Raw genomic sequence first — 576,716 nt, 5'->3', positions numbered from 1 at the left:
GGCGTTGAGGTGGGGGTGGAGCCACATACAGACCTGGTGAAACCTCACAGGTTACATCAATAAAGGGCCTTCCTGTTACCAGCGTCTTGGAGTTTGTTTGTATTTTGCTTCAGATTTGTGATAGAGACAAACTAGTTCATGACTCTGAAGTAGAGGGGAAAAGTTAAAATGTTTTGCACATAAAAATCTGAAAAGTGTGGTGTGCATTTGCATTCAGCCGTCTTGTGTAATGAAACCAAAATTGCCCTTTCTTCTTCCCAAAACAGATCAAACTGAGTCAGATTGGAAAGAATGAGTCACCAATATTCAACTTGTGCAGCAAATTCTGATTTGGGTTCATGTATGTACTTTGACTAGGACATTCAAAAACAAGAATATGCTAAGGGTGTCCGAACCTTTTCTCAAATCAGCCAAAATTGTAAAATCAAAAGGATTTGATGCCCAACAAAATGTTCCCTTACCTACTCATCACTAAATTAAGTATTCAGCACTTTAATTAAACAAATAACATAGTTGGGATTTGTTAAGTCACATTCCATGGGAACTGCGTCATTACCTAGCAACCCAAGCGGAGCTCCAGCATGTTTGGTGAGCTGTATAATGGTTGCTGGAAAAGACAAGTGTTTTATTGTTGATCTACCATTCAGAAACCACTTTCTGCATTTTGGTTGGTTGTGCAGGAGTCTCCACTTCTGCTTTTCAAAGCTGTCTAAAACAGCTCATTCTGGAAAGAACTCAAAATAAGCAGAAATAAGCAGACTAATATTTCTTTATGTAAGAATGATTTTGTGTAAAGAAAATGTAATGAACATGTTTTGTGTAAACCTAAGCGCGACCTTAAAGGGAAACTAAATCCTTGTGTTCTGTCGCTTTCTTGTCTCCACAGAGAGTCGAAGCCCTGCCCTCCGACCATCAGGGAAGTCGATCGGACTGCAGGAACAGAACCATCTGCTGCGCTTCCAGTCAGCATCAACATTCCTGTTCTTGGAACTCTGTGCCTTCAACCAAAACTCATCCTGTGTTTTTGGGTTTTTACTCTTCCCTTGGAGCAGCTTTCGGATGATTTTATTTTTTCTTCCTGATGGATGAAGGAGGGCCTGGGAATCGAGCTGCTGTCTGTCTGTGGAAACAAAGAAAAAAAAATAAACACATCCAGGATTTTTATCTTTGGATCGTTTTAATGTGTTTCTTTTTTCTACAAATCGTGTCAGTGATTTACTTCCTACTGGAGGAAATCCCTCGCTGTGCAATATAAGTCATATTTCTGTGAAGTTGTCATGTGGATGTAGAATCTGGACAAACATTTTGGTTTATTTTTGTAATAATGTTTTCCTGATTTCTATTTTTCTAAAACAATGTGAGACAGATGAAGGGAAAAAATAAGAACATTTTGAAGGAGAACGGATGCTTGGATGTTGTTTTTCCTCTGATAATCCCCCTTCCAAAGCCATAGCCTATCTCAGATAACAGAGACGATGCATTCAGGGTCACACAGTCTGGGACGGACACATCAGCTCGTCTCAACTGGAGGTACTTTTTAGGTGATGTCTTCTGTAAGTTCAGGCGCCTAAATCTGAAGTGTTTAGTATTCTCTACCTTTGTGTGGCCTGTTCTTCTTGCTGTCCTTTCGTACCTATATATCAATGAGGAAACGGGAAGTCAGAAAAAGGAACAAATTTGTTCTCCAGAAAAGGATGGAAAACACTCTGAGTTCTCAAACAGAGTCTAGGTAACAGGTAAAAAACAAATAAATATCCTCATTACATGTTGAGAAGCTGGAACATGCCCTTAAAGTTCTAGAAAGTTAAGAGAACGTAACATGAAATCCTGGCTGTTCCTTTTAAGATACAGTAAAGTAATCAACATTCCCATAATGAACAACCTAAAAATCCCATTAAAGTAGCCTGAAAGTGTCAGGAAAGTAATAAGTAAATTCTTGAAATCTGTAGAAAGCACCATTTAAGATTCAAGGAAATTAGCAGTGGTGGGCATTTAGCTTATTTGAAATCGTTTAGCAAATTTACTTTCCTCTAAATTCTAAAGAGCTAATTTACTTGGTTGATTTAGTGAACTTTCAGTAGCATAAACTGAATTGATAAATGTCTTGATGTTTTGGTTATCGACTGTTAATAATTCTTCAAGTAGTTAGACGTTTATATTCATGCTTTTTTTGAAGCGAGTGAAGAGTGTTTACATGACAGTTCCATTTCCTCTCTTCATGTTCTCCATCTGTGATGTGGTGCAGCAAATGAGGTTTCTTCTGTACCCAGAATGCACCAAAAACAGTTTAAAATTCATTGATGTCCTGCATGTTTTCTGACCGAAGTCCTACCATCAAGTTAGCAAAACTCAACAACTATAAAACTGAAAACATGAGTAAAATATCTGTTCCAAAGAATCACTTCCAGAAGTGAAACTGAATAAGTAAGTGTGTAAAAACAAATTTGTCCCCACAGAGGGTGATATGTTGTGTCAACATATTAACATGGTTGAATTTAGCGCTAGCATTAGCTTCTGCTAAATACTATGATGGTAGTACTTCAGCATTAGCAGAACTAATGTTTATGATTAGTGCTTTAGGTTTAGTGCCATATGGTTGTATGAACAAAAGTTCTTTTTTTTCATTTTCTGCTTCAGTAGTTATGCTAGTAGTTTTCATTTTGTTCAGATGCAGATTAACCTGCAAAGACAGAAAAGGCATATAAAACATCTGTGCAAACAGCCCACCACTATGTGGGTCATGTTTCTGCTCATAATGGAACAATACTCAAACTTTATTCAGATAATCTGTAACACGTCTTCCACAGAATGGAAAAAAGGAAGCTTTTTAATCTCATACAACATGATGGAAAAAATGAGGTTTAATTGGCAAAATCATAATTTCCATTAAAAGGGCTCTGTTTGAGAATTTCCTCCTGTTCTGTTGCTTGTCTTCTGTTTTCTGCACTTATAAACTGTGCTCCATGTGTCCTTGATGCTGCTATCCATGTCCAGCGTAGATCGATGTTCAGCCTAAGTCCTGGCACAACATCCTCTGTTAGCGCTCCTTATACGTTTTTACTGGATCCATTGATTTGATCATGAAAACCACTGGATCCATAGTAATTCTGGTTCAGTTTGTGCCTCCAGTGAAGCAAATTCAGAGATGTATGTTTATTTTTTGCATAGTATTTTTGGTTTACAAGCAAAGATATCCCTTTGGCACCAAGTGTACATGGGCATTAAAAAGTACAGTAATTTAGTAAACTGCTGCAGGACCTTATGAACATCCATAAACTCAGGGGCCAATGTAATATTATTCACAGTCAGGGCATAAGTTAGAAAAGAAAGCCAAATATATTCAAAACATTCAACATTTTATGTGCTATAAACAAACTCATCAACATACAACTTTGAGGGGTTTTTATTACCTTGTTTTCTTAAGAATATGAAAAGATACTTTAAAAGCCACCAATTGAGACTGATGCTAATGTGCAAAAGCAAAAACCTCCAAGGACTCGACAGAGGTCCTCCAGAGAGAACTCAGATTACAGAGATTCAGAAACAGGAGAAACCAGAATCCTGGTCCTCTAAAAGCTGGATCCTTTGTAGGCCCAGTCCTTCGTCATGTGGATATATACATGAGCTGTGTGTATATTTCATGTAGAATATATTCAGAATATATGACATATACAACAGACACAAAACAGTGGCAATCAAAGTGATGAAAAATCATGGGTTCAAAGTTCAAAGCCCAGGAAAAGATGTTACATTTTAAAGATGATTTCTTCATAAGCCTGGCCCTCTAAAGGTTGGATCCCCCAAAGGGCCAGTCCATTGTTATGCCGCTTTATCTTTGAGCTATATTGCCTTGACATAGAGAACATAAGTTACTATATATCACTGCCTAAGTCACGCTGAGACTTGTGTATTTTGGGAAATTGGGGGAGGGGGGGATTCCACAAACTGCCAAATTTGGCTCTGATTTTATACTGCCATGATATAGATCATTAATAAACAGTGAAAGTCAGAGTGGTGGGAACTTAACGGAATGTTTATCAAAACTAAGGACATTGGCTTTGATGTTGAGACATGATCATGAGCTGAAGCTGATTTCAAGAGATTTATTCTCAAAATGACAAATTCTTCAAAGGTATTGCCCAAAAGATGATGCCTGCAAAAGCTGGGCCCTTCTAGACGAGTCCATCAAACATTGTGCCAAGCAAATAGCAGGCTATCCAGTTCCATGGTCCTATGAAGGGCATGTCCCCTGAAGACAGACACTCAAAAAGGCAGGGTTTTTGAAAGTTGATTCCTTAAAAGGTTCGGTTCAGGTCTTTAACCTTCAAAGGACTAGTTCCTCAAAAGATGATTCCAGATCCTTTGAAAAAAGACTCTTTCAAAGACCTGATCCTTCAGATGACAGATCCTCCAACAGATGGATTCTCAGAAAGATATTTCCAAAAGCTTGGAGGTCTTCTGAAGGATGGGTCTTTCTTTTTTAACATGTCCTGTCTTTGGCATATCAGGGATACCATTTAGAGAAGATAGATGTCTATGTGCCAGGGAAAATTTGCTCTACTCATAGAATATCCTAAGATGGCATTTTAATTGCATGATTAACTTTAAGAAAATCCAGACTGCATCAAGCATCAAGGAGGGCCACTAATCATATTGATGTGATAGTAACCTGTGTAATCTAGTGACATGGCTTTCAACCATCTGGATTATATTTGTGTCTGTCTGTGTATGTGGGTGGGTGTATGTGTACAAATAATTTGTGCTGAGTTGGTGAATGTGAATGTACCATCTGAACCCAGAGGGACCAGGCCAGGAAGGAACATCACTGTCCCCCCTGGTGAGCTATTCCCTAAGAGGTCAAGAGGGAAGGATGTCCACCAGTGTCCTGAGTGGGCCCTGTGGACCATGGCTGGACTGTCACATTCTCTGGAACCATAGCCCACCCAGCAGGAACCCACCACTATGGGTGAGACCCACACAAGCAAGTCCTCCCAGCCTCAATGGTGCTGTCAGAGATCTCAGGCCATTCCTACATCCCCACCCAACACCAAATTAGCATGGGCACTTGGGCAGGTGCACAAAAGATTGTCTACGGTGCAATAAAATTGGGGTTGTGGCTGAAGTGTGTGAGACTCCACTACTTGCTGACATCAGAGTCTCCCCAGTGTCTGTAGTGTATTAAAATAGAGTTGCAGGATTGGGTCAAACATTGTAGAGAGGGAAACACTGTACCAATGCTTGCAAGACTCATCCCTCCTGAAGTGTGGTATTGAGAGAAGTTGCTGGTACAAGTCCCAGTGGGAGATGGGTCCTTCAAAGGACATATCCTCCTCCTGACACCCCCTCCATGAAATGAGTTATTAGAAGGTCAGAAAGTCATAACCTTGACCTGTGAAAAATCCAATAAACATTAAGCTCTGTGAGGGGTGGTGCCTCTGAAGACATTCAAGAGCCAATAGCCAGTTGTAAGTTGAACTGATGATGTGCTTTTGCTGCAAAAACTCCTTAGTGGGCTATGCTTTTAGTTTGACCCCTGGCTCTGCAACACATGCAGCAGTTTCATGAAATCCAGAGTCTAAAGATAAAGCCTTGATATTTACCTGTAGATGTCCTGTGTTGTATCACATTTAGACACAAAATTTAAAAATTCCAACAAAAACATTTTAGTTTGAGTGATATCCATCAACAGGTGTTGGAGAAATCTGCTTCACTGCACACTTTCTGTCGTCATACTAAAACAAACCTTAAGAGGCACAAACAGGGGGATCCAAGAACTTGGCTGCTTCAAAAGATATATTTTCAGAGTTTGTAGACTCACCTGCTCAGTGTACATTTCCTTCTGCATGAATTTATGTGGATCCGTCCTCAACGTTCAGGTCCACCTGAAGATGTTGTGTTCGGCCTTCAGTCGTTTTCATCTTCCTTGTGGAGTCGGCAAACTGCAGTTCAGTTTCACTGACATCCCTCCTGAAAACAAAGCTGCCAAACTTCTCTGAAGAAGCCAAACGTCTCTGTGTGTATCAGTGGTTTTAAGTGTTTCACATCATCCTGTTAATGTTTCATCGTGTTTTTAACTGCAACAATCCTGTTTGTTACGTTGTTGGTCATATATGCAGAAGAGTTATCAAATAAACTGAAATAAACTCTTAAGACTCACTGAGAAAGAGTGAGCTTCTTTATTCCGCCACCAGATGGCGCCAAAGATCACCTTTATTTAAAATCAGGCTCCAAAGGAAAATATGTTGTAAAAGCGCTTTAATTTAGCATCAATAAGCAAAGAGAATCTTGTCGTGCTATTTGTATCAGACTTATTCAATTAAGAAAATATGTTTTTGTCTTTGAATAACTGATAAAAATCCCAAATGACACATGTTTGTGTTTTTGTTTTGTTTTTTTTGTAATGGGTTTGTTGATTTGGTTTACATCTCATGAAGCTGGTAAATAAATGTAAACAATTATAAAGTATATAATCATATTTAGTAGTTACAGATGGACGCTGCAGTTTATTTCTAGGATGTAATGATCATGAAACATACAACTTGAATTTATTGCATATTTTTATTGTGCATTACATAAAACCGTGACAGATGCAAGTTTTTCAGGGTAACATGGGATAATAAGATTAGAGAAACTATGTTTATTGAAAGGATTTCCAGAAAATATTTATGATTTTAAACCGAAAATTATTAAAGAGCAAAGAAAAAAATTAAAGATGATTTCATGATGTCTGTCTGCATCTGGTCAGGTAGAAATGGGCGACTTTGTGATGTCACTGCTTCGCAGGATCAACTTTCTTCACTCCAGTGATTGAATCTCCAATACTCTTAAGTTTTTTACCAAGCCACTCTTTACGGCAAAAACTGTAGGTACATTTTATCTTCAATTTACTCCTGAAAAAAGAACACATCAAGAATCAGTGTTATTCTCTGTACTAAAAAATATATGCTATGTAAATTCAAATAAACTTTAATCAGAAGCAACTTATGGATGTCAGGTTATCTTCTAGTTGTGTGATTTAAGATAATCCTGATTAATCAACTCAATTCCTCTTTGATTTTCAGAATCTATTCAAATGTATGTGAAAATGACATAAATCATGTCAGGAAACCAATCACAATCTGAGCAAAGAGAAAATACTCACAGTGTCCTTCACCAATTACTTTTTGATTTATTGATTTTGAATATTGCAAAGAGCTCCAGTTTGTAACTCAAGCCGTTTATGGTTCGCATTGGGATCAAAACACTTTCAGATATATTAGGATGGTGGATTCTTTTTGCTTTCGCAAAGATTTATTGATACCCACACAGTTAAACATTACAGCACAACATACAGATTAATAATTTTTCTTCAAAATAAAACAATTTCTTCAGTAAAATTAAACTGAAAGAAGATAACTACATTAAACATTTCTGCATGTATATTAGGGTGGTGTGTTACAGAAACTTAAATATGCTTCACTTGCCTTTTGAACAGCCATTAGCTACTGCTAACTGTGTTAGCTCTAGTTTACGGTGTTAGCTGTGGCAAATATAATAAACAAGTCGATCACATTTGTTTGTTTAAGACATTTCATGTATAACGGCAAAACTTTGATGGAGTTTGTCTCAATCCAGATGTTTTGCAGGCGTAAAGGTAATGATTAAGATCACTAAAGAGTACAGAAGTCCATGCAGGACAGGTGAGCAATGATGCTAGGAACATATTAGCACTGGAACAAGACAGTGATGAACAATGACACGACTAACAACTACTGACAAAAAGCAGGACAAGGCTCTGACAGCGAGCAGGTGAAACACGTGGGGTTCAATACACAAGGGAGTAATCAGGAGACAGCTGGGGACCATGAAGGGGAAAAACGTGACAACACAGAGACTCAATAAGAACACACAAAATCCAAACAAAAGTAAAATAAAATCAAAAACTGAAAAATGTCTAAATAAATGAATACAGATGAAAAGAAGAAGTAAAATAAATGTAAGTTATTTAAAAATATCAGCCCTGACTGTGAGTAGCGATAAGCTAGATTCTGTTATTTGATAAATCTAAACTATTAAAGACTAAACATTGAGTACCTCAAGGCACTGTTCTCGAATCACTCCAAAATACAGACGTAGATGAAACGCAGCTGTTTATTTTTTTGACATCCCATAACCTAAACTCAAAGCTAGGCAGATAACTTGGTGTAGAAATGAACTTAAAAGTAAGTTTTAGAAGCAAATGTTTTTATTACAGTCATAAAAACCTCTGCAATGTCGACATGACTCACACAGGGTAGTTTGCAAAATTTGGAGGATGTTGAGGATTCTCAGGAGAATTCATGTCGTCCTCCATGAGTTTGGATTCACTGCAGACAGAAAACAACAAAAAATGTCTCATCTGACCTGTCAGAGCAGCAGAACTGCAGAGATAAACCGAGGCTGATTGAGGTTGAACCTCACCTGGGAACCTCAGGTGGAGCAGGAAAAGGACCAGCGGATGCAAAAGCAGCCATCATCATCATCATCATCACGAGGAACAGCATCATGGTGGGAAGCAGAGTGACAGTCTGATGCAGTTCCAGCCAACTGAAGGGATTTATACTCTCTCCGGCTGATCTGAGGTCAGTTTTGTGTTGTTTATGCAGGGGCGGAGCTTCAGGGGGTCTGGGAGGGTGACACCTCTAGGGCCTAGATGACTTCAGGGATCCAAGCCACTGTCATGATTTACAAGAGGTGAAGAAATCGAGCCCTCTCCCGATGAGCACGGTGTATATAGGGGTTATGTAGGTTAGGGTTATTAGAGTTATTGTAGATTGTAATGACTGTAAGCATGTATTGTACTGTCTGCTGGTATGAAAGATCTCTTATTGTAGTCTGTAGTACAATAAATCTGAGGAAGCCTCTGACTGAAGATGCTCCGCCTTCTCATGAATAGGATGTTCTGGATTGCCCATAATTTTCTTGATCCTGTGAAGAGTCCTTATTTGCATAATCATCTCCAGAGGTTCCACCATCGTCCCCAGAACAGAACCAGCCTTCTTTATCAGGCTGTTGAGCCTTTTTTGTACAGTACAAGCTGTTCTGACTGAGAACAGCTTGTACTTTCTGATACTATGCATCTGATGTTGCTTTTCAGTGTTTATACGCCACCAACATCCTGTAGAAACCAGTTAAAACCAGTTCTGTACGTGACAAATGGGTGCACCGCTCTAGAGGGAGCTCCAAAAAGGGTATTTCTTATGTATTTTCTGAATTTACTAACAACTGTTGCTATGTGCAAATGATCATGTCCAGAGGTTCCACAGTCGTCCCCAGAACAGAACCAGCCTTCTTTATCAGGCTGTTGAGCCTTTTCACGTCCCTGATGCTGCTGCCCCAACAGATGACGGCTGAACAGTTGATGCTCTCAACAACCGACTTATAGAAGATCTGTAGCATCTTGCTGCAAACCTTGAAGGATCTTAACTTCCTTAAGAAGTCCAGTCTGCTCTGTACCTTCTTATAGATGCTTCATTGTTGCATCTCCAGTCCAGTCTGTTGACCAGATGAACACCGAGGTACTCATATTCCTCAACCACCTCCACTTCTTCTCCCATGATGGAAGTTTGGTTTAATCTAATCCTGTTCCTCCTGAAATTGACAATCATCTCCTTTATTTAGTTCACATTTAAAGTGAGACAATTGTTCCCACACCATGACACAAGGCGTACAGACCAGCTGTCTGTACTCGGCCTCTTGTCCATCTCTGATACACCCAACAACTGTAAAATCATCTGAGTATTTCTGCACATGACAGGAGTTGGACTTGGGCTGGAAGTCTGATGTGTAGAGAGTGAAAAGGAATGGTGAGAATACAGTCCCCTGTGGTGTTCCAGTGTTGCTGACCACCTGGTTAGACACACAGTCCTTCTTCAGTCTCACAAACTGTGGTCTGTTTTGAGGTAGTCAGGCGATTGTTGAGGCCTCCACCTGTGTCTTCTGGAGTTTCTCACACAGCAAATTTGGCTGAATTGCATTAAATGCACTGGAGAAATCAAAGAACACAATCCTCACAGCGCTGCCTGCTTTGTCCAAATGGCAGTGGACTTGTTGAAGCAGGTGTATGACGACATCTTCAACTCCATCTTCACAGTGATAAGCAAACTGCAGGGGGTCTTCATATGTTCTTGTCTGCTAATTCAAGTGGGCCAACAGGAGTTTCGCCAGGACCTTCATGATGTGGGTTATTAGGTCAAAAGGTCTATGGTCATTGGTGGCAGATGGGTGAGTTTTCTTGGTCCTGGACCAGGCAGGATGTTTTCCATAACAGTGGAACCTTCTCTCAGGTCAGGCTAATGTTGAAGAGGTGATGCTGCTCTGCAGCTTCAGGCCTTCAGGACTCTGGGGTGGACACCATCCGGTTGACACCATCCGGACCTGTAAACTTGTTACTGTTCAGTCTCTTCAACTGCCTTTTCTCCCGACTTCTAGATACAGAAATGTGGGAGTACAAAGTGTTCCTACTGAGAACAGTTTGTACTTTCTGATACCATGTACCTTATGTTGCTTTTCGGTGTTTATACGCCACCAACATCCTGTTGAAACCAGTTAAAACCGGTTCTGTACGTGACGAATGGGGCACCACACTGGAGGGGCCGCTAAAAATATTTATTTCTTATGCATTTTCTAAATTTACTAGTAACAACTGTTGCTATGTGCAAATGATATCACTAACTGATCACACCTCAAAAAGTCACCACTCTCTGCCACTAGGATTTGGTTTTTATCGCATCGTTTTTCATTTATTTTGATAAATTTCTTGTCATAAGAACTTTGACTTATTGTTTGGTTTACTGTTTTCTCCACTGTTCAGTGTTTTGAGAGAAGACTGAAGGTCTCTCTTTTCTTTTACCAAAATTTCTGTTGAATGAATTCCAGACTAATCATGCAAGTCTTGACATTCTTTATGCAGTAATTCAGTCAATGAAAGTCTGTTTTTGAATTTAGACATTTTTTGTTCAATAGACAATAAGATGACACTCATCTCTCGAGGGCTGGGATCGGATGACAATGTGGGCGAGTTATCCGCGCTACTTTGTGTACCTGGGCGGGTTCTTTCAGAGGTTTGAGTTGGAGTGCTTGGTGTGTTCTTGTTTTTCTTCATGGTGCAGGTCCGATCGAAGCAGTTGTCAATATATTCCTCTAAGGCTTCCAGAACTTTGAAAAAGTACAAATCTGCATAGAAAAAATATGTAACTTTTAAAGTTGAATTGCTGGCAACAGGGCTTGTGTGGCACTAGGAAGCTGGTGGTAATGTGGCCTCAGTGTTATGGTCCAGCTCTTAAACCATAACAAATGAAAGGGAAGCAACGCCAGAGATAACTTACAAGGGAATTTATTTAACAAAAATCATAACTGGTTGGGGAAGAAAGGGGGGAGAGAGTGGCAAGGAGACAGGAAGAATGAGCTGCTTAGTCAGAGAAAGTGGTGCATCTTAAGGTGGATCTGACGTCATCTGGAGACACTGGCCAGCTGCCTCCACTTCCAATCAGCACCAATTAAGGAGTCCAAAACATGGATGTTAGAGACCCAAAGGAAAAGGCCTTGGGCCGTAACATCGGTTTTCCTTTTTTTTGGAGTTCTATCTATATTTCTTATATTGTTTTTGATTTCTTGTTATATTTTGAAGTTATGTACTTTCTTAGGTTTAGTTGAGTTAAACTTTTGAGTTACTGTTTTGCATGTTTTCTGATTGGTTATTTTGGAGGTCACGTGCCCGGATACCCGGAGAGGCCCCACTGCACCGGCGCAGGTGCTATGCATCTACTTAACTAGCATGGAGACGGACAGAAGAAGGCAATACGTGGCTAGAAAAGGAGTAGACGGGTGATCGTGTTGTTGGAGCTGGAGGACGGTGCATGCGGACTGGTGGACTAGACGGGGAGACTGGTCGCCGCTGAGGAGCGGGCGGCTGGATCATTGACGAGGTTCGCCAGGAAGACCGGTCTTGAGAGCAGTGGAGGACCGCGCCCTTTCTTCTTTGCCTAGCTAAGACAATTACAGACTTGCTTATTGACTTATCGTCAAGGACTGCCTGCACCTCCTTCTCTTGATTATTTGTCTTTTAAATAAATTATTGTAACTTTTATGGGTCCGTTTTGAAACTCCACAATCCCTGCAGTTATTTATTTGGTACACCACTCGGGTGCCACAGTAATAACTGGTGCTGTTGGTCAAATTGTTGCATTGAGGAATTGGAGATTTAATGGATAATTCAAGGTTCATATTTTCCCACATCAAGAGATAACAGCCGAGTTTGTTGTAGATATTCCAGCCACGATGTCGCAGTGTGTGCCCTGCTGCTCCTCTCCGCTGTGCTTTATGTGGATCCGTCCTCAACGTTCAGGTCCACCTGAAAACGTTGTGTTCGGCCTTCAGTCGTTTTTCATCTTCCTTGTGGAGTCAGTAAACTGCAGATCTTTAGGTACCTTCACTGACAACATCCCTCCTGAAAATAAAGCTGCCAAACTTCTCTGAAGAAGCCAAATGTCTCTGTGTGTATCAGTGGTTTTAAGTGTTTCACATCATCCATTTAATGTTTCATCGTGTTTTTAGCTGCAACAATACTGTTACGTTGTTGGTCATATATGCAGAAAAATTATGAAATAAACTAAGACTCAATGAGTGAGCGTCTTTATTCCGCCACCAGATGGCGACAAAGATCACCTTTATTTAAAACCAGGCTGCAGAAGAAAATGTTTTAAAAGCACTTTAATTAATCAATAAGCAAAGAGAATCTTGTTGTGCTATTTGTATCGGACTCATTCAATTAAGCAAATATATATTTTTGTCCTCAAACAACTGAATAAACCCCCCAAATAGCACATATGTTTTTCTGTGATGGGTTTGTTGATTTGGTTTACCTATAATACATCTCATGAACAGTATTTAGTAGTTACAGATGGAAGCTGCAGTTGTTTTCAAGGGTGTAATGATTAAAAAAACATACAATTTGAATTTATTGCATATTTCATGGTGCCTTAAGCAAAGCCTTACCAGATGCAAAAGTTTTTCAGGGTGCAATGGGATAAGATGAGACCAAACGATTACAGAGCAGAGAAAAACAATCAAAGGTGATTTCATGATGTCTGTCTGCGTCTGGTCAGGTAGAAGTGGGCCAGTTTGTGATGTCACTTCCCAGGTCCGTAAGGATCACGGACAGACCCTCCTGCGGTTTCATCTCCTCCAGACTGAAGAGTTTCACCGAGCCTCGCCGTATGGCAAAGACTGATGGGACATTTTATGTCCAAAAAAGCTGTCCTGAAAGAAGAACACGTCAAAAATCAGTGTTATTGTCTGTACTAACAAATATATGCTATGTAAATTCAAAGAAACTTTAATCAGAAGCACCTTCTGGATGTCAGGTTATCTTCTTCTAGTTGTGTGATTTAAGATAATCCTGATTAATCAATTCAATAATTCCTCTCTGATTTTCAGAATCTATTCAAATGTATATGAAAATGACATAAATCATGTCAGGAAGCCAATCACAATTTGAACAAATACTCGCAATGTAGTTCAACAATTGCTTTTTTATTTATTGATTTTGAATATTGCAAAGAGCTCCAGTTTGTAACTCAAGCTGTTCATGGTTAGCATCGGGATCAAAACACTTTCTCAAATATATTATACAAACTTAAAGATGCTTCGTTGGCCTTTTAAACAGCCATTAACTTCTGCTAAAGGTGTCAGCTCTAGCTTACGGCATTAGCTCCGGCTAATGGTGTTACCTCTGGTTAATATAGTAAACAGTAGATCACAAACCGATCACATTTTTATATATTTATATTTCATGTATAACGGCACATAAAAATTTTTGACGGAGTTCGCCTCAGATAGCGTAAAGTTAGCTTCTCTGACAGTATCGTCTTCGGCCCAGCATGCACCGCGCAGGTGAAGAAATGGCGACCTCCATGAGTGAAAAATGTAACAAAGATTTACTATTTTTGAACTAATTTTTTTTTTTTAAATCTAACAAACAAGTTGTTCAACTACCCGTGGATCCCAGTCATTCCTTTTTTTCTAGATGTTTTGAAATTTAGGTTTAAATCTGTATAAGGTTTAAACTTTTGAAAATTGTATTATTATTTTGGCACTTCAGTACACATGAACCTGATTAATTAAATGGGTGACTGTTAAGGTCTGTAGATCTCATCCAGAGTTGGGTAGTAACTAGTTACATTTATTCAGTCACATCTACTTCAGTAACTTTTTTGAAAATATGTACTTTTATGAGTATTTTTACTTTTTTATTTTTACTTGAGTAAAATTTCTGGATTCTCGACCGAATGAAAAATGTTTTAACTCTGTTTGTCTGTGTCTCATTCACCAGACACAGAAACAAACACAGTTTTGTTAAAGTTTCATAAGTTTTTATTGAAAGAAACAGGTTTGGAAAAAAATTATTATAGCTGATGATGTTACTTTATTAATTTAAATACCCAAAGTTCCACTTGACTTTATATTTTGGTCCGTCTGGTGGTGTAATTTTTAAATATTAAATATTTGATCATTTGATCAGGTCAGTACTTGAGTTAACTTTTCACTAAATAGTTTTATACTCTTACTTGAGTTATTTTTTGTAGAGCTTCTTTTTACTTTTCCTTGAATAAAAACATGTTGACTCACTTACTTAAGTACAATTTTTGACTACTACCCAACTCTGCTCTCATCTCACCTTCTTCGATTTATTCTGTGTTTAACTTAGTTTGTAATCTTCATCTTATATAGTTACAGCTCTTGGTATCGACTCCCTGAAACAGAGTTACGGTGTTTTGAAAGTTAAACTTATGAGTTTTTCTTTCACCCACTGACGATCCCTTTTAGCCAATCAGATTATCAGTAATACGCACTCCTGACCAGGTTCCCTGAAACACACATAGACAAACATCTGGTTTCACATCTGTCTGAGAACAACACAGACAAGCATCTGAGCAGATACTGAATGTTTAATATGAGGACTGATTCTTACAGTGGGCCTTGAGGAAGAACCAAACTGGAAGACAAATACAGAGCAGTTTGAAAGTGGATGACCTGGAGCTGGAGTTGAGGATTTACAGCAGTTTACTCACATATAGGGAGTCCTATTCATGACAAGAACACAGAAGTTAGCAAACTGAATTAAACAACAGAATTTTCTCCTGTAGATCTCTTTTATAAAATTTAGATGACCAGGAACTTACCTGCGCCCCTTTGTCCCATTAATGTTCACAGAAGAGTCAAAACTGAAAGACGAAAGCAAAACCACAACAGGTTTGTACAAAAACACAGTGAAAGGATGAGGAGACGACGCCTGCATCACATCAACCTAATATAACATCTGTTATACATATCACAATGTTAGCTGCACCTACTGTTAAAATGTTAGAAAATGCTGAAATGAAATTTAAAAAAAATAAAACATACAAAATTATAAGGACAAAATTAGAAAATATCAAATAAAACAATTAACTAAACGAGAGAAAAATAAAATCAGGAAATGGAAAATTAGCAACAAAAATAAAATAGAAGAAATAATAACCTGAGTAAAAGAAATTAAATAAGTTTCAGCCTAACTAAAATATAGTAAAATATTATAAAACTGCACTGACATAAAAATAACAAAAATAGTTTGAAAGGAATAATTACAAAAACAAAACAAAAAACTGTAGATTTGTAAAAAAATAAATAAATAAATAAATAAAAATTAAAAGACATTCATTTAAAGAATATGAGAATAAGAAAAACTCAAATGAAACAAATTAGATAGAATCGAAATAAAACTGAAATGTAATAAAATTGTAAGCATCAATAAAATAAAAAATAAATATTATTTTAACTATAAAGTTAAAGAAGGGGCTAAAGAACTGATAAAAATAAATTATATTTAAATGTAAAAACATTTTTCAATGTACACTGGAATAAACCACATGAGCCAGAAATAAGGAATGTTACATTTTAAAATCCAGAAATTACACTAATATAAACTAAAATGGGAATATTTCATTATTATATAATTATTTAAGAAGCAATTAATTGAATAAATCAGAAAAAACAATAGTCAGAATCATGAACACCTCCATAACATCAACATGACTCACCTGGGGAAGTTTGTTTCATTTTGGGATCGTTGAGGATTCCCAGTGGAGTTCCTGTTGTCCTCCATGAGTTTGGATTCACTGCAGACAGAAAACAACACAAAATGCCTCATCTGACCTGTCAGAGCAGCAGAACTGCAGAGATAAACCGAGGCTGATTGAGGTTGAACCTCACCTGGGGTGCTCAGGTGGAGCAGGAAGAGGACCAGCGGATGTAAAAGCAGCCATCATCATCATCATCATCATGAGGAACAGCATCATGGTGGGAAGCAGTGCGGCCATCTGATGCAGCTCCCGCCAACTGAAGGGATTTATACTCCCTCCGGCTGATCTGAGGTCAGTTTTCTGTTGTTCATTTGTAACCCCTCTATGTTCGGCTCAGGTCCAGTAGGTTGACTTCACCAGGTTCACTGTATTTATTCTGACAAAAGAGGAAATTAAATTGGTGGTTAACATCAGTGCAGCAGCTTCTGTCCCACAATTACAGACAGCAGCAGAGAAAGAGCCTGACTGTGATCGTATTTAACACAAATTTATATCATTTTTAGTACAGGAAATAAAATCATATGTGTAAGATTCAAAGATAAAGCAAACTACAAAGGAATAGCTCCCAATGAGCAGCTAGCAGCAGTTAACATTTGTAAAATTAAACATAGCTAAAATAGACAACATTAATAATGATAGCAGTTAAAAACATATAGAAAATACAGCAAAATTACTAATGAATCACTGTGTATGATTAAATTTGTCTAAAATATGTGTGAAAATATAACATTTATAAAGAAAACACAGAGCTGTTAGTTACCAATGGCAACAGAAAAAGGGGGAGGAGCCTGCAGTTACTGGTTGCTATGGTAACCACCAACCGTCAAGCGCAGCACTGAACTTAAACTACCAGACTGAAGATCCTGGGGTTGCACAAACACTTCAGCATCAGTGTTTTCTGTCCTCCATCGAGGGTCAGCTCATGTTTTTCTGAACTTCAGCTGAAGGACAGAAAATTAATGATGAAGTTCCTCTGTGTTGGTGTTTTCAGTTCTTGTTTTTATTTTTTCTGGAACAGATTCTGAAAGAGTTAATGAAAGAAAAGTAATTTTCCCAGCAAATTCACCTCATGGCAAGAGTGTCTAACAGGACAATTAAAAAAAATCTTGAACAAACCTTGTGAAGAGTGGTGGAAAAAAGTATCTTCACACTAAAAAGCATGACTTTTTGAAGATTGTATCTACATAAATCACAAACCTTTTTGGAGAAAACCTTAATTGTTAAGCGCGGTGGTGGAGGAATTATGATTTGGACATTACAGATATTTTAGACGTTAATCTGAGGTCAGTTCTGATTTTTTTTAAAGGGGTTATAAGGCAATGATCTAAAAACCTAAAATGGCAATCCTGTAACAGTGGCTTGTTTCTCCGCCATTACAACATTTTTATCAGCAGTACATGAGGATGATTGACAGCGCTAAGACACCGCCTCCTGGATCTGATTGGTTGTTGCTGGTCTGGAACAGTTCATTTCTTCAGGCAGAAATAACAGGTGGAGGAGATTGATCTTTTCACAGATTATCTGCTCGTAACCTACTGCCATGACATGGTGACAGTTTTAACAAATATGGAAAAAACATATTTTTGTAAAAGTTAAATACTGCAGCTTTAAAGGAGTTAAGAATATTACATGTACTGATCAAATGAATGAGTTTGTGTAGAAAAGAACGTTTAAACATAGTTGATATGTTACCTTCTCTCACTGAATATAAACAATGAACTCCACAATCACAAATATATTTTATTAATTCCAACATCTGTTACAATTTTATAAGTTAACACATCTGCACAAACACTGATGGGAGGAGAACAACTGCAGAAATACACACAAAAAAACAACAAGACTGAAAACTGAGCATCCAGTTCCTGGAAATTTCAGATGACATGCCGTGTAAATAACCAGCGGATCAACACACTCAGCTCATTAATCAACCGTTTATCGGAAATCCTCTGCAGAAAACATGCCCTTGGCCCGGCGCAGGATGGAGTCCTTGGACGCGTCATACGGATGCTCTTTGGATGGGATCTCCAGCACCGCCGGGATTGACTGCATGTGGGCGTCAATGGCGTGCCGGATCATCTCGGCGATGAACTGGTTGATCAGAATGATGGCGATGTCGTTCCGCGCCAGGAAGCTCCTGCAGGAGGAAACAAATGTCCGAACAGTTAAAATAACAGGGAAATCTTAACAGGAATTAGTTCAGATCTATGAATCTGTTCAAATGTAGAAATCTGTTCAGAGCCAAGAATCAGATTTAAGTCGGGAATCTGTTCAAGACTAAGTTCAGAATTAGGAATCCATTCAAGAATCAGTAATTTGTTCAAGAATTAAAAAAAAAACAACCTAAGATTCAGCATCAGATTTCACATCAGAGTCAGGAATCTGTTCAAGAATGTGTGCAGAATTAGGAATTTGTTCAAGAACCAGTTCAGAGTAGGCAGTCTGTTCAAGAATAATAGATTCAAAATCAAGAATTGGATCAAAGTCAGGAATCTGTTCAGGAAGTTGGAATACATTTAAGATGTTTTAATCCATAATGAGGTAGATTGAATTTTTTAAATAAATAATCTAAATAATAAAAATACTTCCATTCTAATATTATTTTTGGCTCTTAGGGTATTCCATACAGACATTGCACCAAAATCTTTAAAAAGTCGTTTTTCTTTGATAACCAAATGAAAAAAATATATAAGAACAATGCGATATCAGACGAATATTTACAATACTATCAATACATTTAATGAGGTCATTCTGGTTGAACATAAAGTTTTATATGCGATCAACAATCAATTAATCTTGAAAACGGTTTCATTTTCAAGAGAGTCTGGTATAAACAACAAACATATTAACATTTTGGTTAAATTGACAGTTTTCATTTTTGTGTCGTGATTAATATTATAAACTCTCTGCCAAATTACACCAAAAAACAGACTATAGGAAATAAAAACATTAAAACATTAAGTGTATGAGTTGGGAGGAGCTAGTGGGCCCGAACCTCAAGCGACACCAGATTCCATTCAGAATTTTACAAATTTAATATTCTCATCAATAATGCTGTCTTATTATTGTTGATTTCACCTGAGGTCTATTTTAATTTTGTATAAATTTAAAATGAGAGATGTGTATATGTGAGTATAACAGTGTATCGGGCCTCACTTGAACGTCTCCTCGATCTCCGTGATGCTCGTGTCCTTCTCCACCACCAGGAAGTTCGGCTTTCGGTTCTTGTTCAGCTCCCCGATCCCACCGAGCAGAAAGCCCGTCACCGTGTCCTCGTCCCCGATCACTGCGATCAGTTTGCCTCGACCCGCCATAGCCAGCTGCTTTGGTCCAGTAGCACCACGGAGAGACTGTTCGGATCAGCAGGTTTGATCATGTGAGCCGCTGCGTCAGTGGTCACGTGAGGGTCACGCAGCGGCAGCAGGCGGAAGTGAAGCTGCAGTTAGAAACAACAAAGCGAAGCAGAAAACTGTACAGTATGGTGAGGGTTTAAACTTAATATTTTCTCCGTTTTGTTTCTTTGGAAGCTGATGAGACGTTCACGGAAGCCTGTTTTTGTTTGCTTGTTTGTTTTCCAGACGACGGCGGCTCTGACTGCGGGTCTGGAGCGGATTCCGGACCAGGTCGGGTACCTGGTCATCAGTGAGGACGGAGTTCTGGCTGTGAGTTTGGGGAAAAACACGAGCTTCTCCACGTTTAACCATTTATAAAAAGTACAAAACACAGTGGATGGAAAACCAAAAGTGCCACATTTCTCTATCGACATCTTTTGCAGCAAGCTGATCAAAACATGGTTGAAAATCAAGCAACGTTTTGTGGCAATATGATTCTGAAATGAACTCTTGTTGAAAAACTTGCAACCCAGTCAGGTAGACTTAGGCTTAAACTTGATTTAGAAATTTAGGTGTTTGTTACAAAACGTTCAAATTTTTTGCAGTGTTAAATAATTTGGGGAAACTTCAGTAAGTTTAAATATTAAGTCACAAGATTAATATTTAAACTTACTGATGTGTTGAGGAAATCCAGGAGAGCTGTTCCCACATGAGAACAGCTCAAAAATGATTAAATTATTATGCAAAAAGTAAAAAAAATAAAATAAATCTAGCTAATTTCAGAAAATGAAAATTGCGATGGAGTATTAGGATCACAATGAGAAAATAAAAATAATAAAATTATGATAAAGTTTAACTGGTTAGAATAAAGTGATAATACTATGAATTCTGGCATTATTTTGAGCTCCTTGTAATATTATTTTATCCAAGTACAACTTATTATATTTTTTCCTTTTAATTTTTTTCTTAAGTGATATTTTTTCCTAAATCTTATCTATTGATTACACATACATATTTCAAGCCTTGATTTATTTTCATTTTGATAATTATACCTTTTATGTTTTGTGATTTTTGTATATATAATTTTTTTCTGTGAATGGTTTTGAAGTTACATATTTGTTTTTAAAAAGTTTCTGTGATATTTTTATTTAAGTATTTAAGACAATATAGTGAGATTCTTTTTTTTTTGTCAGTATTTCACTCCCATTCTTCGTTGACAGCATCAGTTGTTGGAAAGCAATGCTAATCCACCTCATTTGCTTTTGCCGTTCATCTTGGTTTGAAACCAACAAGGTCCGGTTCTGACAGAACTCCTCACCTGTTCAGTCTGCAGGTGAGCTGGAGAATGATGAGCACACTGCCGGTGTGATGATGCAGATGGTCCGGACGGCCTGCCGTTTCCGGTTATCCGGGTCTACAGACGCGCCGTTCAAACGCATGTCAGGTAACGAAGCCGCTCGTTTCACCAGAGAGAGATCTGATTGGCTCAGCAGCTAACCGACCTGTGTGCTTCATATTTGCAGTAATCCTGGAGGATTTTGTGTACGTAGTGACGATTTCAGGTCAGAAAGTGTTTGTGGTCAAACGTCAGAACAACCAGCACGAACCAGTCAACGTGTAGGAACCGGAGCGAACGGGACGAAGGCGATGGCGTCATTTTGTGATTTATTTTTGTTTATGTTGTCTGTAAAATAAACAATTTGAAACTGCTGCTTAAACTTCTGCTTTTACTGCCAGTTTTCTATGGAAATTTAAATTTGATCCTGAATCAAGTTGCTGATGAAATTCATGTAGAAGTTACAGAATGACTCAGGGACTAATGATGGAAAAAGATCTCATTTTTAATATTTTCCCTCTGGTGAGCCAGACTGTTCCATCTTTAAGAAATGTCTTAATCAGTTCTCAATAGTTGTCTTGTAGGGATTTTAGTGTATCTTGGTTGCTTTTCAGAAAGTCCTTATAGCTTAGCATGAACTAAACAGACATATCAAAGCAGAACCGGTTCCTGTTTTTTAAGATTCTTCCTTTTGAACTGATTCCTTTTAACTTATTCCTATTTTTTAACAGATTGTTCCCTCAAAACTGATTCCCATTTTTTGTAATATTTTCTGAACCGATTCCTGGGTTTGGACATTTTCCTTTGAGCCAGTTCCTCTTTTTGAAGATTCTTTTGAGCTGAATATTTTTGAACAGTTTCTTCCCTCTTAACATATCTATTTTTGAACAGCTGCTTCCTTTGAACCAATTCCTGTTTTTCTATTCCTGATTCTTCCTCCTGAACTTATTCCATATCCTGAACAAATGTAACTCCAAGAGGATTAATGTTATTGGTCAGATTCTTCATCAACTAATTCCTAATATTGAAAGATTGAACCGACTCCTTGGTTCTGACATCATAATCTTCTGATGTACCGATCATAGGTAGGATCTGTTCAAACTCCTTAAATGAGCTGCTTTTAGTTAAAATCACATATGGGATCATTTGAAAATCAAAGTTGGTTCTAATTATTGATCAGCAGGTCAAATACTGAAAAATCCTATTTTTTTCTGTTCATTAAATGCATTAAACTCTTGACTAATTTTAGTCCACAGATACTAAAACAACCAATGTGTATTGTTTCATTCTTGTAAAAAAAAAAAAAAAAATATATATATATATATCAAAAGCAGGTCAAAGGTCAAGGTGAAACTTTAGTAAAAAAGTGCACTTGAGATCTGAGAAGAAAAAAAAACCTTTATTGCATCGTTGTTGCGTCTGTGTTTCTTCCTCTTCACACTGATAAGGAATGACGAGGCCGTCAGGTCCGGCTCTGTGGAATGAGTCACATGACCAGGTAACTGTCACCTGTCGTAAGCCCCGCCCCCCCTCTCCCTACAACATCTGGTCACATGATCTGGAGTTAAAACAGATTAAAAGAAAACAAACAGACCTAACAAACAATAGAAGAAGAGGATGATGGGAAACCAGGTGAGCTCAGAGTCCATGACATCACTTCCTCCTACAGATACATTTATAATTTAAAAAAAACAAAAACACCCCAGAAACAGTCCTGTGAAATGCTCCCCATCCTCCCTCCTCGGTTTGTACACGGTGACATCATCCTGCTGCTTCCTGTGGGCGTCTAGCGTTTCGACAGCTCATTGGACAGCCAGTCCAGACCCTCGTAGAGACCCGTCCCCTGAGTGGCGCAGGTGGCCTGGACGTGCCACTGGAACCAGAAACAAACCCGTCAGAACCAGAATCCATTCAGCATCAAAGCTGCAGTTTGTGACTTTTACTAAATCATGATTTTTACTTATTTGTTAAAATTGTGAAGGTTTAAAATGAGGAAGGAATGTGAAAAGATTAATCTTCACGTCCTCCCTAAGCTACTATTCAAGAAGAAAATCAGAGCCAGTGGGTGGGTCTTAGCGCTGTCAACCAGCGTCATGTACATGCAGCTCAATGTGCTAAGGGTGGAAAAACGCCTTACGTTTGGGAAAACCATTTATTGACAGTTATGCTAACTAGCTTTAGCATTAACAGCAGGCTAAGCTAGCTGCAGGATAGTTGTTTGAGATGCAAATATTTCACTTTTGATTTGACTCCAACTTTTGGTGTCACGATTTGATTCAGAAACCAATTTTTCTATTCAAACAGCCACAAGATTCTGTTTAAAGCAGAGCACAAAGGGTGATTGACAGCACTAAGACCCGCCTCCTGGCTCTGATTGGTCATTTCTATTAAGAACTGGGAGGACTGGGGGAAGGCAGAAGAGCTCCACTTTTCCACAGATTATCTGTCTCATAAAATGTTTCAAAAATTGGTAAAATAAAAATTAAAGTTACATACTGCAGCTTTAAGAAACACAGCATACTATAAATTTCTAACAGGAAATACGTTTGCCAGGAAATACAAATAAGGACAATTCTTACTACTGAAGCGCAAACAGAACTTGCAAAATATTACAACAGAACATATAAAAAGTGACTCATGTGACTCTGTTACACTTCAATAGGAAGTGCTACAAAAAGTCCTGACGCAAGAGGAAGGAAAGACGTGAAATGTTGGTTGCATAATTTCTGCCAAAGGGAAGGAAAACTGTTTTATTGCACAAAAAACAAATTTCTAACACTCTGAATTAGAGAACAATAACTGTCAAAGCTTCAAATAATCTTTAGGAGAAATGAACTGAAGAGATTTAAGAGATTTGTCCTTTTCAGATTTTATCAGGTGTGTAATGCACATTACAGCCACCAGGAGGCAGCAGTCTCTCAGCTAGAGCTGAAGAAATGGAATAATATGTTTAAATGTCACAATGACAAGTTTCACTGGACCATAAACTGTCCCAGAAATTCTGTAATAAATTATATTATTATTTTGAGTCCATTTTTAAGTAATATATTAATAATGACATAACAATTCAAGTTTACCCTCCAAATGAATAATAAACTTTAATTTTCAACAGGACTGGAAGATATTTTAACTATATCAGAAGTCCAGACCTAATTCCAGCTCTGGGTTTGTGGCAATAAGATGAAAAGTGATTATTTATAACATTTTCTTTGAGATAATGTGAGAAAAGCGTTCAGACAGCAAAACAATCTAATTCATCTGAGCTGCTTAAATGAGCTAAATACTTACAGCAACGAGGAATTATTTCAGTTAATAGATTAATCTCGATTATACTGACAATTAACTCGATAAAAATTGTAAGATTTTGCACATTTTTAATTTACGCAATATTAGAAATGCATTAAAAGATACAAATAATTCAATCCAATTTAAATTTTATTGCCTAAAATGAAGCAGAGCATTCCTTTAGTGAACGATCGATCATTTGTAGCAAAAGATGCATCTGCATCTTAATTCCAATACAGTGTAGGGATTATTTTATTGATTACCTGATTAATAATTGGACAGGAAAATGTGCTAATTTGAGTTTTTGTTTACATAATATAAACAAAGTGAAACTTTTAGGTAAAAATGTTTCACAGTTTTGGCTAAATTACTGCTCTGAATGTGTTGTTATTTCAGCAGGTGGCTTTTTTGAGTCTAATTAATCGCAAAATAGTTGAGGATTACTTCACTAATTGATTATTCTCGATACCATCCTATGCTAAGCTTCCCACAGCTCCTGTTCTGCAGGTGGTGATTGTAAATCCATCCTTACGGTTCTGCTGCGCAGGCTGTGCAGGCCCAGTTTGTCGGTGAGTTCGCTGACTCCCATGGCGTTGGGTAGATCCTGTTTGTTTGCAAACACCAGAAGGACGGCGTCCTTCAGCTCGTCTTCCTGGATCTGAGGGAGACGGAGTCATGTAACCCGTGATGTCACCAATGACAGGTCATGTCTGGATCTACTGACCACTCACCATCTTGGAGAGTTCCTCCGCCGACTCGGCCACTCTCTCTCTGTCATTGCTGTCCACCACGAAGATCAGACCCTGCAGGAGAAGAACCGGGTCAGAACGTCGGTAGCCGCAGTTTGAACCTGCGCCTGCGGGGGGCGTACCTGTGTGTTCTGGAAGTAGTGCCTCCACAGAGGTCGGATCTTGTCCTGGCCGCCGACGTCCCACACCGTGAAGCAGATGTTCTTGTACTCCACCGTCTCCACGTTAAAACCTGAAACACGCAGCAGCCGTTAGCGAGCGCCAGGTCAGGCCAACATTTCTGTTGACTGTAGAACCAAATCAGCTCAGTGGAAACATGGCAATTTCAACAAGAAGTCTTTGCACTAGGATTAGGAGGTTTTTTTTTTGGCTGTATTGAAATTGGTGTATTTTGCAAAATTGCAACAGAAATCCTTTTTTCGCACCACAGAATTCATGCGATCAACAATCAGATGTTACTACTGGCAGAAACGAAAAAGAAGACGACAGGAAGTGGTTGGAGGATGATGTTTTTTAATGAAAAACTTATTCAAATGATTTTAATTATATTTCTTATTTAATGGAAACAAAATGTAAAATTGTGTTTTTTCGACATTAGTGGAATACTGACAAAGTTTTGCGCTCATTTGTAATAGAAGCAGAGCTAGTCTCTCACTGAGCGCATGCAGTGAAACGGTCTTTAAAACACCAGTTTGAGGAAAAGAGTTTCCATTCATGCAGATGACGCTCTATTTATTCCTCCAGATATTAAATCCACATTTTTCTAAAATGTCACAATAAGTTGGAAACATTTTGTTTGGTTCGCTAAACTTTCTACATTTGAAGCTTTTCTGCAAGGCCCTACTCTTTGTTTTTACGACTTGCCCCTCTGGTTTGGGGAGTTATGATACATAACCATGGCAACAAGGTATTGCTTTTACCACCGGGAGAAGCTGATTAGCATCTGAAAAGCTCAAACAATACCTGATCGGCAACCAAAAACCCAGAGGAGCTGAAAATGAGGCTTCATGAACGCAGAGCAGTGAGATGTCCGTCAGACGCAGATTTAAAGAGGAACGGCAAGAGCAAAAGCAAACGAGGTGGATCCACTCATATCGATGGAAAGTTTGGTGGAAGGTAAAAGTGAATATAAAGCAGGGCTGATTTGGAAATGAATGTTCCAGAGTATGAACAAATAGAGTAACTAGAGTCAGGAATTGGTTGGTTACTGATACTCCTGATCTGATTCTGTCCTAATGGACAAAAATAAAACTCTGAAGTTCACAAAGGTACAATGCAGTAACAACCAATAATCAATATTTCATCTGATCAACCCCCCTCCTGTTGACCTTTGAGCATTTAGCTGCTGGAATGACGATCTGAGCTCACCAATAGTTGGGATGGTGGTGACGATCTCTCCGAGTTTCAGTTTGTACAGGATTGTTGTTTTTCCAGCTGCATCCAGACCCACTGAAACAAGCAAAGCCAGAACGTTTCTGATTACCAACTCTGATCATTTACTTCATACTTACTGGTGTTTAAACGGTATATATGTTAAGTAATCACACACACCCTTCTACTAAAACAACTATATTATTTTAGCCAACTTAAAATGGCCATTTATGTAACAAGAATAATTGAGACCAAACACTGACCCCTGTTGGACACCACAAGTAATGGACAAACATTTTCCTGATGGTCAGATCTACTTCATCTTATGTAACTTTTCACCCTAAAAATTCAATATTTTTTAAATATTTGCAACTAATTCTTTACTTTTCTGTTCTTTAAATCTAACAGTTTGTGAACAGACAGACACACAAATCCACAATAACAGAAAAGGATCCAGAAACAACGAAAATTCATCCAGAACTAAACCTTCAAGGCAGCAACTTCAGGACTGCGCCTGAAAACTGGACTCAGTTTCCTGAAAACAGGAAATACACCACATAAAAACAAAACCAATCCACAACTTTATTATGGTTTAAAGAAATATATATATATTTAGAGATAATGTTCAGATCTTCGACATAACTAGCTATAAAATAAATATAGAGTGTAATGCAAGTGGATCAAGAAAATAATCCAGGCAAAATAATTTAATCCAAATGTAAAAACATAATATCAGTGGATCCTGACTATTGGAGATCAAATCAAAACTGGAACCAGTTTCAAACAAATGGACACAAGCTACTGGACGTGAATCCAGCTCAACGCAACTGGATCAACAGACTAAGGAGTTGATCAATGACAAAACTGGATCAATAGCAACAGTAGAAGAGAAAAACTGATACGAAGTCATAAAGACACAAGATAACCATTTCTAAAAGCAGAAAAACTACACAGAAACTAAGAGAACTGTCTCTAAAACTGACAGCAGCTTGATTCTGATTATTTCTGACTGGATCAGAAGATTAATGGAAAAAGACTAACTGAATCTGACAGTTTTAACAGATCTACCACTCCTTCCGTTTAGCTCTGACCGTTAGCGTCTGCTAACTAACTTAGCTTCGATTTGGTCCGTTTTCTTTAAAAGTCGCAGTAAAACATAGATCAGCACGAACTTAAACCGGGTGGCAGCGTAAAGTGTGACCGTTGAAAAGCAGCAGTTCAGCTGTAGAGTTCGCTTTCAGTCAGCCGCCGGTACTGGCCCGATCAGATCGGAGCTAGTTAGCCTAGCCCCAACGCTTACCCATCAGTATCCTCATCTGTTTCTTCCCGAACAGCCTGGAGAACAGAGACGAGATGGTCAGACCCATTTTTTAATAAACAACGTCTTCCACAGAGGCAGCCTGAGTAGATGACAAGCTGAGGGTGGGAGCTCTTAGGCGCTTAGCCCGCTGAGGCTGCTGTCAGAACCGAATAACAAGCCTAGAAGAACCGGATCAGATAGAATTGTGGGCGCTGCTCCTCCTTGGTGCCACGTCCAGGCCAACGCGGAATAAATGACGTCACGATTTTGAAACAACTTTATTAACAACTCCAAGAACAATGATGCGTTTGGGTCCCCAGGAAAAAAATGAAGATATGAAAATTATATTCTCATAATTTAGATATTGTATGTATTAAACAAAATGTCTTATACAGCGGGGTAAAATATCCAACTTTGAGTTGACTGAAAATCAGTGTGAAATTGTTCCACTAGACTGAATAGATGAGCCACACATTTTTTCTTTCAAAATTTTAACCCTTTTAAATTTTTTAACAATTTTTTTGTCAAAATTTATTATTTCTCTTCAATAGTTTCCAGGTCAGACTCACTGACTCATTGACTCAAAATCAATGTGAAACTGTTCTACTAGACTGGTAGACAAATTTTTATCCCATTTAAAGTCTTTTTTATTTTTCTGTAATTTTATAAAAATACAAAATAGGTTTTCAATAGCTTCCATATCATGTGATCCACTGACGAGGAGTAAAAATGAGTGTGCCTTGTCAAAATAGTCCAGTAGATCATTTTCCATTGATTTTGAGTCAACAAGTCACATTACTTGGAAGCTATTGAGGAAAAATGATAAATTTTGACTTATAAAATGTCTAAATAATCTACGGAAGACAATAGAATAATAAAAATGAGTGTGCCTCAGCAATATGGTCCAACAGAACAATTTCATATTGATCTGCCGTTAATGAGTCACATGACACAGAAGCTATTGAAGCAAAATACACAATTTTGACTAAAAAAATTGTTAAAAATATAAAAGAATAGTAGAATAATTTCACATTGATTTTGATTCAATAAGTCAAAAACATATTTTTTTTAAATATAGAATTAGCTGAAAAATATAAAAAGGATTCAAATGGTATAAAAATGTAAATATATTTCCTATTTAAGCAACTTTATATACCACAGACCTAGGGTTATTGCTTTCTCCACTGAATCCACGCTTCTCAAAAGTGGAGTAAAGTCGTCTACAGCTTTAATAATAAAAATAATAAGAAAGAGTAAAACCAACAAATATCTAATTTACAATATATTCCGTTTTTTAAATGTTTTAATCATGACTGGAATCCCAAAAAAAATTCAAAGGAAAAAAACCCACTTACCCTAAATAATATTGGAAATAGCGCCCTCTATGGGGCTGACATTTGTCCCCGCCCCTTCCTGTTTCCCGCAGGGCGGTCCTCTCGTTACTTCCGCTGTGGCAGAACATGGCGGCTGTCAACAGCTGCTGCTGTGAGACAGAAGAGGGCTAACAGGATTTTTTTTGGACCGGTTTGTTGTGTTTCGATTTGATGTCGACAGCTAAGTATATTTAGTTTAATTAGTTTGTGATTCTAACGTGCTGAAAGCCGCTTATTGTATCAGGAAACCGATTATCAGGTAAGAACCGGATCCAACCAGCGGGATAGTGGACGGTGAAGTTGTCAGACTTTTTGATAGTTCGAATGTAAAACAACAATTTCTGCAGATTACAACGAAATTTGCTTAATTAAAACACAAATTTAAGACAAGTGAATCAAAAATAGAATATATAAATAAACATTTTTCAATACATAGACATAAAATAGAGCTTTTTGTCTACCATTTTTGCCACTATCTGTCTCTGATTGTGGAATCTTGTGGATCCTGAAATTCTACATTTATTTTATAACTGTAGAGCTGTATTTTAACCGAAATTCAAACAATTTCAATGTATTACTAGACTGGACTGTGATGCATTTGCCTGTAAGATTTATATTTACAGACTGCGTTGCTGCACCAGGAAGTCACTATTTGAGGATCCAAACTAACTGGACTAAAGCCAAAACCGGATCCTGAATAGCAGAACCAGATTGCAGAAATCACCCAATAATAATTAGGAGCGCGACTGGATCCATAAATAGTTTCACATTATTGGAGTTGAATAATAACATATTTCAGGAAATATTTTAAAATATTTTATATCCAAACAGAATAAAACCGTGTAACATATTACTGTAAAAAATTTTCAAAGTGTGGAAACAAGCATTAAAGTTTGCATCCTCACCCTCTCAGGTTGAATGTTTTTCATATTTCCCTTTAGTCACTTTAATTTTAGGATGAAACATACTCTCCATTACCACCATGGTGGCCATTTTGACAAGTAGCTACCAGATAAAGTAAACAAGATCAAGAAAATATATAGAATTTCCATGGTTCAAAATATTTATAAATATGCAGGATTTGACCACAACAGATTTATCTAATTATAGGATAACAACAGTGTCCATCTTGAACAATTGTGCATCAAGAAAAATAAGATAAAAAATTATCAATAAGTCAGATTTTTTGTTGTTGTTTTTGATGGGTGAAATTGTTTAATCTGACAACATAAATATTGGCAATTGTAGTCCAAATATAAATTTTCGTTAGCAGCCATCTTGAATGTTTTTTAAAAAAGATAACTCTTGTGAATATCTGTGTTCATGCAGATTAATTCAAATCAATTCAAACAATGGAAAAAGGAAATTAAATACTTGATGTAAAAACCGAAATTGTATCCATAAACAGCTTGATTCTGATTTTATTTTTATTAATTGACAGCAGGTCAGCCTGCAGATGTTTAATGAAGTATTTCTCTCTTTTAGTTTAGATGCGAGGACAGCCGAGTCCACTATGAGACCTGCATGAGTCTGATCTCTGTATGACGATGGAACTGGTCTGACCTGGACTCAGCCCAACATGGAGAAGTTTGGGATGAGTTTTGGCGGCGGCCCCAGCAGGAAGGAGCTGCTGGACACCATCGAGTCTCAGAAAAAGCAGCTGGTCCAGTACCAGACCCGCTTTAAGGATGTAGTCCGGGCCTACAAGAGCCTCCTGAAGGAGAAGGAGGCTCTGGAAGCCAGCCTGAAGGTTCTGACCGTCACCCAGGACCTGGACATTAAGCAGCAGGAGCCGGATGCAGCCAGGCGGCTGGACCTGCTGGACGACGGTTGCTCTCTGCACAGCGAGGACAGTGTGGACACAGCAGCGTCTGTGGACACCACCAGTGAGACCAACAGAGGGGAGCAGAGTGAGGAGGACCAGGGGGAACCGGGCCAGAGGTCCGACTCTACGGTACGTCTGAGTCACTTCCTTTCTGTTAAATCTAACATGATTGTGTCTGTCATCAATATATGTTACTGGATTGGACAGCGGCTAATTGCTGCTATCGCTGGATGAGCCGGAATCTATCACAATATCCAATTTCGATAAAATATGAGAATATTTATGATGTTTTGATGAGCAAACTATGTATTCTCCCTTTATACATAAACAGTTTGGCTTCCGTCAAGATGCAAGAAACGACAAAACTAATGTCTCTTTAATATTGGACAATAATTTAATATTTCATTATTTCCGCTGTCGGAGTCGTAGTTTGATAAAATTTAACAAACTACGACTTCTATAATATATGAAATATGTTATGATATTTGATGACTGTTGTGAATATCACAACATTTTACACAATTTCTCCAGTTTTTGTCGTTTGTTATTTTTATAGGAATTACCAAGACTGGAATGCGCCACAAACAAGGGAAAACTACAAAATAAAATACAACATTAGAATGAAATCATACAAGAATGATGTCTATATAATACGAGTATAAAGTCGTAATATATCGAAAACAAAGTCATAGTATCATGAGAATCAAGTCACACTACACAAAAGCCTAATAAAATAAAAATAAAATCGTATTTCAAGAATGAAGTCATAAATAAAAACTAAATAACATAAGAATAAAGAGGTAATATTTTATGAATAAAGTTATATTATAATAGTTGTAATATTATGACGTTTTTCTCATAATACAACGACTTTATTTTCATATTATTTCAACTTCATTCTCACAATTTTATATTTTTTATTTTGGCCCTAATTGTCCAAATCAAAGTGGCTCGTTTCCCTCTTTTCTCTCACTCTGCCAACTTTACTTTGCACGCAGACCTGTTGCCACGGCAACCAAATGACAGTAGCTGTTTCCCACTCAGCGTGACGGCGAGCGTGTGGCTCAGGATAACGACCTGATGTTCAGTCTAGTAATATGTGCCGATTGTTTTTCTGCAGCCTGATGCTGACAGCGGCAGCGTGGAGGCGGAGCAACATCAAGCTCCTCCCGCCTCCAATGTGGAGGCCGAGCGCCGTGTCGCCCAGCTGAAGAGCCAGCTGAGCACGCTCACCGCTTCGCTGTCCACCGTCTCGCAGGAGAAATCCCGCATGGAGGCGAGCTTCCAGGCCGACAAGCGCCAGCTGAAACAGGAAGTGCAGGAGCTGCAGGAGCGTCTGGCCGCCGTGACGGCGGCGCAGGAGGCGGAGCTTCAAGCCCTGCAGCAGCAGGTGGCGGAGGGCCGCGCTCGCATCATCACGCAACAGCACGAGAGGGAGCAGGAGCAGGGGGACCACGTCCAGCAGCTCAGGGAGCTGCAGAGGCTCCTGCAGCAGGAGCGGGACCTGCGGCAGGACGCCGAGCTGCGCCTGCATGATGCCAGCGCCGCCCTACTGGCCTCGTCGCAGGCCATGGACCGGGGGGCGGAGTCAGAGGCGCAGCTGAACCTGGCGAGGGAAGAGAGGGACGAGCTGCGGAGGAGGCTGCAGGCGGCGGAGGAGGAGCAGAGGAAGCCGGACCCCAGAGTGGAGGAGCTGCAGCAGGAAGTGCAGGAGCTGAAGAACTCCTTCCAGCAGCAGATCCACAACGAGACCAAGAAGGTGAGATCAGAACGGGCACAGAGTCTGGAGTTTATTTAGATACGTCTGGAAGCAGGACTGGGCGATACGGACCTACAGGCTTATCACGATATATTAGAATTATTGTGATAACGATGAAAGTAATGATCAGAACTATTTACCTACTTCTTTTGTAGGTAATTATATGGCACAGCAAATACTGCTGCTGATAAACACGTTTATAATATGCTGCTTTAGGACACCAGTCACATGAGATTAATGTCACTAAACTGCACACAGTCACTGAATTTAGTCACATTTTCAAATTAACTGATATTTACTGATAATAGAAATAGAACTAACAATACAGACACTTTCTGGAGTTTTAAACATCATTAATTCTTACAGCAAGAAATGTATCACGATAAATGATAAACAATGCGATAAATGCCCAACCATACCTGGATCCTATTCCTTGTTGTCTGTTACTGCTTAATTCAAAAAATGTTTCACTTTATGAAAATTTTGTACCACAAAATGACAAAGAGAAAGGCTTTAGTTTTAACTCTTTTATTGAAATAACAGAAACAATCTCATTTATGTTTGGTAGAGATTGATGCTTTGAGTATTTATACTTAACCTCTGCAGTTTTGTTGTTCATTAAGAGATTTTAAACATTTTTGAATCTTTTTGCAGCAGAAAGTGGTAAGATTATGAGAATAAAAGTCATATTACGAGAACAAAGTTGCAATACTGTCGTAATGACAAGAAAATCAAAATTCCTTTTAGTGTCATTGTGCACGGAAGAAAGTACTGTGAAATTTAAAATAAAACAGCAACTCTCAAAGGTAAGTCAAATAATTGAATAAAATAATAAGTATATGTCTATAAATCTAGTAGAAATGCAAAGATACAACTGAAAAAATAAATTAAGGAAAAATAAATGAAATGAAAATAAAGTTGTAATCATTTTATTACTAAAAGGAAAATAATAAAGAATTAGAGAAGTGCTGTTCCTCCAGAAAGAGCTTTCTTCAGCTGAGTGGGGTTGCTAGGTAACGGTGGAACTCCGTTGGGGTTGCTAGGTAACGAGGCAGTGCCTCCTGATTTGTGACGCCACATTCAGGAGGTTTTGAACCAGCTAATTTTCCAGGCACCAATAAACATGAACTTGTTGCCAAAATGCGGCTGTTTTTTTTTTTTTTTTTTGGTTTTGTTTTGTTTTTTAAGCAATTGATTGTTTTCAGAAGCAGTTGAGACTCAAATAAAACTAGAAAAACTGGCAAAAACGTACATTTTGTATAATAATACGTCTCCTTTAAGCAGATTTTTGCCCCCTAAACTCCACCATCACCTCTTTGGTCTTGGTGACAAAGCCACAGATTTATCCACCAGTTTTCTGGGTTTGTTTCGTTAGCACTGCAGAGCTGCAGACGTGTGTCTCATGCTTTTAGTTTTTGTTTCGCAGGTTTGCGAGGCAGAGGAACGAGCGCGAGAGCGCGCTCAGGCTGCAGAGCTGCGGGTTGCGGGTTTGGAGCAGCGGGTGTCTGAGCTGTCGGAGCTGCTGGGTTCCTGTGAGAAGGCGAAGCAGCGGGACCAGCAGGCAGCTCAGAGGCTGAGGGACCGGATCCTGCAGCTGGACACCGAGAACAAGACGCTGGCCATCGCCGCCTCCAGCAGGTCCAGCACCGACCTCAGTCTGGACGAGTCGCAGCTGGACGTGGCCGTCCTGAAGGACAAACTGCAGACGGTGAAGAAGCTGCTGCTGCTGGCGACTCAGAGGAACCCGGACCAGAACATCCAGGATGTGGCGGACGCCGAGGACAGAACCGCAGCTCTGCAGCAGCAGGAGCTGCAGCAGCTGCGGGACGAGTTTGAGCGCTACAAGCTGCGTGCCCAGGTGGTTCTGAAGAACAAGACTGCTAAAGATGGCTGTCAGGCCAAGGAGCTGGAGGAAGTCCGGGATCAGCTGGCGGAGCTGCGGGAGAAGTACATCACCCTGCGGATCCAGAGCGACGAGGCGGAGGCGCGGCACCGCCAGCAGCTGGAGGAGCGGCAGCAGCAGGCGGCGGCGCTGCAGCTCTCCCACAGACAGGAGCTGGAACGAGGCGAGGCGCAGCACCGCGATGAGCTGCAGCGGCTGGAGGCGGAGTTGCACAAGCACCGGGAGAGAACGATGGCGCTGCTGGACGAGAAGGAGCAGGAGCTGGAGAGGCTGCGCGCCGCCGTGCTCACCTGCAGCCGTGACTCCAACGACCCCGCTGCTGATGGTCTGCAGGAAGCTGCCGCTGGCACCTCCGACTGCGAAGGTTTTATTCTTCTTCTTCTTCTTCTTCTTATTCTTCTTCTTATTATTATTATTCTTATTATTATTGTTTAATCAACGATATCTCATAGTCTGACACTTTGGAAATTAATTCGCTTAAAAACACATCTTATATTTTTCTGGAAGTACATTTTGTGTTTTAATTCAAATGTATTCTCTGCAAATATGTAGACAAACATACTTGGTAAGATTTTGTGTTTTTGCAGCGTATGCAGCAGGTAGTCCAAACTTTTTGACACGTGGGCTTAAATTGCCAAGTCAGAAATACTTTTTTACTACTTTTTAAAACACTTAAAAATCAAATTTTATCTGCTCAGCACTAAACTAAGCATACAGTAATTAAAAAAGTTAGACATTTTGTAAGAATGGTTGTGTAAATCAGAATATCCTCCCAAATTTAAAAAGGATTTCAAATTGCACGTTTTTGTGGAAAGAAATACTAAACAAATAGAAAAAATGTCTCAACTCGGGGTGTGCTGTGGTGGTGCAGGGGTTAAGCACAACCCACATATGGAGACCTTAGCTGTCGCAGGTTTGATTCCTGGCCTTGGCGACCTTTGCTGCATGTCTTCCCCCTTCTCTCATTACACACTTTCCTGTCAATTAACTATCAAATAAAGGCCACTAGAGCCAAAAAAAAAAATCTTAAAAAAAAGAAATGTCTCAACTGCAAAAACCAGATTTGTTACTTTTTGTATGAAATTTTAATGTAAACCACCATGTTTACTAAATTAAAAGCAGTCTGCTTTTGAGTGAAAGTCACTAAATAGATGTGCTCAAAAAGTGTGGCCATAAATAGATGGATGCTTTCTATTGCAGCAAACATTTTCATTATGGGGAAGTTTTAATTTGTTTGTAATTATTAAAAACAAAAAGTCTCCATCTGCATCAGCTGTCTGTGCTGGCAGATAAACTTGTGTAACATTTAAATTGTAGTTGGAGGGCCACTTAAAATCAGTCCAGGGGGCCACTTATGGCCCACGAGCCGCACTTTGGACACCCCTGATATACAGATTTCATTTTTAAAAGATGGCTGAAAAGGTTAAACTAAAAAGAATCACAAACTAATGTTTATATTTTTAATTTAATGACTTTTGTGGCTCCCCAGTTCAAATATGAATAATTCAAAAGAATACTTTATAAGATTTACATATTTATTTATATACTTTATAAGAACTATAGGAATAGGTTTGCATATTTTTAGATATTCATGACAAATTCTCTGCAATTTATCAAAACATCATTGCTGTCCGACTGTGCAGGTGACGCGGTAAGCGAGGCGCTGCGGCAGGCCACACCCACTGAGTCCACACTGCTGCTGTACGCCGAGCAGCTGGCGCGTAAGGAGGTGGAGACGGGCGGCCTGCGGCGGCAGAAACATCGCCTGGAGGAGGATCTGCACCAGCTGCAGGCCCGGCTGATCGCCAACGCGGAGCGGCACGAGGAGGAGACTGCAGCGCTGCGGGGCCGCCTCGACAAGCTGATCCGGGACCAGAACCGAGAGGGAGCCAATTTGGAGTACCTGAAGAACGTCATCTACAAGTTCCTGACGCTACAGGACAGCAGCGGGCGGCTGCAGACGCTGAATGCCATCCTGACCATCCTACACTTCAGCCCACAGGAGAAGCAAGACGTTATAAAGCTGCAGGGGCCCGCCTGGTGGGGCCCCGTGCGCAGGTGAACACCTGGAGAGACGCATGAGTAATTCCACACATATGACCATGACTAGCTCACTGTGACAACTATTAAAGCTCTAATCCAGCAGATTGTCTTTATATTTTGAATTAATTGGAAAATAAACTATTTTTTGTGTGAGATTGAGTACGTTTTCTGGGATTCATTCTTAGAACAAGCATTTTTCTTTAGATTTATTTAACTTACAGAATTTAATGTATGTAAAATTAAGGCTTAAATTCATTAGATTTTTCACTGTCCTGACAGAAAAAATGCGGGAAAAGAAAAAATTAGCTCCATTGCTCCCAGTTCTAAGTAGGAACAACCAATCAGAGCCAGGAGGCGGGTCTTAGTGCTGCCAATCATTCCCTATCAGTCTCTGTTATGCTCCAGCTAGCACATCTTGCTGTGAATGCTAAAGCTAGTTAGCAGACACGATAGGTTGATTCTCCGCCATTAGTACATTTATCAGAGAGTACGTGGCAGGGCTAAGACCCTCCTCTTTGTTCTGATTGGTTGTTTTTGGTCAGGTACATTTATTCAAACAGCAATAGTAGCTAACCGAGGAAGAGATCGATCTGTTCATATTATCTGCATCATAAATGTCACAGCATAACAATTTTAACATAAAAAACATTAATGAAAGTTAAATACTATAGATTTAATCGCAGGTTTTGTCGTCGTATGTCTATTTTAATCGCGGGACTTTTTGTCAAACGTTTGAATCGCGCGCAGATATCTTCGTTGCGTTCTGTGGCTAGCGCTAATTAGCTGCTAATACGTTAGCTAGCTACCTAGCGTTTTGCGTCCGTCATGGATAAAATGTAAATTTGTCTTTCTTACTGACAAATTTAGTTACGTGAACTCGGTGCAAAAAGCTTGGAACTACTACGTAAGTTTCGTTTGTACGTTTCTTTCGTCATTAATAGGACTTCATTTCAGAAAAGTATCCAGACCAACATCCTGATGTATAAGGAAACTTAATCCAGACTAAACTGAATCCAGAACCTGATCAGTTTCAGTGTTAAATTCAAAACAGACCCAGGCTCAGATGATTCAAGTTTTATTTTTTAGAGCACAAATACATGAAGAGAGAGCAGCGTGTTAGTGTTAATTTCTCTATAATACTAGAAAAATAATGCCATGTGTTTCGACTGTCTGCTGTTCTGAGTTGGGCTTTTCTTTTAGATAAATTAATATATTCGCATAAATTAATATCTATGAAGTATCTGCAGCCAGAATTATCTCACTTCTACATTGAGTTTTTATCAAGATGTCTCAGCTTTAAGCAGTGGGAATAAAGTCATAAAAAATTAAAGTCATTATGAGAATATAGTTACAAGAATAAAGTCTTGTGACTATATTCACAACTTTACTAGGAGTAGTACCACAAGAATAAAGTCGTACTAGACTTTATTCTTCATAGTAAAAGAGTAAAGCCGTAATAGTAAAAAAAAAAAGAACAAGTTATACAAGAAAAGAGTTGTAGGAAACTAAAGTCGTTATTTTATGAGAATAAAGTCAGCAGAAAAATAGTCTTAATATGAGGATAATTTGTACTAGAATAAAATTAAACCAGAAAATAGTCATACTATTGTCAGAATAAGTCACGTGGGAATAAAGTCTTAATATATTAAGAGTATATTAAGATGAAATACATGGAGAGAGCAGCATGTTAGTGTTTTTAATTTCTCAGACTAGAAAAATAACAGCTGTGTGCTTCGACTGTCTGCTGTTGGGTTTTCTGTTGAGATAAATGAAAATCTTCTGTGTCGTCATGAAGTCTTCACTCTTCACCAGACTCATCTGCTTTCTGCATTGTTTGGGCTTCTATCAGGTGTGATGGCATCAGCGTGCGTTCAGGACGGGCTGCAGGTCTTCAGGCAGCGAGCCGACTATAGAGTTTATGAAAGCGTCCAGTTTGTCTAAAACTTCATCTTTGACCTGCAGCTGCTGCCGGCGAGCTTTGATCTGGAAGAAACAGGCAGTTACGAACACATTCTGATTAATTTCCAGAACCGTCTTCTCATTTTAAATCTCATTACCAGCTTTTCTCTGAGCTTCAGGATCAGGTCCACGATCTCCACCTCCGACTTGTCTTTGGTCCAGCCCATAAGGTCCTGCACAAAACCCGGCGTCACCGTTACAAGATGGAAACACGTCGGAAATATTCAAACACTGGAGGTGAGGAAAGACACTCACTGCGTCGCAGATCGTCTCCAGATGGAGGCTCTCCAGCTTCTGCGTCATCTCTCTGTGGCGCTGGCGGTACCAGCCGTCAAAGTTCGGGGACCTGAAGAACTTCCTGAGCGGAAGAAAACGATATTAAATTAGGCGTATCAGCAAAAGAACGCCATATTGACAGTCAAACACGGTGGTGGCAGGATGATGTCTGAAACAGCAAAAACTTTTCTTTTTCTTTTTTTCTATTTTAACATCAATGCTGCTCTGAGGTCAAATCCCATGATGCTTTGCATTAGTTTTAAGAACATTCTTAATTAGAGAATATTTACAACAATAATTTTTGGATGCACCACAGCAGTTAACCTGCTGCTACCTGTGCGACTCACCTGTACAGACCCATCCAGTCCCCTCTGAGCATGGAGGTGAGCTGAGGGCCGGTGTGATCCAGAGTGGAAATGAACTCGTCCTGACTGAACGGACGAACCTGTGGAGGAGTCTGAGCAAAAACAAACACCAAGTCGTTGTTTTATTGCCGCTAGAGATCCCCTGTGATGACGGCCGTACCTTCCAGGGTGTGACCGATCTCTGCAGAGGCATCAGGCTCGCCATGTACCGCTCCTGTCAGACAAGACGGAGGGTTTACTGACAGTTTCACCTGCAGAATCACCTGCTTCTGCACCGATTCCTCACCAGAGGAATGATGAAGCTCTGCGTCAGCTCAAGCAGGTGTCGCCTCAAGATGGCGCTCTGAGCCTCTGACGGCCTTTTCCTCTGGATTCCCTGTAAAAAAAAAAAAGAGGATTCCCTGTAAGCTGCTGGTTTTTAAATCACCAGACAACATGGACCTGTGCTCACCTTCAAAAGCCTCTTGATAAGGATCTTGTCTTTGTGTAGAAATGTTTTGTAGGCTGTGTAAATCCCTGCACACAAACATTCAAACACCAGCAAGCTGCAGGCGTGAACTAAGAGCAGAAAGACGAGTCAGGCTAAGTTACCTGGTTTGGTGTCGAGAGTTTTTAGTTTGGACAACTTCTTCACCTTCACCTGCTTCGGAAGATCACCTAGAAAAACGCAGACACCCAAATGTAATAAGGTTTGATCTGCAGTCAGAGACAAACCGATACAAAGAGAGCGAAGTCTACCGGCCATCTTTATCTCTCCCAGTCGAACGATGTGAGGCCAGTTCTGAAAAGTCTTGATGAAGAACGGGTTGGTGACCCCCAGAACCACATTTGGACTGAAGCAGAAAGGGAGAGAAACGAGAGGTATGTGGAACAATCACACTGGCAGCTGAAACGATTAATCGGATTAATTGTGATTAATTGATTATTGAAATGATGGTCAACTAATTTGGTAACTGATTAATCTTTAACTTGTGTATACAGACTCTAACAAAGACCATTTAATGAAAGACCAACATATTTAGAGTAGAAATTAAGCTAGAAGCATAAACATGTTGCATTTAAGATAAAAAAAACAAAAAACTTTTGTTTTTAAAAATGTACTCTACCCAGAACTCCTCAAGTGGAAGTTCTAGCTTTCATCAGGCTTAAATAAAAAAAATCTCCTATTAAGCATTTTTTGCTTTCAAATTATTAATAAAAATAGTTATGTAAAGTCAAGCATAGACCCGAGATTTTCACATGTAGGTGCAGATTGGCCTCCCAGCCACAAGAGGGCCTCAAAGCTTCATGTTCAGCCTCATCTTTATAAAATAAACTATAATAGTTTATAACAAACTTTATTATTTATAAAATTTACTAATAAACTTAATTTAAAAAGTTAAAATAAATAAAGTCTATAAATAATAAAACAATAAAAATGTCAAACTTGCTTGAATTTTAAACATTTAAAATTTAAAAATTAGATTTTAAATATTTAAAATGTTAAACGTTTAAAATTAAACATTTAATTTGGCGTTTTGGGGGCCAGACTCACGGCGCCTGCGTCCGGGTCGTGTACTCTCTGAACTCGCTGTCATGGATGGTGAAATACGGCCGAAAGTCGCAGCAGAACTTCAGAGGGCTTATGGAGCTGAGAGGGATGGAAATGTTCACACCTGCTGTTACCATGACAACGCCAACACTCCCTGCTGATTGGCCCCCAGGCTCTTTTAGTAGCTACCTGACCAGCGCCAGTATCGTTTCTGAGCAGACGGTTGGAGACGGCGCCATGACGACCAGCGGCTCGCCGAGCAGCATCAGCTCCCACAGCATCTGGAGGTGGATCAGAACCGACTGGAAACACCTGAGGAGGACGGAGGAGGGGGGGGGGGGTGAGAGACAGCTACCGCTGGGACCAATCAGTGGTCCAGTTCATAACAACGGCAGGGGGCAGCACTAACTTAAAGAGGTCCAGTTCGTGGATGGTTGGAAGGAGCGTTGGAGCTGGCAGTGGGCTCTAGAAGGACAAGCTGTTACTATGACAACAGAATCTGAGGGACAGGAAGGAGGAGGGAGAACGGATCTGACCTCGTTAGCTATCTGTCTGACGGGACTTCCTCCCGGTTTGTCTGTTTTTGAAGGAATTCTAACCTGAAACAGAGAAAAATAACAGAAAAGGTGATTTTCCACACGTCTCTCCGTTTACCTGTGTCTACTACCTCTGCTGACCTGTAAGACAACGCCCACGATGGGCAGGTTGAGCGTCTGTCCAGGTGAGGGGTTGGGCCACTGGTCAATCTCATTGCAAACTTCAAGATGAACAGAGTTTGGATGAGTCAAACTGGCTTGTTTTAATGATACAGGCACAGAGGAGTCAATATACAAGCTTGTATTAGAAGAAAAGGCGTAAATTTATACTCAACTCAAAACCTTTGAGATTCGTCTCAGAAATTTTCTAGAAAAAAAGCTAAGAAATTTCTGACCTTGAAAAGTAAAAAACAAAATGCTATTAAAAAAATCTAAAATTTAAAAAACATAATCTCACAAATTTCCTAAAAGAAAGAAAAGACATTTCTGAGGTTAAAGTTGAAAATTTGCTAGAAAAAAACTCTGAAATTAGTCTCTAGAAAAAAAAATATTGGAAATTTCTGAGTTCTAAAAGTACAAATTTTCACCTTTTGAATTTCAGAAACTCAGACAAGCGTCATCACCTGCTTCCAAGAAGGGTTCCAGCTTCTCGAAGAACTCCGGTGCGATGATCTGCAGCACTGAATGAAACAGGTGTGTGTAGGGCAACCTGGACACCAACACTAGCGACTGAAAGGTAACGTCAAGATAAAAACCATCAGGTGACCTCATCAAATTAAACATCAAGTAATGGAGGAAAACAGGTGAGCTACCTTCTGAAAATAGCCTCTCTTCACAGACACATCCTTCACCTGACGGAAGTAGACGTAGCCGAAAAAATGTGCCGTTTCCCTCTGAGGAGACATCACACCTGTTTTACCTGCTCTCTGTGAGACACAACTGAATGCAGATGTCTCAGGTAAGCTCACCTGCAGCGTGGCTGGGGCGTCTCTGTTATAGATGTCGTCTTTGAAACTTTGACGCCCAACTGATTGGCGTAACCTGAAGGTGAACTGAGTGTCCCCAAGGCATCCTGAGGAAAATCAGATTTACATCGTTTGACCTTTGAACTTCACTTCCTCAGAACAACTAAATTTAATAAATGTTTCTTTACCCGAGTAGGAGTCAGGAAAGGACAAGTAACAGATGCTGGTTTTCTGACAATAAACCAAAACAGCACCATAAGTCAGATGAAATGACTTAATTGAATGTCAGATTTATTTGGATAAAAAAAAATACAATTAATGACAATAATAAATCACCTCTTTCTCTGTGAGTTTGACATCCTGCGGATAAACGAGCTGCAAGCGGAAAGAATGAATGAATACCAGACTCCATTTAAAATTCTATTAATTTAACTAGTCTTCATTTCTACAAAAGTCTTATTTATGAGAAAAATGTGACCAAATAATTTTAAAAACAAATAGATTTATCAGCTACTAAACACGCCGAATTAAGAATTAAACATTAGGCTTTTTTTTCATGTTTAAATATTTTTATCTTACAAAGTAGGTTTTTCTACTAGACTGCTTCGATTTAAAGTGGTACATTATTCAAACGAAAATTGGTGTTAGCGATGCTAAGCTAGCGCACCTCAATGGCTTGTCCGAGCTCCAGATCGAAGGTAACCACACACACGCACTCCAGCCAGGAGGAGAAGCGGGTCCAGCCGGATCGGCTGTCTGCCAAAGCCTCTTCCCGTCTGGGAGAACCGAACCCGTCCAACGGATCCATCGCGGCAGGTGCCAAATTCGGCTCCCCTGAAATAAGCAGTAGGGGGGCCTGGGGGGCGCACAACAGCTGGAGAGGCGGATCCAAACCCATCGATTCTGAGCAAAAATAACAATAATACAGGTGCGCCTGAAATATTAGCATATGGTTAAAAATTTTAATATTTTGTGACACATAATTCAGTAAAAGTAGGATGAAATATTTTAATATTTTATTTTTTATCATTTTGATGCTTATGTATCGCTACATAATAGTGATAAACTATTATTGCTATTAGCTGTGATTTATTCTTTTTGTAGACTTCTTCATAAATTTTTGATAGAGTTGTTGCATGCTTGGACAATTCCCTCTGGTTTTGGATGCTGGGCATCTAGAAGGAGTTTCCTTGTACTTTATTCTTTCAGACAGTTGTTATGCGTAATTGTGGCAACATAGCAGTTTATTTGCATCCCAAAAGCTCAAATAGTACTGGAAGTACAACACCAAATCACAGATGAGTTGAAATGAAACCTACATTAAAGCTTTCTAACCATATGGCCACAGAGACATTTAGAGAGAAACAGCAAAAGCTATAGAGATGGATTAGCAGTACTTGCTGAAGGTGTGATGTAGGACATACTACTATATTTTGTCCTCACTTCCTGGATTGCTAATTTGATCAGTTACTAAGTACTTAAGTAGATGGTTTACCAAATAAAGGTTTACTCTTACTTGAGTAATTTCTTGGATGGCTGCTTTTTACCTTTACTTGAGTAAAAATATGAGTGTACAATATGAGATACTCTGCCCATCTCTGGTATCACTACATCCCTCGCAGACAATGTTAAAAGCCTTAAAACAATAATTATGACCTTCTTTTTACCACAACTTGCCACACACAATATGGCGTCAAAACTGACGGACGCGGCAATCAGCTGATTGGGACTTCCGTATCTGAGCGGTAGCACGTGACCCATATACTGGAAACCGTTGTTTGTCAGTGTTGCGCCGAGCAGTTAGTTTTATTCTCTGAACACCATCTTTTCCTTATTTTAAGCCGCGACTTTGACTCTACGGACTGCTAGCTTCGGTATTTTCCACCTGTATTCAGAAAATGGAGTTTAATCGCTTCTGTTTGAGGAGCTTTTTGAGTTGTTTGCTAATCTGCGTCACTCTGTGGAGCGAGCAAAGCTACGGGTTGTTTGGACAAGCCAACCGGAGACCAAACATCGTTTTAATCCTCGCTGACGACCTGGACATCGCCATGGGCGGCTTGGTCGGTACATGTTATCACTACTAACTGATATTTAATGGTTAACAGCTTCAGATTTGTGTTAACTGTGGTAAAAATGTTCATTACGTCTGAATATAATTGTTAGTTCAGTCTAAAGCTGACAGCTCACATTCCTGGCTGAAACCATCATTTAGGAATCTTAATAGAGTCAGCAGGATCTTCACTGAAGCTTTATCTCATCATTTTAGGTCAAATTACGGGTTTGGGGAGGGCAATGATGCATCATGTGAAGGAAAACGTTTTAAAGTTTATCTGTGTGGAATATTTCAGCAACAAGGCAAAGTGGTTTAAAACAGTAATCAATTATGAAACAAGCAACAAACATTACGTTTTGACCAATTCGATCATTAAGAATAATGATTATCAAATGAAAATAAAATCTGTTTTTTCAGTTCCTGTCAATGAGAGGCAGCTTTAATAAAATGAGTTTTTAACCTGAATTTAAAGGAAGGAACGCAGTGTTTCAGGTGTTTAGTGGAACTTTGTTCCAGATTAATGGAGGATAATAACTGAATGCTGCTTCTCCATGTTTGGTTCTGGGGGCACAAAACAGAACCAGAAGACTGATACAGCAACAGCAGATCTTTAACGTAGTTTGGTGCTAAGCTACTCACAGATTTATAAACTAACAGAAGTATTTTAAAGTCTATTCTCAGTGCTCTCAAGATAAACACATGTGTTCATTTCTTTAGATCAGGGGTGTCAAACTCCAGTCCTCAAGGGCCACTGTCCTGCAACTTTTAGATGTGCCTCTGCTGCACCACACCTGAAAAGAATAATTAGGTCATTAGCAAGGCTCAGGAGAACCGATCTACACAGGGAGGAGGTAATTAAGCCATTTCATTCCACTGTTTTTTACCCGTGGCACATCTAAACACTGCAGGACAGCGGCCCTTGAGGACTGGAGTTTGACACCCCTGCTTTAGATCTTTCTGGGATATTACTATTTTAATTTTAGAAATGTTCTTCAGGTGTTAGAAGACTGATTTTGTAACCGTCTTTATGCATCTGTGAAGGCTCAGACCCATATTTCAGTCCTGATTTCTAGTTTCTAGCTGTAATAACTGAAGCTGCATTCTGACTCTAGATCAGGGGTGGGCAATCCTGGTCCTCGAGGGCCGGTGTCCTGCAACTCTTAGATGTCTCCCTTGTCCAAAACACTTGAATCCAACAGCTGAATCACCTCCTCAGTGCAATCAGGTTCTCCAGAGTCCTACTAATGACCTCATTATTTGACTCAGGTGTGTTGAAGTAGAGACACACCGGCCCTCGATGCCTGGAGTTGCCCACCCCTGCTCTAGATCATTCCTCTTTAGGTCCGGAGACCTAAAACTTCAGTTTTGTTTCTATTCAACTGAGTAGAAAGCAATGAATGAATTATTCATTGCTTGAGTGGGTTCAGAATCATCTGGTGGCATCGTAACGTAGCGCTGTGTGTCATCTGTGTAGTTATGGTAACTAATCTTTCTTGTTATAACCTGAGCTGGTGTAGATATTAAATAGTAGGAGTCTCAGGATTGAACCTTGGGTAACCCCCACATATGAAAAATTACCTATTGACACAAAGAAGTCACTTTTCTTTAGGTAAGATTAAAACCAGTTAAGAACTGGACTGGACTGTCAGGTTGCCTCAATTTAAAGTTGCAACATGACGCAGAAATTTAAGGTTTAGTCTCTGCTTTATGTCTTTAAAGGGATTTTTAAGACGTTCTTAGTTTCTTTCTACAAGTCGTGATGTAACAAAACCACTTTGTTGTCTTTTAGAACCCTTTGACCAAGACTAAGAAACTAATTGGTGACACTGGGATAACCTTCACAAACGCGGTAAGTATCACCACTTCAGGCGTCTTATAATGAGGAAGAGTAAAGCTGCAACCACAAAATCAGAGCTGTGCTTTAATGTGAACGTTTGCAGATCTTTTACTTTCAGATCTGGGATAATTAAGTACATAAATGTTGTTTGGATCTAATGGCAGCACAATATACTGATGATGTTACCTAAAATTCTAAAGAGGAAAGAAGTTTATATTATAAGATTTTACCTAAAATTATCTATCATTATTTTAAAGCAGGACAAGGCTCACTCATACTGATTCTGTTTTTTTATTATTTTGTCAAAGCCTTGAACAGAGATTAGATATAGGAGTCTACAGAATACTTTACATGTCAAACAGAAACAATAGAGAAACGAAGCAAATTTGTGCTCAAAGTGCAAAATTATTTTCCCAGTTGAGTTGAGAATATGGCATTACATTGTGGCCACAAAGTTTGTTCAAAATAAAGCTAAAAAAAAGATTTGAAACTAAAAAAATTGTATTGAAATTGAAAAAAGGTCTGGAACTTTTAAAAATGATCTGGAAATAAAGATTTGAAACTGAAAAAAATATATTCAAAGCTACTTTTCAGATTCAAGATTTTCTTTCAGCTTCAATTTTTTTCCTTTTGAACAATTGGAAAAAAATTGTGGAGAAAATAACATTTTGTGTCAAAGCATCTTGTACGTAGCGCACATCAGTGTGAGTCTGTGGGGTTGGGCAGCAAAAGGCTAAATCATATTGGTCAGTTTACTTTTGTTAATTTTTCGCTTTTTCTGTGAGCTAAAAATGAATGAGCTCCTCCTGTTGTCCTAAGATCTGCCTGAGCTTTTTACCCTGCGCAGTTCTGACGGTTGCCGGTTTATTAGCCTTTTTGTGGTTTCGTGAACTGAAAAGCTGATGGGTCAACCTTAAAAAAAAAAAAAGTTAGACAGGCTGGAGAGTAGCACAAAACTATCACTGTCTGCACCTAACCAGCACAAACCTAAACCACAAAAACAGCTGACTTTTTTTTTTTTTTTTTTTTTACAAACGATGCTAAATAATAGACATGAAAGCGAAGCCTACCCATATGATCCACGGAAAGACGGGGATGTTGATTCCCTGGTTCTGGTGGTGTCAGACATCCAGAGGAGGAGAAAGTGATGCAACACTGTTTGCTTAATTTTTACTCTTTTGGGGACTAGATTAAATTGTTTGAGACGCTCAGTAGGGGTGGCAGATGTGACCCGCCAGAACCGCACACGGTATAAAGCTCAGCCGGGATCCAAATGACCGCTGTTAGAACTACGAGTGGGATCAAACTCCGCTCATTCATTTTTAGCTTACAGAAAAAGTGCCAAGCCGCCAAATAAATATAAACTGACCAGTGACATTTGGCTTTGATGTGCCCACCGCCATAGACTCGCTACTACAAGACGTATTGAAAAAAAGAGGGTTTTTCTGCACAATTTTGCTAATAGTAAAGAGGGTTAGATAATAAAAAATCCATATTATTCTTTTCTTTTTTTAAAGTGGGTACAAAACATTTAATAGAATATTTTTTTGGCAGTGCTCCCTAATAACAATGGCTATTTTTAGAACTTGCTCGCGGGCGACTGACAAGGTCCCCTCGGGCGACCGGGGGCCCGCGGGCACCGTGTTGGTGACCCCTGCAATACGGTTTTCATGATGTAAAGTAATATGTCCCTAGCTCTGCACTTCCATACTAATGATAAATGTAACATTTCAGCTTATTTTGCCCATTTTGCTTGTGTTTCTCAGTTTGTCGCCAGTCCTCTCTGCTGCCCGAGTCGAGCCAGCATCTTGACGGGGAAATACCCCCACAACCACCACGTCATCAACAACACGCTGGAGGGGAACTGCAGCAGCTTGGCCTGGCAGAAGAGCCAGGAGCCGCAAACGTTCCCTGCTTTGCTGAAGAGCTTCGGAGGATACCAAACCTTCTTCGCAGGGAAATACCTCAACCAGGTTAGAAACATGAGCCTCCACTTCTGCTATAACTGATGCTTTTACTGGAGAAACAACATCGTTTACATGTGCTTATTAAAAAAATTTACTTTAAGTAAGATCAAAATATTAAATAACGACAGAAGATTGGTTCATTTCTACTTTTACAACATTTTAACCTGGGGTCATACGCATTGTTCCATCTGCCGTCTTCTTTGCTTCTTCATTAAAGTGCTCCCTGTCTTATATTGAGATTATTGAAAATATCTGTATTGTTTATGTCTTCCAGTATGGACATTCTGACGCTGGTGGGTTGGAGCACGTTCCTCCAGGCTGGAGCTACTGGGTGGCACTAGTAAGACATTTATTTATTTATTGATTGATTTATTGATTTATAACAGACAGAAAAAAAATAAAATAAAATAAAATGAAACAAGCGTAAGAAATAAAAACGTAAAACAAATTATTCTGCCCATGTGACATGCAAATTTTATATTTTCAGTTCGAAAAGGAGCAGGTAGAAGATATAATGTCCTGCCCCTTTCCTACTTGTCAATTTATAATCGATTAACTTTCAGTACATCAAAAAGAGAGAACTTGTTTCCATTTTACATGATGTTTGCTTATGTACAATTATTTAAATACTATTTATATCATCAATTACATTGTAGACTTTTAAACAGTCATCTTATATATCATATTTTGAAATGAGCTCTGTTTTAATGAGTTTTTAAAATTGGTTTACATTTGTACTTTTTTTTAACTCATCATTCAATCCATTCCAGACATTTACTCCACACACAGATAAACAAAAACTCTTCCTGGTTGTTCTAATATGTTGTTTTTTAAAATATCCTTCATCTCTTAAATTATAACCACCCTCTCTGTCACCAAACATTTCCTGTATATTGTGTGGAAGGTTTTGATTTCTGACCTTAAACATGAATTGTGAAGTTTTAAATGTTACAAGGTCCCAGAATTTCAGTATACTTGATTTGATAAATAACTGGTTTGTGTTCCCAATATCCCACTTTATGTAGTATTCGGACATTTTAGCTTTTAAAGTTCATGTTAAGTTTAACGATTCAACCCTAACGTCGAAGATGAAAATTACACATGCTAAGACGAAAGTTATCCTAGCTAGTTTATCATAAATTCAGATTTTCCATAAAACATATCACGCTAAAACGAAATTTACACAGAAATATAATTTATGCTAAAACACAAGTTATGCTAGCAAGTTTATCATAACGTGTGTTTTAGTATCACATTTTAGCAAGATGCTAAAACAGAATTTATATTACAATGTTAGTTATGCTAAATATGAATTTCTGTTTTAGCATAATTCTGAGACCAACTAGTTTCGTTTTAACATACAACAAAATTATGCTAGCATGTTTATCATGACTTCTGATTTAGCATAACATCCATTTTAGCATAATTTCTGTATTTTGGACCATTAAAATGAACTATTAAAACTTGTAAAAATATTTTTTTGTTGAAAAACAGCATTTAAGAAAGAATTGCCAGATTGATTTGTGTTTTTATCCCTGAACCAACCAGAGATTCTCAAAGTGAATTAATGGATAACTTTTGTTTTCCAGGAGAAAAACTCTAAATACTACAACTACACTCTGTCAGTGAATGGGAAGGCTCAGAAACATGGAGCGGACTACAGCAGAGATTACCTGACCGATGTGCTGGTGAGACTTCGTTTAAATGTCAAAGGTGCAATTAGAGACGCAAGGGAAATGTTATGATCAATTTTGGTTTTTGTTTCTCTCCCAGGCTAACAGGTCTCTGGACTTCCTCCAGTATAAATCCAGTTACCAGCCGTTCTTCATGATGGTTTCCACGCCGGCGCCACACTCCCCGTGGACGGCGGCTCCTCAGTACCAGGACCGCTTCAACAACACCAAGGCTCCCAGGGACCCCAACTTTAACGTCCACGGGAAGGTGGGACACGCTTTTAGTATACAGCAGAAACCAGATGGATTCAAACATTTCTAAAATGTCTCTGTTTTATTTTGACTCTGATATTAAATCTGGATAACCCTTTCCCTTTTTACTGTCACATAAAAAATTAAAGGCAAAAACCAACAGGTTACCCCAGAGAAACTGAGTTTCCAGGCCAATACAAGCTGAAAAAGTTATAATGTTTCATATCAGTCAATATCAATAACTGTCAGTATCGATAATTATTTATCAGCTTTTTGGTTGGTTTCCTGTTTTATCCAAAGTTTTTACTAAACACCATTTTGTTTATTTTTAAGCAGTTATGAGGCACAGTGGGGAAACTTGAAACTGTTTCTCAGTAGGCTGTTGCTAGGTAACCAAAGTTGGGGGTTTGAAACTGCTCATTGCCCAGCAGGTTGTTGCTAGGCAACCAAAGAGCAAGTGAGTTAGTTGATTCCACCAACCTAGCTTAGCCTTTCTTTCTGCATCAGACTTCAGTGAATATGTTCTGAATATACTATCAGACGTATTGATTAGTATCTATTGATATTGATCATGTTTCTATCACAATATATATTGTTATTGATTTATTATTCAGCTCTACTGTTATTGAAAACTGATTTCCACCCAATAGTTTGGTAAACTCTCTTTCTCTCATATTTCTTTCTCTACTCAATCCACCTCTATTTTAGGACAATTAAAACAGCTACATTCATTTAAAAACCTTATTAATCTGACTTCCTTTGGTGATTTTAGGACAAACATTGGTTGATCCGTCAGGCTAAAACTCCCATGTCCAACTCCTCTGTCCAGTTCCTCGATGACGCCTTCAGGAAGCGGTTTGTGGTTTTATTTTTTCTCTAACCTTTATATCTGCTTCTACTGTTGCTGATCAAATATCTGTTTTTGTTGCTCTAGATGGCGAACTTTACTGTCAGTGGACGATCTGGTGGAGAAAATTGTGAAGAAGTTGGAGGTCAGAGGTGAACTAGAGAACACCTACATCTTCTTTACATCTGATAATGGCTACCATACAGGTGAGTGAGGATGTTGATCTCTGCCAGTTCTCTTTAGGTGATGTGATGAATTAAAGCGTTTGGCTCTGATTCAGGTCAGTTCTCTCTGCCGCTGGACAAACGGCAGCTCTATGAGTTCGACATCAGGGTTCCTCTCCTGGTCAGAGGACCAAACATCAAACCCAACCAGACCAGCCAGGTACAAACATTCACACCGTCTCAGTTTTTATACTGTTACATACGGAATCGACCAAAACGGCTAGCTCTGGTTCACCTAAAAACCTTTGTCTCGGTTCAGTTGTCACGATTTTAATTCAAATTCATATGTGAATGCAAAGTGGACCAGAGACCGCTCCAAAAGCAGGAAGTGAACGAAAGCATTCTGGGTAAAAACAACCAAAACAAACTCATGAGTCTAGACATTTCGTGCTTCTGATCTTTGGCTAAAGACAAAACAGAAATCCTACAACCACTAAAATCTGGTGCCACTCCATTTTTGCTTACATTTAGTGAAGAAGGAACTTGTTTTTTTCAGTGGTTCTTGTGGCAGCGCCCCCACAGGTGAGGAGGGGAACGGGTTTTTCACAAGGTTTAGTTTATTTGACACAGTAGAGTGTGAAAGCAAAACACATCAGGCTTTTATCTCACTTGTCCTTAGAGTCAACTTCTTCAAATTTGCTGTAACACAAACAGGAGATCATTCCTGACCACAATAACTCTGAAGAATCTCAAATTATCAAATTATCAGTAAAGTATTTTTGAATTGAATTACTTTTCATATTATCAGATGTGTTGTAACATAGTAAAATTGTAACTTTGAAGGTTCAGCCATCTGTTCTGTGTTGATGCTGTCAGATGCCGGTGGCGAACGTCGACCTCGGCCCGACCATCCTGGACATCGCCGGCTACAACGTCAACAAGACCCAAATGGACGGCATGTCCTTCCTGCCCATTATGGTGAGAGAACGTCATCTATTTATTTCACAAGAACAATTAATGAGCTTTTATTAATGGTTTAAACGCAGAGTAATTTCAGTTTGTAATCTTATGAATTTAGAGCGGTAAAAATATTTCTCCTCTTTACTTGGTAAATAATATTCCAAATGTCCACGAATCGTAAAAAAGCTTTTATACTGCATCATCGCCTTTACGTATTTAAATAACAGTATTTGAGAGTCTGACTCATGCTATTTAGCTGATGGTATATTAGTATTTATATAATTTGTTTTTTTGTCCAAATATTGTAAAACTAAATCTGTCACAACTTACATTATTTAAACTATTTGCACATAGAGCTCCCTTCAACATTTAAATCAGATCATCATCAGCATAATAGATCATTTTTGTCTTTCAGTTAAAGGTTTTCTGAGTGGACTGACTGCACAGCTGCTAAGATTTGTAAAACATTAATTGTATCTACATTTTTAATTCCAGATTATCCATAATTCATCATGCTGTGGGCTGTTTTTCTGTTGTTTTGCTTCTTGCACCTTAAATCAACATCTAGATTGTTGAAACGGGGAGACAAAGATCTCAAACATCGACATTGAAGCAGCCTAAATACTGAACTTTTCCACATTTATGGATGATTCTTAAAATTTGGCTCAACAGCTTTAAATGGTTTCTCTCAATTCTGGCCTAATACTCAGCTTGGTGCAACTTTAACATTTAACCAAATCTTAGTGGGTATGTGCATATAGTTAGGCCTTTATGTCAAATTATACACAATAATATGTGCTAGTATTCGCTGACATTATTATAACACTTAGATGAAATAAGACAGGAAGAAATTAATTGAATGGTGCAGAAAACAAACTTTAATGAAAAAAAATGACAAACTATGATAAATCAAGAGACTTTAATTTTTTGTTCTTTCAGCAGCAAGGGAAGGTGAACAGCAGCAGCTGGAGAACAGACATCCTGGTGGAGTATGAAGGTGAAGGAAGGAACGTTTCGGATCCAGCCTGCCCGCTGTTGGGACCGGGAGTGTCGGTACAAGGAAAACCCAGATCAAATTATCGTTTACCTGTTGAATAAACGTGTAAAGAAATTTTCTTCTTCTGCAGGAGTGCTTCCCAGACTGTGTGTGCGAGGACTCGTACAATAACACTTATGCCTGTGTGCGCACCGTCGCCCCCTCTGCCAACTTGCAGTACTGCGAGTTCGATGACAACGAGGTACATTATCAGTTTCATTTAAAAGACCCAGCTTTCCTCAGAATGTGGATTTTAATTGGCTCAGAACTTCCCAGACTTTAGTGACTGCTAGTGGCTGGATCTGAAGCCCAGCATGATTGTCTGTTCTGCAGGTGTTTGTGGAAGTTTATAACGTGACGGCAGATCCCTACCAGCTCAACAATATCGCAAAGACCATTGAGCAGGAAGTGCTGGAAAAGATGAACCATCGGCTGATGATGCTGCAGTCGTGCTCTGGGCAGACATGTCGAACACCTGGAGTTTATGATCGAAGGTGCATTTTGACTATAAAACATCTTGACTTTGGTTAAATGAGGAATTGGGCATGTTATACGTGCTTCAAATACACCAGATTTGAGCTCATTTTCAAAATCATGCTGAATTATATGACATTTTTGCACGTTTTTCGTGTCAAAATATAGCATTTGTCATTTTTATATGTATTTTACTTCATAGTATGGAAAGTGCCATTTTTGCACATTTTTTGGTCATAGTATATTAAGGGTAATTTTTTCACATTTTTCGCATCATAGTATTGTATGATGTCAAAAATATGCAAAAATGAGTCATAGTATACTACAGTGTTGTAGTTCTCGATCTTGGTCTTAGTCTCGAGACCATTTTTTGATGGTCTCTGTCTCGGTCTCGGGCTCTGAGGACTCAGCATTTTATTTCAAGACCAGTCAAGACCGCAACTGTGAAAATATCACTAAACGTACAGCATACTGTCCAGTTTATTTAACATCTTTGTTTTCAGTGGATGCAAAATGCACCGATTAAAATCCAAGCAACAACGTGTTTCTGTTACTCACCCTCCCCACCTTTCAGTCGCACGCGGCTGTGAGACATGCGCAGTAGTTTTCTCTCAGCGGCAGAAGATGTCTAATTGTCAGTAATATAATAGCGCTGCATAAATCATAAGAAATCTGATGGCCACAGCTAACTCAGCAGCGCTTCGCTTTCACAGACGGTGGGGACTACGTCTAACTTTTTTCGTCACTTAGAAAAGAAGCTCAAAGAAAGGTAAGCTCTGTTGACATATTGTTAGCAAAGCTAGCTGAACAGAGACACATAAGCATTTGTGATGGGGAAAAAAAGTTGTCACTCACTGCACTTAATTATTGTGCGGAGGTGTTGACTGACTGGTTTCATATATGGCACAATGCTGTGTCCAAAAGTCTGCAATATAATGATGTGACATTCAGGAACAGTCCGATTCTTCTGAACGGCTCTTTACTTAGAAAATATGACTGGAGGGTCACTGAGAGCCGTTTTTTGTTCTTGTAATGCTTTGCGTACACTGCAGTAGCTATCATTATTTTATTTAATCATGTACATTGATATTTTTTTAAATTAAATAAATAAAACACAAGAAAGAGCACGCAGAGCATGCACATTGCTCTGATTGTTTTCGTTCAAAGTGGCAGCTGTAATGTCTGCCATGGTGTCAGACTACCTGGCTTCATGTAGCGGGAGAGAGGGTGAGAACAGTCATGGTGAGCGCCTGGTGAAAAGTTCTTTGCGTTTTGCTGGTTTGCTGCCGTGATTCTAACACACCTGTGTAGCTCTGCACAGCAGCAGCAGGTCTCCTTTACAGGTGTAAACCCAGCGCGAGCGTCGTAGCGCTCATGTTGCATTTAAAGGCGGCTCGGAAGAACAGGTTACTACATGTTAACAGCGGATTAAACAGTTTGGTAACACTTTATTTGAAGGTTATGTCATAAATATGACATAATACATGTCATGAACATGAATAAGCCTTCATGAATATTTATGACTGTTGTCATAAAGCGTAATTCGGTAAATTATGACACTTTTAATACAAAGTTGACATTATTCAAAATGTCTTTATGACAACTTGACATTAACCAAGAAATCATTACTGTTTAAACTTTACCTTTAATAACATAAAGTTACCTAATTTTTAAAGTGCAATCAGTAATACTTTTATAACAAATTTATATCAGTAAAAACCGTTCGTTTTTTTCGGGGGGTGGGCGGGGTTTCATCCAGACAGCTTCCCGCGCCCCCCCTGCAATGGCACGGCGCCCGCCCCACAGTTTGGGAACCTCTGTAGTATAGTGTTATGTTGGAAATAAGCAAAAATGAGTCATAGTATAGTATGACCTCAACAATGTGCAAAAATTTCTCATAGTATAGTATGATGTCGAAAATATTTAAAATGAGTCGTAGTATATAGTATGTCATTTTTTCAAACTTTTTGTCACAGCATTTGTCATTTTTTCCACTTTTTTCGCGTCATAGTATAGCAAGTGTCATATTTATACGTTTTTTTTCTGTTTTTCAATGAGAAAGAAACTCAACTTTCACATTATTTATCAATAAGAAAATATCAACACAAGACGGCTGCTTCACATTTTAGCAATACATTAGCACACACAATGTTCACAACTTGCGCCACAATCTGGAACCAACATAAGTAATGTTAAAGAACTTAGTACTTTATAAGTATTTTTAAGTATGACAGCCGATACTAGTCAGTATTAAAAAAACAACCTGCAGATTCAACATTGAAAATGTAATTTTTCTCCTGTCAGGTTTAAGTTCAACCCTCAGCAGCTGTTTTCAAGCCGCAGCTGGAGGCTGAGCAGACTCAGACAGTAAGAGGAGGAAGGCCTTTTCCTGCTGCCACTGCCCTGCTTTGGAGCCGCCATCTTCTCTGGATGGAGACGGATGAAGCCAAATCAGCCGTTAAACTCCATGTTTCTCAGTCGATGCTTGTAAAAGACTGAAAACGTCTCCGTCAGCACAGATTTGCACGTTTGTTTCTCCCCTATCTGCCCACAGGAAGCAGGAAGTTAAATAGTTTGGCTGCATTTCAGTGTTTAATCAAGAACTTCACATTTTTTAAACATGTAAAACAGATGAGACAAGAACTTGAAGAAGTGCCAAATGTTGTCCTATTTATGATTTTAATTCAAAGTTGGATCAGGGAAATGATGTAAGGGATTTTTATTTATTTATTAGCATTTTTGAAATATCCTATGTTGTGAAGCATAAATTGTTTTCTGTCTTATTAAACAGGGACAAAGATAAAACCTGCAAATCATATCCAGATTCTCCAGCTGCTACTGATGATGATCTTTACTACAGTTAACATAGAAAATGTTTTTTTTCCTTCAAACAGATCACTTAGTTTAAAAATAAACATGCACTTTTAAATATGCCAGATTTTCATGTATTTTTGTCGTGTTTTTGTCCAAATAAAGAGCAACTGTTACGTTTTTGCTTTCATTTCTTTCTTCTACTTTAAATATCATAAAGTTGAGTTTACATTAAACTTTTAGTGATTAAATTAAATGCTGCAGGCTAAATTTATAGATTCATCTCCATTATTATTTGATTAAAAGTCTAAAGTCAACATCCTGCAAAAATGAGTGATAGTGTAGTATGACCTCAAAATGTGCAAAAGTATGTCAGTATACTATGATGTTGAAAATATGCGAAAATGAGTCATAGTATAGTATGATGTCAAAAATATGCAGACATGAGTGATAGTATAGTATGACCTCAAAATGTGCAAATATTTCATAGTATAGTGTCGAAAATATGCAAAAATGAGTCATAGTATAGTATGACCTCAAAAATGTGCAAAAATTTATCATATGTTATATGTTTAAAATATCCAAAAATTAGTCATATAGTATGATGATTCATAAAATATTATGACCTCAAAATGTGCAAAAATTTGTCATAGTATAGTATGATGTTGAAAATATGCAAAAATGAGACATAGTATAAGTATGATGTTGAAAATATGCTAAAATGAGTCATAGTATAGTATGACCTCAAAAATGTGCAAAATGTGTCATAGTATAGCATGACCTCAAAAATGGCAAAATTTGTCATAGTATAGTATGTCGAAAATATCGAAATATGAGTCATGATATAATGTTGAAATGTGCAAAAATGTGTCATAGTATGACCGAAAGAATGTGCAAAATTTGTCATAGTATAGTATAATGTCGAAAATATGCAAAAATGAGTCACAGTATAGTATGACCTCAAAATGTGCAAAAATTTGTCATAGTATGATGTCGAAAATATGCAAAATGGGTCAATTTTGAATGATGTCGAAAATATTTAAAAATGACTCACAGTATAGTATGACCTCAAAATGTGCAAAAATTTGTCATAGTATAGTATGATGTCGAAAATATTAAAAAATGAGTCATAGTATAGTATGACCTCAAAATGTGCAAAAATTTGTCATAGTATGATGTCGAAAATATGCAAAATGGGTCAATTTTGAATGATGTCGAAAATATTTAAAAAGGAGTCACAGTATAGTATGACCTCAAAATGTGCAAAATTTGTCATAGTATGATGTCGAAAATATGCAAAAAGGAGTCACAGTATAGTATGACCTCAAAATGTGCAAAAATTTGTCATAGTATAGTATGATGTCGAAAATATTTAAAAATGAGTCATAGTATGACCTCAAAAATGTGCAAGATTTGTCATTTGTCATGTTGAAAATATGCAAAAATTTGTGTATGTCGAAAATATGCAAAAATTATTCCTAGTATAGTATGATATCGAAAATATGTAAAAATGAGTCATAGTATATTATGTTAAAAATATGCAAAAATGAGTCTTATTATAGTATGACCTAATGTCTAAAAATGTCATAGTATAGTGTCGAAAATATGCAAAAATGGGTCAATTTTGAATGATGTCGAAAATATTTAAAAATGAGTCACAGCATAGTATGACCTAATAATGTGCAAAAATTTGTCATAGTATAGTATGATGTCGAAAATATTTAAAAATGACTCAGTATAGTATGACCTCAAAAATGTGCAAGATTTGTCATTTGTCATGTTGAAAATATGCAAAAATTTGTGTATGTCGAATATATGCAAAAATTATTCCTAGTATAGTATGATATCGAAAATATGTAAAAATGAGTCATAGTATAGTATGACCTCAAAATGTGCAAAAATTTGTCATAGTATAGTATGATGTCGAAAATATTTAAAAATGAGTCATAGTATAGTATGACCTCAAAATGTGCAAAAATTTGTCATAGTATAGTATGATGTCGAAAATATTTAAAAATGACTCACAGTATAGTATGACCTCAAAATGTGCAAAAATTTGTCATAGTATAGTATGACCTCAAAATGTGCAGAAATTTGTCATAGTATGATGTTGAAAATATTTAAAAATGACTCATAGTATAGTATGACCTCAAAATGTGCAAAAATTTGTCATAGTATATAGTATGATGTCGAAAATATTTAAAAATGACTCACAGTATAGTATGACCTCAAAATGTGCAAAAATTTGTCATAGTATAGTATGACCTCAAAATGTGCAAAAATTTGTCATAGTATGATGTTGAAAATATTTAAAAATGAGTCATAGTATAGTATGACCTCAAAATGTGCAAAAATTTGTCATAGTATGATGTTGAAAATATTTAAAAATGAGTCATAGTATAGTATGACCTCAAAATGTGCAAAAATTTGTCATAGTATATAGTATGATGTGGAAAATATTTAAAAATGAGTCATACATAGTATAGTATGACTTCAAAATGTGCAAAAATTTGTCACAGTAAAGTATGACCTCAAAATGTGCAAAATTTGTCATAGTATGATGTCGAAAATATGCAAAAAGGAGTCACAGTATAGTATGACCTCAAAATGTGCAAAAATTTGTCATAGTATAGTATGATGTCGAAAATATTTAAAAATGAGTCATAGTATATAGTATGACCTCAAAATGCGCAAAAATTTGTCATAGTATAGTATGATGTCGAAAATATTAAAAAATGAGTCATAGTATAGTATGACCTCAAAATGTGCAAAAATTTGTCATAGTATATAGTATGATGTGGAAAATATTTAAAAATGAGTCATACATAGTATAGTATGACTTCAAAATGTGCAAAAATTTGTCACAGTATAGTATGACCTCAAAATGTGCAAAATTTGTCATAGTATGATGTCGAAAATATGCAAAAAGGAGTCACAGTATAGTATGACCTCAAAATGTGCAAAAATTTGTCATAGTATAGTATGATGTCGAAAATATTAAAAAATGAGTCATAGTATAGTATGACCTCAAAATGCGCAAAAATTTGTCATAGTATAGTATAGTGTCGAAAATATGCAAAAATGGGTCAATTTTGAATGATGTCGAAAATATTTAAAAATGAGTCACAGCATAGTATGACCTAATGTGCAAAAATTTGTCATAGTATAGTATGATGTCGAAAATATTTAAAAATGACTCAGTATAGTATGACCTCAAAAATGTGCAAGATTTGTCATTTGTCATGTTGAAAATATGCAAAAATTTGTGTATGTCGAATATATGCAAAAATTATTCCTAGTATAGTATGATATCGAAAATATGTAAAAATGAGTCATAGTATAGTATGACCTCAAAATGTGCAAAAATTTGTCATAGTATAGTATGATGTCGAAAATATTTAAAAATGAGTCATAGTATAGTATGACCTCAAAATGTGCAAAAATTTGTCATAGTATAGTATGATGTCGAAAATATTTAAAAATGACTCACAGTATAGTATGACCTCAAAATGTGCAAAAATTTGTCATAGTATAGTATGACCTCAAAATGTGCAGAAATTTGTCATAGTATGATGTTGAAAATATTTAAAAATGACTCATAGTATAGTATGACCTCAAAATGTGCAAAAATTTGTCATAGTATATAGTATGATGTCGAAAATATTTAAAAATGACTCACAGTATAGTATGACCTCAAAATGTGCAAAAATTTGTCATAGTATAGTATGACCTCAAAATGTGCAAAAATTTGTCATAGTATGATGTTGAAAATATTTAAAAATGAGTCATAGTATAGTATGACCTCAAAATGTGCAAAAATTTGTCATAGTATATAGTATGATGTCGAAAATATTTAAAAATGAGTCATACATAGTATAGTATGACTTCAAAATGTGCAAAAATTTGTCACAGTATAGTATGACCTCAAAATGTGCAAAATTTGTCATAGTATGATGTCGAAAATATGCAAAAAGGAGTCACAGTATAGTATGACCTCAAAATGTGCAAAAATTTGTCATAGTATAGTATGATGTCGAAAATATTTAAAAATGAGTCATAGTATATAGTATGACCTCAAAATGCGCAAAAATTTGTCATAGTATAGTATGATGTCGAAAATATTAAAAAATGAGTCATAGTATAGTATGACCTCAAAATGTGCAAAAATTTGTCATAGTATGATGTCGAAAATATGCAAAATGGGTCAATTTTGAATGATGTCGAAAATATATAAAAAGGAGTCACAGTATAGTATGACCTCAAAATGTGCAAAATTTGTCATAGTATGATGTCGAAAATATGCAAAAAGGAGTCACAGTATAGTATGACCTCAAAATGTGCAAAAATTTGTCATAGTATAGTATGATGTCGAAAATATTTAAAAATGAGTCATAGTATGACCTCAAAAATGTGCAAGATTTGTCATTTGTCATGTTGAAAATATGCAAAAATTTGTGTATGTCGAAAATATGCAAAAATTATTCCTAGTATAGTATATCGAAAATATGTAAAAATGAGTCATAGTATATTATGTTAAAAATATGCAAAAATGAGTCTTATTATAGTATGACCTAATAATGTCTGAAAATGTCATAGTATAGTGTCGAAAATATGCAAAAATGGGTCAATTTTGAATGATGTCGAAAATATTTAAAAATGAGACACAGCATAGTATGACCTAATAATGTGCAAAAAATTGTCATAGTATAGTATGATGTCGAAAATATTTAAAAATGACTCAGTATAGTATGACCTCAAGAATGTGCAAGATTTGTCATTTGTCATGTTGAAAATATGCAAAAATTTGTGTATGTCGAAAATATGCAAAAATTATTCCTAGTATAGTATGATATCGAAAATATGTAAAAATGAGTCATAGTATAGTATGTTCTCAAAAAGTGCAAAAATTTGTCATACTATAGTATGACCTCAAAATGTGAGAAAATTTGTCATAGTATAGTATGACCTCAAAATGTGCAAAAATTTGTCATAGTATAGTATGCTGTCGAAAATATTTAAAAATGACTCACAGTATAGTATGACCTCAAAATGTGCAAAAATTTGTCATAGTATAGTATTATGTCGAAAATATTAAAAAATGAGTCATAGTATAGTATGACCTCAAAATGTGCAAAAATTTGTCATACTATAGTATGATGTTGAAAATATTTAAAAATGAGTCATAGTATAGTATGACCTCAAAATGTGCAAAAATGTGTCATAGTATATAGTATGTCGAAAATATTTAAAAATGAGTCATAGTATAGTATGATCTCAAAAAGTGCAAAAATTTGTCATACTATAGTATGACCTCAAAATGTGCAAAAATTTGTCATAGTATAGTATGATGTCGAAAATATTTAAAATTGACTCACAGTATAGTATGACCTCAAAATGTGCAAAAATTTGTCATAGTATAGTATGATGTCGAAAATATTTAAAATTGACTCACAGTATAGTATGACCTCAAAATGTGCAAAAATTTGTCATAGTATAGTATGATGTCGAAAATATTTTAAAATGACTGACAGTATAGTATGACCTCAAAATGTGCAAAAATTTGTCATAGTATATAGTATGATGTCGAAAATATTTAAAAATGACTCACAGTATAGTATGACCTCAAAATGTGCAAAAATTTGTCATAGTATAGTATGATGTCGAAAATATGCAAAATGGGTCAATTTTGAATGATGTCAAATATTTAAAAAGTAGTCACAGTATAGTATGACCTCAAAATGTGCAAAAATTTGTCATAGTATAGTATGATGTCGAAAATATTAAAAAATGAGTCATACTCACATTTTGAGTATGATCTCAAAATGTGCAAAAATTTGTCATAGTATAGTATGATGTCGAAATGTGCAAAAATTTGTCATAGTATATATAGTATGCTGTCGAAAATATTTAAAAATGAGTCATAGTATAGTATGATCTCAAAAAGTGCAAAAATTTGTCATAGTATAGTATGATGTCGAAAATATTTAAAATTGACTCACAGTATAGTATGACCTCAAAATGTGCAAAAATTTGTCATAGTATAGTATGATGTCGAAAATATTTAAAAATGACTGACAGTATAGTATGACCTCAAAATGTGCAAAAATTTGTCATAGTATAGTATGATGTCGAAAATATTTAAAATTGACTCACAGTATAGTATGACCTCAAAATGTGCAAAAATTTGTCATAGTATAGTATGATGTCGAAAATATTTAAAAATGACTGACAGTATAGTATGACCTCAAAATGTGCAAAAATTTGTCATAGTATATAGTATGATGTCGAAAATATTTAAAAATGACTCATAGTATAGTATGACCTCAAAATGTGCAAAAATTTGTCATAGTATAGTATGACCTCAAAATGTGCAGAAATTTGTCATAGTATGATGTTGAAAATATTTAAAAATGACTCATAGTATAGTATGACCTCAAAATGTGCAAAAATTTGTCATAGTATAGTATGACCTCAAAATGTGTAAAAATTTGTCATAGTATAGTATGATGTCGAAAATATTAAAAAATGAGTCATAGTATAGTATGACCTCAAAATGTGCAAAAATTTGTCATAGTATAGTATGATGTTGAAAATATTTAAAAATGAGTCATAGTATAGTATGACCTCAAAATGTGCAAAAATGTGTCATAGTATATAGTATGTCGAAAATATTTAAAAATGAGTCATAGTATAGTATGATCTCAAAAAGTGCAAAAATTTGTCATACTATAGTATGACCTCAAAATGTGCAAAAATTTGTCATAGTATAGTATGATGTCGAAAATATTTAAAATTGACTCACAGTATAGTATGACCTCAAAATGTGCAAAAATTTGTCATAGTATAGTATGATGTCGAAAATATTTAAAAATGACTGACAGTATAGTATGACCTCAAAATGTGCAAAAATTTGTCATAGTATATAGTATGATGTCGAAAATATTTAAAAATGACTGACAGTATAGTATGACCTCAAAATGTGCAAAAATTTGTCATAGTATAGTATGATGTCGAAAATATTAAAAAATGAGTCATAGTATAGTATGACCTCAAAATGTACAAAAATTTGTCATAGTATAGTATGATGTGGAAAATATTTAAAAATGAGTCATACATAGTATATAGTATGTTCTCAAAAAGTGCAAAAATTTGTCATACTATAGTATGACCTCAAAATGTGCAAAAATTTGTCATACTATAGTATGACCTCAAAATGTGCAAAAATTTGTCATAGTATAGTATGACCTCAAAATGTGCAAAAATTTGTCATAATATAGTATGATGTCGAAAATATTTAAAAATGACTCACAGTATAGTATGACCTCAAAATGTGCAAAAATTTGTCATAGTATAGTATGATGTCGAAAATATTAAAAAATGAGTCATAGTATAGTATGACCTCAAAATGTACAAAAATTTGTCATAGTATAGTATGATGTGGAAAATATTTAAAAATGAGTCATACATAGTATAGTATGTTCTCAAAAAGTGCAAAAATTTGTCATACTATAGTATGACCTCAAAATGTGCAAAAATTTGTCATAGTATAGTATGACCTCAAAATGTGCAAAAATTTGTCATAATATAGTATGATGTCGAAAATATTTAAAAATGACTCACAGTATAGTATGACCTCAAAATGTGCAAAAATTTGTCATAGTATAGTATGATGTCGAAAATATGCAAAATGGGTCAATTTTGAATGATGTCAAATATTTAAAAAGTAGTCACAGTATAGTATGACCTCAAAATGTGCAAAAATTTGTCATAGTATAGTATGATGTCGAAATGTGCAAAAATTTGTCATAGTATAGTATGCTGTCGAAAATATTAAAAAATGAGTCATAGTATAGTATGATCTCAAAAAGTGCAAAAATTTGTCATAGTATAGTATGATGTTGAAAATATTTAAAAATGAGTCATAGTATAGTATGACCTCAAAATGTGCAAAAATGTGTCATAGTATATAGTATGTCGAAAATATTTAAAAATGAGTCATAGTATAGTATGATCTCAAAAAGTGCAAAAATTTGTCATACTATACCTCAAAATGTGCAAAAATTTGTCATAGTATAGTATGATGTCGAAAATATTTAAAATTGACTCACAGTATAGTATGACCTCAAAATGTGCAAAAATTTGTCATAGTATAGTATGATGTCGAAAATATTTAAAAATGACTGACAGTATAGTATGACCTCAAAATGTGCAAAAATTTGTCATAGTATAGTATGACCTCAAAATGTGCAAAAATTTGTCATAATATAGTATGATGTCGAAAATATGTAAAAATGAGTCATAGTATAGTATGACCTCAAAAATTGCAAAATTTGTCATAGTATGATGTCGAAAATATGCAAAATGGGTCAATTTTGAATGATGTCAAATATTTAAAAAGTAGTCACAGTATAGTATGATCTCAAAAAGTGCAAAAATTTGTCATAGTATAGTATGCTGTCGAAAATATTAAAAAATGAGTCATAGTATAGTATGACCTCAAAATGTGCAAAAATGTGTCATAGTATATAGTATGTCGAAAATATTAAAAAATGAGTCATAGTATAGTATGACCTCAAAATGTGCAAAAATGTGTCATAGTATATAGTATGTTGAAAATATTTAAAAATGAGTCATAGTATAGTATGATCTCAAAAAGTGCAAAAATTTGTCATAGTATATAGTATGTCGAAAATATTTAAAAATGAGTCATAGTATGATCTCAAAAAGTGCAAAAATTTGTCATACTATACCTCAAAATGTGCAAAAATTTGTCATAGTATAGTATGATGTCGAAAATATTTAAAATTGACTCACAGTATAGTATGACCTCAAAATGTGCAAAAATTTGTCATAATATAGTATGATGTCGAAAATATGTAAAAATGAGTCATAGTATAGTATGACCTCAAAAATTGCAAAATTTGTCATAGTATGATGTCGAAAATATGCAAAATGGGTCAATTTTGAATTATGTCAAATATTTAAAAAGTAGTCACAGTATAGTATGATCTCAAAAAGTGCAAAAATTTGTCATAGTATAGTATGACCTCAAAATGTGCAAAAATTTGTCATAGTATATAGTATGATGTCGAAAATATTAAAAAATGAGTCATAGTATAGTATGATCTCAAAAAGTGCAAACATTTGTCATAGTATAGTATGATGTCGAAAATATTTAAAAATGAGTCATAGTATAGTATGACCTCAAAATGTGCAAAAATTTGTCATAGTATATAGTATGATGTCGAAAATATTTAAAAATGAGTCATAGTATAGTATGATCTCAAAATGTGCAAAAATTTGTCATAGTATAGTATGATGTCGAAATGTGCAAAAATTTGTCATAGTATAGTATGCTGTCGAAAATATTTAAAAATGAGTGATAGTATAGTATGATCTCAAAAAGTGCAAAAATTTGTCATACTATAGTATGACCTCAAAATGTGCAAAAATTTGTCATAGTATAGTATGCTGTCGAAAATATTAAAAAATGAGTCATAGTATAGTATGACCTCAAAATGTGCAAAAATTTGTCATAGTATAGTATGATGTCGAAAATATTTAAAAATGACTGACAGTATAGTATGACCTCAAAATGTGCAAAAATTTGTCATAGTATATAGTATGCTGTCGAAAATATTAAAAAATGAGTCATAGTATAGTATGACCTCAAAATGTACAAAAATTTGTCATAGTATAGTATGATGTGGAAAATATTTAAAAATGAGTCATACATAGTATAGTATGTTCTCAAAAAGTGCAAAAATTTGTCATACTATAGTATGACCTCAAAATGTGCAAAAATTTGTCATAGTATAGTATGATGTCGAAAATATTTAAAAATGACTGACAGTATAGTATGACCTCAAAATGTGCAAAAATTTGTCATAGTATAGTATGACCTCAAAATGTGCAAAAATTTGTCATAGTATAGTATGACCTCAAAATGTGCAAAAATTTGTCATAGTATAGTATGACCTCAAAATGTACAAAAATTTGTCATAGTATAGTATGATGTGGAAAATATTTAAAAATATTAAATATTTTACATACTATACTATGTATAGAACATACTATACTATACATAGTATAGTATGTTCTCAAAAAGTGCAAAAATTTGTCATACTATAGTATGACCTCAAAATGTGCAAAAATTTGTCATAATATAGTATGATGTCGAAAATATTTAAAAATGACTCACAGTATAGTATGACCTCAAAATGTGCAAAAATTTGTCATAGTATAGTATGATGTCGAAAATATGCAAAATGGGTCAATTTTGAATGATGTCAAATATTTAAAAAGTAGTCACAGTATAGTATGACCTCAAAATGTGCAAAAATTTGTCATAGTATAGTATGATGTCGAAATGTGCAAAAATTTGTCATAGTATAGTATGCTGTCGAAAATATTAAAAAATGAGTCATAGTATAGTATGATCTCAAAAAGTGCAAAAATTTGTCATAGTATAGTATGCTGTCGAAAATATTAAAAAATGAGTCATAGTATAGTATGACCTCAAAATGTGCAAAAATTTGTCATAGTATAGTATGATGTTGAAAATATTTAAAAATGAGTCATAGTATAGTATGACCTCAAAATGTGCAAAAATGTGTCATAGTATATAGTATGTCGAAAATATTTAAAAATGAGTCATAGTATAGTATGATCTCAAAAAGTGCAAAAATTTGTCATACTATACCTCAAAATGTGCAAAAATTTGTCATAGTATAGTATGATGTCGAAAATATTTAAAATTGACTCACAGTATAGTATGACCTCAAAATGTGCAAAAATTTGTCATAGTATAGTATGATGTCGAAAATATTTAAAAATGACTGACAGTATAGTATGACCTCAAAATGTGCAAAAATTTGTCATAGTATAGTATGACCTCAAAATGTGCAAAAATTTGTCATAATATAGTATGATGTCGAAAATATGTAAAAATGAGTCATAGTATAGTATGACCTCAAAAATTGCAAAATTTGTCATAGTATGATGTCGAAAATATGCAAAATGGGTCAATTTTGAATGATGTCAAATATTTAAAAAGTAGTCACAGTATATAGTATGATCTCAAAAAGTGCAAAAATTTGTCATAGTATAGTATGCTGTCGAAAATATTAAAAAATGAGTCATAGTATAGTATGACCTCAAATGTGCAAAAATTTGTCATAGTATAGTATGATGTTGAAAATATTTAAAAATGAGTCATAGTATAGTATGACCTCAAAATGTGCAAAAATGTGTCATAGTATATAGTATGTCGAAAATATTTAAAAATGAGTCATAGTATAAGTATGATCTCAAAAAGTGCAAAAATTTGTCATAGTATAGTATGATGTCGAAAATATTTAAAATTGACTCACAGTATAGTATGACCTCAAAATGTGCAAAAATTTGTCATAGTATAGTATGATGTCGAAAATATTTAAAAATGACTGACAGTATAGTATGACCTCAAAATGTGCAAAAATTTGTCATAGTATAGTATGACCTCAAAATGTGCAAAAATTTGTCATAGTATATAGTATGATGTCGAAAATATTAAAAAATGAGTCATAGTATAGTATGATCTCAAAAAGTGCAAAAATTTGTCATAGTATAGTATGATGTCGAAAATATTAAAAAATGAGTCATAGTATAGTATGATCTCAAAATGTGCAAAAATTTGTCATAGTATAGTATGATGTCGAAAATATTTAAAATTGACTCACAGTATAGTATGACCTCAAAATGTGCAAAAATTTGTCATAGTATAGTATGATGTCGAAAATATTTAAAAATGACTGACAGTATAGTATGACCTCAAAATGTGCAAAAATTTTGCACATTTTTGTGCACATTTTTGATGTCAAAAATTTTGACATCAATTTTGACATCAAAATTGATGTCAAAAATTTTGACATCAATTTTGTATGATGTCGAAAATATGCAAAATGGGTCAATTTTGAATGATGTCAAATATTTAGACTAGACTTAGACTTTATTATCATTTTGCATGCACAAAGGTGTATACAGAACGAAATTTCGTTGCATTTCGGCTCAGGACAGTGTTTTGAGCTTTCAATGTTGTGAAGTTACTCCAGAATAAAATAAAATACAATATAAAATATGAATATAAATATGAAATATAAAATATATATTTTATATTATATTTGTATAATATATATTGTATATATATATATATATATATATATATATATATATATATATATATATATATATATAATATATATATATATTATTATATATAATAATATATAATATATATTTTAAATATATTTAAAAAGTAGTCACAGTATAGTATGACTTCAAAATGTGCAAAAATTTGTCATAGTATAGTATGATGTTGAAAATATTAAAAAATGAGTCATAGTATAGTATGACCTCAAAATGTGCAAAAATGAGTCATAGTATAGTATGTCAAAAATATCCAAAAATGAGTCATAAAATTTGTGTATGATGTCGAAAATGGGTCATTGTATAGTATGTGTCATTGCCGACAGTAGGTCAGGCTCGTTTCTAGTGAGTATTATTTGTGTTTTCTTTTTCCCCTGTTGTAGCTTATGCTTCTTGGAACAATTAGTAATCTAGGACAAAATTTTCTGAAGCATTTCTCTTTCCTTGCTAGTAAAGTTAAGTCCCTTTTAGTCCCCACTTGAACAATAAAACACATGCATTTAACTCGAATAGTGTATTTAATGTGACATTTACAGAAAGTGATTAAGTGTAAAGCACAACTGGCTGGTCAGGCTCACACATGTTACTGCAGGAAGTGGGTTCAACGTTGTGCTATTGCCGTTTTACATTCAGGGTAAGAGGCAGTAAAGTCTTTGTCATAGCAATGCCAAAACTCTTCTATTTTTGCTCCATAAGAGAAAATACACACAACCGAAATTTGGAGAAAAACTGTTGACAGGATATGCAGCTTTGATGTTTTCACAGCACAAAAAAAAAAGAAAAAATGGCTGAAGCTGCAACAAAATCACTTTGCAGTTGAGCCCAGCTCAACATCAGCATGTTTTTCACAATTGCAATTGAAAGTAAACATCACAGGTAGCAGTTCTAGATTGGCTGTAGCAGATTCAGAAAACAAAACAAAACTCCTATATGGCAGCACTCATCTCAAAGAATAACGCTCTTCATGTAGGAGTCTAAAGTTGAAAGGTGAAGCTAGAGTTTTAAACCAACACAATCTGAAAAACTTGAGTTCTTAGAGAGAAGGGATGGGTTTTAACTTTAAATCCTGTCCTGTGAAGCCTTTTCTGACCTCGCTTTGTTTTTCCTCCTCAGGATTCAAAGGGTTCTGAGGCAGTGTGCACACCCCCTGAAGCCTCCACTCTAAGAGAATCAGCATGTAAGTCATCTCTTCCTGTCATGTCTGCAATAATATTTTATATGACTGAAGGTGAATCACCTTAGATCAAAGTGTGATTCTTGTACAAACTGTTGTATTTACAACTCCTGCAGCTGTGAGATGCCAAACAGTTAATGTATGCACCATAAAACATTCATTTTTATTTAGTCTGAGCTCAAATCTTCAGTTTTTTAATGAAATGTTTGTTTTTGCAGACATCAGTCGAAGACGTCTCTGTCTTGTGCGACGGGACTCCCAGTGATGCAAAGTGAAGAAGGATTCTGGTTTCAGTCCCTTCTGCTCCAGGGCCTCTCTGAGACGGACCGGCGGCTCCAGGTAGTACTGCATGGAGAGATGAGGTCAGAACACTAGAAATGGGTCTTGGCTCAGAGGTGAGGAAGTCTAGACTTAAATTATATTACCAGTTGTACTTCATATTACATCCATGGAAAAAAAATGGCTGTTGTATATGTAAGAAAATGTTACTATTAACTGCAAAAACCAGGCACTTAAGAAAACTATATTTATATATTAAAGACTTAAAAATACTATTTTTTTCAACACTATGTGGGAACAATTTTATGGAAACCCATTTCTGCCACTGTTTAAAAAAACTCATTGAGATAATTAAAATAATGAGATACATATAATCTAGATAATATCTCGAGATAAAGAGATGAAATCTAGAAAAGAAAACCTTTTCTAGATTTTATCTCGAGATAAAGAGATGAAATCTAGAAAAGAAAACCTTTTCTAGATTTTATCTCGAGATAAAGAGATGAAATCTAGAAAAGAAAACCTTTTCTAGATTTTATCTCGAGATAAAATCTAGAAAAGAAAACATTTTCTAGATTTCATCTCTTTATTCTTGTCTAGATTTTATCTCGAGATAAAGAGATGAAATCTAGACAAGAAAACCTTTTCTAGATTTCATCTCTATCTCGAGATAAAATCTAGAAAAGAAAACCTTTTCTAGATTTTATCTCGAGATAAAATCTAGAAAAGGTTTTCTTTTCTAGATTTCATCTCGAGATAAAGAGATGAAATCTAGAAAAGGTTTTCTTTTCTAGATTTCATCTCGAGATAAAATCTAGAAAAGATTATGGAGGAAGGACTTGAGTTTAAGAAGATAGAAATCTATGGTTTCATACTAAACACTGGTCAGTTATTAGAGGGTTCCCAGATAATGTTGAAAGAAATAGTATTTTTAAGTTAAATAATATCTAAATATTGTTTTCTTTCTCAGTGTCGTATGAGGTAGAACTGGTTACATAATTTAAGTCTAGACTTCCTCGCCTCTGAGCAAAGACCAATTTTTACCATCCTAACAAATGGTTGACATTTAATTTACACTGTATAAAGGCAGGCTGCTTCTATTTTAACTTAAGACATTACATGTAGTGACTGCTGCTGACTCTTTTCTAACATCCTACCTCATAGGCGAGGGCGAAGGTCCCCCAGTGTACGGCTACAGACTGTTTGGCCTGAAGGTCCTGATGAATCTGAACAGCCTCTTCTGGATCCACATGCTGTCCCTTCATCACATCCCTGAGAACCCAACAGGAAATGACAGAAGTCCTGCTTAATGATTATTAAAATGCTGAAACTGAACATTAAGATATTTTTGTATGCATGTGTATGAAAGGAGACCTTAAACCGAGTACCACTGGCTACACATTGGTATACTTAGCAAGTGTTGGACTACGCTACTGCACTAAAATATGAACCTGTTTCAGTGAATTTGTCGGCTTCTGCACATATTAAATAACTTCATATGAAACACATAAGTATGCCCCAGAAGTGTGTGCCTCTCTACCTGGGCAGGTTTGCTCCAATAGGGATCGCTGCGAGGTTGAATGGCCCAAAGCGGCGTCCGATCTCCTGGTAGGACCGACAGTAGCCTGTGTCGCCGGCGAAGAAGAATCTATGGTTGGGACCCAAAACAGACCAGCTACTCCATAAAGACTGAAAAGATATAAAAAGTTAAATGGTTACAATTCTGACAGTTTTAGTGCAGCAGAAAATTAAAGAAAGATTTTCATGGAGAGAAGGAGTTTTGCCCCTTTTTGTTTAATCTTTCTTCTCCATTTAAAAATGTTGGGCTGCAGACTTCAATAAATTGCTGCTATCACAGAATACATTTATGCTCACTTGCTCAACGATAACATTGCAGCACTTAGATTATCAGTGCTGTTTATAAAACCAAACTGATAGCAGTCCCCACACACTACAACACAGGTGTCAAACTCCAGTCCTCGAGGGCCGGTGTCCTGCAACTTTTAGATGTGCCTCTGCTGCACCACACCTGAATAGAATAATTAGGTCATTAGCAGGACTCTGGTGAACTTACCTACACAAGGAGGAGGTAATTAAGCCATTTCATTCCAGTGTTTTGTACCTGTGGTACATCTAAAAACTGCAGGACACCGGCCCTCGAGGACTGGAGTTTGACACCCCTGCACTGCAACATTTACTATCGAGTACCCGGTTATCATGCCACGCTGTCCCGTTGCTCCAGTGGGTGTGCAGACAAACGTGACATGTCGTGACCCGGGATGCAGTTTTCCTCCCACCAGTCCAGCTCCATCACGTTCTCAGCCCATCTTGGCCAGCCAGTCCATCAAACCCAGGGGTACGAACCTGTTAAAACATGCATCATATTTCACAGGAACACTGGAAGGTGTGTGTGTGGGGAACGATTTGGGACACATACCAGCGTAGCTCCCCTCCAAAGCGTGCATTAAGGCTGGCAACAGATCCAGCATCCAGATGGTCGTAATGAGAGTGGCTGATGAGGACGGCGTCTGTTTGTAGGAGAGGACTGAGCTGAAGAAAGCCAGGTTTGATTCAAAGGATTCTGTCTGTCCACAAAGTAAAAGCGAGAACATGAAAGATCTTCGAACCTGTTCCACTGTGCAGGGGGGTCCTCTGTATCGTTTGGGCCCCATGAACTGAAGAAATGATGCTCTCTGGCTGAAAATGGGGTCGGTCAGGATGTTGACCAGAACTGTAGCGTGGCCCAGCCAGGTGACCCTCATACCTGCAGGAGTCCAACGCTTCTGGATTCTGGACAAAGTAGGGCTCCAATACTGGGAGTTCACTGTCCAGGACCTGTGGGGAGAGCAGGGAGGACAGGAGAAACAGACTGACTTAAAAAAAAATAAAGTAATATATATATATATTATTTTAAACACGCTCATCTTTCAACCTATATAATTTTGTATTTGTAAGTGTTTACTGCTCAACACTAGAGAGTCTGCTAAGAAAACTTCCAGAGGACAACGACCTTGCAGCTAAAAGGTCTTAAAGTTTTGCCTCAGTTGAATACAAATGGATGTCACACTTTTCAGATTTTTTGTGCTCATAAGTTATCAGCTAAAGTCCAATAAATAGACAATATACAAACAACTGGTACAAATAAAGAATTCAATGTTTTTGTTGTTATGCTGCGTGAAAGCAGTTTTTCAGGCCAGATAATCCCTCAGTGAGCAGTAAAGTTTCCAGAAGCAGCTATAAATTACAGCATGTTAACTCAGGGCTGTGGAAGATGAGCTTGTGATACAGCAGAGCGATAAGCAGAGTCCATAAATGTGAGCACTGCAGACTTGGTTCTTCTTTCTCTAGTCCACTAATAAAACTGTTATTTTTTAAAAGTATCTGAATTATCTACAGTAAAATAAAGTGACTTGCAGGTTTTAACATCCAAGTGGTTTCCTACCTCTTTGCTTGTTGCCACACTGCTGTGATTTTTATCCAGCACCAGAAATCTGAACAGCATAGAAGAGGAAGGAAAGCGCCATGTTGGCCAGGGGTTTGCCCAGCGACCATGTTTGCCCCGACAAGACTTCGTCACCTCCTCCTGCATTCAAAAATAAAACACACCTGAGATACAGCGTGACATTTGAACTCTAAAGAGACTTGAATGTTAGGCGTTGGTGAGGAGGAGGGTCGTTACCTCCACTCTGTAGTCCAGACGGAAACTCTTACAGGCGCCCAAGAAAGACCAGCAAGCGCCAGGACCGTCTCTTAAAAGTGTTTCAGCTGAGGGATCGGGCTACCAGCAGTGCAGAGCTTGCTCAGGAATGGCAGCAGGCAGGTGTGAGTGCATCTGCACACACTGTGAGGCGGAGACTCTTGGAGCAAGGCCTGTTCTCAAAGAAAAACATCAGGGACAGACTGATATTCTGCAAAAGGTACAGGGAGAGGACTGGGGTCATTTTCTCTGATGAATCCCCTTTCCGACTGTTTGGGACATCTGGAAAACAGCTTGTTCAGAGAAGACGAGGTGAGCGCTACCACCAGTCTTGTCTCATGCCAACTGTAAAGCATCCTGAAAACATCCATGTGTGGGTTGCTTCTCAGCCAAGGGAGTCGGCTCTCACAGTCTGGCCTAAAAACACAGCCATGAATAAAGAATGGTACCAGAATGTCCTCCGAGAGCAACTTCTCCCAACCGTCCAAGAGCAGTTTGGTGATGAACAATGCCTTTTCCAGCATGATGGAGCACCTTACCATAAAGCAACTAACTGGCTCAGGGAACAAAACAGAGATTTTGGGTCCATGGCCTGGAAACTCCCCAGATCTTAATCCCATTGAAAACTTGTGGTCAATCATCAAGAGACGGGTGGACAAACAAAAACTTAGGAATTCTGACAAAATGCAAGCATTGATTGTGCAAGAATGGACTGATATCAGTCAGGATTTGGTCCAGAAGTTGATTGAGAGCATGCCAGGGAGAACTGCAGAGGTCCTGAAGACGAGGGGTCAACACTGCAAATACTGACTTGCTGCATTAACTCATTATAACTGTCAATAAAAGCTTTTGTTACTCATATGATTGCATTTGTATTTCTGTATGTGATGAAAACATCTGATGTACACACATGAAAACCAGAGGGCAGCAGATCATGTGAAAATATAATATTTGTGTCATTCTCAAAACTTTTGGCCATGACTGTATAGTATGACCTCAAAATGTGCAATATATATATATATATATATATATATATATATATATATATATATATATATATATATATATATATATATATATAAGTATGAGCTCGCTATGATGTTAAAAGTGGGCTATATAATGTGTGTGACGTATAACGTATATAATGTGCAATAATTACACTTATTGTACAATTATACAGATGGAATATTAAGATATTAAAAATTAGATTGAAATCTCTTATGTGTCTGAAAGCTTTAGTGGTTTAACAGCAACAAAAGTGAGTTTGTCTTTCAGGCGTCAGAAAATCGGTTTTCAAAAATGGCGCTCCTTCTGTTTCTCTGCTGCTCCTCAACCCAAATGGCTCAGCCTTCAACAGAGGAGCAGAGAGAAAGAAACTCAACTTTCACATTATTTATTTATCAATAAGAAAATATCAACACAAGACGGCTGCTTCACATTTTAGCAATACATTAGCACACACAATGTTCACAACTTACGCCACAATCTGGAACCAACATAAGAAATGTTAAACAACTTAGTACTTTATAAGTATTTTTAACAACATTATAGTATGTAAAAAATTAGGTCAACTTACACATTATTTGCATATGGCTGGTTTTTACAGCCGATACTAGTCAGTATTAAAAAAACCTGCAGATTCAACATTGAAAATGTAATTTTTCTCCTGTCAGGTTTAAGTTCAACCCTCAGCAGCTGTTTTCAAGCCGCAGCTGGAGGCTGAGCAGACTCAGACAGTAAGAGGAGGAAGGCCTTTTCCTGCTGCCACTGCCCTGCTTTGGAGCCGCCATCTTCTCTGGATGGAGACGGATGAAGCCAAATCAGCCGTTAAACTCCATGTTTCTCAGTCGATGCTTGTAAAAGACTGAAAACGTCTCACTCAGCACAGATTTGCACGTTTGTTTCTCCCCTATCTGCCCACAGGAAGCAGGAAGTTAAATAGTTTGGCTGCATTTCAGTGTTTAATCAAGAATTTCACATTTTTTAAACATGTAAAACAGATGAGACAAGAACTTGAAGAAGTGCCAAATGTTGTCCTATTTATGATTTTAATTCAAAGTTGGATCAGGGAAATGATGTAAGGGATTTTTATTTATTTATTAGCATTTTTGAAATATCCTATGTTGTGAAGCATAAATTGTTTTCTGTCTTATTAAACAGGGACAAAGATAAAACCTGCAAATCATATCCAGATTCTCCAGCTGCTACTGATGATGATCTTTACTTAGAAAATGTTTTTTTTCCTTCAAACGGATCACTTAGTTTAAAAATAAACATGCACTTTTAAATATGCCAGATTTTCATGTATTTTTGTCGTGTTTTTGTCCAAATAAAGAGTCACTGTTACGTTTTTGCTTTCATTTCTTTCTTCTATTCTAAATATCATAAAGTTGAGTTTACATTAAACTTTTAGTGATTTAATTAAATGCTGCAGGCTAAATTTATAGATTCATCTCCATTATTTGATTAAAAGTCTAAAGTCAACATCCTGCCACAACCCTGATTGGATTAAAATGGTTGATTTCCTGACTTTTAGGGATAATTAGTTGTTTAGGAAGGATGAAAGAGGAAAAAATTATACAATTAGTAAAGAAATTAGAAAACAAAGGAAAAAGAACGATCTGGTTCTGCAGCGGCCATCTTAAATCCTCCACCCTGTTTTTTCTTTTTTGCAACTATGATACTTAAAAATTCAACCAATTCCAGTAAACCAAGACATTTCACTAAATTTAACATTCATTTCAGTGCTTCACATTAAAAGTTTAGGTCTAACTTTCAACCACAGATTGCCAATTTTATAGCTCTAAAGATTTTCTTAAAATATGATTTAGCAGTAATTAAAGGGGACGAGCCTTTATGGGGCATTTTATGCCTCTACCAAATGAAAACATTATCCATCCGTCTCCCCCGGTGTTAAACCTCTAATAAAAACACTTTAAATGTAAACAGTTTGTGCGCTCACTCCTCAGCTGGCCCAGTCGTCCAGGACGGGCAGGAACGGTAAGTCTGTGCTGCCCAGGTAGGTTCTGCCTCTGTGCTGGAAGACGTCGCTGATGGCCCACGTTAGGCGTCCCTCAGGGTCATGGAGCGACCCTACGATTTGCCCGTCCGATCCCAGCTCCAGGACCAGAGCGTAGCGCGGCAGCAGGAGGCTGTAGCAGCTCAGAGGAACCAGCTGCACCGACACAAACCAGGAAACCACCAACATGTTTAACATACTTTAAAATATCACTATGCAGACACAAATAAGTTCTCCAAACCTGGAAAATACTGAAATTTAACTCCAGATTGCTCCCAACTGTATAGATTATACTTAATGTACAAACTACAGTTTTAATCTGTGGTTATTTCCAGTTTAAATTGTTCAAAATATCAAGAATAAAATAGCATGCCGTTACTTACTAAAGAATAACATCTAATTTTAACAGAAAACCTCCAACCTTGGCCAGGAGGCGTTTCACCACTGGGTACGGAGCGATCATGTCCAGGAAGGGTGGCAGAAGCTTCTGGAAGCGCGTCGTCGTCATGCCAACCAGGAAAGTTCCGTGGTCGCTAAGGCGGATGTTGTCAGGGTAACCGATCATGTTGTCCAGAATGATCTCCTTACTTCCTGCCTTCGGGCCTTTCAGCCAATACCTGAGAAGGAATTTTTTTTACTAAGAATAATATTTAGAGCCACATATCACTTTCACCAGTGGGGGGCACACTTCCGCTAAGCCGCCAATAGTATTTTTGCTAACCTTGAAAACAATTAGTGAACTTGTCGTCCTCTAAATTATTTTCTCCAGATAAATTCTAAAGTTTACTTGGCTGTTTTGTAAAGTTCAACATCTGTGTCAACAGCAGGGTTAGCAAAACAAAACAACGATAAAACTTCAGTCAGAATCACAACCGAAAATCCAGGTGTGTAATAGCAAAAATTACAAGTTTTTGATGTAAGATCAACATAGTTTAATTTCGCATGTTAGCATTAGCTTTTGCTAAATACTATGTTGTTTTAGCAGCACATTAGCGGAACTAGCTTTAGCTTTGGCGGAACTAGCTTTAGGGTTAGTGCGACTATCTTTAGTTAGCAGTGCCTACCACTGGTTTTCCATATGAAACACCTCGTGACAACGGGTGTAAATACTCGACTGTACCTCAGTATGCGTCCGATGCTGGTCTCAGCCAGCAGCAGGAAGTTCTCCTCAGGCGACAACGCGATTCCATTGGGCATGTAGAGGGAGTCCAGCAGCACCGTGACCTTTTTATTCACAGGGTTGTAGGAGAGAAGGCGGCCGAGGCTGTTCAACTCGATCACCTGAAGCATCAAAGAAAACAGCAGCTTCATCTCATCGGCCAACCATCAACTAAACCTGAAAAAAGCAACAATATAGTAAATCTACAACCAAACAATTGGTTGAGAGTATAAAGCTAGCTTAATCCATCACTGGTATATTTAAACAAAAAATAAAAACGATTTAAAGAAGCAATGTTTTTAGCCTGGTGGAGGCAATTTAAGCCTGGTGGCCTGCCAGGCTGATGATACTCTGGGAGAAACACTGCAAACTCAAACTCTGTGAAAACAATCTTGGTCAGTGAAGCTGATTTAGGTTCTCTATGATTATTTTGGTCCTGAACATATAAAACAATCCGTATTTTCTAGACTCAAATTTACAGATGATTCAACACTTTTTCCAAACGTTCCTAACCAGAGATGGACAGTAAATACTTACATTTACTTGAGTTACATTTTGGAAACAATGTACTTTTAGGAGTAATTTTACTGTGAAGTATTTCTACTCTTACTCTCGAGTAAAATTCTGGATTGATCATTTGTTCAATGACATGAGTAGCATTTTTACCAAATAAGTTTTTACTCTTACTTGAGTACAATTTGTGGATTGGTGGCTCTCTTCCTAACTTATAATTAATGGATGTTTCCAGCTAAAGCCTGAGAGTGGTTTATGTTTGTGAAACGCCGCTTCATCAATTCTCAACAATCAGTTATTTATGCATAAATATCCCTCTTGTAAATTCAGGAACTTAAGTTTAAAACAGTGAAAATACTAAAACAAGGTTTCCTGAAAACCCACTTGCCTCCAGTCTGACGTGTCTGCGGCCCCAGCGGCTGGACGAGTCGGTGAAATAAATAATCCCCGTTTGGGAGGAGACCTCCAGGCCGTTCAGGAAGGCGAAGGGAACACCATCAGCACCTGGTGACAGAGCAACGTTCTCCTCATTCGTCTGCATTTGTAAAAACCAGCTGAAGCTGTTGGACCGTACCGTCTGAGCTGGCCACCAGCAGAGTCTTGCCTCCAGTTTCAGGGTCGACGCTGTAAAGACCGAAGTAAGAGTCGGCAACGACCAGCTGACCGTGGCGGTCCAGGCGAACGCCGTGAGGACGGCCGCAGACCGGCTCGTAGTCAGTGCTGCTGCCTGGAAACATCCAACAGACATCCTGGTAGTTTAAACCACCTTACTGAACTACTATAGCAACAGGATGTAAACATGTTTAAGAAAGGCAGGATAATAAGATGATAGAGATTATGTTTTGCTTACAGGTTACTTTCTTGGTACCAGCAGCGGCACTACGAGGCGACTAACGCCCTTCAGCTTTTACCTCTAATACATGGACATGAATCACAGAAGCTGATGGAAACCATTAAATGGACTAATTAGAATAAAACTCCTTGAAAGTATTTTTGTTTTCCAGGCACATTGTGTCATTTTAGAAAACAATCAAGTAACTATGGTAACTTTGGTTCCAAAAAAACACTTCATCACATATGACTTAAAAGAAATTTGACTTTGTAATTTAACGCCTTAAAATTGGGCCTCTGTCTCTTTAAGAAGCTCTTTCTGAAACTCCGCCTTCAGGAAGTCATCACAACATGGCTCCTCTATTAACCCTTTAACAACATTTTTACCAGCGTTGCACTAAGTAGCTCCTATGATGAGCTCAGTCTGAAGGAGCTGAGTGGGGGAGGAGCTGTGTCTTGAAGGCGGGGCTATGTCCAGTCAGGCATTTTGCACAGTTGAATGGTTGCCATGGAGATTAAATGATTTCTTAAACAAAGTATCCGAACCGCATTCGGGCAGATCCTGTCCCATGTGTGTGATGAGAACCAGGCTGTCATCTGGGCCGATTCTCCACAGCTTCCCGTCCACCGTCCCCGTATAAACGTTACCTGAAATAAAAAACGGACAAGAAATTAAAACTTTTACAACTTTCACTTCAGTTTATCAAAACAAAAACTCAGCGTTGCTCCTAAAATCAGTTTAAAGGTAAAGTGATCGGGAAGTAGTGACATCTAGTGGTGAAAACAAATTACTGCAATAAAATTAATAATCCTAATTGCTTCTAATAAAGAAAATAGTTAAAAACAGGGAGTCAATGTGTCTTATATGTGAAGGATGTAGCTTTAATGAAGGAAAAGAGTCACCATGAGCATCAGCAGCAAAGGATTCTGGTCCGTGTAGTTTTCCAGTGAACAGCCTGCGGCCCCTCTGCAGGCGGGTGTTAACAGCAAGTGGCCCTTCGAGGGCCAGAGGAGGCCCTTTCAGACTGAACACACACAGTTAGCAACGTTAATCAAATAAATTCAACACTAAATTATAACGTTGAACCTTACATGTACGGTTTGGGATCTATGGGAGACGGCAGGAGGTAAATGCCGACCGCCACGGCCAGCAGCGCTGCTAGCAAAGATCGTCTCTGCAGCCTGAAGAAGAATGGGAGGAAAACACAAACTGGTAAATAAATCAGTTGTTCCATGTTTAACAGGGACGCTCCTAACGCTGCTCAGTACAATAGCTTTAATTTTTCCCTTATGAAAAATTGCGTGATAAATATCAATACATAAAACATCTGATTGAATGTGCAGTTTATAGAAAATATACAGAAGTCTGATCCAAAACAGCATTCTGGGAGATGTGGACAGAGGAAAGCATTTAACCGCTCAATCTCTCCTGGCTAGCTAAGCTAAGTTGGTGGAATGAACTGACTCACTCACTCTGGTTACCTAGCAACTCATTCATTCTTTGGTTACCTAGCAACAACCTGTTGAGTTATGCCCAGCAGCAGTTTAAGGTTTTGCTTCAGGACTGCTTAAAAATAAAAAATGACGAGTCGTAAAAACAATATCCACCGAAACGTTTATATCTAGAATAAAGCTGTGAAAATAAGTTAAACTCTACTGTAATAACTGGGGGAAAAGAAATCTTGTGCCATGCTTGCTGAAGTGACCTTTGACCTTACACATGGGGAGGAGGAATCAGGCTGCAGGTCAGTTACACAACAAGAACCAGAGGCAGAAGAAAACTGGAGCTGATTAGTCTGAATTAAACTCAAACATTTTTAACCAACTTTACAAGCTAAATGCTAATATTTTATTAGCTAAAAATGGAGATTAAACAAAAAGCAAACAGGACAGGTCCAGGGTGAACTATCTAAAAATTAGGATTATTATTATAAACTCTTATCTTAAAAAAATCTTACAGTTATGGTTTTTATTTTGTACTTGATGTTTTAATTATAAATACCTTTAAGTTATTCTTCTCTAATGTAGTGGCTTGCAAGTGACTTCCTGGTACAATAAAATCCTACACTCAAAGTCCCTATAAAAAATAATAAGTAATTCTATGTAACTTTTTTTAACTGGGTAAAACTTTTTTAAAAAGCTATTTTTAAAATTTAGATTAAAATAGATTAAAATTTAGATTAAAATAGTAACTGATACTCTTAGAAGTCAAATTACATAAGATTAATTTTAATTTAATAGTTCTGTAAGAAAAAAGTACAAAAGGCTGAAAAAAACTTAATGTATTTTTAAAAAATGTTTTCTGTCCTTTTATGCTCCTCATCTGGACCCAAATCTGGTCCAGTTTAAAAACTTGTTTCACTTAAGATGCACAAGATTTATACTGTGTTGGAGTTAACATTGTAGACTAAATTATTATTTTACCAAATCTATACAAAAATCTGAGGAAAATATATTAATCTAAAATTTATTAAAATACTAAAACTAATGGAATTTTTTAATCTAATATGCATTTATGAAAACAAGAAAATGGAGTTGAGATTTACTTTTGTTATTCACTTTTGGAAATTAAATCCGGATTAACACAAATCATTTAAATCTAAAGATTAGTTTTCAGCTGTTTGGCTCAACAACTGTAAATTTAAATATTACACTTAGAAATAAAATAATCTATTATTTAACTCACTTATTTTATGACCCACCTTACAAAGATAAAAACTCCCGGAAACTTTGAACGCAACAGTTTAAACAGGTGGGAGACTTGATTAGCGCTGCGTGTTTTTAAAAATTCCCCACAAAGTAAAAAGTTTACATTTTTGTCTGAGTTTTGTAAAGTGAAATCTAAAAACTTACATTCCTTGGCGTGAAGTCGGTCTTTTTTCTGCCTGCTGTTCCGACCTAGAGACGCTACATGGTTATGTAGACTTAGCAGAAAATCAAGCTAACCGGAAAGAAGACGCGCTTTTCCGGCCTGGGGCGTCAAAATAAAAGCACTACAAGGCGCATTGTAATATATAAATTTCTTACTGTTTGGCTTTTTTAAATGTACATTTGTGGAGGGGGTTTCTTTAAAAATTATTTTTCCAAAGAAAGCTGCATTTTTAAACTACTTAAAAAGTATAGTTAACACTTAAATTTCTTCCGTTTATGTTTTGTTTTTTTGCCATGTTTGAGATTCTCAAACTTCTAAAAATAAGAAAATGCAGCTTTAAGATGATGATTTCATTTGATAAAATAAAAGCAGAGTTATTTTTCAATTTAAGAAAGGAGTTAAATTTTTACACAGGACTGGGTTGTTCTGGAGAAAATACATTTTAAAACTATTTTAAACTGTTGGAAAGCACAGTTTAAAGCAAGTTTCATGAACTGGTATTTCAGTTCTTAAAATACAATTAAAAAACTGGAATTTAAACCAGTTCTGACTAGTTGAGATTTGGTTTCGATCAAGCAACACTGATTTTAATATCCAACATGGCTGCCACTTATATTAAATCCAATGAAAGCTGCATTTTTAACCACTAAACTGAATTAGTTGAAGAAAAATAGCTAATGCAATAAAATTAGTTTTTTTAATGGGAATTTTACACTAGTATGCGTAAATAGTTTCACTTTATAGTTTCAGGGTAAAACATTTGAAAGCCTTTTAGGTGTCAAAACTGAATAATGGGATTATCTTTTAAAGAAAAAAAGTCAAACTAACCTCATAAATGGTGGGACTTTGTTTTGGCAGCCTTGTTGGTTTGAGTTTTGTCAGCTTCACGTGTGTGAGGGTCCAGAGTTTGGCAGTGAGGAGGAGGAGGAGTCTGTGTTTTTGTCTGGCTTGTTATCGGAGTCGGGGTCAAATGGAGGACAGAAGGAGGAGCTGCTGCTGCAAACAGGCGTCCAGCCAACAGCCTGACGGCTCAACAGGCAAAAACTACAACCGAGGACAAAAGCAAACTGCTGGGTTTTATGAAACACAATATGACATTTTACAGCAATCAAGTTACTAACAAAAACTTCAAATATTTAAATTCAGAATAAAGACAAACCAAAATAATCTTTATAAAACATAAGAGTTTTCTTTTCAGACAATTTATGGAGCTAAATTGGGGCCATAATGTTTACTCAAAATAATTTTCTTTGAAACTGAAAAGAAAAGTAAATGAAAAGATTCGAAAATGAAAACATTATTTTAAAACATTGAATCTGAAAAGTTTTGAACTTTAATTTTTTTTTGTTTAAAATACATACGGATTAACTTAAATAAATTTTTCAGTTTCAAAATATTTTTTGTTTTAAAAACAAGTTTTGATCAATTTGATGGCCCCAATTTAGCTCCATAAGAATTAACTTAGCCATAAAAAAAGTTATTGTTGACAACAATAATGTTCCTTAACTTTTCAGCAACAATAACTTCCCTTAAACATTTATCACATCATTGACCTAATCCATAAATAGAGTTTGAATAACCATAATTGCCTAATATTTTATATTAAATTTAAAAAAAAATCATCCAAATCCTAAATCAGAGAAGCATCTTCTAAAGGCACAATGTTCAACTTTAGGCAGGTTTTTTGTTCATTTCAACATGGATTTTTATTGCAACATTAATTCTGTAAAGTGATCTGAATATTAATCAGAGTGATAAAATAAACCCAAGAGAAAGCATGTAGAAACATAAAGCAGTGAACCCAACATGGAACCAAGAAAGAGAAAAAAAAATCTACTGCATATTAGAGTCTTTGTGTCATTTTCAAGCAGCAGAGATTTAACACTAAAATATGGGACAGACTAATATTTCTTTTTACCCAATCAAGTCAGGTATAAGTTAATAAAAGGTGAAAAAACACCAGTTTTTATGCTTTTTCAATAACTTATGTTAACCTTTAAAAAGTTTAATTATCAATCATTTTCGCAATATTGTGTGTGATCAAAAGAAATTTAAATAAAATGTATTTAATCAGAAAATAAAAGAACAAAACACACATTAACCCTTCAAACACCAAATGAGTCTTATTGCTCAAGTTCCCTGTACTGCGGATGGCACATACTTTAATATTTTGATGCTGGAGCGCCATCTTCTGGCCTCTGTCATAAAATGCTGGTGTGTTTACAATCCTGACAAGCTTCCTTAAATGGTTAACAATATTTAACAAATATAATCTGTCACCAAAGATCATAAAAACACCACAAATCCTTTGTAAATAATTTATAATTTCCTATGTTGCATCATCAGCTTTTCTTCTACTGCTTCAGCCGGACAGATCCGGTAGTTGGTCGTCTTCTTTTGGATCTTTTCTGTACATTAGCATATATGCAGTCCCTCTAAAAATACACAAACAAACTGATTTCAGAGGAACAGCAAAACTGGATTTCTTTTTTTAGCACTCAAAAAATAATAATAAGAAAGTCTGGCAAACGTCTCTATTGATTAAACATTGAACAAAGTTCTTAAGTGATAAAATATTCCAATATAGCAAAAAGAACCCTTAAGTTTTCTGATTTAGGAACCTGAAGGAATACAAAACAGATTCTTAGCATAAAAGCTAAGCTAACTAGCTTTTTCCATAAACAATAGCTTAGACAACAAAACATGTGAGACCTTCAACTGTTTTGGATGACAGAAATAAAAATGTCTGAAAATGAATCAAAGTGTTGTTTGTGTTTAAGAACATGTGCTAGCTGGTGTTAGCACTGCAGTAGAGCTAGCTGTAGCATAAAGTTAGAAAACTGCCATTTTAAAACTTAAATAAGACGTAGCATCAACAGTAATGCCATTATTCATACAACAGCTTTAACTAGATTCCTTAAATCGTTTTTATTAGAAAAGTTAGCATTAGCCTTGTAACAAAGCTAGCTGCTTTTGGAAGTTATAAAAGTACTTTAGAAATTCCTAGCATCAAAACTAATAAGGTTGTTTTATGAATAAGTTTTGTGATATGGCTACAACTAAGGCAGATAACTGCAATAAAATAGATTAAACGTAAACACTGAAACTACACGTCAATTTATTGATTCTGTTTAAACCAAACTCCTTGCCAACTGTACAAGCTAGCAGTAGCACTGCACAACTAGCTACTCCAAGATGCTGGGAAGAAAATCGTTTTAATTGCTTTTGAAGAGTAATATCAAAAAGAATTATAATTTACAAACATTTTGATTTTTTTATGTAGCTACCATTAAAGAGCTACATAAAAAGCTATTTTACTGTAAAATAGGACCTGAATCCACATCTCCATTTCATGATTCTGTTTAAGCTAACATTACAGCTAACTATACAGGCTAGCATCCAGTTGTTTAGATTTCTTTTAATGAAGAATTAACTTTATTCAGAAATGAGAATAATATCAAATATTTTATAAAATGTGTTCTTCAGTAGAGAACATAACAAAACTTTATGAGACAGTTACCTGTAGGGACTTCCCTCAGTTTTCTGCACATTTTCCCAAGATGACTGTAAATTACCAAGAAAATAAGATATTGATTTAATCACAGATTTGCACAGAAATCTGAAATAATTTTTAAAAGATCTCCAACTTCAGCATGCAAAGATAATATTATAAACCTATATAATTATGTTAAATGTTATGAATTGTTTATGCTCTACAATTTTAGCTTAAGGTAAAATTTAAAATTTGTTAATTGAACCAACATTTTTGTTTTATATGATTCATTCATAAAAATAATTGTATTCATGTCCGTTTTTATAAAAGCCATATAACTTTCTTTGAAATGAGACAGATTAAAACGTACTTGAGAAACATGGCTGTCATCTGCATAAAACCAGCGGTTGCTCAATCTCTGGCGGACATAAGCAGTGTAATGTCCAAACATTGCCTCGCCATAATGCACCACCACAGCATATAAAGTATACCTGCAGTCATTCTGCAAGAAAAACAACTTTTTAATAAAAAAATATATAAAATCCAGACACTCAGCAGAAAAGTCAGGTACCTGGGTGAAGTCTGAAGAGAATGCTTCCCTCCGAAGCTCAGAGAAGTTGAATTTTTCTGGGAAAGTGACACTGCAGTTGAGTTTTCGGGTGAATCCACGTATATTTCTGAAGCGTTTCAATTGTATGCACAAGATTTGAGGCAGAGAGCAAAGCTTGACACCCTGAAAAGCAGATTTAGAGGGACCACTTTAGTTTATCTGAAACAGAATTTGACATCAAGAGAGCAAGTTTTACCTAAAAACTAAACAGGCCCGTTTATCGTTAGACCTAAAATATCAAGAAATTACTTAAAACTAAAACTAACACAGCTAAAATACCTAAAAATAACCAATTCATGTTTTTATAAATCAAAACAAAGGTAACTGCTAGTTTTAATAATTAAAACACCAAATACGCACAGAAAACCATGTTAGCTCTGGCTAACTGAAGCCAATATCTGTTAATATCTCTGCCCCAAAGGGTTCAGCCAATCAGCAGCAAGGAAAATTAACCGCGCTCCCTGATTGGCTGCTTTCTAAAAGGCAGCCAATAGCGTTTCAAGTAGCACTTTCCAGTTTCCTGGGTCGCATTTTCCTTGGACTATTTTCGGTGTATAATATCAAAAAATTACGTGAATAAGCAAATTTTTCACAAGTACTTTCAAATTGCAACCCACAGAAAGTCTGCAAATTTCCTGTTAGCATAAAAGCCAACAGAAAAGTAACTTTTATGCTAAGTAACTACAGTGAACTTATGCTTTCATGCAAACTTGCTCAACCATGTGTAAGTGGGTTCACTGTAGTTAGCTTAGCTTTTATAATTGTTATTTTTAATATGTTTTTTCATGTAGTCCTTCAAATCATCAGAACATTAACTTCTAATTTTTGTATTTTCTCTCCATGCTTTATCTTCTTTGACTCATTAGTTCTTCGTTTGTTTGTTTTTATCAGTTCTCTGGTGAACTGATAAAACTGAAACCCATCCTGACCTGTTTGGTTGGGGTCTTGGCTTCACATTGTGCACAAAAGCAGCAGTCAATTCCCCGCAGCTCCTGCTGCTCGAAGAAGGAGATCATGCAGTCCTTCTGAAAAAGAGTTAAAGCAGGAGCCGAATAACATGAAGGACAGGCGATAATCTGGGTGATAAATGGACTTATTGATTAGTCGATGTTTTGGATTTTTTTCCACTAATGCTTTTCTTGTGTTTTGACGTCAGCAAACCGTGGATGGCCATCTTGTTTGACAAATGTGTTTTTTCTTCAATTTATTTGGATTCTGAATTCAACTCTAGCAAAAAATATTTTAAATAATAAAGTCATGAAATTAGACGAATGCAGAACTGAGAACTGAGAAATTTGCTATAAAAATTAGGAAGTTTGTGAGCCCAAAGTAAAAAAATTTGCTAGAAAAATATAACATTTTTAGATTAGCCTCAAATTCTCTAGAAAAAAATATATTTTTGGGTATCAAAAGTTGAAAGTTTGCTACAATTCTTTTTAAAAGTTTGATATTAACCTGGGAAATTTGAGGAAAAGGCTCTAAAATTTTTGTTTTGAAAGTCAAATTTTCATCTTTTGATTTTTATAGCTGTTTTTTTACTTCAAATTTTTGACTTTTAAAATAAATTTCCAAGCTTGCAACATCAATCTCAAAAATTCTGAGCTTTATCTAGTATGTTTTAAAAATATATATTATTGTTGTCACTTTAGCTTATATGTACGAGTTAGCATTAGCTTAGCAATAAAGCTAGCTGCTGCGGTTAGCTAACTTGCAATGAAGCTAGCTAGTTATTCGAGAAATTTAGAACTTTCTTAAACTTAAGGTTGTTTATAATGAGTGTAACGTTTTATATGTGGATATGTTGAATTAAATGTTATTTTTAGTATCGCCAAGCTTTTAAGAGCAACAACAGAAAACATACCAGAGAGTTTCGGTCTTCCTTTATGTGTAGCGGCAGGCTGAGCAGGTGACTGTTCCGTGTTTGAACGTTGTTGCACTCCAAACATTGCACCTGTGTTTCCACTGAAATCTTATACAAACTCTGGATTTCAATAGCCTGGAAGAAGAAAAGAAGTTAAATCCTGTCTAGATGAAGAATAAAATTATAAATCTGAGAATGAATCCCGACCAGACTTGGGTCATCCATTTGCCGCTGAATGAAATCCAGAATGGATAAGAAAACTTCGTCTGCGTCGTGCTGCGTACTCACTGCAAAATCAGGAGAGTTAAAAGGTGATCGGAGTGAGACCTCTGCGGTGCAAAGATGGGTGTCTTACGCCGAATGCGGTTTCGGTCCAAGCAGTGGAGGAAGTCCTGATGAGGAGCGGGATGAGGAAGATCTTCCTGCATCATCTTCAGGACTCGCTTTAGCTGGAAGGGAACATTATCTTCCGCTCTCACACCGGCGGGTTTCCACCTTAAAATAAAACCATAAAAACATGTTTATGTTCCGTTTAATTACCCTGCCGGTTGCCCAGGCTAACATTAGCTAATTACTCCTGTTAATTTACTCACTTTTCTAATAAGTCTGCTAGTTCCCAGGTGGCGTTGAGGGTCTGCAGCAAAGTGTTGACACAGCAGGACAGATAGTGGTTTCTGAGGCCTCTCATCTCTGACGAAGAAAAACAAACAATTAGTCAATTACGATATTACAGTTTTTCTAATTGATTTAATTTTTACTTTTTGACAGTTTAAAGTCAAACTGGTGTTTTTAAAGATTTATTTTGTTTTTCTGAATGACCAAAATTAAGAAAATAATGTGTTGATTAAATCAGAAAGACATGAAGGAAAGAAGAGAGGATGGAAGGAAATGAAAAATGCAAAGAAAGAAGGAAGAAAAGAATAAGTCACGAAGTAGGAAGAAAGAAGAAAGGAAATACTGAAAGGAAGAAAATGAAAAATAATGGAAGGAAAAAAGAAAGGAAATAAAAAGGACAGAAAGGAAGAATGACAAGAGGAAGGAAAAATCAAAGAGACAAGAAAGAAGGAAAGAAAGAAGGTAAACAAAAGGAAGGACACTAAGAAGGAAAGGAGGGATTGAGGAAGGATGCAGTGAAAGACAGAACATTTAGATAAGACAGAGAACGACTGAAATATGTTTTCCTCCTGTTTTGTTTTTTCATTCAAATTTGAAAAAAAAAAGAAAAAAAATGACTGAAATCCCAGTCCAGATTCTCCAAACTGAATCAGAACCAGCAGTTCACCTCTGAAGAAAACCAGTGGCCTAGTCAAAGTCTGAACTTAAATCTACTTGGACATGTTATAGATGTTTGTGCTGCCCTCTAATATGCCTGAATAAAAACAATTCTGCAAATTGGAGCAGGTCAAAAATCTTACACAGTTCAGATTATTTGATGTTTTTTCAAAGATCTAAACGGCGAATTAATTCATATGTAAAAACATATTTCGGGTTATTTAAAGTCACATTAAACGAGTTTTACAATAAAAAACAAACCAAATTTAATCAAATTAAGCTTTAAAATAAAATTTTCCTCCCTGTTTTTACTTTTTAAAGTCCAGTAATAAACCTTCGCATTTCTGACAATGTGGGTCGCAGAACTTACCGAACTCCCTGCGACCCAGAAAACTGCTCAGTCTCAAAAAATGCTCGGATATCCACACAGACATCGGAACGGACATCCGTTAGGTTCGGTTCGGTTCGGTTGGAGGATCCGAACCAGAAAGCGGGTTCTGTCGATCAGCTGGGTTCCGTGTCCGGTCCGTCAACATCAGCTGCGAGACTTTCGTTCTTTTTCGCTTCCCTGAAAACGAAACTTAAACATGCGCAGATCAGGCAAAGCATTATGACCACCGGTCACGCTGCTGGATGTTCTGGTTCATCACATCCACGCGTGGAAAACTGAGTTTATTTCCCGCTGCGGGGAAAATGGAAGATAATCGTTAATAGATGAGGCGAGTTGATGTTTAAGGAGGAAAACTTCCGAAATCAACACATAAAGAGCTTTTTATCAGGGACATTATAGAAAATATGAGTAAATGTCCGACAAAAAGTCTGAAATTTTGAAATTGATCTGAGATTTTTAGAAAAACACTTGGAAATTTCTGAGTTAAAAAAAACCCAACTAAATTTGCACGAGAAAATTTGAAATTTGAGGTTAAATCTATGTTGTTTTTTTTTTTACTGTTGAAATAAATTCTGAATTAATCAGTTTCTTTCAGAACATTTCTAAGTTTAAGAACAAAATAATTTTTATTTCTAGCAAATTTTCAACTCTTCAAACTCAGAAGTGTCCAGGTTTTTCTCGAAAATGTTTAAGATTTATCTGGGAGTTTTTTTCCTGAAAAATGTTGACTTTTCAAACTCAGAAATTCAGTTTTTTTCCTGTAATATTTTTTAGATTAATCTAAAAAATGTTACCTTTTTCTAGTAAAGTTACAAGTTTTAAAAAAAAATCAATTTTTTTCTAGAAAATTTCTGAGATTGTTCTCAAAATCTCAAGATTCAATTCAGAATCTTTTTAATCTTTACTAATCCTAAAGAGAAATTTAATGTGATCCAAATTCCTTCAAAAACTCGTAGCAGAGGATGTCCTGTAGCAGTTAGTGTTACAGTGATTCTGAAGAGTCCTCTGACTGAAGACATTGTTGTTGAGGATTTCCGCAGCAAATCTAAGCATTTAATTTACAGAAAAAAATGCAACAAAGAGTTAAATATTTTCTTAATTTAATCAACCTAACAGAATGTTGCAAAACTCAAAGATTAAATAAATGTGCAGTTTCCTCCTCTACACCAGAGGGCGATATGACGTAAACTTCGCTCTCCACGTCTGCTTAATCAGCTGAAGGAGTTTGACAATCCACATATAGGACGACGGGAAAGCTGCAGAGGAAACAAAATGAACAACATGATTATCTCCAATCAAAACAGTTTAATGAAAACAAGCAGCAGAATTTCCTCGAACCTGAGTCCAATCTGAAGAGAAGCATGTAGAGAAGAATGGCGGCCAGGAGGAGTTTCTGCAGAGGGGATGAGTTGGATCCGGTCCTCAAGCACTTTCTGTAAAACGTCCTGAACACGGCTTCAACTTTATGGAGTAAAGGCCCTGCAAAACATCCTCAGTCAGATCAGACGCTGTTGTTCCCATTTATTGTGTTTAATAAACATAATTAAAGTAAAATACTCTGAGTTGAGTCGGGTTGTGATTGTCCAGCCCCAGGATCTGGAGTTTCTTCTGGATTGATTGGGTCTTCTTGATTCTGTCGACTTTTTTCTTCCACCACGTCCAAAGCTTTTCGCCGTTGCTCCTCTGTGAACGTGCTGCGTCCAAAGTCACCGCTAACAAATTCCCGCGCCTCATCCAGCTGTCCGAGCGGCAGGAGGATGTGCAGCAGGTAGAGCTCCGCCACCAGCCGGAACCCGGCGGCCCGGACGTTCTGCGGGTTGTGCAGCCAAGCCCGGGTCGCCTGCTGCATCACAGCAGGCTGCTTGACCTTGGAGTAGAGGAGGATGCTGGGAAAAATCACAATTCACACAGAATAATTACATTATTTGTATTTAAAAATGATCTATGACAAGAATTTTAAAAAACATAAGTGTGATTTCAATGGGTCTACTTCATATAACAAAACAGACATTTAGGATTTTCAAGTTTCTTTCAACAATTTTCTTACTCAGTTGAATTTTGTTTATTAAATTTTATTTCATGTCTTGTTAAATTTTAAGGTTTTTAAAAAATGGCAGGTGAATCTCTCAGAATGTTAATTAAAATAAAACACAGGAAGACTGTTACATGTGCTGCTAAAAATATTTGTATTTCTTTTTAACAGCTGTTTACAATCAAATTTGATCAGAGCTACTTTTTTAAATTTTAAAAAATGCTTAATTTTTTAATAAAAAAATGCAAATAGGAAAAAGAAAGTAATCTTAAAATTTATAAAATGATCACACTATTTTTCAAATAAACAATTATAATAGAAACAATAATTATAATAAAAACTAGTCACACCACTACTTTTTAAAAATATTTTTCAATTTTTTAATTAATGTTACTTCTTTTATATAAAAACTAAAAAGAGAAAAAAAAACATCAAAACTCATGTTCCTTTTTTGAATTTTGGAAAATGCTTTTTTTTAATTATTTTAAAAAATACACTTAAAAACGATAACATATATGTATTTATTTTTTAAATACCGATTTAAAAAATAGAAAATTAAACAGAAAAAATATTTTGTATTCTATTCATTTTATTTTTTAAAAACATGTAAAAACCATGCAAAAATACTTAAAATTTAAAAAATAACGAACATTGCGCTTTTTAAATAGAAACATACAAAATAGAAAACATAAAACAGTAGAGAAAATTAGTACATAAATAATTAAGTAAATAAAAAAGCAATCCTTACCACAGCTGCATGATCTTAGCAGGTACATTTTCCTGCTGCCCGTAGTGCTGCAGGACCCAGGAAAAAGCCCCCCGCCACTGGTTGAGCTCAGCCAGCGCCTGGATCCCCAGAATGCAGAATCCAATTTTTATCTCCTCAGACCTGCAGAGAAAACTCGCTGCTAACCCGAACAACACGCAGAGCAGCTGGGACACAACACGGCGGTTCACCTGTCTTCTGGCTCCAGGCGCCCCAGGTTCTCCAGACCCGCGTTACAGGCATCAAAAGCCCCCTGGAAGTCGCCCTGGACCATCATGAGCTCTGCAGCGGAGTCCAACATGTGGAAAAGCTTCGGTGAAGAGCAGAACGGCGGATTGAACCGAGAACGGCGGATTGAACCGATCTCGGCTGTCATGAACTTCGTTTGTGTTATGAACTGCAGAAGTTCGGTTCACAATTCCAGAACCAACTGCTAACTAGCACCAAATAAATAAAATTATTTACTTGTATCTAATTTAACAGAGGAATACTTCGCTCACTTGCATCCGTTTGTTGACAAATTGAAATGAGCGGAACTTCCGGGATTAACGGCCAATCAACTGCCACCGTCTTCAGTAGGTCTGACGCAGCCAATCACGTTCGAGCTTCCTTCACTGTTCCGTATGTGAACAGAGCAACGTGTTTCTGTCGCAGGGCGCACATTTAGAGCTGGAATTATAAACTAACTGTAAGTAACCGCTGTTCTGGAACATGCCCTACTAGATTATGACTTCGTCAGCTTATTTTGAAGCGATGAGGCTTTTTAAAATAGTTTTCAAAACGTCTAGTTAGCTAAAATGCTACGTTAGCAGCTCGTTTATGTAATGGTTACCGCACCAATTAATGTTATTTTGTTTATTTTCACTCCATATACGTCGTGTGGGTTAGAACTTTTTAGTACTTCTAGACTTTATTTCGAAGCGGCTGTTAGGGTAAATTGGAAACATGCCAAAAAACCAAAATAAAATGTATCTGATGATCCATCATCAGTTGTTAGCTCGCACTGCTGATCTACCTCATTTTCCACTCCTCTTTATCCCCTGCTTGGTCATATAGAGAGAGTCGGGGATACAATCCTTGTTCATTATTATTGATATAGGATATGTTTAAACGTCCTCCTTTCTCAAGAAACCGATGCAAACTTTTGAGATGTCTTAAAAACCTTTAAATTGAAACTTGATTGGGTCTCCAAAGCTAAAAAAAATTATATTCTAAATACTTTGGCAGCAGTCATTTTAATCAGTTTTGTGCAAAGTTGCTTGTAAATTGCTGGACTTGGATTCCTTGGGCTCTAAACTTGAAAATGTGTTTTTTTTTCTCTCCCCCCGATTCTTCAATGAAAATCGTCAAAAAATATTTTCATCTCCAAATCCAAACTTGTTGCTTTACAGTATTTCAAGAAATGTCTTCCACCAGGAGAAACATCGGCTTTTTCTCGAAGGAAAAGATTAAACATTTAAGTGGCTCAAAAAAGCTTTTAACCTACTTCATTACGTCAAATTACGTAATGGGTCTCTACAGATCTGTGAACAATCAAAGCTGAGTGAAATTGAACAAAACAATTATGGCTAATTTACATTTTAACACAGGGACGAGTTGGTTTGGATGCTTTTGCTCCTTTAATGAATCACTGTTTTAATTCAGCATTTTCTATTAACTGTGGTTTTCTGTAAAAAATTAGTTTTGCAATCTGAAATGTTTAAGCTGCAAAAATACACATAAAAGCTTCATCAACAAATGAAAACAATGCATCAGACTGATTTACTGTGTTCACTGCAAAAACACAAAATCTTAAAGTATTCATTGGCTAGTTTTTAGTGCAAATATCTTAACACTTAAAATGATACAAATACATTTTTAACAAGATATGAACTTGTTTTAAGCCAATAATTTCTTGATATTTTTTTAAAGGAGTAAATTTCTGGCAAAGATTTTAAATTGATCTCAACAATTTTCTAAAAAAAAAAAAACATTTCTGAGTTTAAAAAGTCAAAATTTACTTGGGGGAAAAAAACCTTCAAAAATGTAGAAATTAATCTTAGGAATTTTCTAGAAAAAAAACTTGAAAAATTATAAGTTTGAAAAGTTGAAAATTTCTAAGTATTTTGGTGGAAATTTACCTCTTTTTGTCAACCCAAAGTGGTCCTAATGCATTGTAGCAGTCTGTGTTACAGTGGTTGTGAAGAATCCTCTGACGAGGACAATCAGGATTTTTTTACTTTGAAACTTAAACAAATATTGAAATATTTTCTTGGTTTCATCACTCTAACTGAATATTACAAAACTCAGAAAAAATTAAATACATTTAGTTTCTTCCTTCATACCACAGAAAGACATTTTTCCCATGAAAACATCTTATAATATGGAAATATTTTAAATCAGTATTAATAATTGACTCCTAGTTTCTTATTTCAAGTGAGCTAAGATATTTACATTTTTCTTTTTTTAGCTCCTCCTGAAAATGGCCAAAAGTCTTCGTAGCAAATGGAAGCGGAAGATGCGGGCGGAGAAGAGGAAGAAAAACGCTCCGAAGGAGCTGGCTCGACTCAAACAGGCTCTGAGTCTGGATAAGAAAGGAGGAGCGGACATGGCCGACCTGCAGGACGTCGCCACGGTGATTCCAGCTGACAAGATAACGAAGCAGAGCGACGTTGAAATGTCAGAGCAGCAGCAGCAGGAGGAGGAGGATGGTGAGTTGGAGAGATAAGTCAAAACCTGTTAATCTGTTTGCAGTTAACAGATTAAATTATTAAATTATGGGTTTTAAGCAAAATCCTGCCTTCAAATCAGGTTGAGTTTGAGATAAAACGTCTCAAATACCTGGATGTTGAAGTTCAGGAGAAATGTTGTGCACAAAGGAAATGGAAATTTGTGTGGCCTCACCAACAACAATTCAAGAATAAATTAAATAAATTAGGACAAAACTGCACATTTTTGAATCAAAATCTACTCATGAAAATGCTAGATGCAACATAATATTTTCCAAGCCTTCTTGTTTACTTCTGTTGTCATAGTAACTAGGACCAGACCTACTCATTGCCTTAAACTTTAAAGTGAACATTGGTGCAAATCGGATTTTAATTAATGTATTAAAGTTTATCTAAATACAGGAAGTGTTTTCAAACAAAGACTGACATAGATCCTGTTTTTATTTTCAGTTCAAAAGACTTCAAAATAATGAGAACACTTTCATTTTAAGGAAAAAACATTTAAAGTTTTAGATCTATAATCCTATTCCTACAAAGTAAAAAAAAATTATTACTTAAGCTGTTTAAATAATCCTTAGCTTTTTGTTCAGTATGTAAAAAAATATTTTTTTTAGTGATTTTAGTTTTCAAAAATGATTCTTTCTGGCACATACGTGAGTTGAGTATTTTGTGCTGCATTTTTAGATGGGAAGATGGAGATGGACGCGAAGCGCAGCAAGGCGACTCTGCTGGACGAACACGGACAGTACCCGGTGTGGATGAGCCAGCGGCAGGCCAAGAAAATGAAGGCCAAACGCGTGACCAAGAAAACAGGCAAAGTGAAGAAGAAGAAGGGAATCGCCTGGTGAAGGAAGCGAGGCGGTTTGTTTGTTTCAGAGACTTGGGAAATTCTGCATCTGTTCTTACAGGACAGCAACTTTTTATGAGTTAACTTTTGTTGACAGAAGATCATCAGAGGAAGATTGTTTTTGCTCCGTTTGTAGCACTGGAACTTTCTAAATATAGAAATCATCCGTCTGATGGCAGAAATAAACGTTCAAACCTTAAAAAATGCTTTATTGTCTTTAATTGAAGTTGAGGATCTGAGTCCCGTTCAGACTCTCAACAAAAAGCATTAAAATGTTGCGTTATTAGCAAAAAATGCTTGGATAAATAGAAGGATAAAGTAGTTAGAGTTGATAAAAAGTAGGATTTTAAAGGGAAGCGTGTGCGAAAACCGGCTATTGCAGCTGGACGTAAGAGGCTGGGAAGAGACCGGTGCGGCCGTGACAGTGGCCCTTCCACCAGCCCTCGTCGATCATCTCTATGTTGGTGATGACATCATCAGGGTTGAAGGAGATCTCGTCGTCTGCCTCTGTGGAAACAGAACCGTCGGGCTTTAATTCGTTAGGAAAGACGGTAAAATTTTCAAGCTCACCTCTCAGTCGTACTTATTTACTTTTCACCATTAGACACTTGACGGATGTTTTTCAAGATGGCCTCAGTTTCTGATCCTTTTTAGCTAATTATTGCCATAAATGTTACCCATTTTTATGACTTAGATGAACTTTATGTTTTTTAGTCTTCAGGTTTATATACCTTTAAAGTGATAATATGTAGCAAAATCAGAAATGAGAAACTGCTCAACTGGAAGGAGATGAGGGTGTAACTGAAACAATCGTCTTAATGTTAGCATAGCTTCTGCCATTTTTTAATATGTTGAGCAGGTTAGCGTTAGCTCCTGCTAATTATTTAATGTATTTAGTGGTTTACATTTAGCTTCTACTAATTTTTTTCTAACATTTAGCAATATCTTTGTGCTAGTTTTTTTTATGTGTTTATCAGTTGTGTGATAACAGAGATAAGACTCTTATTTAGCAAATTAGTAGATGGCTGTTGCTAAAACCTACTGCCAGTTATACTGTAAACATATTTTCTCCATTACAACCAGGGTGGCCATCTTGGAAAAACCTAAGCATTATCAGTAATTATAATTTCTGAGTTCAATCGTGTGTGATATGACATCAAAAGTATTAATTTGTGATAAATATTGCCCGATGTAGTGAAAATTTTTCTTTAGCTCGACAATCATCTTGAATTATTTTTAAAAAAGTAAGTGCCAAGTTAGGTTCTTGTATCCTCGTGTGAAAAAAGGAGGAGGAGTAAGACTACCTCAATATTCCCCTCAAGGAGATGCAGTGATCGTCCCAAACTAGACGGCTCAAATAAATCATTAAAAGCCCAAATCTGCGTCTAAGTTTCACAGTTTGTGAACTGCAGAGGACGTCTTACCTCCTTCATAGTCGTAAATTGCAACTGCCCTCTGGCCAGCCGACACGTCCTCGTATTCGCCGCCATCTTCTGTGAGCAGAAATTAAGTTTAGATGAGAAAATCCGAACGAGAAATTCTTCCCGCAGAGCTCTGGTCGGAGACACACCTTCTGGTTCAGGAGCAGGTGTTTCGCTCAGTTCATCGTAAACCCCGCCGTCCTCCACTTCGTCCACGGCGGCGGACCGCGGCGGCAGAGGAGGGTCCACCGGTTCCAGGAGATCGTCTGAGCGTGGAGGCAAGTCTGGAGGCTCCTCGTATAACTCGTCCCCCTGGAGGTAAAAACGAGACGTTAGGCTGCCGTTAAACTATAGAAATGTCTGAATGTGAGTTTACCTCTGGTTCTGGTTCTGGTGTTTTTGGGACCGCCGGGAAGTTTCGGTGACTTTCTACAGGCGGATTGTCGTAGGTCGGTTCCTCCTGAGCAGGAGGAGGATGGACTTCCTGTTTCCGACTATCCTCCTCCTTAAAGAAACAAATTGATTACTGAAAACGATTCCAGTGGCTAGCTTGAATGAAAATTCAAGATGGTGGACTTCCCCCCACCCCCACCCCAAAATAATTTTTTCCCAAGTGCCAGTGTTCATCACAGATGAATACTTTTGATGTCAAACCACACATATTTGAACATATATTTACTGATAATGTTTTGATTTTTCAAGATGGCTACCATGGTTGTCATGGAGATTTATTTTTTGCACTAGTATCGCCAATTAGACGGGTTTGGTGTCCAATCAGAGTCTACACATTTGAACCACAGAAATCGTATTGATCCTGTGTTTTCTTTTTCTGGTGGACATTTTTCAAAATGGCTGCCATGGTCGTAATGGAGCCGTTATTAGCAACAGTTAAATTCACCATCAACTTATTCACTAAATAAGAATCTTACATCTGCTAACGCTAAACACATAATACAATTAGCGGAAGTTGAAACTAAGAATAAACATAACATAACAGAAGCTAATGCTAAACACACAAAATTATCAGAAGCAAATGTTAAAACACAAACCACATAAATGATCAGAAACAAAAAAGTTAGCGGAGGTTAACACTAAGCACTTTTTAAAAATTTATGGAAGCCAACGCTAAGTACACAATAAAATTAGCAGAAGCTAACGCTAAACAAGCTAACGCTGACCTGAGTAAAGTTTCCTGCCACCCATTTTTTCTTCAAAATTTAACAAAATTGGTGTCAGACTTTTGTGCAGCAACAATTTTGTTGGTGTTGCCATAATTTTAAAGATATTAATAAAAAAGTTTGGTTTAAATGGAGAAAATGTGGGTAGAGGAAGGTTGAACTGTTTACCTTTAAACTTTCAGGGCTACATTAAAAACAAAAGCAGCGCAAATGGAAATGTTAACAGCACAAACCAACACAAACGAAGAGGAGTTGGTTGAGACCATTTTAGTTAGATTTGAAGACGGTGGGGCGGCCATCTTCCCTACCTGCTGCCTGCGTTTGGCTTCCTCTCGCTCTCTGCTCTCTCTGGCTTGTCTTCTTGCTCTCTCTTCTTCTACTTTCTTCCTGTTTTCTTCATCTGAAGCCTTCGCCATGTTCTCGAAGCGAGCTTTGAGTTTCCCAGCGCCTGCGCTTGCTGCAGAAATCAGACAAATTTAACTTAAAGCACAACATCACCAATAATTAGTGCTATATTTAGAACAATGAACTCACAAGCCTCTACAGGTTGAGTCTTTTCATAAGCAGAAGTTGGGGAGTCCATGTCTGAAAATCCCGCTGCACTCTGGAGGATCATAACAGTCAGATTAGACTTTCTTCAGAAGATTTGAGTTTAAATATTTGACAATATGAATAGAAACTAATTTTTGGTAACACCGAGTTGTGGGTTTTCATAATCTGTGAGCCAAAATCATAAGAAGTACAAGAAACTGGGGATGAAATGTTTTACAACTTGTGTAATAAATCTATTTCATAGGAGTTTCACTTTCTGAAATGAGTGAAAAAGAGAAACATTCAAAATGGTGGCGGCAGCATCATGCTGTGGGGTTTGGATCTATGTTAGTCTTTCTGATATTTTGGATGTTTTATTTTGATTACACAAGGAAGCAATGTATTTTAGGTGTTGCCTACATTTAACTAGTTTTTTAAATTAACCAATGAGAAGCTTGTAAAACCATGACATCATCATCTGAACTTTATTTACCTTCTAAATTTGAACAAAATGATTTTAAAAAGGTCATGTGTCCTCCTATACAGCATTTAAAACTTTAATGTTTTATTATGAGTTTTCATTATTAAATTGATGGTTTTATTTCAAATTAATTGATCAAATCCTGGACACCAACCTTATCCATTCGGTCTGTCTGAACTCCATAACGACCGCCGAAACCTGCAGCGTAATCTAAACAGAAGAACATTTCTTCAGATTATTGAGCTAAAGACTTCAGGTTTTTAAGGAATGAATCCATTTTGACTTTTTCCCACCTTTCTGGGACTGATGCTTATCCGTCTCGCCTTTGTAGTCGTATCCCAGCGCCGCTTTGTCCACCTTCTCCTTCTCAACGCCGTACTTCCCACCAAATCCTTTTGCGTAATCTGAACGTGAAGCATAAAGTGAAGAGAAAATGCTGGTATAACCGTGTCTGTGATGCTAACTTTGAGTTTATTCACCTTTCTGGGACTGATGCTTCTCAGTTTCTCCTTTATAGTCGTAACCCATGGCGGCTTTATCCACCTTCTCTTTCTCCACGCCGTACTTCCCTCCAAAACCTTTGGCATAGTCTGAGGGAATCACAGCACAAATGGAAAAGTAATGGATTAATCGTGGAGGATTATTTTGATGGTCCCAAGTTCCCCGGCGATAAAAGCTCGGCTCCAAGCAACAACAACCAGCAGAAGAAAGGCATCCAGGTTTGATTTGTGTTCTTGTAACAATGGCTGACAGAAGCAGGAGAAAAGTACAGTTTTAAGCAGTTGTGTAGCTTATGTCATTTCCATAGACGTGGTTTTTATTTATAATTTTTGTAAAGAGTAAATTTGTTTTATTTATTTATTTAATTTCACATATGTAATAAAAAAACAGCAAGACTTTGAACTTAATTTTCTACCAGCTTGTTTAGCGCTGTCATGGTTGCTAGGCAACGGAACATGCGCTGATGGAAGGGCGGAAATTATGGTGCGTTCCAGTTACCTCGGAAATTAGAGTGTTCTTTCCTTTTCAACTGCTGATGCGCAGAGCGGTCATATTCAAATGCAAAGTCGGCCTAACAAGTGGTAACTGGGAGTATTCTGAGTTTGTCTCTCTTCTCTGGTTGGAAGTCCTAAGAACAAATTTGAATGCCGTCCAATTTTACCGTTTACCTCCGGTCTTCGTGATCAACACGCGACAAAATATTTATATTTTTTCTTGTCTAGCATTGTCTGTAAACTTCACCTAAATGTTTGAGATGTATTTGTATTTTTGAGTCACTGATTACATTTAGCCTTGTGTAGAAAAGTGAAAATCCACAATAAATCTAAACTCCAAATGCTAGCTTTTAAAATGAGCCAACGTTGCACATTGAAATTAATCATCCCACCATTTAATGGTTCCAATAAATCATTAGAAGTCCAGAAACAATCTGACCCCCCTGCTGATTAAGATCAAACCTCTGATTGGACCTGGATCAGTTCCATAACCACAGAACCAAACAAATAAAACCCACCTTTCTGTGACTGATGCTTCTCCGTCTCTGCTTTATAGTCGTAACCCAAAGCCGCCTTGTCCACTCTTTCCTTATCAACTCCATACTTCCCTCCAAAACCCTTAGAGTAATCTAAAGTGGAGAATTAAAAAATTAAATCTGGAGCTTGGAGATGTGAAACAAGCGAATATTTATGAGCAACATGTCCAACCAACCTTTCTGAGAGGCGTGTTGCTGCACCTCTCCTTTGTATTCGAAGCCCATGGCAGACTGCAAAGAATGAAGAGGCAATTTTACCACAAAAAGTTCGTAAGATTACAAGAAAAAAAGTGATTTCAATGAGAATTTTTTTTATAAAAGTTAGCAATGACCAGCTCAGTTTGTGTGATTCTTTTTTCAAGACACTGTTTGCACAATCATTTCAAAGAGCTGCTATTGATAATATTTTAAATATGTTGCAATAACTATGATTATTACTAATTATCTATAAATAATATTAATATCATTTATTATTGATTATTTCACTTGGAATATTACACTTCATTCTCCCAATATTACGACTTCATTCTCGTTATATTATGACTTTATTCTCCTGATTAAATAAACTTTGCTCTAATATTCCACTGTAATTAATCTGAATTCAAAGTAATAAATAGAAGCTGTGAAACAAGAAGTCTGCTTTGGGTGTGCTACCATCAAAAAAACAAAAATTAAATTAATCAATATATTGGTTAATCGTCCAGCCCTAGTGTGTAAAGAGGGAAATATTTTCTTTCCTGACCTTGTCAACACGGTCTTTCTGAACACCAAATTTCCCACCGAATCCCTTCGCCATGTCCTTCTGGGAAGAGTGCTGCTCCACCTGCGCCACATAGTCGTGACCCATAGCCACCTGGACAGAAGAAGAGGATCAGACGGCAGGACAGAGACGGAATGTGAGGGACCAAAAGGTAAATAAAACCTGTCAACCTTGTCCATCCTGTCCTTCTCCACACCAAACTTCCCTCCATATCCGTACGACGCTTTGGGAGTTTGATCCTTCTGCTTCACCTGCTCGTGTTCCTGAGCGACCCGGTTTCTGAGCTCAGCGACACTGAAGGAACCAAAGACATGGAAACAGAAAAGGCTTTCAGAAGCAGCACCTTGTAAAAAAGTATTCACACTCTGGAATGTTACAACCACACCTTCAACAGGTTCTGAAAGGTCTATGGGTGATACAAAACATATTCGGTATATTTTTGTGCCCAAATCTTTCTTTGATAATGAAATGTTGGCTTATTTTGAGGTCCAACAGTAAAGGCAAAAGTAGAGCCACTACCCAGCTGACGAAACACGGTGGAGCTCCGCTTGGGTTGCTAGGTAACGGGCAGAACTCTACTAGGGTTGCTAGGTAACGGGGCTGCTTGCATTGAGTTTCTTGAAACGGCTCATTGTTAAGACACCAAAAATAATGAAATTATTTATTTAAGAGCTTGGGGTGTTTTTAGTAGCAGTAGAAACCCAAATGAAAATATAAAAATGTGAATTTTGCACAATAGTTCCCCTTCAAGGTGTTTTGTTGGGATTTCATGTGACCAATCAATGCAAAGTAGGGAGTAATTTTAAAGAGGAAGGAAACTGATACATATGAGAAGCATCGGTCATCTATTTTTCTTTGCTTTACAACTTGAGTTCAGAGGTTGGGAAATTATTAGTGGTATTTAAACAGAATGAAAACGTCTCGGCATATTTAATTTTTACAAAATAGTTTTGAAAAGACTAATTTTCCCTCCACTTCACAACTGTCGACCACACTTTGTGAAAGTCTAAATGCAAAAAAACCAAAATAAAATACATGAACAATGTTTTTTTTAAAAAAACAATTGATTTCCATTATAATGGATGGCTTTCAACAGATTGAGCTGTTTATAAAGTCTGTTTTGATAAAATTTTGTACGTTGCAAATGTTTTATTGTGAATGTGGAAAATCTATTCAAATCAACAAGACATTAAGAAAGAAAACAAGGGTTTAAAGTAGCTATAGTTCTTAAGGGGAGGTTAAAAATCACCAAAAATCATCAGCAGGTCAGAAGTTTACAAATGTTGGTAATTAGAATCAGACAATCGGTGCATCTTTGATTATTTCCATTAGAAGTGATTTTAAACATTATTTATATGCGTTTTAATGAGGGAAAATCTTTGCATTGAACTGGTTTAATGCTCTTTCTAACCCTCTGTGTCATCTGTTATTACCCATATTTGGAGCGACTCGCTGTCTGACAACACACTCTTACTTCCTCTTCCTGTTGTAATGCAACTCCCACTAAGACTTGTATTTACTCTCCTCATAATTTCCACCAAAGATAAAAATATCTTCACCTGATGTGTTCTTTGCGCCCGGAGCCCTCAATGCTTTTGGCCCCCCACCTCTGCTCCTGCTCGGATACATCATTCTGAAACACATTTCAAACAAAGATTACAGATAAATAACCATTTTTTTTACTGATGCTCGCTCCAGGAAGTACCCAGTACCTCAAAGTCAGGGTCTGTCTCCCAGTCGTCCCCCTCTGCAGCCACCTTCACGTTCACATCGTGGCCCACCACTGACTTCCACATCTGGGGGAAGGAAACACACAAACGTCAACACTCAGAGCTCAGATTAAAGCTGTGCATGAGTCCTATTTGTGGAAGTTCTTTTTGCAGGGCAGAAATAGAGCAAAGAGCAACCATTAAGTCCCAAAAAGGAAGTAGAAGCTTCACTTCACCATTACTGTGCAGACTTATTGGATTCTTCACCAAAAGTCTAAACAAACAGAACAATTTTGATATTATAAGCTGTTATGACATGCAAATTCTGATCAGTGACAAACTCAAGATTATGTTCATTCATTCTCATAAATATGTAATATTTACATGATTAACCTTTATTTTACATGTTTCATGACACCTCTGGAGTTATTTTACCATATTTAAGCAACCTTTAAGATATAAACTGTTACATTATTGACTAGGATTAACGGTGTACTGGCTTATGATAGAGCTACTTCCTTAATTAGGGCGTTAACATTTATGATTTTTAAAAGAAATGGCTGCAGATTTAGTCAGATAGTGCAGAAGAGATAAAAAAATATGACTTTACCTTTTAGTTACTGCGCAGTTTTGATGCGTTTAAGCGGATTTTGCAGCAACAGTTTTCCTGAGTCTTCACAGGTTGAGACGGTCTGATGGGCGATTCGTGAACGCGGATCCAGCAAACGAGAGCGCGCAGAGGTACAAAAAAGTAAAACCAAAACAAAAATTTTTTTAAAAAAATCTATTTACATTTATATCTTTCACAATGTCGGCAAAACATGATAAAAATATTTGCTGCTTGTTCAGTAGTTCGCATTAATTTACTTTTAGAACCAGTCTTTTATACATGGTGCATTCAAACACCCTCGGAAATTTTAAGAATCGCTACTTACGTTTTTACCAACAGAACTGAAACAAAGGCAGGTTGTGATTTATATTGCAGTAATGCAATTACACCACTAGGAGACACTAGAATATCGCAACTTTTTTTAAATTACGCACCATTTTCTGTACTTTGTTTCCATAAGACAAGAAAAACCCAACAAAACTTCACTTCCACTTAAAAACATCCTTTATTAAAAGTTTTGAACATGTGTCATCAGTAACAACCTGCCCTCCAGCCATGGAGAAAAATGACTGTAGTGTTTCACACACACCGGTATCCACTGTAAAAAGTGTTGGAACCTCAGCTTCGGTTAATAATCAAAAAGATAATGATTAGATTTTCTGAGTCACGATGATCCCAACGAGGACGTAAACATAAACCTACCCTACCGAGGAAATTAACTTTAGATCAATGTCTCCCTCGATCCAAACCACCAAAACGTTTTAATTATATATTTTCCATATACAGCCCTTTGAACAGGTATTTACAAGAAGAAATAACACCGAAGATTTATAAAGGATGTGACAGCAGAATTAGCAGCCCAGTGTTACGAGACAGGAATGATATATGGAAGGCCATTTAACCTATATTTCATAAGGAATTACATTAAATATAAATTAATGGAGATATCGTTCAAAAATGTGTCATCCTTCATCCGTTGGAATGCAGCAACATCATAATGGACATAAAGGGAAACGCGTCTCTAAGACGAACAGTAAACAGTACTGGAGAACGGATTAAAAACTGCATAATTAATGTAAAGAGACACGACACGGGGATATGTCAAACCATAAATGGCACCGTTCACCATTTTTGTGCATAAAAGGAAGTTAGGAGGAGATAAATATCACATAATAAACTCAACTTGAAGTAATTAATTTTAAAATGCTTCCTGCTTCCTCGAAACAACCGTTAATCTCACAGCTAGCTTAGCAAGCCAGCAGAGCTAGCTTACTTAGCATAGTTACTTTAGCTACTTTTCGATGTAAATTCGACTCTTTCACAGGATTTTAGCTCCGGTATGTGGTGCTTTAAAGAAGTATTCACACCTCTTGAATTATTTCGCATCAGTTGTGAAGCTGAAGAAACTTTGTGCATAGTTTTCCATGTTTTTACAAATAAAGAGCCGACCTTAGGGGGAACTAGTTGTGTACTCCACAAATTAATCCCCCATGTAAGAAACCATGCCTCAGTTTTCATCCACCTCACAATTATGTTCTGCTTCATTTTGGTTCCTACTGTAAAATCCCAGTAAAATACACAAATTTTGTGGATTTTCAGAATTTTTCCCTGTCATTGGTAAGACTCAGAGCTTAAATCTACAAGGCACATGATACACAACATTTCCAAAAAACACTTGGTGGCGTCTTTTCTTCCTCCATCCATGTCTTTCTTCCAACTCATCAGATCTACAAGTGAAACCCAGGAAACCCTCAGACTGGGGGGATCTTCATAAGATGGCCAAACTACTTACAGTTCCTTTTGATGTGAAGGAGCGGTGGCTCAGATCTACCAAAGAAGCTAATTTCTTAGCTCCATAATTACAGTTGAGGGTTGCATTTGTTTATTTTACTAAGTAATATTAAGATATTGTCCCTTTGCATCCGTTTTGAAGCAAAATCTCCCACTTGTAGGTGACTTGAGGTCACCTACGACCAAAGAGTTGAAACAAGCACCCCCTGAAGTAAATGTATATACTTTGGCTAAACGATTAAAGTGCACCATTTGTACAGAACATCCTTCGGACCCTTCTGTTAAATTATTATATATCACGCTATGAATTATAACCAACACATTTCTATTTTCTTGGACCTTCTCTCGTGTTATTTGGAATGGGTTTTCAGAGGTATCCGCCCAGGCAGAGGAGCAGCAGTACATGCACAGTGAGCAGGTAGAGGCCGAGCAGCAGAGGGGTTCGCTGACGGGAGCAGAACGCCACGCGGAGCATCCGGAGCAAGCTGGGGCCTCCTCTGCGGGTCTGCCAGGGTAAAACACAGCGTTAGGATCACGGATGGTTCTTGTTGCAGCTGTTAAGGTGACGGATGAGCCTAACCCGGGTGACGGCGCCTTCAGGCGGCTCGATAAACACAGCCGTCTCAGAGAGATCCCCTTCGTTTGCAGAGTGCCATGACGCCTGGCTGTGACTGATGGAGACAAAAACATCAGGTGATCCATTTCTGATGCTTCAGCTCATCAATTATGGATTATTTTGTCAAAATATAGTAATATTGTGAACAATCCATGAGCAAGAGGGAGAAAATTGAATAATAAAACAGTAATGAAAATATTTTGGGTTAAAATGAATAAAAGTGTGTAGGTAAGGTTTATTAAAGGTAACATGAAGGACAACTCCACATTTCTGTAGAAAGATCTATAAATCAATAATTTTCAGCCTGTATTTGCTGTTTTTTTCTATAAGCTGAATTAATATTAACCAAAACTGGTCCCTTAAAGACTAATTTTATTACATCCATACTTATTATCCTTACAATCTTTTTATTCTGAATTTTTCCTATTTTGTCCCATTTTTATATTAGATAATTTTTTTACTTTTAAATTTTGCCTAGTTTTTTACATTTATTATCATTTTCAAAATGTAATTAAAGAATAAAAGATTTTCTATTTTATTATCTTAAGTTTTATTAATTATTTTCCTCAATTATGTCAATCATAGCTTCAAGAAAAATAAAACATTTTAAGTTATTATTTTATTTATGCATTTACTACTTTTATTGTTACTACTCTGTATTCTAATATTTATTTTACGACTTTATTTTTATTATTTTGTTTGTATTGATGAAAACTGTGCTTTACATATAACAGTATTTTGTATTATTTTGTTACATTAATTAAAGAATATAATTAGTAAAATTATATATTTAATTGTTTTACTAATAATTTTATTTTTGATCATTTATTATATCCAAAGTTATTAATATTGCTTTTTTTATTCTTAATTTTTGCTGGTTTCTTTCTAGTTTTTTATTATTTTTTGTAGTTTTGTCACAGCCCAGGAGGATTTTTTTTGTTTCTTTTGTTTTTTAAAGTTCGAACCGTTTGACGAGATCTTGTGTCGCCATCAGCTGCTCCTCAACCGCCAGCCGCTGCCGAGTCTCTTCTTCTAGTCTGACGTACAGAAAACAAAATCAGCATCTATTGTGTCATTTCCTGGATGAAGCGTTTGATAAAAACCTCTGCTGAAGCTCCAGGAGCTCCGCCTTGGAGCACTGGCCGTCGGTCAGGATGCTCCGCTCCTGCGGCGCTCCAGGTGGGCTGTCTCCTTCCTCTGTGCCCTGCAGGGATTTAGACATAAATAAACTAAAATAACACTTTGCTAAATTACTTATTTCCTTCTGCTTACCTGTCTCTGTAGCTGTTCTCGTTTGAGTTTGGGCTTCTGGAGTCGAGCCTCGTCCAACATGGCGGCCAGCTGCCGCAGCTGTTGGTCTTTCTCTGAGAGCGTGGCGAGCGTCTGCTGCTTCAGCTGCTCCGCCTGAGCCAGCCAGTCCGTCCGCTCCAGCCTGGAAGTCAAACCAATAAAAAAAAGGTTGATTTCACTACTTAAATTTAACAGTGCAGAAAGATCTGCAACGGCATGTTAAAAGAAAAATAATAAAAATACAAAAAGAGTAAATTTCCACCCAAAAACTCAGAAATTTTCCAGTTTTGTCTAGAAAGTTTCTGAAATCCCAAAATGTCCAAGAAAAAAAAAAAAAAAAATTAGTGAACTCCAAAAATTAAAAATTTGCGAGAAAACTCCCCTTAAAATTTAGGATTAATCTCAGAATTTTTAAAATTATTTTTAGAAAAAGTTACAAATTTGCCAGGCAAAAAACACTAAGAAATTTTGAGAATAATCTAAATTTCTCTAGAAAAACAAAACAAAAAAAAAGAAAAAAAAAAAAGAAAATTTTCAAACTTCCAAAATTTAAAATTTGCAAGAAAAAGGACTCCTCAAATTTTTAAGAGATTTTCTAGAAGAAAAACTTGAAAATTTCTGATCTCCAAAAGTTAAAATAATTTGAGGAAATGTTGAGATTAAGTTCAGGAATTTTTAAGAAAAAGTTTCTATAAAGTTAAACATTTTCCTTTTTTTCCCCCAGAAAACGTCTTAGATAAACTCAGAAATTTCTGTATTTTTTCTAGAATATTTGACATGATTAAAAATTAGATTTTTTTTCTACCAAACTTTTAATATTTTGACTTTATTCTCCCAATTTTATGATTTTATGCACAATTTCATTTTCCCACCTTGTGTTAGTGCTCAGTAAAAAAAAAAGGCTAAATATGTTAAATAAAAAAATCTGTAGAACGTGCCAATTTTTTAACTATCCAACCAATCGTCATAATAATCGATCAGTAAAATAATTAGCTACACTAGACGGAAACAAAGTAAAGCAGCAATAAAATTCTCCTCTTATAAAGTGAAAATCTTTCAGCTTATTGTCAGAAATGTTCTATAAAAAATGAATAAAATTTTAAGATTTGTTTTGTAGAAAATTTCTGATATTAATCTCAAAATTTTCAGATTTTTGAGGGAAGTGTACTCCTTTTTTCTATTTGGTGGAGAGGTGGAACCTGAGGGATTCCGTTTCCTGCTTGCTTCTCTCCGCCGCGCTCTCCAGCCGCGTCACGGCCTCCAGGATCTCCTCGTTCTTCTTCTTCTCCTCTAAAAGCTCCTGGCTGACTTTAATGAGCTCGCCGGCTCCCAGCCGAGCCAGGTCCGACTTCTGCTTCTTCAGCTCGGCCGTCTGCGCGTTCAGCTGCTCCAGCTGCACATACAGAGAACACAGCAGGAACGATTAATTGTGATTAATCGTTTACTGAAATAACGTTCACTGAAAAAAAAAGTTGATTTCCTCATTTAAAAAAGGAATTGATTTTTTTTTTATTAGAAGTTTAAGTTTATTTCTAATATATAAAAAAATACTACAGTAAGAAAACATACAAAAAAAAAATTAAGAGAAAGTCAAAATACGATAATAGAGTTGGAATAATATGAGAATCCAGAATATTGCCAGAAAAAAAAGGCAAAATAATATGAGAGTAAAGTTAAATTTTGACAATAAAGTTGCAATATGACGAGAATAAAGTCAAAATAATGACAATAAAGTCGTAGTACGAGAAAAAAGTCACATGTGAATAAAGTCCAGTTGTAATAGCATGAGAATAAACAATGCTTTGAGATAAAGTAGTAATATGACTTTACTCTTGTAACTGTAATTTTTTAAAATCTTCTTAGTGTGGCTTTAATACTCCATTGTTGGAAAAAAAAAAAGGCTGAAGTAGTTAACTAAAAATCTGGACAGAAGAGAATTGGAACATTCTTCAATCGTCAGGATAATCAATAGATTAATCACTAATAGCAGCAAACGGAGCGCAGGAAAGTGTTGCTAAAATGCTCATATCACGAAGCGAAGCAGCAGCTTTCAGCTCACCAGCCTCTCCCTGTCGTTCTGCAGCGCCTGCAGGGCGTTCTTCAGGCCCCACACTTCTCCAGCGCCGCTCTGTGCCGCCCTGCTCCGCTCCTCCGGCTCCCTGACCTTCTGCGCCTCCTCCTCTCTGGCCTGCTGCAGCGCCGCCATGGCGTCGGCGAGCTGCTGCCTCAGCTGCTTGGTGGTGTCCGTCTCCTCCAGCAGCCGCTGCTCCACGATCAGCAGGTCGCGGGCCAGCTCCGCCACCCTCTCCTGGGCGCTCTCCGACTCGGTGCGCATCACGCCGCCCTCCCAGCGCAGCTCGGCCAGCTCTCTGCTCTCGGCGGCGAGTCGCTCCTCCAGAGCCTCGGCTCGGACGCGCTCCGCCTGCAGCTGCTCCCTCAGCTTCTCCACCTCCGCTCCAGGTGCGTCCATCACCTGCGAGGCTTGACTGAGAGTCTCCATCTCCACTTTCTGCGTCTCTTCTTTGGTTTTGCTCCTCAGCTGAGCCTCCAGCTCCTCGCGCTCCCGCTGTAAGGTCGAGATGTGCTCCCTGTGAGCTGCCAGAAGCTGTTTGTGTTGGGAGTCCTTCAAGCTTAACACTTGGGTGAGTTCGTCTCGGTATCCGTGGAGCTGAGCCGACAGCTTGGTCTGCTCGGCGTGCATGTCGTCTCTCTGGACCAGCAGAGAGCGAAGCTCCTCTTTCAGGCTGTTGTTCTCCGCCGCCGCCTCCTGGATCAGACCGTCCTTCTCCATCATCACCTGCAAGACGACGCACAGGGCAAAACAGGTTCAGCCTTTAATTGCCCTGCGATTAGGTCAATAAAAATCAATAAATCAGTTAATCACATGATAAATTAAAACAAACTCAATGATTTAATGTTTTTTCTATCTTTTTACTTAAAACTGGATGATAAAAGTCTTCAGTCTGGTGTTTTGGTCTCAACTGGCCAATAATTCATTTAATTTCAGTTGTTTTGTTTATTTATTTTGAAAATTTTAAATGTCTTCAGGTTCCAGTGTTAAGTCTTCTTTACAAATTTATCAGTACACGACTTGAAAATGGTCTCAAAACAACAAGATATTATTTACTGCAATAATTACAAGGTTAATTTATCATCCAGCTAAATTTTTTATCTTAATAGACCTTCAAACAATTATCGATTAATGGCTTATTAGATGAAAGTGATTTCTAACTGATTAAAAACATTTGTTAGATCTTCTTTTAGTGTTGCAGTTTGTCTGCCATCCAGCAGAGGGCGCCGCTGGGCATCCTTAAGTGCAGCCAGTTGATACAGAAACAAAAATGGCGGATCCATACCAGAACAGGAAAAAGAAATGGTTGTGTGTGACGGAAAATGAACTTTATGAGGTTTTTGTTTGTAAATATTAAAACTCAACAAGCTCCCTAAGGTTCACTTAACAACGGAGCAGGTCCAACTTCTCAACTGAAAATTACTCCGTGTTGTCTCACGAAGGTGAGATAACAGAAAATTATAACGTAATGGGAAAAAAAAAACATTGTCTCAATAAGCAAGACTGATTTTACTTGGCGAATTAGGGCCACTGTAGTAAATTTCTGCCAAAAAACTCAGAAATTTTGAGATTAATTTAGGAAATTTCTGTTTTGACTTGGAATTCAGAAATCTCAAGTTTTTTTCTAGAAATTTTATTGTTTTATTTTTTTGTCAAATATGTCTACTTGTATCTGGATGATTCATCCTTCCTCCATGCCTGTGAGGTTAGAAAGTCTCCCACCATCTTCAGTCACTCAGATTAAAAAAGGTTCAGCCTTTGTAACTGAATCTTTATCTCCTTCAACAGATTCATCTGGAAAGCTTTCGTCACTCAGCTTTTCGCTCCTACACTCAGGGTACCTGCAGGTGTTTCTCCTCCAGCTGTTTGTACATGCTGAGCACTCGGTCTCTGTCGTCCTGCAGCGACCCCATCGCCTTGGTGAAAGAGTCCAGTTTGGCTTTCCGGTTGCTGCTCTCCTCCTGTGCTTCCCGTAGTTTTCCTTCCAGATCCCTCACTTCTCCTCTTCTCTGCTCCAGCTCCCTTTCGGCATCTTGTGCCCGGCTCTCAGCCTCCTTCCGCGCCTCCTCTGCTGCCTTTTGGAGCAAATTATGTGCAGAATCAAAATATTTGAAAAGGGTTTTAATAAATTTTTCAGAAAACCTAAATTTTTTTCCACCAATGCGCTCCTCAGGTTTCCATAGTTCAGAGTGATGTCAGCGCCCAGGGCGGCCATCTTTAGACTCTGAATTCAGGTCAACTCTAAGAAAGACTATTAGAGCCTGGCTAGGTTTTAATTTTTTTGTAATTCAGAGAATAAAGTAATACAATAATAAATCCTTAATACTTCTAGAATATAGAAGAATAAAGTATTTTTTGAAAACTCCAACTTGAATAAATAAAATAAAAAAATTAAATGCAGAATGCTGAGAATCTTGTGAAGTTATGCTTTGGTATGGGCATCAAATTATTTTCAGTAGCACGACTAATAATTCAACAATTAATTTAGTAACCAGTTAATCGATAGTGAACAAACCATTTGCTAAAAAACCCCCAAAGGTACTTGCAAAACATTTTGCATTTAAGATAAAACAAACAATTGTCAATAGATTAATCAAAAACTAGAATAATTGTTAGATGCACCCTGAGACAACTTGTCTTAATATTTTGTCATACAACTCCCAGAAAGGATAATTGAAATAAAAGCCAGTTTTTAAAAAAATATATTCTGTCATTTGTAATTTCCTTTTTAGAAAAGAAACCAAAAAACAGATTCAAATTGTAAATCGGATCTGGGATTAAATGAATCCCTTGATAGGAACTTGAGAGAATGCGTCTGTAGTTCCCACTCCTTACCAGTTGGTGGCAGCAATGCTACCTGCAGTTGTTTGCTACCTGCAGTTGTTTGCTAGAAGAAGAAAGTATTTGTTTACCTGTGCGACAGCTAGCTCCTTCTCCCCCAGCAGCTCCACCTCCCTCCTCTCCTTCTCGTGTAGCTCCGTCTGTAAACTCTCCGTCAGAAGCTTGGAGGAACGCAGGTCCGTCTCCAGCTGCTCCACGTTCAGACACAGACGCCTCTCCTCGGCCTCCCTCTCCCTCAGCTCGGTTCTGGCCCGCTCCACTTCGCCCGTCTGTCTGCCGACAGCCTCCTCCAGAGCCCGGACCCTCTGACCCAGACTTTCCAGCGAGTTTTTGAGGACGCCGACTTCGTTCTGAGCAGATACCAACTCGGATGCGGTTTCCTCCAGCTTCGATCTTTCCTGATCAAGAACCGCTTGGTGCTCCACGACTTTCTTTTGCTCTTCTTCCAATCTCTGCTGCCAGTCTTTCTCTGCTTTCTGTAACCTAAAATGACAAATATTTTTAGTTCATAGCTTAAATCTAATGCTGCATTGTCAGAACCAAATATTAAGACGATACATCGTTCTCCTGTGACGTTACTTTTCTGGGAACTTTGTAACCGACGGCCATCTTGGTTGCATCAACAGATATTGATGCAACCAGTAATTTAATATTTAAATGTAGCAAAAACAAATTTAAAAGATGTACCTGTTTACAGACTGCTCGAGCTCCTCTTTCAGCGCCGTCTCTTTCTGAAGCTGATCCGTTAGCTCCTTGGCGCGTGTTTCAGCCTCGCGGACTTCAGCCTCCTTCCCCTGCAGAGCGCTGTTGAAACGCGTCTCCCACTGCCGGGCTTCATCCAGAACTCTGTCCCTGTCGTCTTGCAGGGAGGACATGCTGCGAGAGAAGGCGGCTAACCTAGCTAGAGTCTCGTCCAGACGGGCTTGGGTCTCCTGGGCTCGCCTCTCTGCTGCCTCTGCCACCTCTCTGGCTTCCAGAGCAGCTTCCTCCTCCTTCTCCCGCTCGCTGTAGGCCTCCTCCAGTCTGAGCTCCGTCTCCTTCAGCTCAGCTCCCAGCCTGAATCTCACAGAGTCCAGAGTCTGCTCCGCCTCCGCCTTCAGCGCAGCCTCTTTCTGCTGGAAGCTTTGCTCAATGGCCATTCTTGCAGAGACTTCCTCGCTTGCCTCTTTCCGAGCCTCCGCTAGTTCGGTTTTATAACTCTCCATTTCTGCTTCAGACCTCTTCAGATCTTCTAATGTTTTAGCGGACTCCATCTTTGACTGCTCCAGCCTGCCTCGGAGCTCCTCCTGGTTTAGCTGCAGGGCTTTGACTTCACGTCCAAGTTCACTGATCTTTTCCTGATATTGGATGGAGTCCCTCTGAAGCTGCCGCACTTCCAGTTGCTTTTCCCTCAGTAGCTCCTCCAGCTGCTTTGCTCGGCTTTGGCTGCCTTCTTTGACTCTCTGGGCAGACCTCAGCTGCTGCTCCAGTTCCCTCTGCTTTCCGGACTCCGCCTCGGCTTCGGCTCTCTCTCGCCGGGCCTGCCTCACATCTTCCTCCAGCCTGGCGGCTCGGTCTCTCTCACTCTGGACCTCAGCCTCCAGCCTCTCTACCTCTCGCTGCGTCTCAGCGAGTTGCTCACGGTTGTCTGCCGCTTCTTGCTGGTAGGTGGCAATGCTCCCGTTGAGCTGGGCCAACTGGTTCATCAGACGCTCCTCCAGGTTGTCTTTTTCGGTTTCAAGACTCTCAAGGAGTTCTTTGAGCTGAGCTTCTCTCTTTGAAGCGTCTTCAATCAGGTGTGTTTCTCTCTCGTTGCTCTCTTGAAGGTTCTTCTCCAGACGGTTCTCGTTATTTTTGCTCTCCTGCAGCTCTTGCTCAAGAGAGGCCAGTTCAGCTTCTCGTTTTTGCCAGAGTTCCTTCTCTGCATTCAGAATCTCAATCTCCCTCAGTTTATCTTCCAGTAAAGCTTGAGCCTTTTCCTTTTCTTCTCCAACCGCAAGATCGTCTTGTGGCTCTGCTGCAGTCATCACTGACTGCGTTGCAGTGATGACTTCCTCTACAACAGGTGCGGAGCTGCGTTGATTTGCCTCCATGTCAGCCAGTTGTCCATTCAGCTCTTCAACCTGCTGCCTTAGAGCATCTCTTTCCGTTGCTGCAGCTTCCAGTTCAGCTTGCAGAGCTCTCATCTCCTCCTGAAGACGCTCTGCTTCAGCTTTGATGACCGGGTCATCTTGTTTTGAAGTTTCCTGCCTCTCTCGGAGTCTCTCGTTCTCCTCCTCCAGCTCCATTATCTTTTGCTGTTTTGTCTTTGCAAACTTCCTCATCTTGTCCTTCACTGTGTCCACCTCTTTCTGCGCCTCCTCTGCTCGTCTCTCGCTCTCCTGCCTTGCAGTCTCGTGAGCTCTCGCCTTAGCCGCCAGCTCCTGTCTTTCCTGCCGAGCAGCTTCCAGGACCTTCCTCACACGCTCCGCCTCGTCACTCACATTCTCGTAAGACTTGAGCAGAGTCTCGTACTCCTCCTTCATCCCTTGGACCTTCTCCTCCCACTCTTTACACACCTTCGCCGCCTCTTCCTTTGCCAACTCCACCTCCTTCTTACAAGCGTCCTTCTCATTGATTATTCCCTCCATTACGAGCTTCAGACTCTCGCATGATGACCCCAGACTTTGGTTCTCCACTAGCGTCCGATCCACCTCCTCAATAAGTTTTGCCCTTTCGCCTCTTAGACTCTCAAGCTCTTCTTCTGTTGAATCGATCTTCTGCTGCAGCTCGGCAACTATCTTCTCGGCCGAAGTGAGCTGCTCCTTTAGTGTCTTGTTCTCTTTGAGGGCCTCTTTGCGAGACACCAGAGCAGCTTGAAGCTTTCGCTGAAGCTGCAGGAGCTTTGCCTCACCGTCTTCTTCTTGCTTTTGTGGAAGCTCAGTCTGCAGCTTGTGCATTTTCTCTTGCTCTGCCTTCAGTTCCTCCTGTAAAGAGCTTATCAGCTGATCTTTCTCGGACACAGAGTCTTGCATTGAGTGTATGAGGGAGTTCTGCTCACTCAGCTGCTGGCTGAGCTCCGATATCTCGTGGTTCTTGTTGTCCAGGAACTGCTTGAAGTCTTCCACTTCAGCTTGAAGAGTTTTCATGGAGGCCTCTGCAGAAGCTTTTGATGCCGTTTCTATCTCTGCCTTGAGGGTTTCTGTATAAGCCTCAGCTTGAAGATACTTTTCTCGAAGTTCATTCATCTCCTCATAGAGGGCATCGATCTGCTTTTCCTTCTCTCTCAGTGCTTCCAGGTCTTTACCCAGTTCAAATATCTCAGACTCCTTAAGCGACAGGCTGCTGTGAGTTTCCTGGAGCTGCTTCTCCAGCTCAGTGTTCACTTGCCGACAATCTTGGATCTCGTCTTTAAGAGCTTTTAGAGATTCCTCCAGTTGTGTCAATGCAACAGGAGACGGCTTCGGAGGATGCTGATCCGGATCGCTTGCCTGTGGTTTCAGTGAATTCGTTTCAGATGCAGCAAAGTCCACCCAATCCTCTTGAACCCAACTGTTTGCGGCAGACGCCTGTGCCAGTTCTGGATCTCCATCAGAGGTCGCCTTTTCCTCCAGCTCTCTAAGCTTGTCGAGAAGACCTTCCCGTTCGCTGCTCTGCACGTCAAATCGCTCGGTCAGCTCGTTGAAGTCATCCTTCAGCTGCTTCATCTGTTCGCGATGATGCCTGTCTTTCTCTTTGCCTTTGCGGATGGTTTCCTTGCGGGCTTCTTGGGCTTCTTGAAACTTCTTCTGCAGCGTCTCACACTCCGCTTGAAGAGAAGCGACTTGAGACTGCAAGATGCCCGTTTCAGAGGTGGCTTCAGGCTGTTCTTCGTTCAGCTTTCTGTTCAGAGCAATTGTCTCTGCAAGGACCTGATCCTGATGGTCAAGTCTCTGTCTAAGAGCCTCCACCTCTTCCTCTTTGGACCTTAAAGAGTCTTCTAGCTTCATGATCTTGTCCTCCAAGTCCTGAATCTCAGATTTTTGAGGGAGCTTTTCAGAAGGTTCTTCTCTCTCGTCTTTCTCCTTCCATCGTTCTGCTTCCTTCTCAAACTCGCCGACTTTCTTCATCAGCTCCTTGCGCTGAACCAGAGCTGCCTGCAACTTCTTCTTTGTGTTTACCAGTTGCATTTCCAATGCTTCCTTCTCCTTCCTCAAGGTTACCACTTCTTCGTCATCATTAGATGCTTGCTGTTGATCATCTCTGACCTTCTCCAGCTCTTCCATCTGCTCCTTGAGTTTACTCACTTCTCCTTTCATCTCAAACTTCTCTTCTTCTGCTTGAAGGAGCCTGGCGGACATGCTGTCGTTAAGCTCCGCCACCTCCTTTTCTTTCTGGGTGAGAAGAAGCTGCAGCTCTTGAATCTCAGAGTCCTTCTTTGATAGAGACTCGTTGTGCAGATCTGAAGTCTGAGAGTGCTCCAACAGGCTGTTTTCCATTTCATGAAGCTTCTTCTGCAGCTCAGAGGAGAGAAGCTCTCCATCCTCCAGCTGGGCGCTCAGCATCCTTGCCTCACCTTCCTGCTCAGACAGAGCTTGCTGCGTCGTTTCCAAATCTGCCTGCAAAGCCTCAATCTTCTCCTCCTTGGTTTTATTTTCATTCTTTAAAATCTCCAGTTCTTCTTCCAGAAGTTGCATTTCGACACTCTGTTTCTCCACCATTTTGCCGTTTTCCAGCTCCTTGGACAACCTGAGTGCTTCAGCCTCAGCTTCCTCTTTGGCGACGGTGAGAGACTGGGCTTCCTCTTCTAGGGTCTTGATTCTCTCCTGTGATGCTGCAGCTGCGTCTTTAAGCGCCTGCAGCTCTGCCAGAAGCTCACCGTACCTCTTCTGCAGCTCCTCGGCTAAAGCTTGAGCAAAAAGATTGACGTTTTCGTCGGAGGAGGGACTCTGTTGGGTCAGGTGGACTTGGACCACGGATGACGACTGGGAGGATTCCTGCTCCATGCTTGTTGCCACCCAGGACTGACCAACATCCTGCGGGGTGGAGGGCCACTCCTGAGCGCCATCTTGATTCATGGCTTCCAGGAGCGTCCAGCTGCTGTGGGCCACCTCCGAATCAGTGCTGGTGACCATCTCATCTGAGGAGGTGCCCTTTGATTCTTCAGGAGACTCGGACTGGGGTCCGATGAGCTCCGGGCTGCTTTCGCTGTCAGCAGGGATGGAGAGGACGGAGGTGTCTTCTGCAACTAAGGTGGTCTCTTCATCTTGTGCGTCTTCCACGGAGTCAGCAGGAGCTGCGGCAGCATCTTGGTCCGGACTTTGGTTCATTTCAGCTTCTCCTGAGCTTTGTTTTGTAGCAACTATGATGGATTCTCGTAAGGCAACTAGCTCATTGTCTTTTTCTACAAGCTGCTGCTCCAGCGCCAAAATATGTTCTGCAGAAGTTAAGAATAAAAAAAACATATATTTTTGACTAGCTCCACATTATGATAGTGTGATCGAGGCATTTAACTGTAATGTTCAAACTTAATGTGACTGAAGTTACAGAATAAATTATGGTAGTTATCTTAAACAAAATCCCATTTTGTTAGGCTTACAATGTATTGATGTTAAGCAGAAGTGGCTTAGCTTCTCACGTGCTTATCTTTTATGTAAAAAATGAACCGATTTGCTCAATTGTATTTTTTATGCATTTCTAAAAATAATGGGTTAAATAAATGCAGAATAATCGATCACGAAAATAATTCTTAGTTACGATATTCATACCCAAGATAGTAAACTTAAAATAAATGCTAAGACTTTTTGTCCTTGCCTTGACCAAATAAGGAAAATAGGATTCAATCTGTTAAATTTAGTTGCTATTTGCCTTTAATTTATGAAGTGTGCAATGCAGATAAAAATGTATTTACCTTTATCAGGTTGGGATGAATCCGGAGACGTTTCAGTGTCAGACATCTAAAAAAAAAGAAAAGAGGATATGATATGTTTAACTAAATCTAGATAAAACGGCTTAATATTTAAAAAATAAAAGTCCTCTAAATAAAAACAAAACGCAGTTATGAAGTTTATGTTTTGAAATATTCTCCCAGTTTAAATCTGAATTAGCGGCGTGGCTCATGAGTCTGTAGTTCAAGGTGAAGGTCGGCTCAGTGGAGAGGGGATTAAATATGCTTCGTCCCTCTGAGATGAAGCATCCAGACAGACACCGTCCCGCCTGGCCTGCATTAGACAGGTGCAGATCACCTGTCCAGACTAAAGCTGTGACCCAGAACAGGGAGGACAGAACCTGTCCATCTCTTCTGACCTCAGAGGAAAAGGTGACTTTGAAACTGCACTTAGTTTAGTAAGGGCGCCCAACGCCAGTTGAGACAGATCATCACTTTTAGACGTTTATACAGCAGCTGAATACGACACAAACTAAACTTTTTCCAATTCCGATCTTTTCACCCCCCAAAAAATCTGATTTTGCCACTTTCATGTGGCAAAATCAGCAAACGTGTGCAACTAAATCAGATGTGATTGTTATAAAGTGTCAGCAGCTTTAACAGTCATGTTGCATTTCATCCGACTTTTACGTCGTGGACATGAGACATGCATCATAATTTTGCACCAGAAGAAGCCAGAAAAGGTAAATGTAAAAAAAAAATGGTTGAAAATTATAATTATGAAAGAACTCTGTTCCACTCGAGATCAAAAATGCAACATTTGTTACATTTTCAGCTGGTGTGATTTGATTTTGTCAATCCAAAACCTTTGAAAAAGTGTTTCCCTCCTCGCCTGTGGGGGGCGCTGCACCAAGAACCACTGAAGGAAACACGAAGAAGACAATGAATGCAACTTCCTTCTTGACGAAACGTCAACCAAAACGGAGTGCCATCAGATTTTAGCGGCTGTAGGATTTTTCTTTTTGTCTCAGGTTCAAGAGCAGAAGCCATTTCTCATTCTAGAGCTAAACTCTCACGCCTGTTTTGGTTGTATTTACCCAGAATGCCTTGTGCTGCAGTCCTCTTCCTGCTTTTGGAGCGGTTTCCAGTCCCGCTTAGAGTTTGAACCGTGTCAGAGTTCACTTTAACCGAAATAAGACCGAGGTTTGTAGGCGGACCAGAGTTCGCGTTTTTGGTCCGACTACGCATTCACACCTCCGCAAACGAACCGGACTTTCTAGACCAACGGACTGGAGTTGGACTGAATCAGACTAAACAGAACCTCACCCTGCTCACCTTTAATTAGTTCTACTGGATTTTATTTAGGAGACTAAAGGTGGCTAAATTTTTTTTCTAGTTAAAAAATGATGGGAAATTATGATTTAATGGAAGAAAAATCTGAATAACTTCAATATTAAGACTCTTGTCTGAAAAAATCAAATAAAACAGGAATGAACAGAAAAGGCAATAAAACAAAGTAGAAAATCAAGATGGACTGACTTCTACGATCTGCTGCTCCAGCTGTCGTATCTTGACGTCGGCCTCCTCTTGTTCTGCTGTTTTTATGTGAAGTTGTTCTGGAAATCAGACGTGGAAACTGATCAGAACCAGAACCACGAGCTTAACCGTCGACAGCAGCAGAACCCTTACCCTGCAGGGTCTCCATGTTCTGGGTGAGCTGGGTGTACTGTTCGCTCAGATCTCCGCATTCGTCCTTCAGCCTGATCAGCTGCGTCTCCACGGACCGGACCGAGTCCAGCAGCAGAGCGGGGTCAGTGGTGTCGCCCTCTGGCATCGCTTCAGGGGTGAGGGAGCGAAGGTGGCTCCAGATCTCAGCCAGAAGCTCCTCTTTCTTCTTCATGCCTTCCTGCTCCTCCCTGAGGTTCGCCAGCTCTTTCTGCAGGTCATCAACCTCTGACCTCTCTTGTTCCATGGTCTCCTCCCTGGCTGACTCTGCTTCTCTGATTTTGCTTTGGAGCCGCGTGATTTCCGCCATGTCCCTCTCTGAGGCGTCTCGGTGTGCTTGGGCAGCCGCTAGCTCCGCCTCTTTCATCAGAATTAGCTCCGCCTCCAACCTGGAGACCTCCATCTTCTCTTTCTCCAGCTGCTGCTGGCTGATGAGCGCCGCCTCCCTCAGCTCCGCGTCGACCTGGCGGGCCTGTTCGGCCCACTCCTGCCTCAGCCGGACAGCCTCAGTTAGCTCCTGCTCCATCTGCCGGAACTGAGCCGTCAAAATCTGCAAGAAAAAAAACAAACAAATAAATAAAAATCATGTTTGTTTGTGATTTTTGCAAAAAGAACCTCTAGACCAGTTTCATTTGGGGCCATATCAAAAGTCCTAATGTTCTTAAAGGGCCGGTTGTACCAGAAAGTACTGATAAAACCCATTAAACTGTTAAGATATTAATAAATAGCTATGATTGGATTTTGAGTTTTTTTGCTATCAAAATCACAGATTTCATGGAGGCAATTTAGAAATATTTGTAAAAACATTTTTTTTTGTGTTAATGTACTCGACATAATACCTAGAAAGCATTTATCAGAATAAATGTGATTTTATGTGAATTTCTGAAAAACTGGAGGGACTTAACTGATGAAATTTGGAATCTAAAGGGCCACATAAAAAGCTACGGCGGGCCAGATTTGGCCCCCAGACCTTGAGTTTGACACACATGCTCCAAACAAAATGTGAACCTAAACCAGGGGTGTCCAAAGTGCGGCCCGGGGGCCATTTGTGGCCATTAAATAGATGTTTTGTGGCCCTAAACTCAAAGTCAATAGATTTGCTTATTGAGCTTGTTATTTTTAATCAGGGCAAAATTATTATTGTTAATCTAATTCTCATAAAGTATTCGTCCTTCAGCCTGGACGAACATCCAGACACTTTTACTGCTGTACCAAATTCGTTTTATTTAATTTATTAAACTCGGGTGAATAAGCAAGTTTTCTGAATGTAAGTGACCCAAATTCTGTTCTGACAACTTAGGATAAAATAATCGAACCTAAAAAGACCTGACAATTTGGTGGCTTTTATTTAATACAGCAAATGTGCAAAATGAAAAATAAAATAAGAAATAAAGAAAAAATTGGCTACTTTACTTCTGGCTCATGAATACTTGTGAATAAAATAGTTTGGACGCCCCTGACAGCAGCTATCAGGGCTGCAGTTATTGGGATCTCCACCTGTTTCTGTTGATCAGCGCTGCTCACTTCCTGCTGCAGCATTTCCAGCTCTTGGGACCGAGAGAACAAAGCCTCTTCCAGCTCAACGCAGCGCTGCAGAGCCGCCTGGATCGCCTGGGAGATCAGAAATATCAGACGCATCACAACTTCAATTTAAAACAAAGCTAAAACAAGGACTTAGCCAGAATATGAGGAATATAGTACATGTTTAACCAACCATTTTTCTCATTTCTGAGGAAAATCTGCATGAAAACCTTCATCCTAGCTCTTGACAACCTTAAGAGAGCAGGGTTTGTGTAAAAATAATTACAGCTGGGTTTGCTACCTGCTGCAGCTCGGTCCCATCCTGTGTGCTGACCTTCAGCAGCTCCTCTTCATGTCTCTGAATCTGCTCCTGAAAACGGACGTCCTTCTCAGCAACCACAGCCTGCAGCGCCTGCAGCTGCAAAACAAACCAACCAATCCAAGTTAAACTAATTAAACACTAGCTGCACCTCATCAGCCGAGTTCGTTCGAGTAGTTACCTGCTCGGCGTGGGCAGCCTCCTTCTCCTGCAGCAGCAGCTCGGTGGCCAGGAGTCGCTCCTTCAGCTGCCGGCTGCTGGCCGCCTCCTCGCTCAGCTTGGCCCGCAGATCCTGAAGCTCCTCCTCGGCCGCTGCCGCGCCGGCAGAGGAGAAAGAACCGTCTGGAGTCTGCAGGACGCGAAACGCGTCGAAGGACAAGATTAACGTACAAAGGAGAAATTAATTTAGGGGTTTGTGTTAGAGCGGGGAAATAAGTCACATTTTGGGTGCTGAAGATTATTTTTGCCCCAGTGTTCAGGGCAGCCATCTTGTTTGACAAGCATGTTTTACAGTTTTCTAATATTAGTAATTTCTGGGGGTTTTTTTTTAAAGGGGGTAAAATCAGATTAAAACAGGAAATATCTCGGCTATAGTTTGAGACTCACCGCTGATTCTACTTGTCCTTTCAGCTCCGTTATCTGCTTGTTGAGCGACGCCATCTTGGCTTTCGCCTGCAGTTTCAGTTTGGTGAAGCGAGCTTCCGCCTCTTCTTTCTCATTCTTCAGAAACCAGGAGAAACATTTACAGCAACTTTAACCCTTTTACGCGGGGATGTGTCGGCGGCGACACATCCAAATTTGCAGTACCGTAATTCCGCCACACGTAGCGCTATCTGAAAAATTCCAACGGTTTCTGAAAGGGGAGGCGTTGCCCTTTCCAGCAAGTATCGGGTTAATACGGCAACTTCACAGCTGCAGCTGCAGAGAGTGTAATTAATCCGGGGGGCACTCGTTTAATAGACGGCATATTGCGAAAATAACTTGCTGGATATTGTAAGTTCCAGTTGTTATCGATACATGGGTAAGTATATCATCTCACAGGACATTTAAAGAACTACTTACAATTAAAATAAGGAAGGTTTATTTAGGCAGACGCTTGAAATTCCGGCGTAAAAGGGTTAAACAAGTTAGCAGGAAAAAAAGGAAGCCTGTGAGGCTTTCTACCTTGAGCTGAGCATCTTTCTTGGTCAGCTCGGTCTCCTGCTGCAGCAGCTGAGTGTCTTTGTCTCGGATGAGCTCCTTCAGCTGGACCACCAGCTGCTCCAGGTGGGCCAGCCTCTCCATGGCGTCCTCGGGAACCTCGGCGTCCGCCGCAGTCTGGCCCTCTACGGCGGGGAGCTGAGGCTCCAGAACACCCTTTAAACACAGATAATTACACCAAGAGTAAGACAAAAAGCAAAACTTAAAAATGCAAACTTCATGAATTCTTTTTCGCAAATAATTATGTGATTTCTGAAAGAACCTGGGTTTTATGGGGGGTATCAGAGTAAAAGGGGCAACTTATAGATTCAAACTGGGATTCAGAAAATGTTATACCATGAAAGTAATTAAAGAAACAGCAGCATGACTTACAAGTGGACATTTATGGTATCGTTTATCATTTTTTATGAAAATTTATAACACAAACACTGCTGAAAATGTTACTTTTACTATTTTGTCCACTGTTCATCCAACAAGGAGCAACAATCAATATCAACAAATCTGAAAAATAAGATTAATTGTAGTTATTGTGTGAATATCAGTGAATTAAAATCTCACTTTTTTAAGCAAATGGTTTCCTGAAGAAAAGCAGTATTTCCGTTTGTGGTGTTTATAAATAAAATAAAGTTTTATAATTGTATATTTATGAATCAATATGCTGTGTTACTGATGTCATATTGAGTGTGTGTTGCTGTTTTAGTAACAAATATTATTTTATGATGTCGCTAATGGGAATCCAAATAAATAAACAAGTTACAGTAAAAGATGTAAAAAAATAGTTCATTAATTTTATCATTAGAACAATAACACAACATAATGTTGTGATAAAATTAAAAATCCATATTGCAAATAACAAGTAATACATTTTGTAATCAGCAGTTTAAAAAAAATTAAATAGTTAAAAGTGCAAATAGCAGGAAGACAAACATATGATGAGCAGCTCTGAGTGTTTTTTTGGTGAATATTTCTTATAAAATCCCATTAAAACACATTTAACTTCACCATAACGTAATAAGATATGAAATGAATGACCTGAATGTGCAGCTGATCACATTAAATGACACATTTAGAAGCTCAATATTCTTAATTTTTATGTTTTAAATTGTGTGAATTGAAGTCACCTGTTGGTTTCCATCTGTGCCCTCCTCTCCAGAAAGCTCCTGGAGGACGTTGGCCAGACGGCTTAACATAAAGTCAGGACTGTGAGGAGACAAAAACAATAAAAAACATTTAAAGGCTTCCTTGTCGTTTTACTGCAGACATCTTTTATTAAATGTAATTCAACTCTGCAGTGTTCCTGAATGCAGCTGTTGAACAGGACGCCCATCTGCACCACATATCCTGAGAAACTGGTCCTATGAAGCTGAATAAACATGGCTCAAGGCGTATTTATTTATTTTGCAAGGACAAGTAGATGGAAGCAGCAAAGCAGTTTCATTTAGCCGTTAAAGTTCAAAGAACAAAACACTGTTAGAGGCTGCAGAGGCTTTACATTCAAGCAAAGTGTAACATGATTTATCACTACTTTTATTGTTTTATGGAGTGATTTTATTACTTTGTTTTTGTCTTACTGTTATTTTTGCATATTTTGCTGTTACACAAAACTTTGGTGCAGCTCATGTTTTAAAAGTGCTTCATAAATAAATTTAAACATTCTGTAATTAAAAAAGTGTATTCTACACCTTACCTGGATTGTTTTTACATATTTTATTGCTTTTTATTTTTGTCACATTGGTGGAACAATAAAATATATTTGTAAGATTTTCTGTTTTACTCAGAAAAATAAGCAAGATTTAATAAAAAAAAATTGTCATATACTTTACAGCAATTCATATTCATGGAAAATGCAGAAACAAATTATTTGTAAGAGGTTTACTCATCAACTTTTATTGTTATTCTATTGTGGGAATTTTGTGCAGCAGAAATCGCTAAAACTAGACCTTTTTTTTAAAATTACATTTATATTAAGAAAATCAACAAAAAAGTTTGTCCTTTCTGAAGGTTTATGAGACAAAGTCTTTAAAAATAACACGTTGAGTGTCATTTATCTTATTAATCGAGATGGATTTTAATGCCTTTATAGCGTTATGGCGCTTTAAAAAGTGACGTGTAAAGGAATTAGAGGTTGTTGTTTTTTTGCATCTGATAGAGGCTGACATAAATAAAAGATATGGAGAGTCCGCCCACCATGAGATAAATAAATAAGTCGGCAGCAGCTGAGTTTCACTTTAAATTCAAAGGGCTACACATTAGCAGAGATCCCCTTATCCCTGTTTTCCGGGCTAGACCGAAAGGAGCCGAACGCTTTCCGAAGCTCCTGGACGCTCCACTACGGCTGCGTCGATCTTTTAGTGGAGAGAAAAGATTCTTGCTAGCTAAACGCGCAAACTGACGGTGAACTTCCAGAGCTTAAATGGCAGCCATTTTTAAATAATGCTATAAAATGGAGACGGAGAAGCAGTTCGGTGGAAGCTGAGCGTTTAAACTGACTGTTTCCCACGGAGCAGTGAGTTAGCTGGGGCTACTTGGCGAGCTAACGCTGCTAAAGGTAAATAAGGACAGCCTCTCCTGAGCTTCACTGACTTTCTACTGTTTTTTCCGCCTGACAGCTGCGCACCTCAGTCGGTGGCGTGATTTTTTGAAATAAAAATCAGCTTTAACTCACCTGTGTGGATGCTGCTCAGATAAATCCGTCTGGTTTTAATTTTTCTTTATTTCCTCGGATGGATTTTAGAGCCACATCACCAAACACTCCCGGAAACAGAACTTTCTCTGCTCTGATTGGACAGCTGGGATCTGGAAGAGACCGTTGACAAATTTAAAGGCGTACACACCTCTTTTCTCGTCAGGGAGTGTCTGACTAAATATACCAACCCAAACACGACGAATAATGATAATTTAACTGAACTTATACAGTTTGTAAAGATGGCAAGACATGACCAAAGAGTCAAACTGATTGTGAACCACGGGAAGCAGCTGGGGAGGAGTCTGCTCCTCTTGGCCCACTACACTACGCTGTTTGGGGAGTATTGTGGGCGTTTTGTTCAGGGGATACTGGCGGCCATGAAGTGGACCAGCCTGTTTGCACGGAGCACTGCATCGGTTTTTGACTTCATCTACCAGCATCTGCACTGGGGGAAGAGGACAACCGTCAACACCAAGGAGATCTGCTTGGACCGGTGACTTTTTAATCAGACTGACCATGATGGACCTCAAGAAACTGTAATAGTAGTTTCAATCATTTATCTACCTGCTGATATGACTACTTCAGGTGTGTCACAGGGTAATGCCAACTCTCCAAAAAAAGAAAAGAAAAATTATATATATATATATATATATATATATATATATATATATATATATATATTATACATTACACTACAAGAAAGAGAATTTAATAACCTTGTAACATTTTTTGTAAACACTTTATACTGTAATAAGTTTTTTTTGACAGCCAATTTCATGCGACAGCTACTATTAATTTAGTTTAATATTACTTTATCCACAAGGGAAATCTAATGTCTCAACTCGTATCTTCAAAGTTGTTGTGCATGGTGATGCTTTTTGGCAGGAATGATCTCCAGCAGCAGTCAATTATCCAATGAATCTGAAGATGCCTCTGACTGAAGACTGTTTGACATGCTAACATTTCAACATCTGGGCAGCATAGACGATATTCCACAGCAACGTGTCCTGGATGACGGCATCAGTTGTTGTTAAACCCGGCTAATCCACCTCATTTCAGAGGGATGTTGGAGTAGGGGATACAAAATACTTTATGATAAATAGGAGAGACGGTTTGAACTTCCCCCTTCTCTCTTTCTGTTTTTTGGTCCATGAAATCTTTTCAACTCTTTGTTGTAATTCAGGTTTTATCTGAGCTTTTGAGATGCCAACCAGCTGCTACCTGTTTTTTTTTTGTTCTTTTTTTTAAAACAATAAATTGTTGCCACGGTTACGATAACATCCAAAAGTAAAAATGAAAAGAGAAGAAATCCTTCCAGCTGCACAGTATCTACAAGAAGAAGGAATAATTGTTCAATACATCAGCAAATAAAAAAGAACAAATGCAAACAAAGGGAATAAATCATAACAGAGATTCTTTCAGAAAAACAAACTGGTGAATTTTAGTTGCATTTCATTGTTCTTTTTTAAACTACTTCCACTTGACAGGTGCACTATTTTCTCCTACTGACACTGAGACCAGATGGTTTCCTGTTGTTCCTGAACTCTCAGTGGGCTGTATTGAAATAAACGTCTTCACTAATCGCCTGTAATCTCATTTACCTTTGGAACGAAACACAATTAAAGCTGCAAATGACCTGGAAAACTTCCGATCGATGCTTTCTCAGTTTCGCTCAGGTTTTTGTGGGTTTTTAGGGTAAAAACTATTGGAAAACATAAGAAGTAATATAGCAGAGTAATTTAATTTAGGTCTGGACTTTGACTGGGCCATTCAAACAAGCGAGATATGCCAGTCAAGCCATTAAATTGTAGCTGTGCCTGCTACCACTTTGTTTAAAACAGTAGTGCATAATCATGAAACTGATTTATGAAAACAAAACCAAAAAATCTGAATAGTGTGGCAGGTATATGTATTCACCACCTGAGCAACAAAACAGTTGCTAAATTTTATAGCGAAACATAAAACTTATGAAAATATGTATTAAAATTTTATTATTTTATGTTTGTACTGAAACATCTTTGTACTTTAATACAATACTGTAAATGTGTTTTAAGCCTCAAAATATTAGTAGAAAGGAAATTAGAAAAAATAAATAAGTGGGCCCAAAACCGAACCTTGGGGTACACCATGATAAACTGTATAAGGGTAAAGTCTGGGCTTATTTCTGGATTCAGTTTCTTTTGAACGCTTTCTTAAAAAGTGGATTGATTTGAAGCCATTTATACCATCAAGCTCTTTTAAAAATGTGTGTGAACGTCGCAGTTCGGTAAAGAAAGACCTCTGAGGTTACCAAAAGCACAAGGGTTGTGCATAAGTTTTCAAGGCACTGCATACATTATATAAGGAGAGCCAACCTGCTTCTATAGCTGGAGGATTGCCAGGAAGGAAAGACGTCAACAATGACCTCAGACCAGCAGTTGGAAGACCAAGTGGAAAGCCCTTCGCTGCCAATGTTCCCAGAAGAGGAAGTCCCAGGAAATTCCCTAGAAGGTCAGAACATGTGACGACCCAGCAACTCCAGCTCAGACAACACAGCGTATCGCTGATAACGAGGGCTGAGACGATTAATCAATGACTGAAATAATTAATTGATTAATCGTTAATTGGGGTATACAAACTTTAAAAAAACACATAATTTTGCTGAAAGAACAATATATTCAGAGCAATAATTAAGTAAAAAAATGTATAATAATATAAACATTTTGCATTTACGATAAAAAGAAACTTGATAGGTTTTACCCAGAACTCCTCAAGTGGCAGATTTAGCTTCACTTTGTTTAGATTTAGTTAAAATTATCCTATTTAACACATTTTGCTACTCAATTAATAATTGTTTAATAAGATTACACTATAGTAATGGTAAACGCAAAAAGCACTAATGTTAGAAAAATTTTACAGCTGCATCAGTTTCCCCAACTAATAAGAAATTCACTAAATAAATTATATTATTGCATTTTAGGGGGAAAAATAGATTTAAAAAAATGAAGTTATTTATTTGAATATTTTTATGTATTTATAATATTGGCTTAAGTGGTTAAAAAAAAATCTGCAGAGTCAGTCAGTTATTTATGTGATTAATCAATTAATCGTCAGAACAATTGGTTACTAAAATAATCGTTAGTTGCAGCCCTGCTTATGACGGATATTTTTTTTTTTAATTGTAAATTTGTGATCTTACACTGTAAATTTACAGTTGAAATAATGAGAATTTTACAGGATAACGTGTATATTGATAACGTGTGTGTGTGTATATAAAATTCCCTTCTCACCCTCCGCGGGTGGTCTCTTTCATCCTCTGAGCTCGGGTCCTCTACCAGAGGCCTGGGAGCTTGAGGGTTCTGCACAGTATCTTGGCTGTGCCTAGAACTGCACATTTCTGGACTGAGATGTCTGATGTTGTTCCTGGGATCTGTTTGAGCCACTGCTCCAGTTTGGGGGTGACTGCCCCGAGGGCCCCTATGACCACAGGCACCACTGTGGTCTTCACCTTCCAGGCCTTCTCCAGTTCCTCTCTGAGGCCCTGGTATTTCTCCAGTTTCTCGTGCTCCTTTTTCCTGATGTTGTGGTCACTTGGTATTGCTACATCCACCACAATGTCCGGTTGGTTCTCCATTACCATCTTGTCTGTCTGGATCTGGAAGTCCCACAGGATCTTAGCTCGGTCATTCTCCACCACCTTTGGGGGTGTTCCCCATTTCGATCTCGGGGCTTCCAGTCCATATTCTGCACAGATGTTCCTGTACACTATGCCCGCCACTTGGTTATGTCGTTCCATGTACGCTTTCCCTGCCAGCATCTTGCAGGGAAAGCAAGATGCTGGCATCTTGCTTTCCCTGCAAGATGCCAGGGAAAGCAACAGTCCAGCTGTTATGTGTGGACTGTCTCAGAGGCCTCCTTGCACAACCTACACCTTGGGTCTTGTCTGGTTACTGAAATAATCGTTAGTTGCAGCCCTGCTTATGATGGATATTTTTTTTTTTAAATTGCATAAATTTGTGATCTTACACTGTAAATTTACAGTTGAAATAATGAGAATTTTACAGGATAACGTGTATATTGATAACGTGTGTGTGTGTATATATATATATATGTTTTTCAAAAGTATTTATATAAAAATAAATGTTTGTTTTCAAAAATAAATTAAATTTTATTAATTTTCAATATATAGTTCATGTAATAAGGTTAATTAAATTATTTAAAAAATAAAATATATTTATAAAAAATGTTTTTATAAACTATATGTAAATATTTTTTTAGTAAAATATGTTTATATCTTTTTTTTTCTTTTTAATTATATTTTAATTTTGTTTTTTCCTGTTTTTGCAGGGGGTAGGAACTGAGTTTGTTTTTTCACTTCATTGCATCTCATTTTGACATTTTTTTTTGCTCATACTAATTATTTTTGCTCGTCTCTTGCATCATGCCTGAATTATTGTGACACTGCTTTTCTCTCAGTTCCCTGGCATAAAATAAAAATAAAAAAAAGCTGCACTGCTGACAATCCCGTCCACATAGAGAACAATGCGCCTCATCCGCCATGCTGCCTGTTGGGCGTCCTGCATCGGCACGTGAGGGATGAAACCTGCATCATGCGTGTCAGCACATCCCTGGCAAAGGCGGGACGGCCAACCTGCCCTTTTAATGGAGGGATTAAGCTGATCAACTGCATGTTTTCCTGGATTAACGCCAGAGATTAGAGCCAAGGAGAATGTCCAGGGGGTGTGGAGGGCTGGTGAACTACAAAAGGCCCTTGCCAAGTGCCACCCTCATCCTAAAGGTCCAGGAGTTGAGTGACTGTGAACAGGGATAAGATCCGCTTCACAGTAGACCAATTGGTTTGAGCAGTTTGGACCGGCAGCTGTTAGAGACATGGGCAACTCAAACGGATGCACCGTGGACGACCTGCAGGCCGTGGAGATGCACCTGTGGTACAAGAAGTTCATGACGGAGTGTCCGTCCGGCCAGCTCACTCTGCACGAGTTCAAGCAGTTCTTCGGGCTGAAAGGGCTTGACCCTGAGGCCAACGCCTACATAGAGCAGATGTTCCGGACGTTTGACATGAACAAGGTGGGTGAAAAATGGAGCAAAACTTTTTTTAGCCATTTAGGTCAGTTATTAAGAACAATAACGAGAGATTCATTTGTTTACTTTTAATTATTTTTATGTAACAAGTTTGTTGTGTGTTGTAAATTTCTGCTGCTTGGAAATGAGATCTGGATCCCAGTGGGGTTTTACCTGGTCAATAAATAATAATAATAATAATAATACATGTCTCTTAAATATTGTGATCTTTCTAAAATAATTACCTAAATTGATTTTTCAAAAATTATTTAAGGCAAAAAAAAAAAAAGACTGAGGTCATTGATTTGGGAAGGTGATATTAATGTAATTTTAACTTTTTCATCCCCAAAAGAAAAAAATAAATGAGTAGATTAAAGTAGCTAATGAGAATCTGTGCGTCATTTGTAAATATTAAATGTTGGCTCACAGGTCATATGGAGAACACTAAAATGAGATCAGGACCGTTGAGGGGGGTTAAATGTAACAGGGGCCCCAAAAATAATTCAGCTTAGGGCCTCATAAAACTTTGGATCGGCTCTGTAAAACTGCACCCAAAAAAGAGAAAATTTAATTTCTCTTAAATTTTGAATTGTTTCAGTTTTGTCAAGATGTTATTTTAAAGAAAGGTTAATTGTTGATAAAGCTAAAATTTAAATCTCCTTAGATGCCAAGAAACTAAACTTTTTATCTCATGCTTTAAAATTACAAATTGAAATGACTGTTCATCTTAACATGTTTACTAAATGGTGTTTTATTTGACAAATATTCCATAAATTGCATATTTTAAAGGTTTGTATTCATTTTACAAGAAGTTGGCAGCAATTTCAGAATAAATTTAAGTGTTTATATTAATGTAGCAGCAGCAGGAACCCTTTTAGAGAATATAAACAACCCAAAAGTCAAATAAAACAAAATTATTTAAGAGGCTGTAGGATTCAGTTTATCCGATTAGTAGTTTATATTTTTTAAAAAGTAGCTGACACACTTCCTGTTTGGGAGTTTAAAGTATCTCTTTGTGATGCTTGGTTAAATTTATGCAACAGTTCAACCAGAAAACATGCTAATCCTAATTTATGTCCCCTCAAATCCAGCAGGCCGTGAGGCAACCTCCCAGCTACAAACTTTCGGCCCAATTTTTCCTCTCAGATCAGTTTAATTAGGAGCGCCTGCGTGCGACTGATGGGGTCGTCGCAGGATTTCTGTCTCAGCAGCTATATTTATTCCCTCCTTGAGCCAACAAAAGGCCGCTGTAATCTGTGCGCTTGATTGAACAAAGAGATTATCCCCGAGACGATGCTTTGATGCTGAGATTGATGCGACACAGACAGTCCAGGAGATAATCTGTCTTGGCAAAGGATCAGTGATGCAGAAGTAAGACAGGGTGTTCGTTCCCATTAAATCCCAAGTAGGTATAGTTATGGATTATAATCTGGCACGTTGATAATCTCTGCAGGATGGCTACATAGATTTCATGGAGTATGTGGCGGCTCTGAGTCTGGTGATGCGGGGAAAGATGGAGCACAAGCTTCGCTGGTACTTCAAACTCTACGACGTCGACGGAAACGGCTGCATCGACCGCTACGAACTCCTGAACATCATCAGGGTAGATTAACAACCGCCATTTTCCTGAAACTTCCCCCAACAAGTGCGGCGGCATGTTGATTTTAATCCCTCTCCTTCCAGGCAATCCGGGCGATCAATGGAAACGACAATCAGGAAACAACCGCAGAGGAATTCACCAACAAAGTCTTTGATAGGATTGACATCAACGGAGATGGTGAGTGCAGATTGGGCGGATGACGTTCAATGTCCAAATCCCACTTTAAATCCAGTTAAGAAAAAAGTCACGAACTCTGACATATACAGAGAAGGTCATATTGAGTGGATTTTGGTTTCATCCTGAAATTTCACCCTAAAGCCAGGTACACTATATTGCCAAAAGTGTTTGCTCACCAATCGAAATCACCGGAATCAGGTGTTCCACGTCCACAGGTGTATAAAACGAAGCACGGAGGCATGCAGACCGTTTCTACAGACATTTGTGAAAGAATGGGTCGCTCTCAGGAGCTCAGTGAATTAGAACTGTGATAGGATGTGCAACAAATCCTGTCGTGAAATTTCCTCATAACCAAATACTCCAGTCAACTGTCAGCTGTATTATTAGAAAATGCAAGTGCTTGAGAACGACAGCACCGCAGCCACCAAGTGGTCGGCCACGTAAACTGACAGAGCGGCGCCAGCGTATGCTGAAGCACATAGAGCGAAGAGGTCACCAACTTTCTGCAGACAATCACTACAGACAGCCAAACTCCATGTGGCCTTCAGATTAGCTCAGGAAAAGAGCTTCGTGGTTTCCATGGTGACCAGCTGCATCCAACCAAACATAACCAAGTGCCATGCAAAGCGTTGGATGCAGTGGAGACTGTGGGGTGGATGAACTGCACAGAGTCCTGACCTCAACCCGACAGAACACCTTTGGATGAATTAGAGTGGAGACTGAGAGCCAGGCCTTCTCGCCAAACATCAGTACGTGACTTCACAAAGAATGGTCAAAAATCCCCAGAAACACTCCTAAACCTTTTGGACAGACTTCCTAGAAAAGTTGATGTTCTTGTTGCATCGGGTGAACCAGCATCAAATCGAACCCTATGGATTAGGAATGAGATGTCGCCTAAGCTCATATGCGACTTAAGGAAGGTGGCAATATAGTGCATCTCCAACATTTTGACCTCATCCAGTTTTGGTTCAGCAAAGTAACGCAAATGTTTACCACGTTTTGTTATTGGAGATTTCAGGCAGAATATACGTCCAGGTCTCAACTCTCTGCCAAAGGAGTCTTGGTTGATGACTTGGATGTTAGCATGGACGCTGTTTAGGATTCCCCTCCCTGTCAAGTTTCAGTTTCTCCAATCTACGCTTGGCTGATCGAACTGGACAGAAATGACAGAATATGTCTTCAATGGATCAAAGCTTTATTCATCTCTTGAAGTGAGCAGGTTTTCAAGAATCTCTCACTTCTGGGTCTTCCTTCCTCATCTGAGATGTTGCTCCAATAAGAATAAGAACATGTTGGATTAACACCTGGCAACAGAAATGATATTCTAAAAAACTTAGAACACCAACGTCTTTAAACTAAAACATTGTAACTACAGCCATTAACATTCATACTATTCATGACATCACAAATGTTATAACTGAGCAGCTGCAGTTAAGTAAATACAGACACGTCGGCCTTCACTACGTCAAATTCACCATATTTCATTGTTACGGAAATATGTAAATACACAAACCAGTTCACGTCAACTACAGTGAAAATAATATATAGAAATCCTTGTTTAGAAATGACATTTACTGGGGTTTTTAATGATTAATAACAAAGCTTGTATTTACTGTACCTGGGGAAAGAAGAGGTGATGCATCTGGGTTCACTTGTTCTGACTTTACTTTATAAGACGATACTTTCATAACAGTTCACTTCCTGTGTGTCGGGCAACAGAAATGCGACTTTTTCCTCCCGACGTTAGAGTTAAGGAAAAAACTGATTCAAAGGAATCAGTTTTTTCCTTAACTCTAACGTACAGTCACATTTATTAAATTTGAATATTGTTGAAAAGTTAATTTATTTCAGGATTGACATATTATATAAATTAATACAAAACAAACGTATGTTTTCAAGCCTTTATTTGTATTACAGTTCATAACACCTCATTTAAGATTAAAATATTACAAGATTAATAGCCAATTATTTTTAACAAAATCGAGTCCTTAATATTTTTAGCTCTAAGAAAATTGTTCAATGTTATAATCTATCTTAAAAATGGAGAAAACATCAATTTTAAGCATAAAACTTTATTTAATAAAATACAAGATGTTCAATTTAACGTCAGAAAATAAAATTATATAATTTTTATTTAGTTTATGAAAATATCTGTCATTTTTAATAAATAATTTGTTTTTCTACACTGTAGGTTCAATTAAATTACTTTAATGTTATTTTCTTGTTGCCATGACGACTTAGCAGTCCAGTCCTGAATCAGAAAACGAATATTTAAAGCATTAACGTTGTGTCTCTGTACAGGTGAGCTGTCTTTGGAGGAGTTCGTGGAAGGCGCTCGCAGTGACGAAGACTTCATGGAGGTGATGATGAAGAGTTTGGACCTTCGTCACATCATGGCGATGATCCACAGCAGGAGGCACAGCGTTTAGCCGCCTCGCCCTCATTCACAACGCCGCCTCTTTGGAAAAAAAACCTCTTTTATATGTAAAAGTGTGATTTTGTGTTTGGTTTGCTCCACCGTAACTTGAGGCCGAACCTCGGAAAACAGACATTTTATGAGTTTAATCTCCAATTGAGCGACATTTATGCACTTTAAAAACGGGCCGATTCACTCCGGTTGTTAAGGACGATCTGCAGGAAAGTCGATCCTGAGCTGAGCTCCACGGATCTGTTTTTATTTTCTGTACCGATGTCCCTCATAAGGTTGAATTAGTCGGGTCTTTACAGGTGGAAACTACGACTGTTTAACGTGAATTTGATTAGCTGGAAAACAGGAACCTTAAAAGATTTAGTGGAGAATAGACATTTTCTATTTTTTCTGTGTTTAAAAGCCAAATTTAGTAGAAGGTTTTGTTGTTTTGAAGTGTCTTTGGGTGTTTTATTGACTGACGTGTTTGGCTTAATAATATAGAAAATCCCGGTTCTGTTGTCAGTTGTACTCATCTGGTGCCTTCACTGCACAGTGTGTTTAATTTCAGCTTTTCTCTATTTATAAACTAAACAAATCCCAATAAAAACCTGATAAGAAGTAGATTTCTGTCTTAACTAAATGAGATGTGTCCAATTATGAATGCAGTTTTAATTTTTATTGTTTAAAGCAAGAAAATTACTAAATTTTTAGTTATTTTGATGTATCAGATGAAATGTTTCAGCATTTTTCTGTCATATTAACGAATATCTGACCAACAAGCATTGGAGACATTTACCTGAAGGAAAAGTGTCTGTAAATAAATACACTGCACTTTCTTTTGAACTTGTTTTTTATCTACCAATTTGCACAACATGTTTAAAGCATGCTAAGCAGAACATGCATGTAACACAAATGAGAGAAAATTAAAGTTGAAAACAGAACAAATTCAAACAAAACTCAAATAAATAAGTTTGTTGTTAATGACAAAATGAGGATGAGATTAAAATATCAGTTTTGTAGATTTTGCACTAAATTAACTAAGGCACAGCAGACTGGATGTTTATTGTCCTCATCTTACATTAACAGGAAATGCAGAAGAAGAAAAAAATGAAAACTCAAACTGCAGAGGTGGTGTGAACAGAAAAGCACACGTCGCTTTTAAGGATTTGAGTAAAATGTGCATCAATGAATCCAAGGACAAAATAAAAATAAAACAGGTGAAACTGCAAAGCAAAGGTGTGTTTATGCCTGGGAGGAAGGGCAAAGGTCATCCCGGATGTTGCCAGAATTACTTTACGTCAGGAAAGGCAAAGTCATCTTCATTTGCATTTTTGAAACTAAACGTTTCTGAGCTTTTCATCTCATGAATAAATAAGTACTGAATATTTTTCCTGATGGAAAAGGTGAAACTAAAAGACAAAGTGAATTAAAACTACTGCAGCATTATGTTTATTTATTTCACACAAATTAAATTTAATGTTGAGGTCACCGATTAGCCACAAGGTGGCAGCGAAACGTTCAGAGCATTTCGAGCCAACAGCAGAGTCAGCCAAACACTCGTCTGCAGAAATAAATCTGGCTTTATCTTACTGTCGCTGCGCGTCGTCTCTCCTTCACGCGCCGCAGCCTCACAGGAAGTCATACAGATACTTCACAATATCAAAGTTCACCGTCCTGGAAAACAAACCACAGCGAGCGAGCGCTCTGTCAAACTCCGTAAAGGTCAGCTCCTCTGGATAACTCAGAGCTGCGGGTGTGTGACAGCAGAGGAGCACACACACACACACACACACACACACACACACACACACACGCACACACACCTGGAGATGGCAGAGATGAAGTCCAGGGAAACGGCGCATTTGTACTTTGGAGAATCGAGCTGGTCGTCATGGCTGACCAGAGTCAGCAGCTGCAGTGTCACCAGAGACGAGATCTGAACAGAAACATTCATTTTTATCGGCGGCTCCAGTTTGACGCAGAGCCACAAGTTTAAAAACAAACAGTTTAATCTAAAGAATCACTAAATACTCGATTCCTGAGTTTTATTGAATGTTCAAATCCCAGTTTGGAGTCTTTGAATCCTGATCGATTCGATCATAAAACCTGCTGACGACGGTGACGATCACAGAAACATGGCCGCCTGCCGGGTTCTGACCTGGGAGAAGATGCTGGCGGTCGGAGCGACCCGGCTGTCCACCACGCTGTAGAAAATGGCCAGCAAGCGGTCCAGGGGAAAAGGCTTCGGCCCCAGAAGGTGGTTACTGGTCTGGAAAGCAGGAAGTCACTTTGTTTGTGCAACATATTTCAGCAACAAGGGAGAAAAGTGCTTTACAAGAAACACTTTCCTGCATAGCGATATATAACTGTACTGGTGATCACCTTCTCATTTTTCTTCAAGAAGTTTGTTTTCTTTATTTTTCCGTGATGCTGCAGGGAGAAAATAAAGACAAAACAAGTCGTGAAGTGAAAACAAGACACTTTACTGTGATTCTTCATTCGTAAAATGAAAATACCTTGACGAAGAAGCGTTTATCTGTGCGGGCGGGGTTGTAGGAGGCCAGATAGGCGGCGATCAGCAGGAACTTGGAGTAATATGGAAGCTCAACATGAGTGTGAGCTGATAAACCTTCGAAACGAGGAAACGGATCCAATCAGCCGTCACGCCCTCATTTATAATCTGTATATAAATAAATGTTTTCTGTGTGTTGGCACCTCTCAGGGCTCCGGTCTCGTGTTCATCCATTTGCTCCCACTGAAGACTAAAAGAGAAAACATCAGAGATCATTTATTTAAGGACGTCAGAGGCGACGTGAAGAGCAAATCCAGATGAAAGTTCAGACCTGGAAACCTCTCGAAGGTAAACTGTCTGCATGGCTTTCTTCAGATGAGGCTCGATGTTTTTCCACAGCTTGTGTGTTTCCGTCTCTTTTACTGAACAAAAACAGATTCATTTATACTAAAGATTCATTTCTGACTCATCCAGTAAAATTATGCAGCTACACCCAGAAAATGTAAACATTGTAAACTCCTGCTGTCACCCTAACAAACTAATTAATTCAAAACTGATTCTCTACATCAGGAACCTCAAACTTATTTTTATTTTGCGCCTTATCAAAAGTAAAAAGATTATGAACGTCCTCAACATGTTCTGGTAAAATGTGTTGATAAATCCCATCAACAAACCTCCAAAATTTGGATAAAAAGCATCGAGTGTTTCTGCACTCGATGAAAACTTTTTAAAGTTAAATAATACTGAACATCATTTCCATCGATGTAATTTGGCAGAATATATATGAAAACTACTGGAAATTAAAGCCACTTATAAAAACAAATCTGGCTTTAAACTTCTGAGATCAAAAGTCAGAATCCTGAGAAAAATGATAGATTTCTGTTTTTCCCCAGAATTTTCACATTTTTCCTCAAATTTTTACTTTTTTCCCCTCAAAATTCTGATTTTCTTCCCCTCTGAATTTCAGCTGAGAAAATTCTGAGAAATTTCTAGGTCAAAATTTTCCCCCAAGAATTCTGGGGTTTCTTTTCCAGAATTTTTAAATTCTTTCCTGGAATTTGACATTTTTCTCAGAATTTTTACTTTTTTTCCCCTCAGTATTCTGATTATTTTTCTCCAGTTAGTTTGAATTCAGACTTTTTTCCCCCCCAGAATTTTGCCTTTTGATCTTATATGATTAAAGTGAGAACAATTCTGGTAAATTCTGAGAAAAAGTCAGATTTCTCCCTCTGGATCACATAAAACTTTATGGCCCTAAGCTTGAGACGTGTCCTCTAAAAGGTTTCAGTCAGGCTCAATCATGAGAAAGACTGCTGACTCAAGAGATTTGTATCCAAGCTTTACTCATAAAATTTAGTGGAAGGAAAAATTGCTTGGAAGATTTGAAAGGATTGTCAAACAGTTAAAGAATATGGAAGGACATCACAAGGATTCAAACTGAATCATGAATCCCACACTGAAATATCCACGATACGCTGCACTGATGCAGTAATTCATACAAAAGGAGCCCCAACCGAGGCCTGAAAGGATGAAAATGAACCTGAGATTTTTGTTTAAAACATCTTTTGTTGTTGATCTGATGAAGAAATAAATGCAAATGCTTGAACTATTTCACCCTATATGTGATGAATCTAAAATATCAATATGTTTTAGCTTTACCTTTCCCCTCTGCAACTGGTTCACAGAACTTTGAGAAGTTGAGCGCCGCCTGATTGAAACGGAGCAAATGAACAATAATCAGTGTTGAATGAAACCAGTTTAAACCCACCAGTTAACCCAGTGAGGTGTGTGTTCCTCACCAGGTGTTGCAGCTCTCTGAGGTCCCTGCAGACGGTGTAGAAAACTCCCAGCAGGATGTTGATGTAGGAGGAGTAAAACTCTGCTGAATATGAAGGATTTCTGCCTGCAGATAAGATCTGCAGCAGCTCAGCTGGAAGCAGAAGTTTGGCTCGTTAGAAAGAGCAGAGCAGGTTAAAATACATTAAATCTAATTAGTTTAATTTTGGATATGACCTGAGATCTTTTCCATTTTATTTTTATTTTATTTATTATTTAATATGTTTTGCTTGATGTGTTTAGAAAAGCACTCAACATTTTACCCATCAATCTACTGATGTTAGGCTACATTAAGGTTTGAATAGGAAATTATTCCTCTACTAATTTGTCACGACATTTATCAACATTATCAACATGCTTGAATATTCATAAGGAGCTTAAATAAACAACAAAAGTTTCTTTGATGCAAATACCTTTACTGTAGTCGGGGAAGTGGAGCAGCAGAGGCTCGAAGCAGCCGGTGTTTGGTCTGAACTTGTCCCAAACGATTTCGCTCAGCAGGATGACGCCGACGTTGTCCTCCACCTAAAAATAAAACATCATAAATGTGTCGTTTTCTTTAATAACACACTTCAGAGTGAAGAGTTGCATCCCTGGACACAAACATATCAACACTGAAAAGGTGACAGAAACATTTTACAAAGCAAAAAGTTTAAACTGGAGACGCACCAATCAGATTTACTGCAGCAGTTTGATGAAACGCGCAAAAGGCGTCATGGTCAGCTTAGAGCCGAAAAAATCGTTGAAACTGGGAGATGATGATCCAGAAGGAGTTAATTATTAAGGCTGCGCCGATAAATCCGCCCAGATTTTATTAATTTTGGGCAATCAGACAATATTTATATGAGAAATTGATTTTATTTGACTCTGCAAAGGCCTAAAAATCACAAACTAACAATAATCACCCACTGTTGACAATTCAGCAACTCTGTAAGAGTTTGACTGTTTTAATTAGTGTTTTTATTCTCATGCGTTTATCTGTGGTTTTATGAATGCTACACAGCACTTTGGTGAAGCTTATATCTGTTTTAAATGCTTTATGAACAAACTGACATCTGTTGCCTTTTCCTGACAAAAAAAATGTAAAAAATTAAAAAAAATTAAAAATCAATATCAGCCGGTCAGGCTTTTTAAGGATCGTCGATCGGCCAGAGAACTACAATCTGTGCAATAAGCGTACTGCTTAGACTCCTGTTAGCATTAGCTAATTAGTTAAGTACAGACAAAAAACTAAACCTACAACTAAGTTGTTTCGAAGCCAAAACAGTCAAAAACAACCTTCAGGTTGAGTTGGAAATATTCTGCTTTGTTCAGAATAAATGTTGGATCAATCTGCTAAATGCAACACATTGTGTACCTCAAGGTTTGGACTCAAAAAACATCACAAACCTCCTGAATTTATTAGAAAAAGATTGTTTAAAAATCACCATAGATTTACCAATATTACAAAAAAAACAGAAGGAACATAAAAACCTGGAGAAATGTTAAGAAATTTGCATATCTCCCAAAAACACTTGAAAGAATGCGTTTTCACAATCAGCCAATCAGTGACAGTTTCTGATGTATCATTCAGTGTCAACAGATAATCTGCAGTATTTGGATTTCAGTATTTTTTTCATAAATCACCATGTCTGATATTTATTATTTTCTTTTTAAATCGGACAATATAAAAATACATCTCTAAAGCCTACTGTTCTTCCAAGAACACAGAATCTTTGCAGCGGCCTAGTCAAAGTCTGGACTTAAATCCAACCCAGATAGTTTAGTAGACTTTAAATATGTCATTCAAATGAAAAAAAAAAAAAAAAAAAACTCCAAAATGGCCAAATTAAAACATTTCTGCAAAAGACAACGGACCAACATTTCTCAGAATCTGCCGGTTGAAAAAGTTAACTCCAGGTGAAAATGAAACTAAACTAAAAAAAAATGAAAGTCTGAATTTGAGTCTCAATCTCTAGAAGATGCAGGTTTGTTTCTATAAAAATCATGTTCATAATTCAAACAGGTATCCAGTTATTTTGACCTTTTTAATTTGGTTGTCATGAGGAGAACTGGGTGAGGAAAATTTCTGTAACGATGCTTCGGCTCCATTCGATGTCCCAGAAATAAATGGCAGCCAAAGAAAAGGCACAATGGAGAACCTGCAGCAAAACCTCCCTATCAGGAGGAAGTTTTTTTTTTTTATTATTTATTTAACTTATATCTGTGATATTAACTAGAGAAGTCTTGTCAAAATCCTAGTTATCACTTTAAACTCTCATGTAGCTACACTGAAGAATATTTCCTGTTTTTCTTCAAGAGAAAATATGGTTGGAGAGTTTAATTAAAATGCAGCGAGAGGCTGCCATCATTCTCTCCTAACAGCTTTATGAAATAACTCGTCCCTTCCAGCTCAAGGTTAGTCATTACAAACAAAGCCTTCCGAAGGTCTCTTCATCATCTGAGCAGCCCGACAACAACGAAACGCCTCCAGCGATAAATAAAACGCTCACCAGCTCCTGAAGGCGGAGGAGCGCGGGGAGAAGATTGACGCTGGCGTCTCTCAGAAGTTCAGCTTGCTCCATTACCTGGAAAAATTAAAATAAAAACATCAAACAAGGCCTTTTCCTGTGAGCTTCATTAAGCTGCTTTCTGTGAAATTTACAAGAAGAAATGGGGTGAAGCTGAATAGAAAGCCGAACAGACTCACGATGTATCGCGTCTGCTTGCTGGGAAACTCGGAGGTTCGCTGTTTGTAAATGCGGACGAAGTCCGAGAGGGAAGGGCTGCGGGGGAGCAGCGATGCAGCGTCGCAACCGAAGAAAGACAGCAGCACTTGTTCAAACAGCAGCGCAGAGGAGACGCACTCCACACAGCTGACAGTGACATGAGGAAGCTGCAGAAGGACAAAGATTAATCAATTTACAGCTTCAGTGATGAAACATCTATTAATTTAAAGAACTGAGACAAACTTCCTGTACAAACTAACAATAGGAGTTGCAGATTTCTGCTGAGATTTGGTATAAATACAATCTTTTTTTAACAAATAACATTTTCTTAAAAAAATATAGATTAGATGCAAAAAAATAGATTCATAAAATATAAACAGACTTTATTGTCCCACAAAGGGGGAAATCAGGTGTAACAGATGTCAATGTTCTTAAGAGTTAAAACATTATAAAGAAATAATTGCCATTTATTAAAGTGTTTGGATTCATCTTCATAGGATGTTCAAACTTTTAGTCACTTGGGTCAAAAAACAACAAAAAAACTATATAATTTTCAACAAAAATCAACAAAATGTTTTTTTACTTATTCAACAATAAACTAAGCAATAACCAATAATTATTTAACATAAATGAAGTAGGTTTTTTTTTTCAGTTTTAATGGGATCATATTTCCAAAACTTCAAATGGTTTTTGTACATTTTCACTTTTTATTTTTAGCCTCAATTGATAAAAAATGTGAAGAAAATATCTTTGGAATAATAATTTTGCAATAAAAATTAATCGTTTGAAAACACTTGATGTACTTAGCAAAGTTTTAATACATCATTTAAGAACATATTTGGTTGTACTTTATAGTGTAAATCAGAGTAGATGTGTTGTTACCATGACAACAGAAGGAAACTAGAAGATTATCACTGTTGCATGAAACATATTTGTAAGCAGATTTTAATTTCATAGTCATACTTTGAAATAGATTATTATATTACAAACTAAAAGGGGATTTTAAAGAACATGGTTTTGTGTGTGTGTGTGTGCGCATGGGTGTGTATTTACAAGCCAATTTTCCAGTTCTTATGAACATTAAAAACACAATACATCATTTAAATTTTCTGGGTTTTTTTTTTTTTTTTTAAATGTGGATAACTGGATAGAACCAATCCAGGAAACATTTTGTTTGAAATTCAAATAATTGTCTCTTTAACCATGAAAATGTTTCTCTCACCTCAAGTTCCTTCATTAAAACGTTCACCACATGACTTTTTCCTGATGCTCGATGACCGTAGATGAAGAGTGAGGGGTAGCAGTACTGCTGTGGCTGGATAAACACAATCAGAGGAGAATAAAAGTCAAGTCTGAGCTTTTATTATCATGTAGCTTATTAATCATGATGGAAACAGTTTTAGAAAATGGAGATAACTTTTACACAAAGTAAAACATACATAAATATTAAGCAATAAGCACCGGTAGTCTCTTGGGAACTAATATAAACTACAGAGTTATTTGTTAGCACCTCTGGATGTAGCATACCTCCCCCATGAGTGACAGCAGCATCCCAGCCTGGACCTCCCGACAGGGCAGCTGCTCCGACACTCTCCGCAGCTTCTCTCCATCATATCCCGGGTGCTCCAACAACCCTTCCATCCTGGGCTGTACCACCCGTGATATAAATGAGCTTCAACCGGTGAAGAAACAGAAAAATAATCCAGCGAGAACCATAGGTTAGCTTAACTGGAGACAGTACAAACAGACGTTGGAGGAGAAGAGGCGACGTGTTCAGAAGAAATGTGACTCAAACAGGTGTCAACACCGAAAACTTCAACTGAAAACATAAGCAGCCGCTGTGGAAACCTCAATAAGTGGAAAAAAATAATAAATTAGCAAGCAGAAAAAGTGTTTAAAACCTCGATAAAGTCGGAATCAAATGCTGAAAAGTCCCGCGCGCCGGCAGGTTGCGTCACGGCTCGTCATTCCTCAGCGGACCAATCACGTGCATTTAAGGGTTTCTGGGTAATGTAGTTCATCTATCCCCTTAATAAAAATGAATTTAAATAAATAATATTAATTTAAATAAATAATACCATTAAAAATAGAAATAAATAAAACACATGAACAATTAAAACAAATAAAATTAGAAAAATAAAAATACCAAAACCATTAAATAAAAAATTAAAAAATACTAAAGATAAAAAGATATTAAAACCATTGATAAATAAAACCATGGGTAAATACAAATAAATAAAAAACATGAATATAATAAAATAAAACTATGAATAAATAAATAAAAAGATAAACTAAATAAATAAAACCATGAATAAATACAAATTATACAACACGAATATGATAAAACAAATAAAACCATTAATAAAAAAAATTACCTAAACCAAATAAATAAAAAAAATACAAAAACTGTTAATAAAACTACAAATAAAGGTAAATAATTAAAAATCATGAAAACAATAAAGCAAACAAAACCATTAACACAAAAAATTTAAAATAAAAAAATACCAAAACCATTACCAGATAACATGAATAAATGCAAATAAGTAATATTAATATAAAAACAACATAAACAAATATTCAGCAGAAAAACATAAATAAACTTGTGATATATTTCGCAACTGCAAATATATCATGGGAGAAAATTAACATATCTAATAAATCCATAATGTTGATGTTTCAGTTCAATTTTAATCCATGTGTTTCAGTTTGAGATTTGGCGCCCTGCAGGAATAACACTACGTCAGAATAGGATTAGGAACTGTGGGCTGGCCCAGGAACCGCGGATCTCCTCCAGCTCTGATTCGGTCGGATCGCAGCTGCAGTTGTTGCTCTGTCGGCGCAGAGGACGGACCGATCCGGGCGCATCCCTCACCGCCTCCGGAGGAAGCTGAATGTGAGCGCAGATGGAGGGTAAAATCCTCCTCGGATAGGATTTTGGTTTCGTTTTCGGAGCGAGGAATCCACGGATGCGAGGATGCGGTGAAGCTGTGGCTGCAGCTGCAAACTGAGCAACCAGAAGGAAGAAGTTCTGCTGAATAGCGAGCCCAGATGAGGCAGATGTTCGTCTGCTGAGCGGATCCGGAGGACAGAGCAGAAGAGTCCAGAGGATATGGTCCCTGGGGCCCCCAGCACCACGACCACCACCACCACCACCATGCTTCCCGCCTCCGAGGCTGCCAAAATCTACCAGACCAACTACGTGCGCAACTCCCGCGCCATCGGGGTCCTGTGGGCCATCTTCACCATCCTCTTCGCCATCGTCAACGTGGTGTGCTTCATCCAGCCCTACTGGATCGGGGACGGAATGGACACCCCGCAGGTGGGCTACTTCGGTCTGTTCCACTACTGCATCGGGAACGGGCTGTCCCGGGACCTGGTGTGTCAGGGCAGCTTCACGGAGTTCCACAGCATCCCGTCCGGCGCCTTCAAGGCTGCCTCCGTCTTCATCGGCATGTCCATGGTGCTGGTGCTCACCTGCATCGGCTGCTTCGCGCTCTTCTTCTTCTGCAGCACCGGAACCGTGTACAAGATCTGCGGCTGGATGCAGCTGGCTGCAGGTAGGAGACTAGGGGACTACAGGTGGGAGTTGATCTGGAGGCATCCAGAAATTCAGCTAAAAAAGTTCTGGACGCAAATGGATAGGGGCGCCGGGCTAGAGGGGGCGCCACAATATGGCGACATAATCACTTCTAGTAATCTGACAGCTGTTTGTGCATTGAAACAGGAGGGGGGGGGGATCCTATAATCTATCAATACACCTCAGAAAGTACTCACCTGCGTCCCTGCCTGTCTGGATATAGTATTCACATCTCAAACTTTTTGATGCTTTGTCTCATTACAAACTTATTTTATCCGATTTTTTATTATTGTTTACAAATAAAAGTGTAACCTGCATATTCATTTAATATTTAATCCAAAGTGCGGTCCGTAGGCCATTTGTGGCCCTTGGAACGATTTAAGGCATTCAAGCCTTCCAGATTGACATTTGTAAAAAAATTTTGGTCAGAATTTTTTCAGAAATTTCCAAAATCTTAAAAAAAAGGCAAAAATTGTTCAGTACTAAAGGTTTTTTGTCATTTATCATCCATGTTTTTCTCTTTAATTTTACGCAAATAGGAAGTTTGACCACAAATATCCAGCAACACATACTAAAATAGAGACCTGGGAATAAAATGTAATTGATTCATAACTGATTCTGGAAACTAAATATTTTTTTTAAAAAAAGTAAAAATATCAAATTTGCAACTATTTGTTTTGCTTCAGCTCTACAAATATCTGAATCTGTTTTATTGAAATATCACAGAAGAAGTAAAAATGGAAACAAAATTAATCACTTTTGTTTTTTTGGGACAAAAAGTGGCCAAATTTTTTTACACGACTTTTCCTAATAATCCACTATAAAAACAAACAGAAGGGCATCTTCCTGTGTGTTTATTATTTCAGTTTTAACAGAAGTGAGAACGCAGTTAGTTTTTCACACATTACATCTCTAATTAGACAGATAAAAAGTGTTATTTTTCTCCAACACCAACTCATATTTCTTTATTTTGCACCTTTCACCTCCAGCTGGAAGAAAAGATAAAAGTATAATTTATGCTGGAGTCAAAACTTTCAGCAGAAACATTAAAAGTTTCTCTTTAAATCCTTTTGATGCAAGAATAGCTCTAAACGCATCTCAGTGAGTTTAAATATTATATTTGTATAAAATATAAACAATGATACACAGAGGAATCCCAGAGTGAGAATTTGAATAGAAACTTTAATTTACTCCACAGGCATCTGAAAGTGTTTTTGTTTTGTCAATGTTTGTAAATTTTTTTGGTCGGAATTTTTACAGAAAATTTTTTAAATCTGAAAAAAAAAAAGAAAAAAGGGCTAATTTCAAGGTTTTACTCCATAAAGTTCAAACTGTTTTTTTCTTGTCACAGGATAGTTATCGTTTTTGTCCCAAATTTATTTGGTAGAGTTGAGTTTTAAGACTATAGATTTGCAAGATGCTGCATAAGTAATTTAAAAGTCAAAATTTTGAGAAAAAAGTCAGAATTCTGAGATGAAATTTAAAATTTTATAGAATAAAGTCAGATTTCTAAGATTAAAATTTTGAGAAAAAAATTTAAAATTTCTGAGATTAAAGTTAAAATTTTGAGAAAATAAATTTATTTTTTTCACCTCCGTAAAAGTTAAATTCCCCAAAGAAGAAGATTCAATTTTTCACATGCAAAAAGATCTGAATAGTAAAGAGGACAAAAACATCTAAAGATCGTATCTGGTGAAGAAAATCCACATCTTTCCCTCTGAAATCGTTTCTGATGACGATCAAAACGTGTTTTCTGCTCTCTTGTTTCTCTCACTGCACAAATTTGACAGGTTCAATTAATTAGAAGCTAAAAATGAAAGTAAATAGAAATGAGTCATAAAATGTCACTAAAAATAACATTTCATTTGTGTTTCCAGACAGCTACTCAACCGTCTGATTCACAACGTTCCTGTTTTAGATCCGTCCTGACGAGTTATTTTCCACCACAGCAGGCAAATAAAACACTGAGATTAATAAAGTTAGCAAGTTAAGGAGGCTTAGATTTTGAAAATATAATCTGAAAATTGCTTCAATATGCTTAGAGATTGAATTATTAATTTGGAAATCCAGATTATTTACTCCATTTACTGTTCAGTCCTTCTCATTAATCATTTCCTCAGATGAAACATTTCCCTGCAGCTAAAATAAACATGGAGGAGATTTCTGCCTCTGCAAGAACTCTGGAAATCAGAGAAGCTGCAGACGTTCCCGAATGTTTCATTAGCTTTAGGGTTAGTATTAGACTCCAGAAATGCAGTTATGATTAAAAAACTCAAACATTCCTGTTTGATGGTTTTTCTTCACCGAGGCGAAGCGGGAGTGAACGCGGTTCATTAGCACCAAACTCAAACAGAGAGGCGGTTTTTACACCTTTCTGTGCCGCTAAAAATGACTGTTTTTACAAGAGTGAGGAAAAAACAGGTTGTGGAGGAGTGTGGATGGATAACGAGGCGGCTGTTATCCACAGCCTGGGGTGGAAAGGTGTGAATGTCCAACTGGATGAAGGTAATTAAAGGCAAACAAACAGGAACCAACAGGAGAACCAAACTGGTTCTGACCAAACAACTTTTCTCTGTTTACTCTTGTCCAGACAACAAGGCACCGGGGCCCTGCAGACAGGAAAACAAGACAGAAAGAAGAGGAGTTATTTGATGCCAAAATACATTTTCTGTTTTAGAAAAAAAAGGACATTTCTGAGATCCAAAAGTTTCAAATTTACTAGAAACAAATAAGATTTTCTGGAAAAAATGTGGAAATTTCAGAGCTTGAAAAGTCAAAAATATGCTAGAAAAAACTCAGGAGATTTTTAATTAATCTTGCAAATTTTCAACTTTTAAAAAAATCTTTAACATTTCTGGGTTTAATCTAAATGTTTTTTAGTTGTTTCTCACAGATTTTTGACTTTTGAAACGCAAGTTTTTTCCTGGAAAAATTCTGAGATTAATCAAAAAATTCCAGACTTTTTTTTCTCACAAATTTTAAATTTTTGAAACTGATATTTCCATGCTTTTCTAGAAATGTTCTGGGATTTCTCTCAAGATTTATGAGATTTTTCTAGCAGATTTTTTACTTTAGAAACAGACGTTTTGACATTAATTCTAGAAATTTTATAGCATCAATCTCGCAGATTAATTTTTTTCTAAAATTCTTTTGACTTTTCAAACTCCAAAATTTTAATGGTTTTGTTTTTTAGATTAAACTCAAAAATTCTTTTTTTTTTCTCACTAATTTTCCAGTTTCTTTTCCCAGCCATATCTGCACTGAATTTCCACAAAGAATCACACTAAAAGTGTCAGTAATCCATCTTTACATCCACCTTCCGTGTAAATAAGTTGGAATCTTTGTGCTTTTTTAATAAATTAACAATCGTCTCTTAGGTTCATCTTTATTTTAAATCCTAAAAATAAAGATAAAACACTGGTTCTTTAAAAATGATAAGAAATCTTCTAAAGTAGATATTTATCATGTGACATTTGTGCCTCTGAGTTTTATTTGGTTGTTTCCAGAGTGAAATTGGCTTTTTAGGATATAAATGTTGTAGATTCTTGACATAGGTTTTCATAAATTTGCTAAAAGCAGATATAGTAATAAATAGAAACTATCTTGGTGATCCTGACCTAAAGCAGAAAATGTTTGAGCTAATATCAGTCGGGATGAAAAGGTTATTTTGTGCAGCTTCAGCTTAGAAACCATTTATTTTGGATACTAAAAGCAGAAGCAGTGCGGACGCTGTGAGCAGCAGCAGGAAGTAATGAGTGACGTGACGCTGCACATTGATGCCCAATAACCAGGATAACCGCCCCGATCCGAGAACCGCGCTCACGAACAGAGTTAGAAAACCTTCTGCTTGGAAACTTGCTCGTGCCTCAGCAGCTGTAAGCCCACAAATGTGCATCGGATCAGAGGTGATTCACTCTAAAGTGCTGCTGGAACATCTGCAGCACGGCGGCCATCTTCTGGTCACTCCTCATGGTCCGGTCGGCCCACTAAGTGGTGCTTTAGAGCGGGAGCTGGCTCTCCAAGGCAGCGATAAGAGGTCCATTTGGTAGCTGGAAGTATTGATCCGAACATTGCTTTCCAGAATAACAGGAAGCGGGGCTGTAACAGGACGCAGCTGCTGCTGCTACTTCGCCTCCTTCAAGCCAGGAAGGTCCACTGATGAAGAGCTGCTGTGAGAGCTGGGCGGCTTCAGCATAAAATCTAAGAATTTCTTCATACAAAATCCGGTTTTAGTCGATTTTTACAGAAGATTAGGGCCACTAATAAAAAGAAAAAAAAAAAGATAAAAATAATTATGGCTCTAATTTCACAAGATTACAAAAAACCAAAACTAATCTGAATTCTTGGAAAAAAATTCAAAATTCTGAGAAAAAAAGTCAGAATTTTGCTCTGATACCTTGAGAGAGCTCAGATAAACTGAAAATTACTTTAGGAAGTTGTATTATTATTGTAGGAGTTCTGTAACTCTGGCTTTCATTTAAGTTTTGTCAATTGGTGGATTGGTGAATTTAAAGAAGCACGTTAACGTGGACTGAGTGCATTTCCAGTACAAATTGAAGCTGAGTGCTAATGACATCAGCCCAATCGTTATCCTCTCACACATATAATGAGCTACTGGGAGAGGCTTTACAGTTATGCAACATGACCCCACATTATCCACACACACACACGCACACACACACAATGTGAGAGCCATTACGGAGGCAGGTGTTACGATGAAACCCCCTGCTCTGCTTGGATGGTTCCTGCCAGCTGGGAGGCTAACGGTGTTTAAGCTAACCCAGGTTTCAGTCGTTAGCATGAAGACAAAGAGGGAACGGGACAAAATAGGAGAGCAGCTAAGTCAGCTGTAAATCACAGCGTCAGAGGATACCAGGATCAGCTCCTGGATTAAGAAACTGGATCAGCTTCTTCTGCTGACGAGGATCTTAAAGGGACAGTACCAAATATGAAACCTCAGTTTAATGTGATTGTACCAAGAGAAGCTCTTGGATCTGGATAAACCTACTTTTTATTTTGTCCAGATTTAAAATCCATCTCAGAGCTGTGAAAAAGTATCTTATACATTTCTTCTATTTCTGCTGTTTTTGTCACGCTAATTTTGTTTTGGGCTTTTTCTACAGATTTCACTAACTCAAACTGAAGATATTAAGACCTTTTTATGAAATTTAAGATATCTGAAATATCTAATGTGTACATCTGTAGCCTCCATGATGTTTAATGACTTATTGCATTCACAAATTTGTGATTTTAACATTGTCTTAAATGTTAAACTGCAACTGCGAAATTGTGTCCGTTTTTCAACATTAGCAGAATATTAAAGTTGCATTTGTCATGGAAACGGAGCAAAAGACGTGATGGATATCAACAAGATTGAATTAATCTCATCATTAATTAACTTAGCATTAACTTAGCATTAGCTTTAACGTGCTACACACATGCTGGTGTAGCACGTTACCGTTAGCGGAATTAATTTTTATGATTAGCACATCTAACTTTTATGTTAGTGGTGTTAGCTCACTAATCCAGATCGTCAAACTACTTTCAACATCAGACGATGATACCTTGAGTTAGTTAAACATGGTTGAAGCTAGCACTTTAGCAATAGCTTCCTACAAATACAATGTTAGTGTAGCGTTTTAGCAATAGCTTGCTAAAACACCATGTTGGGGTAGCACTTTAGCGTTAGCGGAATTCATTTTTATGATTACCACTTTAGGGTTAGCAAACAAACTTTTTTGTTATCGGTATTAGCTAACTGCTCCAGATCATAAAACTATTTTTAACATACCTTGAGTCAATTAAACATGGCTGAAGTTGGCGCTTTAGCATTAGCTCCCACTAAAAACCATATCGGTGAAGCGCATAAACTGATATTTATGATTACTGTGCTACAAAAAAAATTGTTAGCGGTGTTAGCTCGCCACTCCAGATTGTCAAACTACTTTAAACTCGAGACAAATATACCTTAAGCTAATTTAAAAAAGTAACCTAAGCTAGTACATGAAGTAGGCTGTAGTAGTAGTTGAGATGAATCACTGATATCCAGGAGTCTGGAAAAGATTACTTTGATATTTTAAAATGGAAGATGTAAACAGATAATTGTAATCATAATCTACTTTTCTGATTCAGCCCCTCACAAAATGAAATTACGATGAGTTTGTCCTTAGAAATTAGCGGAGTGACGGAGCAGCAGTGCGGTGAAATGAGAGCAGTGTGTCTGACTGTGGAACCGTCAGGTATTTAAAGCTTTAACTGTGACTGACAGCTTTGATTGCAGAGTAGTTATGATGTGGAACGGACAGAAAGATGGAGATTATGTGAGATGGAGAGTAATACAAGAGGCTGTCATGGCTGCCAACCAGAGGAAAATGACTCCTGAAGACCTTTTCTCTCCAAACGGTAGTGATTATTAGAGCGGATCCTTCTGTGTTCAGGCTGAACTGCAAAGAAATAAAGTACAGGAATGTGGCTGATTAGTTCCTTGGTGAAAAATAAACAGTGAAATAGCTTGAGGCCACTGATAAAGCATGCAAACACGGCGTTGCTTTAACTGGGGAAATATTTATACTGTGAAATGACTGGAGCCCCTGGAGTTCCTGCACATTAAAGCAGCATTTAGGTTGTATTTTTACATTAAATTACAGAAACTATTGATGGAAAAGGGATTTTCTTTTTTTATGACCCTCACATGCCTTATTAATCCACTTTCAAACTGAAAATATTACTAACACAATTTGATTTATGTTTTTCTTTAATTACATTCCCTGATTAACGGTTATTAATGGGATACCTAAAAAATGTTTTTTAACGCTATTTTTGTGTATCAAAGGTACACAAATGAAGTAATTTGTAAATTTATTTATAATAATTGAGATTTCTGACATGCTAATAATTACACACTCACCTAAATATCCCTAAATCAATATTTTGTGTGTTTTTAAGACACCAAACTTGGCATTTAATTGGACATCATCCGGAAAATGTCGTTATCATATTAAAACCTTTTACTAAACAAAATCTAACAAGTAAAAAACTTTGTTTGAAATATTCCACGTTCCCTGATGATTACGCTCATGTTTCGGTTTCCAAACATTTGTCACATTTCATTACATGAACAGCGAGTTTGTTGGCTAAAAATCTGAGATTCTCTTTTTAACAGGAAGCAGGGTTGACATAACTTCCCCCAATAATTGGCTCTCAAAATGTCAGGGACATCTCTGACAAACTGACACAAAAGTAATGAATTGTGGAAATTGCCTTGCTGCTCCAGACTTGGTAATGAATTGAAATGGTCAACACCGTTTCCAGAAATCATATTACTACTAAAACTCTTAGAATCCCCAAGCAGCCATTTGATTCTTTTCAAATAAATTGTTGTAAACTGGATTATTTTGAGTATTTTCCAACAGTAGGACAAATACTGGCACTGCTTCTTATATGTTGAGGTTCTTTTTTACAAATTGGTGGCGTTTGGTATTGGTGGTAATAAAACCCTTTCTTACCACTTTTCATGGTAAGAAATCACATGTGGGGTACCACAAGGCTCCATCCTGGGTCTCCTTCTGTTTTACATCTACATGCTCCTGCTAGATTACCACATGTATGCAGATGATATACAGCTCTAAAACCACCAGGTGACTCAGTCCAAACCCACTGAGCACACGCTTAGGAGGAGCCGCTACTTTCTCCAGCTGAACAGAAACAAAAGTGGAGTTGGAGCTTCAGAGGAACGATCAAGAGTCAGCTGGAAACGACCGAAATCTGTGTCTGGACCTTCAGAGACACATGAAGACAAAAACAAAGTCAGTCTTCTATCACCTGAAGGGCATTTTCAGGATTAAAAGATAAATTTCCCAGCAAGTTGTATACATTTATCTTTATTTTCACAGGTCTGCCTAAAAAAGTAAATGGTTGGCTTCCAGAAAACTGCTCAAACACTGATTTTTATTAAATCAAGGCTGTTTAGAGTTGTCCTTGATTGATAACTGGAAAATTGATCAATATATTTGGTGTTTATTTGCTTGGTGTTGGTTTTTGAGCAGATGTAATGTTTATTTCTGATTTCATAATTGGTTGGTGTATTATGTTTTATGGTCTAAAGCTCTTTGAACAGCCTTTTTTGCTAAAACATCTAAATAAATATGTTAATCAAACAAAGCTGACTTGAATAATGTGTCCACAAATAGTTATTTTTGCATTGTTTTTTCTCTTTGTGTCATGTGTTGTATCCAATCTCAAGACGACGTAAAGAAAAGCCGGTTTTTAATGAGAGCTGAGAGTTTAGCAGATATTTTCCTAGAGGTTTTTGAGTTGGACAGAGAAGCTGGGAAGTTTTAGAGGCATGTTGGCATTTTCCAAAAAGCCGCTTTGCCCTTTTTAAAAGTGGAGGATGATGATGGTGCGGTGACCAATCGGCGGACAGGGGAAGCCGGCGGCGGCACTGATGGGCCGATAACAAGGGATTTCCAGGGCTCTCTGCAGGATGTGTTGAAGTTATAACACTGCTAATCGGATCCTTGTTATGGAGCAGGAGAGCTGGCAGAGAGGGATTTAGAGGGGGAATAAGGATCGGAAGAGAAGTAATGACATCCTGATGTGTGTGTGTTTGGAAAAGCACACAGATGTGCTTTTGACTGTCCAAGTGGAAGTAGAAGGCATCAGAGCTGCTTAAGCAAATGGTCTCAGTTTGCAGTCGCATTGTGACGTTTCCCTGAGGGAGTGACTATAGATAGTCGGCCTGCTGCATCAGGATAAGTGACGAATCCCCCAGAAGGAGGAAAAGGATCATCTGGATGAAAACGAAACTGTCCCAAAAGAAAGATTTACTTTTGTCCTGAGAAAAGAAAGCAAATAAGTCAACAATGCACAGTGCTGACAAAGTATTTTGCTTGTTTGAACACTTAAATGTTCCAGGTAAAACAGATTTCTGATAACCAGATGAATTTAAGATGTAGGTTTTGAAAAATGGACCACAAAAAAAAAAAAAAAAAAAAGACATTTTGGGTTTTTTGGAAACTTCTTTCAGCGTCTTGCCGTCTGCTTTTAGAGTAAACCTGCTAGGATGGCTGGGAATGTTTTATGATCTTATGCTTTTACTATAAACGGTTTAAATAGGAGAAATGTTCTTTAAAACACTAATAATATTTTCATTCCATACACGTTTTAGATTAAAGCCTAATAAATGAATTTATTTCTCAGTAGTTCTTGTACATGTTAAAAAGAGCTGGGCGATGAATCAATTTTTAGTTTTTGAAGATGAAATTTTTTAGAAAATTTAGATTTTTTTTCCCCCATCAATGCATTGCTTGGGTTTCCATAGTACACAGTGATGTCACCACTCCCAGGGCGGCCATCTTGATTGACAATCCTGTCTTACAACTTATTATTTGGACTTTGAATTCAGGTCAACTCTACAACAAAAGGGTCAGGCAATGATTTTTCTTAATTTTGAGAATAAAGTCGTAATATTACAATAATACAGTTGTAGTAATACAGAAATAACAATAAAGGCAAAAATAATGAGAATAAAGTGTTAATATTACAAGAATAAAGTCAAACAGGAGAATGAAGTAACAATTTGAAAAATAACTAAACATTAAAATGATGAATATCGGGCATCTTGTAAAGTTTTAGTTTGGGATCAGTTTTACAGATAATGAAATACTTTATTTTTTAACACATCAGCATCAAATTATTATCAGTAGCAGGAAATGATGTAGGAACCGCAAAATGATTGTTTAAGCGACTGAGTCAAATTTGAAGAAGAAACCAAACAAACTGATCTGGTCACATCAGATCTTGATATCATCAATGGACTAATATCCCACATTTTACTGTTATATTAAAACTTTAATCCTGGAAATGTTCTTCAGGTGATAGAAGACTGATTTTGTAATTGTTTTAGGTGTCTCTGAAGGTTAAGAAGCTTTTTTCTCATTATAATGAAGTTTTGTAACCTGACACTGACATCCAGCTCACAGAGAGGATGATTGAAATAAAAGCCATTTTCTGTCATTTGTAATTTCTTTTTCAGAAAAGAAAGCAAGAAAAACAATCAGATCTGGTATGAAAAGATTGGAGATTGTACATTTAAGTCAATATTGTTCAGCTGTAGTTTTAGATCACATGCAAAGTGCTTTGTGTGTTATGACAACGCTTGATTCTTCTAAGTAATTGAATAACCCTTTCCAGTCAGGCCAGTCGGAAAAATGAATACGGTAAAAGGTTTCAATAGGAGCTGCCAAAGTTTTATATCGACATGGATATTACTCCATAAATCCTGCTGCTAAATTACAATCGTTGCGCTTGTCTTCTTCCAGTAAATCCTAGACAGCGTTGAAAAAGAAAATATCAAAAGCTTAGAAATTTTTTCTGAAGATCTGGTTGGAAACCGGCTTTTCGAGCTGAAAAGCAAATCCAAGAGATTTCACGAAGGTTGAAGTCGCTGAGAGGAGTGAAATCTTCCATGCCTCATTAAGATATGATTATCCGCCTCCCCAGGAGTAATGTAATTAGTGCAACGGGGATGAAGGCAGAGGGGTGGAGCAGAGCGGCTGATTGCAGGCCGGCATTGACCGCTGCAAGCTTAGAGACCTACATTACTTAATCCTCAGCCCATCGCCACCTTTTTACCTTCTTGTAAGAACTTCCTGTGACCTCAGATGGTTGGAAACTTCCAGCAAAACTTTCTTTCTAGGTCCAAATGAGGCTGAGCTTTGAGGCTCGCTTTGCTTTTATGAGACGTGACAGGCTGAATGTTGAGGAACGACACCCGGGATAAACAGTGTCACATGACTGGATAGCTTCTGGATCCATAGGGCCTTTTCTCGTCCTCGCAGCCAATTTGAATGATGTTTCAAATTAAACATCACTGCTGCTGCTGTTGTCGCTTCTCCTTTTCAATGGCCGGTTTGAGTAGTTTCACCATGAATTATTTATCAGGACATATTGACTCTCGAGAATCAATCTGAGAACCTTGGCGTGCATTAAAGTGGACCTATTATGCTTCTGTGAACATGTTACAATACTTCTGTAGGTTATACAAAACACGTTCAATACATTTTTTGCACAAAATTATCCTTAGATATTGAGATTTTAGGCTGGTTAGTTCTGCCTATTTTGAGCTCCTTCCAATAATCCAAAATAAGCTGCTGCTGGCCACGACCCCCCCCCCCCCAACTCAATGTTTACACTCATGTTAAAATAGCTGCTAACAGATGCGCAATTATACAACCATACATCTTTGAAAAGCAGAATTGGAGCCTCCTACACAACAAGAATGCAGGAAGTGATCTTTGGATGGTAAGTCAGGAACAAAACAATTTGTTGTTCATGTCGTTAAGAGCGTACAGCAGTTAAACCAGCTAAACAAATGTGCTAGAGCTCAGCTTAGGTTGCTAGGTAACAGGTGGAATTCTGCTGGGGTTGCTAGGTGACGGGCAGTGACTTTTAGAGGTTTTTGAAACAAATTGTTTAACTGTTGAGGATGAGAATCTCAATCGATGAATCATAATTTGTATCGACACACGGAGCATAAAATCAGCCAAGAAAAGCATTCAGACTTTATTTATTTTATTAACTTTCAGCGCTGAAAGGAGACGCTTTACCATTACATCCGAGAAGAGTTTCTAAAAAAGTCTGCGCAGACTTTTTTAGAAAGTCTGCACATACTTTCTAAAGTCTGTGCAAATAAAAAAAAAAAAAAAAAAAAAAAAACAGCTGGGTGTTTTTTTTTTCTTTTTTCGCTGAGCTGTTTTTAAAAGCTGTAGAAACCATTTTGGTTTCTACGGCATTTAATACCCAAATTTTATGTTAAATTATTTGTACTTATTCTCATGAGTATGGGTTTTTACGCATTAAAATCTATATAAATAATCAAACATGTATTAAAGTTCCAGTTCTAAAAATGATGCTATTCAAGACATTAATATTTAGTTAAGGAGAATAAAGAAATACCAGGTGACACCAGCTGAACTTTTTAAAGTTGTTTTTCTCTAAGAAACTTGACAGATGTAGAAAAGACAACCCTTAGAGTCCACAGCCATTAGCGTCCATATTTGATTTGCTCTCTGTTTCCCTGTCCGTTTGATGATAATACACTAAAAGCACCCATCTTAGAGATGCTTGTTCAGCACTCACATTTGAAAGCAGAGTTTTGGAAACTGTGTTTGGAGCCAATATAGAAGTAGCCAAGAGCAACCCACAGACATGCTGCTGAATTCAGATGCAGCATTTTTTAAATAGATGTCTATCTGCAGGGTTTGTGGATGCAAAACAATCTTGTCTGATGGATTAACTGGATTACCAGATGAGACGATGGACAGACAAATCAGCTTTTATGCAATTTGGCAAAGATTTGCTTTCAGGAAAGCACAACTTTTCAGGCTTGTGTTAAAAATAGAACAAATTTAAATGAAGGAGTTACTGTCATATGTTGTTGGAACGTGATGTTATCAAGTGTTTACAGTGAAACCGGGTATTTGCAACAGTTAGGCACCACAGCCGAAATGTGGAAATACTTGACATCCCCTCTAAAATCACTTATAACTGTTTATTTTAATAATTAAAACACCAAATATAATTTAATACACATTAATGTTAAAGTAGAAACTGACATCCATGCTGACATCTCTGGTCTTTGGGGTTCAGCCAATCAGAGCTCAGAAAAAGGAATGGCGCTCCTGGATTGGCTGCTGTGCCATTAGCATGTGAAGTAGCATCGCACCTCAGTTTTTCAGTTTCTTTCAAATATTTCACTAGGTTTGTCACAATAACAAATATTGCTGGACGATAAACTGTTTCGAAAATTATTGCGATGAATAATAATATTGGTGTTTTGAAACCATTTTCAACTAATTTAAAGATAATGGCATAATAATACAAGTAGGGATAAAATTAATTATTTTAGTAATTGATTAATATAGTGATTATTCTGAAGATTAATCAGATAAAAATATTGCCACATTCTGCAGGTTTTTCATTAAACTACTTGAGCCTTTTGAATACAATATCAGAAGTACAATAAAAGATTAAAATAAAAATAACTAAATTCCTCTGGCCACTCAAATTCTAATGGCATCAATTTTGATAAATTTTAATTCATATGAGTTAGAACAACATTTAATTTCCCTTTGGGATCAACAAAGTATTTTTAAATTTGAATTTAATTTTGAGCTGACTCACTCTCTCTCTGGTTGCCTAGCAACTCACTCATTCTTTGTTACCTAGCAACAACTTGTTGAGTAACTGGTACAGCAGCAGTTTCAGGTTTGACCATTAATCCTGAAAACTGCTTAAAAATAAGAAAACAAAGGCATAAAACAGGAAAGATAATACCATTAGTTTAGTTAGAAAAACTAATAAGTATCAATATCGACTGCGTTTTGCCCTATTTTCATAATTTCAGTATGAGCTTTTGTACAGTTAATAGCTAGCTAATGAGCTTTAGCAGCTTTAAAGATTAGTTATGTTGTTCCTATGATATAATCTTTAGTAATAACTTGATTCTTGTCTCGTTTTATGTTTTGAGGGAAAATGTTTGGATATACTGCTAGTGTTATTTTTTTTCCAGACAGATCTGGAAAAAAATGGATCTGGCTATTGTGTTGAATGTCTTTCATTCAACACATCACCCTCTCACCGAATCCATGAGCTCAGATTAATTACTTGAAGTATATTCTCTCCTTTTGCCCTCAGGTCCTAATTAACAAAAACTCAACTTGCTTGATGTTGTAATTATGAAGCTGTGTGGAAAGGAGGTTATTTCAGGATAAAGTACTTAATATAACGTAGCTGAGATGGAGGAACACAAAGAAAGACAGAAATGTTAAAACTGCGTGGGCCGGACGAGGAACAGGAGGTTTGTATTTAGTGAGTCTCCAAAACAAGCCACTGATTAATGTGCCTTCCTAAACCACCCAAGGTTAGACCAATTAGTCCCGAAACTGGGAGCGCAGCGGGAAAGAGCAACTTTACTTCACGAAGTCCTTATCCTAATAAATAACACAAAGGCACAAATAGGAATGCAAAGATATTAGCTGCTGTGTTGTTTTAAGAGAAAACATTAATTTAAATAACCTAAAATCTGTGAATCTCATCTTCCATTTTATGAATTGCAGTACAGCTTCCTGCCACAAGAGGTTAGAAAAGTAACTGTTTTTAAAATAGCCACAAAATATATAGTAATGCAAAATATTACCCACAGAGGGTTGGCTGATTTTTGTTTTTGATTAGTATCTGGAAAAGGTTCAGGTTCAAGTTGTGCTAAAAAGAATTAGCCAATCAGTGAAGCTATTCAGGCCTATATAGCATTTCAATGCTAACTTATTAGCAAATGCAAAATGCTAATGTTAGCGTCAACAGTCCATATTTTTAAAGATTTTTTTCAAAAATGTTCCATGAATGATCAGGGTTCCTGAAACGCTTTGCATCAATTTGATGGTTCAATAATCTAAAAAGCAGATTAAAAATAAATTTTTTGTTGAGCTTATATGTCTAATCAATAATTTACCCTTAAAAATGGTTTTTGAATTAAAATATTGCTAATTATTTTGATATATGGTTTTCAATTAAAATGCAATCAAATTACAGACCCTACAATTAACTACATTAAACATTTCAATCGAGTCCTACCATTTATTTTATAAATACATACACAAGTAATTTTAGTGCAAATATCTTAGGACACTTGAAATGAGACAAAAATAACTTAGAAGTTACAAATAAGCAAGATATAGGAGCTTATAAACTAAATAATTCCTTAATATAGATTAAAAAGTAGTTGTTCTACTGCAAATTATTTACTTTATATAAAAACATTTTCCCATGAGGTAAGTGAAATAATCCCCAGGTTGAACTAGTATTGTTTCCTCAATGTAAATCAATTATTGATTTGACTTAAAACAAACTATATCTCACTGAAAAGTTTCTTGTAAGTTACTTGTGTCTTATTTCAAATGTAATAAGATATTTGCAAAAAAAACAAGACAAAAATTCTTGGTAATATTTCCTGTTTTTGCAGAGTTTGCACTGTTTTAGTGACACTTTAGCTTGTTTTCATACGTTCAGTGATGTTTATAGATTTCCCATCCTGGGTTTATCTTCCTGATCGTTGGGTCGGGATGGAGGCGACAGCCGCTTATTATTCCTCCTCCTCCTCCGGGAGGCGGCAGGCCAAGGACACGGCGACCCGTCTGGGTCAAAGCCATGTTTGAGTGATGCTGGTGTCCAGGAGACGGATGTCTGGGCTCCGGCCGTTTTTATCTCTCACCGTCACCGAGAGGCTGGTTATGATGCCGTTGTTTGAGTGACTCTCAGATGTTCGCTGATTTATACGCTACGTTGATGAAGTGCTAACACGTCTAAATTTACATTTTTCATGTTTTTGTGTTTGGGCCTTAACGGTGCGATGGCAAATCAGGGCCGTTGAAGATAGAAGGAAAAAAAAGAACGAGGAAATTAATTCTATAGAATAAACTTGGATATTTCTAAGTTTGAAAGAAAGACCTCCAAAAGTCAAACATAGACCTTTGAAACTATTTTTTCAAAAATTTCTAAAATTAATCTTGAATTTGACTTAATATTCTGAATATTTTTGAAACAACTCATTTTTCAGGCACCGACAAACATTAACTTAATTTATTGCCAAATAAAAGTCTGGGTTGTTTTTTTTAATCGCTTGGGCTGTTTTAAGAAGTTGTACGACAGCATATTAGGAGTATTATTGCTAGAAAGAAAAGTTGGATAAATTTCTGCCAAAAAAAAAAAATCAAAAAGTTTGAGATTAATCTTAAAAGATTTCTAGTAAAAACAAGGAAGTATATGAGTTTGAAAAGTCAAACATTTGCTAGAAAAAAACTCATGAATTTTGACTTTTAATCACAGAAATTTTCAAGAATAAACTCCAAAAGTCAAAAATTTACCTTTGAAACTCAGAAATTTCCAAATGTTTTCCTCAAACATTTCTGAGCTTAATCTAAAAATCTCAGTTTTTTTGGTGGAGGGTTCAAAATAAGCAAAAGAAAAAAAAGAGGAAATTTTCCATTTGTAACTGAAACAAATTTAAAGTTAAGTTAATCTATTTCTACCACAAAAGGAAAATAAATTTTTTTATGTCGTTTATCGGTGTTAGCAACCCCAGAATCTTTTTTTTTTTTTTTACAATTTTAGAGAAGATAAAAATTTTAAATGTTTAAATTTCATTTATTCAGTATTTATTTATTTTATTGAGTTTTACATTTACTGCTTCACTAAAGCATTTTAAAGAGGGGGCCACATCCTCCTCTGCTCCCCCCTTAGGGTCGCCACTGTTTTTGACCAGAAAAAACTATAGTAAAAACATAAACCCTTCTGAAGGCAAATGGTTTCACTGGATTTTATTTATGGATATCAGAGTAAAGGGGGCTCTAAAGCATCCTGAAACCTGAAAATCTGACAGCAGAGCCACAAGATGTCTACTTACACAGGTTCCCTCCTAATTGCACATATCATCCATCTATAATTATAACATGCTGTATTGAGCTGCAAATGAGAAGGTGCGCCTCGCTGTGTGGAAAACATGACTAACAATGTTAACACTTGGAGCCGTGTTGGTGAGGAGGACTCGAAGTGAACGCCGGGGGTATTCGCTGAATACAAATGAGTTCTGAGCTGGAGAGAACATCAAAAGGCTTCAGCGCCTGTGTGGCAGCGCAGAGAGGCTTGTTATTTCATAAACTTAGCAGGGGGGGAGTTAGGAAGTGTGAGCGGTGGCCGTGTTTGAGTCCCACCGGACACGCTTATGAATCCGCCGGGGGAGAAGCGGCAGAGTTAAGTGTTAAGTTTTTGTGTTTTTATGCCGTTTACAGTCAAACGTCTCCATCCCCCCAAAAAAGGCCACAGATCAGAGAAGAGAGGGAACGTGTGTCGTTTCGGGGACGTTCAGAGTCACCTCGGCCGCCCATTAATGCTCTCGCTCCCTTTCTTTTTCGAGCTTTCCGGTTGCCATGGAGACCGTGCTTTGAGCCGTTTCTGCTGCTATCGGAGTCGTATCACTAGCGCGGTCCTCTGAGCAGTCGACGGGGAATACAATCCGAGATTCGGTGGAAAGCCGCCAGAGAATCCCTGAGTTGCTACAGAAAACATGGAAATGTTGAAGCAACACTTTGGTCCATCGCAAAACCCAAGTGTCGGTTCCGACTTGGCTCCGACTGCATTAAAAACAGACCCAACTGCAGAAGTTGCAGTCAATGCTCCAAGCAACTTGTGCTTGTTATAATTAGTTTTGTCTGTCTTATGATCCTTGTAGGCTCTCTTTGCTGAATAAACATCGATTTGAAAACAGCGGCGTCCATTACCACTTCCGTACCCTGCAAAAACACTAAATCTTACCAAGTAATTTTGGTCTAGTTTTCAGTACTACAGATATTAATACTGCCCTGCAGTGGACTGGCGACCTGTCCAGGGTGACCCCGCCTCTCGCCACTTGACGCCGATGGGCACCAACTTCTCCCGACCCAGACAGGGAGAAGGGTGGAAGAAAACGGATGGATATCTTAATACAGTTGAGATAAGACAAAACTATCTTAAAAATATATTTTTAGCAATACACAGAATAATTTTAAGTAAACAATTCCTAAATATTGGTGAAAATGTTCTAGTTCCATTGGCGCCGTTACCTAGCAACCCCAGCTGTCACCTAGCAACCCAGTTCCAGTTCCACTGGCAGATTATTTCACTTATAACAAGACATTTTTCATATGCATAACTTAATTTACCATCATAAATAATTAGCAATTATTTACTAAGCAAGCCTCTATATCTTGCTAAAAAGTTACATTTAAGTCTTATTTCAAGTGTATTAAATAACTAATTTCAAGTGTATTAAATAACTTGAAATAAATTATTTCAAGTATTTTCAAGTTGGAAATCTTACTTAAGATTTCCAAGTAATCTTTCCAAAATTACTTGGAAAGATTTTGTGTTTTTGCTGCTGCGTGACGTTCTTCTGCGTATGCATAAAAAATTCACAGAAAAATCAGACTACGGTCACATTTAATTAAGAAGCAACATGAATGATCACACAAAACCAACACCAAGCATAAAAATCGTATTTCAGCAAAATTTGGAATCGAGCAATAAGATCTGCTATGTGAACGTAACCATGAAGATTGGTCTATGGTTGGATGTTTGCTACAGAACAAAGACTTTTGCCGGTTTTAGAGTAGTGGCTTCTTCTACACTGAGCGGCCTTTCAGTTCATGTCTATGGAAGAAGATTAGGGCCACTGAAAAAAAATCTGCCTTTAAAATCTGACATTAATTTCATAATTGTTTGAATTGTTTATACACCGTCGGCAAATCTAGTCTTAAAATTCAAATATATCAAATACGTTTGGAACAGACTTTCAGTGTCGACAAAGTTCAGGTTTACAAATCTTATAACATCGAAGAAACATCTATGCGATTATTTTCATAGACTAAACATAACTGACACATATTTGACATAGATTGACACAGAATTAGTATTCAGAATTAAAATTCAAAATGCTGAGGACAAAAGTCAGTCTGAATTTGGTCAGAATTTAGATTTTAATCTCAAAATTAAGACTTATGTCACAGAAGTCGTGTCATTTATGCTTAATGCCAGGAAGCTGGCAAAGAGCAATCCAATCAGTTACTCAGAATTCTGAGTCTAAAAAGTCAGAATTCTTTTTTTTTTCTTACCAGATTCATAATTTTCACAAGATCTTAAGCGTTTGTTCTGGGGTTGAACTTCTTCTGCAGCTCCACATGTGTCATTTTCTCATCCAGGCTGGTTTCTGGTTGTTTTTCTTCCCTTTACATCATCTGTAATTATAGCCCAGCAGTGGAGGAGGAGAAGCACAGAGTGAGTGAGGATGGGGGGGAGGAAAGAAAGATAGAAAAAGAAGGAGTGTATGTACTCTGGGCCATCAGCTCAGATCAGAGACATATTAGATGATACAGAAATGGAGTGGAGCAATCCCTTCGGTCTGACTTCAAAGCAGCACAGTTTCGGAAAGAAAATAAGGGCAACTGTTAAAAGATTCAGGACTGCTGAAGTTGTCTGTCGCTCCGAGAGCAATGTCACCACATCTGAGTGAGCAAAGCAGGCAGACCTGAAGCATGACTTCTTGTTTTTAGATTAAAAATGCGACCGTCGCTGTTTGATGAGAGAATAAGATGCTGTACAGTTCGTTTAGGCTCAGCAGATGTTTGTTTCCTCCTCATTTCAGCGCTACTAGCATCTCATCCTCACATCAGAGGACCAGCACATGCGGCACAGCTAGCAGTCTGACGGGAGACCAAGAGAAAAGATTTGCATGGCAAATTGTGACCCTTCATTCAGCCAAACTTCATTTTCCATTTTTTTTCTTTTGATATTTCACTCATAACATTTACACAGATGGAGACAACAGTGTGTTTAATCCAGGGCTGACAGTTAAAGCTAATGTTCACACTGAATAATAAAATACTATAGCATCTGTTGAACAAATTGTGAACCGTGTTTCTGTCAGCTAGCACTTCCAAAATAAAACATTTAACATTAGCAAAATGTAAATTAAAATGTCCCAGTAAATATTCCTCCCATCATAAACTTGATTTCTGAAGAAGTTTAAATCCACATACATTTATGTTTTAACTAAGGTCACCTATTTGTCTTTGGACTGTCAGGCTTCTTCATCTTTATAATTATCAATGTTAGCTGCTAAGCTGCTATGCTAGCAGCTATTATCAAAACTAAATGATGCCGTTTTGAGACAATAGGACTAGAAATAAACTAGTAGCTACATAAATACTTTTTTATATTCTGTTTTTATTTCTGTCCTTTCTCAAACTGTGTGTGAAACCTATTTCTGTCAGCTAGCCACCCCTAAATAAAACAATTAGCGTTAGCAAAATGCTACACTAAGTTAGAACATTTTCCATGAAATATCTGAGTCTGAATCCAGATACATTTAGGTTTCCTTGAATTATAAGGCTTGCTTATGTTGTTACGTTTTTGACTTCAGCTTTTATGCTAACAGATGCTAGCTATTGAACTCCAATGCCATCAATTAACATACAATTTTTAGACACTAGAATTAGGAATAAACTAGTAGCTAATTTAAATATTTATCAATATTCTGGTGTTCTGTTTCTGCACTTCTTCAGCTTGGTATAAACCCCGTTTATAATAGCTACCAAATAAAAACATTTGAATTTAGCAAAATGCAATATTAAAAGAAAATTTGCAACTGAAGGAGTTTAAATGACCAAGACCAAGTTGTAAAAAGCTGCTTGTGCTTCCAGCAGCCTGTAGATAATTAGATTCGAAATCAGATAGTTAATTTTACTCTTCCAAGTATTTTCTCTAACATGAAGGAAGTTTTCAAAATGAATAAATTCAGAGGGGAGTCAGGAGTTTATCCTCTAACGGTTGAACTGTTCATTTAGGCCTGACTTTGAAGTGCAGTTTCTCTGTTTCTGTGCAATTCTCTGATGCTTTGCAGCCGCTGCATTTTTAAGCAGCTCCTCTTTCCCTTCGTGTCTCAAACGAAGCGCGTTGGGATTCAAGCCCCGTCGTTCCTGTCGTATTCTCATCTTCCCAAAAAGGACATCAGCACTCATCAATAAGTGGCTTTATCGTGTCCAGATATTTTATTATCTAGGTGATCTTTGGTTCAGTGAAAACACCAGCACATTCCTCCTCCCTTCGTTTCATCTCGCAGCAACAGTAGCTGCACAGCCACAGTTACTGCAGGAGTTAGAAGAGAAGAAAACAGGGGATGCAGATGTTTTATGTTTGATGCCCTGTCAGCATCTAAATCACAAAGAATCGCTGAGATTGTGTAGCGAAGATCAGAGCAGGCATCAGCATCACTCTGCTGGTCGAGTGAAACCTCACGTAGTCCGGATGAATTCAGATAAATCGATCCTCTGAATGAGTTTCATGTTGGAGGCAGAGTATGTGGTGTCTAATTGTTCCTTCCTGCAAGTTAGTCTGTCCCAAATTTACTTTCTAGATTTTAATTTTAAGACGAGAATTGCTTAATTATGCATAAACAACGCTGAGTTTAAAGTTAGAATATTGTGGGGGAAAAAAACATAACATTTTTGAATAAAAAGTGAGAATTATGCTATTTAAATCAAATTAGTTTAAAGCCAAAAATCCTGGTTTTAAGTAAAAATTAAATTCAAAATGTAAAGTGAAACTTTTTAGATTTTAGTTAAATTTTTAGATAAAAGTCAAAATTCTGAGATTTAAAGTCAGAATTTCTGAGTTTAAAGTAAAATCAAAATTGAAAATTAAAGTCCAAATTCAGAGAAAAAAACCCATAATATTTGTCTTTTTCTAAGTTTCCAGTGGCCCTAATCCTCTTCTGTACTCAGCAGCTTCAGACCAGCTCATTAATTTCCCCTCCAAACACCAACTGGCCTCATGAATCACTGAGCGGCTGCTGGAAGCTTTAATGAACTTTGCGGTGTGCTGCAGGAACCATGTTGCACATTACGCTCCATCTGCCCTTCCTCTCATATCTGCGCTCTGATTCCCGGCCAGAAGAGCAACACAGACGAAGGGAGGGGAGGATGAGCCTCATACCTTCCTGCATCTGCCACTTTCTGCCCCAATTAACTCCCATTAATTGCATTTGTCAAGCTCCACCTTGAAGCAGACGCCCAAACGGCAGAAAGCAGCAGCTGACCCTGGGAGACGAGGATGTGGGACATGAACGTCTGATTGTGTCGCCGTCACGGCCAGAAACCGGCAGGATGAGCGCGGCGTGGGAGACGATCAGAGACGTTTATGATCATTAACGTTTGAGCTGCAAACGTGCAACAGAAACATCGTTATTGCCAACGAATCGATGGGAAATCAGCACTCAGACGTAATGGGACGAACTGAAGCAGTTTTATGGAGGTTGTAGATAGAGGGGAAAAAAATGTTTCTAAATTGAAAATTTGCTAGAAAAAAAGCTTATAAATGTTGATATTTATGGAAAAAACTCTGAAATTTCTTAATTTCAAAATTACATAAATGAAAGTGGCTCAAATCGTATTTTTTTTTTTGGAAGGGTGAGTTAAAAGATCTGAATTGTATAATGGAGTATTAAGGCCACATTAAGAAAATAAAAACAATTAAATTACAAGAAAAAAGTCAGAAAATTACGAGAATAAAGTCAAAATATGACAGTAAAGTCATTACTACAACTTCATTCTGATGCGATTTAAATCTCAGAATATTATGACTTTTTTCTCAATAATATTTACTTTTTGTAAATATTATTACTTTATTCTTATAATATGACTCTTCTTGTAATACTAGCACTTTATTTTGTAATATTAAGACTTTATTCCATTTCAACCTTTTTCTCCAAATATTCAGATTTTATTCTCGAAATATGACTATTCTCATCTTATTTCAACTTTATTCTTATCCTAGTTTATTTTTGTAATGCTTTATTGTAATTTTATGTTTTTTATTTTCTTATCCAACACTCCGTAGTAAAAATTCGACGCTGCTTTCCTGAGAAGCTCTGACCTCTGCAGCCTTTGCAGCGAAGGATCTGAGGGAATCTGCATCCCTGGAAGTTAATCGACCTTCTCGTTTCTCTGTGTTTGGTTTGGTTCTCAGCGTCTCAGCGTGAGATTCAGCTCATTACTACAAATCTCCTGCAGAGTTCAAGTGCCAGAATGAATCTCAGAGTCAGGCAGCTCGTTTCGAACAGCCTGTCCTCCATTTTCCTGTTGACCTCAATCACATGAGGCGTCGCAAACGCAGATCTCTGCCAATATAAATGTTGCCTTCAGCGTTCAGGCTGTCCCGCCTGAAAACATCGGTCCTGTTGGCGCTGAAATGAGCCGACAACTCAGCAGAGAGAAGGTTTCATTATGAATGTCTATTTATGGCAGGATTGTGTGCAGAGAACTGCTTTCCCAGTGAAAATGCATCTGACAGGGGACAAAAAGTCTGATTCTATTGAACTGCATGAATTAACATAGACAGGGCCAGCACAAGCCTTTTTGGAGCCCGAAGCAGATTTTTATTGCCCCCTCCCCGCCCCCCATATCAACCTTCTTAAGTTCAACTCTTTGTGTAACATGCCTCCTGTCATTAGAATAATCTGTAATTAGCTTACATCATAAAAGTGTTATTACAGCGGTTGATTATAACCTTAAAGGAGTAACAAACTAAAAAAAAAAAAGAATTTTGAAATGCAGAATGCGAATTTATATCAACGACTGGCTGCCTTGTTGTTTTTAAGAGCGTTTTTATTTAAATTTTTGCCTATATTACATAGGGGTCACGTATTTAATTACGATAATTACAAATGATTAAGACAAAAGACGCTGCTCATTGAACAAAACAGCATTCCCCATCGATGTATTTTAGCAGAATGAAATCTATGGAAGATGATTATGGGCACTAAAATAACAAATAAGGAATTCTAGCTTTAATCTTCTGAAATCAAAACGTAGAATTCTGCCAAAAAAGATTTGAGTTTTTTCCCAAATTTTTAACTTTTTTCTGAGAATTCAGGGTTTTTTTCCCCCAGAATTCTGACTTTTGATTTTATACGATTAGAGTGTGAATAATTATGTACTATTCTGAAACAAAATCTGATCCTAATCCTCTTCCGTTAAAAACTGCTTTCATTTGATTAATATAACTATTTATAATTCATAATAATGAATCTATTTACATGTCTCTGTGGACCGTATAAAACTTTCTGCCGGGCCGGATTTGGCCCGCGGGCCTTGAGTTTGACACAGGTGGCATAATTTATCAGTTAATCCACTTGTTACTCAAGTTAGTGTTCAAGTATCACAGGTATTTCCCAGGAAAGCTATTTATTCTGGTTAAAATCTAAAAAATATTCTCTTAAATTGCGTCATTTTAGCCTTTTCTAAAGCATTAATACAACTTGTTTTTCTGAAAACAAAGCGTTTAGCTCCATGCCAACAGTCATCAGATGACAGTTTCCAAGGCGTCTCCCATCATCAGCCAAGCGACAGCCGGCGTGTGAAGACGGCCCGTGTCAACACACGGTTCTGCGACATGCGGTTCTGTTTTTGCACCTCCTTCAGGGCCTGATTCTAAACTGCTGCCAACACCGTCACGTTTCCTCTGATGCTCATTCCCTCCTGATTCAGTCTGCAGACTCTTTAATCTCCATCATACAGAATTTATTTCATTACTTATTGCATATTTGCTGAACATTTGCACTGTTTTCTGCAGATTTTTAATTATATTTATGCTGCGATTGCACATCTGTTTCTATAAACATTTTTAAAGAGTCATCATACTCAGTTGTAATATTTATATTAAATGCACAGCATCTTTATGTTATAATTAATCCTGTTTTTTACATACATACATATATATATATATTTATTAACACTTTTGGGAGTTTTTTTGTGCATCTGCTGTAAAGACAGTTTCTATTCTTTTGCATTTATTTTGGCTCCTTTTCTGATTTCCTTATTTTTATGCACAAAGTGATTTAAATCGATTTCCCAAGAGTTTATTTCCATAAAGCGAATATTATATATGAACTACAAATTCTCCAAATAAAGCACCATGTTAATCTTTTCTCCCCAATTCAAACGTTTTAGGTTTTAAAGTGCTTTATTGGGACGCAACAACAAAACGTAGGCCATAATAAAAGCAAAATCCCACATGGTTTATCATCATTTATGAAAGTCTAAATACTGAGGTGAAGTTTTGTATTTAGAGGAATGGGCAAAGATTTCAATAATCGATTAATCAACTATTGAAATAATGGTCAACTAATTTAGTAATCACTTAACCATTAACTGGAGTATACAGATTAAAAAATGGCCATTTACTGAAAGAACATAATCAGACCAATAATTGAACTAATATTTTCATTTTGTATTTCAGATGGTTCAAATTCTGTAAAATAAATTTATAAAGTGTATTTTGCCATCAAATTAATAATTGATTAATCAAATTATAATCACTGTATTGATGTTCAGTCAAGCAGAAACAGTTGAGGTTTTCACATGTTGATGTTAGAAGTTTTTTTTTTAGCTAAATGCATCTTTTGCTACAAATGATCACTAAAATGAATGATGTATTGTTGCATTTTAGGCAAGATTTTTTTTTTTTTTACTTAAGGGTTTAATTTGTTCATTTAGATCTTTTAATGCATTTCTAGTATTGCATTGAAAAGCTTAAATGAAAAATGTCAGAATGTGTCAATTTTTAAAATCAGATTAATCAGAATAACCGATTAATCGATAGCTAAAATAATTGTTAGTCGCAGCTCCGATGTGCAAAGCTGTAATTCCAGCTGAAGCAAAGTTTAAGCTCAGGAGTGTTGAATACAAATTGAAGAATTTGAAGTGTGATGAATAAATCTGTGTTTGTAGCCAACAACCTATGCAGCAGTGCAGCCATTTTTAATAAACCGCAGCATGTTTCCAGGTTTAGCAACATGAATCCTCCCCTGGTAGCGTGTTAAGCACCCCGGCCCATCTGTCTCACCTCCTGTTCCAGGTACCAGCCTGGTTCTGGGCTGCATGATCTACCCCGACGGCTGGGACAGCGACGAGGTGAAGCGGATGTGCGGCGAGCAGACAGACAAATACACACTGGGCGCCTGCTCGGTGCGCTGGGCCTACATCCTGGCCATCATGGGTATCTTGGACGCGCTCATCCTCTCCTTCCTGGCGTTCGTCCTCGGCAACCGGCAGGATAATCTGATGTCTGAAGACCTGCTGGGAGAAAGTAAGAGGAGCGCCTCAGATTTTCTAATTTGCTTGTAAAATACTAAAACATCTGAGATAACTGCACAAGTTTTGGTGTGTAAAAGAGTGAGCTTTAAAAGCTAAAAGAGCCTAAAAATGATCAACAAGCAGCGTTCAATAACTGAATAATAAATAGGAGGCAAGTGTAACAATTATAGGCCACGCAGCTAACTGCGGCTACAAAAGCAGCATCAGAAGATGGTTCTTTTTGAAGGAGCCTGAGGTGTGAATGAAGACAAGCACCATTTTAGTTTTGGTGTGAATATATTAGTGATTTGAAGAATAAAAAAACAAACAATTACAAATACACATTGAGAGACAACTTAATTCCAAATAAATCAATTCAAAGATCAAAGTCCTTGTCCTTAGCTCGCCATAAGGTCACAGAGGATCTGAAGATCTTATCCATCATTGGGAAGAAAAAAAAAAAAAACATTAAGTATTTTAAACAATTAAACAATTAGGTGCAAACAAATGCAATTATTAAATATCTAATAATTAAACTAAACATTTGTCAGGTTAAATTAACCATAACTTAAAACAAAAGAACAATCATAGTTCAACTAATCGATTTAAGGTTAAAGTTGAAATCAAAGTTAACTTTCAAAATATCAATCAAGGAAAATAAAATAAATTAACTCAAATACTCAAGCAAAATGAGGAAAAGAAATATACTGCGCAATATCAAATTAAATGTAGCTACATCCTTTTTTCAAACTCAAGAAATCTTGCACAAACCCAACGGTTACCTTTGAGCAGAGAGTGCCAGACTACAATCAGCTGTGAATTCCAGTGACGGCCCAGGTAACAACCGCTGACAGTCTAATAAAACAATGCTCTAATGATCAATTGAGCAACATTTCTATGGTGCACAATACTGCCATCAACCCAGCAAACTCACCAATAGTTCAAATCAGTTGTTTCAAAGATTTGGGTGACTTTCCAGGATGAAATTATCAGCAAGACGCCAACAGTCAGCCACAATCACAGTGGAACAGGTGATGATGTTCAAACTGCGCTGGAGGCGGGGCTTTAAATAAGTTGAACAGTTTGGGGCAACACAGGAAGTAGGCCCGCAAAATAAAAGTCTGGCTAGTTGACTAATAACGGGTTACACAAGTCAACATCAGCTCAATGTTAGGGGCTGCAGAAAATAATTGGAGGAGTAAAATTCTGTTTTTGACTGAAGCATGAATACAAATATTTTCTTATTTAAAAAAAACATTTTAATTATTTGGTTATTTACATCTTCAAATGTATGTAAATGTAAATGGTAAAATAATCGTTAGGTTACACAGATTTAATTTGAAAGTAAAATCTGTTTCCAAATCCTGCAATACTCATAATATTCTTCAATGAATTAAAATATAAATTAGTAAGTAACTCAACTAATTAGTTTTTTAAGAATCTTACCTAACATTGAGTGTGCCTTAAATTAAAATGAATAAATCATCAAAGCACCTAAGGGATCGTTTTAATTTTTCGGAAGCGGGATCCTGTTGAAATATTATTAAAAATAAATCAATTTTATCTTATTGATGGACTAACGATGGATAGATAAGCGGACACTTGAAAAAACTAAAGTTTTCTCTTGTATCAAGAGAGCTGACTGTCTTTCCGTAACACAAAGAGAAAAATTAAACACTCAAAAAAAATCAAAGATAACAAGAAAAAATATGTGAAACACTTAATTTATAATTAACAGAAAGATTTAGAGAAGTACGATCTGTGTTTTCTCTTAAAACTTCGCTCTATGAAGTGCATTAACTCATGACGGACCTCAAAATCAACCTGCGTATTGTCATTAATGTCTTTTTCTGTCATTTTAATTTTTATTTCTGTTATACTTGCCTTCATAGCACATCAGTAATTTGTATTAAGGCTTGTCGAGTGCTTATATGTCAAAATAGAACCGCGAAAAGTGCTTTTTCCATCCCACAACGGACTCTGTTTCGACCATTACTCTGATACGTTCTGGCCTGGCCGCCATCTTTGTTTCTCCATCAACGGCTCCGCTTCAGAATGACCAGCGGCGCCCTCTGTTGGATGGCGGCCAAACTACAGCACGAAAAGAAGATCCAACGGACGGTATTAGTTAATTATCGGAACTAATTTTAATCTAAATAACCATTTACCGACTTTTGAAACGTTTTAATTTCAACTGGCTTCGTTTTTATTGAAGTACGTCACTGTTAATGATGCTCCTTACGTCATACCTGAGGTCTAAAGCACAACGCCTCTCCTTTCCATGCGAAAGTTTTTAATTTGCATACATTGCGTCGGATCGGTAAACACCACCTGGTCGGCTGCTTTTGTTTGCTTCTGTTCCCGGTGAAAATTGTATTTTCTTCTAATTGGACGAGATGACAAGCGCTCCAATAACCAAAGAGGATGATTGATGGAGAGCAGAATGAATGAACAAAAAAGCATCTGGAGGAAGAAAGAGCGATAGGGAGACGGATGGGAGTCCGAAACGGAAGACAGACAAACATCAGGGGTTAATTGAAGCCCGGGGATGCTGGACAGAGTCATGAATTACTAATGGATGTTTACACAGCTAGACTAAATGAATCACAGCCAGACCATCAAGCAGTTGTCTGCTGGCTTGTATGAAGAAAGAAAAAGTCATTATAAACAAAAATACTTGAATGAGAAAAATAATGAGCCATTGGGGGGAAAACGGGGAGACACAGGTGGTTGTTCATGAAATAAAATAAGGATTTAATTGGTAGTAGTTGCTTCTTTGTGTGTGTAAAAATATAAACTGTCCAAATTTGAGACCATTTGTTTCCTGAAACATAATGCAACACTGCCACCTGCTGGTTGTACACGCAATCTCACTTTTCATCTAATTAAAAAAAATGTTTTATTGTTTTTATGTCCACAGAAACTGGAAATAATGTCATATAACACCAGGAAACGGTGAAGAATTCACACGCATGGGTATGTATGCCACTTGTTACCAAAAATGTTTAATATCAAAGTCTAATGTTTATTTTAATTCAATTTATCTCTGGAAAATAAAGCGGATTCACATGAAAAAAAGAGGAATAAATCTTTTTTGCTAATTAAATTATTAATAAACGAGACTATTCTGATGAAATGTTTGAATATTTCAGTATAACCTTTTCTTCCCTTCAATTTATATCTGGAAAATAAAGATATAACATCATACATATTTATATATACATACCTATAAAAAGAATAAATCTTGTTTTACTCAAACAATAAACAAATAAGATTTATTCAGTTGAAATATTCTTGATGTAATATTTTTTGTTTTACTTGGTTAAAATAATTTTTAAAACATCTGTTAAGCACATTTGCTATAAAATTATTAAAAAGTTAATCCAAAAATTGGTCAATTAATCTACAAATAATCAAATGTTTACTAAAGGAATATATGTTATTGCATCTTAAGCAATATTTTTTTTTTACTTAAAAATGATTTAAATTATTTGTTGTCTTTCTACTTTTTAATGTAGTTAAATGAAAAATCTGCAGAATGTGGATTTTAAAAAATCCAACTAACTAAATAACCATCCAAATTATCAATAAAGTAATCAATTACTAAAATAATCATTATTTGCATTGCTACATGCTATCTTTACTAGAAGTAAAAACTATTTTCTGATACTATTTGGCATCTTCAGAGTAATAAACTTTGGAGGGAAATAAGCCAATAAACTACAAATAAATAAGTCTTAAGTTACAAACTTCTGAAGTGAATTGTTTTAGATAATATCTGTAGTTATTTTTCTTAATGTCTGCAGGTCTTACAGTTGGGATGTGGCATTACTGCAGCATCCAGCGTCAATCTCCTGGCTCAGCAGCTGGATGCAGAGCTGAGAAGCTGCAAATTAAAGCAACAAAAGAAGAAGAAATGCCCTGAAAGCAGCCATAAAACCCAGTACTGGGATCAACACCCCATTTCTCTGTAAAATAGATTTTATACTCACCTGAAACTGAGATTTTTTTTCCAGGATTAGAGTTTGTTGTCATCCTACCTGAGCCGTTTTTTCCACAAATGGAAAAAAAAGGCTGCTTTTTGGTTCATCTTGGGGCAGAAAAAAAGACAAAACAACCACTGAAACCAAACAGACTCTGATGGACACAATAAAAAGCCCAACAGCCTTGACGTTTCTTAACAAGTCAACAAACTTCATCCTGCTGAAGACGACTGCCGTCTGCAAAAACCTGGGAACTGAGCAAACCTAGAGGCTGGACAATCAGAAAAAAACAGTGTGGTCTTGTTTATGATTAAATATTTGATGTTATAAAATGGAAACTGTTGATATCAAAGCTTTCTTTGCTGGTAGTCTGTGTAAAAAGTACAAATAAAAGCGCACCAATCAAGAGAACACATAAATTATATGTATTTAGTGAACAGCACTACATGTTGGTTATGTCCCTTTGTCTCGACTTTGAAACGTATTCTCTGAAATGTCTTACCATTGGTTGATTATTAGTGTGTGCCATTGAGCATCTTGTTATCTGACAATATTGTAAAGAAAAAGAAAAAATATGAATAACCGAGTCTGGTTTTGTTTTGTAAGCTGAAATGTTTTCACTTTAACGCTTTAAAAACCACCACAACAAATTTCATACAAACGCTAATAGTTTAGATGGATAAATAAAAAGCCTCCGGAAGTCGGAAATCATTTGTTTTAGCTAGGCTAAGCTAGCTAGAAAAAGTAGGTAGCGCCATTAGCTTAGTTAGCATCGGGATTTATAAGAAACAGCTAACCTGAGTAACAAAACTAAAACTACCAGTATTTGAGGTGAAACATAATTAGCTGGTTTAAAACTTTACAACGAACATGAATTAGTTTTACAAAGTTGTCTGTTCAATTCGCCTTTTCGGGTTTGATATGTAGGCAGCAAGCGCTTTAATCCTTCCGGGGTTCGACTCCCAAACCCCGGACTTACCTCCTCCTCTTTGCCCATTTCCTGTCCGGTTACTGTGAATAAAAGCAGCTGATTTAACAAAATGAATAATTTGATCTAATTGGTTGGTTTTACCAACTAATATGTAAGAAATTGGACGTTTAATTACATTAACATTTTAAAATTTAAAAAAACTTTACATTTGGTGTTAAAATAAGTTAGGAAAGTGTTAGCATTTATTCCTCTACTGTAAATTTACTTTTTTAGCCAACTTGTTGAACTTGTCTTACAGTTAGCTTAGCTAAAGTTAGCATTAGGATTTCAGGAAACATTTTTTTCCTGATATTTTTCATATTAAACTAAATTATATACAATCTTTACTTACAAAAATTAAAAACTTTGAACTACACATTCATTTACTATCCTTGTAAATATTTACTTTAAGCTAGGCTAGTTTGCTGCTCTAAACAGTAGGTTAATGAAGCTAAAGTTAGCATAAGAACTCGATAAAAAGCAAGTCTTATAAAACTGTCTAATGTTAAAGACAAATCACTGGTAAAGATGTTGAAGAAAATATAAAAGAAAAAAATAATCCTGAATTAGTTCCCAAAAAGTAAAGATTTTACTTTAAGCTACAGTTAGTATTTTTTAGAATACCAAGCCTGACCAATATGAATGAAACTGAAAACATCTAAGGCCAGATAAATATTTCTCATTAAAATTTAGCAACAAGCTGACAGAAACCCAGATTTTAATTTTTTTGGGGGGGGAATTTTTTTTAGCTTTTATAGCCAACTGATTTGATTCAAGCGTGATCCGTTTGTAGTCAGAACTCAGTAAATCCGACTGGAACACACCAGCGAAGTCCAATAATTTTTCAAAGACCGACTTCTAGATCCAATATGGCCGCCTTCCGCATCAACAATGGTAACCTGCAGTAAAACCATTTATTTTGATGATGGTCCACTTATACATCTCAGCTCCAATTCTAACTGTAATTGTTTACATCGCTGATTGTTATTACCTTCTGAACAATTAAAAATGTTTGTGTGAATGTACCGGGTAAGTGAAAGTACAGATTCTGATACTAAAGATTGTGAAAATTTCTTAAATGACGATTCAAAAACCACTCGGAGCGGATGAAGCCATTTTCCCCATGTTATAAGTGTAGGACAATTTACTTAAAACAAGTAGAAAAGTTACTTTTATGTTAATTTAGTCTCTTTTCAAGCATACCAAGATATTTGTACTAGCAACTAGAAAATTTGGGGGGTTTAGTGAAGAAAACCCACTGAAAAACCTGGCAAATCCTGAGAAATTAATGTAAAAATCTGATTATATGAAGTAATTCTGATGTAAAACAGAAAGCAGGGTGTAAATACTTTCCCAGATAATTATTTCCCCCCAAAAGGTTCAGACAAATGTCGCCACAAGTGATATAAAACTGTCATTACAGTGATTTATTACAATGAACCATGAAAATAGCCAACCAGTGCAGTGTCTGTGAGTCTCTCTCCTCCACACAAACGCAACACTCACACACACAAATAAAAATAAAAAATAAAAAAAGAGACAAAGTCGAAGAGTCAATAAAAGGGGAGAGAAAAATAAAAAATAAAATAAAAATAATGCTACAGTCACAGAAACATTCAGCTTTGCCGAGAACAGCGTTCGTATTTACAACCATATCTTAAAATGGGAGTTTGTGGGTCGGGTCGTCGGGGTCGGATGGGAGCGAATTGTACAAGCATAGAAAAAGAAAAGCAGCAGAATATTTACAAAACCTGTTTCTGGTGAAAGCTGAAGTAACCACCTATACATTAAATTACACTTTCTACAAATAACCATTGATATTCAAAAATAAACCGCTGACGTCCGACTTGTGAGTCCAATCTGCCTGCAAAAATCACTCCTCTAAGCTGCCACACACACACACACACACACACACACACACACACACACACACACACACACACACACACACACACACACACACACACACACTCATCCACACACCAACTCTGAGCCTCCAGCAGGGGGCGCTGCTCGCTGATCTTTCCTAAATCTGCAGCGGTGAACAGATATTTGTTAGACAGAAGATTAAAAAAAATAATTTTTTTTGCAGTTTTTTTTTTTACTCTATACAAAAAGCTTTTATAATGAGCCACTAGATTAAAACATAAACTGTGTACAGAGCTGCTGACGACAGACGCACTGCAAAAACTCAAAATATCAAAGTATTTTTATGAAGTTTATACTCAAGAAATCTCATGCTTGGAAAAAAAAAGATGAAAACTAACTTTTTAGGACCCTATATAGCTTATTTTGACTAAATAATTCATTAATATTGATAAAAATTTACTAGTTCCATATTTAAGTAGTACTTTCTTAAATCAATATTAAGGAATTATTGAAATATCTTGCTAAAAGTTACTTGCAATTTCGTTACAAGTTACTTTTTAGCAAAATATAAAAGCTTGTAAGTAAATAAATCCTTAATATTTATGAAAAAGTTCTGGTTCCACTTAAATTTGCCAGTGGATATAATACTTTTGTATGAATATGAGGGAATTATTCACTTATCTTGTTGAAAAATCACTTAAAAAGTAACTTCAGAAAAATATAGGAGCTTGTTTTAAGCCGATAATTCTTAAATTTTGATAAAAAGTGTAAGTAACACTCGCAGATTTTTTATTTATTTATGAAAATACATTTATTCTGTTAGTAGAGAAATAATCTGACATTTTACTCACTTTTTCAGCAGTTTTAAGGTACTATTGACTTAAAAAAGGTTTTTAAGCTTTTCATCGTGTGGGTCAAGAAAAAAAAGGCAAATAAAGTAGCCAAGTTTTTAAAATAAATTTATTTTCATAGGAGAGTGATGTTAAGTTTCAAATTTGTTACATATCACTTTTAGGTTCAAATTTATTCTCACTTAGAATAAAATTTGGATCACTTACTTTCAAAAAACTAACTTATTTTGGTGCAGAAAATTTTATTTTTTGAGTAAAAATCTCTGAATAAATGTAGTATTTAACATTTTCCATTGTTGGAAAATCATATCAGTAATTAATTTACCCTGATTAAAAATAAAAACATAAAATTTACATCACTGGAGTTGGGGCCACAAAAAATCAGTCTGAGGGCCACAAATGGCCCATGCGCCTCACTGTGAACAACCCTGGCTCCGAATGTCTTTATAAGATAAATAATTCTTGAACATTGATCAAAAGTAGCAGATTTCTTCACTTAAAAAACATTTTTCCCAATTTTAAAAGTGGAATTAGTAATTTTTCATCAATATTAAGGAATTATTTACTTTAAAAAGCTGCTATTGGTGAAATTTTACATTTAGGTTCGTTTTCTGTTGTTTCAAGTTAATTAATGTAGAAACTGGACCTAAAACACTTTGAGACTTTGAGTTTTTACAGTGTAGAAGACGGATATCAGGAGGGAAGAGGCTGGAATGTCCGGAGCGGGAATTACAACGGGAACAGAACTGTTTCCTCTCCGTCTGAGAGGATGTTGTAAAAAAACTCAAAAATAAAAATCAGAAATGTGGGCCAGAGGGAGGGGGGCGATGAGCACCAGGGGGATCGTCCGCCATCTTTATTTTCTTATAGTTTCTTCCTCCTTCCCAGAGTTTGTCCTTTAAGGTGACCTTTAACCCCACAATCAGCTGTTTTTCCACTGGCCGCGTGTTCAGGAACATAAAAACGTATCTACAGCTTATAGTACACGCCCCCCCCTGCTGAACAGTTCACAGGGGTCAGAGGTCAGTGCCAGCCGGTGCTCAGGTACCCCGAGCTGTGGAAGGAGTTCGAGGTCGCCGGAGCGCCGCGGGTGCCGGGGGGCATCTGGGCAGCGGCGGGCTGCTGCGGCGGCGGAGGGGGGGGCGGCGGCAGTCCGGTCTGCTGCAGCGGGGGCGGGTAGGAGGGGGAGGCGGTCGCCGTGGCGCCAGGATGCATCATGGCCGCCTGGAACTGGTAGTGGTGGGGGTTGGAGGCGGGGGGAGGAGGCGGTGGCGGCGGCGGGGGCGTCAGAGACGCCACCTGCTGCGTCGGTGGCGGTGAGGTCATCAGCAGCTGCGGTGGCTGCAGGTGCAGCAGCGTCGGGTGAGGAGGGGGAGGGGGTGGCGGTGGGGGGGCGGTGTTGGCCTGGTAATGGACGCCATGCGGCGGGAAGGAGGGGGCGACGGCCGGCTTGAAGGCGGCGAAGGGCCCGGTGGGGGTGGGGCTCTGGTTGGGGAAGTAGGCCGGGGAGGCGGGTGGAGCCGGGGGGGGCGGCGGGGGAGGAGGGGGCGCCGTCTGCGTGCCGAACTGGGGGAACGCCGGCGGCCCGGTTTGAGGCGGCGGCTGGGCGGGAGGCTGGGAGGGGAACAGCGCCCTCTGGCTGCGGTAGGGGGAACCCTGTGGCGCTGGCTTCGGGTAGTGGACCGGGGAAGAGGGCGGCGGAGGCGGCTTGGTCGGGGTCAGTGGGGCGGGTTTGGGCCCAGCGGGCTTGCTGTTGGGATTCGCCGACCACGTCTGAGCGTCGCCGTCTTCGTCCTTCAGCGGCCGACCGGCAGGCTGGGAGAGAGCGCCGGGAGAGCAGGGCTGAAACAAGGAACAAACAGGAAACGGTTCTTATTTTAACGCCAAACTTCAGTCAATCTGCGGAACAGAACCAGAACCGGCGGTGTCTTACGGTGTGGGTCGGAGTTTTCTGTAGGACTGGAGATGCACAGTCTCGTAGTGCCGGTGTGTCGCCTCCTTCTGGTTCCCCATCTGATGCAACAGAAACAGAAACTTTACGACTGAAACAATTAATCAGATTAATCGATTATTGAAATAAGCTTCAACTAATTGAGTAATTGATTAATCGTTAACTGGAGCACTTATATAAACATTAAGCCAAAGCAACATACTCAGCTTTCCCCAAATAAACGAAGGAAAGTTGTGATGATTGAAATTAACTAATTTAGTAATTGATTATACACTAACTGGACACTCAAAAATGGGAATTTGCTGAAAGTACAACACAATAAGACATTAATTAACCAAAACTGGACAAAAAAATATACAAATAAACCCAAATGAAATCTCCTATTTAGAATTTTTTGCAGTCAAATTATTAATTAATTAAAAAAATGTGTTAATCTATAAATCGCCACGCTAAAGGGATGCTCTGTTGTGCAAATGAAAAATTCACTTCACATTTTAAACAAGAAATAAAAATTTCATTGCCTAAAATGCAATAATTTAATGTATTTGTAATATTATATAAGAAAGAATTAAGTAGCTAAATGAAAAATATGCAGAATGTGTCAACTTTTTTATCCTATTAATCGGTTAATCGTCTGAGTAATCAATGGAAAAATTGATTATTGAATAATTGATACTGTATTTTTGTCATTTTATGGTGTAAAGCACTTTAAAATGCCTTGTTGCTGAAATGTGCAATAAAAATAAAATTTAATTTCATTACAAAAAATAATCGCTGGTTGCTTGAGATGCTTAGATAGTTACCAACCTTAGAATGTAAAGTTATGGTGCATGATAAATTGTCTCTGTAGTTTATTATTTTTAAAATAATTTATCCGTACCTGCATCCTTATCTTTGCTGAGCAGCAGCGCTCTGTGGTAGCCGCGCTCCCTGGCCTGCTCCACTGAGGTCGACGACGTCCTGATGATGAACATCAGCAACAGGTTCAGTCAACATGAAGCTAAAACTCATCCAGCGACTCCAAACAGGGAACGTACCACTGGCCTTCGCCGCCCTCCTTCTCGCCTGACGCCTCGGCCTCCTCGCTGGCCGGAGGCTCCTTCACGGCGGTGGCGCTGCATGGCGCCGACTCGCTGGCGGGCTCCAGAGCCACGGGGAACGCCTCCACGGCCAGCGGCGGCACGGTGGAAACCGGAGAGCTGCACTCGGTCTTGGAGCCGCTGCGGCGAGCTTCTCGCTGCCGCTTCCTGTACTCCAGCAAGGAAACCTGGGAAAACAGAGCGGCGAGCCGTCAGTGGAGGCTCTGATCCACGAGACAGAGACATGACTCAAATCCACCAGCAGGGGGCAGAGTTCAGCTAACTGTCAATTTAACTCACAACTATTAGAAATGAAATGATTAATCAGATAAATTGTGATGAATCAATTCTGATCACTTATTTATAATCAATTAATCATTAGCTGGAGAAAACAGATTCAGAAAAAGGCCACTTGCTGATCAACAGGATGGATGGATGGATGGATGGATGGATGAAGGATAAATCCCAATCTGGGTAAAATTACAACCATTTTGCATTTCTGTATTGCAGACAGTAGACGTGACCTCTGACCTTCTTCCTTTGCGGTGGGTTCTGTGCGGACCCTCCTCCTTCGCCGTCGCCATTCACTGACCGGGAGAAGACGAGCGAGCCGCCCTCGTCGGAGCAGGGGTAGAACAGCTGCCCCTGCGCCTCGCTGAACGGCGGCTGGGAGCCAGACAGCGCCGCCGTTCCAGCCGCCGCCGCCGGCGTCCCAGCGGCCGGCGGCTCCGGCCTGAAGGGAGCCGCCAGAGGCTCCAGCGTGTGAGACGGGGTGAGGTCCCGAAGGTTAGAGTTGACCGGGGAGAAGTTCAGACCAGCTGGTCCGGCCAGGCCTCTGTCTGGGCTTTTGATCCAGCCCGGGTACGAGGAAGAGGAGGAGGAGGAGGAAGGACAGGCGTCTGCAGAGGAAGCAGCCTCGACGGCAGAGTCTGGGAGCGCGGCGTCCGTCCTCTCCTCGCCGCTGTCCACAGACTCTGGAGCGGGAAGCTGCGGACTCTCCGGGACAGGAAGCTTGGCGTCTGAAGACACTCCGTCTGAGACCGGAGTCCGGAGACACGGAGAGGACGCTAACGAAGGAGGACGATCAGCCTGCAGGGACGGAGACAATCAGCGTCACATGACCTCTGACACAAAAACAGGAGAAAAAGCTCAGATTTGAACGTAATTGTTTTAATAACAATAACAATCCATATTTTAAAGATATTGGATGGATGGATGGATGGATGGATGGATGGATGGATGGATGGATGGATGGATGGATGGATGGATGGATGGATGGAAGGAGGGATGGAGGGATGGATGGATGGATGGATGGATGGATGGATGGATGGAGGGATGGATGGATGGATAGACATGCAGATGCGTTTCGTTTTTTTCAAACTTGTTCAGATTTGAAAAAGCATAAAATGAACAAAAAGTTTGAAACGGCCAAACTGTCTCAGCCTCTCTGACTCGTCGGATGGTAAAGTGCTGACTCAGCGCCTCACCTCTTGCACGGAGGGTTTTCTAACCTCTGGTGAGTTTTCCTCTGAAGACTCCATCTGTGGATAAGGAAACAAACTCAGCAGCCATTTTTAATCGGAACAGGCAGAGCGCTAGGCGGCGCCTCCGTACCTCTGGAGGGGTGTTAAGTGCGTGCGTCGGGGTATTGCTGGAGGCCGGTTCGGCGCCGGGCTCTTCGGTCCGGGGGCGGGGCGGGGTGGCGAGGAGGCCGGGCGCTGCGGACGGCTCGGAGTGGTCTGTCCGGGTCGGCGTGGCGCAGGGCGAGCCGTACGGCGTCGAGCTCTCCGATATGCAGGCGTCCAGTGGGCTCAGCCGTCGCTTCTTCAGCGGAGTTGGCAACTCTGGAGGAACGCGGCGGCGTTGGGTCAGAAACTTCTACACACTCAGATTTCTAGTTTTTAATAACTTCTGAGTTCAAAACATCCACATGTCTGGGTTTCTGTTTTAACATCAGTGATTTAGCTGGTAGTAAATAAATAAAAACATAATTTAGTTGAAAAAAACAAAACAAAAAAAACCAATTTGAAGCCGAAGCTCCTTCTTTGAATAAACATCGAATCTTTTAGATCGAGGATGTTCAAAGTAGGGGATGGGGGCCATTTTTTGGCCCCTACACTGATATTATGTGGCCAATCGAAATTAAGACAAAACTACGACTTTTAAATTAAAATCTATGCATCAAATGGTAAGAAATATGGAATATTCCGGAAGGACTAACAAGAAAGTGTTAAAAATAAACAAAATGGCCACCTGGAAGCGAGCAAGTGCCGTTGAAGAGCAGCGGACTGTCTGAGTCTCCGTTGACGGAGGGGCTCAGCGGCCCGTCGCCGGGCAGAAAGAGGCTGGGCCGTCTGGCAGGGCTGGTGGAGCCTTCCTCCTCCAGCGCCTGCTTCAACCATCGCTGCACAGAAGGAAAAGATAAAATTAGTAAACAAATGACAGCAGCCGCTACAAAATATCACTAAAGATTTTAGTGTTTCAGATAAGATTATTATACTGTTTCATTTTGTCATCTGACAAACAAACATCCATGGATTTTACAAAACAGAGCAACATAAAGTAGTTTAACATTATGAATACACATGCTTTATTATTATTATCTTTATTATTATTATCATTATTATTATTATTATTAGCTGATGGGGTCATCCATAATCTGTACAGGATCAGTCTTCAGTCAGGGGTTCTTTAGAACCACTGTAACACAGACTGCTACAATCAGCATCTGTGAAAAGGATTTAAAGAAATTTGCATAACATGAGCTACAACATCATTTAATTTTCTTAAACATGTGGAAGTAGATTTGGGAAATTTCTTATTTTTGGGCTGCATGGTCAAACATGCTGGTGGCAGCACCATGCTGTGGGGAAGCAAGTCAAAGATGATGGAAAAATGTACAGAGATAAAACTTGGGACAATCCTGGAGGATCAGTTCAAACCAGAAAGCTGGAAGATTAAATATCGACTTTAGAAAATGAATAGTAACTTTTAAGGAGCCATAATTTATTCAGCAAAAAACAAAAATCTTTTCCAATACGACGCTTTGTTTTCTTCCACTTTCTCGCCATGCATTCGTTTATAATTGGTCTGTCAGATGAAAACAAATTGAAAATGCTAACTGCCTTCATTAAACCCAGACAGGAGGTTCTTCAGAACCGGCTCCGGTACCTTTTTGCAGGAGCCGCTGGTCGGCGGTGTTTCCGGCAGCTCCCTGGAGCGGCGCCTCCCGGTGGGCACGCCGGGCGTGGTCGGGCTGCGGTTGGCCAGGAACGGCGACGAGAAGCGGACGTAGTGTTTGGGCGTGCTGTACACCTGCGGGGAGCAGGTCATGCCTGGCAAGGCGTTCAGCTGTGTGGCGAGTACTTCCGGGTCGCTGCTTATTCTCAGCGGCCGGTCCGGGACCGGTTCCGGCGTTCGGACGCTGCCGCGGTCCTGCTGTTTCTCCCCCACCCACTCGCTCACAAAGTGCTGGGGAGGAAAGAGAGTTTGACAGAGGGGAGAATTATCTGGCTGTTTGAAGGGTTTTTCTTAAGAAAGAAACGATTAATCGTGATTAACCGATTGTTCAAATAATCATCAACTAGTTTAGTAATCAATGATTCAATACCTGGAGTATTTAAAGGCAAATTAAAGCATAAATATTAGAGATGAAACAATTAATCATGATAAATTCATTATTGAAATAAATAAACTAATTTGTAGTTGTTTAATCATTAACTGGAGTATTTAAAGCAAATATTATTTAGATTAATCGATCATTGAAATAATCGTTAACTAATTTAGTTTAATCGATTAATCGTTAACTGGAGTATACAGACTCAGAAAAAGACTATTTGATTAAAGAACAACAGTCAGGATTAATTAAATCAAATCTGAATAAAAGTATATATATCTATTGCATTTAAGATAAACAAAATGTTGTAAATATGTTCTACCCAGTTTTAACTTCACCTTGTTCAAATTCTGTAAAAATCAAAGTCTCGTTTTAAGTAAATCTTTCTATCCAATTAATGCAAAAATCAGTCAATTAATCTACAAATGATCAAGTGTTCACTCAAAGAATGCTTTGTTATTGCATTTTAGTCAGTGCAATTTTTATTTACTTATTTTAAAAATGATTAAATTTGTTATTTGTATTTTATGCATTTCAGAAGGAAAAATTTGCAGAATTTGCCAGTTATTTTCTATGATTAATTGATTAATTGACAGACTAATCTCGTTTCTAACCTTTTTAGTTTTGTAGCTCTTGCTGCCGGTGCGGGTTCTGTCCGGCGCCGGCGAGCTGCTGTGTGGAGGGCTGCTCTCCGGGACGTGGGAGGGGATTGCTTCAGGTTCTGGCGCCACCGGCGCCTCTCCTTCCGGCACTTCGGTGGCTGGAGGCTCCACGGGTTCAGCTGGAGAGCTGGGCGTCAGGTCAGAGCAGGTGCTGATGGTGCGCGCGCGCCGTCGCTGCTGCCCGATGTGAGTCCGGTTCCTGGAGAAGCTCTTCCTGTTCCGGGACGGTTTCACCTTGGCCGGCTTCAGTCCGGGCTCCTCCTTTATTTCAAGAGGCGGCTGCAACACAAAAACCTGGGTTCACTAAAATAAAAACTAACATTTTACCAACTATTTTTTATCTAGTTTCTAGTGTAAATATCTTAGTACACTTTCATCAAGATAAAGGAGTTTGTTTTAAGTCAATAATTCCTTAATATTGATGGGAAGTTCTAGTTCCACTGGCGCCGTTACCTAGCAACACCAGTCAAGCCCGGCCCGTTGCCTAGCAACCCAGTTCCATTTCCACTGGCAGATTATTTCACTCATAACATGGGAAATTCGTCTTGTTCTAAGTGAAACAATCTGCCAATGGAACTACAACTTTTTCACCAATATTGAAGAATAATTGACTTAAATCTTATATCTTGCTGAAAAGTTTCTCTTAAATTAGTTTTGTCTTATTTCAAAGTGCAACTAGAGACTAGACAAAAATACTTGGTAGGATTATGTGTTTCTGCAGTGTTCAAGATAAGTTTTCACACTTTTCCAGTAAAAAAAAAAGGTTTAATTCATTATTAAATGATTTTTTTTTTACTGTTATTAATATTTGTTTATGGTATTATTCCACATTCTACAGCAGGGAAAAGAGAAACTAAAATATTTTTGAAATGTCTCTTTCATCTGAGATATATATATATATATATATATATATATATACATATATATATATATATATATATATATATATATATATATATATATATATGTACACACATAAATATGCACAAAAATAAATCTAAAAAAAATGTTCTTGCTACGTTTTCTGGAATGTAGCAAATATAAATAATTTAGGTGACTAACCTAAAACAAGAAAAGTTTAATATGATTTAACTTCAGACAGAATGGGAATTTTTTTTAAATTATGTTTGTTAAAAATCTGGTTTCAACAGTAAATTCAGGCTTTTAATCAAATATTCACTTTGTTTGTTGAATATGAACTTCAACTAGAAATCAAACAATTGAATTTAAAGTATTTAAATTATTTCACACCCCTGTATAAGCCATGAAACAGGTTTTTAAGATATTTCCGGAGAAGTTATTCTGTCTTTTTGTGTATTTTTACCTGCATGACAGCTGGAGAATCGACGGTTTCTGGCGTGGCCGGCGGTTCCTCTTTGATATCGCTGCGGCCGCCCACTTCTGTCTTCACGCTGCCGATTCGCTCCAGCGCTTGCTCCCTGCGTTTCTCCCGTTTCTCCATCCTGGCGAAGGCTTGCAGGATGGCCTCCATCTTCCGCTCCTCTCGAGTCTGCGGTGATTCGGGCGCGGGGTTTGGGAGGGAAACGGCACAGTCATTAGCATCCAACGACTCCCTGAAGCCACAAAGGGTTAACACAGCAAAAGCGACTCTAAGGGAGCGCAGAGATGCAAATGCAGATAGTTGGGAGGGAGGGAAAAGGTTTGCGATAGATGCAAATAAAGAAACCCAAAAGTAGGAAAAGCGGTGTGAAAAAGTGGCTCCAGATTGTTCAAAACGTCCCGCTGAGCGCTTCGCATGGAAACTGCCTCCACCATTTAGAGAAAGATCCACGCCACCAACAGACGGGGTTAGTTCGCCACGAGCCGATTTGGTGGAGATGAACCCTGGAATGATGTTGGCTATGTATGGGGTCGAGTTTACCTCTTTCAGTTTTGGCCCGTTCCAGCTTGAAGCCGCCCCGACAGGGAGATGGGACTGCTCGGCTGGGTTGGCCTGAATGTTTAATGAAGAGACAGCCCAGTTTAGAGAAGCAACGCTCTCCGCAAACACTCGCCACGTCTGGCTGAAAATACATTTAATCTGGGTGCCAGAGATACCCCAGGTACCCTGAAGGAATGCTGGCCGTCCCTAACCGCTCATGTGCTGCATAAAAGCCCAAACCTGTGCAGTTTTAACTTAAAAATCTTCATTTTTAATTTAAATTAGACTAATTTTGGCGTGGAAAACCAAATCTGATCTCCTGGTTTAAATAAGCATCTAACCTTTTAGATTGGTGGTGTTCAAGGTGGGGTCCGTGCCGCTGGACTAATTTCAGCGGCCACAATAAACCAATTTCAGTCGATTTGGCCGCCAGTCGACCGTAATTCCAGAATACATTAAAGTAGAACAAAACTACAGCTTTTAAATTAAAATCTATTCCAAAAATCTCAATTTTTAATTCAAATTTGACTCATTTTTGGGTTGTTTTAATGGATGATTTTGAGGGTAAAAATGTGCTATTTTTGCTAACTACTCTTAAAAATAGGAAACATGCCGTTGACATTGTGCTGATTCATGTTGATCTTAAACCAATGGTCTTCAAACTGAGGCTCAGGGGACATTTTTGGGCCCCTGGACTGATTTTGTGCAGCCCAGACCACAATTCAAATGAATTAGGAGAAATTTATAACTTTTAAGTTAAAACTTATTTACAAAAAAATGATAGATGCAACACAAAGTGATCATCTTTTCCAAGCTTTCTGTTTTCCGTCTATCGTCATGGTAACTGGGACCAAATCTACTGATTGACTTTACGCTAAAGTACACTTGGTTGCACCCAAATCAGTTTTCAGTTGCTGTGTTAAAACTTCTGTAAATTTACTTTAATCAAGCCCAAAATAAAAAGCAACCAGAGAAAAACCATTTGACATTTTGGATTTATGATCTTGTTCCTACAAAAAAAAAAGAAAAAATACTTAATTAAAGTGGTTCATGCTTAGTTTATTGTTGAATAGATAATAAATCATAACCTTTACGTGACTTTAATTTTTCAAAATGATATTTTTCTGGCCTCCAAGTACTTTTGAGCTAATAATTTTGGCTAATGTGACCAAAAATTTGGACGCCCCTGTTGTAAAGAAAATAAGATACAAATGTACAACTTGCAGAGCAATAAACTAAACTGGATAAGGATCCAAGTTTTGTTTTTTGGCAACACAGATAGAGAGGAGGATGATGAGGGAGGTAAATATATTTCTAATTTTCACTGACGTAGAAGGACAGCAAAGAGCTGCATCTTCATACCAGTAAGTCCGTATTATCACCCCTACATGATCCAAAACGTTTGGCGGCTAAATGACCACAGAAAGGAACAAAAATCAACCTTCGGGGTTAATGATGGCTTAACAGAGTAGCCAGAGATCCTTTCAATTGTTAAAGGAGAAGCTCGGGTGTTGCTCCACTGATGGAAAATGCTTAAAGAACAGATCTGCCAGTTATAGATGTTGTCTATTCTTATCAGGTGGAAAAAATTATAGGGATGTTTATTAATGTTGGCAAGCTGTAACTGATGGGAATCCCTAGATAGAGTGAGTGCCAGTAAATTTGAAAATACTTGAAAATGTGACTGAATGGAGTGGTTGTGGGTCAACATTTGCATATGAATAGCAGCACACCTAAAAATAACACATGCACTGCAGGATTAGACATGTGGCAGGTTTTACTTCAGAGCAGTTTCATGTTTTTATGGATGAATTAGCAATAAGACATTTTAGCTTCTCTTATCATTGTCACTTAAATACCATAAAATATTGTATTGAGAACTGAGTCCATATCAAGCCACCAAAATTAACTAAAACACTAACTTCAGCATGAGGGCTACTGCTATCATGTTGACTAAGTGACTTACACAATCTAGTATGCAAACAGTAGGGCATAAAGTTCACTAAAATGCTGCTAATAGCATGTGGGCTATCACTAGCAAGTTAGCTAATATTGCTTAACTTTACTCAAAAGTTTACCCTTTGCTTTTTCTAAAATGCTAACATTAGCATGAATGCTACAACTAGCATGTTGACCAACAGTAGAGCATTCTTACTCCATTCAATAGATCGAGTTTAGCTTTTATACTAAAATTAATGCTAATGTTAGCATGAGGGCTTTCACAAGCATATTGACCGACATTGATTTACACCATATAGTATACAAATAGTGTATACATTACTAGGGTTAGCTAAAATGCTATCCATAGCATGTGGGCTAACACTAGCAAGTTGGCAAACATTACCTTACTTCATGCTATCAGAACCATGTAGGTTATCACGAGCAAAGTAGCCAGCATTGCCTTATTTGTTAATTAGGCTAATGCTAATAGGCTATTACTATCAAGTTGGTCAACAGTGACTTACTCCATTCAGTAGATTAAGTTTAGCTTTTATATGTGAATTGGCTAAAATGTTAACATTAGCATGAGGGTTATTACTATTATGATGACCAACATTGCTTTACACCATTTTGTATGCAGACAGTGGTGTATATGCGAAATGACAAATGCTAGACTTAGCTAAACTGCTATCATTAGCATGTGGGCTAGCTAGACTTTTGTCTAAGTGGTCTTTTCTCAACATCTGTTGTAAAAATAGCTAATCAAGCCCGTGAGGCAATTTGTCTTCCGTTTCTATGACATCACAGCAACTAGTTGACGCATGAAGTTGTGCAACCCTGAATTACCTGTCAATAGCATGTTAACTAGCATTGCCTTACATAATTCTGTAGGCTAGCTTCTATTTAGAAATGAGCTAAAATGCTAATGTTATTACTATGACACCATATCAATACTCCTTGAATTGCGCCAACTAAATGCGTCTTAGACCAGTGGTGACTACATAAGCAGCTCTGTGTTTTGCAACAGCCACTAGCATCTTCTACAGTAGTTAGTGATTGTGTGTGAATGCTGGCCTGTTTGTTGCAGCTCTGTCCACAGACAGCAGCTCATTGGTTATGCTAAAGTCATCCCTTCCCTTCCTCCTCCCTTAATCTATCCATCTCTTTCGCCGATTAGCACAACTGTATGTTGCCCAAAGATGAGTCAGCGTTTTACACCTTGGATCCACCGTGTGAAATGAAGCTGACTGCAGGGTAATTTCCAGAGTGTGTGTGTGTGTGTGTGATCCCCATCTCTCAGGGACATGAGGCCATTTGGCAGCAAGTGCAGGGAGTGGTTGATACCGCGACAGGCCATTTTAGACAGCAATGAAGCTGTAATGCACTCAGGAAACGCTACAATGAATGATGGGAAATTACTGTTTATGTGTCGTTTCAAAAGAAATGGTCAGGAAAATGTGGAAAAAATAAATAAATCTTGAAGCTTCAGTGTTGCAAGAAAAAAAAAACGTAAAAGCTGAAGGAGGGCAAAATAATGAGCAGAAGAGCAACAAAGGCGCTGATAGTGGTGGGCGACGTAGCAGAGATGAGTGATGAAGAGGAGGCTACAGGTGGAGTCAGAAGGTTACACAAACACAACATCAAGGTCATCCAATTTGGCTTTTAATGGGTTCATCTGAACCATTCTGCTTCAATATTTACTACTCTAAAAGCAGAACGCTCCACCTGTTTTTGCCACAAATATTTTAGCTAGCACGGTAGTGGTAGAATCATGCTGAGGGGTGAGTCTAAATTCTTCAATTTCACATCTAATTCACATCCAGAATTATTTAATTAAATTAATAGTAAAACTAAATACAGATAAAATTAAAATTTCATTTAACAATAAAATTGTATTATTTAACTTCCTTTTGGGATTAATAAATAAGTATTTTTGAATTTGATCCCAAACAAACAAAACTGATTTTTACCATCTTATAATCTTTCTTCACCTTCCAAGATAAATTTCTCTCATATGAGACGAACATGACCAAAAGAATGAGCAAAACTGCCCTTCAAGAAATACTGAAATAGTTTTAATTCATCGTGCGACTAATCGTGAATGAATAAATCAATTAACTCAAACTTATTGTTCACTTTATTCCACCTGGGAAACGAAATGGTTCAAATAAATCCATGAAAACCCGGACATATAAATGCTGCGTTGGTGCAAACCTCTGAGTTTTAGACTACAGCAGGAACGCCGCCGGCTCCCGTCCAAAAGCCCTCAGCAGACAGGGAGCAGCATCAGGGGACAGTTTGGTTTCTACCACCATTACTTTTAGTTTTACTCTCTGCTGGGCGGCTGCATAGCAAAAGAAGCTCAAGTCCCTCACTTTGCACACTTACCATCTTCCTCCTCCTCTCTGCAATCTGCTCCTCTGACTCCATCTCTACTTCATTGCTAACGGAGGTTTTGTCTTCTAGATCCTCAAATAACTCAGGATCCTGTAAGAGGAGGGGAGAGCCGTGTATGGCCATTTTTTTCTCATCATGGCTGAAAACTCAGCCCGACTACAGACTAGAGGGAGACAGGGAAAGGCTGAGGACAGGGTGTAAAGGGGGAAATTTCTTCAATTTGTTGGTTTTTAGGGCCTTTTACGCACTTTTCTTTCTTCATTTGTCAGGAATCGTGTTTTAAAAACAACCTTAACCTGGTAAATAATCCTGAATGAATCATTTTGAGCGCAGACTTTAAATTAGGATTGCGTGAATGCGTAAAGGGATGATGGGAAAACAAGGGAAAACAATACATGATGAGCAACGACAAAACAATAGATGCAAAGAACGTTGTTAAAAAAGAACAAAATTCAAAATACACTTTTCACACGGTGAAATTCAAAGACTTTCAAGCATTTTCAAGGTAAGTTTTAAAGGCATCACCTGTGTGTATATATATAAAATGTAATTTATAATTATTAATAAGTTTTTGTGATAGTATTCTTTGTTCTACAGGAAGGAAGAGATGAAAGTGTCTTTCACACCTTGAACACCTGAAAGTTACAAAAAAAATCTAAAAATAAAAATATTCTCGTTACGTTCTCTGCAAATAGAAATTATTTTGGTGATTCTAAGTTTAATTATATTTCACATCAGACACTGAGAAAAAAATATTGTATTTGTCTTTTTATCATCTTTAAATATCTTGTTTCAGCTACATGTAAAGTTTTCCAAATTTAGGCTAAAACGTGATTTTATATTTTGAAAAGTCTCGTTCATCCACAGCCTGTTCCCCCAGCTATGAAAACAAAACACTAGTTTAACAAAAAAGATTCCCAATTTCAACAACGTTTAACGTATAAAATGTAATTCGATCAATAAATCATGAGGAATAACAATTAATTAAAATGGAAAGAATCCAAACAAATTGTGTTAAAATAAATGACCTTAATGCTCAAATTAAATGCTTAAAATACAAAACAATTACAAAAAAAAAAAATCTAAAAAATGTTTTTTGGAATTTAGAAAATAGAAATAATTTTAGTAATCTTAACTAACTGATTTAATCTCATACATTTAAATCAGGTTTGTGAAAATATCTGGTAAATTTAGGCTTTTAATCAAACGTTAGGCTACAGTCAAGCACTTTCCAAACCTTGAAAACACCTGAACGAAACTCAAGCACTTTCCAGGATTTCTCGTACGAACCCTGGAGACGTGAAGAGCGGGAGGAGACATGGACTCTGTGCTTTGAACTTGCCTGGTTGTTTGAGATGGAGAGCCGCAGCGGGGAGAGTTTCCTCTGCTTCCCGTCTCCTAAACTCTTCCCCTTCCCCTCGCCGTCCAGAGCCACGTTCTGGTTCTGACCCGGGTCGTCTCGGACCGACTCCTTGTCCTTGCGGCTGCCCCTGCGTCTCCCGCCGGCGCTCAGGTTCTCGGTGGGCTCCTGGTTGTGCTTCAGCACCGGGCACTCCTGGTTCCCCTTCACACAGGCACAATCTACCTTGTATTTACTGGAGAAAAGGAGAAGAAAGACGATAAAGTTTAAGATTAAAATCACGTTTCCTGCTATTTGTGATCATCTGCTGCACTCACCAGCTGCCATAATCGAAATCAAAGCCGATTGTGATTTCGGTGCCTTTGGAGATCGGCCTCAGGGAGTAGATGTATAAATGCAGCATGCCGTCCTCAATGACATGCCGCACCTGGAGGATTTATTAAAACAACGGGACAAATAAATGATAAGAAGATAAATTTGCTCATCAAGATGTTACTGCAAAAATAACCATGTTGGATATGGTGGGTTTTATTTTTCACTTGAGCTTAAATTCCTGTCCAAATTGACACCAACAGTAATTATCTGTGAAAAATGTTGGCAAATTCAGTGCAAAATTAAATGTTCCTTGTCGGCCATCTTGGCTTTTTCAACGGTTAATGTGTTTTTCTTCCCTCTGGGAACATCTGTGCCAAATTAGGACTTTGTATCCACATGTGAAAGATTTTGGTGAAATATTCAACCGTCTGCTGGACTCACCTCGGAGTTGGGGGTGCAGGAGCGACGGATGAAGCGCGCTTCGTTGCCGAAGCTGCGAGCGTCCACGCACATCTCCACTCCGTCGAATTTTGAGTAAAATAAAACAAACGGGTAAGGCCTGAGGAGGAAAACAAAACAATAAACATCCAGCAGAGTAATTTACGTAAATGGCTTTGCAAAAGTATTCACACCCTCAGTTTGAGACAGAACCACAAATTATTATGCAGTTTGTTAGGATTGTTGTGTGATAAATGAAGTAAATTACTGTGAAAAAATACATATTTGCAGTTCGGGGAACAGAAAACGCCACACTTTTAAGATTGCTACTTAGAGTTTGTGGTTGAAATGAGACCAATTTTAAGAACAGCTTTGTGAAGCAGTGAAATCCACATGTTGAATAAATGTAATGAGGATTGCCTGACCTCTTGAAGAAGTAACCGTTGGCCTCAAACTGCTGCCGAAGCATGAACTTCCCCCTGTACTCGATGATGAGGGAGTCTGGAGGCAAGTCCCGCACCGCTTTGAGGATCTTCTTGTTCTTCTGAACCTGACTCTGAGCAGCACAAACAATCTGACCTCAGCACAAGACGAGAGCCGGACGGTAACCCAAAACGACCAAAACGAATGAGAAACTACCTCCACTGGGGGCTTGAAGGAGGCTGGGTGCGTGTTGTACGCCAGGTTCTTGCCGTCGCCTTGCTCTTTGACGCGCAGCAGCACCTGGACGTCCTCACTGTACTGGTTGCTGCTGGCCTCTTCGTAGCGCTCCATCCACGTCTTGATTTTACTCTCCCACATAGAAGGGTGCTCCGCTGGCTCCGTGTCCGGAGCGGCACCCTGAGAGGGAAAACCCATGGTTAATACAGCAGAGCTCCAACGATTAATCATGATTAATCGATTATTGAAATAATCATCAGCTCAAATAGGGATCGATTAATCGCTAACCAACTCAAAAAGAGGCAATTTGCTAAAAAAATGGCACACTCTAAGCAGAAATTAAACTAAAACTGCATAAAAAATATAAACATTTTGGAATTAAGACCAAATTAACTCAGAAAGTGGAATAATTTAAGCTTCACCTACAGGAACGCTGTGTTATTGAATTTAGCCAAAAAATGTTTCCTTTCTTATTTAAGAAGGAAATTAATAGCTCACTTGCAACTTTTAATGTATTTCTAATACTGCATAAAAATAGCACAAGTGGTTAAATGATGCTGCTTTGTTGCATTTTAGGCAGTAAAATGTTTATTTTCTTATTTTAAAGGGGATAAATCATTTGATTCTTTTCATTCTTTATGATATAGTAATAAAAAGGTTTGTGGTCAAGTTAAAAAATCAGCAGAATGTGCTGGATTTTTATATGATTAATCGGTTAATTGCCAGGATAATTGATTAATCGAGTAATCGTTGTCCTAGAAGAATAATATTTGTGTTTTTTGTGCGTTTACCTTCACTCTAGAGGATTTTCTGGACCCCTCTCTGAAGGCCTACAAAGAAACCAATCAGGTTCAGAGTTAAAATGAGTTTCAGATACTTTGAATCAAAATGTGCTTATTGTGGCAGAACGAGTGAAAGTCGACCTTCTTGGCGCGGGCAGAAGAGGCCGGCGGGTCTTTGTCACCGCTCTTTTTGCGCTTCTTGTCGGCCTGTTTGTTGCCAAGGCGGCCTGTGGTCAGCGTGATGGTGGTGGGTGTGTGCTGGAAGGTGGAATAGAGCTCTAGTGGAACCTCATCTCCGCTCTCCGTCGCGCTCGTGTCCCCATCTGAACAAGCAGAGAAGTTACAAACATCCCGAGCTATAAAAAGCTGCAGCTGCTGCAGGCAAAATAAAAGCCAGTCGGGTTGCAATAATAGAACAAGCTGCTTGTCAGACAATGAGCTACAAAGATGTAGTTTGGTGCTTATCCAGCAGGTGTCACTGTGGGCTAAAATCAGGCTTGGAAAATTAATTTTGTTGGCCGTTTACTGCAGCAAGGAAGCCAGAAAAGCAGAACTGAGCATCTCTGGACTCTCGGAGAAAACGTCTAAGTTGAACCCAGCTTTCAGAACAGCAACGGTTTCAGCCAGTGACTCATCATTTTCATGTTTTTCACGGTGCTGCTCACCAGATAAACACTCTCTCTTCCTGGTCTGAAGCAGGATGGCCCTCTCTCGGTCCAGATGTCGTGGTTGGCACCGTTCGCACAAGTAGGTCTCAGGAATGTTCTGCCTGTCGATGCCCATGCAGTCTATGTGCTGCCAGGCACTAAAAAAAAAACCCGATGAATTTATAAACTTTATCTCCATTTTAAGCGTCGTTAAAGTTGAATCAAGCCGTTTTTTACCTGCACTTGTCACAGCAGATCATGTAGCCGTCGTCGTGGGTGAAGCCACAGATGCACCGGGTGATGTCGGTCCCGTAGCTGCTGTCTTCAGACGTGCTGAGCGTTGTTCCCCGGGACGCTTCATCTTGGGGCCCGGAACCGAAGGGAACCACCTCTCCCTGTCGGATCAACATGGAGGGCGGGGGGGAGGCTGGCGGCGTCGGTGGGGGCCGCGCCCCATAATTATGGTCCTGAAAATGAAGAGAAAGTAAAGGATGAGGATCCAAATGTACTTTATCGATCCCCAAAGGGAAATCGCTTATATGCCGACAGTTACTCCATCCAAAGCGTTAAATATTGGTAAATAAAAATATAACAATAAGCAATATAACATTTAGAAAAATAAGTGTGATATTGTAAGTGATTTAAATATGACTAAATATGAAATGTATAAAAACACGTAAATAATAAATAATTAATAGCTTATATACAGGTATGAAATATTATTTATTTTAATATTAAAAATATTTTTCATATTATAATTAGTACATAATATAATATACTAGCCTGCTAGCTAGTGGGCTATCGCTAGCTATATGCTAATATTATTAGCACATAGCTAATAATATGCTAATATTAGCATATAGCTAATATAATATAAATATTAATTATTGTATTAAAATACAATAGTAATAAGAATTTTTCTAAAGAAGCATATTTTGGTAATTTTATGATTAAAAAATTGTTAAAAAGAAATTTACATTTTATTTTATTTATTTGTTTGTGTCATTATTATTTTTGTTTGAATTATTTATTTATTGTTTTCATCTTAAGATTTGAAGACGCTGCTCAGTTCTCAGAAAAACTGTAAACGGCCACAAAGCTTTCAGCGTCAGCATCTGTCTGCTACTGAAGATCTTTGCATGAGGAGCGGGCTAACGCTAGCTAGCCTCCTCTCTGTACTGAAATGAAAGGGGACGGAGATGCTAACACGTGTCCTTTAGCTTACAGGAATTTAACAGCAGGAGGAGAAAACCTCCAGCTTCTTCCACTGATTTAATTCATTTACATGTTTAAACTTTGATCAGATCAAAGCTGAAACTTTAATTTCTACTTTTTTTTTTTAGGAATATGATGATTTAAATGTTTGGATTCTGATTTTCATTATTCCATGATGAAGAAAATTCCAGTTTTAGTAGCAGAATTCATCAGTAGCTACTAAACAAAAGCTTTTAAAGTTGTTTTTTTACAGTTTATTGCTTTTCAGTATCATTTATAAATTTAAGACGTGACTGCCTAAAATTTAAATAAATAAGACTTTTATTGAAGAAATCAGTTAAATTTTCTCCCAGAGAAACTAATTTAATTTAATGAAAAAAACAGGAGCCGGTCTCTTTTGAGTCTCCTTTATCTGTGTGCAGAGGCAGGTTTGATTACTAATAATGAAATCAAAGCGATGTACTCACAGCGTAAGGCAGGCCGATGTAACTGTGGGAATGGTGAGAAGAGCTGCTGTAAATCTGGTGTGGGTAGCTGGACTTTTCCACCACCACGGGGCTGGCCTCCACGGATTCTGGTCTGCTGGCGAGAAACGGAAACGTCACTCACAGAAACACCAGCCCATAAAGGTGAAATCACAACAACACGTTTGATTAGCAGGTGTGACGCTAAAGCTGGAAGGAAATTATTCTTTAAACTTTTAGCAGTCAGAGTTAAAAGTAGCTACAAACATTTTTTTAATCTATTTTGTTATGAAAAATGCAAAAACGATTCCATTGTAAAACAATTTGCAGGCTACAGTAACATGATACAACTAGGCTAGAAGTTACTGTGATAAACCTTTATGTTGTTGTTTTGAAAGTTTTTTTAAAGTAATTTAATGGTTTAGAGATGCAGGAAAACATTCTCAAAAATCAATAAACTTTAAATTATGATGAACATTTAACACTGGAACATTTTAAATGTACAAAATAAAACAAATAAAATTAATTTTGAAGTCTCTAAACCAAACTGTCCTTCAAAAACAGGAATTAATCGAGACCAAAACACCAGACTTTAGACTTTTATCATCCAGTTTCTGGTAGAAAAGAGGAAAAAGATAAATCACACAAACAGAAATGATCGAGTTTGTTTTAATTCAACATGCGATTGATTGATTTACTGCAACAGCCCTCTTTTCTTTTAAAACCCTCTTGTTACTGTGACTCATTTCTACTTTGGAGGAAAAGTTACAAAATGTTTTTGGTCTTATATACAATGAAATTAAAATTAAAACAGAAAATGAGATTAATTTGTGTCATTTCTTAAGTTTGATTCATCTGCATCGCTTCATTTCCATCTGTTTAAGCTTATGGTGAAATAAATTTGTCCTACTCCTGAATTGCACCCAAGGACCACAGAGAATCATCTCAAGGGCCACAAATGGCCCCCAGGCCGCACTTTGGACCTCCATGATTTAATAAAGCAGTTAAAAATACAGAAACAAGACACACATTCATCTTCAACTTCACGTACAAGGAAGGCAACAACAAACGCATAATTTTGTTTCAGAGCGATTCACGTCAAACCAGTAGAGCAGCTTTCCCCGACCCGAGAAAACCAGTTTCTGGAGCCAACCGGCCCTTATTTTGATGGTTCTGATCTGGACTTCATTGCTGCAGGAGAGCTAGTAGAAAAAGAGGGAAGTGGAACTGGCAAAAAGAGAAAAACGAATGGTGCGACAACATGGTCAAGTGCGAAGAGGAGAAAACAAAAGAGAAAACGAGGGAAACATGAGGAGCAGCAGCGCTCATAAAAGATCCACGTTTAGTCAAGTGAAAACACACTTGAGTTTTGTAGAGAAATCGCTCCGAGCTGTGGGAAAATAAACACCGCAGAGTATGTGTGGCAGCTGATGAGCATATTTTCTCTGCTGCTCCGTCTCATGACACTTAAAGAAGCTAATACATAAAAACAGAGCCAGGACAAAACTCCAACAGGCACGTCTACGTGGGAACGGCTCGAGATAAACGACTTTACAACCAGGAAGGAGTCAAGCAGCGACTGAAAAGTTCAACCCGGCCACCTCGACCCGTAATTCCCAAGCTAATGCGGTTCTACGGTACCTGTGTGAGCCCTCCTCGGCCCGTTCTGCTGCTCTTGCACGCCGATCGAGCTCTGTGCAACACTTCCTGTGAGTATTGCCGCTCGGCTCGTCGCTGTCAAAGTGAAAACGTACGAGCGAGCATGAGGTCTGGAGGCGGCGCCGGCCCGAGGGGTGTGTGCACAGAGCAGATCAACTGCCAGATTACACACGCTCCAAGTTCAAGTTGGTTTCATTTACACCAGAGGAAACTTCATGCTAATGATTAATCTGAATAAAAACTGTTTAGCATAACTAAATACAGAATTTATTGGGGGGAAACGCAGCTACAGTTTTATTTTTATGCTCAGATGAAGAAGCGATTATTTAGGTAAAAACTTGGAACATTCTACATATTTTTCATCTAACTACTTACATACTTTTTATGTAATATTAGAAATACATTAGTAGACAAATAACATAACTACATTAATTTTTTTTAAAATAAGAAAATAAACATTTTATTGCCTAAAATGCAACAACGTAGAATTTCTTGTGACGTTTTGGTAAAACAAACAAAAGTGTTTTTATATTAAATGCTAAACGTTTTTTTGTGTGTTCAATTTTTTGCTTGATTACTGTTCTAAATATGTTTCAGAAAAAGTCCTTTTTGAATCTGGATGCTCCAGTAAACAATCGATTATTTCATTAATCACGATTAATTGTTTCAACCCAAATTCTATATATATTTTTGTGCAGTTTTGGCTTAAGTATATGTTGCTTTTTCAGCAAATGTTTTGTTTTTGAGTCTGTGTTCTCCAGTTAATTAATCAAATGCTAAATTAGCTGACAATTACTTCAAAAAACGATTAATCACAATCGTTTCAACCCAAATTCAATACAAAATGTACGTATATTTTGCACAATTTTGACTTGATTATTGCTCTGAATGTTGTTTTGTCAACAAATAGCTTATTTTTGAATCTCTATACACAAGTTAACAATTAATCACTAAATTAGTTCACGATTATTTTAAAAAAAATTGATTAATCACGATTAATCGTTCCAGCTGTAAGTAGGGTAAAGGTTTAAATCAAGGGTGTTCAAAGGACTGATTTCGTGCAACCCCCAAAAATAAATTAGGACAAAACTTAAATTCTTAAATTAAAATCTACTTACAAAAATGATGCAACTCAAAGTGATCATCTTCTTTTCAAAGTTTTCTGATTTACTTCTGTTTTAATGGAACCACATTAACTCACTGCCTTGTTCGCTAAAGTGAACAAATTGCTGTTTAAAACTTGGCTAAATACAGAAAGTGTTTTCAAACGATCCTGTTTTTATTGCTGAGAATAGACGAAATATTTCTTCAATCAAAATAATAAGCAAACTGGTTTTTCATGTAACAAGGAAAACATCCAGAAACCATTTGAAGTTTTGGATCTATAATCCCGTTCCTATAAAAAATCTGACTAATTGTTTAAAATAATTCAGCTTAGCTTATTGTTGAGCGGATTGGGGGGAAACAACATTTTAGTGATTTTAGTTTCTGAAAATTATATTTTTGACTGTCAAAGTTTGCACACCCTGGTTTAAATAATTCATGTTTTCTCTGTTATCCTGTGAATGAGGATAAAACCTGCAAGCCCATAAATCGGGTGTGGATGCAATGTTTCTCCAAAATAAAAGTCTACTGCCTAAAATATGCATCAGCGTCAGCAGAGACAAAACTGAAGAATAAACATGTTTTAAATATAATACAAAAATATTAGTTTGGGTGTCTGACATCACAGGAGCGATATGAAAAAAGGTGAAGTATTTAAGCTGTAATTTAGTGGCTTGCTGTAAAGTTTGCTTAAGATCTTTGATCTTTGAAATCTGGTCCAACTTGTTTGTCATGACCTCTTTTCCAAACAAATGAGCTTTGTTATTGTTGTGTTTTTCCCTCATATGAGGATAAAATTTTTTCTTTTAAGGCCTTAAATGAAGATTTTACTTAAAATATGTTAACATAGTGGAGTACGCAATAGGAAAAGTGCAAATTAGAGAAGCACAGAAAGTACATATGGGGATCATAATTCCAGCTTGATCAGATAAAACCCTAAAATCTGGTGTTTTTCCTGCAACCCTCTTTGGTGAGGACGTGGTGACGGAGTGAACTAATAGGGAACATAATTTCCTACATGGCTGCTTCTATTAAGGCTGTGAGAGAAAGCAGGAATTACAGAGGAATAACATGAAGGTGAAACGCAAAACATCTAAATTTATCGATTTATCAACTTGTTGATGTTACAAATATTTAACTGCAGATGATTCTTTTGCTACAAATAACCAAACATGCAATAAAGGAATGTTGTTACAGGCAATAAAATGTTTATTTTCTTATTTAAAAAGGAACTGTATTATGTTTTAATTTTGATTATTAATGCATTTCAATACTGGTGACAAACTGTATCTCTGGTGGGGTTGAAACAGTTAATCGTGATTAATTGATACATTATATGATATTCCCATCATGTGCAAGAGGAAGTTTGTTTTTTGGGAAAGTTTATGTTATCCAGGTTACATAAGAGCTTGAAATAAAATGAGAAAATGAATAGAAAATTGTTATTTTAAAGGGTTGAAACGATTAATTGTGATTAATCGAATCCTGGAATAATTGTCAACTGATTAAGTAATCAATTAATTGCCAACTGGTCTGCTTATTTCCTTATTTAAAAATGTAAATGTTTGTTTTAATATGTCAAATATTGTAGGGTTAAACATTTTTTTTAATTAATCCCTTAATTAGCTGAATAGTTGATTTGATCAGTAAAATAAACGTTGCAGCTCTAATTTGAAGTGAGTTTGATTTTGGTCTGCATTGTGATTTCTAAAATCACCAAACATTTTCTACAAGAGGGCAAAGAAGAGGCAGGAAGGACATGCAGAAGAAGACATGCAGGAATCAGCAGCAGAAGAAAGACTCCTGAAGAGACACCGCTTGCTGCCATGGCAACATTGCGTGCTCCGGCGGCGAGAGCGCGCACGCCGGGCTCCGTGTCGGCTTGGACACGCAGCCTGCATTAGCCCGCAGCTGCTCGTGCTGCTGCAGCCTTCGGGGGCGGGGGGAGCGTTTAAAGGACGTGACGCCGTTTCTCCGGTGAGTAGCCAGACCCAGCTGGCTCGCTCTGAATAGTCGACATATATCCAGCTTAGCCCCATCCCTCTGGTCGGTATGAACCCCCCCGTTTAAAGCCAGTTATCTGCTTTTGAATGAATTTGCAGCGAGCGGCCAGACAAAGAAGTGAGCGGAGGGGCTTTCTCTAACCCCTGGTGACAGCAGGGCTCTGCAGAGATGAGGAGGGAGGGGGGTAAGACGCCATATCTGTGTGAGGACCACCTGTCACTCAGGCCAATGACTGTGGCAACAAGCCCTGCGCAGTGCAACAAGGGAGGGAGGGGGCAGAAACCATGGCAACTCAAGCTGTCACAGCAACAGCACCCAGGAAGGCGAAGGGGAGGGCTTCCCATCCCTTAAAGAGACAGGACTCCCTCTGTGAGCAGATGACGTGTTATTCTTTAGTCACACACCAACGTCTTGCTTAATTTATTTAACCAGAAAAGGCTACGGCGATGTCCTTGACGAGACTATAAGGAAACACGAAGGGGAGGGGGGCAACAGCAAGTTGCCATGGCGCCATGCAGCATTTCTGCTTCACTGACTTGAGCTCACAGCGTTCACATGGGCAAACGTCACGTTAGAGCCGAGGACGAGAAGCAGACGGGTCACGATTGGAGCTGGAACGACCAAATAATGGCAGAAACGACCCGATCGTTTCAGCACACAGCAGAGAGGTCCTTCTGTATTCAATATACGGCAACTGAGAGGCTATGAAGGTAAAAAAGGACATGAAATAACTGGAGTCGAAATGATTAATCAAGATGAGTCGATTACTGGAAGAATCGTCAACTAATGTAGTAATCAATTAATCGTTAACTGGAGTTTTCAGACTAAAAAAAGGCCATTTGCTGAAAGAACAACTCACTCAGATCAGTGATTCAGTCAGTTCTATACAACTGAATTAGAGCTGAAACGATTAATCAGATTAATTGTGATTAATCTATTATTCTTCTGTTAATTGAAAAGAATAAACAGTTAAGCCTATATTGATGTTAAGTCCTGCAAAAAGGGCTGAGCTATTCACATGTTGATATTAAAAGTATGTTTTTGGATTTTATTAAATAAAATATATATTTTCTTGTTTACAAAGAAGGAACTGAATCATTTGCATCTTTGAATTTATGTCTGATATTGTAATAGAAAATTGGTTAAATGAAAATCTGCAGAAGATTCTTCTTATCTTGAGATACTTGAATGATGCGAGTTATGACCAGGTTTAGTTTGTCTTTGGAATAAAATCAAGTATTTCTGGCTTTGAACTGATCGTTTTGCTTGAAGACAAAGTTTTTGTGGCGTTTCCACAAACGCAGAGCAGATTCTGTTGCGTTTACTCACTCTGAGCCTGCAGCCATGTCCAGGTATGAGGTGTCTGCTGTGTCCACCCCTACTGGGATGACTATGCTCATGACGTTCTCTGCTGATCAGTTCTTGTCCTACTGAGTCCAGAGAAAGGGAGTCCGAAACACTGAGGCATGCCAGCCACAGCAGTCATTGCAGACATCTAAGTGCATCCACAAGGCCTGGAAACACAGAAAAACACAACAAATATTAATATATTTTATTGCAGAAAGGATGCTGCAAGGATGATTAAACCCAAACTTCCAAATCATAGTGAAAACGGGGTATTTCCAGCATGCGCAACGGCTTGAGTCATTATTACAGAGAAAAGTTTGCCAGGATTTCCCCCTGTGAGAAAGCTACGCGGGTGAGGTTAGCGACGGGTGAAAAGCAGCAGCAGAGCCGAACTGCCGGGGATAGAAGAGGCTGCACTGTAAGAAAACTCCACAAAGGGGAGCAAGAGCACACCGCTCCACGAAGACGAGGAGGAAATGCAACACAGAGGCCATTTTTCCCTCTGTTTGACTCAAGAGGGCTGATCTATTCTGAGAGCTCACCCAAACTTCTTTAATCTGAGACGGCGACCTGCATGTTTTATTCACAGGAACCACAAACGCTAAAACAGAGAAACTACTAAATCAGGAGTGAGAGAGGGAGAGTAGTAAGGATGAAGGGTTTAAATTTACACCCTGGGGAGCAATAAAGGTGCTCCCTTTATTCAAACGATTAATCGGATTAATCGGGATTAACCAATTATTTGAGTAATCAACATCAAATTTAGTAATCGGTTAATTGTTAATTGGAGTATTGACTCAAAAAAGGCAGTTTCATAACTTCAACACAGAGTAGAAACATTTTTAGTTTGTTCACAAAGTAAAACTTTTCTGATATCTGGGTAGATACTTAGTAACATATCAACTAAATATCTAGTATATAGTATTTACTTATTTAGTAAATATGGTCAACTGAGAACATACTTTGTTCACAAACAAAAGTTAACCAACATCTGAGTAAATATTTTGTCAAATATCAACTAAATATTTAGTAAATACTATTTATCTACTAGATGGAAAACATTTTGGTAAATCTGATCTCCTAAGAAGATATTTATTATAAATAATGCCTGAAGCTTCACCTGGTTCAGATTATGTAAAATCTCCTATTAAGCATCTTTTGCTATCCAATTATGAATCGGTTAATGCAAAAATATTGTCAATTCACAAATGATGAAGCGTTCACTAAATTAATGTTATTGCATTTCAGGCAATAGGTTTCATTTTTTTTAACCTATAAAGGGAAATTTGTATTTTTATGCATTTCTAATATTGTACAAAAAGTTTAAGTGATTAAATGAAAAATTTGCAGAATGTATAACTGATTAGTAAAATAATTAAAATCCTGTTTTTTGCATTTGATGTGAACCCAGACAGCAGCATGTGTGTCAGTGTGGCTGCCCCTGATGCACACAGCTCTGTTGATAAGCAGGATTAGAGGGAGGGACAGATGCTGAGACAAAATAGGCTGGAGGTCACACCTCCGCCTGCCCAGGCAAACTGTGACCAAACAAAGGCTCAGATCACGTCTCAGGGAGCATGCACACGGGGTGAGAGGGGTTACAAACCGGGAACGTCTGCTTGCCCCCGCATGCCTATTGGGTAATGAGAGGGAGGAATGCAGCTAATCGCTCACTGTAAGGGGAAAAATGCCACAAAAGCACGTCAAGAAGAGTGAATCCACAGTGTGACTTTCGAGGAAGCAAAAACACCAAGATCAAAAACTTTAGTCATCGCAAAAGTTGAGAAAATTCAGGCGGGAGTAAACAGAGCAGCACGACTCTAAATCAGAAATGTTTCAGATATGACAGCTGTCAACTCCAAACCAGGGTAAAACAATTAATCTTGATTAATCACTAACTGGAATAATCATCAATTAATTCGGTAATCGATTAATCGTTAACTGAAGTATTCGGACTGAAAAAAGCACGTTTTCTGAAACAACAGCTGTAAACTAAAGAGGCATTTTAGCTTCATCCAGTTCAAATTCAGTAAAATTTAGCCATACATTATATGTGGGGTGTTTCTGTAAAAATAAGGGCAAAACAAACTCATAAAAACTATTTACGCAAGTACAGACATAAATATACAATAAAAAGACACTTTCTCCACTACAGTTTCTAGGTTAAAATGTCACATTATAACCTTTTTAGAGATACATCTCCAGTGTCTGAGTTTATTTATGGAAAGATGGACAGAAAGTTAAATAAATGGATGTACTGACAGAGATATTTGGATGGTTGAACTGATGGAGAATTCAAAACAGAAGAATAAAATCAAACAGAAGCAGCCTCAATAGTCTCGCAAAGACAATAAAGACTGCATCAGGCGTAAAGGTTCACACAAAAAAGGTTATTAAAGTGATAAAAAAAGACTACAGCAGAAGTTACTGTGCAGTTATTAGAAATAAAAATCTCAGACTCACAATCCAACTGAGTCGGATCACTTTTCCAAAAATGCACTTCCACTGTAACGCATTTCCATCTCTGGAAATATTAATATTATCCAGACTGTTCTCTTTTTCCAGACCACTGAATGAAATCACACACTTTTCCAGAGCGTCATTGTATTTCCATTCCTGTGTTTTTATTTGGGCTCAGATGTTTACATAAAGCAAAATAACAGATTATCATATTGTTGACTATGTTTATTTGCCTCGAGTCGGCTTGTTTGTGTTTCTTTTCTGCAAAAATCTGTATAGAAAGTTGAGCCTGGAACCTCTCAAACATTCTTCGGTGCGCGAGGCTTTTAAAGCAAAGCACAAACCGAGCCTGACTGACAAAAAAAAAAAAGAAAAACAAAGTACAGAGCAGCCACATTCCTGAGTAAATCTGAGCCCAACTGCGTCTGCTCCTCCCACTTCCTCTAGGAGAGCTGCCCATCACCTCAGAGAAATGCAGCCAGAATGGGGAAGAAAAGCAAAGAGCCCCCTCCTGCGCCTGGTCACCCCGCCCAGACGGATTCCTCTCCCTCCTCTCTGCACTTCCTAAATAAACCTGAAACAGTAATGCAGAGCAGAGGGGAAGGGGAGCGTCGCAGACAGTTGCAACAGGGACCTTTTAAAGCCACCTTCGGCTAAATCCGCCTGTGTTACGGGGAGGTGGGGTGTGGAGGGGAGCGAACAGGCGTAAGAGGGCGGCTAAAACAGCAAAACAAAGAAACAAAACATTTGTAAAAGAAGCAACAAGATGGAAGTGGTTTACACGTTCGTCCACCTTTCTGTTTTCATTTGCTCGCTAAATGAATTGGGGAGCTTTAGAAATCACCAGAGCTCGTCGATTAGGCGGAGGGGGAGGTGATGCTACGCAGGCGCAACCGGGGACGACCCTGGGTGGCGGACCGGACCGCCACTCCCCCCGTACAGGCACAGCAACCTTTCCATTTGAGACAAATCTGGACTGAAATCAGATTTCAATAAAATGTAAAAATATATAAATATAGACTTTAAATTTGGGCTGCAACTAATGATTATCAATTAATCGATTATTCCAAAAATGTATAGGAAAAAACAAAATGGCCACTTAAGCTTATTTTATACATGGGAAATGAACTGAAAGATGCAAATAATTTTTTTGTAATTCTTGAGAAAGTATGGAAGAATTTTAGTGCCATTAAGAAAAATAGTTTATAATTTTCTCAGAATTCTGACTTTTGATTTTAGAAGATTAAAAAAGTCAGAATTCTGAGAAAAACAAAAAGTCAGGATTATTTTTTTTTCCCAGTGGCTCTAATCCTCTTCTGTATGAAAGTGACAGTTTTATCCCAGATTTTTTCTTCTTTTCTGTGTGTGAATTAATGATTAAATTTGTTAAGTCGAGTGAAGCTGATCAAGGTCTGGCCTTCTTTTTCACTGTTACGTTACATCTGCCTTCATCAATCAGGGTTGCCCACGGCAACCGGGGTTTCCATCTGCACTCTAACTCTGCTTTATGAGAAAGATAAATGTGTTACTGCACGTTTAAAGCAAGAGTTCGAAATAAGAGGCTTTGTATTAAACCACTACAAATTAAACCAATAGTGAAGCAGGAGTTTAAATGTTTTTACAAGAGGCGGCCGTTTATTACAGCTCTGCTCTGTAAAGATGTTTTTATGTTTATCATCTAAATTACATTGAGAAACATGCGAAAAATCTGATTTTTAACCATATTTTATTAATTTAGTTTATTAAATACCTTGTATAAAGTTATTTCTGTGAAGCTTAGAAGTGTTTTTTAGTTTCTGTGCATCAGTTATGTACTAGATTATGGCAGCTAAGCTAACGGCAGGAGCTAAAACATGTCTTCTATCATTTTATTGATGGTAAATACCTTGTGCTTGTGTAGCGTTTCATCAAGTCCAGAGGACCCCAAAGAGCTTTAATCCACATCCAGTCATTCATGCACACATTCGTCCGCTCATGGCAGCAAGCTACTGGAGCAGAAACGAGTAAAAAATCTGATATATAGCAGTTTATTGTTATTTTACTTTAGTAATTAACTCTGTCCTCAACTTTGTGACATTGAAGTGTGTATTATGATTATGATCCATTACTTTGTGTTCTACGTTATAAAATTCTCTTCAAAATACATTTAAGTTGTAGCTGTAAGATAAACGGATTATTGGGTACATATTAAAAAATGAAGAATAAAGTAATAAAACTACAAGAATAAAGTAGTAAAATTACGAGAATAAAACTGTATGAGAATAGAGTCGAAATAATGAGAATAAAATCATAATATTTTGATAATAATATCAATATTAGCAGAATAATGTCATATTACCAGTATCTAAATCACAATATTGTGGCTTTCTTCTTGTATTATTTTGATTTTATTCTCTGTTCTATTTAATTTTTTAATTTTGTGAGCATGGCCTTCATACTATGACAAAATATTTTGTAATTTTGAGCCTTAAAGAAGTTATTTAAAATAGAATACTTCTCGTTGGGTCAGTTTCTGAGTGACAATGATTTGTAGAGATGTACAATATATTGGAACCAACATTGGTATCGAATCATATTAGTGATTTTTTTTAATATATCGATATCGGCCAGCTAATTAAAACTTGGCTGATATGAACAACTGACATTTATTTTAATCTCTTTCTGGTATTTTTCCCTCAAAGGTGTCGAAAAGGCAGTAAAATACATACAATATTGGTAAATATTAGTTATTGGCCATAACAGCTATAATAATATCGGCCCAAAATTTTGCATCAGTGCACCCCTAAAAGTTTATCTTAACTTTATATTTTGGTCCGTCTGATGATGTAATTTTTAAATATTAAATAATTTATCATTTGATCAGTTAATCAGTACTTGAGCAGACTTTTTACCAAATAATTTTTTACTCTTACTTGAGTTTGGATAGCTACTTTTATTTCTACTTGAGTAAAAATATGCTTTAGTATCTCTACTCTTAGTTCAGTACAATTTCTGGATACTCTACCCGCCTCTGAACCTTTTAAAACTGAGTAATGTGCGTTACATCAAATATATCACAGTAAATGCACCTGTGAGGTGTTATAAGTCTTTGTTGACTCGATTTAGAGCGCTGTTGTCATTAGAGGACAACATGGAGCCAGTGCCGGGCTCCAGCATTTGGAGAATGCACAGAACCCACCAGCTAAGATCTGAGCTATGTGTGCATGGAAGAAGGGAGGGGAAAACAACAGCAACAGCCACTCAGGATACATTACAACAGTGATTCCTGATCAATTTTTACGCCTGGACTGCAGTGTTACATCACCAAGGCTGACACTTTCTTTCTTTTTTTCTCAATGCCAATGAAACGTCACTGCAGCAACAGAAAGGGTTTTTTTTTTTTTTTTTTTAAAAAGCCACCTGCTAGCTAGTTTAAAAAAGGAGGGATCTGTTATGGCCCAGCTAGCAGCACAACAACAGGTCACCTGAGCCCCGGCTCCTCTTCCCAGCTGGGAGGCCATGTGACTCTGCGGGTCTCTGGGGTCTGGGCACCACACTTGTGAGACCACCAGAGACCAGGGAAACGGCGACCCGGGTTAGTCCCACATGGTGAGGGGAGTCTACACACACAGAAAGGCGTCACTGTTTCAGAGAGAAGCATTTACTGCAGTGGTGGGGTGAAATGGTTGAGCTGAAAACAAACTTTTATGCCTTTTTTTAATTTATGTGTGCAAAAATAAACTAAAAAATGCAAATTTCATTGAAATTTACAAAATGTTTGAATAGATTTTTGTAGAAAACAGATACAAAACATAAAGCTGTTGCTAGATTGCATTGGTATTCATATTTTTGGGGTGTTGATATTTTTTTGGTTTTTATTTGGGCAGTAAGATTTGCTTTTGAGTAAAAGCAGGTCAATAATTCTGGTTAATCCAAAATTAAGGTGAACGCAAAAAAACAAAACTAAACAGTATTAGGGCTACGCAAATTTTTAAAAAATGAGAATAGTCATAAAACTAAGAATAAATATGACTATTCTTGTAGTTTTATGACTTTACCTTCTTTTTATTTAATTATATTGCATTTAGTTAGAATGGCCCTACTACACCTTTGTAGTTAATTTATTTTTCAACACTAATTTTTATTTTATTTGTATTTGACCTTTATTTATACAGGTTGTCTCATTTAGATCCAAGTTCTTGTTTACAAGAAACAAAAACAAAATTAAAAACAATTAATAAACTTTACAATTTTATTGCATCTTTTTTTTTTCTTACTTTTTGTCTCTAAGACATTATTTGTAAAAGAAAATGTCTTAAAAGATGAAAAAGTGAACATCTGCATCAACCAATAGAACTGAGGTCAGGGGGCCGCCAAAAATCCTCCAGAGGGCCACAAATGACCCCTGAGCCACACTTTGGACACCCCAAGTTTATCATCTGCGTTAAGACGAAGCATAAAAGCTTTCGGATTGAATTTATCAGTTTTATCAATAAGTCAATAAAGAACCAGATGTCATCTTCGTCTCATTTCTTCATCTTTTTCTCCAATCAATTAAAGGTAGAGAAAAGGAAAAAGAAGAGGAGGAAGAGGAGCAGCTTCCTGCTTACAGGCCGGCTTTTTGATACTATGAGCTTCTTAGAGTGCAGCTAAGCTTAAAGGAGGCTGTGTCATCTGAGACTGCCATGAATCCACACCACCCGCTCTGTCGCTATGACAAGAGAGGCACCACGCCTCCGCTCTCCGTCTTTGTTAACACAACAAACAAAACACACACACACACACACACGGCATCATGCACATGGCCATCAGGCTAACTTTAATCCATCCAGGTACTCATCACTACCTGTGCTGCCATAAACCAAAAGGAGCAGCGAGTCTTCAAACAGAGAGAGAAATGTTTTGGGATGTTGTGTGTTAAAGGTCAGAGTATCATCAGACACTAAGCAGCAACCACTTAACTTCATTAAATGACTTGAAACTGACTCTGGCTTCACTGCTTATTACGCTTTTAGTTGTTCCTGCTTCTGTTTCGGACATACTGTTGACAACTTATGTTGAAAAGCATAAACAGGTTGATTGTGTTTAATGCTGAGGCCTCATTATCCAGGTATAAAGGCTGAAACGATTAATCACTATTAATCAGTTATTGAAATAATTGGCAACTAATTTAGCAATAGATTGTTAACGGTCGTATACAGGAAAAAAATTCAATTTGGTGAAAGAAAGTGCAGTAATTAAGCAAAAACTGTACAAATATAAAAATTTTGCATTTAAGATTAAAAATAAAAAACGAAGTAAATACTCCTAGAGTGGCATAGCTTTAGCTTCACCTGGTTCAAATTATGTAAGCATCTTTTGCTTATCTAATTATTAATCGCTTAATGCAAGAATTTGTTAATTAATGTACAAATAATGAGGTGTTCACTAAAGGAGTGATTCTAAAGGAGAATTATGTTCATTTGTATTTTTATGCATTTCTAATATTGAATATAATAATCTAAATCTGGTGAAATTAAAAATCTGCAGAATGTGGCAAATTATTTTTATTCGATTACTTGTTTGAATAACTGATTATTCAAATAATCGCTGGCTGCATATAGATGAAGTCGAACAGGTAAACAGGCAGCCTGAAACTCCACTGAGTTTTTTATTACGGTGTGTAAATGAGATTTCACAGAGCGGCTATGTTACATTTTATGAATGGAGACGTATAAATGTGCGTTTACAAACTCCAACTTGATTTCTAAACATCACAGGCAGGCATTGGCCAAAGTGAGGCAAAATATGGCTTTTTACAAAAAATAAAACATGTAAAAGATATATACACATGATATAATTGCTTTCATTTTGAACAGAATATCTATTTATACTCAACATCTTCATTTGCACAAAATATGCAAAGACATTTTATATACAATACTTTTCTACTTGAAAATTATATTTTAATTTGAGCATCTTATCCGTTTCCTCTGTGTCATGCTGCTGCCACCCAATACATGGTTGTGACCGACGGCAGCAGAGAAAAAGAAACATTACTACAGGAAATATGTAAAGTTATTAATTTATTTGCAAATGCACACACAAAATTTAGCAGATAAGACACCTGCATATTAAGCATATCGGATTACTGATCACAGGAGATCTTTATTCAAACAAGGGCTTAAGTAAAATATCAGGTGAAGTCATTTTACACTACAGAAGATGACAAGCAGCTTAATGAAGAAAACAAACCGCAACTGATTGCTTAGAAGTAATTATTATGGATTATTCCTGACAGATGCTTTTCCCTATAATATCAACCAACTAAAAACATCATATTACATGATTTAAAGCCAGGAATAACACACAAAAATGACGCAACGTGTTTAGTAATTTGGTTTGAGATGGATTTAGTGTCTTTTCCACGTTATTTTATCCTGAACTGAAATAAATAATCATGTGTTGTGCAGTTGCCTTTCTGCGAGTGTGTCGGCGCTGCAGTCAGTCCTGCCGATAGGGGTGTGGAGAGGGTACAACGTTGCTATTATGTTACCACAACACCCTGGTGCATGTCGCCATTTTCAGAGCGCTTTTCTCAGGACGGCGTGTAGCCAGGGGAGCCTCGCCGTGGGAAGAAAAATCCCCCCAAGAATGCGTTCAATCAACTCTCACACACTCTGCTCCAAGTGTCACTCTCTCGGTACAGTTTCTGTGTTGTTAACCGCCTAGAGCTGTTGTGAATCCGTCGAAACGCACGGCCAGTTAACGCAAGGCCCAGCATTATTATTAGTACTATATGATTAGCCTCTTGAAATTTGATGTTTAACGTTTTTTCTGTTGGTACAACGGCGACCAAAGCAACAAAAAAGTATTTTTCTAGTCGATTAAACGAAAAGAATGTGGAGGTAAAAACGGAAATATTTGGTCGTTACGGCCATAACGCAACAACCGAGCTAACGGAAGCTAACAGCATAATGCGTAGACAGAAGTGGATTAATGCTTGGGTCGTCACAGACAGGAAAGACCGACGACATCAGCAAGCAGGCTACCAAAGCCGACTGAACATTATATGCGGTAATCAGTGCCAGGGCGTGCAGAAAAGAAGCGGCAGGGCACAGGATGACTAAGAGAGATGCTTATTGAGAACCTAAATGGAATATCCCCTCCCCCATGGCTGCAGCGTTTGATCCCAACACACACCAACTCTAAAATAAGTCACTAAAACCTCAATCTGAGCTCCAAAGTCGCAAAATATCCGTTTTCTATAATGCGTTTGCTTGAGGTTTTATTTATCCTGCTTCGGCTATGAATCCAAAACTAAGGAGGGACTGTAATGCAACCCTGAGCATTTAAGGTATTTCAACAACTGGCTTTGCTCTAAGTTGCCTGGGACATAAACTAAACATATCGGTTTATCTAAAGGCTCATTGTTCTCCGGATTTGAGCGGTGGTTTTGTAGTTTTTTTCTGAACGGAAATGATACTGTAAGGCGAGGCAACTCCAAAAAGCAGCGCTTAGTTAGTTCTTTAAATACTAATACTACGTTTGTAACATAATAAAACGAGCAGGCGCGTTTGTTGACAGGTTTTTATCAAATGTAGAGCAATATAACGGCATGGTAATAAAGGGTGTTGCACTCTGTAGTGTAAGGGATCACAATATGGCTGCAAGATTGCTCTATATATAAAATAAATAATCTGCATTGAGGTAATCTAATTCTGTGCAATTAAAATCAAATGAAGGTTACAATCGGAGGTTAGATGTAATGAGACTGGGTTATTTGCAAATATGACAGACGAAAATCCAGCTGGTTAATTTAGTATGCAAGCGAGGTGGAGATTTCCTCTAAAACGCGGTCGGTCAATGGGGTTATAGACTCTCGCATTGCCCATATTTAATGTATGTACACAAAAGCGAATAAAACTGTGCGCAATATGGCCCGCAGTGTCAGCATGTCAAACTAAAACACCCGAGTGACTCCCACTTCACATCTGTTCATGTGTGGCCGCTGATCGGAAAGCATACGACGGGTTTTCCAACAGACATTGAGAAGTGTTAATGTTCTCAATGGAGAGTTTTGATTGTGGACAGATCAATGTAATGTAGCGTTTTCATGTTACGTTACTCCAAATTAGTATTATTAACCCTGCTCTAACTTTGCAAACGCTTGTCATTGTAATCTGTTTATGACTTCTACATAATATTTACTCTTTTTTGCCGGTGGTGTAGTGCATCACTACGCTATAAACGAGAAGTCAAAGCCTTATTCGGTTTGTGTCAAGCTAATTTGAGATAGTAGCATGCGCTAGTTAGCAAGTGGACAGTTGGCTTGACAACTTCATGATTTTAGTAGAAATTGATGGTCTTTTGTAAGAGTTTTAAAGGTTTGCTCACCATAAAACAAGCGAAATAAACTCAGCACTTAGATACTCTGATTTACTAAGGTTCAAGAGCAAGTTAGCAGGCTACTCTCAGCTGATATGTTAGCAGGTAACACCATGCTAGCTAACTATAGACAACAATACACGTTCAGGCTTCATTTAACCTTAATCTATAATCGCCACATAATACAGTTAACTTACCTTTTTAAGTCCACTCTGGAGGCTTTGAATAGCGAATATGGGGACCTGGGTGAGACCCCAGTCGCAGCTTCCACAACCAAAACAATACTTCAGTACACACACTGCGGATTCCTAGCCTAGGTTTAAAATGTTTGTATTCAGACGTGTTCTCTCAAGGTTCCTTTTCCTGTTTCTGAAGAAAATGCGCGCCAGTTGTTTTACGTTGGGGCTCCTCAAATGTAGCGAAAAATGGACTCGAAACCGTTAGAAAAAGCCTTAGAGCCCCAGTCAACGGCGACTTTTAGAAATTAGATCCCTTCAAAACCAGTCTCTTTTCCCTGTGCAAAAAATGGCGGCCCTGCCAGGACTCCCGAGACTCCGCCTCCCCCACGAACGGGCTCCGCCTCCACATTCTGCGGGGCTACACTCCTCGTTTGACAGGGGCGCCGTGATCGGTCTCCTTGCGCGTTCACGAGAACGAGTCTTCAAAAAAAATCTCCAGGATGTCTTTCTGTTCAGCTACACCACGTCAAATTATTTTTATAAAAACGTTCAATCTGTATTCATTTAGATAAATAGAGCTGCTGAGTAGATTATATTTGTACTGTCTACCCATGTTACCTTGCCTTTCATAACTTTATTCCCCAGTTTAGAAAATTTAAGCAAAAACTTTCAATTATGTCAAAATGTTTGAAAAACAAATGAGAATAAACTCTTCTCCGAGATTAAAGTGGAATAATATGGTGACTTAGAAGGGTCAACAAAATGCAAAACCCATAACACAACAACAACAACCCACAACAACACCAAAAGCCACAATGCATGTCCTGCTAGCACCTTTAATATGACTTGCATTACAACATAACTTCCCTTTTAGCATGACTTCAGTTTTAGCGCAACTTTCGCTTTAGCACAAGGTTAATTTTAGAGTAACTTCCATTTTAGTACAACTTCAGCATAATTTCTGTTTTAGCTTAACCATAGTTTACATTTTAGAATAATTTTCATTTTAGCATAGCTTCCATAGCATTGAATTATGGTCCATGTATTATGGATTTATTCCATCATTAAAATATGATTTATAACAACAAAATACACTATGATGTAATAAAAAACTCTAAATGTAAAAATAGTTAGCATTTTTCACTTTAAGTAAATGGTTTTTGATGGCTTAAATCAGACTCCAGAGTACTTTGTGCTGTTTTTAAACAGTCATTATCCAAGTGATAATCTTTTGAAAGTGAAGTCAGCTGTCTGAATGTTTTTATCAGGAGGTTTTGTTTAAACCAATTAACTGCTTCCTCTCCTGCTTCCCATTTTCCCCTCCAAGGATGGAAAGAACAGAATAACAAAACAAAATCAGGCAGTCTTCTTGGTTTTAATGAAGACTCACCTTATAAGTTCATACATAAAAATGTGATATACATGTGAATGTATGATTTTCTCAACACCGCATAAATAAATAAACAGACAAAATAAGGTATTAATCCTTCTAAACTTGAGATCCAGTCCTACTATTGCTCTTTTCACACATTTTACCTGTTCTATATTATACATCATAATATATTTATTGCGGTAGATTTATTGCGGTCGATTTTTATTAAACAATACTAGGATTTGAATCTAGTAGTAGCAGGCTTGTAAAGGATCACCCAAATCCATAACAACTCAGCAGAAGGCTAAGCTGTTATGTAACCTCCTTACACAAGAGCAGTGTTTTATGGGATAAAATTAAATTGTGAACAAATAGATAGACTCCACAAGAAAAAATTCATAAGAAACCATTCAACAAATCCACATGGAGTTGTTGCTAAAAAGAGAATGCTAGACTTGAAGTAAGTTTACATAGACATGTAGCTCGATATTTTTATCCTACTACGAGCTTAATTTGTTGGGGGTTTTTTCAGTTGAACTGTGTGTGTGTGGTGGGGGGAAGTAAATTCTCTTTTTTTTTTTACATCACAAAATTTGGCCTTTTAAATGAGTGTGTATAATCTGACATCCACTGCATGATCAGAAATCTAAAATTAAATACATTTATTCAGTTACATTTTGTGTAAAATGTGTATTACCAGTCCCTATTACTTAAAGTAAGGTTTCATAAAATAAAATCACAGAGCACCTCTCTAAAGTAGTAGTGTGTATGTAGAAATCCCTTTGACATCATATGTGCAGGGAGGATGTTCTCATCCTTTCCATTCGTCGACCCTCCCCCACCCTGAACTGCACCCACTGGCGCATGCGCCTTTTTGCGAGACAGCAGCAACTGCTGGTGCTCGCGCAAACTTTGAGGACGACGGCAGCAGTATAAAAGGCTCGGTCCGTTCGCTCCGGTTTAAAAGTCGGAAATGTGCGGCCGTTGAGGACACAGACATCACAGGTCGAATTACATGGAAAGAAGAACGCATTTTTTTTCGATCGCCATCTTATTTCTTCTTTTGAAGATGATTTCGATTTCTTCACGTTAAGACTTGATGGTGGGATATGGGAATTGTGGTAGTCCCTTAAAAAAGAAGGAAAGAAAGAAAGAAAGCGAGTGATGAAAACGGTCTTTTTTTTTTTTTTTTTTTTTTAAGAAATGGTTGGTTTATGATGACATCATGCAGTTAGTATTTGTGGGCGGGCTCTGAGCTGAGAGGGGAGAGGGGCGCAACCGGAGAGCACTAACGGCCAGGCGCCATTAGCTAACAATGTCACATTAATGTCCGTTTAGGAACAAAGCATTCAAAATAATTACCTTTTAAAACAGCTATGTCGGTAACGTGTGTGTCTACACAAAATATACGAGATAGCTGTCAAATCATGAGATGTAGCCTTCTTTTTATTTGGTGAAGATGGATCTCGACCTAAAACAAGATGGCGTCGAGTTTTTTTTCACCCCCCCAATTAGGGCGGCGGCGCCGTGCGCGTTCTCGAAACAATGTTATTTCCTGTTTTCGTGCTGGATTGTTCTTAACCGAAAGACCTCAGACCGAGAGGTTGATCTTGAGTTTATGATTTGGCTTTTCAGGTTTTTTACCTAAGCTTTGCTGGTGGAGAAGATAAATATTTTCTCTGATATGGGGAAAGTCCAACACACGACAGAAAACATTAAATCATCCCAGCAGTTCCATTTTTATGTTACACAAACACCAAATTTTCCCCTTAACAGTGTTAAAGATAGTTGGAACATACTGAACAGACACCACATTCACTGTAAATATTAGTTTAACTTTAGCCCCATCTAGCGGACAAGATAAGTGATTACTGGCAATGTTTGCAATGAAAATCTTAAATTAGGTATAATTTTAAAATGACATCTATGATTTAATTAAACATTTCCAGTCCATATCCTCTTTAAACAGGGAAAATATAATAGTTTTTTATTATTATTTTGACTGCTCCTTGATGGAGGTGTAGTTTCTAATTTTTCAGTTTAATCTCAAAGCATCTGAGGTCACTTCAAATGAAATAAGCCATTTTGCTCACATTTCTAGACAGTAACATTCTATAATAAGACAACAACAAGAATTACCTTAAATAAGGTTATTTGATGTTGACATCAAATAAGAGTTTGATGTCAACAATTTATTTTGAACAATTAGTGACTCAATTATACAGAATAGATTTTAGGAATGCTGGGTTTATTACTCCGGTACCCAGGACTGAAATTAGTAAGATGTGGGCCCTAACAAAATTATTTTTAGCTATGCAACTTACAGTAGATTGATAATTGAGTAGGCCCTATATGAAGTTAGACCCAGCTATACAGGTTTGTTTAGACCCAGCTATACATTATCAACCTAATGGTTGATAATGTTTGGATGAAACATTATTTATGCTTTTACGACGGCATAAATAAAGAGGAGTAAACTTTTGCCAAAATAATTCAGAAATTTTTAGATTAATCTCAAAGATTTTCTACAATAAACAAGGGAGGTCTTTTTAGCTTGAAAGGTTGACAATTAGCTAGAAAAAAATCTAATTTTGAGATGAATCTTTTGCGCAACAAAAAACGGACATTTCTGAGTTTGAAAAGTTGAAAATTTACTAGGAAAAAAGCCCCTACTAATCCTTCTTTTCAATCTGAGGTGGCCCTAATACGTCATCCCAGGCATTATATTTTTATCCCAATGTTGTGAAAAATAAGTTTTTACAGCAAAAGCTGTTTTTCCCCTGTTGACCGACAGAGGACGCTGTGTTAACCGAATCCACAAAGGGTGACGTCAATTCCTGTCCAATCGGAGCTGACGTTGTTCTGAGGTCGTTTATTGACCAGACAGGGAAGGTGACTTCGGGAGCATTTAGTCCACATCTAACCCCTTACTGGACGGGGTTTTAATATATTATCGATCATGTCTTCCTTTGGAAGGGCGATCGGAGTCCTGCGGGCCGGAACCGGGCTGCTTAGGCACGGCCCAGGACGGATAACCAGCAGAAAGTAAGCTAAGCTACAACATTCGCCTAGCCGCAGAATTACCCGAATATATGTTAGCATAAATCCGCAGGAGGAACATAAACAATATATTGTTGCAGCCTGGTTGATTGCGGACGTTTAACGCCTGTTTTTCGGTTGTAGGGCCAGCGGCGGACCGCACATTGAGCCGCAGTACAGACAGTATCCACAGTTAACCAAGAAGCAAAAGTTCGAGTCGGAGTTCATCAGCGGAGCTATGTGGTTCTGGATCCTCTGGCACTGCTGGCACGACCCAGATGCGATCCTGGTACGTGAGGCAGAATCAACCTAGAATATATACTTTATAATTTAATCATAACTGAGATCTTAATGGTTTTTTCTTTGTTTGTTTTGTTTTGGGTTTTTTATGTGATTTTCATAAATTTATGGTAAACTGATGGATTATATTTTTTTTCTGTTATTTTTGGGTGGAGGCTTTATAGAAAAAATAGAAATTGTCTGGAAAGAATTTGAATTTTTTTTAAGATCATTTCAGTTTTATCTCAAGATGTTAGTTTTTAGGCGGAAATGAACTCTTTTTATACGCGCAATGGCTGTGACATGCCGTCAGGTCGCTGATTCAATGTAATGCAGGGTTTCCACCATAACTATTTAGTCAAATATAAGAAGATGCTAACTTCTGTCGAGCTGAAGGCTTGGGGGCCAAATCCGGCCCGCCACAGCTTCTTATGTGGCCTTGTATACTCCAGAGGGATGCATAAATAAAAACTTTGTGTGATGTATTTTTTTTATTATTTAAAGATGTAATTTTCAAACACAGATATTTAGAATTTCAACAGTTTAGTGAGTTTAGTCAATAGGTTCTGATACAATCAGCCATTTAATTCATGATCTTGATGGGCCAAAATGAAAATGAGTTGGACTCTCTAAATAATTGGTTTGTCCCATTATCACCAAGGTGGTTTGCCTAAAAAATAAAAATAAAAACTCACCTCATCCTGCATGTTATGTTGATTTCCAGAGATGTAAACCTGCAGTGGGAGGGAAAATAATTCACTATCTAATGAAGCAGTTGTGAAAAGCTGAGGCCTTTGCTCTGCTGTAACGTTGACAGATGAGGGTTTTTGCAACTGAATCAAGACAATTCTTACCTTTAATTACAGGGCCACTTCCCCTGGCCTGACGCCTCCAAGTGGACAGACGAGGAGCTCGGCATCCCGCCGGATGACGAGGAGTAAGGTGCTCCTCTTTGTTTTAAATAAACCTCAGTTTGGTTCAGAAATTCCATTCACTTCTTTTTAAAGTAAATATTGTTTCCACCGTTTTTAAACAAGCGTATTTCTTTTGCAGATGACAAACTGAAGGAGTTTTGCGAGAAATCCTGCAGATGTTCTGAAGTCATCGTTGTACATATAATAAAGTTATCTTTAAGTTACACTTTTCTGTTGATTCTTAAATTAAAAAAACAAGTTACTAATTGACAAAACTAGAAAATGTTTGGTTTAGAGTTGAAGAACTCTTGTTTGTCTAAAAAAACCACTAAAGAAAGGAGACTTTTGAAAATAGATGGGATATTCTCAAAATATTATAGAAATTCTTGCCCCTCTTGTGAAATTACAACTGATAAATTTTTTGAGTCAAGATTTTTTACTTTAATTGAGCTTGTCTGACATGAAGTAGGCAAAACAAAACTAACAACAAAGTCTGGAAAGGGTTAAAGACTCCAGTAAGAAAATGTCATATGTAGTTTAAAATTTATGAATTTTGGCCCATTTCAAAAATAACTTGACTGAATTTCAGGTCGATTTCTCTCCAAAAGACAAATTTTATAAAATCCGACCGTCATGTTAAAGAAGTTAGACGATGATGGCTGAAGCCTATGACTTAAATTAAGTTTAACAGCAGTATTCAGAGTTTTGCCAACTCAAATGTAAAGATTTTTTAATACAATTAATGGAATTCAAGATCTATGACTCAACTGAAATGTACGAACTTCGTCCAGCTAACTGGTGACAAATTTGCACTTACCCATAACAGATGCAAAAAAGCTAACAAGCTAGCTGGCGACGGTAGCCTCAATGAAGACGTCCGAGTGCGACTCAAATATTTGCCCGACATAAAAGTCCCGCGAGAAAAAAATTAGACTTCACGGAATTAAATAATCATGTCAAGATAATTTAAAATGAGAGAAAAAAATCTATGAATTTTAGTTTAATTTACAAGCAATTCTTAAAATGCGGAATTCGTCCAGCCATCGAGCGATACATAGACACAAATAGCTAGCTGCTAACTAGCAGCGGTAGCCTCATCGGTGTCCCCATGGGTGTCGCCATTCAAACCAATGTGGCTGACAAAAAAGGCCCGTGAGGGGGAAATACAATGTACGAAATGAAATAGTCTTATACAGTCAAAATTTAACAACGACGTTTTAATTTTGATAAGCAATTTTCGAAATGGGATCTTAAACTTGTAATACTGGGAAAAAGAAAAAAAAACTAGCTAGCTGCCAACGTTTTGTTTTTAGATAAATTTAAGACTTAAGAAAGCGCGGACACCCATGTTTTGTTTTTATTTCATTCGTTTTATTTACAAGCAATTTTTGAAATGCAGAAACAAATGCAACGCATCAACAGTGTCACAGTTAGCCAGTGTTTGTAGATTTCAAATCAGAAGCAATCTTTTGCAAGAACCGACAACACAAATGCTTAAAAAAGCAGGAAGAGGAGGGAGGTGATAAATCCTGTGTGAATACTACAACTTATAAACAAACCCTGCCTGCGGGCCAGCTCTCGTTTTCTTTTCTTTTTTATTCTTAAATGACTTGACATGCAAAGAATTGAAAAAGTTAAGAGAGTAGTGTAGGGAATCAGCCTGGCGATCATCACAGTTACTTGTAGGTCAACCTGAGAAGTTTTCCCAGCCTCACACTGTTCACAGAATGGTCTTAAAGCTATATGGCAGTTCACTGATGAGGTCAAGGGTCAACTCCAGGAAGGTGATGAATGAGTAACACTGAGCTGAACACAACTTGGAAGTTTGAGGGACAACACCAGAAGATACAATGACTAGTGACAGCAACCTGAAAAACCTCAAAATGGAGGTTATTTTTACTTTTTTTTCTTTTTTTTTGGAAATATGAAAACAAACCTCAGCTTCTCGGAAGCAGGACTTCCTGAAAGTCCTGGGAGAGCTGAGAGCGTCCTGTCTGCATCCGTGATGATGTGGCTGGTGGTTAATCGGAGGTTAATGTCCATGGCATCATTCCCTGAGAGTGAAGAACTGCTCACGTTTCACAACATCACTGGTACTTAAAATAAAAACAATACTCACTCATTCCCATCGGAGGTTCCTCGTTTTTCTGAACACTTTGAGTGTTTCTACCCCTTGAACTTTTCCCCATTTTATCACTTTAAAACCACTAAATTTAAACTATAGTTTTTACATGACAAACCTGAAGTATTGCATTGCATAATCCCTTTTTTTACATTAAGTTAAAACAAACCCCAACTTCTTCCCTAAAATAAAGTTAATTCACCAAATTCACAATCTCTACTTCGAAACTTGGTGGTGGCACCATAGTGCTAAGGGAATCTGATTAGTTGCCATGTTTAAAAATGGTTAATTTATAGAATATATTGGGGGAAAAAACTAGATGTACACAATCTGAGCTGAATAGTCTACATTGTGAAACATGGTGGTGGCAGAATCATGCTATGGGAATCAGAGTTGGCCTATTTTTTAAATTCTCATTTTAATTGCCGTTAAAAACAACCAATACTGCTCACCATTCTGAGCTAAATAGTGACTCCACTGTGAAGCATGGTGGTGGCAGAATCATGCTGTGGATATTATTTTAGCCCCAAAATATTAATTTGTAAAAAAAAATAAATACACCACTTTTAACTGAAAAGAGCACCTCCAGTGAAAAATGCAAGGTGGTGGAAGTATCATGCTGTGGGAATTAATAGTTTGTAGCCAAAAACAAATATACATGTATTTAAAAGTGTATGTTTCCTATTTTATATGTGAAGTAGTCAAAAAGATAAATATAAGCTTGTGACTGAAAGCCAACAATGCAGCTCACTCTGAACTGAACACTGGGAAATATGGAGGTGGCAGAGTGATGCTGTGGGACTCAAGTTTTTAGCAAACATAAAACTAATTAAAATATATTCTTATATTAATTAGTGCAAACAAACAAAAAAGAAACTGTTAGAAAACTGACACTGCACTCCACCCTGAACTGAACACTGGGGGGATTTATGGTGGTGGCAGAATCATGCTGAGGTTATGAATTTTTATCTTTACATTTATTAGATAAAAAAGGAAGGAACTGTTGCTGAAAACAATAAATATGTTGAATAAAGAAAGAAGAGTGTATAATTTCAGTTATGGGAATCCCCTCTGGCGCATTACTCAGCCCCCTGTAGCCCCCTAATGGGAGCAACAATAAACTAATTCGATTTTAAATTATTTGCTTGGAACGCAGAACTAATATTCTACATTTTTCTCTACTATTACCTCGGTGTATCATACATTTTCTTTAAAGTTACAAAAAGGAGAAGTTCAAGGGGTCTGAAAACTACTAAAGTACTTTGTACCGACCACAGTGGCTCAGATATTTAGGTTTTTTTTGCTAATTAAAGTTAAGTGGCACTAACTGAGAATGTTCAGGTGAAGACGTGAAAGAAATAAACCTAACCTAAGTCTCTACTCACACATCGCCCAAAAATCACTGGGAAGAGACGGGAATCAACACAGGCTCAAGTCAACCGCAGAAGGAAAAGATTTGTGACAGAAAGTTAGAAAGGTCGAAGGTCAACTGCTACTCAAGACTAAAAACATCCACATTTACAAAAATGTTTAAAGGTTAAAAAAAAGAAAAGAAAAACCTCTTAAAACCCTCAAAACTAAAGGTTTCATGGTCATTTCATAATAAAATCATCAATTCTTTCAATTAATAAATACATAATCCATAAACACATTGAAAATGAAACTGATAAAATGAGAAATAAATTAAAGTTAAATCCTATTGAAAACAAATTGAGAGGCAGCGCTCTCTTCCCGCTCTCCACCTCTCCTCTCGCTCCTAAGTCATTATTGCTGGTGTGATTGAGATAAAAAGAGGGAGGAAGGAAAGCACGAGTGGAAGAAAAATACAAAACAAGAAGCACCATTTTGAAATTTCAGTTCGTCGCCACCTCCATTTTTTTTTCTTTTAATTCCTCGAAGCACCACGTTTCAACCTGCCGAGCTCATCGCAGGTTCTCTTGGACTCGAATCCCCGCTGAAACTTCAATTTAATCCACATGAAAATTCTCTTTTTTGTTCTTAGTGTGCTTTAATTTTTATTATTTTCCTGTGAAGATTTGCTCAAACTCAATACCCTGTCTCCTCAGCATGCACAGTGAGCGTGTTTTCAGATCCGGTCCGTTGCGGTCGTCTCCATATTTGTCTTTTCTCCGGCACAAAAGTGACAAAAAGTTTCTCTCTTTTCTTTTCTCTCTTTTTTTTTTACTTCTTTGAGAACTGATGGCAAATTATCTTTTCTCTTCTTTGAGTTTGAAGTTTCAGGAAGCGCGTCAAACAAAAACACGACTGTGTCTGTTGAGTTTGAGGATCTTGCCGAGTCTCTGTTTGGCTGTTGCCATTCCTTTTTTGGGCCTTTTACCTGCAAAAAAAGCAACAAAAAACATAATAAAACCAAACTATTAAAAAAAAAAAAAAAAAAAAAAATATATATATATATATATATATATATATATATATATATACACACACACACACACACACACTTAAGATGCATCAATGAAAACTAGCAATTTTACAATTTTTTTGTAATATTTATCACAATAGTAATAATAACTACACAAAAACTTAAATATTTCTTTTAGGAATTAAATTATTGCTAAGTGGAAGAAAAAAAATCTGTATTTAGCCCCTTTTTCTGAGGAAAACTACCACAGAATGATGCTGCCACCACCATATTTTACACTAAAAGTGTAGCAGACCAATCTATAACCTACAGCTCTTAATAGCTTTAATGATAAATTAAAAAGTAACCAGTTAATGTGTTTAAAAACAGATTTAATAAATATAAGAAATATTTCTTTGCACTGATTTCCACAAACAGCAGTAAAAGCACCATTAACATGTTCTTAGATCTACTTTCCTTATTAGGTTGGAATCTGTGCTTTTCAAATAATAAATAAAAATTATTCTGCAAAATGAACAATTTTATGACTGGAAAGCTACAAAAAACTCAAAGAGCTTGTGGCAGAAGGTATGAGGGAGAATTTATGCTAAATGAACATAATAATTGAATTGTGAATAAAAATGAGAAAAAAAAAAACATTACACACTGCAAAACCAAAATCTTACCAAGTACATTTGTTCTACTTCCTCCTACAAATATGTTACATTTCAAATAAGACAAAAGTAACTTTTGAGCAAGATATATTAGTTTGCTTTAAATCAATATTTCCTTAATATTGATTAAAAATGGCAGATTATTTCATTTGTAACAATATATTTTTCCCATGTTGTAAATTAAATAATCTACCTGTGATACTAGTACTTTTTAAATTAATATTAAGGAATTATTGACTTAAAACAAACTCCTACATCTTGCTGAAAAGTTACTTCAGTCTTATTTTAAGTGTATTAAGATATTTGCACTAGAAATTATACAGAAATACTTTGTCAGATTTAGTGTTTTTAGTATATAAGTTTGTACAACGCAAACAGCAGTAAAACCAGCTGGCCAAATGTGCTGGAGTTCCACTTGCGTTGCTAGGCGACGGGCGGAACTCTGCTGGGGTTGCTAGGCAACGGGCAGTGCCAGTAGAATGTGACGCAACATTCCGTAAGTTTTTGAAATGGCTGATTTTCCACACAGCAAAAAATGTTAAGTTGTTGACAAAAAACGGCTAGGTGGGTTTTTTTTTAAGCACTTGGATTGTTTTTATAAGCAGCTAAAATTGGAGGTATAAAAACATTCAGAAAGTGACTTTTGTATAATATTTCTCTGTTAAGAGTGAGCAGTCTGACTGCCAAACCTTTTGTAGCCTGGTTGCTGATGGGTGGAGGGTTGGGCGCGTTCCTCTTGGAAGGGTGCAGCGGCGGAGACATGGAGGGGTCACAGTACTGGTACTCCGTATTGGGGCTGGGGAGCCCGTGATTGTCCCAGGCCTCGCTGCTGCTGTTGCCCTGGCTGTCCATGGGGCTCTTGGCCCCCTGCAGCGAGCGTTGGGTCGAACCGGCCCACCAGGAATCCTGCGGCGACGGCGCCTCCTCCAGCAGACCAGCCATGGACAGCATCCCCTGAATGGCCTCTTCTGTGCTGGGTGAGGTAGGACGTTCTCTGCAAACCAAACGTCACCAGTCAGACAGCGTTCCTTCACTTTTCCCCACTGTAAAATTACTTTTCAACGCAAGTTTTAAACTTTTGGACACAGAAACAACACAAACAAACAAAAAACTATTATACAGAGCTGCAACTAAATTATTTTAATTACTGATTATTCGGTTATTCCGACGATTAATCAAATTAAAAATGGGCACATTCTGCTAATTTTTCATTTACCCACTTAGCCTTGTTCTAAACAATATAAGAAATGCATTTAAAAAATACAAATAATCATTAATCATTTCAGCCCTACTGTTATGTGATATTTATTACTGTTAATATCAAATTAAATATACATAGAAAGACACAAAAAAACTTTAAAAAAATGATCCTGCTTAGTCTTCAGTCGTTTAGCAAATAGAAATGATTTTGTTAATTCTAACTAATCCAAAGCAAGAAAGTTTAGTCTGATTTAACTTCAAACAGTAGAAAACAAAATATCCGTCTTAAAAATATCTGGTGTCAATGGAGACTTAGATTTCACTTTATTACTCAACTGTGCAGTTTGGATACTTTCAAGGATTTTACACAGAAATCCAAAACTTTCCAAACCTCTAAAACAATAGAAATTCCAACATTTTCAAGGGCTTTCTGTCAGAGTGCTGAATATTTCAGCTGAAGCTCACCGTTTGAGTGGTTTGTGTTTGTGCCTGAGTTTCTGACCCGACTGGTCCAGATCCATGCTGTGCCCTGAGCCGTTCTGCTGCTGCTCCTCCTCCTCATCTTCCTCCTGGGAACTCTCTGAATCGTCGTCAGAAGACGAAGACGACGACGATTTACTCTAAAAAGGACAGGATTTCTCAGTAACCATGGCAACAACCAGCAGGTCTCAGCTAAATGCTTTGAAGGAGAGAATAAGGTTGTTTACTTCGGAGGGAGAGTCGCTGTCTGACTCCACATCCGAGACGCTCGAGTGTCCCGAGGTCTCCTCCCTGAGTTCATTCTTCACCCTCTCCAGTTGCCCTGCAAACAGGAGCAAATCATTCAGCCCAGGGCATTTATAATAAAAAACAAAGCTGGTTTATTGGTGGAAAGTTGCGGTTCTCCTACTGAGGAGCGATGCTTTCTCAGCTGTGCTCTTTGGTGGGCTTTGGTCGACACCCTCCGTCTTTACCGGACTGCTCCCCGGTCGCCTTAAATCTCTAAAACACACAAAAAACAAACCTTTTTTGTAATTTTTGACAAATTAAATTCATTTTGCTGTAAGGAAATTTCCACAATAGTTTTAATTTTGAGTGGCAGATTAATTATAAGGAGTTTTCTACGACTTTAGAAGTTCAGTGAAATAAAACCCAGCGTATCAGGGTCACTGATATGCCGAGTACATTTCTGCCAAAAAACTCAGAAATATTTAGATTAATCTCTGAAAACTTATGGGAAAATCAAGAACATTTCTCCACTTGAAAAGTCAAAAAAGGGGGAAAAAAAAAAGAGGATTTTCCATGAGTGTAAACATCTGGTTTCATGTATCCGGTAGTTTGATGTGTTGGGTTGCTGCCTTACCGGATGATTCTGCCGTTGACCAACATGAGACGTAGGTGGTTGTCCTCCAAGGACTCGGCAGCTGCTGCCGATGCAGTCGACACTTTGTTGAACTTTCCGAGAACCTTGGCACAAAACGCTGGATCCTGGAGGAACAAGGACGACACGTCATGACGGGAAACAAAACCGCAAGATTTATGGTTATGATCAAAATTTACATATCATTCTTCAAGGGCATGGATTTAATTAGTTTTGGACTTTAAATGATTGATTTAACAAGATAAAAACAGGATTTGGCTCCCCCTACAGGGTCCAATGTAAAACTATATCCACATTAGTACCAGGTTAAATCTCCCCTAGAAAGTTGCACCTCTTTGTGTCCACCAACACGTTTCTGGCTTGACCTTTGACCCCTCTTCTGGCTAAAATTGACATAGTTGAGAGAAGCGGCTTTATCCATTTCAAACAGTTCTGGTGGGCTGAGGTTCACAGAGTTTTACAACCATACGTGTTTGAAAAGCAGAAGTGGAGCTTCCTGCATAACCAACAAGAATGCAGCAAGTTGTTTCTGAATGGTAAGTCAACAACAAAACAGTTGTCTTTTCCAGCAGCCATTGCACAGTGCATAGAGCAGTAAAACCAGCTGAAAAAACGTGCTGGAGCCCTGCTTGGGTTGCTAGGAAACAGGTGGAATTCCGCGGGGGGTTGCTAGGAAACGGGCAGTGCCTGCTGATTTGTGATGTTACAGAAGACTTTTGAAATGGCTCATTTTCCAGAGACTATAAAACATTAACTTATAGCCAAAAATAATCTGGTTGGGACTTTAAAAACAAAATAAAAGAAAAAACAGCAAACAATATCTAAATAATCTTTTTCTAAAATGATTTTGTCTTTTCATAAACAACCCAACATTATCAGTTTTAAAATTTTAATTTCATCTTTAGGTTATTCTTAAACTGTTATTGACCTCCAGGCCACACTTTGGACACTTCTAAACTAAAAAACCAGCTGATCTGATCAATTAGAAATCATCCAAGCAAGGGCGTAGGTTCGGTCTATGTTTTGGTGGGGACCTTGACACCCCCCCCCCGGCAGCACAGTGAAATGCCCAAGAGCACCGAACATTTTTGAGAAGGGGGGGGGGAAACCACATTGGCTTAATAACCCCCTCCCCCCAACCATAACCATATCATACATCTTGTGTATACAACCAGATACAGTCATACTCAGCAGATCAGTTCAAGAACACTTTACTTTTTCCTTTCCTACCTCACATTCAGTGCTGACCTTACTAAACACCGGACTTTACAACAAATGCGTTGCGTGATAGATGTCTAACTTATGGGTCCACTCACTGTACTTACAGCCGACGTAGCGAAATAACTTCTAATGTCTGTCCTTTTCTTTTTTGGTGGCGACATGGTCTCGGAGACTCAGAAGGAGACGCGTGTGCCCAGCTAGCCGCCACTTTTTGCAGCTAATCAAAGAACGTCCGACGACTCAACTGACTCCCCCTCCCCCCACCCCCCCGACAGCACCGTTCCGACACGGTCTCGGAGGCTCATAATAAATGTCAAACTAAGAAGCTTCCGTTCCGCGCACCGCCTGTTGCTGCTAATCAAAGATCGTAGATCCACGTTCTTTGAGCCAATATGGCAAAAATTGGTCGGGACTTTTTCATATCCCGTGAATATTGGTCGGGACATGTCCCTACCGTCCCTACCCAAACCTACGCCCATGCATCCAAGTATGAAAATGTGGTGCTCACCTCTTCGAGCGTCCCCACCTCCACCCTCTTCAGCACCTCCATGGTGTGCTGCTCCAGGATGTCCAGGTTGGACGGCGCCTTGGGGGCCTGCTGCTGCTCCCGGAGCCGCCGGGCGGCTCGCCTCGCCTGCTGCGCCTGGCACAGCCTCTCCAGGGCGCGGGTGGTGAGGCAGCCATTTGCTCCCAACGGTACGCCACTTCCCTGAGATTTCACTGGCTTGCTGCCGCTCACTGGTTCCTCCTAAGAGAAGGCAGCGCATGTTTTACTTATCAAAATCAGACAAAAACATATGAGAACACGGACAGGTGGAGAAATACAACATTTCACCAAATAAAACTATATCCAGTTGTATTTCTATGGTGAAATATTTCAAACCTCCTTACCTCCAGGTAGCGGATTTCCTTGGTCAGCTCCTTGATGAGATGGTTGGGCCGGATATTATCTGGAACCTCGCTGGTCGGCTCGGTCACCTGGAACAGCAACGGAGAAGGTGAGCAGACATCCAAACTCTGTGGACGAACCGTGACGTTGAAATGAAAGTACCTCTCTTTTCAACCACGTCCTCAATGCGCCAATTAAAGCCCTGACTCCGTCTACAAGGTAGGTTGGTGGAGGACAGCTGTCCTCACGTAGCTCTGGAAGGACAAACAAAATTCATGGTTTATACATGAAAATCAACAAGACAAATAGAAAGGAATGGTTATTTCGTTCCATTACACGCTCACCTTTTAGCATTTCCAAGAGGTTTTTAGCCACATACCAACAAATGGCCTCAAAGTATGGAAACTTGAAGAGGTCTGGAGTTTTCAGGCGACGCTCCATTTCATAACACCTACAGTACAAAGCATATAGATTATTTATCAGGGTTTGCACACTTTTCAATTAAAAATACTTTATTGGTTAAATGTTTAATTAGATTAAACTAAACGTTTCCCACAGTAAAATTCAAGCACTTCTTAAGCATTTTCAAGGTAAGTTATGAAACTTTTCCAACAAGATTAACGGCTTCAATTCACCTTCGTATGCGTCTTTTTTATTACTGTTATTAATATGTGTTTGAAGAAGGATTCTACAATATAAAGCAGGGACAAGATAAACTAAAATAGAGCAAAGTTTTATGTTTTTAAATAGTCTCACAGTTGACAAAACTAATTGAACAAAATAAATGCCTTAATTTCAGTAATGTTACTTAAAATATAAGATTTTATTCCAATGAGACAGATCAATAAGTCATTAAGACATTAGGAATAATAAATATTCAAGAAATAAAATAAAATAAAGTGTTACCACTAAGTTTTCAAATAGAAATAATTTTGGTAATTCTAACTGACCTAAAGCTGAGCCCAGCCCCGTCACCTAGCAACCCAAACCCTGTCACCTAGCAACCATGGCCTGGCCAGGATCAGCTCTTATTTGGATTTAAAGTGACAAGACGCCCTAAAGCAGCTCATTCTGAAAGAGTCGGGCTAATAATAAATATTCAATACACTGAAACAATCCAAAGAAATTATGTTAAGGTAAATAACCTTCCTGCTCAAATTAAATACTAAAGTCACCAACATTTTTTTTTAGTTTTCTGACATTTAGCAAACAGAAATAACTTTGATGACTAACTAACCTACAAATTGGAAAGTTTAGCCTGATTTAATTTCAGACAGTGAGTGAAGAATGTGTGTATCATTTTATTTGGAGTATGAAAATAGCTGGTTTCAATTTTACATTAATACAAAACTGCAGTTTGAATATCAAGCACTTTTTTAGGACTTTATGCAGAAATCAAGCATTTTCCAAACCTTGAAAAAATGTTCAAGGATTCATAAACCCTGATTGATGCAGAGAAAAGTGATAAACGATTTTAAAAAAAAGCATTTTAGAGGTGCTAACCTGAGCTGCATGCCAATATTGAGGTTGTGAAGGAAGTTCCCTCCAAATGCCATGCAATCCTGAGAGGTGAGAACACCATGGATCCAGCCTGTAGGGGGCAGCAGAGCACAGAGAAACATTTAATCCATCACAAAATACCCCATAAGAAAACAAATTCAACATGGTTACCAACTTTCATTTAAGAGAATGATACAAAACAGACTTTTTTTCTCCTATTGTTGGGCTTTGGATTGTGAAAAAACCTCAAAACAAACTGCAGCCATGACACGCTAAAGTGAGACGAAGCAGATAGTTTGTTTGTAAGACAGACAGGCCTGATAATACGCTGGCTGTCTGACCCACTGTGCTCTCTGACCCCCACTTAATTCCCGCCTCCCTGCCAAAAAGGATCCCTTTCACAAGGCTGCAGAGGAAGACTGATTGGAGATGTCCAGGAGTTGACGGGCCAAACTGAGCTTTGTCTGTCTGGGTGGGGGGCGGGGGGGTACTATCAGTTTCCAAAGTCCATTGAGAAGCTTGATGGACGGATAATCCTGGACACGTCCGCTTCACTCCACTGAATGAGAGGCTCGACATTCGGTGAGTGACGGGAGGCGACCATCTCTAACAACGCTAATAGTTAGCAGCTATGTAATTAGCATTTAAGTGCTGCTAGCAAAAGAGCTAGAGCCTCCCGCAAAAGTATTTACACCCTTTGAACGTCTGCAAAGTTAATCTTCAGGCTGGGTGACAAATGTATTTTATTGATTAATGGAGCTTTTGGTTTTGAAATTAAATTTTTGGGGAAATTGTGATTTTCAGGGCGGCCATCTTGTTTTGACAAGCGAGTTTTACATTTTCTATTTATTTTGACTTTGAATTCAGGTCAACTTTATGGTGGAGTGTTAGCGCCAGGCTAATATTTGTTACTTTTAATTATGAGAACAAAGTCGCAATGTTGAGAACAAAGTAGTAATATTACCAGAATAAATTTGTAATATTATCAGAATAAAGTCATAATTGTATAAGAACTCCAGCACGTAAAAATATAAAACAATAAAATTAGGAATTTTGAACATCTTGTGGAGTTTTGCTGAGCCACGAGTCAGAATTCCTCCTGTGAACCAGGCAAAATGGCCTAGTCAAAGACCTGCCCTAAAACAAATAATGCATGCTCAGACAAACTCCTTTCAGAGATCTAGTAAATTTGCAAAGAAAAATGAGGCTAAAATTTACATCTGTACACGTGCAAAGCTGGAAGAAGCTGCATAATGCATAAATAATTTTTCTTCCACTTAATTATGAATGAATTTATGAATTTATTTATAAAACACTCACTAGGAGTTATAAAAGAATAAAGATGAGCATCGCAAAACAAAAAAACAAACATGCATAAAAGCTACTTACACAAACTAAATAAAAGATGAATAAAATAAGGAAAAACAAGGAGAATCTGAGAACAAACCCATCTTCTATTTCTGCACAGAGACGTTTTATTGTAAATTTAGTCTGATAAAAACAGAGAGATCAACAGTGGGCGTCTTCTGAATATTTTCACAAGTACATCCCAGCTTTTCTTCCACTCTATCCAGATGGGCCAAACAGGAAAACGTATATTTTGATATAGTTCAGTCAGCTTACAAGCTTAAAAACAAAACGCTTCTAAAAATCATGCAGGAATAATAATAAAAAAAAACAGTGACCTTAAGGCACATTTTGTATATTCATCTAATGATAATTTTTAACACACTGCAAAAACAAAATCTTCCAAGTATTTTATATCTAGTTTCTACTGAAAATATCCAAGTACACTTGAAAAAAGACAACTAACATACAAGTAACTTTTAGTAATTGGTTTTAAGTCATATTGATAAATACTGGTTTCACAGGCAGATTATTTCACATAACTTCTACAAAAGTTACTTATAAGTTAATTATGTCTTTTTTAAAGTGTACCAAGTTGAAACTAGATTAGAAAATATGCAGTTTTGTGTTTTTACAGTGTAGAAACAGAAAATCTAGAGACACTATCCCACATAGTTGCACATTTCATTGAATCTCTGTGCCATATCTAATAAATGTACATGCAAGTTTCTCTTAGTTTGCAATCTAATTCGCTTATTTTATTTTACTTTATTTTATGTGAACTTTCATGTTCCAATTTGCTGCTATTTCACCTGAATAAATTACATTTCTATTGTAATTTAAATCAAACAAAATTAAAATGCATTTAAAACAGAAACTCTGGACATAAAACTAATATTTACAAGTGTTTTATATTTAGTCGTTTACCTTATTAATCTGTCTGTTCAGAACATAAACATGCAGACTAGACAGAGCAGGACTGGATGTCCCGTTTCAGGATGTTGTGCAACTATTTTAACAAAGTGAATGCTGAAAGCCAATGACCTCAGCTTCAGGTGAAACCAAAGTTTACATGTACATTAGCTCCAGTGCGTGTTCACAGACTGTACCAGAATCAAACCAGTTTTTTCAGTTCCCATTGTCAAAGAGCTGGACTCAGGCCAAGATGGCTGCTGCTTAGGAGTAAACAGTCTGTCATTATCAGAGCTATCTTTCTCTGGATCAGGAGGGTGAGGAACGACAACAGAAACCGTCTCAGCTAGCAAGACAAAAACATAAAAAACACACTTGCTGCTAATTACTAACATGTTCTTGCATCTCATGTCTATAAAGTGAGAAAGTTTGAGATTTGAAGGTTTTCAGCCAATAGAAGAATTAAATGGACTTAGAAGATATTTCGGGCTTTAATTAGGACAAAAATAGAAAGAAAAGGGGGATTGTTGAGAGATGAATGGGTTGAAATAACAGATGGAGGAATGAACCAATGGAGAAATGGTTGGACGGACAAAAAGTGGAAAGTCGGATGTCTGAATGAATGGAGGGATGGACAGATGGAGAGAAAGATTGATGGGCAAAAAGATCAGCATGGTTGGTCAACAAGACGGAGAATGTTAGAATATTTTCTAAACTCTTAACTTTCTTTAACGCGATCTGAAGAAGAACTCTGCTGAACAAACCAATCTGCTACAGGTTCCATTTGTTTAAAAACATCTGTAAAAACCAGTTGAAAGTGAAACCACAAACCTGTAGGGATGAGCAGGGTGGTTCCTTGGGTAACAACACACTTGTAGCACTTATCCACTTTATCCCCGAAGAACACTTCGCTCTGATTGGGCGAGGAGCTCCATGCCTCGTATAGTGCAAGGTTGGTGGGAGTGGGTTTGATCAAGTAGAAGATCTTCTCACCCTGCCGGTCACAGAGAAACATGTTGGAGACAACGGATCATCTTCCTATTACCCACCCCGTCTACCACCAATCTGAAACTTACCCACAAAACATGGTACCAGACTGAGGTTCCTCCAAAGTCTATGTGGAAGTCCGTGTAGCTGTCTTTAACCCCCATAAGGCAGTACTTCTGGACGAAGGGTTTTGGGAAGAACGAGTCATCAGGCCAGTAGTTTTCCACCCAGGACATTTTCTTGGCCACATCAGGAACCTCGACCAACTCTGCCATCCTACAGGTTGAGGAAGAAAAGCCAAATATTAAAGCCACCTAGAGATTGGAGCTAGTTTTATACACACATTCCTGTCTTCCTATGAAAAAAATGCAACAACATGAAATGTAGATTAAAAAGTAAATTCAGAAAGGATTTTATGCTATGCAGATGATGCATTACTACATCTTCCTATAAAAATAAAATAGTTTGTAAACAAAATAAAATGTGAATTTTTAAAGAATTACATTGTATGCAGACGATTCATTGCAGTTTTCCTCTAATTATCTTGTAATTAGAGAACATATTCATTTACAACATCCACATTTAACTACAAATGGCATTTTTTAAAAAAGAAAATGTATAATTTAAGGTTAAATTTGATTACATTTAGACGATTCATTACAGTTTCTCCTATTTAACCATTTTTAACATCCAAATTCAGCTATAATTCCAGTTACATTAGGGATTTCATTGTACGCAGATGATTAATTATTACTACTTATTCCTATTAAGACATTCCTAATTTGTAATGTAAACTGCAAATGAATAAAGGCATATAAAAAGTTGAATGAACTCTCTTACTTTGTGTCGGAGAACTCCAGGCTGATGAGGTTGAGGACTTTGGGTCGATGGGGTTTGGTGAAATACTTGATAAATTCGCTGAGTTTCATCTTGCTGTCCGCCTGCCGTGCCACATCAATCACGTCGATAACTTTGTCACCACCTAGATGGGAGAAAAGCACTCTTCAGCTCATGGAGGATCAGAGGATAACTTCTGCAGCTGCTGGATTTCTGAATGCCAAATATGAGAAGTTTTTAATTGGCCGCTGAGTGGGCGAGAGGTTCAAAGGGGTCAACAGCTTGCTGCCATGTTTGTGTGCTCCAAGAGACTGAACCCTGAGGGAAACTGGCATCAATGTGGCAGCATGGGGAGGGGCTACAAGGGGATGCAAGCGAGACAATCTGTCCAGACCACTAGTCCCCTGAGGAGGGGAGTGAGTGGAGGTGAGAGGGCGGTTGTGTTTGTTGCCAACGGGCCTTTAGCTTGTAGGGAAATGCTGGTAAAGCGGTGAGAAAAAGTGTACAGGAACTGGATGTTTGATATGCCGAGAGAAAAACTGAGGAAAAAAGCCAAAACAGAGACTCTGTTGATACAGTTGGGGCGCTACAAATCACAGTCCAGAAAGGCTGGACGTCGAACCAGGACAGCTGGTTCTTGTGTTCTCCCCATTCCCCGCCCACACCTCCTTTTTTTATTGCCTCGTTGCATGTTCCTGTCTCACTCTCTCGCCTCTGATGGCCCAGCTGGCCAGTGTCTGATGACGGAGAACAGCTGGAGCGAAGGCAGTCCGTCACACGGTGAGGCGAAGCTGCCAGGAAACCCCACAGACCTCAAACAGCAGCTTCACGACTCCGACAGCAGCACAAACGACCACAAGCTACAGCGTCAGTAACGCTGACACAGTGACGCCACAGTGACACTTTACCACACTTTGTAGCCAAACAAGGCCCTGTGTCAAGATAAACTGTCCCATCTGCGAGGTTTCAGCTCAGATTACAGTGACTTTTTACATCAAGTTGTATTTTTCTGAAGAATAAAAATGTTTTTTACAGTAAAATACAGAGACTGTGTTGGCGTCATGTGACCTACGCTCATATATCCCAATATAGCTGTTCCTGTGGGGAAGAGCTGCACAGAGAGCAGCTGAAACACAAAATCAATCAAGTTTAAGACGGTCAAAGCAATTATTTTAAAGCAAAAAAAGAAATTATTTAACAACTTTTGTCCATACAATATTTTATTAGTAAATAACTATGATGATAGAACATTTACAAGGATTTTTTAAATTTCATCTTAAATGCAGAATGTACATATTTTGTATACAGTTTTGGCTTTATATCTGCTCTGAGTGTGTTGTTCTTTCAGCAAATGTCCTTTTTTGAGTCTGTATATTATAAATAACGATTAATTGATTGCTAAATTAGTTGACGATCATTTTCTTAATTGATTAATCACAATTAATCTGATTGTTTCAACCCTTGTTTTACCCTTTTAATTCTTAACTTATTTAACTCCAAATCAATCAAATCATGAGCTCTTTTAAATTTACTTCCTATTAAAATAAAGATCAATAGCTCAAATCTGTTGTGTCAATATATATAATTGTGTAAAAAAAAACTGAAGCTTTGTTTAGTGAGATACATTTTCAGCACCAATAATTGCAAACTTCACGATCTGGAGAAAGACTCAGCTCTGATTTCCAGCCTTTTTTGAGTTTGTACTCCAATTAATGATTAATTAATTATTTAAATAATCAATTAATCACAATTAAACCAATTAATCGTTTGAGTCCTAGTCTTAACCTTTCATTTCTTCAATGGGAACAAAAAAAAAACACTTAACTCCAAATCAATCACATTATGAGCCCTTTTAAATTTGCTTCCAATTAAAACAAAATGACTCAAATATGTTCCATCAACATCTACTACTGTGTATAAATAACAAGAAATACAAAATAAAGTTTCCACTTCCCGACCACACACTGCATTTGCAGCACCGATAAATACAAAGCCTCGTAAGCTGGAGAAAGATATCAGCCCTGATTTCCACTGTCCCATGTTCTCCCAGGTGTAGAGAAGGCGACCTGACACCCAGTCCCTGGTCACAACACCTGCGCCGTGGCTTAGAGCTCAACAGTGCATGTGGAGGAAGCGATAAAATGAGGGGCAGAGCCTGTAATCTGAACTTAATGACAAAAACACTGGTGGGCTTGGTAATGGGGCTTGTAACAGGAGCTGGGAAGTGGCGAGCTGTCAGTGAAGGAAGCGAAGTGGTCACAGAGAGGGCAGTGAAAGCTTAGCCATCACCCATTTAGAACCCATTCAGCCATTGCCTGATGCCTGATAAGTGGGTTAAAACCCCATGAACCTGGAAACCTGCTCATATCGGCACACAGATGGCGCCTGCTGAGCAGCAGCCACTTAGCTGCCTGGTGTCGGGTCGTTTCATTAGCTTTTAGGCAGAACAGGAGCTGCTGCAGAGAACCCGCCACAGGAGAAACCAGCGTGTTGCTGCAAATGCGGGAAAAAAGGTTGATGTAACGTTAGGAGATACATCTGAAAATTTTAACGCATTAATTAATCGAACAGCCTGATTTGACCTAGAAGCCTCCAGTTACCTAGTTGTCAGCAGCACATTATGGACAACCAACGACAGAAAACAGGTGTTTTCTGCGACAGCAACAAAAGTTGAGCGTTTTTTTACTTTATTGGGTAGCATCGCTAGCTCAGGCTTGAAATTCACAAATTACACCAGCTGGATGAGGACAAGCGACTGTCGCCTAATCACACAGGCTCCACAGGAAATTAATGAATACAGAGAGTTGTGTTTAAAACAAAATGGCTTCCTTAATATAAAAACGGAAAATCTTCAAACCTGTTTGATTTGACAGTAAAGGTGGACAATATGAACTTCAAGCTGAATCACAATCTTCTGTGGTACTACAGTGATTACAAAGCTCACAATAACTATTTATTACTACTTTCTTAGGTTATAATAGTACCTGAATGCCACAGCAATTATTGCCCCACAAACATAAATATTGTTATTGAAAAACATTCCCTTCTATAGGACATCAGTCCCTTAAAAAATAAATTGTGTCACTGAACTGCACATGGTAACTGCACTTAATCATTTATTGATACCGCCAATGAAAAAACGGGGGAGAATATAGCAAAACTCATGATCTCAACAATACAGACAGTTCTGGGGGGGTTTTAAATATCATTAGTTGGAATTTATCATGACAAAATTCCATCACGATAAATGATAAATTCCCACATCTGACTTGGAGACAACATCACCTGCTTTGTGCTTCAAAAAACTAAAAGAAAACAGATATTTGCTGTATTTCAATTGGTCAGATTGAGCCAGAAGAAGATTCTAGTGAGAACCACAACTGCATGGATATTTATACTTCATGCTTACAAAGTTAGGCGTAGTGATTAATCGTGATTAATTTTTTAATCGATTGATGGAACTAGGTTGTTATCAAGCCTCCTTACCCACATACTGCTCCACGTCTTTGACGGAGAAGGTGGGAGGGGGCAGCTTCAGACCCAGGCCCTCCATCTCAGTGATCACGATGGGGTAGTTGAAGCCGTGTCTCTCCAGATACCTGGTGGTCACCTGCTCACCTTTCATCCGTATCAGGATCTCCTCGGCACTGCAAACCAGATCACAACATCCGGCCTTAGTTTTGTTTAGAATCACAAAAAGATTAACGGAATAGTTTTTCTAATAAAGATAAAGCTGGTTCTGGGTTATCTTAGTCATAAAAGAAACAGGAAGAAAACGTTTTTAGGTGTGTGTGTGATGATACACACCTCGGGAAGGTCCTGTGCTGGAGCTGCTTAACAAACACAGAGGTACCAGCCTGGACCGGCTTCGACCCGTCATCTGGCTCCGTGTAATCGTGTCTGTGCCAGTTGTTGCGCCTTTTCACTGCAAAACAAATACAAACATCTTATTTATTTTTATTAGTTTGATAAAAACTGAAACAATTATTCTAGTAGTAGATTATTTCATCAATTAATTGTCAGAATAATTGATTAATTGGATAAAATTTGACACATTCTGCAGTTTTCATTTAGCTGAAACAGCCAGTATAAATTTAAACTAATAGTCTTTTTTGTCATGATTAACCGATTACTAAATTAGTTGACGATTATTTTAATAATTGATTAATCTGAAGAATCATCATTATCCGTTATCCTGCAAATCATGGAAAAAAGAAAACATGAATTCCCTACTTAACCCCTGTGCTCTTACACAGAGGAGCTTGTCCAATCAGAGTTTACAACAGCATTCAATTAGCCCGTTAATGTCTGGCCTGAGGGGTCGGAAAGGTCAACCCAGCCCCCCCACAGCCTCTTAAGTAGAGAGAAAAAAAACTTAGACTTGACTAACACTCCAGAGAGCCGCGTTTCCCCCGGGAGCAGTCCAGCATGCAGAGACTGAGGTGGTGGGCAGTTAATAAAGACAATGAGAGGCTGTGAGTACGGCTGGGGGAAGGAGGCAACTGACGTCTGCCAATAACGACGGCGTTACTCACTCAGGGAGGGTCCGTGTTTGACATCGCAGTTGGGGCAGTGGTAAACGTCGATATCCACGGCATGGTGCTCCTCAACGTGAACGCAGCTGAAACCAGGCGGAAAAACTTTGATTAGCACCAAATTTAAATGTTAAATACTTTATTTAAAACAGAAAAACACTGAAAGAAAAACCAACGGTATCCATCAATCAGGAGTAACATCAGTGTGACGCAGGGGTTACAAAAGCTGAGTGGAAATATTTATTCAACAGATTGTGACCATTAAACTAACTTCTTCCATACAGAAACGAACAATGGAAAAACGTGCGTCCAAACGAGGCGATGCAGCACCACAGAAAACGCTGTAGTAGTTCTGCCAGGCCCATTGGTGGCGCTATGATGCTGCCACATAATGCAAAAAAACACAGTAATACCGAACACTGGACGCATGTAGACACAGCTTAAACAACAGAAAACTTTGAAAAATGCGTCTAATTTTGTCTAAATTTCTGTGAGTTTGGGTTTTAATTTGAAAGGTCGCTTGTGTTGTTGCCGTGTGTTTTTCCTGCACACGTAGTCTAGTCAAAGTACAGAGCTTGACTAGGCCAATTCAAAGCCATCAAGCTTGTAAAAACTGGCAAATTTGGACGATGATATCAAACCTTTAAGTCTAACAAACTGTAAAAACTAATTTGAAACAGATGCAACAAATCATTGCATGTCTCACTCACACCGAATCGGAGGAAAAACACTCACATCACCTGAACGTCCAGCAAACATTGTGATGAACAAAAGCTACAATGCAAGCAAAGCATTGCAAGCTGAAGAAGAGAGAGATTAATTCACACCAGTACAGTCGACGACTCTGCAGCAGCAACACCCACTCTGCAAGCCGAAACTGTTCTGCAACAGCCAAACCACAAGCTTGTGCATTCCTCTGCTGCACAGCGAAGGGCCATTCCAGAGCGGCGCGAGTTAAACAGCAGCTGGGTCTGAACTGCGGGAAACTCTGGCAACAAGTGCAGCGCGATGACGCCAACATCCTGCGTGACCGGGCCGGACGGTGGGGAACAAGAACCGACCATGTCGGGGCAAAAGCAGCAGAATCAGGAGGGTTTGGTGACGTAGAGGACTTTTAAAAACTAAAATATAAAAATACATAAGTAGGAAGAAGGATTGGTGATCAATAAGAAGTAAAAAAAATTACACAAACAATACGGATTTGGTGACTGAGAAGCTTTAACAAAATAAGTAAATACAATTTTTTTTTAAATACTAAAAGTACGAAGAATGGTTTGAGAAAAATTTTCCATAAGAAAATAAAATTGAATAAAATTAAAGTTTTAAAAAATATTTAAATGTGTAAATTTCCATTAAAAATAAGAGTTTATTCATGTGAAAAGTTAATTAAAAATTAAAAATGTAAAAAAATATATATATAAAAATAAGGGTTTGTTGGTGTATGAGGTTTTTATATAAATAATAAAAAATAAATTTAAAATAAACAGGAGTTTCTAAATAATAAAAAAAATAAAAAATGTAAAAAAATAAATAAATCGGGATTTGTTGATGTGTGAGAAGTATTTATTTTTAATAAAACTAAATAAAAACAAGAGTTTGTAATGTATGAATTAAAAATAACTAAAAATAAATAAAAAAGGATGGGTTATTGATGTACGAGAGGTTTTTTAAAAACTAAAAGAAAATTAGGAGAAAAAGAAGCGCTGCTGATGTAAGAGAATCTTTCAAAAATGTAAAAAAAAAGTAAATAAAAAACAGTTTGCTGATGCATGAGAAGCTTTTCAAAAGAATAAAAATATCCACAACAGTCTGAAGATGGGAAGGTTTAACTACGCCTCCATGTTTCGTTTTCCTGCTAAAGCTGCTTTGCAAAAAAACATTTCATGTTTTCTCACATTCCAACCTCAAATCAGGGGGATGAAGCAGCACAAAATCCACAGAAAAACAAATTACATTTACAGTATAATTAAAAATTGAAACTGTCTTGTTTACAAAATTTCAAAGCCTGACTTTTTCTCTCTCTATAAAATATTAAAATAGTTTTATGCCACAGAACAACACACCTTTCAGACTTATATTTGTAAAGAAATGTAATTTTTTTCACCTTGCAGCTACTTCTAGTCGGTCTATCAAACTAACTTTTTGGTTGAGAACCAACAAGGCCATGACGAATAGCAACAGTCGCATCGTTTTGCTGCTTCAAAGTAAAAAAAAAAAAAAGCCTGGAGCTGAAATGAACTCGGCCATGACCTGCAGGAAACTGTAACGGAAATGGAACCAAAGAGCCAGTAATTAATCAGGAAGAAGCGAGCCGGTACCGGCCCAAATGACTTCGCTGCACCAACAGGAAGCCAACAGTGGCTTCCTCTCACTCGGTTACCACAGAGCCCCTCAGCTCACTAAACATCGACTGCAGAAGGTTTTAATCAGGCAGGCTGAGGGCTACTAACCCAACAGTAAGTCCATCCAGGATCTTCTCACGTTCTTCACTGGTTGTTGTGGCTCAAAACTACTGATTTGTAACAAACTTCTCCCAAAAAGTTGCAGGATTTATATTTTTTTGGTGTGAATTAATATTTTTCTTCGACTTGGGGGTTTTGTTTGCATCTTGGCATTTTTATAATAAACAATAAAGAAACGGTAGGCTGCCTACTTTGGTCAAACATGTAAAAAGGAACTGCAACAAACCTGTGAAATGGTTCAGGAAGTAAAATTAGGAGCTTAAATATAAAATAACGTCAAAGAACAAAGCATAGAACTAGATTTGATAGATCTGCCCTTAACGATCAGGTACAATCTCACCAATACCCGATTTAGATTTTTTTCAATATTAAATATTGAAATCAGATTGGTGCATCTCTCATTTATGACAACTTCTTTTATTCATTTTTTCAAATTTACTGATATTTACTAATGAAATTGAGGTGAAAAAGAAAATAGTAAAAAAAAAAAAAGAAACGCTTAAGTCAGTTTCGTTGTGAAATTTATCAATAATTGTTCTCAATAAATGATCAAATAAATGCCTCCCTGGTTGTTTCTAAATCAGCTTTAGCTTCTTTATGGGACACATTTGGTAAAAACGAATAAAAAAACAAAACAGGGAAAATGTCTTTGCTTTGAGCAGCAGCAGCCCTGAACAGCTCATGTCTCGGGAATCTCTGCTGACTGTGAGTAACAGCTTCATGCAGCCAGGTCGGCTCAGATGTGCGAGGAAAGCACCATTTCGTTCTTTCCTTTATGACACACATTAGGAAATAAACACTCTGCGCCATAAATGCCTGCCTGACTCAGCTTAACCAGCAGCTGCAATGCAAGCTGCAGGAATCATCGACCTGATTGAACAGAAAGGGAAGTTCTTCCTGCTTCGCTCTGGGTTTGATTGCATCACTGCGACCAAAGTTGACCTGTATGAGCTGCACGGTTCGCACACTTTCCCCACTTTCCAAGCTGGAAGCAATACAAATAAACTAAAAGAAAGAAAAAAAAGCAGTTTCAATTTGCAGTATCATTTAAAATATAGCAAAATTTTGTTTTCAAACGTCTCGTGAACAAAATAATTCATCTAATTTCAATAACTTTAACATATGAAATACAAATCATTGAGCATTATGAGTAGTAAATATCATTTCCATTGAAACAATGCAAACAAATCATGTTATAGTGAAATTAAATGTTTAAAAACATACATTACAATATAACAAGAAAATGTTAGTCTGATTTAACTTCAGACACGATAAATTGTCCAAGAAGTTCTGATGATATTATTTTTGAGACATTTTCACGTAATATACTCATAAAGGCATAATAATTTCAAGTTCATCCAAAAAAACTTTGATGTCTTATTAACATTTAACACTGGAACAAAGTTGTAAGCCTGGCGGGCCACCAGGCTTTACTTGCTCGTGCCAGGCTATACTTGCTTGTTTTATTTTACCTAAATGTTGTTTTTATTGCAGTTTTAAGCTTTTAAAGTTGGTGTTTAGGTACTTTAACACAATTATTTTGTGATATTTTAAAATTTCCTGTAAATTTTAAACATTTTTAATCTCAAAAACAGGGTACGTTGCTGGATGACTGCACCATCGCTTACTAAAGTTTCTGGAGTAAACACTATGTAATATATTTTAAATATCCAAAATAAAATGAATTTTGAAGTCTCTGTAACCAAAATTGCCCTTCATCAAAAGAGCTGGTTGAGACCAAAACACCAGACTGAAGACTTTTATCATCCAGTTTTTGGTAGAAAGAGAAAAGACAATCATGTAAATGGAAACCATCGAGCTCATTTTAGTTTGTAATTGATTTACTGATTACTACAACATACTTACTGGTTTCAACTGTAAATAATATTTCCCAAATTAAGGCTTTTAATCAGACATCAGAATGACTAAAATTGAAATAACTGAAAATTGAAGCACTTTCAAGGATTTTAAGAGATAGAAAGTTAGACAGTTGGTAGAAAACCAGAAGCTTCACACGGTGTACAGCTAATCTGACTCCTATAGATAAAACAAAACATGTGTGTGTTTGGCTAACGCACACACGCTCTTCCCTCCGCTTCCTCTCATCAAGGGCCTCCTTCCTGTGCGACTGAGAGGGCTTATTCATTAGTCGGCGCTCCATCAGGGGTTCATTGTCCCCACAGATCAGCGCGGAAACACAAAGGCTGGAGGCGGGCGCCGCCATTATTTTAAGCTCTAAATAACCGCTCTGCATGGGACGGCGACACACCCACATTAGGGAGCTGGCACAGCCCTAATGGGTGGTGATGGAAAGGAGATGAGGGCAGTTAAACACACCTGGCAAGCTGTTACCTACAGACACAGCACTGAAAGTCTCACTTTTAGTCACGTTAAGCTATAAAATTCTGTGTTTTCTTTCAGGATTTTATGTAATGTTCGTACATAGAGTTACTCTGTGCATAACTTAAGTTCTGTTAATGTCCAAGAGGTTTGATAGAGAACACTACTGAGTAAATTAGGCATGTAAGAAGAAGAGAAAATGCTGTGGAAAGAGAAAATTTAAGGGTGAATTCACACCAGCCCTGTTTAGTCTGCTAAACTTAAGTTTGTTAGCCTAGCTTTTTTGGACTTTTCTGCCTGAAAACCTTGGTTTTGGTTTGCTTTAAGTGAAATCTGATGCAGTTTGAATGCAAAGCAGGAAGTGGACTACAGTACAAGGCATTCTGGGTAAATAAAGTTCTGTTACCAAAAACAAAAGAGAAATCCTACAGCCACTACAATCTGACGCCACTCCATTTGTGTTTACATTTTGTGAAGAATGAAATTGCAGTCAGTGTCGGTGTCATTTCCTTCAGTGGTTCTTGGTGCAGCGCCACCACAGGCGAGGAGGGGAACAGGATTTTCCAAAGGGTTTGGTTCATTTGACACAAAAGCAAACCGCAGCAGCTGAAAATGTAAATAATGTTGCAACTTTGGTCCCCAATTGAACTGAATCCACCAGACTATCAGGTGGCCCACATAAGAAAAGATTAGCCTGAAAACATCTTGTCCGTGATTAAACATGGATGTGGCAGCGTTATGCTGTGGGGTTGCTTTTCTTCAGCAGGGAAATCTGCTTCTTCCACTATTTACAAATAGAAATCCAAAAAGCATGGTTTGCTTTAGTAATTTTTGTTGGGGTGAAACAAGTAATCGAATTAATTGTGATTAATCGATTAGTGGAATAATTGTCAATTGATAAATCGTTAACTGGAGTATATATTGCCTAAAAAAGTCATTTGCAGGAAGAACACACTCACAGCAGCAGCTAAGACAAAACTGTACAGAAAATATACATTTTGGATTGAATAAAAAAGAAAAGCCTTCGTAAATATATTCTACCCAAAACTACAGTGGGATAGTTTCAGCTTCATCTCAATCAAATTCTGTAAAAGCCAAAATCTCCTATTATTTAACACCTTTTTCTATCCAATTATTAACCAGTTAACCCAAAAATTAATCAAATCAACCAACAAATTATCAGGCGTTCACTAAAGGAATGATATGCTGTTGCATTTTATGCAATAAAATGTTTATTTCGGTATATAAAAAGAAATTTAATTACCAGTTTGCCTTTCTGAAATTCATTTCTAAAGTTATATCTAAAAAGGATTATGAAAAACCAGCAGAATGTGCCATTTTTTTATTTGATTAATTGATTATTCTAACGATTAATCGATTATTAAAATAATTATTAGTTGCAAAAATGTTAGGTAAATTTCCTTTTATGCTACAATTGTGTACTATTTTGTCTATTTAGTCTAACTAAAATTAGAAAAATAGCAGAATGAAGGGTTTGCAAAGCACTGAGGACTTTAACAGCAATAAGCATCCAGATGAATGAAGATCTACCATTTTTGGTTTTACCGGTGAAACCCAAAAATGGTTTTCACCGGTAAAACCATTTACCGGTGAAAATGGCCGGTAAATGGCCGTCCAGTTGTCGTAACGTTACGACAACTGGGGAGTCTCTGCAGTGAGCAAAGAGGCGCACTTTGTTGTTTATAGTGTGTCGGGGAGCCAGGAGGAGCTTAACAGCTTAATTGTGTCTGGTGATGCCTTAAGGCTACTGCAGCTCTGTTTTCACACACGTCTTTGACATGGCGTGTCCCACACACTCAACCCTCCTGAGTCCAAAAACAAACTCATCTGGTGGCTTTTACAATCCTGTTTACATGAGATGGTAAGTAAATAAAGAGCTACTAGTTTCCAAACTATTTAACATAATGATGGGCGATTAATCCAAATGATTTTTTTGGTTTGTGAAGATAACACTGTAAGAGTAGGGCTTAAAATTTTTAATATGGCTTAAAAATAACACATCCAATTATTTTTTCCTGCCAGATCCGATTTTCATAAAAAAAATTTCCTAAGAAATAAATGACTAAATATTTTTAAAAAGTAGCTTTTATTTCAGGCACCCCTTCAGGGAGTTGGACAACAGAGTATTAGGGCCAGGCTACAACAATTTATGTTTATGAGAATATAGTAACAATATTAGCAGAATAAAGATGAAATTTTACCAGGACGTCTTCTAGATCTGAGAAAAAAGTTTTAATGAGATTGTTAATTTATTTTCCACGTTGGCATTCTTACAAAATTACTACTTCATGCTCCTAATATTACCACTTTAATGTCCTATTACTAGCACTGTATGCTTGTAACGTCACGACTTTATTCTTGTAAAAAAACAACAACCTTAGACTGACCTTAATATTTTGTCGTAGAGTTGACCTGAATTCAAAGTTTTACAGCTTCTATATTAGCAGCTAGCTACCAGTAGTTACAACCATGTTGAGTCACAGATCGCAGTGAAGATATCTGTGTGCGACACAAAGTGAAGCCCCACAAAAAAATAGAAATTTACATAGAATATTAAATTAAATAGTCCTGCCACAACAAAATTTAAGACCTGGGATAGCTAGAGTCCTAGTTAGCAAGGATACATTAGCAGCTGCTAGCTTCTGAGTCACAGAACGCAGTGAAGATCTCTGCACACGACTGTGAACTCCCACAACAAAACAGAAAAAATATGACATTATAAATAGTCCAGATGGCACAAAATTTAAGCTGCGGGATTTGGATATTTAAGGCCAACTCATTGTTTTCCAATTAATTTAAGACATTTTAATGCCTTAATTTTAGATACATGAATTTAAGACTTTTGAAGGATCCCCAAGCTTAAGCGAATGCCGTTTCCATGGTTCCTAGACTCAACTTCCCAATGAATACAAACAGGAACTCTCTTTAACTTATCAGACACCTCCGATCTGGACATCTCCATCAGGGACAGCAATATCCCTTCTTTCATCTATACATCCACTTAGACTTTGGGTAAACACGAAGAAGGCCCACGGCTGAAGCAATCCGTCTCTCTTTAGTGCGCTCACACTCCGTTGGACAGTGACGGATCGTCCATTGAACTTGGCTCCCCGGAGCTCCCATCAATCACCTCCCTCTGTCCCATGGCGGACCGCCGATCTATCGTCACCCCTCACCCCCCATCAGGAAATCAGACAATGGGAGGGCCTGAAATCAACACTGGGATCTGACTTGACCTGCTGAGGGTTTGCAGAGTGGCTTTTATTTCAGTCCACCCTCAGTGAGTTGGACGATGGGGTTTTGTTTAATTACAAGGATGTTGTTACAAAAACACGCAATTTTACCAGAATAACGTCTTGAAATTACGGGAAAAAAGTTGCTTTAATGGGAAAAGCTTCTAGAGTCATTAAGATTTGAAGCGTTTCTTTTTTCATAATGGACTCACTTTGTTCCTGATGTGTTAAAAGTTTACCAATTTCTATAAAGTATTAACTGTGAAACGTATACCAAAGTATAACTTCAAGACATAATGTTCCTCATCAAATTATGTTATTTAACGTGTTGGAGTTTTCATAAAAGTATGACTTTATTCTGGTAATTTTACAATTTTGTGACTCTATTCTGGAAACATTTCGACATTACTCGGGTAACTTTACTACAATAACCTTACGACTTTATCCCAGTAACTTTACATCTTTGTTTCAGTAACATTAAGTCTTTATTCTCATAAAACTATGAACTTATTCTCATAATATTGGCCCTAAGATTCTGTAGAGTTGACCTGACTTCAAAGTCCAAATAAGTAAAAGCTGAAAAACAAGATGGCGGCCATTGGCGAGTTGACATCACTCATCACTATGGAAACCCAAGGAGTGCACTAGTGAAATAAAAATTAAAAGTCTAGATTTTCCAAAAATTCAATCTTCAAAACTCCAAACCCAATCAAAGCAGTTGTAATGTTCCACTCTTTATTACAATACAACCACAAACATCGATGGGATTCATTGGGATTTTACAGGACAGTAAATACTTTAAACCAGGTTTTGCTGCAGCTGTCTGCCAAAGTTTTGACATTTCTGCCCATTCCTATTTGTAGAAAATCAATTCTCTGATTAATTGGACACACATGTCTCAGTAGGTTTGCAGCCATCCAAGAAAAGTTTTCTGTTTAAAATTATGGCTGTCTTAATGCCAAATCTAGGGATATCAACTGTTTAGGTAACTTTTGAAGGCAAGTTGTTGCACTGGTTTTTATTTAGTGGCTAAAGAAATATGCTTGCAGCACTTTTCATATTATTTATGAAGGTATTTTCACAACTTTACACTACACAGTGTTGGTCTACGAGATAAAATCACTGTAAGCACATTGAAGTTTGTGGTGACAAGGTGACAAAATGTGAAAATAAAGACAAATGTAACCAGTCGGAACAGCAAGAGCACACAGAGAAGCATGAGAAGGGTCAAAAGGTGAGCGACTGGAAAACATTTCTTCAACAAATAATTGTTTCCATGTCCTTGCTAAAACCTGAGGTTTCATGGCAAATAGAAATAATACAAAACAAAACTTGCAGCTACCCAGAGATATTGGTGTTGAGAAAACACTGGACGGGGAGCATCGAGGTGAATACACACTTCTCTGTTGCCTGGTGACGTCGCCGTTCACTCATCTGGCGCTGATAAAGCCCAGAACTTAGATACCAAAAGACCCAGGCGATGGAAAACAGGGAACACTTCAACAACCGAGGGAGAAAGACAACGTTCCCCCCACACACACAAACACAAACCAAGCCAACAAGCGGAGAAACGAGCATTTGGAAGGCCGAGTTCCTCTCATTTCCACTCAATCGACTTGCCAGAGAATATCCCCCTTCCTTCTGGCCAGCCTCGTGGGAAAGAGGTGGAAAAAGCGGAAGCTTTTGGAGGTGCGCCCTGTGCGTTTGTGCCCATTAGTCATCAATGGGGGAACCTGGACCGTTTGTTCCTTTCCTTCGCGTTGGCACACGACACACACAGCGAGTGTTTTCTGGCTGCGGAGAGCCACGAATTGTGACAGCCAAGTTTTTTGGCAGGACACCCGATGGTTGGTTACGCAACGGCTTCCGTCATTTCAGCATGAGCAGAAACAGATTGTTGTATTCATAAACAGTTGCTGTGGAGATGCGCCCACACAGGCTGAGTCAAAAGATGGTCTGGATCAGCCTCAGGGCCGCGGGGATAAAAAGTGAGCGCTGCAGAAAGTGAATAAAATCTATGACGACAGTCCTGATCCAAACAAAACTGAGTTTGTCAGGGATACCCAACTCCATGGTCCGTTAGGAATAATTAAGGACAACTACTACAACCTGGAACAATTAATCGTGATTAATCGACTACCGAAATAGATGTAAACTAATTTAGTAATGCTTAATTGTTAACTGGAATATACAGGCAAAAAAATTGCTAAAATTTTGACTGAGTGCTTTGACCTGGATTGCTACTTTTAACTACATCCTGTTAAAGCTGAAATAATTACTCATGATTAATCAATCTACTGAAATAATCGTCAACTAATTTAGTAATCAATTAGTCATTAACTGGAGGATACACACTAAAACAAGATTTGCTGAAAATCACATCGACTGCTTTAACCTGATCTACATCCTCTAGGGCTGAAACGGTTAATATTTTACTTAAATAATCATCAACTAATTTAGTTTTTGTGAAAGAACACCACACTGAGAGCAGTAATTAAGCAAAACTTTATAAAAATATATTAATTTTCCATTTAAGAAAAAAAAAAATGTTCTTCCCAGAACTAATAGAGTGGCATTGTTTAGCTTCACCTGACAAAAACAAAAATCTCCTATTAAGCATCTTTTGCTATCCAATTATGAATCAATTAAATAAAAAAATAGTCAATCTACAAATGATCAAGTGTTCACTTATTGCATTTTAGGCAATAAAATGTTTATTTTCTTACGTATTTTCAATGTTGTATAAAATAAGCTCTCATAATTAACTGGAAAATTAATTGCCAGTTTTTTATCCAATTAATCAATTAATCATTTGAACAACCAATTACTAAAATAATCGTTAGCTGCAGCCATATATCCTGTACAACTAAGCAAGCAAATCAGTCTTCTTATGCCATAAAATGTTACATTGTAAACCTCCAAAGTTGTTCACGGTGTCAGACTAACTTGTAAAATGTTGGACAGCAAGGGTACAGATGATTGGGTCATATTACACAACAATAAATTCATGCAACCAACACCCACACAAAATGAATCATATGACAATCTCACGCAACAGTAACTCACTTGAGATCATAATGAGAACAGTAAATCAAAAAGGAAAGCGGAAAGTAGGACAAAGAAGTAACCTGAGGACAACTACACGCTTTGGTTCCTTTAAATTATCCCGCTGTCAGCCGCTAGGGGGCTCCTGCCATGTGGCTCCTCCGCTTGAAAGAGGGATTTAAATTTCTCCAGCTGTCAATCAAAAAGCCCAATCATAACAAGCCCCTTGTTCTCTAACAAATTAGTTAAGAACATTACGTGAAAATATGTATTTTTTCTTGAAAATAAAAAACAACTCTAGAAGTGTCTGTAAAGTAAACAAAAACCCCACAAAGTGTTTCCAAACAAACTACGAAGTGAGGTGAATCTAATCAAGTTTAAAGTAAACTCTAAAGGTCGAGTTCACTTTTAATAATCGGGTCAGGCAGATTGGCGCTACGCAGTGTGTTTTCTAACACTTTATCCTATAAATCTCAGTAAATTGTAATATTTTTATTTAGAGAAAACATGCAGGCTTTGTATGTTCCGATCACTGAACTAAGCTTTTGATCTCGGGCTGACTGACACAGCGCTGTCTTCTTCCAACATACACACTCAAAATAAGTATTTAACTCGATAACGTCAACTGTGAAAGGATTTAAGACCTCCTAGTTCAAGTCGGGTGATTTAATGTGTCCAGCTGAAAACCTATTTAAGCTCAAAACGATGTGGAGGACATCGCAACCCCACTTTAGCTCGTTAAGTCGCGTCAATAGACGATTTAAAACCCCCGTCGCCCACCGCTAGTGTTAGCAAGCTAACTTAGCCACCAGTCAACACCGCTCGGAGAAACCGTCGGCTTTACCAACTAAACAACCAGTGTTTGTCGCCTTCACCGAGCCACGTCCGTTAAAGACATCCCAAACAACCTACCTGCCGTGAAACCAGTCCTTACAGATGTCGCATTCGATCATAAACCGGCTCACATCGTAGGGCTGCCGGCAGACACAGTACAGCGGGGCCGCCGCCATCTTCCTACTGTCCCCAAACAACGCAGGAATGAAGCGGGCGGGGATTTAACCCACAGTCCGGAAACACCCGAGGTGAGAATTTAAGCATCCGGAAACACCCGAGGTGATAACGGGGCGTCCGGATGAAGCCGAGGACAGAGATGTATGGCAGAGCGTTGTAACATATAATCTGAGGCAGGTAGAGCATCCAAAAATTGTAGTCAATTTAAAGTAGTACTTCTTCATCATATGTTTACTCGTGTAAAAGCACCGAATATTTGATCTGAAGATCTAAACATTTGATTTAATATTTAAAAATCGTGAGACAAATAAAAACATAAACTTACGAGCAAAATGTAAAAATTACAAATGTAGGTAGAAGAAATGTTTTCCTAATGTTTATTTTTTCAATGCAAAGCTAATAAAACTAATACATATCTATATTTAGCATTTACTGTATCTTCTTGACCTCCAAATATAACAACAGGTTCAGTAGATAGAAAATAACATCAGAATAATAAAGTTTGTCTCACTAAAACATATTGTAGGTGTGTCTCCTAATCTCCTAATACATATTTGAAGTCAATGTTATCAACAGACTTGTGAAAAAAATCATCTTGTGACGTCTTTAATTATTGTATGTTATATAGTTTTGCCATAATCCCGAAGCGTTACGAGGTCCTCCGTTCTATTGAAGCCCACCTCTGACGTCAGTTTCCAAATTATTCATTTCCATCTGTCTATGTAGGCACACAAACAATAGGCTTTTTACAAAAAGAAAGGGATGACATAATAAAACAGTGTCATGATTTTCCTTCTCAAGAACAAACTGAGATTTATTTTCCTTAATTATTTTAGTTTTTTTTACTAAATATAGGAAAAAAATCATGACCAACAGCCTTATATAATATTGCATTGTACAAGCAGGATTAGTGAACCCCAGGACAGAGAAAGATAAAACAAAATCCAAATTTCATTGTGAATTTTTGTCGATTTTTAATTCAATGTATAATTTAATGTAGAATTTAGTGTATTGAGTCAATCTGCATATATTTTTCATTATTAATTGTCTTTTTCTAAAAAAAATCACATCTTCTTCATAACAAAACGTTTAAAAATGTTGAAAATAAAATTAGTAAATCAGAATCATTCAGCTTCATATTCAGTTAGTTATAATAAAAATAAATATAATTGAATTAAATTATAAAAATGATATGTCAAATTATTTAGGTGCCTGAATCCAAATGTTCATAATTTACCAATCATTTACGTTTTAATTTCATTGACTCAGGTACTCACTTAAGTTTATTAGAATAAAATTAAAATAAATTTAATTTAAAAAGTCTGATTATTTCACTTTATTTAGGTACTGAAATACAAATGTGCATAATTTATTGGTAAAATTAAAATTCTATTAATAGATATATTAAAAATAATAATAATAAATACAATACTCTGAAAAGGATATTAAAATAAAATAAAAAAAATATAAAATAAAATACCCAGGCATACTATAAAATAGATTAAATTAAATTGAATTAATACGTTTATGTCACTTTATTTAGGTGTCTGACTCAAATGTGCATAATTTACTTGTCAATAAATTGTAAATTTAAATACAATTAGAAGTTAATCTAAATAATTTTGCTCTATTCAATTAGGCTTATTAGAATAAAATAAAACTGAATCCCATTATGCATAATTAGCAGTTATTTATCAGTAACCTATAAACATGCCGTTATCTCGCCAAGCAAACAAAAGCTGTTCCTCTGACTCATTCCAGCGCTGAATATTTGCATGGCTGCACACATTACAGCATCCATTTTCAGCCTGAGCAGCTCAGAGGAGCTTAAAAAAAAATCAAAACACAACGCAGACGCTCAGCGTGTCTCAGCGGAGGATGTCTGACATGCCCTACGTGCCTGCGTGCTGAATAGCAATGGGACCACCGACCCACAGCCTGATCCGAGAGCTGACAGCACCCATCCCCCCTCACATCCATCTGTGCTGCTCTGCATCGCAGCTCCACTGAAGGTGCATGAAGACTCATCTGCAGATTGTTGACTTTATGGATGCTAACAGTTCTCAGAGCTGCTAGCAGTTAGCTGCACTTAGCTAAAGAAGATAATTATCAGTTCATTTTAGCTGATTGGACAATGTTTTGAAGGAGCAAAGTGCAACACACTCATACTGTGAACTGCAAAGACCACATAAGTTTGGACTGGAAAAATAACATTAAATCAGTTAACACACTGCAAAAACAAACTAAGTATTTTTGCTGAATTTCCAGTGCAAATATCTTACCACACTTGAAAAGAAACAAAACTAGCTTACAAGTAGATTTTTTTTTTAGCAAGGAGCAATAATTCATTAATATTGAAGAAAAAGTGCGAGTTATAAGTCTCATGAGATATTTGCACTAGTAAAAGTCCAAAAATAGTAAGATCTTCTATTTTTGCACAGTGTCTTATAAAATAAAAAGGTATTTTGTTTGCAGTACCTCAGTGTGTGTTTTAAGTCAATAATTTGTTAATTTTGATTTTAAAAGTATTATTAGCATATTATTTAATTTGATACCACATTTTTCCTTTATTATAAGTTAAAATATCATGTTCCATTGGCAGAATATTTCACTATAACTAGTACTTATGAGAACAAAGTCATAACATTACAACTTTTTTGGTATTTAGATAGAAATTAGACAAAAAGTAAAGATTTAGATTTTTCCCTTTCTCTTTAACAAATCCAATTATCTAGTGTTTGGATTTGTTTAGGTCCTATTTGTTTAATATTAAAATTCTTATATGCATGTCATATTTAAACAAGCGAACACAAAAAAATTCAAAAACATTTTCTGTTTCACAAACTAAAAATTATATATCTTGGTGTTCAGGCGCCATCTGCTGGTGAAATTTTATACTACTGTTTACAAGTCCGAGGACGCTGTACGCAGCACCAGCTTACGTCATCACGTAACGGTGTAACAGACGACCCGCTGCCCGCTTCGCCTCTTGCGGTTTAACATCCTTCGATATGTTACGTTTAAAACAACCAAATGCGGTTCAAACGTGACTCTGCTGGTCGCCACGGAAACTCAGGGCTGATTTTAAAACCGACCGGATGATAAAACAGGTAAGATGATTAAAAAACAGCGACGTCACATCAGCGTAGGCTGTTTACATGTAAAAAGGAGAGTTAATGGTCACTTATGTACATCTCCACCCTGGATACTAGTCTGCTCCTTTAACAAACCAGCAATTTTAGTTTTATTTGTAATGTTTTTATCGTCTTCCTGTCATTATGACGTCTAGACACAATTAAAAATGGTATAATTAATGTTTAATAGCTATTATTAATTGAGACTCCATAAACAAATTAAGTATTTTTATTAATACCTTTATAAAACCTCCTCGGTTGATTACATTTAATGGTAGATTAATTAATTTTTTTAAAAATATGGTAGTAAAATAAAACATATGTATGCAAAAATAAATATTTAACCAAATGTTTTTTATAAACATTTTTAATATGTTGCATTTAGTCTGCAGAAATGCGAGTAAAGGGTATTTGAAATAGAAAAATGTCCGAATATAGAATTTTTTCCCCCAACTTAGCTTAAGCTTTTAAGGAGGTAAAAGACTGCATAAATGAGAATAAGTACAGAAATAATATATATGTATTAATATAAAAAGTACAATAGTTATTTAATGAAATAAATTGAAAATCAGTTAATCAATATAAATAAAAAATTAAATTGTATATTATTAATACTAATAATATACAAAAATAATCTGTGAAAAGATCAATATCTTCCACTTTCTCCCAGAGCTACTATTGCTAAAAATGCACCGCTACTGACCAAAAACAACCAATCAGAGCCAGGGGGAGGGTCTTGGCGCTGACAATCACCTTATGTATGCTCTGCTAAATGTGCCAATAGCAGAGAAGTGATTTACAGTTACAGGAAACCGGTTTATCTACTTTCAGTTGTGGTTATGCTAACTAGCCTTAGCATTCACAACAGGCTCTGCTAACTACAGGGTAGCAGAGAAAGTGATTGACATCACTAAGACCCACCTCTTGGATCTGATTGGTTGTTTTGGAGTTATCACTTTGAGCAGGCGATTTATCACAATTTATCTGTCCTATATACTGTCACAACATAGTGACAGTTTCAACTAATACAAAACAAAATATTCTTATAAAAGTTACACCTTTAAATGACGATCTAGATCAGTTTTAAACATATTTTGTGTTTGGAGGATTTGGAAAGCCATCCTGACCGCTAAGATGAGGCGTCTGTCCAGAAGAAAAGCCCTGAGTCTGGTGAAGGAGCTGGACGCCTTCCCCAAAGTGGCAGACAGCTACATGGAAACGTCTGCGTCCGGGGGGACAGGTGGGACCAGAACCCTGAAATCAAACAGAACCGTCACCAGAAACACAACCCAAGAGTAACCGCTCCGTCTGTCTCCTCCGCAGTGTCCATCATAGCATTCAGCGCCATGGCGGTTCTGGCCATCTTGGAGTTCTTTGTGTACCGAGACACTTGGATGAAATATGAATATGAAGTTGACAAGGATTTTTCCAGGTTAGCATTTATTGATACGTTAGCTTGCTGCATTGTGATTAGCTACAATACAGGATTTCTTCCAAAGTGTTATAAGCCTGGCGGGCCACCAGGCTTAACTTACTCCCCCGCCAGGCTTAGTGTTTTTTATGTATTTATTTTTCAGTCATTTTCAACCTTTCCAAAGAAAGAAAACTGCTGAAACATTGGTGAAAAAAATACAAGACAAAACCAGTACAGAAATAAACATTTCAATTCCTGTCAATCGTAAAAACACAAAATGTTGACAGAAAAAAGTACATAGAAGCAAAAGCAAAGCAGCAGAATTTTTCCTGTATATTTTTCTAAAACATGTCTCCAAGGAATTACATTTATTTTATTTTTATGGAAGACCAAAAGTGACATAATTAAAATTAAAAGCAGAAATATACATTGTCCATTTTAGGTAATATTTCTTTATTTTAATCATCTTTAATTTTGTTTGCCTTTTTTAAAAACTCTATCGTTGGTGTTTCAGTATTGTAAATAACACACAGTCAAATTTTCAAATTTACTGTCAATCTTTTAACATTTTTACCATATAAAATGTTAAACTGCACGATATAAAGCTAAATATGTCTTTTTCTTGACCGCAGTAAGCTAAGAATAAATGTGGACGTCACAGTAGCAATGAAATGCCAGCGTGAGTAGCTGACGTTCTTCATTAAACTGTTTAAATGTGTTTAAATTTGTTAACTCAGGATTTACTTCTGTGTTTTTATTGCAGATGTGGGAGCAGACATCTTGGATCTGGCAGAAACTATGATCACATCCAATGGCCTGCAGTACGAACCTGTGAGTTCACCTGTTTGGTTTGTTAAATTTAACCAGTGGTGTCAACATTTTTATGAAATCTGTCAATCAGAAACAAGAAAAGTGTATTAAACTGTTGAAATCAATTGTTTCCAGTTTTACTATTCTTTACTTGTGGTCATGGGCCAAACAAAATCATTTCAAGGGCCACAAATGGCCCCTGGGCCTCACTTTGGACACCCCTGACTTATTCCAATCTTTGTTTTTCCAGGGAAAATAAAACTTAAATTCAAAATAAGCAATGAAAAAATTGAGAAACCTGGAGCTTAAATACTGGATCAGGTTGTAAAGCGCTAGATAAGCCAATTAAAGGAGACGTGGAACAGCTGTGGGACGGAGAGCAGCAGAAAAACTTAACGAGGAAACCAATTAACCCAAACGAATCTAAACTAAGACTCAAGGAATCAGAGAGAAAAAGTCTGATAACAATCCAAGAAATTAAATTCAAATATTCATGAAACAAACTAAGGAAGTAAAGGAAATTAATTATATGGCAACACATTAACAACAATAATAAACATGGAAAAAACAATTTACCTTTAGAATATAAAAAAATAAATTTGCAACACTGAGGGGAAAAAATAGTTTTATTATTTGTTTGTTTTTGACTTTATTTTGTTGTAAAATAAAACCAAATCCACCAAAAAACATCCAGTTACACACATTCAGTTCCTCCAAGTGACAATAATATTCCTTCCTAGATTTAAACATGCAGTTTATTTAAACATCTCTGTATTTAAACATGTTTTTATTATTTTGGACCAAAAAGCTAAAATTCCAGCTCCAGCTCTTCATGTCAGTCAGAAAATTGATGAAAGAAATCATTAAAATGTTTTGCTCATCTCATCTTTGTGCTTTTAATCAGGTTATTTTTGAATTATCCCCACAACAGAGGCTGTGGCAAAGGTAGGAGAAGTTTAATGTGAGTATTCAGCGTTAAGTTTTAAGGATTAGATGGTAACTTAATGCTTGTTTTTGTCCTTCAGGACGCTGCGTCTCCTTCAGAGCAGGCTGAGGGAGGAGCACGCTCTGCAGGAGGTTCTCTACAAAACGCTGCTGAAGGGAGCGCCCACCGCTCTGCCGCCGCGGTTCGTCTCCATTCAGACCACGCGGCTGGTAAAGTACGACTCAGCAAAAACGTTTGACGTGTGGTCTGGGTTTCAGGGAGGACGCCCCCAACGAGCCGCTCAACGCCTGCAGGATTCACGGACACGCTTACGTCAATAAGGTGGCAGGAAACCTACACATCACAGTAGGAAAGTAAGGAAGTATGCAGAAAATAGTGTTAGGATATCAATTTTTTTTATAATTTTTATTTAATCTCTGGAAAAGAAAATGATTTTGGTCCATTTTAACAACAAAAATGAACAAAAGTGTGTAAATATTAAACACACTGACATCAGAGTTTAGCATTTTTAAGGTGAGATGAAATACAACAGAATTAACTCATTAATAACTGGCTGAGCAAATGTGCCGGAACTCTGCAAGGGTTGCTAGTCAATGGGGTGAGTTCTACTTGGGTTGCTAGGCAACGGGCTGAGTTCTACTTGGGTTGCTAGGCAACGGGCTGAGTTCTACTTGGGTTGCTAGGCAACGGGCTGAGTTCTACTTGGGTTGCTAGGCAATGGGCTGCTGATTTGTGACTCAAAGTTTGGGAGGTTTGTGAACATTTTCAGACACCAAAAATTCTAAACTTGTTGCCATTAAATTATTATAATAAGCTCCTATAGCTTGGTGAAAAGTTACCTATAAGTTAGTTTTTGTTGCGTTTTCAGTGTAGTAATATATTTGCACTAGAAACTAAAAAATACTTGGTTGGCCCCTTTGTCTTAAAGGGGCCAACAATCAGCTGGATTTTCACATTGCACGGTTTATTTATTTATTTATTACATTGTAAGGAAAACATTTTGTTAGATTTGTATTACCTTGATTTTTTTTGTACCGATATTAAATTTCCAAAATGTTAGAAAAACACACGTCAAGTTAATCTCCTGACTAACATTTAGTGTTTTTTTAGGCCGATTCACCATCCGCAGGGCCACGCTCACATCGCTGCTTTTGTGAGTCACGAGGGTAAGAAACGTCCTCTCTACCAGGTCCAACTTTAATGGATGTTTTAAAATGAAAAACTTTAGAAATGACAGAAAATATTTCAATAATCTGCCAGTGGAACAGAGTATTTATCCCATATTGTAATTTAAAATCTCTTGTTCCACTGGTAGGTTTATTTCACTTCTAACTAGTACTTTTTTTTAAAATCAGCACTTAAAACCAGCTCCCATAAAATGCTGAAAAGTTACTTCGTTAGTTTTCTTTATTTTAAGTGTAGTAAGATATTTGCACTAAAATCTTTGTCTTTCTGCAGCGTACAACTTCTCCCATCGAATTGACCATTTATCTTTCGGCCAAGAGGTTCCAGGCATAATCAATCCTCTGGACGGCACCGAGAAAATCACCTACAACAGTGAGTTTATTCAATCTAAGAGACAAAATGTCGCCTTTGTCTTTTATTGACCAAACAGATTACAATACGTCTATGCAGTATACCTCTTTTGTACAAAATTATCCTTGTCCGTTCTGCCTATTTTGAGCAAGCGTGCTGGAACTCGGTTTGGGTTGCTAGGTAACAGATGGAACTCTGCCGTGGTTGCTAAGTAACAGGCTAGGCTTCCCTGGGGTCACTAGGTCAGTTTCTGCTCATTTATGAATCAACATTCGGGAGGTTTGACATTATTCAGACACCAAAATGTATAAAGTTTTTTTTTTTTTTTTTTGAGACCCAAGTGGAAGTACAGAAATGCGTATACTGGAAAATAAAATATGCAAATATCTTAGTACACGTGAAATAAAAGAGAAGTAACTTACATGTAAATTATATTGGAGCTTATTTTAGGTTAATACTTTTGATAAAAAGTACAAGTTACTCTTCCAAATATTTTCTGAGATAAGCCGACATTTTTCCCATAAGTGAAAAAAATGTTGCCAATGAAGCTAGTGCTTTATAGACTTAAAACTACTCACATTAAAAACTTATTTCACTTATAGCATGGGGGACATATCTTGTTAAAAGTGTCAATCTACCAGTGGAAGTAGTGGTTTTTTAAATAAATATTAAGGAAATATTTACTTAAAAGATGCTCCTATATCTTGCTGAAAAGTTAATTTTAAATAAGTTAATTTTAAATAAGTATAAACGCGCTTTGGGTCTGTTTTTGTCTCGTCTGCAGATAACCAGATGTACCAGTACTTCATCACAGTGGTTCCCACCAAGCTGAACACACACCTGATCTCTGCAGACACACACCAGTTCTCCGTGACGGAGCGAGTGAGTGGCCAGGCTGACTGCTTCAGGCGAACCTGAGTGTGTGTGCTAACTGTGTGTGTGTGTGTGTGTGTGCGTGTGTGTGTGAGGAGCGGGTGATCAACCACGCGGCGGGCAGCCATGGCGTCTCGGGGATCTTCGTGAAGTACGACACCAGCTCCCTGATGGTGACGGTGAGCGAGCAGCACATGGCGCTGGGACGCTTCCTGGTGCGGCTCTGCGGCATCGTAGGCGGAATCTTCTCCACCACAGGCGAGTCGGCGGCCATGTTTACCAGCTACGGCAGCCTGGGAGGACCACACTCTGTCCAGCCACACCGCAGGGCCTCCAGGCGTCTGTCCATCCATCCATCCATCTGGGGTTTCTGACTGATCTTTATTATATTTGCCTGAAATTTATTCCAGAATTGAACTTTTCAACTTTTAACATGAACATTTCACATTATTTCTGAATTGCTGAATTTGTATTTACCTTGAATTCTTCAGTCTGAACTTTTGGACCTCTGGTTCCATTTTCCTTTAGCATCAAACCAAAACCATTTAATGTTCTAGCTTCCACCAAACGCATCAGGATTTGAATAATCACCTACAATTCCTGCATGCATGTTAAAAATACTCTTATTTTTAAACCCGTCTTCCTGCTTGAAGGCATGCTTCACAACCTGGTCGGGTTCTGCTTCGACATCGTCTGCTGTCGCTTTAGGGTCGGCGCCTACAGACCCAGACAGGTGAGTCCGGTGGATTCGGTTCTGGACATGAACACACCCATGGATGGAAGCGTTTAAACGCTCTAACCACTGAATCTGTTGCAGGAGCTGCAGCTGAATCACCTGAACCACCACCAAGCCCCTCTTCTGGTGTGAAACGCTCCGCTCTAGACTCACTGGGATCTAAAGACCGTCATCTCTGGAAGACGTTTGTTTCAGTAAAATTCATATCCTTCATTGCACTGTAGGTTAAATATCCCCCCCAGTAAATGCATTAATTGTGTTTTAGTGACTGTAAATTTGAGTTTTAATTGGTCAAAATGATGTCGTATGATTTGTTATTTAACAGATTAAAAGAATGCAAACAAAAAAAAAATCTTTTTTTTTTAAAAATAGAGATAATCCCTTAAAATGTAAAAGTATCAACCAGCAGGAGGATATTTTCCTGAAAAAGCAACAAAACAAACACTTGTGAAACAGACGGCAGCACAGATGCGCTTTTTATCCTCTTTATTTCAGTTTTGCCAAGCAGACTGAATCTCGTTAGAGCGGGGAACACAGGTGGTCAAACAATTTGCAAAAATGACACCAGTGAGAATAAGATGTTCTCGGTCATGTGTTGCCGTTTGCGCCGGCAGAACGTCACGTTTTGAGTGAACAAAGACAGTGCTGTTACCAAACGGACAAACATGGATGACAGCATGAAGATAGCCCTGTAGCTCTTTGGGGACAACCTGACAAAACCGATTCATCACGCAGTCCGAGCGCGAACCGACGCGCACACACAACAAAACCAGAGTTTTGCATAAACATTTAGTTTCTTCCCTTTTTCTCCCATTAAATCTCATTCAGTTTGAAAGCAGACAACAGCGGCCGCCTCAGACTTCACGTTAAATACTTGTTGTAGTTCGAGGGAAGCTCTGTGGTCCTGTGAATACAGCAGTGATTCAACAAATACAACTTTATGGTAACTAAAGTTTTCTTCTTATAAAACTGGATACCAACCACACCAAACAGGTCTACTCCCTTAAATAGCAGCGATTCTCCATTCGGTCAGATGTGGTGTCCCTCATGGTTGTGTACTCGGGCCCCTGATGTCCCCGCCCCCAACCCACTTTTGTATTAGCATTTAGCCTGCTAGTGAGCATCTATGCAGACGACTCGACTGCACTGCGTGTTGAAATAACCTTCAGAGTGTATCTTTTCAGAGAAACACAACTGTTGCTAACGGTTACCGCTTTGATTTCACTCTGAATCGTTCACCTAACACTCCACACACCCCAATAAATTACATAATTGATATTGGACAAATACTTTTTAAAACTTCTTTAGCATTAGATGCATCATAATCCTTCATTCGTCTTCAGTGCAGTGGACCTCCGCTTGTTCGGTTTTCGTAGATTTTTCTTCGGAACATGATTCTTCTCATAGAGTAAATCTGATTTATTTGAAAGAAAATGCACCTAAAATACCTCAACGGAGTGCAACTGGTGTCGTTTGTGAAGCAACCAATACAGGAGCGCCATTAGTTTTCATTGGTGCTGACGGCACAGAAATGATATTAAACTGTTAATTTAGAACAGCAGCGGTGAGCTGTGCATCTGAACAGCTGATTTAGTTTGTGATCGGCTGGTTTAGGTTATTAATACGTACAATGTATATTTGGAAATAAACTCAAGATGAGGAACTGTTTTATTGTTGAGATATCCAATTGATTCACAGGCTTTTAAAAAATTACATTTAGTTGGAAAAATTAACTGCAAAGCATTGATGAATCAATATTTTTACCTAGACTGATTGCCAAGCAGGAACTTGGAAAGGTTAGCCCAGATAACGCAGTGCTAGCTTGAGCTAGCTAGCTAGCATTCTGTTTGTAGCCAGAACAAACAAGATGGTGCCTTCTTTCTGCTAAATTTGGATCTTCTGCATTTCATCAACCGTTTTTTAAGTTTCCCTTCACTGAGCTTCTGTATCATAAAGCAAAACATTGATCATCGAACAGACGCTCTTCAGATGTCGCCATTTTGTTTGATCAGCACCAATGAACAAGAGCGGCGATATGGAAGAGTGTACAGTAATGCTAAAACTGTTTCCACAGGGCATATCAATGCAAATTAAGATATTTCTTGTGTTTTTAGCTGTTGGGGATCCACTGCACTTCATTTTAAAATTTTGGAGGTTATCCTCTCAAAACCCTGATTAGGACCATTTTACGGAACCATCTACAGTTTCTACTACGCTATATAAATAAACTCCACTCTGATGTACTATTATGTATATATGCCACACTGCCGAGGTCTAACACACAATCAGACTTGCTCTTTTGGTGCAAGTATAAAGATGTAAAAGTAGTAAAACCAGTTCAGTACAAACAAAGTAGATGAGCATTCAGGTTCACCCTCAGACATCCCGGTCGTAATTCAGCCAGAAGCTAGCCTAGCTTGTCTCATGTCATGTGGGCAAACCGTCTGGACTGTCATCTTAAAAAGGCAGTAGATGCACAGAATGCAAGAGGATAAAACAAGTTAAAATAAAAATAACTACGTAGAGTTCGTCCTCTGCTGCAATGACGCATTTCAAGTATGGAAAACACAGATCTGTCACAAGGCAGGAGGTCGGGGAAGGAAGTGGGAAGTCACACAGAAGGCGTATCGTTGCATATATAATTGGCCACTTTGAAGGAAACATTAGGTAGAAAATAAAAAGACACCACTTTCTCTGTAGGACAGGGTTTTTCTGACGGGAATGTCAAGTTTCCCAACTCAACCAGTAACTACATAGCAAATAGACCTCGTTATTTTCCTTCTGTCAGCCGCAGACGTCCGTAGAGAGAGCCCTGTTCGTCCACGTCAGGAGCGTCTGAGCTTAAGGTGACTTCTTTTTGTTTTGTTTTTTTATTTTTACCGCTGACAGCTGAAGGCGAAGGCTGCCCGTCTCCGGCTCAAGGCTGTGAGGAAGACTCAGTTGGTTAAGGTGCTGGAAGCACGGAAGTAGGAGAGGAACTTGAAACAGAGGCTGACCACGAAGTACCAGATGTTTCTGGCCATCTGGGAGCGGGCGATGAACACCCGCCAGATGAAGACCACCAGCAGGGTGTTGAAGGTGTACCGGATGTTCCTCAGCCTGGAGGACAACCAAAGACAGCAGTAAGGTCCAAACCCAGACCTTTCATTTATCCCTGGACCTGCGGTAGTGGCTGCAGGTTTTTAAAAACATAACTAGGGTTGATCAGAAAAGACAAAAGAAAAATTCATAAATTCTCTTTAAATAATCATATCTTCTACATAAAACATGTAAAATTTTACGCTCATGATCTCCAAATGTTTGTACAACTTACTGTTTGTTTAAAAGGAAAATCTACATTTAAACAGCAGGATCGCCCCTCCCCCTCTTCAGAGAAATGGAGGGAGTAACCATAGCAACCAGATCTCAGCTCTTTGTCCTCCAGTAGCTTTAGCTTTTTTAAATCACCCAGTAACTTCCACCTATTTAACACACACAGTTTTCTCTAAAAACAAAGTATTTTAGTGTTTTTGCAGCTGACTTACTTCCGGAGATGCTGCCTGGCAGCAGGAATGTCGGACATGTCTTCGTTCAGGACGTACTTCTTGGTGCCGATGCAGTAGTTCTCAATGTATTCGGGCCAGTTCAGCTGACGCACGTCAAAGTTAAATGTCTGGGAAAACGAAGGGGAGCTCAATCAAACTAAAACCACAGAGGAAGAATGTCGACACTGAAGCAAGGATGGAGTCAGAAACTTGTTTTCAGGATGATGAATAACAAAAAAGTTCATTTTAAAGATTATATGCATTCAGACTAATAAAACAACTAAAACTCTTTGGCGCTTTTTAACAACATCAGCTGCTTAAATTTCCTGCGATTTTCCCTCAAAACACTTAAAATAAAACTGATTAATCACATTTTTGATTTTTGAAGATTTAGGGGTTTTTTTTTAACCAATGCTCTCCTGGGGTTTCCATAGCGATGAGTGATGTCATCAAGCCCAGGGCGGCCATCTTGATGACAAGTGTGTTTTACAGTTTCCTTTTATTTAGACTTTGAATTCAGGTTGATTGGATGGCAGAATATCAGGACATTTTATTTTTTAATCACAAGAATAATGTTATAATGAAATGGTACGACAATAAAGTGGAAATAATGTGAGAATAAAGAGTTAATGCTGCCAGAACAAACAGGAGAATGAAGAAATGAATAGTAAAACATTAATTGAGGAATGTTGAGCATCTTGTGAAGTTAAACTCTGGATAGGTTTTACGACATTTCATCTTTTAACACATCAGATTAAAGATATCGATAACTAGAAGACTTTTTATTAAATGACTTTTTTGTGGTAACTTTAGGACTTTATTCTGCTGATATTGTGACTGTTTTTTGAGCCAGGTCTTCATATTTCAGAAGGGATAAAAGAAATAAAAGCCAGTTTTTGAAAATATTTTCTGTCGTAATCTGCTTTTCTTTTGAAAAAGAAACCAAACAAGCCGTATCACCCAGCCGTAGCGTTGCTGCATCTTCAGTTATGATTATAACAAGCTTGGAAGAACAACGTCGCACATCGTCTCAGTGAGACATAGCGTCGGCGTCCGGCTGACCTTCCTGTCCTCGGGGCTCAGCTGGCCCATCAGCATGCTCATGTTCTCCGAGTTCCACTCCCAGTCCTGGCTGCTGAAGTACTCCAGCAGGTGGATCGCCTTGTGCAGCCGGTTGAAGATGCGCATCATCCTGCAGGGAAGCACAAACCTTCAATGCAGACCAACATCTCCGTCACGCAGCAAACCGAGGAGGCGGATGTTCGCTGTTCTCACTGCGGCTTCTGTCCGCACAGACGGAGGAAGAGGTCGTAGATGAAGGCCGGGAACTTGTGGCTGACCAGGATCCAGTACTGGTTGATCAGGTAGTTGGAGGTGATGTTGGCGTTGGGTCTGCGGAAAGCCTGCTCCAACGGGTTCCTCTTAAAGGACGACATGACGTGGTGCTCTGTCAGGAGACAAAAACACACAAAACCACTGATCACTTACTGAAATCAACTAGTTTGGTGATTAATCGCTATACAGACTAAGAAGCTTTTTAATTATTGTCGCTGCAAACAAAACGCGTAGTCAGAAATTGGACCAAACCTTCATTTGTTATTTAAGTTGTTTGAATGAGAAACAAATTTAAAGAAGAAGATGATTGGATTGATTTGGAGTTCAATAAGAGACACAGACGATCCAGGCTGACATGATTAATCAAATTGTTTATGGAAATAATCGTCCGATTAATAATCGTTAGCTGGATTATACAAAATCAAAAACACTAAAAAACTGTTCAGTTTTTTTTGCAGTAAGATAAAAAAATCATTTGTAAATTAGTTTTAAAGTGGAATAATTTTAGTTTCTCTTTGTTCAAATTCTGCAAAAACCAGAAAAAACCCAATTTAATGATTCAATTAAAAAACTAATCAATTAATTTGCAAGTGATCAAGGATCCACTAAAAGTATGTGCCTTTATTTTTAGGCAATAAAATTTTAACTTTCTTGTTTAAAAGAAGAAATTATTTGGATCTTTTTATCTAATATTGTCTAACAGAAAAATGCCAATTTTTTTAATTCAAATAATTAATAAATAATCGTTAGTTGCAGATTTAATCTGAACATTTTTTTTTTATCAAGTTCAGTTTTGTTCGGATCGGTGAGAGGAGAATGTTTTTTAAATCCAGATAATGAAAAATGTGTCTGGGAAGCGTTTCCTGTGAAATCCCGAGGGAACAGAAGGTTTGTGCGTTTGGGATAATCTGCGCTAAGCTCTGCCTCCCTGACGCAGCAACAAAACGCGGCTAAACGCCGCCACACCGCTTTTACAGTGCAGCGTTCAACACCACCTTCATGACGGGTGGAGCCGCTCAGGAGGATCCCAACGTCCCACGGTAACCTTTGACCTTTATCAGGACGCCCAGTCCAGAGACGCAGCCATGTGACCAGCAGACGTTACGTCACGGCCTCGTTTCCATGCCGACAGGAGCGGATCTACGGTGACAGCCAGCTGCGGATCGATAACATCTGGAACATCTGGATCTACAGAAACCATCTGGTTGTGATTCCTGCGGGAAGTTTGTTAATCTGGGAACGGCGAAGGGATGGGATTGATTTGGTCTGACGATTTTAACGTTAGATTTAAAATACAAACTAAAGTCATCGAGGATCATGGATGGAGGGAAGAACGGATGGATAGACGGATAGATATGTGTAGTTTTTCTTCCTGGCAACAGAATTAGGAATAAAGTTTGGGATTTCAGGTGTTTGGTTGGTTTCATGTCTTCAGATTCAGACCAACGCAGATAAACTGACTCTCATTCGGTAACGAGCAGCTCCTGCAGCCTGCTGCAGCCCGGCGTCGACGGAGGATTACAAACGAGCGTTTCCCCTCAACCGCAGAATTAATTAGCAATCACCGGGTTAATCTCTGACATTTCTCCAGACTAATCCTTAACGACAGTCTGGGATGTTATTTAGCGTGGGAGCCCACAACCTACAGATGAGAATTAATCTCTACTTCAGTAAACATGGAGTCTGGATGAGTTTCTACATCTGTCCAGCAGGTGGCAGCCTTTCCCAGCCTTAATCCTCCACTACAGGCGTCATGGCAGCCGCAGAGTCAGAGGCAGCTGATTGATCTGTGATGAAGCGGCGAACTGAGGCAAACTGAGATGATGGGCCCAAACCGCCGCATCGACCTGCAGCGGCGGGTTGCCGTTAGCATCAGGGCGGCGCGGCGTGGCGCGTACTCACCGATCTCGCCCCAGTGGAACGGGTTGATGCCGCCAGTCGTGCAGTTGTACACCAGAGCCGTTTTAGGCCTGCAAAACAAGAGATCCAGGTCCAAAAGTGCCTTAAAATGTGATTTGTGTCTGTTTTAGACACAATAAATGTTCATATTTTCACACAGAGCCTCCAGACTTTGAGCCCTGTGGAACAAAAATAGCAAATTAAACCTAATGGCCGACCACAAGATTCGTTAAAAATGGAAATAAACATTTCTTTTTAGGTTTGACCTCCTCAATGAGCCACATTTTTATAAAATCTGTAGAAGGGCTGCAGCTAACTATCATTTTAGTTATCAATTATTCTGACGATTAATCAGATAAAAAAATAGGCAAAATCTGCAGATTTTTTATTTAACCACCTTTTTTTTTTTTTTACACAATATTGAAACACGTTAAAAGATGCAAAGATGCATAAATAAATTTTTTAAATAAGAAAAGAAACATTTTATTGCCAAAAAATGCAACATCGCATTCCTTTAGGGAGCGCTTGATTACTTTTATCACAGATCTGCAGCTGAAAAAGTCCAACTAATAATTGCAACCCTAATATTTGTGCTTTAAATTAACTTTAATGACTCTAGTTACCGATTAATCAATTACTAAATTAGTTCATGATCATTTCAATGATCAATTAATCATGATTAATCATTTCAGTCCTAATTCTGTTTGATTCTTGATGACTCTCTCTCATAAATTGGAGGTTTTGGAGTGACCCAGTCAAAGTCTGTACTTAAATACAACTGAATGAGATTATCCTGCTATTAAACTGTGAAGCAGTAAAAATGGATCTTTTATCAGATTAAAAGAAAACCTTAAATATGGCCTTTACTGCCAGGATCAGCCCAACTTGGCGCTGGCGCCCGTCACTGACCAGCTGCCAATTTTCAGTTTCCCTGGAATCTTTGGCCCTTAAAAAAGGGAGCGGCTGCGATTTTCCAACTCATTCCCTCCGAGCGGAACGTCTGACTCAGTCTGAGTCAACGGGACAAACATTTCCAGACCGGAGGAGGGAAACGGCAAAACGGTTCAGATTAAACCTGCAGCAGATTTTCATGTTTACAGTCCAAAACTTTTTCTGCTTCTTCAAATTTTACACACATTTTAGTCACTAAAAGAGTTCCATAATTTAGAGATTAAATGAAGCTTCCAAAAAATGTTCATGGCAACGCTTCAAACTTTTCCAGACGTGAAAAATAAACGATAAAAAGTTCAATTTGTGTTTTTGAATTTAACGTAAATATTTCAGTTTTAAATCTGGAAGAAAGAGACAAGAAACTAGAAGAAAGGAAAGCAAGGAAGGAAGGAAGGAGGGGAGGTAGGAAGGAAAGAAAAACTGGAAGTGGGACTCAAAGAAGAAATAAAGAAAGAAAGAAAGAAAGAAAGAAAAAGATATGACAAGGAATGCTGAGGAAGGAAGGTAGGAAGGAGACAGAGTAGAGAAAGAAGGGAAGACAAGGAGTTAAGAGAAAGGAATGAAGGAAAAAAGAAAGGAAGGAAAGAAAAATTTAGGAAGGGAAAAAGAAAAGAAGAAAAAAACAAGGAGTGTAGAGGAAGGAAGGTAGGAAACAAGGAAGGAACAAAGGAAAAACAGAAGGACTTGAAGATGAAAGAAAAGAAGAAAGGAAAGGAGTCAAGCCGCTCTATAATCTATAATCCAAGTAAAAATCAATCATCCACCTGATGTAGGAGCTAAGCCCCGCCCACAGACCCACCTGTGCACGGCGGTGTACCAGCCGGCGGCCAGGGTCAGGTTGATGACGACGTCGACGGGGATCAGGTCGGCCACGGCGTCGTTGTTGGCCCTCATGGTGCGCAGGATCCCCTTCCCCGCCTGGCGACACAACACCAGATTAGCCTAATCCTAATCCGGCCGCCGGGCGAACGGAAGCCGTCAGGCTCACTCACCGCGATGAAGACGCCGCTCGGCCCGTTGAAGTTGTCGATCCAACCCTGAGGAGGAAGAGGAGCAGGTGAAGAGGCGGAGAGAATCACAGGAAGTGAATATTCAGATTAGGACATTTTCCAAGATGGCCACCGTTTTTGAGGCTCTTTAATTATTGCCATAAAATGTGATAAATTTTAACGACTTGGATGAACTTTAGTGTGTTTTTGACTTTGTTCCTTCTGTTCATAAAACTTTCTTTTTAAATGTTTAACAGCTCTAGTGGCCTTTATTTGATAGTTGACAGGAAAGTGGGTAATGAGAGAAGGGGGAAGACATGCGGCAAAGGCTGCCAGGCCGGGAATCGAACCTGCAACGGCCACGTCGAGGACTGAGGCCTCCATATGTGGACTGTGCTTAACCCCTGCGCCACCACTGCACGCCATGTTCATAAAACTTTAAAGTAACAAAATGTAGTAAAATCAGAAACTGAGGACGTTTCCGTTTGTGAGTCTCACACCAGGTGTGACAGAGAGAAGCACCGTCTAAACGGTTAGCGTTAGCTTCTGCCATCTTTTATGAGTTCTACGGTTTAGCATTAGCTTCTGCAAATGTTTTATGTCTTTATTGCTTTATTGTTAGCTTCTGCTATTTCCTATGTGTTTTGAGGTTTAGCATTAGATTTGTGTAACAGTTTAGCAGTTTTGTGTTAGCTTCTGCTAATTTTATGTATGTGTTTCATGGCTTAGCATTAGCTGATGCAAATTTTTATTTGTCCAGCTGGTTAGCATTAGTTTACGCCAATTTTTAAAAATGGGTTTAGCAGCTTAGCATTAGCTTACACTATTTTTTTGTGTTTAGTATAAAAAAATGCTAAACACATTTTTAATTAGTGTAAAAAATTAACTTGCGCTGTTTAGCATTAGCTGTTTAGCAATAGTTTACATTATTTTCTTTGTGTATTTAGCGCTTTAGCATAGCTAAGATTCCAGTTTGTCAAATTAGTGGTTATTCAACAGAATGTTTTGGTTTTGGCGGCCATCTTGAAAACACTCCTCCAGTAAAAGGAAACAATTTCTATGTGATTTGACAGCAAACAATCTGAAAAAATTCTGAGGTTTTTTTGGCAGAAATGTGCTGATTATCTTCTTCTCCATCTACAATGTCCCTAAATGCACCGGGGTAGACCAACACTCCAACTGCCATAAAAACAGAAGAAGAAGAGAGAGAGGGGGTATCAGCTGATTGGAGCAGCAGCAGCACGCGGCGGCGTTGTGTTACTTCCTGTGGTGTTTGCGGTGGGGAGCAGCGCACGTCAGCTTCACTTAGACTCCATTAAAAATGGATGAAAGCGCTGCTAACAGACTGCTACATGTGTGGAGGGACCCCTGGGGGCCAAATTAACGCCACGCACACAAACAGGCGTCTAAACAAGAAGCTGCAGCGAGAGCCGGCCCGTTTGAAGAGGCGGATCAGAACCACCAACAAAATTATACAAAACTTATTCAAACACACATTTTTATTTATTTAATTTTCAGTTAAAGTTCTGTATATTATAACGTTAATATCTATTTTTTCTATTTCTATTTTTAAATGTATTGATTTATTTTTGTCAGTTTGAATTTGCGTTTGATTAATTTCTTAATTGTTTTGGTAATTCATATTTTACTAAATAAAATATGTGATTGCGTCTCTTAGTTGGACTTATTGTTTTTATCGTATATGTATTTTATTTTATATTTATTCATTTTTAGGGTCTTTTGTCGCTGCCAACTACAGGCTGATCAATTTTTATTTTTTAAAATATTAATGTTTATAATTTATCATTTATTTTTAAAATAAAGGTTTTAATATTTTTGTTTATTCAGGAAATTGTTGTGGTTTTAATATTTTTAATATTTATATCAACTTTATTTAGATTTTTTTTAAGATAATTTCTATTTATTGTTTTAAACATTAATTTATCTTCAATTTTAAATTAATTTGTTTATTATTACAGGAAATAGTTTATTTCTGTTAATTTAAGTTACCTTTTTATCATTTGTGTAGTTTTTTTAAAACATTTTTTATTCATTCATTTGTTTGTCCATTTATTTAAGGTCTTTGCCAGCCAAAATCTCACTAATAAATACCAACATATTATTTTATTCTTATATTATGCAAGCTGTTTGGATCAAATTCTCAGATTTCTGGTTTATTCTGGACTTAATTTAAACATTGATCCTCCGTTCTGCATGTTGCAGTAATAGTTGCTCTGTGACCTACGGGGAAAGGTTCCTGCCAGCTGGCTCCCACTATGGAGGGCCTGATGATGGCAACGTTGAGCTTGTCCTGCTCCTGCTGCACCACGCACTCCGCCAGGGCTTTGGTGTACGTGTACGTGTTGGGCCGGTCGCCGATGAGCCGCGGCGTGATGTCGCGTACGATGCCGTCGTCCATCCACCTGAAACCACAACCAGGAATTCAAAAAACCTCCAAAAGAACCACAGAAAGCTTTAAGGCAGGGCAGAAAACCAGAAACCATAACAAAAATGTATCAACAAATGGCCTTTTTAAAGTCTGAATACTCCAGCTAATTGCGATTAATTGGATTAATCGGAGCGACGGACTCACTCGACGGACTCGATGAGCTTCTTGGGCTCGACCGGCGGCGGGTAGATGATCTCGTCGATGTGCCGGCGGTTGCAGTTTGCATAGGCGGTGGAGATGTGAATGAAGGCCTCGAGGTGGTGCATCTGCTGCGCCAGGCTGAGGAGCTGCTGCGTGGCGATCACGTTCAGCTGCAGGGCGTGCCTGCAGGACGGCGAGAGAGAGAGACGCGGCGCTAAATGTGTGGAGGAGGGAAAGGTTGAGCAGCTGTGACTCTGTGTGGGAGAGGAGAAGTTTAACGTCTCTGGATGTTTGTTTGCCGACGGCTTTAAGCTTCGCTGTGCAGAGAAAACACTTTAAATGTTGAGCAACACGACATTTAATGCATCCAGCAATATGTTGGGCTCTAGGTTTTCACCGATTGGTCCTTTTAGCTCAGTCGAGTCAAAATATTTTATTCTTCTGCCGCATTAAAAATGCAAAAATATGTCATATTTTACATTTAATCAGGGTTTGAACTTTTTCCAACAATAAAATTCAAGGACTTTTCAAAGTACATTGTCAAACTTTTCCAGAACCAAACTGTGGAGATAAAAACAAAGCAAATATTTCAATCGATGGGGTCATTTATTACCGTTATGTGAAGGTATTCTACATGCTAGAGCAGGGAAAAGGTAAAATAAAATACAACAAAACTTTAGGTTTTGGCCCAAGAACAAAATAATAATTTAACCCAAAAGAAAAAGAAAAAAGAAATTTTAGTTTTTTTTTTCTAGAAAATGTCTGAGAATAATCTCAACATGTGAGGTTTTTTCTTAGCACTTATTTCTTTCTCTTTTTTACCAGAAAATGTAAAAAATTTTGAGTTGTTTCCTGCAAACTTTCAACTTTTTAAACTCAGAAATTTCAAAGTTTTATTTGAGAAAATTTCTGAGATTAAAATAATTTTTTTCTAGCAAATTTACTCTTTTTTTTTCTACAATTGCTCTAACATGCCATCACACATTTCTACTGACGAGAAATAAAGAACAAACAAGCATAAAACTGATTCTGGTAATTTGAAGTGAATTATTGGGTCAGTTTTTAATAATTCAGCCGCCTGGCTGAGGCTAATAAACCTGATGTAATCTGGTCCAGTTTGTTTTATTCTCTCAAAAGGAGCCGATCCTGAACGAGGCGGGTAAACGCGGCGGCTCCAGGTGGGCGATGGTCCAGCTGAGGAGCGACAGGAAGAGGAGAGCGCGTGTGGGTGTCCGCTCCCCCTGCAGGCGGGTGCAGGGCGTTACGCCAGCAGGCGCAGAGAGGAAGACGGACAAACCGACCGCAGAGCGTCTTCCTGCAGCTGAGTCACCTCCCATCTGTCTTTGCTGCTGTGATGCAACAACCGACTCTGAAGCTGATTGAAAAGAACAAACCTGTCGTTTCTACCATCATACAGTCAGTTTAAGCCAAGTCTCCACTGACTGCTTCAGTTTGGGTCTGCAGCACAGCCAGCAGCTGCAGGAGGTTAGAAATTTTTTTTTTTGCTGAAGTGACAATAACTATGTTTAAATGATGCTTTTAATGGAAAAACTGCTGCTGCTTGTTGTTTTGGTGATGAACGTGTTTGTTTTATTTTTTAGTCTCGTTATTCAGTGGCGACCCCAATAGGGGGATTGGAGGGGCCACGGCCCCATGCTGAAAAATGCTGTTCATGTCATAGAAAGGGATACAATCATCTTCTTCTAGGAAGGCATAACTATAAAAACCCAGTAAATACATAAAATTATATCCATTTTAAATTTTTCATTATCTCAAAGACAAAAGAGAAATCCTCTAAAATCTGATGCTAATCTATATTTGTATATATTTCAAGAAGAACGGAGTTGTCTTCTACTGAGGTTTTCATGCCGTTGCCTTCAGTGGTTCTTGGTGCAGCGCCCCCGCAGGCTAGAAGGGGAACGGGTGGCGTGAAAGTGAATCACAGCAACTGAAAATGCAACAAATATTTCTATTTCTGTCCCCAATCAAACCAAATCTACGGCACTACCAGGTGTGAAAACGCCCTAAAACAGCTCTTAATTTCAGATTATCTCGCCTGCCAGAGGGCCTGGTTCATCTTCAGCAGATCTGCAGGATGGATTCATGGAGAGAAACGAGCCCTAAAGCAGCTCTGGGCTTATTATGGGACCCTGCAGAGCAACTATGGCGCTACGGGGAGCTGCAGTCGGATGGAAACGACTAGCAGACGATAAAAACCTCAAAAAGAGAAAATCAACACCTACAGAGCTGGACGGCCGGAGGAGATCGATGTGAAGCTGAGAGCAGAGCAGCTTTTAGGTGAACTCAGAAAATCACCAAAAACCAGCGCAGGAAAAATAAGTCCCACTTTATTACCTCTATTTTTCAATGCATGGAAAACAACACATCTTAGAAGCTTTTTATCTGTATTCAACATTTATCGTGATAAATTTGTATGTTTTTTTTAAACTGCCTGTAGTGTCAAAGTTTTTAGTTTTACTGTTTTTCTCCACTGTTTGCTCAATGAAAGCATCAATAACTGATCAAATAGTTAAATCACTTCTCTTTGTTACTGGTGTTTTAAAGATTATTATTACAAATGGGAAAGTTTTAAAAGAGCAATATTTGTGTTTGCTGTTATGTTAAATTGTTGCTATTCCAAAAGAATTAGTTCTAAATGTTTTGATAAAAACTCATTTATTCCTCTATAAATTATCCCATGAAGATGAAACAACTGGACAGAAACGGCTTCACTGAAGTTTTGTTACTCGCAAACTTTCAACTTCAAACTCAGAATCTTGAACTTTTACAACAATAATATCAACATTTTTGAGTTTTTCTCTCTCAAATTTTTCAGAAATGCTTATTTGTTAGAGTTTTCTAAAGTAGCTTTACTTCATCATATTTCTACTGAAGTAAAACTAAAAAGTAACTGTCCAACAAACGACTTAAGAGTAAAAACGTTTCTGGTAAATAACTTTCTCACAGTAAAAGTAATTATTTAATATTTAAAAATTACGTCAGACGGACAAAAATGTAAAGTTTTGTCCAAATTCTGGTATTTTAAAGAAAATGAACATAAATAAAATCACTAAAATGTCAGATTGCTTTTGTTGACTGTGTGCTGACTTTGTGTTTTTATGATGTAAACATGAAACTTGAATTTAAAGACCAGCCATTCGTAATTTCTTCTCCTTTCCAAATAAATTTGGAAATGAAAAAGTGATGTTTTATCTTTAAACAACACCGCCCAGCGAGTTTCCCCTGAATGTTTCTGCAGCATGAAGGTGAAACAGGAAACCATGAAATACTTTCTCATTCTGACCTCAAACAATGAATCACTGTTTGTTGCAAACTCCTGACCAAAGCAGGAAGCCTGATTTGTTGGGTAAACCGTCACGCTGCCTGCCGCTGATGGCTTCTTTTGTTTAACAAACCATTGATTTCACATCCACATCCCGCTCACTTCCCCTTCTCTGTGAAGCCAATCAAACGGCACATCCACAACAGGAAGAAGCTCCTGCGGCTCTTACTTGAGCGGCTCGTCGAAGCGGATGGTGGCGGCACAGTGGAAGACGATGTTGACGCAGCCGGTGAGCCGCTCCACGTCCGCCGCGCTGATGGACAGGCCGGGCTGCGTCAGCTCGCTGCTGATCGGGACGATCTTCTGGTGGAAGTCGGGGTTCTCCTCCCTCACCCGGTCGAAAAGCTGAACGCAAAGAAAATGAAATAAAATAACTGATTTCTGCAAAATGTTCAGCCATGCAAATTATCCAAACGGTTTGAACATGTTAGACTTCAGTGTTTTACACGATACGTTTCTATTGTTTTTGTTTGTTTGTTTCCTGAAGCAATAAAATCTAAATCTGCACTGAGAAGCCAAAACAGGCCACAGTAAACAGCTTTAAGACCATCAAACACTTTATTAACCCCAAAGGAAAATTAAATCTGAGGAATCTGAATTAATCTGAGTTATTGTAGATGGAAACGGCTGTAGCAGTCTGTATTACAGCGGTTTAAAGAAGCCTCTGACTGAAGACACTGTTTTTCTAAAAGGGTAGCCCGTTGCTATAAAGACAGCCAGGAATTAAATGTAGCTCAGTTTTATCTGCAACTAACGATTACTTTAGTTATTGATTATTTTGACAACTGATCGATTAACTGGATAAGCAAATTGCCACATTCTGCAGATTTTACATTTCAACACTTCAGCCTTTGTTGTTTAAAAACTGCACCATCCACCATTTTTGTTATGCTCCGTAGGGCTGAAACGATTCCTCGAATGATTCGAGTACCTCGATTACTAAAATTCCTCGAGGAAAATTTACCTGCCTCGAAGCTTCGTTAATTTATGTTTTATTAGTTAGCGCACCGTGTTCCGGCCGGGACTTCATTTGCGTTGCGCGGAGCTCTCACTTCCGCCTCTAAGTTGTTGACAAAAGCTAAGTCTCAGCGGCATAAAGTCCAATCTTCAAGATTGGCCCGTGGGGATTTTATTGATTGATGATAATGCCCGACTTTTTATCGTTTTTGGGGAACCAATAAGCATCCTTAACATGACTGGGGGAATGCCTGGAGTACGGCAGCATTTCTCCTCCGGGGCTGCTGGTTGAAAGCGAACGGCGGGAAGAGCGCTGAGGTGAGCGGATAGACTGAACAGGGCGGGCGGCTGAGTAGCTGATGCTTACCGTGTAAATGTAGCTTTACCGACGAACCGCACAATAAATTTCATATCCCGGTCTGAAGAAACGGGTGGCGGAGCGCATCGTACATGGCTGGTAGATGAGTTTCTGAGTGTGACCAGTGAAGGTGTCGTAAATATCCCGTATTGCTTCCCCCCGTGTTCGTCCCCCGGTCTAACGGTTCGTCAGTCCGCTGGTCTATTTCCTCCCCTCCACCCCATCTTACGTTCGTTCATTCGCCCTCTCCTCCCACTCCAGGCGGCATTTCCCGTACTTTCAAACCCAAAGCGTGACAGGTTAGGTGGCAAGGTGAGTTTAATTAATCTATTAAACTCACTGAAGATGAATACATAAACTAAAAGCTGGATTGTAGACATTTTTTATAAGCATATTTGTGAGCCTGCCTCTTTGTTATTAAATTCAATATAATTTCAGATTTTTCTATAACTTTTCTTCTGGTTAACTTAGAAAGTGAGCTATTATTGTTACAGGTTAGTTTTCTAAACTACAAAAAAGCAACTGTTAGGGATGCTCAAATATGAAAAATTGGACTGACATTGATATCTGATAGTAACACCGGTATTATGCCAGATTTACCAATATTTCATTTTATAATTTTTTTTATCCGATTACTCGATTAATCGTAAGAATAATCGATAGATTACTCGATTACTAAAATATTCGTTTACAACAGCCCTAATGCTCCGCTACCAGCAGCGCCCTCTGCTGGATGGCGGCCAAACTACAACACTAACAGACATTCTAACGGACTTTATTACTGAATCAACTGGACTTAATTTTGATCTAATAAATCATCAATCGGCAAATACATGCATTTTAAGGAACCATCAGTCCACCTGCTCACGTCTGCAGCCTGGTCAGGGAGGGGATTATGTGAACCCTGGTCTCCGTTTACGGCCTCGTGTTTCTGCAGACCAGAACTGGCATGCAGGGCTGAGCGATGCAGCCCCTCGGGACCGAAACCCCCCAACATGAGACACTCTGCTCAGGCAGTAGAGTCAGATGTCATATTTCATCATGCATGCCTGTGTGTGTGTGTGTGTGTGTGTGTGTGTGTGTGTGTGTGGCTCCTGGCAGTTGCTGCTCTGCTGCTAACATGACTGGAAGCAGAGCGCGGATCTGTTTTAAAGCTAGTAACGGACGGCAGCAGATCGCTGCGGAGGAGCGAGTCAGCCAGCAGATGCTTTTCCTTGCATCATCCTAAAACTTTATGCTTTAGAAAACTGTAGATTTAAAAGTTTCAAGTAAAGCAAGATGCTATTTATGAAAAAAATTAAAAATAAGAACAAAAATAATGCAATTTGGCAAAAAGTATGAACAACACTGACGAAAGTATGTTTGTGTTTTATCCGTTTTTAGTTTATTTTTTTCAGTCATCAATTTGGAAGAGATAAAAATATGTGACAGACGGTTGTGCTAGTGCTTAGCGTTAGCTGCTGTTAATTTATTTAAGTATTAATTAGCACGGAGTTTGAGCTTTGACTTTATTGAATGTAGTGCAGTAAAAGAATAAACAAAATTATATTCAAACAAAAAATGAAATATAAAAGCAAACAAAAGCAATAGTGATACAAAATATTTTGCGTTTCGCGGTTTAGCGTTAGCGTCTGCTAATGTTTCATGGGTTTAGCATAAAGCAACCATTTTGTGGCGGTTTAATGTTAGAACAGCTAAGATTCTTGTTAAATGGATTAGTGGTTATTGAATGTAACTTTCTGAGAATAACTACTGGAGATTTTAGTGCAAACATGCATCTTCCTTTACAACCACTGCGGCCATTTTGAAAAATCTCCACTAGAAAATTAAACATGAGATCAAGGAAATATTTCTGATTTCTATGATTTCAGGTAGGCTATGATTTGACACCAAGGACATTCATCTAATTTAGTGCAAAAAATTAATTTTCAACCACAACCATGGTGGCCATCTTGAAAAATAAGAATAAAATTCATAAATATGAACTGCATGGGTCAAATTATGTACGATTTCACACCAAAAGTATTGGAGTTGTAGTAAATATTGGCATTTTGAGGGCAAAAATAAATTTTCCTTGATGTGTTTCAGTGACTAACAGCTTTAAAAATGTGCAGATTGGTGAAATGTGTTTTTGCTGGACTGGTTTGTGTCCCTCTCCAGTCCAGAGGGACGCGTGAGAAGTGATGGTTGTTAAAGCAATGACTTCATCTGTCATTTTCCCTTCTGCTACAAAACTAGCAACATGCTTAAACATGCAACTCTGAAGAAGATACTTCTCATTCCTGCAGCAGCTTATCAGTTTCTTTCAAGGTCTGTTCAGCTTTGCACACAGCAGTGCTACTCACTTCTCCAAAGGATAAAATGAATTTAGACGTTATTTAAACCTGCAGCACCAGTTGCTAACATTTCCACCATGCAGTTAAATTACGTAAAGACGGAGAACGGAGGAGGTGCACTGAGGTCAGCGGGGTGAGCGAGGCCAAACATGGTGGGCTTCAGAGAGCCTTTTGTTGCAGGCGCGGGCGGCGGAGATGGACATTGTGGCGTTGCTTTGTTAAAAGGCTCTTTGGATGATAAGTGGTCTTGTACCAGCCTTCCACCGCTCGCGCTTAACACTGCACCCTTCTCCCACCCACGGGCGCCAGCCAGCAAACTGGGGCACAATGGTCCAGTTTGACCACAGCACAAGCGTTTCTGCAGAGAATCGGCAATGTAAATGTGCAAATGCTGCGGTCAGTTATCAGAATAAATGTGTTACATCATAATTTCTCCATTTTTAAGGCTGTGAAGGTAATAAATCTTCCTGAAAGGTGACACTGTGTGGACTTTCACAGTAACCCAACACTAATGGCTCCTTCCTTTCAGAGCAGCAACACAAGATGCCATTTAAACAGCCTCTCTTCACACCAACTGGCCTTTAGCTGGACTAAATGATTGTCTCTGTCCTGGAGAAAATGAATGGCAAGAGAAGAAGACAGTAGGAGGGACGTAGGTGAAGTTGGAGGGTTTTTTGTGATGCACATTTGACACTGACTGGTTCTTTTGTTTCTGCATCTGAGTTATCAGAATTAGGTGAGAATTTTCTCTAAAACTCAGCAGTTTTCTGCTTAAAATTAAGTAATAAAGAAAACCCCTGAGCCGTATTGTTTGTCTTCTCTTGCTGCTTTTACAACAGATTTCTACAGATTGTGGATGACGGGAGGAAAAGTGAAGAAATAAATGAAGTTATGGATGAAAATAATGGGTGGCTTGATAAAAAAACAGAGACAAACTAGAGGACGTAGAAATGGATGGATGGATGGATGGATGGATGGACTAACATGATAAGATAGATAAATGGATGGATGGTTGGTTGGTTGGTTGGATGGATGGTCGGTCGGTTGGATGGTCAGTCAGTCGGTTGGATGGATGGTTGGTTGGTCGGTCAGTCAGTCGGATGGTCGGTCGGTCGGTTGGATGGTTGGTCGGTTGGATGGATGGCTGGTCGGTTGGTTGGATGGCTGGTCGGTTGGATGGTCGGTTGGTTGGATGGGTGGTCGGTCGGATGGTTGGATGGTTGGTTGGTCGGTTGGATGAATGGTTGGTCCGTTGGTTGGATGGTTGGTCGGTCGGTTGGATGGCTGGTCGGTTCGTTGGTCGGTCCGTTGGATGGATGGTTGGTCGGTCGGTTGGATGGTTGGTCGGTCGGTTGGATGGCTGGTCGGTTCGTTGGTCGGTCCGTTGGATGGATGGTTGGTCGGTCGGTTGGATGGTTGGTCGGTCGGTTGGATGGCTGGTCGGTTCGTTGGTCGGTCCGTTGGATGGATGGTTGGTCGGTCGGTTGGTTGGATGGTTGGTTCGTTGGATGGATGGCTGGTTGGTTGGATGCAGCTTTTAGAACGAAGACGACAGTAAAAGTCTGTAAATCTGTTTCCATCTCCAGACCAGAAACGTTTCCAGAACCTTCCGCTCTGAATCCTGATTTCTACTCAACAGGGCGGAAAGTTCTCCTCCTCCGTCCTGCTCTCCTTTAACATCCAAAAACAAAACGAAAAAGAAAACGGGTCTCCGTCTGCAGCCTTCGCCGGACGCCACCAGAGGCTCTGGCAGGAGAAAACGTACAGCAACCATGAAGAGCCAAAGTGTGTCAGAAGGAAGCAATTAGCAGCAGTTCCCTTAGTGCTGACCTCCATTTGCTGCCATGCACGGTCTAAATTAGTGAAATTATAGGATGTGAGCAGGTTTAACGACAAAAGAAGAGCCGAAGGAAGGAATTGGAAAGATACAATAATCAGAACAGATCTGAACAAAAAGCCCCAAATTCATCAATTTAAATCCTAAACCTCGGCTGTGAAACGTTATTTATTGTTATAAATCTCTGGGAAGGCGGTGCCCACCTTTCTGTTTCTACTCTGACTGTCTGAGCCTCTTAAAAGCTTAAGGGACTGATCACGGATTACAGGCAGGATCCTATCAGACACTAACGGGAATGAAAAGGGTTCCTGTGTCTGTCTGACAGCTGGAGAGAAACAATTAAAACATTCAGATTCAAAATACTTTACTAGAGGGAAATTAGACAACTCGTTACTGCCACGCAAATACAAATAGAGCTGAAACGATTAATCAGATTAATCGTGATTAATCAATTATTGAAATGATTAATCATTAAAGTTACAGACTCTAAAAATGACATTTGCAGATGGAATAACACTCAGAGCGGTACTTAAGCTAAAATGGACAAAAATATTTGAACATTTTGAATCAAGATACAAAAAAAAAGTTATTTTTTGTATCTTGCCACAAAACTCCTAATGTGGCTTTTTTTTTTTTTTTTAGCTTCACCTGGTTCAAATTCTGTAAAAAATAAAATAAAATAAATCAGCTATTAAACACCTTTTGGTGTCCAATTATTAATTGATTATTACAAAACTGATCAGATCAGACCTTCTCTATTGATGCTAAAAGATTTTCACATGTTGCCGTCAATCATTCATGAAGCAACGCCATGTTGCTGAACTTCAGGCCATACAATGTGCATAAAAATGGAATTTAATGGTTTATTTCAAATATTGTATAAAAAATTTTAAGTTTTTAAATGAAAAATCAACAGAATGTGAATTTTTTAAATCCGATTAATCGTCACCTTAAATATTTAAGAACTGCTTTAAAAATATCCTGACTGATTTAAAGCCAAGAAGCTTTTATTACTTGCCGACAGCTTTTTGAATCTTTTTATTGATAGTTTTGAAGCAGTAACCATCCAAAGCAGCTCAGTCTGAAGTTCAGGGACGATGAAACCGTTTAATCATCTGGCCAACATCCTGCTCTGCCAGAGCAGCAGCAGCTCCTGTGTGGGAACCACTGGGGTCAAAGGTGAATCTGCATTTATCATCGAATGTTTTAAAGCTCCACTTGTAATCATCCACCAGCTGCAAACATAAAGTCCTGGTTTTGAAGACCAGAAAAAAAGTGTTTAAAGAGCTTCAGTCAACTGAAATTTAAAACATTAAGATGAAATGAATGAAGTGATGAAATAAAAGAACATTTAAATAATAGTTTAAATGTTTTATCACTGCTAAACAGCTATAAGTAATTTTTGTGATTTGGAATAATTTCAGACTTGAACTGAAGCAAAACTTCTTTCTTTAATCAGCTTTTAGCTCCGGAAGTCGATTAGAGAGCAGAATATTTATTTATTTCTAAACTTAATTAAATCATCAGGAAAGAAAAAAAACATATTTTGTAAGTTCCCTTAAACAGATTATTTTTCTTAAAGCAAAAATAAATCTGGATAGATTAACAGATTATGAACGCTAAAGCTGGATGGTGATGAAACTTCAATATTAACTGCCTCAATCTTTAATGAATCTTGTAGCAAACGTATAAAAAATAAACTTGTTTATCTCAGACTTACATTTGGTGTGCTGGCAAAATGCAAAAAAATAGAAAAACATTATTAATAATTTAATTAGCTTTGCAATGACTAATCCTGGCGCGAGTGAAATGAATGGTAATTATGACCATTTCCCTAAATGAAGCTGCTCTCTTGGGATTTCAGAGACGGACAAATAAAATATTGGAAATAGTAGCTGAAATATCCCACATCCGTTCTAAAATCATCCATCATTCTTAAATTAAAGGAGGTGAACCGGAGCGATGAGCCGCCGCTCTGCGCCGCCCATTAACAGTAAATCTTCTTCTTGAGCTGCAACAACCACCACGTTTCACTAAAACACGACTGATGCTGCTGTCCACCACCGACCAAATAAATATTCAAACCGTCATCTGACATCACAAGCTGCAGCGCATTAACAGAATAGATCTGTTTGTTTCAGAGATCAAACACCAGTAAAGTCCATCTGAGGCGGATTCTTACCAAACATCTTAAAACAACCAGAATATCAATTTCTTTTTAAAGCAAAAACAGGATGTGTAGGTTTTTGTTTGTGGGTGGAAAATGATATAAAATAGCAAAAAGAACAGATTTAAACCTTTTAAGATAAAACATATTACTGCTGTATTACTTTTAATGTCATTTCCTGTGAAAATTCTATACAAATACAGCACTGAATTTAAACTTATGTTATCTTTTTTTTTACAGGACAGGTCTGTGGCCTGTACAAAACATATTCATCCTGCTGAGGTCAGAATGTTTCTGTCACTTTAAATCCAAGCCACGCCCCTACAACTCAACGTTTATAATAGCAAGTGAAAATAGCTGCGCACAGATGTACAGCTGTACAACTGTACATCTTTGAAAAGTATCAGTAGAGCTTCCTGCACAACCAACAAGAACGCAGCAAGTGGTTTCTGAATGGTACATCAACAACAAAACACTTCTCTTTTCTTCCAGCAGCCATTGTACAGCAGTTAAAAACCAGCTGACCAAACGTGCTGGAACTCCACTTGAGTTGCTAGGTAACAAGTTGGACTTGGCTGGGGTTGCTAGGTAACAGTGGAATGTGACATATCAGGAGATTTTTGAAACAAAAACATTCCCTCATTACCCAAAAACAGTTTTTTTAAGAGCTTTGTTTGTTCTTTAAAAGCAGATGAGACCCGAATGGAAATTCCTTCTCTCCCTTCACAGTCCTGATCTGACAGGAAACAAAACTCATCACTGCAAACTCCTCATCACCCTTCATCCTCAGGTGACGGTGATAACGCCGCCACGCGCCGCCACACTGATGAACGACGGGGTTTATCTTCAAGATCCAAACAAGAGCGAACAAAGGAAGGCGAGCTGCAACTCCGGGGGGCGAGGCGAATGCTTCCAGCGTGACGACAACTCAAACTGGAATTTCCACAAGCCGAGACATAAACCAGTCTGCTGGGACCAGTTACAATCAGGACGTCTGGAATATTTACTATGATGGAGAGATTAGTGGGAGGAGGAGAAAACGAAAGCAGCACAGCAACATTAGTGCTGTGCAGAAGGAATAACACTAAAATAAATAATAATAACCTCATCATTATTTAAGTGTTTAATTCAGTTTTATTTAAGTTATATGGAAATCGCTTCTGAAAACTGGCTGGCTCCATTCATCAGCAAAATTATTTAAGCGTTTGTTTCAGTTAAACGGTTTCTTGACCAGGCGGTTTTAGGTCCACCAGTCCGGCTGAGGCCGCCCTGCAGAAAGTGTCCAGTGACACCACATTAATATGAAATGTGGAAGAACCAGAGCGCTGGTTCTGTTGGACCTCAGCGCAGCATTCGACACGGTTGGCCATGATATATTATTAAAGCGACTCTCCGGTCCAGTACTGGACCGGTTCCAGTCCTGATACATTACAGGGACTCTCTGTGTAAAAAGGCAGCTGACAGAAGTCACATGTGGAGCACCACAGGGCTGAATCCTGGGAACCCTCCAACAGCGCAGGTTATAACAAGAAAGAGGATCAACGATCATCGCTACGCAGATGATACACAGCTCTACATTAAGATGGATTAGGGCAATTCAGAGTTTTTACATGAATTAAAAAGAAATGCAAACAAAACAGCAAACCAAAGGAAAGAGCAAGAGAAGAAAGAATCTAATAATGTTGATCCAAAGTATATTAACTAGATGTTCCTGTTCAGGGTTACTGGATGAGTATACATAAGTAATTCTTTTTCTGGGTTGGAAGAACAGGAGTCTATAAAGTAACTGAAAAGGTAGTTTTTCTGGATTCTAAGTTTGTTCAAATCCCGGTTCTGGGTCGCTGGATAAGTCTAAGTATCCTCTGGACTTTCTAAGTATGCTCTGACTTTGTAACAGTAATGAGGTCTCCACAGTTTCTAAGTAATAATAAGAACTAAATGTTTCTAAGTTTGTTCTAATTCCTTTTCTGGGCACACCCCACAGTTCCTAACAAGTAATGAATAAGCCAGACAAACAGACGGACAAGGGCAAGAACGGACTCATCAAGGGAAAATAGCAACATTGAAGACATGGAGAGTAAAGGCAGTGATGTCAGGGAAATGTATCTGTAAACAATGAGAAGCGTCTGCAGTTTGACCGTTAATTTCGTACGTCCTGCTCTCCCATTCAAAACCAGTTTATAAACGGTATCATCTCAGAGCATGTCCTTGAGTCCTGCCATGGTTGTCTTTAGGAAGGAGAAGATAGAAGGTTGTCATTAGGAAGGAGTGGCTTGTTTATATAAACTCCAGCAGATTTGAGATAACCAGCCAAGGCCGGCAGACTCAGAACAAGCAAACCGTCTGTAGAACGGGCAGACTTAAAGTCTACAGGTCGTTCCCATCGGGCCGAAAACTAGCAACTTCTCCAGGATCGATTCCATCCGGCTAGTCAGTTTTAGCATCCAAAGAATCACATCCAACTTGTGCCTCCGTCTCACAGCATCAGTCCAAGTGTTCACTAGTTCAACTCAGTCCATCACAAATTCGAGGCATCCGCAAGCTCCAAACAGCAGAAGTCCTGTTATCATGAGACCAAATAAATCCTTGATGATTTATTGGGGTCTCCTGTGTATTGAGAGACCAGTTATCCAGATCCATAATTTGTAGATTCGGAGGATGTGCAAAGAGAGGCTCCAAAAAAGTAGCACAGAAACAAGCGAAGGTGGGGAAGAAGGGAAGGCAGCAGAGAAAAAACCGTCCGCCTTCACCGATCGAGAGGAGAAATGGGCCATAACCTTCTCCAGCTGATCGTTCCTCTTTGGACCTAAAGAGGAATGATCAAGAGTTTCAGGCCAGAAATCTGAGTCTGAACATCCAAAGACACATAAAGACAGTAACAAAGTCGGTCTTCTGTCACCTGACAAGCATTTTTAGGATTAAAAGACTAATATTTCAGTAAAATATAGAGACTCATCCATGTGTTTTTACTTAAAAAAAAAGTCAATCAGATCCAGAACACTGCTGCTGGCGTTCTGACTAAAACCAGGAAGATAAAGAATGTGACCCCAGTTCTAAAGCCCTTATACTGTAGCTCACTTTAAAACTGGTTTATATATCACTGAATGGCTCCGCACCAAAACACATTGCTGTATCAACCTTCCAGACTTCTCAGGTCTTCTGGTTCTGGTCTGCTCTGCATTCAGAACCAGAACCAAACATGAAGAAGCAGCATTCAGTTTCTACGCACCACAAATCTGGAACAAACGTCTGAAACACTAAAGTTAATAATAACTGGAACATTGACCAAAAGGTGATGTTAAAGCCTGTTTAGTAATTGGCTACTGTTATTTTAAGCTTCCTTGCTGCTTCAATGTGCCATACAAATAAACTTGACTTAACAAAAGTGAACCATATAATCAGTAAAAACGCTCATTATCCACTGGTAGAGCGCATTAACCAGCATAATGACCCAAAGAAAAAGAAAAATATTCCTCCTCTGTAGGCCGCATTCCAGGAGATCCTTGTTCCTACCAAAAACATTCCCTCTCCCACCTCTTTGGGCCGACCGATTCTTACAGCCAAACATTTTCTACCGGATCAAACCGACCTGGCTGCTGCGGAAAAGAAAGGAAAAAACCCCCAACAGTCTAAATGTCAATGTCGGAGCAGACACAATGAGATTCGTATCGGTTTGTCCTTTTCCTGCTGGGGGCAGCGACCCCTGATTGCATCGTTTGAAAAAGTGCCGCGGGACGGATCTCCGGGTCGTTACCTAGCAACAGGTTGTAAGGAAGACACTGGCCTGGCTTGAAGGATGAGAGGCCACTTGAGAGACAATACCACAGTCCTCCCTCATGAATTATCCCGATTCGGAAAAGAATAATACTGACCCGAGGACTCGCTTGAATACCAATTAGTACCCAAGGCTCCTTCTTGGAAATTTAATGATATCGGTTCTTCTGAATGCAGAGAGAGTCTGAGGGAGCCTGGATTTTTACACAAAACACTGCAGAGATGGAGAAATAAAGTCAAAAGACAAAAATAAACAGATTTTAGATCTATAAAAGACTTCCAAGAAATGAGAGTATAAACTTTTTTCCCTCTAGAATAAAATGATAAACCAGTAGTTAAGCTGCTTTGGGTCACCAGTTCATCTTAGAAAGCCAGAAACATCAACATTGATCATAAGTTATGCACATTTTAAGGTTTTTTTCATGCATTTCTTATTCCGTAGTGTTATTTTAATGGCCATATTTATCATCGTGATCTGTGTGTTGACTGGTAGAGTTTTTCATTAAACTGCTTCATTACCGATTGTCTTACAAGCTCTCTGCATTGTGCACAACATACCAATAAACCTGATTGATTAGAAATCATTTTCCCCCCCAAGGTCCAAACTATTCTGACTTTGGAGTAACTCAAGGTTCTGTGTTTGGTTGCCTGCTTTTCAGTTCGTCTCTTAAGTGCATTTAGAAAGTTTATTCACCTAATTTCTCAGCTGATACAGTTTTAAAACTACATGTAAAAATTCCCAACCGTAAAAAATAAATTCAAACACTAGCACCACAAATAATCATGTCCTAGTAATCAATTATTCATGTGATTAAACGATTAATCGGATTAAAAAATGGCTACATTCTTAAGCTTTTTAATTTAACCACTAAAAGATTAGAAATACGTTAAAATATGAGAATAAACAATTCAATTCCCTTATAAGAAATAAGAAAATAAACATTTTATTGCCTAAATTGTAATAAAACAGCAATTTAGTTTGTTAATGATCATTCCATAGGTATCCAATATTTAAAATGTTTTTTTATCTTATAGAATTTGAATCAATTTGAGGAGAACATTTTTACAGACAAAAGTTGTATTTTTTATCTTAAATGCAAAATGTATACATTTTTGTAGAGTTGGGCTTAAATATGTATCTTTTGGTGCGTCTGTGTAGTCCAGCTAACGATTAATCGATTGCTAAATTAGTTGTCGATCAGTTTTATAATCGATTAATCTGATTAATCGTTTCAGCCCCAATGGAGTCCTGATCAGAACTGTTCTTTCTCTTCGTACGACTGTTTAGGCCTTGTGTTCATCATGAACAGCAGCAGAAAAGCCACGTTTTTAGCTAAATTAAGAGCAAATTCTCCAAGCGCCGCCCTGCTGCTGGCGCAGCGGTGAGCAGAGTAATGAATGCAGCAGCAGCAGCAGGAGGAGCGAGGTCTAATCCCAATGAGAGTAGTAAAAACAGATGCTATCACAGGGAGACAAAGAGGATTAAAGAGAACGTGTCGTTTTCTTAGGTGCGCTGACAGTTTGAGGCCAGCAGCAGTCGGAGCGAGCAGCAGCTGTTTGTGAGCACATCAGTACACACACACCGTCAATCCTTCGCTCCTCATTACGTCCAGCAGAGTTTGGAGGTTTCTGCTGAGTCATGCTTTGCTGCCCAGCCTGATGGCAGCTGTTTGGAGCTGCGTCTACCTTCCTCTGCTGCCATCTTTGCTTCTGTCATTTCAATCAGCCCCGGTTTGGTTAACCCTTTGTTACCAGTCATGATCCATTTCTGCTCCAGCTCAAATATGAACTTTTGGGCTCTTCTGGGGTTGTTCAGCTTTATTCACTGTGTCTACCAAAGCTGCTGCAGGAATATGTAGGCAAATTTCTGTTGCTATGCAAACATTCAGCTGCTCTGCCTTTGATCAGCTGACTGAGAGCAAATTTGAATAAGGATCGTCTAAATCTGATAGGTGAGTTGAAGGTTTAAAGAGCAAACCCTAAAATAGCCGTTAAACTGTTTTTTGTTAAGGTAAATGAAGATAGAAAAAATTAGGAAAAAAAATCAGAAATTTTGAGATTCATTTCAGAAATTTTCTAGAAAAAAAAGAGGATTTCTTAGTTTGAAAAGTTGAAAATGTTCTAGAAAAAAACTTTCAAAATTTTAGTTTTTTTCTAGAAAACTTGAGATTAATCAAAAAAATTCAGATTTTTTTCTTGCAAATTTTAAATTCTTGGAGCTCAGAAATTTCTTTGTGTTTTTTTTCTAGAAAATTTCTGAGAATTTTCTCAAATTTTTTGTCAAAAATTACTCCATTTTTCATCTATATCAGCCTTAATAAGCTTTTGTTGTTTTTAAACACAGATAAGTGACTTTAAAATGTGTGTTTTTTTTACACAAAAAGTGCTTTAGTGTACAGGTAAGCGATGTGGACTTAGTATCTTATCACGATATTTGTGGTATTATTGTGATAACGATAAAGATAAAGATTTAAAAACTGTAAAAAATTTACACATAGTAAATACTTTTAACCGTATTTCTGAATTCACTGATATTTATTAATGCTCTCAAGGAACATTTCTGATCACATTAGGTTTTTATTTACAATTTATCACAACAGCAAATCAAAACTGTTGTCATAATAAGAGATTTTTATGAAAACCCTACATGAGTGAGCACTTCTACTTTCCCAAAACGTCCCTGAATGTAAATCAGTTGAGCGTGTCGAAACATTGAAACATCTGCCTGCTTATCTCATTTTCCCATCAGGATTATGAAGTAATTAGAAACTTTGTTTTCGGCGAAGAAACGATCCAAACTGATGAAGACACAAAAACAAGATAAGCTAGCATAATGACTGCATACAGTCAGCACCTTCGTACTGAACTCTTCAAACGTTTCTCCTGCATGTTTGACAGCAACAATTAGCGACTATTTTATTTTCCTTGTGTCTGAGCCAATTAAATGTCAGTAATTTAGCATCTCGTATGTGTAGCGTTGGCATAAAGCCAAAGAAAATACCGAGAGAAAATTAACTGCAGGAGGTTTAATGGGAACTGACTGGTGTGACAAAGTCATTATTCCTAGAATAATGTCCGTTACTGTAATGCAGTGAGTGAGATATTTACCCGTTTCCATTCATTATTGCTATATTTTACACGATCTAATTTGCCCACAAATATAAAACAATGTTGAACAGTTTTTGAGAGGAATGGGACAACTGGAGCTCCTGTGCATTGAGTAAATGCTGAGCAGAAGTTGCAATGTTTCCTGAATGCTGCCAAACTTTTAACTTTTTTTTTATATCCAGTTCTTGCTTTTAATTTTCAGGACAAGGTGCCGGTTTGTTAGGTCACCAATGCTCTAAATATTCCTCCTGACCTTCTATTAGGCTGGAAAATTATGATCCCTTTAAAGATCTTTAAACTGTGGTTTATCAGAAAAGCACAAGAGAAAACTAAACATAGTTTCTTGTTCTATGATTTTAGTTGCTTAGGAAATAAAAAATAATGGAATAAGCTTCAAACACTGAATTCAAAAATCAGTCTCTGTTAAACCAAAAGCCAACAACAAACAGAGAAGCTCAAACTAAGACTCCCAGACATCAGGGTTGATATAAACGTTTAGGAGGATCCCGCCGGTTAGCAGAGAAGAGACGACAGCACTGACCCGAACGCGACTCGGTTACCTTGCACTTCATCATGTCGCTGACCCGCTGCTTCATGGACTGGCCGGCTTTGGGTCTGACCAGGATGTAGAGGGCTTTGACGTCAGGGCAGCTCCGCAGCAGCTTCTCCACCAGCACCTTCCCCATGAAGCCGGTGGCTCCCGTGATCAAAACGCTCTTCCCGGCGTAGTACTCTGGTATGGACGCCATGCCGCTGTTTATCAGTCTGATCTGAGATTCTGACGTCTGCTGCTGCTGCTCTTCTTCCAGTCTGTCGAGGTCTTGGCCTTCTGAAAACTCCTGCAGAGGCAGAAAGACGACAGAGTTGAATATGAATGTTCCTTTAACATTTTGAGAAAGGGTGTTCAAACTGGGGGTCGGGGGCGATTTGAGGACCCCGGACTGATGTTGTGCGGCCCCCCGACCACAATTCAGGAATAAATTGGAACAAAACGACAACTTTTAAATTAAAATCTACTTTCAAAAATATTATATGCTGGTTTCCTTCTGTCGTCATGGTTACCAGGACCAGATCTAAAGTAGGCAGATAAGCAATAAATCAATTAATCGCATGATAAATAAAAATGAAATCAATAATTAATTTGCATAATTTATTCTTTTTATTTTTTTACAAAAATCTGGAGGATAAAAAAGTTTTCAGTTTGGTGCTTTTGTCTCAACTAAACAGTTTTTTTTAGGACAATTTTGTTTACATAATTGATTTCATTTGTTTCCGTTTTGTTTATTTATTTTGGGTATTTAAAATGTCTTCCTATTGCATTATCCATCCATCCATCCATCCATCCATCCATCCATCCATGTCCACTTTTAATAGATGAATTAAAAGGTTTAGAACTCAGAAACTATAACAGAAACTTCCTTTCTTTTCTTGTATTAAAAAAAAAAAACATTCTAACAACCATCTGAACATTTAGTTTCAAGCAACAGTTTCCAGGAGCAGGTCAGCAGGCGTCACCAAGCCCGTCAGAAGGTCTCGGCTGCAGCAGCAGAGTTTATCACAGCACTGTTGACTCAGTTATTCTTGCTCCATTTAGTTTACATAGCTGCAGCTCTATTAGCAGGAAGGTCAGTTTTAGTCATAACAATCTTAACTGAGATGCAAACGGACGTCTGACTCACAGAAACTACCAACACAAACAGAGCGGCCTGGTCTTCAAACTCACCGTGAATACAAACAGACTTGGAAGGTCAAAGTAAGTAATTACTCAGGTTATCTTTGTCTGATATCAAAACTCAAAGAGGTGAATCATTTGTTAAATAAAAAAAAAACAGCTTGCTCAAATGATGGTGTATTAGGGCCACTGAAGACCAAAAAATCTCAGAAATTTACAATTTTTTTTTTTCTGAATTTGAAGTAAAAATAATTCTAGAAAAAATGTCCTGAAATTTTCAAAAAGAACTTCTGAAACTCTGAAATTGCACATTTTTATTCTTAAATTTCTGGCATTAATATCAAAATTCCTAAGATTTTTTTCTATCGATTTTTTCACTTTTTAAACTCAGAAATTTCTGAGATGTTTTCTAGAATTTTTTTTAGATTAATCTCAAAGTTCCCTGGTATGTCTGACTGCCATGACAGCTTTTTAAAGGGAATGAACAAATTCATGGCAACTTTATGACGGCTGGACTTCGTAGGCAGGAACCTTCATGTAAATGTGCAGCGATAACTTTATTATCTACAGTTTAAAATATAATTTGATGGTTACCGGCAGAGAAGGTGAAGCTGAAAACAATCCTCTTTCTGAGTTGTAAAAAAGTTAAAGCTTATCTTTTATAACATGCATCATGTGTGGATTTACATGCAAGAAAGCAGAATTACTGCTCATTTTATTGCTTTTTATGCTCCAACCAAGCAGCATGCGTTTGACTTTGTCCTCACGGCTCCTGAACGGTAACCGACGGCAACTGGAGTCGCTGGAGCGCCGCGTTTCAGAGTGACTCAGATCGACATCCAGCGCTCTGATCAAAGCCTCGTGTCAACATGTGGGCTCGCAGCTCCCAACCGCACGCCCAGTGTTGCTGCTTATTTGTGTGTAACCACGACAACGATGCACCAATGCATCATGACCCCCCCTCAGAGTGTCGATGACAGCTTCCGCCCTCTGGTTCGTCTCATTTCTTCACTAAAACTCAGACAAGGAGGGCAGAAGTCGGCAGCCTCTGAAATCAGATGTTTACATACACCAGATAAAAACATGCGTGACTTTATTTCTCCCCGCTGCCAGAGGAATAAGTAAAAACTTTTCCTGTTTCAGGTCGGCTATAGTCACCAAACTGAGGCAAGTTCATTTATAGAGCTGCACAAGCTATCGAAACAAAAGCAGCATTTGCAATTTTTTTTTGTGCTTTAGCCAACTTAAAAAATTGTTAGCTTCACCTAAATCAGTTGTTACAGATAAATCCTAAAGCATTAATTTACTTGACTGTTTTGTAAACTTTCACTTGAAAGTAGTTTTGGGTTTTGATGCTCTTATTTTGAAACTTTATTTCAATCAATAAATGTGCAGTGAAGTAAAGAACAAGAGATAAATATATAATAATATTGATTTCTAAAGGCATTATAGAACATTCAATCTATAAGTTTAAAAGTAATTTGGTGCTGAATTGTTGATTTAATATGAACTGAAGTTAGTGCTTTAGCATTAGTGTAACAATGTTTATAATTAGTGCTTAAAGTTTAGTTCAACTAACTTTTTATCTAGCGGCGCTCACCGCTCTCTATAATATATTTGGCCTTTTGAACGAACTCCTAGCTTCCTGTAGTTTGTTTTCACGCCTGATATTCTGGTAGATTCATTTAGATTTGGGACCAAAATTGCAACACTTGTTCATATTTTCAGCTGTTGTGGTTCTCTTTCGGACTGCACTGTCAACTGAACCAAACTATTTGAAAAACATGTTCCCCTCCAGTCCTGCAGGGGCGCTGCACTTCAAACCACTGAAGGAAACAATACGAAAAACTCAGACAACACCGAGCACATCTTCCTTATTCATGAAATGCAAATAAAAATGGAGTAGCATAATCTGTTAGCGGTTGTAGGATTTCTCTTTTGTGTTTTAGCGCAACACTTGCACATTTCAACAGTCACTTCAGAGATTAGTAAGTTAAAGATATGGTTTGACCATAACAAATTATCCCTAAATTTGGACAAGACGAAAATCATGGTCTTTGGGAACTGTTATAAAAATACTGAAATCCAAGTTCAAATAGAGGACGTAACTCTACAAAGGGTTTTTGCTAATAAGTTCCTCGGTCTAATAATAGATGACAAAATCAGTTGGAAACCTCATATTAAACATTTACAGAGTAAACTCAGTAGAAGTATATCCATATTGGCTAGAGCTAGACATGTATTGAATGCTAAATCACTTCATATTCTATATAACTCTCTGATTTTACCATATCTATCATATTGCTGTGAAGTGTGGGGAGTTAATTACAAGAGCTCTTTACATCCGGTAACCGTCCTACAGAAACGAGCCATTAGAATCATCCATAATGTCGGTTATTATGAGCATACAAACCCACTCTTCATAAAATCCAGAATTCTCAAATTTGACGAGCTTGTAGAATTTAAAATGGCTCAGTTTATGTTCAAAGTATCTAAAAAGTTGTTACCTGAGCACATACAGAGCACGTTTTCTGAAAGAGAAGGGGGGTATAACTTAAGGGGTCACTCAAACTTCAAGATCCGCAATTTTAGAACAACAAGAAAAAGCTTCTGTATTTCAATTAAAGGTGTAAAGTTATGGAACAAGTTACATGAAGATTTAAAACAAAGCAATAGTTTAACACAATTCAAAAGAAAGTACAAAGAGGTAATTTTCAATAGATACACATATGGGTGACAGAAAGCAATAAGGTGTGTATTGCAGATAACTTGGTGTAAGGGTTTAGAAAGACAAACCAGCATAAAATGGGAAAATGTATAGGTAAATATTAGTAACTGTTACTTCTGACTGCCACTTTGATTTTGATTTTTTTAATGACAGTAGGACTCTAAAGTTTCAAGTGTTTAGGGGGTAGGAGTTTATAAGTTCTCACTTCTTCCTACCCCATTTTGAGCATGATATGTTAACTGAAACAAAAAAATCTGTATTTTCTCTTCTTTCTTATGCACTTCTTGTTACTGTGCACTATTTTATTTTTATATTTGTATCATGTTCGAATAAAATTTCATTTCATTTCATTTCATTTGTTTTTGGTTGCATTTACCCAGAATCCCCTGCGCTGTAGTCCGCTTCCTGCATTATGCTGCCTGTACATGCAAACTGTGTGATCAGAGTTTCCTGAATCTACAGATTCCAGACGGGAGGGGGACAATAATCTAGATTTACTGAAAAGTATGCACACATTAAATGAAAGAAGGTCACAGCTCAGGTCTTCTGCTGAGGCCTCTGGCATTCCTGCTTTGTTCAACACAGATTCCCTTCAGACACGGAGCACAGAGAGGCTGAAAGTCACTCCGGATTAACGCCCGACAGAGGAGATTCCTGCAGCTGGAGACGTGTTGGAATGGACACACACACGTGAGATTTACTAAAGGGAACTAACACTTTACTCCCAAGGAGTGAAACATTGGTCAGAAAGCTGCGTCCACATCTATTGGTCAAAATGCATCAAAAAAACATTCATCAGAATATTCCTGTAAAATAAATACTTTACATGTTTCACTTGCTCTTTTGATTAGTATAACATTATTTCTTGCTTCTTTGTTTTAGTGCGTCTCTTCAAAAGTGGAAATAAAACAGAACATGTCATGGTCATGTTAACCTTGGAGATAGCCATCTAAAAGAGATGGGAAGGGATCCATTTTAGTGTCATCTTGGAGTGATTAGCAAGTTTTCTGGGGGAACCTTGTATTGTTTTGACACCATTTTAAAGTAATGTAACAGTGATAATAGCATAACGCAAGAATACTTTCTCAAAGATCAATAAAGTTTAAATTCTAATGAACACTTAACACCGTCAGACTTTTTAAATGTTCAAAATAAATAAAACAAATAAAAGTTTCCCAAGTACTTCTAGTCAGAACTATCCACCTCTGCACAACACATTTACCAGATTAGTGAAATGCAGTGGCGTGTTTTAACTAGTCCTCATTTAGCCAACGCTATCTGCATCCAGCAGCATCGTTCCAGTTTGTTTGGGAGAAATTGTACAAAGGTTTTGGCTTTTCCTGGATTCTGACACACGTTTGTACAGCATCAGGTCTCCGTTGACGCCCCGGGTGAAGAACCGACTCCAGCATCTCAATGCTCATGTTGCGTTTAAAGGCGGCTCGGAAAAACAAGTTAAGGCATGTTAACAGATTAAATGGCTATAATGGCTGAGGAACGTATGGGGAATAGAGGAAACATGTACAGTACAGGAGCCTTTACTGCATCAAAGAGAGATTGGAATAATAAACATTTTTTATATTAGTTTTTAATCAAGTAGCTTAGTAGTAGACTGTTAACATGAGTGCAAAGACTCAACAGAAGGCAATTTTCTGAAACAACACACTCAGGGCAGTAATAAAACAAAACTGTACAACGACATTTTGCATTAAAGATAAAAACGTTTTATTCGTCTGTAAATATGTTTTAGCCAGAACATGTCAATTGGTACTTTTAGCTTCTCCTTGTTCAAATCCTCTAAAAAATAAAATAAATAAACCATTTTAAGCACCTTTTGCTATCCAGTTATGAAACTGTTGATCCAAAAAACAAACATGCCATCCCTGCGGTGTATGAAGGTTAAGTCAAACAGAAACGGCTGAGCTTTTCACATGTTGATGTGAAAACAAGATTGCAAAGACTCATTCTTTGCTTTTCACTAAAGGGAAACTGTTACATTTTAGTCAATAAGATGCTCATTTAAAGATGGAAGTGATTTGTTTAATTTAATCTTTAAATGTATTGTTAATGTATAGAAAAGGGTTAAATGAAAAATTTGCAGAAGGTTGCCCTTTTTATCCGATTAATTGTCAGAATAGGCGATTGTCAGAATAGGCGATTAATCGTTAGAATAGGTGATTAATTGTCAAAAATACTTAATAGATTAATCAATAATAAAAATTGTTACATTAGACACAAAATTAAATTTCACTGACAATCTCAACACAGGACTGGATGATGGTCAAAGATTTATGAACCATCCACCCAAATCAGATGCTATGGGAAAATGTTAGGTTTTATCTAATATATAACTAATTTATTTATTTTAGTTTCTTTACGCCATTAATCATAGTCTGGCTTTTAAAACACCATATTAACCCTGTTTTGTCCCAGATTTATGTTTTTTAGTGCTCATACAATGAGTGGAAATGGAAAAATCCAATTAGTGGGCAGCAGTAATAAGTACCAAGAGCTTCAGGGGGCCTCTTTTGTGTTTTGAGTCCTATTTATACCAATTCACATCAAAAGTCATTAAGGGTTGGTACTGGAGTAAAGCTAGGAGCTGCTTGAGGAACAGCAACACCAGCGGGCAGCTGAGGTTTACTTTTGTCCGGAGATAATGCAGCTGGAGCCCCGGCTGTAATTTCATGTTTCCTTTCTGTCTGCTCTGGCTTTTTTAAAGAGCAGACATGCTGTTCGTCTCAGGCGGGATGTTTTAAGGCCCAACTCTGCAGTCTCGCCCCTGGACGTTCCTCACACAAGTCCTCCATTAGTAGGTCAGCAGCCGAATGCTGCTGGAGACACGGGCAAGAAGAAAAACCGTCTACAGCTGCATGCCGGCCTTCAGAAAGGCCTGCACAGACGCAGGGCAGGGAGGGAGGGCGAGGAAAACAGAAATGCAGCCAATAATTAAAGCTGCATTAGTCAACTTCAATGTCAGCACCAAGCGACACAAAAGAAAACCAAGGCCGCTTTTCCTAAATACCAGCATGCCAACAGGGGAATAAAACCTTTGAAGCTCGGTAAACACTGGTTTTCCTCCAGTGGAAACACCTTGTCTCATCGAAATACTGACCAACACAGCATCAGCTATATGTGAAGAGGAAGGAAATATAATTTATTTCACAAATGAAAGTCTAAAAGAGAGGAACTCCATTCATTTATGATTCTCTACTGGTTGATCTAAAGAACAGGTGACCAAATGTTTTGTCACGTTGGTCAAAAATCATCAGATCTAAAGTTTATGGATGGATTTTTGAACATTGTTTCAAAAATGTAAGATAGACATCAAATGGAAAGGTGGATGGATGGATGGATGGATGAGAAGGAGGAAGGAAGGAAGAAAGGAAGGAAGGAAGATAATTGGAATGGATAGAATATTGGAAGAATAGATGAATGGATGACTTGACAGACAGATAGATGAATGATTACATTGATAGAGGGATGAATGAATGAATGAATGAATGAATGAACTGATTTAAGAGGACTCGTGTTAAAAGCCTCATAGGTGAAAACTTGATGTGTAAAATGGAGAGATAATCTTGGCATCTCTTCATTTTCTCTAAAATATAAAGCCACAAACCAGTAAAAGAAACCAAAGCAACTTTTACAATTTGTTTGATTAAAACTAAATTTACTAAAATTAGTTTGTCCTACAACACAAAAAAGTAACACCAGTCGCCTCACAGCCTTTTGTAAGCATCCCATTTATATCTGGAAGGTCAGATTTCAGGCAGACCCAGAAATCGGTGTCGGCCTTCAAAGATCCACATTAGTTTACAACAACAGCAAGCCTCTGCTCTTTTCCTGAGGCAGCCAAAAGCTAATCTAATTAAAATTCACTATATCTGCTCTCGGCTTTAAGGATTTAGGCGTTATCCCTTTAATTTAATCTGTAGTTCAGCCCGTCACAGACCAGGTATCAGGCCGCTGTGAGCTTATGTTCCTGCGTGTCCACTCACATCTCCGCCATTGTGTCTGCGGCGGCGGAGGGATTCTGTAATTACACCAGACGCTTCGGAGCGACAGTGCATCACTGTGCCCCGGGTGTCCGTTTACGTCTGGGCCGGAGCCAGACCGGCAACCGTACCCTGAGACCTGCAGCGGGTGGGACGAGAGGTCATGAACCCGGGCAGTGTTGTCATCATGGGAAGATCAGGCTGCGATGCTTTCAAGCAACAAACCCGACTCTTCTTTTGACGGGCAGTCAGAGGATCGCGGTGGGAAGGAGGTCAGCCTTTCTCTCAGGTTTATCTACATCAACAACCACTCTGTTCTTCTCTTATTGTGAGGCAAAGAGCAAGGTTTCCAGAAGCCTGGTGGTTGGGCGCCAAGGCAGTCATTCATCCAGCGGCCCGTCGTGTTTTTCAGTTAAAAAATGTTTAAAGTTGACAGGAAACTTGAAAATATCACTTGAAAATTATTATGTTATTGGAAGATTAACACCTGAACAACTATAAAGTCTTAAAAATGCAAACATTTTAAAAATACTTAAATAAGTAATGTTTAGCCTGGCAGGGGCACAAGAAAAGCCTGGTGGCCCACCAGGCTTATAATACCACATGGGGGAGGGGAAACCCTGCAGAAAGGAAAAAAATAAGTATTTACCCCCTTCAGAGTTCTTCTGGTTTTATTTTTTAGTCAAACTTCAACCGTTTTTAATGTCAAAGATAACTTGGGAAAAATATAAATGGGGAATCGAAAACTATCCATACAAGTGATCTGGTATTTTGTATTTTTATCTTTTTATTATCTTTTATGTTCTTTGATAATCATTCATTTATTATTCTATTATTCATTCTTTGATAAAACTGCTTAGGGTATTGTTCTTTATAATTTGAGCTTTCTTTGTTTGATAAAACTTATTCTGCTCAGTGTTTGATACAAATTGATCATGCTGCAAGCTCATGCGGATCACGTGAACAGGGGGTGCTTAGCTCTGGTTGACTTGGGTTGGGCTCTGATTGGTCTGCTGGTTCACGCTCTCAGCCCATGATTGGCTCATGGTCAGAGAGCAGCTACCTCTGATTGGATGGCTCGCCTGCAAGGATGGAAATGGCCATTCCCCCTTTGCACGCAGGCATCCCTTTGTTTAAGAGATAAAATACGAAAAAGCCCGCGGTTTTGGTCAGAGTCTGCTGTGGATCGCGTTCGAATCCCCAGCTACGTTGATGCTACGTTTGTCTCTAGGCCAAAGGCTCTCTGGCCAAGTTTCACGAGGTAAGCGCTGGTAACTTGAATGAATCGAGCATCACGTGTTTAGTCATAAGAGTGTTTTGTACTGTATTCTGTGGGGAATAAATCGAGCATATTTGTTCTAGCAGTAACAGTGTTTGATGCATGTTATTTTGCTGTAATCTGTGGGGAAATAAATTGAGCACATTTAATTCTAGCAGAAACAGCGTTTGGTTTCGTTATTGCCGCCGATCTCCTTCGACCCTGATTTAAAATTTCATAAAACACCAAGTCATGAACTAATGGTTAATTAGAGCTGCATTTAATGATGATTTTAGTAACGATTAATTGATTAATCAAAATAAGAAACCGGCACTTTTTTTTCCCTAGGTGACCACTTCAGCTTATTTTAGACAACATCAGAAAAGAAAATAAACATCCTCTTGCCCAACATTCCTTTAGTTAACGCTTGATCATTTGTAGCAAATCTACAGCTAAACCCCCCCGCCCCCCCCCACATATATATATGTGAAAACATCGATACTGTGTATAACTGATTTGGTGATTATTTTTTTTTATTAGTCGATTAATATTTGAGCATCAACAAGTGATTAATGGGAGATTTTATGGCTATTGCATATTTGCAGAAAAAGTTATTTAAAAAAAATCAAATACAAAATTTATATATTTTCTTGTACAGTTTTGGCTTAATTATTGCTCTCAGTATGTTTCTCTTTCAGAAAATTGCCTTTTTTAAGCTCCAGTCAACAATTTATTTATTACCAACTTAGTTAATTATTTCAATAATTGATTCAACACGATCCATCTGATTGTTTCAGGTACAGAAATGTATATTTTTTATACAGTTTTTGGTTTTTGTGATCAGAGTGTGTTTTTTCAACAAATGGTCTTTATTTTGAGCATGAGTTAACGTTTAATCGATTACTGAATTAGTTGACGATTAATCATTTCAGTCGTACTCTGAACACATCATTTCAGATAAAGAACATGAAATAATACAGTCGATCATCATGGTGGAAGTTTCTGGAAATGAAAATCCAGCCATCAGATTGTGATGGCTCAACAAAATGATATGAAGTGGCCTACTCAAAGTCCACATTTGAAGATGACTGACAGTGCTGTTCCAAAATTCATCCATAGTGACTTCAAATATTCACTCCCAGGAACTGAAAGCACTTGATAGCAGTTCATTCTGCCAAGATGGCAAAATGATTTACAAGTTGCAACACATTTACTACTCGCTCAGAGCAGGAAAACTATAAACTAAAAAAATTAAAACACTTCTTCCTGGTTGTGGTTCATGCTGCTTTCACTTCCACCTTCCTGCATGTACATTTATAAACTGCATCAGTAAGCGTGAAGCCCAGTTAACCAGATATAGTTCGATACCGTCTTGTTTTGAATGACGCACGGCTTGCTTGCACGGAAACCAAGATCTGTGTCGGAGCGATTTAATCAGGTATCCGGCTCGAAGATGGATTACAGCGGACACACGATCCTAATTAATGTGGCCCTCTGCACGCTTCACCTTCTGCTGATGCCAGCTAGGTTTCTGATTAATGATGCACGATGAGCTTTGCAAACGCCTCTTCCATTCAGTTTACCCAATAGTACACAAAATGAGACTAACGATTTGCAGGAAGAGAAACTCACTGATTGGAGTAGGAATTCAAGACGAGATCAAATCAGTGAAAGTAAAGGTGTGACTTCTGGAAACTACTCCTAAAAGTTTCACACAAGATACGTTGAGCCATGAATGTGTGAATTTTTAACAGTACTAGAAATGTAGAAAGAATTAGGGCTGCAACAAAATTATTTAATAATCGATTATTATGAAGATTAATTGATTAATCGGATAAAAATGTGAAAATTCTACAATTTTAAAAATTTTGCCTCTTAAGCTATTTTCATACGTTAGAAATACCTAAAAAAGGTGAAAATAAAAATACAATTCAACATTATAGTTAAACATTTCATTGCCTAAAATGCATAAACAGCTTTCCTTTAGTGAATTTGCGCCGGGTGAAGCTAAAACTTTGCCAAATGAGAAGTTTTGGGTTACAGACCAAGATATTTTAATCTTAAATGCAAAATGTATTATATTTTATACAATTTTTGCTTAATTGCTGCTCTGAATATGTTGTTTTCTCAACAAGAGATCTTTTTTGAGTCTGTAAATTCCAATTAGGGATTAATCGATTATTAAATTAGTTCACGATTATGTCAATAATTGATTAATCTGATTAATCGTTTCAGGCCTAATCATAGCAGACAATCACCGGCTAAGTTGCCTGGTCCAATAAGTCTCCATTTCAGTTGGAACATTTAGATAATATGACACAATGCTACCCGACACGCTATTGGATGCCCAATCGAGGAGCGCCAGTGATTTTTCTTGGTGTTGATTGGCTGAACCCCCAAGAGCGTAAATGAGGAATACTGTTGATGTCATCTTTTCCAGTTTGGTTTCCACTGTGCATATTAATGTATATTAAGGCATAAAAGCCACACACCCATTGCAGATCTGCTCAAAGCTCTAACTAAACACGAGATAAACCGGGCCGACTCTCCCTGCATTGTTACTGTAACAACCTGCTTCACAGTTCACCGCAGGGCAATCTGTAGAAGTCTTCACTCCCTGAACATTCCCACTTTCTTGTTTTGTGGCTCAGCTAAATCATTAAAAGGAAACAGTGTTGCACCTCACAAACAAAAGTCTAAAAGTGTAGGGGTAAACTACGCAAAGCAAAGCTTGGCCGGCGGCCATCATGTCCCTACATAGTGATGCTGGGCGTTCATCCAAACAGTTTCAGATACAGACAGGCAGTTCGAGCCACCCTGCCACAGACGGCTCTAATGGCGCTGCAGACAACCATCAGTCCAAATAAGCCCTAGAGGCTTATCCCTTTTACTGCCATAAAAAAGCAGGTTGAGAGGCTCTTGACGCAAACACCACAAGAGTAGCCCGTCAGTCACTCAGTTGTAGACTGAGCTGATGTAAATTCTTGTTCTTCACAAAAGGTGAAAGGAGGGACGGTCATAGCAAGAGGCGTGTAAACAGCACTGTGAAAACACAACTTACCAAGTACGTTTGATCTTGTGTAATAAGATGCTAGTGCACATATTTTATTATACTTCAAAAGAGACTAAACTAACTTGGAGCTTGTGTTAAGTCAATATTTTCTTAATATTAATTAAAACATGCGAGTTGTAGTGGTAGATTATTTCACTTGTAACATTTCTCTTAATCTGCCAGTGGAGCCAGTATTTTTTCATTTATATTAAAGGGGGACCTATGCATAATTCACATTTTGCACATTTCTGTACTTCCATTTGGGTCTCAACTGCTCCTAAACAAACCCACACGCTGGTTTTTGACAAAAATTTAATGTTTTTTGACAACAGTGTCTGGTAAGCAAGAAGTTTCAAAAACCTCCCAATTGTTAAGTCACATTTCACAAGGATTACACCGTCACCTAGCAACCCAGCGCATTTGGTCAGCTGGTTCTACCACTGTATGTGCTGTACAATGGCTGCTGGAAAAATCAAGTGTTTTGTTGTTGACAACAATCAGAAACAACTTCCTGCATTCTTATTGATTGTGCACAAGGCTCTGCTTTTCAAAGCTACGTAGTTGCATATTCTATAATCTTATTGTCCAAGAATGTAATGTAATAAAAATGTTTTGTACTGCCCACAGACCCAGTCTAACCTGTTCAAAGACACATAATAGGTCACGTTTAAAGATTAATTGACGTAAAAGAAGCTCCTGTTTCCTGCTAAAAAGTTACTTTTAAGCTAGTTTTGTTTCATTTCTAGTGTACTGAGATATTTGCACAAGAATCTTGAACAAAAATACTTTGTGAGATTTTAGTTTTTTGCAGTTAAATGGACGTTGACATCAGGGAGTTTGTGCTAAGCATCTTGATATCGCAAAACCTGTACAAGTCAGACTAAAACTGGATCCCAAATAAATTTTACACATCACATTTGGTCATTTTTAGTCCTTAAACAAACCCCATCATAATGTCCATCCAAGTCGTCGTGTGTTATTGCGCAACACAGAAACCAGAAATAGGCTTTGGGTGGAGCTGGGGTTGCCTTGCTTTTTACTCTCGCTCAATAGGTGATTCACTTCAGAAACAGTCAATGCTCACATATTGTCACTGAGCCTGAAAAGGAAAACAAAAGACCCCAAAGGCCTCAGACTGGATCTACCTGTGGGGTTGGTAGCATTCATTCCTGGAGTTCTTTATAAGCAGGTTGTTTGGCTTCCAGCCTCACATCCTGGTGCATAAACTCCTTCTCCAGGGATTTCTTTCAAGTGGCTGAAGTTGTTTCTTTGAATGCAGGATCTCAGAATCTCCTCCCAAAGTATCATGTTGGCAAAGCAACACCGTTAATGACAGATTAATGTTACTGAGAAATATGCAAACGTGTGGACGTGACGAAGAGCTCTGCCATTCATCAAAGCAAACTGTGGTGGGTTGGGACTGCGGTTTGTTGACTTCAAACTAGGGGTTGATTGACTTAATATTTTTAAAGGTTGACTACATCATGATAACAGTCGAGTTGACGTCGACAAGTCGCGGTGATGACATAGTGATGTAATCGCAAAACCCTTCACAACTACTTGAAGGCTTTATCAGTTATATACACGGCAAATATTGTACACCTTTCTCCCGCTTTTACCAAGTCTATTATGCAGAATTAAAAGAGCAATAAAATGATCATTCTTCGTGAGCGGCGGAGAAAAGTCCGTCGCACAAACACCGGCTGATACTGACGATCGCTGGATAGCTGCACATATGAGTCAAATTATTAGTCTGACCACAGTGGTGCTTTTGGACCACAAACCAAACTTATTATGAACGGATCCCGTTTGGTTACAGTTAAATTCAGCGAAGCGTCCTGCTGCTCCTCCGCCCGATGCGCAGCAGGAGGCTCCACTGATCAGCAGCGGCTCTCTGAACCGACATGCAGACGGCGGCAGAGATCGCCTCCATCAGATCCTCAGAGTGAAGCTTGGACTTTGTTTCCAGATGCTGTCAAACAGTACAACCCCTGGCAAAAAGTATGGAATCACCAGTCTTGGATGAGCAGTCATTCAGACATTTTATGCTGTAAAACAAACTCAGATCAAAAACATGATACAATATTAAGGTCGTTCCAAAGTGCAACTTGTTGGCTTTCAGGAACACTCAAAGAAATGAAGAGAAAACATTGTGGAAGTCAGTGAATGATACTTTTATTGACCAAGCACAGGGAAATAAATATGGAATCACTCAATTCTGAGGAAAAAAGTATGGAATCATGAAAAACACATAAACAAAAGACCATTCAAAATACATCACTAGTATTTAGTTACACCACTTTTGGCTTTTATAACAGCTTTCAGTCTTTGAGGCATGGACTTCATGAGTGACAAACAGTATTTGGTGCCAACTCTCTTTGATAGCAGTTGCCAGATCAGCTTTGCAGGTTGGAGCCTTCTTGTGGAACATTTTTTTCAATCTCCAACACAGGTTTTCAATTGGGTTGAGATCTGGACTATTTGCAGGCCATGACATCGACTGAATGTGTCTTTCTTCAAGGAATGCCTTCACTGTTTTTGCCCTATGGCATGATGCATTGTCATCTTGGAAAATTATTTCATCATCTCCAAACATCTGTTCAATTGAAGGGATGAGGAAACTGTCCAAAATGTCAATGTAAACTTGTGCATTAATAGAAGAATTAACCACAGTCATCTCCCCAGTGCCTTTGCCTGACATGCAGCCCCATATCATCAAGGACTGTGGAAATTTGGTTGTTTTCTTCAGGCAGGCCTCTTCATAAATCTCACTGGAACGGCACCAAACAAAAGTTCCAGCATCATCACCTTGTCCAATGCAGATTCTTGACTCATCACTGAAGCCAACTTTCATCCAGTCATCCACAGTCCATGATTGCCTCTCCTTAGCCCATTGGAGTCTTGTTCTTTTATGGTTAGGTGTCAATGCTGGTTTTCGTTTAGCTTTCCTGTATTGAAATCCCATGTCCTTTAGGTGATTTCTTACGGTTCGGTCACATGCATTGACTCCAGCTTCCTCCCATTTATGCTTCATCTGTTTAGTTGTACTTTTTTGGTTTTCAAGACAAATGGCCTTAAGTTGTTTGTCTTGACGCTTTGATGTCTTTCTTGGTCTACCAGTACGCTTGGCTTTAACAGCCATTCCATGCTGTTGGTATTTGGTCCATATCTTGGATACAGCCGACTGAACAGCCCACATCTTTAGCAACCATGCGTGAAGGGTTACCTTCTTCAAGAAGTTTCACAATCCTCTCTTTTGTTTCAAGGGACATTTCTCTTGTTGGAGCCATGGTTCTCGCCACTCCACTTCGTCCAGCAGCCCTCCAAGGTGTCATGACTGCAGGTGTTTTGAACTGCACACTAACGGGCACATCTAATCTGGGGCAGGTGTCCATTTAGGGAAAGGAACTAGACTGGGTGTGTCCTTTTTTTTCTACCTCCAATTTGAGTGAGTCCATACTTTTTTCCTCAGAATTGAGTGATTCCATATTTATTTCCCTGTGTTTGGTCAATAAAAGTATCATTCACTGACTTCCACAATGTTTTCTCTTCATTTCTTTGAGTGTTCCTGAAAGCCAACAAGTTGCACTTTGGAACGACCTTAATATTGTATCATGTTTTTGATCTGAGTTTGTTTTACAGCATAAAATGTCTGAATGACTGCTCATCCAAGACTGGTGATTCCATACTTTTTGCCAGGGGTTGTATTTTATAAAAGCGTAAAGCTGCCAGTTTAGAAGCTACAATACGCAGGGTGACGCTGATCAGGGATAAAAAAAATAAATTAAAAAAAAGTCCGACATGATCCCGCATTGTCTGTGTGTAGTTCTTTTTATTCATTATTATTTTTTAAGGATTTTTTTGGGACTACTTTATTTGACAACAATCTGACTGTAAGGGGGCAGAGAGAGCGGAGAGAGGCCTGGGCCCAGCGAATGGAGGACGGGAGTCGGACTCCAGACCGCGGTCTAAAGTCTCTATATGCGGGGCGCAGCGCTAACCACTGCGCCATGCAACGCCCCTATTGCACTAGCCTATGCTTAAATTTTCAGCTTCTCTTTGGTAAATTATTTACATTTTTATACAATTTCAGCTTTCTGACAAACTCATCTAATTCACCTTCTTTCATTTCCTTGGAAAAATCAGTTTTGTCACGTGACTGCGACTAGTCGACTGGCCCAGAAAGTCATTGCAGAGAAAAGAATCGACTAATCGGTGCAACCCCTACTTCAAATATTTCCAAAGTTTTATTCTTAACCAACTTTGGTTGACATTTTTGCAATACAATTTCAAAGGAAGCGGTAGACATGTTACTTCAGCCAGGGGTATTTTTTATTCAGTCCACAATGTGCCACCGAAAACCTTTAAAAGTTTCCTTCAGATTTCTCTAACTTTTTAGCATACATTCGGTTAGCATGCTTACATTTTTTAAAAAGTGTTTTAGGAAATTTTTTACAAAACTGAAGAGGTTGAGTAAAAAAACTCTGAAGATTTTAGAGTCCGACACCGCAGGCTTAACCAAAAGAAAATAAAGTTTTCTTTAAAGCAGCTTTTCCATTTTGTGCCATTTAAAAATATGCCAAAATATAGATCAGGATTTTTCTTTTGATTAAATTATTTTACAGATTTCAAACAAAAAAAGTAGTTGAGAAATATTAAGGAGAGGCATTAATCTGATTATTTCCCAACGATCAGGCTTTTTCTGCTCTAACCTGGAGCTGAGATTTTAGCACCGATATGCTAAAATATTATAAACATTGTTTATAATATTCATAAACAATCAGCACCTTATAATTCCTTAAAATGCATCTACGTTGCCCTGCATAGACGCATCGGTGTGGCATTCAATGTCGAGTCCACCAGAGGAAAAACGATGTTTATTCATCTGGAGAAAGGAAGTGGATAAGAAACCACTTGATTCACATCTATTTTTCTATTTAGCTTCCATAAAAACCCAACTATCTCTTTAGTTGAGAATAAACTCTTAATTCAAACACTGAACTTTATCTGTTTATTCAGCCTGCAGCATTTTCATACCAGGTCAGATTGTAATCGATTTCTTTTGCTCGCTTTCTTTTCTAAAACAGAAGTTATTATGACAGAAACTATTTTGAAATATTTCAATCATCCCATCTGTGAGTTGGACGGTGGAATATCAGAGCCAGGAGAAAATTATTTGTATTTCATTACGAGAATTGTCATAATATGAGAATAAAGATGCAATTTTGTTGGAGTTCTTGTATTATTTTGACTCTATTGTGGTACAACTGTAATTTTGTGACTTTACTCTTGTGATTAAGAAAAGAAATGGTAATATTCCATCATAAAGTTGACCTGAATTCAAAGTCCGAATAAACAGAAGCTGTGAAACACGTTTGTAAAACAAGATGGCCGCCTCAGGCCTGCTGACATCACTGAAGCATGAAAACTCAAGGAGAACAAAAATCCCAATTTCCCAAAAATGTAATCTTCAAAAACCAAAAATTTGATTAATTGATCAAATCAATTTATTGCCCATCCCTAACACATTGTGCATTGCTATATTAGCACCTTCTTTTTGCTCTTTACGTTTCTGCTTTTGTCCATTTTTTTTTATTCGGGGTTAAACTGTGTTTTTGCACTGGGTCAGCTGGTTTAACTGGAAATGCCGATGGTGTTTTCCACACTTTGGCCCCAGACGGAGCCGCTTCACAGCATCTCCACTGCCTCACATTATCTCAGCGACAGCCAGTCATATTCAGGCTTGGATCTACTGAGCAGATATTAATGATCTCAGGAGGAAAAACCGTTTAATGACTTTGTTTCAGTGCCGCTAGCGAAAGCAAAGTTTTCCCATTAAACCCCGAGCAATCACTCCAAATAATAAAGGAATTGCCACAGAATTCAATACAGACACTTTGGGGATTTCATGACCTATATTAGTTTTCTAGTGACATTTCTTCAGCATATTGGAACACCGGCTTTGTTTTTTTTCCACCAGACTGCCTTATATTTCAGTGTTGTTAATAGTAACACCAAAATGGTAATGCTTGTACATTACGAATCAAGACCAGGAAGATATTAGCTTCTGATTTAGCTTTGTGTTTAAGGGTAATTTCACATTATTTTAAGGCATTTGGACCAAATGAGATCAGCTCAAAATCTACAAAAATGTAAAATCAGGTTCAGAATTACAGGCCTAATTTGGTGAACTCCAAACTATTGTTGAATTTTTCACTGGAACGCAACTCCAGGTTATTTGCCGATATACACCGATTATTTAGTAGAGAGTATTTAAAAAAATTCAAAAGAAAAAAATGCAGCTTGGGAAGCTGAAATACATGAAGGCAATGCCACATGACAGACTATTGGCTGAAGTTTGCAAAGCAGCCAATCCAAGAGTATCATTCAATTTCTTTGGTGCCAATTGGCTGAACCCCTCTAAATGTAGATGTTGGCTTTGTATCCAAAATAAATAAACAACAAATAAAATTAATGATAAAGTCTGTAAACAAAAGTTGTTCTTTAGAAAAAGGGGTAGTTGAGACCAAAATATCAGACTGAAGAATTTTATCATCCAGTTTTTGGTAGAAAGGGAAAAAAGAGAAAATGAAAATTAATGAGCTTATTTTAATTTATTATGCAATTAATTTATTTATTACTTATTACAACATGTTTGACTGAAATTCCAGATAGATACCTGCTGTTTTTATTGCAAAAGCACATTTATGAATTTAGAAATACAGCATAAATAATGTTAGTCACCAAAACAATCATATAAAATGTCCACTTCCTTTTATTCAGTGGCTTGTAGACAAAAAAAAAATCCTTACTTTGTGGTTTATGGGCCAACATCCGCAGACCTACTTTAGGAAGACAAACCCCTCATTGGACTTTGCAGGATACTTTGAACTGAATTGTATGCAATGAATGACCAAAACAGCATTTAAATTATATCAAATATTAATTTGCAACTTAATCCACAAACTTCCACCTGCAATAAATAGATTTGTATCTTTGCAAAGGCTGTTTGGTTGCAATGCTCCTTAACCCCAGACCACAAGAAGCGTTTCTGACCGCAGGTTCTCCGCTCTGCACATTACACCAGCTCATCAACACGACTACTATTTCTACTGCTCTGTAACGGCTGTACGCACAGGAGAACCAGGACTGGAAAAAGCTGAACCACGTCTCTTATAAGCTTTTAAAGATTCATGCTGCAACTGGAGACACAAGGAAGGAAAAAAGCAGCACATGTGTAAGGCAGCGGCGTTCTAACGGAGGAGGACGAACTCGTCAACATGCTTTTGAATCAGGAAGTCAGAGGAGCCACTTTTTAAGTCTGTTATTTTAGGAGGAAGGATGAAGTATGGAGGGATTTTTATCTTTATACGATCACAGTTTAAGTAGCTTATCTGGGAGGGAAATTTAGGCCATGCCCTGATGAGAACTAGAGCACTCTCTGCATCCGTATGGGAGACTTTTTAGTTTCTGAAAATCAAATAAAAGTGCAGCTGCAGAGTCTCAAGTGCTGCCTCACGCTGAACGGCAAGACACTCCTGCACCACAGCCTGAAGGGAGAAGCTGAGGTGTTTCAGAGAGGCTGTTGGATAAGCAGATATACACAGGTTTGGCTGCTCTGTCTGGACCAACACTGAAGATTTGTGAGGATTTTCACTTATTTTTAATACAAATTTCCACCAAATTAATTCAAAATACACATGCAGTACTATTTCTGGTTTATGTTCCCTCTGTGTGCCTGGGAGATTCCTGTTAAAAAACAGCTTTTATGGCTAAGGGAGATGGTGCACATTTTAAAGGCATTTGGCATAAATCCGTGCTGACCCTCTTCTTTCATCAAACACGCGGGGTGATTGGGTCACTTCCGGTACGTAATTTCAAAATAAAACCAGAGGACATTTGATGTACTAAATCTGACAGAGTGTGACAATAACAGCATGAATTAAAATAGTGAATTCATTGATATATTTATTACAATTATTTTTTTTTAATATTGTACAAATAATTAATCAAATTTAAATCTTCATGTTAACTTGAAACCCTTCACTTTTTACTGTGGAGATCTCAGGTAACTATGAAGTATAAAAGGACCATATTGTTGCCAGTGTAACATAATGTAACTGAACCCAATGAAGCAAATATAAGCCTAAATAAATGCATAAACATGTCTAAAATTCCCAAGTACAACATAAAATACAACTGCTCAAACAGCTATAACTACCGCTTAAACTTTAAATAAAATATTTGATTCATTTAGTGTATGTTCAAAGTATAAAACGTCCAAATTCAGCTGATTAAAACACACCCGGTTTAGTTTTGCTTAAAATGTGTATATTATTTTGCAAGTCCGTGTCGCCACTTCCTGTCTTCGCGGCCGTAACGGGCGCTAGCTTACCGCGGCCGGTCGCTCTCCACGCCGACTGCGGCTCTCCTGTCCCGCCGCCCTGACTGTCAGAGGCGGCTTCAACTAACCTGAGCTCGGCCTCAAAACACACCTCCACCACGCTTCAGCTAAAAACAAAACCAAAACAAGCCACACTAATAAAGGCGATAAGTCGAGAGGTTTTAACGTTTTCCGCGGCGGTTTGTTGATGCTCAACCCCGGGCTGCTCCTCGCCACCCAGCCGCCCAAAGCGGTGAATGATGCTCGGGCAGCTGCGTGCCACGACACGCCGCCGATTCCTTCCTCAGACCCGCTGAAAACCCGCTCCGTTTTCAACTTAAAAAAGAACAAATCTGAAAACAAATAAAATCCTACCGTAGACATCGGTTAGTGCTGATGGGTCCTTCCTCTTGTGGAGAGCGGAGAGGCTGCGTCGGATCAGGCTGCTCCTGCGGTGTCTCTGCCTCCTCCCACCGGCCGCCTCTGGTCGGGCTGCTGGGAAACTCTCAGCGCTGAAAACGGCCGACGGTCCGCCCGCCTGTCCGCAGACAACAGGAGATTTTCAGACAGCTACACAAATATGAGCTCCTAAGTGGGCAGGGCGTGTCAGGCAGCCGTGAGCCCTCCCTCCTCTAACCCGCCCGGAACATGCAGTTCTGCCCTGAGTGGACCGAGCGCCACGGTAAATGTCATTCACAAATCCCCACGTGGCTCCAATCTATACTATAATATAATATTCAATAAGTTATTAAGGATGGTGATGCTGTGGACAGGAAGGACATCTGCTAGCAGTCAGGCCTGCAGCGTGACTGAAGAGGCCTCTGACTGAAGACAGCTGCTTTTCCATTATTAATGTGCGCAAAACTTCGTCAGTATTTCGCTCATGCCGAAAAAAAAAAACACGATATTGCAATTGCGGTGTTTTCATTGAAGAAGAAGCACATTTGAAAAACTATCATCATCCAATTACTTCCTGTCATCATCTTCTTGGCGATTTGGTTCAGTGGCAACATCCGGTTGTTGATTGTGTGATGTGAAAACAGTGTTTCAATTACAGTTTTTGGAAAATAAAGCAATTTCAATGAAAAAAACAAAAGAACATAACATCATCCTAGCACCAAAACTTTAGTGAAAAACTAGTTTTTTCCAAAACTTTTGTGTCCATTAAACACATTTTCAAAATGTCAAACTGCGTAATTATGTGGTGAATAGAAACAAAGCTACTGTTGCTTTTATCGAGCTGTATTTCCATTACAGATGTGTGCAAAACTTTGTACATTTTCCGCTATCAAAGGATTGTAGTGTTTCCATTAAGAAACACAACTAAAATCAACATTAATCGTTTTGTTCAAGCAATAAGTCATTACAAATGATCCTGCGCCATCATCCTGCGACCACTTCATGTCGTCTTCTTAGTTTACACCAGTAGCAACATCTGGTTGTCGATCATGTGACTCGTGTGAAGCGAAAAGAAAATTACAATTTTGCAAAATAAACCAATTTCAATACAACAATAAAAAACTCATCTTGGCAGCAAAACTTTTTGAAACTGGTGTATTTTCAATTTCAATTTATTGTCAAACTGTGTAATTATATGGTTAATAGAAAAACAGGTACTGAAATGATTGAGATACCCTCCGAATTAAACCAATCCTACAAAAAAGTGGGTAAAATATCCTCCCAAAAATCACCAATTTTCCTAGAATCCTGTAATTTCAACCATTAAATAACATTAAATTCTCCCTGTAGCCATGGGAACAACTTAAAGGCACCATGCTGGTTTAATTATGTCTCATTTCTGAGCCTGGAGGCACATGTTGCCTTTTTAGTGCAACAGCTGTGACATAATCTGCAGTAAATTTCAGCTGTGCGGCTGAGTTTCACTCTAAATGACATGCAGGTGCTGAGAACAGTAACGTCTGCATGAGTCTCGCTCTCACAGATCTGCTTCTGCACAGAGTGGAGCCAAATCCAGTCGGGGTGCATAATGAGCAGACTGCAGCCTGGGATTTGACCCACAAACCTCAAGGTGGCTGCTGCATGCTGGCAGGATTTACTGCTGCACTATAAATAAATAAATAAATTCTGTATTTGTGATCCAGAAAGGGTTTTTTTTTGTTAATTCTGCTGCTGACTCTGTGCGGCTGAGATATGCCTCAAGTTGTCAGGTTTAAGCTGGAGGAGAGGAAGCATGCTTAGGACTTTCCACCTTCGGGTTTAGATTTGGTTTTCCTGCAGGATTAATTTATGAAAAACAGAGGAAACTGAACAATACATCCCACTGTGGGTGCATCCTGGGATATTCAGCTGTTTACAAGCGTCACAACTGATGCTAAAATCCCTAAAACATATGGTAATAGGAAGTGTCTGACTAATAACTTTATGTAAGTTCAACAATTATGAAACCAGGCTGCAGAGAAGATGGAGTTATGGTCTGTGGTGACCTCTGGTGGTGAGATTGGAGAATTGCACTTTGGGAGAAAGAAGGATTTTTTCCATCTAAAGTTTAACGAAATGAAACAGCGGCTTCTTAAATCAGATTTTTATGAAAAACTGTAAAAGCAAATAAAGATGCTAAACATTTATCTTTTCTCAGATTTGCAAATATAATTATGTCAGTGTTCGGTAAAAGTAGAAGCTAATGAAGCGCCACCACGTGGCCAAAGATGTCATAGCATGAAAAAAAAACTAATCAAGATTTAGCAAATATCCTTATATTATGTAAAAGCAAAAACAAAATTGAGCCATTTTTCTTGTATTTTCTTCCGTGTATGCTGCCATGTTTATTTTAAAATTACTTAAAATGTTGTGAAATCTAGATGTGGTAAAATAATTTTTATTCTGGGTGAGAAGCCTCTAGTCGATAAATAAAGATTATTTGCTGCAATATAATTATTAAAAATTTAAATAACTTGAAAATAAATGCGTCAAAACCGCCTAAAAAACAAGAATTTTGTCATTGAATAATGAGGTTTTCAAAATGTAAACACATCCAGATATAAAGCTAGCAGTTGATTTTTCCATTGATTATATGGAAGGATTTCAGCTCCTTTTTATGTTTTGTCATAACATCTTTTATAAACATCTAATCTTTTGACATTATAATTTATATGTTCCACAATGAGGTTAGTATGTAGAACAAAATGTAGATTAATGCAATATTTGTCTCTTTCTTGTTTGTTTTTTGATTGAAATAAACTTTTTGGCGGGGTAAACTGAGAACCTGGGGAGAGGAAACGGAACTGCTGCAGTTTGTCAAGAATAACTAATTAGCAGATTAGCCCACCACCTGATATCCATAATTACTACCACTAAATTAGTGGCTTAAAGAAAACAACTTTGGCATTTTGGAGCATTCAATGTGTCAGGAAGGCAACCCACAAACCTGATTTGGTTACACAAAAAGCTGGCTTACGAAGCCAAGATGGCGGATTACACCGGGACTTTTCAGAGATCCTGACTGAATTAAGCTTTCATAAGATTTCACGAAAAAAGTAGAACATACATTACCATGGAAAAACAAAAACAAAACAAAAAAAAAGTTACCATGGCAATTGATCCTGTGCAGATAAATTTTAGGTTAGCTGTGAACTGCGCTAACTGCTAGCTTAAAATAACGTTTACAACTAAATTAACTTAATTTCGGCATATAATTAAATAAGTCCACGGTTTAAGTCACATCACATTTAAAACAAGTACTTATTTACATCATAAACATACCTTTTCCTCCATCTGCTAAAAAGATACATTTTGCAAGCTCCGTCACGAATCGTCTTGATTGCCGTTAAGCTCTTTGCTTTAACAAGAAGTTGTCCCTTCAAAACAAAAGCATCACAACACAAACAGGAAGTTAACCATCGTGTTTATAATTGTCTTTGTAGGTTTGTGTAACATGTTTTTCAGAAATGGACATTCCAGTTATTTACTTTCTGTCCACTAGTGACACGGTTGTATTTAAAATGCCCTGCACTAACGGTATTTTCTTTGAAAAACAAAAGTTTTGTTGGTCATTTTGTTTCCAAGCTTTTTACAAGAGTTATTTGCATTCCTATTTCCATGTTGGATCAGCCGTAATAAACCACACAGTGGAAATTCCTGAATAAATCGTTCGTGTGTCAAGAATTTTATTTTTGACAGCATCTCAGAATATGATACAAGTAAACAAGTTTTGTTTTTTTTTGCAAAAGTTAATATATTCATAGTGTTGCATTTTAATAAAAATAGTTGCTCACTTCTTACAGTCTCTGTGACCATCAATAGTTACACTTCTTCTACATAGATATTTGTTCAGGGTTCTGCTAACACACCACACAGTGATACAGAGCTGCTCGGGTGCTGTGGGGGAAACGCGTCATCAAACGAAACGTCCTCCGACTTCTGCTCAGTTTGGCTCCACGGAGAAGGAAAGCAGCGACTTGTGCAAAAGTTTCAGCTTCTGTGTCAAACTCAAGTGATTTCATGAGAGAAAAAACATTCCCGCACAACGTTTAGGTCGAGGCCGAAGAGCCGAGCTGATGATTTTCTCCTCCTCCTCCTCTGTGCTGGATTCTGTTTTACAATCAGTCAGCTTAGTCCTTGTGTAATTACGGAGGCAAACATAATGAGTCCCCGTCTCCCTTTGCTCTTTTAAAAGCTCTGAGCGCTTCCTTTAGCCGAGCAGAGGAAGGAAACTTTAATGCTGGCTTTCTCAGGGGAGAAATTACCAGGTAAAGATGATAAAACAAGAATTTTTAACCCCCCAAAAAACAATTTGCTTAAAAAAGTGGGTTTATGCTTCGAGTTATTTACTGTCAAAACATCAACAAAGGAAAGCCTAAAAAGTAAAACAGAAAAGAGAATAGTGTGCTTTTCTTCTGAGCTGCACTCATTTGATTCACAAAGTAACTACGGCTGGACGATATTTGTTGATACATTTCATATCAACAAATATCGATAATTATTGATCGGATTTTTTTTATTTTGAATATCTTAAAAACTGCCAAACTGGTGACGAGAACTTTCCTGTTTTATCCGCAGATTTTACTTCACCCCAATTTTTATTTTTACGCAGTTATGAGACATGAAACTGCTGCTGCGCAAGTTACTCAACAGGTTGTTGCCAGGCAACCAGAGAATGAGTGAGTTGCTAGCAGCTAAAGCCGTTCTCCTCTGACTACATTTCCCAGAATGCTGTGCGGTTCTGGATCACAGTCTATCAGATGTGTTATCTATTGATATTGATCATGGGTATTGTTATTGATTTATTGTCCAGCCCTAGTTAAAACATGAAAAAAAAAAAAATTGCAAAGTCTAAATCAATAATGCAATTTTCTGTTTTGGTATTTTACATTTTATGGTTTTCTTCTATTTTATTTCTCTATGGGTTTGGTCAAATTTTTGTTCTTTTCTTCTTTGAAAACTTTGTCCTCAAACTTTTTCTTGTTGTTAAAGTGAATTAAAACTGCTGAGCTCGTCTTGGCACCGGAGTCTGCAGGTGTGCAGGAATGGACTTCTTGCTCTCCTCCTGTTGCAGCAGTCCAAGATTAGATCCTGACCCGGGTTATCTGGAGCATGTCACTCCCACCCTCTGTTGCTAACACAGTTTTATCTGCAATTCACCGTGTCCCCAAAGACTCTTCTGGTCAGAAGTTTACATAGACTCATTATGGGCATAAACAGGGTATCTGCATGTTTAACCAACTCAAATTGAAGACTTTTTAAGACCACTATGAGTGAAATTTAGGATCTGCATAATGGGAAATTATTGAGAAATTGATGTGGATCAAAAAAGTGAACTCTGGTTCACATAAAAACCTAGGCTTTGGCTTGGTTGAAGTGAACTCTGGAGCATTTCGAATGCAAGTGGACTGGAAACCGCTTCAAAATCAGGGCATTCTGGGTAAATACAACCAAAACAAACATGCGTATCTAGCGCTAGCAAGAGAAATTGCTTGTAATCTTCTACCAAAGACAAATGTGAAATGCTACAAACACTAAAATGTGACCCTAAAAAGTCTTCAGAGGTTTTTGTGTAATTTCTTTTGGTGGTTCTTGGTGCAGCGCCCCCACAGGTGAGGAGGGGAACAGTTTTTTTAAATGGTTTGATTTGTTTGAAACAATGCAGTGTGAAAGCGAACTGCACCAGCTGAAAATGTAACAAATGTTGTAATTTTGGTCCTAAATCTAACAGAGTACACCGGACTATCAAGTGTGAAAATTTAGCAACAAATTAACACTTAAAGGCAAATTAAGGTTTACGTTCCACAGGAAAAAAATTATAAAACAAAAGGTGAATCCATGAATGTTGAACATTTAAAATAAATAATGGATTCCTAATATTACTACAATTCATGCCCATTAGGAACGTAAACATCTGACCAGAACTGATAGCTTAAAAAAAATCCTCCGAAAACAAAAAGTCGGCTTAAAATGAGCTTTGGCACAGATTTTCCTCTCCTCACATCACACAGTGCAACAATCATGAAGCCTCAGCAACATCCGATACAAATCAAGGGCCCCAACGCCTGGCAGTAAATTCACTAACAGGCTTACTAATCAAGTTGAAAGGTGCTGACATTTGGTTACACCACTAAGTGTTTTTTTTTAATTGAAAATAATCGTGTTAGACTTTATTCAAAAATCAGAGATGACCCAAAGTGAACCACTTGCTCAAACAAAAGACCCCAACTAATGGGCTCATAATTATACCTGTGGAATAAATTATATACTTCATTATTTATCACATTTAAAAAATACAGTTTCTAATAAATTTCTGTGAAGTTGGTGTTTTTATAGCAGCCAGACTCTTAGTCAGTCTAAGGCACGCCTCTCTGTCACCGTCATTCATCTCTCAGCGTTTGAACGGACACCGTCGTCACACATTGTTGTTTTTTCTTCTTAAGCACAAGAATGACGATAAATATGGATAAACGAGACAATCGTACAGAACAGAAACAGACGATCGCAGAGGAAACCCCAAGTTGCTTTGCTTGAACTCTCATCGGTTTTCTGATAAGATTCTTCACTATGAAGATGGTCTTATTTACAAACTGTTTAATATTTTTTATATAGTATCTTTTAATCGTGTGATGGATTAGTTGAGAGCGGTCTCTGTTAAGGCAAAGCTCGGCTGATGAGTGGATTTCTTCTCTGCTGTCACGTTTTGATTCATTCACACCTCAGAAAGCAGACAAACCTTCTTACAAAGGGGACCCATTATACTTCTTTGGATTTTTTTTGCTAACTTTCTACTTCTATTTGGGTTTCTACTGCTTCTGAAAACAGACCAAACGCTTAAAAAAGCAATTTTTTGACAAATTAATGAATTTTGTCTGGAAAATGAGTTATTTCACCTAGTAACCCCAGAGAAGCCCAGCTCGTTACCTAGCAACCTCAGCAGAGTTCTGTCATCACCTAACAACCCAAGTAGAGCTCCAGCACATTTGGTCAGCTAATTTTTACTGCTGTATACGCTGTACAATGGCTGCTGGAAAAGATAGGGTTAATCTGCAGACTGAAAGTGGGCGTTTCTAAAGAGCAAAAACCTTTCAGACACTTACAAAAATCACATTTGGTGGTTGCTTTAAAAATATGGCATAAAAATCTAAGGGTACAATTAATTTGTCTCAATACCACTCAAAGTAACAGTTTTTCAGTGTTTTTAACATCTTATTTCCGTTTTCACATCATTTCAGTAACCAAAATGGATTTTGTTCAACATTTAGCGCCTCCTACTGCTAAACATCTCAGGAAAATTGCTACTGTTATTAAAACCCTGTGATTTATGTTGATGCTCTTGTTTTGAAATGTACCTGGATGCTCTCTGGAAAGAGAGGCGGGAGGAGAAGTTAGACAGACGCCACCAATATCAAACTGGCTAACACAATGTTTGTCGTAAGTGCTTAAAGTGTAACTATAAGACATTCAGATACCTCCAAGTTACAACAAAAAGCTCATGAAACTAAAATAAATTAAAGTCTGATGCCAGAGATGTAAGCTAGCTTGAATGACGTTAATTTGGTCCAGTCAAGTGTGCCTCTTGAGAAACGCCTTCCTTTGGAAACGCCTACTTTGTCTGCAGACAAACCTACTCGGCTGGAAAAGACAAATGTTCTGTTGTTGACTTACCATGCAGAAACCACTTTCTGCATTCCTGTTGGTTGCGCAGGAGGCTCCACTTCTGCTTTTCAAAGACATACCTTTGTATAATTGCACATCTGCAGCCATTTTCATGTGTGAGTGTAAACGCTGAGTCTGGGTCGTGGATTGGCTTTAAAGTGGCAGAGCCCCAAAAACAGCTGATACTGAAAGGAGAACTGACTAAAATCTCATCATTTAAGAATGATTTTGTGCAAAAAAATGTAATAAACATGTTTTGTATAAACCATAAACCTATCCTAACTGGTTCAAGGAAGTATAATAGGTCACCTTTCAACATTCCTCTTCATAAAATAGACTACAATTTGAACAGTAAATATATTTATATATAAAAAATCCCAGCCTGCTTTCTGTCCAGCTCTGCTCGGGAGTTCAGAGGTTTCAGAAAGTTCTCGCTCTGCTACTGATTGCTCTTTCTTCTTAAAGTGGATGACTTTCCAGTTCTTAAGGTGGTGGGTGTAACATAATGCTTCAGAATAATTTAAAGTACAGTAGTATAAATAAAAGTTTTAAAAGTCGTGGTCCAGATAAGCCCGCCCCGCTTCGTGTTTGGGGATGTGGAGGTGGTGGTTCAGTCCAGACGAACGTGGACGCTGCTGCTGCTGCTGCGGCGTTATCTGCTGAGCGTGGACGCGCCTGCGCGCAGCGTGCTGGGCAGCTTGTCCGATCCAGGGATCTTCCACGGACCGGGCGAGACCGTGGCCTTCCTCCCCACTCCGGTGGCGCTGCTGGAGCTCTTGCCCCTTCGCTCTGCGCTTTCCCTGCTGTTCCCGTTAGTGTGTGGGATCTTAGAGCCGCCGGGAGAGTGAGTCCTCTCCTTGGACCGTCCTCTGGTGCTCCTCACAGGTTTGGACTCCCCGCCTTGTCCCTCCTTGTCCCCGTCTCCTTCAGTAGTGTGCTGCTGCTGCTGCTGCTGCAGCCTGTGTCCCTTATGGGTGGACCTGCCACCGTTGCTTTTGGCGATTCTCCTCCCCTGACTCATGGCGTCTCTGTTCAGCAGCAGCTCGGCTTTCTGGGGGCTCTTGGAACGCTCCGTCCTGCTGGTGTCCCGGGCAGCGTCTAGAGGAGGCAGATGAGGAGGGTCGGGGGCCGGGGCCAAATGAGATGAAGGCGTTGGCATGGAGAGGCTGTCAGTGGGAGGGCCTACTTCCGACAGGCTTGGGGAGGCTGAAGGGCGACCATCCCATGGGGCGGCGTTGTCTGGAACAAGAAGACATGCAGTCAGAAACCAAAAATAAACTCAAGCACACACCCAGAACACCACAGCACAACAAAACACACTGCAGAGAGCAGAACTGGACGATACATTATATTAATATTGTTAATATTGTTGTTTTGAGACCATTTTCAACTCAAGATAATGGCGTAGTAACGCAAGTACACTTAGGACTGTCACAATAAATTTTACTGGACGATAAATTGTTCCAGAAATGATTGAAAAACACCAACTTATTGCCAGAAACTGGGGTTTGGTGGGAGGCTTGAAGCTCGTGTGCCGTTTTTAAAATCAGTTGAGACCCGAATGGAAGAACGAAAACGTGAAAAATATGAGTTTTGCTTAAAGACAGAAAAATGTACAAAACAATCACATAATTTGAGCTAAAATGTGGTAAAATCATGTCTGGGTTTGAATTTTGATGGATTCAGAAACTAATTGAATATAATTTAACATGTCTTATCAGACTATATAATAACATCAATCAGTCAGTTTCTAAAACCTGTAAGTATCAAGACTAAAGCGGCTCTGGCTCCTACAGCCACACGCGTCGGAGAGCAGCTCTACTTTCAGAAAACATCAATCTGCCTCCCATAGCTCTCTTTAAGGCCGAGGACAATCTAAAAGCTTGGCGGAAAATCGAATCCAGGTTTAATGAAATGGACGACGGGCCCAACAGGGCGGCGTTTCGGGCAGGATGGAAACCATCTAAGGTCTGAGTACGCCCCGCTCGGCGTGAATCCACGGAGCTTTTCTCCAGAAGAAGAAGAAAAAGGAGCAACTCCTCGCTCTCACAGACTGTTAGCTCCTGTTTCTGCACCACTAAGCCTCGGTCCCTCGGCCATCAGTCATTTCCAGCGGCGCAGGCAGGGGGCAGGAAACTGCAGCTCGCTGCACCAGCACTAAGAGACTCAGTTACAACAAAACCGCATCAGTAACACCACAGAAAGTTAGGTGTTTGCAGGATAAATTAATAAATACTAAATGATACGGTAATTTCTACTGTCAGCTCAGGCATAAGAGGTAGAGGGACTTTTTAAAAAACCACAAAATGCTGCATTAAAACTGTTTCTGTTCTACTTTGGATGAAAACTGGAGGCTTTCTGGCTTTTATACATAATCTTTTAAATTTTTGTTCTCATTTGAACTTTAAATTAGTCATCCATAGCTTCCTGTTTTCCTGTAAACATGACTAATTCTCTTAGCCAAAATCCAAAATGGGAAAGACAAAAGAACATGGCGTTAAGATTCATCTAGAGCAGAGGAGTCCAGACCAAAATCGTCCAGTCAAAAGTTTTTACGGGCCAATAAATTAAAAGTAAAACTAAAATCAAGCAATTTAAAGCATCTTGTTTTCCGATTATTTTGGGCTCCATTGGACAAAATGTATTCTCTGTTTTAAGTCTAATAAGCAACTTTAATTCTGATAACTAATATTTTTTGAAGTGCAAGTTTGCATCCATTAATGTTTCAGTTTTGTGGGTTTTTATCTAATTTTTCTTCATTGTTTTTGGTTGTGTTTTATTATAGATATTTAAAATGTCTTCCAGATAAAAAAAGAGGTGGGGAGATAAAACATTGATTCAATTTTTCTTTCCTTTTTTTGAGGGGGAAATTGCTGCAGTTGAAATTAAGTAAGTTTTAGTTTCTATTTATATGAGTTTTGTTGTATTTTCAGCCAATTTCACAATTGTCTTATTTTTCAACAAGCTTAACTACTTAGGTCAGCTCTTGTAAATGTGCTACAAATATAAACTTTGACTTGACTTAGTTGAAAATCACCTGAAATATTATCGTTTATTGCAATAATTTCTTAGACAAGCCATCAAACTTTGTCACTGTGACGTTTTTTCAGTTATAAAGAACAGAATTTGGGTCACATTCTTTCAAAATGCTTTCTATATTTAGCCAAGGTTAATTAAAGTCTGGATAAATATGGCTCTACTTATTTTTAAAAGTTGGTTATAAAAAGACAAATACTTTGTGTTGTACTTAACATCTTCCATTGTAAGAAAATTATATCTGTAATAATTTCACCCTGATTATTCCAACTCAAGAGGAAGGAAATGTGCCTACAGGTAGAAAATATTTACAGAATTTACTCTTAATTTTCTGAGTCTGACCCAAATTCACTGAATGTTACAGCAGCAAACAAAAACATTGCTGCCCCAATTTCCTGCTCTGCATATTAAGATTCACAATGAGGCTGGTGGGAAGGAAACTTGAACTGGAGGGAAGCAGGTGCTGAAAGGACCTGCAGGTGCATGCATTTAAATAACGGCCTGTTTAAAATCTTTTTACTGCTTTTACACAAATCCACCTGCAGCAGCCATGAAATCTCTGCAGATCCAGACTCCGGCTTTTTGGATGTGATTAATGCCCACATGCTGTTTACGTCTGAGCTCAGGCCAAATGGAGCAAGTGTGTGTAGTTAAAGACATTTTTTCCCACAAGATGTGTCATTAAACACAATGTAAATCCAAACAGAGGTGTGAGAAAGTCATTTTTCTTCTCTGGCTGCGGACATTTTCAGATTATAGCAGTTTGAAAACAAGTGGGTGTATGATTTGCTCAAAATCTGAATCATCTGTACAGGTTAAAATATGAACGCCTTGAGCAAAATCCAAAAAGCTGCTCGCTAACGATGACTAGCATTGGTTTTAGCTGTTAAGTTGTTAAAGTAATGCGCTAAGTCTTAACTTGATATATTAAAGATAAAGGGACACAGTGATTTGTTACTAATTGACAACACTATGACAACTAGATAAGGTCAGAAAAAAATTTTAGTTAAGAAAAATATAGTGTAAAAGAGGGAAGCATTTCATTTATGCTAGCCTGACTATGACAAACGTAACATGTAGACGTGCTGTGTAACTGGTTCAGCTAAAAAAATAAAAAAGGCAACCTAAACACCTCCGACAGATCATCAGTAGAGCAGGTGTTTTAAATTAGCTAATCAACCACCACTGCATTAGCTTAGCTAATAGCAGCAGTAGCTACTCTACCACAGCGATCACTTATTAATAATCATAAAATAAACATCAGACCTAAAAATATAATACTGAATGTTCTATTCTTTGTTTGGGAAATGCTTGAGTATTTTTTTTTTTTTGGTGTTGAACCCTGAGACATATATTGGCGTTGTTGTCGGTTGCTATGGCAACGATTCTGCGTGTAGCTTAGCCGACACAGAGAGCGAGAAAAAGTGGTTTTGAGTTGTTCTGTACTGGTTTTTCTGTGTTATTTCTCCCTTTGCTGTGACAACCAACCAGTTCTGTCATTAGTAGAGTTCATTGAAATGGGTTGGCTTCCATGGAAATGACCAGGTTTTTCAGATTAATCTACCAGTTTTCAGCCGGGTAAAGCTGGCCCAGAAGTTTAACGTCAACCTGTTAAATTTAACCTAAAACCAGTTTTAATGTGAGTTTTAGGTCAGAATTTTGTCCAGGTTTCTCTCAGGTTGTGGTCAGACTGGTTTTAAGGTGGGTCGTTATAATAATGGTGTCCCAGCAGCTTCCAGTTTATGATCATCTTAAATCTTGATGGTTCCGGGTTCAACTGTTGAAACTTGGACATAATTGGTAGTTTTAACTGGACATTGATCCAAACTGGGTTTAAAATGGATAAAGAAGGGATTTCCAAAAGATTTGACCTCAAAATAAGCTGTAAAGTCCACATTTGTACCAAAAAATAAATTTTGTTCCAAAATATCTTGTGTTTAAAACATATTAAAAAAAACTCATGACCTTTGTTTGGAAAGAAAAAGTGAGTATTACACGGATGATGAAGCCACAGGAGTCAGTAGGGAATCCTAATTACTGGCAATCTTTTAAAAAAAAAGTTCCTTCAGAGGCTTGGTTCAAGCTGTTCGTTGATTTTACTTTGTAAATAATCCACCATGATATTTAACATTCATCTCCAGCTGATTTAAGCTGAACAGTTGTGTCCAGATTGGGTTTTTTAAGCTGTTGGAGGCTGATTCATGTTTCAGTAATGAGGCCAGTTGCATTCACAGATTTTCACAGCCTCCTGGAACGTTCTTGATTACATCAAAAGCAGAAATAAAACATTTTGGCATGTTTTTAGGTTAATTATTTCAGGTGTAGATTATTCAAACGATTAATCGATTAATCTGATTAAAAAATGTGAATATTTTGTAGATTTTTCACTTTAGACTATTTGTACAATAATAAAAATACATTAATAGACGTAAATAAACAATTCAATTCCCCTTTTAATGAAGAAAATAAACATTTTATTGCCTGAAATGCAACAACAATGAACTTTATAATTTATAATTAGATAGAAAAAGTGCTAGATACATTATTTATTTCCAGGTGACGCTAAAACGATGCCTCATGAGGAGTTTTGAGTAGAACATACTTACAAAGGTTTTTTTATATTTTAAAAGCACAATTTATATATTTTTGTACAGTTTTGGATTAATTACTGCTTTCAGTGTGTTGTTCTTTCACCAAATAGCTTTTAGAGCCTGTGTACTCCTGTTAATCATTCATTGACTGCTAAATTAGTTGGTGATTAATCACGATTAATCGTTTCAGCCCCTAGTTCTGAGGCAGAATTGTGTTTTAAAATCAGGTTAAAACGACAAAAACCAGCAACACACAACAGAACAACACAGAAAGGCAGGGTTAAGTGAAGAGAAAACATTGGTATGGTAACAAACCGTGTCTTTAGAGTGGCCCATTAGGAAGAAATAGGGGGAGCCATGCTTGTCACTTTTCATGCACATGGAGAGACTGGAAGATACCATTCCTATAGAAGGGGAAGTAACAACCTAGACCAATCAATTAGTGATAGATCACTGAAATGGACAGAAAATAAGCTAGTGTTAGTCAAGACAGAAAAGGAAGCAGTTATTATTGAGATTAAAGAATACAAAAGACAGATTATTATGGATATAAATGCATGCCAGAGTATTTTATCAGTAGGTAAGATTATACAGTTTTAGTGTTAAAAAGAGAGAGACGATGCAGATGTCCTCCAGGTACTCACCGTACTCTGGGACCTGGCCCGTCCCCCTCTTCAGGAGGAGACGGACCCGTCTGCCCCCGGCCTTGATGAGCTCGATGGCCCTGGCGTGGGTCATGTCTCTGGTGCTCTCTCCATTGATCTCAATGATTTGGTCTCCGACCTGGATGTCACACGAAAAGAAAAGGAGCTGTAAGAATCAGCTGGAGAGAGGAAAACATCTCGGGCGAGGAGAGCGCTCTTTATTTAATGTGTTAGCCGCCTAATTGGTTGTTGTGGGAGATGTGAACTGTGCTTTGAAAGTATTGTTGTAGTTTCTTAGAAATATCTCACAGGGAGTAAGAAAGTTTCCCTACAGAAGCCAGGGACTAAACAAAGCAGAGTGGAAATATTTTACCTCCTAAAATATCCCAAACTGTGAGGAAAATGGGACAAATTTTGGCTCAAAACAGCTTCTAAACTTTTAACAATATAAAAGGTTAGCATTTAAACACTAACCCTTTCCTCACCATCAATATTAGAGAAATGGTACAAGTTAAGCAAACAGCAAATTTGTTTTGTTTTAGGTCTTTTGACCAAGTGGAAACAGAAATCTGCAGTGGAGAATAAACAGTAAATTGTATAAAAGATTAAACCGAAAAAACAAAGAAAACAATTTAAATTGTGTGAATTTGGACGTAAATTAATTGGATGATAAATTAAGATGAGCTCAATAATTTCCATTTGCATGATTTGTCATTTTCCTCCAGTCTTGTGTTTTGGTCTCAACTCGCCTTTTTTTTTTTTTTTTTTTTTTGAAGGACAATTTTGTTTACTTCAAAATTCATTTTATTTGTTGTTTCTGTTTTGTTTATTTTGGATATTTAAAATGTCTTCCAGTTCCAGTATTAAAATGTTAATTAGAACTTAAAGTTTGATCTTTGAGAGTGCATTCTTGCAGTATGTCACTTGAAAATGGTCTCAAAACAACAATATTATTGCTTATTGCAATAACATCTGGGACAATTTATCGTCCAGCAAATGACAATATATATAGTCTGAATTGAATAAAGTTTTAGGAAATAATGGATTTGATCTGGTGAAAGAAAATGTTTTGGTAAAATTTGGTTCAAAGTTGGGATATAAAGAAAGAAATGTAACCTGGTGAAGCCCAGCAGCTCTTGGATTATTGGAAACAAAACACAGAAACAAGACGGTGCAGATGGAGGGAAACAAGCAGACAGTACTTTACCTTGCTATTATTTTGCTCTTTAAAACAAGAAAAGTTGCAGAGACGGGTAAAATACTTGGCAACAGAAGCTGCAGCATTTTGATCATCTTCCAATGAATATAAGTTCTGGCCCAGTCCCTGATGCACTTGACACTTCTCAGCTCTGAGGATGACTAATGGGGGGATTCATTGGGAACAGGACAAAACGTGAAGCACAATTATGCTAACAAATGGAGATCTCATCCCGTAATGTTCGGAGCAATTTAAAAGTCAGGAGGGGAATTGGTTCAAAGGAGGGAGGGGGGATATTAGGTACCATTACGGTGGTCTGGAGTGAGGCGGGAAGGGGAGGAAGGCAGGACGATTTACTCATTAATCCTGACCTCCAAACAGCAGAGCAATCTCAATTTTCATCTTTGTGAAAGGGGGAAAAACAAGTTAAATAAAGAGAAGGCTAATGCTGATCCTAGATGACGTGTCTTGAAAATTGAGAGAGTTTTATTATGTCTTAAAATAGTAATAAAATCTGCACAAATTTTACCAGTGGTTGTTTCCTCTCTAGAGATCGGAGTTTTTAGAATAATATGATTTCCTCAGTGTGTTTTAAATCACTACAGGTAATGTTTTCAACTTAATGTGAACAGAAAATTACTCAAAAATGATAAATACTTACTTTTAATTTACCAAAGTGACCAAAAGATGTTTACACCCAAACAAGTTTGTTTTGTTTCAGGCAAAATTAACCAGAGTAAATACAAAATTGAATGTTGCTTATTAAGAGGAAACGCCATCCAAAACAACCTTTCCCGATATGAACAAGTAATTGCTCTTCTTGCTGAATCAGGAATTAAAAGTGATAAACTGCTTGTTTTAGAAAAGCTGCAGCAGCCAACTCTGATTCCTGCTCAACTTGTAAAAATCAGGAATTAACTTATAAAGACACTGCATGACAACGGGAAGAAGCCTAGAAGACGTCAAAAAGCAACACAACATGAACCAAACTAAAGAAATTCAAGACCAGGAAAGAAAACACAGAAACCAGACAGTGCAGATGGAGGAAAGCTTACAATAAGCAGTTTTCCTTTAACTTTTACGCTTTAGGCTGATGGCCCAAAGCGTAAAAGTTGTAAAACATACATGAAAAGGAAGCAGAGAGCAGAGGGTTGAGTTGGTTGACAGAGAAAAAGCTGCAGACGAAGAAAAAAGTCACTGAGAGTTTAAAAATTAATAAAAACCATTTGTAGGCTCACTGTGGGTGAACCACAGTGACCCATTATTAATAAATAAAAAACATGCAATAATGATAAACGAAAGTTAAAACAAAATGGCGGCCTATTGTGCAAAATTCACATTTTGCATGTTTTTGTACTTCCATTTGGGTCTGCTGCTTCTAAAAACATCCCAACGGCTTAAAAGCAAACAAAAAAAAACACCCAGATGTTTTTTGGTGTCATATTCTACAGGTTGCTGTTACCTAGCAACCCCAGTCCCGTTACCTAGCAACCCCATCGGAGCTCCAGGACATTTGGACAGCTGGTTTTACCACTCTATGCGCTGACAAGTGTTTTGTTGTTGACTTGGCATCCAGAAACCACTTGCTGCATTCTTGTTGGTTGTGCAGGAGACTCCACTTTTGCTTTTCAAAGTTGTATGGTTGTACAATTGCGCATCTGAGTGTCAATGTTGAGTTGGGGGCGTGGCTAGCAGCAGCTTATTTGGATTTAAAGTGACAAGAGACCCTAAATCATTTCATTCTGGTTTTGTGCAAAAATGTAATGAACATATTATGTATAATAAACCTATCCTAAGCTGTTCAAGTCTTCATCTTGAAGACGATGAATGGATGCATTTCCCCAGATTGGTGCTAAACTGCCACTTTTTTAGGTATTTTTCAAGACAACTCCAGACTCTTGCTCAATGCAGTGCATATTCCCATATGATCATATTTCACAGCAGCTTGTGAGCTGACTTTAAGTAGCTCCCCAAAGGGATTCCTCCCTCTCCGCTAGCCTACCTCCCTCCCTCCAGGCTCGCTGGACTGTGTTGACTGCAGCATCCAGGAAGGAGAGTAATACCTCCCCTGGGGGCATTTTGCACACATTATCTCTGACAGGTTCATTACAGATAAGCAATGTAGATCATACCGGGGCCATCAGCCCAAAGCGTAAAAGTTGTAAAACATACAAGAAAAGGAAGCAGAGAGCAGAGGCTTGAGTTGGTTGACAGATGGAGAAAAAGCTGCAGACGAAGTTTTAATGTATTTCAGTCGCAGTAAATCAGAAAATGTCCGAATTGAAGATGGAGCCTGATAAGTCAATATAACAGCTGTTTTTTTTTTAGGGTTTTTTCTGGCATTGTAAACTAAGTGCTACTTTGAACACTGCAAAACCACAAAATCTTAATTACTTTTGCTCTAGTTTCTAGTGAAAATATCTTAGTATACTGGAAAAAAGACAAAAGGTACAAGTAACTTTTCAGCAAGATATAAAAGTTTAAGTAAATACTTTCTTCATATTGATAAAAAAAGGTGAAATAAGTGAAATAATCTGCCAGTAGAACAAGAAATTTTCACTTATAAAAGGGGAAAGCCACTTATTTCACTTACAGCTAGGCCTGACACAAATTTTGCTGAGCGATTGTCTAAAAAATTATTGCGATAAACGATAATATTGTTTAAAGACCTTTTGACACTGTTTTAATGGAAATGACTAATAATGCATGTGATTTCCTGCCATAGATAGATACACTTTATTTTCAAAAGAACATATAACACTGGAACTGATAAACTAAACAAAACAACCAAAAACAAAAATAAAACAGATTCTCAGACTCCATTAACAAAAAATGTACTTGAATTAAAAACTAAACAACATAAAACCAAAGTTGAAATAAATACTGCATTCAACCAAAAGAGTGTAGATTATGTAGTCTGTATACTAGATTGCCCTTCAGTAATCACTAGATTTAAATAGAGAAGATGGGCACATCCTGTCGCAATAGTTCACACTACACGATTTTTTGCCCCTATTTTCCCCTCACGATAATCTTAGTACGTTGGCCGATCTAAGATTATTGCTGGTGATTTCGTAACCGATCATCCTGGAGTGCGTGGTGTGTTACGGTAGATCGTTGTGGCTCCGATCTAAATCAGGGGTTTTCCACAACTGGGAGCTTAACGTTGAATGTGACAGGTAGCCAATCAGAAAGCCGGATTCACTTCCTGCTTTCTGAGGGGAAATTATGGAGGGGAATCCCAAACAGCTGACATGGTGCGACATGATGTCATTGGAGATGATATGTGGAAACAACATTAATATTTATTCAACGTTTCGTGCAAAGAATATAAAAATGACAAGGAGAGGAGTTGGAGCCAAATTGCTACTGCAGCTGATAAACCCGGTAAGTTTTCAGCTGTTCTTCGTTAACGTGACATAAATGGGTTATAATGATTTTCATTCAGTCAGGACTTTATGCTGACTCTAGCCACATGCATCACAGGCAGATTCTAGTAAAGCATTGATTGTCTGATTTTAAAATTAGTTAACTGGACTTATAGCCATTATTTTGTGCTCATGTGGCTGGACACCACATGGCATGACGAACCCGATTGAACCGTTATACCCAGGATTTCTGTCGCCTAATGTGTCTCAGGTTTTGAAAATGGGCCGACAACTCGTGTCGTGTGCACTAGGCATTACACTAAGGAAATAGGAAGGGAGGGTCAGTGGAGAGCACCGGAGTTGAGCCTTTTTTCATTCAGTGTCATCAACGGAAAGAAAAAAGGCAGGAAGAGACGATAAAGCCGATAATTAAAATGAGGTCGATAGGTTTAATTTATTGTGCGATTAATTGATTTATCGTTTATCGCGACAGGCCTACTTACAGCTAGTACTTATTAATCAATATTAAGGAATTATTTACTTAAAACAAATTTCTATTTCTTACTGAAAATAAAAAACAACCCAATCACAAAAAAAACCTCAATAAGTTCATGTTTTTGGTGCTACATTCCACAGGCACTACACCGTTACCTAGCAACCCCAGCCAAGCCCAGCCCCGTTACCTAGCAACCCAGCTAGTTTAACCGCTGCATGCGCTGTACAATGGAACGTTAGTTTTGTCTTACTTCAAGGATACCAAGATATTTGCACTAGAAACTAGACCAAAAATACTTGGTAAGATTTTGTGTTTTTTTGAAGTGAGGTACTTTGGAAACTCATAAGCTGAGCTAAGTATGATCACATGTAGCGGAGAGATGAGTTTTAGAAACATGGGAGGAGAAAAATCCGGAGGTTTTAATATGACATGAGAAAAGTTGCTGCAGCAGCTTTGATAGCATCGCACAATTACTCTGAGTGACCGCCATGTAATCCAGATGGATAGAAAGCAGCTTAACCTTTAAAGAGGGAGTTACAGCTTTGACAAACGACTCGAATAATAATAATAATAAATAATAAAATAAAATAAAAAATCATCAAGCTTACCCTCATCCTCCCGTTGCGGATGGCCGGTCCGTCCTCCGCCAGCCGCAGGACAAACAGGTCCATCTTGTACTCCCGCCCTCCTCGGATGCTGAAACCGAAGCCCTTCACGCTTTTTTCCAGCTCCACTGTGAAATAGTCAAAGTCCTGCGAAAGCTGAAACGAGCCCCCGTCACACACGGTGGATTTAGTTGATTTAGTTCTGTTTGTTTATAAATGTGATGAAACAGACAGAAATACTCTGAGGAATTTGAGAATGACAGATGAGAAAATGTTAGGAAACAATTAAAACCTGTAGGGATGCAGGCAACGATTAATCGATTGTTCTGGTGATTAATCGGTTAAGCAGCTCTACAGATTATGCATTTAATCACTCAAGATTTTTTATATAATATTAAAATACATTGAAAGATGAAAAACTGTTCCAAGAAAACATTTTATTGCCTAAAATGCAGCAACATAGCATTTCTTAGTGAATTTGAACAACATGGAGCAAAAGCTATGCCTTATTTGAAGAGATTTGACTAAAACATATTCACAGGCAAAAGCATTTTTTATCTTAAAAGCAAAATGTAAATATGTTTTGTACAGTTTTGTGCTCAGTGCTCTGAAAAATGCCTTTTTTGAGTGTGTATCTCAGTTAACGATTAATCGATTACTAAATGCCGATTATTTCAATAACCGATTCACCACGATTAATCGCTTCAGCCCCAAAACTTGTGAATAAAATCTGCTCTACCCAAAATGGTTTCAAATTCTGTTAAAACTATTAAGCACATTTTGCAATCCAAATATAAATTGGTTAATACATAAATTAGGCATGAGATAAAGCCCTACATTGTACTGATGTTAAACCAAACAGAAAAAAACTGAGCCTTTATGCTGATGTTAAAAGTATTTCTTGCTGTAGATCAATAAATAAATTAATCAGATTTATTTGTATCACTCATTTCAGCAACAAGCCATTTTTGAAGAGCTTTAAACTATAAAAACACAAGAATACAAAGTCATAGAAGACACAGTCAACAATTTAAACATCCCATTTTCTGATCTGCTAGATCGGTTTAAACGATTAATCGTCAGAATATTCGATTAATCAATAACTACAATTGTTAGATGCATTCTTTGCAACAAATTATAAAACATATATTAAAGGAATGATTTGTTATTGCATTCTATGCAAATATATTTCCTCATTTAAAAATTAACTGAATTATTTGTTTAGTTGTGTCTTTTAAAGTATTTCCTTTATCGTATAAAAAGGCTTAATGGTTAAATGACAGAATATGACAATTATTTAAAATTATTAATTGACAGAATAATCTTTAATGTCCTAATTAATGATAATCAACAGGGGTTTTCATTACAAATGCAAAAAATAAACATTAATAAACTGATCTTTAAGTGGTGATTGTCTGGAACAAGGCAATCATAAATCCAGTATATGGGAGAAGATAAAACCGTCTTTGCCTTCTTACCTGAACCGGAGGCATCCTGTAGTCTGGGATGGCGAACGGCCTGTAGTCCAGCAGCGGCGGATGTCTGTAGTCCAGCGTGGGCGGCTGCCTGTAGTCCGCCACAGGAGGGTGCCGGTAATCCACCGGTGGCTGCCGGTAATCCGTGAAAGGAGGTTGTCTGATGTCTGGTTTAACGTCTTGTCTGGCCTTCACCTCAGATCTGTAACTAACAGACACCCCAGACTGAAGGCAGACCTCTGAGGAAATAGATAGTGCTTATTTCTGACGGAAACCAGAAAAAAAAATGACTGGATTCAGGAAATTAAGTGTTTTCCCCCAGCAAAAATCCCATGAAATGTTAATAAAAATATATCAATGACAGTGACGGTTTAGGACTTTGTAGTTCTTGGTTAAATATTTAACCCATCTTTTTAAAGAAGCAATACATCCACCATAAATGATTTAGTAGTCTCTAAAAGTAAAGTGATGTTAAAAAGCAAAAGACAGAGTGTGATGGAGAGTGAAGGCGACATTTAAAATGGCAAAAAAGAGAAAATATATAGAACAGCATAAAGAAAGATAAAATGTCTGCATTTGAATCCAATGCTCACATACACTGTATGAAACCAGATATTTACATACACACTGAATACTTGACATTCCCCTTATGACCAGAAACTGTTTCAGCATTACAACAGAAGCCAATTTCTATTTCTGGAGTCTTCCTTATTTCCAGTCTTGGAGGAAAAGCCAGTTGGTGACGAGGAACATAAATGGTTTGCCTGCACTGGCTGCTTTCCAAACACCAACCAAAAGCATGTCAAGTAGCATTGTGTCCACGTATATGTTAGTCTGTGAATAGGTGAGGGTACAGTGCAAAAATAAAGTCCAAAAGAAAATATGTGTCCTAATTACAATGGGCCATACAGAGGAATGGGCCAAAATTCCAGAAAACCAACTTAAGATGCTTGATTAGGACTGCAAATAATGTTAGTTATCAATTATTCTATTCATTTCTCTGATGATTAATCGATTAATTGAATAAAAATCATCACATTCTGCATATTTGTCAGTTAAGCCTTTTTCATACATTAGAAATGACTAAAATATTCAAAGAAACAAATATTTTACAGAATATTACAGGTGAAGCTAATCTGTACCACTTCAGAAGTTTTTTGTAAAACATAGATCCAGACAAGGGATTTTTTTTATCTTAAATGCAAAAAGTATAAATTTCGGTACAATTTTGACTTAATTACTGCTCTGAGAATGTTGATCTTGCAGCAATTTGCCGTTTTTCAGAGTCTGTATACTAACGTTAACCATTAATTGATTACTAAATTAGTCGAGGATTATTTCAAGAATCAATTAATCATGATTAATCGTTTCAGCCTTAAGCATGTGGAAAGACACCAACAACATCTGACCCAATCATACAGCTTAAAACATCTTTCATATCGGAAAAATATCTGGTTTCAACTGTATTCATAGAAGCCCAGCTTAGAATTATGCATTAAAAAATGTTTTACAATCTGGAATATTTTTCTACCTGCTGTCGTGGGTGTAGGTCTGAGGAGGAGGAACAGGAAGTTGGGTCACAGGGCTGTGATGGGGAGCTGGGTTGGGCTGAGCAGCAGATGGGTGAGGTTCTACTGGTGCTGGGTTGGACTGGGAGGGTGCAGCGTTGGGCTGGACCTTTGGGCTGTGCTGTTGAGCCATGGGGCTCTGCTTCTCTGAGGCCGTCGCCGACGGAGGGTTGCTGAGCTCTGCGAATAAAAAAAAGAAAATTGGAGAAAATACTACAATATATGACAGCGTATCAAAGCCAGGCTAAAAAATTAAAAAATAAATAAAATTATGAGGATGAAGTCATAGTAACACAAGAATAAAGTTGTAATGTTAGGAGAACTCTGAAGTCTTACAAGTGCAGTAAAATGTTGAGTATCTTGTGAAATTGTACTTTGTTTTTTGGTTTTACAAATAATAAAAAAACTTCATCTGTTAATACGTCCTGTCACTTTAAATCCAAACAAGCTGTTGCTGGCTACGACCCACAACTCGACATTTACACTCGCACGTGAAAATGGCAGCAAACAGATGCGCAATTATACAATCATACATTATTGAAAAGCACAACTGGAGCCTCCTGTACAACCAACAAGAAAGCAGCAAGTGGTTTCAATTAACAATAAAACTGTTGTCTTTTCCAGCAGCCATTGTACAGCGCATACAGCGGTAAAACCAGCTGATCAAACGTGCTAGAGTTCTGTTTTGGTTGCTAGGTAACGAGCAGAACTTTATTGTGGTTGCTAGGTAACGGGCTGGGCTTCTCTGATTTGTGAATTGACATTTGGAAGGTTTTGGAATGGGTCATTTTCCAGGCACCAAAAAAAAATGAACTTATTGCCTTAAAAAAAAAAAAAAAAAAGCTGGGTGGTTATTTTAAGCAGTTGGGTTTCTTTTAGAAACAGTCGAGACCCAAACAGAAGTCGAAAAAAATACAAAATGTGAATTTAGCATAACATTAAAAGACAGCAAACAGTTCTTTACGGGAGAACATTTCCTGAATGTGCGTTGATGTTTTCTGACCTTCCTGTGGGATGATCCTCAGAGTGACACTCAGGCCGGCGTCCTTGATCAGCTTGACGATGTCGGCGTGCGGCATGCTGACGATGGACTGGCCGTTGACCGCCAGGATCCGGTCTCCCACCTTCAGCTTCCCGCTGCGGTCGGCCGGGCTGCCCTCGATGATCCGGCCGATTTTATGGGGCACAGCTGTTGGATTCGGATGCAGGTGAGTGTGTACTCGAAAGGACTGCTCTCGTCTCTGCCTGCAGAAACCTCACCGCCTGAATGAGTGAGCGTGTCTCTGCCTCGCTCATTTTGCCTTTCACTGCAAGCTTACGTAAGAAATCCAGGATATTTTCATGCATGTGGGCGAAGCGCTGATGCTCGCAGCAGCGGGGTGAAGATGTGTGTGACTGACATGCGGTGGGAGGGTTTGGATTATTGATGAGCGAGACAGAGACCTGCTTCACTTTTATTCAGCCGGAACCAAATTCCTGAAGTTCTCCAACCTCTAGGCACATTTTACAATATGAAATATAAAAGTTTACCATGACGTTACAGCAGCATGGATCCTGGACAAACCAAAAACTCCAAGAAAGTACGGCTGCAACCAACAATTATTTCTGTAATCCATTATTCTGTCGATTATTCGGACCATTAGTTGATTAATCGGATAGAAAAATTATGCAGATTTTTCATTTAACCTTTTCAGTAAATCTTGTACAACATTAGAAATACATTAAACGATGCAAATAAAAAAAAATTACATTGATTTTTTTAAAATAAAAAAATAAACATTTTAATGTCTACAATGCAATAACAGAAAATTTGTTTAGAGAACTCTTGGTCTATGGTAAACTAATTAACTAATTTTTGCATTTGCCAATTAATTAATAATTGGATGTTAAAACATCCATTTTAGAAGATGTGGGTAAAACATATTTAAAAACATTGTTTTTTTATTATTATTTTAAATGCAGAATGTGTATGTTTTCGTTAATTACTGCTCTGACTGTGTTGTTCTTTCTGAAAATGGCCTTTTAAAAAGTCTGAATACACCAGTTAACGATTAATCGATTGCTAAATTAGTTGGTGATTATTTCAATAATGGATTCAATACAATTAATCTGATTAATCACTTCATACCTGAGTCTGTATACTGTATACTCCAGTTAGCAATTAATCGAGGTAAATTAGTTGATTATGACTTTAATAACCACTTCAGTATGGTTAATCGTTTCATGAATCGAGAAGTCTGAGTCTGTCTACTCTAGTTAACGATTAATTGATTCAACAAAATTCATCCGATTAATCATCTTATGCCTGAGGGTGTATACTCCAGTTAACGATTAATCAATTACTAAACTAGTCAAAGATTATTTCAATAATCAATTCAACACAATTAATCAATCATTTCATGTCACATATGTGAGTGTGAGTCTGTATGCTTCAGTTAAGGATTGATTGCTAAATTAGTTGACTATGATTTCATCAGTTCAACAAGATTAATCGTTTCATCCCACATGAGGAGTTTGAGCCTGTATTTGTATTTAAGTCTGCGATTAATCATTTTAGCTCAACAAGGAAGGAGCTAAAGGAACAGAGGACATGCGCTCTGCATTCATAGATTAAATTGTTTCCTAAAGGTAGTCCAACAAAAAAAGAAAAGATATTTCTGTGGATTTTAGCCAAATGCTGTTATTTTCTTGGGTCCTTTGATTCCTTCCAGTTTATTTCAGCAGTTTAAAATCTAAAGCTCACCCAGTGCTGAAATATTTGCTTTAAATTTTAGAGAACTTTAGTATTTCATATTTCAAGGGTTGGGAACTCCGGGAAGTTAAATCAGAACTCACTGTTGGTTGCAGCCGTTTCGGGCCGGTTGAGCGAGCTGATGATGACGAAGCCGAAGCCTTCGCTCTCCTTCCTGCTGATCGTGACGTCGCTCGGCTTTGTGTTGGCGGCGGACGTCCCGTCTGACGCAGCGGAGGCGTTGCCCGGGCCGCTGTTGGCAGTCTGGCTGGTGCTGTTTGCGTACGTGTAGTCGCTGTGAGGCGAGCTGTGCTGCGTGGAGGCGGAGCCCGGACTGCGGCTGTTTTCTGGACACGACTCACCTGCAGGGGGCGGTAGAGATCTTAATCTGTTTAATGATTAATCACAATCCATGACAAGAAGATACTTCAATAATGTAAATTCCCTTTGTAATAAATAAAATTACTTGAAATCTGATGTTCAGACACACTAATCCAGTCTGTTTCAGAAAAGTTAATTTTTATTTGTAAATTCTTTCTGTTCACCAGTCGTGCTGAAACTAATAATTATTTTTTTTAAACTTATTTTTTCATTGAACCACTTAGGCTTATTTCATATAATATTAGAAATACATAAGAAAATGAAAACAGGTGAAGCTAACACTATGCCACATGATTAATCCGATTAATCATTTCAGCCCTGCACTACATACAGTGATAAACAAAAAATAGTTTCTTAAAAAAAAGCTCAGAAAGTCTCAACAAAGTTACAGCCAGGTATTGAAGAGGTCTGCAAACTTTACAGCCTAAAGAGGCCTTTCTGCTTTTTGTTTCTGCTCCTACTGATTTTTTTCTTGTTTTTAAAAATCCTGTTTGAAATAAATAAATCAAATAAAAAGATAAATGTAGCAAAAAGAGGATGGATCTTTTTTTCCTGTGGGATGGAAAATGATGCAAAAACAAAACAAAACAAAAAAACCCACATAATTTTCAACAAGCAGATTTAAAATCATATTAGTAAGGACCTGCATTTCTATATTTAAAAACATTTTTAGTTCTTTATCAGGGTCTCCTAATGGCCATCAGGCTTTGAAAGCTGTTTGTTCTACACCAGAAAATTTAGCTATTATGTTGCAAGTAATGGACAGAATGAATTTCATCAAGACTTTTCCAGTCGTAAACACCGCCCACATGTTGAATCGCCTTCTTTTCCCAACCAGTGTTCAAAGCATTCTCATGAAAAGGAAAATAATGGCCAAAAATGTGCAAAATCTGGAGTGGTGGGTGGAGGCCGGGTGCAGAGAGCAAAGTCTGACACTTGGTAAAGTGCCGGTGGGAGTCAGACGATTAGATTGGAAGTTGGGGTCAGAGAAGAGGTCAGGCATGAGTGAGACGGCAGCTTTTGGTGGGAAGAGATTGGCAGAGAGGGCGAGCGGAGTGGGACGGGTTGAGCTGGTGAGAAGAGCGCGTGCGTGTTTGTGGGAAGGTGTTGAAGATGAGATTGGAGGAGGAACGGCCGACTCAGACTCGGAGCTAAAGAGGTTTTAGGAATCAGAGAGAAGTGTTTGTTTTAGGGCGGAAGTGTGATTTAGGCTTTTTTATTTAAAAGGACGACTTATTAAGGGGATCTATTATGAAAAATTCACATTTTGGATGTTATACTTCCATTTGGATCTCAACTGCTTCTGGCCATAACTTAATGTGGTTTTGTGTCTGGAAAACAAACAGTTTCAAAAATATTCTAATTGTTAAGCCACATTCGGCAGACTATGTGCCGTTACCCAACAACCCCGGGGAGAGATTTTTAATTCTGCTAAAATAATGATAATTTAAATATACATTAATAAAACAAAGTGCAGTTCCAGCACATTTGGTCAGGTGGTTTTACTGCTGCATTCGATGTACAATGGCTGCTGGAAAAGACAAGTGTTCTGTTGTTGACTCACCATCCAAATCCACCTACTGCATTCTTGTTGGTTGTGCAGGAGGCTCTACTAATGCTTTTTAAAGATGTGTTTTTGTATAATTGTGGATCTGTTTGCAGCCATCTTTATGTGTGAGGGTAAATGTTGAATTGAAGAAGCAGCTTATTTGGATTTAAAGCGACAGAGATCATAAAACAGCTCATTCTGAAAGGAGCTCAAAATAAGCAAGAACTGTCTAGAAGGTCTGGGTGATAAATTGATTTTATCAAAAAATTAACTGCATCTAAATATTTTTGTTTTTGCAACTCAAGTCTATTTTCTGGGATAATCTTCTAAATTTCAAATAGCCCTAAAATGTTGTTAGTGCACACAGCACTTGTGGTAAAGAACCTGTTTGGTTTCCATATATTTTCTATTATTTTAAAGCACACAGAGAAGAAGCTGTAAACCCGTCCGGCTCTTTACCTCCTGCCTGCGTCCTCCTCCTGATGACCAGGTTGACTTGTCCGTTGCGCCCCGCCGCGTGCATCAGGTCGATGACGTATCTGTGCGCCTTCCCCACCACTGGGATCCCGTCCACGAACAGCAGCTCGTCTCCCGGCCGTAATCGCCCGTCTAGATCTGCTGGACTCTTCTCTATGATCGCTCCAATAAGAATCTGTTCATTTTGTTCCATAACACCAGGAGTTAAATGAATGGATTCTTGGCATTATGTTGAAATGAGTAGATGTTAGAGTGATTGTTATTCAGTAATGTAATAAGGTATTAGTTTTCTAAACTTACATGCAGTGCCTTTGAACTTTTTCACATTTTATTGCGATATTAATGGCAGACTAATACAAAACAGCAGATAATCCGTCTACATTACACTGACACTAAAGAGTAGCTACATTTCCATTGGCCATAAAAATAAATCTGCTAGATGGAAACATTCACATTCGGGCAAGTCGTAATCAATAATCGAACGTTACTACTGGTGGAAACAACAAAGAAGACAACAGGAAGTGGTAGGAGGATATTTTTCAATTAAACTTTTTCACATGTGATTTTAATTGCGTTTCTTATTTAATGTAAAATGCGCTGTTTATATCAACAAAACTTTGCAAACATTTCTGATGAAAAGACAACCAGTAAAATCCATTCAAACCAAGTGAGCCAACTAAAACAAAAGTCCATCTGAGTGGAGTTTAATCTCAGTAGCATAAAAATACCGTCTGCTGAAAACTGAAGGCCATTTTGGCACACTGGAAAACCTTAAGTGTTTTATTTTTATTGCACTATACTAACGTTATTACCTTAATATGTTTATAAAAAGTACACAGATACTTTTTTACTCAAAAAAGTATGTTCAAGTAGTGCTACTCTTACTCAAGTACAATTTTAGGGTTCTCTACCGAACTGAGTAATGCTGGATAGAAATTCAAACCATAATTCTCAGAGGTTTTATTTTGAAAACCAGATTTCCTTTTCATTTATATTTCAAAAGTATGTGTTATTTGTTTAAGTCTGTCAAAAAAATCCAAATAAATTTCACTAAAGTTGGTGGTTGTAATGTGGCAAAATGTGAGAAAGCTTCTTTAAGTCACTGTATGTTGGTGGGATCCCATCAATAGCAAGCCAGCACTCTCTCAGGGCTAAAGGTCAGGGGTCAGGGGTTAGGAACACACAGTGGGAGTGGAGTGGATTAGAGAGTAGAAAATGACAGGGTTTCACACCCATCGCCATACGAGCCTTCTCACGTGTCTCCACACTCACAGGCTGCCCGGCCTCATCACCGCCCAGCACCCGAAAGCCAAACCCAGACTTCTGTCTGCGCAGGTGGACCTCGATGTCCTGGTACTCTGCTCCTTTAATCAGAAAAAAAAACCCCACGTTAAATCATGTCTCTGGGAGCAGCTTTGTAACTGAAGCGTTACTGTAATCCGATCCATTTTTTCAGTAACAAATAACCTAATAACATTGCAAAAACAAGCACTAAGAGTAATAAAAAGGGTCATACAAAGGCTCTATTCATAAAATATAAACTGTTAAAAGTTGCTGAGTTATAATCTTGTTTAAAAGCAAAAATAATTTCTTTCTGGAAAATATTCAAATGTTTTTCTTATATAAGGGAAAAATGTGAATTTAGAACTTTAAAATGAACAAGATTTTTTTTTTAATATACAAGGAATTATTGAAATATAAAACTGTTTAAAACATTATTTAAAAAGACGTTTATCATTTTAATCCATTCACACCTACACAAAATAATGATTACAATCATTAAAGAAAGAATGCAGCAAGTGGCTTCTGGATGGTAAGTCAACAAAAAACACTTGTCTTTTCCAGCAGCCATTGTACATTGAATGCAGCAGTAAAACCAGCTGACCAAATGTGCTGGAACTACACTTTGTTTTATTAATGTTTATTTAAATTATCTTTATTTAGGCAGAATTAAAAATCTCTCCCCTGGGTTGCTAGGTAACGGCTGGGCTTCACAAGGGTTGCTAGGTAACGGCACATTGGCAGCCGAATGTGGCTTAGCAATTAGAATATTTTTTTTGTGTTTCTCTGAACTAAAACTCTTTGAACTGCCTTGTTGCACATTTTATTGATTGACTGAGGTGACTTAACATTTTGAAACAGCTCACTTTTCAGTCACCAAAAAGCATTAATCGATTGCAAAAAACCGGCTGGGTGGGGTTTTGAAGCAAGTGAGACCCAAATGGAAGAACAAAAACATGGCAGATGTGAATTTTGTGTAATATGTCCCATTTAAGAATACACACAGAGATTATATTTACCAGTAGAGTCCACAGGAAAAACGGTCCTTGGTTGAACAAGTTCTGGACAAAAAGAGAAAGAGAAAACCAAAGCAATGAGACAGAGACATCCACAAACAGATGCTCCCATATAATCCCGAACTCCGCCGTCAGCACTAATGTCATCGCAGAATCTCGGCATAATCCATAAAGTCAGGAAATGCTTACAGAGAGTAATACAGCTCTTCATTATTAACAATGCAAGGTGGAATGTAAGCACTGATCTGCAGTCGGGGGCGCCACGCTACGCCGCGATCCGCAAAGCGCCGGGGCAAACCCGGCCACAGACAAGAGGCTGCGAATGAAAAATTGATTCCAGTTGTATCCGTTTTAATCATAGCGGCGCTCTGCTGGGACTCGGCAGGGATGATGAGAGACGAGAACCTGACACAGATGTTATCCCCACCAACAGGAGTACCAGAAAACAAACGGTTTACAACCGGAAAACCCCCCAGAAGGTATCATAAATATAAAATACAGGAAAACAATTCTTACCTTTTTTGATTGCTAAAACAGGCTAGAACAAGTTTAATAGCTAAAAGGAGAAAATATATGCTGGAAAAACACAAAATGTATTCTAGAGCATATATGTAGGTATATACTCTGGGGAAAATGTCTTGTTATAAGTGAAGTAACCTACCAGTGGAACTAGCACTTTTTCATCAATATTAAGGAATGTTTGACTTAAAACAAGTCAAAAAGTTACCTGTAAGCTAGTTTTATGTTATTGCAACAGTGCAAAGAAATTTGCGCTGGAAAAGTAAGATTTTGTGTTTTTAAAGTGTAAATTTTCTCCTTTTAGCTAATTAAGGATTTACACACACTGTAAAGTTCCTCTGTCAAGCTTCCAAGTAAAATAGTCATAAAAACCTTAATTTTAGCTCAGAGAAGACACAACCACCACAACTCATAAAAAGGAGTTTTTAAAACTCCTTTTTAGTTTTAAAAACATAAAATGGAGATTTAATAATTAATCCATCTGACTTCTAGCAGTTTTTAAAAACCAGCATCAAAAAGATACCATGTCAGATCACAGAAGCTGCTTCTCCACTCATTTTTAAGGCGACATACAAAACTACCACAAGTGTTTCTTCCTGCAATTTTACACCATATTTACTGAGAATATTTTTGAGATGTTAAATCAAACCATCCTGTTAGGTTAAAACTTGTAGATGTACAAAAGCATGAAGTGAAATAGTCTCTACGTACACACATAAAGGTTAATACATGCTTTTCTACTGCTTATAACTCCCACAGGAAAAAAAATTATATTGCAAAAAGAAAATTACCTTTTTAGTATATTACAAGCCAGAGAGTTATGTTATTGCTGTACTGTATATTTTAGGTGTGGAAGAGATCAACTGTGTTTATTCACGGATGAGTTTCTGCAGAACCGTTTGTCAAAATGAAATGAAGAGATTCCCACAAAAATGCCACAACATTTTACAAGCAACCCGGCTACCGTTAAAATTACACATCTTAAAGTGAATTAAACTGATTAAAAAGCTGTAATACAACAAAAACAGCAAACCCTCTATATATCAATAAAATACAGATGTTTATAAAAACGCCACAATCCAAAATAACGCCTCCATGAAAACATTCATGTTCATTCATGAAGCAAACGCTAGAGCTGAGTTCATGAGGCTAGCTAGCAGGACAAAAATACACGGTGACAAAATATTAAAAATGCTTCCTCTTATCCAGCCCACAACGCCAAAAATGTGTCACCTTCATCCACTGATTGTTTTTCTTCCTCTGTTTTCTTTTTCTGTTTTTCAGGGCTACTAATGTGCAACTAAACTTCTTTTGGTTCCTTTAGCTAGCATGACAAATAACTTGCTAGCAAAACAAAAAGATACTACCCTTCCTCTTATTCAGCCCACAACGCCAAAAAATATATAGCTTTTATCCACTGATTGTTTTTCTTCCTGCATTTTCTTTTGATTTTGTTGGGTCGTAATGTACATTACAACCCAGAATGTGCAGTTTACTGTATCAGTAAACTTCTTAATGGTCTATACACCACTCTGTGTGAAAGTGCGGTCCAAAGTTAATCTTTGCAATTAATTTTATATGGGATATTTAATTTTCCAGAAATGTGGCTGAACATGCAGCTTTGGAGCCCCCTAGTGGCCAATAGTAAGAAACAGCCCAGCACCTCAGTCATTGGTCGGATTTCATAGTCAGTAAAAACTGCTGTACATTTGCTTTCCTGTCTGTTTTCTGTTATTTATGGATTAGGAGGAAATTATTTCCATCCTTCATACCTACAGCAGGTGCCTGTGTGTTTTCACCTGCAGTAAAAGCTCCAGTACTTACGCCTACTCTCATAGATAGCCATGGACTTCTCAAAAAGGTCATAGGGGTCAGGTTTGACCAGTGCCAAGGCCTCGGAGGCCGAGTCCGGGACCGAGGCCATGTGAAGATGGGGTGTTGGGAAGGGGGCGCTGTGGGAGACAATGGGAGCAGAGCGGCTGGTCTGAGCGGGGCTGTTCTGGCCCTGCTGGGACTCCCACTGCTCCAGCACCTGCAAAGCACAGCGGCATGACGGGTCAGTGCTTCCTCTTCCTGTTTGTTTCCACATCTGATGTTTGATTTTAGCTCTATTGGTATGGTTAAAACACAAAAACGAGATATGATCATTGGCTACCCCTGATTGATGCAAAACCTGTCAAGCTTTGGACATTCATACAAAACATTTCCCACTATAAAAAATTACTACCAACTTGTTTTTCTTTGAACTAGCTTGTAAAGATCTCTGTACTGTGTTGAACACATTTGCATTGATATTTTTTTAAGGTTCTCTATTCCTAATTATTGATTAATGCAATAAGAAAAATGTTAATGAGAACCAGCCCACACAGAGTTTTATCCAAAACTAGAACTACTGTGCTTTTATTTGAATAAATTTGTCCAAGTTTTACTTTTCTGATCAAATAAAATAAAAAAACATTCCATGTAGGAGAAATATTTTTTCTTTAAAAAGACTAAAACGTTTCACAGAAGCTCCCACCATTCATCCACCCATCTGCTACTCTTCCTCTGAATTTATTATTTCAATAATAATGTTGATTGTAACCAAAGACGAGGTTTTCAGGCCTGGTACTTCTTTATTAGTGCTACTCCTTTTTAAGAATATAATAAATACTTTAATGTATCACCAATAGTGAAAAAGCAGCCAAAGTCCAAAATGTTGGAAAAGATCCATTTAGAGGACAAAGAGGCAATATGGCCGCTGTAAAGCACAACAGGAAAGAAATTATTAATGTATTTAAGATTATGTACAGTGATATGTCCTTTATTGAGCTAAATAATGATGAAACATCAACAAATAACACTAAACATGTCAAATAATATGTATTTTTTAATATTAGAGATTACCAGAGCTTTTTATAGCAGAAACCTGTGAAGTTATTAACCTTTTTCATGTCATTTTAGCAGAAATCCAAAGCTTGACAGATTTGTTGCAGCTGCTTTTGACTGGTTAGTAGAGAAAACAGTAAAAATCATTCAAGTGTGGATACAGCATTAAAATTAGCATGCTCACCCCTCAACTCGTATGTTTGTCATTTTGACCGTTAGCCACTTGAATTTCAAGATGGCTGCCGTTTTGCAGCCTTTTTAGCCACTTGTTGGCATGAAATGTGCCGGTTTTTCAGTTCAGCGGTTTAGCGTTAGCACAGCTAAGATTTTTGTTTTGTGAATTAGTGGTCAGTGCACCTAACGTTTTAGTCGTGGCTAACAACTACTTCTCTATTACAAACATGGCGGCCATTTTGAAAATCACCACCAGAAAAAGACGACACAGGATAAAGGAAATACATACAATTTCTATGGTTTAAAATATGTAGGCTTTAATTGGACACCAAACATCCATCTATTTGTCGATTTTAGTCCAAATATTTATTTTCCATGACAACAAAGGCGGCCATCTTGGAAAATCAAAAAACTATCAGTAAATAATTTATGTCTGTCCAGTTATTAGTGATTTGACACCAAAGGCATTCACTTGTGATAAATATTGGCAAATTTAGAGCAAAAATTAATTTTGCTTGATGACAATGGCAGCCATCTTGATTTTTTCCAAACAAAGCAAGCTCTTTGGAGCATGTATCCACAACTGAACAATTTTGATGACATTTTCAATTATCTGCTGCAGTATTTATCGGTGTTTGGGGAAAGAGCTTAGAAAAATAACAAGTTAGTGAAATTAGTAGTAGAAGAAGCAGTTTGGCCTAATTTATTCAGGGAAAGACAAATAACGGCAAAAGCTTCTGTCTGTTTCCAAGGTGAAGAGATGTGGGCGGTTTGGCGTTAATTTGAAAGAGAAACATCTTGAATTTGAGGCGGCAGCGACAGTTTCTCCAACACCAGTCAGTCTGAGCGGCAGCCTCAATGTGTCAGATGAGCCGGCCGCGTGAGTCACAGCAGGACAGCGAACAGACAGCCGAGACGACATTTTGACACGCCGAGAAGCGTCAAAGCGACTCGGAACGGAGGGAAAACTGAGACCGTATGACTGGCGCGTTTATCATCGGGAAGATACGGAGCAGCTGGTTCTGAGAGCCAATATTAGCTGCAGATATGAAATGTGCTTTCCGATGTGACCCAAAACCGTTTTCTTTTACCTTTAATTAATCTGCATTATTCAGTAAAAACATCTGAAAATGCTGCAGCATTAACTAGTGGTTACCTATGACTTTCTGAATTTGACAGACAAATTTAAATAGGCTTATCTGCAAACAAAGATTTGCTGAACGGAAAGTCCATCTGACAAATTAGCCACTGCTCTGCTCTCACTCTGTTAGCCAAAGCCTCAATGTTTGATTCTGAGCTGTGGAAACCTAATTAGACTCAACTCTGTTTTTCTCATTTTGTCACAGAACCACCACAAATGTTGATGTATTTCAGAAACACAAAATAATCCCTTCTTTTTGAGCTCATTTCAATTAAAAATCTTAAAAGTGTGGTGTACATTTTAATTTTAAACTGGCTTGATTCAGACCTCCTCAGAAATTTATGCATTTTCTTCTTTGCAAAATATTCAAACTTGAGTCAAAATTGATTTAATGTGAGGGTGAAGTCAGATTTAGAGTTGGTCTTTGACTAGGCCATTTTTACATATGATTTTTTAAAATTGTAAATCACTCCATTATAGCTCTAGCTATACATTTAAGGCTACTTCAAAACAGTTCTTTTCCCCCCCAAAGATTTTACACCACTTTTTATGACTTCATCAATGGCTTTCCTTTCATCCTCATATCTTTTTAACTTGGATTTAAACAGACATTTAGTAATCAAGATAAATAGTTTTCATTGCGGTGATTTAGTAACCCTTTTCACCACTTTTTACTGTCAAGCTTAATACTGATTAATTGATCGACTTTTTAAGTCTACCTCTAGTCGTTCATGATCGTCAGGAAACAAACTCTCTTTGATACACATTTTTATACTTTATTTTTCTCATTTTGATGACACAAAAGGAGTTGGTTAGATTTTATTTTTCAAGTATTTATTCAATAAATGACTAAATGAGGCTGAATTTACTTTTATTTATGTAACAGGATTTTATTTTGACATTAAAATAAAAGTAACGTGTTTATTTGTTCTTTTATTTTTAATGGCGTATCACGTTCTGCTGCGCTGCTCTTGGCAGTTGGTGGTTACCATAACAACCAGTAACCGACAGTTCCGCCCCCTTTTTTCCGTTGCCGTTCCTAACTGCCGTTTGAATTAGAAACAGCTCTGTGTTTTCGTTAGAAATAACACATTTTAACATCAATTTTAGACAAAGTTGATCATTACAGTGTTTCATGAGTAATTTTGCTATGTTTTGACCTTTTTAACTTATTATTGTTAATGTTGTGGATTTTAGCTAGGTTTAATTTTACAACTGCTAACTCCTCAAAGGGAGCTACTGCTTGTCATTTGTTTTTCTGTTGATTTAAGAAATGAAGTTTGTTGTTTTAATGTGTCAAAATGTGAAACATTCCAGCTATAAAAATACTTTTTCCAAGTCAAACTACATCCAGTGTTTAGCCGTTATTTTCAGAGATGTCAGATTATACAGAGATGGAGCTGAAGTAGCCAACAATGGAGGGATTTAAACGACAGAAGCTCTTTAAAAGCACCGGTTTGGGTTTCCGGATCTGGAAATGGGAACAACACGAGCCGGGTTCAGGGACTGGTCAGAGCAGCGCTGGGAGGAAGTCCAGGCGTGAAATGGATTTATAAAAAAACAAGCCGAAGAAAGAGAGAAAGGCGGAGGGAAACGTGTAGAGGCGTAAGAGCGTGACAAAAACAAACAGGGAAAAGTGTATCTGATCTAAAAAAGTGTTTGGTGTGTTATAAAGCTAACAGGATGCCTGGATTTGTTGCTTTTCATAACAATACATTAGAGTTTAATATCAGAAAGTGAGTTTTTAGTGGAGTTAGCGTGGTGGAGGAGAATAATCCTGATATCTGATGCTGTCAAATGTTACCTGTTTTGGAGTCTTCCAGGGTGAATAGTGACCTGAAATGTTGAGAACACAAAACATGCTTTAGGGTAAAAAAAAGAAGAAGAATGATTGAAAAAAACTGGTGAAAACATAAAAAAATACATGAAAAGGCAGATGTGGATGGGAGAATGGAAATAACGTGCAACAGGAGACGACCAACGAACATGTACACCAAAAAATCTCATAAGAAATAATTTCTAATTAGTGTGTTCACTGCAAAACATACACAAGCAATTCATTTTGAGCTTGTTTCTTTTTTTTTAGCTCGTTTCTTTTTCTATAAGACAAAGCTAGCTTAAAGTAACTTTTCAACAGGATATGGGAGCTTTGTTTTAAGTAAATAATTCCTTAATATTGATGAAAACATACAAATCCCACTGATTATTTCACTTATCACATCACACTTTTAGGAATTATTGACTTAAAACAATTTCCTACATCTTGCTGAAAAGTTATGAATTATTTTCAGTGCATTAGACAAAAATACTTGGTAAGATTCTGGTTATTTTGCAGTGTTTGACTTTGACTGAAGTATGAATATGAATAAAATCTGAGCTGAAGAGAAAAGTGGGAACAATTTCCCTAAAGCCTTCTTTGATTAATTTAAGGAGATTTGGAAACAAAGTTAATTACATTTCTTTAATTAAATATCAACTGAACACTAATACCATGTTTATACTGTTATATCAGCTAATAATGTAAGAAAAAGATGATAATAGACACTAAACTGCTTCATTAGGGGGAGCAAAACTGCAAAATTAGATAAATGTGAAAAAGTAAATTACAAATAAAGGACAAAAAACACATTAATGAAAATGAGAGGAAGAAAACTGAACAGAAACAGTGTAGGGTTGTGCTTATTTGAGGGATTTCTACTGTTTTTGGTTTTTCACCAATACAGAAAATAACAGAATTACTTGATTTTAAGATTTCTAAATTCAAAGCATGTTCTTCACCATCATCATTTACAAGTAAATAATATCAGATACTCCTCAGCTGAGTGGGTTAACATTTCTATCGACGTAAAGTCCAGCTTGCTCATGAGGAGTCGGGGATTGCGTCAGATTCCTGGTCGATCCGTCATACTGGCTTCTCTTACTGTTATTCATTTTCTCTGCTCTGATTTCAGATTTGTGTTGATGTTCTTCTTCAGATTTAATACTCTTCCTCGTCTCTCAAGCATTTGACACAGATTTTGAATTCTCTACAGAAAGGCAGAACAAAAACATCCAGTCTGACTGAAAACCGCTCTGCACAGTTTCTGCTTTAACCTTCAGGCCAACCAAACTGTGTAGAAAAGCTGTACATAGTAAAACTAACTATGTAAATGTGGGAAAAAGATACCAAATGCCTGATCAAAATGGATTCTGGTCCAGGTAAAACGTCATTTGGGACCCACAGTAAATTATGAGTGGAGTCCACTGAATTCATAAAAGCCTCTGTCATGTTATAGTTTACATCCGGAAACGCTGGAGGGCAAAAAGACGATTCTTTGACATGGTATCCACAGCCGCTGTAGTACAGCAATGTTAACAATTCAGTGCAGTGCACCACAGCAAAGGGAGAGATAAGGCAGAAAAAAATTTTAAAAAACAACTCAAAACCACTTTTTCATTCTCTCTGCGTTGGCTACGCTACACGCAGACTTGCTGTCATAGCAACTGCTAACGCTGCCACTTTGTTTCTGGATTCAACAGCGAAAACAAACATTTCCCTCACAAAAAAAAGACCATTCAATCTCTTAGAGTATTATGTTTTCAGGCTTGGTGTTTGTTTGGCATTCATTAATAAGTGATTGCTGTATTAGATTAGCTGCTGCTGCTATTAGCTAAGCTAATACTGCAGTGTTTGATTAGGTAATTTAAACAGATTCTGATAATCTGTCAGAGTTGGTGTTTAGGTCGCCTTTTTTTTTTTAATTTTAACCGAAATGAAACGCATAAAATTCCACAGCACATCTACATGTTACTGTTGTCATAGTCAAGCTAGCATAACTGAACTACTTCCCTCTCCCTTTTTTTCTTCATTAAAACTTTTCCAGGCCTTATCTAGTTTTTGTAGTGCTGACAATTAGTAGCAAAGGATTGCGTCTCTTTTTCTTTTACATATCAGGCGTACATTTAAGATTGAGCGTCTTATATTGATAACTTAACAGCTAAAACCAATGCTAGTCATCATTAGCGATCAACTTTTTGTCCTCCAGCAGGGAGATGAGAATGGATCTTGTGTGCATGACGTCATGCTGGAAGGGCTCCAGATTTTCTTTTAATGGAAACAATGAAGTTAGGAAATGAAACTGAAAAGATTTTGGTCCTTTTCCCTGTTATGTTCCTGTCATTTTTGTTTTTCACATTTGTTGCCGAGCAACTTCCCTTGTAGTGATTAGACTTTTCATGCGGCCACACGCTGACCGCACACATGTACAACCCGAGCTTTCCATTAATCTTCCGCGCTCCCACTTCAAACATCAAGCTGTTCTTTCAGTTTCTGTGTTACCAGAAAGAACATTTAAATCAATCATTGATCTGTCAGCAGCGCCAGGAACGGAGAGGCAGAACGTAAACGCTGCGGCTTTCCCTTAACTGGGCTTGGTTTGTCACACAGCACAGCAAGGTAAAGGTTACACTTTCCTCTTTCTCTCTCCAATCCGTCTTGGGATGACCTTTCAGGAGGCATTTCACACATTTCTGCTGTTTGCAGCAACAACAAGCAGGAATCTACAAAAGAGAATTAGGAATACTGAAAAAAAATATTTTTGTTTCCTGCACCACCGGGAAAATCAAGTCTTAAAACGCAACTCGACCAAGTAAATTTGGGAAAGACAAGAGCTCAGGTTTCCAAATTCTATAACAAGGAAGAAACACTTAGGTCATTATTTTCATGAACTTCCAAGAATGTTTGATTATTTAAAGTCAGAATCCTTAAAAAAAAAGAGAAAAATAAAGTCGGAATTTTCAGTAAAATCAGAACTCAGAAAAATGTCGGAATTCTGAGAGCAAAGCCGGACTTCTGAGAATAAAATATGAATTCTGAGATAAAAGAATTCTGAGTAAAGAGTCAGAATTTATTTAACTTTTTTGTGGCCTTAATTACCTTCCATAGGAATCTATCTTGGTTACCATAAGCAGTAACTAAAAGCAGAAAGTTGTTTGTCTTTAGTTATATTGACAGAACATGGAGAAAAAGCGCTTTATTTTTCTTCTAGATTTAATTCATCTCACTTTCTGGAAGTCACAAGCATATGCTAACACAGAAATCAAATTACGGGATGCTTGCTTGCCAGTTGTCCCACTGAGATGCTACTGGAACGGTGACAACGCAGGAAATTGCCAAAAGCTGAATCTTTCAGAGCAACGCTGTTGAAACAAGAGGCCTGGTCAGATCTACATATTTTCAGTTTTTCTGACAGTAAATGGGAGTATTTCATCAGGACAACTACAGGAGACGGAGTGAGGTTTTTGCTTCGCGTGTTCCTGAGAAGGTCAATCACTAAAAAAGCCTCTTCAGAATACGAGCGAGCAGCATAACCAGAGCTGAGCCGCATCGACAGGCTACCAGGCGTCAGTGACCGACGCCGTCCACAGGGTGAAGTCCCTGTTAACTCAGGCATGGCAGACATTTAGTTGGACGCGAGTGTCACCGCGCCCTGTGGCAATAAGAGGAGAAAGTCTGGGCTGAATGAGCTGTCCGTGGCGCTGAAAGCTCTGCAGCGCTTATCAGACGTGTCAGCTCGGCTGCAGGGACACCGCAGAGTCCGACTCACTCGCTGCTTTTCAGCAAAGTGCAGCTCTGGCCTGCAGAACCTTTCACAGAATGACGAACCTTAAGACGTTTCGGGTAAAACGGTAAAAATGTTTCCAGGGTTCGTCAAAAAGTACACAGAAAAACATGAAGACATAACTTTGGGCTGGGACTTTGACGCATTAATGATGTAGATTTTAAGAAAAACGATAAATCTTGCTAATGAAATTATTGAGGTTGTTTTAATTAATCATGAGTTTAACTGATTTTCTGATTATGCAATGGATGATAAAGCTGCTTCTCTTGTCCCACTGGGTGTGAATTTCTGTTAAAAAACAATCTGATGGGACAATTGTTGTATTCAGGTTGTGCTAAAAGGCGTTGGCCTAAAATAGCAGCTAAATGCTAAATATGTAGCAGCAAAGAAGTTGCTGAAACAATTGAAAGTTAAATGGGTATAAAAGCACTTTGTTAGCTTATTTACTGTTTTTAGAAATAGTAATTAGCTTTGTTGTTGAGCTCATATGTCTATTTATTCAGTAATTTAGCAGCTAAATGGGTTTTTGAATTGAAAAAGTTGGTCCATGTATAGTTTAATTAAAATCCAATTAATTACAGACCCTACAATTAGCTAGATTAAAAACTGAAATTGAGTTTCACTATTACTCATAACCTGAAGCTGTTTTATTAAATATTTCCACAATCGTGTGTTTTGGTCTTCATGATGTGTTTTCTGAGATCTATCTGCACTCTGGTGACTTTTGGAGGAAATTCAGTAATTTATTCAAGTTTACCAGGTTAACATGTCTGACTATTAAGGCTGAAACAATTAATCGTGATAATCGATTATAAAAATCAACTAATTTAGTAATCGATTGATTGTTAAGTGGCATATACACTCAAAAAAAGGACATTTCCCGGAGAAAAACCAACATATTCCAAGTTGTAAGCTAAAACTGTACAAAAAATATATATAAATTTTGCATTTAAGAATATAAAATATGTTTTACCCAAAACTTCTCAAGTTAAAACAATTTTCCTTTTTAAAAACAGAATGGATTTTTTTATTGGCTTCTTTTAATACATTTTTAATATTGTACATGTGAACAAAAAAACGCAAGTGGTTAAATACTGCATTTTTTTTTTACCTGCTTAAACGAATAATCAATAATCAATAGCTTAGTAAAATAATCGTTAGTTGCAACCCTACTGAATGCTAATACATGCCACAGTTGTTTTTGTTTTGTAAAATAAGAAAAGAAACATTTTATTTTCCCTCCATTTAAAGTGTTTTTTTGTCACATAACTTCACAAAAAATGCTGGGTGTGAACACATTCAAAACTATTTTAACTAAAGCAACAACAGTACGCATTCTTTTTAACACAAAAACAACAAAAACTGTTATGATTCTCAATTTAAACAGTGAAAAAACATTTAAATCATGAATCTTTGTGTCTTCAAATGATGCTTAACGAGCAACGTCAATTTTTCCCTCAAAATACAAAGTTATAATTTGTACAAAGATGCAGTTGTGGGCATGATTGACACTGAAACATGGATCTGCATGAATAGATGCTTTAACCTGACAAAGCTGGATCTATGATTTATGGATCTAAATGCTGAGGGAGGTTTAATCAAATAGGTGTTTAACTGAAAGCAGCCTGATTGCACAGACAAGGCAATAACAGTAGAAGTGATTGCATCATGTCAGAATCCTGATGTTCTTTCCTGAATATGCATTCGAGGAAGAAAGTCTGTCTCCTTCACAAGATAACCTGTGCAGAAAACAGATGTCTTCCACTTCTATCAGTTGCATTGTACCTTTGTGCACAAACAAACCACTTACAAGCTGCAAACTGCTTGAATATGCATGATAGGAGAGATCAAAACACAGCCCAATTTATCAAACCGCACTCATGCAGTTAGTGGATGATCACTTCATTGTAATAAAAGCTACAACAGAAGCTCTTGATTTGTTTAAGAGGTGACTTTAGTTTTCGAGCTGCTCCTCCTACACGGGGAGGAGATGTCAAGCACAACTTTTAGCCCTGTGATCTAATTTTTAAGGCAACATGGCTGCCTGCCATCTGCTTTGTTTAAGAACCCCTGCCTGCCGTCTCTGGGCAGATATCGATCCCTGGCGGCACCTCCAAACATTCAGAGCTTGCAGGGAGAGACATGAGTGTGAACAAAGCTGAAAGGCTGTGATCTCCTGGCACAGAGTCCAACTCGTCTCTCTCTTCCTCCTATTGTTTTTCCACCATGTTGTGCATGAGTGTGGTAGATGGATCACTGTCTAGTTAAAACACGCTCCCTGCAGGAGGCTTTTTTTTCCCCCATGCAGTTCAAGAACCTCTTCATCTGATTCTCAGGTGGGAGGTCAAAGCAAAACCACTGATTCATGATGTATAATTCGCCTCTAGAAGCCTGCAGGTGGCGGCCATTGCTGGAGAAAGACGCTTAATAATGTAAAGAGGAGGGCTCAAACGATTAATCGCGATTAATTGAAATAATCGTCAACTAAAGCAGTAGTCGATTAATCGTTGATAGACTTAAAAACATCAGCCTGTTCAAGTAGCACACACACACAATTCAAAACTTAATTATTGCTTTTAAACTTAAAAACTAACATTTAAATTAGTTTTTAAGTTACACTTTAAAAAATTACATTTTCTTTTTATTTTTTTATTCTGTAAGTATGCATGTAACCTTTACCACATTTGTCAGTTTTGAAACTGAAACCATAACAATTTTTTTATCCAATTAATCAATTAATCATTCAAATTAGGGCTGAAACGATTCCTCGAATGATTCGAGTACCTCGATTACTAAAATTCCTCGAGGAAAATTTACCTGCCTCGAAGCTTCGTTAATTTATGTTTTATTAGTTAGCGCACCGTGTTCCGGCCGGGACTTCATTTGCGTTGCGCGGAGCTCTCACTTCCGCCTCTGAGTTGTTGACAAAAGCTAAGTCTCAGCGGCATAAAGTCCAATCTTCAAGATTGGCCCGTGGGGATTTTATTGATTGATGATAATGCCCGACTTTTTATCGTTTTTGGGGAACCAATAAGCATCCTTAAAATGACTGGGGGAATGCCTGGAGTACGGCAGCATTTCTCCTCCGGGGCTGCTGGTTGAAAGCGAACGGCGGGAAGAGCGCTGAGGTGAGCGGATAGCCTGAACAGGGCGGGCGGCTGAGTAGCTGATGCTTACCGTGTAAATGTAGCTTTACCGACGAACCGCACAATAAATTTCATATCCCGGTCTGAAGAAACGGGTGGCGGAGCGCATCGTACATGGCTGGTAGATGAGTTTCTGAGTGTGACCAGTGAAGGTGTCGTAAATATCCCGTATTGCTTCCCCCCGTGTTCGTCCCCCGGTCTAACGGTTCGTCAGTCCGCTGGTCTATTTCCTCCCCTCCACCCCATCTTACGTTCGTTCATTCGCCCTCTCCTCCCACTCCAGGCGGCATTTCCCGTATTTTCAAACCCAAAGCGTGACAGGTTAGGTGGCAAGGTGAGTTTAATTAATCTATTAAACTCACTGAAGATGAATACATAAACTAAAAGCTGGATTGTAGACATTTTTTATAAGCATATTTGTGAGCCTGCCTCTTTGTTATTAAATTCAATATAATTTCAGATTTTTCTATAACTTTTCTTCTGGTTAACTTAGAAAGTGAGCTATTGTTACAGGTTAGTTTTCTAAACTACAAAAAAGCAACTGTTAGGGATGCTCAAATATGAAAAATTGGACTGATATTGATATCTGATAGTAACACCGGTATTATGCCAGATTTACCAATATTTCATTTTATAATTTTTTATCCGATTACTCGATTAATCGTAAGAATAATCGATAGATTACTCGATTACTAAAATATTCGTTTACAACAGCCCTAATTCAAATAGTCAATAGAATTATTAATAACTGAAATAATGATGAGTTGTAGCTCCAGTAAAGAGCTAATTTTGCAGTTATAGTGGTCGGGAAAGCCACTAATGAAGCTGCGGGCAATCTTCATGTTCAAGCTCTATAATTATCAGTAATGAGGAGAAAAATCCATATTTGTTGGGAAGAGGGCAGCAGGTCAAGATAAAATCCAAGGATGTGTGAGTGTGAAATCTTTAATATGAGTGAAAAGCTTCTGAAGGCGGTCGAGTTTAACTGACTGGAAGATTTGATAAGAAAAAGCCTCATTTCTAATAACTGCTGATATCGACACTTCTGGGCTTTTCAGAAAGAAAATAAGGGAAAATATTTTATGTAGAGTTCAGAAAATTTAAATTTTAAGTGTACAAAACAGATTATTTAGAATTTAAATTTTAAAACCAGAAAAGTAATTTTAAATCACTTCTCTGACAGAAACTGTTGATTATTTTAAATTCAAATGACAGAAAATATTCTCAAATTAAATTATCGCCCAGCCCATTGACTCTCATTTTCCCCTCTTAAAATGAGTGTGTACATTTTTAATCACCTGACAGAAAGGCTTGTTTGGGTTGTTTTTTGAACCACTTGGTAGTGCAGAAAAATAAAAATCTCATTTTATATTTAAACTTTCTGATTTTTTGGAACAAACTCAGTTCAAGAGAAACATCTTGTTGCTATCCGTTAACAATCCTCATCTCTGGTGCTTTTTAAGCCACTAATGGCAGACATTTAAGAGTGTGTTGCCATAGTAACCGCTCCATAAAAAACAACCAAGGTCCCTGAATTTGGGAGTTAAGAAAGCATGAAAGCTGTCGGTGTTTGCGAGCGCGGATAAAAGCAAAGAGGTGGTTGCCTGAAAAACATAGCGATGAGCGGCGCGCCAGCTGCTTAGCTGGCAAATATTTGCAGGATGCAGCCAGAGATTTATGAGTGATGGCGACTCTGTGGCCGATATCAGCCAGAAGCCAGGTGGCCGGCTCCGTTAGACGCGTCCAGATTTATGAGAACGGTGGGAAGGAAGGTAGAAAACAAGAAAACCGGTTTAAAACAACGATAAAAAAAGGACCTGAACTGTTATAGAGCAGATATAAAAGGACATTTTTGAGTTTTGAAGATTTAATTTTTTTGCACTCCTTGTGTTTCCATAGCGATAGGTGATGTCAGCACAACCAAGGCGGCCATCTTGTTTTACAGCTTCTGTTTATTTGGACAGTGAAGTCAAGCCAACTTTTTTAACGATTGTATGACATTAAAGTTGGATTAATATGAGAATAAGGTGTTAATATTACCAGAATAATGTCAAAAGTAGTAGCTTCACAAGAATGCTTGGACAAAAACTATCAAAAAGGAGGAATGTTGAGCCTCTTGAGACATATTTTGATTTTGGCTTTAGAAGTAAGAAAATAATTAACCTTTTAACTCATTAACATCAAATTATTATTCACTGCAGGACTTTAAAATATAGCCGTTTACACAATTATTTCAAAGAATACGACGAGGTCATGTTAGGTCTTTTAACTCAAAATAAGTTTTTTTCTGATTAAAACAACTTCTTACTGCTGACCACTGTTTTAATTTTGCGTGTTTGTTGTATTAAAAGAAAAATCTCTAGTTTTCAGGTTTTTTGTGGGGGTTTGACTGTGTAAATTTATTTTTAGTAATAACAGCTTTTGGGTTGCTTTCTTTCAAAATGCTTGCTATATTTAGCCAAGTTTAAGAAAGGATAAAAGCTGATTTAGGGGCAGGTTTTTGGTAAAAGTCTTTGGATAAACCTGGTTTTGTGAAAACTTAATTACAAAAACACAAATACTTTGTGTTGTACGAAAATCATGTTGGAAACAATTTTTACCCCGATTACAATTTAAAAGTCTCCATTTGCATCTGAATTTGTGTCATTTTTGAATTGCAGTTGGGAGACGCAGAGAATCAGTCCCAGGGCCACAAATAGCCCATGCGCCACACTTTGGACACCCCTGCTTTAACATCAGACTGTAAAGAGTAGATACAAATGACCTGTTTGCAGAAAGAAAGCTGCAGCTCAGCGAGACGCAGAGAAAAGCATCTCACCTGGAATAATCCAGTGCATGAGAGTTGGAGGGATTTATTCTCTATTCTGGCTGGAAAGCAGGTGGATTTGCTCTGCAAACTGAGCATGTTTGAAGACTTAACAGAACAATCACTACTTTAAAATAAAGATTGGTTTGCTTTTTTAGCATTTTATGATAAAATAATTCATCCTTCCATTACTGTGTATACCTGTTTTCTGTCTATATTGTGAGGATTTTGTGTAGAACATAAGCAGCAGCCATTCAAACCAAAATGGTCTCAAAGCAACAATATTAACCTTTATCACTATAATTACTCGGACAATTTATCAAAGTAATTATTGGATAAATAATTACCAATTAAACCAAATTTTGCTGCTACCAACAGCAACATTTGTTGGTAACAGGCCTAATCAGACAATAGATTTGGTATTTAGAGTTTGTAAAAAAGACCAACTCAAGATTAAACCAGACATTAAAATTGGGAAGATTTATGCAGCGTATAATGGATGTTGGTTGTTTTGGGTGCAAGATGTTTTGATTATTTCAGAAACTGCGGATATACTGGGACTCTAATGTCTTATCACTGTATAAAACTAGAAAATTCCTGCAGAAATTTTAAGGGACCTGCCAAGTGTGCCCATCACTTTAAACTCAGCATTTCAAATTTGCCATGAAAAATAGATATATGCAGGTTTTACATACTTAATCCTCCACTAGTACAAAGTAACTGTAAATATTGTCAGGTATATTATGATTATATGAGTCACCACTGAAATGCAATGTATAAATCCGAGGCTGATGACTATAAGCTTGCACATGTGGTTCTCACTCATGGTCCAAAATAAAAAACATGAATAAAGTTGGTAAATATTAATTTCTAAAAAAAAATTCAACTTTCATACTAAAGATTTTAATTTACACTCAAAAATTCAGAGAAGTAATAATATTATGTAAGCAAAACATGAATAGTCACAGGAAATATGTATTCTTCCCACAATGCATTGTGAGACCTGATTCAGCGCTGTGAGAATACTCACTGCCTCCGTCTAGGACCCGTTGCTATGGTAATTAATGATCTGCACCTGGGCTGGCTCTCTCTGTCAGACAGGATGCAGGTTTCTATACTTGTGAGACACCCTGCATCGGTCTCCAGGACCCTGACAAAAAACCATAAGCCCCAGGAAAATTTTGAAAACATTTTACAGGAGCAGGCATGTGTATCTATGACCAACTTTGAGATCAATAGGCCTCTATTTGTGCCTGTGAGGGGGAGTTAAACAGAGTTTTGGAGTCAGACCTCCACTGTGCTGTGTGTGTGTTTCAGAGAAATCTTAGTGATTCTGTGAGACACTCAGCCTAAACTTTTTTCGTTTTTCTCAATTTATGTCGTCATTTTATCTCAGAAACCCACTAAAAGTAATAGCTCCAATGCCGGGATTGAGACACATGTTTTGATACCACGTTTGTGGGGTTTCTCGCAGCGGTACAAGCCGCATTAACGTTAATGAAAGAAGATGTTATAACTAGAAAATTCCTGCATAAATTTTAAGGGGCCTGCCAAAGTGTGCCCATAACTTTAGTCCCAGGGTTTTAGGTTTATCCTGATAAATAAATCCATGCTGGTTTAATATACATATTTTAAAGTATTGTCAAGTATATCATAGGTGTATATATATATATGTGTGTATATATATATATATATATATATGTGTGTATATATATATATATATATATATATATATATATATATATATATATATATATATATGTGTGTATATATATATATATATATATATATATATATATATATATATATATATATATATATATATATATATGTGTGTATATATATATATATATATATATATGTGTGTATATATATATATATATATATATATAGCTGACTGTATAGCTCAGTGGGTAAGACACCAGTCTACCACCTGGGAGACCGGGGTTCGAATCCAGGTTGGGGCAAGTTACAACAGTGCAATTGAGCTATGCAGTGTGGGTCCCTAGGCAAGACCCTTGGAGCTATATAGCCTACCTCATACAATGAGAGACACTGATAAGCATGACATGCCGGCTCAGACGTCGCCCGGCCAAACAAGGTCTGCATCAGGTGCTGGGGAACCAGAGCACCTTGATGAAAAATGGGCTACTGGAACAAGACGGAAATGGGCGAGAGACGAAAACATGGATCTGTTGGAATGCTACTACTCAAGTAACCCTAGTCAGAGGGGTTACATGCAAAGACTGAGGGTGGAATGGTTACTTCGACACCCACAGTCTACAATGACTGCCAAACAACTAGTAGCTCAGTGCTCCAACATCCGCAAACGGCAACTACTATCACAACTTGAGATTGACGAGGTACAACACAAATGCTACGGCAAAAGGGAGGAGCCCAAAGATAAGGTCAGGGGGGAGTTAACTACTCCCCACCCCGAGACTGGGTATGCAGCCCCAGTAATGAACGAACTATCAAAGCTGAACGAGACAGCAACTGACCTGAGAGAGAGAATCGTGGCCCGAATGAACACCAGGCAACCCCGACGCCAATTACAACGGCTGAGTGAAGTACCATCAGAAAGTCTCATTGAAGATGTGAATGCAGCATTGAGAACAATCCCTACCAACACCATAACAGAAACCAATGAGCTGATATACAACTCAGCATCAGTGATCCTTGAAATGCTCGGCTATAAGAGCAACCATGAGACCCAATATCCATCATGGAAAGCCAAGTGAGCTCCTAAGGGGTGCAATGAAAAGATCAGTACCCAAGAAGTACAGCCAGATGCCCATACCTGAAGCACTCGAAACTGCCAAACAAAGGCTCCAAGCCTTGGCCAGCCGCCTAAAGAGATACACAAGAGAGAATGAAGCCAGGAGGATCAACCGGCTCTTCTCCACCCAACCAGCTAAAGTGTACTCTCAATGGCAGGGTACTAACAACAGAGCAGACCCACCAAGGCTGGAGACTGAACAATACTGGAAAGGCATATGGGAAAGGGAGGCGTCCCACAACAGCAAGGCACAGTGGCTAACCTCTCTACGAGAGGACCACAGCAACCTCCCTGAACAAGCCCCGGTAACCATCACTGTGGCAGATGTCCAAGAAAGAGTCTCGGGTATGAAAAACTGGACAGCACCAGGGCCTGACATGATCCATGCCTACTGGCTAAAGAAACTCACTGCCCTCCATGAGCGACTGGCAGCTCAACTGAACCAGCTGCTACAGAATGGGACTCACCCTGAATGGTTAACTGAAGGGCGCACAATCCTGATCCAGAAGGATCCCTCAAAGGGTTCAGTCCCATCCAACTATCGGCCAATAACCTGTCTCTCTACAACATGGAAGCTCATGTCAGGCATCATAGCGGCTAAGATAAGCGGACACATGGATAAATACATGAGCACGGCCGATGCCGTGCTCATGTATTTATCCATGTACGGAAGGGCATCGGCATAAATAGTAGAGGAGCCAAACACCAACTCCTTGTAGACCACACAGTCGCCCGAGACTGCAAAACCCGACACACCAACCTGTGCACCGCTTGGATTGATTACAAGAAAGCCTATGACTCAATGCCACACACCTGGATCATTGAATGCTTAGAGATGTACAACATCAATAGGACTCTAAGAGCCTTCATTGCAAACTCGATGGGGCTGTGGAAAACCACCCTTGAAGCCAACTGCAAACCGCTTGCACAAGTGTCCATCAAATGTGGCATATACCAAGGAGATGCTCTGTCCCCACTGCTGTTCTGCATAGGCCTGAACCCCCTCAGCCAAATCATCAACAAGACTGGCTACGGATACCGACTTAAGAATGGGGCCACAATCAGTCACCTCCTCTACATGGATGACATCAAGCTGTACGCCAAGAGCGAGCGAGACATCGACTCACTGATCCACACCACCAGGATCTACAGCACTGACATTGGGATGTCATTCGGACTAGAGAAGTGTGGCCGGATGGTTACAAAGAGAGGGAAGGTCGTCCGCACAGAAGGGGTCTCACTCCCAGAGGGAACGATAGCAGACATAGAGCACAGCTACAAGTACCTGGGAATACCACAAGCAAATGGCAACCTCGATGAGGTCACAAGGAAAGGAGCCACAGCCAAATACCTCCAACGAATAAGGCAAGTCCTGAGAAGCCAGCTCAATGGCAAGAACAAGATCCGTGCAATAAACAGCTATGCCTTACCAGTAATCAGATACCCTGCCGGAATAATTAGCTGGCCAATGGAAGAGATGAAGGCCATGGATGTTAAGACTCGGAAGCTACTAACCATGCATGGAGGGTTCCACCCCAAATCCAGCACCCTGAGACTGTACACGAGCCGTAAGGAAGGAGGCAGAGGACTAGTGAGTGTGAGAGCCACTGTCCAGGATGAAACATCTAAGATCCATAAATACATCAAGGACAAAGCCTCAACGGACGATGTGCTCAGCGAATGTCTCAGGCAATGGGGAACAGAGGACGAGGTGCTGGAGGAACCATCATGGGAAGACAAGCCCCTACATGGGATGTACCACCGACAAATAACTGAAGTGGCTGATATCAGGAAATCCTACCAATGGCTGGAGAAAGCTGGACTCAAGGACAGCACGGAGGCCCTCATCCTGGCCGCCCAGGAACAGGCCCTAAACACCAGAGCAATAGAAGCTCAGATCTACCACACCAGACAAGACCCAAGGTGTAGGTTGTGCAAGGAGGCCTCTGAGACAGTCCAGCACATAACAGCAGGGTGCAAGATGCTGGCAGGGAAAGCGTACATGGAACGACATAACCAAGTGGCGGGCATAGTGTACAGGAACATCTGTGCAGAATATGGACTGGAAGCCCCGAGGTCAAAATGGGGGACACCCCCAAAGGTGGTGGAGAATGACCGAGCTAAGATCCTGTGGGACTTCCAGATCCAGACAGACAAGATGGTAATGTCGAACCAACCGGACATTGTGGTGGTGGATAAAGAACAGAGGAAAGCCGTTGTGGTGGATGTAGCAATACCAAGTGACCACAACATCAGGAAAAAGGAGCATGAGAAACTGGAGAAATACCAGGGCCTCAGAGAGGAACTGGAGAAGGCCTGGAAGGTGAAGACCACAGTGGTGCCTGTGGTCATCGGGGCCCTCGGGGCAGTCACCCCCAAACTGGAGCAGTGGCTCAAACAGATCCCAGGAACAACATCAGACATCTCAGTCCAGAAATGTGCAGTTCTAGGCACAGCCAAGATACTGCGCAGAACCCTCAAGCTCCCAGGCCTCTGGTAGAGGACCCGAGCTCAGAGGATGAAAGAGACCACCCACGGAGGGTGAGAGGGGAAATTATATATATATATATATATGAACTGAGTCAACATTAAAATGAAATGGCTAAATCCCAGGTCAGTGAAATTCAGTCCGAGACTGACGAATATAAGCTTCGAACATTTTGTTCTCACTCATGGTTCCAAAAAAACATGAAGAAAGTTGGTAATTCTTTATTTCTAAAAATAAATTCTATTTTCATACTAAGGATTTTAATTTACACTCAAAAATTCAGACAAGTAATAATTTTATGTAAGCAAAACATGAATAGTCACAGGAAATATGTATTCTTCCCACAATGCATTGTGAGATCTGATTCAGCGCTGTGGGAATACTCACTGCCTCTGTCTAGGACCCGTTGCTATGGTAATTAATGATCTGCACCTGGGCTGGCTCTCTCTGTTGGGCAGTATGCTGGTTTCTATACTTGTGAGACACCCAGCGTCGGTCTCCAGGACCCTGACAAAAAACCATAAGCCCTAGGAAAATTTTGAAAACATTTTACGGGAGCAGGCATGTGTATCTATGTCATGACCAACTTTGAGATCAATAGGCCAATATTTGTGCCTGTGAGGGGGACTTCAAAAGAGTTTTGGAGTCAGACCTCCACTGTGCTGTGTGTGTGTTTCAGAGAGAAATCTTAGTGATTCTGTGAGACACTCAGCCTAAATTTTTCTCGTTTTTCTCAATTTATGTCGTCATTTTATCTCAGAATCCCACTAAAAGTAATAGCTCCCTTCTCTGCATCGAGCTGCACGATTTGATACCACTTTTGTGGGTGGGCACGCAGCGGTACTAGCCACATTAATGGTGACGGAAGAAAAATAAATAATCTATAATAATAAAGAGACATTCTATTGGGTGTAGAACAATAGGTGCCTGCCATGCAATGCATGGAGGCAGTGACTGACTTCGCAAGTCAGTCACTGCTCTCCCTATGCATTGCTATGGGCAGGCCCCAATAAGAAAAACATTGTTACTTTAGTTAACGCTTGATTAATTGTAGCAAAGGACTAAAATCAACATGTGGACAAATCAGTCCTTTCTGCTCAAACTACCATCAATACAGCGTAGGGCTGATTTATTGACTATTCTTTGGATTAACCAATTAATAATTGGATAGAAAAAGGGATTTAATAGCACTTTTCAAAAATAATAATAATAATTAGACCCAGGTCAAAATACAATTATGTCACTTGCAGAACATATTTACAGTTTATTTTTATCTTAAATGAAAAATTTATATACTTTTGGACAGTTTTAGTTAAATTATTACTCTGACTTGTTCTTTTGGCAAATACCCTTTTCTAGGCTATTTTTACTCAAGTTGATGATTAATCGATTATCAAAACAGTTGATTATTTCAATAAATGATTAATCAAAGTTAATACAATTAACCAGGATTGATACAATTTTTCAGGATTAATATGATTAATTGGTACTAATCCAATTAATACTACTGATATGATTAATCACAATATGATTAATCACGATTAACAAATAATACAATGCGATTAATCAGGATGAATCATATTAGCTATAATATGATTCATCCTGATTAATTATCATGAATAAGGATTAATAATCAATAAAGATTAACATGATGAATCACGATTAATCATTTGAACTTTAGTTTGAGATCTTAACGAGCTTAGCGTGGTTTCATGTTTAAATCTCTGAAATATTCCCAAACGACACATGAACCTCTCCAAAGACTCATCTACTGAAAAATAAAACCTTTTGACACACATCCCTCACTTCCAGCCTCACTTCAATAAAAGTTGAGCTCCTTTGACTCCCAGCTGCCATTAACAAAGGCGCTCAACAGAGCACCATGATGTATTCACTTGTATCTACAAATGGAATAAGAAATCTTTGGCTCGACATTCCAACCATGAGAGTAAAACTACTTCACTGTCACACATCAGGGCACTTTTTTTTACACGTTAAAAATGAACTTTATTTGGATTTCTATGCTGGAAACAGAGACACGGGCAGCCTAATAAAGAAATAAACAGCCGTAACTAGATTCAGATGGCGATGTTGACCTTTGCTGCAGAGTCTCCACGGTGTCTGTGGCTCTCAGGCAGCTGGCGTTATGACTCGAATGTGACATTACACAACAAATGCACACAAAAGCAAAGGCAGAACTGCTTTGCTTTCAGATCACCCTGCAAAGTTCATGCATCACCTCTCAGTGGACGCCAAGATAAATCAAGACCAAAACCAAAAAAATTAAAACGGACTCAATTCCAGCTGGTTCAGGCAGTAGAAGCATGCTTTGTAATGTAAAAAAATTAGACTTTTATCAATATTATTAAAATATTTCCACCTTTTAATGTAACAATCTGACTATCAACAATGAAAAGGAGAGCTCAAATAACCAGGCTGAGTAAGAAATGCAGTATATTTTGATCTAACTTCAGGATTTTCTTGTGTTATGTTGACCTGGATGTCAAACTTTTTTCATATTATTGACTGTTTGCTCTGCTATAGTATAAGCATAAAGCTAAATATTTTGACATCTGAACGCTCACAGCTCACAAGGTCAGCCGTCATAATGCGAACACAAAAAAAAAAATAAACAAGAGTCCAGCTACCTGCAGATTCTACTGGGGCATTTTTTGATTGTAAGAAGGAAAGACGTATAGCTGGACGCACTTGGAGGTCGTTTATATGATAATTGGAGGAAAAATATGATGTTTTAGAGTAGAACTGTGCGATAAATTGATTTAATTAAAGTTTTGGTTTTTCATTTTTGGAAAATAAAGTCCTTTAGCTTTAGACTGATGCCGCCATTTTATTTGCCAAATGTTTTTCAGCTTCTGTTTATTTACATTTTGAATTCAGGTCAACTCTACGACAGAATATTAGGGCAAGGCAAATGTTTTTATTCGAACAACAAAAATTAAGTTATATTATTACAAGAATAAAGTCATAACTTGATTAAAATCAGAGATTTTACTGTTAAGCTTATCACCTCGCCCTACTTCAGACATTCAGACTCCATAAGAAACTGACCATGCAAACAAAAATACATCAGAAAGCAACTAGAAAAACTCTCTTGGATCAGATTGTATCGTTGGCTGATTGGACTCAGAGAGGAGGCGGACATTTTGAATCTGGAGTCAGAAAGGTAAAAGGATTTAAGCGGTTAGTAGCTGCGTTTCCATCACAAATCTTTGCCTATTTTCTGCTAATGTAAAAAAAGAAAAATAAGAAATCTGTAAAGGTAATAGGTTAGCAAAAACCATGGCAAATGTAAACAGTTTCATGAGATATAGTCATAATTCAGCTATGATAGTAAAAGTTTTGGATTTTTCATAATAGTTTAGTTTTATTTCCTTGCTGACTTTTTGCTTAAATTAATCTTTAGAACGTATTTGCTAGTTTTTATTAGTTAAATATTGTTTAGTTTTATTTTGTTTTTATTAGTTACACTAATAGTTTTAGTTTTTTAAGTATAGAATCCGAGTATTGTGATTAAATATACAAAGATTGGGTAGTGAATATTCAAAAGAATAAACCATTTTCAAAAAAATTATTCAAATTATTACTAAACAACCAATTAACTTCCAACTTGTCTTTTGTCATTTTGCGGACTGGAGGAATATGGGTTACCATAATTTGCCGACATCTAACATGAAAATAATTTTGAAAGGCTAATAATAAATAAATTCATAAACACAAAACAAAGAATTTTACATCTACAATTTCAGTATGTTTTGGTTTTATAGACACACAATATAGTTCCACTTATAGTTTTTCCCCATTAACTACTGTTTTTAATCATTTAAGTTAATGAAAAGGTCTTTGTTATTTCCTTTATTTTAGTTAACAGTAATAACCTTAGCAGGCTCGTTATCCGTCAGCCAACAGAGAAAACTTACGCAGGTATTGGAGCGGCTTCGTGTGCGGCATTTTGGGGAAATTATAGTCTGCGATTTTACAGAAGATTTATGGATTCAACACATCTGAGGGACAAAACGTTTTATGAACTGAGATGAACATTGAAAAAAATAACTACTTCCTGTTGTCTTCTTTGTCGCTTTTGGCAGTAGTAACATCCTGTAGCTGATCAGGTGTGATGCGAATAAATCGTTTCCGTTGCAGTTTTGCAAAATAAATCAACTTTGATGTGGCTGAAAAAGCACATCGTCTAGAACAAAAATGTTTTGTGTGTCAAAATTGCCATATTTCCATTCGGCAAATTTATTTTTGTAATTTCATTTTTCTGCAATTTTATGGTTAATGGAAACGCAGCTACTGTTGGTCAATTTAGGACTGATTCAGTTTTTACTACTGGACTGAAACACACAGAATCACTCACTTTGCTCCTCTGGAGAACAACAGGAAGACGTGTGGACTTACCCGTGCCCCCTCTCTGCACCACCAGGCTGGCCTCTGCCCCCACTGCACACTCCTTCAGCAGCTCCACCACCTGCGTGTGGGTGAATCCGGCCACTGCCTGCTTGTTTATCTCCAGGATCAGGTCACCTTCGCACAGACCCGGACAGCCCTGAGGCTCCAGGACTTGCTTGACGCGCTGACCCGTCAGACTGTCTGCGATCGTGAAGCCGAACCCGTCCACGCCCTTCACCATCGTCACCGTCAGCAGCTCCCCTTGGGTTGCCCCCGACGACGCCATGGAGACGCTGTCGGGCGGCGTGGTGCCGGTGGTGGCCGGGAGCGAGCCGTCCAGGTGCGTGTCGCCCGGGTGAGCGCCGAGAAGTGGCGGCTGCTGGGAGTTGACGTGGTCCTGACTGGGGTCCGTGACGAAGCGCGCCGTACGCGTCAGGTAGTCCAGGTAGTTATCGTAGCCGGTTCTGCCGTTCACCATGATGGGCCGCTGCTCCATGATGCCCAGCGGGGAGATGATGGTGGTGGTGGCGTTGTTGGTGTTGGAGGCGTCCTCTGGGTCGTACGGTAAAGGGTAGCCGCGACACAACACGAGCGTCACGCTCTGACCAATGGGAACCGACTGGAAGAGTTTAACCACGTCAGCGTGGGTCGTTCCCAGAACACAGACGTCGTTAATGTAGACAATGACGTCCCCTACGGAAAAACAAAAACGCAGACAAAGTCAAGTGTAGCCTAGGGCTGAAACGATTAATCGTGTTGAATTGATTACTGAAATAATCAATTCAGATCTGCAGGGTGACCGTCACCATTCTCGAGAGTTCCACATTTATGCCTTCACCTTTGACGACTGTGAAGTCCCGGGAATTCCAGAAGAGCTTGTGTGGCCTGTGGAAGTCCCGGTACTTCACTGCCGGCAGAAATCGTAATTCGTGGGCACGGAAGCCCGCAACAAGGGCCTCTTGCGGGTCCCTCCCGGCCTGAATTACAGTTTCGCGGGCTCGTCCAAAGGTGAGTGGAGCAGGGAAACAGTTCTTAGTGCAAAGTTCCTCAGCGAATGTGTCCAGGTTGATAACACCAGTAAGTCTCCCAGGGGGGGTATCCCCCTTGAGAGAACTGTACGGGATGTTATCATTCCTCCTGAACACATCACAGAGGAACAGATGCACTAAGGCAGCCCCAAGGACAGAGGGTACTGCCTCCAGCACCTGACATAGAGGAAAAATGCGCTCCAGACGGTAGATCTGGAGCGCATTTCTCGTCCAGTGGTGCAGAGGGGGTGGCACCTCACCAGCACTGGCGGCAGTGTGGGGGGCCAACCCAATAAAGCCCCTCCTATACGTGAGGCTCTTTGGGTTGGACGTGCTTGTTCCAAGGCTGGCGCTCAGCTGGAAGTCCGACACTGAAAGAGGATGCCCGAAGAACATCTCTTCCAATGCCAGTTCAAACTGGTAGAACTTCCAGCTAGCATCAAACCGTGCCACCCCCTCTAAGGTGGAGAACTGTTCCCTCAATCCCTGCTCCAAGTATTCCAGCACCCTCCTGAGAGTGACCATGAGGCCGTGGTCACTCCCAGAGTCATTGAAGGGTATGACTAGAGCATTATCCACAAAGAGCATTCTCAGTGCCTCGCGGCAAAAGAAACTCTTCGGGGAAAGCTCCCCCGGAATCTCATCCTCAAATCGCCGTACCTGTTCCACCCCTGTTCTTTCCCCTAAGGTCCTCCATGTGGTCCAGGTACTGCTCAGCACGTGCTATCAAGGCACGCTGAAACTGAGGGTGAGAAAGCCGGGACGTCACGACCGCTCCACTGACCGGGTGCCGGAATGGAAATTGTATGTGGACATGAGGGCTGTCCACATACATCTGCACAAATGTCAGGGTGCCCGAGTCTCCCAATGCGTCCACCAATATAGGCGCCAGGTCCAGTTTGCGACGACGAAGGTCGCTCTGGAAATTGGTGGCCTCATGGATGCCTAGTACCGAGTAAAGAGACCCATGAGGTCCAACCAATTCCATCAGACCTTGGCGCGCAAACAATAAGTGGACGCTGGGATCTCGGGCATAGACCTGCACGGCAGAATGGATGGACAGGGACACCACGGCTGACGGATCGACAAAATCTGTCAAGTCCAGGGTGTCCCTGTCCTTCTGCCAAACCGGGTCAAAAACAGGCGAAGCTGGAGGAGGTGGCTCTCGCCTGTTTTGGCAATGGCTTGATCCAAAAGATCAAGTATGAACATTTGGTCCTTGTGGAGTACATGAAATTTCTTGGTGTTAGAGTACACCTGCTTTTGGACGGTGGGTCTGGCCTCGTCTTTGGCCGGAAGTGCCTTCAGGAGCATGTGAAAATGGAAAACAATAAAATTAAACATTTCGCAAGCATACACCTCGAAAAGGGTCTTTTTCAAGAGCCTGGTGTCTGGCTCCTGAAGGCACTTCGGGATGAAGATGATGGACAGGTGATACCCACCGTCCACGTGTCCGATAGTGTAGCCACTGCTGTTCTTGAATGCCTTCAGACCAGCAGGGCTACAATTTGTCAGGTCCACATGCTTCTTCAGGAAAAAGTAACTGTCCTGAAGCATGTGGACCTGAATCGATGGCAACAACAGATAGTGGACAAGAGATTGGAGGGCCATAGCCCGCTCCAGCTCTGCCACCACCCCATCGATGTCAAACCTGAACTTTAGTGACTGTTCAGGGTCACCAACATATGTGGCATGGAAGGGATGCGCGACATCTGCTTCTAAAAAGGAAGAGAGGGACCTGAATGCAGAGACTGACTCACTCAAGGTCTCCGAATTCAGGATCCCTACTTCCACCAAGTCATTCTCATATTGGGCCATGATGTGTTTTGTTCTGTTATGAAAATGTAATGAACTGTGAAAGTATGTGACAGTGTATTTATATGTTAGATCTGTGTTAATAAAATTTTTGAATGTAATGTGGTTTCTAATATTGTGTTTTTAATTTAAATTTGTGGTGTAATATACTAATTAATGTGAAATGTTTAATATGTTGCATTGTGTATTTCTATGTGCTAGGAATTAACTGGAATGGAGATGTGGAGTGTCGAGGAGGTAAATGCGAAATGAGATAAAGAAAAGTGAAATGTCACTATTTAATGTGTCATTTTGTGTTATGGAATTTTAATGTGTTTTGTAATACTTTATTAATGTAATTGTCTTTTTCTATTAGCATGTTGGAATTAGAACACCATATTATGTAAAGGTAAGTATTTAATAGGTTCAGGTAAGTATTTATTAAGATAAGTTAAGTAATTATTAGTGGCATGCAGGTAGGTTGGGACAAAAAATGATATATACATTTACGGATTCGGGACGAACCCCTGAGTAAGGAAATTAAAGAAATATTGCTGAATAATAAATTGTGAAAAAGTTATTGCGATAATTCTAGATCACATATATCTATACTATGAACCCCTGCAAACTATACATCTGCGGACGTGGGAGGCCGCCCTGATCAAGAATACGTGGTTTCCGACGCAGAAAAACGTACCGTTCGCGAGTTATCGCGAAAAAACTCGAAAAAATGCTAACATTATGTAAATGTTAGTGGCATGCAGGTAGGTTGGGACAAATAATGATATATACATTTAGTACTACTAATAACTAGTAGTACTACTAGTTATTAGTACTTCTGGTACTAATAACTAGTAGTGATTACTACTAGTTATTAGTAGTAATCACTAATCACTACTAGATTAGTGATTACTATATCTAGTAATCGATTAATTGTTAACAGACTCAAATTCCTTATGTGGCAAGAAACAATTAATCGGATTAATAGTGTTGAATCAATTATTGAAATAATCATTAATATAATCATATAATCGTTAACTGGAGTATACAGATTCAAAAAAAGTCAAAGTTTAAATGAAAAATATGCAGAATTTTTTATCCAATAAATCGAATAATCAACAGATTAATCGATAATCATTACTTGCTGCTCTCATATAATTATCTTCTGATGCTGAACTTTCTTCAACAAAATATCTAGTTAAAGTTCAAATGACTAGTTTGACGTTGAAGAGATGTTATTTTTGTCAAAAAGTCCAATTTTGTTGATTGCAATTGATTTGTTAAAGCAATAAAAAAGCAATAAAAAGGGTAAAACATTCAAACATTTAGAAACTTTGTTTTGGCAATAGTGTTTAGATTTAAGGGATTTTACGATGCAGCATGTCACAAAAAACTTTTTTTAAGGTAAAACATAAAAAGCAACACTGAAGGTTATCACTGATCATCAGAAAAGCACAGGTATATTTCTCCCAACATAAAAGTTATGGCATAAATGTAGGCAGGAAGTCAAAAATCAAAAAGGAAAAAGCAGAAAGGAGCCACTTAAGAGGTTGAAAAACAAGATAAGACAATCAAGAACTAATGTGGGCTCATTTACATAAAACAAAGGCACAAATTATATAAACCAATTAAATGGGGAGAGAAAAATCAATGCAATTTGCCGTTTCAGTACAGCTCTGATACTAGCCATCAGATTCTAACTGCAAAACGAGTTAAAGCTCAGTTATGTGTCAGCTGTTTACAGAGACAGATGTATCCATGCACACGTTTCCTGCCATAAACACAGATAAACAAAAATAATCTCTTGTCTGCCTTTCCTGCGTAAAAGGGTAAAGATGACAGGTGGCCATAAGTGTTTGCCTTTTATGGCTTCCAGAGCTTTTATTTGCTCACTGCAGTGTAGATAAAATCTACCAGACAATTAAATGTTCCCACACAAAAGGACGCCACATGCAGCCGCATCCCTGTCTCCAACTCTTTGCTAAATATAGTGTTTTACGCTCCACAGTGGAGGCACTGGGCGACTGGGAACAATAAAACCAATCCTTATAAAGGGCAGGCACTCAGCATTACCTGCTTATTTTCTAATTATAGGCAAACTGTCGGGATTTCTAGAAAGTGTTGCGAAGCTTTCTAACCAGTCAGTTGCATGAGAAGATAATTCATCCAATATTTATGGATTAATTGTTAAAGTGAAGCAAAAAGGTTAAAGCCTCTGAGCGACAGAAGTGAATGTGATCTCTCACTGTAAACGGAGTCGCATGCAAACGATTTCTGGTTTGTCTGCTGGTACTGGCAGAAAGAGCACACACCTAGAGGCGGTGTGACGTGAGGGACTTTTTAATTAATCAGGGTAAACGCGGCCGACATTTGCCTTGAGCGTTTGTGTCACAATCAATAGCCGGGTGCGCTGGCAGAAAACAAATGATGGTGCGGTGACCTCGCTCTCGCCGTGTGTCTCAGTTTGTGGCCAGACAGAAAATGCAGACAGACAGGAAGCAGCAACACATGTAAGAGGTATGAGCTGGAATCCAAGTATCTGCACTGATGACCGCTTTAAATTCATGATATTACGACTATTTTAGTTATCGATTAATCGATTATTCTGATGATTAATCGGGGACAAAATTGGCACATTCTGCAAATGTTTCACTTAAGCCTTTTTATACAATATTAGAAAGGCATTAAAAGATGTAAATAAATAATTAAATTCAATTTTGAAATAAGAAAAACAATTTATTGTCTATAATTCAACAACAGCATTCCTTTAGTGAATGGAGCTACAAAACACTTTCTAACGCAACCCATTCTGCTTGACTTAACATCAGCACGGTGAAGGGATGATCTGTTGATTACTTTTAGGATTGCCAATAAATAACTGGATAGCATTTGAGTTTGTTTGTTTTTGTTTTTTGCCAAACTTGAACTGGGTGAAGCTAAAATTATGACACCTGATGAGTTTTGGGTAGAACATGTTTAAAGAAAAAGTTTATTTTTTGTCTCAAATGCAAAATTTATATATTTTTTGTACAGTTTTGACCTAATTACAGCTATTAGTATGTTTTTCTTTCAGCAAATTGCCTTTTTTGAGGCTTGATACTCCAGTTAACGATTAATTGATAAGTAAAATTAGTTGACGATTATTTCAGCAAATGATTAATCACGATTAATTAGATTAATTGTTTCAGAACTATGTGACATGGCTCACTAAAAACTCAGTCTGAGGAATTAATTTACCTTTTAAAAGTGTATTTTTTATAGAAAAGGTTGAATTTAAGATGTGCTAACATTTCTAAGGTGACACTTTCTAAGCTCTATAACTTTGTGAAATGGATAAAATGTTGCCAAACGCAGATCGACAAAAAATTGCAGTAATGTCAAAAGTAATGTCAGTTTCCTATAAATCGGAAACCACTGCATCTTCGTTTTTGCACAGCAGACTCACAGTGACCAAGGACGACTTTTCCAAGCTGAGTCATCTCGCTGTTTCTTCCTTTAATAATTCTACATGACATGTTAATTTCCCTCTAATGGTGTGTTCAGAAGTGTGTGAACATAAGAGGACTGAGAGTCCCTGCTGAGAGGATTATGGCATCTCAAAACTCCCAGCAGGCTTTCGATGGAGACTGCATTTCCAAGTCCAAGGGATATCTTCAGGTTTTAGCAATTAATATCTTTTAGCTTTGTTATTGAGAGACAGCAGGCACAAATCGTGACACCGCACCTACTAATGGCACTTTCGGTGGCAGGTGTCATTATGCGCCACAAGTGCCACTGTTTTCGGGACTAGCTGCCAGTGTTGTCACTGACTTCGGCTGACCTCGGCACCTCATACTGGCACTTCCGCTGACACCTGCCATTAGTGCCACTGTTTTCGGGACTAGCTGCCAGTGTTGTCACTGACTTCGGCTGACCTCGGCACCTTATACTGGCACTTCCGCTGACACATGCCATTAGTGCCACTGTTTTCGGGACTAGCTGCCAGTGTTGTCACTGACTTCGGCTGACTTCGGCTGACCTCGGCACCTTATACTGGCACTTCCGCTGACACATGCCATTAGTGCCACTGTTTTCGGGGCTAGCAGTCAGTGTTGTCACTGACTTCGGCTGACTTCGGCATCTTCCAAGGGTTGCCGCTACCTCATACTGGCACCTCCCACGCCTCACGGACCGCTCTCGCCTGTTTTCGCTGACGAGATTTAGGGCGGCCATATTAGAGCGGTCGACCGCTCCACTCAGCGTTATACGTTGGACAGGCACAATGACGTATTTGAGCATTGAATTTTTCATAACACGCTGTTTTGTTACTGGAAACCTTATACAAACAGCTATATTTACAAACAATTTTATTTTAAAGTTTTTTTTTAAATTGTATTATACATAGTTAAGCATATTTAAATATGCTTTGTGGTGAAAACAATAGAATAGGAATAGAAAATTCTGTGGTGACAGCTTCTGTGTCAGATTTAATATGAATTAATTTATAATTAATGAAAACAACGGTGGATCTGGCACAACGTATTGCATTTCTTCTTAAGCGTTGTGTTCCCTCAAAAAAGCAAATATGCCCTGGTCTATTTTTTATACAGTCTCAAATTTCAGTTTCCAATAAAAAGCCTCAGTGAAAACATGTTGACAGCTGCCATAAGGTGCCACTTGTGCCACCTTACCCCTGGGTAAGGTGGCACTTACCCAGGGGTAAGCACTTTCAGTCATCTTAAAAAGCACAGAATTCGTGTAAGAGGATTTTAACGTCAAAACACCTTTAACGTCAAAACACACTTGTGCCACCTTACCCCTGGGTAAGGTGGCACAAGTAAGGTGGCCATGGGTGCCACAGGCTGCTAACCTCATTCTCTATCTGTTTCAGATAGAATGTAGCATATGAATAACTTTAGTTGAAACAAATAGAAATAAAATATATTGTAATTAAAACATAATTCACATACATATTTAAATATACAGCCGGTGTTCAGACTTAACAGAGAAAGACAACTCCTGCACTGAATCCATGTCAGATGGGACCTCTTCTGCAACAGCTGATAATAGCTACCACTAGGTACCTACCACTACAACTGACACTAGGTCGTGTTGAAAATGTGACTACTTCAACACCGATGAATCAAAATGTGCCAATACACGAGCAGAAAATCAGCCAACACAAAGCAATCAGACTTTACTTTTTTTTATTCTTTTTTAGCGCTAAAAAAGGAGACGCTTACCCTTACAGACTAGGTGTGAACGTGACCGAGTCTATACAGCATCTGATCAAAAACGGGAAGATTCGTTTACTATACCAAGAATGCACCCAGTGGTCATCTGATGTCTTACGTCAGTTTTGCATCAACTAAGTTTCTATTTCCTGGGAGACGGGAGTGATATGGTATTTTGTATTTTTATCTTTTATTATCTTTTTATTATCTTTTATGTTCTTTGATAATCATTATTCTTTTTATTATCTTTTAACTTGTTCTTTGCTTTATAATTTGATATAAAACTTATTCTGCTCAGATTATTGTGCTCATACGGATCACGTGGATCACGTGAACAGGGCGTGCTTGGCTCTGGTTGACTTGGGTTGGGCTCTGATTGGTCTGCTGGTTCACGCTCTCAGCCCATGATTGGCTCATGGTCGGAGAGCGGCTACCTCTGATTGGATGGCTCGCCTGCAAGGATGGAGATGGCCACTCCCCCTTTGCACGCAGGCATTCCTTTTGTTTAAGAGATAAAATACGAAAAAGCCCGCGGTTTTGGTCAGAGTCTGCTGTGGGTCGCGTTCGAATGCCCAGCTACGTTGATGCTACTGCTCTATCTTTAGGCCGAAGGCTCTCCGGCCACGTTTCACGAGGTAAGCGCTGGTAACTTGAATGAATCGAGCATCACGTGTTTAGTCATAGAGTGTTTTGTACTGTATTCTGTGGGGAATAAATCGAGCATATTTGTTCTAGCAGTAACAGTGTTTGATGCATGTTATTTTGCTGTAATCTGTGGGGAAATAAATCGAGCACATTTAATTCTAGCAGAAACAGCGTTTGGTTTCGTTATTGCCGCCGATCTCCTTCGACCCTGATTTAAAATTTCATAAAACAGGGAGTCTGAGGAGTTTCTATAGACGTTACAATTACAAGGGCCTTTGTGTGAAAATATGGGAATGTAGTGTATGAAAGCATGTGAGTGTATTTGACCTTGATAAGCGCCTCAACAGTCGCCATGGTATGTCAGTGCTGACAAGCTCCTGTGGGTTCCGGATTATAATTATTTTCATACAATGACCTTAATATAATGCTATTGATTATTAAACCGGGTAAGTTCACTAATATTGACTTATTAGTTAATATTAGTGACAGTGGCAACATGAGATATTGACAGTTCCAGAGTGACATTATGTTCAGCATGGTTCCATGACAGTGCACAGGATGTCATAAGTTATAGTGGCTGCCTGGTCTATTACTTAATAGACCAGGCAGCCACTATAACTTTCAGTGTTTTATTTAAGATAATGCAATTTTTCAAAAAACATGTTATCATAATTTTCCAAAAATGCCTGTTAACCAGTTTTAAAGAGTTATTACTTGTTATTATTTAATAAATTTAATCTCTGCTATTTTTCATTATTTGTCAAGTTCATTACAGATTTGTGTGGCATAAATGAAGGTTGCTTCTCTGTGTTTGTTTCTGGTTCTGTTCATTGTCTTCAAACTTTTCTTATTCAAAGATGAGAGAATGACTAAAATCTGAGCTACAAAATGCATTTCAATAGCATTTTCAAGGCAACAGGAGGACTTTCACTTTCAAGTTAAACCACCTTCAAATTTTTTACACTAATATTGAATAGTGATAAGTCAAAACACAAAGTATGTACTCCTCAAAAACTTTGACAATGTGTGAATCTTAAGCAGCATTAAGAACAAGATTGTTACATATTTTTGGAAATAAAAATTACTTTGGGTTATACTTAAGATGCAAATGCTTTTTTCAAAGAAAATTGTTCTGTTTACATATTTGGCAGATATGTTTCAACATTTTTTAAAATTTGTCACAAAGTATGTGCATAGTAATTGATTTGTCAATATTTATTAGCTATTGTATGTAAATACTTTAAACAGCAATAACATATGATTTAAGTTTTCAATAGCCAAGAACTAAAATAATTGTGTATTATAAAATCCCTCTCTGAAATCATTTGAAGTCTACTGTAAAATTCATGTTTAGTCAACGTGTGAATTTACTACATCAGGATCAAATAACTTATTATTCATCCATGAGAAATTATAATCATTACGCTTAAAAATTATTTTTCAAACTTTATTAATTTCTACAATATACGTTTTACACAACTACTACGTATTTCCATCTTGGCCAAAGCCCTATCTGGCAACCCAACGGGGTTCAACAGGCTCCACTGTAATAGTGACAGTGGTAGATTCAATTACTTTGGCCATCTTCCTTCAATTAAATTAAGTCAAAAATATTCAACGATAATTAACCAATACAATTACCATTGAAATAAAAATTTATAAACAGGCAATATAAGTAACACGTTTTCCAAAAACTGTCATTGCCATCCCCCAAAACATCGGCACCAGTTGTGACAGCTCTGAAACATCCTGGACACCTAATGGCAGCTCTAGTGGGAGCCAGACTCAGCTGTTACAAAGGTGCCGAAACCAATGGCATCCCTGATGCCTGCTGTGTATTCGATTAATTCAAAGACGGAAGGAGTCGGCTGGATTATTCAGATGAACTTTAGTGAATAAATAGGATGAACGGATCATACATAATGATATACGAAAAAGTGTAGGAATTCAGCTAACATAAGTCTTTCTGCGAAAAAAAAAAACTCTAATTAAATTCTTTCTTCGTCTGTCTTCAAGTTCTTCTTCGACTAGTAATAAAGCATCATGGGATATGTGGTCTATTTGCCGAAGTCAGTGACAACACTGACCGCTAGCCCCGAAAACAGTGGCACTAATGGCAGGTGTCAGCGGAAGTGCCAGTACGACGTGCCGAGGTCAGCCGAAGTCAGTGACAACACTGGCAGCTAGTCCCGAAAACAGTGGCACTTGTGGCAGGTGTCAGCGGAAGTGCCAGTACGACGTGCCGAGGTCAGCCGAAGTCAGACGAAGTCAGTGACAACACTGGCAGCTGGTCCCGAAAGCAGTGGCACTTGTGGCGTGTAATGACACCTGCCACTGGAAGTGCCATTAGTAGGTGCGGTGTCATGATTTGTGCTCGGCCCTGCTGTAGTTATTGCAATATGTGTCCAAATAATACTATTTATCTGTCAGAAAGACTGAGTGGGTTTTATGTTGCCGCAAATTATGAGAACATATTAGAAAGAAAAAAAAAGAGGACAACATTTAAGAGGATGATTCTTTGAACTAATCGGACAAGATTTTATTTTGTTGGCAAAATTAAAGTTTTTCTCCTTCCATTTTGTGTCTCAACTGCTTCAAAAAACAGTACAAGTGCTTAAAAAAACCTCACACAGAAATAGAAAGTCTACAGAAAATAGTATGCAATGAAATTAAACTACGTGAGACTTGTATATAATTTTTTATCTCATTTATCACCATGTTTCAACACAAAATATCTTATCACCAAGAGAAATAAATTGGTACGAAATGGGTGAACATAAAAACAATGAATTGGTAAAAAGGGTGTTTTTACCCACACCCTGTCATGCTACGTTTGTTAGCTAGCTAGGTTAAGCTACTTCACTTTGTTAGCTCCTAAGACTCTTTAAAAGCAGCGTAAATAATTGTCAGGTTCTATACTGTCAAGAGTAAAACTTTCAAATAGGAATAAAATTTATTATTTCCAGTTGCAGAAAGGCTGTAAAGTGTATTTTTGTTTGTTTTGGAGGAAGAATGTGCAGCAAATCACACTGAACTTAAAAAATAAAAGGTTTTATCCTTTTAAAGCAGACACTGTGGTGCCTGGATAAGGATGTAGCTCAGCAGAAACAACCCCTTTGGTGCTGAATAAGAGACAGTAATTAGGCTCCACAGTTTGTAGCAACTTGTTAGACCCACTAATCTATATAAACCTTGTTCCTAAGGGGCGTAAATGTAAAACTATGTTGAACAAATGCAAATATTTGCATAAATAAAACAATAAACGTAAGAAATACTATAGTATTAAATCTAAGCGTTAAGACACTAAGGTCCATAAAACAAAAGATCTGAGTTTAAACAAGTATGTATCCTTGATAAACTGTGCTCTATAGAGGAATTGCATGACAAAGACGCCCAAGAGGGGTCGAATGCAAAAAGAGGCAAGAACCTTCAACCCAAAATTGCTAATTTCACACCCCTCCCAGGCCTGGGTCTCTCTGAGTTTCAGTGATTGTGCCTGCTCTGTAACTGTAGAAGTAGGACACTCAGTCTGAAGAGGGGGATGGAGCAAGGCTGGTGAGACACAGAAGAAGATGAGCTGAAGGAATTGAAGAGGAGTAACTGTTAGCTATTTTGAGGAAAATAATACATAAAACAAGAGAAGGGAATTCTAAAATAGAGTAGAAACAGACTGAAGAGACGAGCTTTATTAGTCAACTAGGGATGAATTTTGTACCGGTGAACCTATAAGTCAGTAAAAACATGGCTGGTAGGGGCATTTGTGCTAAAGCAATAACATTAATTCTTCCAAATCTGCAAGAGGACAAAGTTTTAAAGAGGACACATAACTTTCGATCAATGTTTTTAGAGTCAATGTGATGAATAACGTCCAAAATTAGATTATTTGCTCCACATTATACATCAAAGTACAACCTGACTACTATTCATCCCTTGACCTTTAGTGCAGATGTATCATCTCAGCGTACAGCAGTTTGTTCCCTTATGTGGCCATGACCAAGAGCTGTAGGACTCATAGTCTGTTCCATGATTAATGGAAGAACAAAAATGCACAGTTGGTTCGCAGGCATGTGCGTATATCCACATACAAAGCTTCTGCCAGTGCAAGTTTTAAGATGAATTGGCTCTAGACTTAAACAGTATTCTCAGAAACTGAGAAAACATTTTAAATCCATATTAGGGTTCCAAATAGTGATCGATTAATCTATTATTCTGATGATTAATCGATTAATTTGATTTAAAAATCTGGCATATCATGCAAATTTCACACTTAATCCTTTTTATACAATATTACAAAGACAATGAAATATGCAAATAAACTATTCAATTCATTTTAAAATAAAAAAATTAACACTTTGTGCCTAACAGGCAATAACAGCACTTATATTGTGAAATTTGACAGCATGTTTTTCTGCTTGACTTGGCATCAATAAATTGCAGCACTAATTTGTTGATTACATTTTGGATTAACTGATTAATAACTTGATTGCAAAAGTTTTTTTTGTTTTTGCATAATTTAAACCAACAGAAGCTAAAACTGTGGTACAAGAAGTTTGGGTAGAACATATTTACAGATAATTTTTTTTTATCTCAAATGCGAAATATATATATATATATATATATATATATATATATATATATATATATATATGTATATGTATATATTTATATATATATATATATTTTTCCCTTTGTTTTTAACAATTTTGGCTTTATTACTGCTGTAAGTATGTTTTTCTTTCAGGAAATGACCTTTTTAGAGTTTGTATACTCCAGTTAACCATTAATCGATAGCTAAATTAGTTAACGATGACTTTAACAATCGATTAATCGTGATTAATCACTTTAGCCCTAGACTTAACTGATTCAAATAAAAGTTTTTTATTTTTATTTTATTTTGTTATTTGTAAGTACTGGGGCTCAGTTTAGCTCTGTTTCAGACAGTGTGGCAGCCGTTCCTGGGGCTTACCTGTGGCCATCTTGCCATCGGCTGCGGCGGGTCCGTCAGGAATAACGCTTTTGACCTGGAGGAACTCATCAGGCTCATCCCCACCGATGATGGTGAAGCCGAACCCCATGTTGCTCTTTTGGAGCGCCGTGGACAGGAAGCTGCCTTTCAGCTGAGTCGGGTCTCGGGTGAACAGGGGTTTCTCTAAAAATGAAAACAAACAAAAGCGATAACCGTTTTAAATATAACCCTCAGTTTAATTATTTGTGTTTTTCCAGTCACTGAAAGAACCTCAAAGCTGGAGCAGGGTGGGGCTCAGAGGGCGGAGGCATGAGGGGGAAAGCTTGTCCACTAGGAAGGGAAACTGGCAGGGTAGCATAACTGGACACAGGTTGGGCCGTGGTGCCGATAGATGCAGGTGAGGTTTAGCAATTCTTACTCCAGATGCAAAAATCCACCCAAATTTTGACCGTCACCGGATCGCTCTCCTCCAAAGCTGATGCCCTCCTGATCAAAATCTTAAGAGCAATTGAAATATTCCAAATATTTATATTTTGCAGTTTTGGATTTTAAAAATGTTCTAAGCAGAGCCACTCCCTTCTACTCTCAAACCCCAACTCAACGTTTACACTCACACGTGAAAATGGCTGCAAACAGATGCGCAATTATACAACCGTACATCTTTGGAAAACAGAAGTGGAGCCTCCTGCAACAAGAATGCAGCAAGTGGTCTCTGGAAAAAGCTCTCGTCTTTTCCAGCAGCCATTGTACAGCTGGCCACCACACTGAAACTCTGCCTGGAACTCTGCCTGGGTTGCTAAGTAACCGGCAGGGCTTTGATGGGGTTGCTAGGTAACGGGCAGTGCCTGCTGATTTGTGATGTTACATTCTGGAGGTTATCGAAACAGCTCATTTTCCAAACACCAAAAAGTATTAGCTTAACACTTTCTGGGTGTTTTTTTAAGCACTTGGGTTGTTTCTAGAAGCAGTAGAAACCTAAAAGGAAGTATAAAAACATTAATTTTAGATTAAAGGTCCACTTAAAGGTTTACAATAAAATGCTTACTCAGATTTTTTTTGTTTCCCATTTCTTCTTTTTGCATTTTGAAGCTCTACTTAGAACAGTCTTAACATTCAGCAGTGCAAAATGTGAATTCTTGCCATTTTTCAACTGGTCTTCAAACTTTGATCAGGAGTGCACGATGGGGCAGAGGGCGTGCAGAGTGCAGCAGTGGTGCAGTTCATGGGTCCAGCAGAAAACATGCTCTCAGCAGGGGATCAGTTCCACAGGAAGATGCTCGGGGAGTTTTAAGGAAAAGTGGGAGAACTTTTTAGAGGAGCGCCTTGAGTAGTAATGAGCGGATCTCAGCCAACAGGATTAGTCACACTTAAGCAAGTCCTACGTCTTTCCACCTCGGAAACTAAATCTGGCTAACAGGAGAGTTTACATCCTTTGTTTGTCGTTACTGGTCCAGATTTAGTGAGCGATTACCCTCACTGTGTTTGCTTATGCACGGAGATAAAACAAGTCATAGTGCATAGTCATTGCACAAATCCCCAAAACTGCCTCAAGGGAGAAGCTTTGCATGCGTACAGTAAGTCACGAGCGCAGGCAGCCATAGGAATGACAGTCAGCCGCTTTTTTCTTCCTTCTTGGCCTACTTACTGACGATGTGCCACAGGGAATAGGGGCTGCACACGGGCTGCTCGAGCAGAACAGTGCAGGCGGAGGCGTAAAGGGGCTGCGGATGCCGCTGCCTATGAGGGCACGTGTTCATCCGCCGAGTCAGAACGCTCCGGAGCGGAGACACTTCGGCGGAAGAGGAGGTGGCGTACGAGGGAGCCCGGCGACCGGTTGTCGGGGAGCGGGACAGGTCGCCGAGGCTGTGGCAGCGCTCGGGCGCCGGGCCAGCCTGCGCACGAGGGCGCCTGGGGAGGGTGGCGCTGGGGCTGGCATCCTCCGCTGGCGTTAAAGTGTGAGAAAAGAGGAAGAGGAAGGGGTGAAGTAAAGAGGAGAGAGAGCCTCACTGGACTGGACACAGGTAGTTTGGAGTGGTGCACTATGACAGAAACAAACCTACACTTCCACAGTCCAGTACCTCCTACCGCTGGGAAACGACAGATGGGGAGAATCGAGTCACAATTAAACCAACAAGTTCAGTTAGAGACAGTTTGAACGATTCACTTCAAGCAGGGACAGCTGACCTGATCCAACCACTAAAAGCTGTGGAAAACAAGCAGTTTTAGGTGTAAATATTACCTTTAGAATAAAAAATTCTCTTATTGTCATTGTGCACGAAAGAAAAGATAAAAAAATTTTAAAAAGCAGCTCACAAAGGCATGTCAAATAATTGACTAAAGTAATTACATCTCAGTAAATATAGAAATAGTATAAACAAACAGAAATAACTGTAATGTTAAGAAAAAAATTTATCAATAAATTTATTCATACAACTCCCAATATAGGGATTAAAGTTTTCAACTAATAAGTTAATCTAAAGCTGATTAATCTTATCGGCCACTTCCATAAAATATGAATGTTCTCTTGTCATTTCGATGACGTCTCTACATAAAATAAAAGGGCTAAATTTTTTACGGTAATGTTTTTAAATATAAAAACAAAACGTAAAATTTTAACATTATATTGTGTCACCTGTATTAAATACTGGCTGAATAAACTGAAAATGTATTTTCTCACATTATTAAACTTGGACGTATTTATAAACCATAACCAAGAACTCCATACGTTGCTGAGTAGAAAAATAAAAGATGAAAATAATAATGTGTTAAACACGTAATTCCCCATGAACATAGAGATGTTCATACAGAAGTCTTTGTATGTAAAGGAATGTTAAAACTTCGCTCCAACCGAACAAAAACCTCAAAACCAACCTTGCTTATCGGCGCCATGTTTTTACTGTTTTTCTGCGTCTTCTCCTTCGCAGCACATCAATCATTTCTAAATGAGGAGTTGTCACTGCTCCGTCATGCAGCTCGGCTAAATGACCGCTATTAAGGTGAAACTAAAGGACTTTGCCGAGTGTCTATATTTCATAACTTAAGAAGCTTGTAGAGTATTTATATTTTAAAACAAAACCGCTTAACGTGAATTTTTCATCCCACAAGCGACTCTGTTTGAACCGTTTATCTTTCCCTTTCTGATATAACCCCGCCGCCATCTTTGTTTCTGTTACTTGCGCCGCTTAAAGATGACCGGCGGCGCCCTCTGATGGATGGCAGCCAAACTACAACACTATAATGAGGCGTAAGCGGACGTTATGGAAATAATTTTATTAAAGTAAATCATTAGTTGACAATTAATCATGATTAGATTAATTGTTTGAATCCCTAATCCCAACCAATCTCTACGACGGATGCAGAAAAAGAAAACAAAAGTTTATTCTACAGAAAAATAACCTAAGTTACAAATGTTGATTTTTTTTCTTTTCTGAGATTTCTGAGTTTTTTCAAGCAAACTTTCAACTTTTTATTTACAGATATTTCTCAGTTTTTTTCTAGATCATTTCTGATATCTTTCTAGCAAATTTTAGACATTTCAAGCTCAGAAACTTAGAAGATTAACTTCTCAGAAGATTAATTTCAAAATTTCAGAGTTTTTGACGGAAATGTACTGCTCCTTTAATTTTTTTTAAATCTACAATGACCCTAATATGCCGTCGTAAATCTCCTTCAATTTGAAGAGGAAGGTTTATTTTGAAGATCAGACACAGCCGGGTATTGTAACAAACACTAAAAGCTAATTTGATCAGAAAAATAAACAAGCTTAAAAGAAAACGGTTCCACTTATGCATCATTCTGTGGGGCTTCTAATGTTATTAATGCATTAGAGAAGCTGATAGAATAAGAAACAGCTAATTGGTTAAAACTTGGACACAGTTGTGTGTTTAAAGATGACAGTGAACGCAAAGGTGCGTAAATAATTAAAAATGTCTAAATAATTTATAAAAGCCTTGACCTTTAACTATACTGATAATTTGTGGTCTTAAAGGAGGACAATGAGACCAATTCATTTAAACTCTACCAATTATGATAAGAGAAATCCAACAAGAACTAATAAGGAAAATTGTATATATTTATGCACTTACTTGAGTCTGTGTGAATTAGAGAAAATACATAACATATTTTTAAATCATAGCTATGTATTTGTTGAATAACCATTACACTCCGGAAAAAGAGGAAAATAAATCATTATAAGCCCAAATGCCAATGATAAGTGTGCACAAAATGGCACTGTAATGCTAAAAGGAAAGCTCAAAAGTCAATAACATTCAAGCAAATGAATAAGAGACCTTTAGAAACACAAGGACGATAAAATTCAATCTTTGAAAGGTAAGATTTTGTAATAAAAATCAGATGACTGCATGTCCTTGTAACAGTTGAAACCAGATTTTAACTGCATAAAAAAAAGAGATGTGCTTCATTTCTCCATCTGTTGTTAAATCAAAGCAAACATTTACAGGTTCACTTTCTGCTTGCTAAATGCCAGAATCATAAAATAGATTTTTTTTATTACCGTCTTTAAAACGAGACATTTTCATATATCTCCTGAGCATTTGGTGGAACTGCCTTTTGGAGTTGAGTTTTGGGCAGCACCTAATGATTATTTTAGTTTTGGGTGGCACATATTCACAGACAAAGGATTTATTTTTTATCTTAAAATACATTTTTAACTTAATTACTGCTTTTGGTAAGTTTGTCTTTCAGCAAATGGCATTTTTTTTAGAGTGTAAACTCCAGCTAGTAATTATTTTAATAATGGATTAATCACGACTAATCGTTTCAGTCCTGGTTGAGTTGCATGTTTTGCACCAAAACCTGTTCAACTCCAGGACACAGAATCTTCCTCCTTCCTGAACAAAATGTATGCTGAACATTTGCATGGACTTTATACTTGCAAATAGCTATTTGAGCAGAGGAACGCGGGCGGCTCCTTCAGGCATTTGGAAGTTTTCTGATGACGCCACACAAGGAAACGGTGAAATTGAGGTCTTAGCTTAAATAAATCCACAGGTAGGACTCGAAATACTTAGAATACTGGCTTTAATTGCATAAATATTTTACATATAAGAAAGAATATCATCTGTATAGTCTTACCTCTGTAGATAGCGGGAAGGGGCAGTGAGGACAGACCCTGACTTTGCATCTGCTGCTGCTGCTGGAGTCTTCTCTTCGCCTCCAGAACCGGGTTCTCAAACTGGGTTCTTCTATTTATATGACTAGAACGATAAAAGAAAGGAAGGAAGGATAAAATTCAGATTTTACTGCGTCCTTCTGGGCATAGATCAGGGTTTCACCAAATCAAAATGAAGACGTTTGAGAACTTATCGATTATGAACAAAATTTAAGACTTGATCACACCAAATGTGTAATATATACATTTGGTGCGATCAAGTATATATAAGTATATATACTGTATATTCATATGTAGAAATTAACGTGAACTTTGTCAAATTTGGTTTATTTATTCTCCAAAGTCATTTTGTTTAATCAAAATATTATTTTCTCCTGACATTAAATTGTGTTTCGTTCTGCTCTGCTGCTCTTGGCAGTTGGTGGTTACCGTAGTAACCAGTAACTGCCAGCTCCTCCCCTTTTTCTGTTGCCGTCGCCAACCGTGGCACCACTAGTATCAGCACTTTTTTCTTTACAAGTATTATATTTTTTCATATATTTTAGACAAATTTAATCATACACAGAGTTTTATGTGTAATTTTGTCACTTTTTGTATATATTTTTTAACTGTTATAATTACAGTTGTGCATTTTAGTTGTGTTTAATTTTACAACTATTAACTATTGTCAACTATTTGCTCTGTAGTTTGTTTAGGTTTATTTACTGTATTTTATTTACCATATAATGAATGTTAGTATATTTTATGTTAAAACATACTAATATATACTTCTAAAATATATATTAATTGTTATTTATGTTAAAAATGAGATTATTTATGTATATTAATGATTAAATTAATGTTAATTAAGACTATACAATCACAATTAACTTGTCCATTTTCTGTTGCCATCTGTATTTTACTCATGATAACACAAAAAAACTCAAACTTTTGCCAAACAGAAAAGTCCAGTGAGAAAATAAATACATAGTATATATGACAAAATCTAAGGCTTGCTATTAGTGTTATTTAAGGCCAAAATAAATTTCTAAAATAAATTTAAGACATTTTAAGGCCTTATCTTGAGATACATAAATTTAAGACTTAATGTTTTCATTTTACATACATGAATATAATATTTTTAAGGATGCTCGGACACACTGTGTGATAAACCATTAGCTGTATATTGCTATAATGACTAATTAAATGGCTGGTAGTCATTTTGTAAGAGCTGTAGAATAGTTTTGCATATTTAAAAACCAAACAATTGATTCTGGGCTTTTTTCAATAAACAATTCATCAAATTACTTGATAATAATCAAGGAAACCTGGATATCTCATTAAATTTAGTTTAAATCGTTGACTACATGTAGTGTAATTTGCCAGCATGGGGTAATTAGTCATCATTAAATATTTCCCTGACTTTATGAGACTTCATTGTGTGCCAACACACACACAGGCACAATTCATCTCCTCTCTACTTAACTTTTAATGAACGCCCTAAAGTACTAATTATGTAACAGTTTTACGGTGGTTTGAGTTAAAGAAGCGCGCAGTGTCTTTTAGATCACAACAAAACAAAACAATACCTGTAGAGGGATATGAAGTACGTACAGGTGACAATTTGTTATTGTTTTTTTTTTAACCCAGGTATATTCTTGTGATTTTCCAAACATATCGAAGTTGTAAAGAATGAAACGCCATAATAGCGAGGAGAGACCACTGCAGCAGTTAGTCTGAGATACACGAGTGCAAATTCTTGCTCCTGAGTTAATCTATTAATAAATACAAGCACCAAAACCGTATCAGACACAGGCTAATAGAAAAACCAAGGCACAGACTGGCTAATAAACTTCCTTCAAAGCCTGCAGGAGCATAAATGGAGAATTTCCTACTGTGAACTACTCATAATAAACATGATTAATACTGCACCAACAAGCTACGCAGGAAAATCAAAGGCAATATTAAAGATGCACTAAACTTACTCGACGTAGTAGCTGCCGTAAATGGGGTCATCGATTTTCTCCCAGCCGTAAGGAAGCTCTGGGGAGAAAACGCACAACACAGAGAAAACAATAATGAAGGTTTTTGTTCGTTCTATTATCACATATCAGCATATTGACTATGCATAGAGAAATACTGCATTGTTTTAATAAAGAGGCATCTGATTTGAAGCTGGACTAGTAAATATTTTTCAATCAATTCTAATCAATTTTAAACTAAAACTCATAACTATACAAAATCCTTTTTTAAAATATCTATTAAAAATACAAATCTAATGCTTTTTAAGACTTTTATGAATGAAGTTTAAGACCTTGTGACAGAAATGTACAAAATAAAATGACATTTTTTACATTGCAGTCGTGCAAAGCTTTTCTGCACAGATGAATGTCAAACAACCAGCTGCCAATAAATTTACACTTACCCATGATAGATGTAAAAAAGCTAGCTAGCAAGAATGTATTAGCAGCTAGCTAATAGTAGCCTCAACTGCTAGCTAGTCAACAAGAGTATATTCATAGTTAGTGGTAGTCTCAAACACCAGCTAGCTAGCAATAGTATATTAGGAGATAGTTAGTGGCAGCCTTGAATGTCAGCTAGCTAGCAATGATATATTAGCAGGTAGTTAGTAGTAGCCTCGAATGTCAGCTCGAATCACAGAAAGGAATGTCTGCTTGTGACTCAAACTTTTCCTTGACATAAAATAAGTTACATTAAATATATGAGATTAAATAGTCTTAAGACCTGTGGTTAATGTCTAAGGTCAACTTACATTTATTTAAATTAATTTAAGACATTTAAATGGCTTCATTTCTTTTGTACATGAATTTAAGGATCCACTGACACCCTGTCCTTCATCAGGTTGATGTTTCAATAAATAAGGCTGATCCATTTCTAATACAACCAAGTAATTTCTCATATTTCAAAATAGTTTCTTGAAAATACAAAATGTACACCAATTATTCATGGATTGGGACTGTGAAGATCAATAATAATAAAAATAGAGCCTCAACATGTTGCATTCATTGATTTAAAGAGGCCAGTGGCTCTTTTATGCTGTTCATCAGATGCATCTCTAAACAGAAAACGCTCCTAATATTGACGGTGGCTGAATTTAAACCCATAAATTATTTATGTCCTGCATCTCCTCTGGGTTGCAAATCTTGTGTTTTGATGGGGGAACTTTGAAAAGAGTCACAAGAGTTTCTTTTTGGACAGGCACAAAACCTGAGGGTGTTAAATCCCCAAGGCATAAACTGGAGAATATTTACAGCTTCTGCAGAAAAGTTAACGAACTCCACGACTGAAACGGGTTGCAGCTATGAACTGTACATGAAAGCCGTTAGATTTGCACTTTCCTTTGACAAAAGCTACTTTTAAAAGAAAAGTTGATTAACATATTGACAAAAATCACCATCATCATGACATTTGTTCAAACACTGGACTTTGAAAGCTACAAACCGGAACCCAATGTGCCCAACTATGGGAAAGCCATCTGTTATCCGTAGCATCTTTTTCCTGCATGTCTTCGTTATTCATATTTTACGCCGAGCATCTGATGACAGGAGACTTCTAAGACAAGTGACAACTCGAATGAATTTGGTTTCCACGATGCCTAGCAACAGCAACAAGCTCAGTGTAAATGCAGCTACAGACAGGCTGAGCATCCAAATTCAACATGATCACCACTGTTCCACAACGCTTCCTCCAAGCGACAGCAATCACAACGTGTAGAAAAGAGTCAGCTATCTAGGAAAGTTGGAAACCAACATATTTAAAGGCGACCTGAAGAGGTTGGGGTAGGTCTCCAGGCGATTCAAAACATGTTCATTAAATTTTTTGCAAAAATAAGCCTTAAAAAAGTTTTTAGTATGCCTAGTTCCGCCTACTTTGAGCCTCTTGTCACTTTAAATCCAAATAAGTTGTTGCTTAGCCAACGTTTTCACTCACATGAGAAAATGGCTACAACAACAGCTATGAGCATCTACAATAGCGGTTCTCAACATGGGCGGTACTGCCCCCCGGGGGGTGTTCAGAGGACGGCAGGGGGCGCTAGTGGAATTTTTTACAAAAGGGGGGCACTGGGATTCCTTTGGGGGGCGTTTGGTCGAAGGTAAACTTTACACATTAAATGCACAACAATACCCATTTAGACTTTGAGCAACTTGGTAAAACTGTATTTCGTAACATTAAAACATGCCCGGCTGCAACTGCATCGATGGCAGCTCTTCTTCTATTCAGTATTTGTAGCTTCTTGGCGCAGCTCCGTTCCTGCTACTAGTAGCTTCACCGCATCAGTTCAGCGTTACACCGGCTGATGACGTTGCTGTGATTCACTTTGTCTGGTATTTTTGTACATATTTTTGCCAGTTCTGTGATCATGTCAAAGCAGCAACTTATATTAAAAAGTGTTTTATTTCCATTTGAAAACTGCCCGCTTCCATGGAAGGACAACAGAAAATCGCTCTTATAAACATGTAATTACTAAAATCACGACGCCATCACTTTGTATCCCTCTGAAAAATGAACCCATTTAAATAAGGAAATCCCTCCATGGTGATACCTCGATAGAGAGCGTTCATTTTATAGCGATAACGCCGGTGCTGTACGTGGTCCGGTATGAAACGGGTGTGATAGAACAACGGTACCACCGCACTTTTAAATTTCAATAATCAGAATGCAGAAAATGTTTCAGTTGTTTTAAAAGGTTTATGTCAGTCTGGGAAATTATTTTTGATGATAAATACAGAAAAGCATAAAAATCAAAAGATCTACAATAGTGATAGTAACTTTAATAATAAAATAATAGTCAGTACAAAGTAGCCTTCAAATTCTTTACCACCCCCCACCAAAGGGGGGCGCTGGCCCAAAAAAGGTTGAGAAACACTGATCTACAATATGTCCTTAATGAATTTGAGTTACAACTACATTTAATTTCTCTTTGGGATCAATAAATTACTTTTTAATTTCAACTTAAAGAACCAGTTGGTCAAAACTGCTGGAGCTCAGATTGGGTTGCTAGGTAACGAGCTAGCAGAACTTGCTGATGTGTGGCTTTACATTCCAGAAGTTTTTGAAATGGATCATTTTTACAAACAATAAAATACATTAACTTGTTAGCAAAAAATGGCTAGGTTTTTTTTTGTTTGTTTTAAGCATCAGAGGTTCCCTTTAAGGTTCAATATGTGATTCAGAACATGAAAATTCATGAGTTTTCAAAGTTTGGGAGACGACAAACTTGCTTTAAATGTCAAAAATCAACGGAAGAATTAAATATATTTACAAATGACCATCATACAACTGCATACAGACCAAATTACACAAATGATTAACAATCCCCTCAAGATTGTTTTTTTTAAAATGTTTCAGAAACACCAAACAAATGGGTCAACAGCAGTTTAGCTGAATTTTTAATTAAGCTTAAAACATTAACCAAAAATAATTAGTGGTTTTATTTCAGGATCTTAAATGGTTTTATACACACAGTGACAAAGACACAGTGACCAAGTACAACTCAGGTGGTGTAAAAATGACACCAATAGGTAATTAATTAAAAGCATCTGACCAAATTCGATAAGTAAAGTAAGTTTGATCGGGATAATGACAAAAAAAAAAAGCAGAAAAAGACCTTTTAACTACCTGAGTCCCCTGAATAACCCACAGTTAGTCAAAAACCACTAGGATTTTTCACTATTTTATTCACTCATCTCCAGTTATTAAACATTAATAACTGTTTTCACCGTTTACAGGCTGCGACGTACATGTGCACATGCATACAGATTATGGGAGTCCTTCCACACAACATCATTCACATGTGGGACACACACGAGTGCAGCAGATCAAAGGGACGTCAAGCAGCTCAGCGGCTTTCTAATGAAACGCTTATCCATCCAAACGTCCACAGGAAACAGCAGGGAGCCACAAATGGCTCGAATTTCAGCAGCAGAGAGACACGACATGGCCGTTAAAGAGTCTGCGTTTTGCTACGACTTGATTTCTATTCTCACTTCTTTCATATGTTTGTTTTAATAAGCCGCTAAAATAATTGGGTACAATTTGGGACTGCTGAAAGGGAGAAGGAGACAGAAAAGTGTTGGTAAATGTTTAAAAACGTTGATTAAAGTTCACAAGATTTGCTAAATTGTAGGAATGGGTTAACAAGAATCTGAAACTCAACAAAAAAGTGAATAAACTTATGAATAGAATCAATAAATGAATGAAAGTGTAAAATCTGCTAATTGATTTAAATCCAATATGGCTTGAATAAATTAATATTTACCAGGATAAGGGGTATAAAGATGGATTTCTAGAACATAAATGTATTATTTCTCTAGTCAAACAAGTTAAACTATATGAATCTAGTCATATTAAAACCGGATAAAATAAGACAATACAGGGCAAGAAATGTATTGGCTCGCTTTAATAAGGAGTAACACATAAATATAAAAAATCTAATTAATTGCAGAAAATTCTATGCAAAAAATCAAAAATCTTAAGTATTTTTGGTCTATTTTCTAGTGTACACCGGAAATAAGTAACTTTTCAACTTTTTTAAGTCAATAAATCCTAAATATTGATAAAAAAAAACTAATAGTTTCACAGGCAGATTGTTTAAGTTATGGAAAAAATGTCACATTATGAGTGGAACTGCAACTTTTTCACCATTATTAAGAAATTGTTTATTTACCCCAAGCTGCTATATCTCACTGAAAAGTTGCTTTTATGTTAGTTTTATCTTACTTCAAGTAAACTAATTTATTTGGACTAGCAATTAAACCAAAGTTTACTTGGTAAGATTTTGTGTTTTTTCATAGTGAGGATGCTCAGAGTTTTCTTCATTATTATTAATTATAATTCTTTATACTAATAATACTCCAAATGTTTCAGTTCTTAGAACCAGTTTTCTTTTTCAGGTTACAGAGAATAAAAAACCAAGAATGAAGCACCTTTAACCATTTTAGTGAAAATATTTAACATGAGAGGAAATAAAAAGTGTATTTATTGTTTCAGTAGTGAAATTGGTTAATTATTCAGAAGGTTTGTCTCATTTTAACATGTTTGAGGACATTACAGTGTTTTCTTTCAGTTAGCATTGTGCTAACAACTTTAAGGACAATATTTTTGAATGAAATTATGTTTAAAATCAGAATTTGAAGTAATTTTTAAGATGGTCCCTGTGGAAAATTTCTAGTCAAGTTAAAACGTTCAACCTACAGACATCTTCCTGCCACTAGGAGGCGTCGCACCATCCTCTCCTCCTCAATCTTTCCTTCATATTTCCCCGTAATAAATTGACTCCGAGAGAAACCGTCTTTGAAGTTGAGCTACATGCTCAAAAGGTTTTTATTCTCCTTTTGCCTAATTTGGACTCGAGTGTGACAAACCACACAGCCTTCAGAGTCTGTGGGGTCTTTCTTCATTTCTTGCAGCTTTGAAAAGCAAAGACGCTGAACTGAAACATTTTCACCGCCTGCAGACCTTTCCTTAGTCACCAAAATTCGAGTCACATCTCGCTGCTTGGTGCACCTTTGATTCAATTCATGCAGGAGAAGAACTTTACTCTGGACGGATCAGAGGGAAATTATTCTTGCCAACAGAGGCAAAAATCTAGTCAGTTGAGCTCTGAACACTGCAAAAACACAAAATCTACCAAGTATTTTCATCTACTTTCTAGTGCAAATATCTTAGAAGACATAAAATAAAACAAAACTAACTTACAAGTAACTACAGCAAGATAAAGGAGCTTGTTTTAAGTCAACAATTCCTTAAATATAGATGTAAAAATACAAGTTCTACTGGCAGATTATTTCACTCATAAGTGAAAAATGTGAAGAAAAAAAAATATCCAAAACTCGAAAGTGATTTTTATGATTGTGTTTTAGGGTCATTGTAGATAGAATAAAAGGAGAAATTTTCCACCCAAAACTCAGAAATTTTGTGTTTAATCTCAGAAATTTTCTGGCAAACTGAAATTTTCTAGAAAAATTTTCAATCATTTGAAATTCAGAAATTTCCAAATGTTTATGAAGAAAATTTCTATTAAACTAATTTTTTTTTTCTAGCAAATTTTCTTATTTTTCTAGAAAATTTCTGAGTCTTTTTGGCAGAAATGTAATACTTTGCTGTATTGAAAAAGTTTTCAGTTACTATTGGGCTCGATTGAACAAATTTATTTAAATTAATGACGGAATTTGAGTCAAAAAAGCAGATTTCAGTAAAACTTTCTGGATAAACTTAATTTTACCTTCTGTTAGAACCTGGCTATAAGAACACAAATACTTTGTTTTACTTTACGTTTTCCTGTGTAGGAAAATTATATTTGTAACAATTTATCTGCATCTACGGGCCAAATCTGTGTCATTTTGTAATTATAGTATGGGGCCGCACAAAATCAGTGAAGGGGCCATGAATGGTCCACGCACCACACTTTTGGACACCCATGTTGTAAGTGAAATCTACCAGTGGAACTAGTATTTTTTTAATCAATATTTAGGAATTATTGACTTAAAATAAGCTCTGTTCTTGCTGAAAGTTACCAGTAAGTTAGTTTAGTAGAAAAAAAGAGAAAACTAAGATATTTACACTGGAAACTCGACTAAAACCACTTGGTAAGATTTTGTGTTTTTGCAGTGTATTAGGTGTCATTTTAATGGGATCTTCTGCTGACTTTACGTTTTTCCACTCTTAAAGACTTTATTTTTCTTAAAAACATATTTTATTTTTTATTATAAAGGCATTTTTATGCAGGTTTTACTTCTATCGGTTGCTGCAGGTAATCTTTATTTTATCTTGTTAAAATATCAGATTTACACTTTTCATTTTTGTATTTTCATTCCTGCCTTTTCCTTTCTGCAGGTCCATTTATTTAAATGTTTTCATTAGAGTTTTATTTTTCAGTAACAGAGGTCAGGTTGGCGATGGTTGACTTAGATTCATGTAATTTAGTTTTTATGTCTTTGTCTTTCCTGTGGAGTTTTAACAACATCATCCTAATTTTTTCAGCTGATTGCTTTTAACATAAAGAGCTGGGAATAATTCAGGTGCCTTAGTGTGAACAACAAACAGCACTGAGTTAAAATTAAAAAAATGTGATACATTTCATCCAACAAAATTAATCTGGTGATAATAAGAACTGCAGCTGTGCACATCTCACTGGATAAATTAAGGGTATTATCTGCAGATACTACAGAGAGAAATTAATTTCGCCTGATCTTTTGGGAATTAGCCTGCTGCCGTCCTCAAGATGATGAAAGCCTGGTGTTTGTACAAAGATATACTATTTTATTTTACAATTATTCACAGGTAATTTCTGTTTTAGAAGCGTTTACACGGAACTTATGAGGCAAAATTCACATTTTAAATGTTCTTATGCTTCTATTCTGTTTCTAAAAACAGCCCAAGTGCTTAAAAGAAAATAAGCCGTTTCAAAAACCTGCCAATTGAGTTACATACTACGGGCAATGCTCCGTTACCTAGCAACCAAGCGGAGCTCCAACATGTTTGGTCAGCTGCTTTTACCACTGTACAATAGATGCTGGAAAGAAAAAAATAGAAAAAGAAAAAAATGTGTTTTGTTGCTGACTTACTATTCAGAAACCACTTGTTGCATTCTTGTTGGTTGTGCAGGAGGTTCCACTTGTGCTTTTCACAGATGTATGGCTGCATAATTGTGCATCTGTTTTTACGTGTGAGTGTAAACGTTAAGTAAATATCGAACTGAACAGACTAAAATCTCATTATCTAAGAATGATTTTATGGAAAAATGTAAAGAATATATTTTGTATAGGCCATAAACCTGTTTAAGGAAGAGCAATAAGTAACATTTAAGGCTTTAGGATGAGATACCATCACATGTAAGATGAAGATATCACTCTGAAGTGAATCATTGTAGGCTAAGATAATAATTACTTGTAGTTTAAGGAACTGGAGAACAAATAAATGAGGAAATTCTTCATATTTTGAGATGAAAGCCTGTCGGTTATAATCAAAAACAGAGTAAAAAGAGATGCCGAGCGCTTTGAGCGACGCTCTGCGGCCCTGTCAGATGTGATTTTCTCTGAACCTCACTGACGGATGAAAATGACCCGGCAGAGAAAACCTCACCTGCCGCCAATTTAACACCTTCAGCTTGACTGAAGGGGTGAACAGGGCTGAGAATAAAGAGGTGGTTTAAAAGCACCGAAACGCAGCAGGCGCTGCAGCTGCTGATTTATTCTGCCTCCGTTTGGAAACCTGGGGATAATCGGCCAAGAAATGTAGTAATGCATTAACAGAGCAGGACCAAAACTCTAGTTTGGTTTCCAATAAATGGTCCTCTGTGTTCTGTTTTGTGTTTCCAGTATGCTGGAATATGTGAGTAAGTCATCCTATTTTGGTCTAACCAAAGATTTTCCAACTTTTCACATCTGGACAACAGAAAAGTCAATTAGTGGGTCATTCAGTCACCAGAACAGAGCAGAAATGTCAAATATTGACAGATTTTAACTATTCAAAAGCCGGATTCTGACTTTATTTTCTCAGAATTTTGACTTTAAATTATAATTATGTGCCATATGATGTCAAAATCCAAATACATAACCAAAGATTTTTCAATTATGTTGTTAGTGTATGAAAATATTCACAAAACTGTTTCTTCCTTGTTACAGGATTTGGAAAGCTTCACTTTATCCACACTGTTTCATAGACTTAAGTTGTAAGACAAGATTTGCCTGATGGTTCATAAATAATTAAAACAATTTGGATTCTGAGGGAAAAAAATCTAATTTAAAAAGAGTTCAAATTCTGAGATTACAGCCAGAATTCTGAGAAAATAAAATACAATCTGAAATCAAAGTAAGATATTGAGATTAAAGTTAGAATTTGGAATAAAAAAAAAAAGTCAGAATTCTGAGAAAATAAAATACAAATTCTGAAATTAAAGTCAGAATTTGGAATTTAAAGTCAAAATTCTGAGGAAAAAACTGAATTATGAGTGGGGAAAAAAATCTAAATTATGAAATTAAAGTCAGCAATTTGAGCACAAGGTCAGAATTGTGATGTTAAAGTCACATTTTAGGAGAAAAATCACAATTCTTAGGAAAAAAAAAATCAAAGAAAAAGCTGGAATTCTAAGAAAAAGAAAGAAAAATTCTGAAATTAAATTCAAAATTCTGAGAAAAAAGTCAGGATTTTGAAAAAAAAAACATCTGAATTTTATTTTTTGTTTGGCCTTAATCTTTTTCCATAAAATGTAATCTTTAGATATTTGTAAGAAAGTATGTGGTTTATGAGAAAATCGTTGATCCACAACAAAATCTTTGATGCTAATAAATTCATCAGAAATTCTTTGTGAACAAAAAAGTGACCTTTTGCTCTTAAACTCATAAACCAACAATTTGTCAAGTAGCGTTTGTTTAAAAAAAATAAAAAAATAAAAAAAATAAAACAGGAGCAGAAAAATTGTGTTAACATCCGGTTCCCATGGAAACGGCATCTTTCCTCACAGCCAAGGTGATTAAATGTGGCAAAAATGTGAAAAGAGTCAAAGAAATGTTAAAGTTGTTGTGATTCTGTCGGATGTGACTTGTGTTCACAGCTTTGTTTTTCCTGCAAGGCATTCTGGGAAATCAGCATCGTCGTACTCACGGCGCCGGAACGACTCGCAGGTTTCCGACTGAAAGCCTGTCAGGTGGCAGATTAAGAACAAAAGAAGAAAAACAGATTTTGTTTTTCTAAGCTTCGAGTTTATCTCGATGTTCCAGGCGCATAAAGAGATGAACTGAACTGAGTCACAGCTCTGAATCCATGAAAACTTTCACCGTTACTTTACTAACACCTTTGATTTTTGTCTCTTTAAGGACTTTAAGTGATATATCACTATAGTGATTAAATATTGATTAAATGATTAAATATTGATTAAATGATTAAAACATTGTATTTGAGTATTATTCAGAGAATAAATTTCAGATTAATCAAGTTATATGTATTTAAACAATCTCAGTCATTTTATGCAGTACTGACATAAAATTTAGAGTTTTAACATCACAGACGGAAAAATATTGAGCTATTAAACAATAATCAAGTTAATCTTATCAGAAATCAACTTTAAAGCATGGTGGTGGCAGTATGATGGGCTGTTTTGGCTTTGAATTGCACAAAGCTTATTCAATAATGCAGCTACACTGTAAAAACACAAAACCTTACCAAGTATTTTGGTCTAATTTATAGTACAAATATCTTTAAATAAGAAAAAACAAAGTACAATTTACTTTTCAGCTTGTTTTAAGTTGATAATTCCTTTAAATTGAGAGTGAAAGTACTTATTGTTTCACTTATAACACGGGAAAAATGTCTTGTTAAAAGTGAAACAATCAGCCAGAAGAACTAAAACTTTTATTAAGGAGTTAGTGACTTAAAAGAAACCCCTATATCTTGTTGAAAAGTTAATTTTGAGTTAGTTTTGTCTTATTTCAAGAAAGCTAAGCGAATTGGACCAGAAACTGGACCAAGAATACTTGGTAAGATTTTGTGTTTTTGCAGTGCACAACACCACAAACAAATATTACAATAAAAATCATTTACAAACATAACAAAAAAGACATGATGGTGTTCCTTAAGACACAAAATTCAAACCAACTGCTTCAACGACTTACAAATATCCCGAAAAACATAAAATACTTTTTCACCACATCAGAACTAAATTAACCCTTAAAAGCCTGTTTAAATGCCAAAAGAGGAATATTTACCCTCAGATTTTCTTTCATTTTGAGTCATTAAATTTGTAGATGTTCACTATTAAAATATTGCTTAAGCTTTATTTTACCATCAAATGTGGATTATTTTAATTTATTGTGTATTCTATATGTATTCAGGCTATTTCGGTTCTGGTTCTGCTAGAGGTTTCTTCCTGTTAAAGGAGAGTTTTCCATGCATGAATTTTAAACTAACTTGAGACATTCGTCAATTCCTGCTTTCCTGATTTGTGGTATTTCTAAAAATGTTGAAATGAAAAATGTACCAAAACATGCTCACAATATTTTAAAAATTTCTTTTATGACTTATTACAAACATGCAAAACTGTCATTTTTATACCCCAAACAGCCATTTAGAGATAAAACCTCTAAATTTAAAAATAAAGGTCCTGTTTTAAAAACAAAAAATAAGGAAATGTGTAATTTTAGCTTAGATACATGAAAAAAAAGTTCAATATATATAGTATATGTATTTTTAATTTCCATGATCAGGCATGAATGTAATTCCAGAAGGCAACATATTCTTTAATTTTTTGGCTTTTGCTGAAGGCGACAACTAAAACCCAGAAAAGTCGATGTTATTATGAAATGTTTAAAAGCAGGAGGTTGAAAACTGCTGCAAAACTTTGTAGTGATTTAAACATTTATTGAAATTTTAACAACACGGTTAAGCCAAAAGAAAGAAAACTGACTGGTATGAAGTAGCACTGACAGCTAATTTCATACACACACACACACACACACACACACACACGGATTCCTGCTCCAATCTCCAGGCCCCAGGCATGCTCTGTTGGGGATGCTCTCAAAATACACGCATCAATCATGTCGCAGACAGCAACGCCGCACCTCCCCTCTACGCCGCTCCGAACCGACTGACGCAGGAGCCTCAAGGTGAAGGAGGGCGCCGCGTCTCTACGTCTATAATAACTCACCTGTAGGACTGCGCACACACACGCTGTGTCCCCTAAAAAACTTCCAGCGTAAAAAAGGAGAGACGACCGAGAAATCTATCAGAGTCGGCAGAGAAAAGTCTGAGTTGGTAGAAGAGATGGAGATTTGCCTGGACGTATCAATCTCAAGTCTATTAAAAATCAATCTGAGGGATGAATTTTCATTTTTAAGAAGCGACAGTCATGTTGAAAAATTAGGAAACGCTGCAAAAGTGAAACTTTAACATTTCTGGACATACGGAGTGTGGCTAAAACGATTAATCGTGATTAATCATGACCAACTGCAATACTCGTCAACTAATTTTGTAATTGATTAATCGTTAACTGGAGTATACAGACCAGAAAAAGGCCATTTGCTGAAACACACAAAACAGTAATGAAACCAAAACTTCTAAGCTATTCAATTAATCGGTTAATTTAAACACTGTTGTGTCATTCCTTTGGTGAATGACGAACCATCCACCAAAAAAATGTTTTATTTTTGTGTTTTAGGCAAAAAAAAAAAAAAAAAAAAAAATCTTAGTTTAAAAAGCCTAACCCAAATGTATTTGCATCTTTTGATTTAGTTTAAGGTTAAAACAATTAATCATGATTAATCAGTTGATTATTGAAACGATCAACTAATTTAGTAAAAAAGGCAATATTCTGAAAGAACACACAGAACCAAAACTATATAAAAAATATTTGTACAATTTGAATTTAGGATTTAAAAAAATAACCTTTATCTAAAAATAGTAATAATAATAATGTTAAATTAAGCAGGTTTTGCCGTCCAATTATTGATTGATTGATGCAAAAAGTTCTCAATCTACAACTGACCAACAGTTCACTAAAGGAATGATTTGTTGTTGCAGTTTAGGCAGTAAAATGTTTATCGAATTATTGGTTTATAAAATGAAAAATCTGCAGAATGTGTACATTTTTTATCCGATTAATCGATTAATCATCTAACTTATCGATTAAAAAATCAAATACTAAAATAATCGTGACTTGCAGCCAAAGATGCATGTGTTAAAGGGAAATAGACCCACTGCGGTTCAGAGAAGAGATAGAAAAATGGGTTTAACGCAAGCTTTGCTGTTTCCCCAGGAGAGAACAAAGAAGAAGAAAGTGTGAGCCCAACGTTTGTCGGTGTGAGACGGTTAATAACTTCTCCCCTCACATGATCAGAATGTAATTACAAGCCGCTCTATATGCAGACGCGCGATGTCTGCGGGGGATTCGTGGAAGCGGAAGACAAAGGAGCTCTGTAATACGATTAACATCCTTCAAACCTGAGCATCACCGGAGTTATAATCCCGCTCCCTGTCAGTGTTCATTCACGCCGCTGAACCGTCTGCAGGAACCAGGATAAACAATCTGACAGATTATTTATCAGCTGGAACTCACCTTCCTGCAGTGGCTTGGAAAATTGTATTTACATTCCTAAGGGTTTAATCAAATCCTGATTTTTTTTTTTTACATGAATTTCATCTTAGCTTTAAAAACAGAATGAAATTCAGTCTTTAATTCATAAAACTTTCAACTTTTTCTCAGCTGATTGAATCAAATCAGAAACTTTCAGCAAGCATGTGGCAACAGTGGGAATGAATGACTCAGTTTTAACCAGAAAAAATTAGAGAAATTTAGAGAATCTAAGGATGCATGAACATCAGCTGTTGTTTTGTTCACTTTATTCAAACTCCAGTTTGTTATTCTACAACAAACTAATTTTCTTTTTGGGTCACATCAAGACCAAGAATGATCTTATAGGGCTGGTTGTTCCATAAAGGATTTTAAAAAGTTATTAGCAATCAGTTAAAACAATAATAAAAAGCTACGTCTGCATTCAGTAAGTACTTCTTAAAATTGTTTAAATTATTTTTAAGTCATTGTTGATTTTGAGGTGCCAGTTTAGAAATATGTGCCAGAATGTTTGAGCTTCTTTATGACTGTGAAAGTCAAAGAATTTCTCTGATTTTCTGAGAAAAAAAATCAGAATTCTGTGAAAGAAGAAAATTCTGAATTTCAAAAAAGAATTCTGAGGAAAAAAAAAACAAAAACTCTGACATTAAAGTTTGAATTTTGGAAAAAAGTCAAGATTATGCTTTTCTTTAGTGGCCAGTCTAAAATTTATACAATTAAACTTTTTCTCTTCCATAAAATTGTTCCATTTGCCTCAAGAACAATTTCAGACACTAGAAATTAAGTGTTAAATTCACAGAATAAATACAAAAATCCAACAAAATGAGCATAAAATCCTACAGAATGAGGCTAATGCACATTATAGAGAATATTTTCTATTGTAAGACTTTAATCTGTAATCACGTTACTCTAAATAAAAGTTAAACGCCTGCATCTAAATCAACCATTATGTTCAGAGGCCGTATAGAAATACTATAATGAGCCGCTGATGGCCCGCAGGCCACACTTTGGTCACCCCTTGTGTAATAAAGCAGCACTTTCCTTTAGTCTTATCACGTATATTCCAGTTAAAACACACAGCAGAGTTTGTGGCTGTAACATAAAATACTTTCTCCTAATGTTTGCTTACATTAGGAGAAAAAGAAACAAGCAGTTCCTCCGTTTCCTCTCACCCAGCCAACAAATATTTGCTATAACAGAAAGAGAAAAAAAGGAAATTAAAGAGTCTGTCCTACTTCTTTACTTCCAAAACAAAAAAAAAAAGAGACGGGAGGCGTGGAGAGGACAAAGATAGATCTGGAGGTAGAAAGAGGAGGTGAGAAAACATAAAGGCAGAGAGGCTGAAAGGGATTTATATAGTGAGTTATGCAACTAAAAGGCGCCTGTGATATCAGCGCTCTGCCTTCACTGGAGAAGATGCTGCTTTGAAACAAATAAACCCGTCGTACGTCATCGCTCAGCGTTTTGACAGGATCTGGTGTTTGGGTCGCAGCTGACTTCAAACATGAGAGAGAACAAGTTGTTCTCTAAACCAAAGGTGACAACGTTTACTTCAGGTGCTGCAGTTCATGTGAGATACAGAACATTATAATTTTCACTGCACAGACTTTCATCTGGCAGGTGATATCAGAGCTTACCTTCATCTACTAAAAAAATGTGAAGCTCCAAACAGCTCAATTAATCTCTGTTGTGTTTAAAGGTGGATATTAATTTAAGAACCCAAAAAAGCGTTTTTTCATTCAGACACACTAAAAATCAGAAAGTAGGTACATGTATGGAAGACGACATGACTTTAAATGTGATTTACCAACTGAAGTTTATTTAAATTTTGATGTTTTAACATATAAAATGGCAGTTTATGTAGGTGTAGACTCATTCAAGGAAACACTTCACATTTCAGAAATTCCTGTATGATTAACATTGAATACGCCTCATTTTAAAAGTAGTAAGAAGTATAATATCATCAGCATAGTATTTACAGGAGCTATGTTAAAGGGTTAGCTCCTAAATTCTATATATAAGTTAGTTGTGTCTTCTTTCAAGTGTACAAAAGATTAACTAGAAACTAGACAAAAACACTTAGATTTTTTTGTTTTTGCAATGTAGATTTGTTGTTTTTGAAAATAAAAAATAAATTGCCAGAAAAGTCTTAAAAGCTGCTAAATATCGCAACAAAGTCGCTAAGATAGCAAAAATACTGAGTTGGGAGTACAGCCCCACACTTGACCACGCCCCCAATTTTATTAGGCTCCGTCCACTTTTTGTGGAATTTTTAAAATTGATCAGAGTTACGCTCTTAGTTCCACTCTAAGATTGTCTGAAATTCAACTTTGTAACAGAGATACTTCTAAATGATAAATATAAAACAAATATACCCAAAATTGTAACAAAAAAACCTGCCAAACATTTTGAGTGACAGCAAATCGTATACATTTTCAAAGGTTGACCGTTACCAAGACTGTGGATTCTCCTGCATAATGATGCATTAAAAACTCTGGGGAAGTGACCTGGATGCTCCTAAAAACCCATCAGGATATATTATGCTGTTGTAGTGAAGGACTGGACTACAAATGAAATCAAAACCTTCAGAAGACATAAAAACTACTGAACAAGACAAATGTCTAGCTTCTTTGGAAGAAAACGTTGGTTTAGACATTCTTTCTCAGCATTGGCTACTTAGTTGCTAAAATAACAGCTAAATAGAGGAAAACAAAGAAAAACAAAAAACAAAAAGCGAGTAAAAGCAAAGATATGACTATGTAAAAAATTTAGCTTATCATAAAACAGAGGAATTTAATTGGTTTAAATAATTTTTTCAGTGAAAAGAACCCAACTAGAGTCCAATTTAAAGTGAATTGCAGGTGTTTTATAATCCTTATAAACTGAGATGCTAAAGGATGAATCTCTCAATTGGAATGAAATCAAACGGATCAGGCTCATCATATTACTTCGACCTTTCTGATAAAAGAAGTCAGATAAAAGTCGACTTCTCTGTATTCACTGCTGCACATCTTTGCCATAAAAAGTCATTTTATGCAGTTTCACTCTCCTGCTTTCAGCCTGTTGGCTCGTCACACCCCAGAGACTCCACCCTGCGATCCTCTTAGTGCTTATCGGTACATAGCTGCACACACACACTCACACCTGCAGGCACACACACTCACACCTTCCCACCAATCAATACTAAACTTACAGAGGTAGCTTTTTTATCCAAAACTGAGCTAAGCTCCCAGGGGTGGCTGGTGCCACAGGCTGTGCAGGCTTTTGGCTTATTATGTAACATTGTAGAGAAATAGAGAGGATATTAAAGGTGTGTTATGGGAAAATGTGACCCTGGTAAAGCATCTTGTTTTACTTCTGTTTTGAAGATTATTTTGTACAATTCAACTGAAAATAAAGGATGTGTGAAATATTGTAACATGTAGTAAATTTATCTAAGCTAATTTTAATAAACTTGCCACAGAATTCAGCTTACTCAAGTTCACACCTGCCGCTCATTAAATGACTAATTAACGGGGGGATTTTTTTTATTACAGTCTAAAACTAACAGCAATAATCTCAGCTGGGGTTCATTTTTTACCATGTTATTCATTAATTTATCTATGACAAAGTTCCAAATTAAACATTTAGTTAGCAAGATGAATAAGCTAAGTATTCAGTTTAGCTTGTAGTTAGCAAGCTAAATATTTAGCTAGAAGCTAAATGTTTAGCTTTTAGCTAATTAGTTAGAGTGAAGTTAAATATTTGACTTGTTTGCTATTACTGAGTTAGCAAGCCAAATATTTAGCTACAATTTAAATATTTAGTTTGAAGCTAAATATTTAGCTTGCAAAATATTTGGTTTGCTAACATTTAGCTAGAAAGCTAAATATATAACTTCAATCTGAATATTTAGCTTGCTAACTAAAGATTAAGTTTGAAGCTACATATTTAGCTCACTAAAAACATAAGCTAAGTAACTAGAAAACTAAATATTTACTTTGAAAACTAAATATTTAGTTCTAAGCAACATTTTCAGTTTGTAAGCAAATATTTAGCTCCACAAATTTATGGAGTAATATTTTAATCTATAAATATTTTGTTAAGCTAATTATTTAACTTCAATCTGTTGTTAAATATTCCTTTCAATCTGAATATTTAGCTTGCTAACTAAAGATTTAGTTTGAAGCTGCATTTTAGCTAGCTTAAAACATTTAGCTTGCTAACAAAGTATTTAGTTACTCAAGTTTGAAGCTACATATTACTCAGGGAAAAGTTAAAATTACAGTGTAGTAATTTTTTTTTGCCGAAAAAAGTTGCTCAAATAAATGTAACCAGCTACTACACTGAAAAAACACAATGGAGTTCAAAATTAATTTGTTAAATGTAATAAAATGTAATTTATTTACGTCTGTTTGTCATGACAACATAATAAACTTAATGCATTTATTTGGATAAACTCTATTTTTTTAAAAGTTGAATCACTTGTTTCCTTTTTTCAGTGGGTCACTTTTGACTAAAAAGTGGTGATGCTTCCGAATCAGGATTAAAAATATAATTAATTGCAACTTTTAAACCATGACATTTAAAATTACATCTACTGTTTTTGCCAAAGTTCAAGAATTTTGTGATTTTACAGTTTTTTCTTAAATATCTTGAGTATTATTTGTGCAAAATACACATAAAATAACTACAGATGTGTGGAAGAGTTTTTTAAGACTTTAGATTCATTTCTTTCACATGGGAAAATCTAAGCTGATAAAACACGTGGTCTGATCAAAAGCAGTTCTCTCAAACATCAGTAATATCTTCAGTATTTGAGCGTCTTGAGTGTGAAAATTGGGTCGGAAGTGCTGCAGATAAAAAGACTCGATCACATTTGGACTAATTCCTCATTGGTGTCTCCGTCTTTGTTTCCGTGTCATTTCATCATCTTGGAGATTTTTATCTTTTCCATCTTTCATGTTGGAGGAAAAGTCGGAAATTCGTGCAGCTGCAAAAGTATTTCTGTGATAAACTGAAAGCTAATCCACTGAATCTCTTTTAGAAAAACAACAACATGTAATATATTATAAACTTTCTTTTCAAGGGTCATTTTTAAGACGATATTGATCGATTCAAATCCATTTAATTCTTTCTCGCTCACAAGTTAATAAAAAACTCTCATGAAGACGACAGCGCTTGTGTGTTTTATTTGTTTTTCTCTAATTTCTGCTGCATTGATATTCCTCCGTTCTTTTCCGTTGGAGAGTGTGGGCGGCTAAGCGACACTTCAGCTCTCCCTCGGTTCCAGGATAAAGAAGTCTTTGTGACCTGGACGCCGCTTCAACCGCTGACGTTATCAGTACATTAATTGCATACAAGAAAGCAACAATCCAACATTTAAAAATGATTTATAAGCGTCAAAGCTGCTGCTTCTTATCACGCCGAGCGGTTTAATTTAGTGAAATAAATGCAGCCGATATCGATGAGTGCGAGAAGTGGTGGACATGCAGCACTCACCATCCTCTTTGCATTCCTCCGGCGGCTTTGCCTTCTTGGCGAGCCTCGGGTCGAGCCACGACGTCGTCTTCGTGTTGTGGCTGCAGAGACAAACCAGAGAGCGAGTGAGCGGGACTGCGGTCGGCGCTGAGAGAGAGGAGGCTTCCAACAAAGAGGCGAGGCTGGTGGACTCCTAACTCGGCTCATCAGAGAGGAACGTGCGCCTCCGAAAAGTTAAAAACACTCAACGGGAACTGAAGAGGAATCATTATTTTTAATTAGCGTACTGTCGCTCATTAGGAGGCAGAGGAAGAGGGTAGAAGAAGCGACAGATGGGCAGATAGATCGATAGAATGATTAGGAAACATTTTCCAGAGGCTAAATAAGCAAACTGGACTCAGGTTAGCTAGTAGCTGCATTTACACTGACTGTATAATAGCACAATTTGAAATTTTGAAAGTAAATTTGCTTAATGGAAACATGACGATTGCTATTGAAAAATGTGGTTTATTGAGCAAAACTGCAATGGAAACATTTTTTTCACATCACGAGACACATGATCAACAACCAGACGTTACCACCAGCAAAAACCACGAAGAAGTGAAATAATCCGCCAGTTGAAAAAGTAACTTTTTTGTTTTGGTGTTTTAAATCATCGTCTCTCTCATTGCTGGAAGAACAGCTTAGCTTGTTCTTGATACATTATCTTGGTAAAACATCTTTTTTGTGTAGTGTCTGAGAAACAAATGCATCATATGTCGGAGATTTCAAGTGGCTGCAGTCACTAAGCTGTCAAACACCGAAGTGGAAGAGACCCAGGAGTTCTGCACTTCAGTTGTAGTGAGAGATTAAATGTCCTGTCCACAAAGGATGTTTTTATCCTTCAAACCTCGAGTAAAAGAACACATTTCTTTGTTCTTGTGGAGAATATATTGGTCTTAAAGACATATGATACACTGCAGGCTCAAAGAGGCTTTGTGTTAGGTAATAATACATCAGCTAAAATGTTTATAAAATGAAGTGTTATTAATTATTTTAGCACCTTATTTGGAATGAAAAAGCTGTAAATGTGACCCTTTATGCTTCCGTGAACAGGTTAAGCTAAATCTATGGACTGTAAAAAATATTTTTTTCTTAGATAATTAGATTTTAGTCAGCTCAGTTCAACATTGACTCAACCTTTTCACCCGCATGTGAAAATGGATGCCAACAAATCTGCAATTATACAATCGTACATCTTTGAAAAGCAGAAGTGAAGCCTTCTGCACAATCAACAAGACTGCAGCAAGTGGTTTCTGGATAGTAAGTCAACAACAAAGCACTTCCACTCGTCCAACAGCCATTGTACAGCGCCTACAGTGGTAAAACCAGCTTACCAAACATGCTGGAGCTCCACTTGGGGTTGCTAGGTAACGGGCGGAATTCCACTGGGGTTGCTAGGTAACGGGCGGAATTCCACTGGGGTTGCTAGGTAACGGGTCAGTGTCTGCTTATTTGTTTCTTTACACTCCGAAGGTTCTTGAAATGATTTGTTTAAAGACACCAAAAAACATCAAATTACTGCCCAAAAAAATGTCTGGGTGGATTTTTTTTAGAAACATTTGAGACCCAAATGAAAGTATAAAAAAGTGCAAAATGTGATTTTTTACATAACAGTTCCCCTTCAAATGTCACTAATAATGGAAGCTTTTATGAGCTCAATGTGGTTTTTATTTAGAAATACCAACACTGAGATATCAGAGCTGTATCAAAGTGTTTATGATTTGCAATAATACACACTTGTTCATCTTGGAACACGCTGTTAATTTTCCAGCAAAAACCAGTAAATGTGTGAAACCCAAATGTGCTGAGAGGCACAGAAGTAGCTTGGGGGAATAGCATGTGGTCGTGAGTCATTAAATCGTATTTTAAGGAAAAAATATTTGAGTATCTCAGTTTTAGTTCCACTTCTCTGTCCTCTACTGAACTGGACTGATGGATGAAACTGACGCTGGCTTCCCCAGAGCTAAAAATAGAAGACAAAGTGGAAGCTGGACGCACTTTAAAGGAGATAAATGAAGCTCCACCTTCAGCATGGAGCCAAGGTGGGATGCTCTTCCAGGTGAGCTTGTTTTATTTCCTGTTTGATTCTTCTCCATCTGTCCTCCTCTTTCTTCGTTGACTCATTTCCCTTTCTACTCTTGTCATCAATTGATATTTATAGTCAGCCTGCATCACTTCCTCGTCCCCCCCACTCAATCTTTGCTGCTTTAAATCGCCATTGCTGTTTTTAACCTTAACTTTGTCAGCTCTTCTCTGCAGCTGCTTCACTTTCAGGCCTGTAGATAAATAAACTGATCTCATGTGGCGGCCAATCGCAGATAAGCAACGTCTTGGCAACAGCGATTAGCAAGCTGCCACTTCGGGGGGCAAAGCAAATTAATTGGGTAATGTCCTCGGTGGATGTGGGCCACAAGAAGTCATCTCCAGTGGGGGGGAGGGATTAAAAGTTTGCTGCTGTTGTTAATGAAGACAGAAAGTCGTCATGTATGGCTGCTGAACACACATTTCAAGCTAGTTTGAAGGATCCAGTCAAGAAATGACTCAGTCATGTAGCAAAAATTATGTCTGCTTGAACTTTATTAGTGTGTGCATAAGAACCAGTCTCTAAATACACGCTGAATTCCCTTCACACCAATTCAAAAGCACACGGCAACTCCATTATTCTTGCAGAATAAAGACTCACCTACAGTTTTACTGCAGCTGTAAAGCACTAACAACTGCAATGAGCTTTTTACAGCATAGTTCAGAAGAAGACTGGATTTCTGGGGACTTTTAAATCCTTATTAAAGCACCATGCACCCATTTATTTTGTCTCAGAGCAAGCATTTTAGCGAGAGTAGAGTGTAGCATGCAATAAAAAGGTAAACATTGGATCATTAAGAGATTAAGCAGGAAAAAAAGAAGCCAAGTGTACAGAGTCTGCAAAAACTGTATTTGGTGGAAAATACATTCTAAAAATGAGACAAATTTTTACAATTTGTCACTTTATTTCAAATTTATTGAGTTGGGTAAAATTTTCTATTTAAAAAAATCCTTTTTCACTAAATTTTTTTTGCCCCTTTGTTCTTAACATTAATGGAGGCAACATTTAAAAAGTATTAATCATCATGTAGTGGATAAATCTCTGAGTAAAGCTTCCATGCAATGCATTGGTAACATCCCTTTAAATTAAATACACTGATGAGTTTCTAATTTTTAGATATTACTTTCTCAGAAAGCACAGAAAGACAAACAGCAGATAAGGTAAATATTGAACATATCAAAGTTTTTCATAGTTTTATTATTTCTTATGGGGTTTTGTCACTTTAAATCCAAGCAAACATGCTGGAACTCTGCTTGGGTTGCTAGGTAACGGGCGGAATGCCGCAGGGGTTGCTAAGTAACGGATGGAATTCCGCTGGGGTTGCTAGGTAACGGGGTAGAGTCTGCTTATTTGTGACTTTAAATTACGGAGGTTTTTGAATGACTCATTTTCTAGACACCAAAAAAATGCCAACTTACTGCCAGAAAATGTCTGGCTGTATTTTTAAAGCTGTTTTTAGAAGCAGTTAAGATCCAAATGGAAGAATGAAAGTGTGTAAAATGGAGTGCAAAATGGTTCAAAATGTGAGCTTTGCACAAGTAATTTTTTAAAAGCAAGGACTTACTTTCACTCAAGTAAAAATGTTTTTACTTTTACTAGACTGCATTTTTGTCAGTTTATTTACACGTTAAGCACAGTGTTTGAGCAATTTCTCCACCTGCGTCTGATTAGTTTCTACTCACTCGATGAAGTAGACTTCTCCTTTCTCGGTGTAAGCCATCTCCCAGTTGTCAGGCAGCGGTCCTAGCTCGTCGTTCTCCTCTGGTTTGGGGACCACCGTCTTCGGGGACTGGCCGTCCTCCTGGGGAACCTCTGCCGGGGCCTCTGCCGGGTTACTCTGAGGTCCGACGTCCCCTGAAGCATCTGTGCTCTTGTCTTCGTGCTCGCTCGACTCTGAGGTGACAACAAGGTAAGGAAGAGTCAGGTTCGACATTCTCAGATGGAAAGGACAAGAGGTGAGGAGAGGAGAGTGAAAGACAAGACAGGAAAGGCGAAAAAACCCCAGAGAAGTGACGGATTGAGGCATAAATATAGGAACGAGGGATTGGGAAGGGATAGGAGGCAGTGACTCAGGGGAAAGGCAGGGAGGTTAACGAGACAGAAAGATGAATAAAGGAGAGGAGACAGTAAAGATTGAGACAGAAGCAGGCAGAGATGCTCTACTTTGAGTTGTGGTGCTGTGTGAAAGTGTCACAGGAAGAAAAATGGGAAGAGATGCCAAGTGTCTCTTTCCCAGAGGAGATCTGGAGGAGGAGAGCGGAGTGAGGGGAACAAATGAAAGCGAAGGGATTGAGAGATAATCTATGGGAGGGAAAGTGAGAGTTAGTGAACTGCTCAGATCACAGAGACCGCTGTGCTCTATTGATTCCCCTTCAGCTGTGCTGGTCAGACCACACTGTCCATCTACAGACACACACGGCTGCTACTGAGCCGAGAGCAGCAGCAGGAAAGCTTCACGCCCAACATGCCCACAGGCGGAAGGTACTGAGCTTCAGTCAAGAATATTTCCTCTTCTCCTGCATTCGTTTATCTCCCTGCTTTCAGAGTCATCGGCATCATTTAGAGCAAAATTTGCATCACAGCCACATTTCGCAAGTTTCCCTTGAGATTACAGAAAGTTTCCACAGTTTATAAGTCATTTCCAACCTGACAAATTTGATTTTCAACTCAAACCCAGCTAGTTTTTGGCAGATCAGTGGGAATTTTTTTGCAGCGTCAAATAATGATTCTTTTAGTTATCGATTAATCGGATATTCTGACGATTAATCGATCCATTGGATAAAAAACACTGGCACATTCTGCAGATTTTGTGTAATATTACACTTTGTGTAATAGTTTTTATAGAGTTATTACTTAATTCTCCTAATATCACGACTTTATTCTGGTAATATTAAAGTCTCATTTTGACATCAACAACTAGTTCATGCTCTCTGTTCTTTAAAGTGACAGCTGTTCAATGCAGCATCAACAGTTTTGGTGATAAAATTTGGAAGAAATCTCCAAACAATCAGCCACATGCAACATTTTAATAAAAGTGACTGAATAAACTCATTATCTGTCATTTCTGTTTGCTATTAACCAAAAGTAGAAAAACATTTCCACTTTTGTGTAATTTATTTATCACCAGTGCTACAGTCATTGTAGCAATCATCTCTATTATTGCATGTTTTCCTAACATTGTGCAGCCCTGGTGCAAACAAGATAATATAGTTTTGTTAATTTCTGTGTCAAAATTATATTACTGTGAAAATGTAATATTTTTAAGCCAAAGTTGTCAGACCATGAGAGTCACATAGCAACTAACTTCAGTGATTTTATGCAGAAAATGTTCTCTACTTATATAATTTGTTGTTTTGAACTAATAAAAGTAGCAAAATCCCTCAAATCACAGCTAAAAAACATCACGATTGATTATAAAACCTCTATAAACACTAACTACTTATTTTAAGATGATTTAAGATACTTTTTAAACATTTCAATTTAAGAGTAAAACATCTAAAATTCTGGAAAAGGGAAATATAGTTTGAATTTAGGAGTTCAGAATTAATACATTTATCTATGTATAGACATAATCTAAATATTCAACAGCTTACCTTGTTTGAGTTCATTATGATAAGAAATCCAAAATCTCATCCTTTGACCAGCAGTCCTCGCTCTAAAAAACCACTTTGGGAATATTAAGATCTTTCTCCAGAACATTGGATTCACCAGTTGATCTTCCCGAACTTCTGATTTTTGTGTGCTGCCTCTGTGAAGCTGCAGACTCCTCAGGTTATAAAACCCTCCTTACAAAGTCACAGGACCACAGAGCAGCTTAAGACTTAAAATAAGAAAAATAAAAACTCATAATGCCTCCTTTTATGATCCTCCGTTCATGTGATCCAGGGATGCACTCGGAGGCTTTCTGTGTTTGAGAGCGTCTGAGCGTCTTTGTTGCTCAAAGCTCTGATAAGCCAAGGTTTAATTGTTTGTGCGTCTCTATCAAGGGAACCTATCAGGTATCATCTGCTGATGTAACCTCGGGAATCAACAGCAAGTCTTTCAAGGTCTGCTCCCATTAAAGCCGGTGTTTATCATGATAACAGCCAGAACATCCTGTTCTGTGTAATAGTCATTGTATGATTTCAGATAAGTTTAAACAGCTAATAAAAAGCTGAAAGTGCATCACGATAAATGTGACCTATTATGTGTCTTTCTGCAGGTTACGTCACGCCTATGGGTGAAATAAGACATGTTCATTAGGGCTGTGTAATATAAATTTTGCGATATATATCGATATTTTCTTTCCTAGAATCAGGCTTAGAGTGATTCCTTCAGATGTTAAGTGTCAAGGTTAAAAAGGTATCAAACTATCCAGAGCAGGTACTTGGTGCACTTTATTTACTTTACAAATGCATGTAAGCTACAGTTTGTACTGTTTCAATTAAACATGTTTTCTCACTACTTCTTTGATTAATTTTATCCAGCTGTCGACTTTAAGTCTGTGTCCATGTCCAACCAGAGCCAGGTATTGTGTAGTTGGTGCTTTTAATCAGTTTTCAGGTAAATTAATCCAATCCAACTCTATAACAGTCAAAAAATGTCACCAAAATCACTCTGTACCTCTAAAATCTTTCAGAAAATCGCAAAATTGTATTGTTTGCTAAATATCGCAATATACATTGTATCGTGAGCAGAATATTGTGCATCATATTGTATCGTGAGATTATTGTATCTCTATAGCCCTAATGTTCATCACTTTTTTCTGTCCAAAATCTTTCTTAGATAATGAGATTTTAGTTCAGTTCAACATTTACTCAATATTTATTAGTCGCACATGAAAATGGCTTCAAACATGACCGGATTTATATAACCGTACACCTTTGAAAAGCAGAAGTGGAGCCTCCTGGACAACCAACAAAAATGCAGCAAGTGGATTCTGGATGGTATGTCGACAACAAAACACTTCCACTATTCCAGCAGTCATTGTACAGGAGACACAGTGGTAAAACCAGCTGACAAAATGTGCTGGAGCTCCACTTGGGTTGCTACGTAACGGGCAGAATTCCACTAGGGTTGCTAGGTAACGGGCCAGTGTCTGCTTATTTGATATAAAACATGTTCATTACATATTTCTGTGCATGTTTGCAGTCACAAGAGAAAATGGCTGTAAACAGATACACAATTGTACAACTGTACACCTTTGAAAAGCAGAAGTGGATCCTCCTGCACAACCAACAAGAGTGCAGCAAGTGGTTTCTGGATGGTAAGTCAACAACAAAACACTCGCCTAATCTGGCAGCAGTAAAACCAGCTGACCAGATGTGGTGGAATTTGGGTTGCTAGGTAACGGGGCTGGGCTTGGCTGGGGTTGCTAGGTAACGGCGCAGTGCCTGTGGAATGCTACACCAAAAAGCAGCAACTTGTTGCCAAAAACCGGCAGGTTGATCGTTTTTCAGTGCTAAGGCTGTTTTTCAAAGTAGCAGAAACTTAAATGGAAGTATTAAAAAGTGAAAAATGTGAATTTTTCATAACAGGTCTTGTTTAAAAAAGTTGAAAATTAGTTTTTCTGAAACTGCTTTTTCTGTTTTCTAAGAACCACAACACCTGCCAGCTGCTTACTGGCCAGTTTTCATCGTTTTTATCTTTTATTTATTTTTTTTTTTTTTAAATAGAAATGAGAGAAAATATTTTTCAAAAAGTGTCTTATTTCAATTACCTGTTGGTTGAATGAGAATCAGAGTCAGGCTACCAAAAATATTTGTTTAATTGTCAGAATGTAGCCATAATTTTTCCAGAAAAAGTTGCAATTTTACAAAAAAAGCCTTAAAATTACTAGAAAAAAGTTGTTTAAATTAGGAAAAAAGCGCATAGTTGTCAGGATGAGAGTAGATCAGTCCCTGTAAATCTTGATTTTTGTTTTAAAGTCCTGCTACTGTTAGTATTTTAATTCAGATTACGTATTCCTTTTATTTGCACCAAAGTGTAACTTCACAAGATGCTCAACATTCCTCGTTTTAGTTTTGTGGTTGTTTTATGTTGGACTTCTGGTAAAATAACAACTTTATTCTCCTAATATTATGAGTTTTTTCTTGTAATAAAAAAAAAAATTGGTACACAAGATGGCCGCCTTATACGTCGACATAAAAAGAAAAAAATCCAGATTTCCAAAAATTAAATCTTCAAAAACCAAAACATTTGATTCATCGCCCGGCGCTGAGTGAAGCTAAACGATTTAATCAAGACATGGATCAGTGTCTTATTTTCTAAGATTACTTTGAGTTTGTTTTGTGCTAAATAAGTAAATAATTATGAGCTCAGATCTGTAAGCTGATCTGAACCAGCCTGCAGCAGCGTGTGCGTTTGCCCTCTGGCTACTGGTTCTCATGTCTTCTCCAATCCTCATGTTTTGCTGCAGATGTAATTACTTTGGAGGTAAATCCATGTCATCATGTGAAGTACGTCAGCGTCGACGAGTTAAATCACCACTAACGGTTTATTCTTTCCTCCTTTAAAGAAACTCGACTGAAGGGTGTCTGTTTGCCTCTCCTGTTGCTAAGCAACCGCCTTTGAGGAAGCCGTCGCTACGACTCGGAGCCGCGAATCAGGACCGATGTGACAAAGCCGAGTCGACCTCAGCCTCGGCGGACGGTGTCGGGCTCTGACCTGGGGTGACGGCGACGCCGTTGCCGTTGACGACGGGCTTCTCCTCCTCCTCCTCGGGGGGCTCAACGCCGGCTCTCTCCATGTTGCTGACGGACTTGTTCCGCTTCCTCTTGCCCTCGGAGCTGGGTCTGGCGCCCGGCAGCAGATGGTCTGTTACATTGAGCAGCAGAGCGCTGGGCTCAGCTGGAGGCTTCGGGGTGCCGTAGAAGTTTTCTGGGAAAAGCAGAGAGAAATTCAGATTCTGGTGATTAAACCGTTTCTCTGCAGGCGCCGATCAATCCGGGTTTTAGTTTACAATAGTTTTTGAAGGCAAAACCAATATTTATCTTTTAAACCGATTTATGACAGATTTATGATTTAAGGAAACGCTGAGAAAATAAAAAAGTAAAAAAATTACACGCATAAAGTCAAATATGAAAAGAATAAAGTCATAATGTTACAAATTTATTCTGGTAATATGACTTTTTTCTCAAAATATTACGACTTTATTCTCGTACAAGTTTATTTTTGTAATGTGTTGAAGTTCTTGTAATACTACGATTTAATTCTGGCATTATTTTGACTTTTTTCATAATATTTTGACATTCTTGTAATACAACAACTTTATTTTCAAAATATTTCAATTTTATTTTCATATTATTATGCCTTTACTCTTGTACAAGTTTATTTTCACAATATTTTGACTTTTTTCTATTAATCAGAATAAAGTTTAGTAAACAACTTTGCTGCAAATTAAATAACCACGGCCAAAAAATACTTATACTTTGGTTTTTTTTTTTAAAGTTGAGAATATTTCCAAAAATCTTGCACTTAAATCACTAAGCACAATTTAATGTGTATTTATTTTAAATATTGAGCTGATGTATTGAAATAAAAGCTTTCCAGGCGTCATTAAACTTTATTAATCTTCATGTTTATTTTAGCTGCAGTAGTAATTAAAAATTAAACAAAATTAAATCAGTATTGTATTTCAGTTTCCAAGCTGCATTTTTGTTTTAGAAATACTATACAAGTAAAAATAAAAAGTACTGAACTGTGAATATGTGAAGGACTACTATACATTACTTCGGTTTGAATTCAGTAAAAGACACAAATTAGTTTTAGAATCGCTCAGAAAAATCTAGCCTATAGTTCTGATAACTATAATTTCCCATTTAATGTCATATTTAATGTCAAAACCTACAAAAACAAAACAATAGAAAATAAAAAGCTCCTCAAAAACCCAAGATTTGCAAACTCAGATATTTAGACGTGCCAACGGCTCTTGGACAATTTATTTTGTTCATGTTCTGCGATTCACATCAATTTCCAGACATGTTAGAATTTTACTTTGCTAAATTTCAGCAAATCTTGTACTCAAATAATAAACGTTTTTCTCTCCGTTTTGTTCTCTGCTCATTGCCAAGTAGTTTTTTTTTTTTTCCTCAGTCAGTGAGTTGATTTTGCATCGTGACTATGATTCGATTTGAGTTTTGGCAGCTTCTCTGAAAGACAAACATTTATTTATTCTCAAACCAAGACGTGATGTTTGGTTATTTCCTAGAGGTGGAACACAGAGACCTCCACAATGGTTGGCACAAATCTGTGCCAAAAGTTGTATTAAAACTCTTAAAATGATTTAGTCAAAAGCAACTTGGAAGAAAACAATCTAACTACACATTTAATGCTAAATAAAAAAAGAAAATCTAAATTTGTTATTACCAATTTCAACAACTTGCTTTAATTCTAATCAGAAAAAGATAAACTTGTGAACTATTTTAAATTATGTTAACTCTAAGTGTTGAGGATAATTTCTTATTTTACTGTTGATTTGCACTTTATTGCACATTTTTACATCTATTTTGAGATGCTACACGTTGTTTCTGTTAGCATGAATGCTACAAATGTTCTGTAAATATGGATGCTACAAATACGACTACTCTTCATTACTTCTTTAAATATTAGTACAAATAAATTCAGTTACTTTTGTAAATATGAATGCTAGAAATGTTAATTCTGTGTACATGGATGCTAAAAATATGACTTTTGTAATTATGGATTCCATAAATATATTTATTCACTTTTGTAACTATGACGCTTCCAAATTTCTGCAAGTTTGGATGCCACGTTTTAACAAGGAAAAAAGTTTAAATTATTTTTTGCCTTTTTTTTTTACTTTTTCCATGCACTCTTTACCTTTAAGTGTTCAACAGAGACATAATAAGTATTTGAGTTTATCCTCTAAGGGCCGCAGAACAGATGTCAGTGATCAGGAACCTTAATCAAAAGAGACATTGTATGGAGCTCTGGCAGTGCCAAAAAAATAGGGGTATATATTTTGATGGTTTTATTTTTTTTTATTAGTAAAATGTGCCTACATTTGTAGTAATTTTAATTTTTTTACACTGGAATTCCAAACATTACATTAGATAATTAGATAAAATAAAAAACTAAGTGTAGATATTTAAAAAAAATTTAGACATGTAAAAAAAACAACCAAACATGTTCTTTATTATTATTATTATTATTATTATTATTATTATTATTATTATTAAATTAAATAAATTAGCTTTAGTTTAACTCGGATGCCTCAATCTTTGCACAGGTGGATCTACTGTTTCTTTTTATTTACATATTTCCAAAGGTTTATATACTAAAATCCAGATTATTTTATGTTACATCCTCATTTTCTCTTAAACTATAACAGCTGCTGAGATACTTCTGATGGAGTCTCCCAAATGTTGGTTGTATTTTGGTACAAAGGTTTGAAATAGAGTTGACAAAAACTAAATTAGGCATCTTTAATGTAAAATTAATTAATTAATTTTTGTCTGTACCAGGTGAGCCAATAAGTGAGTGAAAAACTGAGGAAAAATTATGTTTGAAAGTTAATACCGGAGGAAATGTCTAAAATGTTGAACAAAAGAGACAACTTTATAAACCTTTCAATTCGAAAGATGGATATAGCTGGGGTTAGACATTTTCTATCAACTGGAATTGATTTTAAATGACATTTTTAAAACATCAGAGCTGTAATACACATTTTCCCTTAAAAGATCAAATGCTATATATAAAATCCAAGAGTGTGGAAAACTCAGCTCCAGCCACAGCCTTGTCCTGTAGTAGTTCATGGAAGGTTTGCTTTTAAGAAAGCTTATCTGCTCAGCTGCACCACGGTGCTCCTGGTAGAAAGATCATACATGAGAAGACGACGTGTGAAAATCCATGGGGATTATTTTAATGCACCGCGCTGAAGCATTAGCGACACCGCTAACACCGGCTGCAGGAAAACACCAGGAGAAGCCAGAGAGACTTAAAAGGAAAAAAATTAGCTCGTGTCCCACCGTGGTGGAAAAAACCATCGACTTTGGAAGACACAAGGCACCACAGAGGAGCTGGGAAGAGATTATTGGGACTGTTGGGATTAACAGCCCCACATAAATCCTGAAACCTGACGAGATTAATATTTGCCTCTGACAAGAAGGAAAGCTAACTTACATAATACACACACGCCTCATGTAGCTGCGGTTCTGGAAACAAATTTAAATACAACACAGGCAAGGATGTCACATTGAATTTCATTCTAGAAACTTAATTTCAGCCTGCTTTGTCCTTTCCAAACGATTAACGATTAATCGTGATGAATCGATTATTCAAATAATAACAATAAAAGGTATCTCCTCGTTTGGCCTCATAGTTTTAGCTTCACCTGATTTAAATTCTGGGAAAAATCTATTAAGCACCTTTCTGCAGAATGTGCCATTTTAAAAATCTGATTAATCAATTAATCATCAAGATAATTGATAGATTAATCGATAACTAAAATAATCATCAGTTGCAGCCCTGGTTTGATGATGTTTAGGTACATAGCTACATCAGGGAACCTGATTGTGTGCAAATTTAATTTTTCACTTAAATAGTCTCAAGTGTGTCAATGTTTTAAATCGATTAATTGATTAATCAATCGATTATTTGATAAAAGAGAAAATAATACTAAAACTAGCTTTTAAATAAATAAAGCAGCCAAGCATTGAGCTTATTAAATACATTTCTAAATCCAGCAACCTCAACCAAATATCAAGATACAATTTGTATTAAATTTGCTAAACTTCCCACTTTGTTCTAAATAAAGCATCATCTGTATGATTTGTGAAGCAGAATCCAGAAAATGTCAAATATTTACATTATTTAGTGATGCTATACATCATTTTATTCCTGTTTTAACCCATTTATTCAACCCAAAGGTGAAAACTGATTTTTATTTAGAAGAAAATAAATGATTTGAAGACCTGCAGACAAAGAACCAGCAGGTTTCTGAGTTTCCAGCTCTGCATTACAGTCAGAGCAATAAAGACATTCTGAGGCATTAAGCTTGTCACATAAACATTTCAGCCTTACAGGCAATTTATAACTGCATGTAAACCAAACACTGCCAGTGCATCTGTGCAAACATCTGCTTCACTTTGTCAGCGGAGCAAAACAACCAATTTCAGAACGAAGGATCGTCTTTATTGGTCCCATTGTGAGCGAAGCACGTCACATTTCCTACTGCTCTGGTTGTTTTCTTTTAAAATATACTTTATGCTTTGGGTTTTATATTTTTCTGGTGCAAAGTTGCACATTTTTATTGTCACGCTCCCTTCCCATCCTAATGCCAGACACTGCTGCTCAGCTGGCTGAAAGAAAGCTGACACTTTGAAAACTAATAAAAGAAAATGGTAAAAAAAAAGAGATAACACAAATAATAAAAAAAAAAAACAGTCATAATGTGGAAAGTAACTGATCGTCCTACCATCTATGACAAGTTACAATCTACTCACAAATCACAGATAAAGACTGACAGCCACAGCAATTTTAAAAAAAAATTTCACTTTGTTTTCCTTTGATTTTTTGCAAAAAATCATTCTTAGAAAGTGAAATTTTAGTTTGCTCACTTCTTACTATTTTGAGCTTCTTTCTTTAGGGTCTCTTGTCACTTTAAGTCCAAATAAGCTGCTGCTAGCCACGCCTTCCCAACCCAATATTTGCACTCGCACACAAAACGGTTGCAAATAGAAATGCTGTTAGAATCATACATCTTTGAAAAGCAGAAGTGGAGCCTCCTGCACAATTAACAAGAATGCAGCAAGTAGTTTCTGGATGGTAAGTCGACAACTTGTCTTTTCCAGCAGCCATTGTAAAGTGCAGACAGTGGTAAAACCAGCTGAAAAAAACATGCTGGAGCTCAGTTTGTGTTGCTAGGTGACATGCTGGGTTACGCTAGGGTTGCTGGGTAACCGTTTTCAATTTTCCAGAAACCAAAAAAGTTTTACTTACTGCCAAAATAACAAAACAAAAAAACAAACAAACAAACAAACAAACAAACAAACCCGTGGGTGGATGTTTTTAAGTGCTTTGGTTGATTTTAGAAGCAGGTGAGACGCAAGTGGAAGTACAAAATCATACGTCTCATGAAAATAAAATAGTTTATTTAATGTTTACAATGGAAGTAAAAAAGCCTGGAATTTGGAGATGTCTAGGTATGAATGTGTGAGTTGTTGAAGGGACTATTTGACCCAAAGCTGGAATGAACAGGTTTTAAAATAACACCTCGGTGATTTTGTCCAACTGAAAAAACACAAATCAGTGAGACGTGAGCAGAATGCTGAAACATCTTCCCAACAAAAAGCTGTGAATCTGTGAGGCTCTGTTGTAAATTGTTCCTTTTAACAAATCTTTGCTGCTGTAACAAATTATTCAAAGTACTCTTCCTTTCAAATTTGATTCTTTATTTTTTTATTCTTCATCTAATTGGCTATTAAATCATTAAAACACATAAAATGCTGAATGATGGCAAATCAATTACACAGAAAAAATCTCGGCCTCGCTCTCCCCCCTGTGGAAAACAGCTTCCATCGCCAAAAGGATCTGACAACCCCCCTGGCAGTGGCATTAAACTGAGCTTCAGAAATTAAATTTTCTTCCATCCTCCAGTTTGCAGCAGCAGACTGAGACTGGAGTCATGTGGGAGGAGAAGAGCGTTATCTGTGTATTGGCAGGGTTTGCTGGAGTTGGAGGTCGTCAGGCGGACCAAGGGAAGCATTTTGAGCTAAGTTTAAAATCCGAGTGTCCAGCCTATCTGACCACCGACAAAGAATGTGTTTGTTTTGATTCAGAGACTGAAGAGCTGCTGCAGCTCAAGGTCCAGGCCCTGAGAAAGGCAGCATGAAGGTGCTGAGGAAGTGCGTGTGTGGGCTTTTTTCTCCACTATTCAGTGTTTACAGATTCCTTTAAGTGTCCTTGATGACTGATGACTCTCTCTCCTCCACAGAGCTAAAAGATGGATGGATGAATGTAGAGCTCAAGAAAAAAATGGAGGAATAAATCCCCTGCCATGTTATAGTGAAGCTAACGATTATTTCAGTCAGCGATTAATCAATTATTCCAATGATTAATCGGATAAGAATTTGGCACATTCTGCTTATACAATATCAGAAACACATTAAAAGATGCAAATAAATAAAAAATAATGCAACAATGTAGAAATTCTTTAGTGAAGAAAAGTCTTTTCTGACTGACTAGCCTTCAAGGAAAGCTAATCTGATGACTATTTAATAATTTAGTTTCAAACCAGGTGAAGCTGAAACGATGCCACATGAGGAGTTTCTGGCAGGACATATTTACAGACAGATGTTTTTTTATTAATCTTAAACACAAAATGTCTGTATATTTTATACAGTTTTGTCTTAATAAGTGCTCTCTTTCAGCAAACATCCCTTTTCTAGAGTCTGTATAAATCAGATAATGATTAATCAATCACTTGATAATTATTTGAATAATCAAATTAATCCAATTAATCATTTCAGCTGGTTTTGAAATGGCTAAAACCAGTTAATGATTAGTCAATTACTAAATTAATTGATGATTATTTCAATAATCGACTAATAGTTTCAACCCTAGTTGCCTTCTGTAAAGAATCAAAAATGCCACAGTCACAGGCGCCATCTTTACTGAATCCTCACCTTCATATGTTCCGCTCTCCAGCAGAGCGCCGCTTTTCTCCAATTCCATAAACCGGTCGATGGTCACAAAGTTATAATCCACGCCTGGGACTTCTCCCTCCTTGGGCTGCCGAGTAGTGCCTGTGAAAAACAGAAAACAGCGGTTAGAGCTTTACTGCTGTATAACGGAGCAGAAGACTCACTTGTTCAGTATCTCAGTAGCAGAGTAATGTGGACCATTATCACTCTCCCACTCTTAAAACAAAACACCAGCAAGCTACACTGGATCGGATGCTTAATTATGAAACATACTAGTGTAAAATCATGACTCTGGTGTTAATTCACCTCTTTGTTGGTTTCCATGCATGCAGGCCAAATCCATTTTATACCCTTAATCAAACCATTAGCAGGATGTGTCATCTCCTTTTGCCTCCACAATAATAAAACCACAAATAAAACCCAAATTACTAAAGAAACAGAGATTTTGAAAGGAGATTCCATCTCCATCTACAACATTCAAAAGTAAGATTAGTTACCATGACTACGCCGATGATACACAGCTCTACATTATGATGTCACCAGGTGACTTCGAACCCAAACTTTAACTAGATGCTAAGAACAAAACAATGCATGAAAGTGCCACAGCTTTCTCCAGATAAACAGAACAAAACTGAAGTCGTTATTTTTGGACCAAAAGAGAAAAGATCAAGAGTCAGCTCAAGTTCTTACAGCTGGAAACTAAAGATCAGGCCTGAAAACTGGGTCTGGACCTTCAGAGACACATAAAGACAGTTACAAAATCAGCCTTTTATCACCCGAAGAATGTTTCTAGGATTAAAAAACTAATGATCCAGTAAAATTTAGAGAAACTAATTCATACGTCCTTACACTGGTTCCCTAAGTAATTTATATAAAATACTTGGCATTGTATAGATTTTACTTAAAATACTTATATTTTGTGTATAAATCACTGAAAGGCTTAACACCACAGCACATTAAAGATCTGCTGTTGTCATAGCAACCTTCCAGACCCCTCAGATCTTCTGGTTCTGCTCTGCATCCAGAACCAGAACCAAACACAGAGAAGCATCATTCAGCTTCTATGCACCACAAATCTGGAACAAACTTCTAGAAAACTGCAAAACTGCTGAAACACTGACTTTCTTTAAATCAAGGCTAAAACATATTTGTTTAGAGTTTCCTTTGATTAACAACTGGAATATTGATCAACATATTTAACGTCCACTTGCTTGATAACTTTGATGAAGGCATTTGACAAAACATGATGTTTATTGATTGTTCCATAATTGGTGACTGATGTTTTTATCAGTTTCTGAAATGTCTAATCTGTAAAAATATGATTAAAGATAAACTGATGCTGCAATGTAATTTCTGTATAGATATGCACATTAATGCCTAAAATGATCAAACTTTGGTTGATGTTTTAGAATAACCCTGAGCTGAACCGCGCCGACCCCGTTCCGTTTCTTCATTCTTCTTCATTCCTTTTTGTCTCTTTCTCTCCTGCATGGCAAAGGTCGACTATTTGAGCTTTTAGCCAGTGGAGGAAAGGCGAAGCACCAATTTAGCAGCTAAGTGATGCAATTTGGACACCCAGAGGTGAAATCCAGCCCATTTGCATGGAGGTGACAGCATGTCAAAGACTTCCTGACAGGAGGCTCCGCTAATAACAGCAATATTCCCCTCTGCACTGCGACGTCTTGAGTCAAGTTTACTGACATGTAAGGATCTTCTTTTAGTTACTTAAAAAATGTTTACAGCATCAAATGCGGTACAAACAACTTCGTAAATGTTCCGTCTTTGCCATGTGCTAATTAGACTTGCTAAAGCTGATCCCAGCTGTGATAGCACGCAGCGCTCTACCCTGGAGGTGCCGAATGGGTTTTCACATCTGAGAACATTGTTCAAACTAAAAACAGAGCCTGTATAAACTCTGTTTGTTGGGACTTACAGAGAGATACTGTAAATAGTTGCTGTTTAATTGTGGAAACGCAACTGGGGGATGAAAAATACGCCATCAATATGTTTTCAACTCCCACAAGTCACACAATTTTATTCACTTTAGACTAAGGCAACGTTCACACAGCAGGACTAAATGCTCAGTTCAGATTTTATTTTATTTTTTTTTGCATGGTTGTTCGTACTACTAATTAAATGCAGTCACACTTCTGTCTGTGTGAATAACCTCAAACGACCTGGATGTGCATAAGACGTCACACAGCAGCCTCTGATTATGGAAACAAAAATGGCCGCCATCTATAGGTGGATTTTAAAGTTGTTGAGAAACGAGAACAGACATTATTACCACGAGATTATAAAAGGCCAAAGAGAAGTTAGAAAAAATAAAGAACAACTTATAACAATGGAATTTTGTGAAACAAAGAAGTCTGTTTGGATAAAAATATTAGATAAAATGCAACATGATCATTTCGACTTCATTCTGACTTGAAAATTATTGGATATGTCAGATTTAGTTCCACATACGGAAACAACACAAATACAGATATTTGAATTGGGATGTTCAGACTTCCTGTAGTTACCCAAACCTGATTTGGGTCACATTTCCCTATAAGCGAATAGACATGGACAGACGATAAAATGTTTTTACAAAAAGTTGTGATATTAGTTGCAATAAATCCCTTTTATGCTTTTTTTTATTTGCAACCTTTGACATTTAGGGCAATGTGTGAGCATGTGTTGCCATGACACTCTGTCCAACTAGCTAAACATTACATTAGCACACGGTTGGACAATATGGCTGAAAAAACATACCATGATATAAGTGTATCATATTGGTCGATATCAATAATTGCAGACTTGTTTTTTTAGGTTTTAAATTACTGAAATATTAAATAAATATTATTTATCCAGTTTTCATTCCTAGCTGTTTTTTTTATTTTTAAACAATAATAAGTCAGAACCTGAAACTGCTGCTGCGCAAGCTACTCAACAGCTTGTTGCTAGGTAACCAAAAAATGAGTGAGTTGCTAGGTAACCAAAGAGAGAGTGAGCACCAGAGGCTTAAGCCTTTCCTTTGCCTACATCTCCCAGAATGCTGTGCGGTTCTGGATCTGAGTTTATTGACATTATTAAAAATCCTATCAGATGTATTTTCTGTTGATATTGATCCCGTGTCTATTGCGATATATTTTTGTTGATTTATTGTAATGACTATTTATTTGCGATATATTGTGAAGCCTTAAAAGTTTGTCGTTTTTCCTGAAACACCTGATTTTAATTTTTATGTTTTTTAATGAACAATGATAATATTATTGCTTTAAAAGAGATTGAACCGTCTGAATAATGCAAAAAATAAAAAATAAAAAATCTGTTTTAAGTGGAAATAAAAGAAAAGGTACCCTCATTTTGCGTTGTATAGTTTACAATTTTAGGTTAACATATTCATATTTTTAAATATTTTTTGATTCTTCATCTTAACTCCTAAGTGTTAAAGAGAGCCACACAGATTCATCTTAAATAAAATATGAGGTTTATGTGTTCAGTCTAATACAGATCTAATGTTTTGGATTGCTTTGCTTCCATTTTCAGAGGTTTTGTTCCAGTCTAAAAAAACATTGATTATTCGTGACTCATTTTTGGTCTGAGGAATGATCAGGGCCCACCGTAGGCCACTGGTTGTCAAATATTTGAGGAGATTTTTTCAAAAGGAAGATTGAAGTTTAAAAAAACAAAAACCTTTTTTTGTTCAGTCTTTCTAAAGTTAAAGTTGAAACAACTAATTAAATATGATAGGCAACCCACTGATGAAAGCTACCACTTCTAAAACTGACTATATTTAGTTGAGTGCTAAATAATGTACTCTGTCCCCTTTTTAACTGAATAAGTGAGACTTTAATAATCAAAGTTTTATTTTAGTTGAACTAAGGTCAGCAGAGCTAATTCAGGAAGCTTCTACATGGTTATTTTAAGCTCTGATTCATTTGACTCAATATTTCCAACCTCAAATGCTGAAGATATATGACCGCCTTCAGTGAGAACCACCAAACTTGAGCTTAAACAAATTAAAAAAAAAACTGATTTAAATCTGTTTAAATCGCTTAGAAAAAAGACATTCTTGATCAGTATCAAATAACTAATCAATGTTAAGTAAAGCCCAAATTCATGAAATATCTTAATGGGGAACTATTATGCAAAATTCACATGTTGAACATCTCTGTACTTCATTTTGGTTTTCTACTGCTTCTAAAACCAGCCAAAGTCCTTAAAAAAAGACCCGCCCAGCTATTTTTTGGCGTTGACTGCCTGTCACCTAGCAACCCCAGCCCGTCACCTAGCAACCCAATCGAGCTCTAGCACGTTTGGTCAGCTGGTTTTACTGCTGACTAAAATCTCATTATTTAAGAATGATTTTAGGCAAAAAAAGAAAAGTAACAAACTTGTTTTGTATCGCCCATATATCTATCCTAACCCGATCAACCATGATAGGTCACCTTTAAATCCAAATAAGCTGCTCCTGGCCACAACCCCACACTCAACGTTTACACTCGGATGTGAAAATAGCCGCATCACATGTGCAATTTTACAAGCGTACATCTTTGAAAGTGGAGCCTAATGTACAACCAACAAGAATGCAGCAAGAGGTTTCTTAATGGTGAGTAAACCACAAAACACTTTTCCAGCAGCCATTGTACAGCCCAAACAACATGAAAAAGTATTAGCATTCTTCATAAAAGCAAGAAAATGATGGACAACCCTGACCATCCTTTTCATGGGACTGTTTTGTGAAGGCAGAATATCTTCAGTCAGAGGCTTCTTGAGATTCACTGTAATACAGACTGCTACAATAGATCTTTTCTGCCAACTTCTTCAATAACTCTGAAGAATTAAATTAATGAGTTACAACATTTAATTTCCCTCTGGGATTAATAAAGTATTTTTGAATTTGAATTTGAATATGAAAACCAACTGAACAACCTTGTCGGAGCTCAGCTTGGGTTGCTAGGTGATGGGCAGAACTCTGCTGGGGTTGCCAGGTAACGGGCAGTGCCTGCGGATTTGCAACGTTACATTCTGTAAGTTTTTGAAACGGATCATTTTTGGCAATTTATTGCCAAAAAGACTGCTGGGTGTTTTTTTAACGCTTGTTCTGGTTTTAGAAGCAGCAGTAACCCAAATGGACACACAAAATTGCAGAAAATGTTAATTTTTCAGATTAGGTTCCCTTTAATGTGACAAGAGGTCCTAAAACTGCCAATTCTGAAATTACTGACCAGATTAAAATCTCATTATCTCAGGATGATTTAGTGCAAAACATGCAAGAAACATGGTTTTTATGGATCATAGTGCTATCCTAGGTCACCTTTGACACAACAACCAATGACTAGTAAATCATCTGATAACGACAAACTATTTTTTACAGCCCTCTTCCTCAACAGTCATCTTATTTTTACAAGCACATGATACGGATTCCAGAATCATATGAAATAACATGAAAGCCGGTTTGCTCTCCTACCTGCTTGGAGAACCCTTCAAAGCAAAATCAATAAAGCAGAACACACAGGAAGTGATTTGTTAAGGCTTATGAGAACAAACAAGCAGCAGGGAACAAAATAAGAGAAAGTGATTGTCAGAGCATGTGTCGCAGCTCCAGAGGAGAGCGTGTTGATTGTGTCTGTCGGCATGGTGGGGGCGGAGGGGAGACGGGGGCTGTGTACCTCTCAGATTAGTACGGAAGCGCATTGCTATCACGCAGGAAAAAAAAAATTTCGAGCGCTATCACGTTATAACGTGATACGTATCTCGTTAAAACGTGATACGTATGTCGTTAAAACGTGATATGTATGTCGTTAAAACGTGATACGTATCTCGTTAAAACGTGATACGTATGTCGTTAAAACGTGATACGTATGTCGTTAAAACGTGATACGTATCTCGTTAAAACGTGATACGTATGTCGTTAAAACGTGATATGTATGTCGTTAAAACGTGATACGTATCTCGTTAAAACGTGATACGTATGTCGTTAAAACGTGATACGTATGTCGTTAAAACGTGATAGTTATCTCGTTAAAACGTGATACGTATGTCGTTAAAACGTGATACGTATGTCGTTAAAACGTGATAGTTATCTCGTTAAAACGTGATACGTATCTCGTTAAAACGTGATAGTTATCTCGTTAAAACGTGATATTTATCTTGTTAAAACATGATAATTTTAGGTCCAGGAAGTGGCGGTATTATGCTAGGCTAGTGCAGTGGCTAACATGAATTGGTCAGGTTTCCTTTCATGTTTGGTCTACAACATGTAGAGATACGGATGCTGCTTTGCACTGTGGTTAAAACCATTAATAGCATGCGTACTCTGAGCAGGATCCTAAACAGAACGGGACTGCACAGAAGGAAACGTCAGTCCGGTCCTCTAGCTGTAGCGGCGTTCCTGACTGTCTGGATCGAAGCTCAAGTTGGCTTCCGATTGTAGCTTCTGATTCGGGAAATGGCTAAAGGGAGATTATAACGGAGGCTCAGACGTATTTGCTGAACAGTTTCTGTTCAGATTTGTTTTAACAGTACACTTGCTGAACTACGGCTGTTCGTAACCAAGCAACCGAAATCAACAGAAGGCTCGATAGTGGCAAAAGACAAAACTAGATCCTGTTAAGCATTCTTCAAAATAAAAGACTTCCTCTCTCCAAAATAAATCATACAGAAAGCTTTGAATTTAATTATTTTTCACGTCACCTTTTGGAATTGTGTACAATCAAGTTAAATTCGGTGAATAATAATAATCATGTAAATTATACTTAACATATGACTTGACATATGACTGTAAATAAGTAACTAATCATGGAAATTATATTTAACATATAAATGTTAAGAAATAATTTGTTCTGCTTTAAAAACGAACATACATCGACACTTCAAATCTGGAGTAGATTATTCTAATCTACGCTAATGGCAGAATATTTCAAACCTAGTTTGTGATTTGTGAAATCTTTATCTGAATTGAAACCTCAGCAATGAGAGATTTAAAAATATGTTTGCATCTGGAATGCATTAGAAATAAACTCCCATCACATTTACAATATTTGTTATTATTTTAACCTTCTGTTTTCTTTCACTTTTTTGTCCTAGAGCACCTGCCTTTTTGTGTGGCTTACAAGGATCCATCAGCTGGGATAATAATGCCAACAACTTTTCAGATTCCGATTTATAGTGATGCAACGTAGCATCAGAGATGAATAATCTATTCCAGATCAGAAGTGTCTAAGTATGTTAGCTTTAAAAGTTTAATAGTTAAAGATGCTACTCATCTCCTTAATTGGTCACATCAATATTATAAAAATTACAATATTGCCAAAATTCTTATATGTTTTCCAATCAGTTTCAATTTCCTCACTCCCCTTCTTCTTTAAGGAGCTAAATATAACTTTTTCCAACTTCACTTAAATGGTAAACGCCCGAGAATGAAACTGTCTGTCTTATATCAGCCATATGACAGAGGGTGTTAACAATTATCAAACCTATTATGTTATTTCAACCCAGATCAGGGCAGCAATGTTTTACTTTACTGCCAGACAGCCCCCAGCATGGGTTACTATTGTGTCCCACTGGATCTCTATTGCTATAGACTTGTACATGTACTCATCAGGCAGGAAAAGGTCAATTAAGCAAACAAAATACCCATTTCTGAAAAATACAATGATGATCTGGCAAAAAACACTTGATTATTTGGGAGAAATGCAACAACTATCCGATGTAATGTTCATCCATGTAGAGCAGGATTTAAACTGCTAAGAATATAACTAAAGTGTCTGATCTTTTTTCAGGGAAGATATTTATGTAACTTGAAGAAATTAAAAACAAACATGATATTCCTACAAAATATTTCTATAACTATCTTCAAGTTCAGAGTTTTATTTTATCAAAGCAACACAATAATCTTTATCTACCCTCTTTGTCTCCATTAGAAAACATTATTTTAAGTCACCTATATGGTAAAGGAGAGGTGTCTCTTCTTTGCTCCTTGTTTGTCGACAAATATTAAAAATTGTTGACCAATATTTGACAAATATTATTATTTTATTTTTTTATTTTATTTATTTTATTTTATCAGGTAAACCCCGTTGAGATACACATCTTATCTTATTTTCAAGAGGGACCTGGGTAGAAGTCTGCAACACACAGCAACCTGGTTACAAAATAAAATTAATTAATGCATATGCAGAAGTGTAAAACAGTAGAAAAGAATTTAAAAACAGTGACACTGTTTAATAGAATCTCGTCTGTTTTTAAGAATCGCTCGAAATAAGTCCAGTGAAACCAGCTTTGACATCTTTATTTCAGACTGGAGCTGTTTCCAGGCTGTAGGAGCCATCACACTAAAAGCTTGCTTCCCTTTTTCAGTTCAGAAAAGTGGAACATGTAAAAGAAAAATATTGTTAAAACGTAAAGAATGGGAATTAACAGACCTATGTAAAAGAAAGTTTAAGGATGCTGGAGCCAAGCCGAGTAGAGATTTATGAATCACGATCATTAGGTGATTGTTTCTCAGGACGCTTAAAGGAGGCCATTCAGCTTTTGCTGATTTATGATTTATTTTGGAGAGAGGAAGTCTTTTATTTTGAAGAATGCTTAACAGGATCTAGTTTTGTCTTTTGCCACTATCGAGCCTTCTGTTGATTTCGGTTGCTTGGTTACGAACAGCCGTAGTTCAGCAAGTGTACTGTTAAAACAAATCTGAACAGAAACTGTTCAGCAAATACGTCTGAGCCTCCGTTATAATCTCCCTTTAGCCATTTCCCAAATCAGAAGCTACAATCGGAAGCCAACTTGAGCTTCGATCCAGACAGTCAGGAACGCCGCTACAGCTAGAGGACCGGACTGACGTTTCCTTCGGTGCAGTCCCGTTCTGTTTAGGATCCTGCTCAGAGTACGCATGCTATTAATGGTTTTAACCACAGTGCAAAGCAGCATCCGTATCTCTACATGTTGTAGACCAAACATGAAAGGAAACCTGACCAATTCATGTTAGCCACTGCACTAGCCTAGCATAATACCGCCACTTCCTGGACCTAAAATTATCATGTTTTAACAAGATAAATATCACGTTTTAACGAGATAACTATCACGTTTTAACGAGATACGTATCACGTTTTAACGAGATAACTATCACGTTTTAACGACATACGTATCACGTTTTAACGACATACGTATCACGTTTTAACGAGATACGTATCACGTTTTAACGACATACATATCACGTTTTAACGACATACGTATCACGTTTTAACGAGATACGTATCACGTTTTAACGACATACGTATCACGTTTTAACGACATACGTATCACGTTTTAACGAGATACTATCACGTTTTAACGACATACGTATCACGTTATAACGTGATAGCGCTCGAAATTTTTTTTTTCCTGCGTGATAGCAATGCGCTTCCGTAGATTAGCCTTCCTCCAAGGCACAGCTACTGACTGAGCAGCAAACACACACACAGACATATTTTCAAAGAAGACCTTTGATGTGGCAGAACTATATTTAGCTGCGTCTTGTGGCGTGTGAGGGATTTCTCGTTTTTTTTTTTTTTTTTTTTTGAAAAAGAAGAAACCACAAGGCCAATCAATTTTTGACATAATCTGTGACTCTGTAGAGACGGAAAGAGAGCGACTTCAAATGAGTTTATCACTGCTAGAATGGCTACATTACAGCAATTTATAGGACATTTATTTGGGGTAAATGAAATGACCATCTGTGCAAATCTCAACAGGTAGATTACAGGAAACGTATCCTAAACCCATGCAGCAAATGATGGTAGAAGTATGGAAGTATTACAAAAAAAATTAAATAAAATTACGTAAAAAAAGTTATAATATTACCAGAATATACTTGTACGAGAATATAGTCAAACTAATGAGAACAAAGTTATAATATTACAGAAATTAAGTTGTAATTTTAACCAGACTAACGTTGCAATATCACCAAAAAAAAGCTGTTACCAGGATAAAGTCGTAATATGAGGATAGAGCCGTATTAATACCAGAAAACAGCTGTAATATTATTATTATTAGAAAAAAGGTCATAATATGACAGTAAAGTTGTCGTAATATTAGTAGAAAAAGTCTTATGATGATTTAGTTGTAATTTTACGAGAATAGTCAAAATTGTATTTTTAAAAAAGTCTTTATATTATGAGAATAAAGTCTTAATTTTCCGGGATTAAAGTTGCAAAATTACTAGAAAAAAGTTATAATATTATGAGAATTTAGTTGTACTTTTAACAGAATAAAGTCATAATGTTTTTTTTAAGTCTTAATATTATGAGAATAAAGTCAATTTTATGAGAAGTCTGATAAGATTGAGGCTCTTGTGAAGAAGTACTTAGAGTATAAGGAAATACTTTTTAGGTTAAAACTTCAGCATCAAATTATTATCAACATCAGAGCTTTGAAATTATTTTATTCTGGTAACATTATGAGAAAATGACACCCTTAATTTATCATTAAGCATAAGATCAACTCATAAATCAATAACTAGCATCCAAACTATGAATTTGTTCTACATAAACAGAAAAAACAAAAACTTTTTATCTTTTAAATAGATAAAACCGAGAACTAGAAGGAGAAAGAAAAGTGAAATGGAACAAAAAACAATAAATTGAGATTAATGAAGAAACTTGGTATGTATAGTATAATTAAAGCATGAGATCGCCTGCAGGGATGATTTAACTCAGATAAAACGTGACGTTAAGCTATGATTAATTTATTTATACACCAAATGCATCTGCAGCCGTACTTTCATGCTCCAATAAAGCATAAATTCACCTGTATACTTTCAAAACAAACAAGCTGCCGGAGGTTTGTTAGAAAACGGTCAGGAAACGACTCATCGGTGAAGGTGAGCCGTGTGTGAATGAGAGAGGAAAACAGGTGAATGGATGAGTTGTAGCCTTCAGCCGCCCTGCCGCTCGGAAATCCTCTCACGACTCCACAACCTCCGTTATCCTCTGTGTGAAAATGACCTGAGCAAATCTGCAAAGAACTGAAGGTGAGAGGAACAATATCTGGCCTCTGTTTCAGACAAAAGGATTTAAATCCTGCAGCAGAGGCAGAGATCGCAGCGCGTGTTTATGATATGGAGACGACGTGTTTGTGCTCCGAGCCGGAAGAAAAAGATTACAAGACAAGGATTCAAACAAATCCTCACCGAACAAAAGGAACGACGCGGCGTGACACAAACTTTTGTGTTTGATTTTTGCACAGGATGCATGACTAATCAAGAAACATGATTCATTTCAGGGGGTTAAAAATAAATGCTTGTTGCTTTAGCGATTAAATCCAAAGGGTTCAACATGATGTCAGAGAAAATCTAGCAGCTGAATTGGCTTGGAAAGTCTCTGATTTGGTCTGAATAGTAATTGTGTTGGTTGCCTCGACAACTTCCAGTTCAATTAAAGGCTTTTCTAGCTTCAGCGAACCTCACTTTCATTTTAGCTTCTTGATGTTTCAATTACTATCTTGACAACTTTTGCAAACTATGATTTATAATTCAGCCATAAGACTAATTCCTGTATGCGTTGCCTCCAGGCAGAAAAAACTTTAAGTCTGGACAGGCTAATTTTTACCAATTTGATCTCCAAAGATCAAGAAAAAGAGATTCAGTGACCTGAAAACTTGATCAACCTGAACCACAGTTTTAATACAGTAGAGACCATAGACACCGAAACAAACTGAGTCACGGGAAATCGATCTGCTTTGAAGCAGAATGAGCATGAATATTTGTAAGGCCCTTATTTTTTTATCCGATTTCTATTAAATGTGCCTTAAAATAAAGTTGGGAAAACTGTTCTGATATGTAAACTTGGAAAGTTGGAAAAGAGGACTAAGCTGATTTATTTTTTAGATTGGACAACTGGTTAAATATCACACAACGGCCGCTGTAGGAGACAGTTTGTTAAATACTTTATGAAATATTTTGCCACACCACTTCTGATTATTATGAATATTGCAACTTTCTATTAGCGAATGAGGCATATTTTTTTTAATTGTTTATTGAACTCCACACCCGTTTCCATGGCAACAGCAGCTCCGCTAGCTAGCCGACAGAGCTAGAGTTTACATTCAAGTGCATCAGTAAAGCCAAAAAACACAAAAACATTTCCCACACAAACAAAACAGTGAGTCAGTTACACGTTTTCTAGGTTTGACGTTTAGTTTTGCGATTGAGTGATCGCCTGGAAACGAGCGGTGACTGATTAGCTAGCAGAAACAAAAGGCCCCAACAACATGTCATCAAATTTGATGTTCATTTTAAAAGTGCCACTGGTTAATAAATCAAACGCACCTTCCACTGAAGAATATGTTTGTCTCCGTCAGAGCCGTGAGCTGTCGCTAATGAGCTAACGACACCCGACTTTTGACAATGATAATTCAACATACAGTTCATTTTTTAAACTACAGTTTAAGAATTTAAAACACAAGTCTAAGGAGTGACTTTGCCCAACTTAGGGTGTTTTCACACCTGATAGTCCAGTAGACTTGGAACAAAATTGCAACATTTGTTACTTTTTCAGCTTGTGTGGTTCGCTTTCACACTGCACTGTCAAATGATCTAAACTCTTTGAAAAACCTGTTCCCCTCCTCGCCTGTGGGGGCGCTACACCAAGAACAACTGCAGGAAACCACACAAAAACCTCTGAAGAAGACTTGAGTGCAACTAAACAGAAATTGAGATTTTAGCTGTTCTTTTGGTTTTGGTAAAAGACCACAAGTCACATTTGGTTTGGTTGTTTTTACCCAGAATGCCCTGCGCTATAATCTGTTCCCTGCTTTTGAAGCAGACTCCGATCAAAACAAGTCAATAGAAAGAAATTTCAGAAAATTTGAGAGTAATCTCACAAATTTTCTAGAATGAACTTAGAAATTTCTGCATTTCAAAAGTTTAATATTTTTGACTTTTGGAAGGTATAAGGAATGTCACATTTTTATATCAAAAGCTCCAAGAAACTAATCAGGAGGACAAAAAAAAGCAAAAAACCCCCAAATGGTTCTGTTGCCTTTCACAAAGATTTCAAGGGGTACAAATAATTGTATTTACCCAGAATGCCTTGCGCTTTAGTCCACTTCTTGTTTTTGGAGCGGTCTCCGGTCCACATATTTATTCAAACTGAACCGGAGTTCACTTCAAGCGGACCAAAATCAAGGTTTGTAAAATAATTAAACTGAGGTGCATTAGATCTGATAAAGTTACGTAGTTAAAATTAAAGTCAGGATTATTGCCTTCTGAGCTCTGTTCCTTTCCAGGTTGTTGTTTTTTTTAGCTCAGCCTGTGTGTAAGGCTCTTTCTCACCATAAACCCAGAGTCACAACTGGCCAAGACGGCGTCAGCACCACTCATTGTAACCATTCTAATCCAGCCATTAGTCAATTAGGAAGTGACGGGCAGCTGTAATGCCCCTGCATTAGTGGGATGGATTAGTTTCTCATTCAGCAGCCGGCTGCCGCCCGCGGGCGAGGCGGACTGATGAAGGACTGCAAACTGTGGCGCCGCATCACCAAAAAGCTGCTTTCGCTGCACTTCGCCTTCAGACGGCATGTTTAGCCATGTGCTTGTTCACCGTTTTACTGACGGAACGGAGCGGCAGCTTAATAAACTCTGATTACGCATCATTTAGGCAATGATTTCGCACACTGAGGGAGGGAGTGCAGGGGACGCTCATGTTTTTCGCTCTGACAAAGATGAAAGTCAATATGGCCGCTCTGCAGTCTAACCACACTGGAGGGCTTGGATCTAAAAAAATAGATAGATAAGGAACTCTTGTGTGGAAGAGGACAGAAAAAACTATTTCTGACCTTTTTCTAAAGAATTCTGACTAATCACAGAATTCCAACCTTAATCTCAGAATTCCGAGTTTTTACCAAAATTCAGATAAAAAAATTCTTTCAAAATTCTTAAGTTTCTCAAAATTACTACTTTTATCTCACAATTCCAAATTTTTCCCTCAGAATTCCAACTTTCTCAAAATTCAGACTTTTCCATCAATTATTTCTCAGAATTCTTAAGTTTCTCAGAATTCAGGAGTTTTTCTCAGAATTCTGACTTTTTTCTCAGAATTCAGATTTTTTTCCCTCGAATTCCAACTTCTCAGAATTCCAAAGTTTTTCCTCGAAATGCCTATTGTTTTCTTGAAATTCCGACTTTTTTCTCAAACTTGTCTCTCAGAATTCTGACTTTTTTCACAGAATTCCAACATTTCTTAGAATTCTTTCTCAGAATTCCAAAGTTTTCTCTCAAATAATTTTCTCTCAAATTTCTTTCTCAGAATTCTGACTTTATTTAAATTCAAAATTACTTTATAGATCCTGAGGGAGCAATTTATGTTGTCGTAATGCACATTAATTAAAAAATTCTCAAAGAGTTACTGAAGAGTTATGGCTTTGGGAAGGAAGGATCTCCTGTAGCAGTCTGTATTACAGCAAATGTGAATTAGCCTCTGACTGAAGAGTCTGTTTTTCTTGCCAGTCTCATGAAGATGATGTCAGGGTTCTCCATAATTTTCTTGATTTTATATAGAATCCTCCAGAGCCAGCCGTCTTTACCAGGCTGTTGATCCTTTTTAGGTCTAATCTTCTGATATTAAAGTCAGAATTCAATCATTTTCGTGAGCGCTCCCAATAAATGAGATTTTCAGGTTTGGTGGGAATGAGCGTGTTGTTCTGCAGGTTATTGACAACAAGTGAGGTGAGAGAAAGCCAGACAGCAAAGCAGCCTCCCTCCGCTGGCCTTCTGCCGGCCTCTACCCAAACCCATTAATAGCTCTGCCCTCCAGGAGGTGCTAGGCAGACGGCCCGTAATGCAACCAGAGATATTGATGACCGCATCATTCCCCCAAGGAGCCAGGAGAGGAAGGAGAACGACAGGAGGCTTGATAAACTAATAGAGGAAGGAAAAGAGGGAATGCATAAAGAGCTTCACCAGTGTGAAAGCAACCCAAATAAACTTCCTGCAAAAGTCAAATCACTCTCATGAATATTGCCTCTGAGTAAAGGGTCAGTCATATTTTATTCCCTGCAAAACATTTAGCATAACACTCTCTTGTTTGTCAGCTCACAACAGCCTCTTCTCACAGCTTGACAAATGGAAGCAATAATGCTTTCTGCTCCCCGAAAAACACTCACTGGGTTATTTCCTCGACTGGATTTATGCTGCTCACAAATCCCAAGCACATTCGGACGGAGAACTGTTTGTGCATTTTCAGAAAAAAAAAAAAAAAAGTACAACTCTACAGAAGCTGCAAAGATGCTACAGCAAATAAAACTGACAATAAATCGTGCGTTTGTCAAAACGAAGTGCCACGTCTGAGTCTGAAGAGAAGAAATTTAGCAGCGCTAGTTATGTCTGGCAGGCTGGCGTTTATTTAATACCATCTAAAATACCATTAACGGTAAAGCATTAACTTAAAACAAACTGCTTTAACTTGCAAGTGAAAAAATACCAATTCCATCAATATTCATCAATATTAAATCATTATTGACTTAAAACAAACTCCTCTATCTTGTTGAAGAGTTATTTGTCATTTAGTTTTGTTTTATTTCAAGTGTACCAATATATTTGCACTAGAAACTACACAAAAATACTTGGTAATATTTTATGATTTGCAGTGCATATTTTGACACATGAACATTTAATATCAGATGAAAGTTACTAATCAATAACTTTGATTAGGGTGTCCTAACTTTTGGTTGATCTCATGTTTAATGAGCATAAAAAGATTAAAAGTGACCTAATATGCTTCCTCGGACAGGTTCTGATAGATCTGCGGCCTATACAAATCATGCTCATAACATTTTGTGCGCAAAATTGTTATTAGATAAGGAAATTTTTGTCTGGTCAGTTCAACGTCTACTCAACATTTACACTCACACAAGAAAATGGCTGCAAAAAGACGCGCAATCATACAACAATAGATTGTTGAAAAACAGGAGTGGAGAAGTAAAACTGGCTGACGAAACGTGCTGGAGTTCAGCTTGGGTTGCTAGGTAACGGGTAGAACTCTCCCGGGGTTGCTAGGTAACTGGTAGAACTCTCCCGGGGTTGCTAGGTAACTGGTAGAACTCTACTGGGGTTCCTAGGTAACGGGTAGAACTCGACTGGGGTTGCTAGGTAATGGGTAGAACTGTACTGGGGTTGCTAGGTAACGGGTAGAACTCTACTGGGGTTGCCAGGTAACGGGTAGAAATCTACTGGGGTTGCCAGGTAACGGGTAGAAATCTACTGGGGTTTCTAGGTAACGGTGCAACGTGCCATTTTTGAAACAACTTGATTTCCAGTTGCCAAAAAACATAAACTTACTGTAAAAGATCCCTCAAAAAACAGTTAGGTAATTTTTTAAGCATTCAGGATGTTTTTAGAAGCAGTTGAGACTCAAATGTAAATATAAAAACATGCAAAGTGTGAATTTCGAATAATAGATCGCCTCTAATGTTTGACGTTTGCTATTAATTAAACATCCTTTTCCCCCCCAATATTAGACATTTCTTGATCAGTAAATACTGAAAGGGTTGTTGCAGTTTTTTTCTAGGAGTTTTCTACATATGCCAAAAAGTCAGAAAACGACTGTATTCTTAGAGACAACCTACCCATCATCATCAACCCAACTGGACTGAATCACAGTGAGATCCTTTGCGGTTCTTTAAGTCCATCTGACGTGAAGATATTTATTCTCCCAAACATTCACTACAGATGATTCTCTTTGCTCTGTCTCCACATCTCGTCTTTCCAGAACATCAAAGCCGCCTTGCTAGCAGGGGGGCTAAAGATGCTGGAACGAAGGAGGCCGACGCATCAGAAAGCCTTGGAAAAACCGATGTTTTTCCTCTTCGTCCCGCCACGTTCGCAGCAGCAATGAGCAGGTTGACATGAGGAGAAGGCCGGGATATGCAGAGATTAGTGCAGGCTGATGTAATTTGTTTTGTTATGTAGGTGTTTTTTCGGGGGATGTGAACGTGCTGCTGCGTCAGCCTAATCCCCCTCAGCCAGGGCAACGCTTCACAATGACAAACAATGACACAATCTGCCGCTGTTATTCGTTTATAGCGCCGCCGTAACCACAGCGTCGCCGCCCGGGGGCTAAGGCCGGCCACCGCAGCAACATGTATCCCATCAAAACTCATTTCAACAGGTGCGACGTCGGAGAAGCCAATTTGTGCGCGGCGTCCCAGGATCAGACCGGGGATTTGAACTGACAGGGTCACAGAGGCTGGAATAATCATCACACTCAGCGTGGTGGAAATCATTTCATACCGAGATATCTTAGCCTTTTAATACTAGAGGGTCAGCTTCCCTACAATGCCATCACCTCGGCTCCCTCTTTTCTGAGAGAAATGTACAGAAAGCTTCATCTTTGCAGTTTGATCTACAGAGGATACCATCACAAGTGGAGGAATTTTCAATTTTGTTTGTGATCCTCTTGTGGCGGTTGCACAAAATGTCCCAAAAACATCCCAAAACTGTTCTTGTTTTTTGTTTTTTAACCATCTACACAAGTTTGTGCCTAAACTTTTTGGAAATTTAAACTACAAACAGGTCACAAAACACAAAATAAAACCTCACTTAAAGCTGGAGTATGTAACTTTTATATAAAATGTTTTCACACCATGTCCTGACTGCTTAATATGACAGATAATGTGTGAAAAGACTTACTACTGCTCCCAAACAAAAGCAACAAATCAGAGCCAGGAGGCGGGTCTTAGTGCTGTCAATCAACCTCATTTTGTTCTGGCTTTTTTTTTTCTCCCTCTCGTTTTCACTTCTACCCAAACTTTCTGTGATCCTAGACTATCAGAGAATAAGAAAATAATAATAATAATGCAAATTAGAAAATAATTGGCAGGATTAAGGGAGAAAAAAAGTATATTCCAACCCACACGTTAAATAATTTCACTGTTTTTGTTGAGGAACCATTTGATTATGCTGTTGTTCTGAATGTCTCCATGTTAGTGTACATCTCCTTGTTTTTGTTTATTTTATTTTTGCTGCTGTTATGTTGTAGATCTATACCTCTTTCTGCTAATCTACTGTTTGTAGGTTATCAAACAGTATTTTAGCAACAATATGTTGTATATACACAAATTGGTGAATAAAAAGGGGGGGAAAAAATCAACCTTATGTTCCTGAAATATGCTTAAGGTGGAGAAAGAATTTACTGTTATGCTGGATATGCTAACTAGCTTTAGCATCCACAATAGACTATACTAACTAGCCATAGCATTCACAATAGACTAAGGTAACTAGCAACAGCATCCACATCGGGCTATGCTAACTAGCCACAGCATCCACAAATGGCTATGGTAACTTGCTGTAGCATCCACAATAGGCTATACAAGCTGCAGTGTAGCATAGAGCAAGGGGGCTGTGCATACACGAGCATGATTGACAGCGCTAAGACCCTCCTCCTGGCTCTGACTGGTTGTTTATACACTGACAGAAAAAAGGAGATTGATCTTTTCACAGAGTTTTAACAAATATGAAATATTTTTTATGAACGTTACATACTGCAGCTTTAAACACACTTAAAACAAATACACTGCTTCTTTTTTTAAAATAGAAAATCACCCACACAGAATAATGAACAACATATTGGTGATACAGCTGATTATTGAGGAACATTGTGACGAGTCAGAAACATCTGCTTTTCATGAATGGCACACCATCAACACCAAGCATTTGTTCCGCTTTCCCCGCAACGCTTCTGAATTTCAGCTTCATTTTAATACGAGTTTCGTTTGATTTAGGTTCCAATTATGTGAACTTTTCCGCTCCAAAATGCCACCAATCCACCATTCCCCGGCCAACGTCGAACTTGTCCGTTCGTCAGATCAAAACCCACCTCCACAAATAATCCCTCACCAGAAAGCTGCTGCCAGCGACGCGCAAACTTTAATTGGGTCCTTTTAATAGTGCTCACTATGGCCACTTCCAGCCATGTAATTAGGTTTCTCTTCCTATAGGGTTTAATGGTTGCCGGGTGGGGGAGTCAAGCAAAGCAGGGAAGGAGAGAGAGAAGGATAAAGGCCAGATTCTCCGTTTTACACTAGGCTTAATCCAATTTCACCCTCAGAGAAATCATCTCATGCCATATATACTTTTTCAATAAGGTTTTTATGGGCCACCGTAAAAACCACAGCGCAGTGTTGAATATCCAGCCTCATTGATTTCTTTGGCAGCGAGGAAAGTGGCCTTTAGGTTGCTTTCAATGTTTAGCTTTCCAACATATTCCATCGGGAAATGTTGCGTTCAAAAAATGGGAAACTCCCAAAACAGAATCCAAAGCAACGGGATTTCTGGAATGATTCATTTCTGCCACAAGCGGAGCGATTAGTCAGAGTCAATCAAATGAATAATAAATGTGAAATAAAGGAGGAATGAATGGCTGGACAGAGGGAAGCAGGCTAAATTGGACAAATTTTTCTAGACAAATTGTACCAGACGTTACTACGATAAATGATATTATTTTCAGACCATTTTTGCATCATATAATAATGCAAAAACACTTTCTGAAAGATCAAACAACTCTAAAGTCTAATGAACATTTAATATGTGATATGCAAAATAAATAAACAAATAAATTGAAACCAAGGTAAAATTGTCCTTCAAAAAACAGCTAGCCGTGACCAAAACGCCAGACTAGAAAAAAAATTATTTTCCATTTTTCTCTTTTTCTACCAAAGGAAAAAAAAGATAAATTACAAAACTTAGATTTACACAAAAGATAGACACAAAAGAGCTAGTTAGCGAGGGTCTATTAGGAGATAGTTAGCGGTAGCATCAACCACTAGCTAGCTAGCTGGTAAGGGTATATTAGGAGATTGAAGTAGTGGAGAAAATTAGAACAAGTTCAAGTGTTTTTTCAGTAAAAATGGTCAAATTATGTTGTGTTCCAGCAAATTCGACACCTTCAGCTCTTTTTGTAACAACAGTAGCAAAACTAAACCATGTACAGATTCAAGAAGATCAAATTATTGCAGCCATATTTGATGGAAATATGTAAATCTTCAAAGCAGCTGTGGAAGTTCATCTGCTCCCTCTGCTGGATCTTATGAGTCCCTCTGGGAGTTTGCATCCATCACTGAAGGATTTCTATTCCTCTGGGAACCTCATGTGGCTCAAATATTAAAATAAAGCACCAAAAACATCACAGGACGCTTCGCCTGATAACAAAATATTTAAATTCAGTCCAGTCTGAATGCAACTGTTTCTTTGTGGGAGAATAATGTCAACTGTAAGAGATGCAGCAGCATGAAATCACCAGCAGGACCATCTGGCAGTGGCTTCATTAAATACACTCGATCACATTCAGACATATGCAGCATCTTCACAGGCTGCAGGAAGACTTTTACCTTGAAAATCCATTTTGATTAAGACTAAAGGTAAAATCATTACTGCCGCTAAAGCGTGCAATGACGAAACAATGGCGGCACGACTCGCTCCTGTTGCGTTAACCTTTTTCACTCTTTCCCACCTGCTGGAAACCTCATGAATTAATCTGCCTCCTTGTGTTTGGAGTTAATGACGGCTGAACGGAGAGCAGGCTGCACACACGCTGAGGCAGGTAGGCGTTCCTCTGAACTAACCGCGACGACAATGAATATATATGTAGCTCATTAAAGTTGCTCTTTTTGAAGAGGTGGGATTATCACAGGTAACATTTTGCCACTAAAGGGATTGTTTCAAGATAAAGTGGCTGTCAGACGTGTAAGTAAAACCATATGGCCATAAGACATTTTAAATAATTTCCTAAAAAATAATCTGATATGAATCCATTGCAAATCATTTGAAAAATGGATAGCAATGTAGATTTCTGTATGCTTTCCTTGCAATCGTTTAGATAGAAAATTTGAATAATTTGTGTTAATTTTAATACAAATGCTCCATATTGCTGCAGATTTGTCGGCTGCACATCCATTATGCGAATCTCCTGGTCCACCACATCTAAAAGGTTTTCTATTGGACTGAGATCTGGGGACTGTGGAGGCCAGTCGAGTTCAGTGAACTCATTGTTCAAGGAACCAGTCTGAGATGATTGGCGCTTTATGACAAGGCGCCGTATCCTGCTGGCAGCAGCCATGAGAAGATGGTCCACTGTGGTTTAAAGGGATGGACCTGGTCAGCAGCAACACTCAGGTAGGCTGTGGCGTTGATGTGATGCTCAGTTGGTACTAATGGGCCAGGAAAATATCCCCACACCACTGCACCACCACCACCAGGCTGAGCCGTTGATCCAAGGCAGGATGGATCCATGTTTTCATGTTGCTGACGCCAAATCCTGACCCGACCATCTGAATGCCGCAGCAGAAATCCAGACTCATCAGACCAGGCAACGTTTTTCCAATCTTCTTTTGAGCCTGTGCCTCAGTTTCCTGATCTTATCTGACAGCAGCGGCACCCGGTGTGGTCATCTGCTGCTGTAGCCCAGCCGCCTCAAGGTTCGACATGCTGTGCGGTCAGAGATGCTCTCCTCGGTTGTAACAAGTGGTTATTTGAGTTACCAACCAGTCTGGCCATTCACCTCTGACATCAACAAGGGATTTATTTACGCCCACAGAACTGCTGCTCACTGGACAGTTTCTCTTTTTCGGACCATTCTCTGTAAACCCTACAGATGGATGTGCGTGTTTAACGGTTTTATTTTAATATTATGAATGTGAAGTTTGTCAAAATTTGTTTATTTTTTTAATTTACTTAGTTTAGTCAACAAGCTGTTCCTTCAGACTTTTGTTGGCGTTTTAAGTTTTGTTACGCTGCTCTTGGCGGTTGGTGGTTACCGTAGCAACCAGTAACCGACAGCTCCTCCCTCTACGCTGCTCTTGGCGGTTGGTGGTTACCGTAGCAACCAGTAACCGACAGCTCCTCCCCCTTCGTATTATTGTTGAATTATTTTCTGTTTTGCTTAATTTTAAATGTATTGATCTGAAAATGTTCCAAAAATACACTTCAGCCGAACTAAAAATATGATAATTACGAAAACGATGCACCCAGGAGTCATGTTTTCTGATACAAAACACACAGAACGCTGCAGTTCACAGATAGTGGCATTAAAGAGCAATTTAAAAACAGCAATAATGAGAAATGACATGCAAATAAGCTGCGTTAGAAGGCTGAATTAGCTGTGGGTGTCTTTGTAGAGATCCTAGTAAGTGATTTATAAATAATGACAACTTCTTAGAGCTTCAATCGTCATAAAACTCTTTAAATTCTCACCGTTTGTGTGAAATTGAATGTGTGTGAGCGCAGATTTAAGCCTTTGTGGTGTGTTTGTGTGTTTCTGCCAGATAACCATGTAGAGTGCAGCTTTTTTTGTTGGACTATCTGTTCCTGCGTGGATCCCACAGAAGCCCCTTATCACCGAACCTCAGAGCCCCCATCCTTCAACTCACACTGCCTCCAGAAAGCAGAGGCAAAAATAAATTAAAAACATGAAGAAAAGGAAGAAATAAATGCTTTTCTTCTTGACAAAGAGGCAGATATTATTTTTTTACAGACTGTGGAACCTGTAATTTTCTGGATGGGTGAAAAAAGACAAAGATAGTGAAGGAAGAGAAATATCTGGTGACGTAAGAAGTACAAAATATATAGTTTAGGTGAAGGATGTAGAAGAAAGAGGGAGATGACGCTGCTTGTTGTGAGAAAACAAGACATAGATATACAAGTCTAAGCTGTCATAATGGGGTTGAAACACAGTTTGCATCCAGATCTAAGAGGTGGAATTAAACAAGACAAATTTTATATTTGACAAAGCGCTGCAGGAAAGGTGGTACAAACCGGAGAATTAGGAGACATGATCTTCCCAAATCCCTGCAGACCAGGCAGCTTCTACTTCAACTCCTTCTTCCTCAGATTGAGTTTAAGTTGGAGGAGAGGAAGAGTTGACGAAGGAAAACATGAATTCAAGGCAAATACTGCAGGATATCACTGTCAAAATCTTTTTAGTGTGGATACTAGCATCAAAGCTAGCATGTTTTTCCATTTTTCGCATTTGAGTTTTAAGCTAGTACCCTGCCTCTTGCCCGGAACGTTAGCTGGAGAAAGGCACCAACACCCCTCCCGACCCCATTAAGGGACAAGGGTGTAAAGAAAATGGATGGATGGATGGATGGATGGATGGATGGAGTTTTAAGCTATTTTTCAAAATTGCCACCATTTTTTTACCTTTTAAACCAATTATTGCCCTGAAATGTTACCAAATTTCATTGTGTTTTCAACTTCAAAGTCATAAAAAGAAGCAAAATAAAAAACTGAAGACATTCATGTTTGCGTGTTTCACACCAGTTGTGAACTGGAACTAGATGAAGATGTGTGAAGAGTTAGCGTTAGCTTCTGCTATATTTTTCCTATGTGCTTAGCAATTTAGTGTTAGCACAGCTTAGGTTTTTGTTTAGCAAATTAGTTGTTATTGAACTTAACATTATGGTTAACTACTGTAGATTTTAGTTCAAATATTTATTTTCCATTACAACCATGGCGGCCATTTTGACAAACCTCCACCAGAAAAAGGAAACATGATTTTCACAGCTATAAAATATTAACTGAATTGTCAACCATTGCTATCATCTTGAAAAATCTAAATATTGCCACTAAATATTATTTTCTTGGTCCAATTATGTATGATTTGGCACCAAAAGTGACAATATTGTTACATTTAGAGCAAAATAAATTTTCCTCGACAAGCATCTTGATTTTTTTCAGTTGCTTTTTCAGTCTTTTTCATTTTTATATGAAAGGTTTTACAGAAATATTTAATTATCTGCTGCACTACAAAAAGGAAAACCCAAGATTACAATCCCAGCAAGTGGATAAAGTACACAACGATCAAAAAAAAGTTGCTGTAGCGTTTTTTAATCTGATGCTAACTGATGATTCGCAAATAAGTAGAGGAATCTGATTTATTGCCATATTTAGCTTTGGTTAAATATGGTTTAATAGATGCAGATATACACATAATCTGAAGAACGCTGAAAAGAAATACAGAAATTTGCAAAGGAATAGCCTGAAGAACAGAAACCCGAATTAATCAAAGATTCACACAAGAGCTTCATGTTTTGCTCGGTGTTTTCCCCTTGATGAATAGAAAACTTGGCTTTTGTGTTGCTGTGTTTTGTTTTTTCTTCCACCGTCTCTCTGAGCACCGCTGATCCTTTAGCAGCTCAGAAGTCACACAAAAGGGCAGAACAAGAGTGAAGACTAATTAGGACAAAATCGGAGTAATACCACAGGAGGATGAGAGATAAAAAGAAACCTCCGAGACTTGGAGAGGAGCTGAAGAGCGCCTTTTCATTTGATTAAATTTCATTTGAATGAACTTTCCCTGCATCTTTAACAGAAGTGCTCACAGAAACTTAAAACGGCAACTTCAGGTTGCGCAGTTGGATGTTAAAATATCTTTAAAAAGCGGATCGCTTGTAGAGTCAATGAAGAAGAAAGCTCAACAATTCAGCCGACTGATGCACATCTCAACGTGGCTTCTGGGTTTAAATGAAAAATACTAAAAATCACTTCTCATTTGTCCCTGATGTTTATTCAGGCTAAAAGAAAAAATAACAAGGAACGATAGATGCCATCTGTGCAGTCGGTACCTCACAGTGAAATTCTCCAACATGTTTTAATTTTTAGTTTGTAAAAAGAAAAAAAAAAAGCTCTAATTGCATGAGATTTCCGTGGTTCTTCGTTGGCTTTGTTTCATGTACCAGAGAAATGCCACAGGAAGCTAATCTTGGCTCCGTCGCTGGTGCAAAACAAACATTTCCAAAACTAGTCTTTAAAAAAATCATAATAATTAAACTCATCTAGAAACCAGCTAATTTCCTGCCGGGTGAAAGATTTTTATGCAAAGCAATGAAGCAGAACTTAAAGTATAACTTAAATTACAACACGAGTGAGAACAAGCAAGCAAATAATACAATAAAAATATATTAGCAAGAGTTTATTATCCTAGCATTCTGTCATATGTTTAGTACTACTATTTGAAATCTGTGAAATATTTTTAAAAAATTGCAATTTCTCGTGAATAAACTAGAATATCTCCACATTTATTCCCACTTTAAATTGATAATAAAAATCACACTTAGCATTTTCTAGGTTTTCACTGTCAGAAGTGAGAGTTTCCAACTATGTTACAATGATTAGCTAATTAGCTAGCTAGCAAGGTAGCTAGCTAGCTAGCTCGCTAACACCATGAGATGGAAATTCTTAAAGCCTTGAGAAGGAAGATTGTAGCAGCTTTTAGTCTGTTTACGCCAGTATATACTAAATTAGTATTTTATTTAAATAATTGATTAATCACAATTATTCCGATTAATCGTTCCAGCTTTAGATTAATCTCTAAATTTATACAAACGACCTGCTTTATTTTCTAAAATCCAACTAAGCTAAAATCTGCTGCTAACTACACAACGACTTTTGGAGTTGAGTACCTATTTACAGAATAAACAGCTGCTGGTTCATCTTTTAAAAGCATCCTCTTGCATCAGCTTGTTGTTTCAACTTCATCCTGCACTTCATTATTGTATTTATGAGTCTAAATAAAGCAGAAAACCATCATGCCTGTCTAAGCTCTCTGATGCATATTCATACTCAGTTTCTCATTATTTTCCATTAATCCACTGCAGGCTCAAGGCTCTGGAAGACACATTGTGCGTCACGGGAGAGGCTACCCACAAATACTGAAGGAGAGACACACAAACCGCCTCAGAGAGGAAAGAAGAGATAGTTTATCATCACTTCCCTCCCTTTTGATCTCTTACTGAACAGGGCAATTTTCAGTGAATCTAACAGAGTTGGAAGGAAAGTGAAGCGCGGCTTATAAAGACAGCTAGAAAGTCCGATAGACGGAGTCGTATCTGTTCCAAAGCCTATCGCACATCTCATTTCCACCCAATTTCCTTGCAGAGTAATCCATCCCTGATGGAGCTCGCCGTCTATCCCAACATCCACCCAGCGAAGCAGGCACCGCTGTGCTTTTAGGAGCTTTTACATCACGCTGGTCTCCATTTGTGCCGCTCCCCGGAGAGCCTGTGTCACCGAGTGCTGCTGTGTCAGAGATGCTCTGCTTCTACCATCATATTTCAGCATGTGTGTGTCAGTCAGAGCAGATGTGGGGGAATGTGTGGCGTCCTGTTCATGCTGCACAGTTTGACAACGTCCCTCCTGTCTGGAGACGGGACAATGTCTGCAGCTTTGGATGCAAGTGGTTAACGTTAAGGTCATTTTCAGCAACAAGGCAGCTTTACATGAATTAGAAGGACATACAACAAAACATCAAACCAAAGGAAATAGAAAATAAAAAAATAAGTATAAAAGTATAAATCTACATATTGGTTCATCTTGTTTAAGAAGATGTGGTCTGTAATTTATAAACTAGTCAGGATTTCTCTGGATTCTTGTTCTGATAAAACTAGAAGGTACTTTATAAGTTTGTTCTTGATTTGTAAATCAACAGGAGTTTCTCTAGATAAACCAACAGGAGTTTCTCTAGATAAACCAACAGGAGTTTCTCTGGATAAACCAACAGGAGTTTCTCTGGATAAGCCAACAGGAGTTTCTCTAGATAAACCAACAGGAGTTTCTCTAGATAAACCAACAGGAGTTTCTCTAGATAAACCAACAGGAGTTTCTCTAGATAAACCAACAGGAGTTTCTCTAGATAAACCAACAGGAGTTTCTCTAGATAAGCCAACAGGAGTTTCTCTGGATAAGCCAACAGGAGTTTCTCTAGATAAACCAACAGGAGTTTCTCTAGATAAACCAACAGGAGTTTCTCTAGATAAGCCAACAGGAGTTTCTCTGGATAAGCCAACAGGAGTTTCTCTAGATAAACCAACAGGAGTTTCTCTAGATAAACCAACAGGAGTTTCTCTAGATAAACCAACAGGAGTTTCTCTAGATAAACCAACAGGAGTTTCTCTGGATAAACCAACAGGAGTTTCTCTAGATAAGCCAACAGGAGTTTCTCTGGATAAGCCAACAGGAGTTTCTCTAGATAAACCAACAGGAGTTTCTCTGGATAAGCCAACAGGAGTTTCTCTGGATAAGCCAACAGGAGTTTCTCTGGATAAGCCAACAGGAGTTTCTCTGGATAAGCCAACAGGAGTTTCTCTGGATAAGCCAACAGGAGTTTCTCTAGATAAACCAACAGGAGTTTCTCTGGATAAGCCAACAGGAGTTTCTCTGGATAAGCCAACAGGAGTTTCTCTGGATAAACCAACAGGAGTTTCTCTGGATAAGCCAACAGGAGTTTCTCTGGATAAGCCAACAGGAGTTTCTCTGGATAAGCCAACAGGAGTTTCTCTGGATAAGCCAACAGGAGTTTCTCTGGATAAGCCAACAGGAGTTTCTCTGGATAAGCCAACAGGAGTTTCTCTGGATAAGCCAACAGGAGTTTCTCTGGATAAACCAGCAGGAGTTTCTCTAGGTCTTGCTCCGATATTAAGAGCTAGATGTTGGTCTAAAGTAATAAGTACTTCACAGTTTATCAAAGTAAACTAAAAAGTATAAAGCTAAATATTGGTTGCTTCTCCATGTTTGATTCTTGTTCTGGGTTGCTAACAGAGTAAATGTTTACCTATTATGTTTCCCTGAACATATTCATTACATTTTTTTTTGCACAAAATTATTCTTCAATAACAAGATTTTAGTTTGGTCAGTTCAACATATACTCAACATTTACACTCACACTTGAAAGAGGCTGGAAACAGATGCATAATTATTCAAACGTACATCTTTGAAAAGCAGAAGTGGAGCCTCCTGCACAACCAACAAGACGTAGCAAGTGGTTTCTGGATGGTAAGTCAACAACAAAACACCTGTCTTTTCCAGCAGCCATCGTACAATGCATACAGGGGTAAACTCAGCTGACCAAACATGCTAGAACCCAATTTTTTTTTAATTAATACATTTATTTATTTTACCGTTATTTACCACTTCCATTAGAGATTAAAAATCTCTTTTCTAGGGAGTTCTGGCCAAAAGGTTTGGGTTGTAAAAAATAAAACAAGTGAAATTCCATGACATTTCATGGTTGGGTTGCTAGGTAACGGTGAACATTCAAGAAGATTTTGAAAGGGCTTGTTTTCCAGACACCAAAAACTATAAATTTATTGCCAAAAATGGCTCAGTGTACTTTTTTAAGTTCTTAGTGTGTTTTTAAAAGAATAAAAATGTGAATTTTCTTTGTTTTATCTAAGAGTTTATGAGAAACTCAGTTGGGAAAACAACTGGATGTGTAACAAAAACATTAGGAATTTGACAGTAAAAGAAAAGCAAAGAAAAGAAAAACAAATTATTTCTGATGTTTTTAACGTTCTAAGTAGATTTTTAGAAATTTGTGCCATTCTTTCCCCACACATCACCAGACTGGCTGCGTAAAAATATTTTAATAACTTTCTGGACAAAATACTTGTTGGAAAAAAAAAAGAAGGAAAGTGCCAGGAATGATTTCAGCCATAAAACTAAAGAAACTACAAAACATTTTGGCAGTAAAACCATTTTTGGGTTGTAGAAACTTGGCAGGATCGGCAGCACTGCAGCAGTCGGAGTGTTTTTACATAATTTTGCTAAGTCATGATTTGCATTCAGTGCCTGGCAACAGTATTTATGAGGGCTTGGAAAGAAAAACATTCTCATTTATGCAAACATTCTCATTTATGCAATGAAGCTATTCCGATTCTTCTGATTTTTATCACATTTTGTCTTATTACAACAACTAAATTTGATGGGGGGGTTTTAAGTGTGCCAGGCGTTTGTTCTCCAGTTAAATTTGGACATTTAATTTAGTTTGTTTCAGTTTTGCACTTCCAGAGACTTAATTTTTCACTCAATTTTTTGCAAAATAGCTCAAGCTCAGTGAGATTACATGGTGATTTGTAGCTGCAGCAAACAAGTTTGCCTCAGACTAGCAATTAAATTTGAGTCTGAACTTTGACTAGGCCATTCTGACACCTAAAAAGGAGGTTGTAAAAAGGTTTTCTTCCATGTATTTAGCTCCAACCACCGTCTCAACTCTGTCCAGCTTCTATATCAATGCTGAAAAAACAATTCCCACTGCATCATGCTGCCACCACCATGTTTCATCATTGCCACTACAGCTACATGGTTCGAGGTAAACAGAAAAATACATGTGTGTTTTATAGAGCACTGATCTGTTTTGACAATATAGAAAATAAATCTGAAAGAAGAAACTGATCAGAAGGCTGATTATAAGTTAAAAAAGCTGAAAGAAGACGACCAAATGTTGATAAATTCAATCCGTTTAAAATATTTAAACAGAAAAAAAATATTTCAAATAGTTTTTCTAAAACAAGAACCCAAAGCAGATTAGCGACACTGCTAAAACTTTTGACGAAGAGCGATAACGGCCTGATCGATTATGACAATAACCATCAGCTGCTGCCAGACAAGAAACTCTCAGATTTAAATAGGCCTTCAAACATTACCAATTCATCTCCTTTAGAGCCACACAGTCCTTCGTTTCCAGTCAGCTGTCCGCTCTGTTCTCGTTTCATTAAAGGAGCTGAAATATGATGACATTTCACAAGCGGCTGAGACATGAGAAAACTCAGACGAGCCAACGATTGAAGGTCTCGATGCTTTCATCCTCAGCTCAGGGTTGTGGTCAGGATTTCAGAAACAATGCTGTCAAAGGAGGATGAAAATCTTTCAGTGGATAGCTGCGCATACTTTTCACATCTGGAAAGTTTTTCAAATTCTTTCTTGCAAAACAGATTTCATAGTGAGCGTCTGAACAGCGGCGTAAGTTATGTGGTTATATTTTTTCTCATTTGATTAGAGCTCTTTCTTCCACCAAACTTTGCTGCTGTAAATAGGGCTATAACTAATGATTTTTGTTATCAATTAATCAATTTTTCTGGCGATTAATCGACTATTCTGGTGATTAATTAGACAAAAATTGGTAAATTCTGCAAATTTTTCCATTTACTCCTTTTTTACACAGTTTTAGAAATGCATTAAAAGATGTGAATAAAAAAAATTAAGTTTATTTTTTTTTAAAAAGCACAAAAGGACAACATCCTTTTAGTGCAGAGGTGTCCAAACGTTTTGTCAGGTGGGTCAAAAATACTCACGGGCCAAAAAACCCAACATAAAACTAAAACCAAGCAAATAAATTACACAATTTTAGTTTTTGTAGGAGTGTTATTGATTGTATGGCAGCTTGTTTTCTATTTTTTGGGGCTCGAGTGAATAAATTTATTCTCAGAATAAGAGCAGCGTTTGGGTAACAAGACTAAAGGAGAAAGGCTGGTTTAACTTTTGATGGCTGACGGCTCCATTGTTCATTATCTGACTCTCTTTGAATACTATCTGCATTCAAACATCGGATAAAATTAAGCTACGGACCAGAAAGACGCTTTGTAGAGAACCAACTAAATTACCAAGAAACATATTTGGTTTCTCTTCGTAAATTATTTAAAGCTGCGTTTCATTAAAAGCGGTTCAGATGCAGAAACATTAGATTATGAATGTGGGGGTTTCTAAAAAAAACATGCATAAATTCAGCTAAAGGAAAGTGGTTCATACTGAGCAAGTATGTGGTGACAGTGGAGAGAAATGGCTCCCTCTTAACAGAAAATAAACATTTGTACCTACAAAAACCAAAAAGTCATGGATTCTTATTAAAACAACTGAGTAAAGTTTAAAAAATAAATTACAAATTAAAAGAATGTTTTAGCTGTATTGATTTTATGTGACTCATGAAATCAAATCAAGGTCTGTTGCACCCAATAAAATTGTTAGAATATTTTTCATGTTTTTTTTCTAATTAACAAACATACGAAAGAGGATTAGAGCCACCAGAAAAAAAGATTTGGCTTTAATCTCACAATTTTGACTCAGTTTTACTACGTAACTGGTTGGGAAACATTTAAAATCTTGCAAAAACACAAAATCTTAAAGTATTTTTCCTCTAGTTTCTAGTACAAATATCTCAGTACACTTGAAATAAGACAAAACTAACTCAATTAAATTTTCAACAACTTAAATATAACAAGACATTTTTGCCATGTTATAAGTAAAATAATCTTCCAGTGGAACTATAACTTTTAAAAAAATCAATATTAATGAATTATTGACTTAAAACAAGCTCATATTTCTTGCTGAAAAATTACTTGCAAGTTAGTTTTGTCTTATTTCAATTGTACTAAAATATTTGCAAGCAAAAAATACTTGGTTTCTTTCTTAAAGGAGAGTTATACAACTCAGGAAAGGATGTCACAAAGCAATGCAGCAGCTGGTTCTTTATCTAAGTTGATAAATATGTAGAGAAGTAAAGAGAAAAACCTCCAATCAGATTTAAGATTCTTGTAGGAATTATAAATAAATTTCACAGCCAAAAGAGGAGCAAACAGTTTAAACTAAAAATCTGCATCCTTTGGCTTCATTTGTTTTTGTGACTCGCCTCCTAATTTAAGTTTTATGGAGTTGCACATCTATAATTATGGTTTCTTTGGTTATTTATGACCAAATGATGCTAAACTTTGAGCCGTTTTGGAGCACCATTACCCGAATGGGTCAAGCCTTCCAGACGGAGCGAACAAAGAGAAACACCAGCAACGTTCAGGTGAGAAATTCATTCTGGAGTAAAATTGACCCTTATCAGCCAATTAGCCTCCACCAGTGAAGAACAGGACACAGTGACATGCAGGGTTATTTTTAAGGCGTGGTGTTTAACCTCATTAAAGCCCTCTAAGTTGTAATTCTCTGGTTATTACCTCAGCAGGACTTAAATGTGAGATCTGGCCATTATGTGTCATTTGAGTGGCTATTTTACACAGTCTGGCTGAACTTCAGCATCAAAACACAATGATTAAAAGAGTTTTTAAACTTTAGAACCAGTTGAAGCAAATGAATAATAAGAAACGAGATTTTTTTTTGTCCTTTTACTCTGATGTGCAATACATTGAAATAGAACGGCTCTGAGAAACAGCAGGAAATACAGTCGGTTCAGTTCACAGCACATGATGCATACTCCTCGTTTTTAAGGCAAAGGAAGCCCAACGTGGAGGAGCTCTGCAGGAGGTTTTATGCTTCGAATAGGAGAGGAAATTCTGACACTTCTCAGCTTCTCTGCTGTGCAACATTATATTCTCCGTGTTTCATTTCAGAAGAGAACAAGAAATCGAAGAAAACTCATCCAAATGTACGTTTGTTTGATTTCCATTCGGATATGCAGTGGGAAGACATTTCAATGAGCAACACTTTCAAAATATTCTTAATTTTCAGCATTATGCAGAGATAACTGATTACAGAAATAAAAACAGGGGGAATATGCTCAACTTCCTGCACATTATATTCCAAATTACACCAGTTTCCAAACAAACATTTAGATTTTACAGTTTTTTTTCCTTCATTAAAAACCAAAGAAACTAGGTCACTTCAACCCCTATCCATTATATATAGCCATGCATTAAGAGTCTCTGATAGTATGCAATACTACATATTTTGCCAAACGTTCATGCATATCATAAATTAAATTTCTATCAAATAATTGATTAATCAGATTTTTAAAAAATGGCATATTTGCCATTTTAAACACTATTTTATTCTAAATTAAAAAGGTTATTTTTCTAAATAACGAATATTTTAAAGCCTGAAATGCAATAAAACAGAGAAGTAAATACTTAGATATGCCATTTCTGCTTATCAATAAAATGTAAGGCTGATCTTTACTATTTTTTTCAAATAACCAATTAATAACTAGACAACAAAAGATGCTTAACAGGACAATTTGACAGATTTAGAACCAGGTGAAGGTAAAACAACGACACTTTGAGTTCTGGGTAGAACATATTCAAATATGAAGGTTTTTTAATCTAAAATGTAAAATGTCTATATTTTTTGTAGAGTTTTGGCTTAATTGCTGCTTTGAGGATTGCTTTTCATCAAATGGCATAGTTTACTGTCTGTCTACTCCAATTAAGGATTAATCTAATTCAGGTGACGATTATTTCATTAATCGATTAATCGCGATTAATCCGATTAATCATTAAACATCATTAGACTAGTTTTTATACCCAAGTTTATGAGCAATTATCATCATATGAGAATCCCATACTTTTTTATAATAGTCTAGCTTTAAAACGGACCATTAACTGGTGAGCAGAAGTGGCTGCAGATCATCACAGCGCCCCCCACAGGCTCCCACGGTAGTTACAAGGCATGAGATCAGCATCACTTCAGCTCTGATGTGTCATGATGGATCTAGATTCATCACTTGACCTTTGTTCAGCTGTTCAAGCCTAATTTTTTATGCTCTCAAACAAATTTAAGCCTCTCTTTCAATTAGCCTCAAGTTTAAATGATCTGGCTTCTGCTGTTCATAAATTAAATTAGCTCTTAAGTAATTTTCATTCCAGATAATCAAGGATTTTTTCTTCCAAGGACATTTCTTTGCTTTGTTTACTTAAAGTAGACCAACATTTTCACTATTTCTGACATAAATTCATGAAACTTTGGATAAGGCGAAGTAAACCGCTGTGAATCTTAAACATAACTCCTTCACACATTTGGCTTATTAAAAGAAAAAGACATCCTGTTTGCACATTCCTTTGGGCCTGACAGAAAGAAATATAATTCATTCTGAGTAATAAAAACAGTATTTTAATCACTCTTTGCTTGAAAGCACTTGCAATAAATAGTCAAAGTTATTAAACTAAAATGTGGCCTTTAAAGGTGATGCATAATTCTTCCTTGACCAGATTAGGAGAGGTTTATGGGCGATGTAAAACGTTCAGAACTTTTTTTTGCGCAAAATCATCAATCATGGTCAGTTCTACCTTTCAGAAAGAGCTGTTTTTAGGGCCTATGCCGCTTTAAATCCAGATTAGCTGCTGTTGGCCACACCCCCTAACTCAACATTTACACTCGCACGTTCCAATGGCTGCCAGAAACTATACAATCAGACATGTCTGAAAAGCACAAGTGGAGCCTCCTGTATAACCAACAAGAATGCAGCAACCAATCGCTTGTCTTTTCCAGCAGCTGATACGGCGATAAAACCAGCAGACCAAAGATGCTGGAAAGACAGCTCAGGTTGCTAGCTTACGGGCGGAGCCTTGCTGGGGTTGCTAGGTAACGGGACCAGTGCCTACTGATTTGTGACGTTATAATCTGGAGGTCCTTTAAATGGCTCAGTTTCAAGACGTAAAAAAAACATCAAATTACTGCCAAAATTCAGTTGGATTTAAGCGCTTAAGCTGCTTGGGTTGCTAGGTAACAGGCCTGGGAAAGGTTGAGGTTGCTAGGTTATGGTTAAGTGCCTGTCAGCTGAGGCAAACATTTTTGGAAGGGCTCGTTTTCCAGACACCAAAAACACCAGTTTAATGCCAAAAAATGGCTCTATGTACTTTTTTAAGTGCTTGGGTTGTTTTTAGAAGCAGTAGAAACCCAAATGAAGGTACAAATATGTGTAAAATGTGAATTTTGCATAATACATCCCCTTTATGTGAAAGCAACTGCCTACCAAAACATTAAAGAGAAACAAAAAAGACATTGGACATTGAAAGACGTTTGTATTGTCTTGGCTTCTGAGTCGAAGATTATGTCCTAGATTTTGCGAGTCATGAATTATGCTGGAACAAAGAAATGCTGCTCAGCCTTATTTAACCTCAGCGGCTTGTCCCTTACCATATGTTGCTTCATTTCGTCAAGCAGGAAAAGGCTCAAGTTGACTGCTAGCTGTTCTTTACGCCTACACTACAGTCAGTTCAGGAAGGAAAGCATCTCAGGAGTCTGGGTAACGGTCCTTTTGAGGATGCAAATGAAAACTAATTCCCTTTTAAGCATGCATGCAAACCCACACACACTAAACCAGCATCGCTGTGTCAACAAGCGAGTGTGGAGTAACAGACCATGAAGAGCAAGCGAGGCTTTGACTGCACCATCATCCCCGAATAGACAGGAAACAGACGGAGGATACCAAGATGAAGGAGTCGAAATATCAAGGGATGAATTTTTAACAAGAGAAATCTCAGAGATATGGACGCATCGCAGATGAGAAGGACTACAGATAAGAAGCCGACAGGGGAAAACACTGGTTCCTATAAGTGTTCTTATGTCTTGATTTCACTGTGAAAATGATTCAAAGCCGGTGAGGAGCGAAGCTTCAAGGATTTGGGAATCTGAAGAAGAAATTGAGTTAAAGAGAAAATGTTGGTGGAGAGGAGAAGAAAATGATTACGTAAGGAGTTCTTCAGAGATACTTTTGCTTTGCATACATTTTAAGCAAAGCAGCTACAGTTTGTCAGGTTATAACCACAAACCTCAAGGCATCTTATTGTGAGTTTATGTAGTAGATCACAATAAATAACCGAAGTGGAGGAACGATGTTTCGTTTTCAAACAGAAATAAGAAAAGTTCAGCTTGCTTTTGCATCAGTTTGTAGAAGCTCCAAGTCTTTTTGGGTCTCTTTTAAACTCAATGTTTACACTTGCATGTGAAAACAACCGCAAACAGATGCACAGTTACACAGCTGTACAAAAGTGGAGCCTCATGCACAACCAACAAGAATGCAGCAAGTGGTTTCTGAATGGTAAGTGAACAACAAAACATTTGTCTTTTCCAGCAGCCATTGTACAGCACATACATACTTAAGCAGGCCTGCAATTAATGGCACAATAAATTAAAACAAGCTCAATAATTTCCATTTAGATGATTTACTGCTTTTCTCTTCTCTCTAATAAAAATTGGATGACAGAAGTCTTCAGTCTGGTGCTTTGGTCTCAAATAGCTGTTTTTCTGAAGAACAGTGTTGTTTACAGATACAGCATAATTAATTTTATTTGTTGTTTCTCTTGTTGTGTTTATTTATTTTGGATATTTAAAATATCTTCCAGTTCCAGTGTTAAATGTTCATTAAAATGTAAAGTGTATTAATCTTTGAGATTGTGTTCTTGCATTATTATTATTATTATTATTATTATGCCATTACCATTATATTCCTTGAAAATGGTTTCAAAACCACACTTTGGTTGCTAGGTAACCGGCCTGGGTTCCGCTGTGGTTGCTAGGTAGCAGGGCTGGGTTCCACTGTGGTTGCTAGGTAACAGAGCAGCGCCTGCTGATTCTAACTTAATAATTGGAAGGTTTTTGGAACGGCTCCTTTTCCAGACACCAAAAAACATAAAGTTATCACCAGGAAAATGGCCGGGTGATTATTTTTCATTTTTGTTTCGCTTGCACAATGCTTTTGTGTTTAGGCAAAGAAAAAAAAACAAAACATAAATCCTTTTAAGTTTGCTGAAAATGCGAAAAAGGTCAAGCGCAATGAATACATTTACAAATCAGTCCAGAAGTGCATTCTAAATAACACTGGTATTTATCTTTAAAGGGCAACATAATGTCACTTAAACCCTGAGTCATCACAGCAAAAACACACAGTCATTCTGTATTAATGAGAACGGCCGACGCAAGAGGAAAAAAGCGGCAGGGGTTAAACGGGGGCTTAGCGTTCCCTGCTGGGGCTTGTCGGCACGCTGTTCACACCGGCTGCCGGGAGCGCCGGATCCTCATCTGCTTTGACAGCGCTCATATAGAAGCCATTACACAAACATTTCCTGTGGGGCTGACCACACAGCGTGAGCCGCAGATCAATCTGAGCTCCCCACAATCCCTGCAGGAGACATCGCCACGCACGGGAGGACGAGGAGGATGAAGAGGCAGGCAGGGGGAAATGTAAATTCAAGATTCTCCGAGATGCAGCAGCAGCAAATATGTTTTGGTGTAATCAAAACAGGAAAGAGGAAGGATGTCTGACTTTCAGAACCGAGATGATTTAGTGGAGAGGCGACCAAAACTTTAGTCACATGTGGAAAAATCACATATAACGGACGATATTGCAAAAACCCCTCCAAAAAAGTATCACAATATACGTTTTCAAAAACCTCAACGATTTCATATTTTCTGCTTTTCCCCCTTTTTAAGAAATTTGATTAGGCCAAACAATTATAACTCCACAACAGTTTTTTTTAAGCTTTCCGTTAGACAGCCACCAAACAAAAAAAGCATACAAAAATACAGGTATATACAAAAATCACACAATCTGTTTAGTGCATTAAATAAAACATAATTAAAATTAAAGTAATAATGGAAAAAAAAAAGGAAAGCAAAAAATTACTTTGATAAAATGTAAAAAAATTGTTTCCCCTCATGCGTATTATGTACTAAAAGCTAAAAATCTTGTTTTAGTGTTAAAAGAATTTTTAAATTAATTAAGAACTTCTAAAAACACCAAAATATGCCACACTAAAAATGCAAAAAGTAGAAACTTGGGCTCACTTCCAATTGATCAGGAACTTTGTTATGATTCATATGGAACGCCACTAGTAACTTTTTAAATAGCTTTATTAAATTGTTTTGTAGGAATCAAATGTCATTCATTGTAAATCCAAAACTAAGAAAGTATTTAGCTGTATCAAAAGAAAGTAGCGAAACTAGTCATTGATTAATCAGCCAATCTAAAGTTGATTGATTCAAATGAAACAACCAGACAAAGAACTGGAGGTTTAAAACGGTTGCGTTTCTAAGCGTTTTTTTTAAGCCTAAACAAACAACAAATAATGATTAAAAAGTTGACTGTAAAACTGAAATAAAGGTTCAGCGCTGAAAAAAAGTTTGGTAAGTTGAATTATTGGCCAGTTTTATAGGTTTCTCCTATACACACTCATATCTTCTGCCCTGCTCTCTGGAAACTCACCCATACATCTGACAACGCTGAGAAACTTTTGACAATAACTTCTCCTTTGCACGCCACGTCAATCAAATCATAAGAACTGTCTCTTTCCATCTAAAAAATAAAAAATACTGCTGGGTCCAGTCCATCGCTCTGCTGCTGACAGAATGCTTTAATAACATCCGCTGTGGACTGCTGCATTTGTTTTTTATGGTTCGTGATTCTAAGACATGAAACATGGAAAACTTCAACTCTACAGCACAAATGTTCTGCACTCGATGCTATAAAGCTGAAAAATAAGACGGTTCATATGTTTTTATTGACAATTAAAGCAAGAGATGCAAACAACTGCTTATCAATTAAAAGAAAACAAAAAAGAGGAATGATTTAATTACCGTTTCTTATGCCATAAAACAATTAAACGTCAGTTCAAATCATTAAAAACTTAAACTGCTAGCTTATTGCTACTTGGTTTAACTCAGAAATGGCCGGAGCCACTGCTGCCATTACCTTAATCTACTACTAGCTTGTTTCTCCTCCTTAAAAAGAGAAACGAGCACGATTAATCACGATTATTGTGATTAATCGTGATTAATTTAACCTTTTCACCTTTAAAATACATTAAAATGCAAATAAATTAGTAATCTAATTACTTTTTAAAATCAGAAAATGAATATTTTTCTGCCTAAACTGCAGCAAACAAAAAATTACTTTAGAGAATGCTTAATCATTTGTAAATTGATTAATTTTTGCATTAACCAATTAATTGGATAGCAAAAGGTGCTTAATATGATATTTAGGTTTGTACAGAATTTGAACCAAGTGTGACAGAATGGATATCGGAAACAATGACATAACTTGATTGTAGAAGTAATTTTTAAGTTGTAAAAGCTTAAATATAAGCTTATACCAGTTGAGGAGTTCTGGTTAGAACAGATTTACAGACATTTTTTTGTTTTAAATACAAAATGTATTTTTTTGTACAGATTTGACTTTCTTACTGCTCTGAATGTGTTGTTTTTTCAGCAAATGGTATGTTTCAGAGTCTGTGTACTAAATTAGTTGACAATTAATGCAATAATCGATTAATCATAATTAATCATTTCAGTTTTACAATACATTAAGTTATGAATAAATTATTCAACTTCTTTTTAAAAATCAGAAAATAAATATTTTGTTAGATTGATTAACCGATTAATTGGGAAAGCAAAATGTGCTTAAGTTTTTATAGAATTTTACAGTTTTGGGCAGGGCAGATTTACAGACAAAGAAGTTATTGCGAAATGTATATTTTTATACAGTTTTGACTTAATTATTGCTCCAAGTGTGTTGTTCTTTCAGCAAATGCTGTGTTTTAGAATCTGTGTACTCCATTAATCGTTTACTAAATTAGTTGACAAATATTTCAGTGTACGATCAATAGTGATTTTTTCCAATTAATCGTTTCAGTCCTAAATTACGTTAACAAATTTACCAACAAATAAGTTATTTTTTAAAATTTTTCTCTTAAAAATGTAAAAACTTTTGTACATTTTTGACTTGTCTCAGCAAATATGTGATTATAGTTTATGTATAGTCTAGTTAACGATTAATCAAAATTTAGTTGATTTAAATAATCGATTAATCATGATTAATCGTTTAGCCATAAAGAAATCCTAGAGTTAAATGTGGGTTTAACTGTCTGTCTTAGTGAAAACCAGCAGCAATGAATGGTGTGATGTTTTATAGAAAGTAAAGTGAACACAGTGAGATATTCGACCTGAGGGTAAAACAAAGTACAAGCTTAGCTGGAGACTGAAATTCTCTTATGCATTTTGATCCTTCATCACTTTTCAGTCCAAGTCCAACTCACAGAGCAAAACTCGAGGGAAAGATTGGCTCTTTGTACAATACAGCCCTTCAGGGGAGTATGGGAGGAAAGGTGGGGGATCAGAAGGTGAGAAAGCAAAAATATAACAATTTAATAAGCTCTACGGCAATGAAAGGCGGCAAAGAGAGGCAGGGAGCTGCTTGTAAGAGAAGTGCACGGCTGAATAGAGCCTGACAGGTCTAAATGAATGTTAGCCTTGGCCTGGTCTCAGAGCTGAAGGTCTACATCTCATCACCTGAATTATTCACCTCCTGGGCCACTGATTCACCCGCTCAGCCTCAGCGTGATATAGCCTGACTGTGTCGCTGCGACAGTCTCATCACCGCTCGTGTTGGAGTTGTTGCTCAGAAAAAAAAGTCAAAAAAGAAAAAGAAAGGCCACTGGAGGTGAAATACGACATTTCCAGGACCAAGCCCAGACAGGACTGATATCTGGTTATGGAGACTTTCACACAAAGAGATGAAATCTCTCTATAGTGGATACCTCCAGGATAAAACAACAACTGTTGTAGAGTCAAAGTAACACCTATTACAGAGGCTGAATCTGGAAAATGTTTTATTTCAAAGCCTTAGATTACATCACAAATATCACAACTGATATTGGTGATCGATGGAAGTCTATTATGAGGATTAAGGTCAATACTGAGCCTAATCACTGAAGATGATTAATAAACATAATCCTACAGGTCCTCTACATTACAGCTAAAGCTGGATAATTAATAAAATTTGAAAAACAGAGTAAAAAAAAAAAAATCAAATTTGATTAATTGCAAAACATAATTTGGATGTGTAATATGGTAGAATATCATCACATCCTGCATCCAGGAACAAATACAACCTGCTGGATGGGCTTTCACAGTGCTTTATGCTAATACTTTAGTAAACAGTGAAGAAAAAGTGGGTAAATTGTAATAAATACTGCTATAAGTAGGGCTTATAATCGATTAATCACGATTAATCAATTACTGGAGTGTACTCAAACATAAAATTTGAATTTGATACTAGAGCAAATGCGCAACTTATGAGAAAAAATACAAAATGTAATGATTACAAACTGTAATACTTTGTGTTCTTTTACAAGATAAAAATAAACTACACACCAGTTAATTAATCTATCACATAATCAATTAATCGTGATGGTTGTAGATTTAACATGAAGAGGCAGAAATATTTTTGTTGTTTTTCTGTAAATATTCCAGCTCAGAAGTTGTCGGTTGAGGTCCAAACCCAGAAGCGGAGTGAGTGTGTGTGCTTCCAGGTTGCCTATGCGCAACAGTCACATTGCACGCTATGTGGTAGTAAGTAGGGCAAATGAATTCAAAACCGTCATGCTCCGGCTTTAATGCTTTGTGACACAGTCAGGAAACTGAAGCAGTTCTGATTTCCCAAGACAAATCTACGAGAGAAAAAACACATTATAAACAGAGTTATAAGGGATCTGGGTGAGTAAAATGCAGAGTTTGTTGGGGGATGTAGCATCAGGCAGCATTCACAATGTAATCAACAGAAATAAGAAGCAGAAAGAATAAAAAAAAAATTATATTTTGCAAATAAATGAGGCTCGATAAGAAGGAGGAAGCAATGAGTTAGTAAAATGCCTGGATTAGGTTTGGTACTTGAAGTGAAATGAGTTGTGTAGCATAATAGAAATTATGTCAATGGGTTGTTTTATTGGACATGCAGAAGAGTAGAAAATTACTCTGCCGTTTTCTTATTCTCAGTTGTTTTCATTATGGTGCCATAACACGACGAGTGGCAACTAAAAAAAAGTAATCACAGTTTTCCTGGAGGAAAGTAAGTAAAACCATTTCTACAGGTTAAGGATAAAATAAACTCAAAAGATTATGATTACCGTATTTTCCAGACTATAAGCGCACTTAAAAATCTTAAATTTTATCAAGTGCGCCTTATATATTGTTCTGGAGTAAACAGCGCCCTCTAGTGGATTAATATGGATTAATTCTGGTTCTCGAAGCGAGTTTGGGTGGTACAAAGTTCTTGTCAAAATGTTTTAGCTACATTACGGCTACCGTAGAGTCGCGGAGGAATACGTAATGTGCTTTGACTGACTGATTTATCTCACCGTTTAGTTTTGCTTACTGCGCCTTATAATCCAGAAAAAGATAAAAAATAAACCGTTCATTAACAGTGCACCTTATAATCCAGTGCAGAAAATACTGTATTTCAAAATCTGTGGTTGCAAAAACATAGAAAACTAAGAAATGCAACCCAAATCTGTTCTCTCTGGCCTGGGTTTATAACAAGCTGAACGACCCGATTCCAATCTTTCTCCCCTAAAAAAAATTCAATCTGAGCCTCTTCCATGTGTGGGACCAAATGAGACATGATTGTTTCCAAAGCGTTTTCAGTTTGAATGGATTAAATGTCGCATTTAATCCGACTTTTATGTCACTGACCAGGTCGTTGGAAACTATTTAAAGCTAAATCTGGTGCAAATCAACTTTTATTAATGTTTTTTGCATATTGTCCATGTTTTAAATAGCCTAAGAAAATACTAAACGATTTTTTAACAATCCTGTCAACTCCCATCGGTGTACAGACATTAAAATTGATCGTTAGACGGCGGCGGCCATGATTACTTTGGTAAACAATGAAAAAACAGACAAACAATGCATGCGGGTCACTTTGGCTTGAAAAACATTTACAAGTCTGATTGTAGTTGCATTTAATTAAAAAATAAAAAGATTTAATTGACACCGATACCCATGTAGGAGTCTTCATTAATGTTTATAACTGGTGTCATTTGGTAAATAATGTCATTTTCAATGGACTTTTAAAGCAACTTTAAATGCAACTTTGGATTAAAAATGTAATTATTTACCCACATTTTTAAATAATCTGTAATTCACAAACAACATATATCCTATCAAAGCAGAGAATGGAAGGGAAAGTCCGTCTTTAAATGAGGTTTTAGTGAAAAGTCGTCGTCTCCTTCTGGACTCCATGTGCATATCCTTCACACCGAGTTAAAATGGATGAAAGCCAAAAGCGCTTGTTAAACTAATATCGCAATTACTTTTCTGCAGACAGAGTCGCTGCGCTCGAACAAACCTTAAAAGCAACTCGAGCCGAGTGTGTTTACTTGTGTGTTTCACTTCACGTTCTCGCAACGGTGTTGATCAAATGAGCCGTGTTTTCATAACTCTTTCGCAACGGTCTGATGAACATAGGGCTGTGTAGGGAACATTATGAAAGCTTTAAATAAAGCATATCAAAGTACGCTGGATGAAAAACGTGGACCTTGTGCCTACTTTATCAGACAAATCATTTAAAAGAAAGACAAGTTGATAAACCAAAAGTTGACTCTTATAATTGCATGAAGGCAGGAAAAAGGGGTGAGTTTCTTTGTCGCTGTTATTTAGGAGCCAGTGATCTCGGTTTTCTATTGTGTCAAACATGAAAGTCTGGAGAGAAATGGGAGAGGACAAGAGGTGAAACTGAAATGGTTTGACATTAGACTTGAAAGGAACATAATGGCAGGCTAAAAAAACAATACACCACAGGAGGAAGCATTTTAGTTAGTCAGAAGAGTGACTCATTGTAAGGTTGGTATTTTCTAGTGAAAGCAGCAACTTTTAATCCATCAATTAATTTTGAACAACACGCATTTATCATTAATCTAATACATTTTCACTGTTTATTTTTACACGCTTTAGTGATTCATTTGGTCAAATGTCCAGCTGCTATACTGTTTTTAGTGAAATTAACATAAAAACAGCTGTGCTATATCTTTAATAAGTATGGCCCTACAGCATAGATGCAACATCATCTGCATCCTAACTGCACTAAAGAGCTTTATTAGAGATCCTTCCTCCTGCAACCATCACTGCTTCCTACTAATCCAATAAAGGTTTACATCCGTAATTTTAAATTACATTTCTGGTGGTATTTGAATTTATTTCCACAAAAAGCAAACAGTCTATTGTCTTTAATAGACAAACATAATAACTGCACATTCCTTGGATGAAAGCATGCTATTTAACATCTGCAGACGTTTTAGTACAGTAAATTACAGTAAAAAGATTGCATGTTCACCCTTTTCACCATATGTTTTTTACATTTCACATTGTCAACTTGAATTTCAGTCATTTCTCAAGATGGCTGCCAGTTTTGTGCTTTTTAAGCCAGTAATTGCCATAAAATGTTACCCATTTTCATGATTTGGAGGAACTTAAAGTCGCATCATCTGTTTTCGACTTTGTTCATCCTATTTATACAACTTTAAAGTAAAGATATGCAACAAAATTAAAAACTAAGGACTCATATCGGTCATCAAGAGGAAGGAGATGAAGATGTGCGACACTGAAAGAAAGACCTTTGGCTTAATGGTTAGCGTTAGCTTCTGCTAATTTTTTAATGAATTTAGTGGTTTAGCATTAGCTTCCAAAATATTTTTATGCAGTTAGTTTTAGCTTCTGCAAATTTTTTGATTGCATTTAGTGGTTTAGCATTAGCTTCCAAAATATTTTTATGCAGTTAGTTTTAGCTTCTGCAAATTTTTTGATTGCATTTAGTGGTTTAGCATTAGCTTCCAAAATATTTTTATGCAGTTAGCTTCAGCTTCTGCTATTTTTTTCATAAATGTAGTGGTTTAGCATTAGCTTCCAAAATATTTTTTATGCAGTTAGCTCTAGCTTCTGCTAATTTTTAAAATAAATTTAGTGGTTTAGCATTAGCTTCCAAAAATCTTTTTATGTAGTTAGCTTCAGCTTCTGCTATTTTTTTCATAAATGTAATGGTTTAGCATTAGCTTCCAAAAATCTTTCTATGTGATTAGCTTTAGCTTCTATTTTTTTTATGAGTTTAGTGGTTTAGCATTATTTTCCAAAATTCTTTTTGCGATTAGCGTTAGCTTCTGGTAATGTTTTATGTATTAACCTGTTTAGCATTAGCAGAGCTAACATTCTTATCTTTAGGAGTTTAGAATCAACTTCTGCTAATTTAAAAAAATATTTTTAGCAGTTTAGCATTAGCTTGCACAAATTAATTTATGTTTAACTGATTAGCATTAGCATAACTAAGATTCTAGTTTAGTCAAATAGTGGTTAGTGAACCTCATGGTTTAGTTAGCTTTGCCCACCACTAGCAATAAATACTGCTACTTTTAGTGCAAGCATATATTCTCCATTACAACCCTGAAAACCCAGAAAAAAAGAAATATAAAGAAATTATATATAATTTCTAAGGTTCAAAATGTGATTTGAAGCCAAACATGTTCATCTACTAAAAGATTTAAGTGCAAAAATAAATTTTCCATGACGACCACCTTGAAAAATGTCCGACATCTTAAATTCATTAGAGGCTAACTCCCCCCCCCCCAAGTTTCAAGCTTCTTGTATCAGCATGTAAAAGATTCGACTATCTGCTGCAGTATTTACAGTGGACACCATCTCCATACACATTTCTATAAGAGGCTCAAACAACTTGATGTTTTCGTGGACTTCTCCTCCAGCTTCAACCCAAAATGACTCAGAAGAATCAGGGGAGCAAGTCAGTTTTTCTATGCTGAAGATTTATGAAAAGCTACTGGATGGGAGAAGAGGGAAGGACAAGAAAGGGCAACCCAGATTCTGTGATGCCATCCCTGAGGGTGGAGGCACAAACAGCTTGTTGATGAAGGTTTCCCTCTCATCGTTGCTTCTGAAAAGTCTAATTTCACCTCAGACATCTGCATCAACAAACATCAGAGCAGAGTTTAAAGTATTTGATGCGAGGCTTCATGGGCCACTTCCTTTCTGCTTTCATTCTTGTCCATCGTGGGGCAGAAATCTGACTCTGCCCTTAAATGGGTTTAGATGGAGTGAGCAGCCAGATGTAATAACCTGCTTCTCCATTTTTCATCTCTTTTCTGATGCGTGTTTCTTTCTCGTCCCTCTTCACTGGTTTCTATTCAACCCATTTCGTTCCCTGCTGATGAAAATGGAGCCATGTCACACCTGTCACAATAAGAAATCAATTAATTGTATGATAAGTTCTAGAAAAGCTGCAGTTATTTGTCACCTCATGTGAAGAAGTTAGTTACAAAAACGTCAATCCATTTTAATTATTGTTGTTTTGTTTGTAAGAAAAAGGATTAGGTCACACTGAAACAAAAAAAAAACAAAAACATCTCAGAATTCTATATTTATTCTTAGAAATCTGACTTTTTTCTCAGAATTATGACAAATTCTGAGAAAATTTGTAGGATTTTTGCTAATCTATTGAAAATATTTAGTTGTGGTTATTCTAATATTTTTTCTCAAAGTCATAATTTAATCTCAGAATTCTGACTTTTTCCATGAATTTTGACTTTATGATAATGTAATGAAGCTGTACAAGGACAAGCTGAAACTGCACAATTGGGCAGAAATAATTAATCGTAATAAATAATTAAGTAATCGATTAATCATTAGAGTAGGTAGAAAATGTCAACTGGTGAAACAACACCACACTCAGAGCAGGAATTTAGCAAATAACATATACATTTTACATTTAAGATAAGAAAAAAAACCTGTCTTTAAATATGTTTTATCCAAAACTTCTGAAGTGGCAAAATGTTATCAATTTATCCAAAAAATAAACATATTTGGTGTTTGCATTGTTTAATGTATTTCTAACATGGTATAAAATCGCTTAAGTGGCTAAATGAAAAATTTGTAGAATGATTAATCGTCAGACTAATCGATTAATAATCTAAAATAATCGTTAGTTGAAGGACGTATGAGTAAACTATCAAATATTTAACATAATAGTAGCTGAAGAAGTACTGCATATATTTATTGTTGTTGGTAAAATTTAGCCTTCTTTCTGTGATTACTTTACATCAACATGGCTTCCATCGCTTCTCCTCACTGGCAGCTACTTTGTAATATGAAGCACGATCCGCTTTCATGAATACTAAAGTATCTCTTTCTGAAAACATCCTCACTAAACTGAAGATTAATCAAGAATCTAATACATAAACAAACACGGCTGTACAGGAATAAATATGTATTCGCACACTGACACGCATCCCGATGCTATGGACCGCTCCATTCATATTGATCAGGGGTTTAACCGCCTCTGGGGTTGAATCAAGCTAAACAAAGTCCTGGTTTTCCACGATGGCAGCCCGTAGAACATGAGTCACGGTCGAGTTTGAGCCAATAGCGGATCTGTTTGCCAGGTGCTGAGGGTCAGAGTGTTGTGAAAATTTCTGTCTGTGCAGGAAACGAATCACATGTTCATGTTGCACTTTGTTCAAAACGTCCCTGATGGCCGACGAGGTTTCCTCTGAACTCACTGAAGAGAAATGAGTCAGAAGATGAAGAGGAGGAACAAGAGGAAGAGAGGCGTTTGGTAGAAATCCTGTAAGAGTTAAAGGAGGTGAAAGTAATTAATGTCCCAACTTGGAGAACCTCTGAGGGAGTTCTTGGTAGTTTTCAGCAGAAATATGTTTAATCAAACAGCAGAGCTCAGTCGTTAACGTCATATGCTGCTGGTTTTTCAGTTTCCTGAACAATTAATTGGATTAATCAGTTATTAAAATAATTGTCAACTAATTGAGTAATTGATTAATTGTAAAATGGAGTAGACTGACTCAAAAATTTGGCTTAACGTTTTAAAATACATTTTAATCAAAGGTATTTTGATTAAAAATGCATAAAAAAATTTTAAAACATGTTTTAAAGAAAAGTTAAACCAGGTTAACTTTAGTTTCTCCAAACAAATATCATGTAAAGCATCTTTTGCTCTCCACTTATTAATTTGGTTATTCAGGAAAAAAACAAATTAAGCTACAGCATTGACGTCAGGAAAAAAAAATGGTTGAGCTTTTAGGGGTTTATTTAGTGTAAATGATCAAATCAATGAACAAAAATAATATTTTTCATTTAAAGTAATAAAGACCCAAAAGGAATGCTATGTTGCTGCATTTTGGGAAAGTTTATTTTCTTATTGTAAAAACAAACTGAATTTCTTTTAAATCTTTAAATTAATTTCTAAAATTGCACAAAAACAGCATGAACAGATTAATCAACGACTCAAATAATCGTTACTTGCGGGTCTAATCGCAGAAACACTGATTGTAATTAGAGACTGTATTAAATTGAAGTATTTTATTAATTGTATGCTATGATAACTTGAAAAGTTTCATTTCATACCTGCAGAATAAATGTTATATTGGTGCAAACTGACACATAGAGGCCCTGATTAATCAGTAATTATATCAATAATCACTAATTGCCTACAGATTGTTTATTTTTATTTTTATGGTAACTGGACTTATTTCTGGCTTGAATCTGCTCCTTACAACCAAAGTGTCTTGTTTCCTGTATTAAACCTGAGGAGCATCAACATGCAGGTTCATCGATCCGGCAGCCAAAGTTTGGGATCAGCTCTGATGAACTGATTTCAATATTCTGACATTTGAAAGAAATGTCACGAAGAAAACAACAAAGACGCCATTGATTGGCAAAAACAAATGTTATTTAGAGCAACACTTCTTCATCTCTCTGATAATCATTTTTAGCTTTCAGATGCCTTGATGAGGAATAAAAGCCATTTGCGCAACACTGCAGCAAATATAAATCATTACCAGAGTCTAAATTTATGCTGAAGAGTGAGTAAGCTTGAGACAGGCTGCGACATTTGCAGGATTTCATCATGTTGTGACGGTTCTTAATCGCTTAATATTAAAGATTTGGAGATTTCTGGCAGGTGAGGATGAGCTAAAGTGTTTGTTTTTTCTTACTCTTCAAGCTTCAGACATTTTCCACTCGACTGTGAACACACTAATGGAGTTATTTTTCTGCTGTCAGATTCTCACTCTTCCTGTGGGATGCACTACGAGTGTGTGTTACAACAACATCGGGGTGAATCACACTGGTTACCGGGTTTTAGTAGCACTTTTCGCTGGAATATCAAAACAAAGCATGAATCATTCATGCTGAAATATTTTAGAGCAAACATTAAGAAGTCTGAGTGAATAAATTTGTTTTGAGTTAAATACTAGTAGGAGATGGGCTTGTTGGAGCTGCAGGTACACCTTTTAAAGCCGGATACGTTTTCAAAACATGTAAATTTATTCTGAAGTTTTAAAAAGATATTACATTTGTTGGTTAAAAACAGTTTTCATGATTAGTTAGTGTTTCTAGGACACAAATTATGGAACTTTTCAAGGATTTTTAGCATCAATTTCAAAGCAAAACAGATAATTTATGGATTAAAAATTCTATCATTTTCATTTAGCAAAGTTTTCTCAAATGCATTCAATCCATTTCCAACTGGTCAATCAGAGAGAAATCCACCAGGTCCAGTTGGGAACCATTATTTCTCAAACTCTGACTCCCAGTGGTGGTGGTGCAAAAACTGGAGACAAACAAATGCAAAGCTCATTTTATGTTCCACTTATGATAGAAACTTGGCAGTAAAAAGACAAACACTGTGTGTCGTACTTCACATTTTCCATTGTGAGAGAACTATGTCTGTTTTAGGCCTGTCACAATACATTTTGCTGGATGATAAATTGTCGGAGTCGAAAAAAAAAAAAAAACACTTAGCACTGGAACAGGACGATATTTTAAATACCAAAAATAAATCACAACGTCCAAAAACAAATGGAAATAAAAAACCATATACAACCAAACTATTCACATGTAACAGGGTTTTATTTCAACAATATTATAAATGTGAAGTTAAAAATGTATTTATTCTATGAATGCATTTTGTTTAGTCAACAAGTTGTTTCTCCAGATTTTGGTTGATATTTTGAATTCTGTTATGCTGCTCTTGGCAGTTGGTGGTTACCATAGTAACCAGTAACTGCTCTTGGCAGTTGGTGGTTACCATAGTAACCAGTAACCGCCAGCTCCTCCCCCTTTTTCTGTTGCCGTCGGTAACTGTAGCACATACTAGGATCAGCTCTGTGTTTCCTTTACAAATATATTTTCACATGTATTTCAATAATTTTAATATACAGTTGTTCATAGTAATTTAGCTACGTTTTGTATATATTTCAACTGTTATTAATGTCCGTTTTAGCCATGTTTGATTTTACAAACGGTAAATGCTGTTAACTGCTCACTGGGAGCTATTGCTTTGTAGTTTGTTTAGGGATATTTATTTTATTTTATTTAATGTTTAGAGGCAGAAGCTACTGAACTGATGTGAACCACCAACTGTATTTCTTCTTTTGTTAGAAATACAGTGAACTTGAATGTGTCTGTTGTGAAGTAAACCTGGACCTGAGACGAACATAGAAGGGTTACAGATAAAATGGATTATAAAGTTTCTGTAAACAATCATTCTTCTAAAAAAATACTAAAATTGAATTTTTTAGACTTTTTAAATCATATGATTAATTGAGTCAGTAATAATCTTACTCTGATTAAAAATAAACAGCCCAAAGATCTAGTTCTGGAGCTGAAGTTGGGGGCCACTAAAAGTCATCCCAAGGTTCACAAATGGCCCCCGGGCCACAGTTTGGACACGCAACCGTGTGCCAACACTGATTCTGATTCATAGAGGTTTATTCAGCTCTTTTTCTCTTAAATACTGGAGAAGTCAGTACAGACAGGCGCTTTGGATGTTCGCTGACTGACACATGACTGCTGGCACGGTCTCTGTAATTTGGCAGGAAAAGCAGACGCATATCGCTTGTCTGCACCAGGGTGTTCTCAGCGGCTCGGACGCTCATTAGAAATGCAGCAGAGATTTGACCAACATGTCCGCACAGCCCTTGTAAAGCCACCGAGACGGAGGACGGGCAGGTAAAATGCCAGAAGAGGCCTCTGTGTTTGAGGAAGGCAGCGTCCTGTGGAGAGCTCATTCCTCTGGAGAAGACTCCAGGGAGCTGGATGGAGGAGATGAGAGGAGGGGGGCCACTCTGCGCTGTCCTTGTTTCTCACTTCAATTCCAAACGTGAGCTGAGCGTCTAATGGAGGACTTCTTTGAAGGTTTGTCTGCAAACTGCAGTCCAATGAGACGGCTTTACAAGAAGCAGCTAAATACATTTTAAAGGGGGTCTATTATGTATTTAGCTTTGGGATGTTTTTCTACTTTCATTTGGATTTCTACTGCTAAAAATTTACACCCTGATGATTTTTGGGGGGGAAATTCACTAATGTTTTTAGTGTCTAGAAAATTATAAAAAAAATAAATAAAAAAAATTCCACTGGGGTTACCTAGCAACCCCAGTGGAGTTCCACAGTCACCTAGCAACCCAAGCGGAACTCAAGCATGTTTTTTTTTAGCTGGTTTTACCACTGTATGAGCTATAGCTGTACAATGGCTGCTGGAAAAGACAAGTGTTATGAAGCAGCATTCAGCTTCTATTCTCTACAAATCTGGTAAAATTGCACAAACAGCTGAAACGAGTTCCTCTAAATAAAGATTAAAAACCCACCTGTTTAGAATCGCTTCTGAACCATAAATGAAACACTGACCAACGTATTCAATAACTGTTAACTTTGTAATTTTCTGTTTTCATTATGTAAAGCAATTTGAACCACCTTGTTGCTGAAGTTGTTTCAATTTCTTCCAAAACACAACCCACACACCTAAAAAAAGCCAACTTCAACTTTTTGGCAATACGTTGATGTTCTATGCTGTTTCAAAAACCTCCAGAATGTTAAGTCACATTCCACGTGCCCCACACTGTTGCCAAGCAACCCCAATCAAGTCCAGTCAATCATCTAGCAACTCAAGTTGAGCTCCACCGCGATTGTTCAGCTGATTTTACAACTTTAAGTGCTGTACAACAGCTGCTGGAATAGTGGATTAAGTATTTTGTTTGACATACCATCCAGAAACCCCTTGCTGCATTCTTGCTGATTGTGCAGGAGGCTCCACTTATGCTTTTCACAGATGTACAGTTGGGTAATTGTGCATCTGTTTGCAGCCATTTTCATATGTGAGTGAAACAGCCCCTAAAACAGCTCAACCTGAACTGAAATCTAATTAAGAATGAGTTTCTGAAAACAAATGCAACGTTTCACATTTTGCATTAAGGAGCTGCTGTTGTTTTGGATTCCTGACTGTCCCTGATACACTGATACAACAAGACATCTGTGACTGTAATCAAGTGAAAATCACTGTGGCTCCCATTTCATCAGCACTGTGTTATATAATGACAGAGCCAGGCCGTTACACAATCTCTGCTACTGTGGGACCAGCTCAGTTTTTAACTTGGGACAAAGCTAACTTTAAAGGAACTTTTCAGCAAAATACAGGAGCTCGTTTTAAATCAATAATTCCTTAATATTGATTAAAAAGTACAAGTTCCACTTATCATAAAACATTTTCTCATGTTAGAACTTTTTCATCAATATTAGTGTATTATTGATTTCAAAGAAGTTCCTATATCTTGCTGAAATTTTACTTGTAAGTCTGTTTCGTCTTATTTCAAGTGCGTTAAGATGTTTTGCACTAAAAATGTGACAAAAAATCCTCGGTAAGATTTAGTGTTTTTGTAGCAGAAGCATGTGATGTCTAACCGCAAAAATCAACTGGAATTAACTCAATTCGTTTTGTTCAAATGTAAAGAAAGAATATTTCCTTAACTTTTGCTTTGTCTGTGTCTTCCTCCAGATTTGTAGAACAAAGTTTAGTTGTACTTTATTAAAACCTCATCCCGGTCCCTCGTATCCCCTTTTCTTCTCATTCCTACATACAAAGGCCTTTTGGTAAAACACCAAAGTGAAGAATAAAACCGGTCTAATGAAGATCCAGTGACATATTTGTTCAATGAAAATCATCTTTAAACAGCTCAATTAAACTGAACCACAAACCAGTGGAGCACATCATCTCCCTTCATTATTCATCCTACCATGCATACAGCATTATCTTTTTTCAAAGAGATCAATTTCGCAGAATTAATTCATACAGCATTAATTAGACAGATATTTATGCATATCATGCTTTCCTGAAAGTTTATTTGTTGCATTTTAAAACAGACCTTGGACGAATAAAGCTATTTTCAACACATTTGGGTTTGTTTCTGTGTGTTTGAGATCAGCTCCCAGTGAGGTACAAACTATGACAAAGTGTGAATGTTTGTGGGCTCATCGAAGAACGAACAGACAGATTTAATAAAGTCATGGAAAAGAGCAGCGAGTATTCATCATTCGCTTCTGGCCTGAAATTCTGCTCAGATAGATAAGCCCACAGATTAAGAGGAGATTTTCACCTGTCTGGAAAAGCCTGATAGATGACAGATGCACAATGAAACAACCGTACAGCTCTGAAAAGCAGAAGTGGCGCCTCCTGTGCAAAAAACAAGAATGCAGAAAGTGGTTTCTAGATGGCGAGTCAACAAAAAAAAACACTTCTCTTCCAGCAGCCATTGTGCAGCAAATGCAGAGGTAAAACCAGCTGACCAAATGTGGTGGAGTTCCCTTTGGGTTGCTAGGTAACGGGTGGAATTCCGCTGGGGTTGCTAGGTAACGCACTCTGGCTACTGATTTGAGACATCACATTCTTAAGGTTTTTGAAATGGGTCATTTTCCAAACACCAAAAAACATGAAGTTATTGCCCAAATTTTTTTTTTTTTTTTTTAATTGTTGATCTGTTTTTAGAAGCAATAGAGACTCAAATGTTAATTTTGCAAAATACATCCCCTCTAAAGATTCAAGACTAATCCTTACATAAATCTTCACTCTACTGTGTTTCTGTATTTCATTTTAATAGCACACAACAACATGGTTCTATGCGTTCAACACTGAAGCATACATAAGTCAGGTCGCCAAAAATTTTACATTGTCAAAAAATTAAAAAGTAACAGACCAGGCCTTGATACAGCTAAATACTGTGAATTTCACACCTTTAATCCCATTATGAACAAATTCAGACTAGGATTGCATGAAAATGAGACAGAACTTCATGTTTCTCCAAATCTCCTTTGTTTCCTCACTTTAAGATCCACTCATAACAAACAGAGTGGATCTAAATCGATAAGCGTGGTATGAATTCAAGTCTGCTTTTGGATCCGACGTTAAAATGAAAATCATTAATAAGCATCAATAAGGATAAATCTGGATTAGTCTGCTTTACTGTACTGGTGTAGTATTTAAAGATTCTGATGCTTTGCAGATTTTGTCATCTATAAATGTTTTAGGGAGCAATACAACTCCAACGCACAGAGATATTAACATTTCAAGAGCAAGAAATGTTTTCCGCAGAAGAAATTAAATTAATTCACCTCAAACATTCAGCGATAGGAAAGGCATCAATTCATCCAGAACGTGACTCGTGTTATTTCTGTTGATATCAACATTTGTTTGATGAACAGAAACATTTAAGTGTGACAAGAAAACAGAAACAGTAAAATATTCACAAAATCTGTCAAACCAAACTCTGAAATGTATAAAGAGAAAACTGACAGTTTTTTTTGACAGGGTACAAAGAGGGCCATCTAAATGCTGCAGTTACTCTTAAAAAAACACATATACTTTATTTTAATTTGATCGACTGCAGTATATATTGTTCCAAAAGTTGAGAAATTCTCAGGTTTACTCATAGCATACCAATGAAACCTAATAGATGCTAATTTAGGCTGAATGATTTTGTCTGCTTTCTGAGCCTCAGCGCAGAGAAAAGATGAAAATAAATGAAAAAGTTAAAGATGGCTGATCCATTCCATTACATTTGCTCCAAAGAATCGCACATCATTGCCCTCTACCACCTGCTCTTGCTGCAAATCATCTATTTCTCATAAGTAGCACATATCTGGAAGTTTATTGATTATTTGAGATTTTATTTTTGCACCAGGTGTTCCAGGCAGGTAATGCACACTTAATAATCTGGTGCTGCTTGTTGAGGATGGGGTGAGGGGGGGGACTCTGTTCATATTCTGACAAACCTCTGCAAACCAGCACTGACATCACGTCTGTCTCCATGGCGATGTGGCGGAAACGTAGGCTGCTGGTATCTGGAAGCAAAGCGCAGGAAGAGATTGAAAGAGAGACGGAGATAGGGATGGACAGAGAGAATGAGAGTGTTGGAAATCCTCTCAGAGAGGCGTGAAGGAATAAAGTGTCAGGAAGTGACTGGGTCTGAATGCTAATATCAGAGGCTTCGGATGGACAGGGGAGCACTTGAACGTGCGGACCGGCGGCTGCCTCCATGGTGTCTCTTTCAGTTTTGTCAACAATCAGGCGGTATCAAGTGAAAAACAGCTGAAATGTCACCTGAGCCAATGGCTGGGCTCAATCTTTGGCTGTTCCCTCACAGAGAGTCACCAGAGGACAGAAAGGAGAAGAGAAAACTGGTGAAAACGTTCACTTCTTCACATTAGGGTCAAAACGATTAATCGTGATTAATCGATTATTAAAACAATCATTAACTGGAGTCTCCAGACTCTAAAACATGCAAACTGTTGAAAGAACAACAGAGCAGTACCTAAACTAAACCTGCAAAAAATATATATAATATGCATTTAAGATCAAAAACCTTCTTTGTCTGTAAATCTGTTCTCCTTAAGTTGCAGTTTTAGCTTCACCTGAAAAACAACAAAAAAAAACATCAAAACAAAAAACCTCCTAATTTGGCACTGTTTTCTATCCTGTTATTAATTGGTTAATCCAGAAATTAGTCAACAGATCAGCACCACACTGTATTGATGCTGATCAATCAGAAAAAGCTGAGCTTTTCATATGCTGATGCTAAAACCTTTCAGCTGCAGATGCATTCTTTGCTAGCAAGCATACATTTAAAAAATGCTTTATTGTCTCATTTTATACATTAACATGTTTTCATTCTTGAGTAAAAATTAATTAAGATAGTTATTTAGTTGTGTCTTTTTAATCCAGAGTATGTGCTAATCTGATTAATCGATTAATCGTCAGAATAACTGATTCTGACATAATCACTACAGATCTGAACGTCGTTCAGTTTCACAGCCCTGATAAATTTGACTTAACCTAAATTTCAGCTCTGCTACTAAGATCAAACCGTTTTTTCTCAGTAACAACAAAATGAAAAGCGAGTGAGAGCGCTCCCCTCAGTGAGAGCTTTAAAAGGAAATTGTCCTCAGAAAGGTTTAAGCTCAGTAAACCTCCAAGGACATCTCTCTCAGTCTCATCCACATCATTTTGGGACACAATGCACCCAATCCATCAGAGAAAACAAGGCCTCATGATTCATGTTTGAATTATGTGTAGGCTGGGGTTGAATGCAAAAACAGGATTTGGGTTGGAGCAGCTCCAGCTGTGACCTTGGATGGAAAACGGATTCAAAATGGTGACGTATGAAATAAACCAAAAAGGAAAACGAGGATTTATCATTCTGATGGTGAATTATCAGTAGATATGAACCAGCCGGCTTTCTCTCTCCAATGCTACTTTACAGTTTTCCTTGAGGTCTGACTCACCAAAGCAGATTTTATTTCTGAAACTAGTGTTTAAACGCTACGGATCAGTTCATCCTTTACTCATTTGTAAATCTGTTTCATTATTTCATCCAAACCTCCTTCCATTTTATGCCTGCATCTAAACTTTTTGCCCCTTTTGCTACTTTTCAGTCAGGGGCGACAATTTATTTTTCATCCATCTTAGTTAAAAATACAACATTTGATGGAGAATTCAAACAAACATGTATTTTAGTTAAACAGGTAAGAAAAAAATCTCAAAGTTCTACAGATCCCCAACTTGTTGGTCAAGATTTCATTTTTAGTTCATTCCCAGAAACAAAAATAAAAACCATCTTTGAAAACCTGTAACTGTACTTAGCTATTTTAATTAATGAGTGTGACTAAGGTTGATTGTGAGTAAAAAGCTGCCCTCGCAAAAAAGAATAAAAAACATTAATTTGAAAATTATAGTTTTGTACCTAAGATATTCCATTTTTTTTTTAAAAATATACAAAGAAAAACACAAAAGTCTCCATCCATCTGCATCAACTTCATTTGTTGGAGTATTTGTTGGCTGCACTTTGGACATCCATGGTGTGAATATAACATTTTCCAGCAATGTACTTCAGGTTAGGATGTTTTCACACCTGATAGACCAGTAGAGTCTGTTAGATTGGGGACCAATGTTGCAACATTTGCTACATTTTCAAACCAAACCGTTTGAAAAACTGTTCCCCTCCCTGCCTGTGGGGGCACTGCACTAAGAACCACTGAAGGAAATGACACTGAAGGTAAAAAACCACAAGACATCTATCCTTAGACTAGCATTTGCTTTGGTTGTATTTACCCAGAATCCCCTGCGACTGCTTTTGGAGCGGTCTCCGGTTTGCTTGAATTCTCATATGGATTCACGCTGCAGCAGAGTTCAGTTTAATCAAACCAATACCAAGGTTTATAGGTGGCCCAGCGTTTGGCTTTTTGGTCAATTACGCCTTCACAACTCCCCAAATGAGCCGGACAAATGAACTAGAGTTCCATTAAAGCGAACTAAACAGGGCTGGTGTGAATGCAGCCTCAGATTCTGCCAAAAATGATGGAAAACCAAACCTACAGCTGCTGTCTAGTACTTGTACAGATCACCAATTGGTCACAAGGTAATGTCCCGGCCCCACATGAGCCTGTAGCTCCACACAGACAGTACCTGAGTGCCAAGTGTTGTAATGAATTTACAGCAGCTGCACAGTGTGACTGCAGATGAGTTCCCCTTCAAAGTCAAACTAATCAAATCCACACAAAATAGCTGGCAATTTTCAAACTCCCATCTCTGGCAGTGAGTGTCCTCTCCTAGCGTTACGGCATTAATGAGGCACAGCATGTTGGTGTGTGCACTTCATGAGGCTGCACAGATAGACACTGGAGAAACTTTGGACCTTTTGAAAACCAGAATTCAGGGAGTGTAAGAGTGGAAGCATAACGAGAGCATTATCCATGCCTGTGCACGTACAATTTACAGGCTGCAGAGTAGCTGGTTTCATTTCAACCACCTCTTGCTTCATCTGAGGCTACAGAAGGCTTGCTTTAGCGTCAGTGGGGAGAAAAAGGCTTGCAGTACATGTAAAATCGATTTTTTCCAGTTGGTGATCTAAGTTGGTATGTGCGCATGTTTGTGAGGAACAAGCAACCAACAGCAGCGCTCAACAGAAATCGATATTTCTTCGATCAGAGAACAGCATTAAAGGCCCGGATTTGTCTTTTGTTTTTTTCTTTTTGCAGCTTTTCTTACAGAAAGGACTGAACACCTCAGATCAGGTTAGAAACCAAGCAGGACGCAACAAAATATGTTTAGATTTGAAAGTACAGATGCTTCCTGGCTACTCAAGAAACTACAGCTTTGACTTTCCAAATAATCTGAATTTATGCAGAAACAGGAGAACGTCTACAGTCTGGCTCTGATTGAAGTAAATTTAATCCAATTCTCTTCAACAAGACAAGAGTAGATAAAAACAGGAGCTAACTGGACAGAAGATTTTCCCGGTTATCAACGGTCCAGTCTAACAGTGAGACTTTAAAACCACTGCTGTGCCACCAGTTTAAAAATTAAATCAAACTGGTTTCTGTCAACAACAAAACATTTGTCTTTTTAATGTATTAAAGTTTGTATCCATCTGTCTTTTCCAGCTGACCAAACGTACTGGACTGCTCGGATTGCCAGTTGGGTTGCTAGGTGACGACCGGAATTCCGCCGACGTTGCTAGGTAACGGGTTGGGCTCTGGGCTCTGTAACTTAAAATCTTTTTTCTAAATTAGCTAAATGTTTAATCTACATTTTCCCTCAGCTTTCCATCGCTGCGTACATTCGTAAAACAGTCACGTTGTTTTCCCCTCACTCTCCATGTGCCTATTTGTTAAGATAAAAATAAGTATTGATGTTATTATAGCTGTAATAAACTGAAAACATTTAAATTTTCTGTTTTGAAATGAAAACGGTTAGAACAAGCTGAACAACTTAGTGTTAAATGTTTCTGTTAACATGATCAAAAGAAAATGTGATGTTTTACCTCAAGGTCATCATACTGTGACAATATCCTGATGCAAATAATTATGATTTGCATATTAATATAAAATACTATATTTATACTTTTTTCCCTTTTAACAAGTCTATAAAAATGATCATCATAATTAGAGTAAATAGCTTTTTTTATTTTTTACAAGGATATAATTGTTTAAATTTTGCATCAAAAACAAGCTGCATGTTTTACATTTTTGTTGAAAATGTTGAGTAACTTCCAGACTGTCGCATTTCTACTCAGCAGTGAGAATGTCGTGCCGACTCTAGATGTACGGTTCCATCTTTTCCTGCATTGTCACTCACGCTGTTTATTTTTCTGCAAATATGAACAGGCTGCTAACTGTATCCAAAGCACAGAGCATTTTGTTTCCATTTCCAGGAGACGTTGTAGATGTGAGCAGATGCAGGCTGCAGCCCACCTGTTTACCACACCAAACGCTCGCTCACAGGCTGCTTCATCAAAGCGTCCTCTGCAGGCTGCCTCTTCTTCTTTCTGTTCACTTCTGCAGGCACTCCAGTATTGATTCTTCTGCTTTGTTAGCCTTTCTTTCTAAAAACAACACCTCCTTCACTTTTGAGTGCTTGCTTTCCATGTGTGTAACATCCTGGGCATGTCTTTCACGCGAGCTTCCTCTGCATCCCGTCGTCCAGCGAATCCACTCCCTGCGCTCTAATTGACCAACGGCGGCCATTTTCTCCTTAAGATGAACATTTGCTTTGGGCTGTAAGGCAACGTCCCAGAGAGCAAAATGATCAGACCCAGGAGGAGAGTTTGCAAAAGATGATGGTGCAAAAGAAATAAAAAATAAAAATCAACATCACTACACACTGGAACCACCACTGACATCCTGCGTCTGGGCAGCGTTACACGGAGTTACACGTATTCACCTGAGCTAAGTCCTTCTGAGAACGGTCCAGCATCAATAATGAATTTAGCCTGGAGCTAAACAGCTAGGAGTGCTGTTCACTATACATAAGGTTCAAGACAATCTCCCTGCATGCTGCTGGATGAGAAAGCTGCTCCAGCATCGAGCTGCATCACTGGAGTTATTCAGAAATCCCACCTAATGTGCCAAAAGTATTCGTATCTCCTGAACCGTTTCGTGTTTTTACTCATTATATCCCCCAACCTTAATGTTAGAACTGGGAGATATGGCTTAAAAATAAAACCTTTTTTACCCTGTCCTCGCTTTTTCTTCTAATTATGAAATGACAAATAACAGAAAATATCTTCACAAAGTTGTTTTTTTTAAACCAGGGCCAGGCCATGAGAACTGTTTTAAATTAGTTTATTTCATTCATTTCCAGCTTAAAATTAATGGTAAATGGACAAAAAACAAATGTTTTAAATAAAATGGGTAATTTTATTACCCATTTTATTTTAAATAAGATAAATATATCTTATTTACATTAGATATATTATAAAAGTAGATTTATTATAAAATAAGGAAATAAGCATCAATTCATACAGATTAATCTTCAAACTAAAGGTGAGCGATGTTGCCAAAAAAATATGCTACAATATTTTTTTTTTACTGATATTCCACATTTTTGTTTTAGAAAATCATTACATTAAAAAGTTTAATATATAAAAACCACACAATATATTTAGATAAATAGAAATTAAGCCAAAAAAAGTCTGAAATCAGCAACAAAATGGAAATAAAAATACTTAAATACACAAATTAAACAAGCTGTTGCAGTTTGACAGAATATTAGTTTTACAAGATGTTAAAATGTTTCTTTTTTTAAATGTAAACATTATGCAAAACTAAATCTTGTTTTAATATAAAACGTAATGGAAAAACAGGAAAAGCTTGTGCTCACTTCCTGTTGATCTCTGAACATTTCCACTGAACCAATGAAGCAAAAATAATTTATTTTTTAGCTTTTATGTCCCTACTTATTCTCAAATAGGTTGAAGATATAAAAACTGAGCATTTTACCCATCTGAAGTCCTCAGAAGTGTGAGAAAGTCGGTTTACGTTTTGCAACAGAACTCACTTATACCAGCAAGCTCAATAACAATGCGTAACTCACTTCACACTCCTAAATGAAGATGGGAGGAGTGTGATAAAAAAATACATTCATCTTCTCTAGTTTGAGAAGCAAGGAGTCTTATTTGCATCTGTGAGTATCTACCAGGAGAGGTACTAGCTATAATCCTATTAATCAGGCCAATTGGCTCATAATTGGCTCTCATCACGTCCCTGCAGATGCCATCAGTCAAGCCTCAACATTACTGCCAGACATCTAAAACATGAGCTAACTCTCCTGGCTGGAGGGAAACGGCTTCATTCTCATCTCTGCTGTCACTGTAGAGAAACAGAGTGTGGAGCGAGCTGCAGATTGCCATCTGATCCAGTAAACAAAGCCGTATGCGTCTGAAACAGACGTCTACACGCGGCTCTAAAAATATGATCCGGATCGGAGGCGAAGGCGGGATTTAATCACTGGAACCAAAGTGTGATAATGTATGGGCGCATAACAACAGACTGCTGCATGAACGAGGCTTTCAGAGAAGAAGAATTGGCCTCTTTATGGAATAAAAGCTGGTTTATGTGATTAAAGGTACAAATCTGGAGGGACAACAGTTGAATTAATCAAACATCCGACTCCTCTGATTTGGACTCAACGATATTTTGTTACCTTAAAACACCAGCTGACTTTCTTGTTTTCCAAGCCCAGAGATACAAAATACTGGCTCGGAAGGACATTAAAGATTTACGCTGTTTTCACACCTGATGGTCTGATGGACTCGGTTCGATTGGGGAACAAAATTGTATTTCGCTTTAACACTGCACTGTGTCAAACGAACCAGAACCGTTTGGAAAATCTGTTCCCATCCTCACCTGTAGTAGAGTACAGGACTGCTGCTTGTTTCCAATACAAAGAAAGAATATAGCGCAACGTTTCTGCACTGCGAATGCAGTCACAGCCATGCAGTTGCTCAAATTAGTAATAACAAACAGTTTTTTAATTAATATTGATCGTTGTCACCCCTATTTAGAAGGTTTCTAGTAAACTAAAAATGCTACTTTTTACTGGTTTTTCTTTCCTGAGGAGGCATCAAAACTCCAGAAAAACAGATCAACAATGAACTGATATTAGCAGCAAGCCTGCAGTCATTTAATGAGGAATATTTTGCTCTCATTTGGGGAAAAAATTTGTTTTAAGCTCAGAATTCTGAGAAAAATTATTCTACAAAATAAGAGAATTCTAAGAAAGTCAGAATTTGGACGGGAAGAAATAGAATTGAGAAAAATAAGTGAATTCTGAGGGGGAAAAAATAATTCCGAGTTCCAAGTCAGAATTCTGGAAAAAAAAAAATAGAATTTTGAGTTTCAAATCAAAATTCTGTTAAAAAGTCAGAATTCTGGAAAAAAGTCAGGATTCTGAGGAAAACAAAGTCAGGCTCACCTCTACGACCCAAAAAGTGCGATGGCTCCAGTAGCATCAGTACTTTTCCTTCCATCTCATTAGTTTTGAAACCTTTATGTTTTAAAACTAAATGTTTAATCTACATTTAGTAGATTAGCCTCGGTGTAACTTTATGGCTGAGTGCAGCTGCACTTATTCTCTGAACTGTCCTGGTCAGAACCAGGAACTCCGTGTTTGAGCTCCGGCTGCGTGTCCGTCTCTGGACTGGAGCTGCAGGATGTTCTGATCATGTCAAACAAACGTAAACATGTTCTTGCTCTTTGCTGATCAGCCCAACAATGTAACCGAATGCACTGAAGCACATTTTAACGCAAAGCAGCAAAGCGAGGAGGAAAATGTACAAAAACAACAAGGAACAATGAGAAGGAACTACTTTAGAAGATTCATTCCACTTCTGGCATGGCTTGAAAATAAAAATCTCAATTTGTTTTTGGTACCAGATCTGATTTTTTCTTTTAAAAACAATTAAAAAAATATTCAGAAAGCGGCTTTTATTTCACTATTAGTTGTACAGGTTGCAAGAATATTTGTTTATTTTTTATTAGGAGAATATACTCATAATAGAATAGATGCAATTTTACCAGAAGAATATTTTAAAATTATGATAAAAGCAGCTTCTAGAGTCATGGAAATGCCAAAGTCCTGCAACATTTCCTTATTTTTAAGCAGAAACTTAAAGTACAACTTAACAAGACACTCATTTTAATTTTTTTTATGTTTTGGTGTCTGATTTTTCTTAAGATTACAATTTTCTTCTTGTAATATGATTTAATTCTCATTAAAAATGTAAAACAAATTCAAAATCAAAATAAATAGAAGCTACAAAAACCTCTCAACTATGCAAACATAAGGAGTAAAGTCCAGATTTTACAAAATTTAAATCTCAAAAGAAAAAAATTGATTTACTGATAAAATTGATTCAGCTCCCAGCCATACACTGCAAAACCTAAATCCTATTTTTATCAAATTCAGGTGGAAATATCTTAATACACTAGAAATAAGAATCATTGACTTTAAGCAAGCTTGTATATCTTGCTTAAATATTACTTGTAAGTTAGTTTTGTCTTACCTCACGTGCAATAATACGATTTTGTGTTTTTACAGTGTCATTTCCAGGTTCTGGCTTGAATTTTGGTCAAAAAAATTAAAGTTAGCGCCTTGTTTGTGAAGAATCGTTGGAAATCACAGAGAAATGATTAGAAGCAGGGAGCAAAAATAAAATAAATAAATAAAAAGTTATGTTCCTCTGTGTGTGGACCTGGTGGAAGTCTGACATATGTGAGGCATTTGCCATTTTTATGGGACACACCATGTCTGGATTTATTGGTCCATACGGGAACGCGGGGTTAGCGGATTATCTGAGGCTCTGTAACAACAAACTCTCCTGCAGCAAAGGTCCCGAATCCCCTGAATAGGCCTCTGATCCTGGTGGGCGAGTGATAGCTGTGTGTCGCAGTGATTTAATGTTTCCTCTTAAAGCTGAAATCAGCGATGAAAGGCTGAGTCACAACAGACAGAGCAGAAGATGCTGTATCTTGAAATTAGTGCCTCATAACCCATAAAACCTGGACGATTCAATAAACACGAGTTTAGGTTGCAGAGATCCAGCAGAGAAACGGGGAATGTTGTCAACAACAATGTTTCCTTTAAATTACAGAACCTCCTGGTGATTTTTTTTTAAAGTTTCCCAAACTTTTCCTTCCTTCAAACAGTTTTAGCTTCTGATCTGGGATTCCTTTGCAAACTAGCAGACCGGCTACAAAACATTTTTTATTTGTTGTTTAGTAAATGTTGCTTCAGACCTTCTGATTTTAGCTAGTTCTGCTGGGAAAAATTTGATGATGAATTTTCCACCACAATCCCTCCTTTTGATAAAAAATATGAAATATTTGTATAATAAACCATCAAATTTCATTTAATTTCCAAAGTTAAGGTTTTATCTCCATCTTCAATAAGTTATTTTTACTAATAATAATGATTGAAAAACAGAAAAACATTTACTGGATTACAGTTTTTCCCCACTTTTTCTCATCTTCACTCAAACTTTATGAGGCCCAACCGGCACCATGTCGCGGCCCCACAGTAGGCCGCGGACCCTACTTTGAAAAACACAGATTTAAGCAACTTGGATCAGTTCTTAAGCTCTATTCTCACCCAACTAATTCTCATTGGTTTTTTACATAATTTAGATTTGTTTAGGGTTGAAACGATTAATCATCTTAATCGTGATTAATCAATTAATTAAATAATCGTCAAGTAATTTAGTAATGATTAATCGTTACCTGGAGTAAACAGACTAAAACATGACATTTCCTTTAAAAAACAACAACATAATTAGGGGAGCTATTACACCAATTTGTACAAAAATGACCCAAATGGCCAGTTTATAAAAAATACAAAATATCATGATTACAAATTGTATTTTTTAGAATTTATTTTTTCAAAAAAAAATTTGCTGTAAAAAAACAACCTATTTAAAACAATAATTAAGCCAAAAATTAACAATAAATTTATAAATTTTGCATTTAAGATAAAAAAAAAAAACCATTGTGGTCAAGAGGCAGTTTTAGCTTCACCTGGTTCTAATTTACTGACAGACTTCTGTCATTTCCCTTCAGACAGTAAAATTTTTATATTCCTGATTTTTTTTAGATTCATATTTTAGTATTTATCTAATAATGTATGAAAAAAGGCCATTTTTCTTTTTCCGATTAATCGATTAATCGTCAGGAAAACTGGAAAATTTAATCTATTACTAAAATAATCGTTAGTTGCAGCTCTATATGTTTTGTTTAAGCACTCATCCTCTGAAAATATCCAAATAAATATTTGTCCTGGTTATTATTTCTGCCTTGAAATGCATCCTGCACCTCATATCAACCCAGACCTGCGACTACATTTCATTTTTTACAGTCTAGGGAGAATTTAATAAAACACCTTAAAATCGGCGGAGCCTTCTGGCATGTTTCAATCCGTCCAAGTCACTGACGATTTGAGAGCACACACTTTCCGCCTTATTATCATTACCTTTCAAATTGAATGCTTGTCGTGTCAAGCTCATGGGTGCTGATTGCAGCAAATCAGGATACGGCGATCTGACAGACTGAGAGCTTTCCCTCAATCAGCAGGTCACAGTTTGAGATGCCGACATTTTCAATCCCAGATCCCACTGATGTGGCAAAGATGGAATATTTCATTACGGTTGTGGATAAACAGAATTAGAGCTCCTGTCTCGTATCTCTGCGCTTCAACGCTGGTTAGGAGACACAGCAGTCGCCGCGCTATTACCCAAAACCTTAGAGAGCAGCGGCAGCACAGATTGGATTCTGATTGCACGGGCCGTCTGCAGTAAATCATTTCTTGAATATCACAAGAATGTGATTTTCAGAAATCAGCCCAAGCAGTACAGAGACATCTGTGGCCAGAGTGTGATAACCCTCTGGACATCATCCTCAGTCTGTCACCAATTCTGACTTTTTTTGTCTTCAAAAAGAAACAAAATTGGGTTTGTTTTCTTGGTATCAACATAAAAAATAGATTTTAGTAAGCAACAGGTGTCAAACTCAAGGTCTGGGGGCCAAATCCAGCCCGCCATTGCATCTTACGAGGCCCTAAGTACTAGCTTAAATATTATTTTATCAATGAAAAATGTATCAAAGCAGGCTTTATTTGCATTATGCTAGCTTTTTGCATTTGTGATTCATTGTGAAAAACATTTGGTTAAAGTGATACTAACTCCCACCTGTAGGGGGCAGTGCGTCATATCTTCTACACTGCTGCCTCAAACTTTCATTAAAGTCAAACTCCAGTTTGTGATCGAGTTTTTGCTTTAATCTAACTAAAGTTTGTTTGCCTAGAAAGTCCGGTTTGTTTGGGGAAGTGAGAATGAAAATCGAACTCTGAGACGGACCTAAAGAACGAACTCTGGTTCAGTTTGAATCCACATGTGGATGCAAGAGGACTGGAAAATGCTCCAAAAGCAGGAAGTGGAGTACAGTGCAAGGCATTCTGGGTAACTACAATCAAAACAAACATGCAGGAGAAATGGCTTGTGGTACCAAAGACAAAAGAGAAACAGCTGATAAAATCTGTTTCTGTTTACATTTTGTGAAGAAGGAAGTTGGGTTCAGTGTTTCCTTCAGTTGTTTTTGGTTCTAGTGTTTTGGTCTCAACTCGCTCCTGTTATTGAAGGATAATTTTGTTTACAGAGACTTCATAATTTATTCATTTTGTTATTTTGTGTAGTTGTTGTGTATAAATTAAAATGTCGTCCAGTTCCAGTGTTAAATGTTAATTAGAATTGAAAGTTTACTCATGTTTGAGAATGTGTTCTTGCATTTGTCTCTCCACACAATAATATTGTTTATTGCAATAACTTCTGGGACAATTTATCGTCCAGCAAAATCTGTTATTGTGACGCTGTGTAAAAATGAACCACAGCAGCTGAAAATGTAGCAAATGTCGCAATTTTAGTCCCAAATGAGCCGAGATAGGACGATTCCTACATATGGACCAAAAGTGACCCAGATCTAGGGTTAGCATAAGAAATATTTGGATTTTCAGACTTTATTTAAAATCCTATTATATAAATTAGGGAGGCACCGATTTATTGGTGCCGATTTCCTTAATTTTGGGAGATCAGTGATTGGCTGATTTTTACATATGAAGCCGATCTTATCCACCTGAGCAAAGGTCTAAGAATCAACCACTGTCCTCTTTTGGTCTCCAGCGAGAAGGTTTGACCGACAGACCGGCCCACCAAGTTATGTCTGCATGTTTAAAATTAACAATAGTGCCTTCACTGTTGCCAACTCAACAAATTTCTTGCTAAATTGAGCCACATTTCAGGCAAAATAAATTTATATCGGCCCAAATCGGAATCGGCAGGTTAATCTTTTTTAAGGATCGGTAATCGGCCAGAAAACTGCAATCGGTGCAGCCCTAATATAAATAATCCATTCATCCCATCCATCAACATGAAAAACCTTAAAGCTTCACCTTTCCTTAAGCTTTAGGACCCAGAAGAAACCAATTACTCAGACATCTCCAGTAATTAACATGAAGGATAGTGACGTCTAACGCTGCCTCAGCTCAACCACCCTGACAGAGGAACCGGCTCTAATGAGACGAACCCCAGGGACTCTGGCCTCGCCGCCGCCGTTTCTGCCGCTAAGCTCCACAACTGGAAGTGAGTCATCCTGAAAGCCCGGCGACCGGAAAGCAGGTGGGAGGCGCAAAAAAAAAAATCCACTTAAAAAAGAGAATTTTGAATATTTCCAACGCCACTGTGGTTTTAAATTAAAATTTTAACTACATGCAGGGAGATTTTTGCAGACAGTTTTAAGGCTGAGTCACTTCCTGATGGATCTAATTTGGCTTCCCATTAAATGACCAGATTCTGTTGATTAAATCATGATCCACATCTGGGTATGATCAGTACTGATTAAACCGTTTCCTGTAATCTGGAGGCTTCCTCTTTTTTTAAATAAACAATATCTGAAATTTTGTTCTTTGTCCCACAGAATAATTTTGCCAAGTATTCTTGCTCTTGTTTCTAGTGCAAATATCCAAGTAAACTTAAAATATGACAAAAGTTACTGTATGGTAAGATATAGAAGCAAATTTTAGGTCAAGAATTTATTAAGATTGATGAAAAATATGAGTTACACTGGCAAATTATTTCACTTTTAATATGGAAAATGTTATAAGTGAAATAATTCACCAGTGGAATTAATTCTTTTTCATTAATTTAGAAATTTTAAGTGGTGAAACTTAAAAAAAAATATTTCCCTACTTTATGAAATAACAGGAGGTTTTAACTGCAAGCTATTTTTATTTTTATATAAACAGAGTCTTTTTGTGTGTTTTTTTAAAGGAACTTTTTTTTTAGAACAACGCAGCCTCCTGAAATTGCACATTGCTGTTTTATAGTCTTTTGGTCATGATTTCAGGTAAAATGTTGACGAAACTGTTTCCAAAAAACAATTTTCACACCTAAATCCCACCAGGAGTCTTTAAATATCAAACAATAGAAGATCTTCTGCAACAAGATTTAGAAACAATCACAGATGAATTTACTTGCTGTGACAAATAGTCAATTTGTACTTGCAGAAAAAAAAATATGATTGTATTCGTCCTTTACAGTGAAAAGAAACCAAGCAGACAAAAACAATAAATCCAGCGTAAGAAAAACACAAACATTGAGCTGCTTCCAACAAATACCCTAAATTCACATTTGTGCCATGTCACAGCTTGAGAAGGGGAAAGAAAAACGCTGCTTTGCTTTGAAATGATAGCCTGGGGTTAGCAGTTCCATTTGCCTTTTCAGAGATAAGGCCAGAGAACAGAGCCCCTCTCTGCGCTGCCAACACTTACAGAAAGTAACGCGCTAAGGGGAGAGTTTGGAGAAATACAGCTGACACTTTGGCATTTGTAGCGGTCAAACTAGAAACACAGCACTGCTGGAACTTTTAATGAAAAAAGGATTTCTCTTCTTGCTGCGTCAACGGGTTCCTTCAGACAGGTGATAACTGGAGTTGACCAGAATGTTCGGGTTTTCAAAGTAAAGTTTTAGTGCTGCTGCACATTCTGCGGCAATACCTAAAAAATCCCTTCTGCTGCGTGTTGCACAATCACAAATGTATTAAAACATAAATATTAGCAAAATTACTGATCATGCCAATGATTAGTGTGTATACGTCTCATTTCAGAGTGAGCCGTTTCAGGGCCTCCTGTCACTTTAAATCCAAATAAACTCAAAGTTTACACTCGCGTGAAAATGGCTGCAAACAAATGCAAATTATACCACTGTACATCATTGAAAAGCAGAAATGGAGCCTCCTGCACAACCAACAAGAATGCAGTAAGTGGTTTCTGAATGATAAGTCAACAGTAAAACACTTCTTTTTTCCAGCAGCAATTGTACAGCGCAAACGGCTGTAAAACCAGCTGACCAAATGTACTGGAGCTCAACTTGAGTTGCTAGGTGATGGGCTGGACTTGCCCAGGGTTGTTGTAGTACAGGTGGAATGTGACTTCATTCATTCTGGAGGTTTTTGAAACAGCTTCAAACATCAACTTATTACCAAAAAACAACTGGGCGGCTTTTTTAAGTGTGTGGGTGTGTTTAAGAAGCAATAGAGATCCAAATGGAAGAACAAAAACATGCAAAATGTGAATGTTAAACAACAGATTTAAGTCATTTTTACTCCAGTGTAACAATGATCATTATGAACAAACAGAGTTTAGATTCAGGCTACAGAATAAGTCTCTAAAAATGAAGATCTGTGTCTCTAAGGCTGTGTTCACACTGTTGTTTTTCTTCCCACTTGCGTGTATCAGAACGCAGAATAGTGACTCTTGTCGAGTATCAATGATGTTCAGGTCGGATGAATGTGACCTGGCCGATCAGATTCTGATCACATTTCAAAAGATCAGGAACATATTGAACATCCAGGTGATCTGGGTCACATTCAAAAAAACATCTGACCCGTTTTGTTCAGACTGTCATGAAAAGATCCGATGCAGGTGAAAAATCAGAATTGGGTCGTAGCCTTTGTTCTAATCAGTCTATCCATGTGGTTTTTGGAGGAAAGCTCTAGCTTGGGTTGCTAGGTAACGGACGGAATTCTGCTGGGGTTGCTAGGCAACAGGCAGTGCCTGCTGATTTGTAATGTTACATTCTGAAGGCTTTTGAAACGGCTCATTTTCTAGACACCAAAAACACCCGATAAAATTATTGCCAAAAAAAAAACAAAAAAACATCTGGGTATTTTTTAAGCATTTGGGCTGTTTTTAGAAGCAGTAGAAACCCAAATGAAAGCATAAAAATATGCAAAACATGACGTTTGCTTAACATGTCTTATTTAACTGTCATGTCATTTGTACAGTACGCCTCTCAAACAGCATTTCCCACAGAAATGATTGAGTGTGCTAAATATTTCTTTATTGTGCCGAGGGCTTTGCAGTGACAGCCCCGTGTGAATAAGACAAACTTAGACTATTCCTCATGGACACAATTAAATAAGCTGAGCTTTCTGTTTTTACTTTTAGCCACCGGTTTTGATTATGTGTCATTTTCAATCATTAGTCCCTCACAGGAAGAGTCCAGGAATATCCAGCAGGCTGTCACACATCATGGGCGTAATGAGTTGAAGTCAAACTGAACCCTGCTGAAGAAAAAGTCCTCGTTTTTGTCATTTCATTAGAAGTAAGCAACAGACTTAATGACTTTTCAACTGGCAAAGGTCTCCTGATGAACCTGAAGATTTGATTAAATAAGAGAAAGGCCGGAAATGTCACCGATTGTGCTAAAAGGACAGCAAAGGTTTGGGTAACTGGGTGGAGGGAGGGTGGTTGTGTAATGAAAACCAATTAGAGAGCAAATTTCACACCTCTTCCCCTTCACGTCTGACGGCCACAGCTGCCGTCAAGCGTTGAGCGCCGAGTCACGCTTGCCATCCGGCAAATCCACATCTGTGTCCCGCCTTGTCAGTCAACTTCACCTCCACACAGACTCCTCCTTTCCCAGCCTTACCGGCCTGGACCCGAAGGAAAGAAAGTTTGGGATAACACAATCAAAGAATCGAGCCGTGGATTCAAATCCGAACAATCAGACTCCTGCTGCTGACCGGCGCTCCTGCCGGTTTCTCTGGGAAAAAAAAAAAAAAAAAAAGGGAGTGGGTCGAGATTTTAAGGAGTCTTTGACACAGACTGTTGCCATGGAAACGCAACACTGCCTGCAATAAGTCAATGAGTGAGTAAGCAGAGGAAATAGGAGAGGGTAAATGGAGAGGAAGAGAGTTTTTGACCGGAGTTTTTTTTTCTGATTAAAGAAAACGCTCCACGATTCACTAACTTTCAATCAGCAAAAGGAAGCAGGGAAAACTGGTGTGAGTCTGAATGCAGAACAACCAAACAAAAGCAGTTTGTAAAATAACATAAAAATGTTAAAAAAAAGATCAATCATATTCCAATAGAAAAGAGCACTGCTGTTTCTCGTTTTTATTCAAGTTTTCTGTGATTATTATCTTCTGAAACTATGCACAGAAGACATGAGTTGTGGAGGATGTCGTTGATTCTGTCTCGAAATATTCTCCATCTTCTGTTGGGGATTGTTAGTTTTATTTGTTTGCTTTCTGATTTGTATTAAGAAGTCGATGTTTATTTGTTTATTTGCGATTCAGCTTTTGTGGAACATTCCAGAAAAAATGTAGCTTGGGAAGCTAAAATAGTTAGCGGCAATGCTACCAGACGTGCTATTGGCTAGTGTTAGCAAAACAGCCAATCCAGGAGCACCATTTATTTTTGTTGGTACATTTTGCATTTAAATTAACTGCAACTTCAGCATTGTAAAAACCTTCTGGTGCCTAGAAACCACTTTATCTTAGGAGGTTCTCACATATATTCTGGTTATCTGTTCGATTTGGGACCAAAATTGCAACTTTTGTTACATTTTCAGCTGATGTGGTTCGGTTTCACACTGCTAAGTGTCAAACGAACCAAACAATTTTAAAAACCCGTTCCCCTCCTCACCTGTGGTGGCGCTGGATCAAGAACTACTAAAGGAAGCAACACTGAGTGCAACTTCCTTCTTCACAAAATGTAAACAAAAACGGATTAGCATCAGATTTTAGCGGTTGTGTCTTTGGCAAAAGACCACGAGTCATTTTGCCTGCTAGCGCTAAGCTAGCACATTTGTTTTGATTGTATTTACCCAGAATGCCCTGCGCTGTAGTCCACTTCCCTCTTCTGGAGTGGCCTCCAGTCCGCTCACCATTCATATGCATTCAAGTTCACTTAAACTGAATTGTGACCGAAGTTTTAGGCAGACCAGAGTTTGATTATGCATTCACATCTCCCCCAAACGAACCGGACTCACAAGCTAGATTTGCACCAAATAAATCTAGTTTGTTTGGACTAAACAAACTAATCTGATGTGAATGCATCCTAAGAATAAAATTGCATAGCCTTGATGGGGTCGAGAAGGAAAATAGAAAAGTTTTAAGAAACTTTGAAAGTGTCTTACTCATCCCTAATAAGGGCTTTGCAGCTCCAGTCAGCCGTGAACATTTATGACTTTTTTTATTCCCCTCTTAAATCCTTCATAAGCATCTGACTGACAGCTCAGCAACAGGTGAGGGAGGGGAGAGATATACTGCTACATACATTAACACTTTTTCATCACTTCTGTTGTGGCATTAAGATGAATTTAAATTAACCTGTTTTGCCTTCTAACCGCGGCTTTTCCCCTGCTTTTTGGTCCGCATCACCTCCTATTAAGGTTCACCCCTGTAACATTCATTGGCTCCATCACAGAGATGCTACAGGACAAATTGTAGGGCAGCAGAGAGCTCTTAGTCTATTTATTATCCTGATTAACGCTGTCATCTATCAGAGAGGGTCGTTAAACTGGAGCCCAGACATGTAGTGAGGACACAGTGGAGCCAATGACAGCCAGCGGCCAGCTGAAGACTTTATGCAGCCAAACATGCAGAGGCATCAAAACGATAAAACCAGGAATTATGGACAGGTTGGTTAACTTAAGCATTAATTTGTGAATGGATGATACAAGCTTAATGCTGTACTGAGTGATATCTGCTTTCAACAGATATCGATGAGCAGAGTTTGATTTGTGCTGAATGTGGTCGTTCATACTAGTAATTAAACACGAACACAATCATGTGTGAACGGTTTACAAATATTGGTGGATCGGTTTTTACGTTTTTAGGATAAACTCATATTTATCAGATAAATACTTTAAATGAACAAGACCAGTTAAAGTTGAATGTTTATAATAATTTTAAGCAAAATAGGTTCATTTAATTACTCGGGTATCTTCTTTTATAACAAATATGTTATTTTTTTATTCATGAAACAGAAGCACATAAGTTAGAAAGTGACCTTGAAAGTGCTTTACTTAGACCACAAATCTGTTTAAATCTTAGCTCATTTTGAACCAAAATATAATCAGAATCATTAATTAGTGACATTCAACATAAAAGCTTTAATTTGACCCAGAGAACAGAAAAAGTTAAAGCAGAGCAGATCATCAGAAGGTCAAAGAAGTGCTGCATTATTTTTTAAAAGACGTCCTTCCTCCACCTAGAGCTTTTCTGTGTCCACTAAGCAGAGAGGTGAGGCGCAGGGTGGGAATGGTAAGAGCTTCTGAGCGTTAATGTGAATGAAAAACCGACTCAAAGACACTGAGTGCTCAAGAGAGCTTAGCTTTTAGCAAATGAGCCAGAAAATCCAGATAACCTTCATGCTGTTTCTTTTTTTTTATTTATGTGGAAAAAACACTCGGAGGACATTTTGTTTGTGGGAAAACATGAGATGCTTTTCAAAAATGGTCCACTTGCTTGTGAGGTTTTGTATTTACAGCTCAGTTGATAAAAATCTGTCATTAATTGGCCGTTTCCTCCTGGTTCAGATTTACCCCCGTTGCTGGGCGTGTGCTGCGATCTTAGGTGTCTTTATCTCCACCATCAAATCTGTGTGGATTACCAGATGATAGGGCTGATTTCGTAGGGCTCGGACTATTAACGCTCTGACCTTGGATTTGTCTAAGAGCTGGCACGGCCTAAGCGGGCCCAACCCGGCCCGGTCCGAGCGTCTCGATTGGTATGAGGAGCGGTAACTCTCCCGCTGTCTGCGCATCAGCCTCCAGCCCAGAGAAAAATGTCTTTTCTTTACCACTCAAAGGTTATGTTTAAATTGCTGTGATGAACTGCTTCACATCCATCACGCAGAATTTCTTCTTTCTTGTCCCTTTTCTTCCTTTTATTTATCGCTCAGTTGTCTTAAATGTGGCCATTTCTTTATCACTTTGACAGAGGCGCTTCATCCAAGTCCATTTTCTGGAACTCGTTTTTATGAATGATGCAAAATTAAAAGGAAACAACAAGTTTTTGCTACATTCCAGAAGAAAAAGTAGCACAATGTGCCTTAATACAACTAAAAACTAGTGATCAGGGTTGAAATCTGGGTGTAATGATGGACCTGAGCATTCAGAGACACATAAAGACAGTTACAAAGTCAGCCTTCCATCACCTGAAGAACATTTCTAGATTTCAATAAGATCTAGAGAAACTTATCTATGCGTCTATAGTTGCATTGATTAATAGATCACAGGACTGCCCAAAAAGTCAACCAGAAAGTTGCAGCTGATCAATCATGCTCCAGTTCTCACTACAACCAGGAAGATGGAGCACATCACTCCAGGATAAAAGGTGACATATTAAGCTTCCTTGAACAGGTTAGGATAGGTCTATGGGCTAAACAGGACATGTTTGCTATGCCCCCAACTCAACATTTACACTCACACATGAAAATGGCTGCAAACAATGATGTACAACTGTACATCATTGAAGAGCAAAAGTGGAGCCTCCTGCGCAACCAATATGAATGCAGCAAGTGGTTTCTTGATGGTAAGTCAAGAAAACACTTTCACTCTTCCACCAGCCATTGTACAGCACATACAACGTGCTGGAACTCTGCTCGGGTTGCTAGGTAACGGGCTGGGCTCTTCTGGGGTTGCTAGGTAACGGGCAGTGCCTGTTCTATTGTGACGTTACATTCCGGAGGTTTTGAAATGGCTCATTTTCCAAGCATTAATTTATTGTTTATTTAGTGCTTGGCCTGTCTTCAGTAGAAACTCAAAAGGAAGGAGAAAAAGCAAATTTTACATCACATGTCGACTTTAAAGTCCTTACAGTGGATCCTCGTAGCTCTGAAAATAGACTTTAAAATACTTCTGTGAGTTTATAAATCACTGAACAGCTTAACGCAAAAATACAGCATTCAGCTTCTATGCGCCACAAATCTGGAACAAACTTCCAGAAAACAGCAAAACAGCCGAAACACTGACTTCCTTTAAGTCAAAACTTCTACCCCACCTGCTTAGAGCTGCTTTTGATGAGCGGTAACTGGATCAGTGATCAATATATTTGATGTGTATTGATGATTTTGACAAAATATAATGTTTATTACTTGTATCATAATTGGTGATTTTATGATGTTTTTATGATTTTGAACTGCCTTGTTGCGAAATGCGATACAAAAGCGAACCCAACCTTCACAGCTTCAGACTCCTGGTTTCATCTCTGATGGTCAACATTAAACTGAGGAACAGCAGAAGCTCCTCTAAGGCTCGTAATGCAGCTAATTAGAGGAGAATCGGAGTAAACACTGGATTTTAGAGTCCAACTTACACACTGGTCGTTTCACTAAAAAGCCACTTCAGAAGCAGAGACGTTACTCAAATACATGAGATTAGAAACTGTGAGATTCAGTGGTTAAACTGACTGGTTTAAGCTGCAAAATGTTGAAAAATTACAAAAGTAAAGAGACAGCAGTATGGAGATCTATGAAAATATCCTGATTTTTTCACACCAGATCTGATTTCTTTTCTAAAAAACTAAAAGAAAATATTTTCAGCAGTGTCTTTTTGAAAATAGCGAGTTGAACGCTACGAGAATTTTTGATTAATTACAATAATAGTCACAATATTAGCAAAATAAAGACAATTTTACTAGAAGAAAATAATTTGATGCTGATGAGTTATAAGTATTTTTTATTTAGGAGTTCTCATTAAATTATTACTTAATTCTTGTAATTTTAACCCTTTCTTCTCTAATTATTTCAAACTTATTTTCACATGACTTCATTCTGGACTATTTTTGTAATATTGTGGCTTTATTCTGAGAATCAAACCATTTAGAAATCGCAGCCTGGCTCTAATTTTCTGCCCAAGAGACAACCTACAATCGAAGTCCAAATAAGGAGAAGTCTGTCAAATAAGACGTCACTCAGAACTACGGAAACCCAAGTGGTTCAAATCCTCATTTTCCAAAACTGAAATCCTCAAATATCAAAAATTTGATCAATTGCACCATAAGGATTCAGCAAATGGACCAAAATTACCCACCACAAATTTTTGGTTTATTTTTATTCTGAGGCTAAAGAACAAACCAGCACGAATCTCCACAAGATTCCACCAACTCTCTTTAAACACCACAAGCAAAACGAAACGTCTGAGCGAATGAAAGCGACTCACAGGGGACGGTCCGGAGGTACAGGTTGTCCCGGATGATCTGCTGCAGCTCGTGATCCACTGAGCCTTTCTGGAAGCGCAGGTTGAGGTACCGGCGGAGGTCCTTATCGATCACACCTCCTGGAAGCAAAACATGTCGGCCATCAGAACCAGAACGATAAAACGACTGTCAGATATTATTACATCAGTATGTGGCTGGAAGATGGGATGAAACCAACAAACAACCAGAAATCAGATAAAATTCTGCAGTTTTTTTCATTTAATTTCCTAAACTTTTTTAGAAATAGATTAAAAGTGCAAAGGAAAGTGCAGGTTTACAAATCCTATGATGGAGAACAAAAGGTTATGTGATTACCTTAATCGCATAAAGGACATACACCTAATAATTTTTGGTTATTTATTTGGATTTTAATAAAGATTGACACAAAAGTCTGAATTTAGAGGAGAAAAGTCACAATTTCGAGAGCAAAACCACATTTGTTAGATTAAAGCCTGAATTCTGAGAGTACAGCGAGATTTCCTAGATAAAAGTCAGAATTTTGAGAATAAAGTCAGATTTCTGATAAAAAGGTCAAAAGTTTGACAGGAAACCCAGATTTCCCAGCTTTTTGTCAAAATTTTGAAAAAGTCAGGGAAAAAAATGTCAGAATACTGAGATTAAAGACAAAATGTGGAGAAAAAAAAGTCAAAATTTGTAGGTAAAATGTCAGAATTCTGAGATTAGTCAGAATTTTGAGATTAAAACCAGATTTCTTAGATTAAAGTCTAAATTCTGAGGTAGAAAAGTCGAAATTTGGAGATGAAATGACAAAATTCTGAGTAAAGAAAGATTTCTTAGCCTAAAGTCGTAATTCTGAGGGAAAAAAAAGAATTTGTGGGAATAAAAATTCAGAATTTTGAGAAAAAAAAGTCAGTTTTTTTTAAGAAAAAGTCAAAATTCTGAGAAAAACTAAAAAAATTTTTAGAAAATAAAGCAAATTCTGAGTTTGAGGTCAGAATTTTCTTACATTTCTTTTGGTGGCCTTTATCTACAACATCACCAATCTACCATTGGTTGGTTTCAAAGTAAAACCAGTGAAAGCCCAACAATCTGAGATGTTCCAGTAAAACCAGTGAAAACGCTTCACTCTGATTCATCATCTGTCCAGATTCATCAGGGTGTTAATGGTACCACCAGCTGGTTCACGTGTAAACTGACGTCTGCGTTTAAATCACCCACGGATTCCCCTCCTTCGCTCCTCCGGGGGCCGCTTCACGACCCCTCTTTACCCGTCCAGTTCTGTGAATGGACTCCCACTAAAACCAGTAGCTCCTGCTGGCTCAGCGGGGCAGACGGTGAAGGGAAGAATGCGGGCATCGCATTCTTTTACCCTCACAACACATTCCAGCAAAAAACATCAGTCTCAAAGGAAAGACTCACACCTGTCACAACCTCGTTTTCAACCGTAATGGGAGAAAAAGCAGAGAAAGATGGGCAGAAACGTTGAACCGTCTAACCTTCAACATCCAGAACCAGCCGTCTGCAAACGTAAAGCCTGACACGTTGGAGCGCATGCATGACAAACACGCAGCGCACTGCGACCAGCCTCAGACAGGAGGTGGAAATAACCTAGTTTGGAAGTTGTCTGTCATCCTGAAGACATGAATAATTCAACATTTCTGTTTTTTTCCTCTTTTTTTCAGGGAACACAAATGCGTGTGAACAGCAGCATGCATGAACTCCACACCAATTCATCGAGTGTTTCATTATGATCATGCCAAGCTGAATTACAGCGACCGGCTGCAACCAGCCCGCTTTGCATTTGCATCAGAAAAGAATCGGACGGATCTGCATGCTGAAAAGGTGAGTGCACTCACAATCACTCAAATTACCGCTGTGAATGGCACCTCTTGTGCAGCCGACTCAGAGTGCCACGATTTATTTTTTGTCCTTTCTATTTTTTTGTGATGCAAAAATAATCTCCAGTGGAAGAAATGCGATCCTGTTGGAATTCCCGACCCGACTCCTTCCAGAGGTGTTCAGTCCCTCAGGTCCTCAACTCTGTCCCCGTTCGCCCAATCAAGGCGCCGCCGGATGGGCTGTGAATCCGCACTCATTGCTCTCTGCACAGAGATGGAGCAGAAACAAGAGCGCGGCAAAACGAGCGGCGGCGACGCACAGAGGAAAAGAGAGAGAGAGAGAGAGAGGAAGGGGGAGAGGTGAGGGAGAGCGACCGCTGAAGCACGGCTCTGCCGATGGGGACCTATCACACCGATACCCTCGTTTCTCCTCAATCCATCCTCATTTCCAGGGACTGTGTCGCCTCCAATGTGTAGAACAAGGTACTGCGTCTGCCTCTTCCCCCCTTCATGTGGCTCAAAGCATCAAAACTGCTTTTTTTAAGTTTCACAATTAAAAAAAAAATTTTTTTTTATGTATTCGCTAATTAGTGGATTCCAAACACATATAACTGACTGACAAACGTGGATGTGGATCTGCAAAATGACAACTACTTAAGAAAACAAGACAAAATAGCAGAAAAATTCTGAGAAAAAGCTCAGAAATTTTGAAATTTTCTGAGAAAAAACTGAAATTTCAGATATTTTTCCTAGTTTTTTCTAAATCACAGAATTTCAAAGTTTTTTTCTACCAAGTTTTCAGAATCAAACATTTCAGATTTTTTCTAGAAAATTTCTGACAGTAAAATCTGAATTTCTGAGAATTTTCTTGCAAATGTTCAACTTTTCAAGCCCAAATATTTTCTGAGATTAATCTCAGTATTTCTGAGTTTTTTTTCTCGAAATGTTATTCCTTTTTTTCCCTTTTACATCCCTAAAATGTCACCATACAGATGGATACATTTAGGACAAAATGAAAAACAGAATAAAACCACGTGTTGTCACAACTAAACTTGGTTTGACATACGTGGGTTGGGATACTAATTTTCTTTTAACTTTGACAGCTATTTTCTGATTATTATTATTATTTTCCTTTTCTCTAATACCCCCTGTTATTTCCTGTTATCAGATATTTTAGGTAGCTGTGGAAAAGATTAAATAATAAAATAAATGAAGAATAACTACATTTTGTGATTTTATTGGAACATTTTTCCATTTCCCTTGCAGGAAGGTTTTCATACTTTGCATTAAAAGTCACATTTTGATGTGAATCAAGTGTTACTTTTGTTTACATTCTTTCCCTGACAGATATTCGACAATTTCACACCTCAACTATTGTTATATTTATTTTCTGAATGTGTCGGAAACAAACCTGGACATACGTGTATGAAAACGCCCCAACAGACTCAATTTCCTGATGCCAGTCGAGCAAATAAATATAAATATTATGCAACAATAATCCCAGCATCCTTTCATTTTTCTATTACTACTTAGTGTGAAAACAGTGAACTGAAATAACAGATCATGAGCTGGAAAATCCCCAAAGCTACACAGATAAAAGCTGGATTAATACTCTGTAGGGATGCAACTAACGATTATTTTAGTAATCGATTAATCGATTATTCTAACGATTAATCGGATAAGAAAATTGGCACTTTTTGCAGATTTTTCATTAATTACTCTATCCTTCCTTCTGCATTATTAGAAATATATTAAAAGATGCAAAAGAACAAATAATTAAACACCTTATTGTTCCTAAAATGTAATAACAGGATTCCTTTACTAAATGCTTGATCATTTGTAGCCAAGGATGCATCTGCCGCTAAATTTAACTTTCTTGATCAGTTGATTAGTGGATAGAAAATGATGCTTAATACAAAATGTATTTATTTTTTAACAGAATTGGAATCAAATGAAGCTAAAACTACCACTTGAATTCATATTTACAGAGAATTTTCTTTATATTTTTTATTATCTTAAACACAAAATGTTTAGTTTTTTTGCAGTTAAGCTTCATTGCTGCTATGGGTGTGTTGTTCTGTATACTCCAGTTAATTAATCGATTACTAAATTGGTTGATTATTTCAATATTCGATTGTATCATGTTCGAATAAAATTTCATTTCATTTCAATTTCAGTCATGATTACGTCGATTAATCGCTTCATCCCTACAATAACGAGGATTAAAGTTTGCGTTAATGTGGTACAATCTGGAAAAAGGCATGGATTCTTTCACTAGACACCTTAAATATGATGCTAAATTAGTTAGTTCAATAATCGATTAATAGATTACCTAATACCTGTTTTAACAAAGTGCCCAACTTAAAATACAGACAAATACAATTGAAAAATGATGGAATCCACAAAAATCCCAGTTATTTGTCTCCAAGTTAAAAAACGGAAAGAGATGAGGAGGTCAGGAGAAAAACCCAGAAATCCTCCATCAGCTCCGACATCCCAAACCAGAAAGAAGATTTATTCCCTCCAGCAGGTTCTGGGTTTGGTCCGGTTTCTGTTCCTGGCTGAAAACGACCAGAAAACCTCCAAAGGACGGCGCATCGCAGCCACACGCCCAAACCACACCGACTTACTTCAACGTCTAAATTATTATTCAATCCACGCGAGAAGGGTCATCAAATCTGACACAATTCGTGGCTTTACTGCCTAAAATCCAACAAATGACTGAGCCCGTCATCATAAAAACATTTTCTGGACGATAAATTGCCCCAGAAGTTATTGCGATAAACGATAATATTGTTGTTTTGAGACCATTTTCAACACATTCTCAAAGATCCACAAACTTTAAACTCTACTGAACATTTAACACTGGAACTGAAAGACATTTTAAATATCCAAAAATTAAACAAAACAACAGAAACAACAAATATAATGAGTTATGACGTCTCTGTAAGCAAAACTGTCCTTCAAAACAAAAAGACTGAAGACTTGAGCTGTCCAGTTATTGGTAGAAAGAGAAGAATGATAAATCATGCCAGTTTAAATGATTAAACTCATTTTAGTTTATCATGCAATTAATTGTTTTATCACATATTGTGAAAGGTCTACAAATGAATTTATCCCCTTAAATACCATGCAAAGTCTATGAGCTGTGGGATTGAGAAAAATGTGAATTTTGCATAATAGATCAACTTTATGTTAATGTATCTACAGTAAGAAAGATTATCACCAAGCATAAAAGTAATAAAGACATTTTGAAACGGTGAATTCAGTGAATCTTGAGTGGTTGATGTGCAAAACTGGTTGGTGCAGAGGAATGAGTAAACGCTGATTCGTGTTTAGTTTCTATTTGAAAATCAGAGGTGAGAAAGTATAACAACTAAAACCAACAAATCCACAAAGACAACTCTTTCTTATAAATAGCCTCTTTAAAGAAGTTATTGAACAAGCGGCTTGGTGTTTTATCAGGAAACGACGAGCTTTTATCTCTTAAGATCCCCCAGGTATTCCCAAACATTACTCAGCCAGAAGAGCTGGACAGAGATCAGACTCAGGCCCAGGGCTTTAGAAAGAGACCAGAAAGAAAAACCTGGGTAAGAACCGTTAAAATGTCTCGGCATCAAGTTGTTTTTATTGCAACATGCTTTACTGGGCTGTTGGCATTGGATGATATAAAGATTAAATGCATTTTCTTCCTAACTTTATTCTTGTCTGGATGGTTTTCACTGAGCTGCTAAGTTTAACGGGAACTATTATGCAAAATTCACATTTTGCATTTTTTTATACTTCCTTTTGGGTCTCTACTAAAAACAGACAAAAAACACTCCGCCATTTTTTCTAAGTAGGCTAATTGGATGTCTGGAAAATGAGCCGTTTCAAAATGACTGGCAATGCTGTTACCTAGCAACCCAAGCCAAGCCCACCCTGTTACCTAGCAACTGAAACACAGCTCCAGCACATTTGGTCAGCTGGGTTTTACAGCTCTATGCGCTGTACAATGGCTGCTGGAAAACACAAATATTTTTCTTTTGTTTTTGCCATCCAGAAACCACGTCCTGCATTCTGGCTGGTTGTGCAGGAGGCTCTACTTCTGCTTTTCCATGATCTACGGTTATTCAGTTGCACATCTGTTTGCAGCCATTTTCACATAAGAGTGCAAAGGCTGAAGTGGAGGCGTGAATATTCAAAACTGAGCAGGCTAAAATGAATGATTTTGTGCAAAAAAAATATAATGAACCCATTCTAACCTGTTCAAGGAAGCTCAAAAAGGTCACCTTTAAAGAAAATCATTCAACCTTTTTCAGGTTTATAAGCAGGAACTTTTCCAACGTCATTGACGATGTGTTTGTAACTCAAAGACAAAGCAAAGACGATAGATTAGGTGGATTTTATCATCAACACCTGGCCACTATGTTCTTCTGCAACTCCTAAGAAATCAGCAAAAACAGACTTAGTTGTGCAGATGCAGCTTTTCTACCAGCTTCATCTCTATTTAATAAAACACTGTCAGCCATCACAAAGAGCCTTCAGGCAGGTGTCTGGGTTGCACTGACAGTAGATCTGATGCACATAGATGTTCAGAAAAGCCACAAACTGTCCGATGCTACTCTGTCACTTAGTTTTGTACTTTCAGTTCATTTGTCAAGTATTTTTAGAACCGTTTCAGCCGATCCATCTGCTCTCAGATTATTTCCACTGGTGCAGCCATGTGCTAACAGATGGAGGTGAACTTTTGAACTCCTGAAACACTCAAGTTAGATCATGAATTTCATCTAATTATCAAAACTGTTGGAGAAGAAGATATGAAATCTGTGCACTTTATTTACTTAAATAATGCTTTTGTCAATGCAGTGAAAAACGTCCCTATGTAAAAAAATGTATCTTAAAATGATTGCTTCATTTATTTAAAAAAAAATTAGGGCCGGATTAATTTAATTTTGGTTAATTTTTAGAAAATGTGGATTTTTTTTCCTATCAGTGCCCTACATGGGTTTCTAAAGCTCGGAGTGATGTCATCACCCAGGGCGGCCATCTTGTTTGACAAGCAGGTCAACTCTATGACAAAATATTAGGACCAGGCTACAATTGTATTTTTTAAGTGATAATTTTTAAATAAAGTAGTAATCTAATGAGTACTACAAACCAAAAATAAAAAATTAAAACAAGAAATGTTGAGCTTCTGGTGAAGTTCTACTTCAGTACAGAAAATATTTTCTTTTAACACATCAGCATTAAATTATCATGAGTAGCAGGAGATGAAATGATTGAGTAATGACAACAGTAAGAAAGAATCATAAACTATAACTAAACTTTTTTCATTAAAACGACTTTTTCCTCGTGATTTTAAGATCGTCTTCTGGAAAAAAATGTTTTTTCCTGCCAATGACATTTGTAAAAAAAAAAATTCTAGGATATTTCAAATAAAAGCTACTTTTTAAAAACAGTTTCAGTGATTTGTAATCAAAAAAACAAATCTGATGTGGTTTGAAAACAATTAGAGATTGTATTTTTATATAATAGTAAATGTCCATATTGTTAATTCGTTATTTAACTGTTATTAGGTTCAATTTCACAATTTATGTAGAATCAATAATTAACTTAATCAGAACCCATCTGACAACATGAAGTAGGTCAAATGAAATATTTTTGCTTAAAACTTCTCTTTCCATTCAATAAACTAAATTCTAATGTGAAAAACTGCATTTTGTGTTTACCAAAATGATATTAAAATGCATTTCATAATCAGAAATGGGGGAAAAAAAGCAGAAATAGAAGAAAATACTTTCTCCAAATGCAATGTTTCTTTCTGTGAATGGCTCACTATCATCTCTCTGAGCCGCTATCGTGTGATTGCTTTGTGACACCAGAGATTGTAGAGGATGAAATATGAGGGAAGAATAGAGACAGAAAAGGAAAAACGCTGCAATAATAAAAGAAAAAAAACTGTCTTAAAGATAAAGATTTTTATCCATTCAGTAACAATAATCATTCATTTCTGCCTCTTAAAGTTGAAAAAAAGAAAAAGTCAAAGCATATAGCTTTGACTTTGCATATAGCTGATTCCTTAACAGATGGATGAATAAAATATATATTTTTTTCTTGCAGAAGAATAAAATTCACTGCTTAAGCTCAGCAGGTGTCTTGTAAATCTCCCAGGAGTCTGAAGGAGAGAGAAGTAAGAGGACAGCTTGTTCACTTGAGGATAGAGCTAACGGCTAACTGCAGTCAGAAAACAGTCCGACTCAAACAGAAGAAATGGACTCCACTGAGAGCCGCTCTGCGCTTGACCTTGAGCTTTTCCAGCTTATTTAAAATGCTGAAAGCACATTATGTATGGAAAGTGCTTTTGTTTGGAGATGATAAACAGATATTCACCCACACTTCCTGTTTACTGCAAGCGGTGGGTGTTGAGTTGGCCAGTAATAGAGTAAAACTCAGTGGCATGTAAAATATAAATTAAAATCAGCAGGCAATTTTGACTTTTGTCCCCAAATGTAAAAACATTTAAAGAATTTACTGGTCACTGCTAGTTTTTAATTCATGCTCAGACTAAGATAAATTTTGATTTAGCTCAACTTTTACTAAATCAAAATTTCACACTTATTAAATTAAAAACAATTACGGGGGAATTTTTCTGCCATAATTCGAGAGCACACATTTTCACTTTGAAAGCAGGATTTCATATATTTTGTTCTCAAAACTCCTGCTTTTTTCCCCAAATATTCACCATGCTTTCTCAAACTTTCCTTCTCGCGCTCAAAACTTCGGAAAGCTGACGTCGTCATTTCTGGCGGCGCAGGTTGCGACAATCGACACTGGCCACACAGGCACACCCACTAGAAGGAAACAAACGCACCCAGTAGAACACTTTCATTCTATTGGCTGAGAGGTTGCCAGGCAACGGAACATTTTTTGTTCCTAACAGCAGAAAAGAAGTTTCCAGAAGAAAGACAAGTCGTCCTGTTTTGAGACCGACAATGTAAGCACAAGTGTTAAAAGTTTTAAGAGCGAAACACATGGCATTCTGCTTTGTCTGAAAATGTGTGCTCTCAACTTATGGCAGAAAAATTCCCCTATAAGGCATTTATCAACTTTAACTGAATAATAATAATAAACAACACTTTTAACAATCTGATAAAACGGACGGCTAAAATGTTTCAGTTTTAGCTGAGTTGGGATTAGCAAAATGATTTTCATTTTCTGAATGACAGAATGAGAAAGTCTTGGTGCAAAATGTGAGCAGACTGAATAACAAAAGCTAAAGATCTTGTAAAAATGGGGCTGAAGCTGGGAAATTAGCATCAATCTGCATAATGAATCAAATCAACAAGGCCTGAAACGCCCCTCCTTTAGGAAGAAGCCATCGCTCCAAAACAACATTAAAAGGCAAATTGAAGTTTGCAAATGTACCCAGAATTAAACACCTTACTTTTTGGGGGACATTTTATTTAGTCTTATGGACAAAAACACAATAATTTTATAGTAAAGCATCATCTGTGTGTACAGTAAATTTCAAAACATCAGCCAGGAAGATGAAGTTTGGGCACAAATGAGGTGCAAAATTTTAAATAACATTTATTCTTACATTAACATGCACATATCCATTAATGGGAATTTTCAGATTGATTTCCTGAAGCTCAACTCAACATCAAATGGATTTTTCTATTTTTGAGGTGTGAGATTTTGTTATTTGCTAATAAACTGTAAACTGAATTCAAGGTTTGTTACACATCTTCATCAGAGTGCAAATATATGCGGGAAGGTGCAAAAAATGCAGGAATGCAATGTTTTTATATTTATAAGTGGTAACCGACCACATGTAAAAACACTCATAAGCCAAATTAAGCGTTTTTTTGTCTACAGAGTCATCATAATCCATTTTATTCATGTTTTTGGTTGTGTGTGGCTTTTACTTTGTTTTATTTCTTTATTTTGGAGGTTTTATTATTATTATTATTATTATTATTATTATTATTGATACTTAAAATATCTTCCAGTTCCAGTGTGAAGGGTTCTTTAGAAAATTAAACCTTCTAGAGAATGAACTTGCATAATTATTTTAATATTTAATAAATATTTACCATTTTTACATATAACCACAACAATTGAAGATTTAACCATTTCAACGTAAAGTTTAAAGGAAATTTTAAGAGACGACATGTGGAGGAAAACATCTGGAGAAAAGCTCAGAAACATCTGGATGAGATCTGGGCTTAGACACTTTAGGATTGATCACTGTTGGATTTATGAAGTACACCTCAACTCAGATCTCAGTTTTCACTTGTCATCTCTTCAGCTGCAGCGAATGTGAGACAATTAGTACATTATTTATTACCACTGAAATGCTGCAGTATTTATGTCTAATTGGTAACAGTACAGGTATTTTTCCCCTGACTAAAATGATCCCAACGATATCAGTGGGAGACAATCCCCTTATGAAGAATAATGTTGCTACATTTTACTGAAACAAATGGCAATAATCCAGCTGGTGCAGTTAAAACACTAAATGATTGTTCAATAGCATCGCAGAGCAGTTATGGTTTGGATTTAGATGTTTAATTGCAGATGTTTGGTTTTTTAATGTCCCATTTTAAAGGGTGCAGCGTTGCACCAAATTTAATGAGTTTCATCAGGCAAACAAATCATCATTTGTTATACTTATAATGTAGCTTTGTGTTATAATTAAACAGGAATATATTAACTTTCTATTAAAACTATATGAACTATACATTCATTTATTTAAAGTGTAAAATCTTTAAGAACAAACACGTATTGGATTTGGTTTTGTGCCAGAAATGATTAATCGGTTTAGTCGTGATTAATTGACTATTGAAATAATTGTCCACTAATTCAGTAACACATTAATTGTTAACTGGAGTATAGACTCAAAAAAACAAAACAAAACAAAAGCAGTATAAAATTGTACAAAAATATACTCATTTTGCATTTAAGATAAAAAAAAAATACTTTTCTCTGTTAATATGTTTTAGCTGAAACTCAAGTGTCAAAGTTTTAGCTTCACCTGGTTCAGATCTAACAAAAAGCAATGATCCGTTATGGCATTTTGCAAAAACTTTCCTTTTTTCTCATAAAAAAAAACAGAAAACAAAAAAAAACTGTTCATTTGCAAATTTTAGCCCATTTCTAATATTGTAAAAAAAAAAAAAAAAAAAGAAAGAAAAGGCTAAAGCAGTTAAATAAAATATCTGTAGAATGTGCCATTTGTTATCCAATTAATCGTCAGAATAAAGATTAATCGATTACTAAAAAAGTTTGTTGCAGCCCTACAGACAGCATTTTTTGTGAGAATCACCTAAAAATTAACAGTTTTTACGACAACAGTACAATATTGCAATGAAATAGTCGGCAATGACTTCATTTAAATATTTTTTTTATTTAATTGATTAATCGTCAATAATAGATTAATCAGCTGCTAAAATATTTGGTTTCAGCTCTATTTCTTGCATCTTGTCACTCTGTAATACACATATGTAGCACCACATAAATACTCCAGAGGATAATAAAATGTTTAATTTAGTTGGTAGATCATTCTGCGCGCTCTATGAAGAAAACACATCATAAATTATTATTTTTTTATTCATCTTATGGGAATAGTTTAATGTCACCCAGATGGAGAATAAGCACCACCAGCTGTTGACTGCAATCCTTCCAGCTCCCAATATTAGCAAAACAGCATCAAGGCAGCCCTAATAAATCCAGGGATTAAACAACAATGAGTGCATGGAGATTGGAAAATTTAAGATAATTCAGAACACCACATTGCTGCAATAGATAATCTGGAAGCACCTGCTTATTGATTTTTAAGTTAATCTACTAATAAACAAAAACCTTTTTGGAACTCCTGCATTGATTTACCATCAGTTGATTTGAAGCTGTACAATAAAAGCGTCACTAAGTCGCACCTGAAGGGCATATTTGGCATTAAAACCCAATGTGTGTGTGTGTGCGTGTGTGTGTGTGTGTGTGTGTGTGTGTGTGTGTGTGTGTGTGTGTGTGTTGTGTTTGTGTTGGTGGGAAAAGTCAGGGAGCTCCAGCAAACAGCTGCTTGGATAATCAGGCTAATTAAACGATCAAGATGAGCTTAAAACCTTGCCAGTTTTGCAGACACACACTGAGTTTTGTTGATTAGTCTTCAATGAACATGCGTGGCGTGCCAGCTCTGTGTGGAAGTGCTGGAATTTACAAATACCAACTGGTTTTTCAGATGGAGTACTCTTTCACTCAAAGACTGACACTATAATTGTTTCAGAACATTTTTTAAGATAAAATAGGCAGAAAATATGTTTTGTTTATCAAAATACCAAAAATATCTGTCGATATGACACTCCAGTTACATTCCAATACAATACCAGTTTACACTGGTATTGTTGAGCTGTTTTAGGGCCTCTTGTCACTTTAAATCCAAATAAACCGCTGCTAGCAACGTCCTCTAATTCAACACTTACCCTCGCACCTGAAAATGGATGCAAACAGATGTGCAATTACACAAACATTCATCTTTAAAAAGAAGAAGTGAAGCCTTCTGCACAACCAAAAAGAATGCAGCAAGTGGCTTCTGGATGGCAAGTCAAAGCGCTCGTCTTTTCCAGTAGCCACACAGTAGTAAAACAGGCTGACCAAATGTGTGAGAGCTACGCTTTGGTTGCTAGGTGACAGGCAGAGTTCCGCTGGGGTTGCTAGGTAACGGGCTGGACTTTGTTACATTTGGAAGGTTCTTGAAACAGCCGATTTTCCAGACACCAAGAACATTAACCTGTTGCCAAAAAGTATCTGGGTGTTTTTAGAAGCAGTTGACACTGAAATGGAAGTACAAAAAAAAAAACCTACAAAATGTGAATTCTGCATATGTCCCCTTTTAATATGAGAAATTATAAAAACAATCGCAGAATAAGGACAAATGTTACCTTGAATTTTTTTATTTGAAGTTGTTCCTTATTAGAAGACAATTCAATTAAAATATACAGCTCTGGAAAAAATGAAGAGACCATTGCAGTGAACCTCATTGAAAAGCTCCTGGTTATTCCATCAATGATTGATTTCTGAACTATTCCTGAGTTAAAACATTGGTGTTGTTTCTAAATGAATATAAACTTGATTTCTTTCCATTATTTGAGATTATTTTGTTATTTTGACCATTTTTCATTTTCTGCAAATAAATACTAAATTTTTGCTTGGAAGTTTGGAAACCTGTTGTCAGAAGTTCATAGAATAAAAGAATAATGTTCACTTTACTCAAACATAAACCAGTAAAAAGTAAAATCAGAGAACTGATCATTTTGCAGTGATCTCTTGACATTTTTAAACTCAGCCATTTTCCCATGGTGCACCGTCTAATTAAATCCATTTTCACATTTTAGTTTACAAACTTTTCATCCTGTGATTTTTGAGATATGAACCACAAAAAAGAAAAAACAATCTTAACGTATTGTCCTCATTTCCTGAAATTAGCTGTGGGTCTCTTAGCTGATTACCGACCGGACCTTCCGTCTGTTGCTTTCCGCCGACCGGCCCAGCTCAATCATCGCCGTGGAAAAAATTAACCAGCTGCCTTCCCGCCTCTGTGCTGCTGATATGCGGCATCTGTCTCCTGCTCCGTCTAAACCTGGGAATGGGACCCCAGCAGAGCCGCCGGAGCAGCGCGGCGGACTGATGAGGAACATCATGGCGGGGCAGACCGCTACCTCACATTAATGGAAAGCTGCGTCACATCCAAACACATGTGGCGCCATTTAGACCCATCAACTTCTGATTTAGCCGCTACGGCGGCAGAGGAGTTGGCTGAACCTCTTCTGACCCGGGTTTTTGCAAATAAAAGCACAAGGTGCCCCCGCCTCCAGTGAGCAAATTATTTGCATGCATGAATGCTAACAGGGAGAGAAGCAGCTGTCATTTGCATGCGAGAACAGAAGGAAATGAACGCTGACAATCAAGCTGCTGTAGTATTGATGGCTTTAACCTCCGAGGGACGGAGTTTAGTCAGAAAGTAAATGAGCTTTATGATTGGTGTTATCAGAGTTTGTACACAAGTGGAAGAAGACGGTAAGCTGGTCTCAGTTCTGGCACCAAATAACATTTCAGATTTTTTGTATTCTAACTGTTTTTGGGTTTTTTTGTAAAACAAACATCTGCATATTTGGCAGCTGGACCGGCCCAGACATCAACACAGACTCTCTTTGCCAGCATTGATCCGACTGGCAGGTTTACCTAAAAGTCATTTGCAGCTGTAAAGAGGATAAGCTGCATTATGTTATGGCTGCTTAACAACAAACAAAAAACTCAGTCATAAAAGGATCTCTGCACTGCAAGCTTGCATCTAAATGTAAGCCAAAATACCTTTTAGCAGCCGCTTTTAAAAAACTCTGCCTAATAAAGAGCAGACCATTCACCATATGTTTTTAAACGCATAATGTCAGGTTTTTACTGTCAGGAAAACATCATTTCCTGACATTTCTCTTTGGTTCTGCTCCTTCCTGTAAACCCAAACCAGAACCCGTCTTTGGTTCTGCAGTGCTGGAACGTCTAAGTGCCATGTGACCAGTTAATAACACATTAAAGCAGAAGAAACTTCTGAATCACTCACTCTGTAATAGCTTTTTCTTGTCCTTCCAGTTCTGTTTTCAACATTTAAACCGTCTCTCGCTCTTTTCACATCTCCTTCCTCACGTTATCCGTCTTCTGGTTTCTATATTTGTATCAGCACTATCATCTTTAAAAAGCAGAGCATGTTTATTTATGTTCCACTTCGGAGTTTTACGTGACTAAGTTGGTCAAAGAAAAGCTGATCAGACCTCAGATGGTGATGATGCACGATGTGCATTTAGGACTTAGCAAAACAACCTGGGACATTAGTGTCAGGATGAAAAACGTAATAGGTAACGAGCAAACATTTATAAATATTTAGAGCTGGCTTAGGAAAATCTCTGATTATGTTAAGCCTGCAGGACCTCCAGCAATGTTCAGCAATGCTCTGAAGCTGAAAGTTGTTTTTTATGAGTCACTTTTAGTGCGTATAACTGAGAGAAATCCTGCAAAAGAACCACAACTTTATTTGGGATGATTTATAAAGTCGTTTCAGTTTACCAATCCCTCTTTAAAAAGAGGGATTGGTCATTGGGGGACATGCATAAAATGGAAAGATTTAGTTTCCATTTCCATCGTTTTTCCACACAGCACTGAAAAGCCATCATATTAAAAATGTTCAGTGTTTGAAACCCTTTAATATTCTTCCATTTTTCTATAATTTATGAAGCTTAAGAAAAAGATCTACAACAACAAGACTTGAGAGCCAGTATTAGTTTTCAGACAGTAACCACCAAGCCACAGGTGTTTAAGATAGCAACCTAATTAATTAAAAAATAGATCCAATTAGTTCTGGATTACTGAAACTCAAAGTCCATTTTTAATACAGTAAAATTCAAAAATTTCCCCAAAATTGCCACAAAGTAAGAACTGGTTGTTTGCCATTTCCACAAGTGAGGTCATTATTTTTTGATAAGTATAGCAAATGAAAATTATTTGAACCACAAAAATGTAATTAATCTAATTATTTTTTCAAATATAAGCCTTAAAATCAGCACCGGAGTTTATTAGCACCATTTTAAAGAACAAGCGACAAAAGCAAACACTCTACAACCTAAATAATCTGATCTTTTATGCCGACCAGAACCTGGAAAAGGAGTTAAACACTGCTTTTAGAAATACTTACCACCTGGAGATATTACAAAACATTCACTCAGGGCTGAAACGAAAAATCTGTAGAATAAGCCAATTTTTTTATCCGATTAATTGATTAATTGTCGGAATAAAGATTAATCAATTACTAAAGAAAAATCATTAGTTGCAGCCCTACAGAGCATTTTAATTTTAGGCTATGGAGGCTGCAGTTACCTAAAACGGAAGTGTTTATTTTAATTTTTATCGATAGTACGAGAAAATATCATGATAAAATTCCACATCGCTCACCACCAATCGGAAATTGTTCCTCTTAAATTGCTAAATACTTCACTTAATGTGATCATTGGGCTAATGTACAATATAAACCTATTGACTTTTTGCACAAAGTGTCTGACTGAAGCTCTACAGATAATGTCTGGTTTCCCTGGATCCACTCCGATGATGGGAGAGCGAGTAGCATGAAAACAACTCATTGTTATTAATGGGTCACTGGCTGGTAGCTGTGCTTCAACATGTCTGTATTTACTTCTCTGCATTGTCACAGAGACAGAACACTGTTTCCCATTACACCTCGCGGGGGCCAGTTTAATTGAAGTAACCCAATCAGAGCGCCGCGGTCTGCTGAGCTCGGTAATAAATGCAGATGGAAGATTAAAAATGTTGCAGCCGGATCACACGTTGCACATCCTGCAGCCACTGCTACGTTTAGCTGTGCTGGCAGAGACGAAGCGCAGCAAACAGAGTGATCGCCTCATGTAGAGCAAACAGGGTTGAGATGATTTTGTGTAAATGTTTCCTCAGCAAGAGTAATGAAGTAAAGAGCTGCACGTGCAAAGTGAGCCGTTGAATATTCAGCTCAATTATGTTTTAATGAGCTGCGACAATGCAAGGCTCGGAGGGGAAATGTTGGTGAAATATTTGCCTGAAATTTCATTTTAAATTGCAGGAGGCCTGAACAGAAATATCTGATCTGATCTTTCTATTCATACAAACATGATAAAGTTCAAAGCTAGACATTATACACGATCTTAGAATTAATCGCGATTAATCGTTTAATCGACTCTAAAAAAGGCATTTGCTGAAAGGACAAACTACTAGTAGCAAGTAAGCTGAAAATGTATAAAATATATATTTTGCATAAAAAAAAAAAAATTGTAAAAACTCCACAAGTGATGTAGCTTTAGCTTCAATTGGTTAGAATTCACTAAAGGAATGTTCTACTATTGCATTTTAGGAATTTAATCATTTGTTTATTTCCATCTTCTAATTAATTTTCAATATTGCATAAAATGGCTTAAATAAAAAAATGCGGGGAAATTACGATTTTTTTCATCCGATTAATCGTAAGACGAATCATTAAAATAATCTTTAATTGCAGCCTTAATACGCACATCTGAGATTTACCGCGTCTTTTGAAGTGGTGAACTTTTTCATTTTCTGTCACATTACATTCATCAACATATTTTTCTGGGATTTTATCCAACAGACTAAACAGAAATGGTGAATCTGAAAGAAAACATATATATTTATCAGATTATTTTGTACAAATAAATCTGCATTTGCATTTGAAAAATATCAAATAGGCCAGAGAGAAAGACGTTTAGTGGATAATACCGTTTATAATATCCCTTACACTTCCAAATTATGCACCAGTTTGTGATAAAATCACAGTAATAACACATGATAAAGCTCACACTTTTAACATGAAAAATCTAAAAATATTTCAGGGATATTATTACTTTAGCAAGTCAGGCCAGTTTGACCTGCATTGCCAAGATAACCACTGCAGCACAAAGCCCATTCCTGACAATTCAGAGTTTTCTGCCTCACTGAATCTGGCAACCTGAGACCAAATCACATACTGTATTAGGAGCAAACAAGATCTGCTCAGGAAACAAAACACTTTTGGAAATAAAATACAATACAGGAAGAAATCTGAGGTGATTGAAAGAATTTACGAGCAGAAGCCAGTGCCGTTGAACGGTCTGCATGTTCTGAAAAGGAAAAATTACTGAGGAGTGCAGACTAGACGCTGTAGGAGAGTGCAGCGCGTGTGAGGTGATCCAACTTTCAGAGCAACCCCTTGTCAGGTCAAATCTCAGTAGGATTTCGCCATAAATCCGTCTGAAGCTCTGCTCTGCTGCATGAGGAACAGTGAGGAAGCGGTCGACGTGCTGTGCAGACGAAGTTTTTGGAAGGGAAATTTGTTCCCAAACCTGACTGCCTACGGTGCTTTAATAAGTACCCCATATCTGGGACAGAGTCCTGAATAAAAAGGTCATCTGCATATTTTTAAAGACGACATGCAAATCAGCTGCCATAGGTTTGCATAGGAATAAGGTCGTTCATTTTATTCTCAAGATTTGATCTGAACTTTCTTCGGAGTAATTCTGGTATAACTAATGGCAACTCAAAGACTTGAATTGGGAACTACTTTCAACGGTGTAGCTGTTCCCAAAGTGAATTTACAAAAAATGCAACCGGTTCTGGACAGGAAAGCATAAATATGGGCATCAGAAGCCACTACCGGTTTATCTATGAATGTTCTTTGTGGACAGAAAGATTTAAATGGCAAGACAAACAAGAACTCATTTAGGGCTGCAATGAACAATTATTTTTGTGATCGATTATTCGGACGATTAATCTGATAAAAAATAATTGGCATATTCTGCAGATGTTTCATCTAAGACTTTTTATAGAATATTAGCAATACATTGAGATGCAAATAAGTATTTAAATTAGTTTTTTTAATGAGAAAATAAACATTACATTGCCTAAAATGGAACAATATAGTATTTCTTTAGTGCTTATCAATACACTGCAGGGCTAATCTGCCTATTATTTGGATTAATTGATAAATAATTGCAAATAAAATTATGATTGATAAGGTTTTCTTCAGATGTAAAATGTATATATTTGTTGTACATATTGGGCTTCATTACTTCTCTAAGTATGATTTTCTTTCAGTAAATTGTGTTTTTTAGAGTGTGTGTACTCCAGATGACAATTAATCGATTACTGAATTAGTTGACAACTATTTCAAAAACTCGTGGCATAGTTCTAGCTTCTTGTTGCATTTTAGGGAATATAATATTTTATAATTTACAAAAGGATCAATTTTTTTGTTCATTTGCTTATTTTAATGTATTTGTAATATAGCCAAAAAAAGGCTTAGGTGAGAAATCTGCAGAATGTGCCAATTTTCATCCGATTAATCGTCTGAATAATCGATTAATCGATAAAAATAGTTAGTTGCAACCCAAAACGAGTTCCTGTTATTCTCATCATTTAAATCTTTGTATCCACAAAAAAACTGTTAGCTCAGCATTTATAGATGCAAGTTTTTGTAAATATCACATTCATGAAGTGGGATGATATTTGTTTCTCAGTTCTTTCCCTAATATTTTATTTTCCTATAGTAATTTCTGCACAACGTCGGTGTGAAACAGACAAAACCTTGATGAAAAACATCCAGGATAAGAGTTGAAGTACCCTACTGATTTATCAGTGTGGACAATTATGTGTAAAGCTCTTAAATAGAGAGTTGCTAACTGAAGAAAATCAGATTTTAAGCAGGCCAGTGATGTGCAGTTCATTTTCCCAATAATGACTGCTGCACAAAGCATTCCATTGATTTTCTCCCTTTGAGGTTAATTACAAACTCACCAAAGCTCAACACCATGCATCTGCAGGCAGGTAAAAATAAGACTGATACCCATTATGGTGAGTGAGTGCAAAAGGGCAAAATGCCTGAGAAGTTTTTCATCCTGATAACTTGGGAGTAATTTCAGTTTCAATAAAGGGCTGGCGCAGGAAATTGACCTCAGCCTGAAAGGCTAAAACAGTGCAGCCGGCGAATAGATTGTTTTTCCACAGCTGATCTATGCCGCCTATTTACTCGATGCGACTCCTTTAAGTGCTTGGTTTTGTTCCAGAAGAAGAGGGCGCTGGGAACAGCACTCGACATGAACGCTGTCATGACTTCAAGAGCGTAATAAAAACGATCTCTATATAGAGCCGCTCTCAACGGTTCTTCAGTTTGAGCTTTGATTATTTATCACAAACTCATTTTCAGTTGTTCCTGCTCTATATGGAATATTGAAGATTAAATTAAAGTTTGCGAATGCAGAGTAAAAAGTATTAGAGTCCAGCACAGGTGTCAAACTCAAGGCCCGGGGGCCAAATCTGGCCCGCCGTAGTTTTTAATGTGACCCTCCAGACTCCAAGTTACATCAACAAGTCCTTCCAGTTTTTCACAAATCTGCAAAATTCACACAAAATCAACACATTTCCTTTTTTTCTGATTTTACAGCAAATCTTCTCAAAATTTGTCAAAAACATTGACTCCGTAACCGTCAAGGCGAGTGATAAAGAGTAACATTTAACATCATATATTACCGCAACTGGTTTAAAAATTCCTTACAAACATTTCTACATGTTCACCACAAAATCTGTCATTTTGATTGCAAAAAAAGCTAAAATGATCACAAATCCCAGAGGAACGGCTGTTTATTGATATTTTCACAGTTTAATTGGTTTTATCAATATATTCCCACACAACCGGCTCTTTAAGAACATTCAGATTTTTGATTTGGCCCAAAATGAAAATGAGTTTGACGCCTCTGCTCTACAGGAAGAAATTTAGAGATAATATCGACGTCATGACTTTGGTGCATTCAGCTTCTATGCACCTCAAATCTGGAACAAACTTCCAGAAAACTGCGAAACAGCTGAAACACTGAGTTACTTTAAACCAAGATTAAAACCCATTAATGTTGAATTTTTGTATAAATTTAGTTTTTCTCTACACTTGAATTAGTTTGGAACCAAAATCTGTAATTAATGTGTATATTTGGACTTGTTTAGTTTACTTTGGTCACTTTTAGACATTCCCATTAACGTAAGTGATTAATTACACACTGCTTTTGTTTGGCAAATGTCCAGTGTGATGATGGGAAGTTTTTGAAAAAAGTTTTTTTGGCCACTTTTTGAACTTGAAACATCAGATTAAGTTCACTTTCATTTTAAAATAAGTTGTAGGGGACTTTTCATAATTGTTTTGTCTATATTTTTGCAAGAAAAGTTTTGTTTTTCTCCAAACAATCAAGTCGGAAGTGTGTGCAAGAAACAAACCACCAGGAAAATTTTATTTTTATGACACCCACCTGTTTAAGTTGCATAATAAATGAAACATAAACCAACAAATTTGATGTGTATTGATGATTTTAACAATTTCACTTGACAAAATACAACGTCTGCTACTGGTTTTCACAATTGTTGACAAGAATAGTTTTATTTAAGTTTTAATAGCAATTCTTATTGTTAGAATAATTATACGAACAAATGATATTTTTGTAAAACAAATCAGGGTCTGTTCCACCCATCACTGTTAGTTCCTTTAACGTCTCCAGGCAGCTTCATCAACTGGTTTACCAACATGACTGTCTGAACAACCCTCTTAAACACACACACACACACACACACACACACACACACACACACACACACACACACACACACACACACACACACACACACACACACACACACACACACACACACACACACACACACACACACACACACACACACACGGTGGCTGTGGCCCAAGAAGCCTGCAGGACCCAGCAGAAACACTCAACATGACACACAAGCTGAACCTACAGAGACGTGACTTCCAGCTCTGCGGTTTATCATCATCACCGACGTCAAACTGATGAGAATACTTCCAGTGAGCTGCTAAGTATTGACCCCTCACTTCTCAGAATAAGTCTCATCTTAAAAGCGAACCATCATGTTTCATTAGATCTATACGAAACATGCAACGTTTTTTTGTTTTGCACAAACTCATTCCTGGATGAAGGGATTTTAATCTGCTCAGTTTTGCCTATGCCTCCTTTCAGAATGAGATGATTTAAGGCCTCTTTTCATTTGCCACTCCTCCCAACTCAACATCTGCACTCACACGTGAAAACGGCTGCAAACAGGAGCGCAAATGTGCAACTTCATGTCTTTGAAAAGCAGAAGTGGAGCCTCCTGCACAACACACAAGATTTTAATAAGTGGTTTCTGGATGGTAAGATGACTGTCTTTTCCAGGAGCCATTGTACAGCACATGCAGTGGTAAAACCAGCTGACCAAACGTGCTGGAGCTTCTCTTGAGTTGCTAGGTGATGGGCTGGACTTGCCTGGGGTTGCTAGGCAACGGTGTAGCGCATGTGGAATGTGACATTACATTCTGGAGGTTTTTGAAACAGCCCAACATCAATTTATTGCCAAAAAAAACACAAAAAAACAAGTGGGTGACCAAACGTGCTGGAACTTCGCTTGGGTTGCTAGGCAACGGGGCTGGACTTGGCTGGAGTTGCTAAGTAACAAGCTGGGCTTCTCTGGGGTTGCTAGGTGACGGGCAGTGCCTGCTTATTTCTGACCATTTACCAAAAAACATTAGCTCATGACAAAAGCAGTCTGGATACGGAAACCCAAAAGGAAGAACAAAAACGTGCAAAATGTGAATTTTATCTAACGGTTCCCCTTTAAATGTTTACCAATAGGGTTAGCTGTTAGTTCCACGTATTAAACAGAGATTCTGCTGCCTTGAAGAGACTGAGCGGAAACCTGTTGAGAACTCGTTTCCTCTCATCGCTCCCGGTTTGAGTTTCCTCCTCCTCTGTCTCCTCTTCCTGTCATAACTAGAGCGGTTTAGCCCGAGAATACTGGAGAGGGAGATGCTCATCAGCAAATGGCTCCCTAAAACACAATCTCATTTATATGCAGATGAAATAAAAATTGATGCGCCGCCACACTTGCGTCGTGTTTTGCCTAATTGATGCCAGCCTTTCTGTGTCAATTTAAGAAGGTATGAGAATTGGCAAGAGGCTTCAACATGCAGCTACTGTAACGTCTAAACACAGAACTACAGTGCAGTGAAAATGTTTTTGGCTCTTTGTCACACTTAAAGGATTTCCCTATTACTGAATAATATCTACAATTAGTAAGTGACATTAACCAGATTCCACTGTTAATGTCATTAATTTGTCAGCCTAACACCAAATCACATAATGAGCTTTTTCAGTCGCTCCTCTACTTTCAGTTTTCTCTCAAACGAGGTTTTTAGTTGACGCATTGAACTCGACGTGAGGATGAGAGCCAGTAGCGCCCCCTATATATTTGTCATTTTGGTAGCTCAATACGGACTGCGTGAAAAACGTTTTATTCAAACTGGATTTCTTGCAGAGCAGGTTCACCTGTACCAACTTTTAGATGCTGTAATTGTTTGTAGAGAATTATGATTGCTATTTTGAAAAGAAAGTAGGAATGCACCGATTGACGTTTTCTTAAAAAGCCTGACCTGCTGATTCCAATTTTGGCCAATGCGATTATGAGGCGGTGTGGTCGCTTTTACATGCTGCTGTTGCCAAAAGTTTCATATCAGTGCATCTGTAAATTATACTTAATAGTTTAAACAAAACAAAAAAATAACCCCAGAAAGTAACAGAATAAAGGGTTTCTTCTACATGTAATTAATCATGGCGGATCGTCGCAACAAAATAAAAGCTGCCACATCTTCAGAATTAAGTTTTTTTTCTTTTTAACTATGTTGATGTAAATCATATGAGATATGTCTACAGACATAACCCATATTTACCATAATCAGAGTTTAAAATGAATTTAAATACCACTAAATTTTCAAATTTACTTTATTTTGAAAAACATCTTGCTACTGTGTGCTGCGCTGCTTTCAGAAGAGAAGGAAAACTAGAGACAGTCTGAAGTAGAGGGAGAAAAAATACAAATGAACGGTAAGCAGGGTTAAGTTGGATACATTTTCACTTCAAACCTGTGGAAACAGTCCTAAAATTAACACATTTCCCACTTTAATTACTTATTTATTGTGTTTTAAGCCAACTCATAAAGTCTGATCTTTGAAATAACTACGACTATGACAGTCATAAATATTCATAGGGACTCAGTTTTATTGCTTAAATGATTGAAATGAGCCAATATTTACCCAATTAAGAACCAACTGTAAGGTGACAAAGGCTAATTGATGATCCCAGTGAAGAATAGCTTGGAGGTTTGACTTTATGCTTTATCTGAGCGGTTCATTTCGACTACAACCTTCCTCCAGTCTAATTGCTCAGCTGCGTCTGCAATGCCCAACGTGGCAGACTAATAGACGGTTTATGAAATCAGCAACAGCCGCAGGTGACCGTCATTAGCTCACAGAGCAGCAGGAACATTGTCAAGCATACAACAATTAAGCTCTGAGCTAATGACAATGCGTTTCAAGTGGTGCGTGCCATCGTTTTCATTCATTTTAAGAGGTCATGCGCACATAAACGTAACAGATATTCATTTATTTTACATACACCTGCAAAGGATTAATTAGAGAGAATCTAATCCAAGCAGGATTTTCCAAACATGCAATTTGAACCATGTAGTTACTGTTTGAGGAGAGGTTAGAGATGATTAAATAACTTTGTGTTTAAGGCATCAGTAAGGAGAAATATGTGGAAGTAAAACTTTTTTTGCTCTCCAATTTTCAGAATGTACCAATTTTCCCCCCGATTAATCAATTAATCGATAATTAAAATAATTGTTAGCTGCAGCCTAACTATTATTCTGACAAATAAGAAAAAAAATCATATTCTATACAAACTCTTTAAAATATGACTGAGTAATTTATTGGCCAGTCGATTTATCGGCACATTGATTTCCTTCATTTTAACCGACTCTTACATGTGAAGCCGATATTTTCCACCCATCACATTTACCTCAGTAAAGATCTAAAAATCGACCTCTGACCCGACAGCTCATGTCTGCCAGTTTACAGCAGCCACAGTACCAGTGCCAACTAATCAGTTTTCTTGCTCTATTATCTGTTATCATAATCTAGCAACATTTGAAAAACAATGCGGTCAGTCTATGCCACTTCAGCCGAAGTAAATAAAATACTTTCTAAGTTCTACCCAAAACTGAAGAGGCATAGCTTTAGCTTCAACTGGTTCAAATTATGTGGAATAAAAACTTTGTCTCCTCTTGCTATCCAATTTTTCACCAATTAATCCGAAAAAATGAACAGATTAGCACAACGCGCCAATTGTTTTTATCCGATTAATCAATTAATCGGTAACTTAAATGAACAAATAACAGATATTCATCGACGATCTACACAAACCTTTTTAAATACGACAACGGGTGATTTACTCAGTGACAGATCGTCCATCCGTAGCAGTAGAAACGGGCCGTTATGCTGAGGATTTGGTCCTGTTTGGTCTGCGCGGGTAAAGAAAGCCTGCAGCCTGAGTACTATTTTCAGCTCCAGTGAGCAGCGCAGCGAGGCCGGCCACTAAAGGGCAGAAAGGACCAAGCGAGCCCAGTTAAACTCCACACTCCCACTTCGTACACACAGCCACACAAAGGGGTTTCAGCTGAAACGCAGAGCAACGCTTCGCAGTGATGGAGACGACGCACCATCCAGGTTACGGCATCGGACACAAAGGAGAGCGCCACCTAATGGGTTTCCATTTCAAGTTAACAAGGTTCAACCATCAGTGGAAACACTAAAACACCAACATTTGAAGAAGGAATAACCCTACGAATTAAAAGTTTGTGTTAATAAGAGCTGAACGTATGTCACTGCAGTGACTTAGGTCATAAAACGGCGTTTTCAATCTGTCATCAGTGGACTCTGCGTCCTGCTGCATCATTAACCAACCATCTGTTGCACTGTGACTCACAGGCTGCCTTACAAATGGCTATTTGGCTCATGATTGATTGTCAAGAGGGATGTCATCTCATTTCACCTCATTAGAGGCAACCAATCACGTAACATTAGAGCGAATGTCAATGACACATGCTTGCAGAAGCGCCACAGATGGAAGACAAGAGCTCCTCACAATAGCAGCTAACGCTTGTTGTTTATGGATACAAACAAAATGAGATGTTTAATGGCTCTCTGATGCCTTAAAATGCTGTAAGAGGTTAATGCAGGGCAACACATTTCATACACAGGATGGTAAATAAACAAAATAAGGGAAAAAATAACCATGTAATTTCACCATCCGCCTCAAATAAGGTCACAAATTGGAAGCTTATTGTGAATAATTGAGAAATTTCTCATTCCTGTTAGTAATATTGCTTTGCTTGCATGATTCTGACATGTATTTTGAAAAGCTGAAACGATTAATCGTGATTAATCAATTATTGAAATAATCAACTAATTTAGTAATTGATTAAATGGAGTTTAAAAATAGCCATTTGCTGAAAGAACAACATGTGCAAAACAGTAAGTAAGAAAAAACTATGAAATATATAAAAATGTTTTATTTAAAGACAAAAATACTTGTAAATATGTTCTACCCAAAACTCAAGCAGCATAGTTTTCGCTTCTTGAAATCTTCTATTAATCACCTATCAGTATCAATTATTAATTGTTTAATAAGAAATAGTCGACCAATTATCCCTTCACTATACTGATGTTAAATCAAGCAACAGGTTTTGAAGACAGAAGAATTTTTCTCACTGCAGATGCATCCTTTGCAACAAAAAATGAGCCGTGAATTAAAGGAATGATGTCTTATTGCATTTTAACATTTATTTACAAAATAAATGTAATTATTTATTTGCATTTTTAGTGGATTTCTAGTACGGTATAAAAAGCATTTAAAAGACAATTCTGCAGAATTTGTGTTTCAGATTAATCGATTAATCGTCAAAAATAGTTGATAGAATAGCTCATAACTAAAATAATATCATTAATTGCATCTGTAATATAAATTATAGAGTAAAAATGTGTGAATGTGAAGTGAATAACTCAATGCCAGGAGCAATTAAAGCAGTTTTAAAGGCAAAAAAGATAGAAAAAGTGGTTAACTTTAACTTTTATTCAAATATGTATGAAAAAAAAAAGATTTTCTTTTATGCAACTAATTCTCAATGTTTTCCAGATGAGATTTTATCTTTGTCTGAACCAGACAGAGACATAAATGTCATATAAATGTCTGTTTTATGCCATCCTTTCTCCTAAAGGTTACAGCAGGATCTAAATTAGACGTGTACTTGTTGCGACACTGAAGTATGTACCACAGTAAGACCTACTTTCTTTCCAAGGAATTGATGAAGCCACTGCTGCACCCATTTATAGCAACCAATCGCATCTCAATACAAGCTGCTAGGCCACAAGATTAAACATTTATGTGAGACGGAGAGTTTCAAACGCGAACAACTCCTCCTCTTTGATTTGTACGCCGGCCGCTGACGGGAGACGAAGCAATTCCTCCGTCTCGTGTTTCATGGCCCATTTCTTTACGCTTTTAGGGTGAAAGCTATTTCTGCATGCAGGTGTGTGCTTGTGTTGCAGCAGGCTGTGTAAGCAGCAGAGACAAAGTGTGTCGGTGTGTTTTGTGTGTTTGATGTGACGGTTTGTGGGGTCGGCCTTCAGCTCGAGGCTGCCATCTATAGCTTCAGAAGGGAAGACTCAACTTTTAGATTCAACGCTGCACAACAGTGGAGTGAATGCAGCACATGCATCAAACTCAGTTTCATATCAAATATCAAAAATCTGAATGTTCTTAAAGGGCCGGTTGTGCCAGAATGTGTTGATAAAACCCATTAAAGTGTTAAAAATATCAATAAATAGATGTTTGTTTCTGAATTCAACAAGTGTTTCTTGAAATTAGATAATTATGAGCATTTTAATATTATCCATCCAGGAGTTTGATTTTGATTTTGTGGTGCTAATTTATAAATATTTGTAAGGAATTTTTACGATATTTGGACTAATTTATGATGCTAAATGTGGCTGAGGAAGCATTCAATTAAACTCGATGTTTTTGGTCAATTTTGTAAAAGATTTGCAGTAAAAATCTGAAAAAAAAAATTTTGTGTGGATTTTGAGGATTTGTGAAAAAACCGATGTAATCTGGATGAGGGCCACATAAAAAGCTACGGGGGGCCAGATTTGGCCCCCGGGCCTTGAGTTTGATACATGTTGGAAAGAATCCATGCCTTTTTTCCACATTGTATCACATCAACACAAATTTTAATGCTCTTAATTGAAGGGCTGAAACGATTAATCGGCTTGTCATCAACTGATCGATCGTCAACTAATTAAGTAATAAATTAATTACCTGGATTCTAAAAAAGGCCATTTGATTAAAGAATAACCTACTGAGAGCAGTAATTAAGCCAAAACTGTGCAAAATATTAACATTTTGCCTTTGAGACAGTTTTAGCTTTTAAAAAAATCTGGGAAACAAAAATATTGCGTATTAATTCCCTTTTGCTGTCCAATAATCACTTAATTGATCCAAAAAAATACTGAACAAACTGAGGTTTTCACATGTTGGTGACAAGCATTCACTAGAGGAATGCTCTGCTGTTGCATTTTAGGCAATAAAATGTTTATTTTTTGTATTATGATTGTATTATTTACTTGCATCTTGTAATCTTAATAAATCTTTAATAAATCTGCAGAATGCACCAACTGTTTTTTAGCCAATTTGTTCTGCAAATGGCATCTGAACTCACACATTGCCAAAGACTCGTAGCAACTTCTTATTAGCAATAATAATAAAAAAAATCAGTTGGCTGAATTTTTGCAGGTTTTGGCTTCCATATAAAACATTCAAGAGTGTGTACCCCCCACCTTAAAACCATCTTGCAGGCTTCGGGTAAAAGCCGGTAGTCTAAAAATGGCACGACGTTCGAGGCCAAACGCACCGAGACATACAAAGCAAAATACAGAATATCAGAGCTGAATCTTTAAAAATGAAAGAGGAGGATGAAAGACTGAGGCGTCTAGCAAACAGCTTTTCCATCAAACGTAAACACGACGGTAAAAATTGACCAAGTTACGGGGTTTTTATGCCAGAAGGCTGCTAGAAAACAGCATCAAACGCTCTGATTGTGACGTCAGGAGAAAAAACTCGGTTCTTTATCTGAATCCATGAGCAAGAAAATCACAGCCGGGAAATTTGTCCCAGTCGGTTATTTGAAAAGTCAATCTTATTCAGCCACCGTGTGTCAATTTCTCATTATGTACGGATTACATCCGTAATAAGGTCAGCGCTGCAGACGGTATCTCCAATGCACCAAGTGGAAATGATGCTTTGGAGGGAGTTCATGAATGTGGCAAACGGTAACCTCCATCAACAGATCAATTTGTATATAAAAAACAAGGAAATCCACCTTTTACTGGAGCGATGCTCCTGGAGGCCCTTCATTATTTAAGAGCTCTGAGAGTGGGGTCTTCATTGAGTAAAGTACAGCAACGTGACAACGCCGTGTTTTCTGCTCCGTCTCGGAAAAGATTTTGGATCAGAAGGGCATCAAAAGCAAAGAGAGATTATCATATAGGGATTTCTGAGCAATAAATACTGAAATATTAATCTCCGATGAAGCTTAGGGTCCATATTCTCATAAGGCTGCTGGGATTTATCAACACTTTTCATGATATCTCCAGGCTTACAGCTGAGGTCAGGAGTTTAGCTTCTCTAATTATGAGCATTAATGGAATAAATCATTAAGTTTTGTCTCTTAATGAATCATTTTGATGATTATTTTTCAACATAAGGCTTCTCTGCGATTTTAAACAGGCTCAGCCATGTGCTTGATATTTTATTCCTGACTAAATTATTCCTCGAACACATGATTTCAGTAGTTAGCCGCATAAATCTGGCACACATCTGACTGGATGTTTAGTCTTGGCAGAGATTTAACCTGATCTGGTTGGCAGAGAACATGCATATTAAATCTAAAAGCTAAATGTTTAGTCTGCTTCAAAACCAACATGTCTAGGAAAGTCCTCCTTTTCCAACTCACACCTCTTTCCAAGTTTTAACCGTTTAACCTAAACTGGCAACTTCAGATGGAAGGAAATTCAGGAAACGCCAACGCCGAAGGTTGCTGGAGTGTGACAGAGTGAGTTTTACACCTTCAGGATCGAAAGAAGGAAAAGACCAATGTTAGAACTCAGCGTTTGCACTCGCATGTGGAAACAGCTGCAAACATTATACAACCGTACATCTTTGAAAAGCAGAGGTGGTGCCTCCTGCACACTTAAGAATGCAGTTTCTGGATGGTAAGTCAACGACATAACGCTCGTCTTTTCCAGCAGCCATTGTACAGCGCATACAGCAGTAAAACCAGCTGACCGAAAGTGATGGCGTTGCTAGGCAAGACTCAGGATGTTTTTGAAATGGCTCATTTTTGAGACACCAAAAAATGTCAACATATTGCCCAAAACGTACTGGGTGTTTTTTTTTAATCATTTTGACTGTTTTTAGAAGCAATCGAAGTACAAAATTAAAGCTTGGTGATGTAATTTACCAACAAGCTTCCTGAAACCTGGACATATTGGCGTCTCTAACGTCACACAAACTCCTTTTCAAAATGAATTCAACAACGTTTGGCTTCTGGAACGGTCGACCAAAAATGTCTCAACTAAATTTAAAAAGTTTGCGAGTTAATCCAGTTCTGGTCAAATATCCAGTTAGCATAGATTCGCTGGCGGCGTTATTTTGAAACTTTGTTAGCAAACATTCAAATACTGGAACATAAAATCAAGAATTTGCTTGAATAATTTTTGTTTTTAAAAGAGTGGAAACAAAAACAGACTAGTGGATGTGAACTTCCACCAGGACCTCCTCTCATGTCTTCAGGCGAGTTGTTTCTGTGTCAACGAGCAGAGGGTGGAATATATTATCAAACTGCTCCTCTGGGAAAACATCTAGAAAGGACCGACTTATTTACAAGCTTGCATCTCAATCTGACTTTCGGCTCCTAAGCAGTTTCAATTTCCTTTTGTGTCCAACTTGTCAGGTTCCATTACCTGAAGCAAGTGTTTCCAGTTGAGCCTCCTGTGACATCTGCAGCCTAATTACTCACAAACAGCCGATGCCCAGCCGTCCCAGGCTCGGCTCTCGGCAGTGACGGCACAATTAGCTCACAAATGAGCGGCTTATATTCGCAGCCGCGCAACAGCGTGATTCTTCATCTCCCAGAGGAAGCAGAGCGAAGCTGGAAGACACTTGCTCAGCACCAGGACGTTCCGACAGCCTGAGTTACACAGGAAGTGTTGCCGTCTCTGTCTGCGTGTGTGAAAAATCACTGAACATTTCAGGTAAATAATTTTAAAAAATTACAGCTGCCCCACAGGACTAAGAAGGAAATAAGCTACAATGCTAATCAGCTATAATTAATGCACTTCGTTAAGTGATCATGAGTTTCGGAGCAAAATGTTTTACATAACGCATAGATGGGAAGAGGTTTGGCGAAAGCAAATGAGCTGGATTAGCACTGCTTCCTAAAACTTGAACTAGAAAAACAGAAAATTTGAAAGTATTTTTGGCCTGGGTTTTAGCACTTAAAATACAACGAAAACTAACTTTAAAGTAACATTTCAGCAAGACAAGAGCTTGTTTAGAGTCAAAAATTGCCGTCTGAAGAAACGCATCGCTCCTGACCAAAATCAACCAATCAGAGCCAAGAGGAGTGTCTTAGTGCTGCCAATCATCCTCATGTACTTGCTCCTAAATGTCCTAATGATGGACATATCTTCGTGCAGTTAGTATATGACAAAAACTAATGTTTCAGGACGATATAGGAGCTGGTTCAGAATCAAAAATATCTTAATATTGATGAAAACATTCTAGTTCACCTGGCAGATTTTTTTTTACAATATGGGAAAAATGTTTTGATCAATTTTACTGGACAATAAATTGGACTATAAGTAATTACAATAACTGATAATATTATTTTGGGACCATTTTCAACTCGTATAAATCTAATGGGATATAAATAAATTCTGAAATATAGAAAAATATTAATTCCTAACAAACATCTAACACTTTAAATACCAAACGTAAATAAACAGAACAAATTAAAGTCGACACTTAATGCAAGTTTTAGTATAAGTTTGCATTAAAAGTGTAATTATTTACTGAATGACGTTTCATGACAACATTCATAAAAACTGTTATAAACAAACCACCACAGATTTTTAGCAGTGCAACTGGATTCAAAGCCTGTTACCTTTACACCAGCTGGACCACTGAGTTTTGTTTTGCTTCAGTTTTCTCTGCTGTCCAAACAATCTTCCCTCGCCTTAATAATGCATCTGGGCGTCACTTTTCGACCACATCGTTAATTTATCATGCTTCCGTTCAGCTTCGAAGTTTTTCACGTTTATCCATAAACTATTTTCCAAACAGTCGTCGGCCCACGCTGAGAGCGCCATATTTCACCATGCATTATTAATGCTGCACCACAGCTATTAAAACTACCTGAGCCATCTCTCTCAGAGAGGGATTACATATTTTTCAGCAGCTGCTGCTGATTTCTTTCTTCTTCTTTTTTTAGCATTTTGCGGCTGCAGTGTTGTAGTTTTAATATTTCTAGTTCCTGCTGGCTGAACGAAGCTGATAAGTGGACCAAGCCGCCGCCGCGTTATCAGTGTTTTATTGGCAGCTCCTGCAACTCGTCAATTCTTTCTTGATTGCAAACATCGACAGACGCAGAACAATTCCCCAACTCCTGGGGCTTATAGCGACGTGCTGACCGTTAATGGAGAGCACATGTCCTGCTGAGTCGCACTGGAACAAAACGGTTCCCCCTGCACTGCAAAACGTTAATTAAGATTATTGAAGAAAACACATTTTAAGATTCACATCAGTCTTCCTGGGGAGAAATTATTTCAGTTTGACATTTTCACCCCGCTCTCTCCCCAAGATGAATTCAGAGTTTAAAGATGCAAATTAAGAGAGAACAAACAAGTTCAAAATGTTGATTTAAATCAACGATCCCAAAATAGACAAATTACGCTGAATGAATAAACTGATGGAAGTGTAGTGATTTTTATTATTGCACACGTTTTAAATTTATTTTATGTTATTTTTTAACATGTCAACATTTACTTCTATGATCTAGTATTAGGGGCACCAAGGAAAAAATGTTAAACAAAATTACAGGAATAAAGTCGACTAAGTTGTACTGTTACGACTTTTACTTGAAATAAATAATCTACATATTTTATGTAAATTATATAAAAGTTAAGTCTGTGGCTGGGAGATGAATTGATTTAATTGATTAATAAAATTTTTGTTTTTTTGAAGATTTATATCTGGATTTCTCCCCCACCCCCAACACTCTTTGGTTTCCATAGCGATGAGTGACATCAGCGCCCCAGGGCGGCCATCTTGTTTCCCAACCACATTTTACAGCTTCTTAGTTTTTGGACTTTGAATTCAACTCTCCAACTTTTATATTTAGTACTTTAGCGGATTAAAGTCATAGCATGACACCAATAAAGTGGAACAAATACGACAAAATTGAAATAATGCTAAAATAAACCGTTAATATTACAAGATTGAATTATTTTTTATTTTAAGTTGTGGAATTTTATGTGAAATTTTACAAGAAAAAAATAACTAAATGAGGAACCTATGAAGTTTTAGCATCAAATTATTATCAGCAGCAGGAGTTAGAATTGATTGAGCAAATTGAGTCTGTAAGAAAACGGACTGATCCGTTAACTCTAGAAGCTTTTTTCTCATTAAAACAACTTTTTCCATAATTTTAAGATGTCATTCTGTTAAAATTTTGCCGATTTCCATAAGAAGAATCAATTAAAATCAGAAATCTGATCTGAAAAATGAGGAGATTTTTAAAGCTAAACATGTTAAGCTTTCATCCACACAGGAGCCAAACAGCTTCGGCAGGGAGACCGTACCGCTGTACGTGAGAAAACTGCAGCCAAGTTGAGGGTCTGGAGTTGCTGCTGCGCTGTTCATCACCGCAAAGCTGGGCAGAGCAACGCTGAAGACAAACGACGCTCGGCATTCCCCCTGACAGCGCTTCATAACGCAGACTCTCGTTAGGCAGGAAGCGAGCGAGCAGAAACTTTTTCGTTCTGAAAACAAAATCAGATTCACACAGATGGACGCTGGAAGCGATCCCATCTCTGAGAGGAAAACAGAAAAACGTAGCAAAATATTCACTTTCTGACGACTGGGATGCATCGACATGACTGCCACAAACTCTAGTGGCTTTCAGTTCCAGCGTTAGCAGAATGATGGCATGCATTTTTCATTTTCTAGAAGTTAAATATGGAGGATTAATTTATTTTTCTATGCTACATCAGTCGGAGGCGTAAGACGTTACTCAGTTAATCTGTTCATTTTTAACTCTTTCTGTAAAAGCATAATGTCAGAAACTAATTTGAAATTATTCAGTTTCTTTCCTATTAAATATAAAGGCTTAAAATTGTAGAAAAACTGTCAAAATTATTTTTTTTGAGGCAACAAATCATGATTCACAGAAATTTCAGGTTTTTTTTAAAAAATGTATTATGTAAAATCCAGTTTTTTATTTATTTTACACCATGTCATGACGTCATTCCCTCATCAAAATCATGACTTTTATTTTATTTTTATTGCCAAACTTCTGCCTCAGATGCCTGAGTTCCTCCAGACTAGCGGCAGCACACGGTGGAGCTGCACAGCTCATCACACGAACTACGTCTCAGCCTAACCTAAGAGTTTTAAACAGCATAAAGGAGAAGCATTGTGATTAAGGCAGAAAGAGTAGAAGCTTCTTAAAGAGACAGAGACATTAAATCTGAAAATCAAATTTGATATATACACGATTTTTATAACTAAAGGTAATAATTACTTAATTGTGCCTGGATAATATCTAAATTTTAATTAAGTTGTATGTCAACAAAGTTGCATACAATTAGCTTCATGTATTACTAAATAAGTATAAAACAATAAAACTTACTGAGCTGTGAGAAATAATCCCCTTACAGATTTAATTTGCTTACGAAAAGGTTTCAGGTAATCAAACTTGAGAGAGAAGATGATCTTTTTGGGAAATTTTCTCTCGTTATTTATCGACTCGCCTTATTTTATCGCGCTGCGATAAACGGTTACAGTGTACCGTCAACATGCTAGCTAACGCTAAAAACAGCAGGATAAATGCATGTAACCATGGCAACCAGTGAGCATTTAAAAACAGTTCTTACAAACAAATAATCCCTCTTTGACCAGAACTGTAATCTGTGGTATTCACCTTTTACAAACCCGCAATTAAAATAAATTCTACAATCAAGAGAAAAACAACAACTTAATGTTTCTTTCGATGGAAAACATGGAAGGAAAGTTTTTCTAGAGAGGAAACTTTCAGCATTTCTATGCGTGGTCACAACCAGAGCTTTATCACACAAATAAATCAATGTGATCACCTTTACCCAGACACAAACCATTCTGATAAAAACTGCATGCTCGATGCACAAAAGCTGCAAACTATTCTTAGCAATAAAGTGGGCGTCTCGCCCTGCAACTGGAGGGCTTTCCGCTGCGTCTGTTTGACAAATGCAAAGGTTGATGCAATTTAATAAAAAAATCCAAACAGAAAACTAAACCTCACACCTGAAGGTAGACTTTGCATACATTTCTCCTTCTGTAGGAAAGACAAAATGAAAAAGGTTTACATTAAAAACATTACCAAAGGCAGCAAAGTGAAAGAGAACTTAAACTAATTCACCAATTTCTACACCGCTCTCCAAGCAGCTTCTGTGAGATAACTAGAATATTAAATATTAATTACTTTTGAGTCTTGCAGGACTAAAAGCCTGAATCACATGGAGCAACAGAAGCAGCTTGGAAGAAGTGATTTGTATCGGGGAAGGTTAGTGTTCCCCTTTTCTCAGATAAAATAAAAACTTTGAATCTGTTTTATTCATGTGAAAATGCTCAAAAACCTTTGATATTTTGGAAACATTCAACAGCAGATTTCCATTTCAGAAGCTCCTCCACTGGAGCAAAATTTCCACAACTCCCATAATTTAGAAAATACAGAGACATCGAGTAAATGTTAAAGAAATTAAAAAGTAATTTCAGACTTTATTTCCATCTAATTTGTCTTTAATTAGGTGCCCAGGATTCGTCCTGCTGAGTGATTAATTACTCACAAAAGACGATGAGAGTCCGCACACTCCCGACTCTCCCCCCGGAGGCGGTAACCGTGGAAACGGGAATGGAGCAACCACTTGTCTGAAGGAGAAGATGTCGGATAAAACCATGCACTCCAAATCAAACGAACCAAAGCAGAGTTAATCCGTTCTTAATTTAAGGCAAAAAATGAGAAACAACCTGATAATTTGGCATAAGTTGATTGTTCCGTTTGCTGGATATTGTGACGTTTTGTCTCTTCAAGACTCCGCCCACTCCGCCATGACGGACGTCAAAACAACCAATCGCTGCTTTAAAGCTGGTCTAAAAACAGACATTTGGTTGTCTAACATCACTTTTATTTAGTTGATTTCATTTTAAATATCGTCACAGGGTGCTGCGTGGTCAAACAAACAAGGGGAAAAAGTTTAAATATAGTTTGTAATCCTGAATAAAAGCATCTTTAAAGCATTTCATAACTTATTGGAATAAATAAGTATAAAGAAAACATCTCCATAACACTTTTACTGTTTGGTGACTTAAACGATGTGAGTGAATTTAAAAAACTTGATTTAATTTTTTACAATCTGGCGGCGATTCTGGTAAAATGGATTGGTACACTGCAAAAACACAAAAAGTAATTTTATCTAGTTTTTAGAGCAAATATTTAAGTACACTAAATATGACAAAACTAATTTAAAAGTACATTTTCTGCAAGATATAGGATGTTGTTTTAAGTCAATTTCTTGGTATTGATGAAAAGGTTCTGGTTCCATTGGCAGATTATTTCACTTAGAACAAGGCATTTTTCCCATGTTATTCATTTTCATCAATATTAAGGAATTATTTTCTTAAAACAAGATCCAATATCTTGCTAAAAGTTACTTTTGAGTTAATTTCGTCTTAATTCAAGTGTACTAACGTATTTGCACAAACTAAACCAAACATACTTGGTAAGATTTGTAGTGAAAAACTCACTTTATACGTAAATTTTTATTAAATATTATAAAATTTGGTAAAGATCACTCTTTATAACCAGAACAAAAGGCTATTAAAGTGGTAAAACTCTCAGAGGAAGAAAAAACTCAAAGTATTGTTTTCATGCAAATCAAGTTGTAAAAACATCTTTTCTTGTTTTAATTTGCAAAAATTTATGCATTAGTTTTTTTCTGCCAAGATTGATGAGAAATAATATGAACTTTTTTGATTTTAGCAAATCGCTGCAAGGAAACAGAGTGAAAAAGAGGCACTGCACATGCAAAAAACCAAAACAAAAACACTTATTCTCATTATGTCATATTTTGTGGAAACTTATTTTGGAACGAGGCAGTAACGCCACTTTTCTGATACATCTTCAAACAGATAAAAAAGTACTCCATCATCTGTATGCAAATGGAAACATCTGGAGAACTTCAACACGCACACACGTTGTACACACACCGATAACAGTTCGACAAATTTGAGAGGCAACTTGTCACAACACTGCAGGAAACGGCTTATGGAGTCAAGAAGCCTCTTATCACTTCTAACCCCTCGCAGCTCGAACAGATGATGTGGAGATAAATGCACAAACATGCTGACACCCAGAAGCCTGAAGATTATGGAAATGAACGGGGAAGTCTGGCCATGCAGCAGAAGAGCATCAGACATTACACATTCAGATTGTGGTGCTGCAGGCGAGCCCAGGGGAGCAGTTACTGATGGAGCGCAGAGTAAATATTGAAAGCTTGGGTTAGCAACAAAATATTACATCTGAATTCGCAGCATTTAGCAGATGCATATCTTTATAATAGAGTGTGCAAGGCGTGGCATAGTGTCGAATTCTGATGGAGGAACAACGAGCCGACGTTGGATGTTAAAAGAAAAGGCTGAAGTTTGGAAGAAATGTCTCTTTAAGAGAAGTTAACCCTTATGTTTACAAGCCAACTTTGCAGTCCCGTAACTCTGCAGCACTTTGCTTTATCTGAGATATTCCAAAGGGGAGACGTTGCACTTTCCAGTCAATATCGAGTTATTGCGGTAATTTCACTCCCTCCGTTGCAGGTAGTATGATTTTCTTCAGTTTAATCTTTTGGAGAAAATTTACTTTTATTGTCCAGAATTGATGCCTTTGATATAAAACAAATTTAAATTGACTGAGAAAATGTAACGCTTGTTTTTGCACATTCCTGCCTTCCTGTGCATCACATCATGACCAAATAAAATTGTGATTTTGGTTCAGATTTTTTTCAAAACAAACAGATGACACATCTGATAGAATTTTCTACAATTCTATCAGAACCGCTCGGCATTCTGGGTGATGTAGGGCAGAGAAAAGGCTGTAGCAGCTCAACCTCTCACTGTGGAATCAACTGACTCACTGACTCTTTGGTTACCTAGGTTACCTAGCAACGACTTGCTGAGTAACTTCTGGTTACCTAGCAACGACTTGCTGAGTAACTTCTGGTTACCTAGGAATGACCTGTTGAGTAACTTGCTGACCGCCAGCTCAAAGTTTCACAACTGTCCCTCATAAATGCAGCAGTATAACGTTATCTATAAATTAGAAAACATAAAATTCAAAATATATATTTCTTAACCATTTGAGAATTTTTTAGAAAGTTTTATGTCAAATTTTTACAAATTTTTGATAAAAAAAATTAAATAAAAATATCTAAATGATTTTAAAATAAACTAAAATATATTGATCATTAACCTTATCTTTTTTTTTCCACTTTTGAACCCGAACCAAAAATAAAAAATGAACAAGTTAAAAGTGAACATCAGTTTGGTAGTATTTTAACTATATAAAACAAAAAAACTAATCAATAATTATCAATATTGACTGATACGAAATATTTATATTGTTTATTCAGCCATATTTTAAAGTTGAAAATTAAATTATTTAACCGGCCAGTAGATTTAGGGAAACATTTTCTATTTCAGTAAATGGCAAAGCAGAACAAAGGCAGTTTGTGTTTCAAATGAAAATATTCTTGATGCTTGTCTCATGATTTCATTACCATAACATTGTTTAGAAAGTAAAATACCAGGCTGATGGACAATTAAGCAAATTTGCATGCCGTTATTTTCTAATTAGCATTAGCACAAGCTAAATGAGAGGTGAAGAAACAATACACAAACATGCTTCATCACACTTAATTTCTCCTGCAGCCTCTTAATGTAAGATTCACTGTCAGCAGGACTAATTTCCTCCGTCGCTCCCTTGTTTTATTAGGTGCAAAGCTGAGCAAAACCTGCTGATATCAGCATAAAATTACAATTTCTGCCTTAGCCTTAATAACAGCGTCGATAAGAAAACTGTCAAGCGAGTATCAAGTTATTTTCTGGAATTTGAAGATAAAAAAAAAATAGAAATGTAAATTGTTTTGGGCGCAAAACCATCAATAAGTAGAAAAGGAGTCAAAGTGTAAACACGCTTATAAAGAATGAGGCGACACATTTTGACTGACATTTCCATTAAATCAGATTGGCAGACTCTTTCTGCCAAGACTCTGTAATTGGTGCCATTTTCAGTTTAGTCTCAATATGACAAAAGAGTAAATCTGGAAATCCGATCCACATTTTACAATTTTACTAGGAACAATTTATTCTGTTGAGTTTGCAGAGAATGAGATTTTGAATCACTTAAAAATAAAAATAAAATAAAATACAATCTAATGATAGCAACAAGTCAAGGTCAATTTACTCACAAAACTGAGAACTGCAGATACTTTTGGTATTTTTATATATTTAAAGGATTTTTGAAGCTGCATCCAAGCTAAAAACATACTTCAACTCTAACTTATTTTTCACATTTTCCCTGTACTTTACAACTACAGACGTCTTTATTTTGTGTTAATCACAGGGTACTTGGTAAATGAAGTGGAAGGAAAATAGTACATATTTTTAAATTTGTATGATGAAATATCTGAAAAGTGTGGCTTCATTTCAGCGCATAAAAACTCAAAAATTATGTCTTAGCTTTTATTATTATTCAGACTAATATGCCAACTTAATAAAATAACACACACATGCATATTTAAGCCTATAGATATAATTTTGACTGCACAGATATGACAATAAAAAATTAATTCCAATTAATTGCATGTTGTATAACCATGCCACCTCAAAATCAGGGTTTTAAATGCTAAATATTTAAATATTTTCTTCATTTTTTACTCATTTAGAAATGCTGTTATTTCAGCAATTGGCCTTTAGTTGAATCCGTAAGCTGCAGTTAGCAATTACTTGATTATTAAATTAGTTTACTATTACTGAAATAATCGATTAATCACGATTAATCGTTTCAGCGCTAGTTTAAATAAATCAGTAAAAGTAAAAAAATAAGATGCCATTCATGCTGCTGATAAGAGCAAACAAACTTCTACCCAGAGTTGTAAATCAATGTTGTTTATCTCAGCCTTTAATGGTTTTACAGCCTCTAGTTGCATGTTGTCAGACTAATCTGCTCATTTAGGAGGAAGAGCGACAGAATGGATCACTTTTACATCTCTGAACTTTTTGCCACTTTGTTACCCCGGTGAGGCCATCTGGGCCAGAAGAGAAGTCATCAGTCATATGAAAAAGCCCCAAGCTTAATCCCACATGGCCGCCTGATCCTTCATCAGCAGCCATTGTAATTCCTGCCACCAACACAGAAAAGTCTGCTGAGATAAGCATTGTGTGCCATCTTAGAAACTGACTGCATTAACAATAAAGAACATTTCCATGCCCTTAAAGCCTCTAATGTAGCTAACAGATGACACTGTGATATCCAAGGAGAAATTTTCTTTTAATTAAACATAAAGCAAAAATGATAGCAAAAGAAGCACATCTTTGTGCCGACACTTCTTTAATAAAAGCTTTAAATCTGCTTCAGAGGTACAGAGAGAAAAATCTCCCTCGTTTGTGAGAACAGATGTTCGCCGTTTAACCTCCAGACATCGTTGCTGCTGGCTGCTGAGATGCAAACTCTCGCCGGACCGGCTCTTTGAAAAGATGTGAAACTGTAGCGCACCAGTGGTTCTGTGGACCGTTTCAAACGAGGTTGCACATCTGTCATAAGCTCCGACTTTCTATTGTTTTTGTTTCAGTTGCATTCTTCGCATTCCAGCAACTGTTGCTCCCTCCGACTCCAGCGAAGTGAAAATACTCCCACAGGTTTACACCCTTACCCCTAATAGATAATCTATCAATCACGATTAATCATGGCTTTTAATGATTAATCGATTATCTATTAGGGTTAAGTGGTTGTATATACGCAGAATATTCCAAAAGTCATTTTATTGTTGTGTAGCTTTGAAATGTAAAACCTCAACTAAAGCTGCAACTAGCGAATATTTTAGTAATCGGTTATTCTATCAATTTTTCTGACGATTAATCGGTTAATCGTCAGAAATTTTACAGATTTTAGCCACTTAAGCCTTTTCATGCAATAATAAAAATATGTTAAAATATCAATATAAACAAAACAAATTTAAATTTAAAACTATTTTTTATGTTAAATCCAAAATGAATGTTTTTGGTACAGTTTTAGTTTATTCACTCTTCTAAATATATTGTTTGTTTTTTAGCAAATGGCCTTCTTTGAGTCTGTATATTCTAGTTATCGATTAATTGATGATTATATTAGTTGATTGTTTCATTAAACAATTAATCAGATTGTTTTTTGAGCACTAATTCCAATATTTATCTTTAATTCCATCTCAGATTTTGTCCAATAAAACTATAAAAATAAGGACCAAGCATATTGACCGGTTTATTAAACTTTAATCTCATGATTCAGATTTTTGATCCAAGAAGATAATTATCAGAATTCTGAGAAAATTAAGTCTGATTTTTTTTTCACTGGCCCTAATTTAAATTAATTTAAACTAACCAACAATCATTGATTAGGAGGTGTAAAGTTTTAGAGTTATTATCTGGCAATAAATTATGAGCAGCGCCTGCACGAGCTTGATTGACAGCGCTGAAAGGAACTTGATTTTTTTCACACATTATCCATAAGGACATTTCTAACAATTATGCAAAAAAAAAAAGCAGTACATATAAAAGTTATGTACTGCAGCTTTAAAGGTTAAAGGTCAATTCAAACTGAAGTGTTTCTTGTAGCAGTGTCAGAACATAAGACTCTGAATAAGCCTGGAGCAAAGCTGTTATGATAATTTGCTAAAGCACAGTAAACAGCTTCCTCCAGCGAACAGAAACGCCTGCAGGCAGCACAGCGGCCGGCCTGGAATGCCTCCTTGGACAGAGCCGTTTAGGGAGCTCTGGATATCTGTTTGACCTCATTAGCACAGAGGGCCACGGCTGTACAGTCAATCTGCAGCTACCGCAACTTTACACACACACAAAACAAACCGTATCCGCTGCACAAAGTAGCAGAAGAGAGGAGGAGTGTGTGTGGCGTTTGTTTATGCAGATATTAGCCAACAGTGTCGGCATGCTGATAAGAAAACATGGTTGTAGCAGGAGGATCAGCCTAATATTACGTCCAGGTGTTAGTTTTACACTTGTTCTCTGTGGAGTGAATGAAAGAAAAGTGCTTGCAAGACAGAAAGAGTGTAAATTAATGTCAGAAAAATTAAGACAGCATATCAACCCGCTGCAAGTTATTGTTCATATGCGTACATTTTAATATCTGGGGGGAAAAAAAGCAATTATTTTACATCCACAGCCGCACTGCTGCTACAGAACGATTCGGTTAACGAAATGAAACCTGGAGATGAAGATATTAGTAATTCAGTGCATTACGCCACAGTGAAGGGAGAAATAATGCTTTTTTCTTGCTCTGTTTCGGCTCTGCTACATGCAGACTGGTTGCCATAGCAACTGACAACACCACCAGATTATGCATCAGGACTGATAAAAAAAAAACACTCAAACGTTTCCCAAACAAAGAACAGAACATTCAATCCGCTACAGTTTTATGTTTTTAGGCTTGATGTTTATTTTGCAATTATTAAAAAGTGATCGCTGCAGTAGATTAGCTACTGCTGCTATTGGCTAAGCTAACACAGCGGCTAATTTAAACACCTGCTCTACTGATGGTCTGTCAGAGTAGGTGTTTCAGTCAGTCATCTTTTTTTATTTTTAATTGAAACGGAAACAGATTTCCACAGCACATCTATATGTTAAGGTTGTCATAGTCAACCTAGCATAACTAGCTTGACTTTTTTTTTCTTAATTAAAATGTAATCTAATTGTCTTAGTGTTGAAATTTAGTAGCAAAGCACTACGTCCCTTTTTCTTTTGCATAGGAGGCGTACATTTAAGATTTTGTGGGTTATGTTGATAACTTAGCGGCTAAAACCGAATGCTAGTCATCGTTAGCAAGCAGCTTTTTGCCCTCCAGCAGGGAGATGGGGCAGGATCTTGCACAAATGACGTCACACTGTATTAATATGAAGAGTTATGTAAAAATGTGACCCACCGTTGTTTACAGCAGAGATCTACATTTCTCCAGACATGCAGTGCATCCATCCTCCTTCCCTCTATAAACTGCCAACCTTCCACCATCATAAAATTAAGTCAACTTTATTCTTTTTTTATTCTCTCTAGTGCCAAAGAGCACCAGCAGTTGTTGCTTGGTTACAAAAAGATTTTCCATCTGGGAACACGTGTCTTTGGCTGTAAGGCAACTTTGAAGTGAAATAGTGGAGTTGTCATGTTTAAGAGCAGAGATGAGCCGATTGAAGTTTTATCTCTAGTTAGATAAAAGTTTTATCTCTAGTTATTTCTTTTATAACTTTCTTAAATGGTTTTTTGCATCCAGTTCCTCAGTATTTAGTAGCATTAGCCTTAGCATTAGCATCCATCTGCCACAACAGATGCATTTGAACTGAAGGAATATCTTTGTTTCTCCACTTCAAGCAAAAAGACTTTAAATCAACACGTTCCAGAGAACCGGCTGCAATGATGCACAAGTTCAAACCAGAGTAAACACCTAAACTGATTCTCACAGCTATTTTGACAGTATGACTGCATAATCAAGACAAAATAACTATTAAAAAAACTGTTCAACTCCCATTTTCAGTCAATTTTGATTCCATTTTCCACTTTAGTAAAACTGACGCAATCATTGGGTCATTTTGCCCAATGGCATCAACTCTTTACCATCTGGCATCAATAGTACAAACAAAAAAAACTGCAAAACTACAACTGTATGGGTGCTGCTGGGTGTTTCATCAAACAGACAATATCTACAATACAGACTGGCACAGGAAGTGAGGCAAGGAAGGAAATGAGAGTGGGTCGGGAAGCAGTAGGGAGATTAGGTGGAAAAACTGGTGGGGAGATAGAAAGGAAGCTTAGCAATGCAGCTCGTTTACCACGCCTAATTAGAATAACAATCGGTGCTTTCATGTCGGAATAATGGGGACTCATTTCTCATCATAATGGCCGAAAGACTGAACTGGGCAGAGCCAAACTCATCCAATCTGCCCCAAGAACTGAGGGGGTTTACAAAACGGTCAGTCGGATTGAAGAAGCAGCTAGAAGAGGCTTTAGCTTTAGCATTAGCTGATCAGATCAAACTCAACTGGGGAGTCTAAAACAGACATGAGAAATCAGGTACAATAGATAAAATAAATACAGTAAAATAACATTTTAACATTATTAGGATGGATACATTTCCACCAGAAAACTAAAAAAAATAAATTCTGAGCTCCAACATCAACCATTTGCAAGAAAAAAAAACTCTGAATTTTTGAGATTTATTTAAAACAAAGTTTTCTAGGAAAAACTTGAATTTTTCTGAGCTCCAAAAGTAAGAAAGTTTGCAAAAAAAAATTAAAAAACCTTCACGTATTTTCTATAAAAATGTTGAAAATTTTCAGATATCGTAAAGTCAAAAATGTCCAACTTCAAACCTCAGAAAATGTCCAACATTAATATTAACATTTCTCACCTTTTTCTTGCAAATTTGCAACTTTTTGAGTTCAGAAATTTCTGCAATTTGTCTCAAAATGTCAAATTTTTTTGGTGGAAATTTTCTCAATTTTTTCCAGGGTAGGAAAAACAAAGAAAAAAAAATTTAAATTAAGCAAATAAAGTAGAGCTATTTATTTTGTTCGTCAGAAAGGGATAAATTCAGAAAGTTTTTACTCTGGGTTTTAAAAACACGATTTGAGTCACTTTCTTTCAAAAAGCTTGGTATATTTATACAAGTTTAATAAATTAAAATTCTCTGGATAAACATGGTTCTTCTCATTATAAAAGCTTGTTGGTGTTTTACTTATAATTTTCCGTTGTAAGAAAATTATGTCTCAAATATTTTTACCTTAAAAAGAAAAAGTTGAATAAAAATGTTATCCTTCTTGAGCTGCAGATAGAAGACAAAATTTAAAAAAAATCAGGCACACTTTGGTCACCCCTGTTGTTGGACATGATTGGTTTCCCATAATGTCCGTATTATGCAGTTCTAACAAACCTCATCAACGCTAAGTGAGTTCGTTTACCAGAAGGACAATGGCTGACTTTGCATTTTCCCCTCATTCTCTGAATCTCTTTCTGCCAACATCTACAATGAAAACAGGATGAATGGTGGAGAGAGAGAACCGGCTCAAAGAAAGGAATAAAAGTCATGATGGAGACCAAAGAGAGGAATGAAGGGCGTTTTTGTTAATAGTTGGGCGGATCTGGCAACGCTTTGCTTCCAACTCCTTCCAGTTTGCTGCTTTGCAGGAAAACGTCCACACACTCCCCTGACCTCATTCTTAATTACTGCATACCTTCTGGGGAATACCTGCAGCTCCATGCAGACGTGGGAGATGAAGAGGATGAGGAGCCAGACGGCTGCCTTATTCCCTTCAGACCTCGCTGTGGTTCACAAACAGAACTGCTGCCTTTGGGCTACAACAACACGAGCAGTTTGTGTCTGCGGGAAAGTTTATCAGACACTTTTACTCTCTACAATCTCCTGGAAAACAACTTACAAAATATCCAAGTTATAAAAGAAGCACATTTCTGGAACTTGGCAGTCAAATAAGTTTCCCTTTATCATCTGTAGCTAAACAAAAAGTTTGGACTGACATGTAATATTATGATGTTTTACTTTAAGAACCCGTTTAAAACGTGGATCAGTTCCAGTTGGGATGAGATGTTAGAAAAGCAGAGCAGGAGTTGCACATGTAAAAACGTCACAGCAGCGATTATGTGATTTGATGTGCAGCAGCTGGAGGTGACCTCGCTCACGGCTGAAATACTGTTAGCATCACAAATCATTACAGCAGGACGGAGTGAGACAGATATGCTCAGTGCATGGTGATGTTATTGCATGGATTGTTATAAAGAGACAGTTATTGAATGCACATGCTAATGATGCGTCTCGCGGCTCCCTGTAGGATCCATACATGCGGGAAGAAAATCGAAGTCCAGTTTACGATCTGATTGCAGAGACTTTAAGTCGTCTGAAACTGCTGCTCCGCCGGTTCGGTCCTGCACAGTGAACACACTCCAACCTATCAATACATCAGGTTTACATCATCATTTCTTCTGTGTGTGCATGTAATCCACTGCTGCTCTAATTGCCGTAGTGTGCGCTGCTGACCAGTCGCCAAGAGTCAATAATTTCAATTTGAAGGAGTTTAAGGGTCTTTATTGCTTGTATGGTTTTGTATGAGTTAATGATCCTGTTGGGGGAATAATTTAATGTCTGCTTTATTTTGTGCATTCACTTCTCTAATGAATACATGGTCATAAAGTGAGTAAGTATAATACAAATAGAGTTAGCTTTGTTTATGCTGTACTGCAAAGAAACACCTTTTATATGGCTGAAACAATTAATTGGATCAGTTGTGATTAATCAATTATCGTAATAGTAGTCAACTAATTTAATAATTGATCAAGCGATCTCAGGAGGTTAAAGTCAATTCAGAGAAAAACATCAGAATTCTCAGAAAAACATAATTCCCAGAAAAATAATCCTGAGAAAAAAAAAATTCTCAGAAAAGAGTCAGAATTTTGAGATTAAAGTCAATTCTTTTGTTCAGTGGCATAAATCCTTTTCTGTAAAAAAAACAAAAAAAACAAAAAACACTCACCTAATCTCCCAAATTTAAAGGTTAATGAACCAAACTGAACATAAAAAGTCTGTTTGGTGAAAAGACGAGCAGAGAAAGTCGGACCAACCCCAAAGCGTCAGCCGCAACATATCGATCTTCGTCTTTTTGGTGAATCAGCAACAACTGTTTGGGGCCACAGAGTTCATTTTCCCTTCAACCAATTTCACCTTCACCAACATCTTCCCTAGAAAATATCCCATTTATTTCTCATTTATATTCATGTCACAAGCAGCTGGAGGTCATTTAAGTTGAACTGTGGGTTGACTGGCTGCATGTTGCTCACTATGTGCTGCTCCACTTTCTGAGTCTGGGTGGATTTGACAGAGAAGAAGAAGAAAAACAACTTGACAGCAGTGATGTGTTGCCAACATATTTCTGAAGTAAAGAGACATCACTGAGATCTGAAACAAAAAAATGCTGCTTGGCAAACAAGTGTTCTTGTTAAACAAATGTCACACACACAGACACTCAAAGCAACATTACCTGCATGTAGAGCTTGATGTAAAAGATTCAGTCACTGTCTAACGCTGAAAATAGCGTCTGCTTTGACAGCTTAACTGTCAAAACATCCGCTAACAAGATACTGTATGAGCTTTTCTGCTGTTCATTAAAATTCAGACTCTCTGCAGAAATGCTACAATAATCACTTACCTCACATCAAGAACAAGTCGGCTCTGCAGAAGTAAACGTTTAACTTTAAATATGGTTTTTAAGCAAATGTTTGAGCAAATAACTGGAGAAGATGACAGATTTAAAAAGGAACAAGAAGGATTTTATAGTAAATATTAATATTTGCAAACGGTGCTAATTAAAATAGGTGGCAACACTTTATCTGAAGGGTTGTGCATAAGACTGACCGTCTGACCGACACCGTCTTCTTGAATGTTTATGACTCGTCATGAAGTGCTATTTAGGGAACAATGATATTTTTAATGCAAAGTTGCATTAAAAGTTGAATTAAAAATTTTAATGCAAGTTTTAAATCCAAGTTGCATTAAAACTTGCTTTAAAAGTCCATTAAAAGTCTTAACTTTGCATTAAAAGTGTTATTGACCAAATGAGACTTCATGACTATAGTCAAACATTTTATGGAATATGGCATAAAATTCATTTCACAATATGAATTGTGATGGATGGCGGTAAAGATATACATCGCAATATGATTTGCATAAAATGTACAATAGAAACGAAAAAAATTACATACTTTTTGTACGCTTTTACAAGGTTTTATTTTTGTGGTTTTGGAAAGACCGTAAGGTTCTTCCCTGCTGTCTGACCGTGACATCTGCTGCTCTCCTCATGAGCATCACGCTAAGACGGCAGGAGGGGTAAGAAACGGGGTCCAATGTGAGCTTGACCCCATGCCTTAATCTGGTGGGAGTCACACCAATCCCGAGTCCACCATTACCCCTTGCTTCCTTGCTGCCCGATCGGCAGATGTCACTCAAACATCAAAAGGACCGTGACATCTGCCGTGCTCCTCCTGAGCATCACGCTAAGACAGCAGGAGGGATAAGAGATGGGGCTCATTGGACTCGGTGAGCCTTTCCTCGTGCGCGTCCTGGCTGGGGTGGCACCAATCCTGTGTGTGCTTTTACTCCTTATTTCCTTGCTGTCTGACCGTGACATTTGCTGCGCTCCTTCTGAGCGTCGAACTAACACCTCGTAGGTTAAACCTGAACCAGGTCCTGATAATTTCCGTTTTTCCACCTGCCTTTTTAATGAGCTCTTCCCTTGCGATCTCAGCCATGCTGCTTTCCGCTTGTTCCATTTTGATGCCGGCCGGTTACTTCATCCACAAGCATCACCGCAGTTAGCCGGTAAACTACAGATCTCTATCGTAGGCCAAATTTCTATCTTTTCTACCGTATATCGTCTATATAGCACACTCCAAATTGAAACCAAGACAAACACTGCTGAAAGTTGGTACCGTCTGCAACGCAGAGAGATAAAGCCCACAGCTTTTGGCCGCTCAGTCAGCTTAACACCTAAACAGCTGGCTGATATCGACAAGAAGAGAAAAACTGTGACGTGTGTGGAAGCTGGTGGCTACTGTATGAGCATAACTGTCCTGAGAGACAACCACCGAACCTCTGTCAAGCATGATTGGACAGGATGTGGTAAGTGGAACTTATGCTCCAGGGATGCAGACACACACACACTCCGGAGCGCAGCATCTTTCTAAACAGCTGTGTATGTGCCACTCTATCTGTGCTGCAATCGCTGGTGCAACTTTACACCCTCAGTGGGACTCTGACAAGATGACAGATGAGTCTGACTGCAGGAATCATTACTGCACTGCCAACAGCAGCATGTGTGTCAAACTGCACACAAGTTGTCAGGGATCGTCCCGTCCCATGTTTCAAATGACCGGTCCAAACCCATCATCACCCACATCCATCAAGGCATTACTTGGACACACATCATTAACTTAGCGCCGTCGTAAAACACTCCCTCTCCCTGCACAGCTCACTCCATGTCACGGCGGAGTGAACAGAACGGCTTCATCTTAAACTGAGCTGCTGCAGCAGACATTTTGTTTAATAAAGAAAATTAAAAAGCAAAAAGTTGTCGTTTTTCCAAGCTGTGAAGAAAAGACAAACAGTGACTCAGAATCAGCAGGTGATCTGACATTTCTTCAGGAAACTAAAGCTGTCGTGTTCATGGAGAAAGATTATTGATGAGCTGGTGATAACAAGACAGTCGAGATTTTTGACAAACAGGCCTGTCATGGTAATCAATAAATCACATTAAATTAAAATGAGCTCAATAATTTCCATTGGCATGATTTATAGCTTTTCCGTCTTTCTCATAAAAACTGGATGATAAAAGTCTTCAGTCTGGTGCTTTTGTTTCAACTAAACCTTTTTTAAGGACAATTTTGTTTAGACAGACTTTATAATTCATTTTATTTGTTGTTTTTATTTTCAATATTTAAAATGTCTTCCAGTTCCAGTGTTAAACCTTCGTTAAGATTTAAAATTGATCAAACTTTGAGAATGTGTCAAAGAGAATGTGTCATGCTTATACAAGCATCACCCAAAATGAAAATGAGTTTAACGCCACTGTCCTAAACACATCATCCCAATGGTAAAACACGGTGGTAGCAGGATCATGCTGTGGGATGTCATCCAAAACGAACAGGGAAGCTGCACAGGACTTAAACAAGTTTATAGCTGGAATCTTTTTTTTTTTAAATCCATTGTTTCACATTTGCGTTGCAGAAATCCCACAAAACGGTTCTTCAGCATCGCCACCTGTAACCTGCTTTCCCGGCAATATTTCTCTCCCAAGATATTTCACTGACAACCTAAGTGCTCCACTTACAGACCAAGCAGGAAAGCTGTCACCAGAGTCCCGCAGTTGGCTGGAAACAGCCTTTTAAAACTCAAGAGGTGCTGCCACGGCCGGCTCCCGCCGCCCAGCTGCAGCCGAACTCTGAGTGGGTTCCCAGCAAGCACAGCGATCGCCTCGGGCCAACCTGGAAACGTCTGCTCTTACCTGCTGCAGCCCGGCAGCACCGAGCGCGACGCCTCAATCAGAGCGCGGGTCTCAGCCGCACAGCGGAGAGCAGCAGGAAGAGCCTAACGCCCGACTGGAGCCGGAATAAAAACTCTGCAGACGTCACTGAGAATGAAACTAATTCATCTTCATGTTTTACTAGATGCGTTTCTGCAGTTTACTCAAGGATAAGACTGAGTACAGAGAGATTTGTTATGCTTATAAAATACAGCAATCTGTGGCCTTGTTTACTGCTGTTTTGGTTGGTTAGTGCAACATACACAGGAATATTATTTTTTATTGGTTTATGCCTCTTATAATCACAATAGTGGCGCTACTGTGATAAAATATTAATGCAAGTGGGTTTAATTTTCAGTTTAAGATGATTATGAATACTTTTTTAAAAATTCAGATTAATTAGAGCTTGTTTGATTAAAAGAAAAAAAAACAAACGCAAAGATACCAGCGGCTAATGAAATGTACTGCAAACATCTTGAATATTTAAAAAAGAAAATAAAAAAATCTGCAATTCTGGCCAGAAGTTTATTTGTATGAAAACAATTTAGTCCTTTAAAAGGTTTAAACATTTTTATTATTAGCAAGTTCAGAAAAAAACACTTAGTAGCCATCAACAAGCTCTTAATTTAACTCTAAATATTTTAGATTTCTCCTCATCAGTAACAGAGAAGTTCATTTAATTTAACGTGGTTTGTTTTCTGGCATAAACAAGATCCAGAAATAATTTTTGACAATAACAGTACCAGTTTAAATTTGAATCAGTTTCGACACCAGGATTGTTTTCCAAACTTGTCGCAGTGAGCAATAAATCAATTAATCACATCATAAATTAAAATGATCTTAATTATTTTATTTTTGTCTTGTCTTTGCAGATTTGTGAATATTTTGTGAAAGAGATCAAATTTTAACTATCTGATCACCATAACAAGACTTTTACCTTACTACATTGATAATCGATTAATCGGCTATTCTGACGATTAATCGGATTTAGAAATGGGCTTATACTGCTGATTTTTCATTTAACCACTTATTTTTTTACAAAACATTTGAAACACAAAAATACAAACAATTCAATTCCTTTTTTAAAGACAAATAAAACATCACAGCATTCTTTCTGATTTGTAGCAAAGGATGCATCTGCAACTAAAAAATTTAAAATGAACAAGAGAAAAACTCAGTTTGTTCTTCTTACAGCATTTAGTATTTTTTTAAGTCTGTATTCCAAATTTAATTGAATACTAACTTAGTCGATGATTTCAATAAATCGATTAATCACGATTAATCGTTTCAGTCCTACCCGAGTGAAGGGAGTTTACCTCCAAACTGTATTATTTCATCTAATGATGCCTTCAGGTTTTCCTGTAGCTTATTAGTTTGCTCTTAAAAGAAAAGCGTTGGATGATTCAAAGACAGACACAGAGAAAATGTGCATCGTTATTCTTTAATGACATCAAATCCACAACATCCATGACGATATTCTTGATGCTCTAAATCATGTCATTTGTTGTCTTAGCCTTTTTTTTGCTTTGCACAGATCCTAATTATGTCCTGATTGCAAACTAATCTAATGATCACTCCAAAAAGCAACAACCAACCCAACCTCATGCAAACAATGTAAGCTAATGATGGCCAAGAATTTAAAAACCCTCTGCTTACATTTATGTTTCAGAGCAGGAATAAGACTTGCATTTTTAATTCCGGGGAAGACAAATTAAAGTCGGCACTTTGGGCAAAATATTCAGAGAGAAAGAAAGCAACAGCTTTTAATATAGCAGCAAACCACTGGAAGCAGAGCTTGATGTATTATTCAGAAAGGCCACGCAGATACTTTGGAAATCAGCCACGTATGGAAGCTGGTCAGTGATTAGTTCCTTGACAGGAGGCTCAAAAGTGGCAAGAAAACCAGTTCATGAGTCATTATTCATAATTTACATGTTGGTTTTTAACCAAATTGGAGTACGTGATATATCTACGGTCGCGTCAAGACATAAAATATGCAGCTATTGGCGTTTTTGGTTTTGGTTCCAAACTCCTTAAACTGTTAATATGCTTAAAAAGGGGAAAAATGTCAGAAGAAATGTAAATGTTTTAGGAGTTCCACAACTTCATATTTTTAAAGTCGACTACAACATGACAAAAGTCGAGTCGATGTCGACTAGTCGCAGTGACGTCAGAGCAGCTTACAGGCTTTATTAGCTTCACTCACAGCAAATATTGACAAAAAAATCCCACCAAGTCATGCAGAATTAAAAGCAGCAGCAGAACATTATCCGCACTTATTCGTCAGCAGCAAAGTCGACTTTTTTTGTTTCAAACCGTAAATAACGGTCATTCAATGGGCTGATGACATCCGACGCGGATCATCATTAAAAAAACTGAAGCGATCCAGTGTGATTGGTGAAATTCAGCGAAGCGTCTGCATCCTGCTGCTCCTCCATCCCGACGCACAGCAGGACGCTCCACTGACTCAGCAGGACGAACCGACATGCAGACGGCAGCAGAAAAAGTTTGAGGATGAAAAGCGCAACATCATGATGCGTTGCTGCACATCATGGTGCGTTCACAGCCAACGCGTGTCGCGCGTCAAAAACAAGTTCAACTCGGGAGCACTTTGAAGTCAGACGCCTGACATTTTTTTGACGCCGTTTTGACTAAAGTCCAAGAGGTTAGAGTCCTTGTCAAACGGCGTTCTGACTAAAGTCCGAGAGGTCAGAGTCCTTGTCAAACGGCATTTTGACTAAAGTCCGAGAGGTCAGAGTCCTTGTCAAACGGCGTTCTGACTAAAGTCCGAGAGGTCAGAGTCCTTGTCAAACGGCGTTTTGACTAAAGTCCGAGAGGTCAGAGTCCTTGTCAAACGGCGTTTTGACTAAAGTCCGAGAGGTCGGAGTCCTTGTCAAACGGCGTTTTGACTAAAGTCCGAGAGGTCGGAGTCCTTGTCAAACGGCGTTTTGACTAAAGTCCGAGAGGTCGGAGTCCTTGTCAAACGTCGTTTTGACTAAAGTCCGAGAGGTTGGAGTCCTTGTCAAACGGCGTTTTGACTAAAGTCCGAGAGGTCGGAGTCCTTGTCAAACGGCGTTTTGACTAAAGTCCGAGAGGTCGGAGTCCTTGTCAAACGGCGTTTTGACTAAAGTCCGAGAGGTCGGAGTCCTTGTCAAACGGCGTTTTGACTAAAGTCCGAGAGGTCGGAGTCCTTGTCAAACGTCGTTTTGACTAAAGTCCGAGAGGTTGGAGTCCTTGTCAAACGGCGTTTTGACTAAAGTCCGAGAGGTCAGAGTCCTTGTCAAACGGCGCTTTGACTAAAGTCCGAGAGGTTAGAGTCCTTGTCAAACGTCGTTTTGACTAAAGTCCGAGAGGTCGGAGTCCTTGTCAAACGGCGTTTTGACTAAAGTCCGAGAGGTCAGAGTCCTTGTCAAACGGCGCTTTGACTAAAGTCCGAGAGGTCAGAGTCCTTGTCAAACGTCGTTTTGACTAAAGTCCGAGAGGTTGGAGTCCTTGTCAAACGGCGCTTTGACTAAAGTCCGAGAGGTCAGAGTCCTTGTCAAACGGCGTTTTGACTAAAGTCCGAGAGGTCAGAGTCCTTGTCAAACGGCGCTTTGACTAAAGTCCGAGAGGTCAGAGTCCTTGTCAAACGGCGTTTTGACTAAAGTCCGAGAGGTTAGAGTCCTTGTCAAACGTCGTTTTGACTAAAGTCCGAGAGGTTGGAGTCCTTGTCAAACGGCGCTTTGACTAAAGTCCGAGAGGTTAGAGTCCTTGTCAAACGGCGCTTTGACTAAAGTCCGAGAGGTTGGAGTCCTTGTCAAACGGCGTTTTGACTAAAGTCCGAGAGGTTGGAGTCCTTGTCAAACGTCGTTTTGACTAACGTCCAAAGGGTTGGAGTCCCAGTTGACGGCGTCTCAACTAAAGTTCTACAGCTTTTTATTTCTCTCATTGTTTACGTTTTAATGATATTTTTTTTAAATCTCTCTCTCTCACTGTTTATTACATGCTGTTTTTATTTTAATTATGCAAAGCACTTTGAAATGCCTTGCTGTAAATGTGCTATAAAAATAAAATTTGATTAATTGATTGATTTTACTCTACAAGTTTCACGCGCGAGAGGCGTCTGGTTTACATTCAGAGTCCATGTGGAGGCCCATTAAAAGCGGCTCTAGCCGTAGTTTTCCGTTGTCGGACGCGCTTGAGGTGTCAAAACGCTTTCAATCGCGCCACGCTACACGGGCCCTCGACGCGCCTCCACATAGACTTTGAATTTAAACCAGACGCTCCTGACGCATGAGATGTGAACGCAACATTATTCCAGTCATTTAAAGATTTTTTTAAAGATTTGTTTCGGCACTAGTTCAATTTAGTTGCCAGTAATCCAACACAAAAATACATGGGTCAAAGGAACCATGGCCGGATGCCGCTGCGGTTCACAGCCTCCACTTGGGGGTAGCGAACCAAAACGCCTCTATTCCAGTAGACTGTCCTAGAGTTTACAGAACCCATTTGGTAAATTTGATATTTACATTTTTTATACAATTAGTATCATCTTCCAACTCGGCGAGGGGATGTACTCCGTCTTCGTTCATCGTCTTGGAGAAATCATTTTTATCACATGATTGGCACTAGTGGAGCTCCGTAAAAAGTCACAGTAAAGAATCAACTAGTGGGAGCAAACTCTGATATGTTTGCTTTAAAATATATATAAAATGTTAGCAGGTAAAATAGTTAATGGTAACGTCAAGAAAAGTTTAAGGTAAAAACATAAAACAGTCACTTGTTTTATCATTTTCCTATGACAGAGTTTTAGGCCCATAATCGGAAAAAAATTATAAAATTATGAGAATAAACTTGTAAGTAAATGACGTAATAAAACTGAGAATAAAGTCGAAATAATACAAGAATAAATTCATGTTAATATGAGAATAAAATCATAATATTTCAACAACAATGTCATAAGTTGAAATATGACAAATGTATTCTTGCAATTTTATTTTTTTCCTCTCTTAATGTGGTTGTAATACTCCATTACTCTTTCCTGTTATGTTTTTGCATTAGAAATATTTAGCAACAGTACAAACACTACTTTAATTTATCTTTTCAAATTAAATATATTATGTTACACTCATGCAAAACTGATATTTTACTACGCGTAAACCATTAACAGGTCATTGAAACCTACTTCTAGTTGAGATGTGATAAAAACTTGATTAGTTTAATGTTTTGTTACCTAGTTAACCAGGGTAATGCATAAGAAAAGTTAAATCAAGGTGTTTTTTTAAGCTGCAGGTTACTACAGAGTAATGCAGTCGAGCTTCAGAGAAACCTTAAGATAAAAGAAATCACTGAATCTCAGCTTGGATGAGAAAAACATCTACATCTGCAAGCAGCTCTATGGCTGTTGCTTTTTCTCCTATAAGATCGAAGTCTATAAACAGCCTAACGAGTAAACAGGAGCAGAGATGGAGGAGATCACTCACTTCTCCAGCTGCTGGAACATGTAACCATTTCATGGACAAAAAAAACATTGATTTGATATAAGCTTTGGATGCTTTTTGAATAAATCTCTCTGTTGTGATGCTAAGCACATGCAAACACACACACACGAGCTGACACTTTGATCCAAAGCCTCTTATAGCGCTTTGAAAGATTTTTCACCTCAAAATGAGATCCCAGAGATCCTCCTGGCTCCGGCGCACAATGCAAGTCTGATCAGCAGCTGAGATCAAAGGCAGGGGAAGCGTCCGTGACACGACACAAGATAATGCCAGCCAAGCAAAATCTACTTGACCTAAGCTGGGTTTTTTTAGCAACAGAGTCCGGACAACCAGAAAACTCGCCGAGGATTTCCCCCCAGACACAACAAACACAAACTAAACTGTGATAAACTCATGGAGACTTCTGTGGCCTTATCGCGCTTTGTGGTGCTTTTTGTTTTCTGCAGCATGTTGGAAAAGAGACAAACAGATTTCCTCCCAATTTTCAAATCTAATTCATCGCAGCCGGTGCAACACAAACCGGATTTGTGCAATTCCTGCTCTGCAAAGAAAAATGAAAATTTAAATCTAACATTCTAATTACTGCAGGCAAAAATAATGATAATTTGTTTTCAAAAAAGAGAAAAATAATGTTTTTCTTCACTGACATTAAATCAGACTAAACATTTTTCTGCAAGAAGGCAGACAAATTTAGACCAGTGATTTTTTTTACCCAGAAACTTTATTTAAAACTGGAAGTTTTCACACACTAATGTTACTGTACCTTTAAATTATGACGTCATTGACTTGGAAGACATGAGCTGAAATGGCATTCAAAGAGGAAGAAGCCATCACTGCACAAAACCCAGAAAATATAGTTTGTACCTTTTTATGAGTTTGACCAAACTAAGTAACTCTAATGTTTGCTCTGATTTTATGTCAGACTGTGAGAAAAAAAAAACATTGTTTCATACAATTTATATAAATATTTGGTTTCAAACACTGAAAAACTATCAAACATTTTTAATAAACTAATATAGATGCATTTTTTTTACCAATTTCTAATAATAGAATCATCGTCATTTGACCTCACATATTAGTGAAAATCAAAAAGTGCAACAAATGCGTCGCATATGGGCGACACCGTAAAGGGGGCGCCAAAATGACTAAGGAATAATTACTTCTAGTTGTAATTCACAGCTGTTTGTGCATTGAAATGTGTCTGTACACAACCCAGAAAGTATTTAGCGGCATCCCTGGTCTTCGAAACACATGCTAGCCAAAACTGGACAGTGAAAGATAAGAAAATCTGGTTCGATTTCTCTGGATTTCAGCCGCGACAATCGTCTGAATATGGATGGCAGTCAGCCCAAAGGCAGCCGTGGCTACAACAGAACTTACCGCCATCAGTGTGAATGCAGTATGTGTGCTTTCTAGATGGAGTTTCACAGCAATAGAAACCAAAAGTGCTAATTGACAAACATAAAAATTAGAAATTAATAATATCTTCCAATGCAATCACTATAATAGTATATATTTCATGCATATACAACAGCTCGACGACAATAAAATGTGACATTTCAAAGGAAAAAACCCCGAATATTTGCAATGGTAAAGTTTAAAAAACAATGCCACAAAATGTGCAGAAATAATATATAAAAACAAAGATGCAAATTTTACACCTTTAAGTAGAAAATCTGGTGAAATGTTACGCTCAAACGGCCACAGTTAAAGCAAAACAACACTGGTTGTATTCTGTGTGTGACGCTGGTTATTGTTTATTTACATTCTTCCCTGATTTATGTGCGCTTCAGTAATCTGTTTTCTACTTGCTACCATTGTAACACACCCCCTTAAAGTAAAACCACCGCTTATCGCTTCTAGGCGCTAAAAACACGACAACAAACATTCAGAAACAGCGAGCTGAGTGTGGGAAATGGTTTTCTTCAGCGCGGCGATGCAAAACAACAAAGTCTGCAGGAGTTAACAGTTTCTGGGGAACAATAGGAGCGCTGTCAGGAGAAGAAAAGACCTCCCAAAGTTGCAGCGAGAGCCGGAAAATAATAATTGAAAACCTTACCTTGTTTGACACACTTGAGCCGCACGGGGTCTTTGCTGTGTTTGACCACAGCGTGGACATCCCTGGTGGTGAGTCCAGCCACCGGGGTGTCGTTGACTTCCAGCAGCAGGTCCTCCTGGAGGAGTTTCCCGCTGTGGCATGCGGCTCTGCCCGGGAGGAGCTCGCCGATGACCGGGAACTGTCCGTGCTCCGCGCCGCCCTTCAGCTCCAGCCCCAGCTCCCCCTCCTCATTCCTGCAAAGGATACTCTCATGGACTTTGTTGGTCCAGTGGTTCTTCCTCTTCTTCAGGGTCTTGGACATGGCGAGTTTACATGAGTCCAGTCGTGAGAGAAAAGGAAAAGTTTTTCCGTCGCCGTTTGCGTCCCCGCGGTGTCGCAGTTCACGCTGGAATGCGTCCCGTTTCAGTGGAAAGGCGCAGTTGTATCCATGTCAGCGTTCAGCAGCTGGATCATCAGTCTGCGTTTTTGGATAACTGAGCTGCTCAACTTGTGATGCGTTCACTACAACCCTAAAAGCTCGGAGATACTACTATCACCACACACTAACGAAATATCAAGTTAATAAACCCGCCTAGAAGAGAAATTGCAACATTTTTTTTACAACATTATTGCTAAAAAAGTTATTTATTTTACACTTAAAATGAAACTACTGTAAAACCATGCATGAATAGTCCGTAAATTTCTACAAACCTGGAATATTAATGCGTTTCTTATTAATGCGATAACTTCAGGATATATTCTAAAAATTACATGTTTTATATGATTAATAACAGAAAAAAGACACCATTACAACTTTTAAACTTCAAAATTACAAGTTTACGGTTTGACTCTTGAACGCAGCATGAAGCTCAAACCAATGCCACTAACCCGGATGTGAAGGCTCGGTGAGGAAGAGGAGGGAGGTGAGGGTTTTCCCAAATCCAGCTTTCCATAGGAAAAAAAAAGTGAAAGTGGGAATTCAATGCTGTGGTAGATCAAATAGCTCCTCCATTCAGCAACATTTGAATCATTTTTCTGATTGTTCTTGATTTTTTAAAAGTTGTTGAAATAAATTTACTACAAAAGTAAGTTTGTGTAAGTTTATTTAATTTATTTATTGCAACAAAGCTTCTCTAAATTGTTAGAAATCAACTTAAATGGTGCAATATTAGTAAGAAAAATGCTTGTATGTTTCAAAATTCTTCCTTAAAAAGCCAAACATGGTTCGGTGGAGGCAGTATGATGGTGTGGGACTTTGAGACCAACTGCAGGAAATTAAGTTATTAAAATGTGAAATCAAACTCTGATGCAGACCAAAAAATGAACTCTGGTCTGCCCAAAAACTTCAATCTCAGTTCAATTAAAGTGAACTCTGGTGCAGTTTGAATGCTTAATGTGAACTCAAAGAAGACCAGAAACCGCTCCAAAACCAGGAAGTGGACCACAGCGCAGGGGATTCTGGGTAAATGTAACCAAAACAAACCTGCAAATCCAGTTAGCTGGAAAAATCACTTGTTGTCTTCCTATAATCTGATTTTGTTTACATTTTCCCAAGAAGGAAGTTGCGTTCTTTTCTTCTTCTTCTTCTGAGATTTTCATGTCGTTTCCTTCACTAGTTCTTGGTGCAGCGCCTCCACAGGCGAGGAGGGAAACAGATTTTTCTAATTATCAAAGTGAAGTTTAAGTGAAACACAGCAGCTGAAAATGTAACAAATGTTGCAACTGTGGTGTCGAATCAAACCGAGTTTGAATGAATCTTTTTGTGTCAGCTGTGAAAATGGAGTTGAATTTTATTTTACTTTTTCACTGAATTTGAACCAAATAAAGTTAAAACTGTGCCACCTGTGGGTGTCTGGATATCTACAAAGCTTTCTTTAAATCTGAAATACAAAATATATAAATTTTTTGTAAAATTTTCTTAGCTACCACTCTGAGTATGTTGTTATTTTAGCAAACACTCTCTTTTTAAGACTACTCCAGTTAGCGATTAATTGATATTAGCTGAAAATGTTGCAATTTTTTGATTTTTTGTAATTTGGAGGCAAAAGAAGTCCAGTCAGGAATCGGTGCCGAGTTGAAAAACAAAGAAAGGAAGCGATAGTGGGAATGGGAGTATTTTACCAAGACAGGAATTCAGGAGGCTGTTTAAACAGGGAGAGGAATGCTCTGCGTCTGGCAGAATAAGTGTTGGGGAGGAGAAAAACAAAACATCAAGCCGCTTTGCTCAGGGAATGAAAAGCCAGGGATAAATGTGTGGGATTAAACTCTGAGATGTGATGGGTGGGCCACAATGAGGCCACAAGTTTGTCTCACAATAAACAAGTATTTTTAAATTCCTCCCGGCCTCCATTGTTTGTTTTTTTTGCATTTTAAGTAAATCAGACGGTCATATCTGCGCCACCAGATGGGAGTTCATCGGCTCGGTCTGTGATGCTGCTCCTGGGAATGCAACATCTCTCCGCTGCATAATGTAATACTTACGACAGACCTCTTTAAAAGATAATTAAACTTGGTCTGGAGTAAAGAGGAATTGCCTGACGATGGCTTTCACTGTCAGTGAAAAAGTCATCTTCACTCCATTTGAGTGAATGATCCCATTCCCGCTCCAGCAGAGTCATTTTTTGGCAATTTGGCTGCTTGTTTTACACTTTCACGCCTCGTATGTGAGACTGAATGACTGAACGGAAAGCTGCTCTTTCTGAGTCTTACTCAGACTGATTCCGTCTGACCCGTTTACTCGGCTACCGGCTGACCAAAAACCCAGCACTGGTGGTTTGACGCTCACAGATAAATATGAGGGTCAAACTGAGAAGCTTTTTAGACTCCACTGATGCAAATTGTCAATTACTGAGCAGAGTCTAGTAGTAACTTGCTAATTTTACTTAATTACAGTTAAATTACTTTTAGGAGTATTTTTATACTTGAGTAGTTTTGTTATGAAGTATCATAAGTAAAATTTCTGGATTTTCTACCCACTGAATGAAAAACAAACATGTTTTAACTAAAAATTCACCAGAGACACAAACCTGCAGTTTTGCTAAAGTTTTCTAATTTTTGTTTTTTTTTAAATAAACTATTTTGGAAAATTATCTTATTTTTTTGCTACTTCTATAAATTATTGTCATTTTGACCCTTAAAATCTCCAAAATTTCCACTTAACTTTATATTTTGGTCTGCATAATTACCAAATATGTCTTTACTAGTAAGTACTTTTACTTAAGTAAAAATGTGTCTTACTTGAGTAAAACTTTTGGCCACTCTGCTCACCTCTGTTTATAGATTGACTAGATAAGTGGCCATTTTCTTAAAAACCTGAGTTTCCTCTTGTATCAAGATGGATAATCGTTTAAAATTAAGGCTAAATGTTTCTTAATAGTAATAAAAAAACATTAAATTTTAGTGTTATTTTGTGTCAGTTGTATTAAATCCTGACTGTATAGACATAAAATAGTGGTTTTCTCACATTATTAAATGGAATTACCTCTTTTGTTGCTGAATTAAAAAGTAAAAAATGAAAAAAATATATATATGAAACACTAAATTCATATAAATGTGATTAGGAGCTTTTTGAGTGTTTATATTTCAAAACAGAACCGCATGAAAAAGGCAACAACATGGCATTCCTTCAGTAAATTTGAACCAGGTGAAGCTAAAAATGCCACTTGAGGAGTTTTGGCTAAAATATATTCACAGACACAGTTTATTTTTAAATATTAAATACAAAATATGTATGTTTTTGACTTAATTCCCGCTCTAAATATGTTGTTTTTTAAATGAAGTTATTGCAAAATTAGTTCACGGTTATTTTATTAACCGATTAATCACGATTAATCGTTTCAGCCTTAAATTAAAAGTGTCAGCGTCATGCAAAAAGTGAAAAGAATCCTACTTTAAATAATAAAATAGCTCCGTCTCACAGTGATTTTTGTGATTTGCATACCTGATGACATTTTGTTGATATGTTCACTGACAGGAAGTGGACTTTCTTCGCCATAATAAATCCTGTAGTTTTAAGGAGATTTATCATGCACATATCTATCCTGTGACCTTCAGTAATAATCTTCAGACTAAATTCTTCTTAGATTACAGTTTCCTTTTCTGCCACTGAGGCAAACAGGAATCCAGAGCTGTCATTTCTCAAATATTCTCCCTTTTAATCGCATCGTTTTTGCTGAATCTCCTCACTGTTATTCATAACAATGTGCCTTCTGCTGAATCTTCCTCTCTGAAGTCCACTCATGTACAGGCAGCTGCACACAAGGTGCATACCTGATTAATGATGTGAAGCTTTTTTATGGAGACTCAAGTGAGGCTTTGAAATAAAAATGGATTTTTAAAAACTAAGTTGCTTCTTTCTTTGAACTGGATCTGGATCAGAGCAAAGTTCAGCTGCACTAATGAAAGATAAAGGAGTAAAGAAGGTGTCGTAAATAAAATAAATCCATTTTAAGTCATTACATGTTGGTTAATAATTAAAATTAGTGAGACAATGTGAAGCCAGGCTGCTTATTTTATGTAAAATCTCAAATAACTGGTTTGCGTGGCATGTTGTAGTTCTCCCAAGGCAGCTCAAACAAAACCAGCTCAATTTGTTTGGATCAAATTTAGTTGTTAAGCCAAATCCGGACATAAATCGGATAATTGTTGATAAATGTACCCTGACCTAATCAAATAAGTAAATAAATATCTGCTTAAAGCAGATATTTATTTCACAGGTGTAAAAAGTTGCAGATCTTCTGCCTATTTCATTCATTTAGGAGAAAAACGGGGAAAGCCCGCCCTCATGTGTTCTTTTCAGGTATTACAACTTAGAAAAAAAGGTAATTGCTGCATATTTCTTTCGTTTAAAGTTGCGTTGCCAGTATGTGCGAAATAAATAATTTTAAATAATTGTTTTTGTGCTATATGTAGTCCACAAACGCGTGTTTGACTGTTATGCAAATTACCCGGGATCCAAGATGGCGCTGGTATTGTAGGCTCATACAAATACATTTAGGATGTTATTCAGCAGAAACTCTGTATAAAAGTGCATTTTATGCTGCACATATTTAGATTTTTATTGTATTGTCTGCCTTGTTTTCAGTTTCAACCTTCTGAATGTCATTAAACCTGCTGACACGCTCTTCGTTCTGCAGAAAGGGGCCAAACATGGACCAGCAACGGCTCAGCGCAGTCAGTTGTTTAGTTCAAGTCGTTTTTACTTAAATCCCATCAACACATGTTGAAATATTTCTTAAATTAATCTATTTTTGTTAATTTAGAAATTCAGAAAGATACAGAAATTTATCCACAATAACTTGAACCTTTAATATCGGAATAAAACTTTTTGTGATTTTAATTTTATGGCTCACAAGTACTCCTAAATTGACAAAAAAAAAAAAAGTTTAGACACCTTTTGTTTTAGTTTTTTCTAGATGTAGATTGATTTGAATGCCCCTCACAACAAATCCAAACTAAAATACTGCATCACTTCAGTTCCTCATGTCAAACCAAAATTTGGCGACATTCAAACGATACGGCAGAGTAAATGTTTGTTGATTGAACCTGCCGGTCTGCAGGTCTGCAGGTCTTTGAGACGATGTTTTTGCAGACAGAAGACCTTGACAGATCTTTTCCGCTGCTGAAACATGAAGCATAAAGAGTTTGTGTAGTTTGCCAAGGGGTCACTTATCACCTGCAGGCAGCAGAACTGACGGAAACAGAAGCATTTCTTCTGAAAGCAAGAGGCAAAGTTGATTCCAAAGTGCTAGAGAGGTTAGCAGAAACCTCAGATATTTATATTAACACCTTGAAACAATACAACCCAGAGAACTTGTCTACTTTGTGGGTAAAGACATATTTTTCTATTTTGCCTGTGGCTAACTAACTCGGAGAGCCTGCAAATTAATGACTTGTTGACCCCAAGTTGAGCTTTCCTCAGCGGACCTTGTCGGTATTCCAGTCACACGGCTCGGTTTAAAGACCCTCATTGATCAGGCGTTCCTTACAAATCCTTCCTCTGGTGTAGTGAGGAGTAACTGTTACATCACTGTCAGATAAACTGGACAAAGGGCCATCTGATTTACGAGGAAGCGTTAGCAGCATCGTGTCTCATCTTGAAAATATGTCTCTTCTTTGGGTGAGATTTAAAAAAGGTATGAGTTTAAAGTGAATCTTTGAATAAAGTGTAAAAATAAGCCTTCTTTTATAAGATTTATTATAAAATACACTAAAAATAATTTTTTTGAGACTGATATTTCCTCATATTCTTAGTCAGGATGGATGGACTGTGTCTGCGCAGCAATTTACATTTCCGGCTGCATTTCCATTACTAACATGCAGAAAACTTTTCCGATATTCCGCTAATGTCAAAAAACCACACTTTTGCATTTGTGGTGTTTATGTTAAATAAGAAATCCAATTAAAATCACTCAAAAATAAGTTTCTTCAGGTGTTAAGTCATTAAAAACACACTGCACCACCATCCTCCAATCGCTTCCTGTTGTCTTCTTTGTCATTTCCACCAGTAGTAACATCCAGTTGTTGATTACATGACTTGTTTCCATTGCAGTTTTGTGAAATACACTAATTTTGATACAGATGAATAACCACATTATCCTATCGCAAAAAGTATTTATACAAAAAGGTGAGTTTTTTTTGTTTTTTTGTTTTTTTTTTGTATTTTCATGCAACAAATTTACTTTTGTAATTCCAATTTGTGCAATTTTATGGTTTATGGAAACGGAGCTACTGACACAGATCCTACATTTTGTTACATTATCCAAAAAAAATTTCTTGAAGAACTGAGAAAAGGAATCCCAGGCATGATGCAGCCACCATCATGTTTCAGATTTAAGTGTAATGTGCAGAGTCAGCCTATAGATCATGTGTTTAATTTTGGTCTATTTTGGTGTTAGCACCTTCGTTTTTTTCCTTCAGCATTGGCCTTGCTGCCAATCCTCCATGAAGCTTCCTAAGATCATCAGAGATTTTTTACAATTTGTTAAAACCCAAGTATTATTTTCCTCCAAGTTCACAATTATGCGCTTTATTGTGTTGGGTGATTTCATGGCTGTAATGTCGGACAGTTTTGCAAAGCATTGTGTAGACACACACCTTGTAAGAACTGCAAAAGATTTATTTTTACAAGGATGTCAGAAATTCACTCTTACTTCTCCAGTGGCATTTACAGTTTCCTCTAAAGATACATTTTCCAAAAAGAAAAATTAATTGCTCCACATCCCAACTATTGTTTAAATTTCTTTGCAGAATGAAAATGTTTCAGGATTTCACCTGAAGGTCATTTCCTCCCAGAAATGAGATTTTAAGCTTTAGACATGAAAAACTCAAAGCACACCTCAAGTCTGTCTAATTTACTTCCCTGATTCTTATTATTTCCTTTATCTCTCAAAGTTTTACAAGCGAGCGCCGCAGTCACTCCACGTTGCTGTATGGCGGTTTCCCGCTGACCAGACTCACCCCAAATTTTAATTACTGATCTCAATCTATCAGTTACCTCCAGCTTGCATTGAATATCACTCTCTCCTGAGTCAATAAATATTCTCTTTTGTAAGATGAGATGATTTTCCACGACCTAGATATTAAAACCGGGTCATTTTTGCAGCTCTGTTATGCAAAACGTTCATCGATAGTGAAAGGAAAGTGAGGATTAGAGATTGAGGCTTTAGTTCAACAGTGCCCCCTGCTGGAGAAAACCTGCCGGTTTTCTTTTCCTTATTACTTAAGGGTGATTTTTTAATTCGACTGTTCTGTTATAGACTTTTAACAACACAATAAATAAGTTGTAGTTTGTAGAGTAACTAAAAGAAGTGGCTATAAATGCACGTTTTTCACTTATCATGAAAAACTTGCATTTGTGAACTTAGTGCAAACTCCACATGGTTAAAAATTGCAGCAAGACTCAAAACTACCAGTGCAAAGTTACGTTTTGGTGGATTTACATCGACTTGGTGTCTCAGCTCATCTAACTAGTTTAGACCCAATTTAAACCCCAAATCAGTTGAATCTCAGCTGCAAGAGTTTCTATAAAAACTTTTACATTTAGAAAAGTGAGTAAATATTCTCCATTTTAAAACAGAAGTGTACCAGTTAGTTGGTTGCTGGTTGAAACAGGTCAGTTTCCATTTGGTCAACTCTGAATTTTAATTGGTCGTCAAATAAGTTACAGTGAACCAATTATGTATAGAAATCATTACCAGTTTTTTAACAATATCTATATTTTCAAAATAAATGAACAAATCTTTTGTGTTGTAATCACCATATCTACATGCAGCTTCTCTTCACTCACTGATTTGATGTAACAGAGCTGATAAAACAGAAGATAACATTTTTTAACTCCACTAATCCTTCATAAAAGCTTCGGCTGTGAAGTGTGACATATTTATATTTATATACTGGCTTTATCTGCCTGTGCTTGTCACTACATTCATCCTCAGAGCAACAGTGGCCCCAAAACTCACTCATCCAACAAACTTAATCCTTCCTTAATCCTCACTTTGGCTACTTGTCAGAGGAGCCGGAAACGTGTTGCAGAACTGGACCAGCAGGGGGCAGAGGAGGAGCTGCGTCTCCATTAGAAATGTGCGCAAAACTATGTTGATATTCTGATAATGTCGAAAAAACAAATTTTTTAATGATTGTTTTTAGAAGATTTTATCAAAAATCCAAGGAAGAAAAACGTATGACAAGGCACACAACAGTAACAGAAGTGTACATGTCATGTGATAACTGAGCAGAAAATAGGATGAATCAATAAAAAGTCACAGATTAACAAGGTAAGGAAAGTAAAACAGGAAATGTTACAAATGCAAAATAAATTTCAAATCTTAAAAAAATTGGTATAAAATTGGGCTTTTTTAAAAGGCCTATTTAAAAAAAACACTTCCTGTCTTCTTTAACACGCCACTGGCTGCATTTTCATTTATTTTAAATTTGCACAAATTGGAATCACAAACATAAATTTGCTAATGGAAACACAATAATTAAAGTAAAAGAAAATAAGATTGTTTTTGAAAAAAGGCATTTCCACAACGATTTGGTAATTTTTTCGCATCACACAAGTCACATGATGAACAACCGGATCTTACTACTGGTGGAAACGACAAAGAAAACAGGAAGTAGTAGGAGGATGACGATGGCTTGAAATGTTTTTTAATAACTTATCGCGTGACATTAGAGGAATATAAACAAAGTTTGTGCACATTTGTAACGGAAATGCAGCTTGAGCTAGTGTCAAAACTTATCAAAGAACAAGTTTTTCCTAAATAACTTTTGCTTGTTTTCTATGATCAAAGGAAACGCAGCTCTTGTGAGCAGCATGTTTTCCCCTCATCCTCTGCTGCAGCTCTGAAAATGAAGCTGCTGCAGCTTTAAGCCTGAGCAGCCGGTCAATCAGAGGAAAGCAGCTGCCTGCAGGCCGTCACTGCAAACTTTCATCACATCTCCATCATGCTGTTAGCCAACTGTTCAGAAATCAGCGAGTATTTATGAAACGAAATTAAAACAAACAAAAAAATGTCTGTCAGTATTTTAGAGAGAATACATTGATTTTCTGGCATTCTAACAATCAAAACTTAAAATCTGTGCAATTGCAGAGAATGCAGATTTACTTGTTGTAAAACCTCTAAAAAATAAGGATTTTAGTTTAGGCATATCTACAGGGATTGTAGGCAGACATGGCTGCAGGTAAAAGCTGGAAAGAGATAAAATTTTCACAAACTCCTGCAGGCTAAATGATGTTAAAGTCTAAACATGAACAAGACTCCCACAGCAGATAGATAATGTAAATTTAACAGCGTGTTCCCATGTTGGTCTAATCTTCTGAGGATGATCACATTCAGATTTATTTGCCAAGTTTGTAAACGCAAACAAGAAGTTTGACTTTGGTTGTTCTTAGCTATCGATGTAGATATCATTGTATAACAAAACGTTAAGGTTTGATTAATTAAATAATCATATCAATCTGGGCTGTAAAGCGTTCAGAGACAAAATAACGATGTTTTCACGCCTGATTTTCCGGTAAACTCAACTTGATTAAGGACCAAAATTACAACATTTGTTACATTTTCAGTTGCTGTCAAAGCCTGTTCTCCTCCTCACCTGTAGGGGCGCTGCACCAAAAACCACTGACGGCAATGACACCGAAACCTCTGAAGAAGACATGAGCAGCTTCCTTCTTCACTAAATTTTTTTAAAAAAATGGGATTTTAGCGATATTAGGATTTCTCTTTTGTCTTTGGATAAAAATCACGAGCCATTTCGGTTTTAATTTACCCAGAATGCCTTGCGCTGTAGCCTGTTTCTTGCTTGCTAACGTATTTGCAGCGCATATGACAACACAACAACACATCTCCAGCTGTAGCAACCTTTAGGGTGAATTCATCCTAAAATGTGTCTCCATTAACCAGGATCCACTTTTATTCAGCCGGCATGATCGCACACATAAACACAGATAATCAGGAACCAACATTTATCCTCCACTCATTAATTAATGCCTAATGAGAACGTATTTAGAGTACTCCAGTTCCTCATTAGGCCACATAAACATTCTGTGGAGATGAAGTAAATGCTTCTCTGTGAAAGTTAAGGATGGTTTAGCTCTAATTGCACTCTCCTCATATATTTGCTGTCATCTCATATCTTTTCCAGGACAAACTGCCGTAGTGAAAATGCATGGCTGAAATTTAATTTTAAGATAAAAGAAGCGTCTGATTGTTCACCCAGTTATATTTTCTTTACCGTTAAGCATTTGCCCCTCTGGCTTTTCCTTTTTTATGATAAACTTTAGCTTCTAAATTCAGTTTTATTTATGCAAATATTATGAGAGCTGGACAGGAATAAAAATAAATAAATCAATTGGCAAAGCATCAACTCACAAGTTAGAAAGGCATCAAGCATCATTGCAGTGAAGCATCTGTTTGAGCAAACATGATGAATAATTAAACCAGATCTGGATAAAAGGCTCATGATTAAAAACACCAGCAGAAGATCGTCTGTCGCTGCATAAAACGCAGGAAATCACAGGGGTCCGAGACGTGCGCCCTGGGGAACGACTCGCTTACTTATTTAAAAACCCCAAAGAAAATAACTCCAGCTAAAGCAGGTGAGCTTTCTGTCTCTTTGCACGGAGCGTTTCAGGGCAGAATCAGAATCAGTTGCAGTGCTTTTTGTGCCAGGCTGTTGAGAAACGCTGATGAGAAATTTATAAGCGGGGCTGCAGCCCAAACAAGTTTTCAAAGCATCTTTCCAGACGGGCGACGATTTTCTTGTTTAGTGTGGTAACACGAAGTTCAGATTAAACATCAGAGCTGTGAGAGACAAGTCTGCAATGACGGAACATTCATTCGAATCAGTTCATCTGGATGCAAAAAAGCCCTAAAATGATGATTTATTGTGAGAATTAAAGCAATATTTTACATTCCAAATTGTAAACGATACATGAAACAGACATTGACACAAAATATATATGAATAATTCTGTCATTTCTACAAAATCTGTTTTGGTCAAAATGGGGATTAAACTGGTCTTTTGTGCATTAGATTGTACATTTTTTTGTTTTCAGTGAGTCGTGACTGTTAGCGCCTGGCAAAAGTTTTCATTTCTGTCAAACTTTATTGTGTTTTAGTGGAATATTAAATGTTTGACATCAGCAGCAGCTTTCATTGAATTAAATGTGTTTAGTTTGTTCCAAAATTGTTCAATCTTGCCATATCTTGGTGATGTTTTGGTCTGGGCTTTAACTATTCCATCCTAACATTAATATTGTGAACTACTCAGTTTGAGCTCTCGCTGTATGTTTGAAGTTTATTGCTTCATCTAACAGATTTACTATGAGGACTGGATTATATTTTACACCATCAACCTCCCTGTGAGCTTCTTTGAAGAAAAATATGACCAGAGCATGATGCTGCCACCACCATGTGTTCCATTAGAGACATTATGTTTTGCAACATTCTGCAAAAACAACTCATTATTATTAAAAAAATATTTGCTACAGTTATCTGCTTAATGGTTTCCAAAAAAGATTAAATTATCATAAACAAGTCCTTGCCTTTTTGGATGCATTGGTATATGGCAGTTAGCTGGAATAATACACAGATGGCAAAGCAATATAAAGATGTAATTTAAGCAAACTAAAGAAGTAAAACAAAACATCTCATGTTTACTGAATGGCCATTAATCACACAGAATACCTGAATTTTACAACTTGTCTGACAAGAAAAATGAAATCTTTCGGCACATCAACATTTTCTGCAAAATCTAATTTGCTGATTTAAAATCATGCAGCAGCCTTTGGAAGTCCGGAGGCTCGCCTCATTTGTCTCCGTCTCTTTTCTTCCCCGTTCTCATGGCGGCAAGCCAGAAATCGATGTTAGCCAAATATTCAAAGGGATGTCTCAATTTCCAGCATTCACAAACAGCAAAAGTGACATTTTCATGGCAACAGACTGTTGGAACTAAAGCAATATTACAGACAGACTGTAGTATCCATTCATTTTACATTTGAATAAAGTTGATTAAATTTAATTACATTTCCAAAACTCAAAGGAAGTCTAAAGAAATGCAAAAAATGGACAAATAATCTGAAATTCTCATTCAGACTAGACGTACTATGATACATATGCTAAGTCAACAGTTTTAAAAGCAGGAACTTTGATCATGAATTATTGTTTTTGCTGAGTTGAGTTGAAGTTAGCTTAATGAACTTTAGCATTTTTCTGCTAATTGTTCCGATCTGATACATGATACATGAACTCTTGGGACCGACATCATCACTTCATGACTTAGTGATGAAACTTTGGTGGCTGTTCTTTTTCCGTCTTGGAAATCGAATGCAACATAATAACTGCTTTGACATGCTAAGTGCTCCCGCTTCCTTTTACGCCACACTTGACCTCTCTGTTGCTTTTATCCTGCAGTGTTTTCTCTCTGACATCTTTAAATGAATGTTTTATGTTGCCTCCTTGTACTTTTGAGAAGGCTGAGACAGATTATCTGAAGTAAAGTTTATCTGGTGCTCTAAAAGGCCAGAAAACCAGCAACCAGGTATTTTAAGACCTGTCACCTGCTGAATAAAACGTTCACTGGATTCTGCATGAGACACCAATCTAAAGGCCCAGAGTGGAAATTGCCTTCCTGAACCACTGGCTTTCATTTTACCCTTTTCAGACCAACACAGTCTTCCAGGATGAACTGATTGCCAGCAGGTCTTGTTCTGAATCATAGCAAGCATCCATAAAATATGAGTCATGAAATCGTATAAAAAGTGCTTATGAATAAATGCACAGCTCTGAGGGTATGTGTCTGGCATTTCTGTCTCTAAAAAGGTTCTGCACCTGAGCCAGGAAGTACTGAGGTCTTCCTTTTTCATTCAGCTAAAAATAAACAGAGCTTTATGGGGACAGTTGTAGGTGAAGGAGCAAAGAAGGTGAAGTGGAGATGAGTTATGGCTCCTTCAGAAGAACAACACAGAGGATGGACTGTCCTCTGTGTGTGTGGGAGCAGATGATTAGGCATCTCTTTGACAGATGTCCCCCCTGGACCTGCAGTGTTTCCTGACTCTGTGTGTGCCGATAACAGGAGTTTGCCAATTAATTACCTGGTGATGCACTTATCTTCCTGACTGAGCATTCATAATAGCGAGGCAGCAGTTGGTGTAAGGGTGGAGGACGGTGATACCCTTTTCTGCTTTACCAAGCAACACAAAGTCTGATTCTTCCAGAAGAAAAATAATCCTCAGTACAACTTTCAGAAACTACAAAGTTGGCCTGAACTCATGTAAGATGAATAAGAAACACCAAAGTCCCAGCAGGTCGCATTTCCCTCCAGGAACCTTAATATACACAACTACTGAGTAGGATAGATACAGGAATTTGGCTTATGATAGAGATCTGTAATCTACCAGCTAACCGCTGTAATGCTTGTTGATGACGTAACCAGCCAGCATCAAGACAGAGCAAGCAGGAAGTAGCATGGCTGAGAGAGCAAGGGAAGAGTTCCTTCGTGGTTTGGGTTGAGTGTGACGCTCAGGAGGAGCGCGGCAGATGTCACGGTCAGACAGCTGAGAAACGAGGGGTGAAAAAATAATTTTTGTCATAAAGTTCTCAGACAGTTTCTTTTGCGATCCCTCGCAATAATGTACTAATCAGTTCATGCGGCATAATTAAATACTGGAAGCCTTTCTTAAGGTTTTTGTAAAGTTTTTCCTTGTATCTTAATATCTCGTTGTGAAATATCTTTTTATTTAGGATGGAAATGCACCACAAACCTCTGATACAAACAGAAAATTTCCATAAGTTGGAAAGAAAGAATAAAATACATTCAAACTATTTGGGAAATCTTGATTTTGTCAAACATAATCAAACAAATAAACATTAAATATATTGATCACTGTTCCAGTTATTATGAATGAAAGGCAACTCTGAACAGGTGGTGTTTCAGCTGTTTTGCAGATTTCTGGAAGTTTATTCCAGATTTTTTGTGAAGCTTTTGTCTAGATATTTATTTTGCACCGCCTCAATAGATCTTGTCTCAAGACCAAACAAATTTCTTGTGAACAGTAACAATTGCCCCCAAAATAATTTTTGTCAGAAAGTTCTCAATTTATCATCATGGGTAACATGTATTAAATCTATTAATTATTTTATTTGAGTAATGCGATTTGCAAAACAAGTTTAAAAGTACTGACCTGAAGAACACTGAAGGACCAGGAATGCTAAGTTAGTCTGTGTATCATCTGCATATTATAGTAACTTAGCTTGTTATTTGTCGTAATCTGAGTCAGTGGAGCCTGTAGATGTAGAAGATGGAAACTAAAACTTAATAAACTTGTCATTCCATCCATTTAAAATCGATTTGGTCATTTTTGCTACACTCTAAAGAGAGTTCATCTCAAAGGCACGGTCAACAATCAGTTCAGATTTTACTAAATTGAAAGTATGCAGGAAAAAGTTTTAAAAAATGATAATCTCAGTATTTTGTATCCATGTCAGATGTTCGACTTTGACTCACTGCTCAGAACGAAACCCCAAAGGCAATTTATTCTGTTATTTGACAAATATTGAATAGCCGTTGGTCATTTTGAATGATTGATCTGCTATAACTATTTATGTTTTCTGTTTTACAGTTTAGAAATTAGTGCATTTTTATTATGAGCCTGTTCAGTTTAGCTCAAACAAATCGAAATATTAGTTTTTATACGAGCTGCAGGTTCACACAAACCAACCAGAAAATTAATTGAAAGAAATATTGCACACTAACCACAAGAGAACCCAACAAAGAAACAATTTCATTACTTTTTAGTTTAAAGTCCCTCTTGTGCTTTTCAAGCAGCTCATGTTTTCTATTTTAATGAGTCATGACTCAATGATCCGGAGATTTCTGAGTGTAAGAAGAGCAGGCATGACTCAGACCGAGATCCTGGCGGTTCTGACCGGTACAGATGAATAAATCACTAATTTCAGACGCTCTGACAGCTGAATGTTAGCAAATTGACAGCTACATTAATTTGCTTCCACTTGTCTGAACTCTGTCCCTGTACGATTCCCATATCTGAATCTAATCATGATCAGCTGTCAGGCTGGCCTTATGCAACTGCTGCTCATTCTTCCACTGAAATAGTTCAGGAGTCAATAGGTTTTAAAACAAAATCCCCTTTACTGCTGTTTAAAGTGCGCATGTATTGGGATCAAGACAAAAAAAACTAATGACTGTGGTGAGTTTTAACAGAAGTATTGAAAAAACTTGCGAACAAAAGATGGGGTTTCTTTTGCAAAGGGTGCAAAAACATGTTTCCATGCAAAACCTCAGATGCATTAATGATAAACTGAGCACAATTGGCCACTCACTCCCCAAAGTAGGCGATTGGTAACCGATATGTAGGCAAAACAGAAATTATCAAGCAGTACCGACATCACCCAGGTCAGAATCCGCTACTGCTAAAGTCCTTTCCACAATATCATCCATATTTTTCTTATTCGGGGGAAAGAGTGTCTTCCAAACAGCACAGGTTGGACTCCATGTTTCTCACTAAATCAATAGTTTGCTAGAAAGTTCTTGAGACCCACATTTAGGCAGTTTTCACACCTGATAGTCTGGTAGACTTGATTTGGATTTCTGGGGTCCAAAATTGCAACCGTGTCAACCAACCAAACTTATTGAAAAACCTGTTCCCCTCCTCGCCTGTGGTGGCGCTGCATCAAGAACTACTGAAGGAAATGACACTAAAACCTCTGAAGAAGACATGAGTGCAACTTCCTTCTTCACAAAATATAAACAAAAACAAAGTAGCATCACATTTTAGCAGTTGTAGGATTTCTCTTTTGTTTTTGGTAAAAGACCACAAGTCATTTCTCTTGCTAAAGCTAAACTCACGTTTGTCTTGGTTGTATTTACCCAGAACGCGGCGAAGACCGCTCCAACAGTGCAAGGCATTCTGGGTAAATACAATCAAAACAAATGCTAGAATCTAGCACTAGCAGGAGAAATGGCTTCTGTTTTTTGGGGTTTTTTTTTTACCAAAGATAAAAGAAAAATCCTACTTCAACTACAATCTGACGCTACTCCATTTTTGTTTACAATTTGCAAAGGTGGAAGATGTGAGATTTTCCTGTCGTTTTATTCAGTAGTTCCTGGTGCAGCGCCCCCTAAGGCGAGGAGGGGAACGGGTTTTTAAATGTTTTTGTTTGAGTGCAGTGAGAAAGCAAACCACAAAAGCTGAACATGTAACAAATCTTGCATGTTTGATGTGAAAAGATCCTTACAGCTCCCAAGCTATTTTTTCCTCTTCAAACACAGCTCCAATAAAGCTCCAACTTTTAATAAACTGATAGCTTTAGGGTATGCAAGTATACTTTAGCAAGTGAGGAGACTTAAGCATTTTGTGTAAGTTCTTATATAAAGAAATAAGTCTGATTTTTAATAAAAATGTATTTTCAATGGGAGGCATAAAGCGTACCAACTTAAGAAATGCCTGTAGGAAATTCTGTCACACACATTTTAAGTGGGCCACTCATCAGGAACAGTTTAGAGTTTAATACCTTCTACCTGTTGGGGAAGATGATTATTCATTCTTAATCATTCAGTTCTGGCAGTCAAACTGGAAACCAACACATTAGCCGGCACAGGTAGCGTATCAGAACCAGCGCAGTGTGTAAATTGCTTCTGCAGGGCAATCCATATTGCCTCACACAAGTAAATCAAGCTTATCACAAAGTCATTACAGCCCAAGGTTAATTATAAAATCAAACCCTTTCCAAATAAAACAAGAAGCGCAATGAAGAATTTGATATGTCAGGGGGTTGGACGTGTTTGTTGAGAGAAATTTGTGCTTTTCGTTTTTCTCTGCTGAAGAATAAAAAAACAGTCAAGAGGCATGGGCATGTTTCTTTTAAAAAGCTTTAAAACGTTTTGTCTGAACAAAGCATTTCAGAGATTATGTTTTTTATTTTAGGTTTTGTATTTTCATCAGGGTTACAGCCGTTCTGAATAGTAAAACATACAGAAAACATTCAAAAGTCATAACACATTGAGTAAAATTATAAGACACATAAAGACGATTACAAAGTCGGTCTATGAGAGAATACCAAACAAATACTAACAAATACTAAGGAGATGTATGTAAACTTCTGGTTTTGAAGAGATTATTAAATAATTCAGATATTTTTTTATCTAATTTGTGTGGCATTTAGCAAATAGAAATAATTCTAGGAATAATGCAAAAGAAGAAAGTGAGACAGTGAGAAAAAAGACATGTAATCTTCTGGTTTAAACAGTATGAATGATTTTTACCCAACTCTGATTTTAGTTAATAAATTAAATTTAAATACAGTGAACATTTTCAAATAAAGCGACCCAAATCCTGTTCTTATTGCAGATTATATACTACTTTATTACTTTTTTCTGTCAAGTTTTAAATATACAATGACTTACAGAACCCTTTCTTTTCAGCTAGGTTGAAAACTGTTTTATTTATTTAATTTATTTACATATATCACCACTACCCCATAAAAAGAAGATTAATTCATTCTCTTTTTGGAGGTTTGCTTTACTTTATTTTAAAACTTAAAAAGGGAGGGTTTTTTATTTATTTTAGAAAAAACAACAAATTTCCTATTGTAGATATTAATCAAAACTGAGAAATTTGTCATTTTTTAAGAAGGTTAGTCAAAACTTGTGCTTTTAAACAATCTTTATTTAGCTGGACTGAAGACACAGTAGCTCTTTGGATTGGAAAGGTTTCAAGGCTCAACAGAGAAAAGCTGTTTAGGAAACACAAAGAAGCCATGCTGCCCTCTGCTGGTGGAAAATAGTAATTTGAATTTTGGTCTGTTTGCAAAAGCACATCAACAGAAGCAATTCCAGGAGTTTAAGGTCAACAATTACAATTTTAGAGCGTGATAAGGTCTTAAAAGTTATAAATGAAGAAGTGCCGGGGTAAAGACTCTGCTTTCACACCGCGAGTCCAGAAAAGGGCACACAGTTGTGGATGGTGAATTTGTCAGTCTCTCAACACAAGGCTTAAAGCTGCAAACAAGAGATTCTTATTGATTCAGAGACTTCTCACCTCTAGCAGCAATTCACGGCTCAGTTTCTGCTATTGATCTCC

The 576,716-nt window shown here is 37.6% G+C and overlaps 22 protein-coding genes and 4 long non-coding RNA genes across 50 annotated transcripts; 9 read left to right on the top strand and 17 right to left on the bottom strand.

Moving 5' to 3' along the window:
- Window positions 1–6,544: 6,544 nt before the first annotated feature.
- LOC148152518 (uncharacterized) lies at window positions 6,545–8,633 on the bottom strand. Its single transcript, XR_015762163.1, has 3 exons — window positions 8,440–8,633; window positions 8,268–8,345; window positions 6,545–6,890 (listed from the first exon to the last, which is right to left on the bottom strand). It is a non-coding gene; the product is annotated as an uncharacterized LOC148152518 (long non-coding RNA).
- Window positions 8,634–17,859: 9,226 nt separating this feature from the next.
- atp6v1f (ATPase H+ transporting V1 subunit F) lies at window positions 17,860–19,508 on the bottom strand. Its single transcript, XM_015002100.2, has 2 exons — window positions 19,296–19,508; window positions 17,860–18,276 (listed from the first exon to the last, which is right to left on the bottom strand). The coding sequence occupies exons 1-2, from the start codon at window positions 19,451–19,453 to the stop codon at window positions 18,075–18,077; spliced, it is 360 nt and encodes a 119-aa protein (XP_014857586.2). The 5' UTR covers window positions 19,454–19,508; the 3' UTR covers window positions 17,860–18,074.
- Window positions 19,509–19,531: 23 nt separating this feature from the next.
- lamtor4 (late endosomal/lysosomal adaptor, MAPK and MTOR activator 4) lies at window positions 19,532–21,189 on the top strand. Its single transcript, XM_015002101.2, has 4 exons — window positions 19,532–19,620; window positions 19,718–19,801; window positions 20,798–20,915; window positions 20,995–21,189. The coding sequence occupies exons 1-4, from the start codon at window positions 19,618–19,620 to the stop codon at window positions 21,090–21,092; spliced, it is 303 nt and encodes a 100-aa protein (XP_014857587.1). The 5' UTR covers window positions 19,532–19,617; the 3' UTR covers window positions 21,093–21,189.
- Window positions 21,190–22,187: 998 nt separating this feature from the next.
- On the bottom strand, window positions 22,188–27,767 carry LOC106926908 (ADP-ribosylation factor 4). Its single transcript, XM_015002098.2, has 6 exons — window positions 27,513–27,767; window positions 26,210–26,290; window positions 24,964–25,073; window positions 24,824–24,895; window positions 24,625–24,750; window positions 22,188–22,680 (listed from the first exon to the last, which is right to left on the bottom strand). Exons 1-6 carry the CDS (start codon window positions 27,577–27,579, stop codon window positions 22,594–22,596), a joined length of 543 nt encoding a protein of 180 aa, XP_014857584.1. The 5' UTR covers window positions 27,580–27,767; the 3' UTR covers window positions 22,188–22,593.
- Window positions 27,768–28,941: 1,174 nt separating this feature from the next.
- gcc1 (GRIP and coiled-coil domain containing 1) lies at window positions 28,942–36,574 on the top strand. The gene is made up of 5 exons (XM_015002102.2): window positions 28,942–29,144; window positions 30,371–30,839; window positions 31,831–32,469; window positions 33,896–34,736; window positions 36,016–36,574. The coding sequence occupies exons 2-5, from the start codon at window positions 30,465–30,467 to the stop codon at window positions 36,432–36,434; spliced, it is 2,274 nt and encodes a 757-aa protein (XP_014857588.2). The 5' UTR covers window positions 28,942–29,144; window positions 30,371–30,464; the 3' UTR covers window positions 36,435–36,574.
- Window positions 36,575–38,094: 1,520 nt separating this feature from the next.
- Window positions 38,095–43,020, bottom strand: dennd6b (DENN/MADD domain containing 6B). Its single transcript, XM_015002104.2, has 20 exons — window positions 42,715–43,020; window positions 42,384–42,422; window positions 42,236–42,278; window positions 42,051–42,154; window positions 41,895–41,975; window positions 41,706–41,811; window positions 41,224–41,303; window positions 41,083–41,145; window positions 40,956–41,011; window positions 40,736–40,858; window positions 40,550–40,645; window positions 39,754–39,848; window positions 39,607–39,672; window positions 39,467–39,531; window positions 39,302–39,391; window positions 39,176–39,229; window positions 38,998–39,107; window positions 38,630–38,732; window positions 38,473–38,547; window positions 38,095–38,398 (listed from the first exon to the last, which is right to left on the bottom strand). The coding sequence occupies exons 1-20, from the start codon at window positions 42,994–42,996 to the stop codon at window positions 38,276–38,278; spliced, it is 1,854 nt and encodes a 617-aa protein (XP_014857590.2). The 5' UTR covers window positions 42,997–43,020; the 3' UTR covers window positions 38,095–38,275.
- Window positions 41,937–71,271, top strand: gnsa (glucosamine (N-acetyl)-6-sulfatase a). Of its 6 annotated transcripts, XM_088003020.1 has the most exons (16): window positions 43,790–44,107; window positions 45,890–45,949; window positions 47,704–47,910; window positions 48,179–48,244; window positions 49,494–49,592; window positions 49,678–49,845; window positions 50,602–50,684; window positions 50,764–50,882; window positions 50,957–51,060; window positions 51,717–51,818; window positions 52,740–52,853; window positions 52,928–53,038; window positions 53,170–53,330; window positions 69,421–69,484; window positions 69,700–69,820; window positions 70,925–71,271. In XM_088003020.1, the coding sequence occupies exons 1-14, from the start codon at window positions 43,946–43,948 to the stop codon at window positions 69,470–69,472; spliced, it is 1,608 nt and encodes a 535-aa protein (XP_087859146.1). In that variant the 5' UTR covers window positions 43,790–43,945; the 3' UTR covers window positions 69,473–69,484; window positions 69,700–69,820; window positions 70,925–71,271. The 6 variants fall into 6 exon arrangements, with proteins under 6 accessions (XP_087859148.1, XP_087859146.1, XP_087859144.1 ...); XM_088003022.1 differs by lacking the exons at window positions 43,790–44,107; window positions 69,421–69,484; window positions 69,700–69,820; window positions 70,925–71,271 and adding exons at window positions 41,937–42,040; window positions 55,615–56,297; XM_088003018.1 differs by lacking the exons at window positions 69,421–69,484; window positions 69,700–69,820; window positions 70,925–71,271 and adding an exon at window positions 55,615–56,297.
- On the bottom strand, window positions 68,807–73,981 carry LOC106924678 (N-acyl-phosphatidylethanolamine-hydrolyzing phospholipase D). The gene is given in 14 exon segments (XM_088003541.1): window positions 68,807–69,730; window positions 69,732–69,826; window positions 70,918–71,032; window positions 71,301–71,449; window positions 71,969–72,006; window positions 72,009–72,026; window positions 72,029–72,081; window positions 72,083–72,124; window positions 72,198–72,310; window positions 72,388–72,529; window positions 72,531–72,595; window positions 73,203–73,343; window positions 73,440–73,538; window positions 73,907–73,981. Coding segments are annotated over 14 exon segments (1,173 nt in total). The 3' UTR covers window positions 68,807–69,702.
- On the bottom strand, window positions 73,478–83,391 carry LOC106924665 (adipocyte plasma membrane-associated protein). Of its 3 annotated transcripts, XM_088003024.1 has the most exons (10): window positions 82,680–83,391; window positions 80,072–80,161; window positions 79,883–80,004; window positions 79,526–79,627; window positions 78,723–78,875; window positions 78,537–78,652; window positions 77,597–77,757; window positions 76,898–77,093; window positions 76,420–76,632; window positions 73,478–73,630 (listed from the first exon to the last, which is right to left on the bottom strand). In XM_088003024.1, exons 1-9 carry the CDS (start codon window positions 82,682–82,684, stop codon window positions 76,423–76,425), a joined length of 1,155 nt encoding a protein of 384 aa, XP_087859150.1. In that variant the 5' UTR covers window positions 82,685–83,391; the 3' UTR covers window positions 73,478–73,630; window positions 76,420–76,422. The 3 variants fall into 3 exon arrangements, with proteins under 3 accessions (XP_087859150.1, XP_014853972.2, XP_014853974.2); XM_014998486.2 differs by lacking the exon at window positions 73,478–73,630 and having other exon boundaries at window positions 74,835–76,632; XM_014998488.2 differs by lacking the exons at window positions 73,478–73,630; window positions 82,680–83,391 and adding an exon at window positions 81,833–82,227 and having other exon boundaries at window positions 74,835–76,632.
- A 140-nt stretch (window positions 83,392–83,531) lies between these two features.
- usp18 (ubiquitin specific peptidase 18) lies at window positions 83,532–90,418 on the bottom strand. Its single transcript, XM_014998489.2, has 10 exons — window positions 89,458–90,418; window positions 88,409–88,505; window positions 88,171–88,310; window positions 88,023–88,102; window positions 87,816–87,950; window positions 86,884–86,979; window positions 85,916–86,077; window positions 85,715–85,846; window positions 85,372–85,415; window positions 83,532–84,286 (listed from the first exon to the last, which is right to left on the bottom strand). The coding sequence occupies exons 1-10, from the start codon at window positions 89,531–89,533 to the stop codon at window positions 84,214–84,216; spliced, it is 1,035 nt and encodes a 344-aa protein (XP_014853975.2). The 5' UTR covers window positions 89,534–90,418; the 3' UTR covers window positions 83,532–84,213.
- A 143-nt stretch (window positions 90,419–90,561) lies between these two features.
- Window positions 90,562–92,813, bottom strand: pex26 (peroxisomal biogenesis factor 26). The gene is made up of 5 exons (XM_014998490.2): window positions 92,468–92,813; window positions 92,259–92,399; window positions 91,036–91,364; window positions 90,817–90,957; window positions 90,562–90,734 (listed from the first exon to the last, which is right to left on the bottom strand). The coding sequence occupies exons 1-5, from the start codon at window positions 92,650–92,652 to the stop codon at window positions 90,640–90,642; spliced, it is 891 nt and encodes a 296-aa protein (XP_014853976.2). The 5' UTR covers window positions 92,653–92,813; the 3' UTR covers window positions 90,562–90,639.
- Window positions 92,814–92,856: 43 nt separating this feature from the next.
- Window positions 92,857–96,035, top strand: llph (LLP homolog, long-term synaptic facilitation factor). The gene is made up of 3 exons (XM_014998494.2): window positions 92,857–92,964; window positions 94,726–94,966; window positions 95,669–96,035. Exons 2-3 carry the CDS (start codon window positions 94,738–94,740, stop codon window positions 95,830–95,832), a joined length of 393 nt encoding a protein of 130 aa, XP_014853980.1. The 5' UTR covers window positions 92,857–92,964; window positions 94,726–94,737; the 3' UTR covers window positions 95,833–96,035.
- Window positions 96,014–104,300, bottom strand: hcls1 (hematopoietic cell-specific Lyn substrate 1). Of its 2 annotated transcripts, none has more exons than XM_014998483.2 (16): window positions 104,053–104,300; window positions 103,446–103,529; window positions 103,293–103,366; window positions 101,904–102,027; window positions 101,716–101,826; window positions 101,150–101,204; window positions 100,956–101,066; window positions 99,922–100,032; window positions 99,736–99,846; window positions 99,597–99,652; window positions 98,965–99,034; window positions 98,739–98,887; window positions 97,629–97,757; window positions 97,402–97,564; window positions 97,256–97,321; window positions 96,014–96,338 (listed from the first exon to the last, which is right to left on the bottom strand). In XM_014998483.2, the coding sequence occupies exons 2-16, from the start codon at window positions 103,527–103,529 to the stop codon at window positions 96,205–96,207; spliced, it is 1,548 nt and encodes a 515-aa protein (XP_014853969.2). In that variant the 5' UTR covers window positions 104,053–104,300; the 3' UTR covers window positions 96,014–96,204. The 2 variants fall into 2 exon arrangements, with proteins under 2 accessions (XP_014853969.2, XP_014853965.2); XM_014998479.2 differs by having other exon boundaries at window positions 97,256–97,324; window positions 104,053–104,293.
- A 238-nt stretch (window positions 104,301–104,538) lies between these two features.
- Window positions 104,539–126,038, bottom strand: golgb1 (golgin B1). The gene is made up of 20 exons (XM_014998477.2): window positions 125,916–126,038; window positions 124,372–124,450; window positions 123,215–123,406; window positions 122,657–122,770; window positions 122,232–122,399; window positions 122,033–122,149; window positions 121,708–121,821; window positions 120,175–120,760; window positions 120,025–120,101; window positions 118,510–118,555; window positions 113,349–118,035; window positions 112,733–113,144; window positions 111,662–111,895; window positions 109,809–110,546; window positions 108,949–109,142; window positions 107,732–107,891; window positions 107,563–107,663; window positions 107,425–107,496; window positions 106,424–106,514; window positions 104,539–106,348 (listed from the first exon to the last, which is right to left on the bottom strand). The coding sequence occupies exons 2-20, from the start codon at window positions 124,438–124,440 to the stop codon at window positions 106,211–106,213; spliced, it is 8,310 nt and encodes a 2,769-aa protein (XP_014853963.2). The 5' UTR covers window positions 124,441–124,450; window positions 125,916–126,038; the 3' UTR covers window positions 104,539–106,210.
- On the top strand, window positions 125,438–127,580 carry LOC148152517 (uncharacterized). The gene is made up of 2 exons (XR_015762084.1): window positions 125,438–125,798; window positions 125,985–127,580. It is a non-coding gene; the product is annotated as an uncharacterized LOC148152517 (long non-coding RNA).
- Window positions 127,581–130,712: 3,132 nt separating this feature from the next.
- guca1aa (guanylate cyclase activator 1Aa) lies at window positions 130,713–136,027 on the top strand. Its single transcript, XM_014998493.2, has 4 exons — window positions 130,713–131,003; window positions 132,451–132,600; window positions 132,681–132,774; window positions 135,076–136,027. The coding sequence occupies exons 1-4, from the start codon at window positions 130,806–130,808 to the stop codon at window positions 135,201–135,203; spliced, it is 570 nt and encodes a 189-aa protein (XP_014853979.1). The 5' UTR covers window positions 130,713–130,805; the 3' UTR covers window positions 135,204–136,027.
- On the bottom strand, window positions 136,017–144,217 carry orc5 (origin recognition complex, subunit 5). The gene is made up of 15 exons (XM_014998485.2): window positions 144,142–144,217; window positions 143,768–143,912; window positions 143,463–143,555; window positions 142,222–142,407; window positions 142,025–142,099; window positions 139,946–140,057; window positions 139,496–139,626; window positions 139,356–139,404; window positions 138,028–138,118; window positions 137,900–137,946; window positions 137,701–137,813; window positions 137,567–137,614; window positions 137,343–137,453; window positions 137,008–137,120; window positions 136,017–136,858 (listed from the first exon to the last, which is right to left on the bottom strand). The coding sequence occupies exons 2-15, from the start codon at window positions 143,879–143,881 to the stop codon at window positions 136,813–136,815; spliced, it is 1,329 nt and encodes a 442-aa protein (XP_014853971.2). The 5' UTR covers window positions 143,882–143,912; window positions 144,142–144,217; the 3' UTR covers window positions 136,017–136,812.
- A 1,132-nt stretch (window positions 144,218–145,349) lies between these two features.
- On the top strand, window positions 145,350–175,940 carry lhfpl3 (LHFPL tetraspan subfamily member 3). The gene is made up of 4 exons (XM_014998492.2): window positions 145,350–145,797; window positions 171,321–171,551; window positions 174,459–174,514; window positions 175,345–175,940. The coding sequence occupies exons 1-3, from the start codon at window positions 145,350–145,352 to the stop codon at window positions 174,479–174,481; spliced, it is 702 nt and encodes a 233-aa protein (XP_014853978.1). The 3' UTR covers window positions 174,482–174,514; window positions 175,345–175,940.
- Window positions 146,651–171,399, bottom strand: LOC148152516 (uncharacterized). Of its 2 annotated transcripts, XR_015762142.1 has the most exons (4): window positions 171,309–171,399; window positions 164,522–164,644; window positions 152,180–152,260; window positions 146,651–148,426 (listed from the first exon to the last, which is right to left on the bottom strand). It is a non-coding gene; the product is annotated as an uncharacterized LOC148152516 (long non-coding RNA). The 2 variants fall into 2 exon arrangements; XR_015762143.1 differs by lacking the exon at window positions 152,180–152,260.
- On the bottom strand, window positions 171,457–172,728 carry LOC148152515 (uncharacterized). The gene is made up of 3 exons (XR_015762144.1): window positions 172,473–172,728; window positions 172,321–172,393; window positions 171,457–171,541 (listed from the first exon to the last, which is right to left on the bottom strand). It is a non-coding gene; the product is annotated as an uncharacterized LOC148152515 (long non-coding RNA).
- Window positions 175,941–177,897: 1,957 nt separating the features above from the next.
- On the bottom strand, window positions 177,898–216,064 carry kmt2e (lysine (K)-specific methyltransferase 2E). Of its 8 annotated transcripts, none has more exons than XM_088003297.1 (25): window positions 215,738–216,064; window positions 204,717–204,901; window positions 198,624–198,738; window positions 197,179–197,408; window positions 196,960–197,099; window positions 196,436–196,617; window positions 196,304–196,342; window positions 195,492–195,692; window positions 195,278–195,408; window positions 194,856–194,973; window positions 194,417–194,526; window positions 194,082–194,334; window positions 192,731–192,829; window positions 188,402–188,473; window positions 187,844–188,029; window positions 186,472–186,798; window positions 185,413–185,712; window positions 184,495–184,645; window positions 183,856–184,085; window positions 183,729–183,782; window positions 182,773–183,330; window positions 182,200–182,429; window positions 182,043–182,122; window positions 181,145–181,224; window positions 177,898–181,053 (listed from the first exon to the last, which is right to left on the bottom strand). In XM_088003297.1, the coding sequence occupies exons 2-25, from the start codon at window positions 204,785–204,787 to the stop codon at window positions 180,235–180,237; spliced, it is 4,776 nt and encodes a 1,591-aa protein (XP_087859423.1). In that variant the 5' UTR covers window positions 204,788–204,901; window positions 215,738–216,064; the 3' UTR covers window positions 177,898–180,234. The 8 variants fall into 8 exon arrangements, with proteins under 8 accessions (XP_087859423.1, XP_087859424.1, XP_087859425.1 ...); XM_088003298.1 differs by having other exon boundaries at window positions 198,624–198,735; XM_088003299.1 differs by lacking the exon at window positions 188,402–188,473.
- A 3,862-nt stretch (window positions 216,065–219,926) lies between these two features.
- ndufb2 (NADH:ubiquinone oxidoreductase subunit B2) lies at window positions 219,927–221,549 on the top strand. Of its 2 annotated transcripts, none has more exons than XM_014998503.2 (4): window positions 219,927–220,136; window positions 220,275–220,419; window positions 221,276–221,346; window positions 221,463–221,549. In XM_014998503.2, the coding sequence occupies exons 1-4, from the start codon at window positions 220,051–220,053 to the stop codon at window positions 221,464–221,466; spliced, it is 306 nt and encodes a 101-aa protein (XP_014853989.1). In that variant the 5' UTR covers window positions 219,927–220,050; the 3' UTR covers window positions 221,467–221,549. The 2 variants fall into 2 exon arrangements, with proteins under 2 accessions (XP_014853989.1, XP_014853988.1); XM_014998502.2 differs by having other exon boundaries at window positions 219,928–220,136; window positions 221,276–221,351.
- A 1,123-nt stretch (window positions 221,550–222,672) lies between these two features.
- On the bottom strand, window positions 222,673–253,413 carry kdm7aa (lysine (K)-specific demethylase 7Aa). Its single transcript, XM_014998497.2, has 18 exons — window positions 253,283–253,413; window positions 241,270–241,355; window positions 240,542–240,659; window positions 240,221–240,381; window positions 236,738–236,879; window positions 235,987–236,173; window positions 235,742–235,904; window positions 232,655–232,742; window positions 231,496–231,602; window positions 231,314–231,405; window positions 231,154–231,240; window positions 230,771–231,010; window positions 229,024–229,148; window positions 228,571–228,662; window positions 228,389–228,483; window positions 228,147–228,301; window positions 227,171–227,475; window positions 222,673–225,783 (listed from the first exon to the last, which is right to left on the bottom strand). The coding sequence occupies exons 1-18, from the start codon at window positions 253,378–253,380 to the stop codon at window positions 225,695–225,697; spliced, it is 2,430 nt and encodes an 809-aa protein (XP_014853983.2). The 5' UTR covers window positions 253,381–253,413; the 3' UTR covers window positions 222,673–225,694.
- Window positions 253,414–256,345: 2,932 nt separating this feature from the next.
- Window positions 256,346–263,182, top strand: LOC106924673 (endoplasmic reticulum-Golgi intermediate compartment protein 2-like). 4 transcript variants are annotated; one of them, XM_088002967.1, is made up of 14 exons: window positions 256,346–256,491; window positions 257,622–257,755; window positions 257,839–257,947; window positions 258,562–258,608; window positions 258,693–258,760; window positions 259,644–259,684; window positions 259,765–259,866; window positions 259,943–260,038; window positions 260,796–260,851; window positions 261,144–261,242; window positions 262,006–262,103; window positions 262,193–262,273; window positions 262,748–262,827; window positions 262,912–263,182. In XM_088002967.1, exons 2-14 carry the CDS (start codon window positions 257,650–257,652, stop codon window positions 262,922–262,924), a joined length of 996 nt encoding a protein of 331 aa, XP_087859093.1. In that variant the 5' UTR covers window positions 256,346–256,491; window positions 257,622–257,649; the 3' UTR covers window positions 262,925–263,182. The 4 variants fall into 4 exon arrangements, with proteins under 4 accessions (XP_087859093.1, XP_014853986.2, XP_087859092.1 ...); XM_014998500.2 differs by having other exon boundaries at window positions 262,193–262,352; XM_088002966.1 differs by having other exon boundaries at window positions 262,190–262,273.
- Window positions 263,183–263,301: 119 nt separating this feature from the next.
- On the bottom strand, window positions 263,302–316,881 carry LOC106924675 (fatty acyl-CoA reductase 1). Its single transcript, XM_088002965.1, has 13 exons — window positions 316,810–316,881; window positions 313,465–313,627; window positions 292,559–292,837; window positions 277,631–277,806; window positions 274,122–274,301; window positions 273,774–273,951; window positions 271,532–271,576; window positions 271,339–271,457; window positions 269,592–269,659; window positions 267,630–267,801; window positions 267,417–267,546; window positions 266,355–266,482; window positions 263,302–265,929 (listed from the first exon to the last, which is right to left on the bottom strand). Exons 2-13 carry the CDS (start codon window positions 313,471–313,473, stop codon window positions 265,767–265,769), a joined length of 1,647 nt encoding a protein of 548 aa, XP_087859091.1. The 5' UTR covers window positions 313,474–313,627; window positions 316,810–316,881; the 3' UTR covers window positions 263,302–265,766.
- Window positions 316,882–317,189: 308 nt separating this feature from the next.
- magi2a (membrane associated guanylate kinase, WW and PDZ domain containing 2a) lies at window positions 317,190–559,180 on the bottom strand. 5 transcript variants are annotated; one of them, XM_088003173.1, is made up of 24 exons: window positions 558,134–559,180; window positions 500,548–500,664; window positions 424,588–424,707; window positions 417,608–417,820; window positions 412,645–412,855; window positions 408,859–408,938; window positions 390,275–390,332; window positions 388,274–388,395; window positions 384,825–385,121; window positions 383,180–383,362; window positions 369,543–370,226; window positions 350,109–350,140; window positions 345,946–346,153; window positions 343,606–343,647; window positions 342,554–342,669; window positions 341,288–341,480; window positions 339,003–339,260; window positions 337,171–337,356; window positions 336,131–336,347; window positions 334,603–334,807; window positions 333,128–333,280; window positions 327,458–327,596; window positions 327,129–327,217; window positions 322,253–322,425 (listed from the first exon to the last, which is right to left on the bottom strand). In XM_088003173.1, the coding sequence occupies exons 1-24, from the start codon at window positions 558,432–558,434 to the stop codon at window positions 322,369–322,371; spliced, it is 4,281 nt and encodes a 1,426-aa protein (XP_087859299.1). In that variant the 5' UTR covers window positions 558,435–559,180; the 3' UTR covers window positions 322,253–322,368. The 5 variants fall into 5 exon arrangements, with proteins under 5 accessions (XP_087859298.1, XP_014858054.2, XP_014858072.2 ...); XM_088003172.1 differs by lacking the exon at window positions 327,129–327,217 and having other exon boundaries at window positions 317,190–322,425; XM_088003171.1 differs by lacking the exon at window positions 384,825–385,121 and having other exon boundaries at window positions 322,335–322,425; window positions 327,129–327,239; window positions 342,578–342,669.
- Window positions 559,181–576,716: the final 17,536 nt, after the last annotated feature.

The sequence above is a fragment of the Poecilia mexicana genome, unplaced genomic scaffold, assembly GCF_051168715.1.
Source record: "Poecilia mexicana isolate PSO_F unplaced genomic scaffold, ASM5116871v1 scaffold_23, whole genome shotgun sequence".
NCBI classification, from domain to species: domain Eukaryota; kingdom Metazoa; phylum Chordata; class Actinopteri; order Cyprinodontiformes; family Poeciliidae; genus Poecilia; species Poecilia mexicana.
This window is presented reverse-complemented; position numbering and strand designations above follow the sequence as displayed.

What these genes read in the sequence shown, in the direction of transcription:
- llph (XM_014998494.2), top strand. Translation starts at nt 94,738, where the DNA reads ATGGCCAAAAGTCTTCGTAGCAAATGGAAGCGGAAGATGCGGGCGGAG. An exon ending in GCAGCAGGAGGAGGAGGATG is followed by an intron (nt 94,967 to 95,668) that starts GTGAGTTGGAGA and finishes CTGCATTTTTAG; the next exon opens with ATGGGAAGATGGAGATGGAC.
- hcls1 (XM_014998479.2), bottom strand. Translation starts at nt 103,529, where the DNA reads ATGTGGAAGTCAGTGGTGGGCCACGATGTGAACGTGAAGGTGGCTGCA. An exon ending in AGAAGGACAGGATGGACAAG is followed by an intron (nt 101,827 to 101,903) that starts GTTGACAGGTTT and finishes TCTTCTGTCCAG; the next exon opens with GTGGCTATGGGTCACGACTA. An exon ending in GCAACACGCCTCTCAGAAAG is followed by an intron (nt 101,067 to 101,149) that starts GTTGGTTGGACA and finishes TCTCCACTTTAG; the next exon opens with ATTACTCTAAGGGTTTTGGA.
- LOC106924675 (XM_088002965.1), bottom strand. An exon ending in GCGACATGATGAAGTGCAAG is followed by an intron (nt 277,807 to 292,558) that starts GTAACCGAGTCG and finishes CTTTGCGTTCAG; the next exon opens with CTTTTCGACCGGGTGAGGGA. An exon ending in CGCTTCGACGAGCCGCTCAA is followed by an intron (nt 274,302 to 277,630) that starts GTAAGAGCCGCA and finishes GCCGTCCTGCAG; the next exon opens with GCACGCCCTGCAGCTGAACG.
- magi2a (XM_088003172.1), bottom strand. Translation starts at nt 558,434, where the DNA reads ATGTCCAAGACCCTGAAGAAGAGGAAGAACCACTGGACCAACAAAGTC. An exon ending in GCTCAAGTGTGTCAAACAAG is followed by an intron (nt 500,665 to 558,133) that starts GTAAGGTTTTCA and finishes TTTTGCTTCCAG; the next exon opens with GAGGTGTGATCGATAAGGAC. An exon ending in CGAAACGGCTGCAACCAACA is followed by an intron (nt 337,357 to 339,002) that starts GTGAGTTCTGAT and finishes CGAATCCAACAG; the next exon opens with CTGTGCCCCATAAAATCGGC.
- usp18 (XM_014998489.2), bottom strand. Translation starts at nt 89,533, where the DNA reads ATGTCCGTTCCGATGTCTGTGTGGATATCCGAGCATTTTTTGAGACTG. An exon ending in CTAGCAGACTTATTAGAAAA is followed by an intron (nt 88,311 to 88,408) that starts GTGAGTAAATTA and finishes TTTTATTTTAAG; the next exon opens with GTGGAAACCCGCCGGTGTGA. An exon ending in ACTGAGGGAAGTCCCTACAG is followed by an intron (nt 84,287 to 85,371) that starts GTAACTGTCTCA and finishes GTGTATTTTTAG; the next exon opens with AGGGACTGCATATATGCTAA.
- LOC106924665 (XM_088003024.1), bottom strand. An exon ending in CTTTGCTGCTGATGCTCATG is followed by an intron (nt 79,628 to 79,882) that starts GTGACTCTTTTC and finishes TTTTTATTTCAG; the next exon opens with GTAACGTTTATACGGGGACG. An exon ending in GCAGACACGTCAGACTGGAG is followed by an intron (nt 77,758 to 78,536) that starts GCAAGTGGGTTT and finishes TTGATGCTTCAG; the next exon opens with GTGATCGAGTTGAACAGCCT.
- LOC106924673 (XM_014998498.2), top strand. Translation starts at nt 257,650, where the DNA reads ATGAGGCGTCTGTCCAGAAGAAAAGCCCTGAGTCTGGTGAAGGAGCTG. An exon ending in TGCTTTTGTGAGTCACGAGG is followed by an intron (nt 260,852 to 261,143) that starts GTAAGAAACGTC and finishes GTCTTTCTGCAG; the next exon opens with CGTACAACTTCTCCCATCGA. An exon ending in CGGAATCTTCTCCACCACAG is followed by an intron (nt 262,353 to 262,747) that starts GCGAGTCGGCGG and finishes TCCTGCTTGAAG; the next exon opens with GCATGCTTCACAACCTGGTC.
- kmt2e (XM_088003297.1), bottom strand. Translation starts at nt 204,787, where the DNA reads ATGAGCATAGTCATCCCAGTAGGGGTGGACACAGCAGACACCTCATAC. An exon ending in ACCCACCGCAAAGGAAGAAG is followed by an intron (nt 182,430 to 182,772) that starts GTCAGAGGTCAC and finishes CTGTTTTCCCAG; the next exon opens with GTTTCCTTGCTGGAGTACAG. An exon ending in GAGGGCGGCGAAGGCCAGTG is followed by an intron (nt 182,123 to 182,199) that starts GTACGTTCCCTG and finishes GTTCATCATCAG; the next exon opens with GACGTCGTCGACCTCAGTGG.
- ndufb2 (XM_014998503.2), top strand. Translation starts at nt 220,051, where the DNA reads ATGTCTTCCTTTGGAAGGGCGATCGGAGTCCTGCGGGCCGGAACCGGG. An exon ending in GGACGGATAACCAGCAGAAA is followed by an intron (nt 220,137 to 220,274) that starts GTAAGCTAAGCT and finishes TTTCGGTTGTAG; the next exon opens with GGCCAGCGGCGGACCGCACA. An exon ending in ACGACCCAGATGCGATCCTG is followed by an intron (nt 220,420 to 221,275) that starts GTACGTGAGGCA and finishes CTTTAATTACAG; the next exon opens with GGCCACTTCCCCTGGCCTGA.
- orc5 (XM_014998485.2), bottom strand. Translation starts at nt 143,881, where the DNA reads ATGGAAGGGTTGTTGGAGCACCCGGGATATGATGGAGAGAAGCTGCGG. An exon ending in TTTTAATGAAGGAACTTGAG is followed by an intron (nt 142,408 to 143,462) that starts GTGAGAGAAACA and finishes GTCCTTCTGCAG; the next exon opens with CTTCCTCATGTCACTGTCAG. An exon ending in TCAGAGAGCTGCAACACCTG is followed by an intron (nt 139,405 to 139,495) that starts GTGAGGAACACA and finishes CGTTTCAATCAG; the next exon opens with GCGGCGCTCAACTTCTCAAA.
- lamtor4 (XM_015002101.2), top strand. An exon ending in GTGAGGACGGAGTTCTGGCT is followed by an intron (nt 19,802 to 20,797) that starts GTGAGTTTGGGG and finishes TCACCTGTTCAG; the next exon opens with TCTGCAGGTGAGCTGGAGAA. An exon ending in GCCGTTCAAACGCATGTCAG is followed by an intron (nt 20,916 to 20,994) that starts GTAACGAAGCCG and finishes TCATATTTGCAG; the next exon opens with TAATCCTGGAGGATTTTGTG.
- guca1aa (XM_014998493.2), top strand. Translation starts at nt 130,806, where the DNA reads ATGGGCAACTCAAACGGATGCACCGTGGACGACCTGCAGGCCGTGGAG. An exon ending in GGACGTTTGACATGAACAAG is followed by an intron (nt 131,004 to 132,450) that starts GTGGGTGAAAAA and finishes TAATCTCTGCAG; the next exon opens with GATGGCTACATAGATTTCAT. An exon ending in AACTCCTGAACATCATCAGG is followed by an intron (nt 132,601 to 132,680) that starts GTAGATTAACAA and finishes CTCTCCTTCCAG; the next exon opens with GCAATCCGGGCGATCAATGG.
- gcc1 (XM_015002102.2), top strand. Translation starts at nt 30,465, where the DNA reads ATGGAGAAGTTTGGGATGAGTTTTGGCGGCGGCCCCAGCAGGAAGGAG. An exon ending in GCCAGAGGTCCGACTCTACG is followed by an intron (nt 30,840 to 31,830) that starts GTACGTCTGAGT and finishes GTTTTTCTGCAG; the next exon opens with CCTGATGCTGACAGCGGCAG. An exon ending in TCCACAACGAGACCAAGAAG is followed by an intron (nt 32,470 to 33,895) that starts GTGAGATCAGAA and finishes TTTGTTTCGCAG; the next exon opens with GTTTGCGAGGCAGAGGAACG.
- pex26 (XM_014998490.2), bottom strand. Translation starts at nt 92,652, where the DNA reads ATGACAGCCGAGATCGGTTCAATCCGCCGTTCTCGGTTCAATCCGCCG. An exon ending in CGCCTGGAGCCAGAAGACAG is followed by an intron (nt 92,400 to 92,467) that starts GTGAACCGCCGT and finishes TTTTCTCTGCAG; the next exon opens with GTCTGAGGAGATAAAAATTG. An exon ending in GCTAAGATCATGCAGCTGTG is followed by an intron (nt 91,365 to 92,258) that starts GTAAGGATTGCT and finishes GATTTTTCCCAG; the next exon opens with CATCCTCCTCTACTCCAAGG.
- dennd6b (XM_015002104.2), bottom strand. Translation starts at nt 42,996, where the DNA reads ATGCTAATATTTCAGGCGCACCTGTATTATTGTTATTTTTGCTCAGAA. An exon ending in ACGATACTGGCGCTGGTCAG is followed by an intron (nt 40,646 to 40,735) that starts GTAGCTACTAAA and finishes CATCCCTCTCAG; the next exon opens with CTCCATAAGCCCTCTGAAGT. An exon ending in TGAAGCTCAGAGAAAAGCTG is followed by an intron (nt 38,399 to 38,472) that starts GTAATGAGATTT and finishes TGTTTCTTCCAG; the next exon opens with ATCAAAGCTCGCCGGCAGCA.
- golgb1 (XM_014998477.2), bottom strand. Translation starts at nt 124,440, where the DNA reads ATGTTAAGCCGTCTGGCCAACGTCCTCCAGGAGCTTTCTGGAGAGGAG. An exon ending in TGGAGCAGCAGATCGTAGAA is followed by an intron (nt 118,556 to 120,024) that starts GTCAGTCCATCT and finishes CTTTTTTTTTAG; the next exon opens with ATGTCTGACACTGAAACGTC. An exon ending in AGGAGCTAGCTGTCGCACAG is followed by an intron (nt 111,896 to 112,732) that starts GTAAACAAATAC and finishes TTGCTCCAAAAG; the next exon opens with GCAGCAGAGGAGGCGCGGAA.
- gnsa (XM_088003018.1), top strand. Translation starts at nt 43,946, where the DNA reads ATGGAGTTTAATCGCTTCTGTTTGAGGAGCTTTTTGAGTTGTTTGCTA. An exon ending in GGATAACCTTCACAAACGCG is followed by an intron (nt 45,950 to 47,703) that starts GTAAGTATCACC and finishes TGTGTTTCTCAG; the next exon opens with TTTGTCGCCAGTCCTCTCTG. An exon ending in CAGGGAAATACCTCAACCAG is followed by an intron (nt 47,911 to 48,178) that starts GTTAGAAACATG and finishes TATGTCTTCCAG; the next exon opens with TATGGACATTCTGACGCTGG.
- kdm7aa (XM_014998497.2), bottom strand. Translation starts at nt 253,380, where the DNA reads ATGGCGGCGGCCCCGCTGTACTGTGTCTGCCGGCAGCCCTACGATGTG. An exon ending in AGACGTGGAGCAGTATGTGG is followed by an intron (nt 236,880 to 240,220) that starts GTAAGGAGGCTT and finishes TCTCCCATCTAG; the next exon opens with GTGGTGACAAAGTTATCGAC. An exon ending in AATATTGGCATGCAGCTCAG is followed by an intron (nt 231,603 to 232,654) that starts GTTAGCACCTCT and finishes TTTGTACTGTAG; the next exon opens with GTGTTATGAAATGGAGCGTC.
- lhfpl3 (XM_014998492.2), top strand. Translation starts at nt 145,350, where the DNA reads ATGGTCCCTGGGGCCCCCAGCACCACGACCACCACCACCACCACCATG. An exon ending in CTGGATGCAGCTGGCTGCAG is followed by an intron (nt 145,798 to 171,320) that starts GTAGGAGACTAG and finishes CTCCTGTTCCAG; the next exon opens with GTACCAGCCTGGTTCTGGGC. An exon ending in TGAAGACCTGCTGGGAGAAA is followed by an intron (nt 171,552 to 174,458) that starts GTAAGAGGAGCG and finishes TTATGTCCACAG; the next exon opens with AAACTGGAAATAATGTCATA.
- atp6v1f (XM_015002100.2), bottom strand. Translation starts at nt 19,453, where the DNA reads ATGGCGGGTCGAGGCAAACTGATCGCAGTGATCGGGGACGAGGACACG. An exon ending in GAGATCGAGGAGACGTTCAA is followed by an intron (nt 18,277 to 19,295) that starts GTGAGGCCCGAT and finishes TTCCTCCTGCAG; the next exon opens with GAGCTTCCTGGCGCGGAACG.
- LOC106926908 (XM_015002098.2), bottom strand. Translation starts at nt 27,579, where the DNA reads ATGGGTCTGACCATCTCGTCTCTGTTCTCCAGGCTGTTCGGGAAGAAA. An exon ending in ACAGATGAGGATACTGATGG is followed by an intron (nt 26,291 to 27,512) that starts GTAAGCGTTGGG and finishes TGCTTGTTTCAG; the next exon opens with TGGGTCTGGATGCAGCTGGA. An exon ending in ACAGCCTGCGCAGCAGAACC is followed by an intron (nt 22,681 to 24,624) that starts GTAAGGATGGAT and finishes TTCTGGTTCCAG; the next exon opens with TGGCACGTCCAGGCCACCTG.